General features: G+C 43.2%; 2 long non-coding RNA genes across 2 annotated transcripts; both read right to left on the bottom strand.

Annotated features, from left to right (window-relative positions):
- Positions 1–114,806: 114,806 nt before the first annotated feature.
- On the bottom strand, positions 114,807–135,075 carry LOC117502445. The gene is made up of 3 exons (XR_004558298.1): positions 134,924–135,075; positions 115,079–115,082; positions 114,807–114,818 (listed from the first exon to the last, which is right to left on the bottom strand). It is a non-coding gene; the product is annotated as an uncharacterized LOC117502445 (long non-coding RNA).
- A 123,754-nt stretch (positions 135,076–258,829) lies between these two features.
- Positions 258,830–259,825, bottom strand: LOC117502451. The gene is made up of 2 exons (XR_004558300.1): positions 259,277–259,825; positions 258,830–259,021 (listed from the first exon to the last, which is right to left on the bottom strand). It is a non-coding gene; the product is annotated as an uncharacterized LOC117502451 (long non-coding RNA).
- Positions 259,826–576,716: the final 316,891 nt, after the last annotated feature.

Consider the following 576,716-nt stretch of genomic DNA (forward strand, 5'->3'; position numbering starts at 1 on the left):
CGAGGTGGGCTTGCAGCGGCATGACTATGCTATGGGTTGCAGACTGTAGACGTTGGTGGACCAGGGCTAAAGGGACAATGTAGGGTGGAATCCTACCGACGGCTAGGCTGTCAATCGAAGATCCGAAGTCCCTGGTCATGTCCGCCATGAGCATACTTAAATCTGTGTGTGTGCATAGTCTTCCTGCAACACTGATTGAGTACGCCTACTGTCTTTTTGAGCATGTTGGTATGAGTGTTAAGGATTACCATGATGTCTCGTACATTTTGTCTGATGTTCTTGAGACCTTCTCTCTATAAGTCAAGCTGAGCCTGCATTTCAGGGATTACCTCTTGAAGCTGACTAACGTGTCTCTTTACTGCTGTCATTGTGACTGAGTTAACTGCTGATAAGCCAAAACTGAAGAGGGATCCTACAGCTGAGGCTGCCATTAGCAGACCTCCAATGAACCTCTTCTCTCGTTTGTTGAGTCCACTCAGTTCTGCTTGTGTTACCGTGAACTTCTCCATCTGGTGTAGCATGTGAACTATGTCTGCCTCAGCAGACTTCAGGACAGACTTGGTCCACCGGCTACCTGCCCAGGAGACCTGATTCACTGAAGTGCTGGCGAAGTTGGCCCTGTACACGTCCGTAGGGTCGAGCCTGACAAACATCCTCTGCATGTGCAAACAGCAATTCGTTATTAATAAGCCGGGCTGGTCTTTCAGGATGATGCCCGATTCTGGTCCGAATTCAACCACGTCTGAGGAGGTGCCGGTGACGATTGCACCGAGGAACAGCAGGGTCATGAGCCAGGTCATCCTGGCAAACACAACAAACATGGTTAGAAATCTGTCTTAGACCTATTAGAGATGTTTTTTTTTTTTTTCCTTTTTTCTTCCTGGCTTATAGCACAAAATTTTAATTATCTGACCAATTTTCAATTCGAGTGTGTGTACCCAATTGAAAACATGTTCTCTTTGACCCTTGCTGACCTTAATTTGGTATACGACTGCAGAGAGACCAGACCAAATATGGTCTGGTCCATTAGGGTAGCAACTTGCGAGTCAACCTGGTTGTTTTCTGGCCGGGTTGACCGAACGAGTAGTACCACACCTTGTCCCCCAATTGTATTTCATGCTGGGACACCTTCTGATCATAGTGGGTTTTGCGACCTTCTGCACTTTTGTTCAAGTGTTTTTGAGCAATGGAAAAAGTGGCTTTCAGATGTTCAGTCAGGTCATTGAATTGTTTGTCTTGGCGTGGTGTGTGGGAGTGACCTCTGACCTTTTTCCAATATATCTGGAGGTCGTGCATCGTTATGAGGTGGTCACAAACCACAAACAGTTCTTTGTGTTTGACCGATTTCTTGTTGGAGGTCACAAAGCCACTGCATTTCCAGCCAGGTAGATGGCACAAAAAGCTAAGGCGTGCATAGTTGGAGTCATTTTGCGACACAGCTAACTGGCATTTTATGAGTATGCCAGCAATTTCTGCATACTGGGAGGACTGAGACTTGGTCCCACTTGAAACTTTTGTGGCTCATATAGTGTGTTGTCGACCCACGTGACCCCCACTCCTGCCCGGGCGACTGTTTCATGGTGGAATGAACAGCCGTCCACGTACGCAGTGATCATGCCTCGGCAGGCATTGTGGTCAAAGTAATGGTGATTTGGGGAGTCAGGTGGTGGCGTCCTCGTTCAACAGGTTGCAGCCAGTGTGTCTTCGGTGCAGTGCTGGCAAGCAGCTAACCCTGTGCCTAGGGGAGTTTTGCGGTCTTGTGCGTACCGAACCTCCATGTTAAAACTTTGTAGTGCCATCAACCAAGAGGCAACTCATGAGTTTGTTATTACACCTTCTTGCAGTCTCTGACTGGTAGGGAATGTCACTGGTTGATGATTGGTTTCTACAATGAATTTTTGTCTCCCCAGATAGTTGCCAAAATGTTTAACGGCCCAGACTGTTGCTATTAGGGCTTTTTCGCAGTCAGTGAATTTAAGTTCCGGCAGTTATAGCATTTTGCTCGCATACTCGACCAGACGCCTATCTTTGTCATACAACTGGTACAGTCCTGGACTTAGGCATTGATTTGAGAATCCTACTTCTAGTTGGAATTCTTTGCCACAGTCGGGGTATGCTAGGCATGGGGCTGAGCAGAGTCTCTCTTTTAGCACTTGCATGGCCTGTTCTTGGGGTTCACCCCATAGGAACATGTATAATTTTTGAGCCGATCTGTTAGTGGTTTTGCCAAGTCTGCATAGTTTTCAGTGAATTGGCGGGAGTAGTTGCACACTCCCAGAAAGCTGCACAGTTCCGTTAGGTTTGTAGGCGGTTTGATATTGGTGATGCCCTGGACTCGTCCAACTTGTGGTTGCACCCTGTCTTATCCGACAAAAAGGCCCACATAGTTGACCTTGGTCCGACACCATTGACACTTTGAGAGTGAGATTTTCGCACCAACAGCCATGAGTTGGCCCAGAATGTGGTCTATCTCATCCAAATGTGTGGGTGATAGAATCCCCTATCACTAATGTCCGGTGTTTCGGCCTGGAGATAGGAGTGGAAGTCACTTGTGGGCTCAGAGAATTCACATCAGGTAAATCCAAGGGGGAGAACCGATTCACGGGGCTTCCTCCACCTCGCCACAGTCTGAAAACTGTCCTCCACAGCCGGCGTTTCTAGGCTAATGCTAATGGGCTCACTAGCCGGCCCAGCACTAACCTCATCTAGAGTGCCCGTAACATCTAAATCCACTGCACTAAGAAGCTGCTCTAACTTACGGACACGGCTCTCTGAGAGAGACACCCTATCTTCCAACATCACATAGGATTTATGGAGAGTGTAAAGTAGGTAAAGTAGTGTAGTTTGTGCACTAGGAAATTCAAGAATATAGACAAGCAAGCACAAGCTAACCAATAATGGATAAGCTAACCACTCCTAAGGCTCACACAGACACAAATAAATGAATTAAAGTTCACAGCAGTATTAGAAATGTAGGAACAGTAAATATATATATATATATATATATATATATATATATATATATATATATATATAAAGACCAGTCATCTCCACCTCATTGCCGAGATATCGTACTTCCTTGGAGGTAATATCCTCAGCCGTTTCTTTTGCAATATATCTGTATATTGTGAGTGTTTGCAGGAGTACCGGTTGCTTTTTCTGTGGAAGCTGAGTGAGTGCAGGACGGCACTCTTTTCCTCTGAGGAATCACTGCGGTACTCTACTGAATATTGAGTGAGAGGTGGAGGTGGCATTCCCACCGTTGTTGTTACGGGGTGTACACACACCCACACTTGACTGTCTTTGTTCTCGCCAGCAGTACCAGATCCGACAGTCGGGGACGGTGGTCACCTGGGAATTCGGGACTTGGCGGCTCCAGTATTCACCAGGTTCTGTGGCAGCGGAAATCGTGTGGAAATCGTGCTCTTCTCAGGACAGACGTCTTCTATCCTCAAGCCTGCCCACACGTCACCTTTGTGATTTGACTGTAATTATATTCTGAGATTGTCTGCATTTCGTTGTGCACGTTTCACAACATTAAATTGTTGCTTTTTGGCTCATCTATTGGCCGTTCATTTGCGCCCCCTGTTGTGGGTCCGTGTCACTACACTTTCACAACATCCTTCGCATCATCCGTGAAGAGAACACCTCTCCAACGTGCCAAACGGCAGCGAATGTGAGCATTTGCCCACTCAAATCGGTTACGACGACGAACTGGAGTCAGGTCGAGACCCCGATGAGGACGACGAGCATGCAGATGAGCTTCCCTGAGACAGTTTCTGACAGTTTGTGCAGAAATTCTTTGGTTATGCAAACCGATTGTTCCAGCAGCTGTCCGAGTGGCTGGTCTCAGACGATCTTGGAGGTGAACATGCTGGATGTGGAGGTCCTGGGCTGGTGTGGTTACACGTGGTCTGCGGTTGTGAGGCTGGTTGGATGTACCGCCAAATTCTCTGAAACATCTTTGGAGACGGCTTATGGTAGAGGAATGAACATTCAATACACGAGCAACAGTTCTGGTTGACATTACTGCTGTCAGCATGCCAATTGCACGCTCCTTCAAATCTTGCAACATCTGTGGCATTGTGCTGTGTGATAAAACTGCACCTTTCAGAGTGGCCTTTTATTGTGGGCAGTCTAAGGCACACCTGTGCACTAATCATGGTGTCTAATGAGCTTCTAGATATGGCACACCTGTGAGGTGGGATGGATTATCTCAGCAAAGGAGAAGTGCTCACTATCACAGATTTAAACTAGTTTGTGAACAATATTTGAGAGAAATGGTGATATTGTATATGTGGAAAAAGTTTTAGATCTTTGAGTTCATCTCATACAAAATGGGAGCAAAACCAAAAGTGTTGCGTTTATATTTTTGTTGAGTGTATATGTATATATATATATACCACTCCTAAGATTGACACAAGAGTAAAGTACTAAGCTAAAGTTCACAACAGGTACACTAACAGTTAACTAACAGAAGTATATATAAAAACCAAAAATGAAAACGAGGGTCCCAAGTCGCTAATGCAAGCTAACCACGAGCAAAAATACTAGCCACTCCTAAGATTTACACAGGAGTAAAATAATTACTTAATATTGACAGCAGTTCGACTGAAAAACTAACAGAAGTATTAACCAGGTAAAAAGAACCAGCTATAAAAAAAACGACGGGTGGGAAGGGAGGAGACGACCAAGCTAGCGAAAGCTAAATGCTAGTGAATGCTAGCCGCTAGCAAATGCTAACTGCTAGCGAATTACAACAGGACTATAGTTAAATAACATTCAGAGTAGATACAATTAATAACCAGAAGTGCTAAACAGAAATTAAATAAACGTATACAACCGTGTGAAGTTCAGAATAGAGTCACAACAACAAACAATCCGTCAGAAACAAGTTGCCAGATCTGTGAGCCAGCGTCAGCAGAGTGAGCAGTCACCAGAGCACAAAAAAATCTCAGCGGTAATAGCGTATGTCATTTAAATACGCACGTGTCAGGGGAGCCTCCTGGAGTTGGCTCAAAACGGTTAATGAGTCATGCAATATTGTCCAGTTCTTTGTTGTTAATGACTGTGGTAGGATGCAAATGTGTGGGAAGGAGAGGCGCTGTCTTTCGATACCCACGATAAGAAGATTGGAGCTCCCAAAAATGTGACATGGGTTCAGACAGAGGTTCAAGGCGCAACTCCTTGTAGTCTGTGGTGGTGAACGTTTGCATTCTGTTTTCCCACGACTCTTTGTTCAAATTCTCCCGGTGGTTGGGAGTTTAATGGGATTTCATGTTTTATTGATTGCACTTCGGCACTGAGGTGCTCATTTTGTGCTTGGGCCATGTTGGCATTCTTGGGTGGCGGTTAAGACAGCGTCTACACCAGAGACAAAACAATAAAGAATAAACAACAAAATAATAAGATGAGCGATAATTAAAGTATTTAGAGTTGAACCGGCTGCAGAAATATGAACTGGATTAGCGAGTTAACTGCAGGTGAAACCAAATCAAATCAAATCAACAAAAAGTTGCCCCAAGGCGCTTTATATTGTAAGGCAAAGCCATACAATAATTACAGAAAAACCCCAACGGTCAAAACGACCCCCTGTGAGCAAGCACTTGGCGACAGTGGGAAGGAAAAAATCCCTTTTAACAGGAAGAAACCTCCAGCAGAACCAGGCTCAAGGAGGGGCAGTCTTCTGCTGGGACTGGTTGGGGCTGAGGGAGAGAACCAGGAAAAAGACATGCTGTGGAGGGGAGCAGAGATCAATCACTAATGATTAAATGCAGAGTGGTGCATTACAGAGCAAAAAGAGAAAGAAACACTCAGTGCATCATGGGAACCCCCCAGCAGTCTAAGTCTATAGCAGCATAACTAAGGGATGGTTCAGGGTCACCTGATCCAGCCCTAACTATAAGCTTTAGCAAAAAGGAAGGGGTTAAGCCTAATCTTAAAAGTAGAGAGGGTGTCTGTCTCCCTGATCCGAATTGGGAGCTGGTTCCACAGGAGAGGAGCCTGAAAGCTGAAGGCTCTGCCTCCCATTCTACTCTTACAAACCCTAGGAACTACAAGTAAGCCTGCAGTCTGAGAGCAAAGCGCTCTATTGGGGTGATATGGTACTATGAGGTCCCTAAGATAAGATGGGACCTGATTATTCAAAACCTTATAAGTAAGAAGAATTTTAAATTCTATTCTAGAATTAACAGGAAGCCAATGAAGAGAGGCCAATATGGGTGAAATATGCTCTCTCCTTCCAGTCCCTGTCAGTACTCTAGCTGCAGCATTTTGAATTAACTGAAGGCTTTTCAGGGAACTTTTAGGACAACCTGATAATAATGAATTACAATAGTCCAGCCTAGAGGAAATAAATGCATGAATTAGTTTTTCAGCATCACTCTGAGACAAGACCTTTCTAATTTTAGAGATATTGCGCAAATGCAAAAAAGCAGTCCCACATATTTGCTTAATATGCGCATTGAAGGACATATCCTGATCAAAAATGACTCCAAGATTTCTCACAGTATTACTAGAGGTCAGGGTAATGCCATCCAGAGTAAGGATCTGGTTAGACACCATGTTTCTAAGATTTGTGGGGCCAAGTACAATAACTTCAGTTTTATCTGAGTTTAAAAGCAGGAATTTAGAGGTCATCCATGTCTTTATGTCTGTAAGACAATCCTGCAGTTTAGCTAATTGGTGTGTGTCCTCTGGCTTCATGAATAGATAAAGCTGGGTATCATCTGCGTAACAATGAAAATTTAAGCAATGCTGTCTAATAATACTGCCTAATGGAAGCATGTATAAAGTGAATAAAATTGGTCCTAGCACAGAACCTTGTGGAACTCCATAATTAACCTTAGTCTGTGAAGAAGATTCTCTATTTACATGATCAAATTGTAATCTATTAGATAAATATGATTCAAACCACCGCAGCACAATGCCTTTAATACCTATGGCATGCTCTAATCTCTGTAATAAAATTTTATGGTCAACAGCATCAAAAGCAGCACTGAGGTCTAACGGGACAAGCACAGAGATGAGTCCACTGTCTGAGGCCAAAAGAAGATCATTTGTAACCTTCACTAATGCTGTTTCTGTACTATGATGAATTCTAAAACCTGACTGAAACTCTTCAAATAGACCATTCCTCTGCAGATGATCAGTTAGCTGTTTTACAACTACCCTTTCAAGAATTTTTGAGAGAAAAGGAAGGTTGGAGATTGGCCTATAATTAGCTAAGATAGCTGGGTCAAGTGATGGCTTTTTAAGTAATGGTTTAATTACTGCCACCTTAAAAGCCTGTGGTACATAGCCAACTAATAAAGATAGATTGATCATATTTAAGATCGAAGCATTAATTAATGGTAGGGCTTCCTTGAGCAGCCTGGTAGGAATGGGGTCTAATAGACATGTTGATGGTTTGGATGAAGTAACTAATGACAATAACTCAAACAGAACAATCGGAGAGAAAGAGTCTAACCAAATACCGGCATCACTGAAAGCAGCCAAAGATAACGATATGTCTTTGGGATGGTTATGAGTAATTTTTTCTCTAATAGTTAAAATTTTATTAGCAAAGAAAGTCATGAAGTCATTACTAGTTAAAGCTAAAGGAATACTCGGCTCAATAGAGCTCTGACTCTTTGTCAGCCTGGCTACAGTGCTGAAAAGAAACCTGGGGTTGTTCTTATTTTACCAGCAGTGGAGAATTCACACAAATGCAAAAGGAAATTGTTATTCATACTATTATGTACACACAAGTGAAAACTTCCCTTTGTTTGGTTCTTGTAATGTAACACCAATATTCTCTGTTTAGAATTGCTATAGGTTACAATTTAGCAAAGCTCTAGCACTTTAAAAAGAAATCACTCAAATGACATGTCCTTTTAATACGGTAGTGGAAAGTTATTTAAAAGTGAAAACAACTGTTTACATCATTCAGCTGGAGGAGGGAGAGGGCTGAAATAAAATACGACTCCCTCAACTGCAGCAGGAGAGAAGGGTGTTACCATTGGTGGAAAACTCAGCAGCTAACCAATCACAATCACCAACTTCACGTGGGTTTGATGACAACACACAGAGCCCATGTGGGTGTTTTGCGAACAGGACATTTCTTCTGTTTCTCTCTCTGTCTGCGACAGTTAGCAAGTAAAAAAATACACAATTTTTTCTTTATCACTGGTGTAAAATATATTACCAAATAAACAATGATTCCCAATCCACATAATTTGCTTGCTGAGAGAAGAAAAGTGTGGTTTTGTGTGGAGCAATAAACAGACAGAAAACAGTTTTGAAAGTTGGGTGATATTTTCCGGGCTTGGAGTGTTTAGCTTGTATGGTTAGTGTGTGTTGTAGTTATTTTATTTATGCTATTTATGTCTGGTCTGCTTGAGGTTTGTTCCTCAGAGGGAGTTTTTCCTTACCACTGTTGCTCTGGGGGTGGGTAAGGTTAGACCTTACTTGTGTGAAGCACCTTGAGGCAACCTTGTTGTAATTTGGCGTTATATAAATGAAAATAAATTAAACCGAAATTTATTTAGTGCTTCAAAATAATAAGTCATCTGGAACAGTGCGTCAAGTCTCTCTCTCTTTTTTTTTTGAACTGCATGAACACAATTGAAACATGACCCACGTCATCAGAGTCTGAACCACAGTGTAATCAGTCTCATGGTATGGTATGATTTTATTTCTCATGGACAGTGCACAATAATACATTGACCTAAAATACGGGAAAGATGCATTGTGCCAGGTTATCGCAAAAATAATAATTTCCACCTGTACTCCATGGACAGGTTGATGTCTAACTATGAGTGACAGAGTTTGTAAGTGAAAAGAAAGTGCATTTAGCACAAAGACCAGAGCCGGCCCAAGGCCTACGCCAACTACTCGGACGCTTAGGACCTCCACGCCACCAGGGGGCCCGGAGAGCACCGAGACATTGTGATAAAAAAGTAAATATATACATGAAATTAAAATAATATTGAATAATTTAAACAAAATTGTATTACACCCAAAAAAAATATTCATTTTGACAAAATACCAATACTAGGTTAATTGATGCCTCCTGTTGGCTGCTGCCACCGTTGGGCAAATTTAGACGCACCACCTGGGTCAGGTGGTCGATGACTAATCATGAGGAATGAAGTGAGTGTAAGTCATGTCTCAGAAAAGAAATTATCCCTCTGGAGCGGAGAAAAGAAAAAAGAAGTTGGAAGACGAGAAAAAACAACAAGACAAAGGTAGGTTTGCATGTCCAATATTACAATTTTTATTGTCATTATTTGTGAAATGCTCCATTCGTTTAGTGTAAAGTGCTTTAGGTGTCTTAAAGTCAGAGGCGATTGCTCTAAGACTGCAAGGGAAGCTCAGCTTCCCCTAAAATGTCAAAAAAATAAGTGATCAAATATATAATGTTGTGTGTACATGTCATTGACTAAATACACGCTACAACGTGCTCAACTTTTGTTCAGCATCAGCTTCTTATCACTGGTAATCAATCAATCAATCAATCAATCAACTTTTTTTTTATATAGCGCCAAATCACAACAAACAGTTGCCCCAAGGCGCTTTATATTGTAAGGCAAGGCCATACAACAATCATGAAAAACCCCAACGGTCAAAACGACCCCCTGTGAGCAAGCACTTGGCAACAGTGGGAAGGAAAATCTCCCTCTTAACAGGAAGAAACCTCCAGCAGAACCAGGCTCAGGGAGGGGCCGTCTTCTGCTGAGACTGGTTGGGGCTGAGGGAAAGAACCAGGAAAAAGACATGCTGTGGAGGGGGGCAGAGATCGATCACTAATGATTAAATGCGGAGTGATGCATACAGAGCAAAAAGAGAAAGAAACAGTGCATCATGGGAACCCCCCCACAGTCTACGTCTAAAGCAGCATAACCAAGGGATAGTCCAGGGTCACCCGATCCAGCCCTAACTATAAGCCTTAGCGAAAAGGAAAGTTTTAAGCCTAATCTTAAAAGTAGAGAGGGTATCTGTCTCCCTGATCTGAATTGGGAGCTGGTTCCACAGGAGAGGAGCCTGAAAGCTGAAGGCTCTGCCTCCCATTCTACTCTTACAAACCCTAGGAACTACAAGTAAGCCTGCAGTCTGAGAGCGAAGCGCTCTATTAGGGTGATATGGTACTACGAGGTCCCTGAGATAAGATGGGACCTGATTATTCAAAACCTTATAAGTAAGAAGAAGAATTTTAAATTCTATTCTAGAATTAACAGGAAGCCAATGAAGAGAGGCCAACACGGGTGAGATATGCTCTCTCCTGCTAGTCCCCGTCAGTACTCTAGCTGCAGCATTTTGAATTAACTGAAGGCTTTTTAGGGAACTTTTAGGACAACCTGATAATAAAGAATTACAATAGTCCAGCCTAGAGGAAATAAATGCATGAATTAGTTTTTCAGCATCACTCTGAGACAAGACCTTTCTGATTTTAGAGATATTGCGTAAATGCAAAAAGGCAGTCCTACATATTTGTTTAATATGCGCTTTGAATGACATATCCTGATCAAAAATGACTCCAAGATTTCTCACAGTATTACTAGAGGTCAGGGAAATGCCATCCAGAGTAAAGATCTGGTTAGACACCATGCTTCTAAGATTTGTGGGGCCAAGTACAATAACTTCAGTTTTATCTGAGTTTAAAAGCAGGAAATTAGAGGTCATCCATGTCTTTATGTCTGTAAGACAATCCTGCAGTTTAGCTAATTGGTGTGTGTCCTCTGGCTTCATGGATAGATAAAGCTGGGTATCATCTGCGTAACAATGAAAATTTAAGCAATACCGTCTAATAATACTGCCTAAGGGAAGCATGTATAAAGTGAATAAAATTGGTCCTAGCACAGAACCTTGTGGAACTCCATAATTAACTTTAGTCTGTGAAGAAGATTCCCCATTTACATGAACAAACTGTAATCTATTAGACAAATATGATTCAAACCACCGCAGCGCAGTGCCTTTAATACCTATGACATGCTCTAATATCTGTAATAAAATTTTATGGTCAACAGTATCAAAAGCAGCACTGAGGTCCAACAGAACAAGCACAGAGATAAGTCCACTGTCCGAAGCCATAAGAAGATCATTTGTAACCTTCACTAATGCTGTTTCTGTACTATGATGAATTCTAAAACCTGACTGAACCTCTTCAAATAGACCATTCCTCTGCAGGTGATCAGTTAGCTGTTTTACAACTACCCTCTCAAGAATCTTTGAGAGAAAAGGAAGGTTGGAGATTGGCCTATAATTAGCTAAGATAGCTGGGTCAAGTGATGGCTTTTTAAGTAATGGTTTAATTACTGCCACCTTAAAAGCCTGTGGTACATAGCCAACTAACAAAGATAAGTTGATCATATTTAAGATTGAAGCATTAAATAATGGTAGGACTTCCTTGAGCAGCCTGGCAGGAATGGGGTCTAATAAACATGTTGATGGTTTGGATGAAGTAACTAATGAAAATAACTCAGACAGAACAATCGGAGAGAAAGAGTCTAACCAAATACCGGCATCACTGAAAGCAGCCAAAGATAACGATACATCTTTGGGATGGTTATGAGTAATTTTTTCTCTAATAGTCAAAATTTTGTTAGCAAAGAAAGTCATGAAGTCATTACTAGTTAAAGTTAATGGAATACTCAGCTCAATAGAGCTCTGACTCTTTGTCAGCCTGGCTACAGTGCTGAAAAGAAACCTGGGGTTGTTCTTATTTTCTTCAATTAGTGATGAGTAGAAAGATGTCCTAGCTTACGGAGGGCTTTTTTATAGAGCAACAAACTCTTTTTCCAGGCTAAGTGAAGATCTTCTAAATTAGTGAGACGCCATTTCCTCTCCAACTTACGGGTTATCTGCTTTAAGCTACGAGTTTGTGAGTTATACCACGGAGTCAGACACTTCTGATTTAAAGCTCTCTTTTTCAGAGGAGCTACAGCATCCAAAGTTGTCTTCAATGAGGATGTAAAACTATTGACGAGATACTCTAACTCCCTTACAGAGTTTAGGTAGCTACTCTGCTCTGTGTTGGTATATGACAATAGAGAACATAAAGAAGGAATCATATCCTTAAACCTAGTTACAGCGCTTTCTGAAAGACTTCTAGTGTAATGAAACTTATTCCCCACTGCAGGGTAGTCCATCAGGGTAAATGTAATTGTTATTAAAAAATGATCAGACAGAAGGGAGTTTTCAGGGAATACTGTTAAGTCTTCTATTTCCATACCATAAGTCAAAATAAGATCTAAGATATGATTAAAGTGGTGGGTGGACTCATTTACTTTTTGAGCAAAGCCAATAGAGTCTAATAATAGATTAAATGCAGTGTTGAGGCTGTCATTCTCAGCATCTGTGTGGATGTTAAAATCGCCCACTATAAGTATCTTATCTGAGCTAAGCACTAAGTCAGACAGAAGGTCTGAAAATTCACAGAGAAACTCACAGTAACGACCAGGTGGACGATAGATAATAACAAATAAAACTGGTTTTTGGGACTTCCAATTTGGATGGAAAAGACTAAGAGACAAGCTTTCAAATGAATTAAAGCTCTGTCTAGGTTTTTGATTAATTAATAAGCTGGAATGGAAGATTGCTGCTAATCCTCCGCCCCGGCCCGTACTACGAGCATTCTGACAGTTAGTGTGACTCGGGGGTGTTGACTCATTTAAACGAACATATTCATCCTGCTGTAACCAGGTTTCTGTTAGGCAGAATAAATCAATACGTTGATCAATTATTATATCATTTACCAACAGGGACTTAGAAGAGAGAGACCTAATGTTTAATAGACCACATTTAACTGTTTTAGTCTGTGGTGCAGTTGAAGGTGCTATATTATTTTTTCTTTTTGAATTTTTTTGCTTAAATAGATTTTTGCTGGTTATTGGTGGTCTGGAAGCAGGCACCGTCTCTACGGGGATGGGGTAATGAGGGGATGGCAGGGGGAGAGAAGCTGCAGAGAGGTGTATAAGACCACAGCTCTGCCTCCTGGTCCCAATGATGCGGCTTTCCTCTCACTCAAACCCGCAGCGTCACAGTGCTTTAAACAGTGTGGACGCTGAGCGTCCACAGACTTCAATAGTGACACAAAGCATGCAGCGAAACGAGACGAGTCATTGGATAAATGCTGGGCTTTGTCCCGCCCATCGGATGCTCAGCGTGTCTGGGGGTCTATGGAGCAGTGGGCTGGCCTCGGCCGGCCCGGACGCTCAGCTTCTGCATGATGATTGGATGATCTGTCTGAGACTGAATCCCTTTTTAATTGACAGCGAAATGAGCGAATCAGCTATCTTTTGGTGTAAATGTGACCTCTGCAAAATGTCCCCTGCGTTGACTGAAACCCTCGGAGCTGGTCAGAGTGTTGGTAACAGCCAGTTTATTTCCCACCAACCCTGCATTGGTAAACAAAGGCACTCAATTCAGTCATGCAGATAACAGCTCATTCTCCGTCTCATGAAAAATCCTCCGCTGCACTCGTGATCGTATAGTGGATTTATATTCACAAGGTTAATAACAAAATAAAATTCATAAAATCATCTAAATCAAATTCAGGGACTCTATATAAAGCAACCGATTAAACCAAAAAATAATTTCCACTTTAGAACATTGACTATCACTTTTTGTTAAACACTTTCCATAGAACACAATTTAATATATAAAACAGTACAAAATATTTTACAACAGATTTGGTAATTTTCCCATTCATGGACTACACATCAACATACCTGCATTGGTAAACAAAGGCACTCAATTCAGTCATGCAGATAACAGCTCATTCTCCGTCTGGAAAGATGGTATCATGTGATGTTAGCTAGCTATGCTAACCGACAATAAAGTATCCATAACGATCTCGACTTCAATAAAAGACGACGAAAATAATGTCAACGAAACAAGGTTCAACAAGAGAAAACCATCTTAGCTCCAGCACCATTTACAATGAGTTAAATTTAATTTATCTACAGACAATTAGAGACGTGTTACCTCATGAAAAATCCTCCGCTGCACTGAGGATTACCCATAATTCCTTGCCTTTATTAGCCGATGCAGTTACCACCTTCAGACAGTAGATGGCGTAGTTCGTCCATTTAGTAGGATTTTATCTGAACCATTTAACTATGTTACATAAACATCCGTGGGAGCATTTTCATTCTGTTCTGAGTTGAACAGGAAACTTTCCTAATCCTCTTAGCGGCATTTTCTTTGTTAAAAACGACTAGCGACAAATCGAGCTTCTGTTTCTGGTGTTTTTTGTTGTTGTTGCTGCTTGTGTTTGGAGACTGACTTCTATCACTCTTTCTGACTTCTATCGCAGTGTCTGGGACAGACACGGGTGCTGCTGAGCCCCTGCACCGTCACAAAGCACTCACAGGCGGACACTAGCCTCGCACCAGTCCCAGCTAGCGAGCTAGCTAGGTAGCAAGCTGCACATAATGGCAGACAATTTGAATGTTGTGGACTGGATTTTGGCGAAGCCATTTGATAGTCTTCATTACGAAGAAAAACTTAGAGTTAAACAGCAGGGGAGATCAATTCCTCAGATTAATTTGGTGCAAAAGGTGGGGAAAAGTAGCTCAGATCAATGGTTTGCAGGCCAAAGTTAAAGCAATAGCCCCCAGTGCAATGTTTGTGCATTGCTATGCACACACATTGCTGTTATGTTGTGGATTTATGTGTTCATTTTGGAGATTATTTAAGTATTGTATTCATTATTTAAGTATTTAATTTTGATTGCAACTTTATTTTTCTGTAAGATAATGTGAATGTCATTTGATTCTATTTTGTATTTGAATATTGAACATTTTGCACACCATTGCACATCTGAAAGAAATTAAACTATTTAATGTGTTTACTATAAATGCAGTCTCCTGCCTGCTGATGTTACTTTCAAGTAGTTAAATTAATGAGCCATACTTATACATCACTCTGTATGTAGAAGTTAATTAAAACATATTTATGAGTTTGCTACCCCTTTAAGGTTAAAAACAAGAATGACTGATGTAAGATAATTACAAATAATACTAAAGATTGTGGATATGGCTTTGGAGGAGGACTATCGGTCGGCCTCGACGAGATTCTGGTAAACTGTCCGACGCTTCAGGAGGCAGAAGCAGCTCTCCACCAGCACTGTTTACGGTGTGGGTGGGGAGCTGTTGACCCTGACTGGGGATGTTGTTGGGCGGTGGAAGGAATACTTCGAGGATCTCCCCAATCCCATTGTCGCGTCTTCTGAAGAGGAAACAGAGACTGGGGACTCAGAGGCGGACTCAACCATTACCCAGGCCGAAGACACCGAGGTGGTTAGAAAGCTCCTCGGTGGCAAGGCTCCTGGGGTGGATGAAATTCATCCTGAGTACCTTAAGTCTCTGGATGTTGTGGGACTGTCTTGGCTGACACGCCTCTGCAACATCGCGTGGCGATCGGGGACAGTGCCTCTGGATTGGCAGACCGGGGTGGTGGACCCTCTGTTTAAGAAGGGGGACTGGAGGGTGTGTTCCAACTATAGGAGGATCACACTCCTCAGCCTCCCCGGTAAGGTCTATTCCAGAGTACTGGAGAGGAGAATTCGACCGATGGTCGAACCTCGGACTCAGGAGGAGCAGTGTGGTTTTCGTCCTGGTCGCGGCACACTGGACCAGCTCTACACGCTCCATCGGGTGCTCGAGCGTTCATGGTAGTTCGCCCAACCAGTCCATATGTGTTTTGTGGATCTGGAGAAGGCATTCGACCATGTCCCTCAGGGCATCCTGTGGGGAGTGCTCCGGGAGTACGGGGTCCGGGGTCCTTTGCTAAGGGCTATCCGGTCCCTGTACGACCGCAGCAGGAGCATGGTTCACATTGCCGGTAGTAAGTCAAACCTGTTTCCAGTGCACGTTGGCCTCCGCCAGGGCTGCCCTTTGTCACCGGTTCTTTTCATTATTTTTATGGACAGAATTTCTAGGCGCAGCCAGGGTGTAGAGGGCGTCTGGTTTGGGAACCACAGAATCTCATCTCTGCTGTTTGCGGACGATGTGGTTCTGTTGGCTTCGTCAAATCAGGACCTTCAGCGTGCACTGGGGCGGTTTGCAGCCGAGTGTGAAGCGTCCGGGATGAAAATCAGTACCTCCAAATCCGAGGCCATGGTTCTCGACCGGAAAAAGGTGCTTTGCCCTCTTCAGGTCGGTGGAGTGTCCTTGCCTCAAGTGGAGGAGTTTAAGTATCTCGGGGTCTTGTTCACAAGTGAGGGACGGACGGAGCGCGAGATCGATACACAGATCGGTGCAGCGTCGGCAGTGATGCGGTCGCTGTATCGGACCGTTGTGGTGAAGAGAGAGCTGAGTAGGGGAGCAAAGCTCTCAATTTACCGATCGATCTACATTCCGATCCTCACCTATGGTCATGAGATTTGGCTCATGACCAAAAGAATGAGATCGCGAGTACAAGCGGCCGAGATGAGTTTCCTCTGCAAGGTGGCTGGGCGCTCCCTTAGAGATAGGGTGAGAAGCTCGGTCACTCGGGAGGAGTTCGGAGTCGAGCCGCTGCTCCTCCATGTCGAAAGGAGTCAGTTGAGGTGGCTCGGACATCTTTTCCGGATGCCCCCTGGACGCCTCGCTGGAGAGGTGTTCCGGGCACGTCCCATTGGGAGGAGGCCCCGGGGAAGACCCAGGACACGCTGGAGGGACTACATCTCTCGGCTGGCTTAGGAATGCCTTGGGGTTCCCCCGGAGGACCTGAGGGAGGTGTGTGTGGATCGGGAGGTCTGGGCGGCTTTGCTTGAGCTGCAGCCCCCACGACCTGACTCCGGATAAAGTGGAAGAAAATGGATGGATGGATGGATTGTGGGTACGTTACACACATAACATTGTAGCCTATGGAATAATGAGGCATCTGGTGCTGAGGTGATGGTAGGGGGGCCCCCAAATTAAATTCTGCTTAAGGCCCCATAAAGGCTTGGGCCGGCCCTGACAAAGACCATTCATACTGTAAACATATCATACCTCGCCTCTCAAATATACCATTCATTAAAAACTTTCAACATTAAATCAATTCAAAGACATATACAAAAGATACCACTTTGTTCACACTCGCACTCATCATATATATACATATATATACACACACACATATATATATACATACATATATATATACATACATACATACATACATACATATATATATATATATATATATATATATATATATATATATATATATATATATATATATATATATATATATATATACATACATACATATATATATATACACATAGTCACACTTTTCAAACATCTTCACGCTATACTCTCACGCATAGGCACATATACATACATCATATATACAAATCCTACTTTTCAGACACCTGCACTCTGTGCTCTCACATGCACACACTCTCATACACATACATTCATCAGTGGTGGGTGCAAACTTGCTTTGATAAAAGCCATTTCTTTGTCAGCTGTAAGTTGTACATTTCATTATGTCATTTGGTAAGATATTCCACTGACTAGAGGCAACAACAGCAAAGGCAGATTTGGCAAAAGAGGTCCTACATTTAGCAATGCTGCACTCTCCTCTAGAGGTTGCCCTTGTAGCTCGAGTTGTTCTTTCTGAGCACAATGTGACAAACCTTCTTAGGGGAGGAGCAGCCATATCATAGATGATTTTAAAGAGTAGACAGATATTTGCATGTATTATTAGATTGTCAAAATTTAGAAAATCGTACTTAGAAAGAATAAGACAATGATGATATTGTCTGGATTTCCTATCGTGAATTTTTATTGCCCTTTTGAACATTGATTCAAGTGGCTTTAGGACTGATTTACTGGCCTGCGACCAACTAGTCATGCAATACAGAAGGTGTGAGAGAATCATAGAATTTAAATACATATGAGATGCCTCAATAGTTAGAGTCTGATGAAGTGGACTTTATTGTTCTGGACTGGACGAACGAGAGCAGGTGGATTCACCGATCTCTGCGCAGAGATCAGACCAGTGGATCAGACTGCGTGCTTCTCTTTCCATCTTCTCCATGACTCATGTGCTTCTGCTTCAGTGCAGAGTCCTGGAGCACAGCAGGGTGGAGACACACACCGCCCCAGCAGTCAGCAGGCTCCAGGGGTGGAGAACACAGGAGTTCAGGTAAAGACTCCTCCCCACCCCAAAGTCCTAAACACCTTTTTTGAGTTTTTTTTTTTTTGTCTGTACCAATGCCAATGCCAGTCACTCGTGGGCTTCTCTGAGCCCACGGGTGACTTCCAGTCCTGTCTCCAGGCCAAAATGCCGGACTTTAGTGATAGGGGATTCTATCACCCGCAAGGTCAGGTTACAGACGCTGGCTGATGGTAAATGTATTCCTGGGGCCAGGGCTCCCAACACTGTCTCTCATCTTAGGGTGCTGGCAGTGCAGAAGGGAAAACAGGCTAAGGAACATGACATGAGATATAGTCACATAGTTATTCACGTTGGCACCAATGATGTCAGGATGAAGCACTCAAAGGTCACAAAAATGGACATAGATAGATAGAGCTCTACAGGGAGGGTAACATTAGGAATTTACGGCAGGCCACGGAGCAGGTGATTAGAGACCCTGCAAGGCTTATGACAAATGTCACGGTGGAATCCATTATCCATCCAAACCTAAAACTATGTCTAGGCATCTTCTATATGCTACTCTGGAACCACCCATAAACCCAAACAGTCCAACTGTCAACCCCACTCAGGTCCTTAGTCTGTGTCTCATTAACATAAGATCACTATCCTCAAATTCATTGTTGGTTAATGATCTAATTATTGATCATCACTTAGATATGATTGGGTTATGTGAAACCTGGCTTAAACCTACAGCTGTCCTCCCCTTAAATGAGGCCTGCCCACCAGCATATATATTTAGTCACATCCCTCGTGATGCGAAGCAAGGCGGGGGTGTTGCTCTTATTTATAAATCTAGGTTTAGCTTATTAGTTGTTGGGGGTCACAAATATAACTTGTTTGAGCATCTGATTCTCTGCTTTGCTCAGGATATTATGCATTACCAAGCTCAGAAGAATAAAAATCATCCGTATTACTTTGTCACATATATAGGCCTCCTGGCCCATATTCTGAATTCTTAGATGAATTTAGTGCGTTCATCTCTAACTTGTCAATGATTGCAGATAACATCCTAATCATTGGTGACTTTAACTTTCATATAAATAAGCCTTCTGATCCCTTCTGCAAATCATTTATGGAAATTGTGGATGCATTAGGATTTCGGCAATGCATTCAGGACTCAACACACATTAGTGGAAATACCCTGGATGTGGTTCTCACACATAGTATTGCTGTCACGAATATTGACATCATGCCTATTACATCAGTGGTCTCTGTTCACTCACTAATTAACCCTCTGGTGTCCGAGGGCATTTTTGGACAGTTCACTCGCCTGGCATAAATGTTTTATTATTGCTGTTAAAAGCTCACCCTGCATCCGACAATCAAGTGGTATATCTCTTTTTTCAGGACAACCTGTATTTTCAGAATATGTATGACATAGTAGTGTTTTATAAGTGTGATAAAGGTTTACAATCAGAAATAAGAAAAGACAAAATAAAGCAAAAAATTATTTTTGCACATATTTATTCAAAACACACAGCAAAGTATAATAAACAATTATTTTAACACTTTATAAAGGTAAGTTGGGGTCTTGTACAAATAATGTACAAAAAGAAAACATTCTAAAATAAACTCAAATGCACATTTTGAACAGTATATAAAAAAATGGTAATTGTGTTTTGTCTTTATGCCACATCTCAAAGCAATTTCTGTCTGCTATTACACAAAGCTTACAACACAAACGTTTTACCTAAATGGAGTTTGACTCTCACTTGGAATGTGTTTCAGCATGCAAACAACCTCTTTTCACAGTTTGAGGCCCTGTTAATTTCAATTTTCAATTTATTTTCATTTATATAGCACCAAATCACAACAGAGCTGCCTCAAGGCGCTTCACACAAGTAAGGTCACTCTTTTTTTTCTGCACCTCCGTAACTGTGGCCATGCAATGACATTGATGTACGCGTGACCCTTTTAAAGATCTTGTTAACACCCCTCCCCCCTCCTTTCATTCAAATGCATAATTGGAACTGTAGTGATTTTAATAAATTTATTGGAATAAATTTATTAATAATTTATTTACTGAATCGCCTCACTGCGCACCAGAAGAATGTAGCATTTATTTTTATTTATTTGTTTATTTTATTTGGAGACACTTTGCTTTACAGATATTCAGGCCTCGCAACGGGGACCAAACAGATGTAACATTTATATAATAAAATAAGTTTAGTACTGAATCGGCTCACAGGCGGGGAACCAGAGGCATGTAGCAATTTATAGTGAATAAGTAGGTAAACTCCCAAATTGAATTAACGTAACGGGTCACCAAAATAATTAATTTAGGGTCTAATACTTATTGTTTAATCAGTAATCCAGGGCACCACCTATTTATTGTTAAGAGCATAAATACTCTAATTTAAACATTAAATTATCAATCTCAAATGAATTAATCAGTCTCGATTTAATTTAATCAATCTCTGATCTGAAAGTCATGAATTCTACGATACAAGAAATGAACACTTGACTGGCATTTTATCGACAGTGATGAAAATTACGTTCATTCATGGAGACAATTTTCTTCCTTGCTCATGAGACATTGGAAGAAAGAGGTAAAGCTTAAAACTGTAAGTAAATAAATCTGATTGGAATTTAGTGATGAATTTTGAAGCCAATTATGAAGAAAAATATTACATGAATGTTTTTAAAGAAAAAGGAGAGCTACCTGTATCCATTGACAACAAACCTCTTTCATGGAGCCTGGACTGGGTCAATTAGCTGCAGTTGGAGGGTTGGTTCCGTTCGTCTGTCGTCAATATTTCTGCTCCGGGCAGCGTGAGCTCACCTGGGTCAGAGGGGTTAATCAGAGGTGTCCCCGAGTGATCCCAGGGCTGGTGTCGGCTGGCTTCACCGACGGCTGCTTGCAGTCAGGTTTGGAATCAGCTACGTTGTCAGCTTGCAGGGACCCAGAGGTGGAAGGTATTTGTTGAAAATGGTTCTTAGTTGCTTTTAAAAGTTTGTTTGGACCAGATTAAAGATCTTTGTGAATTTAGAAATAAAGTAAAACTTTAAAAGCATTGAAAATTGAATGAAAAAGGAAAGGTCACTTTTTCTGTAAATTCGCTCTTAATTTGAAAAGCTCAGCTCGGAACTTCTCTTAAAATTCAAAAGACTTGACGCACCTTAAAGCGTCAGGTTAAAACTTTAAATTTGTCCCAAAAGTAAAGAATGAATGAATGCCACGTGGTAGCTTAGCGTAGCTTATCTTAGCAATGAGGCCTTGGGTGTGTGTAATCTCACAGGATCTTCATGTCCTCAGAACAGACTCAAATGATTCAACTATTTAAACACATTAATTAATTTGAAATACTATTTGTTCTAAGACACTCAAATGGACACATTATTATTAATAGACACATAAACACATCCTTTGGATAAACAGAGTACTTCAACATCAGCATTTTAGATAATGCAGGAAGATTCACTTACACACATCAGTTGCAAGGACCACATATCAATAAACTGGAATGATTACATGCAAATCATTTTGTTTGAATAATAAATGCAATCAACATTATAAGTCTTTAGATATCAATGAAAGAAATACTGATCTCAAATTTTTTTCAAACCAAAGGTCTTTTCTTTGCTTTAAATTCAAGATAAAAGCTGATTGTCAAAACAAAGTTTATGACCACATGTTATCATGGGGGGAAGGTTTTGCAGGCTTGAGAGGTTCCTGCCTTAGTTTGATCATAAAGTTTGGGTTTTCCTGTAAAACAGTAAAAGGAATTAAAATTAAATTTAAATACAAGAACAAAAATAAATCAACTGTTGTGTGGGCCGCTGAAGAGGAGGTACTGCTGGCCCACTACCAAAGGGCGCCTTGCCTGAAGTGCGGGCTTCAGGCACAAGAGGGCGCTGCCGCCTCACAGGAACAGCCGGGGTGACAGCTGTCACTCATCAACCATGACAGCTGTCACCAATCACCTGGTCATCACCCACACACACAAAAGCCGGACGACATCTCCACCTCGTCGCCGAGATATCATCTACCTTCACGGTAAATTGTCAGCCGTTGTTGTGTTGATGCACGTTACTTGTTTCCATGTGTTTTGAATTGTTTGCAGGTGTCTTGATCGCTACTTTCAGCTGGAGGCTGGGTTCGTGGATGGTGGAGGAGTGACGCACTTCACTACTCACTCCGAACTTCAATAAGTAGGAATACAGACTCTGCATAAACTGTGTACTTGAGGTGGCGGTGTCTTTCCCACCCGACTAATACAAGAAGAACTTGCTGACTGTTTACTGGGTGTGTTTTTCACACACTCATTACTTCTGTCTTCTGCTTCCTGCCAGCAGTACCAGATCCGACAGTCGGAGACGGTGACCACCTGGGGACTCAGGACTTGGCGGCTCCAGTATCCTTCGGGTTCGGTGGCAGTGGAAATCGTGTGGGATAAGGTTCTACTCGGGACGGACGTCTCTTATCCTCGAGCCTACCCACACGTCACTTTGTATATTTTGATTGTGAACCAAATTCTGCATTTGTCTGTATTTCGTTGTGCACATTTCACAACAGTAAAGTGTTGTATTTTTGACTCATCTATTGTCCGTTCATTTACGCCCCCTGTTGTGGGTCCGTGTCATTACACTTTACCAACAGGATATCTCGGCCATCGTCATGGATCCCGAGGGGCGTCAACCATCTGTTGGACAGCCAATGGAAGAGCAGGGTGCACAGGTGTCTGCAGGAGGCGTGATTGGTGAGTTGCGGCAAATCCTCACTGCCTTTACTGCTCGGTTTGATCTAATGACCGAGCAGAACGTCATCCTCAATCGCAGGATGGAGGCTCTCACCGCGCAGGTGGAAGCGCGCGCTCAGGGCGCTGCTGCAGTTCCTCCTCCTGCTGACCCGGTGCCGAATATAGACATTCCACTGGTCATTCAACAAACCCCCCCACCATCCCCTGAAGCATACATAAGTCCCCCAGAGCCGTACGGGGGTTGTGTGGAGACGTGCGCAGACTTTTTAATGCAGTGTTCGCTCGTCTTTTCACAGCATCCCGTGATGTACGCGTCGGACGCCAGCAGGGTGGCTTACGTAATTAATTTGCTTCGAGGCGAGGCACGCGCCTGGGCTACGGCGCTCTGGGAGCAGAATTCACAGCTCCTTACCTCTTATACTGGGTTTGTGAGGGAGTTCAAAACAGTATTTGATCACCCAAACAGAGGCGAGACTGCTTCTACAGCACTGCTGTCAATGAGACGGGGGCGTCGGAGTGCAGCTGAGTATGCGGTCGACTTCCGCATCGCGGCTGCGAGGTCCGGCTGGAATACCGCTGCACTCCGCGCCGCCTTCGTAAACGGCCTGGCGTCAGTCCTGAAGGAGCATTTGGTGGCTAAGGATGAGCCGCGGGATTTAGATGGGCTTATTGATCTGGTCATACGATTAGACAATCGGCTGGAGGAATGCTGTCGGGAGCGAGACGAAGGGCGTGGTCGGGTACGCGCCGTCCCTCTCCCTTCCGGGTCCGAAAGGGCACCACCCTCCCCACGTTCCACTGCCTCAGCGCTCCGTGTGGCGACAGCTCCCCCTGTTGACGATGCTCTGGACACGAGCAGGGCTAAAGTCAGAGCCACTAACAGACAAAGGAGGCTGGCCCGCGGAGAGTGCTTTATCTACGGCTCAAGCGAGCATCAGCAGAGAGACTGCCCCAAACGGTTGAACGCCAACGCCCGCTCTTAGAAACTGGGCTAAGGGTGGGTCAAGAAATTCACGTGGGACAAACCCGTCTTTCTGCATGACTCCCAGTTACAATCCTGAGTGGGGATTTAACCCTTCAGGCCCCTGCACTGGTGGACACGGGGTCAAAAGGGAATCTGCTGGACAGCAGATGGGCAAGGGAGGTAGGTCTCCCTCTGGTGGCGCTTCCTTCGCCATTGAAGGTGTGGGCACTAGATGGCACCCTTCTCCCTTTAATCACACACAAGACACTACCTGTGACTCTGGTGGTGTCTGGGAATCATCAGGAAGAGATTGAGTTTTTTGTGACTCCTACCTCCCGTGTGATTTTGGGTTTTCCATGGATGATTAAACACAATCCCCGGATTGACTGGCCGTCTGGGGTTGTGGCTCAGTGGAGCGAAACCTGTCACCAGGAATGTCTAGGATTCTCGGTTCCACCCAGTTTGACCGCTAACGAGGAGGTTAAAGTCCCCCTCAATCTGGCGGCGGTGCCAGCCGAGTACCATGATCTTGCTGATGTCTTCAGCAAAGATCTGGCACTTACTCTTCCCCCGCACCGTCTGTATGATTGCGCCATTGATTTGATCCCGGGTGTTGAGTACCCGTCCAGCAGGCTGTACAATCTCTCATGCCCAGAGCGCGAATCAATGGAGACCTACATCCGGGACTCATTAGCTACCGGGCTGATCCGGAATTCCACCTCCCCGATGGGTGCTGGTTTCTTTTTTGTGGGAAAGAAAGACGGCGGACTCCGTCCATGCATTGATTACAGAGGGCTGAACGAGATTATGGTTCGCAATCGATACCCGTTGCCCCTGTTAGATTCAGTGTTCACGCCCCTGCATGGAGCCAAAATCTTCACAAAGTTGGATCTTAGGAATGCGTACCACCTGGTTCGGATCCGGAAGGGAGACGAGTGGAAGACGGCATTTAACACCCCATTAGGTCACTTTGAGTACCTGGTCATGCCGTTTGGCCTCACCAACGCCCCCGTGACGTTTCAGGCTTTGGTAAATGACGTCTTGCGGGACTTCCTGGTCCGGCAGCGCTTCTGGTGGGCTTCCATGGAAGCCGACATCCGGGACTATGTCCAGGCCTGCACCACCTGCGCCAGGGGTAAAGCTGACCATCAACGGGCACAGGGACTCCTCCAGCCATTACCTGTGCCCCATCGCCCCTGGTCCCACATAGGCCTGGACTTCGTCATGGGCCTCCCGCCGTCCCGGGGCATGACTACCATCCTCACGATAGTGGGCCGATTCTCCAAGGCGGCCCACTTCGTGGCCCTCCCGAAGTTCCCTACGGCCCAGGAGACAGCAGACCTCCTGGTCCACCACGTCGTGCATCTGCATGGGATACCCGTGGACATCATCTCGGATCGAGGTCCCCAGTTCTCCTCTCAAGTCTGGAGGAGTTTCTGCCGAGAACTGGGGGCCACCGTGAGCCTCTCGTCCGGGTATCACCCGCAGACCAACGGACAGACAGAACGGGCCAACCAGGAACTGGAGCAAGCCCTGCGCTGTGTGACGTCCGTGCACCCGACGGCCTGGTGTGAACATCTGGCCTGGATCGAGTATGCACATAACAGCCAGGTGTCCTCTGCCACCGGCCTCTCCCCGTTAGAGGTGTGTCTGGGGTACCAGCCCCCATTGTTTCCTGTGGTGGAGGGAGAGGTCGGCGTTCCCCAGCCCCTGCATACCAGCCTGTGCAGGAGGTGTGGCTTTCTATGAGGGCCATCCCCCTCCAAGTGGACTCACCCAAACTAAAGGACAGGTACATCGGTCCATTCAAGATCCTCAAAGTCCTCAGTCCACCCGGTTTTTCATGTTTCCAGGATCAAGCCACACCACACCTCACCCCTCTATGCTCCTGTACCGGTGCCGCCTCCTGCCCGGATCATCGACAGGGAGCCGGCTTGGACTGTGCGTCGGCTCCTGGACGTCCGCCGGAAGGGCCGGGGTTTCCAGTACTTGGTGGACTGGGAAGGTTATGGACCCGAAGAATGCTCCTGGGTGAAGAGGAGCTTCATCCTGGATCCAGCCCTCCTGGCCGATTTCTACCAGCGACACCCGGACAAGCCTGGTCGGGCGCCAGGAGGCGCCCGTTGAGGGGGGGGGTCCTGTTGTGTGGGCCACTGAAGAGGAGGTACTGCTGGCCCACTACCAAAGGGCGCCCTGCCTGAAGTGCGGGCTTCAGGCACGAGAGGGCGCTGCCGCCTCACAGGAACAGCCGGGGTGACAGCTGTCATTCATCAACTATGACAGCTGTCACCAATCACCTGGTCATCACCCACACACACAAAAGCCGGATGACATCTCCACCTCGTCGCCGAGATATCATCTACCTTCACGGTAAATTCTCAGCCATTGTTGTGTTGACGCATGTTACTTGTTTCCATGTGTGTTGAACTGTTTGCAGGTGTCTTGATCGCTACTTTCAGCTGGAGGCTGGGTTCGCGGATGATGGAGGAGTGACGCACTTCACTCCTTACTCCAAACTTCAATAAGTAGGAATACAGACTCTGCATAAACTGTGTACTTGAGGTGGAGGTATCTTTCCCACCCGACTAATACAAGAAGAACTTGCTGACTGTTTACTGGGTGTGTTTTTCACACACTCATTACTTCTGTCTTCTGCTTCCTGCCAGCAGTACCAGATCCGACAGTCAGAGACGGTGACCACCTGGGGACTCAGGACTTGGCGGCAAGACAATTAAATGATGTGGCAGTATTCAGCTCATCTTGTGTTAAAAGCCAGTGCAAAAAGATGTGTCTTTAAAAGAGTCTTAAAAGAGTCAATTGAAGGAGCCAGTCGGACATTCAATGGCAGAGAGTTCCAGAGCTTGGGCCCCGCAACAGCAAAGGCTCTGTCTCCGCTGGTCTTCAGCTTAGACCTGGGACAGACCAGTAAACTCTGGTCAGTGGAGCGCAGAGCTCTTCCTGGAGTGTGCAATGACAGCATATCAAATAAACAGAATGGGGCTTGACCGTGAATTTATTTAAAAACAAGCAACAAAATCTTAAAATTGATTCTAAGAACAACAGGTAACCAGTGCAGTGAAGATAAAACAGGAGAAATGTGTTGGTGCCGTTTGGCTCCAGTGAGCAGACGCGCAGCTGCATTTTGCACCATCTGGAGGCGATGCAGAGACGACTGATATGATAATGAACATACAGAGAATTGCAGTAGTCTAAACGAGACGTGATCAAGGCGTGCACAACCTGTTCCAGCTTTTTTGGGGGCAGGTAATGCTTGATTTTATTTAGAAGTCTAAGCTGGAAGAAGCTTGTTTTGACCACTGTGTTGATCTGCTTCTCGAATTTAAAAGAGCTGTCTATAAAAACATCAAGGGTCTTAGCAGATGAACGACAGTAGGAGGCGAGTGAACCAAGGGCAGAAAGGTCAAGGTCACCAAGGACCACAATCTCTGTTTTGCTTTCATTTAGATTCAAAAAGACATCCAGTCTTTGACTTCTTGAAAGCAAGTCTGTAGGATGGCAGATGAGTTTGTTTTAAGGTTCAGAGGTAGATAAATCTGCACATCATCAGCAAAGCAGTGAAACTGAATGTTATATTTCTTAAAAATTGATCCTAAAGGAAGCAAATAGAGCAAAAATAGAATTGGCCCTAAAATTGAACCTTGAGGTACTCCACAAGTCAAAGGGGCTTTCTGTGATGCAAAGGGACCAAGGTTTACAGAAAAGCACAGACCAGCCAAATAGGACTTGAACCATTTGAGCACTGTGCCATTTAATCCAATGCACGATTCAAGGCGAGATAATAAGATTTGGTGGTCAACAGTGTCAAAGGCTGCAGTTAAATCTAAAAGCACAAGCACAGCTGAGCTGCCAGAGTCCATGATTAAAAGAAGATCATTAAAAACTTTTAAAAGAGCAGTTTCAGTGCTGTGCAAAGGTTTAAAACCAGACTGGAATTTTTCAGTTATATCAAATGCAGTAAGGTGCAACTGTAATTGAGTATAGACCACCTTTTCAAGTATTTTAGATAAAAATGGCATCTTAGAAATGGGTCTATAATTAGAAAAAATAGCAGGGTCCAAATTATGTTTTTTAAGAGGGGCTGTATTATGGCCTGTTTAAAGGAACGAGGAACGACACCTGAAGTCAGAGAGGCATCAATCAACTGTAAAATGCAAGGGCCAACTGAATCAAGGACTTCTTTCAAAAGCTTAGCAGGAAGGAAATCCAGTGCACAGTCTGAAGGCCTTAAACTTTGAACAGTTTTAGATAGGTCACACAGAGAAATAGGCTCGAATTGACTAAAAACAGCTGTGCTCTCAGGGATAATGCAGGAGTCAGTGACGACAGTTGGCAAAGAGGATCGAATGAGAGATTTTGTCACTGAAAAAATGACAAAATTTGTCACATAAACAGAGGGAACAGTTCCAGTTGAATCAATAGGGTTAACAATTTTGTTCAAAACATTAAAAAGAACCTGGGGTTTGTGAAGATTTGTAGACACAATATTTGCCATATGCCATATAAGTGTTACAGGCATGTATAGCTTTTGTGTTCTGTCATTTTCTGACAAATTGCACAAAAGCTTTGGTTTGCCTGGTTCATTTATGCTGACCCCGTCTGGGTTAGCACATGTTTTCTCCTTGAGGTTGACCTTGTCTCCACGAGCGTTGCTGGAGGAGAAACGTGGACCTTTTTGTAGTGTTTGGTCTTGAGCTTCGAGTTGAGGACTGGGGATCTGTGTATGAGTCAGTCTGTGACCTTCCTCAGTTGTGTGAGACTGAGGGAATGATGTTGCTACGTTTGAAGGTGGAACCATACAGGTGAATGATAGCACATCAGCCCTCTGTTGATGGTTCTCTTCCTTCAGGTCGTAGAGGGTGTCTCGTAGGATGCTTAGAGTTTTCTGCCTCAGGGCAGAGTTTTCATGTTCTTCTACAGGGGAAGTCCTGCTTTGGTGTTGGTTATCAGTTTGTCTTTCCCAGTATGTGGGTTTCTTCCGACGTCAGGGTGCAAACTGTCCATGTTGTGTCTTTGAGTTTGGATCAGTCCAAAGTAGTGAGCATTTTGGGGGGACCATGGTTGTTGTGGACGTGGTCCGCCTCGAATGCTTTGTGTGCATGGAGTAGATAGGGCTGACAGTTGAGTGTTAACACTCAAGACTGAATGATGTTTGGTGGCTTTAGATTCTCTTTTCTGTTGCTTGGTGAAACCTTTCAAAGCAAGATCACGCAAAAGATTTATGAACGACTCAGAGAGAGTTGACAGATGCTGGAAGTTTAGCTTGGTTGGTACCATGTATTTTTCTTTTAAATGCAAAGACAAAAACAAAACCAAAAAGACAAACAAAACATATAACAAGCACTTAAATTCGAATGGCCATTCACAAGCGCGCACAACAGAAATAATTAAATTCGACTGATCTGTAACTGTAATTCAAAATTGTGGATAACAGCAACAAAATCCAGTTCCAGGTAAATTCCCAACAGTCCAACAGAATAAATTTCCCACCCACTCAAAGTCCATCAAACCCACTCTGGGGTTATAGTGAGCAGGAAAAAAGTATCCAGAGGAGTTCAGTGCAAAAATCTGTGGAGCAAATGGTGTGAGGTGGAGCAGTGGGCTCGATGCTCATAGAGTGTGTGGAACGAATTTGTGGGCTGCAAGGAGCCCCCAACCGGACTGGCAGGAGTGGCTCTATCTTCACACTTGAAAAGTGCAGTCTTTAGGCTCGGGGCCTGCTCCTTCTTTGGCTCGCCATCAAAAATTGTGGCCTGCTTAAAACAGGACCCATGTCTTAGTCAAAAGTTCTCCAAATTAATCAAAAAAATCAAATAATACTAGTATTTCTATTGTTCAAGTCTATCCAGTGTACACACAATCAGTGAAATAGCATTATAAATATACTCAAATACAATGCAAATATGACTCATAATTTATCAAATACATTTTAAGATCCAGTAAATATTAGTTACATACATTAGCTTAAATGCAGTGAAACTTTTCCTAATAATCAAAAGTCAATTTAATTCAATGACAAAAATCACATTCAAAGTCAAATATAAAGTGCTTAGTGCCTAAAATAATTTAAACAAGATGTACAAGTAAATACATTTTGGCACAAACGGGTCAATCCATGAATGAATAACACACAGCCTCCGGACTGCCGGCTACTCATGCCCCATACAATTGAATGGGGTAGCGGCTAGGCTAACGTTAGAGCAACACTCATAGCTGGAGAATAGCACTCACCCCTTCGGCAGTTTATAATTCACGCAGACATTTTGTAACCCAATGTAGGTCACAGTAGAAGGCTCCTAAAGTTACAACATGAGTTCAATGAGTTTCATGATGTAATTTCAAAGATTAGATAATTAAAATAAGCGAGACTAACCTGCAGTTCTGCTCTGTCCGGTATCCCTACAGCGTTTCCCCATTCACTCCACCCGCGAGTAAATGAGCACTCTCAATTGGCCGCAGCTGCGTACGTGGCCCAGTGACGTCACCGGAACCATGATCCCTGATTGGTCAGAGAGATGTATCTCCAAACTCCGTGAGACTGACTACTATTATTATTATAAATAATGCGAGATCACCAAAAGGAACAGAAAGTGTAGAAAGAGAGAGAAGAGAAATAAAGGCAGAGGAGAAACAGACAGGATTTGGAACCTGGGTTACATATGCTCTTAACAATAAATAGGTGGTGCCCCAGATTACTGATTAAATAAGTATTAAACCCTAAATTAATTATTTTGGTGACCCGTTACACTGGGCCTAGCCCAATCTAATTCAATTTGGGAGTTGAACTACTTATTCACTATAAATTGCTACATGCCTCTGGTTCCCCGCATGTGAGCCAATGCAGTACTAAACTTATTTTATTAAATAAACATTACCTCTGTTTGGTCCCCATTGTGAGGCCTGAATATCTGTAAAGCAAAGTGTCTCCAAATAAATAAAAAATAAATGCTACATTCTTCTGGCGTGCCAGTGTGAGGCGATTCAGTAAATAAATTATTAATAAATTTATTCCCTACAGCACTTTACGAGTGAAAGCGAGAGAGGCTTATTCAACAATATTCCCTGGTCAACTAAGTGAATCATTTCTCTCAGTGACAATCTTCGTTCGACCACGTGAGGTTGTAAGAGACCCTCTTACGCTGATCTCCTTCATTCATATGCGCAACGCTGCGCTTTTACACATGGAGCCAGCAGCCAGGGGGCTATTCAGACAGCATTCACATGCCACAGAGTAACACATCACACCTAGAAACGATCTTTGGGATACCATGTGAGACTGTTCTGCCCTACGATTGGATATTGGAAAACCATGTTACAGTGAACCAATTCCGATTGGACACTCACATTGCACATGTCATCACACAGCTTCTATGAGGAGTACAAAGATGGTGGATGGCTGGCTAAAAGTCCGTGGAATTAACTTTTCAGCAAAAAAAAGGAAGTTTCTATCTTATATCATTAAAATGTTATTTATAAATTAGTAAAACATGTACCTAGCCGTCGTATACAACGGCGTCGGCCCCAGAGGATTAAGTTGACAGTTTCACTGCCGTGTTTTGTGGAACAACAACCTTATTTATCACTACAGCAATGCATCAACTCCTCAACTAAGACTGAACTCGAAGCTAGACTGCCTGATGTCTTAGCTTCACATTTGGCAAATACCTAATCAGTAGACAGTAATGTGGATAGTTTAAACTTAGTGCTCAAAACTACACTCGACATGAATGCGCCACCTTTGTTAAAATCATGCCCCCCCCAAACACAGTCACCTTGTTTCACTGATTACCTGCGTGACCTCAAGCATAAGGCTAGAGGTCTCGAACGTAATGGCGTAGTTCAAAATTAGAAGTATTTCACCTCACGTTGCGTGATGCTATCTTAGAATATAAGCATGCATTACTGGCTACAAAGCAGACCCATTACTCTGATTTGATCAACAAAAAAACAAGCATAACTCAAAGTTCTTGTTCAACATGGTGGCAACACTTATTCATTACCACCTGTAGTTCGCTGTCATTTTACAGCACAAAATTTCCTGGACTACTTTGAGAAGAAAATAGAAGACATTAGATTAAACATTTCCCAGCATGCCTTAACCCAGCCACTACACCCTACTATTGAGGTGGGCTCCATTACTAAGGTATTACCTACATTGACAGAATTTGAGAGTATCTCTCTAGGCATGCTGATGAAACTCGTAACGTCAACAAAAAGCACAGCCTGTCTATTTGATCCTATACCAACAAAACTGTTTAAGGACCTGTGGCCCACTCTTGGGCCGACTGTGCTGGAAATTATTAATCTTTCTTTAATTTCTGGATCTGTTCCCAGATGTTTCAAATCTGCAGTGATTAAAACATTACTTAAGAAACCTAATCTTGACCCTAGTGTACTGAAAAACTATCAGCTGATATCAAATCTATAATTTTGCTCTAAAATTCTGGAAAAAGTGGTTTCATGGCAGCTCATGGACTATCTTACTGAGAATAATCTCTTTGAGCCACTGCAGTCTGCTTTTAGAAAATATCATTCCACAGAGACAACTCTCACTAAAGTGGTGAATGATCTTCTACTTGCAATGGATTCGGACACCACTATGGTTCTTGTGCTGTTACGTAGATCTCAGTGCTGCATTTGATACAGTGGATCATCATATTCTACTTGATAGGCTGTAAAATCATTTTGGGATTACTGGGAGTGCCTTTGCATGGTTGACATCATACTTGACCAGTCATTCTCACTGTGGTCTGTACAGTAACACTACATCTAACCTTAGTGACATGAAATTTGGGGTTCCACAGGTGTCTGTCTTAGGCCCCCTGCTTTTCTCCCTTTATATAGCACCCCTTGGGCACATATTGCGGTGCTTTGGGATTACCTTTCACTGCTATGCTGATGATACTCAGTTATACATGCCGATAACCATCTCATCCACATAAAATCCTTAGAAGATTGCCTTGCATCAGTGAGAAGCTGAATGTCTAGAAATTTTCTACTTTTAAACTCTGATAAGATTGAAATGATGGTTCTTGGTCCCGTGAGACATCGGCATCAATTTGACCAGTTAACACTTAGCCTAGGCTTGTGTGTCGTACATCACATGGACAAAGTGAGGAACCTTGGGGTAATTTTTGATCCTACATTGTCCTTTGGCCTCCACATTAGAAATATTACGAGGACTGCTTTCTTCCACTTGTGAAATGTAGCGAAGATTTGTCCCATCCTGTCTATGGCTGATGCTGAGACCCTGAGTCATATGTTGGGCTACTGCAATGTTTTATTTTCTGGTTTACTGCAGTCTAGCAATAGGGGTCTCCAATTGGTTCAAAATATTGCTACTGGACTTTTGACATGAAGCAGAAAGTTCGACCATATTACACCCATTTTGGCATCCCTTCACTGGCTTCCTCTCCCAGTGATATCAGATTTTAAGGTTCTGCTACTGGTCTATAAAATTGTTCATGGACTGGCACCTTCCTACCCAGCTGACCAAATAAACCTTATGTACTGGCCCGGGCTTTGCGTTCGCAGGGTACAGGACTACTTTGATCCCTAGGGTGAATAGGAAGTCTGAGAGTCACAGAGCTTTCTCTTATCATGCCCCTGTTCTGTGGAATGATCTCCCTGCGTCAATAAAACAGTCAGATTCTGTGGAGGCTTTCAAGTCCAGACTTAAGACACACTTATTTTCCCATTCGTATGGCTAGCATACTGGCATAGTTCTATGGTTTTCACTCTTTTAATTGATTTTATTCGGAAACGGTGCATGCCGCGGCCTCAATTAAACCTAAATTCTGGGTCTTTTAGTGAAGCTCAGGGCTAGTGGCCAGCGATCACATTAGTATTTTCTGTTTTTCTTGTTGTTTAATGCTTAATGCTGACGACTGTTGCTTTAGGGGTTAGTAAGGTTAGACCTTACTTGTGTGAAGCGCCTTGAGGCAACTCTGTTGTGATTTGGCACTATATAAATGAAAAAAAAAAGAAAAAAAAAATGAAAATTGAAATTCAATAAAAAATGCTACAAAAACAAGGAATTAGGGAAAAATACACACGGATATTGAGGTGGAACATCTGTAAAAATTGCAGAGCTTCCAATGACAGGAATTGACCTCTGTTTCAAGGTCACCGGTGGTTGCATTTGTTTTGAAGGCTGGCGACCGTGACTGACTTTTTATGGTCACTGTTTGTCACATCCTCTAAATAAATATTATGTCAATCTCCAATTTTTCATTGTATATCCCAGTTTACATCAAACACATAAGGCTTCAACCAAATACCCACCCCATAGAAGTGCATATTACTGCATGGAAAATAATACTGCGCGTGGGGCATTTTGTGATGAATGTCTCTAGTTTTGTTATGTTATTCTGTACTTGGTCAGCTTTAGAAAGGTTATTTATTTGGCTGCAAATAAACACTAACTTGCCATTTATTATACGACCCCAATTCCAGTGAAGTTGGGACGTTGTGTAAAATGTAAATAAAAACAGAATACAATGATTTGCAAATCCTCTTCAATCTATATTCAATTGAATACACCACAAAGACAAGATATTTAATGTTCAAACTGATAAACTTTATTGTTTTCGTGCAAATATTTGCTCATTTTGAAATGGATGCCTGCAACACATTTCAAAAAAGCTGGGACAGTGGTATGTTTACCACTGTGTTACATCACCTTTCCTTCTAACAACACTCAATAAGTGTTTGAAAACTGAGGACACTAATTGTTGAAGCTTTGTAGGTGGAATTCTTTCCCATTCTTGCTTGATGTACTTCAGTTGTTCAACAGTTCAGGGTCTCCGCTGTCGTATTTTGCGCTTCATAATGCGCCACATTTTTAATGGGCGACAGGTCTAGACTGCAGGCAGGCCAGTCTAGTACCCGCATTCTTTTACAATGAAGCCACGCAGCTGTAACACGTGCAGAATGTGGCTTGGCATTGTCTTGCTGAAATAAGTAGGGATGTCCCTGAAAAAGACATTGCTTGGGTGGCAGCATGTGTTGCTCCAAAACCTGGATGTACCTTTCAGCACTGATGGTGCCATCACAGATGTGTAAGTTGCCCATGCCATGGGCACTAACACACCCCATACCATCCCAGATGGTGGCTTTTGAACTTAACGCTGGTAACAATCTGGATGATCTTTTTTCTCTTTTGTCCGGAGGACATGACGTCCATGATTTTCAAAAATAATTTGAAATGTGGACTCATCAGACCACAGCACTCTTTTTCACTTTGCGTCTGTCCATTTCAAATGCTTGGGCCCAGAGAAGGCGACCGCATTTCTGGATGTTGTTGATGTATTGCTTTCACTTTGCATGGTAGAGTTTTAACTTGCACTTGTAGATGTAGCGACAAACTGTGTTAACTGACAACGGTTTTCTGAAATGTTCCTGAGCCCACGCGGTAAGATCCTTTACACAATGATGTTGGTTTTTAATGCAGTGCCACCTGAGGAATCGAAGGCCACGGGCATTCACTGTTGGTTTTTGGATTTGCCACTTATGTGCAGAAAGTTCTCCAGATTCTCTGAATTTTCTGATTATATTTTGGACTGTAGATGATGGAATACCTAAATTCATTGCAATTGAACATTGAGAAACATTGTTCTTAAACTGGTGGACTATTTTTTCATGCAGTTGTTCACAAAATGGTGATCATTGCCCCATCTTTGCTTGTGAACGGCTGAGACTTTTGGGGACACTCCTTTTATAACCAATCATGAGTGTCCTCCGTTCCCAAACAGCTTTGAATTAAATGCATTTTTTACAACGGATGTAGATGAAGTTGAAATTTATTCAGTGACTTAACATATACATGCGTGTGTGATGAAAACTGGATGTGAAAGTAATGATTTACTCTGTCACACACTTTTCAAGTTATTCAATTTATCCTGCATCAACTCACATAAAAACAATTTTAAAACAGATAAAAAAAAAGGATTAAAAGATTAAAAGCACAATTTAAAAGACACAATTAAATAAAATAAATAAAAGGCAAATAGCACATACTACAGGGTGGGCCAATAACATGTTACCACTTTTTTAATTCATACAATTTCCAAAATAACAAAGATTTCTTTTACATTTTCAGGAATTGATATTCCTGAAAATGAAAAAGAAATTCTGAGAATCCCTCTTGAGATGTGTGGCAATGTCATCACAAATTTCAATGTGCGTGTTGCAGCTGTAATCCAAAGAAGAGGAGCGTGGATTGAACTTGTCATCAATTATTGAACTGTGCAGAAAACAAGAGACAAAGTGGGAAACATTTGGTATCAAAAGCTGTCATCGTCATCAGACCGACGCCTTGATTGAGGAAGCGGAACGTGGACTTTGCTGACTTGGTCTTCGGAGTGAGATTGCATCAGAATTTTGGCTCTCTGTTGGGACTGTTTACACAGAGACTGCTACCTGCTGCTTTGGACTTGAACTAACAGTCTTTTTCAAGACTTTTTTACTTTTTTACCTTTTTACTTTTTTTTTTTTACTTTTATACTGTGCTCCAACGCCTAAGGAAGACCTCTAACGGTCGAAACATCGCGACGGAGCACTTTTTATCAGCTAACTTTCATCAGCGTTGGCAAGCTAACTAGCTTGCTAACGCTTTCGTTTTTATTTTTTTTATTTTTTTTTTTAGCACTGTTGTCGTGCGTTATCTGTGCTGCTCCACAGCGTGTTTAGTCGATTTTTATTTTATTTTAGCACTGTTGTCGTGCGTTCGCTGTTGTCGTGCGTTGCCTGTGCTGCTTCATGGCCTGTTTGGTGCCTTGATTGGGGCACTCCTTCTGCTGAATCACCTCTAAATTATTTACACATTATTCACTTTGTGTGTTTTTAGGAATCCGCTAGGTTGCGTAGCTACTAGCTCTTAGCCGATTTAGCATGGCGGCTTCTCCTGTCTCTCCCGTACTTTTCTGCTCTGGGTGTGAAATGTTTAGTTATTCCTCGGCCTCCTTTAGCAGTAATGGTACTTGTAATAAGTGTAGCTTATTCGTAGCTTTGGAGGCCAGGCTGGGCGAATTGGAGACTCGGCTCCGCACCGTGGAAAATTCTACAGCTAGCCAGGCCCCTGTAGTCGGTGCGGACCAAGGTAGCTTAGCCGCCGTTAGTTCCCCCCTGGCAGATCCCGGGCAGTCGGGAAAGCAGGCTGACTGGGTGACTGTGAGGAGGAAGCGTAACCCTAAACAGAAGCCCCGTGTACACCGTCAACCCGTTCACATCTCTAACCGTTTTTCCCCACTCGACGATACACTCGCCGAGGATCAAACTCTGGTTATTGGCGACTCTGTTTTGAGAAATGTGAAGTTAGCGACACCAGCAACCATTGTCAATTGTCTTCCGGGGGCCAGAGCAGGCGACATCGAAGGACATTTGAAATTGCTGGCTAAGGCTAAGCGTAAATTTGGTAAGATTGTAATTCACGTCGGCAGTAATGACACTCGGTTACGCCAATCGGAGGTCACTAAAGTTAACATTAAATCGGTGTGTAACTTTGCAAAAACAATGTCGGACTCTGTAGTTTTCTCTGGGCCCCTCCCCAATCAGACCGGGAGTGACATGTTTAGCCGCATGTTCTCCTTGAATTGCTGGCTGTCTGAGTGGTGTCCAAAAAATGAGGTGGGCTTCATTGATAATTGCCAAAGCTTCTGGGGAAAACCTGGTCTTGTTAGGAGAGACGGCATCCATCCCACTTTAGATGGAGCAGCTCTCATTTCTAGAAATCTGGCCAATTTTCTTGGATCCTCCAAACTGTGACTGTCCAGCGTTGGGACCAGGAGGCAGAGCTGTGGTCTTATACACCTCTCTGCAGCTTCTCTCCCCTTGCCATCCCCTCATTACCCCATCCCCGTAGAGACGGTGCCTGCTCCCACACCACCAATAACCAGCAAAAATCTATTTAAGCATAAAAATTCAAAAAGAAAAAATAATATAGCACCTTCAATTGCACCACAGACTAAAACAGTTAAATGTGGTCTATTAAACATTAGGTCTCTCTCTTCTAAGTCCCTGTTGGTAAATGATATAATAATTGATCAACGTATTGATTTATTCTGCCTAACAGAAACCTGGTTACAGCAGGATGAATATGTTAGTTTAAATGAGTCAACACCCCCGAGTCACACTAACTGTCAGAATGCTCGTAGCACGGGCCGGGGCGGAGGATTAGCAGCAATCTTCCATTTCAGCTTATTAATTAATCAAAAACCTAGACAGAGCTTTAATTCATTTGAAAGCTTGTCTCTTAGTCTTGTCCATCCAAATTGGAAATCCCAAAAAACAGTTTTATTTGTTATTATCTATCGTCCACCTGGTCGTTACTGTGAGTTTCTCTGTGAATTTTCAGACCTTTTGTCTGACTTAGTGCTTAGCTCAGATAAGATAATTATAGTGGGCGATTTTAACATCCACACAGATGCTGAGAATGACAGCCTCAACACTGCATTTAATCTATTATTAGACTCTATCGGCTTTGCTCAAAAAGTAAATGAGTCCACCCACCACTTTAATCATATCTTAGATCTTGTTCTGACTTATGGTATGGAAATAGAAGACTTAACAGTATTCCCTGAAAACTCCCTTCTGTCTGATCATTTTTTAATAACATTTACATTTACCCTGATGGACTACCCTGCAGTGGGGAATAAGTTTCATTACACTAGAAGTCTTTCAGAAAGTGCTGTAACTACGTTTAAGGATATGATTCCTTCTTTATGTTCTCTAATGTCATATACCATCACAGAGCAGAGTAGCTACCTAAACTCTGTAAGGGAGTTAGAGTATCTCGTCAATAGTTTTACATCCTCTTTGAAGACAACTTTGGATGCTGTAGCTCCTCTGAAAAAGAGAGCTTTAAATCAGAAGTGTCTGACTCCGTGGTATAACTCACAAACTCGTAGCTTAAAGCAGATAACCTGTAAGTTGGAGAGGAAATGGCGTCTCACTAATTTAGAAGATCTTCACTTAGCCTGGAAAAAGAGTTTGTTGCTCTATAAAAAAGCCCTCTGTAAAGCTAGGACATCTTTCTACTCATCACTAATTGAAGAAAATAAGAATAACCTCAGGTTTCTTTTCAGCACTGTAGCCAGGCTGACAAAGAGTCAGAGCTCTATTGAGCTGAGTATTCCATTAACTTTAACTAGTAATGACTTCATGACTTTCTTTGCTAACAAAATTTTGACTATTAGAGAAAAAATTACTCATAACCATCCCAAAGATGTATCGTTATCTGCTTTCAGTGATGCCGGTATTTGGTTAGACTCTTTCTCTCCGATTGTTCTGTCTGAGTTATTTTCATTAGTTACTTCATCCAAACCATCAACATGTTTATTAGACCCCATTCCTGCCAGGCTGCTCAAGGAAGTCCTACCATTATTTAATGCTTCAATCTTAAATATGATCAATCTATCTTTGTTAGTTGGTTATGTACCACAGGCCTTTAAGGTGGCAGTAATTAAACCATTACTTAAAACGCCATCACTTGACCCAGCTATCTTAGCTAATTATAGGCCAATCTCCAACCTTCCTTTTCTCTCAAAGATTCTTGAGAGGGTAGTTGTAAAACAGCTAACTGATCACCTGCAGAGGAATGGTCTATTTGAAGAGTTTCAGTCAGGTTTTAGAATTCATCATAGTACAGAAACAGCATTAGTGAAGGTTACAAATGATCTTCTTATGGCTTCGGACAGTGGACTTATCTCTGTGCTTGTTCTGCTGGACCTCAGTGCTGCTTTTGATACTGTTGACCATAAAATTTTATTACAGAGATTAGAGCATGTCATAGGTATTAAAGGCACTGCGCTGCGGTGGTTTGAATCATATTTGTCTAATAGATTACAGTTTGTTCATGTAAATGGGGAATCTTCTTCACAGACTAAAGTTAATTATGGAGTTCCACAAGGTTCTGTGCTAGGACCAATTTTATTCACTTTATACATGCTTCCCTTAGGCAGTATTATTAGACGGTATTGCTTAAATTTTCATTGTTACGCAGATGATACCCAGCTTTATCTATCCATGAAGCCAGAGGATACACACCAATTAGCTAAACTGCAGGATTGTCTTACAGACATAAAGACATGGATGACCTCTAATTTCCTGCTTTTAAACTCAGATAAAACTGAAGTTATTGTACTTGGCCCCACAAATCTTAGAAGCATGGTGTCTAACCAGATCGTTACTCTGGATGGCATTTCCCTGATCTCTAGTAATACTGTGAGAAATCTTGGAGTCATTTTTGAAAGGTCTTGTCTCAGAGTGATGCTGAAAAACTAATTCATGCATTTATTTCCTCTAGGCTGGACTATTGTAATTCATTATTATCAGGTTGTCCTAAAAGTTCCCTAAAAAGCCTTCAGTTGGTTCAGAATGCTGCAGCTAGAGTACTGACGGGGACTAGCAGAAGAGAGCATATCTCACCCGTGTTGGCCTCTCTTCATTGGCTTCCTGTTAATTCTAGAATAGAATTTAAAATTCTTCTTCTTACTTATAAGGTTTTGAATAATCAGGTCCCATCTTATCTTAGGGACCTCGTAGTACCATATTACCCCATTAGAGCGCTTCGCTCTCAGACTGCGGGCTTACTTGTAGTTCCTAGGGTTTGTAAGAGTAGAATGGGAGGCAGAGCCTTCAGCTTTCAGGCTCCTCTCCTGTGGAACCAGCTCCCAATTCAGATCAGGGAGACAGATACCCTCTCTACTTTTAAGATTAGGCTTAAAACTTTCCTTTTCGCTAAGGCTTATAGTTAGGGCTGGATCGGTGTTGGGTATTTTCTCCTCCAAACATTCTTAAAACCTTTAACAAGACAAACAGAGTCAAGAAACACCAGTGAGACAGAAAGTCAAATTTAGCTTGCGAGGAGTGCAGACAGTCCGTACACGTATTACCACTGAGAGCACCGAGGACTGCTTCGCATGCTCACTCTTTTTATTAGGAGAAAGCCCTACCCACATTGTGAAACTGGTCCTAAGGGTGGGGGGAAACATCGCAAGACAAGTTTCTTCCCGTAAAACAGAACATCTTATGGCACGTATACTAATGATTGCAGCTGCGTGGAGAAACTTTTGTTTAATCTTATCAATGGAGGTCAGCACATCCTATTCTTGCAGGCTCGTCTGTTGTACTTATCATCTGTTCTTCATCTGCTTGGAATGTTCCTGTACTGCACAAAACAAGGTCATAAATTTACAACAGTCAAAAACAACCTCCATCTCTTCACTCCCAGTTCAGCCTGACCCCAGCATGCTTCACTCCCAGTTGTTAGTGGCTACAAAAGCAAAGTTGAGCTATCAGTGTAATAATAACAAGTGCATTCTCAGGGTTGCGTTAAGACAGGTGCAAAACAGCCCAATAACGTTTCATCAGAACAAAGACAAAGGAACAAATGTTTAACAGTGATAATAATAATATATATATATATATATATATATATATATATATATATATATATATATATATATAGAAAATCTTTAACAATCGGGTGACCCTGGACCATCCCTTGGTTATGCTGCTTTAGACGTAGATTGTGGGGGGGTTCCCATGATGCACTGTTTCTTTCTCTTTTTGCTCCGTATGCATCACTCTGCATTTAATCATTAGTGATCAATCTCTGCCCCCCTTCACGGCATGTCTTTTTCCTGGTTTTTTTCCCTCAGCCCCAACCAGTCTCAGCAGAAGACTGCCCCTCCCTGAGCCTGGTTCTGCTGGAGGTTTCTTCCTGTTAAAAGGGAGTTTTTCCTTCCCACTGTGGCCAAGTGCTTGCTCATAGGGGGTCGTTTTGACCGTTGGGGTTTTTCATAATTATTGTATGGCCTTGCCTTACAATATGGAGCGCCTTGGGGCAACTGTTTGTTGTGATTTGGCGCTATATAAGAAAAAAAGTTGAAGTTGAAGTTGAAGTTGAAAAGTTACTTTGATGCTTCTGTTACAAGTCTGTAAATCAAATTTTTGAATAAGTTCTCATTTCAAAAACATGTGTACTATCAAATAGTCGTAACTTTTTATTGGCCCACCCTGTATTTTGTCTGTATTTTTAATCACTATATGAAAGCCTTTTGTGTTTGTTGTTGTTCAATAACTTTTGACATTTTATTAAATATTCTACTTAAAAATATTAAAAATTCCATTTATGCATGAACACATTTTAAATTCTTTTTTTTTATTAAAGCCAGTACAAAACAAAACACACCAAAGTATACACATAGCTCACATATAAACATAATCAAGAGTCATTAACACAAACAGTATACTTAAGGTACAAAAAATACACAGTGACAATTTACACAGGCCTTTTTTTCTTTCCCCCCCCCCCCCCCCCCCCCAACAAAAGAAAAACACCACCCTCCCCACTCAGCTCAGTCAAATCAGTAAACCAAAAACAGATATAGATACCTAAAATATGTAAAAGGCAACGGCAGTGCCAGGCACACTCAATCTGGTAAAACCTCCAAATTTAAAAAATAGGAAATAAAACCTTGCCACTTCTGGTAAAATGTTTGTGTACATCCATGTAAAGTGTATTTAATTTTCTCCAGTTTAAGGAAAAACATCATATCTTTAAGCCATCCATGAATTGAGGGGCATTTGTCAGATTTCCAATGTAATAACAGTATACGTCGTGCAATTAAAGATGAAAATGAAATTATATCCTGTTGAATTGTATTTAATGATACTGAAGGGCCGGGGACGCCGAATATTGCAATAAATGATGATGGTTGCAGTTTAACCCCAAGGACAGAAGACATAATTAAACAATATTGAGACCAAAAATCATATAACTTAGGACAAGAAAAAAACATGTGACTAAGATGACATGGGGATCCTTTGCATTTATCACATATATCACTGATTTCTGGAAATATTTTAGAGAGTCTAGATTTAGAAAAATGAACCCTATGCACAACTTTAAATTGGATCAGGCTAAGACGTGCACATGAGGAAGAGGTTCATATTTTGCCCACAGCGCCCTCCCAGTGCTCTTCACTCATCGGCACCCCCAGCTCTTCACCCCAAGCATTTTTAATTCCCACAGTCGACTCATACCCTAAACTTAAAATAAAACTGTAAAGCTTCGATATCAGACCTTTTTGGTGAGGGTTATAGGAGAGCATGTCATCCCAGGGTAGTGCAGGGGGCATGGAAGGGAAATGTGGAAAGCACTGAGAGGCGAAGTGTCAAATTTGTAAATAACGAAACAAATGGGTTCCAGGTAAATTATACTTAGAGGATAGGTTTGCAAAACTATCAAATACCCCCGACACATATACATTTCTTATTTGTTTGATTCCTCTATTGTGCCAAATTTGAAATGATGGGTCTGATATGGATGGAGGAAACAAATGATTGTTAATTAGAGGGGACAATGTAGAAGCAGACAAAAATTGAAAGCGATGTCTAAACTGAAACCAGATCCTAAGAGTATTATGCACAACTTGATTAGTAGTATATGAGGAAGGTGTTGTTGGCAGAGAAGAATATATTAGAGCAGATATCGATGAACCTGTACAAGATGATAATTCCATTCTGCACCAAGGGGAACTAAAAGATTTTAACCAGTAACAGATTTTTTTGTATATGAGCCGCCCAATAGTATGATTGAAAATTGGGCAGCGCAAGACCTCCACTAAGTTTACATCTTTGCAGCAACGTTTTACGAACTCTAGGTGGTTTACCCCCCCCTCCCCCCCCCCCCCCAAATAAAGCCACTAATTAACTTATCCAGGGAATCAAACAAATGTTTTTGCAAAAAAAGTGGGATAGACTGAAATAAAAACAGCAATTGTGGTAACATGTTCATTTTGACAACATTAATCCTACCCAAGAGGGAAAGGGGGAGATTACGCCACTGGTGGATATCAGAAGTTATTTTAGAAATGAGCGGAGAAAAATTTGCAGCAGCTAGACTAGATAAAGAATGAGTAACATTTATACCAAGATACTTAAAACCAGCTGTACTAAGTTTAAAAGGAATGTCCAAATCTTTGAGATCGCAATCAGAAACATTTATAGGAAAGCACTCGCTTTTATCCAAATTTAATTTATACCCCGAAAATGAACTAAAATGATCTAAAATACTTAAGATGGAAGGTATAGAATAGACAGGGTCTGAAACATATAACAATAAATCATCTGCATAGAGAGATAATTTATATTCAACCCCATAGCAATAAACCCCTCTAAACGTTGAAGCCAACCACAATGCAACAGACAAAGTTTCAATCAGCAGGGCAAAGAGTAAGGGTGATAATGGACATACTTGGCGTGTACCTCGCCCTAGAGAAAAAAATCTGAAAAAATATCATTAGTGTGAACACTAACTTTGGGGGATGTATAGAGAAGACGAATCCAGGAAAGTAATTTATCACCAAATCCAAATTTCTTCATAACACTAAACAAGTACTCCCATTCCACCCTGTCGAATGCCTTTTCGGCATCCAAAGCTACTACAATTTCGGGTGAATCAGAGGACTGCTTGGAGTAAATTATATTGAAAAGAATACGAGTGTGTTGGGTATTTTCTCCTCCAAACATTTTAAAACCTTGATAAGACAAACAGAGTCAAGAAACACCAGTGAGACAGAAAGTCAAATTAATCTCGCGCGGAGTGCAGCCAGGCTGTACACCAAGGCTACACTAAAGTCTGGCCTGTGCTCCCGCTCTTTTTATTAGAGAAGCCCTCATTACATCATAAAACTTGTCCTAAGGGGGGGCGACGCAAGACAAGTTTCTTCCCGTAACATAAACACATACGTCAATAAGCGCAGCTGTAAGGAAAAACAGTTTCTTTCTTTTGCTCTTATCGTCGAAGGTCAGCACATCCCGTTCGTCTGTTGCAGTTATCAGCTGTTGTGCATCTGCCTGGAGTGTCCTGGTCTTCACACTAAGCATCACATCACAACAGTCAAAACAACCTTCAGTTCTTTTACTCCCAGTTCAGCCTGACCCCGTCATGCTTCACTCCCAGTCGTTAGCGGCTACAAAAACAAGTTGTATAATAATAATAAGTACATCCAGCTCTTCATTCCCAGTTCAGATTGACCCCAGCATGCTAAAAACAAGGTTGAATAACAAATACATTCTCAGGGTTACTTTTAAGACAGGTGCATAACAGCACAATAACGTTTTCATAAGAAAGAAGACAAAGGTACAAATGTTTAACAGTGATAACATATATATATATATATATAAAATCCTTAACAGAGTGTTAAAGAATAATTGACGCCCTTTAATAAAACCATTTTGCTCTTCTGATATTAATAGAGGAAGCGCATTTGCCAATCTTAAAGCAATCATCTTAGCTAATACCTTCACGTCTGCATTCAACAGCGACAATGGTCTATACGAGCCACAAAGAGTTGTATCTTTTATCTTTGTTATGGATTAATGCTATTGAAGCTTGTGTCAAAGTTAAAGGTAGAGAGCCGCGTTCAAACGAGTCATTAAACATAGCCAAAAGTAAAGGCGCCAATTTGTCAATAAACTTTTTATAAAAATCAATAGGAAACCCATCCGGGCCAGGGGCCTTATTCAGCTGCATTGCTTTTATAGAGTTTATCACTTCCTCAATAGTAAAAGAAGAGTCCATGTCTGTTGCAATAGCCCTATCAAGGACAGGATTAGATAGGTCTTCAAAAAATGCGTCAATTTTATTAGCATCTGTAGGAAATTCTGATGTATATAAAGACGAATAGAATGATTTAAAAATTGCATTAATTTCAATAGAGTCAGACGTGTACACACCTTGGGAATTTTTAATACCGGATATAAAACGAGAACTGGCCTGCCGGCGAAGCTGATGCGCCAATAGACGACTCGCTTTATCTCCATATTCATAATATGAACCTCGACTATGCAATAACAACCGCTCAGCTTCCTTAGTTGAAAGTAGGTCAAATTCTGATTGAATATTCATACGCTGCTTAAACAATTCTGGTGAAGGACTAATGGCATATTTTTTATCTAAATCAGAAATCGCAGCAGCAAGTTCCCCAAGCCTATAATTATGTCTTTTGTTGGACAGTGCGGTGTAATAAATGATTTGCCCTCTCAAATAAGATTTAAGTGTCTCCCAAAATAATGAACATGAAACAGAATCACTCCTATTAAATAATAAAAACTCATCAATCGAATTTGAAATAAAGTCACAAAAATCTGTATCTGCTAACAATAGTGTATTGAAGCGCCATGGAGGACGGCTAGGTGTGTAAGATCCCAATTGGATGTCTAATAACAAGGGCCCGTGGTCAGATATTATGATACTCAAATAATCAGTAGATAAAATGCTTGAATTGAGGGCCTGATCAATGAAAAAATAATCAATTCTGGAATAAGAATGATGCACCTTTGGAAAAAAAAAAAGAATACTTTTTACTGGTTGGATTTCGGGCTCTCCAAGGGTCGACAAAGCCATTCCTGGACATAAAATCGGAAAAGGCTTGAGCCATTGAAGATGTGTTAAAATTACGCGGATTAGAACGATCTAACGCTGGATTAAAAAGACAATTGAAATCACCCCCAATAATTAACATTTGAGAATTCAAGAAAGGTAGACTGCTCAATAATGTATTAGCAAATTCACCATCATCAACATTAGGGGCATATAAATTGACCAAAATAACCTTTTTTGCATCAATATACCTGCAACTATCACATATCTACCATATTTATCAGATATTATCTCTGTGGGTGAAAACTGAACAGCTTTATTAATCAGGATTGCAACCCCTCTTGATTTGGAATTAAAGTCCGAATGAAAAACCACATTTTAAATTCTAAATACATTCTAATAAATTCATTTTAAATTAATTAAAATTAAGGGTTGACAGTAATTCTGACCAGGTCTGCATTCCAAAATAACAGTTAATATTATTACAATTAAATAATGAATTCAATATCATTTAGTTTCATAGAATTTCTGGCATGTCAGTTAAACGGGTGTAATTTAAAATTCATTTTTGAATTATAATGGGATCAAACTTTTATTGTATTATGCTGCGTTTACCCATAATGAAGGCACATCCCAAATGCCACGAAGTATACATGTGATGTGATGATTTGAGGCAGAGGTGTCAAGTGTCCTCAGGAACTGCTGCAACCTGTTACCATGCGTTACAATTAATGTCGTGTTGCTGGAGAATTATCATGAACCATTACACAAGGTCAAGAATAAAGTTCCGCGTTGCTGTGCATTAAGTTCTGTCATGGGGTGAATGAGGCGAATTGTCTCCACACACACTCGCACCCATATTCATCCAACTGTCAGTTGCTGAACAATTCAGATCACTCCAGTTTGCTCTGCAAAATCCACAGCAGGAGAACTTTGTGAATGCATGCTTAGTTGGGCTCTGTGCCATGGAGTGGCGCAGAGAGGAGGAGGAGTCTGAGAGAGCCAGATGTGTGGCTCCACGTGGCTCTCGTCCTACTCATTTTCCCAAACATCAGGCACATGCAGCAGCAGCAGCAGGTGGAACACCTCCAGGAGCGTGCTGAGGAGCACTGTAACGAGACATTTAGCTGACTTAGTGTCACTGTCCTTCTTCAACATACTGCAACAATGAAACTGAATGTGGTGCAGCAGGGTTTAATTGTGCGCATGTCAGAGAAGAATGCTGTCGCGCTCTATTAAGGATCAACACAAATCAAGATGGATCAACACGCTCAGTTGCAATCTCCACGACATGAGGCAAAATGAAGGTGCTGCGTGACATTCATGGAACTTTTTTTGACAGCCAAAAACATGCTCCATGAAATTCACGAATATCACACACCAACACGCACTGTTAAGAAACCTATTCAGATGCATTAAATCATGTTAAGAATGTCAAGAATGTGTCAAGAATGACACAAATGACATTCGTTATGTGTCTTGCTTATGTTTAAACTCAGCATTAGATATTATACATCTAAAGGTACACAAACGGTTCCCTGTTTAGAGTTCTTTGTATATTACTCCAAAAGGTAAAGAGAAAAAGCACTAGTAGGTCTATTATCTTTTTATTATTCACTGGGTCCATTCACTGCAGCCTTTAGAGCAGGAGTATAAAAACTGCATCTATTTATCAAGACATGCATTCTTCAAGCAATTTACCCCCCAAATTTTGAAAACACTTGTAATTCTTTCTTTCCCCTCTCTGAGTCCTTGATTAGGGGACAGAATAGCATTTGGTGAGTGAACACTGATTTGAATTCCTCTCGCTCTACTTTAATTTGTTCTCGTAATACAAAAGCAAAAGCCCATCAACAAATAACAAAACAAACAAGAGGGGTACATGCATAAAACAAGACGAACAAACTGGCTTGGGGCTGATTCAGCTCAGACGTGGCTGATAAGAGATAACTTTGAAAGGTGAGAATGAGCAATTGAAGAGGTTTATAGTACTTTTTCAAACACGTGTTCATTCAGTGACAGAAACAAATAGACAGCATTACATCAACAAAGTGACTCCAAATTAGACTTTTTAAGGATCTCCACATCTCCAGTACTCATACAAAATAAATATTTTTTTTTCCATTAACATGGGAAACAATGTCTCTTTTCTCCCTCACTGCATGTGAGAAATGAACAAAGCTGACACTGCATGTATGAGGTCTGTCCAAAAAGTAATGGACCTTTTTATTTTTTTCAAAAACCATATGGATTTGAATCACGTGTGATTGCATCAGCCAAGCTTGAACCTTCGTGCGCATGCGTGAGTTTTTTCACGGCTGTCGGTTGCGTCATTCACCTGTGAGCAGGCTTTGTGTGAGCAGTGGTCCACTCCTCTCGTCGGATTTTTATTGCGAATAAAATGTCTGAACGATTTGGAGCTTTGCTACATCAAATTTTTCCAGAAACTCTGAGAGACCTCCAGGTGGACACCATTCGGAAAATTCAGATGGCTTTCAGGGATGATTTTATGGGGATTACACAGATTAAGGAGTGCTCCAGACCTCTATGGACTTCTTGAATTCTCACCAAATTTGCACCACAGATAGATATTTGGGCAGCTGTGCCTAACCCTGATCCCAGAGAGCCCCTGCCCTGCATGTTTTCCACATCTTGCCTTCTCAAGTCGCACCTGATTTTTTTGAAGTGGTGTCCCCCAGCTTTTGATTGGCTGAGCACACCTAATAAAGTTAATTGGAAGAGTTAGAAAACATGAAGGGCAAGGGGCCCTCCAGGAACAGGGTTGGGCACAGCTGGATTAGGGGATGGAAGACTCCACTGAATTTTGGAGGTGACCAGGATTCTGGATCAAGATTTCACTTTATATAGGCTTTGAAGGATTACGTCAAAACTGCTTAATGGATTCTCACCCAATTTGAACGACAGATTTGGCCATGGAATACTCCACTGAATTTTGGAAGTGATCCAGATCCGGATTGGTGGATGTCAGAAATCACTGATTGGTCTTGTTTAATGGCATTTCGGTGACAGTAATGCTCACTTCCTGGTTGGGTTGTTGGTCATGTGGTTGAAAACCTTTCACAATCAAGTAAGCTGAGGCTTTGTTTTAATTTGAGCATCAACCTTTACTGCAGGGATGCAGTTATATGTGTCCTGGACCAACTGGGATTGTTTTTCATGTTTTTTAATCAAATTTTATTGTATGATGAACAATTCACTCCCAGCACACGAGTTTCATTCACCTGCCATCACTCCATAATACCCAGAAAAAAATTATTGGTAAACAGCAGGGTTCTAGCTAGAACCACTTTAGTGCTGAGTAAATTATGTGATCTTGGCTCATGGCTGGGGATGCAGGGGCCTCCAGCGGGGGTCAAGGGGATAAAGCCCCCTAAAACTATAGGGATTTATACCTCTAAAATGTTATTGACAAGCCCTATTTTAACCAATTTCAGTAGTTTTAGATGCAATGAAAGCAAGAATAATAGACAAAAAAAGACATTCATGTTGTAATATTTGTAAAACCAAAGTTCTTTTTAAAATGTTTCTGTCAAAGTCTAAGTTAATAAAATAAATAACATTGAAAAGGTTAAAAACACATTAATATATTTGTTGGGCATATAGCATTCTTCTTTCATTCAGTGAAGCAGTTTTTGTCATGACAGTTTTTTTGAGTGGGATAGAATTACTTACAAAAAACAAAAAACAAAAACAATATAACCACAAAGTCTTGTGTGAACAAGAGCTGAATGAGGCTCTCCCCCCTCATGCTCTCTCCTGCCCCCCTTCCTCCTCCCCCTCCTCCTCGCTCTCACCATTCCTCTGAGCTTTTTGGAAACGGGAGCCTTTAAACTTCTGAATGTGTCAACATCTACTGACACTGACACTCTGGATTATTTTAATGAAACATTTTAACCCTCTGGGGTCCGAGGGCATTTTTTGGACAGTTCACTCGCCTGGCATAAATGTTTTTTTTTTTTATGTTAACACCTGTCCCTGCATCCCACAATCAAGTTTTATGTCTCTTTTTTTCAGGACAACCTGTTCTTTCATAATATATATGCTTTTGTTGTGTTTCATAAGTGTAATAAAGGTTTACAATCAGAAATAACAAAGGAAAAGTTAAGCAGAAAATTATTTTCCACACACATTTATTCAAAACACACAGCAAACTATAATAAACAACTGTTTTAACACTTTATAAAGGTAAATTGAGGTCTTGTGTGAAAGACTGTACAACAAAAAAGTTCAAACAATAAACACAAATGCACAGTTTGAACAATATATACAAAATGGCCTATGCGTTTTTGTTTGTCTTCATCTCAAAGCAATTTCTGTCTGCTATTACACAAAGGTTACATCACAAATTTCTATTTGTACTGTGTTTTGGAGTCTTCTGTCTGACTCTGCAAGCAGCTTTCACTTCACACTTTGACTCCTACAGTCTGAGGAGTGGCCCCTCTCCCTCACCCCATTGATATACATTGATAAACAGTGCTTTACCCCAGAGGGAGAGAGCCACAGAGTAATCCAGTAACATTCAAATGCAAACTAGTGGAGCAATCCTGATCGTTACACACTCTTTGTTTGAGCACGTGAGATTGTCTTGCGAGGCTTTCCGTCTGCTTTCACTTTCGCTGTGCGTAATGGCGCAGGGCGCATTGGAGGAATTAGGAGCCTATTCAAACAGGCTAACTAGTAAGATATCACTCCTGAAAATGATCTTTGGCTTTTCACGTGAGGTAAATCTGCCCTACAATTGGATTTTGGAAAACCATGTGATGGTGAACCAATTCCGATTGGACACTCACATTCTGCATGTCCTCACACAACTTGTATAAGGAGTACAAAGATGGCCGATGGCTGGCTCGAAAGCCCACGGAGTTAACTCTTCAGCAGAAAAGTAAGTTTCTACCTCATATCATTAAAAAGTTACTTCTAATTTAGTAAAGCTTGGCCCCAGCTGTCGTATATGATGGCGTTGGTCCCTTAACGTGCTGAAAGCAACTGACTGCTGCTTTCCGCAAACTCTGCTTTTCAAGTGAAGAAAAGGAGTTTGTTATTTCTTTAATTATTTGACTGAAACTGCAAAATAAAACAAAAGTACTGCAGTATAAGCTTGAAAGACAATCAATTTGGTACATTTTTCAGCAACACTTCAGTTAATTATTTGGAAAATCCGTGCTGGGCGGGAAAGTAAATTTTAACCCGAGCGGAAATTTGTAGTACTGGGTGGTACCGCCCGGCGCCACCCACCGTAGCTAGAACCCTGGTACACAGTGTTTGTGTTCTGAGTTCAATTTTGGAATCTTAAAGCATGCTTTGAAGCTGTGAATTGAAACGTTTTGCTTGCTGACTTCAAAACAAGATGCCGACTGTGAACTATCTAAGCTACGATACAGAGTTATTGATCGATAGCAGTAGATATCACAAAATTCAAAGCAAAGATTGCTGCCGAATGAATCTGAAGTAAAAATATTAAAGCACTAATCAACAAAATTTCATGGAAATGGATCTTTTCACTAAGATGACCATGTTCTTTTAAACATTTCTGGCCTTGTTGTTCTTCACATATATAGGTTTGTGGAGAACATGTTCTGGTGCAGCCAGTATAAAACTGACCATTTTCTGCAGAAGTATGATGACTGAGAAGTAGCATTTTTACACAGTAGCTGTCTCCAAGAGACAGGTAGACACACCAGCTGTGTCAAAGAGACAGGTAACCCAGCAGCTGTTTCCAGGAGCCAGATAAACACAACAGATGCAGCTTCTGAATCACCTGATCACCATGAACTTTTGACCTCATGCATTCTTCAAATTGTTGGTAAATCTTCAAATTTTTAATTTTTTTTTTTTTCTGAATCCTCACCCCACATGAGACCTTTGCCAGTATGTTTTCTAGATTCATACAGCATTCTAAGGAATTTCATTGCCTTTTTGGCACCACAAATTGTGGTCACGTATTTGATACTTTGCTGTATGTGCATAGACAAGACAAATAGGAGCTCTTTGCTGAGTTTGGTCAGTTTTCTGATGCAGCCTTGTTTGGACATTTTGGACACTCTTTCCAGCATAGCTAGCTACAGCAAAACAAAGCTCTCATATCTAATTCATCTGAAAGAACATTTTGTTCAAGGCCAACTTCCCAAATTTGTTCCCAACTATAATTATTTCTTTGACTGTGACCCAGACGACTACCCTTCCTCTACAACCGCCTCCCTGTTTTTGTCCCATTCAGTTTTAAATCCACTCCGAACATCACGAGGCTGACAAGCCACCAATTTTGACAGTCAATCACCATGAGTCAGAAAGCAGCTATGTTGAGTCAAAATCTTTGTGCAGCCATGCAGAGTCCATGTGCACAAGAAGCCCTCCACAGCCAGCCACAAACAACTTCTAATTCAGGTTTGGCTTATTTCTCCTCATCCACAAACAGGAAAATCTGAGATGTAATTCCATTCTTTATTACTAATGTGTAAAGCATTTGTCTCATATTATACAAATAATGAATGTTTATGAGTTCAGTGGTACAGTGTTGCCAAAGAAACTTTGAAAAGTTACTTTATTAATTACTTTTTACAGTTACATTTCACGATTACTATATAGTTACTTCATTAGAAGCTGCATGCAACTTGTAAGCAGCTGCTGAATGTAACTAATAAAGTAACTAGTACTCTAACTTGTTGTATGGCTGGGGGGGCCTGGCTGCCGGTTTGTTTGTCATTTGGTTTCCTCCCAGGTGGCGTGCATTTGGGACTGAGTGGCTGTGTTGCTGAGGCTGTTAGGACTTCACCCTGATCACCTGCGACTCGTCAGGACTCACAGCTAAGGTGCATCTGGAGGGATTGGAGTATGTTGGCATTTAAGACTGAAGTGCACAGTGTGCATTTGCCAGAGACTCGACCTTGTGACCAGACGGGTGAGATCGTCGTCTTGGGAGCCATCTCATCAGCAGCGGACGCTGAGAATGTCCAGGTTTGATGCACGGTCTGTGAAAGAGGAGAGGGTGAGGTCTCACGCTCGTCAGCACACTTCCTGAGGTACGTTGGATTTTGTGACTAACAGTTATACAGTCAGTAAATGTGGTGTCCCTCACACCTTATTGTATTGAGCTGTATGTTAGTCATGTATCAGCTTCCACTGCTGTGGTGATTTGTGAACGAGATGTTCCATGCCTGCAGGTTGGAAGCTGATCAGTAATCAAGCCAGGAAGTGTTTGCTGTTTGTACACCTTTAAGTGTTCTGTGTGTAGAGTGTGGACTCACATAATGGTTCCTTCTTTCACAGACTCGGTTGTTGCGGCCACCTGGGGGGTGTCGGCGGGGTCCTTGGGTCCGAAACAGCTTCTGGCTCCGGACCATTAGCGCTGCTGGGAGCGCACCACGCCAGACCGCACTTTTTATTATTATTATGGTCACTGTTATGTATTAAATTCAGTTAGCCTTTGTACCGTGCTCTGCTTATTTCATACTGGGTCCTTCAAACGCTGGTCGGTTCTCCGAGCTGCGTCCGACACATAACAGTAGTCTCTGGCCAAACATCACGGACCCAGCGGTAGCAGAGACGGTAACGCGCCGGGAAGGCGGCAGCAGACGTTCAGTGGTTATCCGGATCAGTTGCGGGGCTCTCCGCCCGGAAGGTGCGTGTTTGAGAACCCATTACTAGATACTAATTTGTGCTCTCTTGCAGCCGTGTCCTGTGTTTGTGCCTTATCCGTGGGTCGTGGTGGAGTGTGACTGGCGACAGCTTCGCGTCACACTCCGACCGGATAAGAGGCTTAAACGGGAGCTGCAAGAGTGCGTTTGTAATGGGTTCACGCGCACGGCGGAGCTCTGTTAGCACGGGTCGCTGGGCTTCCTGTGCTACAGTCGTAGCCCCGTTTCCCCGGATAAAAGGTAACTACTGCGTCTGTTGTTTCAGCTCCGGCGTTATTTAGTTGAGCACATTTTGGTTGTGTTGCACACAGCTGCGCACGAGGATGCAGCTCGTTTGTTTTTTGTCACCAAAGGGGGTTTTTCATTTTTTAGCACTCTGGTTCCCCCTTGTGGTGCCTGAATCACGGTACCGTCAAGCTCTTGAGTAGGAACAGGTGTGTTCCATGTGGTTGAGCTTGACGGTATACCTCACTGATTTGTTTTGTGTTGGTTCATTTTGTGTGGGTGTTTTTTGAGTGGGTTTTTGTTTTTTGTTGTCCACTGTTTGTCTGGGGGTGTGATCCTGCAGCCTTTGCTACACAAAAAAAAGAAAAAGAAAAGGAAAGACGGGGACCCAAATAACTGTGTGTTGGTCTGTTTTTTTTTTTCTTTGTTTCTTTTTGTTTCCCCCCTCCCCGGGGTTAGATGGAACGGTCCCCTGGGGGGTGATGGGGTGGTATTTGGGTTGTCTTTCTCTGTTTTTTGTTATGCCCTCTCTTCTCCTCTGACTCCAGCCGGGGGTGCCGTAGTGTCGGCATTGCTGGAGGGGTGCAGTTAGGTTGTGCTGGGCGTTTCCCAGGTGGCCTCTGCACCCGGGAGGGGAGGGGGGGGGGGTTTTGGGGTTTTTGTTTTGTTTTTCCTCCCCCAGTTTCCACCCTCAGGGTTTGACTGTGGTGTCCTCTGGGGGGGAAAAGGCGTTGGGTCCATCTAGCCGTGGGCGGCCGGGGCTGGGTCCATTGGTCGTGTGGGGAGGCGTCTCCTGGGGTTGACGAGTGGTCCTCTGGGGGGCGCTGGTAGTCCCCGTGGGTGACGGTGGATCCCAGAGGGACCTCGGCCGTGGTTATTACTCCTGGAGCTGGCGGGTGGCCCTCTGGGGGGTGTTGGTCCCTGCGTGTCGTTTGGGGGGGAGGAGGGGGGGGTCTTTTGGCATTTTTGTTTGTGTGTTTACATGTGGGTTGTTTTTCTTTTCTCCCCTTCCCTGGGGTTTGATGGGACGGTCCCCTGGGGAGGGGGGGGGATGTTTTGGTTGTTTTGTTTTTGACTAATCACACGTTTGGTTAAAGGCTGACCGCACAGGTGTAGGAACTCCTGGCCACACCTGTGCTAAGACTGTTGGAACCAAGGGCAAATATGCAGCCAGTTCGGGCAGTCTGTTGGAGGACGAGCGCGGACGTGGTTTCCAGCCATGGTCCCTGGAGGGGGGTGTTTCTCCTGGGCCAGGTGTGTGTGGTCGCCGGGAGGCTTCCCGTGAGGGTGGGGTACTGTTGTATGGCTGGGGGGGCCTGGCTGCCGGTTTGTTTGTCATTTGGTTTCCTCCCAGGTGGCGTGCATTTGGGACTGAGTGGCTGTGTTGCTGAGGCTGTTAGGACTTCACCCTGATCACCTGCGACTCGTCAGGACTCACAGCTGAGGTGCATCTGGAGGGATTGGAGTATGTTGGCATTTAAGACTGAAGTGCACAGTGTGCATTTGCCAGAGACTCGACCTTGTGACCAGACGGGTGAGATCGTCGTCTTGGGAGCCATCTCATCAGCAGCGGACGCTGAGAATGTCCAGGTTTGATGCACGGTCTGTGAAAGAGGAGAGGGTGAGGTCTCACGCTCGTCAGCACACTTCCTGAGGTACGTTGGATTTTGTGACTAACAGTTATACAGTCAGTAAATGTGGTGTCCCTCACACCTTATTGTATTGAGCTGTATGTTAGTCATGTATCAGCTTCCACTGCTGTGGTGATTTGTGAACGAGATGTTCCATGCCTGCAGGTTGGAAGCTGATCAGTAATCAAGCCAGGAAGTGTTTGCTGTTTGTACACCTTTAAGTGTTCTGTGTGTAGAGTGTGGACTCACATAATGGTTCCTTCTTTCACAGACTCGGTTGTTGCGGCCACCTGGGGGGTGTCGGCGGGGTCCTTGGGTCCGAAACAGCTTCTGGCTCCGGACCATTAGCGCTGCTGGGAGCGCACCACGCCAGACCGCACTTTTTATTATTATTATGGTCACTGTTATGTATTAAATTCAGTTAGCCTTTGTACCGTGCTCTGCTTATTTCATACTGGGTCCTTCAAACGCTGGTCGGTTCTCCGAGCTGCGTCCGACACATAACATAACTTGGTTATTTTTAAGATTGAGTACTCAGAAAAGTAACTATTAGTTACTTTGCTGATTAGATACTTTGCTGATTACTCAATCTTAAGAGGAACCAAGTCAGATTACTAGTTACCTTTAGGGATGGGTATCGAGAACCGGTTCCTTTCGGGTATCATTAAGAAATGATTCGATCCACTGACATCAATAAGCTTTGTGCTTAATGATTCTGTTATCGGTCCTTCAGAGTGGCCGTTGTTTTGGGGGGTGTTTGTCAGGAAAATGATCATTTCTCTACATTGATTACAGACCCTGCAGCGGGTCCGTAATCAGCTTTTCTGCAGCGCGGCTTTGCTTTAAACCTTGAACCAATCGAAGCAGTGGTTCGCAGATTGAAGCAGTGCTTCGATCTGTTGCTTTGTTTATTCTTTCTTTCTTTCGCTTAATTTTCTCCCGCTAAAACCCTAAAGAGCATACGTCTGTGAGTATTATTTACCTTTTCTATGTTAAACTGAGTTGTTATGGTCTTCTGAAACAGTTGATAGATGTATTTTATAACTTAAAAACAGGAGCGATGCTAATACGTTAGCATGTCTATGGCATTTTCAGTGTTAAAAGTTAGCATTAAGCAGTTGCAGCTGTCATCACATTCGGGTGCATTTGTTTTCAAATTGTAATATTTCTTAAATTTATTTTTGTTTATATATTAATAATCTAATGATTATTATATACAATTTTAGAGAAAGAGACAAAAATAACCTGAATAGAAACACAACAGAAAATATAAATATAAAAGCAACTAACAATGAACATACATAAATAAATAAATACATATTTTATGCCAGAAATGAGGTCCAGGTTGTTAAAACCAGCATTTCTCCTTTAATTTGGGTTGCCTTACATACACATTTAAGCTAACAGACAGCAGCTTGTTCATGCTCTATTGGGTTATTAGTGCAGCAGATAACTGAAACAATCCTTCAAATGGTGATACAAGCATCAAATCCAGCACAAATACAGCTTAGACACTACATTATAAAAAAAAAATGATGGCCACTGAATTTTCAATTTCAATTTTCAATTTTCGCAGCAAGCAATGGTCCAAAACATATAAAATAACAACAGCCATATTACTTTGTCACTGTACATAGGCTCCCTGGGCCATACTCTGAATTCTTAGATGATTTTGGTGAGTTTATCTCAAACTTGTCAACTACTGCAAAAAACATTCTGATTATTGGTGACTTCAACATTCATATACAGTAAATAAGCCTTCTGATCCCCTCTGTAAATCATTTATGGAAATCATGGATGTATTAGGATTCCAGCAATACATTCAGGATTCGACACACATTAGTGGAAATAACCTGAATTAGGTTCTCGCATGGGGTATTGCTGTCACAAGTATTGACATCATGCCTATTGCATCAGTGGTTTCTGATCACTCACTTATTAGATTTACAGTTTCGCTGCCATGTTTAGTGGAACAACATTATTTATCATTGCGGTGACACATCAACTCCTCAACTACAACCCCAATTCAAATGAAGTTGGGACGTTGTGTAAAATGTAAATAAAAACAGAATACAATGATTTGCAAATCCTCTTCAACCTAAATTCAGTTGAATACACCACAAAGACAAGATGTTTAATGTTTAAACTGATAAACGTTATTGTTTTTGTGCAGATATTTGCTCATTATGAAATGGATCCCTGCACCACGTTTCAAAAAAGCTGGGACAGTGGTATGTTTACCACTGTCTTACATCACCTTTGCTTCTAACAACACTCAATAAGTATTTGGGAACTGAGGACACCAATTGTTGATGCTATGTAACTGGAAGTCTTTCCCATTCTTCCTTGATGTACGACTTCAGTTGTTCAGCAGTCCGGGGTCTTCGTTGTCATATTTTGCATTTCATAATGCGCCACACATTTTCAGTGGGTGATAGGTCTGGACTGCAGGCAGGCCAGTCTAGTACCCAGGGGCGGTCCTGGAGGCGGGCCGAGGAGGGCGGCATCGCGGGGGGGGGGCGGCATGATCATGCGGGAAAAAAAAAAAAACGGGGTGAGGGAGGTGTCCTGACGGGGGGGTTCGTGGTTACAACGCGCTCAACGTTTGTTCAGAATCAGCTTCTTATCACTGGTAATGACGCGGCTTTCCCCTCACTCATTCCCGCAGCTTCACAGTGCTTTAAACGGTCCACAGAGTTCAATAGCGACACAAAGCATGCAGCAAAACGAGACGAGTCATTGGATAAATGCTGGGCTTTGTCCCGCCCATCAGACGCTCAGCGTGTCTGGGGGTCTATGGGGCAGTGGGCTGGCCTCGGCTGGCCCAGACGCTCAGCTTCTCCATGATGATTGGATGATCTGTCTGAGGCTGAATCCATTTTTGATTGACAGCGAAATGAGCGAATCAGCGATCTTTTGGTGTAAACATCCGTGGGAGCGTTTTCATTCTGTTCTGAGTTGAACCGGAGACTTTCCTAATCCTCTTAGCGGCATTTTCTTTGTTAAAAACGACTAGCGACAAATCGAGCTTCTGTTTCTGGTGGGGTTTTTTTGTAGCTGCTTGTGTTTGGAGACTGACTTCTATCACTCTTTCTGACTTCTATCGCAGTTTCTGTCCCTACCGAGCAGCGGGTGCTGCTGAGCTCCTCCACCGTAACAAAGCACTCATAGGCAGACAAACTTCACACTAGCCTCGCGCCAGTCCCAGCTAGCGAGCTAGCTAGGTAGCAAGCTGCACATAATGGCAGACAATTTGAATGTTGTGGACCGGATTTTGGCAAAGCCATTTGATAGTCTTCCTTACGAAGAAGCCATGGCTGCCGTCATGGTTTCAGGGGGTTTCGCCCGGGGAGTAAATCACTTTTGGACCGCCACTGCTAGTACCCGTACTCTTTTACTACGAAGCTACGCTGTTGTAACATGTGCAGAATGTGGCTTGGCATTGTCTTGCTGAAATAAGACTGTCTTGCTGAAATAAGCAGGGATGTCCCTGAAAAAGACATTGCTTGGATGGCAGCATGTGTTGCTCCAAAACCTGGATGTACCTTTCAGCATTGATGGTGCCATGACGAGGACACGACGTCCATGTTTTCCAAAAAACAATTTGAAATGTGAACTCATCAGACCACAGCACACTTTTCTACCTTGCGTCTGTCCATTTCAAATGAGCTCGAGCCCAGAGAAGGTGGCAGCATTTCTGGATGTTGTTGATGTGTGGCTTTCACTTTGCATACCCACCAGGGTATGTAAATGTTTGAGCACAACTGTATAACTGAGCATTAGCATCAGCATAGCAGTGAAAGGTAATCCCAAAACGCCACAATATGTGCCCAAGAGGTGCTATAAAAAGGGAGAAAAGCAGGGGGCTGAAGACAAATCCCTGTGGAACCCCAACATCCACATAAAATCCTTAGAAGATTGCCTTGCATCAGTAAAAAGCTGGATGTCTTGCAATTTACTACTTTTAAACTCTGACAAGACTGAAATGATGGTTCTTGGGCCATTGAGACATTGGCATCAATTTGACCAGCTAACGCTTAGCCTAGACTCGTGTGTCATACATCACACTGACAAAGTGATGAACCTTGGGGTATTTATTGATCCTACATTGTCCTTTGACCTCCACATTTGAGATATTTCAAGGACTGCTTTCTTCCACTTGCGAAATATAGTGAAGATTTGTCCTATCCTGCCTGTTTTCTGCACAATTTCTACACAAACTGTCAGAAACCATCTCAGGGACGCTCTTCTGCATGCTCATTGTCCTCATCGGGGTCTAGACCTGACTGCACTCACTTGAGTGGGCAAATGCTCACATTCAATGGCATCTGGCTGCTGATCAGCTCTATGAGGAAGAGATGTGTTGCACTGTGTGTTGCAAATGATTGTCACACCAGATAGACTGCCTTTCTATCCCCCACAGTCCCTCCTCCCCCCAATAAAGCAAAACTGCACATTTCAGAGTGCCCTTTTTGTTGTCCTGTTTGTTTTGTTGTTGTTTGCAATAATCATTCTGTCTAATCAGCATCTTGATATGCCCACACCTGTGAGGCGGGATAGATTTTCTCGGCAAAGAAGTGCTCACTAACACAGATTTAGACAGATTTGTGAACATTATTTGAGAGAAATAGAATTTGTGTATATAGAAAGTATTTTATATCTTTGAGTTCAGCTCATGAAAAATGGGAACAAAAAGAAAAGTGTAGCGTTTATATTTTTCATCAGTTTATATGAGCAGTTACTTTGAACATCGCATTAGCTTGGGTGTGCATACATAAATTTCTGTAAAGATCCTTATTATACAAAGGAAAATAAAGTACAATGAAAATACATTCATTCAATGGATCACAAACCTTTGCACTAAGCCATGCTCTGAACAGCTGGAAGTTCTTGCCAATAGCAATGCTAAATTGGACTCTGCCACCTGCATTGACACATTGGCAGCTGCACCACAGAGCCAGAAAATTGCAAAAAAAAGAAAAAAAGAAAATCCCAGCCACAGGCAGAGAGAACATTGACATCCTTGCAGCATTTATACTTCCACCACTCTCATATCTTCTCATGCTTTTATACAGTATATGTTAATTTTGTCAATCACTCAGCTCTTCTAATAGGCTTAGCAACCTATCCACATGTAATGGAGAGTTCATCAGAGCTCAGGCTGACAAATCTGAACCCAACTTAACCTGAGAGACTGTGCAACACCAGTGCACAGTGGCATTCATTTGATCTCACTGAGCAACTCACTGGTGGACATGAGGAGGATAAAATGGTCTCCATTAGGACAACACAGAAAATGAAGACAATTCAGACTTACACCACAATCTCTGACAGAGATACAGAAGGCAGCTGGAAAAGAAAAGGAAGCATGGAGAGAAGAGCCTGCCTGCAGGCATCAGAGTAATTATTGTAAAAGAGGTCAATGAAATTGTACACTGAATGTTACTACATGCTTGTTTGAAGTCAATACCATCACTATTTCTTCATAATATTGTATTTTAGGGCAGCAAGGTTCATTCTTTCTGTGTGGAGTTTGCATGTTCTCCCCGTGTTTGTGTGGGTTCCCTCCAGGTCTTCCATCTTCCTCCAAAGACATGCAGGTTAGGTGAATTGGAAACTTTAAATTGACCATTGAAATAACTGCACAGATCAGCCATAATTTTGTATCACGATATCTCCATGAAATAAGTTTCCTTCTCTGTTCAACTTCAAAAATGTGGATATTGAAGCCATTTCAGCATCATTTTGTACTCAGAGAAAACACCACTGGCAGAACACAGCAAAATAATTTGCCAGTTTGCTAAAATTCCTTATAGAACAATAATTAAACATGAGAAATCAGATATTTTAGATATTTCAGATATTTTTTGTTTGTTTGGCGTAATAGCCAGTACATGTGTTCACAGTGTGTATCCTATGCACACAGATGAGATTTCCCACACAAACTCAGATATGTATGTCTGTGTGTGGTCCACCTATTGCACGTGGAGTAATTTATTTTTAAAGAAACAAACATGGGCAGTACAGTGGATTAGTGGTTAGCACTGTTGCCTCACAGCAAGAAGGTAATGGGATCAATTCCCACCTGTTTTCTGCAAGGAGTTTGCATGTTCTCCCTATGTTTACATGGGTTCCCTCTGGGTGCTCCGGCTTCCTCCCACATCCAAAGACATGCAGGTTAGGTGGACTGTAATAAACTTTAAATTGTCCATAGGTGTGTTTGTGGGTTTGTGTGCTTATTTATCTATACAATGAGGCAATAGCAAACTCATGCAATGACAGAAAATAAATGAATGAATAGATAAAATCAAACAAAAAGGAAAATACATAAAATACTGAATATACTGGAAAAAAAAAAAACATGGAGCTGAGTGAAAAACATCACCCACCTACAAAGAATGGAGAGGTCTGTAATTTTTATCGTAGGTACACTTCAACTGTGAGAGACAAAATCTAAAAAAAACCAAACAAAAAATCTGAAAATCACATTGTATGATTTTTAGATAATTAATGTGCATTTTATTTTATTTTAGATTGCTAATGCATGCTTTTGTATTTGCTGTTAAGAATATATATATATATTATATATATTATAATCTTTGCTTCTGCCTACACCCTTTTGGCCACATGGGTATGCTTGTTATGGAGACTAGAATTAAAGGACTGTATAGGGTTGGCTTGTGATGCCCCGTGGTGTCAGTCAGGACACAATAACAGGAGATAATTGTTCAATTTGGGCAGTTTACTGAATAGTTGCAGGCACAGGTGAGTTACAGGCATAAATGGGAAGTTGAGGGGTAGAGTGAACAAGCAGTGCCGTCCTTCTGCATATGCTCATCATGCAATGCGCGTAAGGCACCAATTGCCTGTGGGGGCACCAAAAAACCAAGCTCCTGGATCGGCACAGTCAGAGAAGTGGATAAAAACGCGAGCATGTCTCTGTTCTCTCCTGTGAATGAAACAGAGAAGGAGGAGAGGGATTTTTTTTTTTTTTTTTTTTTTAATCTAGACTCGATCTGTCAGTGTGATTTGGGGTAAACGTTTTCCAGTGTGCCTGTTTACTTTTATTCTTCACAAAGTGGTGATCTGTTGCACCTCTTCTACCGCAGATTTATTTCCCTCTCTCTCTCTCTTTTGCACAAACTGAAAAGACTTTCATGTTTTTTCCCCACATTAAGGGAAATTGCTTAAATTTTAGACGTTTTAAAAAAAAATGAATACGATCGGATCGCATTTTCCCCCCTTCAAACATTTTGGAGGTGATGTCATCGCACTGTGTTTTGGCTGGTATTATGTCTGGAGGGCGCACAGAGAACTGCAGCAGCCAGGCAGTAACCAGCAGCTGAGGATCGGAAAATCAGGTGCAAAGTGTGGCTGTCGCGAGTGACTGAGTTCGCCAGCCAGTCAAAGCTGTTCTCATCATCCTCCCCGCCTCCGTCCATCCATCCACGCCTTTCTTACCACACTGCCTTGTGTTGCGCTGCACCCGCACCCACGCCCATCTGTAGCTCACAGTTTCCTCCATCAACCAGTGCAATGAGCTCACCTCCAAAAGTGCCTGACCATGCCCCATGGGGACTAAATCGTTTGGGAGGGGAGCACCACAAAGCATTTGTGCTTAGGGCACCCAAATGGCTAGCACCAGCCCTGTGCACGTGTGTGTGTGTGTGTGCGTGTGTGTGTGTGTGTGTGTGGTTCTAAGGAACACAAACAGAAAATAACAATAATGAATACTAGAAGCACTCGGAGAGTGCAAACCTCCGCCAAGGCCACTGACGTCACATGGAATACCCTTTGGTAAAGAGACTTATTCCACGTCGTTTCATCTACCATCATGTTTCAGATTCAGTGGTTAACCCTCTGGGGTCTGAGGGCATTTTTTGGACAGTTCACTCATCTGGCATAAATGTTTTATTATTGCTGTTAACAGCTCTCCCTGCATCCCACAATCAAGTTTTATGTCTCTTTTTTCAGGACAACCTTGACTTTCAAAATATATATGCTATAGTTGTGTTTTATAAGTGTAATAAAGGTTTACAATCAGAAATAAGAAAGGAAAAAGTAAAGCAGAAATTATTTTCCACACACATTTATTCAAAACACACAGCAAACTAACAACATCACTCCTAAAAACAATCTTTGGTATGTCACGTGAGGTGAATCTTCCCTATGACTGGATTTTGGAAAGCCATGTGACGGTGAAGCAATTCCATTTGGACACTCACATTGCTCACGTCATCACACAGCTTCTATGAGGAGTACAAAGATGGTGGACGGTGGCTTGAAAGTCAGCGGAGTTAACTTTTCAGCCAAAAAGTATGTTTCTATCTCATATCGTTTAAAAAGTTATTTATAATTTAGTAAAGCTTGGTCTCAGCTGTCGTATACGATGGTGTCGGCCTCAGAGGGTTAAACCCTTAGATCTTCAGCAAATGTATTCATAAAGAGAAACTGCATGAACTGCATGTTTTTTTCTAATAACAAGTTTATTCAATGAGGAGAAACAAATGCTATTGTTGTGTCGTAACTTCATTTTTGTTCAGCCTTTGTGACCCGTCTTCATGAAGTTAGATGCAAAAATTGGCCCTATCCTGCAATGATAAAGAATCCTTTAAAATTACTGGATCTGGATCATGTTCTGGATCATTACCAAAGTTTTATGACTTCTAAGTTAGGCCAAGATACACCCCTGGTAAAAATTTCATTGAAATTCGTTGAGGATTTTTTGAGTAATCCTTGTCACGGTTTGAGCGTGAGTGGACAACAAACCCAGAAGCAGGGAGCAGAGAGTGAGATGTCAAACACAGATTTATTACCACAGAGGATGGTACAGAGTGTTCAAAATGTGTAATGCAGTCTAGCCATGTGGAGACCGGCCTGCTCAGCAGTGGAACCAGGAGTACCACAGCCCAGATAACTTCAGTCCTGGAGAATGGATCCGGAGCCAGGTGGCCGCCTGCAAGCTGTTGACGCCATCTGGAGGAGATACACAAATGAGTGAGTACTGAGCTTAATTGGCTTTTTGTCCAGAAAATAATCACAGTCAATATGCAACAGTTGTCTTAGCTGAATCCTGTGTGTTGGAAGGAGCTGAAGCTGAAGAAAAAGACTGTGGCAAAACACAGCTAGTGAAAAAAGTCTCTGACAGACTGCAGGTCAAAAATAGCTGAGAGCTAAACAAGAATCTTAGATTAATCCAGAAATATACTGCATAGGAACACACAAGAAAGGGGCCAGTTACCATGGAAGGTTAGCTGAGTTTCTGGCGAAGATGGAGTGCAGAGCCCAGGTTTATATACAGATGTTGATGAGATATGGGACAGGTGTGTCAATCAGCTTGCAGCACGCCACCTGTGCAGAGCAAAGGAGAAAATCAGCAGCAGCAGAAAACAGCAAAGCAGGCAGCCCATGACAGTACCCCCCGCCTCAACGGGAGTCCCCAGGCGACCTACCAGGATGATCAGGATGCTCCCGATAGAAGTCCCAGATGAGGGAAGGGTCCAAGATGAGTCCCTGCCGGACCCAGGAGCGTTCTTCTGGGCTGTACCCCTCCCAGTCCACCAGATACTGGAAACCCCGGCCCCGGCGACGAACATCTAGGATCTTCCAGCCGGTCCAGGCTGGGTGACCGTCCACCAACCGGTCAGGGGGTGGTGGAGGAGCAGGAGGACACAGAGGGCCGAACAGGTTTCAGCCTGGAGACGTGGAAGACCGGGTGGATCCATAGTGAGGAAGGAAGACGGAGCTGCATGGCTACCGGGTTAACCACCCTGTCAATCACAAAAGGTCCAATATACCGGGGAGCCAATTTTGGAGAGTCGGTCCGAAGAGGGATGTCCCGCGACGAGAGCCACACCTCCTGCACGGGCCGATAGTCGGGGGTGGGGGTCCAATGCCGGTCAGCATGACCCTGTGTCCGGGTCCGGGCTTTCAGCAGGGCAGAGCGGACGGTTTTCCATACCCAACAGCACCTTTTGAGGTGGAGCTGCACGGACAGAACTGAGATCTCCGTTTCCTGGGAAGGGAAGAGAGGCGGTTCGTAGCTGGTAGCCCAAAGAGGCCTTGAAGGGCAAAAGTCCAGTGGCTGACGAGATCTGGGAATTGTGCGCATACTCCACCCAAGGTAGATGTTGGCTCCAGTCCATCGGGTGGGCGGCGGAGACGCACCGCAGGGTGGTCTCAAGGTCTTGGTTGGTCCTCTCTGCCTGCCCGTTGGACTGAGGATGAAACCCGGACGACAGGCTGACCGAGGCCCCGAGTGCAGTGCAAAAGCTCTGCCAGACTTGCGACGTGAACTGAGGTCCTCGGTCAGATATGATGTCCAGGGGTATGCCATGTAGCCGGACAACGTGGAGGACTAGAAGGTCGGCGGTCTCCTGGGTGGTAGGTAACTTCGGCAGGGGCATGAAGTGGGCTGCCTTGGAGAACCGATCCATGATTGTGAGGACAACAGAATTACTCTGGGATGGAGGAAGTCCTGAGATGAAGTCCATCCCAAGGTGGAACCACAGATGGCCCAGAATCGGGAAAGGCTGCAGGAGTCCGACAGAAGGTTGGTGGGAGGTCTTCTCTTGTGCACAGACCGGGCAAGCTTGGATAAACTCCCTTACATCGGCTTGTACCGTGGGCCAACAGAAGCAATGGCGAAGGAGTTCCAGTGTACGGGTGATCCCAGGATGGCATTATCAATCAATCAACTTTTTTCTTGTATAGCGCCAAATCACAACAAACAGTTGCCCCAAGGCGCTCCACATTGCAAGGCAAGGCCATACAATAATTATGAAACACAGTCTACGTCTAAAGCAACATAACCAAGGGATGGTCCAGGGTCACCCGATCCAGCCCTAACTATAAGCCTTAGCGAAAAGGAAAGTTTAAGCCTAATCTTAAAAGTAGAGAGGGTATCTGTCTCCCTGATCTGAATTGGGAGCTGGTTCCACAGGAGAGGAGCCTGAAAGCTGAAGGCTCTGCCTCCCATTCTACTCTTACAAACCCTAGGAACTACAAGTAAGCCCGCAGTCTGAGAGCGAAGCGCTCTAATGGGGTAATATGGTACTACGAGGTCCCTAAGATAAGATGGGACCTGATTATTCAAAACCTTATAAGTAAGAAGAAGAATTTTAAATTCTATTCTAGCATTAACAGGAAGCCAATGAAGGGAGGCCAACACGGGTGAGATATGCTCTCTCCTGCTAGTCCCCGTCAGTACTCTAGCTGCAGCATTCTGAACCAACTGAAGGCTTTTTAGGGAACTTTTAGGACAACCTGATAATAATGAATTACAATAGTCCAGCCTAGAGGAAATAAATGCATGAATTAGTTTTTCAGCATCACTCTGAGACAAGACCTTTCTGATTTTAGAGATATTGCGTAAATGCAAAAAGGCAGTCCTACATATTTGTTTAATATGCGCTTTGAATGACATATCCTGATCAAAAATAACTCCAAGATTTCTCACAGTATTACTAGAGATCAGGGAAATGCCATCCAGAGTAACGATCTGGTTAGACACCATGCTTCTAAGATTTGTGGGGCCAAGTACAATAACTTCAGTTTTATCTGAGTTTAAAAGCAGGAAATTAGAGGTCATCCATGTCTTTATGTCTGTAAGACAATCCTGCAGTTTAGCTAATTGGTGCGTATCCTCTGGCTTCATGGATAGATAAAGCTGGGTATCATCTGCGTAACAATGAAAATTTAAGCAATACCGTCTAATAATACTGCCCAAGGGAAGCATGTATAAAGTGAATAAAATTGGTCCTAGCACAGAACCTTGTGGAACTCCATAATTAACTTTAGTCTGTGAAGAAGATTCCCCATTTACATGAACAAACTGTAATCTATTAGACAAATATGATTCAAACCACCGCAGCGCAATGCCTTTAATACCTATGACATGCTCTAATCTCTGTAATAAAATTTTATGGTCAACAGTATCAAAAGCAGCACTGAGGTCCAACAGAACAAGCACAGAGATAAGTCCACTGTCCGAAGCCATAAGAAGATCATTTGTAACCTTCACTAATGCTGTTTCTGTACTATGATGAATTCTAAAACCTGACTGAAACTCTTCAAATAGACCATTCCTCTGCAGGTGATCAGTTAGCTGTTTTACAACTACCCTCTCAAGAATCTTTGAGAGAAAAGGAAGGTTGGAGATTGGCCTATAATTAGCTAAGATAGCTGGGTCAAGTGATGGCTTTTTAAGTAATGGTTTAATTACTGCCACCTTAAAGGCCTGTGGTACATAACCAACTAACAAAGATAGATTGATCATATTTAAGATTGAAGCATTAAATAATGGTAGGACTTCCTTGAGCAGCCTGGCAGGAATGGGGTCTAATAAGCATGTTGATGGTTTGGATGAAGTAACTAATGAAAATAACTCAGACAGAACAATCGGAGAGAAAGAGTCTAACCAAATACCGGCATCACTGAAAGCAGCCAAAGATAACGATACATCTTTGGGATGGTTATGAGTAATTTTTTCTCTAATAGTCAAAATTTTGTTAGCAAAGAAAGTCATGAAGTCATTACTAGTTAAAGTTAATGGAATACTCAGCTCAATAGAGCTCTGACTCTTTGTCAGCCTGGCTACAGTGCTGAAAAGAAACCTGGGGTTGTTCTTATTTTCTTCAATTAGTGATGAGTAGAAAGATGTCCTAGCTTCACGAAGGGCTTTCTTATAGAGCAACAAACTCTTTTTCCAGGCTAAGTGAAGATCTTCTAAATTAGTGAGACGCCATTTCCTCTCCAACTTACGGGTTATCTGCTTTAAGCTACGAGTTTGTGAGTTATACCACGGAGTCAGACACTTCTGATTTAAAGCTCTCTTTTTCAGAGGAGCTACAGCATCCAAAGTTGTCTTCAATGAGGATGTAAAACTATTGACAAGATACTCTAACTCCCTTACAGAGTTTAGGTAGCTACTCTGCTCTGTGTTGGTATATGACATTAGAGAACATAAAGAAGGAATCATATCCTTAAACCTAGTTACAGCGCTTTCTGAAAGACTTCTAGTGTAATGAAACTTATTCCCCACTGCAGGGTAGTCCATCAGGGTAAATGTAAATGTTATTAAAAAATGATCAGACAAAAGGGAGTTTTCAGGGAATACTGTTAAGTCTTCTATTACAGCTTGGATAAGTGGCAGAATTGGATGACTTGGGAACGGACCTCAGGTGGAACAAAAAGCCAACCAAGCGGGCCCCCCCAGGGTCCGGATGGCGGGTGAGAGCTTCCTGGATGGCTCGCTCGACATCCCAGGTCAGTGCCCCCACAACCATGGAACGAGGAAGGATGGTCTCGGAAGTCTCAGGTGGATCCTTGGAAGGTGAAAACTGGCGAGACAGCGCGTCTGGTTTGATGTTCTTACTGCCTGAGCGGTAGGAGATGGAAAAGTTAAACCTTCCAAAAAACGAATATTTCTTGAGGTGAAAGCTGGAACATACCATTCAACGAGGCGAAGCCAAGTTGAAAGGTATGTTCCAGCTTTCGTTCCATTCAAAGAATGTAAAAACATTCATTATTTGTTTTATATAATGGCTAAAATAGATCCTTGTCATTTGACATTTTATCAATTTATAAACAATAGAACAGGGACTTACATTTTGGTGTTCCACTGCTACTGAAGTCCAAATTGTGAAGTGTAGTCCAGTGATGCTGTGCACTGACTTCAGACTTCCATGGGAAAAAAATACTTTGTGTAGTTCCTCAGTCCAACCAAAAATCAGCTTTTCATCTGTACAGCTCTTCATGGATCCAGATGGCTACAGCGGAGTGGATTTTGCATGTGTGTGTTACAGCAGCGTCAGTTAGCAGCGTCAGCTCAAGCAAATCAGTGGTGGGCACAGATAACCAAAAAGTTAACTTTGATAACAGATAATCAGATAACTGAAAAGTTATCTTCGATAAAGATAAAACAATAAACCACCCAAAAATGTATCGGAAGTTACAGATAACCGATAAGAGATAAATTCCAATATTAACTCTGACACATCTACAACTACTAATAAAACAAATTTAATAGCTTATAATAATATTAAAAATAACAACAGACCCCAACAATGAGACCACACTTTTCTTTCAACATTTGGCCCCTGCTGGAAGCTCTTGTTTACTACAGCGCTCCCAGCACAGAGGCACATTTATAACATATTTTATAACATTATATTTTCACTTAATAAAACTTCTGACATGACAGTAATTTTAAATAACTTGTCCAAAATTAGTTTGGTTAAAATTTGAACCATAAGTTAAAAATGTATGCCTCTGGATGACTTAGGTGATATCGCCAGCATATCGTATGGTGTTAAAGGAAATGTTTTTTTTTTTCCTTTTGGGGCTGTTTCTCCTTTGTCTGCAGAGGATTGAGATGCTTTTTATATAAGCGGCTCTCTTCTGTTTGCAAATGTTATAGCTGTGCGTCTGTTACAAAACTTTTAACAGGTGAGTGCTAAACTAATTTTAAAAGTGCTTGTCGCTGTTCAGCTTTGTTTATTTTGTTTATCGGTTTAAAAGTTATTGGACAAAGATTAACTGGAAGATAATTGGTCCGATAATGGTTTTTAAAGTTATCTAAAAAGATAATCCGATAAAGAAAACATTATCTTCGATAATTATCTGTTATCGGATTATCGGAAGTGTGCCCACCACTGAAGCAAATCATCATGTCATTGCTCCCCGCCTGCGCAAGCACACACATGCAACTGGGTCCGTGCTTGTGCGCACGTGTGCTACCAAAAAAACGTCTGTGTACATCCTCAGTGCAGCGAAAAAAAATCATGTCAGAAATTAGTCCAGCTTTTCATTCTTTGTTCATGCTAACAGCCTCCAGGCAGCACAGTGGATTTTGTGTGTGTATTACAAGAATTAGCATCGCATGTGTGGATGCGCATGCGTGTGCACGAGCACACATGGACACACGTGCATGCATGTGCAAGACCACGTGTGGCGCATGCATGTGCACGTGTGCGTGAATGCACGTGTGCACGAGGATGTGTGCGAGCACGTTTGTGCACAGGTGTGCGAGGACATGCATGCATGAGTGTGTGCACGTGTAGAGTGCAATGGTATCAAACGTATGGAACCAAATTTACACTCTAAATGGAACCAAACTGCACTGTAATTGCAATGCAACACAAATGGGATGAATTAATGCATGTCATGTGACATACAAAGCACCAATCAAATGACAAGGATCCACTCAGCCGTACTACACAGGTTAACATAACATGTAATCAGAACTTAGTAATCTAAATGAGTGCAATAGCTGAACAATAAACCCCAATTAACCGTATCAGCATCCTTACAAACTACATAATGATGTAAACAATAAACCATGGAGAAAAAGTGACCTTAAACGGCGTTAACAAGCTTAATTACACATCAAAAAGTCTGCCACGACTGACCTGTCAATCAAACACACCGTACTAACAGCACTCACGAGCGCACGTTATATTCTCTCTAAACAGACCACAGACCCGCTGCGGGAATGACACACATATTACTAAACTGAAGAATACACTTGCATTCAACAATGACGCTCACTGGCGCTGCAGAATGAAAGAGTTTTGGTGAAAGAAAAGCTGACTTGTCGGTAGTTAACTTCTCTGGCTGGTGTTATCCCACAATGCAACCCATCAGTCTCTTAAAGTTATACAGCACACTCTCACGAGCGCCACTAGCTTAGCTTATGACAAGCTAAAAGTGGAGGCTCTAATTATGGCCGAACAACTGTCCAGTTTCTGGGTATTCTGGGTTAGTACACACCCACGGCCAACGTGCTTGATGAATTCCTGCACAAAAAGTAGTTCCCAAATAATTGTGATATATTCCTGTGAGATAATGAGTATTTATCATCTAAATTAATTCTAAAATTTACCAGTAATAAAATTATAAAGATAATTGAAGTTTTAAGAGTGGCTGTAATAAATATTTAAGAAACTTAAAGTTTATGAGCAACTTCACCTGTTATCGGTTAAGCACATTGTAAACATTGACACGATGGAGTTTGATGCAGAAGAGTTCAGAAAGATATGATTGCAATGGTTTGATTGCCATTCACAGTTGGCGATGAAAGACTTGGGTGTTAACTTTGTGTTAAAGTCAGAACAAGAACCTGCACTGAAAGAGATCTATCTGGGACAAAGAGACACATTCTTTGTGTTGTTGCTCCAACGAGGGCGGCACGCTGAGCAGTGCGGCAAAAGTAGTCCGGCGAGTTCAATCTGTGGGAGCAAGCTATCCCACAATTCCAAAATAGCAGCGATGTCGCAGGGTGGGGGTACAGGTTAACACTGCACCTCTGCTCTTAAGGTGGACAATTGAGGCACGTAATACAACAAACATAAACATTGAGAGCCTTTCTAATAATGCTGCTATGTTGTTCTTTCTTTTTTATGAGTTTTTTTGTTGTTGTTGATCTGTGTGCCAAATAAATAAATAAATTCATTATAAGGGTCCTGGAGCTGATGTTGGTCTGTCTCCAGGATGCAAATAAATAAATAAATGAATAAAGTGATTTTCATTTTCTGCATTCACTTACTCCATTCAAGGGTCATGGAGTGAGGGGGGGTGGATCCTATCCCAGCAGTCACGGGACAAGATGTGGAGTACACCCTGGACAGGATGCCATTCTATTGCAGGGCCACATAGAGACAGGCAAACTCATTTACACTTGCACTCTTGCTGGAGCACCGGGACAGAACCCATGTGAACACAATGACAGCATGCAAACCCCACACAGAAATGACAATTTGGGAAGTGATCCAAAGAGATTCTTGTTGTGAGGCAACAGTGCGAACCCCATGGCCACTCTGCCACCCAATAAATGTAAAATTAAGTCCCTTCAGACGCTCCCACAGCAAATCCAAGGTGGATTTGCATGTTGAATTGGCACAGGTTTTATGCCGTATGCCCTTCCTGACGCAACTCCACATTACATGAAGAAATGTGGCAGGGGTGGGATTTGAACTAGGAACCTTCCACACTGAAACCAAGTGCACTAACTACCCCTGCACCCACCCAATAAATAAATAAATAGAATTAATGGTTATTAATGCTTTTCCACATTTTTCCCCCAATGTTTCTGTGATAGGTGCAAAATTATTTTGATTTTTTTCTCCTTTTTTTTTCAGTATGCAGTGGTTCTGCTTAGGATATTAAAATGTATGCATTATGTGTGTTGTGAAAGTGTCGTGACACGGACCCACAACAGGGGGCGCAAATGAACAGACAATAGATGAGCCAAAAATACAACACTTTACTGTTGTGAAGCGTGCACAACAAAATACAGACAAATACAGAATTTGGACAGAGTCAAATGTATTAAGGTGACGTGTGGACAGGCTCGAGGATAGAAGACTTCTGTCCAGAGAAGAGCCGGATCCAACACGATTTCCACTGCCACCGAACCCGGAGAATACTGGAGCCGCCAAGTTCCGAGTCCCCAGGTGGCCACCGTCTCCGGCTGTCGGATCTGGTACTGCTGGCAGGAAGCAGAAACAGTTATGTGTGGGTGTGTGTACACCCAGCAAATATAAGTAGCGACAGTTCCTTAATGGTGGGTAAGACACCTCCACCTCCAAAACGGGAACACAATAAACCAGTAACAGTAGCACCTACTGAATACGGCTGAGAATATACCTCCAAAGGCAAACGATATCTCGGCAGCGGGGTGGAGATGTCTTCCAGCTTATATGGAGTGGTTGATGAGTTGATGATTGGTGACAGCTGTCATAGTTGATGAGTGACAGCTGTCACCCCGGCTGTTCCTGAGAGGCGGCAGCGCCCTCTCATGCCTGAAGCCCGCACTTCAGGCAGGGTGCCCTCTGGTGGTGGTGGGCCAGCAGTACCTCCTCTTCAGCGGCCCACACAACAATATGACTGTGCAGACTGAAGAATCATTTTATAATTTTGTTTCGTGAACTCTGCATTGGTTAAGGTTGAAAGCCAAATAAACATAATTTCATAAATATACGGAACCCTGTCCGAACACCATAATTATGGTTTCATTCTATCACTTTGTTCCTGTCATCTGCCGTACATATTCACTCTGCTCTCTGATTGAGCTCAATGTCCAGCCTTCCTTCCTCTCATTTCCTCTCCCCTTCATCTGGTTTCAGCCGCACTATACGAGCTAATCAGCATCTAATTTCACTTTTAATTCTCTTCCTATTAACCTCTTGCTATTGAGCTAAATTGCAGTTTATTTCCACATCATGACAGAGATATGCTGAGTTAATTACAGGGTGTAAAATGGATGTCACAGCAGACTGAAGAGAAGAGGAAGCAAAGATTTGATATTGCATAACGACAGGCACAAAGTCTGTCGTAAAGCCTGTAACTTTCTTGTTCAAGTGTTTTTGCAAAAACAAATGAGCATAATTTCTGACCATTCCATTCAATGTTTAGTAATGTTTTTGCACCACCACAACCCCCACTCTCCCTCCAAAAAAAAAAAAAAAAAAGATTTTCAGTGTTCATTTCATGGGACATTTCTGAGGCTTTGCTGTATTTTGCTGCTGTATGAGATTTTTTGATGCTTTTAAACCACATTACTGTGACATTCAAATGAATAAAATATTATAGTGTTCCTCTGTAACTTTTCCTCAATCTTTGACCTTTTGCAAATATTGCATAATGGATGCAAATGCAATGTACCCAGAAAGTATTCACAGCGCTTCACTTTTTCCACATTTTGTTATGTTATACCCTTATTCCAAAATGGAGTAAATAAATTTTTCCCTCAAAATTCTACTCACAACAACCCCATAATGACATGAAAATTCTTTTAATTTTTGCAAATTTATTCTAAATAAAATCTAAGAAATCACAATCACACCCTTTGCTCAGTACTTTGTGAGCCTCGAAGTGTGAAAGCTGCTTTCAGAGCAGGAGAGAAGAAACACACAGTCAACTTATGCCGCGTTCACACCGGACGACATGCGTGTGACAGCGGCAACAGGTTGCCATGTAATCCCTATGGAAGGACGAGTTGTGGCACCACAAATGTCCAAGCCACGCAATGCGCAATGCGATGTGATGGATGTAAATGACGCAACGCAAATGAAGTGATTTTGCGCGATTGGCGCGTTTGTGGCGTGATATTGCGTTGCATTGCATCGCGTCGCCCTCTACCCCAAGTTGAAAAATTTGAACTTTTTCATCTTGTCACATCACAATGACCAATCAGGGACTGGATATGTTGTGATGTGGAGATGTCTGGAGTTTATACTTGATGTGGACATGTCCTGTCTCTGGCAACACAGCCTCTGAGCAGGACTTATGTCCCTTTTGTCCTTTATTACACAATTATGACAGAGTTTGAGGGGAGAGCAAGCAGCAACACCGCAGCAGCGGCAGCAGCCAGTTCTTTTTTTTCCACATGCGTGCTCAAACGAATCGTCCGTGAGGATAATTTTAGTAACTACACAGATGTATAATAAAACAAATGGTGACAGGTTTATAACACAATTATGACAGAGTTTGAGGGGAGCGTGAGCAGCACACTGCAGCAGCGGCAGCAGCCAGTTTTTTTTTGTCCGAATTGTCCGTGAAGATTATTTTATTTATTAACTACACAGATGTATAATAAAACAAATGGTGACTGGTTTATAACACAATTATGACAGAGCAGCAGCAGCGGCAGCAGTTTTTTTTTTTTTAATTGTTCACATGTGTGCGTGCGAGCGGGACAGGAGGTCCTGAAACTGGGTCATGGAGAGACGGAAGTACCGCTGAAAGCGGCCGTCATCCAGACGCAGCTCCTGTAGCAAATAATGAAACTCCCCGAATTGGGAACGTCTCATGAGGATGTTGTGAAGCCAGGGACGGCACCGCTGGCGACGTTTGTCAGCTTTCCACAACAAATAGAGCACAGCAACTCACTCTGTTTGATCAAGGTCTGCCATGTTGACTTGACAGCGAGCGGAATGGAAGCTCCTCCTATTTGATGATGCATTGGGGTGAATTTTCATAGCAAAAGCAGAGTGACACACTGGGTGATGGTGGCGTGTCCATTGTCAGGCGAGGGATGTGAATTTGTGGTGTTGTGCAATAATATGTGCTTCTGAAAGTGCAGCCTTATAGGCTCTAGAGACATACTAACTGATTTAGTTAAATTGTAAGTGTATTTGGAGTGAAATCAAATTTGAAAATAGCAAGTCACGCACTTGAATCACAGGTAAGTGGCGCAGTCTCTAAAGAAATGCTCTGAAATGACGTCAGTAGAAGAAGCAGCGTGCAGCCTGAAAGTGTAGCCAAAAACGTGCAGCTGTAAACTAACAGCCTCCGGCTCTGCAGACAGTTACTATTCTACCATCTGGCCACTCTCCCATACAGGCCTGATTGATGGGTTGGATCCTACATGAAATGTCTCTCAATGGCATGTAGCGCCATGGCCTCGATTCGCCCTGATTAAATAAGTAAGGATTAAACAACGAGAAGCCGTGCATTATACAGTTTGAATGCACGACGCAGTCTAAAACACTCCGCGAAGTGCATTCAAACCGTATAATGCACGGCTTCGAGTTGTTTAATCCGCTTATACCATGGTCCCACACAGTGAGTTAACACACAAATATTTATTTAAGTTAACAGAACTTGATAAAAATGTGTGAGTATTTGGGACTATTTCATACTAGTCTCAAGATATTTTGTCTCTGATGCGCTTACCAAGTCTGCGGGCTCGCACTGTAGTGGGCCACTCACACTGCCCCCCTCTCTGCTGTGTGGAGCTGTGGCAAACTCCTGCAACAGGTCCAGAAACTACACTCACTGTTTTGATGCAGCCTGCAAGGATAGAACCATTCTCTTCTTCTTTCCTGTCTTCAATCTTGTCCAGTTTATCCGATGTTAAATCTTTATGCCGTTGCTTTTGCTGTTCATCTCATTTGCTCTCCTTCTCTTTCCATCCCTCAAATTTTTTATTTTGGCCAAACATATTAAAATTCACTTGGAAATCCATGTTTTATTGCATTTCTGTCATTTACCTGTCAAACACAGCTGATCTGCACCACCTGATTTGCGCATTGCTATGGTGACGACCAGAGAAGAGTGATTATAACAGTGACTTAACTCGCCGAACTACGTGTGTGTATACACGAAAATAATGCACGCCAGTTAAACATGGAATTCTCACTGACCATGGTATAAAATATATTAATCCTGTCTCAACCACAAAAAAAAAAAAAAACAAAACACTGGAGACAGAGACTGCATTTCCCCCCTAGTTGAGAAATTCCTAAGTCATCTGGAGATCTTCAGATAAGTCTGGAGACATCCCCCAATGGTCCAACACTGCTTTGCAGAGGAAAAAAACCAAAGCTGTAATTCAATGTTCTTCAAAGGGAAGACCTCGTCTTTTATCAGTTAAACTCTGGTCGTTATGAATTACATGACATTATAATTGCTTCACGTCAGAATCTGAGCTTCTCCAGGCCAGGAGAACCCAAACTTTTATGATCAAGCGAAGACAGCACCTCTCCTCATCCGGGGGGGGGGGGGGGGCTTCCTCCATGATAACACGTGGTCATAAACATTTAAACTCAGCTTTTATCTTGAGGTTAAAGCAAAGGAAATAAAAACTTTCTTTTAAAATAAAAGAATCACATCAGTATTCTTTGATTCACATGTATAAAAACTTCTAAGGGTGTTTGAATTGATTATTCAAGCAAATGCTGTGCACTGTGTGTGTGTTTAGTTTATCTTACCTTACAGCAGACAGTCTTGGGGAACACAACTACTTATTCAGGGTCTTTTTTGTGTTCGGTGTTGGGTGTTTTTCAAAAAATAAAGACACCTCGTTTCGGTTAGGGCGGCTGAAATAATCCATAGCAGGCTTGGCCTCAGACGTAGCTGAAGGGACGTTGGCAGTAGAAGCACTAGCATGATGAACTTCAGGTTCTGTCATCTCCTGTGCATCCTTTCCCACGACCTGCTCACTGGACACGGGACATCAATTGGCTTTGAGCCTGGACTAACCTCTCCAGTAAAGTTGTCCTCATTTTCGCCCGTTGAAGTTGCATTTTCATCCGTTGTAGTAGGGACGTTGGGAGCATTAGCAGCAACGCTAGAAGTAGTATTGGCTACAGCAAACAAATTATCTATTTTAAAACACCCGGAAGCCTCAGCTTGTAGAGCTTTCTGCTTTTTGTCCCGAATCTTCTCCGCTCCCCCCTTCCTCTTTTTGCCACCTCTTTCCATGATTTATCTAGTGAAAATATATGCGCGACATGCATCCGTGTTCCCATGGACCTGCGCCACTCATCACATCAGCAGGGTTGCCAGATGTGACTGACTGATGATTTCCAGCCCCAAAAAAATGCTCAAAAACTGCCTGGATGCACTAAATCTCGCTCAATTTGAACAAAAGTCTATTGATCTCTATGGCCATAAATCTACAGAAAAACATTTTTTACTCGCAGACGGCCATCCTAAACAGTCCAATTGGGAAACTGCCCAATCTGGCAACACTGCACATCAGACGGAAAACGACAACCTTAGATGTATACCCCCATGCACAGCAACACATTTTTTGCAAAATCTTCGGACATAAATCCAACAAATACAAGAGGAACATCGTAGTTTTGCTTAAACAAAGTAATATTTATTATAATTTAGTTTGTTGCAAGGATTTTACAGTTTAAAAAAAGAAAAAAAATTACACCATATTCCAACCGTCACAAAGATGTTTACTACAAGCAAAGGGTATATAAACTGCACGTACCTCCCTATCAATTAATAGTAAAAGTTAAACCTCAATAACGTTTTTTTGAGTCATCACTACCTACTCGCAGTTACAAAGTAGAGAACGGGGCCGGTGGGTAGGGGCCAGTGTGAACTTGGGGGGGGCCGGCCCACGCACGTCTAAACGTGCAGCGGCCCACCGGGCAAATGCCCAAAATCACAGATTACCAGTCCGAGTGTGCCTGTGTCCCTTTTAACTGATGTGTGTTGAAGTGATCTATTTGCAGTGTCAACATGTTGATGAAGTATCCTGTTTTAACCAAATGGAGTGTTTAAGTGTCTATTAATAATGGGTGTCCATTTGAGTGTCTGAGAAGAAATAGTATTTCAAATTAATTAACGTGTTTAAATAGTTGAATCATTTCTGTCTTCCCTCTTTTGAAGACATGAAGCTTTCTGTAAAGTTACACACCCTAAATGGGCGGAGTTTAATGACGTAAGGCCCCTTGAAAAGTTAGAACAGAGTCTTGCCACGCTCTTTTTTCTGCCTGTTCCATGCGCCTTCTTTCCTTTCTTCTTTGTAAATGCTTAATTTTTATTTTGGGCCAAGGCCCCATTGCTAAGCTAAGCTAAGCTAAGATACCACATGGCATTCATTTATTCTTTACTTTTGGACAAAGTTTTAACCTGACGCTTTAAGGTGCGTCAAGTCTTTGAATTTTTAAGAGAACTTCCGAGTTGAGCTTTTCAAATTAAGAACGAATTTACAGAAAAGCGACTTTTCCTTTTCATAATTTTTCAATGCTTTTAAAGTTTAAGTTTTTTTTCTAAATTCACAAAGATTTTTAATCTGGTTCAAACAAATGTTTAAAAAAAGCTACTAGGAACCATTTTCAACAAACACCTTCTACCTCTGGGTTCCTGCAAGCTGACCACAGAGCTGATTTCAAACCTGACTGCAGGCAGCCATAACCGTCGGCAAAGTCAGCCGACACAAGCCCTGGGATCACTCGGGGACACCGCTTGGTTAACCCCTCTGACCCAAGTGAGCTCACGCTGCCCAGAGCAGAAATATCAATGACGGACGGACGGAACCAACCCTCCAACAGCAGCTAATTGACCCAGTCCAGGCTCGATGAAAGAGGTTTGTTGTCTATGGATACAAAGTGGCTAAATTTAACCCTTTTCTTAAACATATTCATGCTTAATATTTTTCTTCATAATTGGCTTCAAAATTCATCACTAAATTCCAATCAGATTTATTTACTTAAAATTTTAAGCTTTCCCTCTTTCTTCCAACGTCTCATGAACGAGTAAGAAAATGGTTTCCATGAATGAACGTATTTTTCATCACTGTCTATAAAATGTCAGTAAAATGTTAGTTTCTTGTATAAATTGTAAATAAATTGTAAATATTTTTGCTGTGGCTTATTTTGTGTACAGAAGGAAACTCTTGGTCAACCGTATCATGAGAATTCAGACACTGATTAAATAATAAGTATTAAACCCTAAATTTATTATTTTGGTGACCCGTTATATTGGAGAGAGAATAATACCCCACCTCTTGTCAAAAGTTTGATGGATGACGTCACAGCCAATCAGAATCGACTACGTCACTAAGCCCTGATAATATGTAATTATTTAATTCTCTATAAAATGTAATTATTTAATTCATTAAACAATTGTTTAGTCTGGGAGCCCTGTGGATTAACCCTTTAAAAAATGGTTCTGACAGAAATGCTCATTGCAGGTGATGTGTGCAGGCGCATGTGCACGCGTGTGTGTGAGCGTCTCCCTTTAAAGCTGGTGCTGAGGTGGAATATCTTGCTTTTCAAACCGCGATGGCCCAACGTGTTTTAACTTCGCGCTGCATAGCCGAAACTCCGGTAAATATTACAACAGTCTCTAAAGATGGGGCAGTGCATAAGAAGGTAAAATTATACATAAATCCCGTAAAACCGCCTCTACCGCTCGACCACCTGGCTGGAGTAGTGAATTTTGAGTCAGGAGCCTTCTCTGGGGTATATTTTCAAAGCGTATAAAGCAACCCTGAGTTTTTACATGTTACCCTCGCTCGAGCCCCACACCCCGAAAGTGACTTTGTGTACATATGAGTGGAGCGTCATGCCCACCGTGGTCGCTGCTTATTTGAGAGGGGATGTTTTAGCGGATCTTCAGACAAAGAAGATTGTTTTTGCTGAGAACAAAAAACATTTTCAGATTACATGGTTCGGTTACGCCAGCTCTCTGTATAAAGTGACCTTCGATAGATATCCTGCTGGGATACCCATTACAGCCAGGATGACCTTGGAATGCATCCACGGTAATCAGCGGGCCGTCGTAGAAGCCCTGGTACCGACGTGGGAAAAAATGTTTTCGGCATATGGGGACAGAATCAGCGGGCTTTTTAGGCACTGGCTGGAATATAAAGACATTATCGGAGTCAGAAGAAACCTGACTCCTTTCTTTTGTTAAGGGGAATCTGGCCACTCCCACCCCGCTCGACTATATATATTCACCAGCGGGCCAGGATGTGCTACCATTCGACAACCGACATCATGACTCAAGCTTTCACATCAGCTCACATTCCTCCAGCTTCACCCCCGCCAGAGGAGGATGTCGATCGTGAGGGTCATTACACTGGCTACGAGGAAGAAGGCTGGTCACAGGACCTCTTCACCTCACCGCCAGAATCTCTTGTAGAGAAGAGTCAAGTCTTTTTTCTTCTCTACAAGAGTCAAGACAGAAGTCAGACCACCAGAGCAAGAATTTTAGCTGAGGAAGCTTCTGCGATTTGAAGTGAAACGTCCTCCCGTCAAGCAACCCAGTCCAGTCGAAGATTCAAGCTTCTCTACTATGGAAACCACCTGGACAACTGAGAGCCTACACAGAAACAGTTCACTCAACTTCTTTTGAGGCAGGATATTATGACAACTTTAACATTGCAACGCAGATAAACTCTCGTTTGAAGAGTATAGATCCAAAGATCTTTTTAAAATATGACGATATTCAAAAAAAGTTTGTGTGGGAAGGAGATGGTACCTGCCACAAATATTTTGAAACCCCAACGGCATACATGCTGGGGTTACAGCCTGATAAGTGGTTGAGACGCGGGCCCGGGGCCGTGACCTCCCCGCGTTTCCCTGATATAAAAGGCGGGTTATATCCAGTGCTTAATTTGTAAAGTGGGAGGTCCCGGAGCGCAGAGGATGGGTGGCTACGGTGCAGAAAAAAAAAAAAGAAGGGCGGGGGGGGGGGGGGGGGGGGGGGCTTGCGAACAACGCTGTGCGCCACACTGAAAATAAACTGGGCATTAATAACACTAGTCACACCAAATCCAGATAGAGTACAAATTCCTGTTTAATGATGTACAGTGGTCCCTTGTTTATCGCGGGAGTTACATTCTCCGCGTTCACACCGGGCACGACGCGAGCGACTGCAGCCACAGGATGCCATGTAATCCCTATGTAAGGACGTGTTTTGGTGCCAAACTGCGCAGCGCGACGTGAGTGAAGCGAGTGAAGTGACGTGAGTGAAGTGATTTTGAGCGTTTTGCGCGTTTGTGGCACGATACTGCGTCGCGTCACGTCATGTTGCCCTCCTCCCCAAGTTGAAAAATCTGAACTTTTTCATCTCGTCGCGCCGCGATGACCAATCAGGGACTGAATATGTAGTGACATGGAGATGTCTGGAGTTTGACTGAGGATCTGAACATGTCCTGTATCTGGTAGCAGCCTGTCAGCAGGACTTATGTCTCTTTTGTCCTTTATTTCACAATCATGACAGTTTTTGGAGCGAGCAGCAGCCCCACAGCAGGGGGAGTGGAGTTTCTTTTTCTTTTTTTTTTTACGTGCGTGCGCGAGGAATCATCCATGGAGATTATTTTACTTATTAACTACACAGATGTATAATAAAGCAAATGGCGACTGGTTTCTAAAGGCAATTATGACAGAGTTTTTTTTGGGAAAGAGCGAGGAGCAGCAAGCAGCGGAGTTTTGTTCTTTCTTTTCTATTTTTACGTGCGCGCGCGAGCGAATCGTCTGTGTGGAGAATATTTTATTAATTAACTACACAGATGTATAATAAAACAAATGGTGACTGGTTTCTAAACGCAATTATGACAGAGTTTTTTGGGGGAGGAGTGAGCTGCAGCAAGCAGCGGAGTTTATTTATTTTTTTTAATTGTTTACATGTGTGCGTGTGAACGGGACAGTTGGTCCTCAAACTGGGTCCCGCTGAAAGCGGCCGTCCTCCAGACGCAGCTCCTGTAGCAAATAATGATACTCTCTGTATTGGGAGCTTTTCACAACAACTCGCTCCGTGTGATCAAGGTCCGTCATGATGACGACGCAGAGCGGAATGGAAGCTCCTGCTATGTGATGACGCACCGGGGCGAATTTTTGCAGCGAAAGTCCACCCAAGCAGAGCGACACACCGGGCGAAGGAGGCGCGTCCATCGCCACGTGACCCCCGCGAATTTGTAGCGTCTGATCGCGCCCGGTGTGAACGCGGCAAGAAATCCACGAAGTAGCACTAATATAGATGTTTTAAGGCTGTAAAACCCCTCACTACACACTTTTCTCAAACAGGCATTAACATTTTCTCACTTTTCTCTCTTGTCTAAACACTCTCTTTTTTCTTCTGTGCGAGAAGATTATGAACAGACACACGCAGAACACAATGCGCGTGCTCTCCCTTCACTCACTGCCTCCGGAGGTACAGATGCGGGACCCGCAAAGAATCCAAGTCCTCTCTCGGTGGCCACGGAGCTCTGCGGCTACGGTCAACATCCGCATCAAAACAGCGAGCATAGCCTCTGGACTTGTTGCCAGATTTGGCGCAATTCTGCACAGCAGACAGGAGGGCGGAGGTGTGATTGGCAGTGAGAGCAATCGCAGTGATTTTTTTTTTTTTTGTATTTTGTTAGTCAAGAGAGGTGGCGGATCACGGATCCAGTATAAATAGCTGGCGAAGCCAACGTCAGAGGTTCCGGAGCGCGTGTCCGAGGTTCTGGAGCGCTCTCCGGCTTGCTCCCCCTCAAATTAAGCCCTGGTTATATCATTTTTTCTGTTACACAGATGTTGTTCAGGCTCAGACGGTGGGTGACAGTTTTGCTCCTCTGCTCCGCTGTTTCGAGATCCAAGGGAAGTTTGGAGAAATTATCATGCAAAGATTCAACCTTGCTTATTATATTCCAGTTTCTAAAAGACATTCAAAAGATACACATTGAGATTCATACAGATCAAGACGAGCCCATTAAATTCACAAACGGGAAAGTGATTGTCACGTTCCACTTTAAACCGACGGGTTAAAAACAAAAACAATGCAACCTGATATTTATAGATTCGTTCCTTATTATGAAAATCAGGTTGGTCATGGTTTTTCCGGCACCCCCATTATGTACGGGAAAGGTTTCGGTAACATATTTTCAAAATTATTCACGTTCGTCACACCTTTATTTAAACAAGGATACGTGCTTACCAAACCTCACCTGAAAAACGCCGCCAAAAATATCGCGTCCGATGTGGTGAGCCGTGTGGTTGAAAGGGTGTCCCGTCCTCAGGAAGCCAGCATGCAGGAAGGATCCAGGATCATGGTACTCTCGCGACACCCCAGGAAACGCCCTCCTGGGAAATGCATAGGCAGGGGTAAAAAACGAAGAGTCTCGTACAAACATGAGACAGTCCGCCGGAACGCCAAGAAGAGAAGACCGTCTCGTGATATTTAAGGATGAGCCTGTTATGATATAATTCACCCGAGTGCGCCATGAGCGAACTAGACCTGTTTACCATCCCAGCGTCACAACTCTCGATAGAGGACAGTCAATATGTGGAAATAACTCCGATATCGGCGCTGACTGACACCGGGCCGATGGAATTTTTTATCCCCGGAGACGGAGAAAGATACCTGGATTTAAATAACACGCTGATTCATCTCCGGGTGAAAATTACAAATGCTGACGGGAGTAATCTGGCTGCTGGCGCCAGCGTGGGGCTAATAAATTACCCCCTGAACACAATTTTTTCACAGGTCGATGTCACTCTGGGTGACAGGTTAATTTCGCAGTCCAGCGCCACACATCCTTACAGGGCTATGATTGAAACATTACTGAACTTCTCAGCTGAATCACTCAAATCTCAGTTCACAGCAGGCCTTTTTTTCAAAGACACAGCAGGCGTGATGGAGTCAACCATGACGGCTGACGATGGGCCCAACGCAGGTCTGGTGAGCAGAGCGGGCCTCACCGCTTGGTCGAGAGAAATCCAGCTGCTTGGTCCATTACCTGCAGACATCTTTTTCTGCGAGAGGTCGTTGTTAAATAATGTTGACCTTAGAGTTAAGCTGATTCAAGCAGGTGACGCTTTCAGCCTGATGTGTGCTGATAACAGCACTTTTTGTTGTGTGTTGCCCTGGTTTCTGCTCCTCTGCTCTCTCTCTCTCTCTCTCTCTTCCAGGTGGCATTCCTTGTGGAGCTGATGAGCACACCTGTCTACAATCAATCTGTCTCCATAAAAACCCTGGTCCAACAGTTCATCGGCGGCAGAAACTCAGTGTTCACGACCTGTGACACCTCCCTCCGTCAGCTCCACTGGAGGCCACCTGGACCCCAGACCTCACACCATTCCACACCTGGGAACCCTATCTGCAGACCGGATCCACTTGGGGCTGCGACCTCCAGTTTCCACCGCAACGCGGGCCAGGTCTTCACTCGGCTAACCTCCAAGATTGAACTCACCATTCCCACAGCATTTGTTCCTGTACAATAAATCTGGTTTTCTTTTTCCATTCAGACTCCCTGCTTTATCAGATTCTGGTGGATATGCAGACGCCTCCTGTTTATGTTTTAAAAACGTGTATCACTTTTAATTTCGAAATGCCAGACCTCGTTAATCTTTGCCACAATGTAACCTTTATCCAAAGCTTTGTGAAATTCAGGGGTCGGCCACGTCCCGTTCAAAGCTCTTTCCTGATCGCTGTGTGTGCATGATTCATCTTGGTTGTTGAGATCAGCACACAGGCGACAAAGAGGAAAGACTAGCTTTCCCTGAGGCGTCCGGTAAGGAAGAATGGGGAAATGTAACCTGCGCGGCAGGTACATGCTAGCTTTGATGAGACCGAAATATGAACGAGGGTCTTGGAAATCCCTGACGATGATTTTCGGATGTCCTGTGGGGTATGTGAAATTTACATTAATGTAAGGGTACAACGACATCACATCAACATAATGAATCTGTTCACCCTGACCTGACGTACCGCAGACGCGCAGGGGCTGTCCGTCCCCCGTACAAAGCGTCTCTTGGTTCGAGGAGTTTCGGGGCTCGGTACTGCTGGAGAAATTGTCAGACTGTCTGATTTTTTTTTTTATGTTATTCCATTCATGCTCCCAGATAATGATAGACTGACACCCTCCATCACCCGCAAAGCTGCTAATTTCATCTGACACACCGTGTACAGCTGACCGAATGTGGTGTTCAGAAGAGGATTTTTTTTCATGGGCCAGAAAACAGGTTGGACAACCGTGATAAAAGCAACCAAGGAATTCCCAGACATTTTTCACCCAGTTAACCTTTGCATAACCACCAACGGTATACGCCCCCAGCTTTTTCTCACCCTGGTTCAGTGCATGAGCGATTGTAATATTTCGGTTCTCCATTTCCCATTCCATTCCCATTCCCATACCAGTGAATCAAACAGTCTGAAACTCTTTTATACTGTTGGTAATTGTCGGCTGACGGTAAGGCCAATGTATTAGGTGGAAGAAAGTTTGTTTTAAAAACTTTCATACAGGCTGAGGCAATTGTAGTGCAGCTGAAAGGGTCCACCCGTGTTTCGCTGACAAATTCCTTCATAAATTTAGTGCATGCTGCTGCAAGAATTCTAGAGTCATTATCGCAGTACATCATCGCCTCCGCTTTAAAATTGAAAACGGAGTTCTGTCTGGTTTTGTACCATGCATCAAATTCCCGTTTTTCTGTCTCAGACATTTTCACCAAGCCATACGCAGCAGGATCAGGATATGGACCGATATAATCCAAATTTTTTGCTGAGCTGAACAGGTGCGCATACCTGCCTCCACTTCGATACCCATAGCTTTCAGCATTTGAGCGAGGCACATGGTTAAAAATGACAGCAAATCAATGTACTTCTGCCTGAATGCCCAATCGGACATTTGCAGAAGTTTACTCCCTGACATAATCAGTTCAGGAGTGATACCCTGACTGATTAAATATTGCAGAAGGAGATGACCATCGAATCCTTTAGAATTGTGCGCTATGAAGATGTGATCCTCGAATTTCTTTGCTCTAAAATGTTTGAAAAATTCAGCAACGCAATCAGTCCCCCGTGCTTTGCAGATGTGGCCAGTCATCGTCTGGGTGCTGACATAAAACGGGACGTGTTCTCCGACAACATTCATAAATGTTTCAAAGTCATAAAACACGTATTTGTCAGAATAAGACTCTCCTGGTTTGATTGGTGTCAATTAGCACAAGTGGGGCTCGTCTGTCTCCTCAAGCTTTTCACCGCATATCGGACATGATGAGTGCTTACAGACGTGAGGGCTGCTTTTTTTAGAGAAGGGTACATAATACTCTCTTCTGCATTTATGACATATTTTCCTGCAATCACACAGGCTTACAGATTTACCTGCGACAGGTCGCAACCTCGGTTCTTTATGCCTGACATAGCATAGCTCAGACCAACAGTTCTTGTTACAATCAGCGCAGGAAATAGGGTGTTTATCATTGTCTCCACAGTCGGGGGTCTCACATACACCGCAGAGCCGCGAGCAGGAGTGCCCCCGCTGACACTCATATCAGGTAAAGCAAAAATCACAGAAATATTTCACCCCCAGGAACTGTTTTACGTTCATGATACTGTAATAATGGTTTTTGAAAAGAAATAGAAATGCTGTTTTTTCAGGGGAGTGATTAATCTGCACTGTCTGGAATTTGGATAGCTTTCTTTCCCCGTCAGCTCTAAAGAACACCACAATTTTGCAATCGAGAGCCAATTCAAATTTTCCAAGGTGGTCAAACGACACGGGTGTGCTCGTCAATAATCCAACGGAACTTTGTAATTCGTACGCCCTGGCGGTGGCTTCCTGGGTAGTGAGATGTCAGTTTAATAATTGGATGAGATTTATTGCAAAACATAGCTGATTATCAACATTACGCACAATGTTGAGACACCGGGCCTTTTTCACTATTAGCTCATCATTGAGAAGGCTGGTTATTTTACGCTTATAACCCCCACCAGTGGGATTATGCATGACTTGAACAACCAATTCGAGCGAGCTGTCAGATAACACATTTGTGTTTGATTGAACAAGGTGCTCGAGAAGATTTTGGAACCCAGCCAAATCACCATCGGCATGTCCTGATAAGAGCCCCCTGATTGTGGAGACTTTCACCTCTAATTTCTGCCTGTACAATGTCACCCTCCCTGGCATATGATAGTGCCCTTTCAACAGAGCTTTGAAAGGTGGTCATGACACCATTGTAAAACTGAGCACAGTCTGGGGTATCACCTGTTGCAGGGAAATTTAACATTTGCCAGATTTCCACGTTATTAAACCTGTTTCTGGTTGTTGTAACAAGATTTCTCCCTGCCCCACTCATGACAGGTGCCCCTCCCGCACGATCCCTGCTCTGACGGTGTGATTCTAATTCACTGCGCAGAAGTGATGACGTTTCCGGTCTCTCGTCTTCTCCCCTTGAGGAGGAAACTGTGCTGATTGGAAGGGGGGTTGGTGAGGAGGCTCCTGGTATTTCGCCGTCCAAGCCAGTTTCGACGGGCCGGGCTAAACCATTTAGCGCTTCTGTTAAAGAGGTCAAATGTATACAGTTTTGGAATTTGGCCTGATTAATACGGTGCGGGGGTGTTCTCTCTGGTGACTCATGTAGGGGATCTCCAGGCTGACACGTATCATTTAAAGCATTATTTATTTCTGAAATTAAGGTGGTGAGATAAGGATTCACTCCTGATTCGGGTGAAGGAGGGTTTAAACCATTTAGCGCTTCTGTTAAAGGGGTCAAATGTATACGGTTTTGGAATTCGGCCTGATTAATACGGCGCGGGGTGTTCTCTCTGGTGATTCATGTAGGGGATCTATGCTGACATGTATCATTTAAAGCATTATTTATTTCTGAAATTAAGGCAGTGAGATAAGGATTCATTCCTGATTCGGGTGACTTATCTTGACTGTCCTCTGACATATTGAAAAACAATGAAAAATCAGTATCCCTCTGTATGTGAGTTAATACCAGTTCAGCTGTGATGAATGTGCTAAATGAGGTCTGGATCTGGAGGTTGTTTGAGCGCCGGTCAACAGGTCTCCTCCTTCTCCAGGAGCTGCTCGACATCTCCAGGCTGAAATATACAGATTTTACATGTTATGAATAAATTATCGCTTAATTACATGTCATGTCTACAGAACTCTTTTGCAAATACTCACCAAAGAACGCAGGTAGGGATCTATCCTCGGGCGTCAACGGCTGCCTGCACCCCTGAAGGTTCGAATGAAGGAGAGGTCTGCACTGGTTCTGTAAGACAGACATGTATGTGAATTTTTATAAGTATAGGGTATGCAACCTTATACAGACTTAAACAATAAATATTATTGCTTACCGGCTCTGTTAAGCTGTTCAGGAACGTCTTTCGGGGTTGCTGAATCAGTACCGAAAAGTAAAAATAATTATTACGTATGATAGAAAATAAAATAATTATTACACAAGTTCAGTTTTCATTAGAAAGAATTTTTTTATGAATGGAGAGTAATTTACCTAACGCCTCTTCTTCAGTGTTAATATTTGTAATTATTATTATTGGTGTTGTGCTCTCAAATTGTACATTTATTTATTTGTTTTTTTTTTTCCTTATTCAATGACCTCTGACCTCTTGTCACTTATATGATGACGTAAGCTAATAAACCAGTTCTCTCAGTCATGCTGAAGACAGATGGCTACGCGCTTTATTTCCCTTGCTAATCGGGGCTGTCGTTGAGCTGCTGCGTTACACTTCTGGTAACATTCAGGCTTGAATTCTAAAAGTGAATACAGAGAAAGAGAGAGAGAGAGAGAGAGAGAAAGAATTATATGCGCTCCTCAAACGCTAAAAAATAAATACATACACAAATAAATAAATAAATACTTTTCATTAGAAAGAAAGTTTTTATGAATGGAGGCTAATTTACCTAGCACCTCTTCTTCAGGCTTGAATTCTAAAAGTGAAGACAGAGAAAAAGAAAGAGAGAGAGAGAGAGAAAGAATTATATGCACTCAAACGCTAAAAATAAATACATACACAAATAAATAAATAAATAATCTGAGATAATTACCTCCCCATTTGACGCACGTCCGAAACAGGTTTGTAATGTCCGCGCAGATTTCTCTAAAACACAGAGCCGACATACCAATTTTACAAGGTCTGTCCAAAAAGTAACGGACCTTTTTATTTTTTCAAAAACTATATGGATTTGAATCACGTGTGATTGCATCAGACAAGCTTGAACCTTCGTGCACATGCATGAGTTTTTTCAAGCCTGTCGGTTGCATCATTCGCCTGTGGGCAGGCTTTGAGTGAGCACTTGTCCACCCCCTCGTCGGATTTTTATTGTCAGTGAAATGGCTGAGAGACTGCCGCTTTGCTCCATGAAATTTTTTTCAGAAACTGTTAGAGACAGCCAGTTGGAAACCATTCGAAAGATTCAGATGGATTTCGGTGAAGATTCTGTCGGCGTCACATGGATTAAGGAGTGTTAAAACCTTTTTAAAGACGGCCCACAGCGGCAGAGGGCACGCGGCGCACCGAGCGGCCATCGACAGGCTGGAACGACCAGATCATTTCTAAACTGAACGCTGTGTTGATCCGGGACATCGTGTGACTACCACAGAAATGGCAAGAGAGCTGGACATAGCACTTTTGCGGCACATTCCACTGTTACAGGAGATTTTGTAATGAAAGACGTGCGGAGGATTTCACGCATTGGCACGGAGCCGCTCATTGCGAGCAACAAAAAAAAAAACACCTCCGTGTTGGAAGTCTCACAGGACATGTTGTGGCATGTCTAGCTGTTACACAATTTCTTGGATACTCACTCGACTGAAAAGCCATCGAAAGCCGTCTGAATCTTCTGAATGGTTTCCATGAATGGTTTTTCTCATATCAAACACTGCTACACAGATCTAAAACATTTATTCGCTCCAGACAGGTCAGAGTTGTAATCATCACACCCACAGATCAAACAGTGCTACACGGATCTAAAACGTTTATTCATTCCAGACGGTTTTTACACTTATTCAAAGGTCACTTTATACAGAGAGCTGGCGTAATCGGTCCATGTAATCTGAAAATGTTTTTTGTTCTCAGCACAGATTGTCTGAGGATCCGCTAGAACATCCCCTCTCAAAAAAGCAGCGACCATGGTGGACATAATGCTTCAGTCATATGTGCACAAAGTCACTTTCGGGGTGTGGGGCTCGATCGAGGGTAACATGTAAAAACTCAGGGTTGCTTTATACGCTTCGAAAATATACCCCAGACAGGCTCCTGACTCAAAATTCACTACCCCAGCCAGGTGGTCGAGTGGTAGAGGCGGTTTTACACGATTTATGTATAATTTTACCTTCATAGGCACTGCCCCATCATTAGAGACCGTTGTAATATTTACTGGAGTTTCAGCTATGCAGCGCGAAGTTAAAACACGTCGGGCCATCGCGGTTTGAAAACCGAGATATTCCACCTCAGCACCAGCTTTAAAGGGAGACGCACACATCACCTGCAATGAGCGTTTCTGTCAGAACCGTTTTTTTAAAGGGTTAATCCCACAGGGCTCCCAGACTAAACAATTGTTGAATGAATTAAATAATTAAATTTTTATAAAGAATTAAATAATTACATTTTATCAATCTTTATTTTATATATAATATAATAGCATCAGAGACACATGGAAGGGGTGAACCCCAGTCGATGCAAATTGGGCAGACATGCCCATCCATGCTCAGACCAGCATTCAATGCAAATTAGGCTGATATGACACCTGTGTGAACTAATTATGGATGGGCGGGACTCCGGAGGCGGGCTCACGCTGATTGGCTGTGACACGTCATAGGGGCGGGATTAGGGAGGGGTTGGGGTGGGGCTTAGTGACGTAGTCGATTCTGATTGAATTGAATTGGATTCTGATTTCTGCATTATCAATATGTTGATGGTGAAATATTCTATTTTAAACAAATGGAGTGTTTCAGTGACTATTAATAATGTGTATCCATTCAAGTGTCTTAGAACAAATAGTATGCCAAAATAGGTAATGTGTTTAAATAGTTGAATCATTTCTTTGTCTGCCTCTCCAGCACATGAAGTTTTCTGTAAAGTTACCTATTCACATAGGTGGGGTTTAATGACGTAAGCCCCATTTAAAGATTTCAGAAAGGAACTCCTCAGCCCATCTCCTTCTGCCCTCCTCCTCTTCTGCCACTCTCTTCTCTCTTCTGTTCTTCTCTTAAATGCTTAACTTTATTTTTGGGTCAACAAGGCATGGCTTCATTCGTGTTTCATTCTTTAATAATTTTTAAATTAATAGCCTGATGTTTTAAGGTTTGTGAACTTCCGAGCTGAACTTTTCAAAATAATAGCGAATTTACAGAAAAGCAACTTTCCTTTTCTGTACTTTACAACGCTGCTCTTAAAATTTTAAAATTGTTCTAAATTCAAAAAGACTTAATGTGGCTCCAACAAACTTTTTAAAAGCTACAAGAACTCATTTTCAACTAGAAGCACTCAGAGAGCCCAAACCTCCGCCAAGGCCATAGGGTCACTGACATCACATGGAACACCCTTTGGCAAAGAGACTTATTCCATGTCATTTCATGCATCTACCATCATGTTTCAAATTCAGTGGTTAACACTCTGGGGTCTGAGGGCATTTTTTGGACAGTTCGCTTGCCTGGCATAAATGTTTTATTATTGCTGTTAATTGCTGTCTCTTTTTTTCAGGACAGCCTGTACTTTCAAAATATATATGCTATAGTTGTGTTTTATAAGTGTAATAAAGGTTTATAATCAGAAATAAAAAAGGAAAAAAGTAAAGTGGAAAATAATTTTCCACACACATGTATTCAAAACACGCAACAAACTATAATAAACAACTGTTTTGACAATTTATAAAGGTAACTGGGCTCTTGTGTTAAAGACTGTACAACAAAAAGGTTCAAACAATAAACACAAATGCACATTTTGAACAATATATACAAAATGGTCTATGCATTTTGTTTGTCTTCATTTCAAATCAATTTCTGTCTGCTATTACACAGAGGTCACATCACAAACTTCTACTATGAAGTTGACTGTGTGTTTGTTCTCTCCTGCTCTGAAAGCAACATTCACACTTCGAGGCTCATTCAGTTTGAGGGGTGGCCCCTCCCCCCTCGCTCCATTGATATGGTAAACAGTGCTTTACACTGCAGCGAGAGACCTTGCCATAGGCTTATCCAGTAACATTCACAGGAAACGTAGTTGAGTAATCCTGATACTCACACACTGTTTGATCATGTGAGATTGTATGAGAGGCTCTCTGTCTGCTCACTTTCACCTTTGCTGTGCGTAATGGCACAGGGTGCATTGGAGCAGCCAGGGGGCTATTCAAACAAGCCAACTAGTAACACATCACTCCTCAAAACAATCTTTGGTGTGTCACGTGAGGTGAATTTATTTTATTTATTTATTTATTTATTTGATGAGGACAATGCACATTAATCAATCAATCAATCAATCAATTTTTTTTATATAGCGCCAAATCACAACAAACAGTTGCCCCAAGGCGCCCCATACTGCAAGGCAAGGCCATACAATAATTATGTAAAACCCCAACGGTCAAAACGACCCCCTGTGAGCAAGCACTTGGCTACAGTGGGAAGGAAAAACTCCCTTTTAACAGGAAGAAACCTCCAGCAGAACCAGGCTCAGGGAGGGGCAGTCTTCTGCTGGGACTGGTTGGGGCTGAGGGAGAGAACCAGGAAAAAGACATGCTGTGGAGGGGAGCAGAGATCGATCACTAATGATTAAATGCAGAGTGGTGCATACAGAGCAAAAAGAAAAAGAAACAGTGCATCATGGGAACCCCCCAGCAGTCTACGTCTATAGCAGCATAACTAAGGGATGGTTCAGGGTCACCTGATCCAGCCCTAACTATAAGCTTTAGCAAAAAGGAAAGTTTTAAGCCTAATCTTAAAAGTAGAGAGGGTGTCTGTCTCCCTGATCTGAATTGGGAGCTGGTTCCACAGGAGAGGAGCCTGAAAGCTGAAGGCTCTGCCTCCCATTCTACTCTTACAAACCCTAGGAACTACAAGTAAGCCTGCAGTCTGAGAGCGAAGCGCTCTATTGGGGTAATATGGTACTACGAGGTCCCTAAGATAAGATGGGACCTGATTATTCAAAACCTTATAAGTAAGAAGAAGAATTTTAAATTCTATTCTAGAATTAACAGGAAGCCAATGAAGAGAGGCCAATATGGGTGAGATATGCTCTCTCCTTCTAGTCCCCGTCAGTACTCTAGCTGCAGCATTTTGAATTAACTGAAGGCTTTTTAGGGAACTTTTAGGACAACCTGATAATAATGAATTACAATAGTCCAGCCTAGAGGAAATAAATGCATGAATTAGTTTTTCAGCATCACTCTGAGACAAGACCTTTCTGATTTTAGAGATATTGCGTAAATGCAAAAAAGCAGTCCTACATATTTGTTTAATATGCACTTTGAATGACATATCCTGATCAAAAATGACTCCAAGATTTCTCACAGTATTACTAGAGGTCAGGGTAATGCCATCCAGAGTAAGGATCTGGTTAGACACCATGTTTCTAAGATTTGTGGGGCCAAGTACAATAACTTCAGTTTTATCTGAGTTTAAAAGCAGGAAATTAGAGGTCATCCATGTCTTTATGTCTGTAAGACAATCCTGCAGTTTAGCTAATTGGTGTGTGTCCTCTGGCTTCATGGATAGATAAAGCTGGGTATCATCTGCGTAACAATGAAAATTTAAGCAATACCGTCTAATAATACTGCCTAAGGGAAGCATGTATAAAGTGAATAAAATTGGTCCTAGCACAGAACCTTGTGGAACTCCATAATTAACTTTAGTCTGTGAAGAAGATTCCCCATTTACATGAACAAATTGTAATCTATTAGACAAATATGATTCAAACCACCGCAGCGCAGTGCCTTTAATACCTATGGCATGCTCTAATCTCTGTAATAAAATTTTATGGTCAACAGTATCAAAAGCAGCACTGAGATCTAACAGAACAAGCACAGAGATGAGTCCACTGTCCGAGGCCATAAGAAGATCATTTGTAACCTTCACTAATGCTGTTTCTGTACTATGATGAATTCTAAAACCTGACTGAAACTCTTCAAATAGACCATTCCTCTGCAGATGATCAGTTAGCTGTTTTACAACTACCCTTTCAAGAATTTTTGAGAGAAAAGGAAGGTTGGAGATTGGCCTATAATTAGCTAAGATAGCTGGGTCAAGTGATGGCTTTTTAAGTAATGGTTTAATTACTGCCACCTTAAAAGCCTGTGGTACATAGCCAACTAACAAAGATAGATTGATCATATTTAAGATCGAAGCATTAAATAATGGTAGGGCTTCCTTGAGCAGCCTGGTAGGAATGGGGTCTAATAAACATGTTGATGGTTTGGATGAAGTAACTAATGAGAATAACTCAGACAGAACAATCGGAGAGAAAGAGTCTAACCAAATACCGGCATCACTGAAAGCAGCCAAAGATAACGATACGTCTTTGGGATGGTTATGAGTAATTTTTTCTCTAATAGTTAAAATTTTGTTAGCAAAGAAAGTCATGAAGTCATTACTAGTTAAAGTTAATGGAATACTCAGCTCAATAGAGCTCTGACTCTTTGTCAGCCTGGCTACAGTGCTGAAAAGAAACCTGGGGTTGTTCTTATTTTCTTCAATTAGTGATGAGTAGAAAGATGTCCTAGCTTTACGAAGGGCTTTTTTATAGAGCAACAGACTCTTTTTCCAGGCTAAGTGAAGATCTTCTAAATTAGTGAGACGCCATTTCCTCTCCAACTTACGGGTTATCTGCTTTAAGCTACGAGTTTGTGAGTTATACCACGGAGTCAGACACTTCTGATTTAAAGCTCTCTTTTTCAGAGGAGCTACAGCATCCAAAGTTGTCTTCAATGAGGATGTAAAACTATTGACGAGATACTCTATCTCCCTTACAGAGTTTAGGTAGCTACTCTGCACTGTGTTGGTATATGGCATTAGAGAACATAAAGAAGGAATCATATCCTTAAACCTAGTTACAGCGCTTTCTGAAAGACTTCTAGTGAACACTTTGTACATTTTCATGCCTTAGTGTAAATATGCCAGATTTAGCTAAAAGCTACTTTCCATCTGTAGTCCTCAGACACACAACAACAAACAATTGCAATAAATAAATTAAAACAAAACATGAGATTATGTGCAATACATCTCACCTGTGTTGACAGGTTTGATTGTTTTTGACCCATTTTTTAAGCTCATTTTTAAAAGCACTCAGGGTGGGACTGTCTCCTATTCTTGTTGGAAGGCTGTTCCAGTTTGTACAACCCTTCACAGAGATGGTGTTTTGTCCTGTGGCAGTTTGTCTGAGGGGCACCTCACAGTCCCCTCTAGAAGCAGACCAAGTCCTGAGGTTAGGCTCTCTATGTCTAATAAATTCCTCAAGAGGAGGTGGGGCTAGGCCATGGAGAGTTTTGTAGATGACACAAGCACGCTTAAACATTATAAAGTTGTTAAAACTTAAAAGATGGTATTTCTCCAGAATTTCACAGTAATGAGTGGAATATGGCTTTTTAGCAAACACTTTGATGACTTTTTTATAAAGTTGCTCTAAAGGTTTTAGTACTGTCATACCAGCAAATGACCATGTTGTGCAGCAATATTCAGTATGAGACAGGATCGTACAATGAAGGTACGATCGAGCAGCATCAGTCAAAATACAAACCTGGTTTGTTTAAAGTTTTGAAGGTTAAATTTTATAGTGTTGACAACATTTTTCACGTTTTTTGAAGGAAAGATTAGAGTCCAAGATGATTCCAAGGTACTTGAAATGGGATACCGTTTCAAGTACCTCTCCACCTATCGACACTTTGAGACTGTTCTCTGGTCTTTTTGAAAATGTCATACAAACGGTTTTAGTTGTGTTAAGCATCAGGCAATTGTCATCAAGCCAGTCTTGTACCTTGTTTAAAATATTGGTAAGTTTGTAAGATATTATATCAGTTGTAGAACCATAGGTGTAAATGACTGCATCATCTGCATACATTTGAGTATTGAGATCACAGCATACCTCTGGAAGGTCATTTATGTATAATGAAAATAATAAGGGCCCAAGGACTGACCCCTGTGGGACACCTACAGGACAGCTATGAAAGGAGGATTTGACTCCGTCAACTGTAACACATTGAGTTCTATTTAAAAGATACGACTCAAACCACTGAACTGCACCAGGTGAGAAATTAAAGTATGTGCCCTACGATTGGATTTTGGAAAACCATGTGACGGTGAACTAATTCTGATTGGACACTCACACTGTTCACGTCATCACACAGCTTCTATGAGGAGTACAAAGGTGGCTTGAAAGTCTGCGGAGTTAACCTTTCAGTAAAAAAAAGTAAGTTTCTATCTCATATCATTAAAAAGTTATTTATAATTTAGTAAAGCTTGGTCTCAGCCGTCGTATACGACTGCATTGGCCCCAGAGGGTTAAACCCTTAGATTTTCAGCAAATGTATTTATAAAGAGAAACTGCATGAACTACACAAGTTTTTTTTATTATTATTATTTTCTAATAACAAGTTTATTCAATGAGGAGAAACAAATCCTAAATCATTGTGTCATAACTTAATTTTTCATGAAGTTAGATGCAAAAATGTTGAAATTGGCCCTATTCTACAATGATAAAGAATCCTTAAAAAATTACTGGATCCGGATCGTGTTCCGGGTCATTACCAAAATTTAATGACTTCTAAGTAAGGCCAAGATACGCCCCTGGTAAAAATTTCATTGAAATCCATGAGTATTTTTTGAGTAATCCTGCTAACAAACCAACCAACCAACAAACAAACGGATGCAACCGAAAACATAATCTCCTTGGCGGAGGTAACAAACGCCTTCCACCTCTGGGGTCAAGCAAACTGACAAAAAGACCTGACTGCAAAGCATCAGCCATCCTGTCAACCATGTTGTGTGGGCCGCCAGAAGAGGAGGTACTGCTGGCCCACCACCAGAGGGCGCCCTGCCTGAAGTGCGGGCTTCAGGCACGAGAGGGCGCTGCCGCCACGGACACAGCCGGGGGTGACAGCTGTCACTCATCATCTCTTGACAGCTGTCACCCATCTACACTACATCATCTCACTCCATAAAGACCGGACGTCATCTCCACCTCGTTGCCGAGATATCATTCTACCTGTGAAGGTAATATTCTCTGCTGTATCTAAAACTGTCATAGTCTGAACTCTGTTTGCAGCCGTTTTCCTGTGGTGTTCCTTATCTGCTGGATTGGCGTTTGGTGTGAACAGCGACGGCTTCGCTTCACACCCAAACCAGATAAGTGGTGTAACAGGAGCTGCACGAGTGTGTGATTAGAGGTGGAGGTGACTTTCCACCTTCTGTTTTTGTTACTGGGTGTGCACACACCCACATCTCACTGTTTGTGCTCCTCGCCAGCAGTACCAGATCCGACAGTCGGGGACGGTGATCACCTGGGAATTCGGGACTTGGCGGCTCCAGTATTCACCAGGTTCTGTGGCGGTGGAAATCGTGTGGTCCTGGCTCTTCTCAGGACAGACGTCTTCTATCCTCGAGCCTGCCCACACGTCACCTTGGTGTATTGACTGCTATCAGATTCTGTGATTGTCTGTATTATCGTTGTGCACATTCACAACATTAAATTGTAACCTTTTGGCTCATCTATTGACCGTTCATTTGCGCCCCCTGTTGTGGGTCCATGTCACTACACTTTCCCCAACAGGATATCTCGGCCAACGTCATGGATCCCGAGGGGCATCAACCATCTGTTGGACAGCCAATGGAAGAGCAGGGTGCACAGGCGTCGGCTGGAGGCATGATTGGTGAGTTGCAGCACATCCTCACTGCCTTTACCGCTCGGATGGACCTGATGACCGAGCAAAACATCATCCTTAATCGCAGGATGGAGGCTCTCACCACGCAGGTGGAAGCGCGCGCTCAGGGCGCTGCTGCAGCTCCTCCTCCTGCCGACCCGGTGCCGAATACAGACATTCCACTGGTCATTCAACAACCCCCCCCCCACCATCCCCTGAAGCATACATAAGCCACCCAGAGCCATACGGAGGTTGTGTGGAGACGTGCGCGGACTTTCTTATGCAGTGTTCGCTCGTCTTTGCACAGCGTCCCGTGATGTACGCGTCTGATGCCAGCAAGGTGGCTTACGTGATTCATTTGCTTTGAGGTGAGGCACGCGCTTGGGCTACAGCGCTTTGGGAACAAAGTTCACAGCTCTTTGCCTCTTATACTGGGTTTGTGAGGGAGCTCAGAACTGTTTTTGATCACCCTAACAGAGGCGAAACCGCGTCTACCGTGCTGCTGTCAATGAAACAGGGGCGCCGGAGCGCAGCCGAATATGCAGTCGACTTCCGCATCACGGCTGCGAGATCTGGCTGGAATATGACTGTGCTCCGCGCCGCCTTCATAAACGGACTGTCGTCGGTCCTGAAGGAGCACCTGGTGGCTAAGGAGGAACCGCAGAATTTGGCTGAGCTTATCGATTTGGTTATACGATTGGACAATCGGTTAGAAGAACGCCAACGGGAGCGAGGCGAAGGGCGTGGTCAGGCACAAGCCGTCCCTCTTCCTCCCGGGTCTGAAAGGGAGCCATCTTCCCCACGCTCCACAGCCACAGCGCTCCATGTGGCTACAGCTCCCCCTGCTGACGATGCTAGGGACACGAGCAGGGCCACATTCAGACAGAGGAGGCTGGTCCGCGGGGAGTGCTTTGTGAGCATCAGCAGAGAGACTGCCTCAAACGGTCAAAACACAAACGCCCGCCCTTAGAGACTGGGCTGAGGGGGGGTCAAAACATTCACGTGGGTCATACACATCTTTCAACACGACTCCCAGTTACAATCCTGAGCGGGGATTTAACCCTTCAAGCCCCAGCACTGGTGGACACGGGGTCAGAAGGGAATCTGCTGGATAGCAGATGGGCAAGGGAGGTAGGGCTCCCTCTGGTGGCGCTTTCTTCGCCAGTGAAGGTGCGAGCACTAGATGGCACTCTTCTCCCATTTATCACACACAAGACACTACCTGAAACCCTGGTAGTGTCTGGGAATCACCGGGAGGAGATTGAGTTTTTTGTAACTCCTTCTACCTCCCGCATGATTTTGGGCTTCCCATGGATGATTAAACACAATCCCCGGATTGATTGGCTGTCTGGGGTTGTGGCTCAGTGGAGCGAAACCTGCCACCGGAATTGTTTAGGATCCTCGGTTCCTCCCGGTGTAAATGCTAATGAGGAGGTTAAAGTCCCTTCCAATCTGACGGCGGTGCCGGTTGAGTACCACGATCTTGCTGACGTCTTCAGCAAGGATCTGGCACTCACCCTTCCCCCGCACCGTCCGTACGATTGTGCCATTGATTTGGTCCTGGGCGTTGAGTTCCCGTCCAGCAGGCTGTACAATCTCTCACGTCCTGAGCGTGACTCAATGGAGACCTACATCCAGGACTCATTAGCTGCCTGGGTTGATCTGGAATTCCACCTCCCCGATGGGTGCAGGTTTCTTTTTTGTGGGCAAGAAAGACAGCGGACTCCGTCCATGCATTGATTACAGGGGGCTGAACGACATAACGGTTCGTAATCGATACCCTTTACCCCTGTTGGATTCAGTGTTCACGCCCCTGCATGGAGCCCAAATTTTCACCAAACTGGACCTTAGGAATGCGTACCACCTGGTTTGGATCCGGAAGGGAGATGAATGGAAGACGGCATTCAACACCCCATTAGGTCATTTTGAGTACCTGGTCATGCCGTTCGGCCTCACTGACGCCCCCACGACGTTCCAAGCATTGGTAAACGACGTCTTGCGGGACTTCCTGCACCGATTCGTCTTCGTATATCTGGATGACATACTCATCTTTTCCCCGGACCCTGAGACTCATGTCCAGCATGTACGTCAGGTCCTGCAGCAGTTGTTGGAGAACCGGCTGTTTGTGAAGGGCGAGACGTGCGAGTTCCACCGCACTTCTCTGTCCTTCCTGAGGTTCATCATCTCCTCCAACTCCGTCGCCCCTGATCCGGCCAAGGTTGCGGCGGTGAGAGACTGGCCCCAACCAACAAGCCGTAGGAAGCTGCAACAGTTCCTCGGCTTTGCAAATTTCTACAGGAGGTTCATTAAGGGCTACAGTCAGGTAGTTAGTCCCCTGACAGCCCTGACCTCTCCAAAAGTCCCCTTCACCTGGTCGGATCAGTGCGAAGCCGCGTTCAAGGAGTTGAAACGCCGGTTCTCGTCTGCACCAGTTCTGGTCCAGCCCGACCCTAGCCGCCAGTTTGTGGTTGAAGTGGACGCCTCTGACTCAGGGATAGGAGCTGTGCTATCCCAGAGCGGAGAGACCGATAAGGTTCTTCACCCGTGTGCCTACTTTTCGCGCAGGTTGACCCCAGCTGAACGGAACTATGACGTCGGCAATCGAGAACTCCTTGCAGTGAAAGAGGCTCTTGAGGAGTGGAGACACCTGTTGGAGGGAGCGTCTGTGCCTTTCACGGTTCTCACTGACCATCGGAACCTGGAGTATATCAGGACTGCCAAGCGGCTGAACCCCATGCAAGCCCGCTGGTCACTGTTCTTCGGGCGTTTTGAATTCTGAATCACCTACCGCCCCAGGACCAAGAACCAGAGATCGGATGCATTGTCCCGGGTGCATGAAGACGAAGTCAAGACTGAGCTGTCGGATCCACCAGAGCCCATCATTCCAGAGTCCACTATCGTGGCCACCCTCACCTGGGACGTGGAGACCGTCCGGGAGGCCCTGGCATGGAGCCCGGACCCTGGAACAGGGCCGCCAAAGAACAGACTCTACATCCCACCAGAGGCAAGAGCTGCTGTCTTGGATTTCTGTCACGGTTCTAAGCTCTCCTGTCATCCAGGGGTGCGAAAGGACCATGGCAGTGGTCTGGCAGCGCTTCTGGTGGGCGTCCCTGGAGGCCGATGTCCGGGGATATATCCAGGCCTGCACCACCTGTGCCAGGGGCAAGGCAGACCATTAGAAGGCACAGGGACTTCTTCAGCCACTTCCTGTGTCTCATCGCCCCTGGTCCCACATCGGTCTGGATTTTGTCACGGGCCTCCCGCCGTCCCAGGGCATGATGACCATCTTCACGATAGTGGACCGGTTCTCCAAGGCGGCCCACTTCGTGGCCCTCCCGAAGCTCCCCATGGCCCAGGAGACTGCAGACCTCCTGGTCCACCACGTCGTCCGTCTGCATGGGATACCTACCGACATCGTCTCTAATCGTGGTCCCCAGTTCTCCTCACACGTCTGGAGGAGCTTCTGCCGGGAACTGGGGGCCACTGTGAACCTCTCATCCGGGTATCACCCGCAGACCAATGGACAGGCAGAACGGGCCAATCAGGAATTGGAGCAAGCCCTGCGCTGTGTGATGTCCGCACACCTGACGGCCTGGAGTGAACATCTGGCCTGGATCGAGTATGCGCATAACAGCCAGGTGTCCTCTGCCACCAGCCTCTCCCCATTTGAGGTGTGTTTAGGGTGTCAGCCCCCATTGTTTCCCGTGGTGGAGGGAGAGGTCGGTGTGCCCTCGGTCCAGGCCCACCTGCGGAAGTGCCGTCGGGTGTGGCGCTCAGCCCGTTCTGCCTTGTTGAAGGCCCGGACGAGGGCGAAGACCCATGCAGACCGCCGGCGATCCCCGGCCCCTGCTTACCAGCCCGGGCAGAAGGTGTGGCTATCCACGAAGGACATCCTCCTCCAGGTGGACTCCCCAAAACTCAAGGACAGGTATAATGGGCCATACAAGATCCTCAAAATCCTCTGTCCTGCCGCAGTGAAGCTCCAACTCCCGGCTTCACTGCGGATCCACCCGGTCTTTCATGTGTCAAGGATCAAACCTCACCACACCTCACCCCTCTGTGCTCCCGGACCGGCGCCGCCTCCTGCCCGGATCATCGACGGGAGCCGGCTTGGACGGTGCGCCGGCTCCTGGACGTCCATCGGATGGGCCGGGGGTTCCAGTATTTAGTGGACTGGGAGGGGTATGGACCCGAAGAACGCTCCTGGGTGAAGAGGAGCTTCATCCTGGATCCGACCCTCCTGGCCGATTTCTACTGCCGTCACCCGGACAAGCCTGGTCGGGCGCCAGGAGGCGCACGTTGAGGGGGGGGGGTCCTGTTGTGTGGGCCACCAGAAGAGGAGGTACTGCTGGCCCACCACCAGAGGGCGCCCTGCCTGAAGTGCGGGCTTCAGGCACGAGAGGGCGCTGCCGCCACGGACACAGCCGGGGGTGACAGCTGTCACTCATCATCTCTTGACAGCTGTCACCCATCTACACTACATCATCTCACTCCATAACGACCGGACGTCATCTCCACCTCGTTGCTGAGATATCATTCTACCTGTGAAGGTAATATTCTCTGCTGTATCTAAAACTGTCATAGTCTGAACTCTTTTTGCAGCCGTTTTCCTGTGGTGTTCCTTATCTGCTGGATTGGCGTTTGGTGTGAACAGCGACGGCTTCGCTTCACACCCAAACCAGATAAGTGGTGTAACAGGAGCTGCACGAGTGTGTGATTAGAGGTGGAGGTGACTTTCCACCTTCTGACTGTTTTTGTTACTGGGTGTGCACACACCCACATCTCACTGTTTGTGCTCCTCGCCAGCAGTACCAGATCCGACAGTCGGGGACGGTGATCACCTGGGAATTCGGGACTTGGCGGCTCCAGTATTCACCAGGTTCTGTGGCGGTGGAAATCGTGTGGTCCCGGCTCTTCTCAGGACAGACGTCTTCTATCCTCGAGCCTGCCCATACATCACCTTGGTGTATTGACTGCTATCAGATTCTGTGATTGTCTGTATTATCGTTGTGCACATTCACAACATTAAATTGTTACCTTTTGGCTCATCTATTGACCGTTCATTTGCGCCCCCTGTTGTGGGTCCGTGTCACTACACTTTCCCCAACAAACCAGCCAACACTGAATCCTTGGGATTGCCAGGGACACCGCTGGTTTAACCCCTGACCCAAGTGAGCTCACGCTGCAAAGAGCCTAACACATCAATGATGGATGGACGGTTCATCCGAACCATCTCTTCAATGGATCAGCTAAGTGACCTTGTTAAAGGTTCCAGAAAAAGGGTTTTGTTGTCAATGGATGTAAAGTAGCTTTTTAAACATATTCATATATTTGTTTAATTATTTTCTTAAAAATAACTGGCTTCAAATTTCATCACTAAATTCAAATCAGATTTATTTACTTAAAGTCTTTAAGCTTTATCTCACTACTTTCTTTCAACATCTCATGAGTAAGCAAATTGTGTCCATAAATGAACTTTTAATCACTGCCCACTCAAAAATGGCAGTAAACTGTTCATTTCTTGAATAAAAAGTAAATATCTCTGCTGTGGTTCATTTTGTGTTCAGAAGTAAACCCTTGGTCAACTGTATCATAGAATTCACTTTCAGATTTGAGACTGATTAATTAAACTGTGACTGACTGATTAATTTGAGACTGATTGATTAATGGTTGTTTACATTAAAGTACCTATGCTTTAAATAGGCAGTGCCCTGAGGTAATTAGATATTATTCTAATTAAATAATAATTATTAAACCCTAAAATTGTTAATTATTTTGGTGACCCATTAAATGAGGTCTAGGCCAATATAATTCAATTTGGGAGTTTAACAATATTTTCACTACATATTTTTGGTACTCTCCGTGAAGCCAATAACACATTGCGAGGCTTAACTACTCATTCACTGCATTAAATTGGTGCCTCCGTGTGAGGTGTCATTCATTCCAAATAATTAAATTAATGTAATTTGTTGCATACATGTCTCTGGGCTTTGTTCTTAGTGATATATCAATTGTTTCAGGTTTTCTACTCTGTTCTGAGCAACAAATCAGTTGTTTCTGGTTTTGATTTCTGCTCCTAGCAATATATTAGTTGGTTATTGGTTTCATTCCAAATGATATATCAGTTGTTTCTTGTTTTCATTTGTTGGGGCAGTATGTCTCATGGCCAATTTGCTGCTTTGCTAACTTCACATCTCCTTATACAAATAATGACAATAATAATGACTTCATGTCTCCTCTAGAATTTCATGATGCATACTGTGCTTCTGCTTACCATGCTACATGGAAAAAACACAGTTTTACTTTTACACATACTGTTTAATACAACACGAGCAGTCACCGCATATAAACGTCGAAATGCAACATCTTTGAACCAATCACATAACTTTACTGATCCATGGTGTAGAGAACGGCCTGTCCATCTCTGAGCATGGCTGGAGAGCAGGAACAAAGACAGGGCGAGGGCTGGTCAGTTTGCAAAGCTTAAGTAGTAACTTCCATTCAATACAACATCTAAAATTATCCGTTTCCTATCAGTTTTTGAGTCTTCTGAGTTCACTCCCCATTAAACTAGAAAAAATCAGGAATTACAACCCTTTTTTCATTCAAGGTGATATATCAGTTGTTTCTTGTTTTCATTCCCATTGATATATCAGTTGTTTTATTTATTTTTTTATTTTTGTTCCTAGCAATTATTCAGTTGTTTCTGGATTTCATTCTTAGTGACACATCAGTAGTTTCTGGTTTTATTTAGTTTTTGTCCTAGCAAAAAGGAAAGAAAAAGAAGAGTTGTTCCTTGTTTTCTTATTCATTTCAAAACACTGGTTTCAGATCTGCACAAACACATGTGGCTGATGCTGAAATTGCAGCTCTTAGTGCAAGTACATTTGAAAAAAAAAAAACTGAAAAGAAAACCTGAAACTTAGGCTGGTCCCCCCTTGCTAATTGTTGGCCCCAATTGACATCTGCATCTCAGAAATTAAGTATTTGGGCTGGACTGTGCACATCAGACTAAAGTTGTGTGCCATAGCATTACATCTCATCTTCACATTTGTGGATCACAGTATGTCATCAGTTTCAGATGTTCTGCAACACCACTATTAACTTGGGTTGAGCCACAGATAAAGCATGTTTAACGAGCACGAGCATGATCCGAATAAAACTTATTAATATCTGCGCTCGTACTGAAAGAAAATTCTCATTGGTTAAATGACTGTCTTCACGCTCTGTGATTGGCCAGTCACACACACAGCGCCCGCCCCTCCCTACACAGACACGTCTCACTGCAGCTTCTCACACACACACACACACACACACACACACACACACACACACACACACACACACACACACACACACACACACACACACACACACACACACACACACACAGGATCTCTCTGTACTTGGCTGAATTCTGCTTCACGTTACTCTGTCAGTACTCTAAGTTTTCTTCAGCTCGCCTCTTTTTCAGTTTGTCTGATATTTAAAATTACTTGTTTCATATTGTATGTACGTGGTGCTTTTGACAAGACAGAGCTGAAAATGGCTCGTGTTGTGTCGGTCACTGACTCCACTCGGGTTTTTTATTTATTTATTTTTCTTTTAACTGTTTGTTTGCCCTTCGTTTTGTTGGTGATATAAAGTCAGTTGGAAAACTTTGCTCCTACTGAACGTGGTGCTTTTGAGAAGAATACAGTGAACAAGGCTGACATATTTCCCCGTTTGCCATCACTGGATGTTTTCATGAATCACCAAGTTCACACAGGTCATTAAAAAATAAACAGTCTTACAGACCATTTACACACATATAGCTGAACACACAAAGTAGCCTATCTTAATATCTTTATTGAATATGGCTGCATGCAGTATCTGATACTTTTTCACTGCAGTTCATAAAAATAAATTGGTCAGTCGAACAACCTCTCTCTCTCCCTCTCACACAGTTACACACACATGCACACACAGACAGTCTTAGACACACATGCACGCGCAGACACACACACACCTTAATCAATATTGTTTATCTTTGTGTGGAAAAAAATGCCAAAGAAAGCTGTGTTGAGTATGAAAACTCTTGTTCATGCATACTTAGTAGTTCATAATTCCCTACTACATTGAATGTCAATTCTGAAGCTGTTCTGTTATTCATTCATACACTTAAGAATATTCATGGTCTGAGTTCATAAAAAAAAAAAAAAAACTTGTTCTGTAAACAGTCCTCTTACTTTTGTGATCAAAAACATTGATTTGAATCTCAATTTTGAGACTGTTCTGTAAATTTTCAAATAAACAATAAATATAGCAACTTCTGATCAATCCATATCAATTTCAGACTTAAAATAATGTACTGATTTAAGCCCCAGCCATTCTGGGTTAAACCACGCCCATGTCCGATTTAGGCCCCACCCACTATGAGTACAGATATGGATACAGATAATTTAGATGGTTGAACAGATACAGATACATATAGTGGTATACTCGCTCATCCCTACTATTAACACAGATTAGACATTGTTTTTGAGCTAATCCAGTAAACAATCAGTTGCTGGAGATCAGCAGTGGGAGTCTTGCTTAAAATGCACAGCTTAGCTGCCTTGTCACATTCTGGTCACAGCTAAATCAGGATGGAAATAGTACTGCATTGTTTTTACCATTGCTAAAAAATGAACAAAGTTGAATTACAACCACAATGCAAAGTGCACATTAGCCTAGTATACAGAGGTGTAACATGTTGACAGTTGTGCCTACACTTTAGTTTATGTCCTTCTAATGCACCATCGGAAAGAAGTGCTAAAACAGTGGCTGCTGCATATCTGATTTTCAGGTGACGGGGTCAACATCGTTCCCACATCTTACATGCCTCCTGCCCCTGACTCCTGCACTCCATCCTCCTACATAACAAGCATCACAGGAGCTCAGCCAAGTAAAATTCAGACTGTTTTTGTGCTGTGCCAACTCCGTCTGTGCTCTTGTATTTAGTGGTTATTTAGTTTAAAACCACAGATTTCCAGACACAGTTTATTCATACCAGATCATCTGTGTATGTGTGACCCATCTGTCAAACAGTCAAATTAAAAGGGTTGTTCAAACAGTTTACCTGACGCCACTGCATTCAGTACTTGGATTATGTTCCAAACACTAAGTTTTGGCAATGTACCAAATACACATTATTGCAGTTTAAAGTTTGGCACTCAGGTTTTTGGCACATTACAGCAGTTAATACTCTTGTCATATTTCTTGCTGAGGCAGATGGGGAAGTGGAGCATCCCTCCTCTCACTGAGGCTGACCATCATCCACTGCAATATAGAGTTTGAAAAAGGTCTGTTGCACCCTCTCTTAAACACATGACTTACTTAAGGTGCATTTACACATAAGCAAGACACGTTACGAATGTCATTTTTCTGTCATTCGTGACACATTCCTGACATTCTTAATGTGACTTAACGCATCTGAATAGATTTCTTAATAGTGCGTGTTGGTGCGTGATATTCGTGGAGCATGTTTCTGCCTGTCAAAAAATCTTCCACGAATGTCACACACCACCCTCATTTCGTCTCATGTCGTGGAGGTCGCAACTGCGCGTATTGATCCGTCTTGATGAGTATTGATCCTTAATAGAACGTGACAACGTTCGTAGTGGTTCCTGTGATGGTTCTTGGAGCCCAAACTGTCACGCGTTATTACAAAGTGACACGGAACCTGTCAAGTTTTGACACGACTTGTAACGCCGCGTCATATTTCACTGCGAGCCACGGCGAATCAGTTTTCTGTCACGTGCGCACAATTAAACTTGGCTCCAAATGTTGGTCCACAGTTCCTGCTGAAGTGCCTCAGGACGCCCCTGCAGGTGTTCCACCTGCTGTTGTAACCGATGAGCGGGAGAACGAGTCTGACCCTCTGGAACCAGAGGAGCGAGAGGAGACTCACGTGCAGCCAGACATCTCTGCACCTCCTCCAGTCCGGCGGAGGAAGAAGCGCGCGCACAATTAAACCCTGCTGCACAACATTCAGTTTGATTGCTGACACCAAGTCGGCTAAAAGTCTAATTTCAGTGCTCTTCAGCGCGCTCCTGGAGGTGTTCCACCTGCTGCATGTGCCTGATGTTTGGGAAAATGCACCAGATGAGAGCCGTATGAAGCCACACATCTGGCGCTGTCCTCCTCCTCCTCTCTGCGCCACTCCATGGCACAGAGCCCAACTACGCATGCAGTCACAAAGTTCTTCTGAAAAACTGGAGCGATCTGAATTCGGATGGATGAATATGGGTGGTGTGTGTGTGGAGACAATTCACCTCGTTCACAACGTGACAGAACTTAACAATGCGCTGTTACGCGCGCGTAACAACGCGGAACACTATTCTTGACCGTGCGTAATGGTTCCTGATAATTCTCCGGCAACATGTGCCATTAATCGTAACGTGTGGTAACAGGTTGCAGCAGTTCCTGAGGACACCTGACGCCTCTGCCCCGAATAATCACATTCGTGATCAGCGGCCAACAATGTGTACTTCGTGGCATTCGTGACTTGTCGTCGTTATGTGTAAACGCAGCATTACACATCACAACTATGTGTCATCATAAGGGAAGGCTGTGATAGATTATTACAAAATTTCATCAAGCAAATGCCTTGCCAGAATGACTTTTAACAAAACATAACATTCACATTTTTTTTTTTAAATATGTAATGTATGAAACCAGTAGTGTATGAAAGGTATGAATGAGTGACTGGAAAAAAAATTAAAACTGCATTAAAAAATAATCACAGAACAAATCAAGTCTAACTAGAGCTCTATCATTAAGCTCAGAAAATTATACCTATGCTCTGCCAGACTACTTACAGGTGTATTAGATAAGAAACCGACACTTTTTTTTTTTTAACTATATGGATTTGAATGACGTGCAATTACACCAATCATGCTTCAACCCTCATGCGCATGCGAGTTTTTTCATGCGTGTGGGTGACGTCATTTCCCTGTGGGCAGGCCTTGAGTGAGATGTGGTCCCGCTCTCTCGTCTGAATTCCTTTGTTTCACACGCTGCTCGAGACCGCGTTGCTTTATCAAAATTTTTTCTGGACCTGTGAGGAATATCCGAGTGGACACTATTCGAGAAATTAAGCTGGTTTTCGGTGAAAAGTTTAACGGCTGATGAGAGATTATGGGGTGTTTCTGTCGCTGTAAGGATTTCCCATGGAGCGGGACGTCGCGCAGCGCTTCCAGGCGCCGTCATCGGCCTGTTTCGAGCTGAAAACATCCTAATTTAAGGCTTAATTCACCCAGGACATCGTGAGAGAACAGGGAAGATTCAGAAGAGGCCGGCATGAGGACTTTATGCGGACATTCCACTGTTTAAGGACATTTTGTAATGAAAGACGTGCGCGCAAATTCGCTGAGTCGTTTCCGTGACGACTCGGCGAATCTGTGTGCGCCGCGACAGGAAAAACACCTCTGTGTTGAAAACCATTTGTAAAATTCAGGCGGCTTTTGATGGCTTTCAACAAGTGAGTAACTGAGAAATTGTTTAACAGCTTGGGCATGTTCCAACGGAGGTGTTTTTCCTGTCACGACCCCCCGCGGTCGGGTCCGGCCCAACATGCGACTCTGCCCGCACGTTCTTTCATTACAAAATGTCCGTTAACAATGGAATGTCCGAATAAACTCCTCATGCCGACTTCTGAAAGTTCTCTGTTCTCTGATGATTTCCTGGGTCAACAGAGCCTGAAATGTGGAAGTTTTCAACTTGAAACGGCGAGACGCTGCCACCTCGAAGCACAGATCGCCGTCAGGCGCCGTGGGCCATCCTTAAAGCAACACTTACAGACCAAAATGTTATGTGAGGAACGCGGACAGAGGAGCGGCCCAGAGTCCAACAGAACCCAGCACTAATTGACCAGAAGCAGCTCCAGAAAGAAAAAACAGATTTATTACTATCACCCTGTGCTGTACATAAAATCTAAATAATAAAAGTCTGGTGAGGTGGACAAGTGGCGCACTCTCTCAGCGCCACAACAGATCCGAGCCCGAATCTTCTGGACTCAATCGTTCCGTCAACACCCCCCCCCCCCAGGTGGCTTTCCAAAACAATGCTCTGTGAAGGAGGAGCAGAAGTGAGGTTATTCATACTATCATTATCCACAATTTTCTCCACAGAGGCACACTTATGAGCAACACGTTCAGATTTTACTGCGGACCTACTTCACACAAACAGCTGCTCACAGCGAGTGGAAGATCATCAATCCCTTCACCACAGCCGTGAGGAGCAATCAGAACAATTATCTTCAATTCTTTAATTTTAACTGCGTCAAACGCCACAACATATAAACAATTTAGCTTTTAGAAATAATCACCTCTGACGTGTGCTGACAGCGCTTGCCTCTCACCCTCATCCTCCTTCACAGACGTGATGTCAGCCTCTGGAGCAGCCCTCGGCGCCCTCACATACTCATCACAAGAATGCAACAAAGTTCAATTCTCCGGCCATCCAGTCCAACTCACTGCTGGCTTAAATGCAGCTTCTCATTACCACATAGGTACCAGCTGAAAGCCCTTAGATCTGCACGTGAATATCACAGGTGTCGTAACTTCCTCCTAATAGAGAGCCGCACGAGATCACAGCAGGTGCAGCCAATCATCATAATAAAGGTGAGAGACTCTTCTGCAGCACAGCTTTCCCAGAGATCAGTTCCAAACCACCTAGGAAGGAAAATAAACACACATCCAAAAAAACCATGTCCACCCCAGCCCCCCAGCACACAACACAAAATCTCTCATCAGCCGTTAAAATTTTTACCGAAAACCAGCTGAATTTATCGAATGGTGTCAACTCAGTTGTGCCTTACAGCTTTTGAAAAAAAATTTATCAAACAAAGCAGCAGTCTCTGAGCCATTGCTAAACAATGAAAAATCGACGAGAGAGTGGGCCACTCCTCACGCAAAGACTGCCCACAGGTGAATGACGTAACCGACAGGCGTGAAAGAACTCTTGCATGCCCACGAGGGTGCAAGCATGTCTGATGTAATCACACGTGATTCAAATCCATATGGTTTTTGAAAAAAATAATAAGGTCGGATACTTTTCTAATAGACCTCGTACTTATATGGTAAATAAATGGTTAATGGTAAATTTATATAGCGCTTTTCTATCTGCATCAGATGCTCAAAGGGCTTTACAATAATGCCTCACATTCACCCTTATGCCAGGGTATATGTATTATTTATTAGTGGGAGTAAATTGTTTCTGTTGTAATTGACAAATGTGATGTAATGTGATAAGGGCCCCTTCACACATAGTACGAATGTGGTCGAATTGCGCATGAAGCAGAAATCATAGGCAATATGTTTAAAATCGTAGTTGCCTCCAACGCCTCGTACACCTGTTGCAAAAACTATTTGCGCACACCAATGGCTGAAAGACAAAGTGTGCGCTGTGAGAGCCCATCGAACCCTCTCGTTGCAGGTGTAGGCGAAATTCCAGCTGACACACACGAACATCTAACACCACTCGCTTGGCACTTAGAAAATATGTGGTCATTTGCACTATTATCACAACAGCAGACAATCTCTCTCAAGCTGGATGTGAAATTTGTCTAAGTGCCCCCACAAGTGTGGCTTTTCAAACAGACACAGTGACACGTTGGTGTGTGTGCTGAACTGACAGGGAGTGTGTCCGCCAACAGAGCAGCTGTGGACATCTGTGGTTCTGGACGTCATGGCTGGGGAACACATACTGTGTTTGGACTGTGATGCGCATGTGTGTGCTTGCTGTCCTCACGTGGACATATGTAAAAACATATATTGATGTGCAATGGGCTGCAGTGAGCATGTTTAGGCTACCCCAGGTAAAATGGACCGTCAGATCGTCACACACAGCGGGCGATGTGAATGTCACGTCACCCGCGTGAGCTCTGTTCCACATGACGCACTGTCTGTCCCGTGGTGCGCTGTCCACAAGACATGCATGTCGGGCAGGACACACGCTCAGGGCCAGCTGGACACACCATCAGCAGATGTTGACATGATAAGAGCGCCCTGCTTCTCATTCATGTCATTTCATGACTGTACATCTGTGATCATGGGTTTTCTACAGAGGAACAGATGGGTCATACTTGTATTGCCCGCTCGATAAGAGGGATTCAATAAAATGCAGTGTTTTTATATGGTGTGTGGTTTTATTTTTCCTTAAATACGTCCATGTCCTTCTTGACATCAAGCATTTTCCCGCACCTTTTAGAGGACAGCAATGGTAGCTCAGTGGTAAAGTTTCTGGCTGGCAATCAGAGCTTTGGGAAACTGTTGCTCGCGCTGTGCTCCCACGTGCATGAAACCATCACAGCGGCATCGCTCATGCCTGGCCTTTGGCTTGATGTTTTCATGGTTCACTCGTACGAGATGTTCTGCTGTGATTTGTCCTGAGTTATACTTATTTGTACTATGTGTGAAGGGGCCCTAAAAGACAACATATCTGAATTATTTTCCTTCATGACCATCTTCATATGGTTTGCTACAAATGAGAGAAATTTCATTGAATTCCATGACTCGGTTCCATGAAAAATTGTACATATAATGTCACTATCATAGGAGGCCCTGGGGAAGACCCAGGACATGCCGGAGGGACTACATCTCTCAGCTGGCTTGGGAACGCCTCGGAGTTCCCCCGGAGGAGCTGGGGAGGTGTGTGTGGATCGAGAGGTCTGGGCGGCTTTGCTTGAGTTGCTGCCCCTGTGACCTGACTCCGGATAAAGCGGAAGAAAATGGATGGATGGATGGATGAACTATTCTTTCCATCTTTAGCTCCATTGTAAATTCTGCAGCTGATCTATATAACTGTAAGAAACACGTCTGTTGGGGAATTCCACTGTATAATATCCTTGAGGGTGGCACTCTCTTTTTGAAGAGAAATTCTATTGTACTTTCTATTGTAATTTCAGCATTGACAGTGCACAGAAAGATGCAAGGATGGTTCCAAAAGTTTTGCACTGATCACCAGAGGGCAATAGCATAGCATGTTGAGCAATCAGAGGGTCTATTTGCACTGTTCCTAACTTGCCTTTGTTCAGCTGAGTCGACAGTAACTGAAGTGGAGTGGGAGTCAATAAAAGATGCATATTTTATTAGGCGATACAGCACTATAGTCTTTTTTTTTCTGTACAATATATTTACAAGGAGCTGAAGTAGCAACGACCGTTTCTGGACAAATGGAGTTCCAATTTAGTCTCAGAGGAGACCATTAAAAGCACGGAGCCTAATACGCTGAGCCATCCCACAGCACTTGACTTCAATTTACCTGTGCAGCTTTTGGTATTTGAGGGGTGTTTTCCATTATGTTCCCACACATGTGCAAGGCCTGGCATTGTTCATAATTATATATAATCTTTACACAATCATATTGCATTTGGTGATTCAATTATAGCTGCAAAGAGAGTCTTACATGAGGTTGTGTTATTTGAAATCATTAAATCTCTGTTTAGGCACGTGTATTAACTTTGATATAACTAACAGCATGCAGAAACCTGAAAGCACCATTCCAGTATGCCGTCTGGGGAATCACCTACTTTATTTTCATTGCCAATGACTGGTGTTAGAGAAGGAACGCAGGACTTCTGGAGAACAAGAAGCTTAATTGGGTGAGCTGATGGCAACGCACTTAAAGTTAGAAGTGCATGAGGTGTAGATCGTGGACTCGGGCCAGTTCCCAGGTGAGAACTCTGCTGGAGAAGCCTTCTAATTCTCAGAGCAATTTGAGAGAGGAAAGCGTGAGACAGAGGGGGCAGAGATGAGAATAAAAGATAGCTCACAATGTCATCTCTTTGCCAGCCTTTATTGCAGTTCTTCTCAAATCCTATTTCTTGTGCTGTCCTGCCATATAGCCAACATCCAGAAAGTAAGATAATTATTCTGCAGATAATAAGATCACACCTTTAAAGACAGCTGCCATAACATTAAAGTGCCATTTTTCACAAATTTTACACATATCTAATGAACAGATGAAAGAGCCCAAAAATGTGTAATTAACAGGAAAGTACATCCAAGCTACCACATATGGTCACAAAGCTCAGGTGTGACCAAAGGAATGAAATTGTTGATATAGGTCAGGTCTGAGAACATGTGCCGGTCTTGTCAGTTGCTACATACACAACACTATGAAAGTCTCTCAGATCCTAGATGGCAACAACCTGACAAACACCCAGTCCATCCTCATCTCTTAAAAGTAGCCATCTGTCTATTGCATTTAGGTAATATGATGGCATTGCCTCAGCCTTCTAGCAACTGCTAGGGTGCTTAACATTGAAGTACCTGCATGATGGATCAGTAAGACCTACTATGTAGCCACACACGACACAGGGCAAAATGGTCTTCCTGACATTCCCTTACAATGCAAGTGATACTCCTCAACTGAGCAGACCTACCAATCTGTATGCATTTTTCATATGAGGCACGCATTTTGACATCACAGTACATCACTGTATCATTTATCACTCAAAAGAGTTCAGTCAATCACAGTCCTGTATTATAGAGCACGTCAGAGCTTCATGACTAAAATCACTTGAGGTGACGCTCCTTCCTACTAATGTGTGTATAGACTGAAAAGTGTTTCTTGCCAACCTCAAAACACAAAGGGTGGGATCACAAGAGAAGCCATGTTTGATTTCTGGCTCCATCCATTTTGTGTCTGTTACCTACAACTCGCGTGGCCTCAAACCTAAACCTACTACTAGGCATCTTATGTATGCTACTCTGGAATCACCCCTAAATTTAAACAGTTCAATTGTCAACACTATTGAGGTACCTTAGTCTGGCTCTCATTAACATAAGGTCACTGTCCTCAAAATCACTGTTGATTAACTATCTAATTATGGATCACCACTTATTCCTTTTTAAACCCTTAAAATCAGATTTTAAGGTTCTGCTATTAACCTTCGCTGCCCTAATTAAACCCTACATACTGGCCTGGGCTCTGCTTTCTCATGACACAGGACTACTTTGTGTCTCTAGGGTCAATAAAAAGTCTGTGGGTCACAGAGTTTTCTCTTATTGTGTACCTGCTTTGTGGAATGATTGCCTTGCATCAATAAAACAGTCAGATTCTGTAGAGACTTTGAAGTCCAGACTTAAGATACACTATTTTCCCTTTCATATGGCAAGCATACTGGCATAGTATGTTACTCTGCTTCCTACCCTTTTAAATTTACTTTATTAGTTAACAGAGTGGGTTGTGGCCTCAACTTTATCTAAAGTCTGGGTCTTTTAGCGAAGCTTAAGGCTAGTGGCTGTGTAATATTATCAGTAAGAAAATTGTTCTGGTTTTATAGTGACACCCAGTGGTCATTTTCAACATAGCAGCACAGGTAGTTCCTGGTCTGTAAGAAGCCGCCAGTTCATTGGCTGGGAGTGGTCAGGTAGTCTTGAGTCAGCGTTCATCGGCCAAAAGTGGTCAGGTGGTCTTGAGTCAACTTCCTGTTCAGCCACATGGTTTAGATACATTGGAGAGCATTTTAATGCCTGTGCATTCTTGAACCATCTGCTTTGTTTGACGCCTTCTAGAAGCATTGCTTACAAGTAATGTAGTTGATCTAAGTTTAATGATTAGTGTTTCTGAATATTGTGTGTTTTTGTACACTTTGTGATGCTGTGTAACATAAGCAGCTCACCCCATTATTTTTGCTGTGTTGTCAGGTTATCTATGTTGTAGCTATGCAGTGATTTAATTACCAGTCTCTCAGGATTTTGTACTTTATATTCTGACTTTATTTATGTGAATTGCCATGTCTCTGTATGAGAATTACACTATTTGTACTGACAAAGGTAATTATGCTATGCCAAATATTATTTTGTGATGAGTTCCACAGATTCAGTAATTCAGAAGCTGTGTCCAACACATTCCAGAGTAAAGAAGACTGAACTTTATTCCCCTCGTCTGGCTCATCATTCAACCTGCAAGGACTGCATTTATATAGCACTTTTCCATCTGAATCAGACGCTTAAAGCACTTTACAATTATGCCTCACATTCACCCAAACAAGGCGCACACTACACACCGGGAGCAATAGGGGATTAAAGGCCTTGCCCAAGGGACTTTAGTGATTTTCCAGTCAGGCGGGGATTTGAACCCATGATCTTCTGGACTCAAACCCAACACGTTAACCACCAGACCATCACCTCCCCTAAAGTACCTGAAGTGGAGTGGGAGTCAATAAAAGATGCATATTTTATTTTATATATACCATGTTTGTATTTCTTTTTAAAAAATACCTTCACTGATTCTCACCAAATGTACACCACAGATAGATATTAGGGCATGGAAGATTCCACTGAATTTTGGAAGTGATCTGGATCCGTATCTGGATCTGGATTCTGGATCAAGATGTCACTTTATATAGTTTTTGAACGATTACATCAAAGCCAATTGACAAATTCTCACCAAATTTGCACCACAGTTAGATATTAGGGCATGGAAGACTCCATTGAATTTTGGAGGTGATATGGATCCGGATCTGGATTCTGGATCAAGATTTCACTTTATATAGGGTTTGAATGATTATGCCAAAACTACTTTACGGATTTTCACCAAATTTGCACTACGAATTAGAGCATGGAAGACTCCACTGAATTTTGGAGGTGATCCGGATCTGGATCCAGATTCAGGATAAAGATTTCCCTTTAGGTAGGCTTTGAAGGATTACTTCAAAACGACTTCACAGATTCTCACCAAATTTGCACCACAGATCCTTGTAAGGGCTGGTAAAGAGCTGGTCTGCCATTCCACAACCAAGACAGAACCTGCATTGATTCTCCTGAATCTGAGGTTCAACTAATGGTCTACATGATATTGTGTTACAATGATTCAAATAAAGTCATGTCTTTGAGCATGTGGTAGAGCTATGGTTCGCCACATCCACCACACATTGGAAGGACCCTGAGTCCTGTATGGTACCCACTTAAGCTGAGAAGCAGGCAATCACCACCTCTCGAAATAATAATCCATCTGCCACAACCAGGTTAAACGTGGGCATCTCCTTGGCCTTCTCCACCTGCTAGGATCCACTGAAGCACATGCATGCTGCATCATGCCACACTGCCAAAATGTCATAGCTGATGGTCTCTTGCTGTGCAAATGATACTCCACATCATAGACTTGCAAAGGAACCATCCGGCACAAAGGCATTCCAGTGGTACACAAGTATCCACCAAAGAGGCCTTGTACCAGAGGCATCCAGTCCATCACCTGAGGTCACTGGTTCGTGACTGAATAGTTATTCAGTAAGACATGAAGCACCAAGATCGTCATTTGCTTGCATAAGTATGGGCATCCCCAATGATCTCATAAAGTTTTCACAGGCATCTTTTGATCTGAAAAGGTGAGAGACATGGAACATCACAAAAGTGGCCAAAATGACTTTTCTTGGCAGGGTTGTGAGACTCACCCTGAGAGACACAGTGAAGCGCTGTGGCATCCTGTAAAAGTTCAGAGTAGGAGTAGTAGCTCCTTCATGTTGAATAAAGCAGTTGTGGTGGTTTCAAGTGTCTGATCTGGCAAAACACAGATTAAATCCCTTTACCATTTGGAATTGGGATGACATGCGATCTTCCATGAAGAACTGGAGGATATTGCTGGAAAACAGCAAATGGTTGTCCCATAACACCAACTGCAATCACTTTAGAAATGGTTAGAAAGTTCTCTATAATTATATTACTCATGATCCTGTTCACCTTCCAAGCTTAGACACCTTTGTAGCCCCTTATACCTTAAGTATATTTATGTTTTTCTGATGCTCAGATTCAAGATGCATGAGCCATCACATCCAGAATGGAATGCAGCAATGGCACTCCTGAATCCACTGAAACATGTTTGTACAAGGACTTACCCTCTGTAGAACAGATACTGTACATAAAAATGTATTATAGGACTAACCCAAACAAAAGCAAAGATTGATATGAACTGTAGCATTTTCCCCTTTTCTGCCTTTCTGTAGAGAAGTCAAGGAATAGCCTATATACCATAAAAACAAAACCAAAAAAATGACCATTTTATCAGCACTTTGGTACTACATCAGTAGGATAAATAAAGTTTTCTGAAATTACAAATAACACAGATTACTGAGTGAAATGTCCTCTCATCATGGCAGTGGATAGAGCTCAGTGAAAGTTGTATCTGGGCTTTACTTACAAAATCCTCGCTAAAACAATTTGATAATGCCGTGGTTCATAAGTGGTGAACTGGGCTTCATTTAATGCCATTCAAACCTTTCTCTGCTTTCTACTGAAAGCAGTGAACCTCTTAGAAAAGCATGCTCGCTCCTGTCAGAACTCAATAGAAAGAATTTTTATAGCTGCACAATACTGTCAGTGGCTATTCTACAAATGCTGAACACTACAGGACCAATGAAGGGGTTCAGTGTTATTTATTATGTATCTTTTTTGCTACTCTAATGTGGTACTGCAAAATAAGGTCATGGGGCTTTTTTCATCACCAAGGAAACAGCAATGTCTTTGTTCTCCAAGTATTTTTGATGAGCCTAAAATCTGCTCATACATCTTTTGAGGCTGCTTGGGGCTATCATGCGCTGGCGTACAATTCTGTGCTACTTGGGTGACTACCCCAAGCAAGTCTCACTTGGGGACATTTGGTGCTGATCAACTCCCAAGCAGGCACACCACTTGGAAAAAAGTTAAAATTTGTTTGTTTTGTTTTTTAACTCTGTTGATTGGCCCCACCTGTGCTATGCTTAGACAAACAGGGCAGGGCTTGTTGTCCACTTGGAGTAAATCCTCTCAGTTCCTGAAAGCACAGGCTAATTACTTTCATGAAAATTGGAAGCATATTCTGCTTTGGGCCACCTTGAGCTGAGGACAAGTTGGCTGAGAATCCAGCCAAGTCCCTAAAATTTTGACTTTTAAGACAAGCAATACGCCAACCTTCTGTCAGAAAATACATAAGCCATGGGCCAATACAGCTTGGGAAAAATCAGTGTGAAACTCAGTAAGTTTCTTCCACTTCTGCCTTTTTGACTTGGGGACCAAGATGGATCTGCATTACAATTTGACGCATTTTACGACAGATGCCCTTCCTGACACAACTTCAGATCACATGGAGAATGGACAGGGGTGGTCTGTTCTGGAAACAAATGCATTAACTGCTTGACCACCATGCTGCCTTTCTGCTGAACTCAGGAAGAGTATAAAATATAGTAGTGACATTGAGTGTGTAATCCTGTTTTTTTCACCCATGGAGATGACTGGGTATGCCTCTTTTCTTTTGTGGGAACATTTGGTAAGCATCGGGACATCTGGATCTTCGTTCTTGCTATGCTGATCAAACTTCATTACTGTAAACTAGGGCTTGGACGATTGGTCATAAAAGGCAGCTACAGCTAGCTAGTACCCAATCAGTTGACTCATTTTCTTCAGTTATATTAACACAAACAGGATGTGTAGCAACAAAACTTATTCGGTAATAGAGTTACCAATATTTTTCTGACAATATAAGGGTAAACCGTTACCAAAAAACAATTTAAATACTGACAGGTATTTTTATGGCCTCAAAGTTCAAGTTACATTTAAAAAAGCATACTGTACGTTACTACTGTGGTTGCTTTACAATGCCTCCTGTTTCGAACAATGATTACTTTTATCTCCAAGAATCAAGACATTTGTCAGACTCCCTAAAGCCCTTGTCACACATAGCAAGAATGTGCAGGAACCAGCCCAAAACGGCAAATATTGCCATAATCCGATGCAGTTGGGAGGAAAAGAGGCGTGGTCAGCAGTGTCAGAACCCATGTAGATTACCTCGTCCACACCTGCACTATGGCATCCAAAGCATATGTAGACAACAGGTAGATGACACAGACTGCCATGAGATGGCCATAAAAGGCGCTGAAGACTGCCCGATGCCCAAATGTCTGGATGGCAAACACAGGACTGGAGTGGAAGCCAGTGCTGTGTTCCTCACACACACACACACACACACACACACACACACACACACACACACACACACACACACACACACACACACACACACACACACACACACAGGGCTGAAATGATCACTCAGCTGTGTGTGTGTGTATGCATAACGCTGCATGAGCCACTAAGTGCGCGTGGCGCATACGTGTGCACCACTGGACAGCTTTGCTGAAAACTTGCTGGCAGTGGGCCAAGCAGTCTCAATCAACTTCAATCAACTTTTTTCTTATATAGCGCCAAATCACAACAAACAGTTGCCCCAAGGCGCTCCATATTGTAAGGCAAGGCCATACAATAATTATGAAAAACCCCAACGGTCAAAACGACCCCCTATGAGCAAGCACTTGGCCACAGTGGGAAGGAAAAACTCCCTTTTAACAGGAAGAAACCTCCAGCAGAACCAGGCTCAGGGAGGGGCAGTCTTCTGCTGAGACTGGTTGGGGCTGAGGGAAAGAACCAGGAAAAAGACATGCCGTGAAGGGGGGCAGAGATCGATCACTAATGATTAAATGCAGAGTGATGCATACGGAGCAAAAAGAGAAAGAAACAGTGCATCACGGGAACCCCCCCACAGTCTACGTCTAAAGCAGCATAACCAAGGGATGGTCCAGGGTCACCCGATCCAGCCCTAACTATAAGCCTTAGCGAAAAGGAAAGTTTTAAGCCTAATCTTAAAAGTAGAGAGGGCATCTGTCTCCCTGATCTGAATTGGGAGCTGGTTCCACAGGAGAGGAGCCTGAAAGCTGAAGGCTCTGCCTCCCATTCTACTCTTACAAACCCTAGGAACTACAAGTAAGCCTGCAGTCTGAGAGCGAAGCGCTCTAATGGGGTAATATGGTACTACGAGGTCCCTAAGATAAGATGGGACCTGATTATTCAAAACCTTATAAGTAAGAAGAAGAATTTTAAATTCTATTCTAGAATTAACAGGAAGCCAATGAAGAGAGGCCAACACGGGTGAGATATGCTCTCTCCTGCTAGTCCCCGTCAGTACTCTAGCTGCAGCATTCTGAACCAACTGAAGGCTTTTTAGGGAACTTTTAGGACAACCTGATAATAATGAATTACAATAGTCCAGCCTAGAGGAAATAAATGCATGAATTAGTTTTTCAGCATCACTCTGAGACAAGACCTTTCTGATTTTAGAGATATTGCGTAAATGCAAAAAGGCAGTCCTACATATTTGTTTAATATGCACTTTGAATGACATATCCTGATCAAAAATGACTCCAAGATTTCTCACAGTATTACTAGAGATCAGGGAAATGCCATCCAGAGTAACGATCTGGTTAGACACCATGCTTCTAAGATTTGTGGGGCCAAGTACAATAACTTCAGTTTTATCTGAGTTTAAAAGCAGGAAATTAGAGGTCATCCATGTCTTTATGTCTGTAAGACAATCCTGCAGTTTAGCTAATTGGTGTGTATCCTCTGGCTTCATGGATAGATAAAGCTGGGTATCATCTGCGTAACAATGAAAATTTAAGCAATACCGTCTAATAATACTGCCTAAGGGAAGCATGTATAAAGTGAATAAAATTGGTCCTAGCACAGAACCTTGTGGAACTCCATAATTAACTTTAGTCTGTGAAGAAGATTCCCCATTTACATGAACAAACTGTAATCTATTAGACAAATATGATTCAAACCACCGCAGCGCAGTGCCTTTAATACCTATGACATGCTCTAATCTCTGTAATAAAATTTTATGGTCAACAGTATCAAAAGCAGCACTGAGGTCCAACAGAACAAGCACAGAGATGAGTCCACTGTCCGAGGCCATAAGAAGATCATTTGTAACCTTCACTAATGCTGTTTCTGTACTATGATGAATTCTAAAACCTGACTGAAACTCTTCAAATAGACCATTCCTCTGCAGGTGATCAGTTAGCTGTTTTACAACTACCTTCTCAAGAATCTTTGAGAGAAAAGGAAGGTTGGAGATTGGCCTATAATTAGCTAAGATAGCTGGGTCAAGTGATGGCTTTTTAAGTAATGGTTTAATTACTGCCACCTTAAAGGCCTGTGGTACATAACCAACTAACAAAGATAGATTGATCATATTTAAGATTGAAGCATTAAATAATGGTAGGACTTCCTTGAGCAGCCTGGCAGGAATGGGGTCTAATAAACATGTTGATGGTTTGGATGAAGTAACTAATGAAAATAACTCAGACAGAACAATCGGAGAGAAAGAGTCTAACCAAGTACTGGCATCACTGAAAGCAGCCAAAGATAACGATACAGCTTTGGGATGGTTATGAGTAATTTTTTCTCTAATAGTCAAAATTTTGTTAGCAAAGAAAGTCATGAAGTCATTACTAGTTAAAGTTAATGGAATACTCAGCTCAATAGAGCTCTGACTCTTTGTCAGCATGGCTACAGTGCTGAAAAGAAACCTGGGGTTGTTCTTATTTTCTTCAATTAGTGATGAGTAGAAAGATGTCCTAGCTTTACGGAGGGCTTTTTTATAGAGCAACAAACTCTTTTTCCAGGCTAAGTGAAGATCTTCTAAATTAGTGAGACGCCATTTCCTCTCCAACTTACGGGTTATCTGCTTTAAGCTACGAGTTTGTGAGTTATACCACGGAGTCAGACACTTCTGATTTAAAGCTCTCTTTTTCAGAGGAGCTACAGCATCCAAAGTTGTCTTCAATGAGGATGTAAAACTATTGACGAGATACGCTAACTCCCTTACAGAGTTTAGGTAGCTACTCTGCTCTGTGTTGGTATATGACATTAGAGAACATAAAGAAGGAATCATATCCTTAAACATATCCTTAAACCTAGTTACAGCGCTTTTTGAAAGACTTCTAGTGTAATGAAACTTATTCCCCACTGCAGGGTAGTCCATCAGGGTAAATGTAAATGTTATTAAAAAATGATCAGACAGAAGGGAGTTTTCAGGGAATACTGTTAAGTCTTCTATTTCCATACCATAAGTCAGAACAAGATCTAAAATATGATTAAAGTGGTGGGTGGACTCATTTACTTTTTGAGCAAAGCCGATAGAGTCTAATAATAGATTAAATGCAGTGTTGAGGCTGTCATTCTCAGCATCTGTGTGGATGTTAAAATCGCCCACTATAATTATCTTATCTGAGCTAAGCACTAAGTCAGACAAAAGGTCTGAAAATTCACAGAGAAACTCACAGTAACGACCAGGTGGACGATAGATAATAACAAATAAAACTGGTTTTTGGGACTTCCAATTTGGATGGACAAGACTAAGAGACAAGCTTTCAAATGAATTAAAGCTCTGTCTAGGTTTTTGATTAATTAATAAGCTGGAGTGGAAGATTGCTGCTAATCCTCCGCCCCGGCCCGTGCTACGAGCATTCTGACAGTTAGTGTGACTCGGGGGTGTTGACTCATTTAAACTAACATATTCATCCTGCTGTAACCAGGTTTCTGTTAGGCAGAATAAATCAATACGTTGATCAATTATTATATCATTTACCAACAGGGACTTAGAAGAGAGAGACCTAATGTTTAATAGACCACATTTAACTGTTTTAGTCTGTGGTGCAATTGAAGGTGCTATATTATTTTTTCTTTTTGAATTTTTATGCTTAAATAGATTTTTGCTGGTTATTGGTGGTCTGGGAGCAGGCACCGTCTCTACGGGGATGGGGTAATGAGGGGATGGCAGGGGGAGAGAAGCTGCAGAGAGGTGTATAAGACCACAGCTCTGCCTCCTGGTCCCAACGCTGGACAGTCACAGTTTGGAGGATCCAAGAAAATTGGCCAGATTTCTAGAAATGAGAGCTGCTCCAATCTAAAGTGGGATGGATGCCGTCTCTCCTAACAAGACCAGGTTTTCCCCAGAAGCTTTGCCAATTATCAATGAAGCCCACCTCATTTTTTGGACACCACTCAGACAGCCAGCAATTCAAGGAGAACATGCGGCTAAACATGTCACTCCCGGTCTGATTGGGGAGGGGCCCAGAGAAAACAACAGAGTCCGACATTGTTTTTGCAAAGTTACACACCGATTTAATGTTAATTTTAGTGACCTCCGATTGGCGTAACCGAGTGTCATTACTGCCGACGTGAATTACAGTCTTACCAAATTTACGCTTAGCCTTAGCCAGCAATTTCAAATGTCCTTCAATGTCGCCTGCTCTGGCCCCCGGAAGACAATTGACAATGGTTGCTGGTGTCGCTAACTTCACATTTCTCAAAACAGAGTCGCCAATAACCAGAGTTTGATCCTCGGCGAGTGTATCGTCGAGTGGGGAAAAACGGTTAGAGATGTGAACGGGTTGACGTGTACACGGGGCTTCTGTTTAGGGCTACGCTTCCTCCTCACAGTCACCCAGTCAGCCTGCTTTCCCGACTGCACGGGATCTGCCAGGGGGGAACTAACGGCGGCTAAGCTACCTTGGTCCGCACCGACTACAGGGGCCTGGCTAGCTGTAGAATTTTCCACGGTGCGGAGCCGAGTCTCCAATTCGCCCAGCCTGGCCTCCAAAGCTACGAATAAGCTGCACTTATTACAAGTACCGTTACTGCTAAAGGAGACAGGAGAAGCCGCCATGCTAAATCGGCTAAGAGCTAGTAGCTACGCAACCTAGCGGATTCCTAAAAACACACAAAGTGAATAATGTGTAAATAATTTAGAGGTGATTCAGCAGAAGGAGTGCCCCAATCAAGGCACCAAACAGGCCATGAAGCAGCACAGGCAACGCACAACAGCGAACGCACGACAACGGTGCTAAAATAAAAAAAAAAAATAAATAAAAAATACAAACAAAAGCGTTAGCAAGCTAGTTAGCTTGCCAACGCTGATGAAAGTTAGCTGATAAAAGTGCTCCGTCGCGATGTTTCGACCGTTAGAGGTCTTCCTTAGGCGTTGGAGCACAGTAAAAAAGTAAAAAAAGTAAAAAGGTAAAAAAGTAAAAAAGTCTTGAAAAAGACTGTTAGTTCAAGTCCAAAGCAGCAGGTAGCAGTCTCTGTGTAAACAGTCCCAACAGAGAGCCAAAATTCTGATGCCAATCAAACTACGCTGTTCTTCTCGTGTCAAATGGAGCCTTTCCAGAAAACTTTAATTTCTTTTTTCTTTTTTGCTCACTTCAGGAGCACAACACAACTCTATACACCACGGTGGTTGGATTATCACGTGGGATTTATTTTTGCATGGTTCATTGCAACACACAGCAGCCAGTTGAGAGGATTTTAAGTACAGGCTATGGTCCGGCTCCACGTCCACGTCTACTCTGTGAAACACTCCTGGGTGAGATTCATGTTTATTAATGCTGTCATGGCCTGGCACAACAGTTCCATGCAATATCTCCTACAGAGTTACGTAGAAGGTGATCAGATATTACAGCAGTGAGATCCATTCAAGTCTGAGCCTGATGCATGCAATGATGCTTTACTGTGCACCACGGAGAGGCTCAGCTGCCTGTGTTATACACAAATGTGATGGAGACAATAGTTCACATTATTTATGTCGCCCATGGGAAGGAATGGACAAATATACCGTGAGGTCTGTTGTGGATATAATAGCCTGTTCAGAGTTGCAGCGGCGTGCACGCAGTAGCGCACGGTACTTAATAGCCGCTGTTCCCATTCAGCGTACATAATAATAATTCAGAATTATTATCATGATGAAGCGTGCCACATACATTCCTTTGTGCTCGGGGGTGGGGGCATTATTATAATAATTCCTAATTATTATCATGATGAAGCGTGCCACATGCATATAACCATGCACTCCGGGGGGGGTATTATACGTGGCATGTGCAGGTCATACCGGCAAGCTTTGCCATGCCAAATCCATCTCAAGGTTCCCTCATATGGGCTCAAATCATTTTGGATCCTGTTTTGCCGCCATAAAATATGCAAATTGCAGTCAGATGGTCCTCAGATTGCACATGGACCGCCGTCGGATAGGTGTCCCATCTCGAGGCGCCTGGAGGGCTTTGAACATGTGCATCACACTCGGGGCCACTGGCTGATTTTGACCAACTGTGTGGACTTCTGCAGATGGCTGTCAAAATGTTTTGGAACAGAAATCTGACACTTTTCAGACGTACGCCGATTCGTCATTCTGTCGCCATTCTGCATGATTCTGGCTATGTGTGACGGGGGTAGTACATTCAGTTTCAGTTTGTTTCCAGCAAAGATTCTGTAGCAGAGCTAAAAAAGGAGACAGCCTGCCCTTGCAAAGATTGTTTCATGGAGGACAGACATCAAGCAGGAAGAAAAACTAGCAAAGCACCAGCAGCCACCACTCCCTTTCCTGGTTTGAATGAATGGACCAATCCCAATCTTTGCACTCATGGACTCACAGACTTTGAAGTGCATTTCTGCTATGCGTATGGGTTTATAGCTATCCCACTGTCTAATTGTCAAGTGCATGTAGGCTCGCCTTCCTTAAGCGGGCATTTCTGCAGGCTTTGTGTAATGGAATTACCCACAGTTCAGTGTTGTGACATGAAACACTGGTTACCAGGGGAAACCCAGAAGTTAAGAAAGGGAACCACTATAGGGGCCAACTGCAGCTGCAGAGCCACTGTGCACCTTCAAAGAAGGAATAAAGTAAACAAAAGCAATTGACGCCTTTAGCATGTGGGGCAACTTGTTTGCAACATTGTGTCATTTTGGAGGTGAGTTCAACCAAAATATGTATTTAGGTGTTTAACTAAAGATGCCCTAACATGAACATGTTTTTGATTCATGCAATAGCATGACCTGTGTCGCGCTGTCATACTGGAGAGTAAAATCCTCTTAAACTGGTGCAAACAGGACACCAGAGGGGCACCGGTGCATGCTATTGCATACAGAGAATTTTGAAAAGTTCAAAAAATCTTTCATGCACAAATGTAATGCTATGTGGCGTGATCTAATCTTGAACATGACGTGCAGCTCATCAAGTGGAGTAAACAAGCAGTGAACAGAGCGAGTGGTGACACCAGCGGATCGCATCAGAGTGTATCTTGTCGGAAGGATTATAACAAGAAATTAAATCTCTCATAAACATACTTTAATAGCTGCACACAAGAAGGAAAGACACACAACTGTTTTATCAAGCCATGGCAATGTAAACAAGTCAAATAATTACCTTTTTAGATGGCTCAAAATGCTTTCTGCAGCTTGTTAGGTGCGGGCGTGCGCACGCAAACAGCTTCGGCTGCAGCGTCCTCTGTGATTCAGGAAATGATGAGAGCCATTTTCAATGGCCAATTTGCAGAAAAAAGTGATTAATCCGCCACAAAATAATTATTTTATATACGCAGCATCCAGCACAGAGCACGTGGCAGCCGGTGGAACAAAGAACGACGTCCAGCTGTGAACACAGTGGGTGGGATCGTCAGGACACAGGTCGTGCTGTTGCGTGAATCAAAAACATGCTCGTGTCAGAGCACCTTAAGATAATCGTGAGTCTTTAATGTGAGTTTTATTTTTTAAAAAAAGTGTGTTGTTGTTAGGGTTGTGTGTTGGGAACCAGTTCTTCTCGGGTATCCTTAAGAAATTCTCAAAACCTTTTTGCTTAACAATTCCCTTATTGGTCCTTCGGAGTGGCCGTTGTTTTGGGAGATGCTTGTCAGAAAAATTATCATTTCTCTACATTGATTACAGACCCTGCAGCGGGTCTGTAATCCAGCATTTCTGCAGCATGGGTTTGCTTTTAACCTTGAACCAATGAAGCAGTACTTCGATCTGCTGCTTCATTGGTTCTTTGTTTTATTTCTCTTTATCTTAATTTTTCCCCGCTAAAACCCTAAAGAGCATATGTCTGTGAGTAATATTTACCTTTTTTATGTTAAACCGACCTGTTGTGGTCTTCTGAAACAGTGGATAGATGTATTTTACAACGGGACCAATGCTAATGCGTTAGCATGTCTATGGCATTTTCAATGTTAAAGTTAGCATTAAGCTGAGCCATTATCAAACCTCCCTTCCCAGCGTGCAAAGGATTCTGGATACTCTAAAACTGTCAATAGGGTGCACAGGTGTGTGTGTGTGTAAATTTACACAAAAAAGAAATCTAAATTTAACTATTTATATTTTTTAAATAATTACTGTTTTAAAACTATAATTTAAATATGTATATATATATTTAATGTGACATTAATATATCAATTATAAATTAAACATTAAAAAAATTAGATTCAGGTAATAGTAGGCAATTAGTACACACAGTGTGTTTTGAATTCATAACTAAAGATATATCCAATTTGTGTCACATTCATATGAACCATTTTAACTGTTGAACACACCTCAAACTAAGTTTATTAGTTTACTGTAGGTTAAAACTGCAATCCAAATAGATGAAAATCGTACATGCAATTAAAATGGGTAAATCGTATAGACATATTTTTAGTGCATAATATTAAGCAACAGGACAGTGTTAATATAATGCAATATATCCCATTCATATTTATTCCCTTTTGAACCATTGATAGCCGGCCTCTTTCACTTAGACACTCGTCTTGAATCTCATCACTGTCAGGGTTTGGATTTTTGTTTCCGGTTTTAACTGTGTTGCTCTATTTAGTTATTGTATTTTGTTAGTTTTTCTGTTTGTTAGTTATTTTTTTCTGTCCCTTTTTCTCTTGTCTTTCCCTTAGTGCATGTTGGTGGGTGTTTCACTCTGTCTGGCCACAAACTTGTTCTGGTGTTTTCCACACTCACCTGTTCCTAATTTGTAGCTCATCACCTGGGTGTATTTACGGTTTACAGGTTTCACTATTCACTCATCAGTTCGATGTGCCTTTTGCCTTCTTTCCAGGTCTCCTCTGTGTGTTTTTCCTAGTCCTGTTTGTCTCATCGTTTTTTGATCACCTGCCTGTGTACCCAACTCTGCCTTTGCCTGAAGCTTTTTGTACTGCTACTTGTTTTGGACTGCCTTTACATGTACCGACCTCTGCCTGAAATGACACTAAACCTTTTTGAGCCACAGAGCTGCTTGTCTGAGTTTTGCATTTGTGCCCAGACGTCTTTAGCCACCAAGCCTGATAATTAGGGAACAACCCTGTTGTGTCTGATTGTTTGCAGATGTTAATGCTGGTTATACAAATAGAGCTTTACCAACGGTTGTTTGCGACTGTATAACAGCAAGAACGTCCACAAATCTTCAGATACAAGGGGGTTATTCCCATTTGAATTCAATTCCATTGTTTGCATGGTTTATTTTTCTGTAGGTAATTCGGTCGGCGAGGCTTACTGTCGAGCCAAGGCAGCATCACTCCAGCAGCGGTCAGGGTGTGGAATAATCTTCAAACTTGAAAATCCATCAAATCCATCAAATGTGAAATGGTAATTCTGTATCAGAATCCACATCAATACTTTCGTATGGTATCTTAAATTCACCCATTTAGGTGGCGGCGTCAGTACTTTCTCTCATTCTCAGCTTATAGTGCTAACAGCTAGCGTGTGCGCAGATGGTGTTCTGCCAAATTGTGCATCTTGTCGCATAAATTGACACTTCCGCGTCCTGACAATATTGCGCATGCGTGCGCATGCACAGTTGCGCAGAGGACAGGAATGACATTCAACAGGAATGACATCTTGTCAGAAGATTTACATTTTTTAAGTCAGGGAGGTGGTAACATAACAGCTTACACGTTGGACTGGGATGCCAGCAACTCCGGTTCGCTTCTTGATTGCAGCCACACTCCCGACTGACACTCTTAACAACAGTGCTGGGGAGGACTGCGAGACACGTGCCATGGGCCCTTCTGGAAATAAGGCCTTTATTGAGACTTTCATTGTTTACCCATGTTAAATAAGAGAATCTCAACCTCAGTTTGAAGTTTTACTACTTAGCTGCTTAGATTTATTTTCAAGATTAGTCATGAACTAGTGGACAAATAATGGTACCTCACTCATCAACTGACAACTTTCATTATTTGTCCCAACCCTACTGTAACCTTCTAGAAGAGTGAACTCCGAATGAAGCTACTTCTTTATTAGTTTACTGTAGGTTAAAACTGCAATTCAAATGAATGAAAATTGTATATGCAATTAAAATGGATAAATATTATAGACATAATTTTTAGTGCATACTATTAAGCAACAGGACAGTGTTAATGTAATGTGATATGTCCCATTCATATACCTTTTGAACCTTTGCAGCCTCTTTCAGTCAGACATTCATCTTGAATCTAGAAGTATCACAGATATTGTCTCTGTGTTGTTCAGTGTGTTAATGTCATGTTTTAAAGTGGTAGGTTTACAATTCCTTTTTTTAAAAGTCAGTTTGCACTTTTACTACTTAAGCCTGGTTCATACGGCAGGATTTTAGGCCAATATTGGACCCGATCATCTCCTTCCAACAATCTTAAGGATGCTCCGACAATAGTGATGACACTAAAGATAATCTTATCAGACATTACCGCCATGTGTGGTGTGTTAAGAGCACTCTGATCTACTCGGGAGGATGTCAGGAGTGCTCCGATCGCAAATCGGGGATATTCAACATGTTGGATTGTCTTGGCCTGATATTGCAGCATGTGGTGTCCCCCGACCACAAACGAGCATGCAGCCTGCTGAATGTGACGTGCAGCCAATCAGAAAGCAAGGTGATGGACGTACAGAGGGTAAAATAAAATCAAAACAGCTGTTCTGCCTTACCAGAAGTCCGTTGGCTGCGCTGTCTCCACTCCTTTAAAGAACGCCTTTTTTTCCTTTTGTATCATTTTTCCCCTCTGTTTTAAATAGTCCACAAAGTATCTTCGACTGTTTACTCTAAAGTCACATTTAATCTCGAGAGATTTTGCGAGATTTCCTGTCTGAGCTGGGAATGTTCGTGTGTGAAATCTGTTCATGTGTGGTGCTGTTGTCCTTACCGTGTGGCTGAACACCACACACTGTACGACCAAACCTGTTAGATCTATGATTTTTTACCTTCACTTGTGTGGTCTCTCAGGTTTTGGAAACCTAAAGATAATTTTAATTTCCTGCCATGTGAACCAGGCCTTAGCTGCTTAGATTCATTTTCAAGATTAGTCAGTGACTATTGGACAAGCAGTGGTACCCGACTCATCAACTAACAACTTTTATTATTCATACCAGTCCTACTGCAACCTTATAGAAGAGTGACCTCTGAATGAAAGTCCTTCAATTTTAGTTTCATGATGGAGCAAAATGGTGAAAAGTTAGCATCAAGTGGAGTGTTTTTGCCAGTGTGTTTGTTAAGCATGTCCTGCAGCTGTAGTTAGCAGTGGACTGGGAAAATGGCATATTATAGAAGAAGGGAATGATGGAAGTGGTAGAAAAGAAGGAGTGGTATCTTTGATGAAGCCCCGGGAGTGTCTCTAATGAGAAGCTACGTAAGGGAGCTGCCGTTTTTTTTTTCCCCTCATCACCAATGGAGCTGTGCCACACTGATAATCAACCCCAAAACATAACCAACGGCCGTAATTACAAATCACAAAATCTGAAAAACTAGCTCCAACAAGAAATCTGTGAGAGAGGACACAAAGGGGAGACAATATGATCAAAGGCTTATATTGACACTAAAATGGATACTGGATTTGACATTACCTTTTTCATGCAGCTACTTGCACAACTGCTGTATATGATACATAGAGACAATGTAATCTTCAGTTTGCATTTTTTAAACATACTTCATTAATGACCATTCAAAAAATCTTATTTTTACAATATTTGAGACCATGTAACTGATGTACAGCATGATTGATATTTGCAACACCGTTCACATCAAAGAAAAATCTATTAATATCCTGCTGCTGAAAAAAGTGAATATATTTGATTTTTATCGCACACATCTCTACACACGCTCATGTGTGTCCATGTGCATGTGTGTGTGGAGAGACAATTTGCACTGTGCCTTGCTTACACTGGGACTGAGATAATCAGATTAAAGTGGTGTGTTGATCTGTGGTAAACAATAAAAAAGCAGAAAATGCATAAGAATGTTCAATTAGTAAGTACAAAGCTGCCACGTTAAAACTTTCATGTGGAGAATGTGGGCATTTGTGTGTAATTCCCACTGCCCTACTGTGTCATGAATAGATTATGTTTCACTCTTTATGGCTGATGGGTGTTGCTAAACATTTTCTTTGGTATGTTCCTAAACGACATACCAAATATAAAGGTTTATTAACCAAGCAAGTGAGCTTAATAATTTGTTTATATAAAAAACTGTTCGGAGCTGTGTTTTGATCTTGTTGGTCTTCATTTTGCATGTCCACTTCGAGCTCGTTTGCTGTTAATTCCTCAAATTCAAACTCGTCAGTGTATAAAATTTCCTATTCATCACTCATAATTTCTTTGTTTACTTTTTGTTTTGTTTTATTTCGCACCATGAAAATTGTAAGCAATGTCGCAAATCTGATACATGATCCGGACCAGATGTCATGGTAACAGCCTGATATGGGAAAATATCAGACCGGAAATCAGCCAATCAGTGCACGTGTACTGTTGTAGCCATATAATAAATAGGTGCATTACTCTTGAACATATCACATAAGAGCGAATTCTTCTTCTTTTGGCTGCTCTTATTAGGGGTCGCCACAGCAGATCATCCTGCTCCATCTCATCCTGTCCTCTGCATCTTCCTCTGTCACACCAATAACCTGCATATTCATAAACCTCCTCTTGGCTTCACTCTTCTCCTCCTGACCGATGACTACATCTTCAGCATCCTTCTCCCTATAGTATATCCTGGGTCCCTCCTTTGTACAAACCATCTCAGTCTCGCTTCTCTTACTGTCTGCAAACTGTCCTACTTGTCCCTCTGGCATGTTCATTTCTAATCCTGTCCATTCTAGTCATTCTCCAGAGCATATCTCCACCTCTCCAAGTTAGTCTCAGACTGCTCTCTACACTCACTACAATTCACAATGTCATCTGCAAACATAATGGTCCATAGAAACCCCTGTCTGATCTTGTCAGTCTGTCCAACATCACTGCAAACAAGAAAGAACTCAGAGCAGATCCTTGATGTAATTCAATTTATTCTATTTACATAGCACCAAATCACAACAATGCTCCCCCAAGGTGCTTCACACAAGTAAGGTGTAACCTCAAGCAGGTCAGACTAAGAGGTGTGACCCACTGCATCATGATGAAATGATATAATCCCACATCCACCTTGAATGCATCTGCCATTCCCACTGTGCCTTGTCTTGGCACCCTGTCATAAGCTTTCTCTAAATCAACAAACACACAGTTCAGCTCCTTCTTGCCTTCTCTATACTTCTCCATCAGAAATGAACACAAACATTGCATCTCTAGTATTCTTCCTCACGATGAAACCATATTGCCCCTCATATATCTTCATTACTTTTCTAAGCCTAGCTTCCAACACCGTTTCCCATAATTTAATGCTGTGGCTGATCAGCTTTATGCCTTTGTAGTTACTGCAGTTCTGCACGATTGTTGTTCTTAAACATTCAAATCAACACGCTTCTTCTTGACTACTCAGGCGTCCTGTTACATTCCATGATTTTATTAAACAGTCTAGTTTTAAAACTCTCTCATAAATATCTCGTCTCCACTGGTGTGTCATATGGATCAATTACATTTTCACTTTTTATCCTCTTCATAGCTGTCCACACTTCAACCTTACTAATCCGTTGCACTTACAGATTTACTCTCTCTCTCTCTCTCTCTCTCTCTAACTGTCTTGCTTCCATTTTCTTCATTGATTAGCTCCTCAAAATACTCCATTCACCTTCTTGACACACTCTCTTCACTTGTCAGCACATTTCCATCTGCATCTATTATCACCCTAACCTGCTGTACATCATTTCCAGCATGCTCTCTCTGTCTGGCCAAAGTCCTTTTCTTATTCATTAAGTGTTTAACTGCATGCACAGCTCACAATATGCCCTTTCTGTAGCCTTTGTCTCATCTTGTTTCACCTTACACCACATACCCTTGCCCCACTCTCTCCTTTCATCAATCTCCCCAAATATCCCAATTCTTGTTCACCAACGTCTTTATCCTTATGCTTTCCTGAACATCATTCTACCACCAAGTCTCCTTGTCTGAGTTTCTCTGTCCAGATGTCATACCCAGTATCTTCCTAGCTGTCTCCCTCACCCATTTGTAATACTTTGTAGCTGTCCAAAATCACTTGGCAGTCTTCCTCCTTCCACCATTTGATGCTTGCTTCCTCTTTCACGTTCTTCCTCTTCTTCACCCCTAAATTCATCCTATAAACCACCATCAGATGCTTCCTAGCTACACTCTTCCTTGCCATCACCTTCCAGTCACCAACTTATTTTAAGGGCATAGAATGTAGTCCAACTGCATACACCTGCTTCCACTATTATACATACATCACTCTGTGCACCTCTTTCTTTTTAAAATATGTATTTAAAACAGCCATTTCCATCTTTTTTTGCAAACTCTACCACAACCTGCCCCATCACATTTCTTTCCTTGATATTATATCCACCCATTACTTCCTTATCACTTCTGTTCCCTTCACCAGTAGGCTCAATAAAGACAAATCACCAATCGTTCATGTTTGGGTACACTCTCTTCCACCTCATATAACTCACTCCAGAAATCATATTTCTCCATCTTACAACCTACCTATGGGGCATATGCAGTGATGACATTCATCTTTAACCCCTCAATTACCAACTTCATAATCATCACCCTGTCATACAGCCTTTTGATACATTCACACTGTGATGATTAGTACAGCATTTGCTGACAAAGTTAAAAATTACTCTGACCAGTGCCAAGGTCCACCAGACTCCACAGGAGCTATGTTAGTGTCAGTCAGGCAACATTGATGTTCATTGTGGGCCTGGAAAATACATTTCATCATCCTTAAAATCTTAGACATTCATGCTAAAAAACTGGCAAGAGTGCATCTCTGGTACCTCTTTGTCACCTCTGCTAATACACTGTTGCTGCTCCGTTCCCCCCGACAGCCTCCGCTGGCCAATGTTGAAGGCTTGACTCGACACACCACCTCCTCTAAATCTCTTTGGTCATGAAGAAATATGTAGAAATATCAAAAATGTGAGGGGATATGTAGAACTTGTCTCAATATTGCACCAGCAGCAAGTGACGTAATCATAGTTACATCAAATGATAAGTCAACAATCTATGCTACTTACTGCTTTGAGTTGTGCGCTAGAAATGTGCTCACCCTTCAACAGTGGCAGTTAAAGTACGTCCTGTGTGAGCCAGTGGACCTTTCGCAAATGTTGAGCCCTGCCAGTGCAATGGCAACCCCTGCTGGGGAACATCGACCGACATTGGGGAAAGGAAATGTGACTTCAGACAACTTTATTGATCCCAAAAAAGGGCAATTGTGACTTGGACTTCTGGAGTGTACCTTCGCCCGCATTTCACAGGGATTTTTGTGAATTTGCTACACATTTGCCAGTGTCAGCCACTACACGGCAGAGTGTGAATGGGCCGTTCAGCAGATTCTCGATATTCTTCCTTTAGAATGACCCCAACACCATTTCTTCTCCCATCAACACCATGACACAAGTTTGAACCCACCTCTGATACTACTGGCCTTACTTCCACTTAATCTCTTGTACAACCCCAATTGCAATGAATTTGGGATGTTGTGTAAAATGTAAATAAAAACAGAATACGATTTACAAATCCTCTTCAACCTATATTCAATTGAGTACACCACAAAGACAAGATATTTAATGGTAAAACTGATAAACTTTATTGTTTTTGTGCAAATATTTCAGAAAAAAAGGCATTTGCAAAGCCAAAAAGTTGATTTGACAACTGTCTGATATAACCGGGGTCAAAATAAAGAGAACACTGCCATCTACTGGTGCCCAGATGCTTAGTACTTAAGACAAATACTGCCATGAACACTACTGGCCAGTAGATGGCAGTACAGACCCTGAAAACTTGCAGTTGTCATACGGATCATTTATTATTCCAAATAAATAATCTGTCTGTGTCTGCTACATTTAAGATGCGTGGAATTTAATAAACACAAATCGAATTTCAGACATCTTATATATATATTACTCTGGAATAAAGAGGACAGTCAGTGTTTGACAAAAGCAAGAGGTTAAAAAACATGAAGCGTTGCAGCTCACAATAATTCAATTGAAAATAATGGAGAAGCAACCTTAGCTTGTCTGCCATTTTTACCTAAAACAAGCACAATAACAACATCTATAAACCGAGAGAATATATTCACGAGAGTTTTTGGCACAATATACAAAGGGTTTAATGCTGTTGTCTGTGTGGAACCTGATGAGAGCCTCGCAAATCCATTTCTTCTGTCTTCGATCTACTGAACTTACCCATAATGCACTTTGTGGAAACGCAATGTCCACACTAAAACCTTCAAAATTAGTGCATTAAAAGTGCTTTAAAAGTAAAACATATATCTGATATTTTCACTTTATAAAACTTCAGACGTGACAATTTAAATAATATGTCCGAAATTAGTTTGGTTAAAATTTTAACCATAAGTTAAAACTGCACGCCTGTGGATGACTTGGGTGATATTGCCAGCACATCTGTATGGGGTTAAAGGAAATGAGTTTTTCTTTTCTGTGACAAGTTGTCCTTTGTCGGCAGATGATAGAGCAGTTTCTCCTAGAACCAGCTTTTTTGTTTATAGAGAATAGAGCTGTGTATCTGCTACAAAACATTTAATGGGCAGGTATTCAAATCTTTGATTTCAGACTTCATAAATGTTTGTAACTGTTAAGCTTTGTTTACCATGCCTGCAAAAATAAGTTAGTGGTCTAAAATTTAGTGGACCAAAATTCATCAGAAGATCATTTGTCCATTGATGGTTTTCAAAGTTACCTTGGGTTACAGTATTTAACTGCGGGGTTCTGTATTGCATCCCCTTTTATGTATTATTTATATCAACCCAGTGATATTCACTAATTATACAGCTGGTTTTTATTTTACTGTTCTCCACATCAGCGGTGTGATGTGGTGCAGCTGCTCATCCTGTGTTCCTGCTCAGAAGGCACCGTCGCATGAATGAACTGTCTCACCGGTATCATGCATGCTTGCCCATTGGCGTGATGTTTTCGTGGTTCTCTCATATGAGCTGACCATGAGTCGCCCTGAGTTGTACTTATTCATACTATGTGTGAACGGGCCCTTTTAATGCAGCTTCATCTCCACACTCTATTTCACAGGTGGCATGCAGGTAGTTTGCTTTAATTTTTAATTACACTTTGCATGTTAATGTGGGATGCAAACCAAACATTTACCAGCAGGGACACTTTTTCATTTCATGCCTAGATGCTCTCCTGTGTTTATGAACCAGGTGACTGTGTCTGCCTGTGCGGTAAACACGGATGATGTGCATCTCCGTATCATCAGTGCTTAAAGGTATTTGCAAAAATCTCCAGAGTAACTGCTAAGTGAACGCCTTTGGCAAAAATGTGATTACGTGTTGTGTGTGTAACAACAAAAATAAATAAATAAATGCAAACAAAAATATATTTTACAAATGTAAACACTTTGGATCACAATGTGTTATTTTCTCTTTTCAAATACAACTCAGGTACAGAGTGTGGTGAGCATGTGACACAAATTGTTTTTGCTGCTAGAACAAAAAGTCATGCAAAACTGCATCAAGACAGTCTGATTTAAAAAAAAAATGCATATCTGATTACAGATAATGTGCCTGAAATGATGAATAATCTTAAACTTCTATTTTTAGTTGTCTCCACCTCATCTTTGAATGTGTTTATCCTGTATAATACTGTTTGAAGAATTGCTTGTGAAGACAAGTAATGTCACAGCACTGTGGAGCAAAAAATGAGAATACAATTTTATGCTCAAATCCTTCAACTGTGTGATCTTAATTTTGCAGCCATGAAGTCTTAAATGCAAACCAAATTCAACAAACTTGTCATGATGAAAAGTTATCATGACAACTTAAAAAAATGTCATGATATTTGAGGCAAATATTAAATGTAAATTTTAAATATAACACAATGCTAAAATACCATCAGCCATATGAGTATTGTGTTCTTTATCATTTGCAGTTGTTTAATTAATTATTAAGCACCTATTGTCTTACATAGAATTTGTGCATGTTTACTTAGACTATAAGCATGCACTACTGGCTACAAAGCGGACCTATTACTCTGATTTGATCAACAAATATAAGACATTAGGTTAAACATATCCCACCACTGCCCGCACAGTGCGGGCAGGAACCACCGAGCCATACGAGGGAGGGATCCGGCCCCCAGACAAGAGGCGAGATCCAATCCCCTGGGCCAGAAAGCACACGAGGCTCCACCCAACACCCAAGACTCCCCAGCACAGCCAGCAGGACCCCCCCAAACTCCCCCCAGCCCCCAATCCACCCCCTCCTCCCCAAACACCAAAGCCCAAAATCGGGAGACCGCCCAAGCGAGGCAGGGCAACACCCCACCCCACAGAGACCAGACGATTCTCTAATCGGAGACTCTACCAGCAGAGTTTCCGATCGGAGTCTCTACTGGGATTCTGCCAGTGGATCCAAAACGGAGGTGTTCCTTTGTCTCGCACCATCAGCAAATCGGTCGTGACGCGCGAAGCCTCCGCTTGGCTTTCCATGACAAAATCTCTTGTTAAAAGTGAAATCTGCCGGAAAATGGTTGATGTCCAGCTCTTGTGATAACCAGAGAAAGTGCACACGACGGTCTCGGATCCACAGAGCCATCCGTTTAGAAATGATCCGGTGGTTTGTGGCTCTCGATGGCAGCACGGAGCGCGGCGCACCAAGCGTTCTTAAAGCTGTCCATAAAGCTGTCCTTAAAGCTGTAGTAACAGTCCTTATTCTCTGTGAAGCCCGTAAAATTTTCACCAAAAGCCAGATAAATTTTTTGAATGGTTTCCAGCTGCCAGTCTCTAACAGTTTCTGAAAAAATTCTGATGGAAAAAAAGCCCAAATCATTCCGCCATTTCCTGACAATGAAAATCCGACGAGGGGCTGGACCACTCCTCACTCAAAGCCTGCTCACAGGCGAATGACGCAACCGACAGGTGTGGAAAAACTCACTCATGCGCACGAGGGTTCCAGCTTGTCTGACGCAATCACACGTGATTTAAATCCATACGGTTTTTTAAAAAAATAATAAGGTCGGATACTTTTCTAATAGACCTCATATATATATATATATATATATATATATATATATATATATATATATATATATATATATATATTACGCAGCTTACAAGTCACCATGATACAACTTTTAACTTTGTGTTATGTCTTCAAAATCAGCCTTTTGCACGCTTCTTCTGTGTTGCCGCACAGCTCGGCACTGCTATTAGCGGCCTCACTGGAATTCTTCCGCGGCTTTAAACACACATCCACTTCACGCAGTCATCCAAATTTTAACTTTGTGTTCGTCCAATATTGACTGAAAAATCACTCTTTTGTGACCTGGCTTCTGCGTAAATGCTCATTTGGCACGTGATGAGTCACTGCCTCAGTGTGCAGTGCGCACACACAGCGGAGCTCATGTGATCCATTAACAAGATATTAAATCAACTATAGATATACTTCTACAGCTAGGAACTGTTTTATCAAGCTATAAAAAACATTAAAAATAGTTACCTTTAGCTGTTCAAAATACATTCCACATGGAGCAGGAAAGAGAGGAAAAAAAAGCACTCAGATGAAACAGTCCTCTGTGATTCTAGAAGGGATAAGGGGTGTTTTCAGCATCCAAGGTTTGGCAGAAAATTATTAATCTGCTACAAAATAATTATTTTACATACAGCGTCCAGCGCACAGAGCAGGTGGAATTGTGTGCGCAAGAGGGCAGCTGCTCCAAAAACAGCCTCTTAGGTCCTGTGTAGCTGCCAGGTGCATGGATAATGGGCTTTTAGCAGCAAATGCCTCTAAGCCGTCGCAGTACCTCGTACACAAACTGCGCTATGCTGTTGTTGCTAAATTTTGAACTTCTTGAAATTAGCGCCACGCTCAGAAATGACCCTCGTTAACTGAAGATAATGAGCCACAAAACTCCCACGAGAGTTGAAGAAACCCTCTCATAGCAAAGAAAACACGCTGCGTGGCTCTTTATTCATCCTTCATTATTTGGTGGGACCCAGACTTTACAACTTACTCAGATTTCGATTGAAAATAGAGATTGATTAGAGAAAAGAATAAGGTTTTCTAATTAGTAAACTCCTGGCAGGGAACCACATTCTATAAGACCTTTATAAAATGCAAAATTCTCTGTGGGAGATTTAAAGGTCCTCTGTTAAACCTGATTAATTAATTAAACATGTGCTAATGTTAAATGACCTGAATGAGATGAACTGCTAATGATAACCCATTTACCTAAAGCACGGAAACAAACGCCCTTAATACAATGATGGTGAATACGGAAATAATCTGAGCCCACGCGATAAGATCCTTTACACAATGATGTCGGTTTTTAATGCAGGTCCGCCTGAGGTATCGAAGGTCACAGTATTCAATGCTGCCTTGCCGCTTATGTGTAGAAAGTTCTCCAGATTCTCTGAGTCTTCTGATTATATTATGGACTGCAGATGATAGAATCCCTAAATTCCTTGCAATTGAACACTGAGAAACATTGTTCTTATAGTGTTGGACTATTTTTTTCATGCAGTTGTTCAGGAAGTGGTGCTCCTCAACCCATCTCTGCTTGTGAACGGCTGAGCCTTTTGGGGATGCTCCTTTTATACCCTCACGTTTCCAGTTAACTTGTTCATCTGTGGAATGTTCCAAACAGATGTTCTTTGAGCATTCATCAACTTTCCCAGTCTTTCGTTGCCACTGTCCCAGCTTTTTTGAAATGTGTTGCAGGCATCCATTTCAAAATGAGCAAATATTTGCACAGAAAGAATAAAGTTTATCAGTTTGAACATTAAATATCTTGTGTTTGTGTTGTATTCAACTGAATATAGGTTGAAGAGGATTTGCAAATCTACATTTTACACAATGTCCCAACTTCATTGGAATTGGGGTTGTAAGAGATCTGTTTACAGAACAAGTTTTTTATGAATGCAGAACATGAATATTCTTAAGTGTATGAATGAATATTTACAGAACAGCCTCAGACGTGAGATTCAATGTTTTTGATCACAATAGAAAACTAATTATTTTACAGAACAAGTTTTTTATAAACTCAGAACATGAATATTCTTAAGGGTATGAATGAGTAACAACAGCCTCAGAATTGACATTCAATGTAGTAGGAAATTATGAACTACTAAGTATGCACGAACAAGAGTTGTCATATTCAACACAACTTTCTTTTTTATTTATTATTTTTATTTTTTAATTTTATGATCAAACTGTGATTTTTTTTTCCCAATTATTTATTTTTACTGCCTAACGTTCTTGGCATTTCGATCAAGGTATCTGTGTGTGTGTGTCTGTGTGCATGTGTGTGTGTTACTGAGTGAGAGGGAGAGAGAGGTTGTTCTAAAACTGGTTATTTTTAATGATCTGTGTGAACTTGGTGATTCATGCAAACATCCAGTGATGGCAAACAGGGAAATAATATGTCAGCACCGCGTTCTGTACAAAGCACCGCGTTCAGTACAAGCAAAGTTTTCCATCTGACTTTATATCACCAGCCAGCAAACAAACGATAAAAAAAAGACCAGACTAGAGGCAGTGACCGACACAACATGAGCCGTTTTCAGCTGTCATGTCAAATGTGTCGCGTAAGTTATGAAACAAGTTCACCAAGTAACTTTAAATACCACACAAACCAAAACAGAGGCGAACTGAAGAAAAATTGAGGAGTACTGACAGAGCAACGTGAGGTAGTGTCAAGCCAAGCACAGAGAGAGAGCAGATCCTGTCTGTGTGTCTGCGAGAAGCTGCAGAGATGTGTCTGTGTAGGGAGGGGTGAGAGCTGTGTGTGATTGGCCAATCACAGAGTGTGAAGACAGTCAGTTAGCCAATCAGGATTTTCCTTCAGCACAAGCACAGATATTGACAAATTTTACTCGGATCATGCTTGTCAAAAATGCTTTATCTGTACCAACGCTACATGAAATTGGGACTGGTTGGGGCTGAGGGCCCAACCAGTCCCAGCAGAAGACTGCCCCTTCCTGAGCCTGGTTCTGCTGGAGGTTTCTTCCTGTTAAAAGGGAGATTTCCTTCCCACTGTCGCCAAGTGCTTGCTCACAGGGGGTCGTTTTGACCATTGGGGTTTTTCTGTAATTATTGTATGGCTTTTGCCTTACAATATAAAGCGCCTTGGGGCAGCTGTTTGTTGTGATTTGGCGCTATATAAATAAAATTGATTGATTGATTGATTGATTGATAATGTTTTCAATGCAAATTTTCACACAGGAAATGAGGTAAGTTGTTTAAGATTTCTGTAGAACAAATATTTTATTTGTGTCCATTCTACATTTTCAAATCGTAGACATGTTTGTGTTAGGAGATCAGAAAAGCTTGTCTGCATGCTTTCACGTATGTCAAATTTGATGGAATTCTGTTCACGTGCATCATATTTTGATGAGTTTTTTTTTTTTTTTACATACATTGTAAATCTAACAGTCAAAAATGAAATGCATGATTCCAAAATCCCAATTGAGGTGCATTCATCATCTTTGAGTTTCTTCATAAGCTGGATATCCCTGGAAAACACTGATACTAAATCAGATGTGAGTGGGGTCAGCATGCACTGGTTTGATTAATTTTATTCACGTATGTCAGTTTTGACAATTGATTCACGTATGTCATATTACAGCCCACTCTGCCCTCCAAACGAGAAGATCATACAACTTGAGCTGCGAAACACCCTCCTCATCAGCCGCCAACCGGGGATGATTGCATAGTTTCAGTGGCTACTGGCGGTACTGCCATCCCCGGCGCCACCAGCAGCATGAAGCCACCGGAGGGTGTTTGTAGAGTTCATCAGCTGCGAAATTGCAGGGATATGATTTTCCAGTCCAGGTGGTGGGAGTAGGGAAATTATTTGGTAACAGTTCGACATTTAGACCATATCCAGCTTGAGGCTCGTTCAGCGGCTATCTGTAGGCGTTTAGTTGCGGCTCTCATTTTTCGGTTGATGGGGCCTAGTTGAGAAAGGAGGGATGTTGTGGATCGTCCCATGAAGCCGCGGCAGCCAGTTTCAATTGGTAGGACGCGACATACCCAGCCTCTATCTTCACAGTCCGCCCGCAGTGATTCGTAGTGGGCTTTTTTCCGTTCGTACGCGTCCTCCATGTTCTTCTCCCATGGAACGGTAAGTTCTACAAGGTGCACTCGCCCGCTTGTATCCAACCACATTATGAGGTCAGGTCGCTCGTTGGTGTTAGCGATGTGGATTGGAAATTTCAGTGCTACAATGAGATCAGCAGAGACTTTCCAGTCATGTGCACCGCTGAGGAGTTTCAAGCGCATTGCTTTTCACGATTGCTGTGACGGGCATATGCCCTCCTTGCAGAAGGTGATGTAGAATTTAGGATCTTTGATCAGTTCCCTGTTGATGGTGTCACATTGGGTCCTGATAATATCTGCCACTTCCTCCAGAACTTGGTTGTGGCGCCAGGTGTACATCTGCAAAGATTGAGTGCAGGCTGAGAGTACATGGTGTAGTGTACCACGTTCCTTGCAGCAGGTGGCGCAAGTGTCAGAGTCGATGTATCCCCAAAGTTTCAGGTTTGTTGCGTTGGTAGCAGGTCGTAGACTGAACGGAGCAGAAAAGAGATTGACAGGGGTTCAATTTCCATCAATGTCAACCATGTGAGCTTTCTGGGTTCTACTTTGTCCCAGGTGGTCCACGTACATTGCTTGGCTTGGCCGGTTGCAATGGCAATGCGCTTCTTCTCTTCGAAGGATCGTATCTCTTCAATTGTCATTTCGTGTCGGCCTCTAGGTCCTTGGTCGGAAAGCCATCTGTGCAATATCTTGCCCAAACGTGCCCATCCTAATTGTGTGGCTCTGATGATCTACTTGCTGTCGAGGCTAGCTTCGGCTTCCTCAACTATGGACTTGGCAGACCATTTGGAGCCGGTCCGGACATCTGGTTGGACTTCTCGGATCACTTGATCGGATGAGTCCCTCAGCATCATATGTAGGTGGGCTTTACCCGCTTTAAACTCTTCGACGAGAGATGAGATTGGTAGTTGGAGTTTGCCAGGGGAGCTGTCCAGGCCAACTGTCAAGAAGCAGACTGGTACTCCCAACCATTTTCGTACATGCTGATGCATTGCTGAATGGTCTCAACCCTTGACAGGGAGATCTCGTAGACCTGTAGTGGCCAGAGTAGGCGTGGGAGTAGGCCACGCTCGAAGCACCACACCTTGAGTTTTCTGGGGAGGTCACTTCTATCAATTGCTCCAAGTTCCTCCTTGGCTTTTTTGTGGACTTCAATGCCTCTGTGGCGGTCTATGAGTGGGATGGCATACAGATGTCCCAGTCTTTTGACTGGGTCTTCTTTGACTGTTGGGATCCTATCGCCTCCGATGTGGAAGCGGATTGTTTTGACACGGCTGTTGACTATGGAGAGGCTATGGCTCTTCTTTGGTTTGGCTTTCATTCTTGCCCAAGAAAAGAGATCATCGAGATGTTGGAGCAATTTCTTTGTGCCAGCTACTGTTTGGATGATTGTGGTAATGTCATCCATGTATGCCTTCATTGGAGGTAACACCAGGCCTTTCTCTACTTCCTCTCTTTGCGACTCGTCCCTTGAACCCCGGAGAAGAAGCTCCACTGTCATTACGAAAAGGAGAGCCGAGATAACGCACCCCATCATAATGAAAATCTCAAGTTCTTGCCACTCAGTAGTGTAACTCTTGGTAGAGAAACGCATGAAGGCAGAGCCAAAGTACTTCATTAGGATGGTCTTGATCTTGTTTGGGACGTGGAAGAAATCCAAGGACTTGAGGATAAGCTCATGTGGTACAGAACCGTAGGCATTGGCCACGTCGAGCCAAACCACATGTAAGTCTTTCTTCTCTTGCTTGGCGGTCTGTATTGAGTTCCAGATCATCTGGGCATGCTCTAAGCATCCAGGGAAGCCGGGAATTCGTGCCTTTTGTACGGATGTGTCTATAAAGCTGATGGTGATGAAGAAATCAGTAGTCCGACGTGCTAGACACCGAAGAATATTTTCCCTTTGACGTTTAGCAGGGAGATTGGTCTGAAACTGCCAATGCTGACTGAGTTCTCCTCTTTAGGTATCCAGATGCCATCAGCCAGGCACCAATCCTGTGGTACGAGACTCTCTTTCCAGGCTCTTTGAAACAGGACAGTCAAGATTTCCAACACCAGAGGGCATTTCTTGTAGAGCTTGTAGGAGATCCAATTCATCCCGGGGGCACTTTTGGCATGAGCCTTCTGTACAAATTCTCTAATTTCTCTGGACTGGAAACAGGATGTGTCAAAAGGGACCCCTGGCTCGGTTGGTCGTGGGATGCCCTCCATATTGGGAAGTAGTGTATCTCTCAGTGGATCTGAGTACACCTTTCCTAGGTGGGTCTCTAGCTCCTGCTGGGATACATTTAGGATTCCACTTTTTGCCTCTGTGAAGAGTTTCTTGGCAAAGGCATAGGAGTTTTTGTAGAAAGTTTCTCTCGTCTTTCTTTTTCTTTTGCGCCATTTCAGCTGGTTTTCGGCTCGTGAGAGGACAAGAATCTGCATCTTGATGTCATCAAGCAGACATTCAATGCCTGCACGTTCGTGCACTGGTGCTTCTTTGAGTTGGCATTTTAAGTCTCTCTGATGGCTCCGTAGGTGGCCTTTCCTAAGCTGGCGTCTGTTGGGTCTTTTCTCGATTTCGCTGTTTCCCCTGGTTACCACCTCGCCGAACTTCTCAAGGCATACCTCGTGTGCAATTTTGCAGAATGAGCTCAGCTGTTTGGCTGTCAGGCCTTTTAGATGACAGAGGAGTGTTGCTGACAGGGCTTGGTCAAGTTCGGACCAAGTTGCTTGTTGGTTGCCTTTGGGCCACTGAATTTTAGCTTTGCTTTGGATGGCTCCTGGGTGCTGATGTTTGCTGGCGATGGGTTCCTGAGCACTGTGGTTTGAGTCCTGGCCCTGGATCCCATTATTCGTCTTATCGGCTCCTGGAAGGGGCTTGCGTTGCCTGTATACGTCACACCATCTGGACCGGTGGACGTGGAGTCCACGCAGTGTTGAATTCCTTGCCGCAGCAGCAAGTTATAGCCTGAGGTAAATTCGGGTCGTTAATGATTGGTTCAGTCTGTTGGGTGATATATTATCCCTCCCCGCTACAGTCACCCTGAGGGCATGGCTCATTGCTTGTACTAAAAGTCAGATGATACGAGCATGGGAGACTAACCCATGCTCAAGATGAAGCCACCGGAGGGTGTTTGTAGAGTTCATCAGCTGCAAAATTGCAGGGATATGATTTTCCAGTCCAGGTGGTGGGAGTAGGGAAATTATTTGGTAATAGTTCGAGATTTAGACCATATCCAGCTTGAGGCTCGTTCAGCGGCTATCTGCCCTCCAAACTTTTCATTTAGTTTCTCCTGTGCTTGACTTCCCAAAAATGACTGTCAGTGACTTGAACCAGATTTGTTATGAAAGTTGGTTATATTTACATCTAAAAAAACTTCAACACAATGTTCTTCCCCAGGTTTGCAAATTCACCCTTCCTGTCACATATATGTATCTCATTAAAAAAAAATGAGGTGGGCTTCATAGATAATTGGCAAAGCTTCTGGGGAAAACCTGGTCTTGTTAGGAGAGACGGCATCCATCCCACTTTGGATGGAGCAGCTCTCATTTCTAGAAATCTGGCCAATTTTATTAAATCCTCCAAACCGTGAATATCCAGGGTTGGGAACAGGAAGCAGAGTTGTAGTCTTACACACCTCTCTGCAGCTTCTCTCCCCCTGCCATCCCCTCATTACCCCATCCCCGTAGAGACGGTGCATGCTCCCAGACTACCAATAACCAGCAAAAATCTATTTAAGCATAAAAATTCAAAAAGAAAAAATAATATAGCACCTTCAACTGCACCACAGACTAAAACAGTTAAATGTGGTCTATTAAACATTAGGTCTCTCTCTTCTAAGTCCCTGTTAGTAAATGATATAATAATTGATCAACATATTGATTTATTATGCCTTACAGAAACCTGGTTACAGCAGGATGATTAAATTACTTTAAATGAGTCAAAACCCCCGAGTCACACTAACTGCCAGAATGCTCGTAGCACGGGCCGAGGTGGAGGATTAGCAGCAATCTTCCACTCCAGCTTATTAATTAATCAAAAACCCAGACAGAGCTTTAATTCATTTGAAAGCTTGACTCTTAGTCTTGTCCATCCAAATTGGAAGTCCCCAAAACCAGTTTTATTTGTTGTTATCTATCGTCCTCCTGGTCGTTACTGTGAGTTTCTCTGTGAATTTTCAGAACTTTTGTCTGACTTAGTGCTTAGCTCAGATAAGATAATTATAGTGGGCGATTTTAACATCCACACAGATGCTGAGAATGACAGCCTCAACACTGCATTTAATCTATAATTAGACTCAATTGGCTTTGCTCAAAATGTAAATGAGTCCACCCACCACTTTAATCATATCTTAGATCTTGTTCTGACTTATGGTATGGAAATTGAAGACTTAACAGTATTCCCTGAAAACTCCCTTCTGTCTGATCATTTCTAAATAACATTTACATTTACTCTGATGGACTACCCAGCAGTGGGGAATAAGTTTCATTACACTAGAAGTCTTTCAGAAAGCACTGTAACTAGGTTTAAGGATATGTTTCCTTCTTTATGTTCCCTAATGCCATATACCAACACAGTGCAGAGTAACTACCTAAACTCTGTAAGTGAGATAGAGTATCTCGTCAATAGTTTTACATCCTCATTGAAGACAACTTTGGATGCTGTAGCTCCACTGGAAAAGAGAGCTTTAAATCAGAAGTGCCTGACTCTGTGGTATAACTCACAAACTCGCAGCTTAAAGCAGATAACCCGTAAATTGGAGAGGAAATGGCGTCTCACTAATTTAGAAGATCTTCACTTAGCCTGGAAAAAGAGTCTGTTGCTCTATAAAAAAGCCCTCCGTAAAGCTAGGACATCTTACTACTCATCACTAATTGAAGAAAATAAGAACAACCCCAGGTTTCTTTTCAGCACTGTAGCCAGGCTGACAAAGAGTCAGAGCTCTACTGAGTCGAGTATTCCTTTAACTAGTAATGACTTCATGACTTTCTTTGCTAATAAAATTTTAACTATTAGAGAAAAAATTCCTCATAACCATCCCAAAGACGTATTGTTATCTTTGGCTGCTTTCAGTGATGCCGGTATTTGGTTAGACTGTTTCTCTCAGATTGTTCTGTCTAAGTTATTTTCATTAGTTACTTCATCCAAACCATCAACATGTCTATTAGACCCCATTCCTACCAGGCTGCTCAAGGAAGCCCTACCATTATTTAATGCTTCGATCTTAAATATGATCAATCTATCTTTATTAGTTGGCTATGTACCACAGGCTTTTAAGGTGGCAGTAATTAAACCATTACTTAAAAAGCCATCACTTGACCCAGCTATCTTAGCTAATTATAGGCCAATCGCCAACCTTCCTTTTCTCTCAAAAATTCTTGAAAGGGTAGTTGTTAAACAGCTAACTGATCATCTGCAGAGGAATGGTCTATTTGAAGAGTTTCAGTCAGGTTTTAGAATTCATCATAGTACAGAAACAGCATTAGTGAAGGTTACAAATGATCTTCTTATGGCCTCAGACAGTGGACTCATCTCTGTGCTTGTTCTGTTAGACCTCAGTGCTGCTTTTGATACTGTTGATCATAAAATTTTATTACAAAGATTAGAGCATGCCATAGGTATTAAAGGCACTGCACTGCGGTGGTTTGAATCATATTTATCTAATAGATTACAATTTGTTCATGTAAATGGGGAATCTTCTTCACAGACTAAGGTTAATTATGGAGTTCCACAAGGTTCTTTGCTAGGACCAATTTTATTCACTTTATACATGCTTCCCTTAGGCAGTATTATTAGACGGCATTGCTTAAATTTTCATTGTTACGCAGATGATACCCAGCTTTATCTATCTATGAAGCCAGAGGACACACACCAATTAGCTAAACTGTAGGATTGTCTTACAGACATAAGGACATGGATGACCTCTAATTTCCTTCTTTTAAACTCAGATAAAACTGAAGTTATTGTACTTGGCCCCACAAATCTTAGAAACATGGTGTCTAACCAGATCCTTACTCTGGATGGCATTACCCTGACCTCTAGTAATACTGTGAGAAATCTTGGAGTCATTTTTGATCAGGATATGTCATTCAAAGCGCATATTAAACAAATATGTAAGACTGCTTTTTTGCATTTACGCAATATCTCTAAAATTAGAAAGGTCTTGTCTCAGAGTGATGCTGAAAAACTAATTCATGCATTTATTTCCTCTAGGCTGGACTATTGTAATTCATTATTATCAGGTTATCCTAAAAGTTCCCTGAAAAGCCTTCAGTTAATTCAAAATGCTTCCTGTTAATTCTAGAATAGAATTTAAAATTCTTCTTCTTACTTATAAGGTTTTGAATAATCAGGTCCCTTCTTATCTTAGGGACCTCATAGTACCATATCACCCCAATAGAGCGCTTCGCTCTCAGACTGCAGGCTTACTTGTAGTTCCTAGGGTTTGTAAGAGTAGAATGGGAGGCAGAGCCTTCAGCTTTCAGGCTCCTCTCCTGTGGAACCAGCTCCCAATTTGGATCAGTGAGACAGACACCCTCTCTACTTTTAAGATTAGGCTTAAAACTTTCCTTTTTGCTAAAGCTTATAGTTAAGGCTGGATCGGGTGACCCTGAACCATCCCTTAGTTATGCTGCTATAGACTTAGACTGCTGGGGGGTTCCCATAATGCATTGAGTGTTTCTTTCTCTTTTTGCTCTGTATGCACCACTCTGCATTTAATCATTAGTGATTGATCTCTGCTCCCCCCCACAGCATGTCTTTTTCCTGGTTCTCTCCCTCGGCCCCAACCAGTCCCAGCAGAAGACTGCCCCTCCCTGAGCCTGGTTCTGCTGGAGGTTTCTTCCTGTTAAAAGGGAGTTTTTCCTTCCCACTGTTGCCAAGTGCTTGCTCACAGGGGGTCGATTTGACCGTTGGGGCTTTTCCGTAATTATTGTATGGCTTTGCCTTACAATATAAAGCGCCTTGGGGCAACTGTTTGTTGTGATTTGGCGCTATATAAATAAAATTGATTTGATTTGATTTGATTAGCAAATTGTGACTCAAAACACTTGCCAAAGTCAGCTTGATGTGTTCTATTTTCAAATAATTCCTAATCTTATGAAGAAAATCTCAGTCACTAAAACCTCATTGTCCACATGGCTATGATCCACAATTGCTGTGCATTTATCCTGATGGGAAAAGTATTTCTCCACTTGTGTTTTTCCACTATGATTCTCTTTGTCTGAATGAGTGAATGAAAATGACAATATTTTTATTATATTTTTACAGTGATACACCGGTGCGTCCATCATCCTCAGAGGTCAGTTAGAATATCTCCCTTATTCCCACATAAAATTTTGAAGATTGTATTCAGTTCTATTGATTTTCAGTCAAAGCTTTACATACACCAAGTTAATTGCCTCTTTAAGCCATGTGAAATATTCCAGAAAAATAGATCACAGCTCTCATAGAAGGTAAACCTCCTCCAACTCTAGTTTCCAATTCCAGAAAAACTTACCTTAGAAAAACATTTCAAGGTCAAAGTCCTGTTAGAAGTGGCATTTCACAAGCTAAATTAGATGTGATCAAATGTCAGGAGTATCAGAATCAGAAATGAATTTACTGCCAAGTAAGTTATCACATACAAGGAATCTGATTTGGTGTTGTTGGTGCATAAACAACAATAAAAAAGAAAAGGAAAAAAACACTTTTGTGAGAAGTAAATGAGTCAAATAGTCACTGTAAAATATAACATAGTGGAATGGGACTGTGCAAAACCATGTGATTGGTGTGTAGATAAACTGTACCTTTCTGTGCAGGGATGTTCAATCTGTACTTTGTGGAAGTGGGGTGGAGAGGCAGGGTAAATGCCCTCTGGCATTATTTATTAGTCTAGCTGCGGATGGAAAGAAGCTGTTTAAGTCCAGATGGATCTCAGCCTCCTGCCAGAGGGGAGGGTGACAAAACATTTGTGTCCTGTGGGGGAGGAGTCGGCCATAATTGTCCTTGCTCGCCTCAGGGTCCTGGAGGTGTACAGGTCCTCTAGGGATGGCAGTTAGCAGTCAACTTCTCTGCTGCGTGGATGATACGCTGCAGTCTGCTCCTTAGCAGTGGCAGCAGCATACCAGACGGTGATGGAAGAGGGTGAGGATGGACTCAATGATGGCAGCGTAGAAATTCATTTTCATTTATTTTCATTAATACAGTGACAAATCACAACTAAAGCTTCCTCAGCGTGCTTCATACAAGTAAGGTCTAACCTTCCCAACCCCTAGAGCAAGCACACAGGTGGCAGTGGTAAGGGCCCCTTCACACATAACACAATTGAAACCGACTAGTGCACGAAGGAGGAATTGCATGCCATTCATGAAAAATTGGAGCTGCCTCCAATGTACACCTGTATGTGTACACCTGTACACCTGTCACTACAGTTATTGGAGATTTTCACATTTCCGGGTTTCTAATGTGAAAGTAAAAGTTAACTGTGCATCTGAACTCTGGTCAGCTGTCAACAACAGCAGAAGCCACTTCACAGTGTTGCTGCTCCATGCCACCCTGCAATTCCAGTGAACAAACACAGCTGTACCTCAGCTTTCACTCTTTCCCGAGTGACAAAAGTCTCCAACAGAAATGGGTGAGAGCTTAGACCATCACTCTGCTCTGACTGTGGAGCAGCTGCTGTGAGGACGAAGTGGAGAACACGGCAGCTTCAACTGCGATGAAGAACACGGCAAAACGTTTGGCTCATAAACTACACAACAAATATACAAAATGTATATTTTTGTGTACACAAATAAATACCTACATTTCAAAAAATAAAATAAAAATCACACCATCCAGCCAGCATGGAATACAGGTACAGTTACTAAAATGCCATCATAAAAACATTTAAATGTATAACTATTCTGTACTTTTGTGAGTGTGTGGAGTTAATATAAATTAACACCACTGACACATGGATTAAGTCCAGATATAGAATGTGATTTGCAGATCTCAATTTAGTTCACTTCTTAGCATTTGCCCAACTTTACCACAGTGTGAAATTCTGCTCATTTAAAAGTAATATTAGTTAATAGTAGTAATAAGTAAAAAGTACTTAAGTACAACCCCAATTCCAGTGAAGTTGGGACGTTGTATGAAATGTAAATACAAACACAATACAATGATTTGCAAATCCTCTTCAACCTATATTCAATTGAATACAACACAAAGACAAGATATTTAATGTTCAAACTGATAGATTTCTTTATTTTTGTGCAAATATTTGCTCATTTTGAAATGGATGCCTGCAACACCTTTCAAAAAAGCTGGGACAGTGGTATGTTTACCACTGTGTTACATCACCTTTCCTTCTCACAACACTTTGTAAGTGTTTGGGAACTGAGGACACTAATTGTGAGTGTTATGATTGGGTATAAAAGGAGCATCCCAAAAGGCTCAGCCGTTCACAAGCAAAGATGGGGTGAGGATCACCACTTTATGAACAACTGTGTGAAAAAATAGTCGAACAGTTTAAGAACAATGTTTCTCAACATTCAGTTGCAAGGAATTTAGTGATTCCATCATCTACAGTCCATAATATAATCAGAAGATTCAAATAAAATTCATATCAGCTTGGGACTCTGACGAGGGCCGTCGCATCTCCTCCACTCTCCCTTATCTCTTATCAGCCTTTAACCTTCAAGTCCCTACTTCACCACACTGTGAATTCCTCAAATTATATTGTATTCTGGATCTATTGGACAATTATTGAATTAACCATGGAATTGATCAGCTGGTTTCTGAACGCTACTGACACCATTTTTTTCTACAAGAAGGTCAGGACCGGGGGGTCCTACCTGCCCAGATGGAACTTATCCTGTGGGCTATGTTCTCAACTCCTGGAGTTCCTGGCGTGTGGCATGCTTGGCGCCTTTCTCCATTGAGGACGTCGAGGATTTATTCATTTTTGGTCTCATGGTAGTAGGGCTGGTACTTTTTGGCTTATGTGCTGCCCTGATCTACCGGAAAATTGGCAAGACGGCGGCATCAAGAACCACGGCCCCTCGCTTGTGCGTCATGATTAACGAGGTTGGCAAGGCAGTGCATTCTCAGACTACAATGAGTCTTGAACTCAGATGCAAATTGGATGACATCTTGGAGCAGATGCATGCCTTGCAGTTGAAGCTGAAGATTTCAGAGGCCGGTGAATATTCTTAATTCATAACTGGGGATATTCATAATTGGGATTTGGTTGTGCAAGTGGAACTGTTAAAAAGTGTTTTGTACTGTTCACCCATAACATTACAGGCTTATCAAGACTGAAGGTCAAATTGCCCGACTGTTTTTCCTCCAGAGGAATTTTTTTTGGCCTGGGGAACATTGGCTGTTTCTTATCTCAACTCACAAGACAATAAACTGCTTTTCACAGGACTGAACCATGCTCCATTACCCCCCCAACCCCTCCTATCCCCCGTCAACACCCCCATTTCCGGCGCCTGCTAAACGTCACTCCCTTCCCCTTCGGCGGGGGCGGTGCAGTTTTAGCTGCAGCCCCCGTTCTTCTTCCCCCCAAGCTGACGGCGGCGCATCTCAGGGCTGCTGCGTGGCCTTCACCCACTTGCCTCAATTCGGATAATGGAATTCCTCGGCACGTCTGTCTCAATGTGCCGAAAAAGTGCTGATGTCCACGTCTTCCACAATTCCTGTGCTAGTCAGACGACGTCCCGGATAAAACTCAGCGTCCAGTTTGGAAATGAACGGCACATTCCACTGTTACAGGAGTTTTTGTCATGGAAAGAGGAGTGGAGGAATTCTGCGCGTCCCGGCGGTGCCGCATGGCGCAAAGCAACGCTGTGATGAAGCCTCACAGGACATGTTCTGTCATGTCCAGGCTCATCCACAATTTCTCGGATAGTCACACGACTGAAAAACCACCGAAAGCCGTCTGAAAGCCATCTCAAAGCCGTCCTGTGAGACCAACACGGAGGTGGTTTTGTGCCGTGCCATGAACAGCTCCGTGGCGCTTCCCTCCGCTTCTCTTTCCATGAAAAAAAACTCCTGTAACAGTGGAATGTGCCGAAAAAGTACTGATGTCCACGTCTCCTGCCATTTTTGTGTAAGTCAGACGACGTCCCGGATCAACAAAGCCTTCACGTTGGAAATGATCTGGTTGATTCGGCCTGTCAATTGGCGCTCGGAGCGCGCCGCGCTCTCAGCAGCTGTGGGCGGTCTTTAAACTGGCTGGAGCACTCCTTAATCTGTGTAATCCCCATAAAATCGTCCCTGAAAGCCATCTGAATTTTCCGAATGGTGTCCACCTGGAGGTCTCTCACAGTTTCTGGAAAAAATTGATGCAGCAAAGCTCCAAATCGTTCAGACATTTATTTGCAATAAAAATCCGACGAGAGGGGTGGACCATTGCTCATACAAAGCCTGCTCACAGGCGAATGATGCAACCGACAGGCGTGAAAAAATTCACGCATGCGCACGTAGGTTCAAGCTTGGCTGATGCAATCACACGTGATTCAAATCCATATGGTTTTTGAAAAAAATAAAAAGGTCGGATACTTTTCTAACAGACCTCGTATATTACATACGAGAAGAGTCACTCATTTGAGATGAAAAAATTTTATTTAACATTTTGGAATGACACTAACATTTAGTAAACTAATAATTTGATAGCAGATGTCTGAGTTTTTTTCATTATTATTATTTACAAATGGTAAGCTCCTAAATGTACAACTGAGAAGTGGAGACCAAAGTTTTGTGGTCTCTTACAGACAGGAAGCCAGTGCAAAGAAGCCAGAATGGGTGCAATATGTTCAAACCTTCTGCTTCATGTCAAAAATCTGGCAGCAGCGTTCTGAACAGCTGGAGACCCCTAATGCTGGACTGCAGGAACCCTGAAAATATGACATTACATTAATCCAATCTCGAAGAAACAAAAGCATGAATCAGGGTGTCAGTGTCAGCCATAGACAGGATGGTGTGAATCCTCGCTATATTTCACAGATCGAAAAAAGCAGTCCTGGTAAGATCCCTAATATGGAGGTCAAAGGACAATGTGGGATCAAAAATTACATCAAGGTTCCTTACTTTGTCCGTATGATGTATGACACATGAACCCATGCTGAGCACCAGCTGGTCAATTTGATGCCGATGTCTTGCTGGACCAAGAACCATCATTTCAATCTTATCAGAGGTTAAAAGTAAGAGGTTACTAGACATCCAGCCTCTCACTGATGCAAGACAGTCCTCCAGAGATTTTATGTGAATGAGATTTCCGACACTTATCAGCATGTACAACTGAGTATCAGCAGCATAACAGTGAAAGCGATCCCAAAACAAAACAAAACAAATAAAGAGACAATAATATGCTAGAGCGGGGTCCTGAAATAAATTAAGCAACATAAATAAATAAGTATTAAATTCGCTGACCATCCACACATCTCTTGCAACTTGTTTTGATTTTCAGTTCTGACTTCAACAGTCATTCTGGAAAACCGCTGACTTCAATGTTTTATTTGCTACACCAATGTGAACAATAAGTGGCAATATACAGCAATCTACATTATTATACACTAACCAACAGTTTAAAAGTGTCATCACCTGTGTGCATTTGATAGTGTTGATTTGCAGACACTCCTGGCTGATGGCTGTTGGGTTTGCACCCTATTTTTAAAGAAATGAGAGGCACAAACACTGAAAAGAAACCAGTCAGAGAGAGACAAATATATATATATATTTTTTGCTCTGCGCAGAGGAGGAGAACAATGAAGCAGCTTGTAAGTGCTCAGCTACAAAGCTCTCCCAAAATCTCCTCCTCTGGCCCAGCCTTTTATTTAGTTCATCAACATGAGAAAAAACAAACAAGGACAGTCGGGAGAGGTTACACATGAGTCATGTCTGCAAGAGGGTGATAGCAAAGCAAGGTAACGGCTGAAACCTTCCATTCCTGCAACATGAGCCTTGTGGCTCGTCAAAGCAGGATAAGGCAAAATGAAATAGTTTGCTCAATCATGAAGAATGCAGACAACAAGTCTTTCTTTCTAAAACCTCCTCTTCTCACAAAGAGGAAAAATAATAAGCATAAACTATAAGAAAATAAATAATAATAATATAAGCATAAACTAAAGAAAATAAATGATAATAAGAGCATGAACTATATAAAATCCTTGACAATGGCTTTGGTCTCCTCACAGCTGTGTCCTGAACTGGCTCTGTATGAATTCCCTGGGAATGATATTAACAAGCAGACATGAGTGGAATACTGTCATGCTTCACTGTAAGAAGTCAACATTAAGTTTGTAAAAAATCTAACAGCCCAAAGTCTAATTTTATTTGCCTGTGCCTACACACAGATTGTTTTATAAACTGGTTATTAATTAATTTGCTATTTTTTAACCTGCGTGTCAATGATGTTGGATACTAATAAAAAACAAACAAGCAAACCAGTAATTAATGCATCAAACACAGAGATGTGCATTTACTGTAGAAACACTTGTACTGTGCTCTGGATTGTTTATTCAGGTAAATGAACAGTCTTAACTAGCCAGTAACTAGCGCTAATTGTTGCTAACATTGGCTAATGTAGTTCATTACAGAACAGGCTACACACAGGCTACAAAATAAGTCAACTCATTCTTATCTTTAAAAAGCAGATAAATGGTTTAGTTAGGTTTGGGGCTCCGGCGAGCACGGCCACGTCTCCTCCTCTCTCCTCTCCTCCTGTTTGTCTCTATATCTGCCCCAACCTTCAAAGTCCCAATTCACCAGACTGTGAATTCTTCAAACTGCATTTGGAATAATCATGGAATTGATCAGGTGGTCTCTCAACACTATTTACACCATCTTTTCAACAAGGAAATCAGTGTTGGGCAACCCTGTGTGCCCAGAAGGAACCTATCATGTGGGCTATGTTCTCGATGCCTGTAAGGAGTGGCGCGTAGCGTGCTTTGCACCACTCTCTGTGGAAGATGTTGAGGATTTATTCTTATTTGTCTTTATGGTAGGAGGGCTTCTGCTATCAGGATCAGGTGCTGCCCTGTTGTACCGGAAGATTGGCAAGACGGCTGCCAAAACCACAGCCCAATGTCTGTCCATCGTGATTTTTTTTCCCCATCTGCATAAAAAGTAATGGTAAATGCCACACTGGCAGAACCATTTATGAATATTAATACTTCATATATGCAATTTATTCTTGCAGGACAGAAGGTATGTAGTGCGTGAGTGAATGTGGTGTGCATGTGTGATCCCCATCCGCCCTTCCCGATCACCCTACAAGATCCTACTCAAAGCCGACTGACAACTTCTATCAGGAGGGACAGACCACCAAAACACCACAAAGACAGACAAAAACAAAAGCCAAGTGGTGAAAGCAATAACTGTGAAGTGAGACACAGAGGAGACCCAACATGGTGCCCCAACATAAAACATGCCGGAACAAACCACCACACACGAACAAGCAGTGACAGTGACAGTCTGCTGTCTAGTTAGTGAGCATTCATTCCCTAATCTAGGACACCAGAGTCTTGATCCCCTTGAGAGCACCCAAAATCACAGCTATATATTTGATCACTACTGTGGCTGGTGTGTTGGGCCAAGATAAAAGTACAGAACCCTACCATAAGACATGGACCACTCCGGTGCGTCAGAAGCCATACGGCCGACTGCAAGCGACAACAGAAAAGGGCCCATGATGCAGGGCCCCAGGAGGAACCAGGCGAAAAAGGGAAGTGGAGGGGCACAGGGGTCAGGAAGGACAGCCACCAGAACCACTGGGGCAGCATGACGGACGAACAAGGGAGCGGCCCGACGGTGCCTGCACACACCCCTGACACCGCTCCCCCCCAACAGAGGCACAGGAAGTAACCCCACACCCGAGGGAAGCACACAGGGTGCTGTCAGGGCCCACCAAGAGGGGGGGCCAGAACCACACCACCCCGCCCATGGCACCGGAGGGAGGAGCGAGCGGCGGCGGTGATGGGGGGCAAAGGAGCCACCGCAACTGAACCCAGAGCACAGGCAGGGACCACCAGCACACGAGGGCAGAGCCCGGCCTCTAGGAAAGAGGCGAGACCCACCCCTCGGGCTAGGAAGCACACGAGGTCCCCCTGACACCCAAGACCCCCCAAGCAGCCCGCAGGACCCCCCAGACACCCCCAGCCCCCAAACCACCCCACCCCGGATCCCACCCCAGAACCAAGCCCAAGGTCGGGAACGCCTAAGTGAGAATGAGGCAACACCTCACCCCATGGAAACTGCGCACCCCAAACCCACAGCAGCCGTTCGCCCCCCCATGCCAGACTCCAGCACCCCACCGCCACCACCCACCCCCTCAAGGAACCACAGGACCCTGGGCCCCAAGACCACGGCAGAGCTGGCGAGGCAGACCCCCACCCCAGGCCCCAGACCCCCACAGCCATCCAGGGCCCAACCCCACATGCCACACTCACCCTCCCTACCAACCCCACCATAATTGTATGGTTAACTCCCTTGTTGTGTGCGACCCCCTAAGTGAGCAAAGACAGTGTTGCATTAAAAGCAGGGCAGGAGATGGCAGGTGGCAGATTGCCATGGGAGGCTGCAGTACACTGCTGCACCACAGCCTGCCCTGCAAACCCACCACCGCCTGTGACCCCGACTCTGACAAGTGAGTGTGTTTACTAATTGTGTTGAAATATAGTGTGTGCATTAACATGGCAGGGTGGGAGTGGCAGATGGAGATCAATCCATACCCAACACCTGGCTGCAGAACTATATGATCCAAGATGGAGATCAATCCATACCCAACACCTGGCTGCAGAACTATATGATCCCTATAATGTGCTACTTAAACCCCAGTATGATGTGCGTGTGTGTACTGTGCTGGTGAAGTGCATTAAAAGGGTGTGACATGTGAGGCCCAAGGGAGGAGAGGCACGGTGCAGGAAGCGTGCCACACACACTGGCCCCACCAGACACCGTGGCCCAACTCCAGAGCCGCGGAGGCACCAGGGAGACCACGAGATGGAGGGGAGGCGGGCATCCCTGGAGGAGCACCGGAAACATCGGGAAAGAACAAACCAACAGGGGGGAAAGGGGCCCAGGCAGCCGGAGATGGGTGAGCCACCCCGCCCGGTGGCCCCAAGCCAGGGAGGCACGAGATGAGACCCAGGAGAGACAGGGGCAGCCGAGGAGTCAGAGGGAGACAGGCGGGCCCCACAAACCTGGGTGGAGAAGCAGGGGCACGGGGAGCCACGTGTGATCCGGCCACAGGGAGAGCCCCCCCCCAGGCATCAGACCCCGGCCCACCAACGGACAGGCCCAACGTGGATAGGAACGATGGCCATCCAGTTATCCCCCGCCCACTGCCACCCCACCCTCCAATAGGACCAGAAACCCAGCGGCGCGACACCAGGGCTGCCCACGGGCAGACACCGGCCACCGCCCAGCCCCCCCCCCCCCCCCAGGCCAGGGGCACACCCACGCCCCGAAAGGGAGGAGCCAGAAAGGAGCGCGGGCCAGTACCCGACCTAAACCCCCCCCGGACGCTCGCAGAGCCACCGGGCAGCACCGGAATGTATCCCCCAGGCCCCCGATGTAACCACCCCTAAGCCCAATCCCCAGGCAGCCCAGGACTCCGCACCCAGACACCAAACCATCCCCACAGGCCTCGGCCACACAGTCCTGCCACACCCGAGGGACCCTCCACACTAGAAGACACAAGCTCTCTCCTGCACCAATTCAAACATTCTCAAGAGAGAGAAAGAAAAGTGCAAAAATACACAGTATCAATCTCTGACATCTAGAGTACCCGTAAGAGCTGCAACCTGGATCTGTAGCACAAGAGAGAAAAGTCAGTAGGTCCGCAATAATAGGAACAAGTCATAATGTAATAGTAATACAGTACAGGTGCAAGAGTGGCATTCCCTAATAGGCAAAATATAATTGAATAAATAAATTTAGACCTCCAAATTCCAATTCAAATTTAATGAGTTGATGAGTAAAGACCATGTTTCATTAAATTGTGGTAATTGGTTTCTTAATAAAGCGGATATTCTTTCCATTGATATATATTCAGAGAGGAGGTTTGACCAGTGGTTAATACTGATTGATTGTTTATTTTTCCAATTCAGCAAAATTGTTTTTTTTGGCAATAGTCAGTGCTACAAGTATAGTTTTAGACTGTTTAGTTGGTAGTTCAGTAACTGTAGTGTCTCCAAGTAAACATAAATTAGGAGATAAGGGAATTCTATATCCCAAGGTGGAGGACATTTTTTCAGTGACTTTGGACCAAAAACAGTGGACAGGTGAGCAAAGCCAAAGGGCATGAAAATAGGTATCAGTGGCATCAGAGTCTGAGAAGCCCATTTTATACATCTTATATTGTGTACTGTGTATTCTATGAAGAGTTTTGTATTGGATGAGTTGTAAGTTGGTATTTTTTGTCATTGAAAATGTGTTTTTACAAATCTGTGTCCAGTGGTCAGGGTCAGAGGTGAGGAGGAAGTCCCCCCCCCCCCCCCCAATTTTGAATTGGGTAAATGTAAAGCATGATCCACGCATGATATTAACTTATATACCTTAGATAAGGTTTTCTTTATTGGGAGGGGGTTCTTGATGTCTGTAACTAATGTGGGTGGTTCTGGTGGGCACTGAAGCTTCTGGAGTTTTGACATCACTGCATGCTTTACTTGATGGTAATGAATAAAATTTCCTCCTATAATTCCAAACCTCTGCATCAAGTTATTAAATGGCACAAACCTGTTATTATGAAAGAGGTCATGAAGGTCTGTGATTCCTTTCTGTTCCCATGTGCTGATATAAAGAGCTGCTTTATTAATCTTGACGTCTGGGTTGTGCCAAATAGGAGCATCTGTACAGATTTCGATTAGTGCGTTTGTAATTTCTAAAGTTTTCCACCAGGCAGTTAAAGTGGAAGAAATCAGTGAATTTTTAAAACATTTATGGCATTTAATGGAAGTAGTAATAAAGGGTAAATCTGAGAGTTTGATGTTGTTACATTCTAACTTGAATGGAATCATTGAAAATAGATAATTAATTTGTGGTAATATTTTCATTTTGATAGTTGCTATTTGTCCTAATAGGGAGATGGGGAGGTTGTTCCATCATTACAGCTACGTTACAGATTTTGTCAGTGAGTTGGACAAAGTTCAAATGGGCCAGCTCTTCTAATTTAGAAGAGATGTTTATGCCTAGGTACTTAATATTGCCAGAAGGAAAGGTACAGTGTGGATCTTGAGGTGAAGGATTCCATGAATCCTCAGTTAAAGGAAGTATCATTGATTTTGACCAATTAATAGAGTAATCTGATAGTTGTGAGAATGTAGTGATCAATTTAAATATTTCTTGTAGCGCTTTTGAGGGTTCTAGGAGATATAGTATATCATCAGCATATAGATTGATTTTGTGGTCAGACATTGCAGAGTTGATACCCTTGATGTTAGCATTCTGACATATTGCAGCCGCAAGTGGTTTGATAAATGTGAAAAGCAGTGGTGAGAGTGGGCAGCCTTGTCTAGTCCCTCTTTGCAATGTGAAACTTTGAGAGGTAATCTCATTAGTTGTGACTGTGGCTTTTGGTGAGTTATATAGGGTTGTGATCCAGTGAATAAATGATTCTCCAAAACCAAATTTATGGATGACTCTAATCAGGAAACTCCAGCTGACTTTATCAAAGGCTTTTTCTGCATCCAATGACACCACTATTGCCTTTGTATTGCTATGCTGCGATTTGTCAATAAGACTGAGAAGTCTTCTGACGTTGGTGGTAGAATGTCGACCCTTAATGAACCCAGTTTTGTCGTTATGTATTATTGATGGTAATATTTTTCTAAGTGAGATGCCAATGCCTTAGCAATGATTTTTACATCAGTATTTATTACTGATAGCGGGCGGTAATTTGAAGTCAGAGTAGGGTCTTTTTCTGGTTTTAATATAAGTTTTATTGCTGCAGTATTCATATTAGTGGGAATCTGACCTTTAGTCCAGATTTCTGAAACAGTCCTAAAGAATAGTGGAGCCAATATCTGCCAAAAATGTTTCAGGAATTCGGGAGGAAAGCCATCTGGGCCCGGAGCCCTGCCATTCGGCATTTTGTTCAAAGCTGCATATAGTTTTATGATAGTTAGAGGTGTGTCTAATATATCTGTGTGTTCTTTAGATAGCTGAGGTAGGTTTAGATTGTCGAGGAATGACTGGATATCTACTGGATTAGGTGTATTCTCAGATGAATATAGATTACTGTAGTAGTCCTTAAATATCTGATTAATTTCCTGTGACGACTGCGTATAGTTTCTGGCTTGATCCCTAATAGATGTTATCCTTGAATTTTTCCTTATTGCGTTGTAGTTGATTTGCCAGAAATTTACCTGATTTATTGTTATGTTCAAAATTATTATATCTAAGTCGTTGAATGAGGAACTCTGTTTTTTTATATATATAATATGGTCAAGTTGGAATTTAGCATTATTTAATTCAGACAACGTTTGATCACTTGCTTCTGCAGCATATTTATTTGTTAAATGTTTAATTTTTTCTTCAAGGTCATTTTCTAATTTATGTTCCATTTTACTTTTATAAGAAGAATATGAAATAATTTTCCCTCTGATTACTGCTTTTCCTGTTTCCCAAAGCAAAGAAGGACAAACACTCGGTGAGTCATTTCTTTCTATAAAGTCTGCCCACTCTTTCCTTATGATTTTGTCAAATTCACAGTCCTTTAAAAGTGAGGTGTTAAAGCGCCATGAGTGAGATGGTTTAATAGTGGATTCTAGTGGATTCTGTCACTTTCAGATTCTAGCTGAAAGTGACACAGGAGCATGATCACTGATAGTGATGGAATGAATCATGATTATTGAGGTTGGCAAAGCTGTATAGTCTCAGACTGTGTTAACTTTAGAACTTAAATGCAAGATGGAATCCATCTCAGAGCAGATGTCTGCCCTGCAAAGTAATTGATGTTGGACACCAGTGAATATTCACACAAATGGATCTGGATACTTAAGAGAAGCCATATTGGAGTTATGTTTTTCTCTGCCTAACTCAAACACGGGAGCCTTATCAGCTACCGAAGGTCAAAATGCCCCACTTGTTTTTCATCCAGAAAGATTTCAATGGCCCTGGTGACGCATATGGTCCCTCTTCATCTACCTTAGAAAATGTGTGGCCATTCGCGCTATCACCACAAAAACAGTGAGCAGAAAATCACTTTCGAGCTGGATGTAAAAGTTGTCAAAGTGCCCCCATGACACACGTGTCGTGCATGTGTATCGCACATGTGCCACACCCCCTCACCACATGTGGGGCATGCATGTGTCCCCCCCGCTGCCCCCAACACATGTGGCATGCAAAGGGAGAGCACACTTGCATGACATGCTGATATGTATTTACAGACATGATCACATAGGGCCAGACAGCCATTTCTGAGCGTACACAGCCAGGCTGCAGTGGCCGCACCAACCTGGCCGCACCAACCTGCCAAATCACGGCATGATTTGGCATGACTGCGTGATTCAGCAGCATGAAATACACATTAATCTATTGGTTCGTGATTGTGATAAAAAGCACCTCATTTTCGTGACGGCAGCACAAATTCATTCTCATTCATTCTGTGATGGCTGCACAGAATTAAAAGTGAAGCGGGGGGGGCAGGTCAGGTGGTTATGGTTAGGGTGGGGAGAAGGAGTAAGATTAGGTTATGGTTAAGGTTAGGGTTGGGGGTGAGAGTATGGTTAGTAATAGTGAATTAAAAAGAGCCCCGTCATGAAAATATGACTCATTTTGTCATGGGAGCGCGAAAAAAAAAAACGTGAGACTGGGCTGGGCCACACACAGTGCACCTCAGCAGGCTGCTGCATGTGAAATGGGCCGTCAGATCATGCAGCAGGCGATCTGAATGTGACTCGTGTCCATGCGCTGCAGGACAACGACATTATGACAAGCCAACAGTGCCACAAATACGCCACTTTCAGTCATGTACAAGCCAAAATACGCTGTAACAAATATCGTTTTGTCAGTTATTACGGCACTTTTTTTTCTCTTTTTTTTAAAATACATTTATTTCCTTGTTGATTTTAGGCATTTTACGCTCCTATTATAAGAAAGTGATTGTAGTGCAGTGGCAAAGTTCCTCTCTGGTGATCTGAGCTTTTGTAAATTGCAGGTTCAAATCCCGCGAGTGGCATTTTTTTTTCTTTTAACCCGCATTAATTAACCGCTGGGTTCTGTATTGCGTCCCCTTTTATTTATTATTGATATCAACCCAGTGAATTTCACTAATTATACCGCTGATTTTTGTTTTATTTTTGTCCACATCAGTTGTGTGATGTGGTGCAACACGTTCCAGCTGCTCACACTGTGTTCATGCACGAGTGTGCACAAAACCGTCACCGATGTGTTGTGCACACCTGTGTGACAGTGCATTCCTCACGACAGCAGGTGGATGGTTTGTGGTTCCCCATTTCGTGTTTGGTTTGCAGATTTTCTTCCAGTTTCTGTGTCTTTTGTGTTAAGTGTGAAAGGGCCCTAAGGAAAAACTCTGAATACAAAAATTTGACTTGAAAACCCAAAATATAGCCACATTACATTTGCAATCAAAAAGCAGCCCAGATTGACTGTGAGTACTGGAGTAAGTCATGAAGTGGACTGTAACTAGATACAGGCGGAGTAACTTTCAGACAGCTAAAAGTCAGTGCCTAATGTTAGGTAGTGATTATTGATCAATGACAGTAGCAGTGTTGTTTGCAGGGTTTCAGGCTCTAAATGAGGATGCTGTCATTGACTGTGATACACATGGGGTGACCGATCTGCTACATCTCTGACACATGACCTATGCAAGTTACCAAAATACATTGCCCAAAACCATCCAGTGAAAGGGCAAATTTAATGTTCCTGTCTATGAATTCAATGTTATGTGTCCTTTATCCATCATACTTCCTTTGAAATTCATGCTTTTTTTTGTCATTTGAACTGTTGTATGTTTGTCCACGAAACCTGGAGAAAATGTGATAAACAGATCAGCCACTTTTATAGACTGAGGTCAGTTAGATAGTTTTCATGCAGTAGCATCACGCCGGGATCACATTTTGCTTACCACAATCACTTCAGTGCAGAGGTCTCAAACTGATTCGAGAAAGGACCAAGAGGTTGCAGGATTTCTTTGCAACCACTCACTCCACCAGGTGACTTCACTGATTAACATCACTTTGAGCAGATGGAATCAGTTAATGTTGCGGGGAGGTGATGTTGCTGTGGTTAAGCAGTGAGCTTGAGACCAGATCTTCAGTTCAAACTACAACAGACAAGGAGGCTGTTCTCATGGCATAAGAATATTTGTTTTAATTTGGTAGACACATATCATCTCTGCTGATTGGAAAAAAATAGGAAAGGATAGGAAAGGGTGATTAAGTGGAATGCAACAGCTACAGTGATATTACACTGCTTTGTGTGCCAGGAAATGTGCTGCCAAGGATTCATTCATTCCCATTTCTTTGCTACTCAGTGACAAAAGCTTCACATACAAGTCAACCGCTGACTGAATCCTACCTCTGACAGCACTGACTGAATGTAAGCTGAGCCTATGACAGATAGATGGCTGCTTTTAGGACTTGGGGATGAGCTGGTGGTCTGCCTGGATGGTTGTCATCCAGGACACAGATATTTCCATAGTGTGGTGGATGTGGCAAAGTTCACTTTGACGGAGACCCCCAGACCTGATATTACTGTTAAATATTAACCGTGTGTATCCTTACCAAATTTCTTGCAGTAGTTTGAACTCTCAAAGTCAGCTGATGGCCATGTGACCAATCACAAGGTGATAGGACTTCAGTAACCATAATCCTCTCTTTAACCAGGTCTTCAAAGTAGCCATTCTAAATATCCCCTATATGCATTGGGCCAAAATTCTGACCATAGTCTATGACCTTTACTTTGAAATAACTTTTCGCATTATAATCAAGTCTGGACCAATTTGGATCAAAACGTATTTGTTCACACACAGACAGATGGACACACAGCACAGAATGACAGCACAGCAATATACGAACAAAAACCGTTTGACTGTTGACTGTACCGTAAGATTCACTTTAGTCCTGATAGGTTGGTTGCTTTCGTCTCAGTGTTAAACTGACATGATGCGCTTCAGAGTTCAGAATATTAAACTGCAGCACACAAATAAGAGCGGTGCTGTCTGCTCAATTTCAAGAATACTTCATCATTTGTGACAGATACCTAAGTCGAAATGATCCTCACTACAAGGGGATAACACTTGTCTGCAGAAAACAGGTGCACTTGAATGATAACCAAGTCACACGATGGCGGGAAGGACGGACTTTAAATCCTCTGACTTCCTGTTCAAGTTTGACATCTGAAGAGGGAACAGAGGACATAACCAGCCTGTCATTTTAGACATAGTCATTTCAGATTCAAAGGTCAGAACAAGCCAGAGATAAATGGTAGCAAATCCAAAGACACATGCACATAAACACACTTGTCATTTGAAGAGATTTTCTTTAACAAAACATTCAAGAAGTTTGCAATCCTCTTAATCCCAGTCAGAAAGTTGACAGGTAGACTGACTCAGCCACAGCCATGCAAATGCAAAGGACAGCGGTGTAAGAAGACCACACGGAATTATGCAGATCCACCAAATAGCATTATCAGGATAAAAAAACACTGATGAATGTGAGGACAACGGCACGTTACAAAAGGCTTGTGTGCTTCCTTCCAAAACAGAAAGTTCCCAGTTCAAAATCACCATTGTCCCATTCTACATCTAATGTGGAGTTACTTCAGGAATGCCATCTGGTATAAAATGTGCTAAATCAAGATCAGTTATTATCTTGTATCCATGGTGGTGACGCTGAGCAAAATGAGAGAAGATGAAATAATTTAATAGTGATAAAAGTGAGGCCAAAAACCAACATTCGATCCCTCAGGTGGCACTGCATTAAAAACTGGCATCATTGTGAAAAGGATCTTACCACGTGGGCTCAGGAACCCTTCAGAAAACCATTGTCAGTTAACACAGTTCGTCACTACATCTACAAGTGCAAGTTAAAACTCTACCATACAAAGCAAAAGACATACATCAACAACATCCAGAAACACCACCACCTTCACTGTGCCGAAGCTCATTTGAAATGGACAGACGCAAAGTGGAAAGGTGTGCTGTGGTTTGATGAGTCCACATTTCAAATTGTTTTTGGAAATCATGGACGTCGTGTCCTCCGGACAAAAGAGGAAAAAAGACCATCCAGATTGTTACCAGTGCAAAGTTCAAAAGCCAGCAGCTGTGATGGTATGGGGGTGTGTAAGTGCCCATGGTATGGACAACTTACACATCTGTGATGGCACCATCAATGCTAAAAGGTACATCCAGGTTTTGGAGCAACACATGGATGCACATGGGATCACCACGCAGCAGTGCACACATGCTGGCACAACAGAGTCAAAAATAAAAAACACACAAAAGCGTTGTCCCATATGACTCCCATAGATCCCATATAAACTCCAGATGACACAGCAGTCTGCGGCCAGTGCAGCAATCGAGCAGACAGCCATGTCACATGCGTCCACAACATCTGTCTGTCATGTGGAGCTTTATGTGACAGTCAGCTGTGAGCCCAAGGTGACGTGTCGCTCAGATCATGCCAGCGCAGGAGCTCCAAAGCTGTCAGATGATAACACGCACACTGCCAGGTGAGAGTGCGAGTGACAGCGAGGTGTTCAATTAAAAGAAACAGTATTAAAATAAAAAAATAATGACATACTACTGTATAAGGAAACCGACATGAGCTCATTCATTTCTGATGACTTTGCTTCGTGCTCCAGACACGGGGCATATCCAGCTCGGACTCACTCTCTCAGCTGACACTGACAGGGTGAACCCAACATTTTAAATTAAAACAAATACAATAAACACTAATAATTAAACAGCATATCATCAGAGCCCGCCCACACGTGCATTGCTGTGGCGTGTTGAGAGGTAATGTTTTTCATGAGAGATATGTGTTCAGCTGACAGACAGACAGGTGGGTATGTCAGTGGTGAGACGCTGCAGCCCACCGCTGTGTCATCGCTACTCAAAGCTGGAGAACACATATCGTGCCATGTAGAACACCACCTCAATACACATGTATCGGCATGCTGTCCTGAGATGGTAAAAAGTAATAACACATATCACCTTTGCACTGCGTTCAGCAGTGCCTCACTGCGCACTGCAGACGCCATCAGCCAGGCTGCCCCATGCGAATATATCCATCAAATCATATGAACGGTCAGATGGTGATCCAAATGTCACATCCATCACATGAATTATAGTCCACATGATGCGGTGCCCTTCGGTGCGCCACATGCTGGACAGTTGGATGCGCAGAGCCGGCTGATGTGTTCATGATATGAGCACATCAATTCATTCATGCCAGTTCATTAATTCCTTGTTTACGCCCATTGCACGTGGCACGGGAAAGGGAAGTGAGCATGATGTGGTATCACACCACTCACATGCTCACACCTCATTTCTTTTAACCCCATACTGATACGCGGGCAATATCACCCAAGTCATCCAGAGGCATACATTTTTAACTTATGGTTCAACTTTTAACCAAACTAATGTCGGACAAGTTATTTAAATTAATGTCATGTCTGAAGTTTTATAAAGTGAAAATATCAGATATTTGTTTTAGTTTTAAAGTAATGCACTAATTTGGTCATATCCAAAGTAAAAATAAAGAATCCATCACAACTATTGGGAAATGTTGCTGTTTTTTAATCATTTTCTGGTGGAAAAAACTAACACAGGGGAATGGCTTCTACGTATTTCCCAAAAAATAGTTTTGATACAACCCAAAAAAAAACAAAACAGCAACAACAACAACGACAACCACAACAACAACATATCTGGGAACATCAGGAAAACCTTTATCTCTGAAAACAAACAAAAACCTTGCTTGTTTTCTTTGGAGGTGTTTGATTTTTGAAACCAGATCTTGAAAGTAGTGTAAGCACACTTCAGTTGAGAAAGGTTAGAAAGTCACATTGTTCCATGTCTTTTCCTCACAAAAGAAGCACACAAACTAATTACTGCCTTCAAATTATGTCATGTCCAAAACAACTAGCACCTTGCTAGCACTTTATTATCACCCTGCCTCTTTTAGTGCTGGCCAACACCTCCACCCACACTTTATTTGTCGTCACCCTCATAAACATACCAAAACCATTCTCACATCCACAGACTGACTCACTGCATCAGTGTTCACACAACCAATTGGTATGTACTCTCACCACAAATTTGACATTTGCTGGTCAGGAAATGCATGCATCCATACAACACTCTCCTACACACGGAGCCATGCTGTGTGTTAAGCGGCAGGACACAGACAGCAGCCACCTGGTGTGCGCTGATAGGCTGCAGCAATGGCTTTAGAAAGGATGCAGACACATACACAGATGGTGACACACTGAGAGTGGACAGGAGATGGACATGCTGATTATTGATTTACTCAGATCAATGATCCCAACCTGGTCATCAGACACAGGGGGATGCTGCCCACTGAGCTGGCAGCAAATTAAGTCAGTACAGGCACACAAAGCTGCTAAACAAAACTAACATATCACTTTATGTATGGACTTAGGAAACTGGATTTGCAAACATGTATTTTAACTTGGTGTCACTGGGATCATTTCATAGTATAAACATGATAAAGTCATGCTCATGTGAAGAGGATTTGCTTTGAGGGTGTTGTAGCAGGGTATCCTGGTAAGACAAAAAGGGCACTATATTCAAAGCCAAGTGGCCTTTGCATACATGTATGCGTGTGTGTGTGTGCGTATAACTTTGATCATGAACAATTTGCCATTTGGTATGCTTATGTATTTTGGATCAAAGATGAACGCTGCGAAAACATAATGTTGATAAGATTAATATTTTTGGAGAAACTACGGATCTTAGCTAACAACAGTGAACAGTGGACGTTGATATTTACAATGTGGACTCACACTCCATTCCAGCAGGGGGTTGTAAATCATCTATATATTAAAAATGTGGCCTCTGTGCATGTGTATGCATGTGTGCATATGTACAACTTTGATCACAGACAAACTGGGGACAGCTGACACTTGCCGTTTGGTATGATTATATAGTTTGGATCAAGGATGAACACCGCCACAATGGAACGCTGATAAGACTAATATTTTTGGAGAAATTATGGATATTACCAACAATGAACAATGGATTAATGAATTACATTCTGGACTCACACACCATTCCAAATCATTATAGGAACTTTGCATAATTTATTACCACCCTTGAAAAACGCCAGCTACCTATTTTGCTTTCAGCTACCTATTTAACTGTCATCAGCAGCACCGGAGCACCCCAGGGCACAGTGCTGGCCCCACTTTTCTTCACCCTGTACACCTCAGACGTCTGCTACAACTCTGAGCTGTATCACATCCAGAGGTTCGTAGATGACACAGCCATTTTTGGATGCATCAGCGATGACAGAGAGGAGGAGTACAGGAGCCACATAAACCATCTACAGCTCAACACCTCAAAGACAAAAGAGCTGGTTACTGACTTTGGGAAGTCCAGACCATGACTGTGACCAGTTCTGATCAAGGGAGTTGAAGTGGAGGCTATGGACTCCTCCAAGTACCCTGAGCTGTGGCTGGACATCAAACTGAACAACCCACACCAACCACCTGTACAGGAAGGACAGAGCAGGCTGTACTTCCTGAGGAGGCTGCAGTCATTTAACATCTGCCAGAAACTCCTGTGGATGTTTTCTACCAGTCTGTGGTATCCAGCATCTTCTTTTACACCATGGTGTGTTGGGGGGCAGCACATCCAACAAGGACACATCCAGGCTGAACAAACTGATCAGGTGGGCTGGATCTGTGGCTGACATGAAGCTGGACTCTCTGGTGATCGTGGTAGAGAACACTGGACAAACTGCTAGACATTATGGACGATGCCAGTCACCCTCTGCACACCATAATCAGCAACCAGAGGAGCCTCTTCAGCCACAGACTGCTCCTTCCCAAGTGCAGGACCAACAGACTGAAAAACTCCTTTGTCCCTCAGACTTTACAACTCCTCACTCAGGGAGGGAGGAGGAGTAACAGGAAGACACAGGACGGGAAGGAGAGGAACAGTAGTAGCCAGTAAGCCAGCAGCGAGCAGTAACCTATATTCAGTGATGCCGGTAACACGTTACTTAGTAACGCGTTACTCTAATCTGACCACTTTTTTAGTAACTGTTGGGAAAGTGTAGGAACATGGACCCACAACAGGGGGCGCAAATGAACGGACAATGGAGGAAGTCAAATAACAACACTTTACTGTTGTGAATAAGCACAACAAACACAACAGATTACAACAATAGACAAAGAAGTCAATTCACAAAATGTGTCACGTGGGCAGGCTCGAAGATAAGAGACGTCTGTCCAAAGCAGAACCGGAACCACACGATTTCCTCCGCTACCGAACCCCGGGAATACTGGAGCCGCCAAGTCCCGAACTCCCAGGTGGCCACTGCCTCCGCGTGTCGGATCTGGTACTGCTGGCGAGGAACAAAAACAGTTAAATGTGGGTGCGTTTGCACCCAGCAACCCGTATGGCGGGAAAACCACCTCCACCTCTCGTCGGAAGGATGTCTGCTATTTAACGCACAAAAGTAACAAAGTGTTAATGTCAAAAAGACAACACAGTCGGCTGAGTACTGTACCTCCTAGGTAGAGCGATATCTCGGCAAAGAGGTGGAGATGTCGTCTTGCTGATATACCACTGCTGATCAGATGATTGGTGACGGCTGTTGTAGGCGAAAAGTGACAGCTGTCACCCCGGCTGCTCCTGTGAGGCGGCAGCACCCTCTGGTGCCTGGAGCCCGCACTCCAGACAGGGCGCCCTCTGGTGGTGGTAGCCCAGCAGTACCTCCTCTTCAGCGGCCCACACAACAGGACCCCCCCCTCAACGGGCGCCTCCTGGCGCCCGACCAGGCTTGTCCGGGTGGCGGCGGTAGAAATCGGCCAGGAGGGCCAGGTCCAGGATGAAGCTCCTCTTCACCCAGGAGCGTTCTTCGGGTCCATACCCCTCCCAGTCCACCAAATACTGGAAGCCCCGGCCCATCCTACGGACATCCAAGAGCCGGCGCACAGTCCAAGCCAGCTCGCCATCGATGATCTGGGCAGGAGGCGGCGCCGGACCCGGAGCACAGAGGGGTGAGGTGTGATGCGGCTTTATCCGGGACACATGGAAAACAGGATGGATCCGCAGTGAGGCCGGAAGCTGAAGCCTCACTGCGGCTGGACTGATGACCTTAAGGATTCTGAAGGGACCGATGTAACGGTCCTGTAGTTTAGGGGAGTCCACTTTCAGGGGAATGTCCTTTGTGGACAACCACACCTCCTGCCCTGGCCGATACGCAGGGGCCGGGGTCCGCCGACGGTCTGCATGGGCTTTTGCCCTCGTCCGGGCCTTTAGCAAAGCAGAACGGGCGGCGCGCCACACCCGACGGCACTTCCGCAGGTGGGCCTGGACCGAGGGCACACCGACCTCTCCCTCAACCACCGGAAACAACGGGGGCTGATACCCCAGACACACCTCAAAAGGGGAGGGGCCGGTGGCTGAAGACACCTGGCTGTTATGGGCATACTCGATCCAGGCCAAATGGGTACTCCAGGCCGCCGGGTGTGCGGCCGTCACGCAGCGCAGGGCCTGTTCCACCTCCTGATTGACCCGTTCTGCTTGCCCGTTGGTCTGAGGATGATACCCGGACGAGAGACTCACCGTGGCCCCCAGTTCCCGGCAGAAGCTCCTCCAGACTTGCGAGGAGAACTGGGGACCGTGGTCGGAGACGATGTCTGTTGGAATCCCATGCAGCCGGACGACGTGGTGGACCAGGAGGTCCGCTGTCTCCTGGGCAGTCGGGAGCTTCAGGAGGGCCACGAAGTGGGCCGCCTTGGAGAATCGGTCCACTATCGTGAGGATGGTGGTGTTGCCCTGGGACAGCGGGAGGGCCGTGACAAAATCCAGGCCGATGTGGGACCAGGGGCGATGAGGCACAGGCAGCGGCTGGAGCAGTCCCGATGCCCTGTGGTGGTCAGCCTTGCCCCTGGCGCAGGTGGTGCAGGCCTGGATATAATCCCGGACGTCGGCCTCCAGGGACACCCACCAGAAGCGCTGCCGGACAACTGCCACGGTCCTACGCACCCCTGGATGACAGGAGAACTTGGAGCCGTGACAGAAGTCCAGGACTGCAGCCCTGGCCTCTGGTGGGACGTAAAGTTTGTTCTTCGGCCCAGTTCCGGGATCCGGGCTCCGTGCCAGGGCCTCCCGGACGGTTTTCTCTACGTCCCAGGTGAGGGTGGCCACGATAGCGGACTCCGGGATGATAGGTTCCGGTGGATCCGACAACTCCGTTTTGACTTTGTCTTCATGCACCCGGGACAAGGCATCCGATCTCTGGTTTTTGGTCCCGGGGTGGTAGGTGATCCGGAAGTCAAAACGGCCGAAGAACAGTGACCAGCGGGCTTGCCTGGGGTTCAGCCGCTTGGCGGTCCTGATATACTCCAGATTCCAGTGGTCAGTGAAAACCGTGAATGGCACGGACGTTCCCTCCAACAGATGTCTCCACTCTTCAAGAGCCTCTTTCACCGCAAGGAGTTCTCGATTGCCGACGTCATAGTTCCGTTCAGCCAGGGTCAACCTGCGTGAAAAGTAGGCACACGGGTGAAGTACCTTATCGGTCTCTCCGCTCTGGGACAGCACGGCTCCTATCCCTGAGTCAGAGGCGTCCACTTCAACCATGAACTGGCGGCTAGGGTCGGGCTGCACCAAAACTGGCGCAGTAGAGAACCGTCGTTTCAACTCCTTGAACGCGGCTTCGCACCGATCCGACCAGGTGAAGGGGACTTTTGGAGAGGTCAGGGCTGTCAGGGGGCTAACTACCTGACTGTAGCCCTTAATGAACCTCCTATAGAAATTAGCGAAGCCGAGGAACTGTTGCAGCTTCCTACGGCTTGTTGGTTGGGGCCAATCTCTCACCGCCGCAACCTTGGCCGGATCAGGGGCGACGGAGTTAGAGGAGATGATAAACCCCAGGAAGGACAAAGACGTGCGGTGAAACTCGCACTTCTCGCCCTTCACAAACAGTCGGTTCTCTAACAACCGCTGCAGGACCTGACGTACATGCTGGACATGGGTCTCAGGATCCGGAGAAAAGATGAGAATATCGTCCAGATATACGAAGACGAATCGGTGCAGGAAGTCCCGCAAGACGTCGTTAACCAAGGCTTGGAACGTCGCGGGGGCGTTGGTGAGGCCGAACGGCATGACCAGGTACTCAAAGTGACCTAATGGGGTGTTAAATGCCGTCTTCCATTCATCTCCCTTCCGGATCCGAACCAGGTGATACGCATTTGTAAGATCCAGCTTAGTAAAGATTTTGGCTCCATGCAGGGGGGTGAACACGGAATCTAACAATGGCAACGGGTATTGGTTGCGAACCGTAATCTCATTCAGCCCCCTGTAATCAATACATGGACGAAGTCCGCCATCTTTCTTGCCCACAAAAAAGAAACCTGCCCCCATCGGGGAGGTGGAGTTCCGGATCAGCCCGGCAGCTAATGAGTCCCGGATGTAGGTCTCCATTGATTCGCGCTCAGGTCGTGAGAGGTTGTACAGCCTGCTGGACGGGAACTCAGCGCCTGGAACCAAATCAATGGCACAATCGTACGGACGGTGCGGGGGAAGGGTGAGTGCCAGATCCTTACTGAAGACGTCAGCAAGATCGTGGTACTCAACCGGCACTGCCGTCAGATTGGGAGGGACTTTGACCTCCTCCTTAGCCTGTGAACCGGGAGGAACCGAGGATCCTAAACACCCCCGATGGCAGGTTTCGCTCCACTGAACCACCACCCCAGACGGACAATCAATCCGGGGATTGTGCTTCAACATCCATGGGATGCCCAAAATCACACGGGAGGTAGAAGGAGTTACAAAAAACTCAATCTCCTCCCGGTGGTTTCCAGACACCACCAGAGTTACTGGTTGTGTCTTGTGTGTGAGTAAAGGGAGGAGGGTGCCATCTAGTGCCCGCACCTGCAACGGCGAAGGAAGCGCCACCAGAGGGAGCCCTACCTCCCTTGCCCATCTGCTGTCTAGCAGATTCCCTTCTGACCCCGTGTCCACCAGTGCTCGGGCTTGAAGGGTTAAATCCCCGCTCAGGATTGTGACTGGGAGTCGTGTGGCAATTTGTGTGTGTCTCACTTGAATGTTTTGACCCCCCCTTAGCCCAGTCTCTAAGGACGAGTGTTGTCGTTTTGGCCGTTTGGGGCAGTTTCTCTGTGTGTGCTCAGTTGAGCTGCAGAGAAAACACTCTCCACGGATCAGCCTCCCCATTTTGGCCCTGTGCGTTTCCCTAACAACGTCAGCAGGGGGAGCTGTTGCCCCACAAAGCGCTGCAGCTGTGGAGCGTGGGGAGGGCGGCCCCTTTTCGAATCCGGAAGGGAGAGGGGCGGCGCGTATCCGGTCACGTCCTTCGCCTCGCTCCCGACGGCGTTCCTCCAACCGATTGTCTAACCGTATAACGAGATCGATAAGCCCATCTAAATCCCGCGGTTCCTCCTTAGCTACCAGCTGCTCCTTCAGAACCAATGACAGTCCGTTTATGAAGGCAGCACGGAGCGCAACGTTATTCCAGCCAGACCTCGCAGCCGCGATGCGGAAGTTGACTGCATAAGCGGCTGCGCTCTTGCGTCCCTGTCTCATTGACAGCAGCACGGTTGAAGCGGTCTCTCCTCTGTTAGGGTGATCAAACACTGTTCTGAACTCCCCCACAAACCCAGTGTATGCTGATAACAACCGTGAGTTCTGTTCCCAGAGCGCCGTAGCCCAGGCGCGTGCTTTACCCCGAAGCAGAGCAATCACATAAGCTATTTTACTAGCATCTGACGCGTACATGACGGGACGTTGTGCGAAGACGAGCGAACACTGCATAAGAAAATCCGCGCACGTCTCCACACAACCTCCGTACGGCTCAGGAGGGCTTATGTATGCTTCAGGGGATGGTGGGAGGGGTTGTTGAACCACCACTGGAACGTTTATATCCTGCACAGGGTCGGCAGGAGGACGAGCTGCAGCAGCGCCCTGAGCGCTCACCGCCATCTGTGCGGAGAGAGCCTCCACCCTGCGGTTCAGGAGGATGTTTTGCTCAGTCAACCGAGCCGTAAAGGCGGTGAGAATGTGCTGCAGCTCACCAATCACGTCTCCTGCAGATGCCTGCGCTCCCTGCTCTCCCATTGGTCGTTCAACAGCCGGGTGATGCCCCTCGGAGTCCATGACGCTGGCCGAGATATCCTGTTGGGAAAGTGTAGGAACACGGACCCACAACAGGGGGCGCAAATGAACGGACAATGGAGGAAGTCAAATAACAACACTTTACTGTTGTGAATAAGCACAACAAACACAACAGATTACAACAATAGACAAAGAAGTCAATTCACAAAATGTGTCACGTGGGCAGGCTCGAAGATAAGAGACGTCTGTCCAAAGCAGAACCGGAACCACACGATTTCCTCCGCTACCGAACCCCGGGAATACTGAAGCCGCCAAGTCCCGAACTCCCAGGTGGCCACTGCCTCTGCGTGTCGGATCTGGTACTGCTGGCGAGGAACAAAAACAGTTAAATGTGGTTGCGTTTGCACCCAGCAACCTGTATGGCGGGAAAACCACCTCCACCTCTCGTTGGAAGGATGTCTGCTATTTAACGCACAAAAGTAACAAAGTGTTAATGTCAAAAAGACAACACAGTCGGCTGAGTACTGTACCTCCTAGGTAGAGCGATATCTCGGCAAAGAGGTGGAGATGTCGTCTTGCTGATATACCACTGCTGATCAGATGATTGGTGACGGCTGTCGTAGGCGATAAGTGACAGCTGTCACCCCGGCTGCTCCTGTGAGGCGGCAGCGCCCTCTGGTGCCTGGAGCCCGCACTCCAGACAGGGCGCCCTCTGGTGGTGGTGGGCCAGCAGTACCTCCTCTTCAGCGGCCCACACAACAGTAACGAGTAATCTAACGCGTTAATCTTTCCAAATCAGTAATCAGATTAAAGTTACTTCTGCATGTCACTGTGCGTTACTATTATTTTTGCATTGTGGGTCGATAGCAGCATTAAACTTGGTCCGTGGGCAGGAGGTCGGGGTTCGACTGAACTGCCCACTTTAAGCGAACTGTGAGCTTTTCATCCGCGTTTTTTTGCAGCTGCTCGACTCGTCCTCACCTCTTAAAGCACGGTGATCAGCACACCTGCACTGAGCTTTACAAAGACATTTTTATACTGTTTTTCCTCCTTTATTTAGAATTCTGAGCTGAGCCACTCTGTATCTGGTCGTTAAAAACAGCTGATCCTCCGCGACGCGTCAACAACTAACACTATTTTCCACTCAAATGCACCTAAACTCTCTTTCTGAGGACCACATGATGTGAAAACACAATAAAACGTTCTTACCTGTAAATCTGGTCATGTTTTCTGCATAAATAAATGTTATCCATTCTTTGTGCTCAAATGCCAAAGCAGGGGCGAAATCCAGATGGAATGGGGGCGTGGGGCAAGGATGTGCCCCCCACAACACCCCTAGATTAAAGGTCCAGTTTTGAAGCCGTTTTTTACTACAACTACTAATATTGCTTAAAATAATAATAATTTCGACAAGTAAAATGTTTAGAGAGAATTTAAATGTTAGAAAAATGTTAGAATTTAATAGTTACATTTATAAACAATGTAGGTTTGAAATTGCAAGTTTTACTGTTACAGTGCTGTCAACAGTTAAATATGAGGTCAAGAAAGAGGTCTTTATTTTACTTTTTATAAAACAAGTATTTATTTTCATTGAAGTCAAGAAAGGGTGACTATAAAGTGAGTTTTGGCAAAACAGGTATCATTGTCATGTTGAGGTGGCAGAGGGTTGTTTTCGGCAGCTGGGAAAAGTAACTAAAAAAGTAACTAGTAATCTAACTTAGTTACTTTTACAATTGAGTAATCAGTAAAGTAACTAAGTTACTTTTTCAAGGAGTAATCAGTAATCAGTAATTGGATTACTTTTTCAAAGTAACTGTGGCAACACTGCCTATATTTGTTGGCCACCCTTCTCCAGTGTGCAAGAAAAAAATGTGTGACTGTCCAGTCATTTATGGAACTGATTTTAAATGTGCAACTGTGCTGCAGTTGAAACAAAATTTAACAGCAAGAGCAGCCACTTATTTCACTTGCTGCTGATAAATAATCAGAAACATGAACCTCTCATAAAAATGCACTTTGATGACATGTACAGTAAACCCTCCTTGAGGGCCTCTATCAAAATGAATGGGAAAAACATAATTTTTAGAATGAGAATCCAGTGTTTTTTGTGGACTTTAACAGTGAATATGTGTCTGTGCCTGTCATGGAAAGTCCATATATGTCCATAAGTCTACATGGTACGAGAGCACCCTAGGCCGAAGATTGATGATCAATTTTGTGATTGTATCATCTGACCTGAGGCCGCATGTTCTGGACACTCAGGTGAAGAGAGGGGCAGAGCTGTCAACTGATCACCATGTGGTGGTGAGTTGCATCAGAGGGTGGGGGAGAACTTTGGACAGACCTGGTAAGCCCAAACAGATAGTGCGGGTGAACTGGGAGCATCTGGAGGAGCCCACTGTCCGACAGCTCTTCAACTCACTCCTCCGGCGGAGCTTTTCTGGCATCCCTGTGGAGGTTGGGGGCATCGAACCAGAATGGGCAATGTTCAAAGATTCCATTGCTTAAGCTGCAGTGGGGACCTGTGGCCTGAAGGTCTTTGGTGTCTCAAGGTGTCATCCCTAGAACACCCTGGTGGATACCAGTGGTCAGGGAAGCCGTCAGACTGAAGAAGGACTCCTTCTGGGATATGTTATCTTGGAGGACTCCGGAGGCAGCTGAAAGGCACAGACAGGCCCAAAAGGTGACAGCCTCTGCTGTGAGGGAGGCAAAGCAGTGGGTGTGGGAGGAGTTTGGAGCGACTGTGGAGAAGGACTTTCGGTCGGCACCAAGGTGCTTCTGGCGGACAGTGAGGCACCTCTGGAGGGGAAACGATCCAAGCTATCTACAGTAGGGATGGGACTCTGCTGACCTCAACTGAGGATGTAATCTGCTGCTGGAAGGAACACTTTGAGGAACTCCTGCATCCAACTGGAGCACCCTCTAGTAGAGGCAGAGCTGGAAGCTGATGGAGGATTATCATCAATTTTCCTGGGAGAAATCACTGAGGTAGTCAAATCCGCAGTGGCAAGGGCCCGGGGGTTGATGAGATCCGTTCAGAAATGCTGAAGGCTCTGGGTGTGGAGGGACTATCTTGAATGAGACATATCTTCAACATTGCGTTGAGGTCTGGGGCAGTGCCTAAGGAGTGGCAAATTGGGGTGGTGGTCCTCATATGTAAAAAAGGGGACCAGAGGGTCTGTGCCTATTACAGGGGCATCACACTACTCAGCCTCCCTGGTAAAGTCTACTCCAGGGTGCTGGAAAGCAGGATTCGGCCGATAGTCAAACCTCTGATTGAAGAGGAACAATGCAGGTTCCATCCTGGTCATGGAACAACCGACCAGCTCTTCACTCTCACAAGGATCCTGGGGGTAGGAGTAGGGTTAGTAATAGTGAGTTACAAAAAAACCCGTCACGAAAATTTGACTCATTTCATGATGGGAGCACAAAAAAAAAAAAAAAAAAAATGTGAGACTGGGCTCACTCTGTACAGATTTGAAATAATTGTACAGTGTCACTATATGAAGGCTGTTTCATCCAAGGAAAAATGAGAGGAAGCACAACATGCTTTCCTATAAATGAAGGCTGGTGTACAGATGTTATGGTGTTGAAGAACTCACAGTGTGTATATTCCACCACATACATTCCACCACATGCATGCGTAACGGAGGCAGAGCAGCAGCTCCCTGACCAGATCACAGACGTAGAGAGAAAGTATCCAGACTCCTTGTTCATCATTTTGAAGGACATGCAAACTCCACAGAAAAGCCCACAGATGGGAATAGATCCCATGACCTTGACCATGACCTGAGGCAACACTGCTAGCCACTAAGCCACCGTGCAGCCCGCCCTTCCAGGTGAGGCTGGGGAGCATCAAATCCAGCACACGGACAATCAGCACTGGTGCCCCTAAAGGGTGTGTGTGCTCTCCCCACTGCTCTTCCCCCTCTATACAAATGGCTGCACCTCAGGGAACCCCTCTGTTGAACTCCTGGGGCCTCATTTACAAAGCATGCTTATGCACAAAAACCTGGTGTATGGCCATCTCCATGTCCACGTGCAAAAGTATCAAAAGTGACGTGAGTGTGGAAATGTGCGGTCCATCACACAAAAATCTAGGCTGGCGTACGTATGTTTCTACAGCTATTGTTCCATTGCGGACATGTAAAGGTGACACAGGGAACTGTTAATAGTGTGAAAACAAGAAGTCTGTTGTGTGGGCCGCTGAAGAGGAAGTACTGCTGGCCCACCACCAGAAGGCGCCCTGCCTGAAGTGCGGGCTTCGGCTACGAGAGGGCGCATCCGCCCCGCAGGAGCGACTGGGAGTGGCAGCTGTCACTCATCATCAATGCCAGCTGTCACTCATCAACCACCACCACCATATAAGCCGGGCAGCATCTCCACCTCGCTGCCGAGATATCTTCTACCTACAAGGTAATTCTCTCAGCCGTTGTTGTGCCGAACGCACGTAATTGCTTCTGAACTGTTTGCAGGCGTACCTGTTTCCCTACTTCAGCTGGAGGCTGGGTTTGTGGGTGACGGAAGAGTGACGGTCTTCACTCCTCACTACAAGCTGTGATAAGTAGTTGATTCATGCTCTGCTTTGACTGTGTTCCTGTTTTGGAGGTAGAGGTGTTTTGCCCACCATAAAGGAACTGTTGCTGACTGTGTTACTGGGTGTGCACACACCCAAGCCTAACTGTTTCTGCTTCCTGCCAGCAGTACCAGGTCTGACAGCTGGAGACGGTGGCCACCTGGGGACTCAGGACTTGGCGGCTCCGGTGTGCTTCAGACCCGTTGGCAGTGGAAATCGTGTGGGACCCGGTGCTTCTCTGGACAGATGTCTTCTATCCTCGAGCCTGCCCACACGTCACCTTTGTACATTGACTGTTTCAAATTCTGTGATTGTCTGTATTTCGTTGTGCACATTCACAACAGTAAAATTGTTATCTTTTGGCTCAATCCATTGTCCGTTCATTTACGCCCCCTGTTGTGGGTCCGTGTCATTACGCTTTCCCAACAAAGTCATCAGAGTGATGTGCACATTAGAGACACACTGATGAACATTTAACAGACCCACGTGTTTGCAATTATATGGATGGATATAAAAGCGTGCACATAGTGATGCGTAAAATGGCACTAACAATTGCTGCATTAGTGTTGTTAAAGCACCTTGCACATGGTTCAATTCAACATGAGTATGTATTCAGGGAACACAAGGATTTACTTGCAAATGAAGATAATCGGATCAAAAACCGATTTCGATTACCAAGGCCACCGTGTGTGTTGCACACAGAACTACGGTCGGTCCAGAGTGCAATACGGTGAGGACCCAGGTGTTGTCTGTACCTACACAGGTGCTACCCACGCTGGGCATTCTGGCATCAGGGGCATGTGCCAGTCAGCCTTGCACCGAGCCACCAGCTGTGTGGAACACAATCATCCGAATGTCATCCAGGTACATTCTAACATTACAGCGCATTTTGCAGTGACAGTCGGTTTCCTGAATGTAATCAGAGTTATTAATGGCACACATTTTGTTATAAAGGCGCCATCACATGATGATTTTTTTTTCTGTTAATAGGAAAGATTTTCATTCCATCAATGTTCAAATCATATGTGGTGTACATCAGGCAGCTGGCACAGTGAGTCATGGGGGGCTGCTTGTGTTAAAATAGTTTATTCGTGTAACTGTTCTGAACGAAAACCAGCGCTGGCACATTTGAGGATGTGCACATTCAAATATGTTTTTATTATTATTTGTGTCTTTTTTTATTTTTGCTTGATGCTGAGCTGCAGAGCTTCTTAACAGGCTTCCTGTGTTCAGTATTTGTCAATAAACGCATGTGTAAATTGTGAATGTCACACTGTCAGCAGAGGCGCGCTTCACCTTTTTAACATCAGTGTGTGCGCTCTGTTCTGCGTGTCAGCCTCACACACACATTCCGCTCCCACAAACATTTTTCCAGTTTCATGATTAATCCGTTTAACAGCGTACCAAATAAATTACTCCTGCATGTCTCCATGTAATTTCCAGTAATCTATAGTATAATTTCTTTTCTGTGTTCATGTTGTCTGATGTGACATTGTGGGGAATCACTGCTCCAAGGGCATATTTACATGAAATTGCATATTTAAGTGGGGTGTGGCCAGGGAGGAGATTGGTTCCACGGTCAGTTCCACATTCAGTGGGATGTACAAATGGAACGTCAGTGAATTCATGCCTATGCACTGTAGCGAAATTCTAAATCACCTCACACGGGTGCACAAAAATAAAGTGTAAGGAAATTACATTTAACTTACTTATTTGGAATGAATGACACCTCACACTGGCACCAATTTCATGTAGTTAAGTAAGTAGTTAAGCCCAGGCTTGGGGAATAACGGAATACATGTAACGGTGTTACGTAATTAGGATACAAAAAAAGGTAACTGTATTCTGCTACAGTTACAGAAAAAAAGACGTATTCAGATTACAGGTATATTTAGGAAAAAAAGGGGATTACTTCGCAGGATTACTATTTTAATGCATTTTATGATGTTATCCAGGGTTCTAGCTAGTGCAAACTTGCGTTACAGCCCGTTACGCTATAATTTTGGACCTTACGATTTTCAATACAGCGTCTGTAATCAACCCTTTCTGCAGCGCGACTCCAGTTTGAAGCATGAATCGAAGCAATGCTTCAATTCAATGGCTCGTGGCTCTTTGATTCGCTGCTCTTCAGAAGCGGTAAGTCTGCTTCTTAACCCCTCTGAAAGCCATTAAATTATCATGAGTCACTTTTGTGTGGATTAAAGTCACTAACTGGGACTCTGGTCTTGTTGCAGTCGAGAAACGAGAATCGTCCTCCGTTTTGTCACAGCTTCAAATGCTGCGCAGCTCTCTGTTGAGAGTCCGCTCGGAATTAATAACTTCAAAATGAATCGCCGCTTTAAATAAAATGACACCTCTTACAAACGTTGCAATACAGACAATAAACTACAATTGATTAAAACGTTTTTTCCTCCCAAAATGAGATGACTTGCATTCTTTATAAACCTGACCTGCAGCACATCTGCAAGAGCTCAGCTCATAGGTATGGAAAGACATTCATGCCAGTAATAATGTCTGAAAAGAAATGCTTTTGACAAAAACTAACAGATTTTATTTCTGTTTATGTCCAGAGATCAAGGATCCACCATGTAGAGTTTATTATGTCCAGAGTTTAAGGATCCAGTAACCAATTTCACATTTATTTACTTTAAGACTCAATAAAATGTTGTTCAATTTAAATTTAATCAGCTTCTAAAGTGCCAAATTACAACAAAAGCCATCTCAAGGTGCCTCACACAGAACAGTTCAACATAACAATTAAAATAAATAAATAAAATAAAAAAAATCCAAATACCTAATTAAAAACAGAAGTAAAAGAATAAAACATAACAAAATAAAAACTACTCATAAGAAAGAGAATGAAAATAAGTTTTAAGTCTTGACTTAAAAATGTCCACGGACTCCGACTGCCTCACTGAGGGCCATGTACTGGCTAACCCAGAATGAGATTGCCCACTCAACAAACTTCCCCAGCCTTCTGGACATGATGAAGGGACTTGGGTCGTACCTGGCTTTTCCCCTTTGGGTACCCCTAGAATGGCCAATTTTTAGCTTGAATTTTCAAAAGCTTCCCCCCTTCCGCACCTCCCCCCCCAGTCGCTTCGCTGTACTATCTGTATATAATTTTTTTTTTTTCTTTGAAACGAAAACGTCCCTTCATGAACAGCGACATGACGTCTCCTAACCGGGCAAAATATTGATGAAGTACCCGGATGTTAATGCATTTTCAAAGGAGATCCGCTACTGGACACACTCAGAAAAATGCTTGCAAAATACATTTTAAAAAATGCCATTTTGACCTGGATATTGAGTCAGTAAAATTAAATTACATTAGGTTCTAGACTGGCCTGCCTGCAGTCCAGACCTGTCACCCAATGAAAATGTGTGGCGCTTTATGAAGTGCAAAATACGACAACAAAGACCCCGGACTGTTGAACAACTGAAATTGTACATCATGCAAGAATGGGAAAGAATTCCACCTATAAAGCTTCAACTATTAGTGTCCTCAGGTCCGAAACGCTTATTAAGTGTTGTTAGAAGGAAAGGTGATTTAACACAGTGGTAAACATACCACTGTCCCAGCTTTTTTGAAACATGTTGCAGGCATCCATTTCGAAATGAGCAGATATTTGCACAAAAACAACAAAGTTTATCACTTTGAACATTAAATATCTTGTCTTTGTGGTGTATTGAATTGAATATAGGTTGAAGAGGATTTGCAAATCATTGTATTTTGTTTTTATTTACATTTTACACAACGTCCCAACTTCATTGGAATTGTAGTAGAATTGTAGTAGAAAGTCCATGCAAGTCTTTTTACATGAGGCTCCTGAAGTTTGCAGATGACACCACCATCATTGGACTTATCCAAGATGGTGATAAGGCTGCATACAGACAGGAGGTGGAACATTTGGTCCTCTGGTGTGGTCAGAACAACCTGGAGCTGAACCCACTCAAGACTGTGGAGATGATAGTAGACTTCAAGGGGAACTCATCATCACTCACCCCACCCCCCCACCCCATCCTCAGCAACACAGTGCCTACTGTGGACACTTTCTCGTTCCTAGGATCCACCATCTCCCAAGATCTGAAATGGACCTCCCACAAACACTCCATCAGGAAAAAGGCACAGCAGAGAATGCGCTTCCTCAAACAGCTCAGGAAGTTCAACCTGCCTCAAGAACTGCTCATCATCTTTTACACATCCATCATCCAGTCTGTCCTGTTCATCTTAATCTCTTTTTAGTTTCTCTGTGACTCCAAACATGACAGGCACAGACTTCAATGAACTGTCAGGTCTGCAGAAAAAAATCATCAGTGCCAGCCTGCCTCCAGGACTTATACCGGCCCAGGATCAGGAAGCAATCTGGTAACATCTCTGCAGACCACTCACACCCTGGACACACACTGTTGAAACTCCTCCCCTCTGGTCAACATTACAGAACTCTGTACATCAAAACAACCAGACACGGGAACAGTTTAGAGAAGAGAAGAGACTGATAAAAGGACCATCTTGTATGCTGCATATGCTGCACGGAAAGGCTACAAAACAGTCAAAGGGCGAGGTCCAGACAGTGACATATTCTTCATACTGCTTCATTATGTAACACAGCTGAAGATCACATTGCTGTTTGACACTGGGACAGGGAATTCCAAACGACTGTTGGATGTCACCAAAATTGCTCTGGCACAAAGTCAGCAACATTGCACTGTACTACTGGCCCTGCACAGTTTCACGGGTTGTGACACAGTGAGTGCCTTCAAAGGCATTGGAAAACAAAAGCCAATCAAGGTGCTGAAGAAGACGCCCAAGTTTGAAGAGGTGCTGGGAAAGCTTGGAGACTCATGGGAAGTACCTGAGGACATCGTGGAAGGCTTGCAAGAATTTACCTGCCACCTGTATGGCCATCCACGCTTCTGTCAGGTGGATAGCCTTCGACACCATCTGCTTATGAAGAAGTGCAATGCTAATGGAAAGCTCAATGCTGCAAGGTCTGTGGACATTGCAAACCTGCCACCCTGTGCACAGACCTTGCAGCAGCACATCAGACGAGCCAACCTCCAAGTTGGCATCTGGAAGCGATCCCGTGAAAACTTTCCAGAGCTTCCTGATCCCAGCGACCATGGCTGGACTGGCAAGAATTTGGAACCCCTCTGGTGTGATGAGAATGTGCTCCCACAGCAACTTGTTGATGTTCTTGGATTAGTAGAATTGCAAAGTGACAATGAGGATGACACTCAATCTGTTGATGCTGAAATAATTGATGATTCTGACTTGGACTCTGATGATAAAGATTGAAATGTGTGTCTTGTTTATATATAGTTCTTACATGTAGCTGCAGATTCTGGTTTTGATGTTACTATAGACAATGACTTTGTTTCTATACTCATGGATGACATTCATTTCATATCTTGATACACAAGTTTTCAGTCAATGTGTTTTGTAATGCATTGGATATTGTGTGTAATGTTGTTGCTTTCTCGATACCCAGAATTGCTTGAATGACATGTTCTATTGTTACTCTTTCTGTGAATATTGATGCTCCTATTATTCCTATTATTATACTGATGCTCCTATTATTAATGTAGAATGATGAATGTTTAATTGTATTTGGAATTAGGGCCACTTCATGGCACCTGTTTAAAGCTAGTATAATACATAACATTACTTATCGGTGTGGTAATTATAGCCATTACGTTATCATATTCTAAGACAGATTACTGCTACTAATTGAATAAAATGTTCTTATCTGCTAAGACTAGGTGTATTTTTTTAATTTCTCATGCTTGAAAACCCTATTCTAGCCTTTTAAAGTGCTCAGATATCTCTACTAGGAGCAGAGATAGGTATTTTAACCCTTTTCGGTAAGTTGTTAGTGGCCATTTTGTTTTTATGCAAATTAGGTAGTTCATCCCATTTTTTTTCTTGTGAACACCCTTTATCTGAAAGAGGACATTCATAGGAACATTTTAGTACCCCACTCATAGAGTCATGGGGAGGTGGGGGGGTGCACGGGGGGTCCCAGTGGCCCCCGGACTAGTTTCTTTCCACAGGCCATCACATTGATGAACAATTTAACCTGCCAAAAACCTCATTCATATACCTCATGTACAACTTCAGTCTGTCTGTTTCACGTGGGTTTTTTTATTATTTCACCTTTTATTTTACTTGCACATTTCATTTGCCTTTTTTTTGTGCGTGTGTGTTTTTACTGTGAATTATTCAGTATTTAGTGTATATTTATGCATGCTGGTCAGAGAGAGTGCACCGAAGTCAGATTCCTTGTATTCTTGTGGATACTTGCCAAATAGAGGCTATTCTGATTCTGATCGTGAAAATTTACACTAATTCATATAAAACATCAACTTTTCTCACGAGTTGGTGGTCTTGTCTGCCAAAACTCAAATGATCGTACTGATCTCATCCGGGGACATTTTGTATTTGTATTTCCTTTCTTCACAACTTTCAAAAATAAAGGTGTTCAACAAAATAGAACAAAATACAGAAAAGAAAAAATAATGTAAAAAAAAAAGAGTTCATTCAACACAAGATCATTCAACAATAAACATGTCATTGGTACACTTTCACATTTACATTTATATTTCAGAATAAAAGGTTAATTAACTAATTCTATTCATGCATCTGAAATTTCTGATTGGAATAATCCTGTTGCTCACTACAGCTGCCTGGTTCGCTGTTTTCCTCTGTCCGACTGACAGGATCGTCCATGACTCACACTCAGCAGGCAGAGGGGTGTGGCCACACTTCAGGCAGAAAATCACAACTCCTTTTACACAGATCATGAAACTAGACTGATACATAGTCTGTGGAAATGAGATGAAATGATGGTGACTGATGAAAATAAATAGGTTAGGAAAGAGTGGGTGCCCAGCAGAGCGTATGCCACAAGTGGGCCCATTGTTCCCCCAAAAATAAACCTAAGTTAAACCTTTTGGTACCCTTGATAAAGGATACCAGGTTTCTTAACGTTAGATTCCTCATCTGGTCAGGTTCCAAAATAAAGGAACCCAAAAACCTCTGCCTGAGTCTACCCTATGCTTGACACTGGTAAAAAAAAAAAATGGAGAGATTCTATGTCTGTTAAAAATGTGAAAGTCTCAACCATTATTCTTCTAGGTAGGCCGACTAGCTCCATGAAAAATCTTATGTTTGGTCCTTCCGTGAGCTGTCTTGCCTGCCTGTCACTCAAGCAATGCCATCATTTGTGGTGCTACTTCCTGATCCAGTTCTGGAGGGCAGTCTTCTGCACAGCAGCTGACACCCCTACAATGAGCTCTGGACCCACAAATTTAGTTGAGCTCCCCAACTTTGCAAGCCGGTCCGTTCTCTCATTACCTGGAATGCCTGTATGACCAGGTACCCACACTACAACTATGTCATTAGTGTCTTCCAGTCTGTTAAGTGCCTAGGCACACTCCTTTACCCCTAAAATTCAGGTTAGTCAGGAGCTCCACACACTGAATGACAGCAGCACACACCTCAGCCTGAAGGACCATTCCACTCTAGTTTCATTAACTATCTTACCTGCTATGGTCCAGTCTTCCCCAGTGGGGACACAAGGAGACTCATCCATTGGATGCTCTTCAGTAGCCCACAGGAAGTGTACCTGGAGCAGATTCATTAGGACATTCAGCTGGGTTGTCGGAATGCCCTGTGGTGGACAAATGAACTGTAGCTGATTGGGTAGATCCTTTCCGCAGATTCTGTCCCATTTGGAGGTGTCACTTTGTCCCTCCACCTCTCCACAGAAGATTTTAGATTTTAGATTTGATAAACAAATTGACAGTGTGGTAAGAACAAGTTTTTATCAGTTGCATCTTTTATCTAAGGTTAAACCATTTTTAAACCACACTGACCTTGAAAAAACTATCCACGCCTTTATTAGCTCTAGAATTGACTATTGTAATGCCCTTTATGTCGGAGTTCCTCAGACATCTCTGAGTCATCTCCAGCTGGTGCAAAACGCTGCAGCCCAATTTTTAACAAACATATCAAGACATCAGCACATCACCCCAGTTCTTTTTAATTTGCACTGGCTTCCAGTCTCTTTTAGAGTTGATTTTAAAATTTTGATGTTTGTCTTTAAAGCCCTTAATGGCCTGGCCCCTTCTTATTTGACTGAGCTTTTGCATCCTCATGTCTCAAACAGGTCTTTGAGGTCTGTAAATCAGCTTTTACTGGAGGTGCCCAGGTCCAGGTCTAAACGCTGGGGTGATCGGACCTTCTCTGTTGCTGGGCCCAAACTTTGGAATAAATTGCCCCCTGAAATGAGAATCATCTCTGACTTAGAGCTTTTTAAGTCCAGGCTCAAGACACATTTGTTCAGGCTGGCTTTTAACACTCAGTAGCATGACGGCATTTTACTTTATATTAATTGTTTTTATGCATTTTTTTTAATATAATTGTTTCTGTAATGATCTTATTGTTGGATATTTGTTTTTATTATGTTTTGTTTTTAAATTTTGTTGTAAAGCACTTTGGTCACTTTGAGTGTTGTAAAGGGCTCTAGAAATAAACTTGATTGATTGATTGATTGACAGAAGGTTCTCCATGAAAGTGTTTTATCTTTCGTAATGGCTGTAATTATTTCTAGTCTTAACATACAATATTGCTCCCATCTTTTTGCAGATGTTTGAGCTCTATATCTGTGCCACTTAGCCCTGATTTCTTGCCGGAGTCCTGTTAGCTCTGGTGTCCACCATGATGGCTTCCTACCAGGCATCAAGGTGTTCTGTGGACAAGCTGTCTCATAGGCCATTAATACAGTCGCCTGCAAACTGGGAACTTCAGTTTTTATATCTATATCTTCTATATCAGCTTTAATTCTGTCAATTCTACCCTCCATAAGGGATACCAGGGTCTTATGATAAAAATCCCAGTCCCAGTCAGGCGATAAGTTTTGGTGGTGGTAGAGGTGGAGGGACGGTGATTGTTGTGACCTCATTGGGTGTCACTCTTAGGAAGCTTCGTCCTTACTCACAGCACATTCTGGAGTGTTTAAAGTCACAGTGGAAGAAAATGATGCAGCGGATATGTTAATTTGCTGAGGCAATTAAAGCTGAACACCCCAGAAGCCATTTAAGTTTCTTAGCTTATTAATTATGCACTTTGTACATACTAAAAAAAATTCCACTATGCTGAAAAAAACGAGTTAATTAGTCTGCCGGAAAACTAGTAATTTTTCTTCAGACCTTTAAATAGGACAAGCAGTGCAAATCAAGTGCCAAACCAAGCCAAGTTATCTTTTAACCATTCTACTTTTTCTCTTTCAGATTTCATCCCTCCATCTTATGTTTTCACAGCTGCACATTGTACTCTAAAAGCACACACAAGCATTTTTAGAGTTTATTATTAATACACTGGCACAGTGCGCTCTTAAGGCTGTCAGTGTTAATCAGCAGATTTCTGTCCCACCATACACAGGAAAGGGTGAAAACACACCACTTCCTTGTCAGGTGTGGAATTGCTTTATCTCACTGCCTATACGTGCAAGTTCCAAGCCAGACCAATTGTCACAGCTACCTTTAAAGTACCTCATTATTCATAAAGGTCATTGTTGGATGAAAAGCCCAGTTGAAGCTCAGTTGAAGGAATGAGGTACATAGGCAGAAGTAATTCTTTAACAGTAGTGCAAATAAAGTGCTCACAGAAGATGACAGAAGTAAATCAGTGTATACTTGTAGTTGGCTCAGATGCAGATATTTAATACGATTCAAATCAAAATTTCCACCAAATAACTTTTACCAAATTTTCATACATGAGTAGTGTTGCATCAGGAAGGGCATCCAGCAAAAAGTTTGCAAAACCAAACATGCGGACCAGAAGATCCTCGGTTCAAATCCCAGCCTGACTGGAAAATCAGTAAAGGCCCTTGGGCAAGGTCTTTAATCCCCTATTGCTCCCGGTGTGAAGTTGTGTTGAGGTGGTTGTTGATCCTGCACCATGGGTAAAATGTCTTTGCTGCTTCACTGGAGATATGCTCACAATGATAGTGTCATCTGCAAATTCTATGACGTTAGAACTATGATGTTAGAAAATACAGCAGATAAAAGTTTGGACATACTTTCCCATTCAACTGAATGGAAAAATGTGTCCAAACCTTTGACTGGCAGTGTATGTGTTCAAACTATACTCGAACATATGTGCTAGGACTATGGTTGGGAGTACAGTTGTGAGTGTACAAGGAGTACAAAGATATCCCTGAGTGTTTGTCTGCTCTCGGTGCATTACTCAGCCTGAGCTGGAGGATGCCAGCGCTTTGTTCCACCAACAACATGAAGAAAAAAAACATACAACCCCTGGCAAAAATTATGGAATCACCGGCCTCGGAGGATGTTCATTCAGTTGTTTAATTTTGTAGAAAAAAAGCAGATCACAGACATGACACAAAACTAAAGTCATTTCAAATGGCAACTTTCTGGCTTTAAGAAACACTATAAGAAATCAGGAAAAAAAATTATGGCAGTCAGTAACGGTTACTTTTTTAGACCAAGCAGAGGGAAAAAAATATGGAATCACTCAATTCTGAGGAAAAAATTATGGAATTATGAAAAACAAAAGAACGCTCCAACACATCACTAGTATTTTGTTGCACCACCTCCGGCTTTTATAACAGCTTGCAGTCTCTGAGGCATGGACTTAATGAGTGACAAACAGTACTCTTCATCAATATGGCTCCAACTTTCTTTGATTGCTGTTGCCAGATCAGCTTTGCAGGTTGTAGCCTTGTCATGGACCATTTTCTTCAACTTCCACCAAAGATTTTCAATTGCAGGCCATGACATTGACCCTATATGTCTTTTTGCAAGGAATGTTTTCACAGATTTTGCTCTATGGCAAGATGCATTATCATCTTGAAAAATGATTTCATCATCCCCAAACATCCTTTCAATTGATGGGATAAGAAAAGTGTCCAAAATATCAACGTAAATTTGTGCATTTATTGATGATGTAATGACGGCCATCTCCCCAGTGCCTTTACCTGACATGCAGCCCCATATCATCAATGACTGTGGAAATTTACATGTTCTCTTCAGGCAGTCATCTTTATAAATCTCATTGGAACGGCACCAAACAAAAGTTCCAGCATCATCACCTTGCCCAATGCAGATTCGAGATTCATCACTGAATATGACTTTCATCCAGTCATCCACAGTCCACGATTGCTTTTTCTTAGCCCATTGTAACCTTGTTTTTTTTTTTTTCTTTTTAGGTGTTAATGATGGCTTTCATTTAGCTTTTCTGTATGTAAATCCCATTTCCTTTAGGCGGTTTCTTACAGTTCGGTCACAGACGTTGACTCCAGTTTCCTCCCATTCATTCCTCATTTGTTTTGTTGTGCATTTTCGATTTTTGAGACATATTGCTTTAAGTTTTCTGTCCTGATGCTTTGATGTCTTCCTTGGTCTACCAGTATGTTTGCCTTTAACAACCTTCCCATGTTGTTTGTATTTGGTCCAGAGTTTAGACACAGCTGACTGTGAACAACCAACATCTTTTGCAACATTGCGTGATGATTTACCCTCTTTTAAAGAGTTTGATAATCCTCTCCTTTGTTTCAATTGACATCTCTCATGTTGGAGCCATGATTCATGTCAGTCCACTTGGTGCAACAGCTCTCCAAGGTGTGATCACTCCTTTTTAGATGCAGACTAACGAGCAGATCTGATTTGATGCATGTGTTAGTTTTGGGGATGAAAATTTACAGGGTGATTCCATAATTTATTCCTCAGAATTGAGTGAGTCCATATTTTTTTCCCTCTGCTTGGTAGGGCTGTCACAATTATTACAATATTTGTCAATCGCGATTATTTTTCATATTCGCGATTACCGTGAATTATTTATTTTATCCACAAAGCATAAAACGACTCAGAATCTGACGTCATTGTGCTACAGCCTCGCTCTCGTGTTAAGGCGGGACAATAACAAGGAGGCTGACAGCTGATTAAAACAGTGCCATCTTCTTCAAAAGCCGTCTAAAATGCAGAGCTGTCGGTGTGTGTGTCTGTGTCTGTGCCTGTGTGTGTGCACACGCGCGGAGTTAACGGGCTGCAGACTGTGAGGGAGGGGGTGGGTGAGGGAGATTCCTGAATGCAGGCGCGACACGTTCAGTGCACAGCGAGCGCGGAGCAGAGAAAGGATTTTAACCCGAGTGAACATGTAAACAAAAGGAAAACGTGGAACTGCTTTTACTTCTCTCTGAACTTTCTCTAAAGGTGTGATTCTGCCGTTACCGCCCTGTTCACACCATGTGCGTGTCGTATGCTGAATTTATGAGATCATGAGATGAAATAAAAGGTCAAATAGCTTTAAAAACATATTTAAAAAATGAGAATATATGAATGAACTGAGCCACAAAAAAAAAAAAAAAACCCTGACATGGAGAAGCTGTGGTGATGTTCAGATGCACAGATCACAAAAAGCAGGTGAGAACTCTGAACTTTAACAGCTGTTACTTTCCAAAGGTATTTATTTGTTCAATATGGGCTTAATGCAGTGTTTAAGCACAAAACGTGAGTGATGAGGAGAAACAATTTCAGAATTGCAACAGAAAGAACCACAATTCAGAAAAAGTTGGGACTGTATGTAAAATGAAGATAAAAATAAAAATGTTGCACCATTCCCAGTTTCTCCACTCACAGAAGCCAAACGTTTTTCCAGAGTTGTGTAATTATACTACAATAGTAGAATATAAAGAAGGGGAAAAAAAAGAAAAAAAATAGACAATATATTCGTCAATCGCAATTATTTGTCTGACAGTTAATTGTCTCCAGAAATTCCTAATCGTGACAGCCCTACTGCTTGGTCTAAAAAGGTAACCGTTACTGACTGCCACAATATTTTTTTTCTTGATTTCTTATAGTGTTTCTTAAAGCCAGAAAGGTGCCATTTGACATGACTTTAGTTTTGTGTCATGTCTGTGATCTGCTTTTTTTCTACAAAATTAAACAACTGAATGAACATCCTCCGAGGCCGGTGATTCCATAATTATTGCCAGGGGCTGTAATATGCTAAATTACACTATGAACATGTTACAGAGGCAGGGTGATGACATCATCATTTTCCATTTTTCCACAGTAAGACATACAGGTTTTCAGATTTATGTGATAAGATAAATATTTCACTCATAAAAGAAAATAAACATTAATTAATTAATTCATTCATTCATTCATTCATTCATTCATTCATTCATTTTAATTTAATTTAATTTCATTTATATAGCACCAAATCACAACAGAGTTGCCTGAAGGCGCTTCACACAAGTAAGGTCTAGCCTTACCAACCCCCAAAGTAACAGTGGTAAGGAAAAACTCCCTCTGAGGAAGAAACCTCAAGCAGACCAGACTCAAAGGGGTGACCCTCTGCTTGGGCCATGCTACAGACATAAATTACAGAACAATTCACAAAAAAAATATACAGGAAATGCTGTTGGTGCACAGGACAGGAAGGTCGCTAGCACAAATACAACTCCCATCTCTGGATGGACCTGCACCTTAAAGTAGACCTGCATTGAAATAAATGCAGTCAGATCTTTGGACCAAAAAATGACTTATATTTACACATAAGATCCTTCTGAATGTAGTAAAGTAAATCTGCAAGCCCAGATCTGTCATTCAACGGAGAAATCTTCATTTGAAAATGACAAATTTACAGCTAACATTTAGCCCTCCACAAATTGTCCCTCTCATCATGGACGCTGCCGAGACGTCAGGGACAAGACCCTCTCCCAGCATGCACTGCGTGCACCAACTGTAATTTGTGGATTTACGTCAGTTTGCATCTGCACCTTTTTGTCTTATACGGAAGGATCTACTTTTTAAAACTTCATATTGTCTTGCGGTATGCTTGGTGAGTACACATTTCTTTTATTTGTGCTTGAAAATTATTTTTGTGGACTTTTTCATACGGCCGTTTGATTGAGTGGTGTCGCATTGGAAATCTACTGTCTTTCACCTCCGGTGTACCATCGCAGGCTACAGAGGTGAGACCCGCAAAGAATTCAAGTCATTAAAAATATATAAACCTCTCTCAGCGGCCACGGAGCTCTGCGGCTCCGATTACCGAGACGTGCAGCACTGCGGATTTTGCAGCAAGAAGTCTGTCCTTGCGAGCAACAGATGTCACCGCGCGCACTGCATTAAAACGGCGAGCGTAGTCTCTGGACTTGTGCCAAGTTGGCTGCAACTCCATTCAGTAGACAGAGAGGTGGTGCTGGCTGCACAGCAGACACGGGGGTGTGAGTGCCGCGGCGGAATTTAACGAGCGCATGCACTCGGTAAGCGTATCGGGGGCAGTGAGAGCGAGGCGTCGGGGAATAATGTCGCCCGCTGTCGATGCCGCCGCTGATCTGATCCCCGGATCTGAGCAAGCAGAGCTGTATCTCACATTCACTGCAGCTTACTTTTGGCTGTTGAAACCAGGATGTGTATAACAGTAACATTACTAAGAGATAAAATCAATTTCAATGCGGGATCGAACTGAAGGCGTGTCGTCTTGTCACCGACGTCATGGAAATGATCCGGATGTACAAACTGTTTTCACAGAGGGCTAAATGTTAGTTGCAAATTTGTCATTTTTAAACCAATATTTCTCCGCTGAATTACAAATTTGGGCTTACAGATTTACTTTACTGCATTCACAAGGGTCTTATAAATACATATCAGCTATTTCTTTTCTGAAGTCTGACCACATTTATTTCAATGCAGGTCTCCTTTAAACAGAGAGAAAAAACAGAATCAGGCATCAGAAAGACAAGAAATACTGTATAATTTGCCAGCATTAAACAACAAGAAAACAGAAGAAATACTAAGGTGATCACTGGCCACTAGCCCTAAGCTTCACTAAAAGACCCAGAATTTAGGTAAAGTTGAGGCCGCGGCATGCTCCGTTTCCTAATAAAATTAAATAAAAGAGTAAAAGCGTAAAACAAATTCATCAACAGAACTGAATGTTTTACACAAAATGAGTGTAATGTAACATTCAATGACATCAATCCTGGCAATTAACCCTCAGAGAACACGGGCCCTGGACAGCAAGCAAATCATTGATGCTTTGCTCTTAACCACAACCGATGCTCTTAACCACAACAGATGCATTGATTGTACTGTTATGAAGACATCCATGGTAGGTGAAAGATTTTCTCTCTCTCTGCCTGCCTGCCTGCCATCCATCCATCCATCCATCCATCCATCCATCCATCCATCCATCCATCCATCCATCCATCCATCCATCCATCCATCCATCCATCCATCCATCTATCTATCTATCTATCTATCTATCTATCTATCTATCTATCTATCTATCTATCTATCTATCTATCTATCTATCTATCTATTTATCTATTTTAATAAATTGTCTGGTCTGTTATTCATCCTAATGAAGAAAAATGAAGAAAAACCATGAAAAATCAGATTTATATCAACACGTTAAACATGACTAAACCTTTTTCTGTATTTCAGAGATGAGTTTACTGTGTTGACTTTGTTTTTTGTTGTGTTTTTACCCAAGAAAAGCACTGCTCTATTGAAATCAGGCTATCATTTTTTTTCCCCCCATAATGGAACTGAAAGTGTATCTAGTGGCATCTACTCTAACAATGATGAATCCCCAGGATCTGGGGCTTCCTCATAGGTGACAATGACAAATACCCACTGGTAGTTTCTTACCCTCCTCCTCCCCTACGTTTTCCCTTCATAATTCTAATCTGGGGCCCACTGTTCCACATTTATCTAAAAATCCAAGTATGCGTTTAAGATGTGGGTCAGTAGATCTCATCGGACATCCATGGACAGCAAGCAAGGAGATAACAGATGTATATGTTTCCTGACATTTGAAGCACAGGTCAGAGTCAGAATCCCCTTACACACTTACATTGACAAATATGATGGCCATGAGACAAGTCCTTATTATAAGTAATTGAAATGTCTTTCAGTCAAAAGAGATGCAATGTTTTATTCTGTCTCCTGACTGTGTTCAAAAAAAGTTCATTGAATGTTGGAAATATTAGTACCTGGTTAGATCTGCTACAACTCAACTCAACTCAGCTGAACTCAACCTTTATTTATAAAACACATTTAAAACAACCGGGGTTGACTAAAGTGCTGTACACATAAAAACAAGATAATCAATAAACTGCAGCAATTGCAATAAATAATACTAAAATACATAACACAGTCCCCTAGTGTAGGTTTAGTCACAGTGGTGGAAAAGAAACAAAAGATAGGAGGCTACAGATGGACATCCAGAGAAAGGAAACTTACGCTAACAAGAAAAAGTCCTACAACCTGCTAATCTAATTGGGTTATTTTATGTCTAACCCACACCTATGGTTAATTAAAAGAATAAATCTAATGTTGCACCCTGCATCCAAGTTTGTGATCAGATTATGTGCCCCCTCAACAGCAAAAAGGAGTTAACAATGTAGCAAATGTATTTGCCCTATGTGCTATAGATTGTGCCTGATAAGGTACAAGATTTTACCTTTTTTAAGTGACTATGTGGCTTGAAATATCCAATATATAAAGCACCTAATGTGTGTGTTCATCATTCTATGTGTGTTTCTGCAGTGCCAACCCATATATGGGTAAAGAGATGGAATATGACTGTACCTGACCTGAGTGGGACAAATGAATCCCCAGCACCAAAAAGCTCAGTGAATGGGTTAACCTCAGTTGAGGCATTTATTAAATCATATTATTGGTGGCTGAGAGGTGGTTCCCATAATAGTTATGCTTTGGCATTGGCATTCAACATTATGACCTGCTTATGTCCTCAGTAATCATGGATTAATCAAGCCTAACGTCATGAAGCTACCGATAGCTGCTACAAATGATAAGACTATTACAATCAAAAATTACATCACACAATAATTTTACAATAATCATAATGTCACACATGATTCATTCAGAGAATTAGCCACATAGTCCAGGTTCTAAGTAAAAGTATTGTTCAGATTATGAAGAAAGCATGAAATTTGGCACACATAGCACAGTGTATATAGAAAATAATTAGGGATGGACACCAGAGAAATTGATCATATGAAGAGGTGTGGCAACATTTTTTATAACGATGGCCAACAGAGTGATAAAATGACATTTTTCAATATTTCTGTCCTTGAATAGTTCTGTCCTTGCGCACTTTGCTTTTTATTATGACTGATGGTGAAATTAATTTAAATAAATCACAAAGCAATGTGTTGTAGTCTATTAGAAATGCATTCCCAACATTTTTACCTCCATCTTTGACTTTCACGGGGCAAAGATTGACATTTTACTTGAAGAAATGATGGCAATTGTAATAATCTAAGTTTTACTGTCCATTTTTGTACGATGTTGAAAGAGTAATGTTGCTTGCATGACACATAATATTGCACTGTCTTCAATTTCAAAGGTAGTGGTCAGAACTAATGAAGAATGGTCCAGATACATAGTTAAGAAAATAATTCAAGTTCCTTTGTTCCAGGTATGAGTATAATGATCGCTCACTTCTCAACAACTCAAGCATGTAGAGGGTTGTGTAAGTGCAAGCAAAATGCCCTGACTTGCACCAAATTATGTGCTGGTGAAGAAGGATGTGCAGAGTAGGTGAATACAGCTTTAACATGTTAGAAATTTTTTAGGACATCAAAAAACAAAACTAAAAAATTAGGCTTTGTATATTAAAATTTCTAAAATTATGCCTGCTAAACTCACAGTGATAAGTAATCTCTACATCATGAATTAAAAGAAATAATCTAAAAGCCAAAAAGATTGTGTGAATAAGTACAGTAAGTGCCCCTTTTTTTACAGCACATGTAAACCATCACAATTACTGTACATCCAGGTTTCTTCGGAGATGTATCCATGGACATTCCCAAGACATGGATTATGTCTTTGACTTTATTTACATGAATTATGAAGAAATACAAACAATATGGTACTCTGTGGAAAATATGTGTGGAGCAGACAGTTCTCAAAAACTGAGTGACTATATAAGAAGAAGATTAGAGAGGAAAACCACCAAGACACCCAGACAACCCTGAAGACGTTATAGACGTTTGTGTCCATGAATGAAGAAATTGTGCATAGTGCAACTTTTGAGTTTTGCATCACCAGTTATACAGCTTCATAATGAAGTGATACAGTGAAGGTTTTTATAAAAAAAAGAAGAAGAAAAAAAAAAAAAGAAAACAAAAGTTCAACTACAATTTGCCAGAAGGCACACTGGAGATTCAAGCGTAGATTTCATGTTTGGCTGAAAGAAAATTCTTCTCTGCTCCACTCCACTATGAAGGCATGAGTGGTGATGCAAAATGCAAAACTTGAACTATATACAATGTGCACAATTGGTATGTGATATGATGCAACAAGAGACCAATACTGACATACTGATGACCATGACATAGGGCGGAACATCAACGCCACACAGCAGCAAACAGTGACTGACAAAGAGTGATAAGCCATGTGCAGCCAGCAGCAATGCTCTAATAAGTCTCTGCAAGGCAAAACAGCAAAATAAACACCTGACAGGCAACTTCAGAAACTGCAGCCGTGACTGATCGTTACGTGTCACCACAGGGACACTGAAGTAAGAAGTGCCAGACCATGACACAAGCCAAGCCTCCAACAAGCAAGAGAAAGACAAGTATTCTCTACTTGCTTTAATGTGAGCCTTCTCCCGTAGTGACTGGCTGCAACCAAACACCAGCAGAAAGTCACCAGTGCCAATTACTTCATCCTGCTACACCTGGAAAGGTGGAAATATTCTCTGGAGAGCAGGGGAATGAAAGTCAGCAGGAGCAAGACTGAGTACATGTGTGTGAATGAGAGGGAACCCAGTGGAATGGTGTGGTTACAAGGAGTAGAAGTGGTGAAAGTAGATGAGTTTAAATACTTGCTGTCCAAAATAATGGAGAGTGTGGTAGAGAGGTGAAGAAGCGAGTACAGGCAGGGTGGAGTGGGTGGAGAAAGGGTGGAGAAAGGTGGCAGGATTGATCTTTGACCAAAGAATATCTGCAAGAGTGAAGGGAAAGGTTTACAAGACAGTAGTGAGACCATGTTGAATGGCTTAGAGACAGTGGCAGTAACAAAAAGACAGGAGTAAGAGCTGGAAATCTTAGAGCTGAAGATGCTGTGATTCTTTTTGGGAGTGACAAAAATGGACAGGATTAGGAATGAACATATGAAGAGTTCAGTTGCAAAACCCAGCATCTCCACCAGACCATCTTGTTCTAAATAAGGATATTTTTACCTGATGGAAGTTGTACATCTCCATGAATCATTCTTTCCTGTTATGAAATGGTTATGGTGCACTGAACAAAATAGCAGAATCTCAAAAATCAACCTTTACTCAAAAGTTTGTTTGCAAAACTCAGTAAGTCCATCACTTTAATGTACGCTAAGTCATTTTCAGTCAGTGTTGCGGCTTTGCACAGTGCACTGTCATGCCTGCTTGCTACACGAGGTATCAGTCCTTGTCCACTGTGCCGCGCTGCTTTCACTTTGGCACAGGCAGACTGGCGTGACTTATGTTGTTCATGCTTCCCAGTTGATGAAGCCAAAACAAGGTCATTAATTTCATCGCATGTTTCCATGATTAACACTTGGAAATCGGCAAAATCCAAAAGTTAACAGAGAATTCAGTGTCAGAGAAGCTCTCGTGGGCACAACAATCGTTGCATCATGTGACTGAGATACATGCCAGCGATTGGTGCGCTGTTCACTACGTGGTTTTCCACACAAACTGGGATGACGCTTACGAGGTTCTGCATACAAACCACATCTTGACTTGCATTTACCATAGGATTTATGGGGTTTTGCAGCAAAATTTATTTTGTTATTGGATACTGGCCTCGGTAAGCTTTCACTGGCAATGGCTATCTCATTTTTCGTGGGTGTGGTGTTTATGGGGTTTTGCGCCTGAACTCTTCATATCAGAGGAACAGCTTGGGTGGGATGGTTTGGAGCAGGGGTGGGCAACGAGGGCTGAGACACTGCAGATTTTCCTTGCAACCAATCACCTCATCAGATGGGTTGCTGATGAGCTTCTCCCCTGAACATAAACATCTGATCCTCAATGAAATCACCTGCTGAGACATCTGACCATTAATGAAATCACCTGCTGAGGTGATTGGTAGCAAGGAAAACTTGCAGTGTATCGGCCCTTCATGGCACAAGATTGCCCACCCCTGGTTTGGAGACAAAGTCAGAGAGACAACATTAAGATGGCTTGGACATGTGAAGAGGAGGGATCCAGAGTATATAGGGAGAAGTATGCTGAGGATGGAGCCACCAGGCAGGAGGAGAAGAGGGAGGCCAAAGAGGAGGTTTATGGATGTGCCCATAGCCAATATCAGTCTGTTCACTGTGAAAATGTACTCAACTTTCTTATCCACCTCCATTCTCACATGTCCACTACTGTAAGTCAGGTTTTTTATGGATTCTGGAGTTGCCTTTCATCTTCAGTTAACACAATCTTGTTGCAAGATTTTGGTTGCCAACTCCAATGGTGTTTGATTGATTCACCATGAAATTCCAGGCCACCAGCTGTTCATGATTTCCACCCAGCTTCAGTCCCCATTTTTCCAAAAATCCATAAATGTCCAAGTAATCACTGTCTAACTTCTACAATCTCCCAGTCAAATTTTTGGCTCCCCCACTTTCAATCCAATTCAGTTCAATGTATTCATATAGCACCAAATAACAGCATAAGGTTCCCTAAGGCACATCTCAAGGGTAAGGTCTAACTTTACCATTGCCCCTAAGCAAGCACATAGGCAACGGTGGTAAGGAAAAACTCCCTCCAGCCTATTTTTGAGGAAAAAAAAACCTCAAGCAGGCCAGACACGGAGGACTGACCTACTACTTAAGCCATTCTAACAATAACACAGATCAAATAAACAAAGTACAACACTGAATTGTGAAACATGCAACACCAGAACAAAACAAAATCTGATTAGATCATTGTAATTGTCCATTTCATCCTCCAAGTACAACAAAGAATTGTGAAACATGCAACATGCAACACCAGAACAAAACAAAAGTCTGATTAGATCATTGTAATTGTTCATTTCGTCCTCCAGGATGAAAATGTTGTGGGTGTAGATAGGCTGCTTTCAAAAACAAGAGCCCAATAAATGGGATTAGCTTCATCCATCATAGAGAAACCCAGCAATAGCACCTCAAACACAGAAAGGAAGAGTAGAATCAATTAGCCAGAACTAACGACATCAGAATGATACATCTGGCCACAGTCAGGAAATACGAGGTGCAGCCTGAAGACCAAGTCTATGAGTATTTACATATTTGGTCCCATTAGCTCAGCTGTCCCGAGTGTGTTGCACATGTTCAAAATACTCTTGGCGCATTGAGATGGGATGCACATTTGACGCTGGTCTATGTGCAGTTTTTGCTCCATCTGATCGGAGTTTACATATTCTGATGGCATCAAAACAGCATCTGAAATGATCTGATCACAGTTAAATGAGCTCTGAGATTGATCGGTCACAGCAAAGCCTGCAGTCATGTTATGCCACAGATGTCCACCTCCACTGGACCTCGGCCAGGGAGGGCAAATGAAATGTTGATATGTAATAACATGTATGTGGCACACAGTCATCATATACAATGAATGTGAACAGTGCACAATCAAACCGAAAGCACTGTCTGCTGCTGCGCCTTAATGTGTCATCGCACGCATCAGAGCTGAACGGATCTCATCACTGTAATATATATTATGACTTGATTACCATCTAAACTCTGTAGGAGGTGTGACGAGGAACTGTCACCAGGCCATGACAGCATTATTAAACATGAAACTCACCTCCAGCATGGAACCAGGATTGTTTCACAGTGCAGGATGCGCAGGATCCAAACCACAGCCTGTGGTGAAAAGCCTCACCCGGCTGCTGTGTGCTGCAAATAACCACGGCAAAAATTAAATCCCATGTGATAAATCAACTGACATCATGGTGTACAGAGTTGTGTTGTGCTCCTGAAGTGAGCAAAAAAAGAAAAAATAAATTAAATTTCACTGTAAAGGCTGCGTCTGACGCATGGTGTGATTGCGTGGCCCATTGCAAGCAAACTTTCAGTAATGGTGTCCAGTGGCGTGCGTGTATGTGTGCCCCACGCTCATTCTTAGTGGCTCATGCAGCCATTATGAGCACACACACACACACACACACAGCTGCATTAGGTGGGTACAGTCGGCCAGGTTCTTGTCTGTACTGACGTGTCTCCACTGACTCACATCAGATCCTTTCAGAATAACTGACACTCTGTTTGCCACAAATGTGCGGAAACACGTGGTCTTGTTCTGATGACATTGAAGTACCACCATATTGTCAGTCCAAAAAATTGACTCTGCAAGATCCAGTTGTAGCTCTCTTCTCAAGACACTGTCCATCTTAACAGCTACTGTGGCAGTGGTCAATTCCATGTGGGGAATGGTAGGAGGCCTGAGAGGCGGTACTCTGGACTTGCCCATCATGAACGCACAATGTGTCTCATTGTTTGCATTGCGCAGGAGAAGGTAGCTGACTGATCCATAAGCATTCTCACTTGCGTCCACAAAGTGATGTAATTGCGCAAATAGATATTTTCCAAATTCTTTAGGCTTGAGACATCTTGCAACTGAGAAGTGCCCCAAGGCATGAAGACTGGTTAGCCAGTCAGCCCACCGCTTCTTCACATGCTCTGGTAAATCCTCGTCCCATCCAATCTTTAGTCTGCACAATTCTTTCAGGATGATCTTTGCTGGCAAGACTATGGGTGACAAGATGCCTATTGGATCATAAACTGAACCAATAACTGAAAGAAGTCCTCTCCTTGTGAATGGGCAATCTCTAATGGTGACCTTAAATTTGAACGTGTCAGACTCAACACACCATCTTAGACTGAGGGCCCTCTCTAGAGGAAGTTTGTCATGATCCAAATCTAAGGTTTTCACTTCTGTAGCCAGTTCAGACTTTGGGATAGAGTCGAGCACTTTACGTTGGTTGCTCACCCACTCGTTGAGGCGAAAGCCCCCATTGGCACAGATTTTCATAACATCCTGACACACTGATATGGCTGCCTCCTCTGTAGTAACAGACTTGAGACAGTCATCAACGTAAAGGTTCTGCAAGACTCTCTGAACCACTTCAGCTCTAAATTGCCCTCTCTGGTCCTCAGCACACTTCCTCAAAGCAAAACTGCCACAACTAGGTGAGGATGTTGCCCCAAACAAGTGCACAGTCATCTTGTGCTCAGTCAAAGCTTGACTGCAATCACCGCCTGCCCACCAGGGGAACCTGAGCAAGTCAGAGTCTCCATCAGGCACCTTTACCTGGTGAAACATTGCTTCCACGTGTGCCATGATTGCAACAGGTTCTTGTCTGAATCGGATCATGACACCAATCAGACTGCTGGTCAATTCTGCACCCTGAAGAAGTTGGTTGTTCAGAGATGTGCCCTAATGGGATGCTGCACAGTCAAACACAACTCGTAATTTTTACTTCACAGGATGGTATACAGCATGGTGTGGTATATACCACACTTTCCCTTCCTTGTGTGTCAGGTTGTTGTTCAACAATTGCACTGCATAGCCCTTCTTAATCAGGTCTTCCATGAAGTCTACATATTCCTGTCTGAAGCAATCATTCCTGAGAAATTTCCGCTTCAAGTTATGTGCTCGCTGCTCAGCAATTGGGCGATTATTTGCCAGGTTGACCAATCTATTCTTGAGTGGTAGATATAAAGAGTAGTGACCGTCAATCAGCTTAGGAGATTCCATGACCATGTCCATGAACTGGTGGTCCTCTCTAGACATTTCCGCTTCATCATGTTTCCCTCCTTCTGGAAAATCCACCTTGAACTGTTGTAGCCACAAGTTCTTTAAGCTGCTCACTGAAATGTGGTTTGCCATTGTCTTTATCGGTTTTCCCTTGTCTGCATGCCTACAGGTTTCCCTCGAAAGTCCAGTCACAAACCAGCCAAGCTTAGTCCTTACAGCATATGGCCCATTACCAACACTGCTTAGCACTTCCCACAGCTCCATAGCTTTAGGTACATTCACTTCAATAAGCAATCCAATGTCTGCTTCAATTTGAGGTAGGTTGATTTCTTCAAGGTGGGTCCACCTTTCAAGATCCTTTGTTGTGGTATGTTTTCTTTTCCTACAGGTATTGAACTTTGCGTGAAGACATCTGGAAGATCAATGAATTCCTCACCAGACAAATTACTGACCTCCAAGCCTGATACCACATACATACAGACAGGTTTCTCTTCATTCATGGTTCTCAGTAATATATCAGTCTTTCTTCCAGCGAGCTTCAATTTATCCATCAGTGCCTCTGCACAAAATGTGGCAGAACTTCCTGGGTCAAGGAAGACATACGTCTGCACCGCCATACTTCCCTTCTTGGCTTTGACCTTGACAGGAACAATTGCAAGTGTGCAGTCATCCTCCCCGGCCCCAGTCAGCTCACAACCCTCTGACTCTGCAGCAATAAAGGCACTGAAGATTGAGTTTCACTGCTCTTATTCATCTTCTCTGTTTAAGCAACTGTGTCCTTTTTCTTAATATGCAGCAGTGTAGGATGAGTTAATGAACACACCTGACAGCTGACATTTCCCTTGCAGACTTTGCTCATGTGGCCTTGCTTCAAGCATCCAAAACAAAGTTGTTTGTACTTTAAGAATTCTATCTTTTCATTTTGTGGCTTGTCTTTAAGCTTTCTACATAAGTCTATGGTGTGCTCACCATCACAGTAGAGACACATCTGTGTTGCTGTCTTTGTAGAATTGACGTTTTTCTTTGGCTTTGTCTCTGTTGCTTGATTGTCCAACTGTATGGCACTTGCGGTGAATGACTTCTTGATTACACCTTTTTGTCTGATCTTTGTTATTGCTTTGTTTAGTTGCAGATGTCTTAGCAGTTGTGCTGTCTTTTATGTCACCAAAGATTGGATGAAGTGCAATTCTGGCTTGTTTATTAATAAACTCCACCAAATCCTCAAACTTGACTCTCCTGTCACATTGCTCTTGCACACCATATACAACACTTCTCCACCTTTCATGTAGCTTGTACAGAAGCTTTGTTACAATGGCTTTTAAGTTTGCAACATTATCAAGCTCCTCCATGTAACACACTTGTGCCGTGGTGTTTACAGCAAGCTGTCAAGAAGAGTGAGAATGCATTCAGAGCTTCAGCATCCTCTGGCTTGATAGGTGTCCAGTTCATGACCTTGTTCATATGGACTACAGCAATTGTGTAATCATTTCCAAAATGCTCATTAAGTAACTATCTGGCTTTGTGGTAGCCTTCAGCTGACTGCATATAAAGGCAGCTCTTTATCAGCTCCTTAGGTGGTCCACTAGTGAACTGCTCTAAAAAGTAAAGACGGTCCTTAGGGCTTTCGGTGTGGGATTCTACGCCATGTTCAAAGGCTCTTATGAATGTATTGTAATCAAAAGGATCACCGCAGAAGGTAGGAATGTCATCAATTTCTGTTGTTTCACCATCAACTCTGTTATGGTATTCTGACGAACCATAACACTGCAAAGTGTTTCAACTGCATGGTCATCTGCCATAAAATTTGCTGTCGACTTCTGTGTACCAATAGGCTGAGGCTGAAGAGGTGTAAATTGACCTTGTCCAATTTCTGTGTTGGTGACTGGATTTGGACTTGCAGGTGATGGAATAAAGGCAGATTCCATTGTCAATGAATGTGCAGGACTCACTTGTGATGCAAACTCATTTTCAAAGTTGCTTAGAACTTGTAATTTTGCATCGGAAGCAGCAATAGTAATTTGTAAATCCAATTCTTCTCTTTTTGCTTTCAATTCAGCTTCCTGACGTTCAAGTTCTTGCCTTTGTTTAAGGGCTGTAGCTTGTGCAAGCAATGTGGCTTTCTCCATTTCTGCTTTAAGGTGCATTGATGAAGCATGAGACACTTGGCTCCCAACAGTTGACTCACGCCTTCTGCTCTTACTGCTTAATGAGATGGATGCAACAGATACACTGTTAGATGGATGAAGGTTTGCGTCACAATTCCTTGCTTGTTCTGCACGCTCCTCAGCTGCTTTAATCAACAAGTCCACATGTTGAATAAATCTTGCATTCTGCTTGCTTTTTGCTCATACCAAGAACTTTGGTCCTTCTGAAATTCTTCCACATTCATTAAGTGATCTCATTTATCTTGCAAAATTCTTCAAATATCTCTTGGTAATCTAAATGCAACTTCAGTTTAACTGTGTTCACATTAGCATCGTTTTCCATTAGCCTTTCAATCTGATTAGCTTGATTAGTTAGCTGGCCCAGCTTAGCTTTTCTTGATTGAGTTAACCTGTGCAGCTTTTCTTCAACAGCCTTTTCTGCCATTATAGAGTCTCTTTTTCCACAAACTTGTAGTCCAGTAATGTCGTCCATTATAGCTTCCAAATTAGCAAATCCGTTATGACATACTAGAACTTTCTTTCCCCCACATGTGGCTAATTCTTCTGGTTCCTTGCTAACATGATCCAAACAGTCCACAGTTTCCAAAGTTCCTTTTTCACACGAAACAGGGTTTTTTCTGACTAAAGCTGTAGCTATCTCCAAACAGACAAAAAAAAAAAGGAAAAAAGAAAAATGGGAGTCTTGTGGCTGACGCGTGTTCCAGGATCCAAAAAACAAAACAAAACAACAACAAAAAAAAACAAATCTTCCACTTGAAATTAGTTTTGTAGTTTTATTTTACCAAACCATTGAACTCCATTGATATACAACTTAAAACTTCTAAGGTTCCAATTTGTGTGCTCCCACACATCCATAAGCTCACCCTCTCGCACCTTCCGCCCCTCCCCCACAACACCACGCCACACTCAGCCCAACAAGTATTAAAGTGGCAGGCACTAGGGTTGCCAACCGTCCCTTGAAAAACGGAATCGTCCCTTATTTGGAAATAAAAGTGTGCGTTCTGTATTGACCTGAAACAGGACGCAGTTTGTCCCGTATTTCTGTGAGAATCAAAGTCTGTAAAATGTCAATGGAATTGACTTGCGCTTTATTTGGAAACTTACGGTAAATTTGATCCCAGCCTCTCTCCTGCTCTTCACCAATGAGCTGACAGACACGAGTTGACGATACAGAATCACTCTTATCTCATTGGTTGAGGGACATCTGCTCGCAAGAAGATCCCGGACGAGAATCATGAGCCGACGACCGTCGTCGGACGACCATAACAAATCAGCATGGCTGATACCGACACAGACACCGACACTGGCACTGCAGATACGCCTACGAACAGCAATAACATCGTTACTCCTCCTCGAAAAAAAGAAAGCAAAAATACATGGGCAAATGGGAAAAGGAAAATGGCTAGGTGGAAAAGGTGCGCGACAACAGCTATAAGTATTGTAAGTATTGTTTACTTTTTCAGACTTTCACTGTTACATTGTTTTGGATGATATTTTTTTTGTTAATTTATACACTTTTAAGTTAAGCAATAACACGACAGAGAAAGATTTATTTTTAAAGACATTTTTTTTATATTTTGAAGCAGGACAGGATGCTCATATTGAAATTGTGAGTGAAAATTTATTTTGCACTAAAAATAAATTGCTAAATAATAATTTGTTTTCTGCATGTTCATATCATAACAAATGCATGTGTGCATCTACTTAAATTCAGGGTCAAGTCAATAGTCAAATGGTTAAAAATCGTTTCACACACACGCTGGGAAGGGTGAAGGCAATGGTCAGTTGGCCGGTCCATGGAAATAGAGACCTGGAATGGACATCACGTAACTAGCGGCGTGCCCCACGGCGGCCATTACTGAGGGTGGAGAGAGACCTTGATCCTGTTAAACAGAAGCGATATGAGGAGAAAAAAGGCAGCCAGTGCTTCATCATCAACTGCACGAACCACAAAAACAAATTCTCCAATACTAAAATGAACTGTAAAAGAGCCTTAATGTAATTATGTAAAACAAATGTCTATTTTAAAGTCGTTATGCCGCAATTTAATGTCAGTATACTGAGACTATAACTCAACACCATAAGTTCTTTTCATTAAGCTGCGTTCACATGCGGAAACAAAAATGTTTAAATGTATTTATGTCTATATACTTGCAGCTGTTGTTTAATATGATATGTACATGGTGGTCACAGGAGGCATTTAAATTTTAACAGTGGGGATGGAGGAGGTACTTTTTACCCTGACTGAGGGTCAAAAGTCATAAATTCTGAATGGCTTTATATCTACTTGTAATAAAATGTTAGTAAAAATCATATATATGTTGTTGTCATTAAAAGTCTAGCAGTAATATTACAGTTGAAAAAGCAGCAAGGTAAATGAGCACAATGGCAAGGCATACTTCAGATTAATATTTTAATACATAAGGATTTTTTTATCCAGACATGTATGGGTTCGTTAGACCTTTTAATTAGCATGAATACAACTTACAAGCGTCATTTATAAAAATCCATCGAGAATTATGATGACAGGAAAAAAAAAAATCACAGTAAATGAACAGAATGGAATATTTTCCACAAATTTCCACACTTTACATAAAACATTTTTTTCTACCTAGACATGTATGGGTTCATTAGAAAGAGCAATTAAAAGGCTTTAAAACAAGCCTACTTTTATTAAAATCTGTTAACAAATAGCGACAATAAAGTGAGAAAAGCAGCACAGTTTGTTGTAATTTCCCCAGATTTCTGCATTTTACATAAAAGTTTTTTTTTCACCCACACATGCATAGGTGCATTGGAAAGAGCTTTCAAAGGGCTTTGAAACAAGCCTACATTTATTAAAATCCATTAAGAAATAGTGACGCTAGTGCAAAAAAAGCAGTCAGTTTATTATTGATGAGCTGCACATTTCCACCCTTAGTAATGGCGCCTTCCTGTCCTGAGTGACGCTAATAGATAGAGGCGCGCATGTCCATTCCAGTCTATATTTCCATGGGCCGGTCAGCCCTGCCAGTGAGGTGTCCCTTATTTATTTTTCAGAGAGTTGGCAACCCCAGCAGGCACCCAGTTCTCCAAACCAGTAGTACAATGACATTATCTATTAACAAATGCAAATTGTTTATGGTAACACTTACTAGATAGTAAAAATACTATTAATATGCACATATGATGCCAACAAGTAACTCAAAGTGACAATTAGGTCACCAAAGACATTTTGTCTTTCATACTCTGACTCTTTGAAGGATCCCTGGGTACCACTGGAATGACTCTGTGTCAAACGAAAAGAGGAGTATCATGTGCATTGTGAAGGAGCACCATCTATGACACAATGGCCATTTTAGACCACAATACATGCCCATCTAAAGCTCTGTTTCGTGCAACACATGGGGGGGCAACTTTATTCTTGAAAGGAAATTCAAAAAATATTATTGTTGCTTAGAAAATGTATATCCCCACTTCTAAAAGCTACTCACAAAAGCCTGGAAATGAATAATTTTGGCAATTGTTTACTCTTTAAAATTCACGTCCAAGCCTATCACCCAACTAATCAGCGATACCATATTATACGCGATGGTGTAGTGGACCAATCAGAATCACAGTAGTATCGCTCTGAGAGCCAAAATGGCAGCATCTATGGAATGTTGCTCAGCGGCGGAACCTGACTTATTTTTATCCATATTTTGCATTAGCCACATAGATTTGTCGGCAAAAAGTAATTTCTTAGAATTCAACAATGATTCATGTCACTCAGTAAAATATAATACTGCGTAGTTGATAATACTTTACAATCGATTATATGGCACGTGATACAGTGGAAACTTCCATCCATCTATTTTCTTCTGCTTCATTTGAGGTCAGGTTGCGGGGGCAGCAGCTCAAGCAAAGCCGCCCAGACCTCCCGATCCACACACGCCTCCCCCAGCAAATCCGGGCGAACCCCGAGGCGTTCCCAAGGCAGTTGCGAGATGTAGTCCCTCCAGCATGTCCTGGGTCTTCCCTGGGGCCTCCCCCCAATGGGATGTGCCCGGAACACCTCTCCCGTGAGGCATCCAGGGAGCATCCAAAAAAGATGCCCAAGCCAACTCAGCTGGCTCCTTTCAACGTGAAGGAGCAGCAGCTCGACTCCGAGTGCCTCCTAAGTGACTGAGCTCCTCACCCTATCTCTAAGGGAGCGCCCAGCCACCTGCGGAGGAAAATCATCTCGGCCACTTGTACTCTCAATCTTGTTCTTTTGGTCATGAGCCAAATCTGCCAGTTTTTGCCAGTTTTTACTGTGTTTGCATCACAGGGTCATAGTAGTAGTAATCACCAAAGTGAACTAAAGACCTTGAGGAGAACAGTAACACCTGTAATCATTGATAACTTTAGGGAGGAATTATTGCGCCAGAACTGGGACGAGGTGTATGTTGATGATGTTGATGAATCTTATAATGCTTTTATTTCAACTGTCTCCAGGTTATATGACAAATATTGTCCTCTTGTTAACAAAAGGCACAGAAATCGATACTGTCACAAACCATGGATAACTAAGGGACTTCAGAATGCATGTAAAAAGAAGAACTTGTTGTATAAACAATTTATAAAATTAAGAACAAAGGAAGCTGAAACTAAATACAAAAATATAAGAATAAATTAATTAATATTATGAGATTTTCTAAGAAAAGATATAGTGAGTTACTGGGTATAAATAGAAACATCAAAAACACATGGAATATTATAAATGAAATAATAAATAAGAGTAAAAATGTTAGAGATTATCCTTCATTTTTTCATTTAAATAGTAACAATATGATTAATGACAACAAGTCTATTGCTAACCACTTTAATGAATATTTTGTTAATGTTGGGAAAAATCTTGCTAGTAGTATTGACTCATCGAATAACAACTTCTAGGTCAATAATACATCATTTAATAAATCTATGTCAATGTTTATTGGTGGCACTGATGAGAGAGAAATAATTGATTTGGTGTATGGTTCCAATAATAAGAAATCAACTGATTTTAACAGTTTGGATATGGCTTTATTGAAAAAAATTATTGATTGTGTAGTAAAACCTTTCAATTAGATTTGCAATTTGTCGCTGAGCACTGGTACATTTCCCTCTCAAATGAAAATAGCCAAAGTAATACCTCTGTTTAAATCCGGCGATAAACACACCTTTTCTAATTATAGACCCATTTCACTTTTTGCCACAATTTTCCAAAATTTTAGAAAACATTTTTGCTAAGAGACTGCAGGACTATTTATCAAAATATGATATACTCTGCGAAGAACAATACGGATTCAGAAAGTCTCGGACTACATCACTTGCTGTGATGGATTTGGTGGAAAATATAGCGACTGCAATTGATAATAAACAATACACAGTAAGCATTTTCTTTGATTTAAAGAAAGCATTTGACACAGTTAATCATGGAATACTATTATCTAAATTGCAGCAATACGGAATCAGAGGTCTTGCATATGATTGGATTAATAGTTATTTACATGGTAGATTCCAGTATGTTCACTTTAACAATATAGATTCTGAACTCCGGGAAATTACGTGCGGTGTGCCGCAGGGATCAGTATTGGGTCCATTGTTATTTTTACTGTATATTAAAGATATAAGCTGGGTGTCGAGATCACTGAGGTGTGTCCTTTTTGCTGATGACACAACTGTGTTTTGCAGTGGTGATAATGTCGAACAGCTTCTGGACATGGTGGAGAACGAATTGGGAAAGTTCAAGGCTTGGTTTGATGCTAATAAATTGTCACTCCACCTTGGGAAAACTAAATGTATTATATTTGGAAATAAACAATTACCTAAATTTAAAAATTTGATTATAAACAATACGGAAATTGAGGTAGTAACAGAGAATAAATTCCTTGGTGTTATAATTGACAATAAACTAAGTTGGAAAGTACATATAAACTATATTAAATAAAAAATGTCCAAATCTATCACCATCTTGTATAAAGCCAAAGACACACTATCAGGGGAAGGGTTACTTACTTTATACCATTCATTAATAGCACCATACATGACATATTGCATTGAGTTGTGGGGAAATACTTATAAATCAAACACTAATCAAATATTTCTTCTACAAAAACGAGCCATACGTATCATCTGCAATAAACATTTTCATGAACCAACTCATTCCCTATTTATTTCTTTGAACGTAATAAAATTTAGAGACATGGTGGAGTACACTACACTACAGATTTTGTTTAAAGCAAAAAACCAAGCCTTGCCGAGACATGTCCAGAGGCTGTTCGAAATGAGGGATTCTGAGTATAGTTTATGTGGCTGTGTATTATTTAAGAAACCATTAATTTGCACTAATGTAAAAGGTTTTTGTGTATCCGTGACAGGGGTGAAGATGTGGAATGAGTCTCCTATTGAGATCAAAACATGTGGTACTCTGGCATGTTTTAAGCGACTCTGCAAAAAAGTAATTGTTTCAAAATATTGTAGTGGGATTCGTCGTGAAGTGACTGTGTCAAGTATGTAATGTTTGCTTGTATGTAAGTATGTATGCTTAGGTATATGTGGGTATGACCTGTAACATGACTGGGAAGCATATGTGATGGTATATGTATTGTACAAGTATTTGTGTGTGTATATATGTGTGTATAGATATATATGTGTATATATATATATATATATATTTGCATACATGTGTGTGTCTGAATCTAATTAGTAGTGAGTGTATTTATTGATTTTGTGGAATAAGGGGTGGGTCTTGATAAGTTATGCTTCTACCCACCCCTTTTTGGTCACATGGGTTTTGATTTTGGTCAGTTTTGGATTATTGTATTTTGTTTTCTGTTTTGCTGTATTGTTGTTTTGTTTTGTGTTTGTAAATATTGTGTTTCTTTTTATTCAACCATGTGTGTCAAAATAAAATAATTCAATTAAAAAAAATTCAATTCAAATCTCATGACCATAGGTGAGGGTCGGAATGTAGATCGATCGATAAATCAATCAATCAATCAATCAATCAATTTTTTTTTTATATAGCACCAAATCACAACAAACAGTTGCACCAAGGCGCTTTATATTGTAAGGCAAGGCCATACAATAATTATGTAAAACCCCAACGGTCAAAACGACCCCCTGTGAGCAAGCACTTGGCTACAGTGGGAAGGAAAAACTCCCTTTTAACAGGAAGAAACCTCCAGCAGAACCAGGCTCAGGGAGGGGCAGTCTTCTGCTGGGACTGGTTGGGGCTGAGGGAGAGAACCAGGAAAAAGACATGCTGTGGAGGGGAGCAGAGATCGATCACTAATGATTAAATGCAGAGTGGTGCATACAGAGCAAAAAGAGAAAGAAACAGTGCATCATGGGAACCCCCCAGCAGTCTACGTCTATAGCAGCATAACTAAGGGATGGTTCAGGGTCACCTGATCCAGCCCTAACTATAAGCTTTAGCAAAAAGGAAAGTTTTAAGCCTAATCCTAAAAGTAGAGAGGGTGTCTGTCTCCCTGATCTGAATTGAGAGCTGGTTCCACAGGAGAGGAGCCTGAAAGCTGAAGGCTCTGTCTCCCATTCTACTCTTACAAACCCTAGGAACTACAAGTAAGCCTGCAGTCTGAGAGCGAAGCGCTCTATTGGGGTGATATGGTACTACAAGGTCCCTAAGATAAGATGGGACCTGATTATTCAAAACCTTATAAGTAAGAAGAAGAATTTTAAATTCTATTCTAGAATTAACAGGAAGCCAATGAAGAGAGGCCAATATGGGTGAGATATGCTCTCTCCTTCTAGTCCCTGTCAGTACTCTAGCTGCAGCATTTTGAATTAACTGAAGGCTTTTTAGGGAACTTTTAGGACAACCTGATAATAATGAATTACAATAGTCCAGCCTAGAGGAAATAAATGCATGAATTAGTTTTTCAGCATCACTCTGAGACAAGACCTTTCTAATTTTAGAGATATTGCGTAAATGCAAAAAAGCAGTCCTACATATTTGTTTAATATGCACTTTGAATGACATATCCTGATCAAAAATGACTCCAAGATTTCTCACAGTATTACTAGAGGTCAGGGTAATGCCATCCAGAGTAAGGATCTGGTTAGACACCATGATTTCTAAGATTTGTGGGGCCAAGTACAATAACTTCAGTTTTATCTGAGTTTAAAAGCAGGAAATTAGAGGTCATCCATGTCTTTATGTCTGTAAGACAATCCTGCAGTTTAGCTAATTGGTGATCGAGAGCTTTGCCCCCCTGCTCATCTCTCTTTTCACCACAATGGTCCGATACAGCGATCGCTGTACATTGTAATCTATAATTATTTGCCACAAACACCTCTTGGTTGGAAGAGCATGAATATGTTAGCCTTGGGGGAGGTGATGGTCTAGTGGTTAAGGCATTGGGCTTGAGACCAGAAGGTCCTCGGTTCAAATCCCAGCCTGACTGGAAAATTACTAAGGGCCCTTGGGCAAGGTCTTTAATCCCCTATTGCTCCCGGTGTGTAGTGAGCGCCTTGTATGGCAGCACCCTGATATTGGGGTGAATATGAGGCATTATTTGTAAAGTGCTTGAGCGTCTGATGCAGATGGAAAAGCGTTATATAAAGGCAGTCCATTTAATTATTTTTCAACATGTTCTGCTTCACTTTACCCCTCCAAAAATATACGAGATATTGTTAGATTACCTGCTAATAATAATTTTTCATCAAATAAGTGGTATAAATTTGCCCCCTGCAGATGCAAGAAAAGAACTTGCAGTACTGCATAATAGTTTGGATAATGTTCTGAATCAATTTTAATCAACAATCTGATGATCTGTGGAAAACATTAACCACAATACACTTGATGTACCATAGGAAAACACCCCCCCAACTACGCTGGGAACATTGATATTCCTGATCATGGACAAATTTTCTACAAAGCCATAATAGTTTTAGGTTGCCCCCACCATTGCTGCACGCAAAAGAAAATTAGGGATATATTCATTATATGTCCCATAGCCTATTTGGCACCAAGTTATTGCAGGGCCAACTGAAACAGATAGACAAACACTTTGACACTTTCACTTGCATCTATGCTCAATTTTAGAGTCACCAATTCAAGTGGGAAGTGGGAGAAAGTCACTCCAGCAAAATTTATGAAATTATATGTTTTTTTATTTATTATTAGGATTATACAGTGGTGGGCACAGATAACCAAAAAATTAACTTCGATAACAGATAATCAGATAACTGAAAAGTTATCTTCAATAAAGATAAAACAATAAACCACCCAAAAATGTATCGGAAGTTACAGATAACCGATAACAGATAAATTCCAATATTATCTCTGGCACATTTACAACTACTAGTAAAACAAATTTAATAGCTTCTAATAATATTAAAAATAACAACAGACCCAAACAATAAGACCACACTTTTTTCTTTCAACAGTCTGCCCCTGCTGGAAGCTCTTGTTTACTACAGTGCTCCGAGCGCAGAGGCACCCCGAGACCCAAACAATGAGACCAAACTTTTTTCTTTCAACATTCAGCCCCTGCTGGAAGCTCTTGTTTATTACAGCCCTCCCAACACAAAGGCACCTTGAGAGCATTCGTAAAGCCAGCTCTCTATCAACGACAAAGCTCCGGTCATGCGGAGGTCTTGAAAAATAAAGTCATATTGAGTTATGGTGTTGATTTATAAATAACATTAATACCAATAGAATAACTCCATTAATGTCATTTCTGTCATTTGTACAAAGTTAAAATATAACATATATCTTTTAATGTTGAATAATGCACTAATTCTGACGTTTTGTAACAAAGAGACAGATCGCAAAGGATTCTGGGTAAACGTGCCTCTGCTAAACACTGATTGGTTCAGTCATTCATTATGTAAACCAACACGTTAATGTGACGTCTGTCGTGTGTTGGTGTTTAAATGTGCTTTTGTAAAATATTCCATTTTTTTATTTGTAAAAACAGGCATTTTTACGGAGCCCTGGAAGTGTCATCGCAAATTTTTTTGCATGTTTAGAGAATGTGCGCATGTTTGCGCACATTCTCAAACATGCTTTGTCTGTTACAAAACTTTTAACAGGTGGGTGCTGAACTTATTTTAAAAATGCTTGTCGCTGTTCAGCTTTGTTTGTTTATTTGTTTAAAAGTTATCAGACAAAAATTAATCGGAAGATAATTGGTCCGATAATGGTTTTTAAAGTGATCTAAAAAGATAATCCGATACTGAAAACATTATCTTCGATTATTATCTGTTATCGGATTATCGGAAGTGTGCCCACCACTGGGATTATACACAGAATTTAACATCACTAGTTTTTTCAAAAACCAACAGCTCTGCATGTCTTCTAAAAAATTAGAAGTTCATATCATTTACAAAGAGCATGAATATGTTAGCCTCAAATCACATCACAAAGGAAGTCCCTTGACTGTACATGAATTTACATGGAATAAACACATGAAGAGGGGTAAAAGCTTCCATTACAGTGAAATATTGCTTCTCAGTTTCTCAGTCTCCAGGTGGCATCACCACAGAGATTCGAGTTCACTTTCCAGCAGCTGTTTCTCCACTGTGACCAGGTGTCCCAACAAATTAAACCTAACGATGTTCGTAAGTGAAAAGAAAGGGAAGGCATACAGGCTCACTGCTTGGATACAGCTGTTGTTGTGAATATTGGATGTGGAAGCAGATTAGCCTCCAAGGGAACATCAATTTTAGGATCTGACAAGTAACCTATAAAAACTGACCTCTACTGACCTGATGTAGACACACATCATCTGTAATTTGACATCACTCCAAGAGAAACTGATAACACTTTAAGCCTGATTAAATAAAGATGATTGCTAATCCAATCAAATTTCAATTCCTAAACTCATGGTGCTGGAAAATTGGACACCAATCTCCTCATGTCATTGGGTTTGCCTTGAAGCTTTCCAAACAAAATGTGTTTACCAGTTTCATCATCTAATCTCCTCCCCCTCCCACTGAATGAATGAAAACTTTATTTCAAAACAAGTTTACATTTAAATCAATTTGAAATTATGTTTGAAGATATTTTATTGGATAAAAAAATTAAATAGCATCTGGAATTGAGTTACTTAATCTTCTGTTGACATTTTCTTTCTTTTTAAACCTTTCAAAACTTTAAACAGTGCTATTACCACTATTAATTATTTCAAAATTACCGCGTTGCCCGTGGGGATCCGCAGGGTCTAGATTGGATACTGTTTATAAAATAGGTAGCTGACATTTTTCAAAGGTGGTAATAAATTATGCAAAGTTTCCAAAATGGGTTGGAATGGTGTGAGTCCAGAATGTGTTTAGAACCTTAGACCTCAACAGTTATGGTCTTAATATACTCATAAGTTGTTCAAGTTCTTGTTATCATATACACACCCTTATAATAATTATTATTATTAGTAGTAGCAGTAGTAATAATATGTATATTTCACAGACATGAATGAGCAAATTTCTTCAGCATCTCACACCCCTCCATTTTAAGCATTTTTTCTTTTCTTTTTTTGCCTCTCACATGCCTGGAAAGTCCTTACCATCTAACCATGTCATTTAGATCCTTCCGACTTTTTTCAGTAAAATTGTTCTAGGGAGCATGAGCATGGCTAAAACCTTTCAGCTTCTGGGGGGACTCTGTTTCTGCTAGTTGACAGTATGGCTGTACAATATGGTCAAATTATTGTATCTCAATATTGTCATATCAATATGATATACGATATGACAATGATTTCACACAAAGTGCAGCAACAGTGAAAATTTAACATTCTTAAAAGAATAACTCATTTTGCACTCATCATAACATTAGGATACAGTGCCCTCCAAAAGTATTGGAACATTTCGTATTTCACACATTTTACTTTGTTTATGCCGTTTCAGATACAAGAAATACAAAAAAAGAACACAAATTTCTAAAATTATCTTCCTCAAACTCAAACTGAAAGCAAATTTCTAAACCTTGATAACACCTGTAAATAATCATAAGTTTTATTGGCAGTTTTCTTCAAACAATCAGGGGATGGAAACATGAAAATTCAATAGGTATATCTTATATATTATATTCCAATTATAAGGTGGAACTATGCTAGTATACTAAGGTATATCTAAATATCTAAAAAGGAAGAGTAAAATAGAAGAGTGGAAAAGAGTAGAGTAGAGTCACTTAGGTGCTTGGTCTTGAGAACCAGGGATGGTAGGTTGAAAAGCTTTTTTTCCCTACCCACCCAAGCGGCTCAAGAAAAAAAGGATATATAATAAATAATAAGACATAAGAAAGATAAGACATCATATATATATATATATATATATATATATATATATATATATATATATATATATATATATATATATAACTGATAATTAAATAATAAGGGTAATAAACAACATATACAAAAAATATGGTATTATATAATATACAAGAGTAGGTTTTAAAACCTAAATATTAATACAGGAGAAGATTGTAGTATAGGTATTTAAGAATGTAAACTAGTAGTAAAATTAAATTACAGTTAGCAGGCTAAGCTATAAATATGGTATTTTATTATAGAAACAGAAGCTATGATGTAATGTGTATTGGTATCTATCTAAAGTAACTCTGCTAGCATACTATACGAAAATAAAAAGCATAATCGATAGTTATCAAATGGAAAACTAAGAACGTAGGTACTATATGTTGATATCTTTTAAAGAACACATAAACTGATGAATCATTAAAAATCTACACCATGTAAAATAAAATTGTAAATAACAAAAAAATAAGCTAGTTATAGTTAGAAGACCTAAATTAGCTGTTAATAAGCCAACCGTACCTAGCAAGCTAACAAGATAAACAAAAAGGGTAATTACTATATAAAGTATAATAGCGTACTTAAACCTACAATAACAGTATTAACAAATACACATAAAAATAAATGTGGACAAAAGTATGAATAAACGTGGGTTATCAAACACAAAAGCACCAACTATATTGTAAGCTACGATAAACAGTGCTACAGCCGACTAGATAAGCTAACATTAGCTGTTAGGTATAACTAATTGTATCCCACTCCTTCAATTATTCCATAAATATAATAATATTTAAAAAAAAGGGGGGGGAACAATAAGGAGACATGGAAACATGAACATTTCCAAGTCACTGAATATGTCTTGGACTTCATTTACATAAATTATGAAGAAATACAACATTTTCTTTCACCAAAACATCAAATCTAAGTTGCATCTGTTACATGTACTTTCTGGTAAATTGTAGCTGAACTATTAGATCTTCTTTTAAGAAAATCCTCCTCTACACCACTTTATCAGAAAGCTGTATTTTATATTTTTAATTAATTTATGTCAACTTGTAGAGAGTTGTTTGCAGTTTGATTTTAAGGCAGATAACCTTAGATTTATTTATCTAAAGTTGTGTCACTGTTGTGTCACTCAGACAGCAAAATTAAGAGGTTACACAGGTTTTATACAGAACAGAGGAGGAGTAAATTACCTGTATTTCTTTCAGCGTGAGCATCTTCACGTTATATCTCATGAATCAGCAGCTGCCTGCTCGTTTAAAATCACTGAAACACATATATATAAGGCAACCAAAATTAAAGGAGAAATGCTGGACCTCAACCTGGATCTCATTTCTGGCATAAAATATGATTGTTTACTCACCGATATAACTTTGTGGTTCAAATGACGTTTTCAGTTTAAAATCTTTGTCAAACATTTTTCTTCTTCTAATAAGGTGGATTACAACTTCTTGTGGAGGTACACAGCACCAACTACTGCATAGGAGGGACCTAGCAGTCAATATGGGTCACCAATTTCAAAATGCAGCTCTTTTTAACCAGACTTGTGGTGCTGTGACATGTGAATCATCTCTGTCCAATCAGATTTCAGGGGATTCCAGTGCAACACTGGCCTCTGCTCTAGCTCCATCCATGCTAGGAAGTGTTCAAAATTTGACATTTCCTGTTTCTCTGTGGACTCAAAATTTGCCACTCCCTGTTTCAGTGTGAACTTGACACGGATTTCGTGCGTGATTCCATGGGATCTCGTCTGAGTCGATCCACGAAGTGTTTGACATTTGACATTTCCTGTTTCACTGTAGACTCAAAATTTGGCACTTCCTGCTTGGGCCATGCCGCTACGCTGCTCTTACCTTTGCTTATATTATTATTATTATTATTATTATTATTATTATTGTTATTATTATTATTATTATTATAACTCAGCCACATGGGGTGTTCAGCCAGTACATTCTGAGTGCCGGCTCCAAGCTTGGATAAATGAGGAGGGTTGCATCAGGAAGGGCATCCGGCGTAAAACAAGCCAACCCAACTATGCAGACTAAGAAAAAGTGTGTTGGAGGTTAAGCGAGAGTCTGACAGGGTGATGAGTGTGAAGTTGGAAATTGAAGGGGTGATGATGAATATCATCAGTGCATATGCCCCACAGGTAGGTTGTGAGATGAAGGAGAAATAGTCCGGGGGCCACCAGGACCCCCAGTGCACCCCCCCCCCCCACCAGGACTCTATGAGTGAGGTACTAAAGTGTTCCTATGAATGTCCTCGTTCAGATAAAGGATGTTCCCAAGAAAAAAATTGGGATGAACTACCTAATTTGCATAAAAACAAAATGGCCACTAACAACTTACCGATAAGGGTTAAAATACCTATCTCTGCTCCTAGTAGAGATATCTGAGCACTTTAAAAGGCTAGAATAGGGTTTTCAAGCATGAGAAATTAAAAAATACACCTAGTCTTAGCAAATAAGAACATTTAATTCAATTAGTAGCAGTAACCTGTCTTAGAATATGATAATGTAATGGCTATAATTACCACACTGATAAGTAATGTTATGTATTATATTAGCTTTAAACAGGTGCCATGAAGTGGCCCTAATTCCAAATACAATTAAACATTCATCATTCTACATTAATAATAGGAGCATCAGTATAATAATAGGAATAATAGGAGCATCAGTATTCACAGAAAGAGTAACAATAGAACATGTCATTCAAGCAATTCTGGGTATCGAGAAAGCAACAACATTACACACAATATCCATTGCATTACAAAACACATTGACTGAAAACTTGTGTATCAAGATATGAAATGAATGTCATCCATGAGTATAGAAACAAAGTCATTGTCTATAGTAACATCAAAACCAGAATCTGCAGCTACATGTAAGAACTATATATAAACAAGACACACATTTCAATCTTCATCATCAGAGTCCAAGTCAGAATCATCAATTATTTCAGCATCAACAGATTGAGTGTCATCCTCATTGTCACTTTGTAATTCTACTGATCCAGGAACATCAACAAGTTGCTGTGGGAGCACATTCTCATCACACCAGAGGGGTTCCAAATTCTTGCCAGTCCAGCCATGGTCGCTGGGATCAGGAAGCTCTGGAAAGTTTTCACGGGATCGCTTCCAGATGGCGACTTGGAGGTTGGCTCGTCTGATGTGCTGCTGCAAGGTCTGTGCACAGGGTGGCAGGTTTGCAATGTCCACAGACCTTGCAGCATTGAGCTTTCCATTAGCATCACACTTCTTCATAAGCAGATGGTGTCGAAGGCTATCCACCTGACAGAAGCGTGGATGGCCATACAGGTGGCAGGTGAATTCTTGCAAGCCTTCCAAGATGTCCTCAGGTACTTCCCACGAGTCTCCAAGCTTTCCCAGCACCTCTTCAAACTTGGGCGTCTTCTTCAGCACCTTGATTGGCTTTTGTTTTCCAATGCCTTTGAAGGCACTCACTGTGTCACAACCTGTGAAACTGTGCAGGGCCAGTAGTACAGTGCAATGTTGCTGACTTTGTGCCAGAGCAATTTTGGTGACATCCAACAGTTGTTTGGAATTCACTGTCCCAGTGTCAAACAGCAATGTGATCTTCAGCTGTGTTGCATAATGAAGCAGTATGAAAAATATGTCACTGTCTGGACTTCGCACTTTGACTGTTTTGTAGCCTTTCCGTGCAGCATATGCAGCATACAAGATGGTCCTTGTATCAGTCTCTTCTTGGGTTGATCTCAGTTCAAACACTTCCTCTTTTTGGGCAGTGGTTCCTTGACCAGTGAGTTCATAGGCTTTGCCTTGGCAAATCACACTGACCTGAAATAGCAAACATTTTATGTGAGGATTTGATATCAGTGGAATAATTTGTCTGTACAACCAAACATCACCCAAAGAGAATAGACTATTCACCTTTCTATCCTTCAGCTGCTCTGCAAAGAAATCATCACTCCAGACATCCAATAGTACTTCGACCAACTGGTCCTTGTTGTCACTATTGCTCAGGAAGTCTTTCCAATCTGGTGGTCGCTTTGTACTTGCACCTTTCACCAATAGCTTCTCACCACAACCCCTGCGTTTTCTCTCCATGGATTTGATGGACTTCTCTTGATACATGTCAGTGCTGAAAACTACATCACTCTTTCCTGGGATCAAGCTGAATATCTTCTTGGTGACATCTCTGAAATTTCCTGGTATCTCTTTGAGGCTGTGAAACATGGCATTGCCATCAATGACAAGTAGAGTACTCTTTGGATCAGGTTGATCTGCATCTGCTACCTCGCCTGTTAGCAGCTGGAAGCCTTTGGCCTTGTTTGTCTTGCCAAGAAAGCCGTCTGCTGATCCGATGCAGTATGGTATAGGTGTCAGCTGGTATTTCATGACTTCCTTGATGTCAAGGTTTCCCTCAAGACCCTGAGAGGCGACAAGCAATTGTTTCCTTGCTGTTTGTATTTGACAACTTTGTTTTGTGGTGTCTTAAGCTTCAGCTTTCTATTCTGATCTGACATTCCTTTCAATTTCACCCTCTTCACTGGGAGAAAGAAGTTGTCATTTGCTTTCAGTCTGTCAGTTGTGAAAGCTTCTTTCTCACGTTCTCCCACAGATTCGGCTTTGAGGACATCTTGTTCGATTTCAAGCGTCATTTTCACTCCTGATGAAATGCAATATAGATGCTCCTTGTCTTCAATGCTGAATGGATTCATGAAGTTCTGGATGGTCTCAGTTACACTTTGTACTGACATTTCGCTCTTGTGAATTTCAGCAGGCCGCAGATCCCGGTGTTCTACAGCTGTGTGGGAGTCATCCAGTAAATCAGCCATGGCATATGTCATGTCAAGATATTTGGATCTTTTGTGTGTTGTCCTAACCCATCTCTGGTATGCATTATAGTTATTGGCAATGCCTGATACACCAGCACCTCCACCACCAGCTCCACCTTTAGATTTCGCATTTCGCATGAAGGTTTCTTCCACTGTCTTGTCCACTGTGCACCTATTCCCTGGAATCATTGACCTGGCTACACTGAAGACGCCTAATTTGAGTTCCTCTGTGGCACCAGGATGGCTCAGCTCAAGGTTGGAGATGTACATGGAAAAGAATGTCAAGTACTTGGCATAGTTGTGCCCTCCACAGCTGAAGAACAGGTCTAGCATGTGCCCAATACAATAGGCATACAAGAGGAAGTCAAGGGCAAGGCAGACAGGACAAGGGCGATGTGATCCATATATGCCATCCAAAATTGGGCTGTCTTCCCAAGCTGACCTTGTCTGACTGTTTTGCAGAACTCAATGTAATCCTCAAGGCATGTGGATAATTCAGCATCCATCAGAAGGTTTGAAAGCTTCTCAGATGAGGGGGTATCGACAACATCAGAAACAAGCTTCAGCTTATCATCTGTGAGACCAGAAAATGTTCGGGCATTTTCCTTCCTCTTCAGAAACTCGAGCATGAGGAGCCGGTGCAAGTTTTCCAACATCACTTTGTGACAATAGGTAGCACGATCGTAATGCTTGCCAGACAAACCGCCCTGAAGTGATCCAGAGGAAATCATGTTTGCTTCCAGGAGTACATCAGATAGCCCGGACCCATCCATTTTCTTGCCAATCATTTTGTAGTAGCCCATGATAAGATGAAAGGTTCCGATGAGAACAATGTGTCTCGAAAATCTCTCAGGCAAATTCCAAAGCAGTGGGTATGCTTTCATGCAAACTCCTAAATCATAGGTAGAGTACACATAGGCTTGACTGACTTCATCTGTTGCTTTCTCTGCATAGTGCAAGCACTCCTGGACTGTAGAATACTGTGTGATAGGTCGATATATCACAGGATAGTAATCTATGACAGTGAGGTGGTCAGGCTGCACTCTGCAAGAAGACACAAATCCGGCCCAACTTGGGACAGTCTGAGCTTCAGATTTCAACTGTCTCAGAAACAGCCATGAGATGTCTTTCTTCCTTGCATTCTGATAGGCTTCTTCACTGCCGGCAACTGAGGTGTTGGCAATATTCATGACTGGTGATTTACGTTGGGTAATGTAGCAGCAATGTAGCAGTCTGCCAATGGCTCCTCTGCTGCCTGAGACCAGGAACGTTTCTTGTTCCTTTCCATTGTAGGAAGCTGTGGCTGCATTGTCTCTTGTGGCTCTGTCACCTCCTGTAACATTATGCCATGTGCCGTATGAACAGATCCCTTTCCAGTCAGATCATTGACCAACTGATCAAAGTTGTCGAATTCTGAGTGAAATACAGAAGGGCCTGTAGGCTTTCTGACTATCTGGGTAGACAGCAAGTCAGATGTTTCCTGAAGGGCACCAGCTATGGCTGTATCCAACTCTAGTGAGAATGAGTGACTTTCAGAGTGGCCAAACCTGTTAATCAGTGTGGTCAGTTCCTTGCTTCAAAAGATATGTCGAAGTGGCATGCATATTAGGACATGTTTTGGAAGTTTCCACTGCGCATGGGTCACTGCTCGGCATATATCTTGCCCAATAGAGAAGATGAGCCTGTTCACTTTGGTGGATTGAACCTCAGCTTTATCTGACAGCAAGTAAGTGAGAAAAGTCTGCAGTTGTTCAGGCAAGACATCCGTCTTCCTCAGGAAATCAGCGCTAGGAGGCCATGGCATCTTTTCAGAGTTCTGGAAGGCATCGAGAATGACTCTTCTCAAATACATGGCTACTTCTACAGTCATGTCTAGAGTCCCAAGCCTGAATGCAAATTTGATTGCCTGGTTGATGTCAGTGTGAGCATTATAAACAAGATATGTCTGAAACTGTCCGGGCTCTTCTAAATTACAGTAGGCAACATTATCAGCGTAAGCTGGTTTTTTTCTATCTTCAGTTTGAGCTTCTCACTCCTGTATTGCCTGTTTTGGAAGTTGGTTGTCTCCAGTGCCATTTTCCTGAGGTCTGTGAGCTTCACAATTTCGCTGTTCACAATTATGGCTTCGTTGATGAACTCGCAAACATGTTGAAAGGCAAATGAATGAGCTTTTTCATGTTCGCTTCTCATCCACATTGCCACTTCTCCAGTACTCAGGCTTTTTAGTATAGTCCTTTCGACAACTGGGGTGGTATTTTACTTTCATAGCCTCTGATTCTTGTTAAGAGAGCTTCATCATGTTTATCATCTGCAACTTGCTGCACAGTCTTCCACCCATCAAACTCAAACAATGACAATTTCTCTGTTGTCCATACACCCTTGTGCTTGATCTTCTTGGGCCCTTCCTTCCGGCAAAATATACAGTCTGGATTGAATAGGACTTGATCTTTCTTTTCTGAGCTTTCTCTTCTGCCTTTGGAGGGACCTGGCACAGCCAATTCATTGCACTGGACAGGGACTTGTAGACGGTCCAAGTTCTTTGTAAAATTCTGATAACATGATCGATGATAGCCATGTTCTTGAGAGTAGATTTCAGGTATATGCTGACATACATGATTCAGCCGCAGCTTGGATGTTGGAGGCTGTCTCTGCCTTGCTTCAGCAATACTCCTGATCTTCTGGAACCTCTCATCAGGATTCTCAACATTGTGTATGTATGTAAATGCACCTTCATCCTTGCATTCTGGGAAGTGAATGATACATATCTGCTTTTTGATGCTGTCTGATTCTGATTTGCTGTCCACTCTTTTCCTTTTCTTTGAAGCCATCACTGTTGTCCATTTTCATTCTGATAATTAAAAACAGCCTAATTAAAAGGATAATACAATTAGGAAATAATTCAACATTGAAAATGATGGATTTGAAAGTGTCAGTTAATTGTTACAGGATTGTAAGCTTATTTTGTCACATACATTTACTGGATGAAGAAAGTTAATTGCTTTAATTTTTATCTCGTATAACTTTAAGGCAATATCATATTCTAAAACTGACAAAAGAGAAGAAACCAATATACCTCTTATTTCACTGAACATAAGCAAGGAAATTCAATATGGTGAAGCAAAATGTTTGAAATCCAACTGGAAATCTTTCCTCAGGAACATCAAAATGTTAAACTCAGAAAACAAATCAAAAATGTTAGTCTTAATCATCAACAAATTGTCAACATCAACATTAACAGTGTTACATTGTAATATTGTGAAGGCCATCTAGTAACATTAAATGTGTAGAACCTTTGTTACTTACACACCATCTTTAAGCTATGCAAAGTCCCTGAAATAAAGTAAAGAAAAAGCATGAATTTTAACCGTGTATGGAGGACATGGTAGACACAATAAAAACAAGTGAGATGCAGAATGTTCTTTTGTTTATTGAGTAGTAGATATTTAAAATGCAGAAATGTATGATAATACACAGGATATGTCTCATAAAATGTAACAAAAAAAATTAACAATAGTACAAAAGTTTCTGTATGGACGACACGGGTGACAACCCTTCAAAAAAGGAAACTATACACATAATTTCAATGTTAACACATGAAAATTTATAAAAAAATGGTGTGCATTATTGAATTCCTCATGCTTGAAAACCCTAATCTAGCCTTTTAAAGTGCTCAGATATCTCTATTAGGTCCCCCCCAATTTCTATTAGCTGTCCCCCAGCAGATCCCGAGCAGCCAGGAAAGCAGGTCAGCTGGGTGACTGTGAGGAGGAAGCATAGTTCTAAACAGAAGCCCCCTGTACACCACCAACCCGTTCACATCTCTAACTGTTTTTCCCCACTCGGCGACACACCCGCCGAGGAACAAACTCTGGTTATTGGCGACTCTGTTTTGAGAAATGTGAAGTTAGCGACACCAGCAACCATAGTCAATTGTCTTCCGGGGCCAGAGCAGGCGACATTGAAGGAAATTTGAAACTGCTGGCTAAGGCTAAGCATAAATTTGGTAAGATTGTAATTCACGTCGGCAGTAATGACACTGGTTACGCCAATCAGAGGTCACTAAAATTAACATTGAATCGGTGTGTAACTTTGCAAAAACAATGTCGGACTCTGTAGTTTTCTCTGGGCCCCTCCCCAATCGGACCGGGAGTGACATGTTCTCCTTGAATTGCTGGCTGTCTGAGTGGTGTCCAAAAAATGAGGTGGGCATCATAGATAATTGGCAAAGCTTCTGGGGAAAACCTGGTCTTGTTAGGAGAGATGGCATCCATCCCACTTTGGATGGAGCAGCTCTCATTTCTAGAAATCTGGCCAATTTTATTAAACCCTCCAAACCGTGACTATCCAGGGTTGGGACCAGGAAGCAGAGTTGTAGTCTTACACACCTCTCTGCAGCTTCTCTCCCCCTACCATCCCCCCAATACCCCATCCCTGTAGAGACGGTGCCTGCTCCCAGACCACCAACTACCAGTAAAAATCTATTTAAGCATAAAAATTCAAAAAGAAAAAATAATATAGCACCTTCAACTGCACCACAGACTAAAACAGTTAAATGTGGTCTATTAAACATTAGGTCTCTCTCTTCTAAGTCCCTCTTAGTAAATGATATAATAATTGATCAACATATTGATTTATTCTGCCTTACAGAAACCTGGTTACAGCAGGATGAATATGTTAGTTTAAATGAGTCAACACCCCCGAGTCACACTAACTGTCAGAATGCTCGTTGCACGGGCCGAGGGGGAGGATTAGCAGCAATGTTCCACTCCAGCTTATTAATTAATCAAAAACCCAGACAGAGCTTTAATTCATTTGAAAGCTTGACTCTTAGTCTTGTCCATCCAAACTGGAAGTCCCAAAAACCAGTTTTATTTGTTGTTATCTATTGTCCACCTGGTCCTTACTGTGAGTTTCTCTGTGAATTTTCAGACCTTTTGTCTGACATAGTGCTTAGCGCAGATAAGATAATTATAGTGGGCGATTTTAACATCCACATAGATGCTGAGAATGACAGCCTCAACACTGCATTTAATCTATTATTAGACTCAATTGGCTTCGCTCAAAATGTAAATGAGTCCAAACACCACTTTAACCATACTTTAGATCTTGTTCTGACTTATTGTATGGAAAATGAAGACTTAACAGTATTCCCTGAAAACCCCCTTCTGTCTGTTTACATTTACTTTAATGGACTACCCAGCAGTGGGGAATACGTTTCATTACAGTAGAAGTCTTTAGGAAAGCGCTGTAACTAGGTTAAGGATATGATTCCTTCTTTGTTATGTTCTCCAATGCCATATACCAACACAGTGCAGAATAGCTACCTAAACTGTGTGAGTGAGATAGATTATCTCATCAATAGTTTTACATCCTCATTGAGTACAACTTTGGATGCTGTAGCTCCTCTGAAAAAGAGAGCCTTAAATCAGAAGTGCCTGACTCCGTGGTATAACTCACAAACTCACAGCTTAAAGCAGATAACCAGTAAGTTGGAGAGGAAATGGCTTCTCACTAATTTAGAAGATCTTCACTTAGCCTGGAAAAAGAGTCTGTTGCTCTATAAAAAAGCCCTCCATAAAGCTAGGACATCTTACTACTCATCACTAATTGAAGAAAATAAGAACAACCCCAGGTTTCTTTTCAGCACTGTAGCCAGGCTGACAAAGAGTCAGAGCTCTATTGAGCCGAGTATTCCTTTAACTTTAACTAGTAATGACTTCATGACTTTCTTTGCTAATAAAATTTTAACTATTAGAGAAAAAAATACTCATAACCATCCCAAAGACATATCGTTATCTTTGGCTGCTTTCAGTAATGCTGGTATTTGGTTAGACTCTTTCTCTCCGATTGTTCTGTATGAGTTATTTTCATTAGTTACTTCCTCCAAACCATCAACATGTCTATTAGACCCCATTCCTACCAGGCTGCTCAAGGAAGCCCTACCATTAATTAATGCTTCGATCTTAAATATGATCAATCTTTCTTTATTAGTTGGCTATGTACCACAGGCTTTTAAGGTGGCAGTAATTAAACCATTACTTAAAAAGCCATCACTTGACCCAGCTATCTTAGCTAATTATAGGCCAATCTCCAACCTTCCTTTTCTCTCAAAAATTCTTGAAAGGGTACTTGTAAAACAGCTAACTGATCATCTGCAGAGGAATGGTTTATTTGAAGAGTTTCAGTCAGGTTTTAGAATTCATCATAGTACAGAAACAGCATTAGTGAAGGTTACAAATGATCTTCTGTCTTATCCTCAGACAGTGGACTCATCTCTGTGCTTGTCCTGTTAGACCTCAGTGCTGCTTTTGATACTGTTGACCATAAAATTTTATTATAGAGATTAGAGCATGCCATAGGTATTAAAGGCACTGCGCTGCAGTGCTTTGAGTCATCATATCACCAATTAGTTAAACTGCAGGAATGTCTTACAGACATAAAGACATGGATGACCTCTAAGTTCCTGCTTTTAAATTCAGATAAAACTGAAGTTATTGTACTTGGCCCCACAAATCTTAGAAACATGGTGTCTAACCAGATCCTTACTCTGGATGGCATTACCCTGACCTCTAGTAGTACTGTGAGAAATCTTGGAGTCATTTTTAATCAAGATATGTCCTTCAATGTGCATATTAAGCAAATATGTAGGACTGTTTTTTTGCATTTGCGCAATATCTCTAAAATTAGAAAGGTCTTGTCTCAGAGTGATGCTGAAAAACTAATTCATGCATTTATTTCCTCTAGGCTGGACTATTGTAATTCATTATTATCAGGATGTCCTAAAAGTTCCCTTAAAAGCCTTCAGTTAATTCAAAATGCTGCAGCTAGAGTACTGAGGACTAGAAGGAGAGAGCATATTTCACCCATATTGGCCTCTCTTCTCCTGTGGAACCAGCTCCCAGTTCGTATCAGGGAGACAGACACCCTCTCTACTTTTAAGATTAGGCTTAAAACTTTCCTTTTTGCTAAAGCTTATAGTTAGGGCTGGATCAGGTGACCCTGAACCATCCCTTAGTTATGCTGCTACAGACTTAGACTGCTGGGGGGTTCCCATGATGCACTGAGTGTTTCTTTCTCTTTTTGCTCTGTATGCACCACTCTGCATTTAATCATTAGTGATTGATCTCTGCTCTCTTCCACAGCATGTCTTTTCCCTGATTCTCTCCCCTCAGCCCCAGCCAGTCCCAGCAGAAGACTGCCCCTCCCTGAGCCTGGTTCTGCTGGAGGTTTCTTCCTGTTAAAAGGGAGTTTTTCCTTCCCACTGTCGCCAAGTGCTTGCTCACAGGGGGTCGTTTTGACCGTTGGGGTTTTACTGTAATTATTGTATGGCTTTTGCCTTACAATATAAAGTGCCTTGGGGCAACTGTTTGTTGTGATTTGGTGATATATAAATAAAATTGATTTGATTTGGTTTGATTTTATTAGAAGCAGAGATAGGCATTTTTTTTGCTTTTGGTAGATTGGTAGCAGCCATTTTGTTTTTATGCAAATTAGGTAGTTCATCCCATTTTTTTTCTTGGGAACATCCTTTATCTAAAAGAGGACATTCATAGGAACATTTTAGTACCCCACTCATAGAGTCCTTGGGGGGGGGGGTGCACGTGGGGTCCCGGTGGCCCCCGGACTAAAAGAAGATTTCTGGAGTGTGTTAGATGAGGTGGTTGAGAGTGTGCCCAAGGATGAAAGAGTGGTGATAGGAGTGGACTTCAGTGGGCATGTTGGTGAAGGGAACAGAGGTGATGAGGAAGTAATGGGTAGATATGGTATCAAGGATAGGAATGGGGAAGGACAGATGGTAGTTGATTTTGCAAAAAGGATGGAGATGGCTGTGGTGAATACCTACTTTAAGAAAAGGGAGGAACACAGGGTAACATATAAGAGTGGAGGACGTGCACACAGGTGGACTACATTCGTTATAGGACATGCAAACTAAAAGTAATCACAGACTAAGGTGGTGGCAGGAGAGAGTGTCATTAGACAGCATAGGATGGTTGTTTGTAGGATGACTTTAGAGGTAAAGAAGAAGAAGAGAGTGAGAGCTCAACAAAGGGTCAGATGGTGGAAGCTGAAGGAGGAAGACTGTTGTGTGAAATTTAGCGAGCAGGTGAGAGAAGCAGTGGTTGGTGGGGAAGCAGTTTTGGACAACTGGAAAAAACCTTAAACACACCGTACTGCTGCTATTAAAATACTGTTTACATAGGTTTATTTATATTTGTTCTGAATACTACTGTCCACATCTGTTACTCGTGAGTTGCACTCTCTGAATCGCTGCTCCACATATTTGCACAATTTGCACAATAACTTAAGTGTTTTTTTATTTTAAACATTTCGTCTTTTCCTTTCTCTCTCTTTCTTTCTTTTTAAGATTATATTGGTGAATTGAGGAAGAGCAAAGTAAGAATTTTATTGTATAGCGTAACTGCCTATTTCTGCTGTACATATGACAATAAAACTCTTCAATCTTGAATCTTGAATGTTGAATGTCGTGAGGGAGACAGCTAGGACACTACTGGGTATGACATCTGGACAGTGGAAGAAAGACAAGGAGACTTGGTGGTGGAATGAAGAAGTCCAGGAAAGCATAAGGAGAAAGAGGTTGGCGAAAAAGTTTTAGGCTAGTCGGAGAGATGAAGAAAGTAGACAGGAGTACAAGGAGATGCAGCTTAAGGCAAAAAGAGAAGTGACAAAAGCAAAGGAAAAGGCATATTGTGAGCTGTACAAAAAGTTGAATAGTAAGGAAGGAGAAAAGGACTTGTACTGATTGGCCAGACAAAGGGACAGAGCTGGAAAGGATGTGCAGCAGGTTAGGCTGGTAAAAGATGCACATGGTAATGTGCTGACAAGTGAGGAGTGTGTGCTGAGAAGGTGGCAGGAATATTTTGAAGAGCTGATGAATGAAGAAAATGAGAGAGAGAAAAGGCTGGATGATGTGGTGCGAGTAAATCAGGAAGTACAAGAGATTAGTAAGGAAGAAGTGAGGGCTGCTATGAAGATGATGAAGAGTGGAAAGGCAGTTGGTCCAGATGACATTCCAGTGGAGACATGGAAATGTCTAGGAGAGATGACAGTAGAGTTTCGAACCAGATTGTTTAATAAAATCTTGGAAAGTGAGAGGATGCCTGAGGAGTGGAGATGAAGTGTGCTGGTTTTCAAGAACAAGGCTGATGTGCAGAGCTGCAGTAACTACAGAGGCATAAAGTTGATCAGCCACAGCATGAAGTTATGGGAAAGAGAAATAGAAGCTAGGCTTAGAAAACAGGTGAAGATCTGTCAGCATCAATATGGTTTCATACCAAGAAAGAGCACTACAGATGCAATGTTTGCTCTGAGAATACTGTTGGAGAAGTACAGAGAAGGCCAGAAAGAGTTACATTGTGTGTTTGTGGACTTAGAAAAAGCTTATGAAAGGGTGCCAAGAGAAGAGCTGTGGTATTGTATGACGAAGTCTGGAGTGGCAGAGAAGTATTTTAGGGTAGTGCAGGACATGTACAAGAATAGTGTGACAGCAGTGAGATGCGCAGTCAAAATGACAGACGCATTCAAGGTGGAGGTGGGATTACACCAAGGATCAGTTCTGAGTCCTTTCTTGTTCACAGTGTTGATGGACAGGTTGACGGATGAGATCAGACAGGAATCCCCATGGACTATGATGTTTGCAGATGACATTCTGATCTGTAGTGAGAGTAGCGACAGCTCAGGTGGGACGGTTTCAAGGCAAAGTCAGAGAGGCGAGATTGTGATGGTTTGGACATGTGCAGAGGAGGGACCCAGCACAGGGTATATAGGGAAAAGGATGCTGAGGATGGAGCCACCAGGCAGGAGGAGAAGAGGGAGGCCAAAGAGGAGGTTTTTGGATGTGCTGAGGGAGGACATGCAGATGGTTGGTGTGACAGAGGAAGATACAGAGGACAGGGTGAGAAAGAAACGATTGATCTGCTGTGGTGACCCCTAACGGGAACAGCTGAAAGACAAAGAAGACGATTATTATTATTATTATTATTATTATTATTACTATTATCATTATAACTTCTATTTTGCCACTTGCAACTGGTCTGCTCTGTGTAAGCCTGATCCCGGCAGATCTCAGAAGCTAAGAGCCCCTTCACACAGTGCAAAGTTTGGACGAAGTGCACACTTAGTACACATGATGCAGGAATTGTGTGAAAACCATGTGAAATTGTCCCTGCATCTAACGCCTCGTACACCTGTTGCTACAACTATTTGCGCACACCAGTGGCTGAAAGACAAAGTGTGCACTGTGCAAACCCACGGCAGGTGTCAGACAAATTCCAGGTGACACACACGAACATCTAATACCGCTGGCATGGCACTTAGAAAATTTGTGGCCAGTCACACTCTTGGCATGACAGCAAACTGCAGGTGACCACCGTTGTAGTGGCAGAGAAATTCCACACAACTGTGTGTGCGCTGAGAACTGACAGGAAGTGTGGCTATGACAGAAGCGGCTGTGGTGATTTGTCATTCTGGACATCCCAGCTCGACAACACCTACTGTGTTTGGACAGACATGGACTAACACCTGTCCACTGTGAGGCACGTGTGTGATTTCTGTACTTACATGGACATAAATAAAAACATATATCGCCATGGCGACAAGCTGCAGCGGACGATCACACGCACGGAGCGGACTTCAAGGGCATACCAGCCTTACCTCCCTGGTGGGACCACATTCCTGGCTGCTATTCGACCTGCTGGGTGAGACTGGGCACTGGCTGGCCTTGCCCCCTGGCCAGTGGGATGAGGATGATGATTTTGTGAGAATTAAATCAATTGTGTGTAACATTTCTGTCATGAATGATGCTGCAGGATGGACCATCAAGGACATTCAGGACTTTGCAAATGTATCAATCACAAGTCAAGTATTATCTTATATTTTGTATATTTTGCTGCTGTTAACACAAAGATTGACATGTGTGACCTTGTAATATTGTAACAAATTAAATATATATTGCCTACCTTACTTTGGTATTGTTTCATAGTTACCATCTGTCTTTAGAAACATATTTCAATCAATCAATCAATCAATCAATTTTATTTATATAGCGCCAAATCACAACAAACAGTTGCCCCAAGGCGCTTTATATTGTAAGGCAAGGCCATACAATAATTACGTAAAAACTCCAACGGTCAAACGACCCCCTGTGAGCAAGCACTTGGCGACAGTGGGAAGGAAAAACTCCCTTTTAACAGGAAGAAACCTCCAGCAGAACCAGGCTCAGGGAGGGGCAGTCTTCTGCTGGGACTGGTTGGGGCTGAGGGAGAGAACCAGGAAAAAGACATGCTGTGGAGGGGAGCAGAGATCAATCACTAATGATTAAATGCAGAGTGGTGCATACAGAGCAAAAAGAGAAAGAAACACTCAGTGCATCATGGGAACCCCCCAGCAGTCTAAGTCTATAGCAGCATAACTAAGGGATGGTTCAGGGTCACCTGATCCAACCCTAACTATAAGCTTTAGCAAAAAGGAAAGTTTTAAGCCTAATCTTAAAAGTAGAGGGTGTCTGTCTCCCTGATCTGAATTGGGAGCTGGTTCCACAGGAGAGGAGCCTGAAAGCTGAAGGCTCTGCCTCCCATTCTACTCTTACAAACCCTAGGAACTACAAGTAAGCCTGCAGTCTGAGAGCGAAGCGCTCTATTGGGGTGATATGGTACTATGAGGTCCCTAAGATAAGATGGGACCTGATTATTCAAAACCTTATAAGTAAGAAGAAGAATTTTAAATTCTATTCTAGAATTAACAGGAAGCCAATGAAGAGAGGCCAATATGGGTGAAATATGCTCTTTCCTTCTAGTCCCCGTCAGTACTCTAGCTGCAGCATTTTGAATTAACTGAAGGCTTTTCAGGGAACTTTTAGGACAACCTGAAAATAATGAATTACAATAGTCCAGCCTAGAGGAAATAAATGCATGAATTAGTTTTTCAGCATCACTCTGAGACAAGACCTTTCTAATTTTAGAGATATTGCGTAAATGCAAAAAAGCAGTCCTACATATTTGTTTAATATGCGCATTGAATGACATCCTGATCAAAAATGACTCCAAGATTTCTCACAGTATTACTAGAGGTCAGGGTAATACCATCCAGAGTAAGGATCTGGTTAGACACCATGTTTCTAAGATTTGTGGGGCCAAGTACAATAACTTCAGTTTTATCTGAGTTTAAAAGCAGGAAATTATTCCTATAGTATCCCTCCTATAGTATTTAACACATGATTTTGATGATGAAAATGGAAAAAACCAGCACCCTCAAAAACCATAGTAAGGTAGTTTGTGTTCAGATAATAGTGTTTTCTGTTGAACTCTTTAATGTTTTCTATGCGAAAATGGACGTTTCGCAGCAAAATACGCTGACGCATGAAAGATGGCGGCAGGAAGAGGGTCAAGCCTTGTTCGATTTTGCTGAAAATTTTACTGTTTCATCAGTTCACATGGGAGACAAACTGGTTTAAAGAGCAGCAAGATTTGAGAACTTTTGCAAAAAATGAGACACCCTAGGTGATGAAACAGTGGTAAACATACCACTGTCCCAGCTTTTTTGAAATGTGTTGCAGGCATCCATTTCAAAATGAGCAAATATTTGCACAAAAGCAATAAAGTTTATCAGTTTGAACATTAAATATCTTGTCTTTGTGGTGTATTCAATTAAATATAGGTTGAAGAGGATTTGAAAATCATTGTATTCTGTTTTTATTTACATTTTACAGAAAGTCCCAACTTCATTGGAATTGAGGTTATATATATATATATATATATATATATATATATATATGGCCTGGTGCAAATAAGAGTGTGACAAGAGGGTAAAAAATAAAGGTGTTGTTTTTGCCTGGAACCTTGCTGCAACAGGAAGTCTGTATATATAGCAACAAAAAAATAACAAAAGCAAGGCTAAGTAGTGACTTTCAACATATATTTTTTTCAAGGTTTCAATCGAAAATAAGAACAACTGTAAAATTGAGTATGATTAAATTCAATTCTAAGCATTGTAGAAGTAATATTGAATCATTATTCTAACACATTTGGCAATGCATCACATACAAGTATACCATATTGGCCCACAGGTTTGTCTAAATTGTGGAGAATTTAGTAAAAAAGTCATTTTTCTCCAAGTTTAGCACAGTTTGAAAACAACATTGAATGAAACAATTCTTAAACAAAGATAGAAACAGGTCAAAACAGACAAACTATCGTACGAGGGCTGTCAATAAAGTAACGGTCCTTTTTATTTTTTTCAAAAACTATATGGATTTCATTCATATGTTTTTACGTCAGACATGCTTGAACCCTCGTGCGCATGCGTGAGTTTTTCCACGCCTGTCGGTGACGTCATTCGCCTGTGAGCACTCCTTGTGGGAGGAGTCGTCCAGCCCCTCGTCGGAATTCCTTTGTCTGAGAAGTTGCTGAGAGACTGGCGCGTTGTTTGATCAAAATTTTTTCTAAACCTGTGAGACACATCGAAGTGGACACGGTTCAAAAAATTAAGCTGGTTTTCAGTGAAAATTTTAACGGCTGATGAGAGATTTTGAGGTGATTCTGTCGCTTTAAGGACTTCCCACGGTGCGAGACGTCGCTCAGCGCTCTCAGCCGCCGTCGTCAGCCTGTTCAAGCTGAAAACCTCCACATTTCAGGTTCTATTGATCCAGGACATCGTGAGAGAACAGAGAAGTTTCAGAAGAAGTCGGTTTCAGCATTTTATCCGGATATTCCACTGTTAAAGGAGATTTTTTTAATGAAAGACGTGCGGACGGGTCCGCGCGTCGGGACGCAGCCGCCACGACGCTCCGCCACAGGAAAAACACCTCTGTTGAAAGCCTTAAGGACAAGTTGGAACATGTCCTGCCTGTTAAACAATTTCTCATATACTCACTCCACTGAAAGCCATCAAAAGCCGCCTGGATTTTACAAATGATTATCAACACGGAGGTGTTTTTCCTGTGCCGCCGCACTGCGTCGGCTGCGTCCCGACGCGCGGATCCGTCCGCACGTCTTTCATTAAAAAAATCTCCTTTAACAGTGGAATATCCGGATAAAATGCTGAAACCGACTTCTTCTGAAACTTCTCTGTTCTCTCACGACGTCCTGGATCAATAGAGCCTGAAATGTGAAGGTTTTCAGCTTGAACAGGCTGACGACGGCGGCTGAGAGCGCTGAGCGACGTCTCGCACCGTGGGAAGTCCTTAAAGGGACAGAATCACCTCAAAATCTCTCATCAGCCGTTAAAATTTTCACTGAAAACCAGCTTAATTTTTCGAACCGTGTCCACTTCGATGTGTCTCACAAGTTTAGAAAAAACTTTGATCAAACAACGCGCCAGTCTCTCAGCAACTTCTCAGACAAAGGAATTCCGACGAGGGGCTGGACGACTCCTCCCACAAGGAGTGCTCACAGGCGAATGACGTCACCGACAGGCGTGGAAAAACTCACGCATGCGCACGAGGGTTCAAGCATGTCTGACGTAAAAACATATGAATGAAATCCATATAGTTTTTGAAAAAAATAAAAAGGACCCTTATTTTATTGACAGCCCTCGTATATGTCGTTCCTAATGCAAAAGTGAATTTACAGTTCAAATTTCTAATTGATACATTTATTAGTCTTTGAGATATTAGATGCTAGAAAAGCACTTACAATTTATTGTGAAATGTTAGGGTCGGGACACTAGATGAGACTTGTCTAAAAGCATAGTATAACATCTGATTTCTTTACATAACAGAGAGGAACTTAGCTGATATTACAAATGGCTTACTAGAATCACCAAAGAGGAAAATATTTCATTTGTGATGACGAACCAAAGCAGACACAGACTCTTCGATCATTGAGGTTCATGTTCTTGATGACGCGAGGAATTGACTTCCTGAAAGTTGTGTAGTGGTAAGGGTAGGTTGGGGTCTCTTGTACAAATATCATGTAGGCCTGTTTCTTTGGCATCAGAAGATGTCATTTAGCAACCTGTACACCATCTATGGTGACAACATCACGCTTGTTTGGCATTTGGCGTGTTACATCATCTCTTCTCATGAAGTCCTCAATCGCAGATCTCCATCTCTTTCGCTGCTCTACATTTCTTCTGTGAACAGTCTTTGCCCTCTTTTTCTGTCTCCTTTAAAAGGCTGCAGCCTTGTTAGGACTTGCATTTTTCAGAAGGTGGCTCATGGTTTCTGCCCATTTGTTTGGGGACTGTGTGAATGGCCATGCGTGCTCTCTGAGCTCGCTTCCTAACTGCATCTGTGGAGCTGGGAGCCTTCTGAACACTTTGTCTTCTGAGTTTCTGCTGCAGTGTCTTCACTTTAGACCTCAGCACTGTGGTTTCATCTTGTCCATCATCGGAATCATCATCTGAGCTTGAGGAAATGGGTCTGTTGGATCGGCGTGGTTTGCGCTTTCTTTCAACTGCTTTAGCAGCTACTTCCTCCTCTTTCTTTCTTTTTCTGTAAGCAGCTTTACGCAGCCTCTCCTTCTCCTTCATCTCTGCAACCAACTTGGGGTTGTTCTTACATTTCTTCTTCAGTTGAGCTCTGTACTGTAGGCATTCTTCCTTGTTCTTTTGTGCATACACTGCGTCAGACTTGTGAGCTTGCCAAAATCTGCGTTGCCTGACCGCACCAGCAGAGACAGGAGTAGTCTGTGGGGCTTTGTACACTGACTGTCTAGCATTTCTCCTTGTCTGAGGTTTAGGGAATGGTATCTTCACTGTGAGCTTCTCCATACTTCTGAAATGAAACACCATTGCTGGTCAAACTTTTCTTTTCTAGATTGTGTCCCGACCCTAACAGTTCCTTTCCTTGTATACAAGGCACCTCATCACATTGCTTGAACACATCCTGCTTCACTGCAGCATTCTCTGACTCCACTGTCAGGTGCTCCTATGCATACAGGGCTATTACAACATGAATTTAACATTAGGTACCATATTTTTAGATATGGAGTTGTGTGGCCTCTTGAAAAATGCATTCTGAATATTCATATATAATCAATCTACAAATAGAACTATCTTGAGAAATGAACAATCAAAGCCACATATAAGTAGTAAGCAGTGAAAAGAACTATTGGTTTAAAGCCAGAAAGCTGCAGGTGGTAAGCATGGGTGCAAAACAGAAGGCGTTAGGGTTGGGACAGAATGTTAGGGTCGGGACATGCAACCAATTTCAATGTTAGCTGTAAATACAAAAAGGCAGGGGCATCCCTTTTCGTGGTAAAAAACTGAGTTACTGTTAAGGAAAAATATTGTTGTAGAGAAGTGTTAGTAGCATGCCTGAGCAAGACTGGGTGTAGCAGTAAACTTAGCGTTAGGGTTGGGACAGCTTTTTTACAGCAAGAAAAAAGGATACAAGCAAGTAGCTATGACATGCATACAGGGAAATTAGGCATAAAATGCAATAGAGGTACCCTCTACCTGAGCTAGGAGAGCTAAAACTACATACAATACCTAGAACCAACAGGTATGAAAAGCTGTCAGACAGAAATGGCTAAAATTTGTATTTTTGGCTTCATTTGCCACTTTGGAGTCACATTGGCACTGTTTGACATGTACACGGAGTATCAACATACAAGTGGTAGTGAATGAATCAGAACGGCCGTGGCTGCATCTGAGCACACTTTCCCATGGCAAATTATTACACATTATTTTAAAGTGGAGTCCTTTACATTGATCAAAAAATGCATGTCACGCTAAAGTGTTAAAAAATGACGATTTCCTAGTTGTTCAGAAGTGTGTATCTTTTGAACTGATGCTCAGATTGCCCTGAAATTTGAAATAGGTATTGACATAGCAGTTTACAACAAAACATAGCACAAAATGATTAAACACACTTATTGTGTATGTTTTTGTAGCAAATAAAAGTCTGGCTTCACCTGAAAAACACAACAATTTGCACCAGGCCATATATATATATATATCAAATGAAATCAGTTTTATTTATATAGCGCCAAATCACAACAAACAGTTGCCCCAAGGTGCTTTATACTGTAAGGCAAAAGCCATACAATAATTACAGAAAAACCCCAACAGTCAAAACAACCCCCTATGAGCAAGCACTTGGCGACAGTGGGAAGGAAAACTCCCTTTTAACAGGAAGAAACCTCCAGCAGAAGCAGGCTCAGAGAGGGGCAGTCTTCTGCTGGGACTGGTTGGGGCTGAGGGGAGAGAATCAGGAAAAAGACATGCTGTGGAAGAGAGCAGAGATCAATCACCAATGATTAAAAGCAGAGTGGTGCATACAGAGCAAAAAGAGGTGAATAAAAAGAAACACTGGGTGCATCATGGGAAACCCCCCAGCAGTCTAAGTCTATAGCAGCATAACGAAGGGATGGTTCAGGGTCACCTGACCTGTAGAGAGGGTGTCTCTCTCCCTAATCCGAATTGGGAGCTGGTTCCACAGGAGAGGAGCCTGAAAGCTGAAGGCTCTGCCTCCCATTCTAATCTTACAAATCCTAGGAACTACAAGTAAGCCTGCAGTCTGAGAGCGAAGCGCTCTATTGGGGTGATATGGTACTATGAGATCCCTAAGATAAGATGGGACCTGATTATTCAAAACCTTATAAGTAAGAAGAAGAATTTTTAATTCTATTCTGGAATTAACAGGGAGCCAATGAAGAGAAGCCAATATGGGTGAAATATGCTCTCTCTTTCTAGTCCCTGTCAGTACTCTAGCTGCAGCATTTTGTGACTAATCAAAGTAACTCAGACAGAACAATCAGAGAGAAAGAGTCTAACCAAATACCAGCATTACTGAAAGCAGTCAAACATAAAGATATGTCTTTGGGATGGTTATGAATAATTTTTTCTCTAATAGTTAAAATTTTATTTGCAATTTTTATTTGCAAATACTCGGCTCAATAGAACTCTGACTCTTTGTCAGCCTGGCTACAGCGCTGAAAAGAAACCTGGGGTTTTTCTTATTTTCTTCAATTAGTGATGAATAGTAAGATGTCCTAGCTTTACGGAGGGCTTTTTTTTATAGAGCAACAGACTCTTTTTCCAGGCTAAATGAAGATCTTCTAAATTAGTGAGACGCCATTTCCTCTCCAGCTTATGGGTTATCTGCTTTAAGCTGCGAGTTTGTGGGTTATACCACGGAGTCAGGCACTTCTGATTTAAGGTTCTCTTTTTCAGAGGAGCTACAGCATCCAAAGTTGTGCTCAGTGAGGATGTAAAGCTATTGACGAGATAATCTATGTCACTCACAGAGTTTAGATTGCTACTCTGCACTGTGTTGGTATACAGCATTGAAGAACATAACAAAGAAGGAATCATATCCTTAAACCTAGTTACAGCGCTTTCAGAAAGACTTCTACTGTAATGAAACTTATTCCCCACTGCTGGGTAGTCCATTAAAGTAAATGTAAATGTTATTAAGAAATGATCAGACAAAAAGGGGTTTTCAGGGAATACTGTTAAGTCTTCATTTTCTATGCCATATGTCAGAACAAGATCTAAAGTGTGGCTAAGGTGGTGGGTGGGCTCATTTACATTTTGAGCGAAGCCAGTTGAGTCTAATAATAGATTAAATGCAGTGTTGAGGCTGTCATTCTCAGCATCTATGTGGATATTAAAATCACCTACTATAATTATCTTATCTGAGCTAAGCACAAAGTCAGACAAAAGTTCTGAAAAATCACAAAGAAACTCACAGTAATGACCAGGTGGACGATAGATACGAGGTCTGTGAGAAAAGTAACGGACCTTTTTATTTTTTTCAAAAACTATATGGATTTGAATCACGTGCGATTACATCAGCCAAGCTTGAACCCTCGTGCGCATGCGTAAGTTTTTCCAAGCCTGTTGGTTGCGTCATTCGCCTGTGGGCAGGCTTTGAGTGAGCACTGGTCCACCCCTCCCGTCGGAATTCTTTTGTCTGAGAACTTGCTGAGAGACTGCCGCTTTGCTTGATCAAAATTTTTTCAGAAACTGTGAGACACATCCAAGAGGACACCATTCGAGAAATTCAGATGGTTTTCGGTGAAAATTTTTCGGGCTGATGAAAGATTAAGGAGTGTTACTATCGCTTTAAGGACTGCCCACGGCGCCGGAGGGCGCCTCGCCCCGAGCCGCCGTCGTCAGCCTGTTTCAAGCTGAAAACTTCCAAATTTAAGGCTCTGTTGATCCAGGATGTCGTGAGAGAGCAGAGAAGTTTCAGAAGAGGTCGGGATCAGTACTTTATCCGGACATTCCACTGTTAAAGGAGATTTTGTAATGAAAGACGTGCGGACGGATTCGCGCATCGGCACGCAGCCGCTCATCGCGCGGCGGCACAGAAAAACACATCCGTGTTGGAAACCATTCGTAAGATTCAGGTGGCTTTCGATGGCTTTCAGTCGAGTGAGTATCCGAGAAATTGTTTAACAGCTGGGCATGTTCCAACTTGTCCTGTAAGGCTTCCAACAGAGGTGTTTTTCTGTGCCGCCGCTCGATGAGCGGCTGAGTGCCGACACGCAAATCCGTCCGCATGTCTTTCATTACAAAATCTCCTTTAACAGTGGAATGTCCGGATAAACTGCTGATCCCGACCTCTTCTGAAACTTCTCTGCTCTCTCATGATGTCCTGGATCGACAGAGCCTTAAATTTGGAAGTTTTCAGCTTGAAACAGACTGTCTATGGCGGCTCGGGGCGCGGCGCGCCCTCCGGCGCCATGGGCAGTCCTTAAAGTGATAGTAACACTCCTTAATCTTTCATCAGCCCAAAAAATTTTCACCGAAAACCATCTGAATTTCTCGAATGGTGTCCTCTTGGATGTGTGTCACAGTTCCTGAAAAAAATTTGATCAAGCAAAGCGCCAGTCTCTCAGCAAGTTCTCAGACAAAAGAATTCTGATGGGAGGGGTGGACCAGTGCTCACTCAAAGCCTGCCCACAGGCGAATGATGCAACCGAGAGGCGTGGAAAAACTCACGCATGCGCACGAGGGTTCAAGCTTGGCTGATGTAATCGCACGCGATTCAAATCCATATAGTTTTTGAAAAAAATTAAAATGTCTGTTACTTTTCTCACAGACCGCTCCTCTTTCCATGACAAAAACTCCTGTAACAGTGAAATGTGCCGTTCATTTCCACACTGGATGCTGTGTTGATCTGGGACGTCGTCTGACTTCCACAGGAATTGCGGAAGATGTGGACATCTGCACTTTTTTGGCACACTGAGACAGACGTGTGGAGGAATTCCGCGCATCACGGTGGAGCCGCATGGCGCAAAGCGACGCCGTGATGAAGCCTCACAGGACATGTTCTGGCATGTCCAGCTCATGCACAATTTCTCGGATAGTCACACGACTGAAAAGCCACCAAAAGCCGTCTGAAAGCCATCTGAAAGCCGTCCTGTGAGACCAAAATGGAGGTGCTTTTGTCCGCGCCATGAGCGGCTCCGTGGCGCATCCCTCCGCTTCTCTTTCCATGAAAAAAACTCCTGTAACAGTGGAATGTGCTGAAAAAGTCTTGATGTCCACGTCTTCTGCCATTTTTGTGGAAGTCAGACGACGTCCCGGATCAACAAAGCCTTCACGTTGGAAATGATCTGGTTGTTTCAGTGGGGTGTCAGCCTGTCGATCGGCACTCGGAGTGTGCCGCGCTCTCAGACGCTGTGGACGGTCTTTAAACCGGCTGGAGCACTCCTTAATCTGTGTAATCCCCATAAAATCGTCCCTGAAAGCCATCTGAATTTTCCGAATGGTGTCCACCTGGAGGTCTCTCACAGTTTCTGGAAAAATTTGATGCTGCAAAGCTCCAAATCATTCAGACATTTATTCGCAATAAAAATCCGATGAGAGGGGTGGACCACTGCTTACACAAAGCCTGCTCACAGGCGAATGACGCAACCGACAGGCGTGAAAAAACTCACGCATGTGCACGAAGGTTCAAGCTTGGCTGATGCAATCACACGTGATTCAAATCCATATGGTTTTTGCAAAAAATAAAAAGGTCGGATACTTTTCTAACAGACCTCATATACATATGTATATACATATATACAGATGGTGGTATGTGTGTGTGTGTGTTCCTCAAGCTTAGGTCTTCTACCAGAGGCCTGTGAGTTTGAGGGTTTGGCACAGTATCTTAGTTATTTCTATGACTGCACTCTTCTGGACAGACACCTTTGATGTTGTGCCTGGAGTCTGCTGGAGTCACTCTGCCAATTTGGGGATTATAGCTCCTAGTGCTCCTATTACCACTGGGACCACTTTGGACTTTACCTTCAACATCTGCTCCAATTGCTCCTTCAGCCCTTGGTACTTCTCAGTTTCCTCATGCTGCTTTTTACTGATGTTGCTGTAAGCTGGGATTGCCACATCAATCACATCTGCAGTCTTCCCTCCTTTGTCAACCATGACTATGTCTGGTTGGTTAGCCACCAGCTGCTTGTATGTCTGGTATTTGAAGTCCTACAGGACCTTAGCCCTGTCATTCTCAACCACCTTTGGGGATGTTTCCCTTTGGGACTTTTGGACTTCTAATTTGTATGCAACACAGATGTTCCTGTACACTATTTCTGACACTTGGTTGTGCCACTGTTTACCACTATATATATATATATATATATATACACACACACACACACACTCGCTCACAGACAGGAAAGTGGCCCAACAATATCAGAATGGACTTTATAAAGCTTTATATTTTCAATAACAATGAATCATTGATTGTTATATGCAGTTTATAAATACTGTGTGTCTCTGTGACAGAGACATTAAGCTAAATGCTTTTTACATTGCTTCTGCAGTGTAGCTGTTGCAGCCTGCAGTTCAGTTAAATTGGGTGTGCATGCAACAAGCAGTTTACACCAACAACATTAAAAAAGAATATGGATCTGGCTTTATGAAGCTGATACTCAACCCTCTACAAAACGCAAGGATGGCTTGGTTTGGACATCCCCTTCTTAGTGGTTTTAACATTAAGTTCAGTGTGCGGCTTTTCCTCGGAGTTTAATACACTGTCTGCTACTGACAAGCTGGTTTTGAATTTAAGCACTGCTGTTGCTTTTAAACCTGGAAGAAATCCACAGAGGCAGGGACAGAGCAAGTTAACTACCTAATTGATCTTGATTTAATCCAGGCTTGTCTTTAACCTGCATATTGGAGAGGGATCTAAAGGCTCCTTCATACTCAATGTTAAATATGCATAGGTATGAAGCCTTCTACAAGTATTTGTACTCTGCATTCATATTACCCATTTTTATACCTGTATTCTCAAAGACTGTAGATAAAGAAAAATGGGGCAGTGCCACCGGAAATCATAGTGGCAGTATCATCAAAATTCTAGCAAGGCACATCCACAAGCAGAATAGCATCACAATTTTTCCTATATTTATATATTATGTCTTGCATTATTTAATGGCCACATCAACCACCTCCATCTACTGCTGCCTATGCTTTTCTTTATTTTGCGATAGAAACCACATTACGACTTTTTCAACCATTGCCATGTTTCATGTCAAAACTTTCAAGAGTGTCTGTAGTGCCCTTTACTGGATGTTTTGCATAGCATCCATGCCAAAGTAAAGGTATTGATGGCCACCTGTGAGCTTTAAGACTGCACAACACTGCCCCCTCCTTCCCAGTCATACTGAGTCACAGTGCTTACCGGGTTTAATAACCAATCAAAAGGTTAAAACATTTCAAAGACGCAAGTAGTATTTTGTATTGACTATTATATGAATAAATAGGATTAACTGTGTAAATTAAAATAAATATGTTCAGTGTTTGGTTGGTCACATTGCCAAAATGAGGTAGAGATTCTCATTCTGTACTCTCTATTGCTCTCACTGGTGTAGCAAATGCAACATAGTGCAGCAAAATCATTTGTATAAAGAAAGAAAGGCTTGTTTCTCGACTTGCAGTGAGAGTTTTTCCTCCACTGAACTCTTTGCTGGTGCAAAAGGTCACTGGGTCTTGTTTACTTACGTGAGGATCCATAATGTATGGTTTGTGTTCTATACTTGGGGGACTCCCCGTGCCACTCATCACTCCCACTGCTGTATGTGACAGGGAGGTCAGGAGAGAGAGAGAGAAGATAACCACAAATCAGGTCAGTCCTTGCAATAAGTATATACACACATACAGTATAATGTCTACTTGCACCCACGGAGACACTCATATGCACACATTACTGTGTTTGTACTTATGTGGGTAGATATCATATTCACAAAGACAACACATACCTCCATGATAGGAGAGAAAGCACATCATCCTGGGTTAGTCAGACTCAAAGTTTAGTTAAACAAAGGTTGTTGTGGCCTCTATGCTGGACCAGGTGGGGCAATTTGTTTCAGGCTGTACTTTCTGCACCCGGAGCGAGCATTCTTGGTCCCCACCAGCCTACCTTTTCCAGCCACTCCCAGTGCCTCATCAGCCCTGGTTCCACAAAGCTAGGGGCAAAACTGTCATTCTTCACACTTATACATTGTTATTCCAAAATTGTTCATTTCATTCTCCAGCTTCTCCTACATGTTTTTCTATGTAGCTGTCATTTTCCTCTTTGTTGTGTTCTAACTGGGGATCATAGTTTGCTTCCAGGTTCTGGAAAGATTTCTGAATACTAATTGATGCTACTGTCAGTCTCTCATCTGGACACCAACCTCAGCCAAATGGCCAGATGGAATGGTACAGTCAGGACTTGCTGACAATCCTTTCATGTCTCATTTTTCAGTGTCCTGCTCAGTGGGCTGAGCACCTGATCTGGGTTGAGCATGTCCACAACTCTCTTCCAATGTCCTCCACCTAGTTATCACCATTCAACAGTGCCTATGTCTGCCAACCACATCTCTTCCTGGATTTAGATGATGATGTTGTGGTACCCTGTGCTCACACATATTTCTGCTGGTGCCATATGACTCACTTCGCTTCACTTTGATCATGTACCCTTGTTGTGCAGTGCCAGTGGGTGGACAAAAACCGCTGAACTCCAGTGGCATGTTTTGCAGTTGGGCCGAGGGTTGGGCTCTCTGCATGGGACTTGCCTCTCAAGGTCCTGTGTGGGAAACTAGCCCCTAATTTATGTGGTCCCTTCTCCATGTCTAAATTTGTCAATCCATCTGTAGTCCATCGGTCTCTTCCCTGCTCCTTCACCGTCCACCCCACATTTCATGTTTGATGTGGTAAACCTGTTAAGTCCACTGCTTGTTAGTGATCATTCCTCCACCTCCTGCTGGACTTTAGATGGCAGCCATGCCTACATGGTTAAGTGGCTTCTTGCTGTGCACTGTCAGGCTATCGGTATCTGGTGGAGTGGAAGTGATACGAGCAAGAGCAATGCTCTTGGATTCTCTCTCAGGATGTCCGTGATCTGTTTCTTATCAGCAAGATTCACAACACACATCCAAATTTGCCTCCAACATCCGGTGACATCCGCTGGGGAGGGGGGTGCTGTCACAGTCCTGGTCTCCATTCCCACTTATTGTTTTGTTTTATTTGTTGTGTCTCCCTCCATGTTTGCTTCTTCATCTTTACTTCTGGTTTGTCACACATCCTGTCTTATTTTTGATGAGTTCCTCATCTATTAAAAAAAACCTCTCTCATGTTCCCTAGTACCAATACAACCTTCATTAACTTGTGATTACCAGCATTTGTATTATTATCTTTGAGAATCATTGCTGCTGATGTTGTTTATTCCAGATCTGACATTTCCCTCCTTCATGCCTGAACTGAATTTGCTGGTTGTAAATGACTTTAGGGTGATAAACACTACAGTATGTCAGTTAGAACATAATATTTGTCCATTTGTGAAGAATCAGGTCAGTTGTAAATTTCATCAGATTTAATCTGCGTGTGGTTTCTGTATTTTATAGATAAAATAAATTAATAATTTACAAAATAAAACAAATGTATAATCCCTCACGCACAGACAGACATTCTGCTGAGTTTTCTGAGGAGAAACTAATATTGGACCACTTCTACACTTTACTAACGCGGGTCCTAGAGGAGTTCTTCTCGGTGGCCGGGAATGTGCCTGAACAGAATCCCCCACTAGAGAGCGGATAAACACAAACAGAATAAACTGTCCATTTTAACAATGCCATTTTTGGCTCAGTCTCCCTGTTGTGAGCTAGAGATTGAGTGAACTCTCTAGCTGTCTTTGGAAACTGCCTCTGCCTACTCGATTATTGCTGCCATGCTGACTGATCTCCTGAACTCTGACCTTGGGTCTGCATATGGGAGCAGTCTTTGCCTCAACCCTCACAAACACTTGTGCAATATTGATCTTTTCCTGTGTGTGACCTTGGGCTGTCTGTTATGTGTCGGACGCAGCTCGGAGAACCGACCAGCGTTTGAAGGACCCAGTATGAAATAAGCAGAGCACGGTACAAAGGCTAACTGAATTTAATACATAACAGTGAAAATGTAAGAACAGAAAGGTGCGGCCTGGCGTGGTGCGCTCCCAGCAGCGCTAACGGTCCGGAGCCAGAAGCTGTTTCGGACCCAAGGACCCCGCCGACACCCCCCAGGTGGCCGCAACAACCGAGTCTGTGAAAGAAGGAACCATTATGTGAGTCCACACTCTACACACAGAACACTTAAAGGTGTACAAACAGCAAACACTTCCTGGCTTGATTGCTGATCAGCTTCCAACCTGCAGGCATGGAACATCCAGTTCACAAAACTCCACCGCAGTGGAAGCTGATACATGACTAACAAACAGCTCAATACAATAAGGTGTGAGGGACACCACATTTACTGACTGTATAACTGTTAGTCACAAAATCTAACGTACCTCAGGAAGTGTGCTGACGAGCGTGAGACCTCACCCCCTCCTCTTTCACAGACTGTGCATCAAACCTGGACGTTTCTCAGCATCCGCTGCTGATGAGATGGCTCCCGAGACGACGATCTCACCCGTCTGGTCACAAGGTCGAGTCTCTGGCAAATACACACTGTGCACTCCAGTCTTAAATGCCAACATGCTCCAATCCATCCAGATGCACCTCAGCTGTGAGTCCTGACGAGTCGCAGGTGATCAGGGTGAGGTCCTGACAGCCTCAGCAACACAGCCACTCAGTCCCAAATGCACGCCACCTGGGAGGAAAACAAACAGACAAACAAACCGGCAGCCAGGCCCCCCCCAGCCATATAACAGTACCCCACCCTCACGGGAAGCCTCCCGGCGACCACACACACCTGGCCCAGGAGAAACACCCCCCTCCAGGGACCATGGCTGGAAACCGCGTCTGCGTTCGTCCTCCAACAGACTGGTTGAACTGGCTGCATCTTTGCCCTTGTTTGACAGTCTCAGCACAGGTGTGGCCAGGAGTTCCTACACCTGTGCGGTCAGCCTTTAACCAAACATGTGTGATTAGTCATAACACAAAACAACCAAAACACCCCCCCCCCCCGCCCCAGGGGACCGTCCCATCAAACCCCAGGGAAGGGGAGAAAAGAAAAACAACCCACATGTAAACTCACAAACAAAAATGCCAAAATACCCCCCCTCCTCCCCCCCAAATGACACGCAGGGACCAACACCCCCCAGAGGGCCACCCGCCAGCTCCAGGAGTAATAACCACGGCCGAGGTCCCTCTGGGATCCACCGTCACCCACGGGGACTACCAGCGCCCCCCAGAGGACCACTCGTCAACCCCAGGAGACGCCTCCCCTCACGACCAATGGACCCAGCCCCGGCCGTCCACGGCTAGATGGACCCAACGCCTTTTCCCCCCCAGAGGACACCACAGTCAAACCCTGAGGGCGGAAACTGGGGGAGGGAAAACAAAAAAAAAACCCCAACCCCCCCCCCCCCCCCCCTCCCCTCCCGGGTGCAGAGGCCACCTGGGAAACGCCCAGCACAACCTAACTGCACCCCTCCAGCAATGCCGACACTACGGCACACCCGGCTGGAGTCAGAGGAGAAGAGAGGGCACAACAAAAAACAAGGAGAAAAAAAACAACCCAAATACCACCCCATCACCCCCCAGGGGACCGCTCCATCTAACCCTGGGGATGTGAAACAAAAAGAAACAAAAGAAAAGAAAAAAAAAACAGACCAACACACAGTTGTTTGGGTCCCCGTTTTTCTTTTGTTTTTTTTTTTTGTTTTTGTTCTTGGTTAGCAAAGGCTACAGGGTCACACCCCCAGACAAATAGTGGACAACAAAAAAGAAAAGCCCACACAAAAACCAACTCAAAAAACACCCACACAAAATGAACTAACACAAAACAAATCAGTGAGTTATACCGTCAAGCTCAACCAAATGGAACACACCTGTTCCTACTCCAGAGCTTGACGGTACCGTGATTCAGTCACCACAAGGGGGAACCAGAGTGCTAAAAATGAAAAAACCCCTTGGGCGACAGAAAAAAACAAACGAGCTGCTTTTGTGTGCGCAGCTGAGTGCAACACACAACCAAAATGTGCTCAACTAAATAACGCCGGAGCTGATACAACAGACGCAGTAGTTACCTTTATCCGGGGAAACGGGGCTACGACTGTAACACAGGAAGCCCAGCGACCCGTGCTAACAGAGCTCCGCCGTGCGCGTGAACCCATTACAAACGCACTCTTGCAGCTCCCGTTTACACCTCTTATCCGGTCGGAGTGTGACGCGAAGCCGTCGCCAGTCACACTCCACCACGATCCACGGATGAGGCACAACACAGGAACACGGCTGCAAGAGAGCACAAATTAGTATCCAGTAATGGGTCTCAAACACGCACCTTCCGGGCGGAGAGCCCCGCAACTGATCCGGATAACCACTGAACGTCTGCTGCCGCCTTCCCGGCGCGTTACCGTCTCTGCTAACGCTGGGTCCGTGATGTTTGGCCAGAGACTACTGTTATGTGTCGGACGCAGCTCGGAGAACCGACCAGCGTTTGAAGGACCCAGTATGAAATAAGCAGAGCACGGTACAAAGGCTAATGAATTTAATACATAACAGTGAAAATGTAAGAACAGAAAGGTGCGGCCTGGCGTGGTGCGCTCCCAGCAGCACTAACGGTCCGGAGCCAGAAGCTGTTTCGGACCCAAGGACCCCGCCGACACCCCCCAGGTGGCCGCAACAACCGAGTCTGTGAAAGAAGGAACCATTATGTGAGTCCACACTCTACACACAGAACACTTAAAGGTGTACAAACAGCAAACACTTCCTGGCTTGATTGCTGATCAGCTTCCAACCTGCAGGCATGGAACATCCAGTTCACAAAACTCCACCGCAGTGGAAGCTGATACATGACTAACAAACAGCTCAATACAATAAGGTGTGAGGGACACCACATTTACTGACTGTATAACTGTTAGTCACAAAATCTAACGTACCTCAGGAAGTGTGCTGACGAGCGTGAGACCTCACCCCCTCCTCTTTCACAGACTGTGCATCAAACCTGGACGTTTCTCAGCATCCGCTGCTGATGAGATGGCTCCCGAGACGACGATCTCACCCGTCTGGTCACAAGGTCGAGTCTCTGGCAAATACACACTGTGCACTCCAGTCTTAAATGCCAACATGCTCCAATCCATCCAGATGCACCTCAGCTGTGAGTCCTGACGAGTCGCAGGTGATCAGGGTGAGGTCCTGACAGCCTCAGCAACACAGCCACTCAGTCCCAAATGCACGCCACCTGGGAGGAAAACAAACAGACAAACAAACCGGCAGCCAGGCCCCCCCCAGCCATATAACACTGTCCCTGACTTTAGATTAAAGAACACTGGGCAAACAAAGCAATCTGTTTTCTACACTAGCATCTTTTGATCAGTTTTTACCCATATACCTTTCTTTCCTATTACTGGTAAGGTGTTGTAGTTCTATAGTTTTATTTTCTTTGCCATTACATCACCTTTTATACCTTAAATGCAGTCTATTGTCTTCTTTAGACCAGTTTCGACTCAGAGACCACTGGTCTAGCAGAGGCAGATATATTAAAGTAGACCTGCATTGAAATAAATGTGGTCAGATCTCAGAAAGAAATAGCTGATATGTATTTATAAGACCCTTATGAATGCAGCAAAGTAAATCTGCAAGCCCACATTTATAATTCAGCGGAGAAATCTTTGTTTAAAAATGACAAATTTGCAGCTAAAATTTGGCCCTCCGCAAAAACTGTTTGTACATCCGGGACATTGCAGTGACGTGTGGCAGAAGACAGAGCGCTAGCGCCTTCAGTCTGATCCCGCTTTGAAATTGATTTTATCTGTTAGTAATGTTACTGTTACTGATCTGACTGCATTTATTTCAATGCAGGTCTACTTTAAAGAGTCAGATGGCACTGGGCGGGAACAATCTCCTGTACCGTTCCCTTTGGCGGTGTAGCTGTGTGAGTCTGTTGCTGAAGCTGCTCTTAAGATTGTCCAGTGTGTTATGGAAGAGGTGGGATGCATTGTCCTTCATTGCTGGGCAGTTTAGCCAACATTCTGTCCTCAACCACATCCTCCAGGTTGGCAAGCTGCCTTTATTCAGTCTGTTGGCATCCTTTGCTGTGATGCCTGTGCTCCAGCAAACCACTGCAAAGTAGATGATGCTTGCAACTACAAACTGATAGAACATCTGCAACATCCTGTTACATACATTAAGGGATCTGAGCCTCCTCAGGAGTAAAGCTGGTTCAGGCCCTTCTTGTAGATAGCCTCTGTGTTCTTAGACCACTCCAGGTTATTGTCCAGGTAGATGCACAGATATTTATATTATGGGACTATGTCCACGTTAGTCCCACTGATGCAGACTGGAGAAGGCGGGGTCTTGTTCTTCCTGAAATCCACCACCATCTCCTTCATCTTTGCACATTGAGAGGCAGGTGATTCTCCCTACACCACCTCACAAACTGGTCAGCCAGATTCGTATACTCATCCCCCTGACCATTTTCCACACACCCAACTATGGCTGTGTCATCAGAAAATTTCTGTAGATGACACAACTCGGTGCCATACTTTAAAGTCTGCAGTGTAGTTGGTGAAAAGGAAGGAGGATGGAACAGTTCATTGGGATCTCCGATGTTACTGATGAGACGCTCAGACACACAGCATTGAGGCAGCTTTGTTGTGATTTGGCACTATATCAATGAAATAAATTCAAATTTAAATGAATTGTTACCCATTGATTTATGGACTATTTTTGATGAAGCACTTTTTAAATCAAAGCTCAACTCATTTATTTAAAATGGTTTTCAATACCTAGTGGAGTTGTGACATTTTGCTTTTATGTGCCTTTTTGATTTTATTGTATGACATTATCTTATTGCATGTTTGCTTTTATTCCCGTGAATTGGTGCAGAATCAGGCTATGTGGATGAAAGTAAACAGAAAACCATCAACCCAACACAAATTAGGAAAATAATACAATAAAGAAGATGAGACCTAGAGCATGGACAACTGTTGAAACAGGGAACTGCAGTCCAAGAGAACCAGAACCAGGGGTGATGAATGGCGTGAACCACGAAGAATGATAATGTGGAAACCAGATCCAGGGAATGAGGATGAAGTGATGATGAAGACGAGAGCCAGATAGCCGCCCATGTAGCTGACGGAGTGCAGGATCACTGAGGAACGATGAACAGACACAGGTGAGTGGAGTGCAGGTGCACGCAAGCAAAGCACAAGTGCTGGAATGCTCACAGTACAATAGGCATAGTGTAGGAACGCATGAAGCACCAAGGCTTCAATACCTGCATAGGAACACACAAAAACTCTATGAGGAAAATAGAGGAGCCAGATACAGTAGAGTGAAAACTGAGTTTCTGGTGAAGGTGGAAGTGTTGACCCGCGGTTTATATACAGCTGAGTTGGAGTTGATGAACTGTAGGTGCTGTAATCAGCTCTGTGGCACGCCACCTGGAAACATACAGAAGGAGAATGCAGGAACCAACGCAGCACACAACAGGTGTGCCACAAAACTGTGAAATAATACTGTTGGCCAAAAGGCAACATTGCACATTTTCTTCCAACCTGTAAAATGAGTGAATTTCATTATTAATGCCAATAGAGACAATGAGAATACACTGAATCCTGAATTAAGCATTGCATCAAAGACATTATAGGTACACATTCAAGTGAGCATAAGGACAGTTCAAGGGTTTCCTCAGTGGGTAACATAGACACGAGATCCCAGACCCTCACTTGGATGGGTGTGTGTGTGTGTGTATGTGTGATCATGTTTGCACACTGGCTGCATGTGTCCATGTGTCAGGGGACTCTGGCCCTTGCTGATGAAGAAATCAAGAGAGAGTGTTATCCTGTTGTCACAAGCTGCCCTTCCACCCAAGGAGTCCTTTTCACCAGTCTGTCATGTTGGCTAGTATTCATTACTCAGTAAACACTCACATGAGAAATTGCTTGTGTCTCAGCTTCAGTTTGTCACTGCATCAGTATCAAATGATTTTGTTTCAGCAACAGTTATTCTGCATTCAACACATTTACATAAAAATAAGAATTTAGTTTCATGTAACCATAATAATAAGAAGAAAGACAGAAACAATCCTCCAACTTTATCTTACTACATATCCAAGAACAATGGAATTATGGGCAGTAAATAATAACCCGAACGTTGCATACTGAAAACACTGGAAGAAGTAAGCAATAACCAGCAATAACCACACTCAATAAAGCCAACATGTAATACTGCTGCTAGTACTACTAAGGGATTGTGCAATTAATGTTGAATGTTTGGTTGAGTGTTTGCTGGTTTGTATTACAATTATTTATTTAGTTATATTTATATATATTTTTTATGCTTTTATAGTTTTAGAGTCTTGCAGTTTTATATGGCCTGAATGTTATTGCATGTTGTACTGACTGGTCTAGCATTTTTAATTTCATTGTACATGTTACAATGACAATAAAGTCTCTATTCTATTCTATTCTAGGCCCTGACACCTATTGGTGTGGGTGCCTATTGCCAGGTTTTTGTATTATGAAGTTTATGAGAGTGGCAAGTGTCTTGCCCAAGGACACAGAGCGCATCAGCAGGAGTCAAACACAGTTGTTCATATTGGTTGCCCAGCTTCTTATGCACTACCAGCTACATTCTCTTCTACATTTGAAGGCATCATTTCAAAATCTTCTGCAAAGCTTTTACAGGGTAAATAACATTCTGAAAGCTCAAAAATGTGTCTACAGTAACTATACAAGGTCTATTAGAAAAGAAACCGACAGTTTTATTTTTTTTAAAAACTATATGGATTTGAATCACGTGTGATTACATCAGCCAAGCTTGAACCCTCGTGCACATGCGTGAGTTTTTTCACACCTGTCGGTGACGTCATTCGCCTGTGAGCACGCCTTGTGGGAGGAGTGGTCCAGCCCCCTCGTCGGATTTTCATTGTCTGAGAAGTTGCTGAGAGACTGGCGCTGTGCTTGATCAAAGTTTTTTCCAAAACTGTGAGGCACATCCGAGTGGACATCATTCGAGAAATTCAGCTGGTTTTCGGTGTAAATTTTAATGGCTGATGAGAGATTTTGGATTGTTTCTATCGCTGTAAGGACTTCCCATGGAGCGGGACGTCGCGCAGCGCACCGAGGCGATGTCGTCATCCTGTTTCAAGCTGAAAACCTGCAAATTTAAGCCTCTGTTGACCCAGGACATCGTGAGAGAACAGAGAACTTTCAGAAGAGGTGGGAATCAGCAGTTTATCCGGACTTTCCACTGTTAAAGGAAATTTTTTTAATGAAAGACATGCGGACGGAATTGGCGCGTTGGCTCACAGCCGGCGCCGCGCGCCCGCCACAGGAAAAACACCTCCGTGTTGATAACCATTTGTAAAATCCAGGCGGCTTTTGGTGGCTTTCAGTTGAGTGAGTATCTGAGAAATTGTTTAACAGCAGGGCATGTTCCAACTTGTCCTTAAGGCTTCCAACGGAGGTGTTTTTCCTGTGGCGGGCACGCGGCGCCGGCTCCGAGCTGACGCGCCAATCCGTCCGCACGTCTTTCATTAAAAAAATCTCCTTTAACAGTGGAATGTCCCGATAAACTGCTGATTCCGACCTCTTCTGAAAGTTCTCTGTTCTCTCACGACATCCTGGGTCAACAGAGGCTTAAATTTGGAGGTTTTCAGCTTGAAACAGGATGACGACATCGCCTCGGAGCGCTGCGTGACGTCCCACTCCGTGGGAAGTCCTTACACTGATAGAAACACTCCAAAATCTCTCATCAGCCGTTAAAATTTTCACCGAAAACCAGCTAAATTTCTCGAATGATGTCCACTCGGATGTGCCTCACAGTTTTGGAAAAAATTTTGATCAAGCACAATGCCAGTCTCTCAGCAACTTCTCAGACAAAGGCGTGCTCACAGGCGAATGACGTCACCGACAGGTGTGAAAAAACTCTTGCATGCCCACGAGGGTTCAAGCTTGGCTGATGTAATCACACGTGATTCAAATCCATATGGTTTTTTAAAAAAATAATAAGGTCGGATACTTTTCTCACAGACCTCGTATGTAAATGACCTGCAACTGGATGATACTGGAGAATTCTAGAACTGTGTTTGATCACCTGACCTGCAGTTACTATTTCACATCAAATCATTTCAGGGTATCTAATGAGTACTAGAGTACTTTTGTCTTTCATTTGTTTGATGGCAAAGTGTAGCAGTGCTTTGCACAGGATGTACGTTATTTATTTTGATTTTATTTTACTCTTGGGTATTTTGTGTTCCATAGTTTATCCCTATTATTTGAGACAACAGCAATTAAGTCAGTATAGCATGTGATCCATTAACCAAAGGTTCAGTGAATTTAGTCTCCAAATCCTCCTGAGTGTCCTTGAGCAACATTCTGAATTCCAAACTGCTCAACCTTGGAGTGACACTGTCTCTTCAAAAGTGGAAGAAAGATGTCCAAAAAATTAGTAATTGCTCTTTAGAATTCATTGTTCATGAGCATTTCAAGGAATCAATTTCCAGTAGCAGCCTTTGAAAGACAGCAAATGTTCTTAAGGGCTTTGCAAAGTCTGTCTAAAGGTTAATTAAAAAGAAACAACATGCAGACCTAAAAACTTAAGAAAAGAGACATTTCATTTGAGAAGACATGCGTTCTGAGGGTAGCAGTGGTTTTATGGTTAGCACTGCTGCCTCACAGCGAGTAAATCCCTGGTGTGCTTCCAAACTGGTCCTTTCTGCACTGAGGTTGTATGTTCTCCCCATGTTTGAGTCAGTTTTCTCCTGATGCTCGAGCTTCCTCCCACTTCCAAAGACATGCAGGATAGGTGAATCTGATAACTCAAATTTGGCCATTTGTGAGAGAGTGAATATGTTTGTCTGTCTCTATGTCTCAGCCCTGTGATAGTCTGGCGGTCTGTCCTGGTTGTACCTCACCTCTCACCAAATGTCTGCTGGAATAAGTTCCAGCTAGCCATGAACCCTTGACAGGAACAACCACGTATAGAAAATCAATGAATGTGAATTAAAATTTCAAAGATGAGCGAGGAAAAATGCGGGTCTGCCTCACGGCAAATTTCATTTTAAAAAGCTGCCTAATGGAAGTATGGATAAAACAAAAGTTGTGTGTACATATTGCAGTGATGAATTGTCTTTCCATCGAAGCATGAGTCTAAAGTACCACCTTTGGGCAAAGCATATATTTGCTAATGTTAGCAAAAATGCTAACAACAGTGTGGGATCATCAAGCCGCAGTCATCAAGCTACACTGGCAGAATGCAGTGGACTCTGTGGGGGGGGTGATAGTCTAGTGGTTAAGGTGTTGGGCTTGAGTCCAGAAGATCATGGGTTCAAATCCCCGCCTGACTGGAAAATCACTAAGGGCCTTTAATCCCCTATTGCTCCAGGTGTGTAGTGAGCACCTTGTATGGCAGCACCCTGACATCGGGGTGAATGTGAGGCATTATTGTAAAGGGCTTGGAGCATCTGATACAGATGAAAAAGCGCTATATAAATGCAGTCCATTTACCATTCACCATTTACTCAGACTCGTCAACAAAAACACAACAACTAAGTTAAATAATGCAATCGCTGAATGGGTTGCTAGAGACTGCAGACCCATCAATATTGTTGAAGATGAGGGGCTTCAGAATCTTGCACAGATAGCTACAGGTGACCCATTATATAGAACACCTTCAAGGGGAACTGTTGTCACAAGAATTCACGAACTGTATGGAAATGAAAAGGCAACGGTGGATCAGCTGGCCAAAGCTACATTTATTGCACTGACAGGAGACCACTGGACATCAGTAAGCAATCATAACTACCTCGGGGTAACAGCACACCTGATTGATGATAGCTGGCGGCTGCACTCATTTGCACTAGGTGTATTGAAAACAGAGGAAAGACATTTTCCGAAGCATGTGCTCATCAGTTTCTTGATGTTGCTAAGGAGTGGGAAATAACAGACAAGGTTACCACTATAGGAACAGAGAGTGCTCGAAATATGATGGCAGCAGCCAGGAGTCTGCCATTTGAGCACTTACCGTGTGTCGCACACATGATACAGTGTGTTATTACAGTGTCCCTCCAAGACAGTGGGTTTGATGGTGCTTTAGCCAAGTGCCAGTGGACAAACAGAGGAGTCACTTGTCCAGAATGTACCCACTCGCTGGAACTCAACACTGGAGATGACAAAGCGTGTCCAATGCAACAAAGAGCCCTTGATGGCAACACTGGCCCAGCAGAGGCACAACTTGACCGTGCTAACCCCAAGTGAATATGAAAGGATAGCAAAGTTGGAGACACTGCTGGAGCCATGCAGGCAAGTTGATTTCTTTTTTCTCTCTGAGTTTATTTTCTCTAATGTAGTTGTCACATTATTACTGTCTGTTAGAAATAATTTTAGGCCTGTCCACTGAATGAATGTTTCTAATGAAAAATGCTGTCTATATAATTTGTTTGTCTTTTATTTACATTTGAAGGTACATCACCAAGCTCTTGGGGGGAGAGAAATACGTGTCTTGCTCTGTGGTCCTGCCTCTGCACTCTGCCATGTTCTGCGCACAATGGAGATAACAAAGGTTGACCCTGCCTACATTGCATGCTTCAAAGCTGCATTCACAGAGGACCTCAACAAACGAAAGGAGAACATAAACCTCTCATGGTTAAAGGTATCAACAGCTTTGCCCAAAGCAGAGAGGAAAGATGTGTGGCAGAAGCTTAGTGAGATCAATCAATTCAATCAATCAATTTTATTTATATAGCGCCAAATCACAACAAACAGTTGCCCCAAGGCGCTTTATATTGTAAGGCAAGGCCATACAATAATTACGTAAAAACCCCAACAGTCAAAACGACCCCCTGTGAGCAAGCACTTGGCGACAGTGGGAAGGAAAAACTCCCTTTTAACAGGAAGAAACCTCCAGCAGAACCAGGCTCAGGGAGGGGCAGTCTTCTGCTGGGACTGGTTGGGGCTGAGGGGAGAGAATCAGGAAAAAGACATGCTGTGGAAGACAGCAGAGATCAGTCACTAATGATTAAATGCAGAGTGGTGCATACAGAGCAAAAAGAGAAAGAAACACTCAGTGCATCATGGGAACCCCCCAGCAGTCTAAGTCTATAGCAGCATAACTAAGGGATGGTTCAGGGTCACCTGATCCAGCCCTAACTATAAGCTTTAGCAAAAAGGAAAGTTTTAAGCCTAATCTTAAAAGTAGAGAGGGTGTCTGTCTCCCTGATCTGAATTGGGAGCTGGTTCCACAGGAGAGGAGCCTGAAAGCTGAAGGCTCTGCCTCCCATTCTACTCTTACAAACCCTAGGAACTACAAGTAAGCCTGCAGTCTGAGAGCGAAGCGCTCTATTGGGGTGATATGGTACTATGAGGTCCCTAAGATAAGATGGGACCTGATTATTCAAAACCTTATAAGTAAGAAGAAGAATTTTAAATTCTACTCTAGAATTAACAGGAAGCCAATGAAGAGAGGCCAATATGGGTGAGATATGCTCTCTCCTTCTAGTCCCCGTTAGTACTCTAGCTGCAGCATTTTGAATTAACTGAAGGCTTTTCAGGGAACTTTTAGGACAACCTGATAATAATGAATTACAATAGTCCAGCCTAGAGGAAATAAATGCATGAATTAGTTTTTCAGCATGACTCTGAGACAAGACCTTTCTAATTTTAGAGATATTGCGTAAATGCAAAAAAGCAGTCCTACATATTTCTTTAATATGCGCATTGAATGACATATCCTGATCAAAAATGACTCCAAGATTTCTCACAGTATTACTAGAGGTCAGGGTTATGCCATCCAGAGTAAGGCTCTGGTTAGACACCATGTTTCTAAGATTTGTGGGGCCAAGTACAATAACTTCAGTTTTATCTGAGTTTAAAAGCAGGAAATTAGAGGTCATCCATGTCTTTATGTCTGTAAGACAATCCTGCAGTTTAGCTAATTGGTGTGTGTCCTCTGGCTTCATGGATAGATAAAGCTGGGTATCATCTGCGTAACAATGAAAATTTAAGCAATGCCGTCTAATAATACTGCCTAAGGGAAACATGTATAAAGTGAATAAAATTGGTCCTAGCACAGAACCTTGTGGAACTCCATAATTAACCTTAGTCTGTGAAGAAGATTCCCCATTTACATGAACAAATTCTAATCTATTAGATAAATATGATTCAAACCACCGCAGCGCAGTGCCTTTAATACCTATGGCATGCTCTAATCTCTGTAATAAAATTTTATGGTCAACAGTATCAAAAGCAGCACTGAGGTCTAACAGAACAAGCACAGAGATGAGTCCACTGTCTGAGGCCATAAGAGGATCATTTGTAACCTTCACTAATGCTGTTTCTGTACTATGATGAATTCTAAAACCTGACTGAAACTCTTCAAATAGACCATTCCTCTGCAGATGATCAGTTAGCTGTTTTACAACTACCCTTTCAAGAATTTTTGAGAGAAAGGGAAGGTTGGAGATTGGCCTATAATTAGCTAAGATAGCTGGGTCAAGTGATGGCTTTTTAAGTAATGGTTTAATTACTGCCAACTTAAAAGCCTGTGGTACATAGCCAACTAATAAAGATAGATTGATCATATTTAAGACCGAAGCATTAAATAATGGTAGGGCTTCCTTGAGCAGCCTGGTAGGAATGGGGTCTAATAGACATGTTGATGGTTTGGATGAAGTAACTAATGAAAATAACTCGGACAGAACAATCTGAGAGAAAGAGTCTAACCAAATACCGGCATCACTGAAAGCAGCCAAAGATAACGATACGTCTTTGGGATGGTTATGAGTAATTTTTTCTCTAATAGTTAAAATTTTATTAGCAAAGAAAGTCATGAAGTCATTACTAGTTAAAGTTAAAGGAATACTCGGCTCAATAGAGCTCTGACTCTTTGTCAGCCTGGCTACAGTGCTGAAAAGAAACCTGGGGTTGTTCTTATTTTCTTCAATTAGTGATGAGTAGTAAGATGTCCTAGCTTTACAGAGGGCTTTTTTATAGAGCAACAGATTCTTTTTCCAGGCTAAGTGAAGATCTTCTAAAGAGACGCCATTTCCTCTCCAACTTATTATGGGTTATCTGCTTTAAGCTGTGAGTTTGTGAGTTATACCACGGAGTCAGGCACTTCTAATTTAAAGCTCTGTTTTTCAGAGGAGCTACAGCATCCAAAGTTGTCTTCAATGAGGATGTAAAACTGTTGATGAGATACTCTATCTCACTTACAGAGTTTAGGTAGCTACTCTGCACTGTGTTGGTATATGGCATTAGAGAACATAAAGAAGGAATCATATCCTTAAACCTAGTTACAGCGCTTTCTGAAAGACTTCTAGTGTAATGAAACTTATTCCCCACTGGTGGGTAGTCCATCAGAGTAAATGTAAATGTTATTAAAAAATGATCAGACAGAAGTGAGTTTTCAGGGAATACTGTTAAGTCTTCAATTTCCATACCATAAGTCAGAACAAGATCTAAGCTATGATTAAAGTGGTGGGTGGACTCATTTACATTTGGAGCAAAGCCAGTTGAGTCTAATAATAGATTAAATGCAGTGTTGAGGCTGTCATTCTCAGCATCTGTGTGGATGTCAGACCTTTTGTCTGACTTAGTGCTTAGCTCAGATAAGATAATTATAGTGGGTGATTTTAACATCCACACAGATGCTGAGAATGACAGCCTCAACACTGCATTTAATCTATTATTAGACTCTATCGGCTTTGCTCAAAAAGTAAATGAGTCCACCCACCACTTTAATCATATTTTAGATCTTGTTCTGACTTATGGTATGGAAATAGAAGACTTAACAGTATTCCCTGAAAACTCCCTTTTGTCTGATCATTTTTTAATAACATTTACATTTACCCTGATGGACTACCCTGCAGTGGGGAATAAGTTTCATTACACTAGAAGTCTTTCAGAAAGCGCTGTAACTAGGTTTAAGGATATGATTCCTTCTTTATGTTCTCTAATGTCATATACCAACACAGAGCAGAGTAGCTACCTAAACTCTGTAAGGGAGTTAGAGTATCTTGTCAATAGTTTTACATCCTCATTGAAGACAACTTTGGATGCTGTAGCTCCTCTGAAAAAGAGAGCTTTAAATCAGAAGTGTCTGACTCCGTGGTATAACTCACAAACTCGTAGCTTAAAGCAGATAACCCGTAAGTTGGAGAGGAAATGGCGTCTCACTAATTTAGAAGATCTTCACTTAGCCTGGAAAAAGAGTTTGTTGCTCTATAAGAAAGCCCTTCGTGAAGCTAGGACATCTTTCTACTCATCACTAATTGAAGAAAATAAGAACAACCCCAGGTTTCTTTTCAGCACTGTAGCCAGGCTGACAAAGAGTCAGAGCTCTATTGAGCTGAGTATTCCATTAACTTTAACTAGTAATGACTTCATGACTTTCTTTGCTAACAAAATTTTGACTATTAGAGAAAAAATTACTCATAACCATCCCAAAGATGTATCGTTATCTTTGGCTGCTTTCAGTGATGCCGGTATTTGGTTAGACTCTTTCTCTCCGATTGTTCTGTCTGAGTTATTTTCATTAGTTACTTCATCCAAACCATCAACATGTTTATTAGACCCCATTCCTACCAGGCTGCTCAAGGAAGCCCTACCATTATTTAATGCTTCAATCTTAAATATGATCAATCTATCTTTGTTAGTTGGCTATGTACCACAGGCTTTTAAGGTGGCAGTAATTAAACCATTACTTAAAAAGCCATCACTTGACCCAGCTATCTTAGCTAATTATAGGCCAATCTCCAACCTTCATTTTCTCTCAAAAATTCTTGAAAGGGTAGTTGTAAAACAGCTAACTGATCATCTGCAGAGGAATGGTCTATTTGAAGAGTTTCAGTCAGGTTTTAGAATTCATCATAGTACAGAAACAGCATTAGTGAAGGTTACAAATGATCTTCTTATGGCCTCGGACAGTGGACTCATCTCTGTGCTTGTTCTGTTAGACCTCAGTGCTGCTTTTGATACTGTTGACCATAAAATTTTATTACAGAGATTAGAGCATGCCATAGGTATTAAAGGCACTGCGCTGCGGTGGTTTGAATCATATTTGTCTAATAGATTACAATTTGTTCATGTAAATGGGGAATCTTCTTCACAGACTAAAGTTAATTATGGAGTTCCACAAGGTTCTGTGCTAGGACCAATTTTATTCACTTTATATATGCTTCCCTTAGGCAGTATTATTAGACGGTATTGCTTAAATTTTCATTGTTACGCAGATGATACCCAGCTTTATCTATCCATGAAGCCAGAGGACACACACCAATTAGCTAAACTGCAGGATTGTCTTACAGACATAAAGACATGGATGACCTCTAATTTCCTGCTTTTAAACTCAGATAAAACTGAAGTTATTGTTCTTGGCCCCACAAATCTTAGAAACATGGTGTCTAACCAGATCCTTACTCTGGATGGCATTACCCTGACCTCTAGTAATACTGTGAGAAATCTTGGAGTCATTTTTGATCAGGATATGTCATTCAAAGCGCATATTAAACAAATATGTAGGACTGCTTTTTTGCATTTACGCAATATCTCTAAAATCAGAAAGGTCTTGTCTCAGAGTGATGCTGAAAAACTAATTCATGCATTTATTTCCTCTAGGCTGGACTATTGTAATTCATTATTATCAGGTTGTCCTAAAAGTTCCCTGAAAAGCCTTCAGTTAATTCAAAATGCTGCAGCTAGAGTGCTGACGGGGACTAGAAGGAGAGAGCATATCTCACCCATATTGGCCTCTCTTCATTGGCTTCCTGTTAATTCTAGAATAGAATTTAAAATTCTTCTTCTTACTTATAAGGTTTTGAATAATCAGGTCCCATCTTATCTTAGGGACCTCGTAGTACCATATCACCCCAATAGAGCGCTTCGCTCTCAGACTGCAGGCTTACTTGTAGTTCCTAGGGTTTGTAAGAGTAGAATGGGAGGCAGAGCCTTCAGCTTTCAGGCTCCTCTCCTGTGGAACCAGCTCCCAATTCAGATCAGGGAGACAGACACCCTCTCTACTTTTAAGATTAGGCTTAAAACTTTCCTTTTTGCTAAAGCTTATAGTTAGGGCTGGATCAGGTGACCCTGAACCATCCCTTAGTTATGCTGCTATAGACGTAGACTGCTGGGGGGTTCCCATGATGCACTGTTTCTTTCTCTTTTTGCTCTGTATGCACCACTCTGCATTTAATCATTAGTGATCGATCTCTGCTCCCCTCCACAGCATGTCTTTTTCCTGGTTCTCCCCCTCAGCCCCAACCAGTCCCAGCAGAAGACTGCCCCTCCCTGAGCCTGGTTCTGCTGGAGGTTTCTTCCTGTTAAAAGGGAGTTTTTCCTTCCCACTGTAGCCAAGTGCTTGCTCACAGGGGGTCGTTTTGACCGTTGGGGTTTTACATCATTATTGTATGGCCTTGCCTTACAATATAAAGCGCCTTGGGGCAACTGTTTGTTGTGATTTGGCGCTATATAAAAAAAAAAATTGATTGATTGATTGATTATTGGTGGTCTGGGAGCAGGCACCGTCTCTACGGGGATGGGGTAATGAGGGCATGGCAGGGGGAGAGAAGCTGCAGAGAGGTGTGTAAGACTACAACTCTGCTTCCTGGTCCCAACCCTGGATAGTCCCGGTTTGGAGGATTTAATAAAATTGGCCAGATTTCTAGAAATGAGAGCTGCTCCATCCAAAGTGGGATGGATGCCGTCTCTCCTAACAAGACCAGGTTTTCCCCAGAAGCTTTGCCAATTATCTATGAAGCCCACCTCATTTTTTGGACACCACTCAGACAGCCAGCAATTCAAGGAGAACATGCGGCTAAACATTTCACTCCCGGTCCGATTGGGGAGGGGCCCAGCGAAAACTACAGAGTCCGACATTGTTTTTGCAAAGTTACACACCGATTCACTGTTAATTTTAGTGACCTCCGATTGGCGCAACCGGGTGTCATTACTGCCGACGTGAATTACAATCTTACCAAATTTACGCTTAGCCTTAGCCAGCAGTTTCAAATTTCCTTCAATGTCGCCTGCTCTGGCCCCCGGAAGACAATTGACTATGGTTGCTGATGTCGCTGAAAGCCAAAGAGTCTGCATCATGGGTCTGCAGTGAGGATGTGGAACCTGAGCCTCCAAAGAAGAAACTGGCTCTTCTACTGATGGGGTCAGAATCAGATTCTGATGAGGAGGCACTTTCCATTGACAAAACACTGGACAGGTACAGGGCAGAGCCCAGTGTCAGCATTGACTCATGTCCACTACAGTGGTGGTCTGCACATGGTGGTGCCCACAGTAAGCTGGCCCAGCTTGCACAAAAAAAACCTGGCCACACCTGCCAAAACAGTTCCCTGTGAGAGACTCTTTTCTTTGGCAGGGCACATTACACAGAAGAAGAGGTCAGCTCAGTTGTCTGAAAATGTCAACAAGCTGGTCTGCCTGAGCAGCTGGTTAAAAGACAAATAGAGTTGACTTGAGCCATAGCACACACAGTTTAGTTCAGTGTTATTCAGTGTTCATTGAACATTATTCCATTAAGTGTGTGGAAAAGGACTGTTCATTTTGTGTCTTATGAGAAAATTTTGAAATTCACTTTACTCAGCCTTCAGGCAACTTACTGTAAATGCCGGTTTTATTTCGGTGAAATGTTACATTTAACAGACAAGCTGTTTACATTTGCTTTGAAGCAGAAGTTATTGTAACTGTTTTATGTGCTTGTCTACTATTTAAGTTGGCAGTTCATTTTGGCTAATGCCAAGCATTACTTGAGACACTGTCAGTCTGATGATATGGCACTTTAATCAGTTAACCCCTCTGCACTGTTATAAATGAGAGCCTAGTTTTAGTTAGAGGTATGTATACAACAGCAGTGGTTGACACACACAGGTGCCTGTAGATGAGCAGGTTAAAAGAAAAGGAAGATCTTATGACCGGAGTCATTTATGAATGAATGAATGAATGAAAACTGTTTATTTTGAACATTTGATACAACAACAATTACAAGATAGATCAGTAAAGACAACAACAAAAAAGTTCCTACTGTGTACCCAACATGTCCGAAAAGGGGTAGGGTGAAGCATCAGCTTATTTATCCCTACCCCTTCTTCCCCACAACCAGTAATACCCTTTGCCACATATACACATAGATTCCTACACACCTAAACCGATATCAATATATATATATATATACATATACATACACATACACATATATATATACATACACACATCAACATACATACACATATACATACACATATATACACATATACATATATACACATATATATATACACAAACGTAAATATACACCTACACATACCTACTTACATACAAAATACTATATATTTACAAGCCGAAGCAAAAAACAAAAACACCCTAACCCTCATTACCCTTCCTCCTCCCTATACCCAGAAAAAACCATATTTTTGTACCGCTGTTTGAACTGGTTCATGCTTGGACATTGCTTGAGCCCCACTCCCAATCTGTTCCACATCCTCACCCCACAGACAGAAATACAGAAACCTTTTAATGTTGTTCGTGCCCACTGATGCTTTAAATTAAATTTCCCCCTCAGACTGTAATCCCCTGATCTGTTAAAAAACATATTTTTAATATTTGCTGGAAGTAAATTTTTTATTGCTTTATACACAATTTGTACTGTTTGAAAATGAACCAAGTCTGTAAATTTTAAGAATTTGGATTGTAAAAATAGTGGATTTGTATGATCTCTATAGCCAGTATTATGAATAATTCTTATAGCTCTTTTCTGCATTACTGATAGTGATTGTGTTGTACCTTTATAAGTATTACCCCATACCTCTGCACAGTACTGTAAATATGGTAAAACCAGTGAGCAGTAAAGAATGCGGAGTGAGTTGTGGTCCAGAATATGTTTCGCTTTGTTTAGAACTGAAATGCTTCTTGACAGTTTACTTTGTATATGTTTTATATGAGTCTTCCAGTTTATCTTATCATCTATTATCACCCCCAGAAACTTATTTTCATGTACCCTTTCAATATCTACCCCCTCGACTTGTAACTGAACCTGTATGTCTGTATTACAATAGCCAAATAACATGTATTTTGTTTTACTTAAGTTTAATGATAATTTGTTTCTGTCAAACCATATTTTCAATTTTCCCATTTCTGTACTGATCCTCCTCAGTAACTCCTGCAAATCCCCCCCTGAACAAAAAATGCTTGTGTCATCTGCAAATAATACTAATTTTAATATTTTGGAAACATTGACAATATCATTTATATAAATTAGAAACAGTTTTGGACCCAATACTGACCCCTGTGGGACGCCACAAGCATTGTCCAAGCATGATGATGTATATTCCCCCAACTTCAATCAATCAATCAATCAATTTTTTTTATATAGCGCCAAATCACAACAAACAGTTGCCCCAAGGCGCTTTATATTGTAAGGCAAGGCCATACAATAATTATGTAAAACCCCAACGGTCAAAACGACCCCCTGTGAGCAAGCACTTGGCTACAGTGGGAAGGAAAAACTCCCTTTTAACAGGAAGAAACCTCCAGCAGAACCAGGCTCAGGGAGGGGCAGTCTTCTGCTGGGACTGGTTGGGGCTGAGGGAGAGAACCAGGAAAAAGACATGCTGTGGAGGGGAGCAGAGATCGATCACTAATGATTAAATGCAGAGTGGTGCATACAGAGCAAAAAGAGAAAGAAACAGTGCATCATGGGAACCCCCCAGCAGTCTACGTCTATAGCAGCATAACTAAGGGATGGTTCAGGGTCACCTGATCCAGCCCTAACTATAAGCTTTAGCAAAAAGGAAAGTTTTAAGCCTAATCTTAAAAGTAGAGAGGGTGTCTGTCTCCCTGATCTGAATTGGGAGCTGGTTCCACAGGAGAGGAGCCTGAAAGCTGAAGGCTCTGCCTCCCATTCTACTCTTACAAACCCTAGGAACTACAAGTAAGCCTGCAGTCTGAGAGCGAAGCGCTCTATTGGGGTGATATGGTACTACGAGGTCCCTAAGATAAGATGGGACCTGATTATTCAAAACCTTATAAGTAAGAAGAAGAATTTTAAATTCTATTCTAGAATTAACAGGAAGCCAATGAAGAGAGGCCAATATAGGTGAGATATGCTCTCTCCTTCTAGTCCCCGTCAGTACTCTAGCTGCAGCATTTTGAATTAACTGAAGGCTTTTTAGGGAACTTTTAGGACAACCTGATAATAATGAATTACAATAGTCCAGCCTAGAGGAAATAAATGCATGAATTAGTTTTTCAGCATCACTCTGAGACAAGACCTTTCTGATTTTAGAGATATTGCGTAAATGCAAAAAAGCAGTCCTACATATTTGTTTAATATGCGCTTTGAATGACATATCCTGATCAAAAATGACTCCAAGATTTCTCACAGTATTACTAGAGGTCAGGGTAATGCCATCCAGAGTAAGGATCTGGTTAGACACCATGTTTCTAAGATTTGTGGGGCCAAGTACAATAACTTCAGTTTTATCTGAGTTTAAAAGCAGGAAATTAGAGGTCATCCATGTCTTTATGTCTGTAAGACAATCCTGCAGTTTAGCTAATTGGTGTGTGTCCTCTGGCTTCATGGATAGATAAAGCTGGGTATCATCTGCGTAACAATGAAAATTTAAGCAATACCGTCTAATAATACTGCCTAAGGGAAGCATATATAAAGTGAATAAAATTGGTCCTAGCACAGAACCTTGTGGAACTCCATAATTAACTTTAGTCTGTGAAGAAGATTCCCCATTTACATGAACAAATTGTAATCTATTAGACAAGTATGATTCAAACCACCGCAGCGCAGTGCCTTTAATACCTATGGCATGCTCTAATCTCTGTAATAAAATTTTATGGTCAACAGTATCAAAAGCAGCACTGAGGTCTAACAGAACAAGCACAGAGATGAGTCCACTGTCCAAGGCCATAAGAAGATCATTTGTAACCTTCACTAATGCTGTTTCTGTACTATGATGAATTCTAAAACCTGACTGAAACTCTTCAAATAGACCATTCCTCTGCAGATGATCAGTTAGCTGTTTTACAACTACCCTTTCAAGAATTTTTGAGAGAAAAGGAAGGTTGGAGATTGGCCTATAATTAGCTAAGATAGCTGGGTCAAGTGATGGCTTTTTAAGTAATGGTTTAATTACTGCCACCTTAAAAGCCTGTGGTACATAGCCAACTAACAAAGATAGATTGATCATATTTAAGATCGAAGCATTAAATAATGGTAGGGCTTCCTTGAGCAGCCTGGTAGGAATGGGGTCTAATAAACATGTTGATGGTTTGGATGAAGTAACTAATGAAAATAACTCAGACAGAACAATCGGAGAGAAAGAGTCTAACCAAATACCGGCATCACTGAAAGCAGCCAAAGATAACGATACGTCTTTGGGATGGTTATGAGTAATTTTTTCTCTAATAGTTAAAATTTTGTTAGCAAAGAAAGTCATGAAGTCATTACTAGTTAAAGTTAATGGAATACTCAGCTCAATAGAGCTCTGACTCTTTGTCAGCCTGGCTACAGTGCTGAAAAGAAACCTGGGGTTGTTCTTATTTTCTTCAATTAGTGATGAGTAGAAAGATGTCCTAGCTTTACGGAGGGCTTTTTTATAGAGCAACAGACTCTTTTTCCAGGCTAAGTGAAGATCTTCTAAATTAGTGAGACGCCATTTCCTCTCCAACTTACGGGTTATCTGCTTTAAGCTACGAGTTTGTGAGTTATACCACGGAGTCAGACACTTCTGATTTAAAGCTCTCTTTTTCAGAGGAGCTACAGCATCCAAAGTTGTCTTCAATGAGGATGTAAAACTATTGACGAGATACTCTATCTCCCTTACAGAGTTTAGGTAGCTACTCTGCACTGTGTTGTTATATGGCATTAGAGAACATAAAGAAGGAATCATATCCTTAAACCTAGTTACAGCGCTTTCTGAAAGACTTCTAGTGTAATGAAACTTATTCCCTACTGCTGGGTAGTCCATCAGAGTAAATGTAAATGTTATTAAGAAATGATCAGACAGAAGGGAGTTTTCAGGGAATACTGTTAAGTCTTCTATTTCCATACCATAAGTCAGAACAAGATCTAAGATATGATTAAAGTGGTGGGTGGACTCATTTACTTTTTGAGCAAAGCCAATAGAGTCTAATAATAGATTAAATGCAGTGTTGAGGCTGTCATTCTCAGCATCTGTGTGGATGTTAAAATCGCCCACTATAATTATCTTATCTGAGCTAAGCACTAAGTCAGACAAAAGGTCTGAAAATTCACAGAGAAACTCACAGTAACGACCAGGTGGACGATAGATAATAACAAATAAAACTGGTTTTTGGGACTTCCAATTTGGATGGACAAGACTAAGAGACAAGCTTTCAAATGAATTAAAGCTCTGTCTGGGTTTTTGATTAATTAATAAGCTGGAATGGAAGATTGCTGCTAATCCTCCGCCCCGGCCCGTGCTACGAGCATTCTGACAGTTAGTGTGACTCGGGGGTGTTGACTCATTTAAACTAACATATTCATCCTGCTGTAACCAGGTTTCTGTTAGGCAGAATAAATCAATATGTTGATCAATTATTATATCATTTACCAACAGGGACTTAGAAGAGAGAGACCTAATGTTTAATAGACCACATTTAACTGTTTTAGTCTGTGGTGCAGTTGAAGGTACTATATTATTTTTTCTTTTTGAATTTTTATGCTTAAATAGATTTTTGCTGGTTATTGGTAGTCTGGGAGCAGGCACCGTCTCTACGGGGATGGGGTAATGAGGGGATGGCAGGGGGAGAGAAGCTGCAGAGAGGTGTGTAAGACTACAACTCTGCTTCCTGGTCCCAACCCTGGATAGTCACGGTTTGGAGGATTTAAGAAAATTGGCCAGATTTCTAGAAATGAGAGCTGCTCCATCCAAAGTGGGATGGATGCCGTCTCTCCTAACAAGACCAGGTTTTCCCCAGAAGCTTTGCCAATTATCTATGAAGCCCACCTCATTTTTTGGACACCACTCAGACAGCCAGCAATTCAAGGAGAACATGCGGCTAAACATGTCACTCCCAACTTCACAAACTGTTTTCTGTTACTTAAGTAGCTTCTCACCCAGTGCAACACCAACCCCCTAATCCCATACTGTTCAAGTTTATTGACTAATATGTCATGATTAATTGTATCAAAAGCCTTTTTAAGGTCTATAAATATTCCAACAGAATGTAATTTGTGGTCTATGGCGTTTGTAATCTCCTCAACTGATTCTATTAATGCAAGTGATGTTGAACTATGTGCTCTGAATCCATATTGACTATCAGTAAGTAATTTATGTTTATTTATGAATTTGTCTAATCTATTATTGAATAACTTTTCTAATAATTTGGAAAATTGTGGAAGCAAAGAAACAGGTCTATAATTTGTGAAGTGGTGTCTATCCCCAGTCTTATACAGCGGCACAACCTTAGCTATTTTCATTTGATTGGGAAATTTACCGGTTTGAAATGATAAGTTACAGATGTATGTTAATGGTTCTACAATCCATTCAATGACCTGTTTTACCACCACATCAATTTCATTTAAATCGGTAGATGTTTTATATTTACAATTATTCACAATGTCTATAATTTCATTTCCATCCACTGCTGTGAGGAACATTGAACAGGGATTTCTTTCTATAAGATTATTATCCCAATCCTCAGATTGGGAATCGGGAATTTTTTCTGCCAAGCTTGGTCCAATATTTACAAAAAAATTATTAAAACCGTTGACTACCTCATCCTTATTTTCCTTCTTGACATTATTATCAATGAAATACTGAGGGTAACTCTGTTTTTTATTACCATTTTTGATAATGCTATTTAATATATCCCATATTCCTTTAATATTGTTTTTGTTATTATATAATATGTTACTATAATATTCCTTCCTACATACCCGTATAATATTAGTTAATCTATTTTTGTATTTCTTATATCTATTTTCTGCCTCTTTAGTCTTTAGTTTTATGAATTCTCTATACAGTGTATTTTTCTTATTACATGCATTTCGTAACCCTTTCATCATCCATGGTCGAGCTTGGATTTTTTGTTTTCTGTAGTCTTGTTTAATTGGACAATTTTTATCATATAATGAGGTAAATATTTGTAAAAAAGTTTCATATGCACTATCAACATCACTTTCACTGTATACCTTTTCCCAGTTTTGCTCCTGTAAATCCTTCTTTAGTGTGTTCATGTTTTCCTCTGTCCGCACTCGCCTGTATTTTATTTTTTCCTCTGGCTGATTCCGCAGATGGTTTCTATTATAAACGATGAAAACTGGTAGATGATCACTAATGTCATTGATTAATAATCCACTCACAGTGTTATTCTCAATATCATTGCTGAATATATTATCAATTAAGGTAGCACTATGGGATGTAATTCTGCTTGGCCTGGTGATTTTTGGATATAAACTCATACTGTACATTATACTGATAAATTCATCTGTTATTTTATGCTTATTTGGATTGAGCAGATCAATATTTAAGTCACCACAAATGAACACAGTTTTTTGATTAGTTTTTGAGAACATTTTTCCCATACAGTCAGTGAATGTTTCAATACTAGATCCTGGTGCTCTATATATACAGCTGACTAATACATTTTTGCTTTTTTCTTCACATATTTCAATAGTTATACATTCTAATAAGTTATCAATCACAGTTGTCATATTGTCTACTATTTTATAATCCATGTTCTTATCCACATACACAGCCACTCCTCCTCCACTCTTATTTTTTCTGTTTACACAATTAAATTCATATCCATCCAGTTCAAAATCCATTCCTTTATCTTCATTGATCCATGTTTCTGATATAGCAATTATGTTAAATATTTTTTTAAACTGACTTAAATATTCTTTAATGTTGTTAAAGTTTGCATATAGACTTCTGCTGTTGAAATGGATTATTGATAATTTGTTATCCGTTCTAATGATCCGATTAAACTGTTCATCTGTATAATAGCAACAACTGTCATTGATATTTGAGAAGAAATTATTGTCTGGGTCTGTATCGTGCTCCAAGTCCAGTACATTGTGGTCTGTGTATTTAAATGTTCTCAGTTCTACTTTTCCATGATCAGCAATCCTTTGAGTTATATCCTTCTTGTCTCCAGATGTAGATGAATAGGTAGTAGATGAATAGGTTCCTCTGGTCTGTGTCATGGTGTTGTGATGTGTTTGTGTCCTCATACCTTATTGGTCATATTTGTCCAGATTCTCGCTTTAAGAAACACTATTGTTCATATTTGTCCAGCTCCTCGATGTTCCTTATTGCCATGACTTTTGCTTGTTCTGGTGATCCGTTCAGTTTGATGAATATTTTACAGTTTGAAGTCCATGTGTGCTGGATTTTTCCCTGTTTCTTCAAGAAGCGTGCTTTCCTGGCGATGTCGGCATTCCGTTTGGTGAGATGTTCATTGATGAATACGTTTGTCCCTTTCAGTTTTCTTCCTTGTTTTAACAGTGCTGTTTTGTGTTTTCTGTTGATGAATCTCATGATGACGGTTCGTTTATCAGCGTCATTTCTCCGGGGCAGAGGGTGGCACGCTTCAATGTTATTTAAATCCATTTCTATACCTTTAGATAGGAGGAAATCAGCAACCTGTTTTTCCACAGAGCTGACCTCCTGTTCACTGGGCTCCCCTCCGCTCTCATCTGTTACTGCCCGTGCGTAGGACCGTGGTTTGATATGAAGACCTGTGATGATGACGTCGTTAATTCTGGTGTACTGCTCCAATTCAGCCACTCTATTTTCCAGCTGCACCAGATGCCGGTCTTTCTCGGCATTCTGGAGCCGTAATGCCTTCACCTCCTCCACCAGATCCATGATTGATTTCTGTTGCTGCTTCACAACAGAAATCTCCTCTGATAGAAAGTCCAGAGATTTTTTAATATCGTCACCTTCCTCCGCTGTCAGAACCTTCTTAGGCTCCATGGTCGGCTTATGAGCAGCTTGTCGATCGCCGATGTTAACAGCCTGCGTTGTTTGTCACCGGGATGGATCTGCACTGCGCTGGTGCCGCGCGGCCTCGGTGTTTCCGCGCTGATGGATCCGCGGTGGCTGCACGAGGTGCGGCCTCAGTGAATTCACCACGTTGGGCCTCGGACGTTGTTGCTGTCCAGTCGCGGGGCTAAGTTGCCGGTTGAGGTGGTATTCCCACTGTTGTCCGGGTTGGCAAACACCGGCGTGGCAGATGGCAACTACAAACACCACCTCTGAAAACTCAGGTACAAACTTTTTGCAGCTCGCTCTGACGACACGCAGCTCTGACTGACTGTGACTGACGCAGCTCTGACTCTTGTTTTTCAAATAATGTTATTCACCTTTAGAGTGTGAAAGGGACTGTTTGTATCTCCAAGACACTATGGCATTCATCTTTCTTTTTCAGCCATAAGTTTTCTTAATGTGACATTAAGTTGGGTGAAATGTCATGACAGCATACAATCAAGCAGTTTAAAGTCACTTTGCAGCAAAAGTTGGTTTGTACTTGATGGTTGTCTGCTGATAGGTTTAAGTTAATGAATATTACTGCTCAACAAATACACAGTGTATTTTAAAAACCAAGCTGATTTGTTAAATAAAGTTTAAAAATTCTGGTTTGTTGAATATTTCTTGATTCAAACACCAAAACTGTACTTCTTTAATCTCAAAACAGAATTCTAGTCAATTGTAGTATTTAGATAGAATATGTTAAGCCCATGAGAAATGTGTGATTAATCATGATTAATCACAGAGTAGACATTTGATTAACTTGATTACATTTTTTTAATCAATCAACAGCATTAGAATAAATATAAAGCTCTCATGGATAACTAAGGACTATAAAAATAAAGTAACTATCATGTGGAATTGTAAAAAATCATACTTTGGAAAAGTACTAAATGACAATAAAAACAACATAAAGGAAACATGGATAATATTGAATACTATTATAACAAATAAATCTAAATCAAAGTCAAGTAGTACATAGTTTTAATGAATTCTTTGCTAATGTTGGGCCAGCTCTGGCAGCTAAAATTCCACACAGCCCATGGGAAAATCATCAATTAATTGACAGAAATCCACACACAATGTTTCTTGGTCCAGTAGATTAAATAGAAATTATTAAGGTAGTTAGTAGATGTAAAAGTATAAAGTCAATGGATCATATTGATCTACATATGTCTTTGGTAAAGCAAATAATTGCTGAAATTGCAAAACCATTAGCATATATTTTTCAATAAGTCATTTAAACTGGGATTGTTCCAAACAGTATGAAAGTGGCAAAAGTGATACTTTATTTAAATCTGGCAGTAAACATCTTTTTTACAAATTACAGGCCTGTGTCTCTATTGTCACAATTTTCTAAGATATTGGAAAAGCTTTACAATAGCAGATTGGATAAATTATAGAACAACATAACTTGCTGGATGAAAGTCAATATGGTTTTAGAGCAGGTAAGTCCACGGCACTGGCTCTGCTCGATTCAGTAGAAGAGATCAGTAATCATGTGGACCAAAGGGAAATAGTAGTAGGTTTATTTATTGACCTGAGAAAGGCTTTTGATACAATTGATCACAGCATATTATTTCAAAAGATGGAACTGTATGGGATCAGAGGAGTGGCTTTGAACTGTATTAAAAATTACTTACAAAACTGGACACTGTAGTTTGTTAAACTTGGGGATTGCTGTTCTTCATATCTGGACATGGTTGTGGGCCTCCTCAGGGTTCTGTGTTGGAACCAAAATTATTTATTCTGTACATTAATGATTTATGTAAAGTTTCGGATCTGTTTAAGGGAGTTCTTTTTGCAGATGATAAAAACCTGTTTTGTTCAGGAGAAAATCTGCAGCAATTATTGTACGATTTACATATTGGAATGATAAAGTTAAAGAGATGGTTTGATATTAATAAATTATCGCTAAATTTGTCTAAAACTAAAATAATATTTGAGAATTACAATAAAGACATACAAATTCAGTTAAATATACTGTCAGAACGGGCGGGGGCCGTCTACCATGGTGGCTGGACCCGCAATGCAAACTCCCGGACTAAGCTTAGGTGTAGGAGAAAACATGGTCTTTATTCCAGGCTCTGGTTCGGTACACATGTGATCGAGCAGCAGAGCAGAAGTACAATCAGGATCAGGCAAAAATGCAGTCATGGTTGAGCAGGGATCAGAGGCACGAGCAAACACAGACGTCCGGGACAAGGCAAAAGGCATAGTCAAGGAAAACAGAGCAGAGGTACGATACACGGCGAAGCAAAACTCAGAATTGACAAAGGCGCTGGAATGTGTACGAGACACAAACTGGGAGTGAACTGTGAGACTGTGATGGTTTAAATAAGGAGCAAACAAATTAGGGTGATGTGAAGCAGGTGCATGGAAGTCTCTGGAAGGGGGTGTGACTGGGGGAGCCAAAGGTTGTGCAGAGTACAAGATAGTGAAGGAAGGAAAGCACAGAGTGGAGTGAAGTAACAGACAAAGACACGTGAGCTGGAACAAGAGTGGGAGTGAATGAAAACACAAAGCAAAAATAAACAAGGTGGGAAACAAAGACATGGGGCAGGTGCAGGACATGGAGTGAAAATAAGTAACTGGGCGTGAGACAAGGAACGAAGACATGATGGGAGGTGCGAAGTGGAAACAAATGGCAAAAACAGAACAGAGCAAAATTGGAAATCATGGTCAGAATATATCATACAACAACAGGCACCAAAATCAAACATGAGCAAGAGTACAAAAGCAACTAGAACTGATCAGGAAATCAATACAAAAGCAGAATTAAACAGGAACAGACTAATAAACAGAAATCAAAACCCGATATAAGTATAACAGAAAACAGATGAAAGCTAAATGATAAACAATGAAAACACAAACCGGCTGAACAAAACTAGAACAGAACTGGACAATGGCTAAAGTATGGAAAGTAACAAAGTGATAAGAAAAACATAACAGAATAACTCATGATGAAAATAATTACTGACAAATCCAAGCTGAAGTAGACGGAAAACCACAAAAAGGGGAAAAACAAGGGCTCAGCGCCCTGACCCAGCCAAATCCCTGACATATACAAGGGGTAATCATAGAGCATGTCAAAGAAAGTAAGTTCTTAGGTGTTATTACTGATGAAAGAAGTAATTGGAAAGCTCATATTCAACATATTCAAAAGAAAGTGTCAAAAAGTACTGCAGTACTAAATAAGGCAAGACATGTTCTTGATTGCAAAGCACTTCATACTCTGTATTGTTCATTGGTTGCTCACTACTTGGCTTACTGTGCTGAAGTTTGGGACAATAATTGTAAAACTGCATTGCAATCATTATTCATTCTTCAAAAAAGACCATAAGAACGATTCACAATGTATGTTATCAAGATCATACAAATTCATTGTTTATTCAATCTAAAATATTAAAACTTCATGATATGATTACGTTTAAGACTGTGCGATTAATGTATAAAGAGAAAACTAAGCAACTGCCCCTCACAATTCAAGAATTTTTCAAGGAGAGAGGGAAAATATAATTTAAGGGGCTTGTATCATTTTAAAATTGCTGGTGCTCGGATGACCAGGAAAGGCTTTTGTGTTTCTACTTGTGGACCTAAAATATGGAATAATCTGGCGAAGGACCTCAAGCAATGTCCAAATGTCAATAAGTTTAAACGCCAATATAAGGAACTGGTGTATTCTGAATATGTGAAAATTGTTTACAATTCTCTGAATTCTCTGAAAATTCAATTCATGTTTGAAGGACTATATAGCTGTTGGTTAAAGTATGGACAATTAAGTTATTGATTTTGTATTATTTATTTATTTATTTATTTGGATTATGCAATGTGTGCTGTTATTGGTGTAGATATGATGAGGAATTTGAGTTTATTATTTTAAAATGTCTGTGTTTTGCTGTTCTGCTCACTTTGTTTTATTTTGTTTTGATAAGTACAAGTTGCTGAGGTAAAAGGGGTAGGTGTATATAAGCTTTGCTTCTACCTACACCATGGGTTGCATGGGTTGACTGGCTGAGAAATCAGTTTTGTTTTATTTTGTTGCAAAGTTCTTTCCTTGAACCAAATGAACTTGAACCTGGACTTGAGAGAAAATTCAGGTGGATGCTCCCCTAGTCACATGGATCACTGATTATCTGACGGGCAGACCACAGTTCATGAGGATTCAAAGCTGGGGGGGGGGGGGCAAGGAACTGCCCCTTCCTTTTCACCACCTACACTGCAGACTTTAAGTACAGCATGCCATCTATAGAAATTTTCTGATGACATGGCCATAGTTGGGTGTGTGGAAAATGGTCAGCAGGATGAGTATAGATAGAGACCTGGTTGACCCGTTTGTGAGGTGGTGTGGGGAAAATCACCTGCATCTGAATGTGGCAAAGATGAAGGAGATGGTGGTGGAGTTCAGGAAGAACAAACCCCTGCCTTCTCCAGTCTGCATCAGTGGGACCAGTGTGGACATAGTTTCATCATCTGGGAATCTACCAGGACAATAAAATGGAGTGGTCTATGAACGCAGAGGCCCTCTACAAGAAGGGTCTGAACCAGCTTTACTTCCTGAGCAGGCTGGGATCCTTTAATGTATGTAACAGGATGCTCCAGATGTTCTATAAGTCTGTTGTTATGAGCATCATCTACTTTGCTGTGATTTGCTGGGGCACAGGTATCACAGCAAAGGACACCAACAGACTGAATAAACTGGTCAAAAAGGCAGAGTCTGTTGTTGGCTCCAAGCTTGCCAACCTGGAGGAGGTGCTTAAGGACAGAATGCTGGCAATTAAGAACAATGCCACCCACCTTCTCCATAAGACTCTGATCAACCTTAAGAGCAGCTTCAGCAACAGACTCACACAACCACACCGCCTATGGTAACATTGTGTACCTTGTCTGCTGGGATAGGTTCCAGCCCCTCTGTGACCATTGATTGGAGTAAGCAGGTATAGAAACTTAATGAATATGGCTTACTGCGGGCTTAATTGTTCTAGTGTATCCACGGAGACATTTGTGTGTGTATTTCTGTTGAGTGAAATGTTTGTGTTATTTAAGATCATATGTTAGCGAGCTTAGCACCTGTTACCAGTTTAGCGATTAACATAGCAGGATGACTTTAGATCCAGTTAATTCATAATAACAGAGCACATAGGATAGTAATCAATTGTAAATACTTATCCAAGTAAACCATTATGAAAACCATTGCTCAGTTCCCCAAAATATGGTTTAATAAAATACCTGAATCAAGGTTGGCACGAGATAACATTTTAATGAGCTATTGGCAGTTTGATGACTTTTGATTCAGTTAACTTACTGAGGAAATGAGATGCTCATAATTGCTCATAATGTTATATTTTATCAATGTCAAATCAAACCTAATTATGCAGTCAGAAAATGAGCAGATGGTAGGTACAAAACAAGGTGATTTATTGTAATCCAAAAAAACTTCCCAAGTTCCAAAACAGCCAATAAGAGAAACTAACAGGTAGGGCAAAAGCAAAAATGATCAATCACCAAAAACCAAATGAAGAAGCAACAAGTTAGATACAGTAATTAATCCAGGTTTTGAGTATATTTCTTATTGTTACATGGGAAACAAGGTACCAGTAGATTCAGCAGATTCTCACAAATCCAACAAGACCAAGCATTCATGATATGCACACTCTTAAGGCTATGAAATTGGGCTATTAGTAAAAAAAAAAAGTAGAAAAGGGGGTGTTCACAATAATAGTAGCATCTGCTGTTGACGGTACAAACTCAAAAATTACTGTTCAAATTGCTTTTTTAGCAATCCTGTGAATCACTAAACTAGTATTTAGTTGTATAACCACAGTTTGTCATGATTTCTTCACACCTGCGAGGCATTAATTTTGTTGGTTTAGAAGCAAGATTTTACTTGTTTACTAGTGTGCTTGGGGGTCATTGTCTTGCTGAAACACCCATTTCAAGGGCATGTCCTCTTCAGCATAAGGCAACATGACCTCTTCAAGTATTTTGACATATCCAAACTGATCCATGATACCTGGTATGCGATATATAGGCCCAACACCATAGTAGGAGAAACATGCCCATATCATGATGCTTGCACCACCATGCTTCACTGTCTTCACTGTGAACTGTGGCTTGAATTCAGAGTTTGGGGGTCGTCTCACAAACTGTCTGTGGCCCTTGGACCCAAAAAGAACAATTTTACTCTCATCGGTCCACAAAATATTCCTCCATTTCTCTTTAGGCCAGTTGGTGTGTTCTTTGGCAAATTGTAACCTCTTCTGCACGTCTTTTATTTAACAGAGGGACTTTGCGGGGGATTCTTGCAAATAAATTAGCTTCACACAGGCATCTTCTAACTGTCACAGCACTTACAGGTAACTCCAGACTGTCTTTGATCATCCTGGAGCTGATCAATGGGTGAGCCTTTGCCATTCTGGTTATTCTTCTATCCATTTTGATGGTGTTTTCCGTTTTCTTCCACACGTCTCTGTTTTTTTTTTGTCCATTTTAAAGCATTGGAGGTCATTGTAGATGAACAGCCTATAATTCTGTGCATCTGCGTATACGTTTTCCCCTGTCAAGAAAGATGACTTTAAGCTTGCTTTCAGCTTGTTTTCATCTTGGAATATAATACGTGCCATTGGATTAATACACATGTTTTTGGAATAAACTGAACAGTGTTTGGTACTTTCCTGGAGTGACTGAGGTCATACCGGACTTTTCCATTGCAGATGGAGAGGCCCACGGGATGAACTCAGTGGTGAAGACGATGGAATATGTCTAAGATGATTTTAAAATGACAAAGTATGATCAAATGAAGTATTAATATGTTACAAGTAAAATCTGAGAATGATTCTAACATAAAAATGATTAAATGAATAATTAATGTGATAAAAAATAAAAGTTGATTAGAAGAATGTGTTTTACAAATAAGTAAAATGAATGATTATATGAGTTGTTTTTCTGGCAGTTAGAAAGAGGAACTGAGGAAAAGTTGTTTTTGTGCAGAGGCAGAGACAGAAAAAAGGAAGTTGATGATGTCCCAAGCGAGGCCAGAAGGGCTGATAAGAAAAACAACTGTTTAGAACATTAAGAAGTAATAAGATATGAAATGAATAATAATGAATGAAATGTTGTATATGATCATATGAAATGTTTTTATGTGAAAAGGAGTTGAAATGAAATGATTGAATATGATTAAATGTGATTGATGTAACATGATTTAGAAAAGATGTGTTAAACAGAAAAACAGGAAACTTGAGCAATAGATTTACTGACAATCGGGACATCAGTTACCGGCAGCCAGGAAATGTTTTTCAGATGGCTTCCAGTAAAAGAAGGGGGTAAGGGAGGAGGTTTGGACTCATCATCATCCCCATGGTAACCAAGATCAACTCAACATCAACGAGTTTCATATAAAAGCTTGACAACAACAGGAAACGGGGTTATTCTTCCAGGGAGAGGTGCTGTTGTCACTTCTCCGCTGCTACGAGGAGATCACAAGACTTGACCATCTTGTGAGCTGCAATTGGAATCGAGGAGCGAGAGGATTGGAGACATAAGAGATTATTTGAGAGAGTTTTCAACTCCCACTCAGGCCGTCCAGTCACGGAGTAGCAGAGCATTGGAGAATAATCACTGGCCTTAAGTCTGAGTGGGGAAGTTTCAACGTTTTCTCTCTCATGGAGCATCACATTTTTCCAGAATGGATTAGATCAACTTTTGGTTGATTGAAGAAGGAATAAACTCTTATGTGGATTTATTTCCTGAAGGATATAAACTCTTATGTGGATTATTTCCTGAAGGATTACAACATCACAAGGATCGTGGTCAGCTAACAACTAAAGCTGATGAAGAGGAGACCAAGTTCATCGAACTGGGGATTTTAACATCAAAAAACCTCCTTCCCTCACTCCTAGAAAATTTGTTGAGAAGTTAATCCAGTCCAGTCAGAGTAAGATCAGATAGCATTATTGAATCAAAAACAAAATCTCTGCCAATCATTATTCTGATTATATTTGAATTACTGTTGTGAAATTATCATCATATAACCGATTTTGATTATGTTGTCAGCACTTGCAAAACCTGCAATAAATTTCCAAGCATGCAGTTAAAGTGTTAAGGCTCGGACATTGGATTTATTGATTCTTCTTAAGGTGTAAAAGTTAAAGTTTTTTGGGTGTATAACATCAAAAAGTGCTCTAAAAGGTTAGTCTGGTTTTTAACGAAATTAACGCATCCTGGGGACTCGCTGTACGAGTCACTAAAATTAAAATCTAGCAACATTCCAAGAGCCCTGATCCATAAGAGGAGAGCTGCCGTTAACGGGCGTGGCCGGCTCGTATCCTGGTTCCAGAAGGAGGCTATTCGACCGGGGTGCGAGATCAGCGTCAGCGGGGTGGACATCCGGATGGAGGCAGTGAGCGGCTAGACGAATCTCCTCGCCACCAGCTTAAACAGCCTTTGTGCAGCCCCGCCGGGTAATACCCGCGGAGACACGAAGGTCGGACCCCAGAGACGGAGAGCTGGTCTTATATGTATGAAGCGGGATCTGACACCCCTCTCCAATCAACTTTTTAATCAAACTACGCAGTTCTTCTGAACAATGTCTTGAACATCTCATTTTCCTCAGGCTTTCAAAGAGAAAAGCATGTTCAACAGGGGCTGGCTTCATCCTTACATAGGTGACACCTGATTCACACCTGATTGTTCCACAAAATTGACGAACTCACTGACTGAATGCCACACTACTATTATTGTGAACACCTCCTTTTCTACTTTTTTTTTACTAATAGCCCAATTTCATAGCCTTAAGAGTGTGCGTATCATGAATGCTTGGTCTTGTTGGATTTGTGAGAATCTACTGAATCTATTGGTACCTTGTTTCCCATGTAACAATATGAAATATACTCAAAACCTGGATTAATCTTTTTAGTCACATAGCACTACTATTATTCTGAACACTACGTATAGGAACACAATAACACATGAGCATTCTCACGGGGAACCACACGTACGACCTGAGAACAAGCGGGAAAAGGTGAGTGCTTCAATACAGAATGAACAAATCATAACAGGTTCATGAAAATGAGAATGGGAACCAAAAACGTGGAAATGAACAGAGCATAAGGTAGTCCATGGACTAATAAGGGTCACCATGCACCATCCCCACCCCCCACAGCTTGACCTCTTTGGTATGATGTTATGTATTTAGGCCTACTGCATCAGAAAAAACACACACACACACACACACACATATATATATATATGTTGTGCGGGCCGCTGAATAGGAGGTACTGCTGGCCCACCACCACCAGATGGCGCCCTGCTTGAAGTGCAGGCTTCAAGCACGAGAGGGCGTCGGAGCAACTGGGAGTGACAGCTGTCACTCATCATCAGCACCAGCTGTCACTCATCCACAGTTCATCACCACCACCATAAAGGCCGGACTACAACTCCACCTCCCCGCTGAGAAATCGGCCACTAGAGAGGTAATTTTCTCTGCTGAACTAAACCCTGACTTATAGTCTGTACTTATTTGCAGCCGTTTTCCTGTGGTGTTGCCTTATCTGAGGGATTGGCGTTTGGTGTGATCAGCGACGGCTTCGCTTCACACTCCAACCAGATAAGTGGTTAGACAGAAGCTGCACGAGTGTGTGATTGGAGGTGGAGGTGCTCCCTCCCAAAAGAACACAGACTGTGGGATTACTGTGTGCGAACTCACACTCATCAATACTGTTTCTGTTCTCTGCCAGCAGTACCAGGTCTGACAGCTGGAGACGGTGGCCACCTGGGGATCCAGGACTTGGCGGCTCCGGTGTTCTTCAGATCCGTTGGCGGTGAAGGCCGTGTGGGATCCGGTCTCCTATCCTCAAGCCTGTCCACACGTCACCCTACATATAATTGTCTGTACTACCAAAACTGTGTTTGTCTGTATTCCGTTGTGCACTTCACAACATTAAATTGTTACTGTTTGGCTTATTCATTGTCCATTCATTTAACGCCCCCTGTTGTGGGTCCGTGTTCCTACACTTTCACAACAATATATATATATATATATATATATATATATATATATATATATATACACAAGGTCTAATAGATAAGAAACTGACACTTTTATTTTTTTTTAATGACGTGCGATTACACCAATCATGCTTGAACCCTCGTGCGCATGCGTGAGTTTTTTCACGCGTGTCGGTGACGTCATTTCCCTGTGGGCAGGCCTTGAGTGAGATGTGGTCCCGCCCTCTCAGCTGAATTCCTTTGTTTCACACGCTGCTCGAGACGGTGCGCGTTGCTTTATCAAAATTTTTTCTGGACCTGTGAGGAATATCCGAGTGGACACTATTCGAGAAATTAAGCTGGTTTTCGGTGAAAAGTTTAACGGCTGATGAGAGATTATGGGGTGTTTCTGTCAGTGTAAGGACTTCCCACGGAGCGGGACGTCGCGCAGCACTTCCAGGCGCCGTCGTCGGCCTGTTTCAACCTGAAAACATCCTATTTTAAGGCTTAATTCACCCAGGACGTCGTGAGAGAACAAAGAAGATTCAGAAGACCCACTGTTTAAGGACATTTTGTAATTAAAGACGTGTGCGCAAATTCGCCGAGTCGTTTCCGTGACGACTCGGCGAATCTGTGTGTGCCGCGACAGGAAAAACACCTCTGTGTTGAAAACCATTTGTAAAATTCAGGTAGCTTTTGATGGCTTTCAACAAGTGAGTAACTGAGAAATTGTTTAACAGCTTGGGCATGTTCCAACTTGTCCGTTAAGGTTTCCAACGGAGGTGTTTTCCTGTCGCGACCCCCCCGCGGTCGGGTCCGGCCCGACATGCGACTCTGCCCGCACGTTCTTTCATTACAAAATGTCCGTTAACAATGGAATGTCCGAATAACCTCCTCATGCCGACTTCTTCTGAAAGTTCTCTGTTCTCTGACAACTTACTGGGTGAACAGAGCCTGAAATGTGGAAGTTTTCAACTTGAAACGGCGAGACGCTGCCGCCTCGAAGCACAGATCGCCGTCAGGCGCCATGGGCCGTCCTTAAAGCGACACTACCAGACCAAAATCTCTCATCAGCCATTACATTTTTTACCGAAAACCAGCTGAATTTATCGAATGGTGTCCACTCAGTTGTGCCTTACAGTTTTGAAAAAAACACTACTACAACACTACTAGTATATTTTTGTTGAGTGTATATATATATATATATATATATATATATATATATATATATATGCATTTGAGCCGAATGTCTATTGCGACCCCACTGAATGAACGGACTGAAAAATTTGCGGTACGGAAAATTAAATTGATCAGACCACACACAGTTATCATTTTAATACCTCAGCAAATTAGGTGTAATTTGAAAGGGCTTGAAGTCCCCTAACTTGTGATATTAATTAAATGTAGGTTATGTCGTTGGTTACGTAAATATAGGCCAAAAGGTCATGTGTACTATAAGGAAGGCAAAATTCACCACCTTCCCAATTTGAAATGCTGCTATGGCCAAACCGCTTGTAGATTTTTAACCAAATTTTCAGATGTTTTAAGGCAGGCACCAATCATGTTTTTGACTTTAAAGAATTCCACAGTTTCAGAGATTAACCCCTTCACGCCTATGACGCAATATACAGTTCCTTATATTGGCGTTTTTGCAATCAAGACCAAAACTGCTTCTTGGGGCTTGCTAAACATCTCGTAAAATAATGTCCACAACAGTTTTGTGATGCCCACAATAGTCCATCTTCATCTATCAAAGACAAAGATACAAACAATACTAGGATGGGGTGGGTATATTTCACTCACTGACGAGAATCCATCAGGACTGACCACTATAGAGTATTCCCCCATCATTTAAAAACCAATTACAGAGTATGAGACTGTCCAGGAATGTCTTTGTTATGCGAGGATGCAGCTCGTGAGGTGGGAGAGAAATTCTTGATAACATCATTTGATCTAAGTGTTTGTATAAAGGCATATCCTTTGATATGGGCTGAAGAGAGGAGATACACAGACCGTATAATTCTTATTGAATCATTCCACCTTGCATTGGCATACCTCAAGATGATTCGGAAGAAGATGGAAGGAAACCGACTTTCAGATGTTCTCACTGAAGCTGGGTTGATATCAGCTGGATCCTTGATGGGTGTTCTCAAAGGTAAAACCTATGGCAGGGCCATCAATTGCCATAAAGTTATCATGGAATCTCTTGAATTCTTGCTCCTCACACAGTTCATGGCTTCATGCAGTAAAGCTGAGATGTTCTCTTCTCTGCCAAAGCAGTCGAAGCTCACCTTCAGATGCTTGGAGTTTTGTCATCAATTTCACATGATGCTGAAAGTACCATTCTGAAAGACCCACACGTACATTCATATGTGATGGAGTACACAGTTTTCAAAGATGGTGCTTGAAAAGACAAACTTAAGGAAGATGTCACAACTGTGCGTTTCATACATGGGTCATATATGGTTGTTGCTCAATCTCATACGGGCTGTTAAAACCATCAACTACCCCCTGTATACTCAGTGCCTGTGCTTGATTGCCTGACCATCAGTTTTGGTGGCTTCAATTATGCCAGGTACTTAATGTACTTTTCTACACACTTGATGAACATTGAACTGTCCCATCTCAGAGAAAGAGACCCCTTGAAGCATGGTACATTCAGCGTGGCCCAATCATTTATACCTGGCAATCGATGTCCTGTGGACAAAACCATAGAGGAGACATTCATGTGTCATTCCAAATCCCGAGGAGGGGGAGGTTCTGCAGCTGGACTGATGGGTATACAGATGAACTATGATGCTTATCAGAGGTGATGTATGACAACTAAGGAGAGAGTAAAATATCTCCAAGTAGCATATGGGATGGCTGATATGATAGGAGACAGAGGAACAACCCACCGGGACATCTGGCCAACTGAAATGAAGAGAGGAGAAAGCCATGTCAAGAAAGCATTTGAAACATTTGAAAACTTTGTCAATCCATTTGATGCTGCTAACAAAGAAAGACTGGTTGTTATGTGTCGGACGCAGCTCGGAGAACCGACCAGCGTTTGAAGGACCCAGTATGAAATAAGCAGAGCACGGTACAAAGGCTAACTGAATTTAATACATAACAGTGATACAAAAACAACAAAAGAAAGTGCGGTCTGGCGTGGTGCGCTCCCAGCAGCGCTAACGGTCCGCAGCCAGAAGCTGTTCGGACCCAAGGACCCCGCCGACACCCCCCAGGTGGCCGCAACAAACCGAGTCTGTGAAAGAAGGAACCATTATGTGAGTCCACACTCTACACACAGAGAGAACACTTAAAGGTGTACAAACAGCAAACACTTCCTGGCTTGATTACTAATCAGCTTCCCAACCTGCAGGCATGGAACATCCAGTTCACAAAACTCCACTGCAGTGGAAGCCGATACATGACTAACATACAGCTCAATATAAAAAGGTGTGAGGGACACCACATTTACTGACTGTATAAACGTTAGTCACAAAATCTAACGTACCTCAGGAAGTGTGCTGACGAGCGTGAGACCTCACCCCCTCCTCTTTCACAGACCGTGCATCAAACCCTGGACGTTCTCTGCATCCACTGATGATGAGATGGCTCCCGAGACGACGATCTCACCCGTCTGGTCACAAGGTCGAGTCTCTGGCAAATACACACTGTATACTCCAGTCTTAAATGCCACCATGTTCCAATCCATATAGATGCACCTCAGCTGTGAGTCCTGACGAGCCGCAGGTGATCAGGGTGAGGTCCTGATAACCTCAGCAACACAGCCACTTAGTCCCAAATGCAAGCCACCTGGAAGGAGAAACAAAGGACAGAAACAAAAAGGCAGCCAGGCCCCCCCAGCCATATAACAGTACCCCACCCTCACGGGAAGCCTCCCGGCGACCACACAAACCTGGCCCAGGAGAAACACCCCCCTCCAGGGACCATGGCTGGAAACCGCATCTGCATTCGTCTTCCAACAGAATGGTTGATGTCCTCTCCTCTGGCTGCATCCTTGCCTTTGTTTCAGTCAGTCCCTTAGCACAGGTGTGGCCAGGAGTTCCTAAACCTGTGCAGTCAGCCTTTATCCAACCATGTTCGGTCTTTAGTCATAAAACAAAAAAGACAAACACAAACAACCAAAACATCCCCCCTCCCCAGGGGACCGTCCCATCAAACCCCGGGAAGAGGAGAAAAGAAAAACCCCAAACTTAAGCTTACAAATAAAAGTGCTAAAACACCCCCCCCCCCCCCCAAACGACATATAGGGACCAACACCCCCGAGAGGACTTCCCGCCAGCTCCAGGAGTAATAACCACAGCCGAGGTCCCTCTGGGATCCAACGTCACCCACGGGGACTCCCAGCGCCTCCCAGAGGACCACTCGTCAACCCCAGGAGACGCCTCCCCTCATGACCAATGGACCCAGCCTCGGCCGACTATGGCTAGATGGACCCACAGCCCTTTCCCCCCCAGAGGACACCACAGTCAAACCCTGAGGGCGGAAACTGGGGGGAAAAAACAAAAGGAGAAAAACACCCCCCCCCCCAGGTGCAGAGGTTACCTGGGAAACGCCCAGCATAACCAAACTGCACCACTCCAGCAACGCCGACACTACGGCTCACCCAGCTGGAGTCAGAGGAGAAGAGAGGGAACAAAAAGAAAACACCCCCCCCCCCCCCAGGTGCAGAGGTTACCTGGGAAACGCCCAGCATAACCAAACTGCACCACTCCAGCAACGCCGACACCACGGCTCACCTGGCTGGAGTCAGAGGAGAAGAGAGGGCACAACAAAAAACAAAACAAAAAAAAGAGAAAAAAAAAAACAACCCAATTACCCCCCCATGACCCCCCAGGGGACCGTCCCATCAAACCCTGGGAGGTGAAACTGAAAGAAATAAAAAGAAAGACTAACAGACTAACATACAGTTGCGTGGGTCCTTTTTTTTTTTTTTTTTTTTTTTTTTTTCTTAAACAGAACTGCAGGGACACGACCCCAGACACTAAATAGTGAAAAACAAAAAATAAAATCCCACACAAAAACCAACTCAAAAAACATCCACACAAAATGAACTAACACAAAACAAATAAGTGATTTATACCGTCAAGCTCACACAAATGGAACACACCTGTTCCAACTTCAGAGCTTGACGGTAATGTGACTCAGTCACCAACAGAGGGAGCCAGAGTGCTAAAAATAAAAAACCCCCTTTGGTGACAGAGAAAACAAACGAGCTGCTTTTCTGTGCGCAGCTGTGAGCAACACACAACCAAAAATGTGATTCAACTAAATAACGCCGGAGCTGATACAACAGACGCAGTAGTTATCTTTATCCGGGGAAACGGGGCTACAACTGTAACACAGGAAGCTCAGCGACCCGTGCCACAGAGCTCCGCCGTGCGCGTGCACCCATCACAGACACACTCTTGCAGCTCCCGTTTAAACCTCTTATCCGGTCGGAGCGTGACGCGAAGCCGTCGCCAGTCACACTCCACCACGACCCACGGATAAGGCACAAACACAGGAACACGGCTGCAAGAGAGCACAAATCAGTATTCAGTAATGGGTCTCAAACACGCACCATCCGGGCGGAGAGCACCCGCAACTGATCCGGATAACTACTGAACATCTGCTGCCGCCTTCCCGGCGCGTTACCGTCTCTGCTACCGCTGGGTCCGTGATGTTGGGCCAGAGACTACTGTTATGTGTCGGACGCAGCTCGGAGAACCGACCAGCGTTTGAAGGACCCAGTATGAAATAAGCAGAGCACGGTACAAAGGCTAACTGAATTTAATACATAACAGTGATACAAAAACAACAAAAGAAAGTGCGGTCTGGCGTGGTGCGCTCCCAGCAGCGCTAACGGTCCGCAGCCAGAAGCTGTTCGGACCCAAGGACCCCGCCGACACCTCCCAGGTGGCCGCAACAAACCGAGTCTGTGAAAGAAGGAACCATTATGTGAGTCCACACTCTACACACAGAGAGAACACTTAAAGGTGTACAAACAGCAAACACTTCCTGGCTTGATTACTAATCAGCTTCCCAACCTGCAGGCATGGAACATCCAGTTCACAAAACTCCACTGCAGTGGAAGCCGATACATGACTAACATACAGCTCAATATAATAAAGGTGTGAGGGACACCACATTTACTGACTGTATAAATGTTAGTCACAAAATCTAATGTACCTCAGGAAGTGTGCTGACGAGCGTGAGACCTCACCCCCTCCTCTTTCACAGACCGTGCATCAAACCCTGGACGTTCTCTGCATCCACTGATGATGAGATGGCTCCCGAGACGACGATCTCACCCGTCTGGTCACAAGGTCGAGTCTCTGGCAATACACACTGTATACTCCAGTCTTAAATGCCACCATGTTCCAATCCATATAGATGCACCTCAGCTGTGAGTCCTGACGAGCCGCAGGTGATCAGGGTGAGGTCCTGATAACCTCAGCAACACAGCCACTCAGTCCCAAATGCAAGCCACCTGGAAGGAGAAACAAAGGACAGAAACAAAAAGGCAGCCAGGCCCCCCCAGCCATATAACACTGGTGTTCATTTCTTCAGATGTATCTGCATCACCAGAAGTGGAAAATTATATTCTCTGAGCGGAAGAAGTTGGGCTTGAGGTGAAACAAACATTTATCAATGAAAGACTGGAGGAAGGAACTGGGTTCTTTGACCCAATCAAGAAAATGAAACTGAACATGTTTGGCAACATAAAACAGAGTGTGAAATTAAAGACATCTACCAATAAGGAAGTCCAGTATAGCCAACAGGGGACTATAGCATTCCAGTTGCTGGTGAAGTCTCAGAAGTTGTTGGGTGATAAGCTCGGCCTCGCAGAACTGATGGGCTTCCAACTCACACCTGTTCCATACAGTCTTGCATTGACTGATGGATTCTTGAGCAAGACCTTTCAATTGACACCTCATTTGCTGAGATATTAAAATGATAACTGTATGGTGTGATCAATATGACTTCCCGTACTCCTAATTTTTCAGTCTGTTCATTCAGAGGGGTCACAATAGGTATTCGGCTCAAACACATATTTTGTACTAATTTATTTAATGTTAGCATAATTTTTCTGATACAGTAGGCCTATATAGAGAACAACATTAGGGCTGCAGCTATCGATTATTTTAGTAATCGAGTATTCTTTTGATTATTCTGGGGATTAATTGAGTAATCAGATAAAAAGTACTTTTGCATTTTAAAACATTAACAGTCCAGGGCTCTCCCTAAGTAATGGCACAATGTCACTGCGTCATCAGGGAGATTGTCAAATTTAGTGTATTAGACCGTGGGCTAGGGTGCGTTACCGTGCACCCCCAGGACTCATCGCCATTGGTGTTTTTTTATGCTCTAGGGTATATAAAAGAAGACTAAAGATGTTAACAGTGAAAATTTTGGGATGCAACCACCCTTCTGATAGAAATTCTAGAGTAACCCTCAAGAGATTACCCCAAAATGCAAAAATGTGTGTTTTTTAAACCTAACATTGTCGCTTCCTCATACTTTTATTGTTAACAGCAGGAAAAAATGTTGATTTGCCTCTATGTGGACACCTTTTGGATGTACAAAACAACAAACTAAATTTAAAAATCTCATCTACTTAAGACACAGTAGCTGTTTTACAAAATACTGTCTATTCGTTAACTTATAGTTGCAGTTTTGACAAAAATAGAACCCAAAAGTTTTTTGGCATCTACTTGTACCTACAATTTGGGATTTTATTGACTTTAGGTCTTGAGTACAATGTCTTGGGAACAATTTAAGCCATCTGTTGTGAAAGTGTAGGAACACGGACCCACAACAGGGGGCGACAATGAACGGACAATGGAGGAATCAAATATACTGTTTTTACTGTTGTGAAAAAAGGGCACAACAAATACAACTGATAACAATAGAGAGCTTAAGTCTAATTCAAAGGTGTCGTGTGGGCAGGCTCGACGATAGGAGACGTCTGTCCAAGTCGAACCGGAACCAACCCGATCTCCGCCGCCACCGGACCCCGGGGATACTGGAGCCGCCAAGTCCCGAATTCCCAGGTGGCCACTGCCTCCGCTCGCCGGATCCGGTACTGCTGGCAGGAAACAGAAACAGTCAGGTGTGGATGCGGCTGCACCCAGCAACACGGAGGGTGGAGAGTCCACCTCCACCTCTCGTCAGGAAAATACTGGTGAGTGCCGGAGTGTGAGTACTTATCCAAGAAGTCCACTACAATCTCCCGCTGTACCACTCACTATCTGCTTATCCAACACACAAGCAACAAGGTATTACCGTCAAGAATACAATCGGCTGAGTACGTTACCTCTTAGGTATGGCGATATCTCGGCAAATGAGGTGGAGATGCCGTCCTGCTGATATACCTCCGTCTTGATTGGGATCAGCTGTCTCTAGTGATGGATGACAGCTGTCGTCCTGGCTGCTCCTGTGAGGCGGCAGCGCCCTCTGGTGCCTGGAGCCCGCACTCCAGGCAGGGCGCCCTCTAGTGGTGGTGGGCCAGCAGTACCTCCTCTTCAGTGGCCCACACAACAGGACCCCCCCCCCCTCAACGGGCGCCTCCTGGCGCACGACCGGGTTTGTCAGGGTGGCGACGGTAGAAGTCGGCCAGGAGGGCCGGGTCCAGGATGAAGCCCTTCTTCACCCAGGAGCGTTCTTCGGGGCCGTACCCCTCCCAGTCCACGAAGTACTGAAAACCCCGGCCCATTTGTCGAACGTCAAGGAGCCGGCGCACGGTCCAGGCCGGCTCTCCGTCGATGATCCGGGCAGGAGGTGGCGCCGGACCCGGAGTGCAGAGGGATGAGGTGTGATGGGGTTTGATTCTTGAGACATGGAATACTGGATGAATTCGCAGTGAGGCCAGAAGCTGGAGCCTCACTGCGGCGGGATTGATGACCTTGAGAATCTTGTAAGGACCAATGTATTGCTCCTGCAGTTTCGGGGAGTCCACTTGAAGGGGAATGTCCTTGGTGGACAACCATACCTCCTGCCCAGGACGATACGTGGGAGCCGGGGCCCGCCGCCGGTCTGCATGGTTCTTCGCCCTCGTCCGGGCCCTCAACAAGGCAGAACGGGCGGCACGCCACACCCGACGGCACTTCCGTAGGTGGGCCTGGACCGAGGGCACACCGACCTCCCCCTCAACCACCGGAAACAATGGGGGTTGATACCCCAAGCACACCTCGAAGGGGGAGAGGCCGGTGGCGGACGACACTTGGCTGTTGTGGGCGTACTCGATCCAGGCCAGGTGGGTACTCCAGGCCGTCGGGTGCGCGGCTGTCACACAGCGTAGGGTCTGCTCCATCTCCTGGTTGGCCCGTTCTGCTTGTCCGTTGGTCTGGGGGTGATACCCGGACGAGAGACTGACCGTGGCCCCCAGTTCCCGGCAAAAGCTCCTCCAAACATGCGAGGAGAACTGGGGACCGCGATCGGAGACGATGTCTGATGGTATCCCATGCAGACAGACGACGTGGAGGACTAGGAGGTCCGCTGTCTCCTGGGCCGTTGGTAGCTTCGGGAGGGCCACGAAGTGGGCCGCCTTGGAGAATCGGTCCACTATCGTGAGGACGACGGTGTTTCCCTGGGACGGCGGGAGGCCCGTGACGAAATCCAGGCCGATGTGAGACCAGGGGCGATGAGGCACGGGCAGCGGCTGTAGCAATCCCGGTGTCTTGCGGTGGTCCGCCTTGCCCCTGGCGCAGGTGGTACAGGCCTGGATGTAACCCCGGACGTCGGCCTCCAGGGACGCCCACCAGAAGAGCTGCCGGACGACTGCCACGGTTCTTCGCACCCCAGGATGACAGGAGAGCTTAGAACCGTGACAGAAGTCCAAAACTGCAGCCCTGGCTTCTGGTGGGACGTAAAGTTTGTTCTTCGGTCCGGTTCCGGGGTCCGGGTCTCGTGTCAGGGCCTCCCGGACGGTCCTCTCCACGTCCCAGGTGAGAGCGGCCACGATAGCGGACTCCGGGATGATGGGTTCCGGGGGATCCGATGGCTCCGTTTTGACCTCATCTTCATGTACCCGGGACAAGGCATCCGATCTTTGGTTTTTGGTCCCGGGACGGTAGGTGATCCGGAAGTCAAAACGGCCGAAGAACAGTGACCAGTGGGCTTGCCTGCGGTTCAGCCGCTTGGCGGTCCTGATATACTCCAGGTTCCGGTGGTCAGTGAAGACCGTGAATGGCACGGACGTTCCCTCCAACAGATGTCTCCACTCCTCAAGAGCCTCTTTCACCGCAAGGAGCTCTCGATTGCCGACGTCATAGTTCCGTTCGGCTGGGGTCAACCTGCGGGAAAAATAGGCACACGGGTGAAGGACCTTATCGGTCTTCCCGCTCTGGGATAGCACGGCTCCTATCCCTGAGTCCGAGGCGTCCACTTCAACCACTAACTGGCGATTAGGATCGGGCTGCACCAGAACAGGTGCAGACGAGAAGCGCCGTTTCAACTCCTTGAATGCGACATCGCACCGATCCGACCAGGTGAAGGGGACTTTTGGTGAGGTCAGGGCTGTCAGGGGGCTAACTACCTGACTGTAGCCGTTAATGAACCTCCTGTAGAAATTAGCAAAGCCTAGGAACTGTTGCAATTTCCTACGGCTTGTGGGTTGGGGCCAGTCTCTCACCGCCGCAACCTTGGCCGGATCAGGAGCGACGGAGTTGGAGGAGATGATGAACCCCAGGAAGGACAAAGAAGTGCGGTGGAACTCACACTTCTCACCCTTCACAAACAGCCGGTTCTCCAGCAACCGCTGCAGGACCTGACGTACATGCCTGACATGAGTCTCAGGATCCGGAGAAAAGATGAGTATATCGTCTAGATATACGAAGACGAACCGGTGCAGGAAGTCCCGCAAGACGTCGTTAACCAAGGCTTGGAACGTCGCGGGGGCGTTTGTGAGGCCGAACGGCATGACCAGGTACTCAAAGTGACCTAAGGGGGTGTTAAATGCCGTTTTCCACTCGTCTCCCTTCCGGATCCGAACCAGATGATACGCATTTCTAAGATCAAGCTTGGTAAAAATTTTGGCTCCATGCAGGGGTGTGAACACCGAATCCAACAGGGGCAACGGGTATCGGTTGCGAACCGTGATTTCGTTCAGCCCCCTATAATCAATGCATGGACGAAGTCCGCCGTCTTTTTTACCCACAAAAAAGAAACCTGCGCCCATCGGGGAGGTGGAATTCCGGATCAACCCGGCAGCTAACGAGTCCCGGATGTAGGTCTCCATTGATTCACGCTCAGGCCGTGAGAGGTTGTACAGTCTACTGGACGGGAACTCACTGCCCGGAACCAAATCAATGGCACAATCGTACGGACGGTGGGGGGGAAGCGTGAGAGCCAGATCCTTGCTGAACACGTCGACAAGGTCGTGGTACTCCACCGGCACCGTCCCTAGATTGGGCGGGACTCTGACCTCCTCCTTAGCTTGGGAGCCGGGAGGAACCGAGGAACCTAGACACACCCGATGGCAGGTCTCGCTCCACTGAACCACTACCCCGGACGGCCAATCAATCCGGGGATTGTGCTTCAACATCCAGGGAAAACCTAAAACCACACGGGAAGTGGCCTGAGTCACAAAAAACTCGATCACCTCCCGGTGGTTTCCTGACACCACCAGCGTTACAGGTGGCGTCTTATGCATGATCGGAGGGAGTAGGGAGCCATCTAGTGCCCGAACCTGTACAGGCGAGGTAAGCGCCACCAGAGGGAGCCCTATCTCCCTGGCCCATCTGCTATCCAACAGATTCCCCTCAGAGCCCGTGTCCACCAGTGCTGGGGCCTTCAGGGTTGAGTCCTCATAAAGGATCGTAACTGGGAGTCATGTGGCGATGTGGGTGTGTCCCACGTGAATGTCTCGGCCCACCCCTAGACCAGTTTCTAGGGGCGGGCGTTGGAGTTTAACCGCTCGGGGCAGTCTCTCATATGGTGCTCTATTGCACCACAAACAAAACAAGCTCCATGGGCCCGTCTCCTCTGTGCATCTGGTGCCCTAAATGTTGCCCTACTCGTGTTCATAGCTTCGTCAGTAGGGGGAGCTGTGGCCCCACGGAGCGCAGGGGCCATGGAGCGTGGGGAAGGCGGAGCGCGGTCGGAACCGGAAGGGAGAGTGACGGCGCGTACCCAGCCACGCCCTTCGTCTCGTTCCCGCCGACGTTCTTCTAACCGGTTGTCTAACCATATGACTTGATCGATGAGCCCATCTAAGCCCCGCGGTTCGTCCTTAGCCACCAGGTGCTTCTTAAGAACCAAAGACAGTCCGTTTACAAAGGCGGCGCGGAGGGCAGTGCTATTCCAGCCGGATCTCGCAGCCACAATGCGGAAGTCGACTGCATAGGCAGCTGCGCTCCGGCGCCCCTGTCTCATTGACAGTAGCACGGTTGAAGCGGTCTCGCCTCTATTAGGGTGATCGAACACGGTTCTGAGCTCCCTTACAAACCCATCGTATGTCAGAAGGAGCCGTGACGTCTGCTCCCAGAGAGCTGTAGCCCAAGCGCGTGCCTCACCGCGAAGCAGATTTATAACATAAGCTACTTTACTAGCATCGGTCGCGTACATAACGGGACGCTGTGCGAAGACGAGCGAACACTGCATCAGAAAATCCGCGCATGTCTCCACACAGCCTCCGTACGGCTCTGGGGGGCTTATGTATGCTTCCGGGGAAGGTGGGAGAGGTCGTTGAACAACCAGTGGAACGTCAACGCTACGCACAGGGTCTGCGGGAGGGAGAGCCGCAGCGGCGCCCAGAGGGCGCTCTTCCACCTGCGCGGCGAGAGCCTCCACCCTGCGGTTCAGGAGGACGTTCTGCTCGGTCATCAAATCTAACCGAGTCGTGAAAGCGGTGAGGATCCGCTGCAACTCACCGATTACCCCTCCCGCGGACACCTGCGCGTCCTGTTCTTCCATTGGCCGTTCAACAGCCGGTTGACGCCCCTCGGGATCCATGACGCTGGCCGAGATATCCTGTTGTGAAAGTGTAGGAACACGGACCCACAACAGGGGGCGACAATGAACGGACAATGGAGGAATCAAATGTACTGTTTTTACTGTTGTGAAAAAAGGGCACAACAAATACAACTGATAACAATAGAGAGCTTAAGTCTAATTCAAAGGTGTCGTGTGGGCAGGCTCGACGATAGGAGACGTCTGTCCAAGTCGAACCGGAACCAACCCGATCTCCGCCGCCACCGGACCCCGGGGATACTGGAGCCGCCAAGTCCCGAATTCCCAGGTGGCCACTGCCTCCGCTCGCCGGATCCGGTACTGCTGGCAGGAAACAGAAACAGTCAGGTGTGGATGCGGCTGCACCCAGCAACACGGAGGGTGGAGAGTCCACCTCCACCTCTCGTCAGGAAAATACTGGTGAGTGCCGGAGTGTGAGTACTTATCCAAGAAGTCCACTACAATCTCCCGCTGTACCACTCACTATCTGCTTATCCAACACACAAGCAACAAGGTATTACCGTCAAGAATACAATCGGCTGAGTACGTTACCTCTTAGGTATGGCGATATCTCGGCAAATGAGGTGGAGATGCTGTCCTGCTGATATACCTCCGTCTTGATTGGGATCAGCTGTCTCTAGTGATGGATGACAGCTGTCGTCCTGGCTGCTCCTGTGAGGCGGCAGCGCCCTCTGGTGCCTGGAGCCCGCACTCCAGGCAGGGCGCCCTCTAGTGGTGGTGGGCCAGCAGTACCTCCTCTTCAGCGGCCCACACAACACCATCAATGACTTTCCTGTGATGTATTTTGACACGTTTACAGCCAATATGCAAACCACACCCCCATTCTGGTTTTTACAGTAAACTATTATCATATCACATATAAGCCTATTTAGGTGAATTCTGGTATAAACCTTTTATTACTGCTGTTCTGATCACTTTATAAATGACAAAACCATTCAAATGAAAAGCATTTATCAACAAATTAAATATGGCTGCCATGTAAATACAGATTATTTATTATATTGACAATAACTTTTAAAAGACAGAGGTTCTGTGTATGCAATATCAGATGTTTTACATCCTGACAATAGAGCATTGTGTTTGCATCTCTTACTCTAAACACTATGTTGCCCACAATTAAAGTGAATACAGCTGCATAAAAGGTTACTGAACAAAAAATCCCAAATTGTAGGTACAAGTAGCTGCAAAAAAGTTTTGGGTTATATTTTTGTCAAAACTGCAACTATAAGTTAAGGAATAGACAGTATTTTATAAAACAGCTACTGTGTCTTAAGTAGATGAGATTTTTAAATTTAGTTTGTTGTTTTGTACATCCAAAAGGTGTCCACATAGAGGCAAATCAACATTTTTTTTCCTGCTGTTAACAATAAAGGTATGAGGAAGCTACAATGTTAGGTTTAAAAAACACACATTTTTGCATTTTTGGGTAATCTCTTGAGGGTTACTCTAGAATTTCTATCAGAAGGGTGGTTGCATCCCAAAATTTTCACTGTTAACGCCTTTAGTCTTCTTTTATATACCCTAGAGCATCAAAAAACACCAGTGGCGATGAGTCCTGGAGGGGGTGGGGGTGGGGGGGTGCACGGTAACCCACCCTAGCCCATGGACTATATCCCTTTCTGTTTTCCTGGGTAATTATTTATTTTTTCACATCAAGTTTTGGATCTTTGCTGGTGTCAGGAGCTCAACCATAACCACCCCTGAACCCCCCCCCTCCCCCCCCCCACCCCCCCCCCCCCCCCCCCCCACACACACTTCACTATTAATTTTGTGCAATCATCACGGAATGAATTAGAATGAATTTGTGCTGCAGTGACGAAAATGAGGCACTTTTCATCACAATATCACAAACCAATAGATTCATGTATATTTTGTGCTGCTGAATCACGAGTTCCACGAGACCAGGTTGGGAATTCAGAATAATCAGTGTGCACAAAATGATAATGAAAAGAAACAGAAACATGGCCCCAAGACTGAACACAGGGGCAGAAAACAGGAGACCATCACAGGCAGAGGATGTAATACAAACACACACACACACACACACACATACAAGACACTGAGAGGGCACACATACATGACAGGTGAGGAGGAATGCACACACACAATGTAGGCAGGGAGACAGCAGACACACACGCACACAGGAGGCATAGAGATGACCAAATACCATATCACCTAACAAACATACAGGACTGAAAACATAAACCATAACCACCAGGACAGACAGACACACATACAACACAAACCTAAGCAAGTAGTTATGAAAACCACAGCACTGCCCTTAAAAATATGCTTTAATAAAACAAATGGACCATGAGGTTAGTCCGTAAACTTCTTAAAGTAAAGTTCTTTATCTCTGAGAAGGCTATGTGTTCGGGATTCATTTGTGCAACACAGGTCATGCAGGGTATCACCAATGCTCCACCTCTTTACCCATTTATGGTGTAGTCGGGGAGTGACATTGACAATACACCTTTGCATCTACCCCCCCACCCCCCGCCCCTCCGTTTCAGACATATTTAGAAGCAGAATGTTGGAGTTATTCTGTAGATACACTGTTTTATTTTATCATGCATGTTTTGTGTTCTCTGCTCTGGTAGAATGTAGTTCTCTCTGCTCTGATAAAGTGTATTGTACTGATGTGATGGGTGAAGGTTACTTAAGATATGTGACATGACGTGTTTCTGCAAGTTGTGGTATCTCTGTGTGTACGCTAAGCTCTTTTTAGGACATGTGAAGATGACTCATGCAGGACGCAGCCAAAGCTGAGCAGTAAGATAAAGAATAGAGAATTGAATGTTCCAACCACAGTGTGATTGTGATACATCAGTCCTTTTGTCAGAAGAAGTGTGATTAATCGTTAGATGTCTTAAACACATCTTAACCGAGCCCAAGATTAAAAAGGTTCTGAACATCCTGAATGTATTGTGCAATCAGCAGTTCTGCGGCAACAGCTCACGCGCTATCACTCTTCCCCTCAGGAGCTGTACCGCCCATGTATGTAGGGAAGTCCTAAATAAAAAGAGCGGGAGCGCAGGCCAGACTTTAGTGTAGCTTTGGTGTACAGCCTGACTGCACTCCTCGCGAGCTTAAATTGAATTCTATCTCTCACTTGTTTTATTGCCTGGTTGTCTCTTCCTCTTATCAAAGGTACAGTATTCTAAACCCGACACAGAACAACTTGCCAAAGCACAAATACAGTAATAAGCATCTATCTATTGACCTATTCATTCATTGCATTTTACATGGTATAAGCCAAGGCTATTTCCAAGGTGAATAGTACTGTATCCTGTGTGCTTGTCACTTTTCAAAGTGAAAGTGAAGCCTAAAAAACTGCTAAAGGGAAGTCCACAGTTTCACACAGTGTACACTTACAAGGATCCAAAAACAACACCTTAATAGCTTATTGTCGGTAGAGGGCACATAATGTTGCTTCTTCCAAATGTGGTAAAGAAGATGAAAGCAGAAGAAGGTAGCTAAGAAATCCTTCCCTCTAGACCCGGTTTAATTACATTGTGCAGTCCGATGTCAAAAAGGTGTCAGAAGAGCAGGGAAGCGAGTCTTGTCCTAATGAATGGAAACAGATGGGTGAGGCAGCAAGCAGGGCTTCTGCCAAGAACTGAGGTGACACAGAGAGAGGTGCCAGGGAAGGAATAAAATCAAGGAGAATGATGAAGAAACGGCTCAGGGACAAAGTAAAATATTTATGTATTTATGTATAAAAAAATGACAACTGAAGAGTTTTCCTTCATAAAATCCATTTAAGGGCTTGATTGTGATTCTACTTGAAGAATAAAAATAATAAGAAAAAGATCTGGTACTAGGTGCGCTTCATGACACAGCATCACATGACATGGAGAATGGGCAGACGGGCACAAGTGTCCTTGACCCCAGAACCATCTATTTTGGAAGCAACTGCGCTACTTGTACACTACACTACCAAACACTAAGAAGAAGATGGAGGAGGAGGAAATATAGGTCATGGTCAAAGAAAGGGACATCTAATCATAAACTGATAGAAAGAAATCTGAACACTGTGTTTCTTAGACTTGTACAGGAAAAGGCAATTTTAGATATTGTTGAATAAATCCAAAAATTAAAAATCCATTGATTATAATAACATACAACCCCAATTCCAATGAAGTTGGGACGTTGTGTGAAATGTAAATAAAAACAGAATACAATGATTTGCAAATCCTCTTCAACCTACAGTAGTGGTCAGAATAATAGTAGTGCTATGTGACTACAAAGATTAATCCAGGTTTTGAGTATTTTTCTTATTGTTACATGGGAAACAAGGTACCAGTAGATTCAGTAGATTCTCACAAATCCAACAAGACCAAGCATTCATGATACGAGGTCTGTTAGAAAAGTATCCGACCTTTTTATTTTTTTTCAAAAACTGTATGGATTTGAATCATGTGAGCTTGCATCAGACAAGCTTGAACCTTCGTGCCCATGCGTGAGTTTTTTCACGCCTGTCGGTTGCTTCATTCGCCTGTGGGCAGGCTTTGAGTGAGCACTGGTCCACCCCCTCGTCAGATTTTTATTGTTTAGGAATGGCGGAGCGACTGCCGCTTTGTTCCATGAAAATGTTTTCAGAAACTCTGCCAGACAGCCAGATGGAAACCATTTGGAAGATTCAGTTGGCTTTCGGTGAAGATTCTATCGGTATCACACGGATTAAGGACCATTAAAACTGGATTAAAAACGGCCCACGGCGGCGGAGGGCGCACCGCGCCCCGAGCTGCCATCGACAGGCTGAAACGAGCAGATCACTTCCAAATTTAAGGCTCTGTTGATGCAGGACATCGTGTGACTAGCAGAGAAGTTTCAGAAGAGGTCGGGATCAGCAGTTTATCGGCACATTCTACCTCCGTGTTGGAAGTCTCACAGGACAAGTTGGAACTTGCCCAGCTGTTAAACAATTTCTCAGATACTCACTCGACTGAAAAGCCACCGAAAGCCGTCTGAATCTTACAAATGGTTTCCAACACGGAGGTGTTGTTTGTCCTGCACCATGAGTGGCTGCGTCACGACGCGCGAATCCGTCCGCACGTCTTTCATTACAAAATCTCCTTTAACAGTGGAATGTGCCGACCTCTTCTGAAACTTCTCTGCTAGTCACACGACGTCCTGCATCAACAGAGCCTTAAATTTGAAAGTGATCTGCTCGTTCCAGCCTGTCGATGGCCGCTCGGGGCACGGTGCGCCCTCCGCTGCTGTGGGCCATTTTTAATCCAGTTTTAATGGTCCTTAATCCGTGTGATACCGATAGAATCTTCACTGAAAGCCATCTGAATCTTCCAAATGGTTTCCATCTGGCTGTCTGGCAGAGTTTCTGAAAACATTTTCATGGAACAAAGCGGCAGTCGCTCCGCCATTCCTAAACAATAAAAATCAGACGAGGGGGGTGGACCAGTGCTCACTCAAAGCCTGCCCACAGGCAAATGACGCAACCGACAGGTGTGAAAAAACTCATGCATGCGCACGAAGGTTCAAGCTTGTCTGATGCAAGCGCATATGATTCAAATCCATATAGTTTTTGAAATAAATAAAAAGGTCGGATAGTTTTCTCACAGACCTCGTATGCACACTCTTAAGGCTATGAAATTGGGCTATTAATACAAAAAAGTAGAAAAGGGGGTGTTCATAATAATAGTATCTTCTGCTGTTGACACTACAAACTCAAAACTATTATGTTCAAACTGCTTTTTTAGCAATCTTGTAAATCACTAAACTATTATTTAGTTGTATAAAAACAGTTTTTCATGATTTCTTCACATCTGTGAGGCATTAATTTTGTTGGTTTGGAACCAAGATTTTGCTTGTTTACTAGTGTGCTTGGGGTCATTGTCTTGTTGAAACACCCATTTCAAGGGCATGTCCTCTTCAGCATAAGGCAACATGACCTCTTCAAGTATTTTGACATATCCAAACTGATCCATGATACCTGGTATGCGATATATAGGCCCAACACCATAGTAGGAGAAACATGCCCATATCATGATGCTTGCACCACCATGCTTCACTGTCTTCACTGTCAACTGTGGCTTGAATTCAGAGTTTGGGGGTCGTCTCACAAACTGTCTGCGGCCCTTGGACCCAAAAAGAACAATTTTACTCTCATCAGTCCACAAAATATTCCTCCATTTCTCTTTAGGCCAGTTTGGCAAATTGTAACCTCTTCTGCACGTCATTTATTTAACAGAGGGACTTTGCGGGGGATTCTTGCAAATGAATTAACTTCACACAGGCGTCTTCTAACTGTCACAGCACTTACAGGTATTTCCAGACTGTCTTTGATCATCCTGGTGCTGATCAGTGGGTGAGCCTTTGCCATTCTGGTTATTCTTCTATCCATTTTGATGGTTGTTTTCCGTTTTCTTCCACGCATCTCTGTTTTTTTTTTTTTATCCATTTTAAAGCATTAGAGATCATTGTAGATGAACAGCCTATAATTTTTTGCACCTGCGTATAGGTTTTCCTCTCCCCAATCACCTTTTTAATCAAACTACACTGTTCTTCTGAACAATGTCTTGAATGTCCCATTTTCCTCAGGCTTTCAAAGAGAAAAGCATGTTCAACAGGTGCTGGCTAAATCCTTTAATAGGGGACACCTGATTCACACCTGTTTGTTCCAGAAAACTGATGAACTCACTGACTGAATGCCACACTACTATTATTGTGAACACCCCCTTTTCTACTTTTTTTTTTTTTTTACTAATAGCCCGATTTCATAGCCTTAAGAGTGTGCATATCATGAATGCTTGGTCTTGTTGGATTTGTGAGAATCTACTGAATCCACTGGTACCTTGTTTCCCATGTAACAATAAGAAATATACTCAAAACATGGATTAATCTTTTTAGTCACATAGCACTACTATTATTCTGAACACTACTGTATATTCAGTTGAATACACCACAAAGACAAGATATTTAATGTTCAAACTGATAAACATTATTGTTTTTGTGCAAATATCTGCTCATTTTGAAATGGATGCCTGCATCACATTTCAAAAACGTGGGACAGTGATATATTTACCACTGTGTTACATTACCTTTCCTTCTAACAACACTCAACACACAGTGTTTGGGAACTGAGGACACTAATTGTTGAAGCTTTATAGGTGTTTTTGGTGTACGACTTCAGTTGTTCAACAGTCTGGGGTGTCTGATGTTGTATTTTGCGCTTCATAATGCGCCACACATTTTTAATGGGCGACAGGTCTGGACTGCAGGCAGGCCAGTCTAGTACCCGCACTCTTTTACTATGAAGCCATGTTGTTGTAACACGTGCAGAATGTGACTTGGCATTGTCTTCCTGAAATAAGCAGGGACATCCCTGAAAAAGATGCTGCTTGGGTGGCAGCATGTGTTGCTACAAAACATGGATGTACCTTTCAGCATTGATGTTGCCATCACAGATGTGTACGTTGTCTATGCCATGGGCACTAACACACCCCCATACCATCACAAATGCTGGCTTTTGAACTTTGCGCTGGTAACAATTTGGATGTTTTTTTTCCTCTCATGTCTGAAGGACACAACATCCTTGATTTCCAAAAACAATTAGAAATGTGGACTCATCAGACCACAGCACACGTTTCCACTTTGCGTCTGTCCGTTTCAAATAAGCTAGGGCTCAGAGAAGGCAGGGGTGTTTCTGGATGTTGTTGATGTATGGCTTTCGCTTCACATGGTAGAGTTTTAAATTGCACTTGTTGATGTAGCGACGAACTGTGTTAACTGACAATGATTTTCTGAAGTGTTCCTGAGCCCGCGCAGTATGATCCTTTACACAATGATGTCAGTTTTGAATGCAGTGCCGCCTGAGGGATCAAAGGTCAAGGCATTCAATGTTGGTTTTCGGCCTTGCCACTTACATGTAGAAAGTCCTCCAGATTCTCTGAATGTTCTGATTATATTATTGAATCCCTAAATTCCTTGCAATTGAACGTTGAGAAACATTGTTCTTAAACTGTTGGACTATTTTTTTCACGCAGTTGTTCACAAAGTGGTGATCATCGTCCCATCTTTGCTTGTGAACAGCTGAGCCTTTTGGGGATGCTCCTTTTATACCCAATCACGACACTCATCTGTTTCCAATTAGGTGTTCTTTGAGCATTCATCAACTTTCCCAGTCTTTTGTTGCCCCATCCCAATTTTTTTTGAAAAGTGTTGCAGGCATCCATTTCAAAATGAGCAAATATTTGCACAAAAACAATAAAGTTTACTAGTTTGAACATTAAATAGCTTGTCTTTGTGGTGTTTTCAATTGAATATAGGTTGAAGAGGATTTACAGGTCATTGTATTCTGTTTTTATTTACATTTCACACAGTGTCCCAACTTCATTGGAATTGGGGTTGTAGATATGAAAATAGCAATAAAGGTAATTGTTGGTATTTCTAAACCACTAACACCTTTTTACCCTGGCCATTTTCCTAATAACATGAAAACAGCCAAAGGTGTTCCACTGTACAAAACTGTAAATGTACATCACTTTGTAAATAACAGACCTGTCTCTCCCATGATTCTCAAAGATTTTAGAGAAACCTTTCCATTAAAGATGTTAGAACTTCATTGATAAGCACAATTTACTTTCTGACAGTCAATATGGATTCAGAAGAAGCCACTCAACATCACAAGCCTTAACAGAACTCACTGAAGAAATTACAAATTCAATAAGCAAAAAGAAATATGTTGTTGGAAATATGTTGTTTATTGATTATAAAAAAGCTTTTTGACACAATAACTCATGAAATGTTACTTCACTAACTATAGCATTATGGAATTAGAGGGATGGCTTTGAAATGGTTTGGAAGTTACCTGAGGAACAAGAAACAATTTGTGAAGATGGGGGAAGATCATTCAAGATGTTTGGACATTGTCTATAGTGTCCCCCAGGGGAGAGTGTCAGGCCCTAATATGTTGAGTTCTGGTGAGAACTTTAAGGAACTTTTGACACCATCAGTTCAGAATTTGGCAAAATAAAATTATGGTTTGACATGAATAAGTTATCGTAAAATTTGAACAAAACTAAATTCATCGTATTTGATAGCAGTAGACGTAGGCCCCATCCACGCACGAACATATTTAGGTGTATCAGCATACATTTTGTATCATTTTGGTGTTTCATCCACACGTAAACAGCATTTTGGGTGGCCAAAAATGATGGTATTTGAAAACGGGTCCCAGAGTCCTCAGTGTTGTGTCACATTTAGCACAACAGCACTTAAGGAACTCTTTTTCAGTTCACTCCTGCCGGCTGTGCAGAACACATCAATGCACTTGCAAAACAGTGGACTGCATCATAAGGTTTGAACAGTTGCATACTGCCACATATGTAGTCATAGCTGCTATTTTCTGCCTCTGTGGAAGTTCACTCTGTTCTCTACTGCACGGTGTGACTCTTTAAACTTCAAAAGCTCTGGTTGCTCCAATCAGGTCCTCTGATTTTATCACACCTGATTGATCAGGGCATCTGATGATCTCACCGAGGTGCAGCGACTGCATTTTTATTTTAAAGAGTCACAGCGCTTATTCAGGTTTGATCAGACCTGAGAGAGTGAGAGACAGAGAGAGAGACAGCGAGAGAGAGAGAGAGAGAGAGAGAGCGACCGACCTGCTGTTTCTGTTCTGTTTCTGGATTTCTGAGTTGAGGTTCAAATCCCTGTTCTGAGCACACAACACGTCCATCAGTTAGATCAGCTGTTCTGAGCTCACAGAGGTGCTGCGGCTGCGCGATCATGTTCTCCAGCTGATTCATGCACTCAGTTTTTGGAAGTGTACAGGAGTGCGGTGTTGCACAGACTTGCATTAGGTAAGGCCGTGTTGTGCAGAGCTGCTTAAAACTGCATATTTTGTGTCCAGTGCTCTACGCTGAAAAATTAAACATGTTTAATTTCTTCCATCCTACACACATAGCCCTCAACATACTGCTGTGTAGGGAGTAAAAACTCCCCGTAGAGCTGCTCAACTCGGCATAGACAGTACGTCAAAATACGCAGCTCTACATTTACGCCAGTGTGAAAGGGGCTTTACTTTGGTACATGCATTCACAGTTTTACAAGAACACGTATGTGCATGAGAGAGAGAGAGAGACAGAGAGAGAGATTGAAAGAAAGGAATTGTCAAGGTAGGTCATCTGGGCTTGTAGCCTCTAGGGCCATGTTTTGTCAGTGAAAATATTGCCAAGCTCAATACAAATACATGCAATTTAGTCACTTTTCAAAGGGGTCAGACTCATCAATAATGTCAATCTAATGTACAAAGGTTAATTTCAAGTCATCTTAGTGTATAAACTCACTATTCCAGGCAATGAGAGGTATCAGCTGGCTGTTGGAAGCAGGTCAGAGACAAAAGCAAACCAGCTGATTTCAATAGACAATACAGACTGAGCAAGTTTCACCGAGCGGCCAGTTGCGCAAGTACAAATTTTCACCTTCACAAATAACAGTTTTTTTTTTGTAATATACTACACAAACTTACATGGATGTGAAAAATTGTCCATTTTATTTTATTGCTCACCATTGGACAGCTTCCAATATTAGTTGCTCATCTTCATCAACATGTCTCATATTTTACAGGAAAGTATAATGTCATTAAGCTTTATTCAGTCTTACAGTCTGGGTGGGTCAGTTAAGGGCCTTTCAGATTGAAGGCATCAGCCGTGACAGTTAATGTGTCTGATTGCATAAGGCGCCTTGGGGGTATTAACGCATCCAGCGTGTTCAATGCAGCAAGGGGATGGGGGTTGCTACGTCACACCCTGGGTTTTTCCACAGCTCAAAAAATTTGAGCGATCCCCATCTTGGATTTGCGTATGTATTACCTCCAAAAAGCTTTAAAAAAACAGCAGTAGAATGAGTCTGCCATCACCCTGCTGAGAGAAGCTTTTTTTCAGCTACTTTTCGGAGTGACACCGAGCCGAGGGAGGTCCAATGACTTGGTGGGATTGATCAAACCGTGACAGCGTGCAGAGCCGCACAGCCAGAGTTCAGGCCTCATTCCAGTGCAGAGCGAGGCAGGCAGCCTCGAAGATGGAGCAGACTGACTCAATCTGAAATTGCTCAATTTTGGATATATACAAACACCCAGTTTAACCAACAGAGCTTAGCTCTACAGCTTAGTCTGAGGTGAGAATAATTTAAAAATAAAATGTACACTGCCCTGCTGAAGTTTTGCTTGGCTAATGTTAGCTTTTTAGCACAGTTAAGCTGAGTGAACACTTTAATTTGTAAATTGTTCAGTCTATTTTTATTTTTCCAAATAAAGTTACAGCTTTTTTGTTACTTTTGAGACCACAAAAAGCTCAACTTTAAATAACTCAGATTTTTTTCTGGGGTTTTTTCCACGTTTTTTTAACTGTTCAGTGTTTCTTTATATTTTGAGACTTTTTTATTATTATTTGTCCTACAATCAGGAACATTTGCTGTGCCGGCACCCTAAATTCAGATGCACTTCAATAACTTCCAGTGATGAGCTGAACACCATGAACTCCAAGAAGGAGTTTCTGGTTCCAGAGGGAACTGTGTTGCCGGCTTTCGGAAAAACTATTGAGAAAAGTTTCCAATATTATGGACTTTTGCTGTCCTGATTGCACTAAAGTTATTGGAGTGTGGATGCTATTGTGCTGCTGAAACCACTGAGGGTGAAAACTGGAGTGGTCAGCTGCAGATTTGCTTAGCGGAGCCGATTGGCAGTCTGTTTACTAGCTGCCAAGCTAACTGGCTAATGCGAGCTGAAAGCTAACAGCTGATCGCAGCTGTGAATCAAAACACCAACAATCCTTGGGAAAATTCTTGCTCTGGTGTTCCACAAGGAGCTCCACACATAGAAGAAGCTGTGGATCTTAAGGATATTAAATCCTCACTCAACTTTCTGTCCGACGAAGTTACGACGATCAGAACCCAGCAGAAATCTATACTCAAACTTTTAAAGGAAGTGAAAACATTGAGAATCTTAGTGGACGAAAAGGATAAACGAATTACACACTTGGAAAATAGACTTGAAGATATTGATCAGTACACTAGGATGAACAATGTCATTCTCACTGGTCTCAAAATACAACCCAGGTCGTATGCTAATGCTGTTAGCAGTGACACGGACACAGGGGACCAGGATGCTATCTCCAGTTCAATGGAGTAGGAGGTGGCTGCCTTCCTGCGGTCCAAAGGGATTGAGATGGACTGCAGTAAAATCGAGGCATGCCACCCTCTACCCAGGAGGAACACTGGTAAGAACATGGTCAACAACCTGGCCATCGTCATCAGGTTCATTAATAGAAAAGACAAGGCTGCGCTCCTTAAGCAAGGGCACAAGCTGAGGGGATCCAATGTGTTTATGAATGAGCATCTCACCAAGAAGAATTCTGATGTGGCCAAAAGAGCTCGAGATTTAAGGAAGCAAAGGAAAATTCAAAGTACTTGGACAAGTAACTGTAAAATCTTCATTAAGCTGAATGGAGAAACGCCTGAGGAGGCCAAAGTATTACTGATCAGGAAAATGGAGGATTTGGTGAAATACTGCTAAGGTCATCTAAAGACACAAGTTCAACAAGGTAAAAATCTACACTACTTTGGACAGGTCATCAATATGTCATTGACTGTGGAAAATCAACATGCAGATTGAGACTATAATAGAAATATGAACATAAGCAAGCATTATCAACAAGAACTGATACCTTATGAACATAGAGCATAATCTCTTTGATGTGGACTGTGAATTAGACCCGGACAGTATTTTTTTTTACTTCAATTAAAAATAATTGTGTTTATTACTCTGGTGAAGATTTCAATCAAAAAATGTATTTAAAAGGATCACTTTCAATCATTCACTTCAATTGCAGACGTTTATATTCAAATTTTGATCACATTAAGGAATATTTACAGCAGTTCAGTGAACCTTTTAATGTTTTTGCATTAACGGAGACGTGGATGAATAATGGCAAAGAAATGAATTTTGAATTAGATGGCTATGAATTTATCTATGTAAACAGACAAAACAAAGGTGGAGGAGGCGTGGAAATATTTATTGCTAAATCATTTAAATGTAAAATTATTGACAATATGACAATGGTCATGAATGATGTATTACAGTACATAACAAGTGCAATCTGTTTTCTTTGTCTTTCGGCTGTTCCCATTAGGGGTCTCCACAGCAGATCAATCGTTTCCATCTCACCCTGTCCTCTGTATCTTCCTCTGTCACACCAACCACCTGCATGTCCTCCTTCAACACATCCATAAACCTCCTCTTTGGCCTCCCTCTTCTCCTCCTGCCTGGTGGCTCCATCCTCAGCATCCTTCTCCCTATATACCCTGGATCCCTCCTCTGCACATGTCCAAGCCATCTCAATCGCGCCTCTCTGACTTTGTCTCCAAACCGTCCCACCTGAGCTGTCCCTCTGATATGTTCATTCCTAATCTTGTCCATTCTTGTTACTCCCAAAGAGAATCTCAACATCTTCAGCTCTGCCACCTCCAGCTCTGCCTCCTGTCTTTTTGTTAGTGCCACCGTCTCTAAGCCGTACAACATAGCTGGTCTCACTACTGTCTTGTAAACTTTCCCCTTCACTCTTGCTGATATTCTTCAGTCGCAAATCACTCCTGCCACCTTTCTCCATCCACTCCACCCTGCCTGCACTCTCTTCTTCACCTCTCTACCACACTCTCCATTACTGTGAACAGTTGACCCCAAATATTTAAACTCATCTACTTTCACCACTTCTACTCCTTGTAACTGCACTATTCCACTGGGCTCCCTTCCATTCACACACATGTACTCAGTCTTGCTTCTACTGACTTTCATTCCCCTTCTCTCCAAAGCATATCTCCACCTCTCCAGACTAGACTCAACTTGCTCTCTACTCTCACTACAGATCACAATGTCATCTGTAAACATCATAGTCCAAGGGGACTCCTGTCTGATCTCATCCGTCAACCTGTCCATAACCACTGCAAACAAGAAAGGACTCAGAGCTGATCCTTGGTGGAATCCCACCTCCACCTTGAATGAGTCTGTCATTCCGACTGCGCATCTCACCGCTGTCACACTATTCTTGTACATGTCCTGCACTACTCTAACATACTTCTCTGCCACTCCAGACTTCCCCATACAATACCACAGCTCTTCTCTTGGCACCCTATCATAAGCTTTTTCTAAGTCCACAAACACACAATGTAACTCTTTCTGGCCTTCTCTGTACTCTCAGAGCAAACATTGCATCTGTAGTGCTCTTTCTCAGCATGAAACCATATTGCTGCTCACAGATCTTCACTTGTTTTCTAAGCCTAGCTTCTACTACTACTACTTCTACTACTCTTTCCCATAACTTCATGCTGTTGTTATATGGCTGGGGGGGCCTGGCTGCCGGTTTGTTTCTGTCTTTTGGTTTTCCTCCCAGGTGGCGTGCGTTTGGGACTGAGTGGCTGTGTTGCTGAGGCTGTCAGGACCTCACCCTGATCACCTGCGACTCGTCAGGACTCACAGCTGTGGTGCATCTGGATGGATTGGAACATGTTGGCATTTAAGACTGGAGTGCACAGTGTGTATTTGCCAGAGACTCGACCTTGTGACCAGACGGGTGAGATCGTCGTCTCGGGAGCCATCTCATCAACAGCGGATGCTGAGAACATCCAGGTTTGATGCACAGTCTGTGAAAGAGGAGGGGGTGAGGTTTCACGCTCGTCAGCACACTTCCTGAGGTACGTTAGATTTTGTGACTAACATTTATACAGTCAGTAAATGTGGTGTCCCTCACACCTTATTGTATTGAGCTGTTTGTTAGTCATGTATCAGCTTTCACCGCAGTGGAGTTTTTGTGAACTGATTGTTCCATGCCTGCAGGTTGGGAAGCTGATCAGTAATCAAGCCAGGAAGTGTTTGCTGTTTGTACACCTTTAAGTGTTCTGTGTGTAGAGTGTGGACTCACTTAATGGTTCCTTCTTTCACAGACTCGGTTGTTGCGGCCACCTGGGGGGTGTCGGTGGGGTCCTTGGGTCCGAAACAGCTTCTGGCTCCGGACCGTTAGCGCTGCTGGGAGCGCACCACGCCAGGCCGCACCTTTTGTTATTATATTATCACTGTTATGTATTAAATTCAGTTAGCCTTTGTACCGTGCTCTGCTTATTTCATACTGGGTCCTTCAAACGCTGGTCGGTTCTCCGAGCTGCGTCCGACACATAACAGTAGTCTCTGGCCAAACATCACGGATCCAGCTGTAGCAGAGACGGTAACGCGCCGGGAAGGCGGCAGCAGACGTTCAGTGGTTATCCGGATCAGTTGCGGGGCTCTCCGCCCGGAAGGTGCGTGTTTGAGAACCCATTACTGGATACTGATTTGTGCTCTCTTGCAGCCGTGTTCCTGTGTTGTGCCTTATCCGTGGGTCGTGGTGGAGTGTGACTGGCGACGGCTTCGCGTCACGCTCCGACCGGATAAGAGGTTTAAACGGGAGCTGCAAGAGTGCGTTTGTAATGGGTTCACGCGCACGGCGGAGCTCTGTGGCACGGGTCGCTGGGCTTCCTGTGTTACAGTCGTAGCCCCGTTTCCCCGGATAAAGGTAACTACTGCGTCTGTTGTATCAGCTCCGGCGTTATTTAGTTGAGCACATTTTGGTTGTGTGTTGCACTCAGCTGCGCACATAAAAGCAGCTCGTTTGTTTTTTCTGTCGCCAAAGGGGTTTTTTCATTTTTAGCACTCTGGCTTCCCCTTGTGGTGACTGAATCACGTTACCGTCAAGCTCTTGAGTAGGAACAGGTGTGTTCCATTTGGTTGAGCTTGACGGTATAACTCACTGATTTGTTTTGTGTTAGTTCATTTTGTGTGGGTGTTTTTTGAGTTGGTTTTTGTGGGGGATTTTATTTTTTTGTTTTCCGCTATTTGTCTGGGGTTGTGACCCTGCAGCCTGTCTGAAAAAGAACAAAAAAAAAACAAAAAAAAAACAAAAGGGGACCCAACCAACTGTGTGTTGGTCTGTTTGTTTTTCCTTTTATTTCTTTTTGTTTCACATCCCCAGGGTTAGATGGAACGGTCCCCTGGGGGGTGATGGGGTGGTACTTGGGTTGTTTTTTTCTTTTTTTTTTCTTTTTTTTTGTTTTTTGTTATGCCCTCTCTTCTCCTCTGATTCCAGCCGGGTGTGCCGTGGTGTCGGCATTGCTGGAGGGGTGCAGTTAGGTTGTGCTGGGCGTTTCCCAGGTGGCCTCTGCACCCGGGAGGGGAGGGGGGGGGGTTTGGGGTATCTTTTTGTTTCCCCCCCCCCAGTTTCCGCCCTCAGGGTTTGACTGTGGTGTCCTCTGGGGGGGAAAGGGCTGTAGGCCCATCTAGCCATGGACGGCCGGGGCTGGGTCCATTGGTCATGAGAGGAGGCGTCTCCTGGGGTTGATGAGTGGTCCTCTGGGAGGCGCTGGTAGTCCCCGTGGGTGACGTTGGATCCCAGAGGGACCTCGGTCGTGGTTATTACTCCTGGAGCTGGCGGGAGGCCCTCTGGGGGGTGTTGGTCCCTACATGTCGTTTGGGGGGGAGGAGGGGGGGTATTTTAGCATTTTTGTTTGTAAACTCAAGTTTGGGTTTTTCTTTTCTCCCCTTCCCTGGGGTTTGATGGAACGGTCCTCTGGGGAGGGGGGGGGGGGGGTGTTTTAGTATTTTTATTTGTAAGCTCAAGTTTGGGTTGTTTTTCTTTTCTCCCCTTCCCTGGGGTTTGATGGGACGGTCCCCTGGGGAAGGGGGGGTGTTTTGGTTGTTTGTGTTTTGTTTTATGACTAATTACACATGTTTGGATAAAGGCTGACCGCACAGGTGTAAGAACTCCTGGCCACACCTGTGCTAAGAGACTGTCAGAAACAAGGGCAAAGATGCAGCCAGTTCAACCAGTCTGTTGGAGGATGAACGCAGACACGGTTTCCAGCCATGGTCCCTGGAGGGGGGTGTTTCTCCTGGGCCAGGTGTGTGTGGTCGCCGGGAGGCTTCCCGTGAGGGTGGGGTACTGTTATATGGCTGGGGGGGCCTGGCTGCCGGTTTGTTTCTGTCTTTTGGTTTTCCTCCCAGGTGGCGTGCGTTTGGGACTGAGTGGCTGTGTTGCTGAGGCTGTCAGGACCTCACCCTGATCACCTGCGACTCGTCAGGACTCACAGCTGTGGTGCATCTGGATGGATTGGAACATGTTGGCATTTAAGACTGGAGTGCACAGTGTGTATTTGCCAGAGACTCGACCTTGTGACCAGACGGGTGAGATCGTCGTCTCGGGAGCCATCTCTCAACAGCGGATGCTGAGAACGTCCAGGTTTGATGCACAGTCTGTGAAAGAGGAGGGGGTGAGGTTTCACGCTCGTCAGCACACTTCCTGAGGTACGTTAGATTTTGTGACTAACATTTATACAGTCAGTAAATGTGGTGTCCCTCACACCTTATTGTATTGAGCTGTTTGTTAGTCATGTATCAGCTTTCACCGCAGTGGAGTTTTTGTGAACTGATTGTTCCATGCCTGCAGGTTGGGAAGCTGATCAGTAATCAAGCCAGGAAGTGTTTGCTGTTTGTACACCTTTAAGTGTTCTGTGTGTAGAGTGTGGACTCACTTAATGGTTCCTTCTTTCACAGACTCGGTTGTTGCGGCCACCTGGGGGGTGTCGGCGGGGTCCTTGGGTCCGAAACAGCTTCTGGCTCCGGACCGTTAGCGCTGCTGGGAGCGCACCACGCCAGGCCGCACCTTTTGTTATTATATTATCACTGTTATGTATTAAATTCAGTTAGCCTTTGTACCGTGCTCTGCTTATTTCATACTGGGTCCTTCAAACGCTGGTCGGTTCTCCGAGCTGCGTCCGACACATAACAGCTGTGGCTGATCAACTTTATGCCTCTGTAGTTACTGCAGCTCTGCACATCATCCTTGTTCTTGAAAACAGGAACCAGCAAACTTCGTCTCCACTCCTCAGGCATCCTCTCACTTTCCAAGATTTTATTAAACAATCTGGTTAGAAACTCTACTGCCATCTCTCCTAGACATTTCCATGCCTCCACTGGAATGTCATCTGGACCAACTGCCTTTCCACTCTTCATCCTCTTCATAGCAGCCCTCACTTCTTCCTTACTAATCTCTTGTACTTCCTGATTTACTCTCACCACATCATCCAGCCTTTTCTCTCGCTCATTTTCTTTATTCATCAGCTCTTCAAAATATTCCTGCCACCTTCTCAGCACACACTTCTCAATTGTCAGCACATTACCATTTGCATCTTTTACCATCCTAACCTGCTGCACATCCTTTCCAGCTCTGTCCCTTTGTCTGGCCAATCGGTACAAGTCCTTTTCTCCTTCTTTACTGTTCAACTGCTTGTACAGCTTGCAATATGCCTTTTCCTTCGCTTTTGCCACTTCTCTTTTCGCCTTACACCGCATCTCCTTGTACTCCCGTCTACTTTCTTCATCTCTACGACTATCCCAAAACTTTTTCACCAGCCTCTTTCTCCTTATGCTTTCCTGGACCTCTTCATTCAACCACCAAGTCTCCTTGTCTTCCTTCCACTGTCCAGATGTCATACCCAGTACTGTCCTAGCTGTCTCCCTCACCACATCTGCAGTACTTTTCCAGTTGTCCAAAATTGCTTCCCCTCCAACCAGTGCTTCTCTCACCTGCTCGCTAAAATTCACACAACAGTCTTCCTCCTTCAGCTTCCACCATCTGATCCTTTGTTGAGCTTTCACTCTCTTCTTCTTCTTTACCTCTAAATTCATCCTACAAACAACCATCCTATGCTGTCTAACAATACTCTCTCCTGCCACCACCTTACAGTCTCTGATTTCTTTTAGCTTGCATCTCCTATAAAGAATGTAGTCCACCTGTGTGCACCTTCCTCCACTCTTATATGTTACCCTGTGCTCCTCCCTTTTCTTAAAGTATGTATTCACCACAGCCATTTCCATCCTTTTTCCAAAATCAACTACCATCTGTCCTTCCCCATTCCTATCCTTGATACCATATCTACCCATTACTTCTTCATCACCTCTGTTCCCTTCACCAACATGGCCATTGAAGTCCACTCCCACATGCTTGGGCACACTCTCCACCACCTCATCTAACACACTCCAGAAATCTTCTTTCTCCTTCATCTCACAACCTACCTGTGGGGCATATGCACTGATGATATTCATCATCACCCCTTCAATTTCCAACTTCACACTCATCACCCTGTCAGACACTCGCTTAACCTCCAACACACTTTTAACATACTCTTCCTTTAAAATGACGCCAACACCATTTCTCTTCCTGTCCTCACCATGGTACAACAACTGGTACCCACCGCCGATGCTCCTGCTCTTACTTCCCTTCCACTTGGTCTCTTGCACACACAGTATGTCTACCTTTCTCCTCTCCATCATATCAGCCAGCTCTCTCCCTTTACCAGTCATACTACCAACATTCAAAGTCCCTACTCTCATTTCCACCCTTCTAATTTTCTTCTTCTCCCGCTGTTTGTGGAAATGTTCTCCTCCTCTTCTTCGTCGTCTTCGCCCAGCAGTAGCCTGATTTCCATCGGCACCCTGTTGGGCAACAGCACCGGTGGCGGACGTTGTTAACCCGGGCCATGACCGATCCGGTATGGAAATTCGATTCTTAGTCTGCATAGTTGGGTTGGCTTGTTTTACGCCGGATGCCCTTCCTGACGCAATCCTCCTCATTTATCCGGGCTTGGGACTGGCACTCAGAATGTACTGGCTGCACACCCCATGTGGCTGAGTTAAACAAGTGCAATCTGTAATAAGGATAAAAAAAATATAATTGTTAGCTGCATTTACAGAACACCAGGATCAAATTGTTATGTGCAGACGCGAGTTGAGGAATGGACCAGCGTCTGACTGAACCCAGCGCTAAATAACCAGAAAGCGGTTCCAAAAACAAAACAAATTTATTTCCCTTCTGTGCAATAATTTGTGTACAACATAAATGTGTGGTTGTCTGGCGAGGTGAAGGACGGCACGCTCTCCAGCGCCCAAATGGATCGAAGCCCGACGCTTCTGGACCCAGACTCACCGCCGAACACCCCCCAGGTGGACACGACAAACTGACTCTGTGAAGGATGGAAAAGGTGAGGTAAGTCAACAGGTACAACAAATATCCTTCAAAGGCACACACTATCAGCAACACATTCAGGTCTGAATTTAAGCTTTATGTAAATGAGCAGCTTCTCACAACAGGTGGAGGATCATCATTCCGTACGCCACGGCAGTGAGAAGCGAGCTGCACAATTCTCATCAATGTTCAAATATACTGCGTAACAAAATACCAGATTACTATTAACACTTATTCAGACAATCATCACCTCTGATGTGTGCTGACAGCATGTGTGCCTCACCCGTCCTCCTTCACAGGCACGATGTGTCAAACCCAGGCGCGGAACTCAGCGTCTCACAAACGAACGTCACAAGGTCGAGTTCCCGGCAATTCTGCTCGAATCACTCATGGATTAAATGCAGAACGCCATCTCATTATTTGCTTCAGCTGAAAGTCTTTAAGTTTGCATGTGAGCATCATCCACAGGTGCTGCAAGTCATTAGGCCTGCACGTGAACATCCTCCACAAGTGCAGCCAATAATGCTGATGAGGGTGAAGGACTCTTCTGCCAGGACCTTCTCCACAGACAAAAAACCAGTTTGCATACCACCTGGAGAGCAAAGAAAAGAAAACAACACCAAAATGTCCAGCCAAACCCCCCAACACACAACAGTACCCCCCCATCAACGGGAAGCCTCCCGGCGACCGAACAGACCAGGCCAGAGAACAGCACCTCCCTCCGGGGTCCTCGTCCGGAAGCAGACGGCGTAACGCTCCCAAGGTCCACCGCAGACAGCAGGACAGGGCACCGCGGCTGGAAGGCCGGCTGGCATCAACAAAAAAAACCAAAAAGTCCCATATACAACCCAACATACAAGAAAAAACACAAAACCCACCCAAACCCTCCCCAGGGGACCGTCCCATCCAACCCCGGGAAGAAAAGAAAAACACCCAAATCCAAAAACCCAACATAGCCCCAACAACACAATACCAACATAAATTCACAAAGAAAAACAACAAACAACCCCCCCAGAATGACTTGCAGAGCCCAACACCCCCCAGAAGACCTTTACCGCCAGTTCCAGGAGTAACAGCCAAAGCCGGAATCCCACAGAGGTCCCCAGGTATTCATGGAGCAACAGCGCCCCCCAGAGGACCGTACCATCAACCCCAGGAGGCACCCTCCCCACAACCCAGGAACCCCAGACCCGGCCACACTTGGCTAGTCGGCCCCACAATCAATTCCCCCCTAGAGGACCGTCCCATCAAACCTGGAGGTGGAACCTGGAAGCGAAACATAAAAAAACCAAAAATCCAACCCCCTGGCGGACTTCATTAAACCACCCCGGGGGCAAATAAAACAACCGGCAAACCCTGTTACCCCCCCCCCCCCCCAGCACACCGAAAGACCCCAGATCACTCCCAGAGCCTATCGTCAGCTCAATTTTGGCGAACAGTACAAAACTACCAAGCTGGGGAAGGAAACAGGAAAAACTAACCCAGTCCCATCCCCTAAGCGCAGCGGAAAACCGGAAATACGTCCGGTGCCCCAAACCGACCATACCACCAGCCCATCGGGAGGGGTGGAACTACCGAGATGGCGAACAGCACAGATCAGCCCACCACTCCGACTGAGGTACGTTCCCGCTGCACCACACCCCGGTAACACCAGTGATGAATGGTCAAAGGCCCACCGGGGCTGGAGTGGAACCGGGCATCAACCAAATCCAAAAAAAAAACGCCCCTGACACCCCCCCCCCCCCCCCCCCCCCCAGGTGCAGAGGTTTTCTGAGATACACTCAGCGTAACCAACCTGCACCACCCCACAACCCACAAGACACACGGTCTTAGAGCATGTGAGGTTGGGGTTAGGGAAGTAGGGAAATAAAAAAACAACAAAACAAAACGACCCAATCCTCAAACAAAAATTACCTAAATTCAAATAATGATTACCTGAGTCCAGCCGAGCTCCGAACTGCCAGTCGTTCACTCCACCAGAACCACCTCTAAATCCCCAAACAATTTATAACCCTTTACATAAAAACAAAAACAGCCCAAATAACTAAACAACCAAAGATCTGCCCCCCCTTTTTTTGTGTGTGTGTCCATTATTATGCCTGTCTAAGAACACCTGGAGATACGTCATTGTTCTCTTTCTTGACGCTTATGTGACCGGGGCAATATGGCGGCTTCAGCTCGTCCGAGCTGCATGGGCTCATCCGCAAGAGGAGCCAGAGGTCCCGTCGGAGGAGTCTCAGTGGGGCGAAGAAGAGGCAGCCCTGATCTGTGTCGGGGAAAACCCCGAGACGAAAAGACCCGCTCTGATGTCCGCCCTCTCTCGCGTCCACGCTCCTTTATCCAGTCATCTAGACAAATAGCCAAAGATATCAGCTCATCTAAATCTTTTGGTTCGTCACGGACTGCTAGCTCGTCTTTTAATGAATTGTTCAAACCATCCACAAACACTCCTCTCAAAGCTGCGGCATTCCAACCGGACTGAGCAGAAAAAATACGGAAATCCACGGAATAATGCGTCGCACTCTGCCTCCCCTTGGGTGACGGAGTTATCTGCACCGGTATCGATAGTGCCGCAGCTGGAGCAGCAGGAAGCAGAACAGCTTGCGCTGCAAGCTCCGTAATGCGAGCATCTGTTTGTTTAATTTGATTTGCGAGAGGCCGTAATTGCGCCCATATCTTCTCCAAGTATTCTTGAACTTTTTCAGCAAAAGGAACCGCTTCTGCCGCTGGGTCCATTTTGGAATGGCCGGGAACTATTGTTATGTGCAGACGTGAGTTGAGGAGTGGACCAGCGTCTGACTGAACCCAGCGCTAAATAACCAGAAAGCGGTTCCAAAAACAAAACAAATTTATCTCCCTTCTGTGCAATAATTTGTGTACAACATAAATGTGTGGTTGTCTGGCGAGGTGAAGGACGGCGCGCTCTCCAGCGCCCAAATGGATCGAAGCCCGACGCTTCTGGACCCAGACTCACCGCCGAACACCCCCCAGGTGGACACAACAAACTGACTCTGTGAAGGATGGAAAAGGTGAGGTAAGTCAACAGCTACAACAAATATCCTTCAAAGGCACACACTATCAGCAACACATTCAGGTCTGAATTTAAGCTTTATGTAAATGAGCAGCTTCTCACAACAGGTGGAGGATCATCATTCCGTACGCCACGGCAGTGAGAAGCGAGCTGCACAATTCTCATCAGTGTTCAAATATACTGCGTAACAAAATACCAAATTACTGTTAACACTTATTCAAACAATCATCACCTCTGATGTGTGCTGACAGTATGTGTCCCTCACCCATCCTCCTTCACAGGCACGATGTGTCAAACCCAGGCGCGGTCCTCAGCGTCTCACAAACGAACGTCACAAGGTCGAGTTCCCGGCAATTCTGCTCAAATCACTCATCGCTTAAATGCAGAACACCATCTCATTATCTGCTTCAGCTGAAAGTCTTTAAGTTTGCATGTGAGCATCATCCACAGGTGCTGCAAGTCATTAGGCCTGCACGTGAACATCCTCCACAAGTGCAGCCAATAATGCTGATGAGGGTGAAGGACTCTTCTGCCAGCACCTTCTCCACAGACAAAAAACCAGTTTGCATACCACCTGGAGAGCAAAGAAAAGGAAACAACACCAAAATGTCCAGCCAAACCCCCCAACACACAACACAAATACTGAAATATTTAGAGATTGGATGGAAGAGACATTTGCAAAGATGATGTTGTATGGCTGGGGGGCCTGGCTGCCTTTTTGTTTCTGTCTTTTGTTTTTCCTTCCAGGTGGCTTGCATTTGGGACTGAGTGGCTGTGTTGCTGAGGTTATCAGGACCTCACCCTGATCACCTGTGGCTCGTCAGGACTCACAGCTGAGGTGCATCTATATGGATTGGAACATGGTGGCATTTAAGACTGGAGTATACAGTGTGTATTTGCCAGAGACTCGACCTTGTGACCAGACGGGTGAGATCGTCGTCTCGGGAGCCATCTCATCATCAGTGGATGCAGAGAACGTCCAGGGTTTGATGCACGGTCTGTGAAAGAGGAGGGGGTGAGGTCTCACGCTCGTCAGCACACTTCCTGAGGTACGTTAGATTTTGTGACTAACATTTATACAGTCAGTAAATGTGGTGTCCCTCACACCTTTATTATATTGAGCTGTATGTTAGTCATGTATCGGCTTCCACTGCAGTGGAGTTTTGTGAACTGGATGTTCCATGCCTGCAGGTTGGGAAGCTGATTAGTAATCAAGCCAGGAAGTGTTTGCTGTTTGTACACCTTTAAGTGTTCTCTCTGTGTGTAGAGTGTGGACTCACATAATGGTTCCTTCTTTCACAGACTCGGTTTGTTGCGGCCACCTGGCTCCGGACCGTTAGCGCTGCTGGGAGCGCACCACACCAGACCGCACTTTCTTTTGTTGTATTTTGTATCACTGTTATGTATTAAATTCAGTTAGCCTTTGTACCGTGCTCTGCTTATTTCATACTGGGTCCTTCAAACGCTGGTCGGTTCTCCGAGCTGCGTCCGACACATAACAGATGAATCATAAACATATGCTAATTTGTGGTGATTTCAATATCAACCTATTAAATTCAGATAATCATAAAACAACTGAAGATTTCATCAACACTATGTACATTATGGGTTAGGGTTGGGTAGGATTACTTTGAAATGTAATCCAAAAGTAATCAGATTACAAGTATCCAAATGTATGTACATACATACCTGTAATCTTACTTGTAGGCTTACTTGTAGTTCCTAGGGTTTGTAAGAGTAGAATGGGAGGCAGAGCCTTCAGCTTTCAGGCTCCTCTCCTCTGGAACCAGCTCCCAATTCAGATCATGGAGACAGACACCCTCTCTACTTTTAAGATTAGGCTTAGAACTTTCCTTTTTGCTAAAGCTTATAGTTAGGGCTGGATCAGGTGACCCTGAACCATCCCTTAGTTATGCTGCTATAGACTTAGACTGGGGGGCTCCCATGATGCACTGAGTGTTTCTTTCTCTTTTTGCTCTGTATGCACCACTCTGCATTTAATCATTAGTGATTGATCTCTGCTGCCCTCCACAGCATGTCTTTTTCCTGGTTCTCTCCCTCAGCCCCAACCAGTCCCAGCAGAAGACTGCCCCTCCCTGAGCCTGGTTCTGCTGGAGGTTTCTTCGTGTTAAAAGGGAGTTTTTCCTTCCCACTGTCACCAAGTGCTTGCTCACAGGGGGTCGTTTTGACCGTTGGGGTTTTTACGTAATAATTGTATGGCCTTGCCTTACAATATAAAGCACCTTGGGGCAACTGTTTGTTGTGATTTGGCGCTATATATATATTGGTATGGGTTTATATCCTCGAATCACCAGACCAACTAGAATTACTTAGCATAGTGCTACCCTGATCGATAATATCTACAGCAGTGATGTGGACAACAATTCTGTAAATGGTATACTTGTATGTGATATCACAGATCATCTACCTGTATTTACAGTGTTCAAAGGGTACTATAATGATAAACAAATTGATAAAAAGGTAAATATATGTACATATAGTCATGTAAAATCTGAGGAAGCCTTACTGGCCTTCAAGAATGATTTACTAAATCAGGACTGGGAAGATGTGTATTGTAAATCAGATGCAGATAGTGCGTACAATGAATTCTTGAAGCATTTTCTGTCTTCATATGATAAAAATTGTCCTCGCTGGAGAGGTGTTCCGGGCACGTCCCATTGGGAGGAGGCCCCTGGGGAAGACCCAGGACACGCTGGAGGGACTACATCTCTCGGCTGGCTTGGGAACGCCTTGGGGTTCCCCCGGAGGAGCTGGGGGAGGTGTGTGTGGATCGGGAGGTCTGGGCAGCTTTGCTTGAGCTGCTGCTCCCGCAACCCGACTCCGGATAAAGCGGAAGAAAATGGATGGATGGATGGATGAAGATGTATATAAATAGAGGAAAAGGTAAAATTTGTCCATGGATAACCAGAGGGCTAGCCAAAGCCTGTAAAAAGAAGAATCATCTATACAAAAAAGTTTTGGCTAAAAGAACAGAAGAAGCAGAAAAATAAATATAAAACTTGTAAAAACAAATTAACCAATATAATAAGGACTGCCAATAAAGAATATTATCAAGAATTGCTCAAAAAAAAAAAAAATGAAATGATACTAAGGGAATATGGAATATATTAAATGATATTATCAAAAAGGGAAAAAGACAAAAAAAATTATACAAATTATTTTCTAGAAAATGATAAAGAGGAATATAATATTGATGCTGTGGCTCATGGATTCAATGATTTTTTGTTAATATTGGACCTGAAATGGCCAGTAAAATTCCTCTTACTAATGTAACTGGAAATCATGAATATCAAATAATAAAAACTAATTCACACTCTATATTTTTGAGGGCTGTTGATGAAGCAGAAGTGGTTAATGTAGTGAGTAAATGTAAAAACAAAAAGTCAACTGATTGTGATGGAGTAGGCATGATGATTGTGAAAAAGGTTATTGTTGAAATCGCAAAACCATTAACATATATTTATAATCTGTCATTTCAAACTGGCATATTCCCTTCAAGAATGATAATAGCAAAGGTCATCCCTCTTTATAAAAATAATAACAAACATAAGTTCACAAACTATTGGCCCAGTTCTATTCTCCCTCAATTTGGCAACATTTTAGAAAAATTATTCTGCATTAGGTTGGAATTTTTCATTGAAAAAAATAATATACTCTCAGAGAGTCAATACGGCTTCAGAGCCAAAAGATCAACCTCACTTGCTTTAATTGACACAATAGAGGATATAACTAATTCTTTAGATAAAAAAATATGCAGTTGGGATATTTATTGATCTAAAAAAGCGTTTGACACTATTGATCATCAAATTCTAATATACAAATTGCAGAGGTATGGCATTAGAGGTGTGGCTTCACAGTGGGTTGAAAGCTATTAAACAGGCAACAGTTTGTGAAGCTGGGTGAGAATTGCTCCTCATGTCTGGACATTCCCTGCGGTGTCCCACAGGGGCCAGTACTGGGACCAAAATTTTTCATCTTGTACATCAATGACTTGTGTAGTGTATCTAAATTATTGAAGCTAGTGTTGTTTGCAGATGACACGAATATTTTTTATCAGATGGTAATTTACAAAATTTATTGAAGAATGTTGCATCAGAAATGAAAAAAAATTACAAACTTGGTTTAACAGGAACAAACTATCTCTAAATTTAAGCAAAACAACTATGATGATATTTGGTAATAAGAAGATAAGTGTTGAAATAAAGGTTGTTAGATGGCTGCAATATATAGTGGGTTAAAGAAACAAAGTTCTTAGGAGTATTGGTCAATGAAAAGCTTTCTTGGAAAGCACACATCAAATATGTGCAATCTAAACTTGCAAGAAGCATCGGAGTGTTAACTAAAGCAAGATATGTGCTTGACAAAAAATCATTACATTTATTGTATTGTTCATTGGTTTTACCCTATTTAAGTTACTGTGCTGAAGTGTGGGGAACAACTATAAAACGGCTTTACAGCCCTTGGTATGTCTTCAAAAAAGAGCCATTAGGATTATGCATAATGTCAGCTTCAGCAGCCACACAAATCACCTGTTTCTTGAATCTAAAATACTGACATTTTTGGATCTGGTAGAATACTTAACTGTAATTATAATTTAAGAAGCAAAAAATAATAGTTTGCCTGATAATGTTCAAAAACAGTTTATGGAAAGCGAAGGGGGATACAATCTGAGAGGTGCACTAAAATTCAAACATGTCAGAGCTCTCACTACCAGAAAGAGTTTTTGTGTCTCCGTCTGTGGTGTGAAGCTCTGGAACTCAGTCAGTGAAGAGCTGAGAGGGTGTCCAGACATGAGAAGGTTTGAAAAGAAGTTTAAAGAGGTTCTGTCATGATACAGTCAAGCAACTTAGAACTAATACATTTTTGAGAGTTGAGCAATAGAAGAAACCCTTTTGCACTTGTCTTATTAAATGATGCAAATGAATGTAGGAATTTCTTATGTGCAAATTATAGAAAAGTTGACTGAAACTGTGAAAGCAACAAGAAATGTTCACAAATAAGTGATTATAAATTGTAGCTTGAAACTTCTGAAATATATAAATTGCAGAAGTCGGAACAAAACTGTAACCAAGGAACCGAATGATGATATAAGTTGTATTGTAAGTTCAGAGTAAAGGAATGGGACTAATAAGTCTATATTTCTTCCTATTCCTTTTTGAATATGTACTTTCTTTATGTAGTAATGATATTGTTTTGTCTTGTCTTGTATACTATACACATATTCAAATAAACAAACTTGAACTTGAAGTCCAGTCTGAAGAAAACATCTCTGCTCTTCAAAATGGAAGAAAAGTGCCTTCAACAACTCCACTAGAGACTGAAGCTGCAGAAGAGACCTTCATCTGGTTAAATGTCCTGAGAGTCCAGCAAACCAACACCTGCTTCTACACTTCAAAATAAAACAAAGGCTCTTTAAACAGCAAATATTTTATTATTTTTTAAAAGCTGTTTAATTTTATATTTTAACATTAAATGAATGGATCATTAAACATGTCCATGAAGTCAAAAGACTTTTGCACAGGTAGAAGCACCACCCCTATTGTGCACAATCCTGTTGTTAAGCTCTTACATAACGCATCACGTGATAAATCTGTTTCCGGGTCCAAACAAAACAATGTCGACAATTGTAGTGGAACCTCAACATACACGTTTTTTGAAATACGAACCATCGCTTGGTCTATACTTTTGTTTGGAATCCATGAGACCCTGAAAACTTACTAAAAGAGATATTCCAAATGATCTGTGTCTGCTACATTTAACCTGCATGGAATTTAATAAATGCAAACTGAATTTCAGACATCTTATACATATTACTCTGGAACAAAGAGGACAAACAGTGTTATAAAGGACAATAAACAGGACATTAAAATGCAAACTTCAATGACATGAACAGGAAGCAATCACAGCTCACAGCAACTCCCATTTAAAATAATGGTGAAATGACTTGAGCTTCTGGCATTTTTAAATAAAACATATGCAATAACGTCTAAAAACCATTAATATATCCAGCAGAGTGTTAGGCACAAAATACAAAGTTTTATGTTGCCATGTTAATGCTGTTGTCCGTGTGCAATGGTTTAAGTGCAGCCTGATCAGAGTGCCTCAGTGCAGTTCTCAGTGTTAATGACAGTGCGATTTTTTTGTTTGGACCTGGAAGTTGAAAATCACATGATGCATTACATCACACTTAACAACCGGATTTTAAAACATTCACAATCACTAGTCATATTCACAATTTAGAAATGACTTTCCTCATCACATTACCTGATCACAACATTAAAGGCAATCACATATTCTGATGTAATTACAAGTTGAAATGATTCAATTTAAAAATATGATTTCATCATGAGGTTTATGTCATATTAGGAAATCCTACTTTACAATCACACTGCAGTCATTGTTAGATCATATCCTGTTGCATATATAATAAACATTTTTCTTAATTTACAGTGTCTCTTTTTTCTGGTTGAAATGCAGATAAAAATCTAGCAGGCTTAAAAATGTACACATTAATTTCCATGCTATTTTATTTGTTTAAAAATAAATGTTTAAGGTTCCTTATGTTAAATCATCTCATCTGAAACAACAGGTAAGTATGGTTTTAATTTACAGATGAAGAAATGTTTCTAAGGAATCTTTTATTTTTTACTATTTTAATTATTTAATTAATTTATTTTTAATTTAATTTATTTAATTATTTATTTTAACAAGTGTTCTAATGTAAAAAATGTTTTTTTTTTTGCAGTAATCAGAAATTAATTTTGAGGTAATAAACATTTGCAAGGATTTTCTTTAGAAAACCGCTGTGTATAAATGAGCAGTTCTGTGACACGTCTCTGCCACTGATGTTTATATAACACAGTGCTATATACAGATCAGTGGTTTCTCTGCACTGTAGTCTTCCCTGTTTTGGCCTGATGACCTGATTTCTTTTGGACGTCTACGGAACCCGGGAGAGGTCACTTAACTTCTTAAACCCTAGAGTCAACAAATTTGGGGACTTGCCCTGTTTTGGAACATTTGAACACTCATAATAAACCAATGCTGACACCAACATACACTTATTATACATCAAAATGTCAAGCGAAGTCTACTCTACAAAAGTATTCACTTCAGTCACATATCAACTAACCACAGCTGAAACGCCAAGCAAATAAAGACATAAATCAGAATTCATTTTTCGGGGAAAAAAACTCATGTACTCCTATCAAGTATTATTTACTTTCAATTTTTTTTTTTTTTTTTTTTTTGCATCCACAACATCCCCTAGGGTCTTTTAGCTGATCCAAACTTTTGCATTTTTGACCTTGTACAAGCTGAGAAATAAATCATAATGTATGGGTATGTGTGCTCCTGTGGGTTCACCACCTGCAGAGGGGGCCATGGGGGTCGGGTGCAGAGAGGACTGGGTGGCGGTCAAGGGCGGGTGGCCCGGCGGCCCAGTCCATGCTCACAGCCCCTGGCTGTTGGGACGTGGAATTTCACCTCGCTAGGGGGGAAGGAGCCTGAGCTTGACCGGGAGGTTGAGAGATACCGACTAGAGATAGTCGGGCTCACCTCCACGCACAGCTTGGGCTCTGGTAACATTGGACCACCTGGTGGTGAGTTGGATCCGCTGGGAGGGGAGGAAGCCGGTCAGACCTGGCAGGCCCAAATGTATCGTGAGAGTCTGCTGGGAACGACTGGTGGAATCCTCTGTCAGCTTCTCCCAGATCCCGGGGGAGGTTGGAGACATGGAGTCTGAGTGGACCATGTTCTCCACCTCCATTGTCAATGCAGCCGCTCATAGCTGTGGTCGCAAGGTCTCTGGTGCCTGTCGCAGCGGCAATCCCCAAACCCAGTGGTGGACACCGGAAGTAAGAGATGCCGTCAAGCTGAAGAAGGAGTCCTACTTATCTTTGTTGGTAGGTGGGACCCCAGAGGCAGCTGACAGGTACCGGCAGGCCAAGCATGCCACAGCCCGTGCAGTCACAGAGGCAAAAACTCAGGTCTGGGAGGAGTTTGGGGAGGCTATGGAGGAGGACATTCGATCGGCCTCGAAGAGATTCTGGCAAACTGTCCGACGCCTCAGGATGCGGAAGCAGCTCTCCACCCGCACTGTTTACAGTGCGGGTGGGGAGCTGTTGACCCTGACTGGGGATGTTGTCAGACGGTGGAAGGAGTACTTCGAGGATCTCCTCAATCCCATTGTCACGTCTTCCGAAGAGGAAGCAGAGACTGGGGACTCAGAGGTGGACTCATCCATTACCCAGGCCGAAGTCACCGAGGTGGTTAGAAAGCTCCTCGGTGGCAAGGCTCCTGGGGTGGATGAAATTTGTCCTGAGTACCTTAAGTCTCTGGATGTTGTGGGACTGTCTTGGCTGACACGCCTCTGCAACATCGTGTGGTGATCGGGTACAGTGCCTCTGGATTGGCAGACCGGGGTGGTGGTCCCTCTGTTTAAAAAGGGGGACCGGAGGGTGTGTTCCAACTATAGGGGGATCACACTCCTCAGCCTCCCCGGTAAGGTCTATTCCAGAGTACTGGAGAGGAGAATTCGACCGATGGCGAACCTCGGATTCAAGGAGGAGCAGTGTGGTTTTTGTCCTGGTCGCGGCACACTGGACCAGCTCTACACGCTCCATCGGGTGCTCAAGGGTTCATGGGAGTTTGCCCAACCAGTCCACATGTGTTTTGTGGATCTGGAGAAGGCATTCAACTGTGTCCCTTCAGGTCAGTGAAGTGTCCTTGCCTCAAGTGGAGGAGTTTAAGTATCTCGGGGTCTTGTTCACGAGTGAGGGACGGATGGATCGTGAGATTGATAGACGGATCTGTGCAGCATCTGCAGTGATGCGGTCGCTGTATCGGACCATCGTGGTGAAGAGAGAGCTGAGTAGGGGGCAAAGCTGTCGATTTACCGATTGATCTACGTTCCGATCCTCACCTATGGTCATGAGATTTGGCTCATGACCAAAAGAACGAGATCGCGAGTACAAGCGGCCAAGATGCGTTTCCTCCGCAGGGTGGCTGGGCGCTCCCTTAGAGATAGGGTGAGGAGCTCAGTCACTCGGGAGGAGCTCGGAGTCAAGCCGCTGCTCCTCCACATAGAAAGGAGTCAGTTGAGGTAGCTCGGGCATCTTTTCTGGATGCCCCCTGGACGCCTCGTTGGAGAGGTGTTCCGGGCACGTCCCATTGGGAGGAGGCCCCGGCGAAGACCCAGGACATGCTGGAGGGACTACATCTCTCGGCTGGCTTGGGAACGCCTTGGGGTTCCCCCAGAGGAGCTGGGGGAGGTGTGTGTGGATCAGGAGGTCTGGGCGGCTTTTCTTGACCTGCTGCCCCCGCGACCCGACTCCGGATAAAGCGGCAGAAAATGGATGGATGGATGGATGTATGGGTATGTGATTTTGGTGTAATAGGCTCTAGAGCTTAAGGGGTTAAAGTGATTTTTTTTTCTGGCCATTACAATTTGTGCACACGTTTTCCTTTAATTGAGCCCACAAATTAATAAAACGTGCCCTCAAATTAATAAAACGTGCATACGTTTTCCTTTAATTGAGGCATCAAATTAATAAAACGAGTGTACGTTTTCCTTTAATTGAGCCCTCGAATTAATATAAAGTGTGCATGTTTTCCTTTTGTTCAAAATAAACTCCATATGACCTAAAGTGTCATACTCATGATGGGGAGACGCTTCGCCCTCAGCATCCTTTTTAATGTGCTTAAACTCCAGATGATGGCATGCTGTGTAGTTAGAGTTCTCTATATGTCCTTGTGCGCCCAAACCATGATGATATACCCTGACGAGATCCATTTCTAATGGGGAATTGTATTACAATGTCTCCCGGTTTGTTGGCTAATAGCCAACATTTATGTGTCAAGACAATATTAAGTAATTGAGTGCACGTTTTATAAATTGTGGCCACGTTTTAGCTCATGCCCTTGTTTTACTCAAATGATGCTTAAAACGTGCCCACAATATAATAAAATGAGCGTACAATATAATAAAACATGCGCACTTTCTCTCCACATGCAAAACATGTTGTGATGACACTTCCAGGGCTCCGTAGACGTCACACCTGACAGTGGAGAAAGTTGGATTGGGTTGAACTTTGTCCGCAGAAGCATGACAACAAGCGGCAATGCGTGCTCTCAGCGAACCGTCACTTTAGCTCGGTTTTTGACGCGATGCTTGGTGTTGCCTCAAAAACGCGCCACGTCTCATTGAAAATAATGCTTTTTAGACTGAGTTGTGATGCTTCTAATAACATCAATGTTTCCGGTGTGAAAGCTCCATACGAGTTTCAACTGGTGACCACAATGTACAATGATTTTTTAACATTATATTATCTCCATTTGTTGACATAACACAGCATATTGCCATCTCTGAAAACCATACCTGCTGTAAATGAGCTTGGGTTTATTTAGAATGTGTCCCAATTCAGGGGCTGCAGGTTTCTCAGGTTGCAGTTGTAGGCAGTTTAAATCATAAGTTGCATGACTAGCTTGTCCCATTTCGAAGTCTCCTTGGAAAGCAAGCATGTGCAGCCTTCTTGCCCCTGAAAACAAAGGATATAACAGGTATCAAAGTAATCCCATTTGTCACTGCAGGATTTTTGAAAGACAAAGCATTTGGTAAAGACAAACGGACAATGTTTAAAAGCAAAGTATGAATAAGTCCTAAAAAATGATTATCTTTGGGTTATGCCCATGAAGCCAGCTTGTCATGTGCAGCTGTCAAGGTTACCAGGCAACAAGGGGTAGGAGTGGGAAAAAATAATGATGTAATTGCAAAATGAACTGTGGGCTAGACTATCTAAGTTTTTGATCAGTTTGTTTCAGCCTGCATTGTCTCTGATGGCCTAAAAACTGAGTTTCTAGCAACACAGCACCTTCCACACAATCCTTGAATTGGGACAGTGCCTTAATTCCAATAAGCACAATCTTTTGGAAAATCCACCAAAATTACAAAAGAGGCTGAGTGGTTCCCTCACTTCCCGATAACATCAGGGAGGGCTTTACATTTTAAGTCCTTCACTGCAATTTGACAGCAGACTTGCAGACATCTTATCAGCTGGTTTCCTTGCAGGTAAAATATGTGTTAGATGACTCTTCCCTCTGTGGGACAAACAGCCATAAAGAAATTTTGAAGATAAAAATGCCTAACTTGATTTTAATGTATTTTCCTGAACACTTTAAAAAGTGTTTTGTTAGTCAGTCAGTTTATACAAATTATATGACTACTTTATTGATAGTACTGCATCTTCCAGCATAATCGGCCTTTACATTTGGGCATGACATTTAAGTGATAACACAAAATGTACACTAAAAAAACAAGTGATTTAGATGTGAAAAGTTACAAAAGCAACAAGAGTAGATGCCATGTCCCCCCATAATATAAATAAAACAAAATTTAAAAAAGTACACTAACTTTCCAGCATTGTTGTTGATGGCCATATCCAGCAGTTTGATGTAAAACAATCACTAAAGCAACTTTGGCACCCAGCACAGTCTCACAGTGTACAGCACATTACATGTTTCAATAATCAGGTTTTTAACAGGCTAATTGAATCTTTCTGTGATACAGGAGTTTGTCAAGGTTCAGACTACATTCTAATTAACAGTCAAACATATCTGCATCATCACACATGGAATACTAATCAAGGCTGGCATTAGATTTGATTGACTGAAGGAGAAATTAATATATTAAAAGCCAGGTGGTTTCTGTGTATGTGTTTGCGTGCATGCGTATGTGCGTGTGTATGTATGGCTTTGATCACGGCAAAACTGGGGAGAGCTGACATTTGCCCTTTGGCATGTATGTTGGGTCAAGGGTGAACACCACAAAAATGGAAATTTGACAGGATTAATAAATTTAGAGAAATTAGGGATATTAGGTAACAACAGTGAACAATGGATGTTGACAATTAAATTCTGGACTCACACATCATTCCAGCAGGATGAGCTAAATCATCTATAATTCAGTGCTGGGCACAGTTCTGGTAATCCGCTAAATGTAATTAGCAAAGTTAACGTTTTTGTTACCGGACTCAAAAACTTCAAAAAACATCAGCAAGCCAATTAGCTTCCAATAAATTTAGTTCTGATAACTTTTACACTGCTAACATTTTTTTTCATATTTAGTAACGGTGAAAAACATTTATAAACCCTGTTGGCTCCTGTCTGCTACCTATTTTGCAGCAGTGAGGCAGCTGAGAGGAGCTATGCTCAACTCTACCCCAGCAGAAGGGGCCTGACCGCCAAGCTGCCACAAAAAAAAACAAAATGTCATTACCCCTTGATAGCGTACACTGGTCCAGCCGTGAGGCACACATCTTGAAAAGGAAAGTAGATTTGACTTATGTTTTTCCATGTTTTTATAAATCAAATTAATCCAGATAGAATAACTACATTAATCTCAACTCTTAAAATGTACAAAGTAAAAATATAACACATACGAGGTCTGTCCATAAAGTATAGGTCCTTTTTATTTTTTTCAAAAACTATATGGATTTCATTCATATGTTTGTACGTCAGACATGCTTGAACCCTCGTGCACATGCGTGAGTTTTTCTACGCCTGTCGGTGACGTCATTCGCCTGTGAGCACGCCTTAAGAAGGACTGGTCCCGCCCCCTTGTCGGAATTCCTTTGTCTGAGAAGTTGTTGAGAGACTGGCGCTTTGTTTGATCAAAATTTTTTCAAAACCTGTGAGGCACATCAAAGTGGACACGGTTCGAAAAATTCAGCTGGTTTTCAGTGAAAATTTTAAGGGCTAATGAGAGATTTTGAAGTGATTCTGTCGCTTTAAGGACTACCCATGGAGGGGGACGTTGCGCAGCACTCCCAGGCGCCGTCATCAGCCTGTTTCAAGCTGAAAACCTCCACATTTAAGCCTCTGTTGATCCGGGACGTCGTGAGAGAACAGAGAAGTTTCAGAAGAAGTCAGTTTCAGCATTTTATCCGGATATTCCACTGTTAAAGGAGATTTTTTTAATGAAAGATGTGCGGGCGGATTCGCACGTCGGCTTGCAGCCGCCGCGATCCGCCGCCACAGGAAAAACACCTCCGTGTTGATAACCATTTGTAAAATCCAGGCGGCTTTTGATGGCTTTCAGTGGAGTGAGTATCTGAGAAATTGTTTAACAGTTGGGCATGTTCCAACTTGTCCTTAAGGCTTCCAATGGAGGTGTTTTTCCTGTTGTGCGACGTGTGAATCCGCCCGCACGTCTTTCATTAAAAAAAAATCTCCTTTAACAGTGGAATATCCGGATAAAATGCTGAAACTGACTTCTTCTGAAACTTCTCTGTTCTCTCACGACATCCCGGGTCAACAGAGGCTTAAATGTGGAGGTTTTCAGCTTGAAACAGGCTGACGATGGTGCCTGGGAGCGCTGCGCGATGTCCCGCTCCGTGGGAAGTCCTTAAAGCGACAGAATCACTTCAAAATCTCTCATCAGCCGTTAAAATTTTCACCGAAAACCAGCTGAATTTTTCGAACCGTGTCCACTTCAATGTGCCTCACAGGTTTTGAAAAAATTTTGATCAAACAAAGCGCCAGTCTCTCAGCAACTTCTCAGACAAAGGAATTCCAACAAGGGGGCTGGACCACACCTCCCACAAGGCGTGCTCACAGGCGAATGACGTCACCGACAGGCGTGGAAAAACTCATGCATGCGCATGAGGGTTCAAGCATGTCTGACGTACAAACATATGAATGAAATCCATATAGTTTTTGAAAAAAATAAAAAGGACCTATACTTTATGGACAGACCTCGTATCTGTTCATTTTAAAATAATGCACTAATTCTGATGATTTGAACATTAACACACAGATGCCCAAAGGGATTATGGGTACACTGAGCCTCAGCTCAGACTGATTGGTTGACTAATTCATTCTATGTAAAAACCACAACCATGCGATATAACTGGGGTCAAAATGCATAGAACACTGCCCTCTACGGGGGCACAAAGACAGAAGCGCTGATTCATTGGCTGTGTTTGGGTTTGTGATTGCCTTTGATTCCATCAGAAGCATTGGCAGTGTTTAAAGTAGACCTGCATTGAAATAAATGTGGTCAGATCTCAGAAAGAAATAGCTGATATGTATTTATAAGACCCTTATGAATGCAGTAAAGTAAATCTGCAAGCCAAAATTTGTAATTCAGCAGGGAAATCTTTGTTTAAAAATGACAAATTTGCAGCTAAAATTTGGCCCTCAGCAAAAACTGTTTGTACATCCGGGTCATTGTAGTGACGTTCGGCAGAAGACGGAGCGCTCGCGCCGTCAGTCCGATCCCGCATTGAAATTGATTTTATCTGTTAGTAAACACATCCTGGTTTCAGCATCCAAAAGTAAGCTGCAATGAATGTGAGATACAGCTCTGCATGCTCAGATCAGCGGTGAGCGACATCTACAGCGGGCGACATTCTTCCCCGACGCCTCGCTCTCAGCCTCCGCTGCACTTACTGAGTTGTGCTCGGTAACCATCGAAGCGGGCCACTCACACTGCCCGTGTCTGTTGTGCAGCCGGCATCACCTCCCTGTCTACTGAATGGAGGTGCGGCCAACTTGGCAAAAGTCCAGAGACTACGCTCGCTGTTTTGATGCGAGCGGCCGGTAACACCTGTTGCTGGAAGGACAGACTTTCCGCAGCGCCGCACGTCTCGGTAATCGAAGCCGCAGAGCTGCGTGGCCGCTGAGAGAGGTTTGTATCTTTTTAATGACTTAGATTCTTTGCGGGTCCCACCTCCGTACCCCACGACGGTAACACCGGAGGTGAAAGACAGTAGATTTTCAATGCGACACCACTCAATCAAATGGCCGTATGAAAAAGTCCCCCAAAATAATTTTGAAGCACAAATAAAAGAAATGTGTACTCACCAAATGTGCCGCAAGACAATATGAAGTTTTAAAAAAGTAGATCCTTCCGTATAAGACAAGAAAAAGGTGCAGATGCAAACTGACGTAAATCCACAAATTACAGTTGGTGCGCGCAATGCATGCTGGGATAGGGTCTTCTCCCTGATGTCTCGGCAGCGTCCCGGATGTGATGACAGTTTTGCGGAGGGCTAAATTTTAGCTGTAAATTTGTCATTTTTAAATGAAGATTTCGCCGTTGAATAACAGATCTGGGCTTGCAGATTTACTTTACTACATTCAGAAGGATCTTATGTGTAAATGTAAGTCATTTTTTGGTCCAAAGATCTGACCACATTTATTTCAATGCAGGTCTACTTTAAACTCACAACTGGCTTGTTAGTAGCTGATAGTGTACTGAGGACAATACTGAGAGTTATCGGTTAGCAGTTAGCTGTAGCTTCTGAAAATTTTTTGGGTGGTTTATCAGTTTAGCGTTAAAAAAGATAACTTAGCTGATTAGCGGTTATCAAAGCTAACTTTTTAGTTAGTTGTGCCACCACTGTATATATTAAAGCCAAGTAGTCTCTGTGCATATGAATGTGTGCATACCTGCGTGCGTGTGTACGTTAGCACATGCATATAACTTGTCGAACTGGGAGTACTGATATTTGATATTTGGTATCAAAAATCAAATCAAATCAATTTTATTTATATAGCGCCAAATCACAACAAACATGCCTGTATGAGTCGGCCGTCATCCAAGCACGCCCGTGATCATCCACAGAGGCACGCATGTCCGCAGCCAGGATTTTTGAGTAGCTCAAAAATCTGGATGCGGATGACATCCGCCTTACATATTCCATACATACTCAATTCATACACAATACATACTCACTCTATGCTCTGTATATCTGCTGTTAACCACTGATATCCGCAACTGATGGGGATTTGCGGCTTGGCAGCAGACTGGAACAGTGTGTAAAACAGATATATATCGTGCCTATCATGTCCACATCACAAATCTAAACACATCACACATATGTTGTAGCGAATGCATACAAATTGTCCATGAATAAAGCGTTTTTATTACATCTGCTTTGCAGCTGATTTGCAGACAATCTGTGAATGCTGAGCCGGCCCAAGGCATACGCCAACTACGCGGTCGCTTAGGGCCTCCACGCCACCAGGGGGCCCCGAGAGCACCGAGACGTTGTGATAAAAAAGTAAATATATACATGAAATTAAAATATTGAATAATTTAAACGAAATTGTAGTACACCCGAAAAAAATAAATTAATTTTGACAAAATACCAATACTAGGTTAATTGATGCCTCCTGTTGGCTGCTGCCACCGTTGGGCAAATTTAGATGCACCGCTTGGGTCAGGTGGTCGATGATTAATCGTGAGGAATCAAGTGAGTGTAAGTCATGTCTCAGAAAAGAAATTATCCCTCTGGAGCGGAGAAAAGAAAAAAGAAGAAGTTGGAAGATGAGAAAAAACAACAAGACAAAGGTAGGTTTGCATGTCCAATATTACAATTTTTGTTGTCATTATTTGCGAAATACTCCGTTCGTTTAGTGTAAAGTGCTTTAGGTGCCTTAAAGTCAGAGGCGATTGTTCTAAGACTGCAACGGAAGCTCAGCTTCCCCTAAAATGTCAAAAAATAAGTGATCAAATATATACTGTTGTGTGTACATGTCATTGACTAAATATGCGCTACAACATGCTCAAGTTTTGTTCAGAATCAGCTTCTTATCACTGGTAAAAACGCGGCTTTCCTCTCACTCAAACCTGCAGCTTCACAGCGCTTTAAACAGTGTAGTGACACAAAGCATGCAGCGAAACGAGACGAGTCATTGGATAAATGCTGGGCTTGGTCCCGCCCATCGGACGCTCAGCATGTCTGGGGGTCTATGGAGCAGTGGGCTGGCCCGGACGCTCAGCTTCTGCATGATGATTGGATGATCTGTCTGAGGCTGAATCCCTTTTTGATTGACAGCGAAATGAGCGAATCAGCGATCTTTTGGTGTAAACATCCGTGGGAGCATTTTCATTCTGTTCTGAGTTGAACCGGAGACTTTCCTAATCCTCGTAGTGGCATTTTCCTTGTTAAAAATGACTACCGACAAATCGAGCTTCTATTTCTGGTGTTTTTTTGGGGGTTTTTTTGTAGCTGCTTGTGTTTGGAGACTGACTTCTATCGCAGTTTCTGTCCCTACCGAGCAGCGGGTGCTGCTGAGCTTTTCCACCGTCACAAAGCACTCACAGGCGGACACACTTCACACTAGCCTCGCGCCAGTCCCAGCAAGCGAGCTAGCTAGGTAGCAAGCTGCACATAATGGCAGACAATTTGAATGTTGTGGACCAGATTTTGGTGAAGCCATTTGATAGTCTTCCTCACGAAGAAAAACTTAAACAGCAGGGCAGATCAACTCCTCAGATTAATTTGGTGCAAAAGGTGGGGAAAAGTAGCTCAGCTCTCAATGGTTTGCAGGCCAAAGTTAAAGCAATAGCCCCCAAAGCAATGTTTGTGCATTGCTATGCACACACATTACTGTTATGTTGTGGATTTCTATGTTCATTTTGGAAATTATTTAAGTATTGTATTTAATTTTGATTACAACTTTATTCTTCTGTAAGATAATGTGAATGTCATTTGATTCTATTTTGTATTTGGATATTGAACATTTTGCACACCATTGCACATCTGAAAGAAATTAAACTATTTAACGTGTTTACTATAAATGCAGTCTCCTGCCTGCTGATGTTACTTTCAAATAGTTAAATTAATGAGCCATACTTATACATCACTCTGTATGTAGAAGTTAATTAAAACATATTTATGAGTTTGCTACCCCTTTAAGGTTAAAAACAAGATTGACACCTGTATGATGTAAGATAATTACAAATAATGCTAATGATTGTGGGAATGTTACACACATAACAGTGTAGCCTATGGAATAATGAGGCATCTGGTGCTGAGGTGATGGTAGGGGGGCCCCCAAATGAAATTCTGCTTAAGGCCCCATAAAGGCTTGGGCCGGCCCTGTGTGAATGCATAACAAACACGTCACATAAACCCAAAGTACTATATGTGGCAGAAAGCGACATAACTGCCAGTCAGTGCCAGTCTGGCTGTGTAGATCCACAAAGACGTAATAGCTGCTGCAATCCAGGACTTTTATTTAACACCAACAAAAGGAAGAGTTGCTGTTTAGCCACAACTCATGCTGAAGTCTGTTTTCTGTGACACTCTCAAAAAAAAAAAAAAAAAACACTGTCTCACACCCCCAGTGGCTTCCCCCCTCCCACTCCCCAAACTCATGAACAGTTAACCCTCGCATGACAAAATGAGCATTAACTCTGTGATCACCTTGTCCAAGTCCAGCAAATGCTCCAGAGGCTGTATTGGTGTGAATAGTGATGCCGACGGCCCGAGTGCACTTCTTTTATGACCGCAATGCAGATGCCGTGCACGCGCAACACATGTGCGATGCATTCATAATACACCTGTAATACTGCCATGATAATCTCAATGTGTCAGATCAGTTTCCTCACTACATGCGTTATAAAACCGTGATTGTTCATCATATATTCGCTATATATTATTAATATATCCGTACTGGGACATTTTTTGGCCATTTTTGTTGCGGACGACAACGAACGCCTGCAATTTGTATACTGGGACTGGTTGGGGCTGAGGGAAGAGAATCAGGAAAAAGACATGCTGTGGAAGAGAGCAGAGATCAATCACTAATGATTAAATGCAGAGTGGTGCATACAGAGCAAAAAGTGAAAGAAACACTCAGTGCATCATGGGAACCCCCCAGCAGTCTAAGTCTATAGCAGCATAACTAAGGGATGGTTCAGGGTCACCTGATCCAGCCCTAACTATAAGCTTTAGCAAAAAAGAAAGTTTTAAGCCTAATCTTAAAAGTAGAGAGGGTGTCTGTCTCCCTGATCTGAGTTGGGAGCTGGTTCCACATGAGAGGAGCCTGAAAGCTGAAGGCTCTGCCTCCCATTCTACTCTTAAAAACCCTAGGAACTACAAGTAAGCCTGCAGTCTGAGAGCGAAGTGCTCTATTGGGGTGATATGGTACTATGAAGTCCCTAAGATAAGATGGGACCTGATTATTCAAAACCTTATAAGTAAGAAGAAGAATTTTAAATTCTATTCTAGAATTAACAGGAAGCCAATGAAGAGAGGCCAGTATGGGTGAAATATGCTCTCTCCTTCTAGTCCCCATCAGTACTCTAGCTGCAGCATTTTGAATTAACTGAAGGCTTTTCAGGGAACTTTTAGGACAACCTGATAATAATGAATTACAATAGTCCAGCCTAGAGGAAATAAATGGATTAATTAGTTTTTCAGCATCACTCTGAGACAAGACCTTTCTAATTTTAGAGATATTGTGCAAATGCAAAAAAGCAGTCCTACATATTTGCTTAATATGTGCATTGAAGGACATATCCTGATCAAAAATGACACCAAGATTTCTCACAGCAACTTCAGTTTTATCTGAATTTAAAAGCAGGAAATTAGAGGTCATCCATGTCTTTATGTCTGTAAGACATTCCTGCAGTTTAACTAATTGGTGTGTGTCCTCTGGCTTCATGGATAGATAAAGCTGGGTATCATCTGCGTAACAATGAAAATTTAAGCAATGCTTTCTAATAATACTGCCTAAGGGAAGCATATATAAAGTGAATAAAATTGGTCCTAGCACAGAACCTTGTGGAACTCCATAATTAACCTTAGTCTGTGAAGAAGATTCCCCATTTACATGAACAAATTGTAATCTATTAGATAAATATGATTCAAACCACCGCAGCACAGTGCCTTTAATACCTATGGCATGCTCTAATCTCTGTAATAAAATTTTATGGTCAACAGTATCAAAAGCAGCACTGAGGTCTAACAGGACAAGCACAGAGATGAGTCCACTGTCTGAGGCCATAAGAAGATCATTTGTAACCTTCACTAATGCTGTTTCTGTACTATAATGAATTCTAAAACCTGACTGAAACTCTTCAAATAGACCATTCCTCTGCAGATGATCAGTTAGCTGTTTTACAACTACCCTTTCAAGAATTTTTGAGAGAAAAGGAAGGTTGGAGATTGGCCTATAATTAGCTAAGATAGCTGGGTCAAGTGATGGCTTTTTAAGTAATGGTTTAATTACTGCCACCTTAAAAGCCTGTGGTACATAGCCAACTAATAAAGATAGATTGATCATATTTAAGATCGAAGCATTAATTAATGGTAGGGCTTCCTTGAGCAGCCTAGTAGGAATGGGGTCTAACAGACATGTTGATGGTTTGAAGGAAGTAACTAATGAAAATAACTCAGACAGAACAATCAGAGAGAAAGAGTCTAACCAAATACCAGCATTACTGAAAGCAGCCAAAGATAACGATATGTCTTTGGGATGGTTATGAGTAATTTTTTTCTCTAATAGTTAAAATTTTATTAGCAAAGAAAGTCATGAAGTCATTGCTAGTTAAAGTTAAAGGAATACTCGGCTCAATAGAGCTTTGACTCTTTGTCAGCCTGGCTACAGTGCTGAAAAGAAACCTGGGGTTGTTCTTATTTTCTTCAATTAGTGATGAGTAGTAAGATGTCCTAGCTTTACGGAGGGCTTTTTTATAGAGCAACAGACTCTTTTTCCAGGCTAAGTGAAGATCTTCTAAATTAGTGAGACGCCATTTACTCTCCAACTTACGGGTTATCTGCTTTAAGCTGCGAATTTGTGAGTTATACCACGGAGTCAGGCACTTCTGATTTAAAGCTCTTTTTCAGAGGAGCTACAGCATCCAAAGTTGTGCTCAATGAGGATGTAAAACTATTGACGAGATAATCTATCTCACTCACAGAGTTTAGGTAGCTACTCTGCACTGTGTTGGTATATGGCATTGCAGAACATAACAAAGAAGGAATCATATCCTTAAACCTAGTTACAGCGCTTTCCGAAAGACTTCTACTGTAATTAAACTTATTCCCCACTGCTGGGTAGTCCATTAAAGTAAATGTAAATGTTATTAAGAAATGATCAGACAGAAGGCGGTTTTCAGGGAATACTTTTAAGTCTTCAATTTCCATACCATAAGTCAGAACAAGATCTAGATTATGGTTAAAGTGGTGAGTGGACTCATTTACATTTTGAGCGAAGCCAATTGAGTCTAATAATAGATTAACGCAGTGTTGAGGCTGTCATTCTCAGCATCTATGTGGATGTTAAAATCGCCCACTATAATTATCTTATCTGAGCTAAGCACTAAGTCAGACAAAAGGTCTTAAAATTCACAGAGAAACTCACAGTAACGACCAGGTGGACAATAGATAATAACAAATAAAACTGGTTTTTGGGACTTCCAATTTGGATGGACAAGACTAAGAGTCAAGCTTTCAAAGGAATTAAAGCTCTGTCTGGGTTTTTGATTAATTAATAAGCTGGAGTGGAAGATTGCTGCTAATTCTCCCCCTCGGCCCGTGCTACGAGCATTCTGACAGTTAGTGTGACTCGGGGGTGTTGACTCATTTAAACTAACATATTCATCCTGCTGTAACCAGGTTTTTGTAAGGCAAAATAAATCAATATGTTGATCAGTTATTATATCATTTACTAACAGGGACTTAGAAGAGAGAGACCTAATGATTAATAAACCACATTTAACTGTTTTAGTCTGTGGTGCAGTTGAAGGTTCTATATTATTTTTTCTTTTTGAATTTTTATGCTTAAATAGATTTTTACTGGTTGTTGGTGGTCTGGGAGCAGGCACCGTTTCTACGGGGATGGGGTATTGGGGGGATGGCAGGGGGAGAGAAGCTGCAGAGAGGTGTGTAAGACTACAACTCTGCTTCCACTAACCACTAATCCGCTAACTGAAAAGTTAACTTTTATAACGCTAAACTGATAAACCACTAAAAAATTCAGCAGCAGCTACATCTAACTGCTAACTTTTAATATTGACTCGCCGGCTGAGTTTAAGCACCACCAATGCTTCTGACTAAAAACAAAGGTGATCACAAAGCCAACACAAACAACGAGTCAGAGTTTCTGTTTTTGCACACCCTGCACACTGCTATAAGGTAGAATCATTTAGTGTCAACATGGAACAACACATATGTGTCTCAGAAGAAGCAGTTTTGACTTATGGTTTTGATTTATAAACCAAACTCATTCCGGACAGTTTATCAAATTAACGTCAAATCTGTCATTTTTACAAAGTGAAAAATGTTGCACATATGTTTTAGTTTTAAAATAATGTGCTTCTTTTTAAGGTTTGAGCCTTAACACACAGATGCCAAAAGGCATTATGCGAAAATGAGCCTATGCTCATCATTGGTTGGTTGGTTTATTTATTTGTAAAGTGTGTAGGTTTTTATAAATAAATGTGTAATAGTGAATATGTCCTTTTTTAATTTGTAAAAAAAATGGCATTTGCAAAACTGAACTTTCTCTTTGTTAAGTGGATAACACTTTACTTGATGGTACCGTCATAATCGTGACATGACACTGTCATAACTGTTACATGACACAGTCATGAATGTGTCATAAACATTATGTCAGTGTCATAAATGTTTATGACTGCTGTCATTAAGTGTCATTCGTTTTTTGTCATGAGTGGTGGAGTGGTGGCTCTAAGTGGTTAATGCCCTTGGTTTAAGTGTGGAAGGTTCCCAGTTCAAACCCCCAACTCTGCCACATTTCTCCATGTGATATGGAATTGTGTGAAGGGCATCCGGTGTAAAATGTGCCAATTCAACATGCAGATGCATCTTGGATTTGCTGTGACGACACAAGTGCAACCATGGAGCAGCCAAAGGGACTTCTTAATTACTTTAGTATTAGTCAGTGTTAGTTTTTTTCTGGTGATTTACTGTGCATTAGACTTCTAGTCTTTAATTAGGTGTCCTACCTCTGTATCCTCTGTTATTGCAACTGCACACTGCGCTGCAAAAAGAGAGCTTAACCTGACTGTTGTAGTTTTTTAAGACTTCCCTATATTTGCTACATGCAGTGATCGACAGCTCTGCAATGGAAGCTGTTATCACGATGGTGTTCGGGTCCACTCGATAGCACATAAATGCTCCAGCCATTGTCACATCTCTCCTGAAGAGCTTGAGCAGACATCGGTACCAGGACAACACTTGATTTCGACTTTGGGCTGGAATAGAAAGTATTAAATACCAATTGTAAAGGTCAAAATAAAGACACAAAACATAATAATTAACACGTGCAAATAAAACAACAACAAAAAAAAATTAACAAATTTACTTCTCTGACAATCTTCCTCCTCATTCTTCTGTGATTTTTTCCCCTTCATCCTGTTTTTGGTCTTCCTCTTCTTCTTGCCTTCATCTGATGACAGTGGTGATAAGCAATACTCGGATGACTCAGACGAACATTCTAACGCTGTGTTGGAGGAAAGACCTACTGCGTCTCTGGAATCCTTTTTAGAGAGGGTGCCCTTTTAAAGAACTATAAAAACAAATCTAAAAGATAAAGACAATTGATTAAAACACTAGTATAGACTCACTTTGCTGTATAATTGTAATGTTAGACCAAATAGATAAATAGGGACAACACATACAGTACATTTTAATATAGTCAAAAAGATTTACCTGATGTCAACTGCTCCTTCAGAAAGTCTCATTCATGAGTCGGCTCATCGATTTTGTCGTTTTGCCAATCGACCTTCATCACCAGCATTTTTTTTTTTTCCATCTGAGCTTTTTTCATCCAACACTGCAGTTGGGGCCATCGAAACACCTGAAGCAGAGAGCACAGAGAACCCCATTTATTAAAATAAAACTAGAAAATTACACTGAATGGACAATTTTCAAGTTGCGGTGCAGAGACGTCCGGTTAGTGAGCCTCTCGCTCATGTGTTTGGCATCATTCGAAACAACAGCTTGTTATGACGCTTCACAGTTAACCGACTGGTTGTTATGGGCCAGCTACCGTGTTTGTGAAGTGTTATGTCTTCTCCAAAAAAGCGAAAATTAAAAACCAAAACAGTCTGCGAGTCTGAGCAAAAAACAGAACAGTGACAGACTTCTGCTGACAGGAGCTTCTTTCAGAGACTGTTCGTCAGTGTGGTCCCGGTATGAGGGGAGTGCTGAACCCCTCACACCGGCCAGACAGAGACAGCAGCCGTGCAAATAGCAAACTTCGACTGTGAGTGCCTGGCCGCCGAGTCAAGAGTCACTCCCGGTTGTTATGGCGCCTCACAGCGCGACTCACAGATCCATTGTTATGACGCCTCACGAAGCGGCTAACCGACCCATTGTTGAGGCCTCATGGAGTGACTAACTGATCAGAGGTGGACACCGGTTAAACAATGTCTCCGAAGGTCAACGCAAGTCCAGATTTCTTGTTTCATTTTAGCTTTGGTGTCCTTCATTAGTGCCGTGTGACTGGGGCTTTACATTCGTTGCTAAGAAAGTTCAACGAGCAAAATAACATTCGCAATGGCGCAATGAACATTTTCACTATTATTTGATTTATTTGTGCGACTGACATTGTTATTCAAGCATTCAAAAGGCTATTCCTACCTCCACACAACTCAAAAACAGCGATGAGAAAGTTTCTTGACAGTTCTTTTTGTTAAACGAAACCATGTCTCCCTAACCGGACAGAGTTGTGACATGCGCTAGTCTATCGCAACTTGAAAATCCGCCATTGTGTAAAAACCGTTAGAAACAAAAATATAAGTGTTTTGAGAAAACATTGAGACATTATAAAGAGCAATAGAAATCTAATCCATTATTATTATTTATTTTTATTTTAAACAATGCAGAAATACTTAAAGTTAAAAGTAGTCTTGAATCAAAAGGTATAACAGACAGGATAAAAAAATCAGAGCAAATCATACATGTACATATATTTTTTTCATAATTGTGTGAAAAATACATTTGTATATTAATGTGCTCTGTGTTGAGCTTCGCGAGTGACACCAGGGTTGCAGTCACTGATCTGTATGTAAAAATATCTGGATATCTCATTGACCCATAAACACCGTACAAACCGTTGAAGCAAACGAGTGGCCACGTTACCACTCACAAGCGTGGATGTGGACCGCATGTAGACGGCTTGTTAGAATGTCAATTTCTCAGATAGTCACATGAGTGAAAAGCCACCGAAAGCCGTCTGAATCTTCCGAATGGTGGAAGAGGTGGGCATGTCACAACATGTCCTGTGAGGCTTCAACACGGAGGTACTTTTGCTCCGCCATCAGCTTCGTGCCGAAGCCATCGGCATGAATTTCGCTGCAGCTCTTTTCATGGCCAAATCTACTGTCACAGTGGAATGTGCTGAAATAGTGCTGATGTCCACCTCTTCCGCAATTTCTCAGATAGTCACACGACGGTCCCGCATCACCACAGCATTCACTTTGGAAATGATCTGGTCATTTCTTGGTCATTGGCCTCTACTGGTGGTTGGCTCTCACTGTGGTATTGTATCACTTCGTGTTCCAGAGCACAGCGGTGTTTTGCTGTATCTGTTAGCTGTTTAATCTGCGTAGTTAGATTGATTTAGATAACTAGATAATTTATTTCACATTGTAATCTTCACGTGCCTTAATTAAAGCACTCTCTCTGCTGAATCACCTCTAAATTATTCACACATTATTCACTTTGTGTGTTTTTAGGAATCCGCTAGCTTAGTGCAGCTATTAGCTCTTAGCTGGTTTAGCATGGCAGCTTCTCCTGTCTCTCCCCCACTTTTCTGCACTGGGTGTGAAATTTTTAGTTATTCCTCAGCCTCCTTTAGCAGTAACGGTACTTGTAATAAGTGTAGCTTGTTCATAGCTTTGGAGGCCAGGCTGGGCGAATTGGAGACTCGGCTCTGCACCTTGGAAAATCCTACAGCTAGCCAGGCCCCTGTAGTTGGTGCGGACCAAGGTAGCTTAGCCGCCGTTAACTGTCCCCCAGCACATCCCGAGCAGCCGGGAAAGCAGGCCGGCTGGGTGACTGTGAGGAAGAAGCATAGTTCTAAACAGAAGCCCCCTGTACACCACCAACCCGTTCACATCTCTGTTTTTCCCCACTCGGCGACACATCCGCCGAGGATCAAACTCTGGTTATTGGCGACTCTGTTTTGAGAAATATGAAGTTAGCAACACCAGCAACCATAGTCAAATGTCTTCCGGGGGCCAGAGCAGGCGACATTAAAGGAAATTTGAAACTGCTGGCTAAGGCTAAGCGTAAATTTGGTAAGATTGTAATTCACGTCGGCAGTAATGACACCCGGTTACGCCAATGGGAGGTCACTAAAATTAATATTGAATTGATGTGTAACTTTGCAAAAACAATGTCAGACTCTATAGTGTTCTCTGGGCCCCTCCCCAATCGGACCTGGAGTGACATGTTTAGCCGCATGTTCTCCTTGAATTGCTGGCTGTCAGAGTGGTGTCCAAAAAATGAAGTGGGCTTCATAGATAATTGGCAAAGTTTCTGGGGAAATCCTGGTCTTGTTAGGAGAGACGACATCTATCCCACTTTGGATGGAGCAGCTCTCATCTCTAGAAATCTGGCCAATTTTATTCAACCCTCCAAATCGTGACTATCCAGGGTTGGGACCAGGAAGCAGAGTTGTAGTCTTACACACCTCTCTGCAGCTTCTCTCCCCCTGCCATCCCCCCAATACCCCATCCCCGTAGAGACGGTGCCTGCTCCTAGACCACCAATAACCAGTAAAAATCTATTTAAGCATAAAATGTTATGTGGGCCGCTGAAGAGGAGGTACTGCTGGCCCACCACCACCAGAGGGCGCCCTGCTTGGAGTGCGGGCTCCAAGCACGAGAGGGCGCCAGACCCAGAGGAAGTGACAGCTGTCACTCATCGCACCAGCTGTCACTCATCTACACCAGTACATAAGCCGGACTGCAACTCCACCTCCCCGCCGAGAAATCGACTACCAAGAGGTAATTTCTCTGCTGACTGACACTTTGTGTGTATAACCTAAACTTCTGTTTGCAGCCGTTTTCCTGGAGTGTTCCTTGTCTGTGGAATTGGCGTTTGGTGTGACAGCGACGGCTTCGCCTCACACCCCAACCCAGATAAGTGGTTAAACCAGGAGCTGCACGAGTGTGTGATTGGAGGTGGAGGTTCTCCCTCCTAACTGTGTACAGACTGTGGACTACTGAGTGTGCAGACTCACACTCATTCATCTTGTCTCTGCTTTCTGCCAGCAGTACCAGGGTCGACAGCTGAAGACAGAGGCCACCTGGGGACGCGGGACTTGGCGGGACTCCGGTGTTCTTCAGACCGTTGGTGGAAGCCGTGTGGGACGCGGCTTCTCTCTCGTCGGGGGTCTTCTATCTTCGAGCCTGCCCACACGTCACCTGGTGTTAATTGACTTTACAAATTTTGTGTGTTTAGTTGTGTGTTGTCACAACATTAAATTATTACTTTTTGGCTTATTCATTGTCCATTCTTTAGCGCCCCCTGTTGTGGGTCCGTGCTATGACACCTTCACAACATAAAAATTCAAAAAGAAAAAATAATATAGCACGTTCAACTGCACCACAGACTAAAACGGTTAAATGTGGTCTATTAAACATTAGGTCTCTCTCTTCTAAGTCCCTGTTAGTAAATGATATAATAACACTATGTAACACAATTTTTGTTCCTGGCTTCTAAGTGTTTTCAACTGCTTCTGTCTAAAGGCTATGGAAAAATGACTTTGATTTTTTTTTTTTTTTTTTTAATGTTCTAGAAAGTTCTAAAAGTTTCTTGAAATTTCTAGATAATTCTGGACAGTTCTAGCAGTTAAAGAATATTCTAGAAGACTACTCAGTAGTAGTGAAGGTGAATTGAGAATATTCTTAAAAACAGATAAATTTCAAAATATCAATGTCCTGATCACAGAAGCAAAGTTTATGTGGAATAACAGCTATTTTCTATTTAGTTAAGGCATAACAGGTTAGGAAAACACACTGTGTACCCAGGAACAAAACAAAAATAAAAATTTGTTACATAGTGTAATTGATCAACATATTGATTTATTCTGCCTTACAGAAACCTGGTTACAGCAGGATGATTATGTTAGTTTAAACGAGTCAACACCCCCGAGTCACAATAACTGTCAGAATGTTCGAAGCACGGGTCAAGGAGGAGGATTAGCAGCAATCTTCCACTCCAGCTTATTAATTAATCAAAGACCCAGACAGAGCTTTAATTCATTTGAAAGCTTGACTCTTAGTCTTGTCCATCCAAATTGGAAGTCTCAAAAACCAGTTTTATTTGTTATTATCTATCATCCACCTGGTCATTGCTGTGAGTTTCTCTGTGAATTTTCAGACCAGTTGTCTGACTTAGTGCTTAGCTCAGATAAGATAATTATAGTGGGTGATTTTAACATCCACATAGATGCTGAGAATGACAGCCTCAACACTGCATTTAATCTATTATTAGATTCAGTTGGCTTCGCTCAAAATGTAAATGAGCCCACCCGCCATTTTAACCACACTTCAGATCTTGTTCTGACATATGGCATAGAAATTGAAGACTTAACAGTATTCCCTGAAAACCCCCTGTTGTCTGATCATTTCTTAATAACATTTACATTTACTTTAATGGACTACCCAGCAGTGGGGAATAAGTTTCATTACAGTAGAAGTCTTTCTGAAAGCGCTGTAACTAGGTTTAAGGATATGATTCCTTCTTTATGTTCTTCAATGCCATATACAACACAGTGCAGAGTAGCTACGTAAACTCTGTGAGTGAGATAGATTATCTCGTCAATAGCTTTACATCCTCATTGAGCACTACTTTGGATGCTGTAGCTCCTCTGAAAAAGAGAGCCTTAAATCAGAAATGCTTGACTCCGTGGTATAACCCACAAACTCACAGTTTAAAGTAGATAACTCATAAGCTGGAGAGGAAATGGCGTCTCACTAATTTCGAAGATCATCATTTAGCCTGGAAAAAGAGTCTGTTGCGCTATAAAAAAAGCCCTCCGTAAAGCTAGGACATCTCACTATTCATCACTAATTGAAGAAAATAAGAACAACCCCAGGTTTCTTTTCAGCACTGTAGTCAGGCTGACGAAGAGTCAGAGCTCTATTGAGCTGAGTATTCCTTTAACTTTAAGTAGTAATGACTTCATGACTTTCTTTGCAAATAAAAGTTTAACTATTAGAGAAAAAATTATTCATAACCATCCCAAAGACATATCTTTATGTTCGGCTGCCTTCATTAATGCTGGTATTTGGCTAGACTCTTTCTCTCTGATTGTCTGAGTTATTTTCATTAGTTACTTCCTCCAAACCATCAACATGTCTATTAGACCCCATTCCTACCAGGCTGCTCAAGGAAGCCCTACCATTAGTTAATGCTTCGATCTTAAATATGATCAATCTATCTTTTATTCAGATAAAAACTGAAGTTATTGTACTTGGCCCCACAAATCTTAGAAATCATGGTGTCTAACCAGATCCTTACTCTGGATGGCATTACCCTGGCCTCCAGTAATACTGTGAGAAATCTTGGAGTCATTTTTGATCAGGATATGTCCTTCAATGCGCATATTAAGCAAATATGTAGGACTGCTTTTTTGCATGTGTGCAATATCTCTAAAATTACAAAGGTCTTGTCTCAGAATGATGCTGAAAAGCTAATTCATGCATTTATTTCTTCTAGGCTGAACTACTGTAATTCATTATTATCAGGTTGTCCTAAAAGTTCCCTGACAAGCCTTCAGTTAATTCAAAATGCTGCAGCTAGAGTGCTGACAGGGACTAGAAGGAGAGAGCATATTTCACCCATATTGGCCTCTCTTCATTGGCTCCCTGTTAGTTCCAGAATAGAATTTAAAATTCTTCTTCTTTCTTATAAGGTTTTGAATAATCAGGTCCCATCTTATCTTAGGGACCTCTTAGTACCATATCACCCCAATAGAGCGCTTCGCTCTCAGACTGCAGGCTTACTTGTAGTTCCTAGGGTTTGTATGAGTAGAATGGGAGGCAGAGCCTACAGCTTTCAGGCTCCTATCCTGTGGAACCAGCTCCCAATTCGGATTAGGGAGACAGACACCCTCTCTACTTTTAAGATTAAGCTTAAAACGTTCCTTTTTGAAAAAGCTTATAGTTAGGGCTGGATCAGGTGACCCTGAACCATCCCTTAGTTATGCTGTTATAGATTAGACTGGTGGGGGGTTTCCCATGATGCACCCAGTGTTTCTTTTTATTCACCTCTTTTTGCTCTGTATGCACCACTCTGCTTTTAATCATTGGTGATTGATCTCTGCTCTCTTCCACAGCATGTCTTTTTCCTGATTCTCTCCCCTCAGCCCCAACCAGTCCCAGCAGAAGACTGCCCCTCCCTGAGCCTGGTTCTGCTGGAGGTTTCTTCCTGTTAAAAGGGAGTTTTTCCTTCCCACTGTCGCCAAGTGCTTGCTCATAGGGGGTTGTTTTGACCGTTGGGGTTTTTCTGTAATTATTGTATGGCTTTTGCCTTATAATATAAAGCACCTTGGGGCAACTGTTTGTTGTGATTTGGCGCTATATAAATAAAATTGATTTGATTTGATTTCAGCATGTTGATGGCCGCCCAGAGCGCGGCTCGCTCTCCACCGTTGTGCAGACGTTTTTACAAGGGTAGGCTGAAATGTTCTAAGGCTGACTATGATGCAGTTGTCGAACTAAACAAATTCAGGGTTATTTTTCTACATAGTCTCCCTGTAACTCCACACACTTCTTCCAGCAGTGCTTGAGTGCTTCGATTCCCTTGGCATAGAAGCTTTCATCTTGAGAGTCAAAATAGTCCTCAGCGGCAGCCATCACCTCATCCTTGCTCCGATAGTGCTTCCCAGCCATGTTTTTTTTCAGGTTTGGGAACAGATGAAAGTCCGAGGGTGCCAAGTCAGGGGAGTATGGTGGGTGATCTACCAGTTCAAATCCACACTTGTGGATAGTGGCCATGGCCACTGTTGGCTTGTGAGCTGGGGCATTGTCTTGATGGAACAGCACCCCTTTCGTCAGCTTTCCTGGTCACGTCTTTTTGATAGCCTCGCATAACTGTCTCAGTAGGTTAGAACAGTACTGTCCATTTATGGTTTGTCCCTTTTCAAGATAGTCCACGAACACAATGCCCTTTGCATCCCAGAAAACTGAAACCATGACCTTCCCCGCAGATGAAACGACCTTGGCCTTCTTTGGAGGTGGTGACCTTGGGTGTTTCCACTGCATTGATTCTTTTTTTGTCTCTGGTTCAAAGTGGTGAACCTAACACTCATCCTGGGTAAGAAAACGTTCCATGTAATTGGCTGGATCCTCTTCAAATTGTGCCAAGTTTGCCTTCAACATGACTAGCCTGGTGCATTTCTGATCAAGCGTCAGAAGACGTGGCACCCACCGAGCTGACACCTTTGACATTCCAAGTTCTTCATGCAGAATGTGTTCAATTCTCTCACGGGATATGCCCACAGGATCTGCTAGCTGATTAATCGTTGATCGTGTGTGGTCCATCACCATTTCATCAACAAGGTCAATGTTTTTCTGGGTTGTGGCTGTTGCAGGCCGCCCAGACCTTGGGTCGTCTTCAAGGCTCTTTCTGCCCCTCTTAGATTCAGCTGTCCACTTCTGCACTGTAGATATGGAGGGAGCTTCATCCCCTAATGTAGCAACCATATCCGCATGAATGTCCTTGGGCTTTAACCCCTTCTTATGCAGGTACTTAATAACACCGCAATGCCAGATTTTGTCCATTTTTGCCATTTCCCTCTACCATGAACATTCAAACTTGGCTATGAACCACAAACTACCTCACAACCTGGAAGAAAATAACACAGTTAGTCATCAGAAGAGTTGAACTTAATGCATGCCAAGTTTTATTGAAATGGCATTTCTCCTTCTTGGTGAGCCTTAGAACTTTTCAGCCTACCCTCTCGTAAACCGAGTCCAGTCCAGTTTGCTGTTGAGGTGAACACCCAGGTATTTGAGACTGTCCACAGTCTTTATGTCCTCCCCCTGGATGTTCACCGGTGGATGAGGTGGTGGTTTCCTCCTGAAGTCGATCACCATCTCCTTCATCTTACTGGTGTTGAGACACAAGTGGTTGCGCTCACACCAGTCCACGAAGTCTGTGATGACTGACCGGTACTCCAGCTCGTTCCCCTCAGACACGCGACCCACAATGACGGAGTCATCAGAGAACTTCTGGAGGTGGCAGCTGTCCGTGTTGTAGGTGAAGTCCGAGGTATAGAGGGTGAAGGGGAAAGGCAAGAAGAAGACGGTGCCCTGGGGGGCCCTGGTGCTGCACCTTACCACCTCAGACTGACAGCTGCGCAACCGCACGTACTACAGGCGGTCGGTGAGGTAGTCGATGGTCCAGACAGTGAGGTGTCCATCAACACCTGCATCCTCCAGTTTCCCCCTCAGCAGTGTTGGTCTGATAGTGTTAAAAGCACTGGAGAAATCAAAGAACATGGCTCTCACAGCACTCCCGCCAGTCTCCAGGTGGGTGAGCACTCGTTGCAGTAGGTAGATGACAGCATCATCTACCCCGATGTTGGGCCTGTAGGAAAACTGCAGTGGGTCCTGGGTGTTGCTCACCACAGTGCGGAGGTGAGACAGGAAGAGCCGTTCCATGGTCTTCATGAGGTAGGAGGTCAGTGCAACTGGTCAGTAGTGGGCCGGTTCCTTGGCATGTGGTGTTTTGGGAACCGGGACCACACAGGAGGTCTTCCACAGGGTGGGGACCACCCCCAGGCTGAGGCTCATGTTGTAGATGTGGCTGAGGACCTCACAGAGCTCATCTGCACAGGTCCTCAGCAGCCTCAGGAGGGTCTCATCAGGTCCTGCTGCTTTCCTCTGCTTCAGCCGCAGGAGCTGGTCTCTCACCTCAGTTGGAGTTACAGTGAGGAGGGAGCTGAGGTGTGAGCTGAGGTGGGCTGGTGCTGAATACAGTTGCGGGGGAGGGGAACGAGGTCCGGGGTGCCATGAAGGTGACCGGGGGTAGAAGGTGGTGGGTCAGAGGGACTGGAGGACTGGCTGCTGGAGACATGTGGGGGGCTGGGAGCAGGCGGGGGAGCAGGCCTGGAAGAGCCAAAACAGTTAAAGTAGCTATTTAGTTCCTCTGCGAACCAAGAATCCCCATCTGCAGTCCTGCTGGCATCCTGCCCAAATCCGGAGGCGTCTTGAGGCATCTCCACACGTCTCTGATGTTGTTCCGGGCCAGGTGCTCCTCCATCTTCTCTCCATACACCTTCTTGGCTGCACAGATCTTCCACTGGAGCTCCTGTTCGACTCTATGCTGCTCCTCTCTGTCTCCCGAGTTGAAGGCCCTCTTATTCTGATTCTTCAGGGCCTTCAGCTCGGGGTCACCCAGGGGGGGTTGTTGGGGAAGCACTGTACCTTTTTGATTGTGAGTTAACACCAACGATTGCTTCTGGAAGCATCAAAGGCGATGACAGACACAAACAATGAGTCAACACTTCTGTCTTTGAGCATCCTGCCCCCTGCTGGAAGCTCCTGTTTACTACACAACTTCCAGCACAAACGCAGCTGAGAGGAACCACAAAGATCAACTCTCTACTCAATCACAACGCTGCCGTCAGGCGGAGGTCTTGGAAAATAAAGCAATGCTGACTCATATGGTTTGGTGTAAATAAAAAGAATATTGATAGAATAACTCAATTAATGTCAATTCTGTCATTTGTGAAAAGTTAAGATATAACATTTATCTTTTAATGTTGAATAATGTACTAAATTCGAAAATTTTGTAACAAACAGACAGATGACATTCTGGGTAAAATGTGCCTAACACTGATTGGTTGACTCATTCATTCTGTGTAAACCAACACGTTACTGTGAGGTGTGTTGTGTGTTGGTGTTTACAGATAAATTTGCTTTTGTAAAATATGCCACTTTTTATTTGTAAAAAAAAAAAGAAGGCATTTTCAAAAAAAAAAAAAAAAAAGCCAAGTTGTAATTAGATAACCCTCTGATATAACCGGTGTCAGTGTGAGTTTTGGCCCTTTTTCAGCTGATTTTTCATTCATGCAAGAATTTTTTGGATCGCACCGAGTTTCCAGTTAATCGCACGTCCTGCATCATTTAGTACAACCCCTGGCAAAAATTATGGAATCACCGGCCTCGGAGGATGTTCATTCAGTTGTTTAATTTTGTAGAAAAAAAGCAGATCACAGACATGACACAAAATTAAAGTCATTTCAAATGGCAACTTTCTGGCTTTAAGAAACACTATAAGAAATCAGGAAAAAAAATTGTGGCAGTCAGTAACGGTTACTTTTTTAGACCAAACAGTGGGAAAAAAAAATATGGAATCACTCAATTCAAGGAAAAAATTATGGAATCATGAAAAACAAAAGAACACTCCAACACATCACTAGTATTTTGTTGCACCATCTCTGGCTTTTATAACAGCTTGCAGTCTCTGAGGCATGGACTTAATGAGTGACAAACAGTACTCTTCATCAATCTGGCTCCAACTTTCTGTTGCCAGATCAGCTTTGCAGGTTGGGCCAGATCAGCTTTGCAGGTTGGAGCCTTGTCATGGAGGATTTTCTTCAACTTCCACCAAAGGTTTTCAATTGGATTAAGATCTGGACTATTTGCAGGCCATGACACTGACCCTATGTGTCTTTTTGCAAGGAATGTTTTCCACAGTTTTTTTCTCTATGGCAAGATGCATTATCATCTTGAAAATATCAATGTAAACTTGTGCATTTATTGATGATGTAATGACAGCCATGTCCCCAGTGCCTTTACCTGACATGCAGCCCCATATCATCAATGACTGTGGAAATGTACATGCTCTCTTCAGGCAGTCATCTTTATAAATCTCATTGGAACGGCACCAAACAAAAGTTCCAGCATCATCACCTTGCCCAATGCAGATTCGAGATTCATCACTGAATATAACTTTTATCCAGTCATCCACAGTCCACGACTGCTTTTCCTTAGTCCATTGTAACCTTGTTTTTTTCTGTTTAGGTGTTAATGATGGTTTTCGTTTAGTTTTTCTGTATGTAAATCCCATTTCCTTTAGGCGGTTTCTTACAGTTTGGTCACAGACGTTGACTCCAGTTTCCTCCCATTCGTTCCTCATTTGTTTTGTTGTGCATTTTCGATTTTTGAGACATATTGCTTTAAGTTTTCTGTCTTGACGCTTTGATGTCTTCCTTGGTCTACCAGTATGTTTGCCTTTAACAACCTTCCCATGTTGTTTGTATTTGGTCCAGAGTTTAGACACAACTGACTGTGAACAACCAACATCTTTTGCAACATTGCATGATGATTTACCCTCTTTTAAGAGTTTGATAATCCTCTCCTTTGTTTCAATTGAGATCTCTCGTGTTGGAGCCATGATTCATGTCAGTCCACTTGGTGCAACAGCTCTCCAAGGTGTGATCACTCCTTTTTAGATGCAGACTAATGAGCAGATCTGATCTGATGCAGGTGTTAGTTTTGGGGATGAAAATTTACAGGGTGAGTCCATAATTTTTTCCTCAAAATTGAGTGAGTCCATATTTTTTTCCCTCTGCTTGGTCTAAAAAAGTAACCGTTACTGACTGCCACAATTTTTTTTCCTGATTTCTTATAGTGTTTCTTAAAGCCAGATATGTTGTGTGGGCCGCCAGAAGAGGAGGTACTGCTGGCCCACCACCAAAGGGCGCCCTGCCTGAAGTGCGGGCTTCAGGCACGAGAGGGCACTGCTGCCACGGACACAGCCGGGAGTGACAGCTGTCACTCATTAATTCCTGACAGCTGTCACTCATTCTTCATCATCGCACTCCATAAAACCCAGACGTCATCTCCCCCTCATCGCCGAGATATCGTACTTCTTTGGAGGTAATATCCTCAGCCATTTGTTTTACAATATATCTGTATATTGTGAGTGTTTGCAGGAGTACCGGTCCCTCTTTCTGTGGAAGCTGAGTGAGTGCTGGACGGCACTCTTTTTCCCTGAGGAATCACTGCGGTACTCTGCTACATATTGAGTGAGAGGTGGAGGTGGCATTCCCACCGTTGTTGTTACTGGGTGTGCACACACCTACACTTGACTGTCTTTGTTCTCGCCAGCAGTACCAGATCCGACAGTCGGGGACGGTGATCACCTGGGAATTCGGGACTTGGCGGCTCCAGTATTCACCAGGTTCAGTGGCGGTGGAAATCGTGTGGTTCCGGCTCTTCTCAGGACAGACGTCTTCTATCCTCGAGCCTGCCCACACGTCACCTTTGTGATTTGACTGTAATTATATTCTGAGATTGTCTGTATTTCGTTGTGCACATTTCACAACATTAAATTGTTACTTTTTGGCTCATCTATTGACCGTTCATTTGCGCCCCCTGTTGTGGGTCCGTGTCACTACACTTTCACAACAAGATAGTTGCCATTTGAAATGACTTTAGTTTTGTGTCATGTCTGTGATCTGCTTTTTTCTACAAAATTAAACAACTGAATGAACATCCTCCGAGGCCGGTGATTCCATAATTTTTGCCAGGGGTTGTATACATGGAGTAACGAGCTGCGTTTAACATCTCACGACCACCTCCTGATCGCCGATCGTATGGTCAGATGAAAATCAAACTGTCGTGAGGGTATTCCACTGCTGAAGCATTACAAGCATCCAACCTCTTGCACTGTGCCTGTGCAAACACCGCAGACCTGTCTTGTAATGTTTTTTTTTTCTTTTTTTTCTGTGCACACCCAGCAAAACAATCAGCAAACAGTTCTACTCCACTTGGAGGGAACACCTCCACCTCCGACACAGGAGCAATGTAACGGCAGAGCCTGAACCACTACTTATCGTATGTGGAGCGAGGAGTGAAGGTCGTCACTCCTCCACCGTCCACAAACCCAGCTCCCAGCTGTGAGTAGAGTTCCAGGTACTCCTGCAAACAGTTCAGGACAGACAAGGTACGTGCGTTCGGCACAGAAAAACAGCTGAGAGAATTACCTTCTAGGTAGACTGTTATCTCGGCAGGGAGGTGGAGTTGCTGCCCGGCTTTTATGGAGATGGTGATGATGAGGAACAGCTGTCAGGTGGTGATGAGGGACAGCTGTCTTTACCAGCTGCTCCCGTGAGGCGGCGGCGCCTTCTCATGCCTGAAGCCCGCCATTCAGGCAGGACGCCCTCTGGTGGTGGGCCAGCAGTACCTCCTCTTCAGCGGCCCACACAACAGGACCCCCCCCTCAACGGGCGCCTTCTGGCGCCCGACCAGGTTTGTCGGGATGACGGCGGTGGAGATCGGCCAGGAGGGCCGGGTCCAGGATGAAGCTCCTCTTCACCCAGGAGCGCTCTTCGGGTCCATAACACTCCCAGTCCACCAGATACTGAAACCCACGGCCCTTTTGACGGACGTCCAGGACGCTGCGCACGGTCCAGGCAGGCTCTCCGTCTATGATCTGGGCAGGAGGCGGCGCCGGTCCGGGGGTGCAGAGTGTTGATGTGTGGTAGGGTTTGATACAGGAAACATGGAACACAGGATGAATCCGCAGTGAAGCTGGTAGCTTCAGCTTCACTGCGGCCGGACTGAGGACTTTGAGTATGGAGAATGGTCCAATGAATCCGTCTTTCAGTTTCTGGGATTCTACTTGAAGGGGGATGTCCTTGGTAGATAGCCAAACCTCCTGCCCGGGCTGGTAAGCAGGGGCTGGGGAATGCCGGCGGTCTGCATGGGCCTTGGCCCTCGTCCGGGCTTTAAGCCGGGCAGAGCAGTGCGCCACACCCGACGGCACCTCCTTAGGTGGGCCTGGACCGAGGGCACCCCGACCTCCCCCTCCATGAGCAGAAACAATGGGGGTGGTACCCCAAACATACCTCAAACGGGGAGAGGCCAGTGGCAGATGAAACTTGGCTATTGTGAGCGTACTCGATCCAGGCCAGATGGTCACTCCAGGCCGTCGGGTGTGCGGTGGTCACGCAGCGGAGGGCCTGCTCCAAATCCTGATTCGCCCGCTCTGCCTGTCCGTTCATCTGGGGATGGTACCCGGACGAGAGACTTGCGGTGGCCCCCAGTTCCCTACAGAAACTCCCCCAGACTTGCGAGGAGAACTGGGGACCACGGTCTGAGACGATGTTGGCTGGAATCCCATGCAGATGCACAACATGGTGGACCAGGAGGTCTGCAGTCTCCTGGGCCGTCGGGAGTTTCGGGAGGGCCACGAAGTGGGCCGCCTTGGAGAACCGGTCCACTATCGTGAGAATGGTGGTCATGCCCTGGGATGGCGGGAGGCCCGTGACAAAGTCCAGGCCAATGTGGGACCAGGGGCAATGAGGCACAGGTAACGGATGGACGAGTCCTTGTGCTCTTTGATGGTCTGCCTTGCCCCTCGCGCAGGTGGTACAGGTCTGGACGTACTCCCGGACGTCACTTTCATGGATGCCCACCAGAAGCGCTGCCAGACCACTGCCACGGTTCTTCGCACCCCTGGGTGACAGGAGAGCTTGGAACCATGACAGAAGTCCAGGACTGCAGCTCTGGCTTCTGGTGGGACATAAAGTCTCTTCTTAGGGCCGGTCCCTGGGTCCGGGTTCCGTGCCAGGGCTTCCTGGATGGTCTTCTCCACGTCCCAGGTGAGGGTGACCATGATAGTGAACTCAGGGATGATAGGATCCGGTGGATCTGACAGCTCGGTTTTGACTTCCTCTTCGTGGACCCGGGACAGGGCGTCAGATCGTTGATTCTTGGTCCCGGGGCGGAAGGTGATCTGGAAGTCAAAACGCCCAAAGAACAGTGACCAGCGGGCTTGCCTGGGGTTCAGACGCTTGGCAGTCCGGATGTATTCCAGGTTCCGATGGTCCGTGAAAACCGTGACTGGCACCACAGCTCCCTCCAACAAGTGTCTCTACTCCTCGAGAGCCTCTTTCACCGCTAGGAGTTCCCGATTGCCGACGTCATAGTTCCTCTCTGCCGGGGTCAACCTGTGGGAAAAATAGGCACAAGGGTGGAGGACCTTATCGGACTCCCTGCTCTGGGACAGGACGGCTCCTATCCCTGAGTCAGAGGCATCCACTTCAGTGATAAACTGGCGGCTAGGATCGGGCTGCACCAGAACTGGTGCAGTCGAGAACCGGCGTTTCAACTCCCTAAACGCGGCGTCGCACTGATCCGACCAGGTGAAGGGGACTTTAGTGGAGGTAAGGGCCATCAGGGGGCTAACTACCTGGCTGTAACCCTTGATGAACCTCCGGTAGAAATTTGCGAAGCCGAGGAACTGCTGCAATTTCCTACGGCTCCTCGGTTTGGGCCAATCTCTCACCGCCGCAACCTTGGCCGGATCAGGGGCGACGGAGTTGGAGGAGATTATGAACCCCAAGAAGGACAAAGAAGTGCGCCCTTCACAAACAGCCGGTTCTCCAACAACCGCTGCAGGACCTGACGTACATGCTTGACATGGGTCTCAGGATCCGGGGAGAAGATGAGGATGTCGTCCAAGTATACGAAGACGAACTGATGCAGGAAGTCCCACAAGACGTCATTAACCAAGGCTTGGAACATCGTGGGCGCATTGGTGAGGCCGAACGGCATGACCAGGTACTCAAAGTGACCTTAATGGGGTGTTAAATGCCGTCTTCCACTCGTCTCCCTTCTGGATCCGAACCAAGTGATACGCATTCCTAAGATCCAATTTAGTGAATATTTGGGCTCCATGCAAGGGCATGAACACCGAATCCAACAGAGGTAACAGGTATCGGTTGCGAACCGTGACTTCGTTCAGCCCTCTGTAATCGATGCATGGACGGAGTCCGCCGTCTTTCTTGCCCACAAAAAAGAAACCTGCACCCATCGGGGAGGTGGAGTTCCGGATCAACCCGGCCGCTAAGGAGTCCCGGATATAGGTATCCATTGATTCGCGCTCTGGACGTGAGAGGTTGTACAGCCTGCTGGACGGGTACTCAACGCCCGGGATCAAATCAATGGCGCAATCGTACGGCCGGTGCAGGGGGAGAGTGAGTGCCAGATCTTTGATGAAAACATCAGCAAGATCGTGATACTCCTCAGGCACCGCTGTCAGATTGGGGGAGGACTTTGACCTCCTCGTTAGTGGTCATACCGGGGGGAACCAAGGATCCTAAACACTCCCGGTGGCAGGTTTCGCTCCACTGAGCCACAACCCCAGACGGCCAATCAATCCGGGGATTGTGTTTTATCATCCATGGGAAGCCCAAAATAACATGGGAGGTAGAAGGTGTTACAAAAAACACAATCTCCTCCCAATGATTCCCAGACACAACCAATATTACTGGCTGTGTCTTGTGTGTGATTAAAGGGAGAAGGGTGCCATCTACTGCCTGTACCTTCCATGGTGAAGGAAGGGCCACTAGAGGGAGCCCCACTTCCTTTGCCCATCTGCTGTCCAACAGATTCCCTTCCGACCCCGTGTCCACCAGTGCTGGGGCGTGAAGGGTTAGATCCCTACTCAGGATCGTAACTGGGAGTCGTGCAGATTTACGTGCGCACCCCTCGTGCGTGTTATGACCCACCCTTAGCCCAGTCTCTAAAGGCGAGTGTTGTCGTTTTGGCCGTTTGGGGCAGTTTTTCTGTATATGCTCTTTTGAGCTGCAGAGAAAACACTCCCCATGGGCCAGCCTCCTCAATCTGTCATCTGATCTAATTTTGGCCCTGCACGTTTCCCTAACAACATCAGCAGGGGGAGCTGTTGCCACACGGAGCCCTCTGGCTGTGGAGCGTGGGGAAGACGGCTCCCATTCAGACCCGGAAGGAAGAGGGACAGCTCGTGCCTGACCACGCCCTTCACCCCGCTCCCGTCGACGTTCTGCTAATCGGTTGTCTAACCGTACTACCAGATCGATAAGCCCGTCTAAATCCCGCAGCTCGTCCTTAGCCACCAGCTGCTCCTTAAGGACCAGAGACAGTCCGTTTACAAAGGTGGCGCGGAGTGCAACAGTATTCCAGCTGGCCCTCGCTGCCGCGATGCGGAAGGCGACTGCATACTCGGCTGCACTCCGACGCCCCTGTCTCATAGAGAGCAGCACACTCGAAGCGGTCTCGCCTCTATGTGGGTGATCAAACACCAGTCTGAACTCCCTCACAAACTCAGTATATATCGTTAGGAGCCGTGCATTCTGCTCCCAGAGCGCCGTAGCCCAGGCGCGTGCCTCACCTCAAAGCAGATTAATAACATAAGCCACCCGGCTGGAGTCTGACGCGTACATAACGGGACGCTGTGCAAAGACGAGCGAACACTGCATCAGGAAGTCTGCGCACGTACACAACCTCCGTACGGCTCCGGAGGGCTTATGTATGCTTCAGGGGACGGTGGGGGGGTTCATTGAACAACCAGTGGAATATCTGTATTTGGCGCCTGAACAGCAGGAGGAGGTGCTGCAGCAGCACCCTGCCGTGCGTGCTTCCACCTGGGCGGTGAGAGCCTCCATCCTCCGATTGAGAATAACATTCTGCTCGGTCACCAAGTCCAACCGAGCAGTGAAGGCGGTTAAGATTTGCTGCAGCTCACCTAATACGCCTCCTGCCGGCGCCTGTGCACCCTGTGTTTCCATTGGTGGTTCACTCAATGGTTGACGTCCCTTGTCCTCCCCGCCTTGGGAATGGGTCGCCACCTCCTCGTCCTCCCCGCCTTGGGAATGGGTCACCGCCATGTCCGCGCCGCTTTGGGAATGGGCCACCGCCTCCTTGTCCTCCCCGCCTTGGGAATGGGTCACCACCTCCTCGTCCTCCCCGCCTTGGGAATGAGTCGCCGCCTCCTCGTCCTCCCCGCCTTGGGAATGGGTCGCCGCCTCCTCATACTCCCCGCCTTGGGAATGGGCCGCCGCCTCCTCGTACTCCCCGCCTTGGGAATGGGCCGAGATATCCTGTTGTGAAAGTGTAGTGACACGGACCCACAACAGGGGGTGTAAATGAACGGACAATGGATCAGCCGAAATACAACAATTTAATGTTGTGAATGTGCACAACAGAAAAACAGACAAATGCAATTTAGAACAGTCAATAATACGAGGTGACGTGTGGGCAGGCTCGAGGATAGAAGATGTCCGTCCAGAGAAGAGCCAGATCCCACACGATTTCCACTGCCCACGGATCTGGAACACACCGGAACTGCCAAGTCCTGAATCCCCAGGTGGCCACCGTCTCCAGCTGTCAGATCGGTACTGCTGGCAGGAAGCAAAAACAGTTTATGGTGGGTGTGTGCACACCCACAGTTCTATTCCCAAACAGTTCTATTCCACTTGGAGGGAACACCTCCACCTCCGACACAGGAACAATGTAACGGCAGAGCCTGAACCACTACTTATCGTATGTGGAGCGAGGAGTGAAGGTCATGTAGAAGAATTTTTAGGTCCTTATTTGAACTGTGATGAACTATCAAGTGTCCTGATCCGAACTGTATGTCCTCTGGTTGAACTAGCAGGTGTTCAACCCCAAAAAAGGGCTCTATTAGTCATTTAGTCTGTCAGGGGCTTTCCAAGGCCTTTTAGGTGCTTTCCCGCAGGCCACGTGCAGGGGCCTCAGGCCAGCTGCACGTGTGGCTGAGGCCACGTGCGGAGGGGGCCTCAGGCCAGCTGCACCTGTGGCTGAAGGTCTTTTAAAAAAATCAGTTGTAAATCCTTCATGTTTTAATGGGAGCGTTTGTCACATTGAAATAATGGCCTAACACCTGCTTAGGGTTCACTAGAGGACGCTTCCAATAGAAAACCATGTCTTGGGAATGAAATAAATAAAAAAGTCGAAGGAGGAGCGATGCCCGCGGGTCTCCAATAAATAGACGAGCGCGGTTGTCATATTCAGTCTCTCTAGAGGACTCAGTTTGTCTAAGCTTTGTGTCGAAGGCTTAAATAAACTTAAAAACTCTGTGCATTTTATCTTGCTTAAGGCTGAATTATTCTAAAGTGTTGTGTCATTTTCTAGCATATCACTTGCAATTAGTTTGTTTTATCTAAAAGACGACATCCTGAGAAGACTAAAGACGAGCCGCGACAGAACTTGGCGAGCCAGCTTCAGGAGGGTCCAGGGGCATTCCGGCAGCCTGGGACGGTCCAGCTCATCCCTCCAGACCGTAAATAACAGTGATCACGACTAAAAGGTAAGCAGAAACCTTTTATAACTCTGCACGATCTGGAGGAGTGAGTCGGGATTTCCGCCCAAGTTGACAGGTGATATTTTTAATTGCCTCTTACCCAAAAGAACCTGGACTAAGAAAATTGATAAGAGACTAAAAAAAGATAAGATTGAAAATTATCAGGCCTTGTAGATAAAATGCTCAGAAGGTGTGTGTGTTCCCGGGAAAAAGAATGTCTGTGTGAGTGAAAGGTCAGGAATGTTCATGAACTCTGGTGCGGAAAAGAATGCGTGGAGAATTAACCTGGATGCTTGGGGAATAATTGGTGTTGAAATTTGTTACTAACGTGCCGGCTGATAGCATGCGCTGTAGGGGTTAATTTAGGGGAGTATACTGAAAAATAGATACAAGGTAATACAAGGTTAATTAAAGAGTTTAACAGAGACTGAAGTGAAATAAGTGAGAAAAAGAGTTTAACAGAGAATACGTGCAGAGGAAGCACAAGATAAGCGCCTGAGGGGGCGCAGTAGAAATACCGTACGTGATAAAGAGATTTAAAAGTGCAAAGTAGCACAGCTGACAGTAAGTAAAAGAGCTCAATTAAGGACGTCATTTTTTAAGAAAAGAGAAAAACTATAAAAAATAAAATAAATGAAGAGTTAGTGCAGAATACATGAGAATTAATGAAGCAGAAAATAGTGCAGTAAGGCACCAGATACACGCTTGTGGGGCGTGGGAGAAGAATAAGTAATTAAGTACACAGTAATATGAGTTTTTTATAAGACAAGAAAAAGAGTATTTTCAGTGCAAAGGCACATTAAGCTCACGAGGAGCTCAGTAAGTGAAAAAAAAAAGGTAGAAGAAAGTGCAGAAAGGCACAGGATACGCACGCGAGGCGCGGTAAGGCGTAGAAATAAATGAAATATTGTATGCTCAGAAAGGAGCTTGTGAAAATAATATAGTAAGCACAGGATACGCACGCGAGGCGCGGTAAGGCGTAGAAGTAAATGAAATATTGTACGCTCAAAGAGGGCTTGTAAAAAAGTAATATATGAAGTTGCTGACAGCGCCGGAGAAGCTGTCTAACGTGAAGAAGAGATACATGCTTAAACAGAACACATTGGTGTTAAGTGAATAAAAAGGTTGTTTAAAGCCGCGGAGTGAAAAGTGGCAGAAGTCTAGATAGAGATATATAGAAAGTTGTTTTTAATAATTTTTGTGTATAAAGCTGTTGAAAATTGTGTGTGGGAGAGTGGAGAGTAAGCGGGGAGGTGCAAGCAAAGCTGTGAGGGCTTGCAAGCTGGCTGACATACAAGATTAATGTGAAAGAGTACGAGGGGGAGGTATTTAGACCCAACAGGAGGACTTGGGAGGTGCATGACAGGCAGAGAGGAAAGTGTGAAACAGAGACAGTGAAGAAAAAGACAGGAGAAGAGTGCTATGTAAATACAGAAAAGGTAGATATTATTTCAAAGAGAGAAAACTAATAAACAAACATAGCAGAAAAAGACGAGAAGCAGAAAGTTAAAAAATTAGAAGGAAAATAGAAAGTCGGGAGCAAAGACATTAGGAAGTGTTAGGGTTGTAAGAGGATTAAATAAATAAAGTTGGTTATAAATCAAAAGAGTTAAAGCTTAGATTATAGTGAAAAAGCTGACAGACTGATCAATGCTTGGGACAGTCTTTGATGGGAGACTTAAGTGATGATGAAATAATACTCCCAGAACATTACTTGACTGACGGAGACATCGAAACCTGGCTGGAAAGGACCTATTTTGACAGGGTAGGAGCAGAACACTGGCAGGACGAACAAGAGATCAATCAGAAATTATGGCAGATTACTAAGGTAATCAATCTGAAGCAAAAGAAAGAACAATTCCCTCTAATTAATTGGGAGCTGCTGATAAGACGTCTGTGGCATCAGGGTTTAACCCCGTGGCTGGAGCTGCTTTGTGCTGATCCTAATAAAGAACTTAGCATACCATTAAATCATTTAATAACACTGCCAACCGATCCAGGTGAAGAACTGTTTCCTAGGTTGACTCTGACTGTGGTCCCAAGGAAGGTTCGGTGGGAAACAGGTAAATTTTCGTATTTAGTTAAAGAAAAAGAAGACGGGCATAACAGTTGGAAATTCAATCCTTTTAAGGGTTTAAAATACAAAACAGGTGTTACAGCCAGCAAGTTATTGGTCTGGATCAGGACAGCCCCTGAGGGACTACCAGAACACCATAGAAACGCCTCACATAGCGTTTGTCAGGGTTACATGGGTAACTCTCAAGGTCAAGGTCGGGAAAGTACCCCGCTAGACTTAGTACTAAGAAAATATCCAGGAAAACGCACTAAGGCCAACCAATGTATGAGAAAGTGGCACAAAAGGTCACATGGGGGCAGGCAATGGCCTTTGGAGGGATCATTTGATCCGGTGATGTGTGAAGCAGTTGCGGTAGAAATACAGAAAAAAGAAATTAAAGATCAGCAGAAGAACGTAAATAACAACAAAAAACGTACTGAAGAAAAAGAAGTTTTGGCCTTGTTCAAGCAGGAAGCACAGAGGCTACAGCAGAAAAGAGAAAAAATGACAGAGGAAAGATCCAAAGAGACTAAAGCCAGTGCACCGAGCTGGGAATCAGAGCCACCCCCATATAAACGTCATGATATGGGAAAGACAGCTGGACAATTTGTATTAGGAACTCGTGAAGAGGACCAAGGCATGGATGTGGAGGGCAAATTCACACTGACACTAAAAGCTTGAGAGCCACAAGGAGACAGGTCCTCAGTCTGTCAAATGGATCATACAAGGTCTCCAAGTCCGAAAGTAAGTGGTCGCTCACCACGACCAGCAGGGGGGGCCACAAATAACAGTGACACGGAGGCAGACGAGGATAAAGAGAGAGACCTGAAGGCTCCGCCTGCACATCGAGGTCCACTGAAAACCGTCCCCTCCCACCATAAGTCAGCCGACTGGACCTTCACAGGCTATAGAGGCTCCGAAGAGTGGCACCAGAGCTTCTGTGACACACTGGATCTGGCCAGAAGAGATAATAAAGAACTAGCTGAGCAACTTCGGCTAGCGAAGGAAAGAATACAAAGACATAGGGACGCCGAGGAAAGAAGAATATTACAACAATCGACGCCCAATCAAGGGAATCACATTATAGAGCCACCCACCCGAAAAATTTCTGGTGAGATCATCATTGAGAGTGCAAAAGAGGCCCGACTCAGGCAAAGACAACAATGTGTAGCCAAAGACATAGCGGCTTTAGAACAGAATATAACCGACTGGATTGACTGCCTGGAACCAGTCAGTCGCACTCGATCTGGAAGACAGTACGGAGCCCCCACAGAAGAAGAGGAGGACGAAGACCTAATATGCCCATTGGTGGTTAGAAATGGTCATCATGTGTATACCCCATGGAGCTGGACAGACATGGTGGGGCTGGCCAACAGGCTGCCAGACATCACCCAAGGAGCTGGGAGATGGATAACTGCCTTAGAAGAAGGCACTGCAGGGGTAACCTTGTCTTTAGGTGACATAAAAGCCTTGCTAATGCATGTCATGGGAAAACATGACACTGAAGAATTAGCAGGAAAGGTTGGACTAACACAAATGATGGGCACTAATCAACATGATGAAGTCCCCTTTAATCGCTATAGAAACTCCATGTGGGAAGGACTGAGAAGAAAGTACCCTGAGGTCTTGGATCCCTCTAAATTGGATGATGAGGAGTGGACACCTGAAGAGTGCCCAAAGAAGTTCCTGCACCGATTCCAGAAGAGATGGGCGGAGGAAACAGGAAATGCATGGAACCATTCTCCAGCAACTGAAATCCTGTTTAAAATAACTGTAAAAAAAGCTCTACCAGATGAGGTTCAGAAAGCCCTAGATGGAGTCGTGGGACTATCAAAAATGAATTGGGCTTTATACTCTGAGCATATTTGTCACCATCTTGAAATCTACAAGAAAGAAAAACAAAAAGAAGAAGATGCAGCAAAATCCCTGACGAAAAAATTGGTGCAGATGCAGTTGGGAGAGCTAACCAAAGTCAAGAAAGAAAAAACAAAGACCCAGGCACCAATGATGACCCCTGTTCCTTCTGAGTCGGCAAGCCTAGGCCCTACGGCAAACACTGCTGCCACCATACAGGCACCTGTGGTAACAGCCACACAGAGCCCCCAAGGAGCAGCAGGGAGCACTCCTACAGGAGAAGTCTCAGCACCAGTGGAGCATCACTATCACTATCATAGCACTGGCACACCCGGAAATGGACCTACCTACAGTCATGGGTGGAGAGGAGAGTCACGGAACTTTCAAGGTCAAAGAGGAGGGTGGCGAAGAGGATCTCGCCAACCTTCATTTGGAAGCAGATTCCAAAACTCAGCTCCCAGGAACAGTCAAGCGGGGCCACCTATGGGACCAACACCCCCAATAGGGGATCAACCCTCTAATGAGTGTTGGAGCTGTGGACAACCTGGACATCGAATGAGAAATTGTCCGGCCCGACCTTGGGTTGGACCCTCTGCCTATTGGCAATAGGGAGGCCTAGAGAAGACAGAGGGGGAAACGGTGGCATTGGCTATTTCGATGATACCTAAGGAAGAGCCAACCGTCACTGTTAATATACAAAACAGAGATTTCCCTTTCATGGTGGATACAGGGGCAACATACTCTTGCATAGGGAAAATGGGCGCTCATCTCCCCCTCTCTGGGTCTGTAATTAAGACCATCGGCTTCTCTGGGAAAACTCAAATAATACCTTTTACACGCCCACTTCCTGTAACGATTGCAGGAAAAACAATTGAAGCACCCCTGTTATACTCACAAAATACACCTGTGAATTTGCTGGGAAGAGACATTTTATGTAAGCTACAAACCCAGATAGTGTGTACCCATCAAGGACTGCAAATACACTTTCCTGACGAAGCACTCGCCAACATTATGGTGCTTATGGACATGGAAAACAAGGTCCGACCTGTGCAACCCATGGTATACTGGCTGAAGTTACAACCAGAAAATTCAAATCTTCAACTGGAATGGGAAAAATGGAAGCCCTGGGCAGAACAACACTATGAAGCAGTATGTACACCTAGTTTACCTTTACATGTCACCCTGATGTTCGATGCCAAACAAGAACAAACTGACTATGCATGCTGCTGGGATGCATTGATGAATCAACGGCTGTTTCACATAACCACCACAGAAATTTATTTAGGCCCCCAAGGGGCCGCAGCTTCTGTCAAGCTAACTTCAGCTGAACAACAATGGTATCAAGTGCCGAATGCCACACCTCATGTGACCCTTTTAGTCTCAGAAAAGTATGAATCCCATGACCTAGGTCCAATGGTAAAGACAGCCTCAGAAGTTGAAGAATGGCAAAACATGGAAAGTCCACAAGTACATCTGTCAAAAGACCAGCAGTTTGTACGAATTAATTTAAAAGTAAATGATGAGGCTATAGCTCAAAAAGTGGAGCTCAATCCTAGACCAGAGGGACAGATGGTGTTATCGGCCCAACACGAGAAATTGTTAGAGCAAATACCACCAGTGGTGTGGTCCAAAAGCAAAACGGATGTAGGACTAGTAAAAACAGCCTTACCAGTAAAAATAAAAGTAAAACCGGGAGCAAAACTGCCTCACCAAAGGCAGTATCCATTAAAACCTCAGGCTATTGAAGGCATAAAACCAGTAATTAAGGGACTAATGGCAGCTGGAGTTTTAATAAAAACTGCAAGCCCATGCAATACTCCTATCTATCCTATCCCTAAAAACAATACCAAAGAGTATCGGCTGGTACATGATCTGCGTCCTATCAATGCAATAATAGAAATGGATGCACCTATAGTACCTGATCCGCATACTATACTATCAAGCATCCCTGCTGGAGCAAAATGGTACACAGTAATCGATCTGTGTTCAGCCTATTTCAGTGTGCCTGTGCACCCAGACTCACAACATTTGTTTGCATTCACATTTCTGGGACAACAGCTAACGTATACACGGCTACCTCAGGGACTGAACCTGTCCCCAGCCATCTTTAACAAAGTCCTGGCTGAAGATTTACAACACCTTGACATACCCAGTACATTGGTGCAATATATGGATGATCTCCTTATTGCATCAGAGACTCAAGAACAGTGTGAAAAAGATTCATTAATTGTATTGCATGCATTGGCAGATGGAGGTCATAAAGTAAGTAAGGACAAATTGCAGTTCTGCAAACAACAAGTAGAATACTTGGGAAGACAGTTGTGTGGGACCACGCGATGTATAGCCCCAAGCCAAGTGGAGGCTATAATCAAGGCTCCCAAACCCCAAACAGTGGGACAGATGCTTTCATTCCTTGGGATGGCAGGGTACAGTCGGCCGTGGATTTGTGATTATGCTATAAAAACTGCACCTTTGCGTGCCATGATTAGAGCAGTGGGGCAAACAAGCAATGCAGCTCTCCTCGTCTGGACAGATCAGGCAACGGGAGCTTTTGAGGCCCTAAAAACAGACATGCAATCTGCTCCCGCGTTAGGTAACCCAGATTATGGGAAACCTTTCCATTTGTATGTTACTGAAAAAGCTGGTTATGCTTGTGCTGTACTAATGCAGGAAACAAATGAAGGAAAACAACCATTGGCCTATTATAGTACAAAGCTTGACAACATTGAAACAGGATTGCCACCATGCTATCAGGGTCTAGCAGCAGCTGCCTTTGCATTTCAAAAAGCATCATCCATAATCATGGGACATGCAGTAACGTTGTACACGTCGCATCAGTTACATGCCCTGCTAACCAGTCAACGTTTTGTCTTAACACAAGCTAGACGCACTGGATACGAAGTTGTGTTGTCCGCTCCAGAAATAACAATACAACGTTGTCACACGGTGAATCCCGCCACCAAATTGACCACACCGTTAGATGGTACTCCACATAACTGTGTGGCAGAGACAGAGAAATTTTTGAGAGCCAGAGAACATTTGTATAATCACGCCATAGATGCAGATCTAACCCTGTTCGTGGATGGCTCATGCTTTCGGGATGCCGCGGGATTGCATGCGGGTATGGGGATTGTTAAACTAAACACGGATGGCGAGACCTTTGAATTACTGGAGTCCCAAGGAATTGATCAGCCTTGTTCAGCCCAACTGGCAGAAATCAAAGCCTTAACTATGGCTTGCCAGATAGCTAAAGATCAACGTGTTAATATCTACACAGACTCAGCCTACGCTTATGGCGTATGTCATGTACATGCCAACATTTGGAAACAAAGGGGATTCCTGAGAGCAGATGGCACCCCTGTCACTCATGGAGAAGCGATTTCCCAACTGTTACAAGCTCTCCAATTACCGTCTGAGGTAGCCATCATTAAATGTGCAGGTCATCAAAAGAATAATAACATCATAGCTCAAGGTAACAACCTAGCAGATGACGCAGCGCGCAAAGGAGCACAAGGAGAAAATATGTTTCCCCTGCTAACCATCCAAGATTGTGCCCCACTGGTTTCACTTGACGCACTGATAGTGGCTCAAAGTAGGGCCAGTGGAGAAGAAAAACGAATGTGGGTTAAACGAGGCGCTATTGAGACACGCAGTCAGGGGCCAGCGGACAAGCTGTGGCGCAGTAGTCATGGACATTTTGTGTTACCCACCAATTTATTACGACATGCAATCATTTGGGCCCACGGACCCGATCATTGTTCGCGAGTCCAAATTATGAACAAACTAAAAGCTGTCTGGTGGTCACCATATATGGCAGCTACAGTGGACCGTTTGTTGAATGAGTGTGAGGTATGTGCACAGTACAATGTCCGGAAATCATTCACAGCCCCTTTAGCCCACATTCCGGTCCCTGATGGGCCAATCAGACATCTTATGATGGATTTCATAGACATGGGAGCTGAAAATCGAGTTAAACGAATGAGATATGTTTTGGTAGTGATATGCAGATTCAGCCGATGGATTGAGGCAGTAGCCTCTGCAAATCAAGACCATAAAACGGTAGCCAAATTCTTGTGCCGAGATGTCTTTCCAAGATTTGGCATTCCAGATACTATCTCATCTGACAACGGTAGGGCTTTTGTAGCCAAGGTTACACAAGAAACATTCAAACAATTGGGTATCAAACAGAAGTTTGGGTGTGTTTATCACCCCCAATCAAATGGGGCGGTGGAACGGGCTAATGGCATTTTAAAGAACAAACTAGCAAAAATCATAGCAGACAGTAATGGCAAACTAACCTGGCTGGATGCGTTGCCGCTTGCTTTATTGTCAATGCGCTCACAAACTAACCGACTAACCCATTTGACACCATTTGAAGCTCTTACAGGTCGGCCGATGCCTATTCCATACCTGAGAGGACCCTACGAAGGACCATCGCTGGAGCAGCTACAAGACGAATGGCATAATTATCTGAGACAGTTAACCCAAATACACAAAACTATCTTTTTGCAGGTCAAAGGTGCTACAGAAGACAGAGAAGCAGAGATTCCACTCGAAAATCAGAGCATCCAGCCTGGTGATCTGGTTTACGTCAAGGTGTTCAAAAAGAAGTGGGACAGGCCCCGCCGAGAAGGTCCTTTTAAAGTTATTCTTGCCTCACGTACAGCAGTCAAAGTAGACGGTAAGGACACTTGGTTTCATTTAAACCACTGCTGTAGGGTTGGTGGCCCAGCGCCCCTGCGGCCTCGGCAAGCTCGTCTTGGCAGAGCCGCCGGGCCAAGGGGGGAAGCAGGAGACGCCAGAGACCCTACAGCAGCACCGAGGGACGGCCACGCCTCCCTGCAGCCAGAAGAAGCACCGAGGGAAGGCCACGCCTCCCTGCAGCCAGGCGAACACTGGCCAAGGCGCTCACAGAGACTGATTGAACAAAGACGACGCACAGCTTCAGAGAGTAGTGGATCCCTGCCAGATAGAGCAGTGACAGACTCAGATGCAGACTCAGAAACAACTGGAGACGCAGGCCAACAGACAGACAGAAATACAGACCGACAGATAGACAGGCCACAGGAGACATCAGACTCGGACAGCAACTCAGTAGATTTACCGACAGAAGAACCGCAGGAAGTACAACCCAGACAAAGCACAGATACACCACACATCCCTAGTGACAGCTCATCTAGTGACGGCTCACTTAGTAGCACATCTAGTAGCACATCTCAACAGTCATCAGAGCAATGATTAAGGAATTATTCAAGGGATTGACAATACTACTGGTGGTCAGTATGGGAGAAAATAGACATCCAAAACATACAACGGACTGTGCCGTGGCCATGGCCACAATAGCAGCTAAACAAGGCATTCTAAACACAGGAAAAACATATAATTTGGTATACATTAAATCAAAAGCCTACAAGAACATAGGAATACAGGGAAAGTTGGGGGATTACATATTAGGCGAAGCCATTAGCATCAAATGTGAAGAGGAGGGAACACTCAACATAGAGGTAATTTGTGATAAAAGAGGATGCAGGGAAACCAAGCAAGACGTAACTGTTACAGTACATGAAGCCACAAAATGGGTAAAAATCAAACCAAGGAAAAAGAGGACAATTAGAAGCCTAGAAACAAGCAGTCACTTAGGGAGATGGGATCCCAGTACAGACCTAGCCCGCACACAAGGGTTGAAGACCAATTTATTTTACCAATGGTTGAAATTTTCGGCTAGGCAGATCAGTGAAAAGCCTTGCATAGCCTGTCACCGGAAAGGTGTGATACCTCAGGCTAAACCCCTACCTGATATCAACAACTGTTATAGGAGTCCCCAACATAACTCAGACCAAGCAGAATGCTATACACAATGTGTTATGAAAATGGCAGTAGGTGATGAAAAATATGCTGCCGACAGTAAACTTTGTCCAGTGCCCCTAAGTACAGAAGGAACCGTTCCACCTATGATTAAAATAGAGAAAGGGATGATACACCCATTCTGTATAGCTAAAGGCTTAGTAGCACAATACATAAGCGATTGGCAGGTAGGGATGACCCAGCCAAAACACCACATACAGTGTATGCAAAAGCAGCAAGAATACAAACCGGCCAAAACAGCATGGAACATTACCGTCTGTCACACCCTGCCAGCAGCAGGCATACAGTGTGAACAAATAGTACCGGCCACAGGGGGGTCTGTAATTGGACTGAATCTCACCCATGCTTCATGGGTATCTACTCCAAATTTAGCTAAGGGAACGGTACCCTTAGCTGACATCTTTTGGATATGCGGACAAAGAAGGAAACTCCTGTCATCGTTGTCCCCTAATTGGAAGGGCCTTTGTGCTCCTGTGATGCTCACAGGAGCTATAACAGTAATTGAAATGCCAAATTCAATACAACCCATGCCACAGAAACTTTGTAAGAAAAGAGGAATAATGACGTTTAAAACAGACTACAACATCACAGTAAGAAACGGGATACCAGAAGGGATACCCCGACAGTTAGAAGCCATAGACAGTAGCAGAGTTAAAGCAGATGAAGATGCGGATAAATGGGGATGGGCATTGGCTCTGTTCGGGGTTACTCCAAAAATCCGTTCTAGGTTCCAGGAGGTGCAGTGGATTAATTACTTGTGGTATAATCAGCAAAGATACCTGAACTGGACATTGGCAGCAGTAGGAGCCTTAACCGAACAACTGCACGCCACCTCGCTAATGACAATGCAAAATAGATTAGCTATCGAGATGATGATGGCTGATGAACAAGGAGTTTGTATTATGATCAAAGCCACCAAAGTTGCACAGCTATTCCCATGCGTACAGGGGAAGACGGAAATTTGACAGAGCTCTTAATCACACTTGAAGAGATGCAACAGGAACTGTTAAGTAACTCCATAGGAGGGAGAAATGGAACTGACGATTCTGGATACATTGTAGGGAATGGAATGAATATTGGCCCACTGTTTTCACTGTTTGGGACTCTAAGGAGAGGGTGGATATCATGGAAAGACTGGTTATACCAGATAGGTGTAATCTTGGCACTAACAGGGGTGGCGGTCTTGCTGGTAATATGTTGTGGTATTCCCTTGATAAAATTTCTGGTCAATAAATTGATTTCATCCACAGTAGGACAGCTCCCACTGTTAGCCATCCGAGCCCTAGAAGAAAGCACAAACGAAACAGACAGAGAACCAGAATATATGGAAATGGATGAAATACCAATTATCCTCCCCGACAGCCCCCAGCTCCCTAATATTGTGGCGTATACCCCAGATAGGGAGGACTGGGATGGACTGTGCTTGGTGATATTGTAGACGAGGAAGAAGACATGCACGCACATTTACATTCACACACATGCACCCACAAAAATGAGGGATAGGATAGACAATATCTGAAAGAATGACATGGAGCTGTAATAATGAACGTATATGTATATTTCTAGGACACAGGAGTATGGCTGAGAGACCAGACTCCCCTGATCAGGGACCTATGCCTGATCTGCCTCTATCAAGTCTGATTGGACTCTCAGAACTGTTTGGAGAAGAGGATATACAGGAGGGATGGTCGAGACATGATTGGTCGCCACAGCCGCCTTCCATCCAGCAGCTAAACCAGTTGGCAACAGAAGGATCTTCATCGTTCCAGCACCTGGCGATGACGGCTTCACAGAATCTGCCTGCAGCAAGAGTCGGCCCGAGGACTCCACCATCACCTGAAGGACCCTTTGGACTCAGGAACACACCCCTTCCGCAGATGCCATGGAGACAGTCACATGTGCCAGGGGCAACGATACCCTCCAGGGGAGGCAGCCAAGGTCGGCCATATGCAGCAACCGCCCGAGTGCATCCTAGACCCAATTCACTGCTAGGACCTGTCCCCAGCTTTCCACCCCCAAGGCAGGAGAGATATTCTGATCAGCCCAGTACCTCTGGAGGAGGATCAGCAGGGGTAGACCTTAGCCAAACTCACCCACCAGGACAGAGGGGAGCTTTGTACAGGCTGCTAAATGCCCAGAGTGTCCCACCCACTTGCCTGTGCGACATCAACAATACTCCCCCCACACACGAAATGCCTTCCCCTTGTACTTCCTGTCCCCTGGACTGCACAACCTTAATCTGGTCATGGTCACCCCACAGGACATGGCAATCTTGGTTCGAGAGCTTCGTCTTCCACAAGAGTCTGTTCCAAAAACCTTGGAGCAGCTCCTGCCCCTCACAAATCACATTCCCCATGAGCTATTTGAGGAAATCATGCCACAACTAAGTCAGACAGCTGCATACCTGTTCAGGATACACCGTGACAATGCCAACATCTTTTGTGCTCAGGAGGGCCTCCATACTCAACTGTGTGGTCTTCAGTCTAGTATGGACATGCTAGCCTGCATGATGGAGCATATGGAAAGGGAACAGCTAGGGCTGGCCACCACCACCCTGAATGTGGGCAAGAATTCTCTGGGGGCCCTGTACAACCTGGCCAAGCAGCACAAGGAGCTGGAAAGATCCATCAGAGAACTGCACGACTGTCTGAAAGCCAGAATTCCTGATCCTTCCCCCACTACCCCTGAAAGGCCAACCTCCCCATGTTCCCCAACTTCTCCCAAAACTTCAGATGCTGAGTAAATGCTGAGGAGCGCGGACTGACGTAATGGCACTGAACACGGACTATGATCTTGGTTCTTGAGTTTGAATTGCGGACTGGTTTCAGAAATCTGAGTGTAAATAAAAACAAAGAAGGATATATGTTAGTAACGAAGGTTGGGTAAATGTCTGTCCTTACCATCATCTGCGTAACACAGATAAAGCTAAATGCATACACATAGATATCACATTGCAAAGTTATAAAAAGGGGACCCTTACACGGCGTGTTTGTAGATTTAGTAGTAAAGATGCACCATAGGGACCCCTTTTTTCTTAAATTATAGCATGCCTCAAGAGACATGCATTGCCTAAATTTGGTGTCTGGCCAAAACGGGCATTAGAAAACAAGCTGAAAAAGAAGAAAAACAAAGTGGAGAATGTTGAGAAATGGCCTATAATGAAAACCATTATATGATTGACTAAGGCAAATGACTTAAGGACGGACATGAAGGGAAACCATTTATTGTGTTTATCATTTAACTAGACATAGCTGCGCTAACCTTAGAATAGTTTCTTGATTGGTTGACTAAATAGTGGTAACATAGGGGTTATTTGATGCATTTAAATAATAAATGTGTGACACTTTAACAAAATAATATGTAGAACCAAGTATAATGGGTTGGAGCCTCTGGTTGAGTGAGTCAATAGATGCCAGAAGATGATTGGTTGCACTGATGTCAATGTGAAGCCTTTACTTTGCCATGATTAAGAGGTTGATGTAACTTGTTTTATGTGGCCATTTTAAGTGCCTTGAATTACACCAAAACTCAATGTTTGAATGTCACCTTGCGTTGATATAATCCAGCTAATTGCTCACCTTGTGCCTTAGTATGTAGGTTCACCTGCACTGCAATATATTTACCGTGTGAAGTATCACTGATATTCATATCCGCACCAGAGTTATCAGTAAGTCGAGTGATGTGTTTTTCTTTTTTTTATTGCAATGCACAAATGAGGATGTCTTGTCAGTAAACAACCCAAGAGTATAGTTGATGTAATGGGACTCTTTCGAGTCCCAGAGGAGGGACTGTAGAAGAATTTTTAGGTCCTTATTTGAACTGTGATGAACTATCAAGTGTCCTGATCCGAACTGTATGTCCTCTGGTTGAACTAGCAGGTGTTCAACCCAAAAAAGGGCTCTATTAGTCATTTAGTCTGTCAGGGGCTTTCCAAGGCCTTTTAGGTGCTTTCCCGCAGGCCACGTGCAGGGGCCTCAGGCCAGCTGCACGTGTGGCTGAGGCCACGTGCGGAGGGGGCCTCAGGCCAGCTGCACCTGTGGCTGAAGGTCTTTTAAAAAAATCAGTTGTAAATCCTTCATGTTTTAATGGGAGCGTTTGTCACATTGAAATAATGGCCTAACACCTGCTTAGGATTCACTAGAGGACGCTTCCAATAGAAAACCATGTCTTGGGAATGAAATAAATAAAAAAGTCGAAGGAGGAGCGATGCCCGCGGGTCTCCAATAAATAGACGAGCGCGGTTGTCATATTCAGTCTCTCTAGAGGACTCAGTTTGTCTAAGCTTTGTGTCGAAGGCTTAAATAAACTTAAAAACTCTGTGCATTTTATCTTGCTTAAGGCTGAATTATTCTAAAGTGTTGTGTCATTTTCTAGCATATCACTTGCAATTAGTTTGTTTTATATAAAAGACGACATCCTGAGAAGACTAAAGACAAGCCGCGACAGTCATCACTCCTGCACCGTCCACAAACCCAGCTCCCAGCTGCGAGTAGAGTTCCAGGTACTCCTGCAAACAGTTCAGGACAGACAAGGTACGTGCGTTCGGCACAGAAAAACGGCTGAGAGAATTATCTTCTAGGTAGACTGTTATCTCGGCAGGGAGGTGGAGTTGCTGCCCGGCTTTTATGGAGATGGTGATGATGAGGAACAGCTGTCAGGTGGTGATGAGGGACAGCTGTCATTTCCAGCTGCTCCCGTGAGGCGGCGGCACCCTCTCGTGCCTGAAGCCCGCCATTCAGGCAGGACGCCCTCTGGTGGTGGGCCAGCAGTACCTCCTCTTCAGCGGCTCACACAACAATTGCATAACAACAGTGAACAGTCAATGTTAATAATTAGATTCTGGACTCACATGTCATTCCAAATCATCATAGAAACGTTGCATAATTTATTACCATGCTTGAAAGATGTCAGCTACCTATATTATAAACACTACCCAATCTGCATCCTGTGGATCCCCACTGGCAACATGCTAGCTATTATTTCTATAAATGTCTTAATTTCACACATCTTAAAAGTGTATGTTTTTAACTCTACAAGAGTTCGTTAAGTCCTGTATGTGTGCATCTTTCGAAAGTAAGGTGGCCTGTTCATGCATGTGTGTCCTTAGAGGTGTATGGTTTCTGACTGTTTGTAGTTACTACTGGTGTTTACAATATACTTCATACAAATATGGAGTCAGAAGTGTTGGCTGAGGTACAATAAGCTTTATGAGGTGCTACTTTGTGCCTGTGACTACCTCGGGAGGAAAGGCTCAATGGACAGCTTTGTATGGCTAATTTGCTTAGTTCATTAAATATTGACGTGAATGCAGATTTGTGTGACTGCCAATATAGCGCATGCAGTCATCTTTGTTAGGCCCAGGAGTCTTTGAAATAAAAGAAAATACACTCACACAGTGAAAAGTAATGACACTTTTGTCTTGGCAGACATTACCATGCTAGTACAATGCACAGCCATGCATGAGTGTAAACAGAAGCAACAATTCACAGCAGCTCAGTTACCTGCAAAGACACCTATCTTGATTATTTCCTAGTACAGCAAATAAGTAACTTTAAATACTGTTACGGCATATATTGTCACAGTGCATATATTGTCACAACAACGGTATATGAAGATGTTCGAAGGCACTGGCACATAATGTTACTGGTACATATTGTCCCAAGTGACAATATACTGACAATCAAGGCACATATCATCGCTGGTCATCAAAACAAGAAGTAAAACAATGTTTAGCGATTATTTATTTTTTCTCTGTCTCACACACACACTGTCATTACATCCGCCAAGAACATAATAAAATCATTGTCATAGTTATTTAATATGCTGCTTAAATTTAGCGGATGGCGTCATCTACTCTGAGGTTGTAACCGAAATGTTTTTTTTTTCTTTTGTGAGTGGCCGCCGAGGGAGCTCGCTGTGCTCTCAGGAGGGCCGGGCAGTGGGTGAAGCCTGCGGGAGGCTGCAGGCAACACCATTGCTGGAGACCATCATGCATTTACCGCTAGCCCACTACGAGGACAGCTGGCGCACGAAGGTCTAAAAAGTAGGCTTCTTGTAATTGCGCACAAGGTTCAGTTCTGGCTTTTTATCGCTGTGAATGCATGAACGTGTCATATTTATTTTCTTGCAAGCCTTATCCACAGCGCCAGGACTTTTGTTACCAGTGTGCACAGGACGTAGAAGATGGTTTGATCCATCCTGTATGCAGCACGGAGATGCTTCTGTGCAAGCTGCATAACATCACATCATTTCAGCATGACTTTTGGCATGTTGGTGAATTATTCAAAGTGCTTGACAATCACACAGGGATTTATGCTGCACCAACACTTCTTGCGCTGATCCACAGATTTACGTGCCAATCAAACCAGCTTTTATGCACAAGGTGTGCAGATCTAATTTGAGCAAGTCTCTCTCACTCTCTTTCTCTTTTTGATTGATTGATTGATTGATTTGGTAAAATTCATGATATGAAATAACAATGACAATATACATACATATACTTGCTGAGGATAGCACGAAAAAGCACAGACTTATTTCCATTGCAGTTCGCATGACAACATAGAAAAACAAAGATAAAAAAAAAAAAAAAAAATACTTAAAAATGGCTACAAAGCCATCTATAGACACAGATTAATAAAATACAAAATTATTATGACTTCTCTCTCTCACACACACACACACACATGCACACACAACTGTTGCAGCATATCATGACAGTATGTATCAATGTTCACGGCACATATTGTCGCTGGTGCAGTGGATTGTATGCAGCAACACACCTGGCACATATTGTCCCTGGCACAAATATGTGCTCTAAAACCTGGACACATATGGTTGTCGGCAGTGGTGGGCACCGTTCCGATAATCCGATAACCAATAATTATCAAAGATAATGTTTTCATTATCGGATTGTTTTCAGTTAACTTTGAAAACCATTATACAACTAATTATTTTCCTATAAATTTTTGTCCGATAATTTTTAGACCGTTAATGTGGTAAACAAAGCTGAACAGCTACAAACATTTATAAAATATTAAATCAGTTGAGCACCTACCTGTTAAATGTTTTGTAGCAGATCTGTAGTTCTACCCTCTGCAAAGAGAGGATAGCTGCTTCTAGAAGAAACCACTCTATCCTCTGCAGGCAAAGGAGAACTGGTCACACAAAAAAAACTAATTTCTTTTAACCCCATACTGACACGTGGGCAATATCACCCAAGTCATCCAGAGGCATACATTTTTAACTTATGGTTCAAATTTTAACCAAACTAATTTCAGAAAAGTTATTTAAATTAACATCACATCTGAAGTTTTATAAAGTGACAATATCAGATATGTTTTAGTTTTAAAGTAATGCGCTAATTTTTAAGGTTTTAGTGTGGACATGCTGTGTCCAGGTCCATTATGGGTAGGATAGAGTAATCTCAGTACATTCACGACATGAGAAATGCATTTGAGACACTCTGATCAGGCTCCACGGACAACAGCATTAAACTCTAGTGCCTAAAACTCTCATGAATATATTCTCTGGGTTTATAGATGTTGTTATTGTGTTTCTGTTTATTAAATTCCACGCATCTTAAATGTAGCAGAGTAGCAGACACAGATTATCTGTAATTTTGTTTTGGCAAGTTTTCAAGGTCTCTACTGCCATCGAATACTGCCATGAACATGGCAGTATTCGCACTGAAGCTGGGCTGATATTTTCAATCACTGTACTTGGTTCCAGCTCAAACTGTATGACAGAACCGCACAGTGTAAAAGTTCAGAGTGCACAATTTATGTTCTCACACACATTGTACATTCAAAAACCACACGTCAGACTCGTGTTTCCAGAAGCAAAATATAAACAGAAGGTTTTTTTTTCAAACTTAATTTACAAAAACTCTTGATGGGAGACATCAAATTTAAAAAAAAAAAAACATTACAAGACAGGTCTGCGGTGTTTGCACAGGCACAGTGAGAGAGGTTGGATGCTTGTAGCGCTTCAGCAGCGGGATACCCTCACGACGGCCGACCAGAATATCAAACAGGTTTGATTTTCATCTGACCATACGATTGCCGATCAGGAGGTGGTCATGAGATGTTAAAGACAGCTCGTTACTCCATGTATAGTAAATGATGCAGCACGCGTGATTAAGCTGAAACTCAGTGCGATCCAAAAACTTCTCGCAAAAATGAAAAATCAGCTGAAAAAGGGCCAAAACTCGCACTTGCACCAGTACATCATGGCAGTGTTCTATTTATTTTGACACCGGTTATATCGGACAGTTATCTAATTACAACTTGGCCATTTTTTTTACAAATAAAAAATGGAATATTTTACAAAAGCACATTTATCTGTAAACACCAACACACGACACACCATACATTAACGTGTTGGTTTACACAGAATGAATGAGTCAACCAATCAGTGTTAGTGGAGGCACATTTTACCCAGAATGCCATCTGTCTGTGTTTGTTACAAAACTTCAGAGTTAGTGCATTATTCAACATTAAAAGATATATATCTTAACTTTGCACAAATGACAGAATTGACATTAATGGAGTTATTCTATCAGTATTCATTTTATTTACACCAAACCATAAGTCAGCATTGCTTTATTTTCCAAGACCTCCGCCTGATGGCAGCATTGTGACTGAGTAGAGAGTTGAGCTTTGTGACTCCTCTCAGCTGCATTTGTGCTGGGAGCCTGGTAGTAAATTGAAGCTTCCAGCAGGTGGCAGGATGCTTAACGACAGAAGTGCTGACTCATTGTTTGGGTTTGTCATCACCTTTGATGCTTTCAGAAGCGATCGTGGTGTTAAACTCAAAATCAGCTTGTTAGTAGTTGCAAGTGTACTGGAGACACTAATGGAATTTATCGGTTATCTGTAACTTCCGATACATTTTTGGGTGGTTTATCGTTTTAACTTTATCAAAGATAACTTTTCAGTTATCTGATTATCTGTTATCGAAGTAAATTTTTTGGTTATCTGTGCCCACCACTGGTTGCCGGTGACAATATGTGCTACAATAGGGCCATGAATGTTGGCATAATATCGTCATGGCGACAATTTGTGCTCTAACAAATACAATTAAAATTATAATTTTGATATGTTTATGCCAAGTAAAAGAGGTCAAACTCATGGAGCAACTTTTAGCTGGTTCTGGGGATCGCCTCATCCACTACTATGGAATGACATTGGCTCTTTCAGGCAGACCAGTGCACCAACTTCCTCTGAAAGGTAATGAAATTTCTGTCACAACCAGATGAAACATTTACTGTTTGTACTTCTTCATAATTGATGTAAATAAAGTCCAAGATATATTCAGTGGCAGCTTAACCATCAGAGAGCCTCATCCACAATAATACACGGTATTAAGAACAGGGGTATGTAAACTTTTGAACAGGATCATTTGGATAGTTTCTGTTGTCATTATGATTTAAAAAGTGTAAAGACATTTGGTTGACAATAGATGGCTTCACCTAACCACTAATCATGAGTGAAAAATGGCCAAAAAAAAAAAAAAACATCTTCCAGGGTATGTGAACTGCACTTGGCCTTTGTTTCCCTGCAAAGGTATTACCATTGCCACTTTGTGACTGTGTACGCCAGAGGTCTCAAACTGATTCCAGACAGGGCTGAGAGGGTGCAGGTTTCCTTGGCAACCACACACTCCACCAGGTGATTTCACCTGGTGGAGTCTGTCTGGAATCAGTTTGAGACCTCTGGTGTAAGCTCGTATGCCTGTAAGCTCAAAGGGTGATAACCCAGAGATATGAATGTTGCGGCAGAGATAAGAGAATCTCTGCAAATTTGCCATGTTTACCACTCACTGACACACTTCTGACAACTGAGGCCAGGTGTTGTGTGGGCCGCCAGAAGAGGAGGTACTGCTGGCCCACCACCAGAGGGTGCCCTGCCTGAAGTGCGGGCTTCAGGCAGGAGAGGGCGCAGTCGCCTCACAGGAGCAGCCAGGGTGACAGCTGTCACGCATCACCTGCAACAGCTGTTACCCATCATCTGATCAGCAGGGGAATATCAGCAGGACGACGCCTCCACCTCTTTGCCGAGATATCATTCTACCTGGAAGGTAACGTGCTCAGCTGACTGGTTAACAGTGATCTTTTGTGACTTTTGTGAGTTGTTTAGCTGACTCCTTTTCCAACGAGTGGTGGAGGTAGTTTTCCTGCCGTGCGGATTCCTGGGTGCAGACGCACCCACATTTAATTGTTCTTTTGTTCCTCGCCAGCAGTACCAGGTCCGACACGCGAAGGCAGTGGCCACCTGGGAGTTCGGGACTTGGCGGCTCCAGTATTCCCGGGGTCTGGTGGCGGAGGAAATCGTGTGGTTCCGGTTCTGCTTTGGACAGACGTCTCCTATCTTCGAGCCTGCCCACACGACACCTTTTGTGATTTGGCTTTTGTCTATTGTTGTAATCTGATTGTATTTGTTGTGCCCATTCACAACAGTGAAGTGTTGTTATTTGACCTCATCCATTGTCCGTTCATTTGCGCCCCCTGTTGTGGGTCCGTGTACCTACACTTTCCCAACACCAGGAACTCTCTGAAAGCCTGGATCTTCATCTTGAACTGGGACAATGACAAACCAAGACATTACAATTCGTCAAACAGCTTCTCAAGTGATGCAACCAGGTTGTAGTGCCTCAGCGATCACTACATCGTCAACAAAGTAAAAGTTAATAAGCCTTTCTTCACTGATAAAGGCACCTAAGTTGCTGGAATCAACCCTAGCCAAAACCCAGTCCATGCAGACACTGAATAGTGTTTGACCAGTGTTGCCACAGTTACTTTGAAAAAGTAATCCAATTACTGATTACTCCTTGAAAAAGTAACTTAGTTACTTTACTGATTACTCAGTTGTAAAAGTAACTAAGTTAGATTACTAGTTACTTTTTAGTTACTTTCCCCAGCTGCCGACAACAACCCTCTGCCACCTCAACATGACAACTCACTTTATAGTCACCCTTTCTTGACTTCAATGAAAATAAATACTTGTTTTATAAAAAGTAAAATAAAGACATCTTTCTTGACCTCATATTTAACTGTTGACAGCACTGTAACAGTAAAACATGCATTTTCTAACCTACATTGTTTACAAATGTAACTATTAAATTCTTTCTCACATTTTTGTAACATTTAAATTCTCTCTAAACATTTTACTTGTCGAAATTATTATTATAAGTAGTATTAGTAGTTGTGGTAAAAAAAAAAGGCTACAAAACTGGACCTTTAATCTAGGGGTGTTGTAGGGGGGCACATCCCTGGCCCACGCCCCCGTTCCATCTGGATTCGCCCCTGCTTTGGCGTTTGACCTCAAAGAATGGATAACAGTTCTTTATGCAGAAAACGTGACCAGATTTACAGGTAAGAAAGTTTTATTGCGTTTTCACATCATGTGGTCCTCAGAAAGACAGTTTAGGTGCATTTGAGTGGAAGATAGTGTTAATTGTTGGCGAAGTCGCATAGGATCAGCAGTTTTTAGCGTGCAGATACAGAGCGGCTCAGCATAAAGGAGAAAAAAGCATAAAAATGTCTTTGTAAAGCTCAGTGCAGATGAAAAGCTCACAGCTCGCTTAAAGTGGGCAGTGCAGTCAAACACTGACCTCCTGCCCACGGACCAAGTTTAATGCTGCTATTGACCCACAATGCAAAAATAATAGTAACACACAGTGACATGGAGAAGTAACTTTATTCTGATTACTGATTTAGAAAGACTAACGCATTAGATTACTCGTTACTAAAAAAGTGGTTAGATTAGAGTAACGCGTTACTAAGTAATGCATTACCGGCATCACTGTGTTTAACCCAGAACATATCCTTGATAAATGACAGTCTTCACTGGGATGCTGGCCCTGTTTTACACAGCACTCACAGTACCTGTGTATAGGTTGGCTATGGTATCGAGCAACTTGTTTGGGACCCCACAAATTGGCAGGATTCTTCCAAATGGGCAGAAGTCAGAGATTCTGTCATCACTCCACACATGACCTCTGGACACAGACAGCATCCACCTGCCAAAAGAAGTAGAGAAGTAAATATATGACTGTTCTAATTGCAAATTTAGTGTTATGTGTCGACGCGGGTTGAGGAGCGGACCTGCGTCTGACGGAACCCAGCGCCAAAACAACCAGAAAGCGCCAAAACAGTCCCTAGTACAACCCAACATACAAGAAAAACATAAAAACCCCCCAAAACCTCCCCTGGGGACCGTCCCATCCAACCCCGGGAAGAAAAGAAAAACTCCCAAATGCAAAAACCCAACACAGCCCCACAAACACAATACAAACATAAATGCACCAAGAAAAATAACAAACAACCCCCCCAGAACGACTTGCAGAGCCCAAAACCCCCCAGAAGGCCTTTACCGCAAGTTCCAGGAGAAATAGCCAAAGCCGGAATCCCACAGAGGTCCCCAGGTACACATGGAGCAACGGCGCCCCCCAGAGGACCGTACCATCAAACCCCAGGAGGCACCCTCCCCACAACCCAGGAACCCCAGACCCGGCCACACTTGGCTAGTCGGCCCCACAAGCCAATTCCCCCCCAGAGGACCGTCCCATCAACCCTGGAGGTGGAACCTGGAAGGAAACAGAAAAAACACAAAATTCCAACCCCTGGTGGACTACATTAAACAACCCCGGGGGCAAATGAAACAACCGATAAACCCTGTTACCTTCCCCAGCACCCCGAAAGACCCCAGATCACTCCCAGAGCCCTCCGTCGGCTCAATCTTGGTGAACGGCAACAAAATATCAAGCCGGGGAAGGGAACAGGAAAAACTAACCCGGCCCCAACCCCAAAGCGCAGCGGAAAACCGGAAATACGTCCGGTGCCCCAACCCGACCATACCCCAGCCTATCGGGAGGGGTGGAACTACCGAAATGGCGAATGGCAACAGATCGGCCCACCCCTCCGACAGAGGTATGTTCCCGCTGCACCACACCCCGGCAACACCAATGACAAACGGTACAAAGGCCCACCGAGGCTGGAGTGGAACCAGGCCCTAACCAAACAAAAAAAAAAAAACGCCCCTGACAACCCCCCCTAGGTGCAGAGGTCTTCTGAGAATGCTCAGCGTGACCATCCTGCACCACCCCACAACCCACAAGACGAACGGTCTTGGGGCGAGTGAGGTTGGGGTAAGGGAAGCAGGGAAATAAAAAATAACAAAACAAAACGACCCCAGACCCAAACAGAAAATACCTAAAGACAAATAATAAAAACCAACGATCAACTGAGTCCAGCCGGGCTTTGAACCGCCTGTCGTTCACTCCACCAGAACCGCCTCTGAATCCCCAAACAATTTATAATCCCTTTCAAAAAAGAACAAAACAGCCCAAATAATTTTTTTTGTTTTGTGTGTTTATTATTTTGCCTGTCCCAGAGCACCTGGAGATACATCACCACTATTTTTCTTGACGCTTATATGACGGGGCAATATAGCGGCTTCAGCTTGTCCGAGCTGCATGGGCTCATCCGCAAGAGGAGCCAGAGGTCCCGTCGGAGGAGTCTCAGTGGGGCGAAGAAGAGGCAGCCAAGATGTGTGTCGGGGAAAGCCCTGAGACTAAAAGACCTGTTCTGATGGCCGCCCTCTCTCGTGTCCACGCTCCTTTATCCGATCATCTAGACGAATCACCATCATCTAAATCGTTTGGTTCGTCACGGACTACTAGCTCGTCTTTTAATGGATCATTTAAACCATCCACAAACACTCCGCTTAATGCTGCGGCATTCCAACCGGACTGAGCAGAAAAAATTCAGAAATCCACAGAATAATCCGCCGCACTCCGCCTCCCCTGCCTGAGATTCAGCAACCGTTGGGCAACGGTATAAGCAAAAACCAGAAAACATTGCATCAAAAACGGAGCACAGGCTTCAACGTTTCCCGCATAAGGCTCCGGACGACAAACAATCAGTTTGGAAGCCGAATCTCTGGGTGACGGAATTATCTGCACCGGTATCGATGGTGCTGCAGCTGGAGCAGCAGGAAGCGGAACGGCTTGCGCTGCAAGCTCCATAACGCGAGCATCTGTTTGTTTAATTTGGTTTGCGAGATGCTGTAATTGCTCCCATATTTTCTCCAAGTGTTCTTGAACTCTTTCGGCAAATGGAACCGCCTCTGCCGCTGGGTCCATTTTAGAATGGCCGGGAACTACTGTTATGTGTCAACGCGGGTTGAGGAGCGGACCTGCGTCTGAAGGAACCCAGCGCCAAAACAACCAGAAAGCGGTTCCAATAACAAAACAATTTATTTTCCCCCTTCTGTGCAATACAAAGTGTACAAACGTAAAATGCGTCTGTCTGGCGGAGTGAAGGACGGCGCGCTCTCCAGCGCCCAAAAGGATCGAAGCCCGGCGCTTCTGGACCCACGTTCACCGCCAAACACCCCCCAGGTGGACACGACAAACCGACTCTGCGAAGGATAGAAAAGGTGAGGTAAGTCAGCAGCTACAACTAATATCCTTCAAAGGCACACACTATCAGCAACACATTCAGGTCTGAATTTAAGCTTTATGTAAATGAGCAGCTTCTCACAACAGGTGGAGGATCATCAGTCCGCACGCCACGGCAGTGAGAAGCAAGCTGCACAACTCTCATCAATATTCACATATACTGCGTAACAAAATACCAAGTTACTGTTAACAATTATTCAGACAATCAAATCACCTCTGATGTGTGCTGACAGCATGTGTCCCTCACCCGTCCTCCTTCACAGGCACGATGTGTCAAACCCAGGCGCGGTCCTCAGCGTCTCACAAACGAACATCACAAGGTCGAGTTCCCGGCAATTCTGCTTGAATCACACATGGCTTAAATGCAGAACGCCATCTCATTATCTGCTTCAGCTGAAAGTCTTTAAGATTGCACGTGAGCACCAGCCACAGGTGCTGCACATCACGTTGATGAGGGTGAAGGACTCTTCTGCCAGCACCTTCTCCACAGACAATAAATCAGTTTGCATACCACCTGGAGAGCAAAGAAAAGAAAAGAACACCCAAATGTCCAGCCAAACCCCCCAACACACTTAGCATTTAGCATTTGTGCATCAGTTCCATCTCATCTTAATGTGTGTATGGAGTAGGGCTGTCACGATTAAGAATTTCTGGAGACGATTAATTGTCATGCAAATAATTGCGATTGACAATTATATTGTATATTTTTTCTTTTTTGTTCTTCCCTTCTTTAATTTCTACTATCATAGTATGATTACACAACTCTGGACGAACGTTTGGCTTTTGTGAGTGGAGAAACTGGGAATAGTGCAACATTTTTATTTTTATCTTCATTTTACATATAGTCCCAACTTTTTATGATTTGTGGTTGTTTCTGTTGAATTTCTGAAATTACAGAACTGCTATAAAGAACAGTGTGAACATTTTATATTGTGTTTTAAAACTTTGTGGAGCAAACACCAAACTATTATAAAGAAGGGAAAACACCTGGACATGTTCAGGAAAACTGATATAAACTTAACAGAACAATGCAGGCTGATTACACTCCCCATATTTTTTTTTTTTTTTTTGTACAAATAAATCAGAATACAATAAGAGGCAACTCACTTTGAAATAATTAAAACATATAGCTACAGCTTAATAACTTTGAAAAACAACAGAAATCAGCAGCTTGTATTTTTATTCTGACTCCAGTTCATTTTAGTGTGATGGAGTCATCCTTTTTTTCTCATCAGTCACGTTTTCTGTTTGAACACTACAGTAAGCTCAAGATTGAACAAATACATACCTTTGGAAAATAAACAGCTGTTAAAGTTCAGCTTTTTGTGATCTGTGCCTCTGCACAGCTTCTCCACAGCAGGGTTTTTTTTAAACCTGTGTGTGTGTAATTTTTGCTCAGTTCATTTATATATTTTCATTTTTAAGGATGTTTTAAGGATATTTGACAGTTTATTTCTGAGCCTCGCTAACCATCCGACCAAGACGAGAGGAAATAGAGTGAATGAGGCAGAGAGGCTGCGTGTGGCTGCTGCAGCACGATGACATCAGATTCTGAGTCGTTTTATGCAACTTTGTGGATAAAATAAGTAATTCACGGTAATCGCAATTATGAAAAATATTCGCGAATATGAAAAATAATCGCGATTGCCGAATATTGTAATAATTGTGACTGCCATAGTATGGAGCCATGCTTTCATCACTATGAATGTGGAATAAACCCCTGAGCATCTGTAGACACGGAATTAATTGCTTCCCACAACAGAGGAAATGCATGTGAAAGTTGCATGAATGGCACTAAAACTATCAATAATCATAACTGTAGAATCTAGACTGGCTGCAGCTGGCATTCTTTGAAAAAGAGGAGACTATGGACTTTCTTACCATTTAAGGCTTGCAGTCATATGAGCACAATTGAAATATGAGGTTCATTTTTCAGGTGGAACACATGAGATGGTGTAAAAAAAAAGAGTAACATTTTACTTGAAGGTATCGTCATAAAAGTGACATGACACTGTCACAACTGTTACATGACACAGTCATGAATGTGTCATAAACATTATGTCAATGTCATAAATGTTTATGACTGCTGTCATTAAGTGTCATTTGGTTTTTGTCATGAGAAATTTACAGTTTTTGGGTTGTCTTGATTATGACACATTACTAGAAAATGACTTTGTCATGATAACTTGACATTAATCAAAGTGACATTACCAGATAATGTCTTTGTCATGACAACTTCACATTAAATTTGTTTTAGATGTCCTTATTATGACAACTTGACATTAACAAAATATACATGTTTGTGTCTTTATGGCAAGTTGGCACGATGACTATTACGTAGCACTTTGTAATAACTACATCGTATTTAGCTTATTTAAGCATGAATAAATACATAATGAATTAGAACAAATAATTAAGAATGACTCATATTTAATATGTAATATAATTAATGCTTTACTTCTAATAAATAGTCTCCTGCATTATGTGTTTACTCAATTTTTTCATACTTAATAAACCATGAACAAACTGTAAGTGGTGCACATATGTATGTATTATTACACCATGAGTTAGACATATATTAATGATTAGGAAGTGTTTGAATAAATGATTTACCAATTGTGCAACGCATGAATAATTCACACATTTATTAATACCGAGCAGCACAAGGCAGCAGAACCCCTGAGTTTAGTGAGGATGATGACAGGCAAGCGTGGCCGTGTTCTCGTAGTCCATCCAGCTCAGTTCACGGTGGTAAGAAGACAGTGTTTTTGAAGCAACATAACAGCTTAAAGAGCTGAAAGAAGTTAGACTGTGGACAGAAAATGGTATGAAAACATTCCTAAAGTCAGTAGTTGTACCACCTAGCTCCCATTCTATGACAAGCCACTTCCATTGTTTGCAAACAAAGTAGCAAAATTGTCAGGCTATTAATGAGCCGTTCACGTACTACAACCCCAATTCCAAAGAAGTTGGGACATTGGGTAAAATGTAAATAAAAACAGAAATCTATGACTACATTTACATGCCGTTAATATTCGGGTTAAGGTCAATATTCCGGTTTCTGGATCATTACGAATAACCCATTTACATGCTTAAGCAGACAGACTTACTCCTGTATACATGGTCATTGGTATCATTTGGAATATCCCCATCTAAACAGCAACGCACATCTTCCACCGGTGCTTGATTTGGTCTGGCGTTCATGCAAATCCTGCTTTGTGTAAAACCCCTCACTACACACTTTATGCACTTTTCTCAAACAGGCATTAACATTTTCTCACTTTTCTCTCCTGTGTAAACACTCTCTTTTTTCTTCTGGGCGAGAAGATTATAAATAGACACATGCAGAACACAATGCGCATGCTGTCCTTTCGCTCACTACCTCCGGGGGTACAGATGCGGAACCCGCAAAGAATCCAAGTCATGGCCACGGAGCTCTGCGGCTGTGGTATACTGAGACCCTGCAGCGCTGTGGATTTTTTGGTGCAGTTGGTGCAGCTCCACACAGCAGAGAGGGGGGCAGTGTGAGTGGCCCGCTGTGGCATTTACCGAGCCCGCAGACTCAGTAAGCGCATCGGAGGCAGAGCAATCGCGGTGATGCCGACTGGTGCCGCCTAATAAGGACGCAGAACACAATGCGCTGTTTATCGCTGCTTCTGTGGTGTCCGGTGGGTTGCGCGCGCTGCATACAAGTAGTTGCCGTACTCAAAAGACCAAGATTCCTTGCGGATAGGACATGTGCACAACACAAAATAATGTTCCTTTCTATGGGGATATCCCGATGCGCATTTATATGACCTGATATTCAGGTTAGAAAAGGAGTAACCCAGGGGTCTTATTCGGGTTTTTAAAAACCAGAATATGAGCATATTCGGGTTTTTGCGGGTGTTTACATGGCCGTGCACAACCGGGTTATTGCTAATATTCCGGTTATGAAAGGGTTATTGGCTGCATGTAAACATAGTCAGTGATTTGCAAATCCTCTTCAACCTATATTCAATTGAATACACCACAAAGACAAGATATTTAATGTTCAAACTGATAAACTTTGTTTTTGTGCAAATATTTGCTCATTTTGAAATGGATGCCTGCAGCACATTTCAAAAAAGCTGACAGTGGTATGTTTACCACTGTGTTACATCACCTTTCCTTCTAATAACACTCAATAAGTGTTTGGGAAGTGAGGACACTAATTGTTGAAGCTTTGTAGGTGGAATTCTTTCCCATTCTTGCTTGATGTATGACTTCAGTTGTTCAACAGCCCAGTGTCTCTGTTGTTGTATTTTGCGCTTCATAATGCGCCACACAATTTCAATGGGCAACAGGTCTGGACTCCAGGAAGGCCAGTCTCATCCCCGCACTCTTTTACTACAAAGTCACGCTGTTGTAACATGCAGAATGTGGCTTGGCGTTGTCTTTCTGAAATAAGCAGGGACGTCCCTGAGAAACATTGTTCTTAAACTGTTGGACTATTTTTTCATGCAGTTGTTCACAAAGTGGTGTTCCTTGCCCCATCTTTGCTTGTGAATGGTTGAGCTTTTTGGGGATGCTCCTTTTATACCCAATCATCACACTCACGTTTCCAATTAACCTGTCCACCTGTGGAATGTCCCATACAGGTTTTCTTTGAGCATTCAGCAGTCTTTTGTTGCCCCTGTCCCAGCTTTTTTGAACTGTGTTGCAGGCATCCATTTCAAAATGAGCAAATATTTGTACAAAAACAAAAAAGGGTCTATCAGTTTGAACATTAAATATTTTGTCTTTCTTCTGTATTCAATTGAATATAGGTTGAAGAGGATTTGCAAACTTCATTGGAATTGGGGTTGTAATTAAAAGGCAATGGAATAATAATGAAACTACCCTCTGGACCTACATTTAGGTTAGTAATATTTTTATCTGAAAGTCAAATATAAAGCCCTGTTGGTAATCTATTCCAACCTGGTCTCACAAGTATTGGTTCATGTTATGGTGATGAAAAGTGCCTCATTTTCGTCACGGCAGCACAAATTCATTCTAATTCATTCTGTGGTGGCTGCACAAAATTAAAAGTGAAGTGGGGGGTCGGGGTGGTTATGGTTAGAATTGGGGAAGGAGTAGGGTTAGATTATGGTTAAGATTTGGGTTGGGGATAGGAGTAGGGTAAGTAATAGTGAGTTAAGAAAAAACCCTGTCACGAAAATTTGACTCATTTCGTGATGGGAGCACAAAAAAACAAAAAACAAAAACGTGAGACTGGGCTGTCTATTCATGTGTTACATATGTCTTCTCAATGTTGAAATATCCCAGGAATGCATCTGAAATCTGACTATCTAATGGATCAGCTTCTTAAAAGTACACAAGAAGCATGATGGGAGAGACCGAGGTCTGAGTCTAGCATTTGTGTCCAGCCTCCTCTGGTTCCTGAGCCTGATAGAACGATCTGGCCAAGAATGGACACAGCTAACTCCGACACCTACCGCCGGACTGTGCACATGCATGTTGAACAACTGGCACAACAGCAGGAGACGCTGTCCAAACTGTGTAACGGTCTCAGTGAATTGACCACATGTCTAGATGCCATGATGTCCTCCATGAGTTCCTAAGTCGAACAGCTGTTACGGAGGCCAGATCAGCAAACACCACCTGCCACCACTGGCCTACCTCCTGGCCCATCAGCAGCCCCGGCAGCATCTGTTGTGAACTTTGATTTTTGCAATCAACCTTCTTGCCCTGAGCATTTCACTGGAGAATCTGGTAACATCACACCTTTCATCACCCAGTGTGAGTTATACTTTGAGGTGATGTCATCAGTGTTCCTGCCAGACAAGACTAAAATAGCTTTTATGATATCTCACCTAACGGGACGCGCAGCTTCCTGGGCCACGGCCAAATGGAGCAGGCAATCCCAGTCCTGTCCTCTCTCAGTCACTTCACCACTGTATTATGGCAGGTATTCCAACGCACATCACCTGGTCATGAGGCAGCCCAATCCCTCATGCAGCTGAGATGGGGCATTCAGAAGGTGTCAGATTACGCCATAGCCGTCCGGATCCTGGCTGTCAAAAGTGAGTGGAATCCGGTGACACTGACTGATACATTATTCCAAGGTCTCGCCGTTTACATCAAGGACCAGCTGGTTGCTGTTGACCTCCCTGAAGACCTGGATTTGCTTATCATGCTGGCCATCCATAAGGATCGACGTAGGATGACGGAGGGACACCCACACACGGAGCAGCAGATCATCATCGTGCAGCCTCCATCCTGCCTTGTCCCAAACTGGTTCCAGCCCACCCCGAGTGGACTCCAGCGAACCCATGGTGCTGGGACGTACACACCTCACCGCGGAAGAGTGGCTCCGGTGTCAAGTCAAAGGACATTGTTTTTACTGTGGGACATCTCATTTCAAGCTGCAAGGACAGGGGTGCCCCTATGCAAAATAAACCGCCAGACTGGGTGAGTCAGAATACTATTTTCCCCTCAGAACCTCAAAACTCAATCAACGCTAAGTTAATTTCTGATCATTCCTCTGTGACAATTCCTGTTTTTAGATTCTGGATCTGATGCTAATCTAATGCATTCCTTTCTTGCCAGGACTCTGCACCTTAAATTGCACTGTCTCTGCCGCCGTCTGGCAGCGAATGCCGTTGATGGCAGGCCACTGAGTCAGATTTCTCATTGTACCCAATTGGTCAAACTCACAGTAACTAATGATCACTCAGAAAGTATCAGTTTTCATATCTTAGATAGTATGACTCACCCGTCCATTTTAGGGCACCCCTGGTTAAAGTAGCATAATCCTAATTTTCACCGGACGAGTGGTCTGATAAATTCATGGGCTCCACAGTGCTATAATACCTGTTTTAGCTGAGACCCAGTTAATTCTGTAACCCCTCTACAGGATCTTACCAGTGTCCCAGAGTGCTATCATGATCTCGCTCAAGTTTTGAACAAAACTAAAGCCAAATCCTTGCTGCCACACCATAGCTATGATTGTGCTATAGACTTACTCCCTGGAACCAGCCCTCCCAGGGGAAATTATATTCTCTGTCAGCTCCTGAATGCCAGGCTATGAAGGAGTAAATTGAGGAATTCCTCGCTGCCAGACTCATCCGCCCATCTTCCTCCCCCACTGGTGCCAGGTTTTTCTTTGTAGAAAAGAAAGACAAGACACTTCGGCCATGTATCGACTACCGGGGTTGTAATGACATAACAGTTAAGAATTGATACCCCCTTCCGCTCATGACCACTGCCTTTGAAATTTTGGATGGCGCAAAAGCTTTCACCAAATTAGACCTGCACAATGTCTATCACTTGGTAAGAATCAGAAAAGGGGATGAGTAGAAAACAGCCTTTAACACACCCACAGGGCACTATGAGGACATGGTCATGCCATTTGGATTAACTAACACACCTGCCGTTTTCCAAAATTTAATGATGTTCTCTTTGCCTTCATTTATTTGGATGATATTTTGATTTTCTCCCCTGATGAGGAGTCACACTCACAATATGTCAGAGCCATACTTCAGAGGTTACTTCAAAACCAATTGTACGAGACAAACACATGAATCAGGGTATCAGCATCAGCCATAGACAGGATGGGACAAATCTTCGCTATATTTCGCAGGTGGAAGAAAACAGTCCTCGTAATATCTCTAATGTGGAGGCCAAAGGACAATGTAGGATTAAAAATTACCCCAAGGTTCCTCACTTTGTCAGTGTGATGTATTACACACGAACCTAGGCTAAGCGTTAACTGGTCAAATTGATGCCAATGTCTCCCTGGACCAAGAACCATCATTTCAGTCTTATCAGAGTTTAAAAGTAGGAAGTTACTAGACATCCAGCTTCTCACTGATGCAAGGAAATCTTCTAAGGATTTTATGTGGATGAGATTACCAGCAGTTACTGGCATGTATAACTGAGTATCATCAGCATAGCAGTGAAAGGTAACCCCAAAACTCCACAATATGTGCCCAAGGGGTGCTATATAAAGGGAGAAAAGCAGGGGGCCTAAGGCGGACACCTGTGGAACCCCAAATTTCAAATTTAACTAAGGTTAGAGGTAGTGTTATTGTACAAAACACAGTGAGAATGACTGGTCAGGTACGATACGATACGATACACTTTATTGTCCCCTCAGGGAAATTTGTATTGGACTCATGCTAGGTATGACATCAACCACGCAAGGGCACACCCAGTAATCCTAAAATGATTCTCCAGCCTATCGAGTAGAATATGATGATCCATGGTATCAAATGCGGCACTGAGATCTAACAGCACCAGAACTGTAGTTGTGTCTTTATCCATTGCAAGCAGAAGATCATTCACCACTTTAGTGAGAGCTGTCTCTGTGGAATGATATTGAAGGAGTGTGGTCTATTTAATTTTTCATTATTTGATTATTGTTATTATTATTGCATGTTTGCCTTATGTTGTTTAATTTCTTGCATGCATTTTATTTTGTTGTGCTGTGGAAGGATTTGGGTTGTGTTTAGGCCACTCCCCTTTCTCCCATGAACCCGGACATTGAGCGAGCGCATCTGTGGCCAATCAGCGCATCAGTGGTAAAGAAAAAGAGACCCAATCTGAGGACTGGGAGACGGGTGTGACACACAGCACAGTTGTGAGGACAGGGGCAGAGTGATGAGGGCGAAGGGCCAGATCTGGCAACGAGTGAGCCGTGGAGACCAACATGGGACCTGGGAGTACGGCCGAGAGGACCAGAAGGATACATACACAAGGCGCATTGTGTGTGTGCTGGGTGGCTGTTCGAGAGCCACCCAGGACCAGTAAGTGCTTGTTACCAGGGGAGGGGTATACAAGTCATGTTTTACCCCCCACTGGCAGTTCTATCCCTTGCCTTTTAATTGAACATTTTAGAAGGTTTATATAGATAGATAGATAGATAGATAGATAGATAGATAGATAGATAGATAGATAGATAGATAGATAGATAGATAGATAGATAGATAGATAGATAGATAGATAGATAGATAGTGCACTAGTTTTAATTACTGTATTTTTGTTGAAATAAATATGTGAAACTTTAATTCTCTGGGTTTTAACTCACTGTGTTTTTAACTGGGTCCTAGTCCCTTCACTAGGTGGCGTTGTCGGCAACAATAAAAAAAAAAAAAAATATATATATATATATATATATATATATATATATATATATATATATATATATATTTCCCTTTGCTCTTAATTATTTTTAATATCCCACTCTGCCACAATATTTTCTAAAAGCAGACTGCAAGTGGCTCAAAAAGATTATTCTCAGTAAGGTAGTCCATGAGCTGCTGTGAAACCACTTTTCCAGAATTTTACAGCAAGATGATAAAGAGTTGATATCGGTCTATAGTTTTTCAATACACGAGGGTCAAGATTAGATTTCTTAAGTACTGGTTTAATCATTGCAGGTTTGAAACATTTAGGAACAGATCCAGAAGTTAATGAGAGATGAATAATTTCCAGCACAGTCTGCCCAAGAGTGGGCCACAGATCCTTAAACAGTTTTGTTGGTATAGGATCAAATAAGCAGATTGTGCTTTTTGTAGATGTTACGAGTTTTGTCAGCACACCTGGTGAGATACTATCAAATTCTGTAAATCTAGGTAATAGGCACGCACCTCAATAGCAGGGTGTAGTGGCTGGGTTAAGGCATGCTGGGATATGCTCAACTGAATGTCTTCTATTTTCTTCTCGAAGTAATCCAGGAAATCTTGTGCTGTAAAAGGAGAGCAAACTACAGGTGGTTGTCCACCATGTTGAACAAGAACTTTGAGTTATGCTTGTTTTTGTTGATCAAATCAAAGTAATAGGTCCGCTTTGTAGCCAGTAGTGCATGCTTATAGTCTAAGATAGCATCACACCATGCAAGGTGGAATACTTCTAATTTTGAACTACACCATTTCCATTTTAGACCTCTAGCCTTGTGCTTGAGGTCACCAAGGAGTCACTGAACCAAGGTGACTGTGTTTGGGGGGGCATTGTTTTAACAAAGTTGGCGCAATCATGTCCACAAGACTGCATTGCCGTAGTGATATAAGGTTGTTGTTCCACTAAACACATCAGCGAAACTGTAAACTTAATAAGTGAGTGATCAGAGACCACTTGTTATGTGTCGACGCGGATTGAGGAGCGAACCTGCGTCAGACAGGACCCAGCGCTAAAAATAACCAGAAAACGGTTCCAAACAAAAACTATTTATTATACACCTGTGTTTAAAAGTGTAAAAACATAAAAAAACAACGTCCCTCTGGTGGAGTGATTCGTGGCTCGCTCTCCAGCGCCCGCAAGGATTAAAGCCGGCGCTCCTGGACTTCCTACCACCGCCAAACACCCCCCAGGTGGACACGACAAACTGATTCTCTGTGAAGCAAAGAGACGGTGAGGTAAATCAACAGATACAACTATATCTTCCAATAAACACACGCTGCCAGCAACACACTCAGGTCAGTGTCCTTTCTTTTACTTTATGCAAATGAGCAGCCTCTCACAACAAGTGGAGGATCACTTATCCTTCACGCCACAGCAGTGAGAAGCAAACTACGCAATTCTCTTTACAATTCCAGTACACTGTGTAACAAAACACCAAGTTACTATCAACAAGTACTTAAACACTTAATTACCTTTCGTGTGTGCTGACAGCATGTGTCCTCACCCCTCCCTGCTTCACGGGCTCGATGTGTCAAAACCCAGGCGCGGTCCTCAGCGTCTCACAAACGAACGTCACAAGGTCGAGTTCCCGGCAGTTCTGCTTGAATCACACATGACTTAAATGCAGAACGCCATCCAATTATCTGCTTCAGCTGCAAGTCGTCCAGGTTGCACGTGAGCACCAAGCACAGGTGCTTTCCATGATGTTGATGAGGGTGAAGACTCTTCAGCCAGCACCTTCTTTACAGACAAATCAGCCCTCATGCCACCTGGAGAGCAAAGAAAAGAAAAGAACACCAAAACATCCAGCCACGCCCCCCCCAACACACAACACCACTGATGTAAGAGGCATGATGTCAATATTCATGACAGCAATACCACGTGCAAGAACCAGATCCAGGGTATTTCCACTAATGTGCGTCAAGTCCTGAATGCATTGCTGAAATCCTAATGCATCCACAATTTCCATCAATGATTTGCAGAGGGGATCAGAAGGCTTTATATGAATGCTAAAGTCACCAATAATCTGAATGATATCTGCACTCATTGACAAGTTATAGATGAATGCACCAAATTCATCTAAGAATTCAGAGTATGGGCCAGGGGACCTATATACAGTGACAAAGTAATATCACTGATTTTTATTCTTCTGAACTTGGCAATAGGTAGCATCGTGGGCAGAGCTGAGAATCAGACGCTCAATGTGTACACCGGTGGGCAGGCCTCATTTAAGGGGAGGACAACTGTAGGTTTAAGCCATGTTTCACATAACCCAATCATATCTATGTGATGATCCATAATTAGATCTTTACTCAACAATGATTTTGAGGATAGTGATCTTATGTTAATGATACCCAGACTAAGGACCTCAGTGGAGTTGACGGCTGGACTGCTTGGGTTTAAGGGTTGGTTCCAGAGTAGCATATATAAGATGCCTAGAAGTAGGTTTAGGTTTGAGACACTCCACGCGAGTTGTAGCTAGCACACACAAAATCTTTGATATTGCTGGAACAGCCAATCGGCCATCCTCAATTTGAACATCATCCAGTGTAGTCATGGGTACGAAGTTTGCAAAGCGTATCCCTCTATGATTTTTATGGACACTTCTATGGAAACAGGCCACGTTCTCAAGTTGTTGAATTTCCCACCATGGCAGATAAACTGCACAATTACCATAGTGAATTTTGGGCAATCATTTCCCTGCTCAGCTAATGGATTCCACACCCACATTTGTAATAAACCTTGCAGGGTCTCTAATCACCTGCTCCATGGCCTGCTGTAAAATTCTAATTTTACCCTCCCTGTAGAGCTCTATCTATATTCACAGACAAGATGAGGGTACCTTCCCCAGTAGGGTGAAGGCCGTCTGGCATCAGCAAGCCACAGGTGCCCCAGAACAAAGGCTAGTTATCAATAAAACTAAAGCCTTGCTGTCTACAAAATTGCGCCAGCCACCTATTCAACAATGTCAGCCTGCTGAGCACCTCATCATTACCCCGGGAGGGGAGGGGACCAGAGACTATTAATCGATGCCGACACATTTTTCTGGCGAGGTCACAAGTCCTCTCTATGTCCATTTTTGTGACGTCTGAGTGCTTCATCCTGACATCATTGGCGCTGACATGAATAACTATGTGACTGTATCTCGTGTCATGTTCCTTAGTCTGTCTGCCATCTAGCGTCAGCACCCTAAGATGGGAAGCAATGTCGGGGGCTCTGGTCCCAGGAATACATTTAACGTCAGCTGGTGTCTCTAACCTGACTTTGCGGGTGATAGAATCCCCTATCACTAAAGCCCAGCATTTTGGCCTGGAGATAGGAGTGGAAGTCACCCGTGGCCTCAAAGAACTCACATCGGGCATATCCAAGGGGAAGAACCGGTCCACAGTTCACAGTGGTGAGTGTGATCAGGGTACCACAACCGGGCAGCAAGCCCTACATGGCTTCCTCTGCCTAACTACAGTCTGAAAACCGTCCTCCACAGCCGGTGTTTCTAGGCTGATGCTAATGGGCATGCTAGCTGGCCCAACTCTAACCTCGTCTGGAGTGCCCGTAACATCTATCTCCACTGAGCTGAGAAGCTGTTCTATCTTACGGACACCGCTCTCTAAAAGAGCCACCCTATCTTCCAGCATCACGCAGGATTTACGTAACGTGTAAATTAGAGTACTTTGTGCACCAGAAAATTCAAAAATATGGAGGGTTTTCAATCACATGACCAATTTGCACCCATCACCATCGTGGATTACAATGCGGCTGGTGCGTGAAAGAAAATAGAGAGAATGAAAGCTTATTACGAGGCTTTAATCCATTGAGATAAAGCTGTTTATTGTGATCGATGTGTCACAGTTGATTCAGTGAATCCGTATGTTATACTGGATAGTGAATTTAATGACGATGTAACAAAGTGGCCGGCAGTTTCACAGCATAAGCTTAATATGACCAGATCCAAGCAGACCACCCAGTAGTTAGCCACTCCTAAGATTTACACAAGAGTCAAATAATGATCTAAAATTCACAGCAGTTACACTGAAAAACTAACAGAAGTGTAAAATGTTTGTGTAAAATGTAAATAAAAACAGAAAACAATGTTTTGCAAATCCTCTTCAAGCTGTATTCAATTGAATACACCACAAAGACAAGATGTTTCATGTTCAAACTGATAAACTTGATTGTTTTTGTGGAAATATTTGCTCATTTTGAAATGGATGCCTGCAATACGTTTCAAAAAAGCTGGGACAGTGATATGTTTACCACTGTATTACATCACCTTTCCTTCTAACAACACTCCATAAGCATTTGGGAATGGAGGACACTAATTGTTGAAGCTTTGCAGGTGGAATTCTTTTGTTCTCTTGTTCGACTTCAGTTGTTCAACAGTCTGAGGTCTCCGTTGTCATATTTTGGGCTCCATAATGCACCACATATTCTCATTGGGTGACAGATCTGGACTGCAGGCAAACCAGTCTAGTATCTGCACTCTTTTACTATGAAGCCACGCTGCTGTAACACATGCAGAATGTGGCTTGGCATTGTCTTGCTGAAATAAGCAGGGATGTCCCTGAAAAATACGTTGCTTGACAGCATGTGTTGCTCCAAACCTGGATGTACCTTTCAGCAATGATGGTGGAATCACAGATGTGTAAGCTACCGATGCCATGGGCACTAACACACACCCCTACCATCATAGATGCTGGCTTTTGTATTTTGTGCTGGTAACAGTCTGGATGGTCTTTTCCTCTTTTGTCCCAAGGACACGACATCCATGATTTCCAAAAAAAAAAAAAAAAATGAAATGAAATGAGGACTCATCAGACCACAGCACACTTTTCGACTTTGCATCTGTCCATTTCAAATGAGCTCGGGCACAGAGAAGGCGGCTGCGTTTCTGGATATTGTTGATGTATGGCTTTCATAATCCATGGCAGAGTTTTAACTTGCACTTGTAGATGTAGCGAGGAACTGCATGAACTGACAATGGTTTTCTGAATTGTTCCTGAGCACACGCAGTAAGATCCTTTACACAATGATGTCGGTTTTTAATGCAGTGCCACCCGAGGGACCGAAGGTCACAGGCATTCAATGTTGGTTTTCGGCCTTGCCGCTTACATGTAGAAAGTTCTCCAGGTTCTCTCAATCTTCTGATTATATTATGTACTGTAGATGATGGAATCCCTAAATTCCTTGCCATTGAACATTGAGAAACATTGGACCATTTTTTCATGCAGTTGTTCACAAAGTGGTGATCCTTGCCCCATGTTTGCCTATGAATGGCTGAACCTTTTGGGGATGCTCCTTTTATACCCAATCATGACACTCACCTGTTTCCAATTAACCTGTTCACCTGTGGAATGTTACAAACAGGTGTTCTTGGAGCATTCATCAACTTTCCCAGTGTTTTGTTGCCCCGTCCCAACTTTTTTAAAATGTGTTGAAGGCATCCATTTCAAAATGAGCAAATATTTGCACAAAAACAATAAGGTTTATCAGTTTGTACATTAAATGTCTTGTCTTTGTTGTGTATTCAACTGAATATAGGTTGAAGAGGATTTGCAAATCATTGTATTCTGTTTTTATTTACATTTTACAGAATGTCCCAACTTCATTGGAATTGGGGTTGTATGATAAAATGACTCATTTTAAAACACTTTTCTCCAGACACATTATTCTTAGAAAAATGCATGATGGCAATGAAGCAAAAGGTAATATTCACTATGAAATTTCCCCCCATAAATATGTCGTCTTCATTAAAATGAGCTGAAATTTTGCAACTTGTTTCAAAAATAAAACTACATTTTATACTTGGATTTATATACGAGGGTAGGCTGAAAAGTTCTAAGGCTGACTATGATGCAGTTGTCAAATTGAACAAATTCAGGATTATTTTTCTACATAGTCCCTGTAACTCCACACACTTCTTCCAGCGGTGCTTGAGTGCTTTGATTCCCTTGGCATAGCAGCTTTCATCTTGAAAGTCAAAATAGTCCTCAGCGGCAGCCATCACCTCATCATTGCTCCGATAGTGCTTCCCAGCCAAGTTTTTTTTTCAGGTTTGGGAACAGATGAAAGTCCAAGGGTGCCAAGTCAGGGGAGTATGGTGGGTGATCTACCAGTTCAAATCCACACTCGTGGATAGTGGCCATGGCCACTGTTGACTTGTGACCTGGGGCATTGTCTTGATGGCACAGCACCCCTTTCGTCAGCTTTCCTGGTTGCTTCTTTTTGATAGCCTCGCGTAACTGTCTCAGTAGGTTAGAATAGTACTGTCCATTTATGGTTTGTCCCTTTTCAAGATAGTCCATGAACACAATGCCCTTGGCATCCCAGAAAACTGAAACCATGACCTTCCCCGCAGAGAAACAACCTTGGCCTTCTTTGGAGGTGGTAACCTTGGGTGTTTCCACTGCATTGAATGTTTTTTTTGTCTCTGGTTCAAAGTGGTGAACCCAACACTCATCCTGGGTAAGAAAACTTTCCATGTAATTGGCTGGATCCTCTTCAAATTGCACCAAGTTTGCCTTCGACATGACTAGCCTGGTACATTTCTGATCAGGCATCAGAAGATGTGGCACCCACCGAGCTGACACCTTTGACATTCCAAGTTCTTCATGCAGAATGTGTTCAATTCTCTCACGGGATATTCCCACAGCATCTGCTAGCTGATTAATCGTCGATCGTCTGTTGTCCATCACCATTTCATGAACAAGGTCAATGTTTTTCTGGGTTTTGGCTGTTGCAGGCCGCCCAGACCTTGGGTCGTCTTCAAGGCTCTGTCTGCCCCTCTTAAATTCAGCTGTCCACTTCTGCACTGTAGATATGGAGGGAGCTTCATCCCCTAATGTAGCAACCATATCCGCATGAATGTTCTTGGGCTTTAACCCCTTCTTATGCAGGTACTTAATCACACCACAATGCCAGATTTTGTCCATTTTTGCCGTTTCCCTCTACCACAAACTTTCAAACTTGGCTATGAACCACAAACTACTTCACAACCTGGAATAAAATAACACAGTTAGTCATCAGAAGAGTTGAACTTAATGCATGCCAAGTTTTATTGAAATGGCATTTCTCCTTCTTGGTGAGCCTTAGAACTTTTCAGCCTACCCTCGTATATATATATATATATATATATATATATATATATATATATATATATATATATATATATATATATATACACACAAATAGTGGTTTAGCACTGTTGCTTCACAGCAAGAATGTCATGGGCTTGAGTCCCACCTGTGGCCTTTCTGTGTGGAGTTTGCATGTTCTCCCCGTGTCTGCGTGGGTGCTCCCGCTTCCTCCTCCTAGGTTAGGTGAACTGGAAACTTAAAAAAAAAATCTCCAGGTATCCGTTGTAAAAGGTTATTCTCAATGGGAATAACCTGGTTAAATAAAGGTTCATATATAATTAACTTATTTTTCAATGTGTCATACATTGTGTATATGTAAGACAGGTTGTGCAGTCCATATTGTCTCTCACTGGCAATAAAGATTAACTTTTCTCTGTCCTCTTATGAGTTTTTGTGCACATCAGCTGGAATTCCTAGCCAAATACTTTAAAGTGCCCATATTCAATAGTATGTGTGTTGACTTTCCCAGCAACAGTATGAGCATGTAGCGGTTTGCAGCAGTGACGTATGAATAGTCAATACAGCCCACACGCTGTACATTCCTCTGTCTCAATTCAAAAACACCAATTCCACACCACACCCCCACACCAAAATGGCCATTTTGCCTCGATGAATTGGGTTCAAGTGCAATCTTGGCTATTGTCAGATCTAGTTTAGCGGCAATTTCTTAATGGTGCACCCATTGCTCTCCGTCCTGATTTCTCTCTTCAGGTCGCTCCACTTGTTATTGGATATTGTTGTGTCCCTCTCCTGGGAAGAGAAATGTTTTCTTCAGGCACTTCGGGGTAGCTACAAGGGCACAGAGCGCTGTCAAAACAAGCTCAGTAATAAGGACGAAGGCGAGATAAATCAAAGGTAAAGGTAGGGATTCACAATATGACATTTTAACAACTGATGGACAGCAGTACCAATGCATCATGCTCAGCATTTTCTTTTAAATCATAGCAAAACAACTTGTTATGGGACTTACAGTGCATCTGGAAAGTATTCACGGTGCTTCACTTATTCAACATGTTGTTTTGTTACAGCCTTATTCCAAAATTGAGTCAATTATTTTTTTACCTCACAATTCTACTCACAACACCCCTTAATGACAACATTAAGTTTTTTTTATTATTATTACTATTTTTGCAAATTTATTCAAAATATAAAAAAAACCTAAGAAATCACATGTACATAAGTATTCACACCTTTTACTCAGTACTTTGTTGATGCACCTTTGGCTGCAATTACAGCTTAAGTCTTCTTGAATATGATGCTACAAGCTTAGTGCATCTATCTTTGAGCAATTTTGCCCATTCCTGTTTGCAGCACTTCAAGCGCCATCAGGTTAGGGCCCCTTCACAGATAACACAATTGAAGGAGATTGGCGCATAAAGGATGAATTGCATGCCATTCATGAAAAATCTGAACCCCCTCAAATGCCTTGTACACCTATTGCCACAACCATTCGCGCACGTAAGCGGCTGAAAGGCAGCGAATACCCTGCGAGTGCACATTTGACTGGTCTCTCGGCAGGTATCAGGCAAATTCCTGGTGCCACACATGAACATCCAACACCGCTCACTAGACACTTAGAAAAAGGCAGGATTATTTGCGCTCCCCACATGATAATAGACAGCATGCGACCACATTCGACCTGTCTGTGAAAGTGCCTAAGTGGCAAAACCTAGCAACACACATGAGCTTAACTGTACTGAACCCCCCCTCCCACACACACACACACACACACACACACACACACACACACACACACACACACACACACACACACAAATGGCGTGTGGAGTGTGTCGTCGTCTTCCACCCCACTCACCCCAACACAAATGGCTTGTGGAGTGTGTTTTCCACAGACTATCACCTGGACGTGACCGTGCACACAAGGCGTTAAATTACAAACACAGACATCAGACAGACGCAGGACAAACACATAATAAGACATACATTAAATTACAATCACAGAACAAAGCAACAGAGAGTGATTGTTTTTCTGTGAGCTGACATAGGTGGGCATGTCCCCCTGTGACCTGCAGCTGTTCAGATATCTGCAAGTATACTCGCAAGTCACAGCTCGGGAACACCTGTACTGGCTTGTAGGATATGACATCTGAAGGATATATTGTTTTATTTGAATGTTTTAACATTAACCAATTGTGCTTCTTTCACTATTCAGAATCAGTTTACTGTTTTATCCTTTATTGAGCTAAGAATATATTGTGTTGTTTGAGTGTGTTCAAATGTTTTAAAGTGATCATTTACATTTTAATAGAACTTGTTGCTGTAGAAAGATAATTAATCATATGCACATAATGATTAACAAATATTAATGCTTATTAAACATGTAAACAATAGCTAAGGTTAATCATGCGATATCCAAATGTTTAAATATATTTTGAGTTATATGTTTGAATGCTGTTTGCTGACAGTTTTTCAGTTAGTGATTGTTGTCTAAAAACCTTATCAGAAGACTTCACAGCGCATGTGGGCAGGACCTTCAGTTGACAGTTGGTGCCTAAAACCTTATCAAAAGACTTCAGAGTGCGTGTAGACAGGACCATGCCACGACATGGAGGGATCAAGACCACCCAGATGAAGGACACCGCCCAAGATTAGCAGAAAGACGTTGTAGTAGCTTAGGGTATAAATTTAAATACCAGCCCACTGTTCGGGGTTCCTCTCTGCTGTCAGCTTGCTGGGACACCAGATTGCTGGTTGGAAGTTCACAGCTCCTGGGACCCTCAGAACTTCTGGGTATGTTTTTGTTTATCTCACTCATTCTGTAAAACGTAAATTCTGTCAAAATTTGTGACAGTTAAATCCTGTTCAATAAATCTCTGAGTGGTGGACTAGCCCTCAGAGTAAGTGTGTTTGAATTTAAATGACTGGTTAATACCTTCTTTCAAATCAACGGATGCGTGAGGATGAGAGGCAGGGGGAGGCGAGGTCACAGGAGACCCCTGTAATATCCCAATACATCGCATGACTGTACCATGAAGCGCTGACATCAGTTTGCTGTCCTCATGGGGAAATAAATTAAAAGGCATATTGCTTCAGCTGACTGCCGCCTCAGTGCACAGCAATGCTGATGAATATTGTGCCATTCAGAAAATCACCCCATGGGATGCCCCAGCGAGACACGTCACTATGAGATTTCCCCACATTGTAATAATTAAAACACATATCATATTTGCAGCGGATCAGTGCGCACTGGACACGCCATGTGAGCTGATGTGTTCACGATGCGAGAGCTCGGCTCTTCATGACACAGGAGCCGACTCTTCATGAGATGAGCACATCAGGTAATTCATGTAAAACATGAAAGAGAGAACCGTAATCCATGTCATTTCATTACATCCTGGTGTACGTGTAGGCGGATGCTAAAGGGCCTTTGACATTGCACGCTTTATACGCATCAGGCAATGCCTACCAACGTGTTGTGATGTCAGACACTTCGCTTCAGAAGCGGCAGGGGGACAGAGATTGCTACATCACACTGGCTGTTTCCACAACCCTCCAAAAAACTGAGAAATCGCGATCTTTGAATTTGCATCGGCTGAACCACAAAAAGCTTTAAAAAACAGCAAATGAACAATTCTCCCATCACCCTGCTGGGAAAAGCTTTTTTTTTCAGCTACTTTTCAGAGTGATGCCGACCGAGGGAGGACTGACGACTTGGTGAGATATCGATCGAACTGCGACAGCGGGCCGACCGGCACAGAGAAGCCAGGGTTCAGGTATCATCCCTGGGCAGAGCGAGGCAGGCAGTCGGGGTGATGGAACAGACCCACTCAGTCCAAAATTTCCCACTTTTTGGATATATGCAAACTCCCAGTTTGAACAATGGAGCTTAGTTCTGCAGATTTATCGAGGTGAGAATAATATAAAAATAAAACGTGACGTTTACTGCACTGCTGTGAAGGTTTAATGATCGGCTAACTTTAGCTTAGCCTTTTAGCACATTTGATCTGAGTGAATGCTTTATTTGTAAATGGTTCAGTCTTTTCTTTTTTACCAAATAAAGCTACAGCTTTTTTTTTCGAAGACCACAAAAGCTCAACTTTAAATAACTTTTTTGGGCGTTTTTCCGTGTTTCTTTTTCTTTTTTTATTATATATATACTGTTTAGTGTTTCTTGATATTTTAAGAAATATTTTTATTTGTCCTAATCAGGAACATTTGCTGTGCAGACAACCTAAATACAGATGCACTTCAAAAACTTCCATTGATGAGCTAAACACCATGAAGTCCAGTCAGAAGAAAACATCTCTGCTCTTCAAAATAGTAGAAAAGTGTCTTCAACAACAACACCAGAGGTCAAAGCAGCAGAAAAGACCTTCAACTGGTCCCGAGAATCCAGCATAACATCACCTGCTTCTAAATAAAAGGCTCTTTATACAGCAACTATTTTTGTGCATCCCAGCATGGTAAATATGTCTACCAAATTTCGTGAGGCTACGACGAAAAAACTCCAATGTGGAGGGTTTTTTGAAAACCTCTAGGGGGTGCTATTTTGTAATTTCACTGCGACCATGTACACAAACCCCAAAATTTCAAAATTCGGATCCGACCGGATGACTTTGCAAAGGTTGGTGAGTTTTTGAGCATGGGAAAAGGCCGAAATTTGGATTTCATTTTGCGCAGAATAATAATAATAATAAACTAGGATTGCAAGCAGTCATATACGGGCCCTCGTTCCGCACAACCGCCTCCCCAGGCCAATGCGTCCCCTTGTGACCAGATGTGGGCATGTGCGTACAGGGGCAACCACTCGTCCCACAGTTCAAACTTCAAGCAAAGCACACCATGCATGAAGGAGTTATGACATGTTGATGGTTCATCCACTAGGGGGTGCTCAGAGCACAAAAAGAGGGGCCAGGTGTGTTCAGGGACCAACTGTCATCACACATGTGAAGTTTCATGTCAATCAGGCAAAGCATGAAGGAGTTATCATGACTTGATGTTCCATGGCAAAGGGTCAAAATGGCGGCGCCATAGCGGCCACACCCTTCGACATAGAGAAAAGCTTTCGATAACTTTTGATCAGTATCATGTCTGGATGCTGAGAAAGAAATTTGAAGTGCATTGGACAAAATCCCTAGGAGGAGTTCGTTCAAATACAACGTGTGGAAATGACGCCAAAATGACATGAAAATTCAAAATGGCCGACTTCCTGTTTGGAGTAGACCCATGGTGCAAGAGACTTTTTGTACGTCTATGCATGTCACATGTGTACCAATTTTCATCTCCCTACTCCAAAAAAAAAACCCTATAGGGAGGGGTTTTTGAAAGTTTCAAGGGGGTACTATTGAGGCATTTTGCCTCGCCCATGGGCGACACCCCTATGAATTGTAAGAGGATGTCGTGCTTGACCTGTTTATCAATTTTCCTGATGATATGACAAAATTAAAGCCGTCAAAAGGAAGAACGTAATTTCATGGCAAAGGGGCGTTACTCGTAAGTTCATGGCGATCATCGTCTACGTTCACCAACTTGTTCTGCATGTTTTAGAAGTGGAAGGAAGTTGATGGTGTTAAGTATCTGACATAAGTACCTGTTTAAGTATAATGTTCCATGGCGAAGGGTCAAAATGGAGGCGCCATAGCGGCCACACCCTTCGACATAAAGAAAAGCTTTCGATAACTTTTGGTCAGTATCGTCTCTGGGTGATGTGAAAGAAATTTGAAGTGCAATGGACGTTGTCCTACTCGGGCCCTAATGACTCAGTTTTAAAAAAATCATCATGGTAATGCTGGAGCTTACAGAGATTTAATGCACATCTTGAGTACAAAAGGTTTGAGTGCTGGGATCCAGTTAGAGGTCATAGCAGATCCCAAAATGGCAATTCTTAAGTAATCAAGTTGGTGCGTTTGGTAGGGGGCGCTCCTCGAACTACCTCCAAAAATCAGATTAAAGCACATTTTGAAGTACACCAGCCATTTTGGTGCCAAGTGCTTCAGATTAAACCCCTGATTACAGAAGCAGCATTCTTAAGTGCAGCATTTGGTGCAAAGTCCACTTAAGAATCAATCAATCAATCAATTTTATTTATATAGCGCCAAATCACAACAAACAGTTGCCCCAAGGCGCTTTATACTGTAAGGCAAGGCCATACAATAATTACGTAAAAACCCCAACGGTCAAAACGACCCCCTGTGAGCAAGCACTTGGCGACAGTGGGAAGGAAAAACTCCCTTTTAACAGGAAGAAACCTCCAGCAGAACCAGGCTCAGGGAGGGGCAGACTTCTGCTGGGACTGGTTGGGGCTGAGGGAGAGAACCAGGAAAAAGACATGCTGTGGAGGGGAGCAGAGATCAATCACTAATGATTAAATGCAGAGTGGTACATACAGAGCAAAAGGAGAAAGAAACACTCAGTGCATCATGGGAACCCCCCAGCATTCTAAGTCTATAGCAGCATAACTAAGAGATGGTTCAGGGTCACCTAATCCAGCCCTAACTATAAGCTTTAGCAAAAAGGAAAGTTTTAAGCCTAATCTTAAAAGTAGAGAGGGTGTCTGTCTCCCTGATCTGAATTGGGAGCTGGTTCCACAGGAGAGGAGCCTGAAAGCTGAAGGCTCTGCCTCCCATTCTACTCTTACAAACCCTAGGAACTACAAGTAAGCCTGCAGTCTGAGAGCGAAGCGCTCTATTGGGGTGATATGGTACTATGAGGTCCCTAAGATAAGATGGGACCTGATTATTCAAAACCTTATAAGTAAGAAGAAGAATTTTAAATTCTATTCTAGAATTAACAGGAAGCCAATGAAAAGAGGCCAATATGGGTGAGATATGCTCTCTCCTTCTAGTCCCTGTCAGTACTCTAGCTGCAGCATTTTGAATTAACTGAAGGCTTTTCAGGGAACTTTTAGGACAACCTGATAATAATGAATTACAATAGTCCAGCCTAGAGGAAATAAATGCATGAATTAGTTTTTCAGCATCACTCTGAGACAAGACCTTTCTAATTTTAGAGATATTGCGTAAATGCAAAAAAGCAGTCCTACATATTTGTTTAATATGCGCATTGAATGACATATCCTGATCAAAAATGACTCCAAGATTTCTCACAGTATTACTAGAGGTCAGGGTAATGCCATCCAGAGTAAGGATCTGGTTAGACACCATGTTTCTAAGATTTGTGGGGCCAAGTACAATAACTTCAGTTTTATCTGAATTTAAAAGCAGGAAATTAGAGGTCATCCATGTCTTTATGTCTGAAAGACATTCCTGCAGTTTAACTAATTGGTGTGTGTCCTCTGGCTTCATGGATAGATAAAGGTGGGTATCATCTGCGTAACAATGAAACTTTAAGCAATGCTTTCTAATAACACTGCCTAAGGGAAGCATGTATAAAGTGAATAAAATTGGTCCTAGAACAGAACCTTGTGAAACTCCATAATTAACCTTAGTCTGTGAAGAAGACTCCCCATTTACATGAACAAATTGTAATCTATTAGATAAAGATGATTCAAACCACTGCAGCGCAGTGCCTTTAATACCTGTGGCATGCTCTAATCTCTGTAATAAAATTTTATGGTCAACAGTATCAAAAGCTGCACTGAGGTCTAACAGGACAATCACAGAGATAAGTCCACTGTCTGAGGCCATAAGAAGATCATTTGTAACCTTCACTAATGCTGTTTCTGTACTATGATGAATTCTGAAACCTGACTGAAACTCTTCAAATAGACCATTCCTCTGCAGATGATCAGTTAGCTGTTTTACAACTACCCTTTCAAGAATTTTTGAGAGAAAAGGAAGGTTGGAGATTGGCCTATAATTAGCTAAGATAGCTGGGTCAAGTGATGGCTTTTAAAGTAATGGTTTAATTACTGCCACCTTAAAAGCCTGTGGTACATAGCCAACTAATAAAGATAGATTGATAATATTTAAGATCGAAGCATTAAATAATGGTAGGGCTTCCTTGAGCAGCCTGGTAGGAATGGGGTCTAATAGACATGTTGATGGTTTGGATGAAGTAACTAATGAAAATAACTCAAACAGAACAATCGGAGAGAAAGAGTCTAACCGGCATCACTGAAAGCAGCCAAAGATAACGATACGTCTTTGGGATGGTTATGAGGAATTTTTTCTCTAATAGTTAAAATTTTATTAGCAAAGAAAGTCATGAAGTCATTACTAGTTAAAGTTAAAGGAATACTCGGCTCAATAGAGCTCTGACTCTTTGTCAGCCTGGCTACAGTGCTGAAAAGAAACCTGGGGTTGTTCTTATTTTCTTCAATTAGTGATGAGTAGTAAGATGTCCTAGCTTTACGGAGGGCTTTTTTATAGAGCAACAGACTCTTTTTCCAGGCTAAGTGAAGATCTTCTAAATTAGTGAAACGCCATTTCCTCTCCAACTTACGGGTGATCTGCTTTAAGCTGCGAGTTTGTGAGTTATACCACAGAGTCAGGCACTTCTGATTTAAAGCTCTCTTTTTCAGAGGAGCTACAGCATCCAAAGTTGTCTTCAATGAGGATGTAAAACTATTGACGAGATACTCTATCTCACTTACAGAGTTTAGGTAGCGACTCTGCACTGTGTTGGTATATGGCATTAGAGAACATAAAGAAGGAATCATATCCTTAAACCTAGTTACAGCGCTTTCTGAAAGACTTCTACTGTAATGAAACTTATTCCCCACTGGTGGGTAGTCCATCAGAGTAAATGTAAATGTTATTAAGAAATGATCAGACAGAAGGGAGTTTTCAGGGAATACTGTTAAGTCTTCAATTTCCATACCATAAGTCAGAACAAGATCTAAGATATGATTAAAGTGGTGGGTGGACTCATTTACATTGTGAGCAAAGCCAATTGAGTCTAATAATAGATTAAATGCAGTGTTGAGGCTGTCATTCTCAGCATCTGTGTGGATGTTAAAATCGCCCACTATAATTATCTTATCTGAGCTAAGCACTAAGTCAGACAAAAGTTCTGAAAATTCACAGAGAATCTCACAGTAATGACCAGGAGGACGATAGATAACAACAAATAAAACTGGTTTTTGGGACTTCCAATTTGGATGGACAAGACTACGAGTCAAGCTTTAAAATGAATTAAAGCTCTGTCTGGGTTTTTGATTAATTAATAAGCTGGAATGGAAGATTGCTGCTAATCCTCCTCCTCGGCCCGTGCTACGAGCGTTCTGGCAGTTAGTGTGACTCGGGGGTGTTGACTCATTTAAACTAACATATTCATCCTGCTGTAACCAGGTTTCTGTAAGGCAGAATAAATCAATATGTTGATCAATTATTATATCATTTACTAACAGGGACTTAGAAGAGAGAGACCTAATGTTTAATAGACCACATTTAACTGTTTTAGTCTGTGGTGCAGTTGAAGGTGCTATATTATTTTTTCTTTTTGAATTTTTATGCTTAAATAGATTTTTGCTGGTTATTGGTGGTCTGGGAGCAGGCACCTAAAGGTGGCACTACTGTAACATTTAAAGCACATTTTGAGTACATCAACCAAACTTGGTTGGAATATTCCTTATACATCACTGATCAAGAATCTGTAGTTCTTAAGTGACGATTTTGGTGCAAAAGTCATTTAAGAAGCACCTAAAGGTGGTGCTTGTGCTGTGACGTTTAACACACATGATGAGTACATCAATGAAACCTGGGTGAATTATACTTTAGACATCACTGATAAAGATTCAGTACTTCTTAAGTGACCAGTGCGGTGCAAAAGTAATTTAAGAACCACCTAAAGGTGGCGCTTTTGCTGTGACGTTTAACACACGTGACAAGTACATTAATGAAACCTGGGGGAATTATACTTTAGACATCACTGATAAAGAATCAGTACTTCTTAAGTGACCAGTTCAGTGCAAATGTCATTTATGAACCACCTAAAGGTGGCGCTATGCTGTGACTTTAACGCATGTTACAAATACATTCACAAAACCTGGGGGAATTAATATTAGACATCACTGATAAAGAATCAGTATATCTTGTAGGATCACCTAAGGGTGGCACTTGTTTTTACACATTTTGAAGCACATAGCATGTATTTTCATGAAACCTTGGGGAATTATACATAGAAGCCTGATTAATCAGGAACCTGTCAATTGTAATACCCTTAAGAATATCCTGGTTACTTTTCCCTCCAGGCTACACAATGCAATTGCAGCACTGAAAGGGGCACGCGATCTGATGGGTCGTCTCCTTGTTCTTGCTACTAAGAAAAAACTTGATATGGAGCATTGACTACAATATCCCCTAACTCCCGTTCCTCTGTCCATGGCAACCCCTGATGAAGTAATGGCCAAAACAAACAAGAGCTCTCTGTTTGAAATCTTGGAAGACAAAGTGAAAGACCACGACAGTCCAGGTGATGTCCATGCTTTCATCATAGATGGCCAGTTCTAACTTCACAGCTTGCCACCAAACTTGCCCCAACATACGGAGGATTAACCAGGAGCATTCTGACCCAGTATCTCCGGAGTCCAGCCAAAGCCATACATATTGTATTTGATGGCTATCCACAACCATCAATAAAGGACTCTGAAAGGGACAGAAAGGGAGCTGACAGCAGGACCTTTGTCATCACTGGGCCAGAGCAGCGGAGAGTACCAAGAGATCTGAATGATGCCCTAAAGTCCAGGTCATTCAAAACACAACTTCCAAAGTTCTTGGCAGATGAATGGCAGGACTCCTCATATGTAGGAATTATAAAAAGGCATGAAGTCATCCTAGATACTCCAGGAGAATGCTTCTCTTTCAAGCTAGAAGATGGTGTCATCCGTCGCAGCATTGTAGAGACCTTGTGCAATGACCATGAAGAAGCTGACACAAAGATCTGCCTTCATGCATTATTCAGAGACAGTGTCAATAGTGACATTGTTGTCAGAGCATCTGACACAGACATCGCAGTGATACTGTTGTACCACTGCAGCAAATTTCAATCAAGACTCTGGATGGATGTTGGAACTGCTGCAAAGAACAACCGTCGCTTCATCAGTTTGACTGCAATTTACAAGGAGCTTGGAAAAGAACTTTGTGCAGCATTACCAGCTTTTCATGCCTTCACTGGATCAGACTACACCTCCTCTTTCGTACGAAAGGGGAAGGTTAGACCCTTCAAACGTCTGGAGAAAAGCCCAGATTGCCAGGCAGCTTAAATAACTGTCTGTACCAAAAGTTCATGCAGGCCTATGCACCGAAGAGACACGGAAAAAACCTGCTCGCCAATTTAAGGGGTACTGATGCCAGTGGACTCCCAACATGTGAAAGTGAGGTCGTTGCCCACTTGAATCGAGCATCTTTTGTGGCCAAAATGTGGGCTCATGCACATCAGCATCACCTAGAGCAGCATCCCACTGAGGAAAATGGCTGGGAGTTAATTGATGGCCAGTACAAACCAGTCTTGTTCTATGGAGAGCAACTCCCAGAAAATCTTGTCCCAGAGGAAGGAGAAATAGAGGAAATAGAGAACGAGGCAGAAGAGGACATGAATATTGCATCTTCTGATGAAGAAGATACCGGTAGTTCAGATGAGGAAGACTAGAATCAATGGTTGCCTTATCAATTTTGTAACTGTACAACATAGCATCTGTAGCAATCAGTAGCCATTCACAACTGATTGGATGTTGTCTCAGGTTTCAGACTCATCAGCAATTATGACATTGTGGGGACACACTGTGGTATACAGTGACACTATGAAGAACATCTATGTTGCCCTTTTCTTACATAATCCACATTACTATTGCTAAAGCATTATCATTTGATATTGAATTTCAAATTGGTTAATGAATTTGAGTTTGTCCTATTTTTTTTTTTCTTTCATCACATGTACAATAATGTAGCCATCCTTTCTTGAATATGTGTACCTATGTCCGAGGTCAACAGCACATCAATGTAGCAGCCCAAACAGGAGACTTGCCTTCTTCATTTTGAGGAATTCACAATTTCCATATGCCATGGGCACATATCACAAGGTCTCTTTATTGTCACCTCTGGCAAAGCAGACAGACAAATCAGTCAGAATTTCATTATTATTTAATCCCATTTCACCTAATTTTGCATTGTTAGTGTCTTCCAGTCCAAGGTGATCCACGCTAGCCACGAAATCTTTATATAAATGTTTCATCCCTTTCAACAGGGTAGACCTAAATGGGGTGCTGTCTGTAAGTGGTGTCAATGCTTAGGCCTACTATATCATACAGGGCCTATATGGACACAGTATATAAATGTATTTTAGAGAAGTGTGGCCAAGAAGAATTTCAGTGTTGGTCACACATATTCAAAATATGCATGGTGAATGAAAAACATAAATACCATTATGCACTTTATTTGAAATGTAACTGTTGAGCACTGTATCATTTCCATGAAGTTTTAATTTTGGAAGAATACATGTTTTCCATGGTAATTATAGTCAAAAAGAAACTTTTCTTTTTGTCTTTGTTAATGAAGTCTACAACTAATTGTATTAGGCATCTCAGTATGACTTGAAACAGAAGGGATGGCTCTTGAATAAGATGAATATGCCAACACAAGCACCACCGTTAACTCATTCTTAAATCAACAATGCACTAATTGTGACACTTAAGAAGTACTGATTCTTTATCAGTGATGTCTAAAGTATAACTCCCCCAGGTTTCATTGATGTACTCATCATGTGTGTTAAACGTCACAGCAAAAGCACCACCTTTAGGTGGTTCTTAAATGACTTTTGCACCAAACTGGTCACTTAAGAAGTACTGATCCTTTATCAGTGATGTATAAGTATAATTCCCCCAGGTTTCATTGATGTACTCATCATGTGTGTTAAACGTCACAGCACAGACTCTTGATCAGTGACGTATAAGGAATATTCCTACCAAGTTTGATTGATGTACTCAAAATGTGCTTTAAATGTCACAGTAGCGCCACCTTTAGGTCGTTCTTAAGTGGACTTTGCACCAAATGCTGCACTTAAGAATGCCACTTCCGTAATCAGGGGTTTAATCTGAAGCACTTGGCACCAAAATGGCTGGAGTACTTCAAAATGTGCTGGGGGTAGTTCGAGGAGTGCCCCCTACCAAACGCAACAACTTGATTACTTAAGAATTGCCATTTTGGGGTCTGCTATGACCTCTAAATGGATCCCAGCACTCAAACCTTTTGTACTCAAGATGTGCATTAAATCTTTGCTAGCTCCTAGACTATGGGGTTTATGTCACAGAAATCCTACTTTACAATCACACTGCAGTCATTGTTAACTTATCTCCTGTTGCATTTATAATAAACATTTGTATTTATTTACAGTGTCTGTTTTTCTGGTTGAAATGAGATATGAATGATTTACCAGGCTTAAAAAATGTACAAATTTCCATGCTATTTTATTTGTCTCAAAATAAATGTCCAAGGTTCCTTATGTTAAACAAGAAATTATCTAATCTGAAATAACAGGTGGTTTTAATTTACAGATGAAGAAAGGTTTCCAAAGAAACTTTTATTTATTTATTTATATTGCTATTTTAATTACAAGTGTTCTAAACTTTATTTTCAGTAATCAGAAATTTTGTGGTTAAAAGAAACATTTGCAAAGATTTTTCTTCAGAAAACTGCTCTATAAATGAACAGTCCTGTGACATGTTTCTGTTTTGTACAGATCAATGGTTTCTGCACTGATCTGTTTTGTAGAGATCAGTGGTTTCTGCCACTAGTCTTCCGTATTTTGGCCTGACACGTTGTTCCTATTGGACAGCGGGAAGCTACGTCACAGTTCAGAGCAGCGAAAGTTGGATTGGGTTGAACTATCACCACATCAGCCTATTGACAAGCGCCAATGCGTGCTCCCGTCAGAAGCATCAGTTTAGCTCGGCTTTTGACTCGACGCTTCTGACGCCTCGAAAAAGCAATGCATCTCATTGAAAATAATGCTTTTTAGACCGATTCCTGATGCCTCTGATGCTTCCAAAGCATCCAGTGTGAAAGGCCCTTAAGTATGCGCTTTATAACAGGAATTAAGAATTATAAATTGTCTTTTTAAAATTTTTTTCCTCCGCTGCTGTGTGCACGATTTTCCATGTGCTCGCACTGTGTTCATGCACGTGAACATGAGCATGCACAAAAACACTGTATCGTGCATGCATATCGGACCGTGCGTCCCTCCCGACAGCAGGTAGAATGTTTTGTGGTTCCTCATTTAGTTCTTGGTTAGGGGACTTTCCTTTTGGTTTCTGCATCTTTCGTGTTATTTGTGAAGAGGCCCTTAGATGGGGAGCATCTGTGCAAAGCCATTTTCAGATCTCTACAGAGATGTTCATTCTGCTTCAGGTCTGGGCTCTGCTGGGCCACTCAAGGACATTCACAGCGTTGTCTTGAAGCCAATCCTTTGATAATGTGGCTTCAGATGATTGTCCTGTTTAAAGATGAGCCGTCAACCCAGTCTGAGGTCAAGAGCACTCTGGAGCAGGTTTTCATCTCGGATGTCTCTGTACATTGCTACATCCATCTTTCCCTGAATCCTGACCAGATTCCCAGTTCTTGCTTCTGAAAAAAATCCTCACAGCATGATGCTGCCACCACTATGATTCACTGTTGGGATGGTGCCTGGTTTCCTCCAAATATGATGCCTGACATTCACACAAAAGAGTTCAATCTTTGTCTTATCAGAGCAGAGAATTTTGTTTCTCATGGTCTGAGAGTCTTTCAGATGCCTTTTCGCAAACTCCAGGCAGGCTGCTATGTGCATTTTACTCAGGAGTGGCTTATGCCTGGGCACTTTACCATACAGGCCTCATTGGTGGGTTGCTGCAGAGACATTTGTCCTTCTGGAAGGTTCTCCTCTCTCAACAGAGGAATTCTAGAGCTCTGACAGAGTGACCATCAGGTTCTTGGTCACGTACCTGGCTAAGGCCCTTCTCCCCTGATCGCTCAGTTTGGACAGGCAACCAGCTCTAGGAAGAGTCCTGGTGGATCTGAACTTCTTCCATTTACTGACGATGGAGGCCACTGTGCTCATCGGGACCTTCAGAGCAGCAGAAATGTTTCTTTACCCTTACACGGTTTAACTAGTAGGGATTTATCAGTGGCAATACAGCATCAGGTTTTGTATTCACTTAATCCCTTGTGTAAATGTACTCATAACACAAGTATAAACAAAGATGACAAAACTTAAGCACATTACAATGTTTGTTCTGCAAAATTATTAAGACTGGACTCCAAAGTAACTCAAACAACACAAGCTATCATAATGATGGGTAGCTGTGTGAGTGCTTTGTTGTTGTTGTTGTGGCTTGGTTTTTTTTTGAGAAGTAAAACCAAAATGTGCAATTCCTGATGTCACGGTGGTGCTGAGATTGCTTCCCAAAATTATGACCAAGGCAACAAAACCATGAAAGAAATCTTAGATGCAAAAAGCTTTTCTGATGTAGGGAAAAAAACAATCAGATTGCAACTCGACCCCAGGTAACCCCAGTTTATTATTTCCTCTCTTCTGCTCTCTCTCTCATAAGTAGTGGTGCAACAATATATCAGCTCACAATATTATATCATAAGAGGAAAACAAAAAGCAAAAACCACCAAGGGAATATACACCTATCCCCAGCAATAAAAACTGGATGATCTAGAATGCTACATCGATGACTACAACAAATGCATTGCTATTGGGTCCAAAGGACACACTTACAAACCTAGCTTCAAAATACCACAAGTGGGATAGACGTTGGCTTAGAAAACCTACTGTGTAGACCAGCATTCCATTCTACTGTATGTTCTAGGCTACAGGTATGTTTCTTTGGACAAGACATTTAATTGTTATTGTCTTGGTCCACCAAGTTGTAATACTGACTTTTATCCAACACGGGTTACTTTCCTAGCCACTTTTCCATCCAAAGCAATCATGGAGTCTCATCCACTTCACACCACAGTCTCCCGAGATAAGTACTGGCCGATGGGTTGTTTCACAGACCACTTAGATCCATTCAGGTGTCTGTTTATCAGTATCTTGTTTCTAATCATTTCAAATTGATATTTAATTTGTTTTGGTTAATTGTGGATCCATATTGGCATGTGAGCAATGGGAGAACCCAAAAGGATTTGCCATTATTTTCAGATAACAAAGATACGGGAGCTTTTAAACCTTTGCACAGCACTGAAACTGCTCTTTTAAAAGTTTTTAATGATCTTCTTTTAATCATGGACTCTGGCAGCTCAGCTGTGCTTGTGCTTTTAGATTTAACTGCAGCCCTTGACACTGTTGAACACCAAATCTTATCTCGCCTTGAATCGTGAGTTGGATTAAATGGCACAGTGCTCAAATGGTTCAAGTCCTATTTGACTGGTCGGTGCTTTTCTGTAAACCTTGGTCCCTTTGCATCACAGAAAGCCCCTTTGACTTGTGGAGTACCTCAAGGTTCAATTTTAGGGTCAATTCTATTTTCGCTCTATTTGCTTCCTTTAGGATCAATTTTTAAGAAATATAACATTCAGTTTCACTGCTTTGCTGATGATGTGCAGATTTATCTACCTCTGAACCTTAAAACAAACTCATCTGCCATCCTACAGACTTGCTTTCAAGAAGTCAAAGACTGGATGTCTTTAAACTTTTTGAATCTGAATGAAAGCAAAACAGAGATTGTGGTCCTTGGTGACACTGACCTTTCTGCCCTTGATTCACTCGCCTCCTACTGTCGTTCATCTGCTAAGACCCTTGGTGTTTTTATAGACAGCTCTTTTAAATTCAAGAAGCAGATCAACACAGTGGTCAAAACAAGCTTCTTCCAGCTTAGACTTTTAAGTAAAATCAAGCGTTACCTGCCCCCAAAAAAAGCTAGAACAGGTTGTGCACGCCTTGATCACGTCTCGTTTAGACTACTGCAATTCTCTGTATGTTGGTCTTAATCAGTCGTCTCTGCATCGCCTCCAGATGGTGCAAAATGCAGCTGCGTGTCTGCTCACTGGAGCCAAACAGCACCAACACATTTATCCTGTTTTATCTTCACTGCACTGGTTACCTGTTGTTTTTAGAATTTTAAGATTTTGTTGCTTGTTTTTAAATCAATTCACGGTCAAGCCCCATTCTAGTTATCTGATATGCTGTCATTGCACACTCCAGGAAGAGCTCTGCGCTCCACGGACCAGAGTTTACTGGTCTGTCCCAGGTCTAAGCTGAAGACCAGGGGAGACAGAGCCTTTGCGGTTGCAGGGCCCAAGCTCTGGAACTCTCTGCCATTGAATGTCCGACTGGCTCCTTCAATTGACTCTTTTAAGACTCTTTTAAAGACACATCTTTTTGCACTGGCTTTTAACACAAGATGAGCTGAATACTGCCACATCTTTTATTGTCTTGTTGATTTATTTTGTTCTTGTATTTAACTAAGTATAATTTTAATTCCTTTTATTGTACAGCACTTTGGGGCAGTGTTGACTGTTTGTAAATGTGCTTTATAAATAAACCTGACCTTGACATTGACCTTGACCTAATGAAAAAACAAACTTGTTAATCTCAAGTCAAAGCTAATATGAAGTCCAACAAGTGACAGAATCAGACCACATTGTGATGCCACACATAGACAACATGTTGCATGGGCTTTAATATGGTCACATTCACAAACAATAAACTAGAGCATCGTGTGAGTGTAGCGTGCAAACCTCTGCCAACACTAGTTTCCAACTCCAAAAAATTTTACCTTGGAAAAAAATTTTCAAGGTCAAGTCCTGTTAGAAGTGGCTTTTCATAAAATGAATTACATGTGATCAAATGTCAGGAAGATGTATTTAGTTCATGCACTTGAACCAAAGTTTTTGTTTGGTGTTGTCAGGTTTTTTTCTTTCAACGTTTTCGGTTTTTGAATTCTTTTTGAGATAATTTTCACAGAACATTGGTTATCTCTGCTATGCAAAATTTGTCATTGCTTTTTGTCACTTGGTTTCCGACTGATAACTGGAAGATAGACAAACAGGCATAAAATTAGAACCTCCACTCAAGTTTGGTGGTGTAGGTAAATCCATAACAGAATGTACACCAAAGGGGCTTTTCAATATTACTTTCAAATCTCCACAAAATGCACTATCTGGATCAGATCCGCACCAAACTTTGACGCAATAGTGAGTGCCAGTCTGCACCTCATTTTCAAATATAAGAGTGATCGTAGCATGTTTTATTAAGATATAATGTAAAATATACATTAAATGGGGTTTAAATGTTAAATTTAAATGGCCACAAAATCTGTAATCTGGACCAGATCCACATCAAACTTTGTGTGTGTGTTATATTTTCACTTTGTACAAATGACAGAGTTGACATTAATGTAGTTATTCTATCCAGATTAATTTGATTCATAAATCAAAACTCTCCCCCTCTAGCTGCCACCTTATCGTGGTGGGGGAGTCTGTGTACCCGGATGATCCTAGGAGCTATGTTGTCAGGGGCTTTGTGCTCTCTGTAGGGTCTCCCAAGGCAAACAGGTCCTAGGTGACGGGTCAGACTAAGGGCAGTTCAGAACCTCCATGACCAGTAAAAGATGAAGGACCGAGACGTCGCCCAGTATGGCGGAGCCGGGGTCCCACCCTGGAGCCAGGCCTGGGGTTGGGGCTCGCGTGCGAGCGCATGGTGGTCGGGCCTTAGCCTATGGGGCCCGGCCGGGCTCAGCCCAAAAGAGTGACGTGGGCCCGCCCTCCTGTGGGTTCACCACCTGCAGAAGGGGCCATGGGAGTCGGGTGCAGAGAGGATTGGGTGGCGGTCAAGGGCGGGTGGCGGGCAAGGGCGGGTGGCACGGCGGCCCGGTCCATGCTCACAGCCCCTGGCTGTTGGGACGTGGAATGTCACCTCGCTAGGGGGGAAGGAGCCTGAGCTTGTGCGGGAGGTTGAGAGATACCGACTAGAGATAGTCGGGCTCACCTCCACGCACAGCTTGGGCTCTGGTACCCAACTCCTGGAGAGGGGCTGGACGTTTAATTTTTCTGGCGTCGCCCACGGGGAGAGGCGGAGAGCTGGGGTCGCATTGCTTATTGCTCCCCAGCTCAGTCGCCAAGTGTTGGAGTTCACTCCGATGAACGAGAGGGTCGCGTCCCTACGCCTTCGGGTCGGGGACAGGTCCCTCACCGTTTTCTCGGCCTACGGGCCGAGCAGCAGTGCAGAGTACCCGACCTTCCTGGAGTCCCTGGGAGGGGTACTAGATAGCGCTCCGACTGGGGACTCCATTGTTCTCCTGGGGGATTTCAACGCCCACGTGGGCGGCGACAGTGAGACCTGGAGGAGGGTGATCGGGAAGCACGGCCTCCCCGATCTGAACCCGAGTGGTGGTCAGTTGTTGGACTTCTGTGCTAGTCACAGTTTGTCCATCACTAACACCATGTTCGAACACAAGGGTGTCCATAAGTGCACGTGGCACCAGGACAACCTGAGCCGGAGGTCGATGATCGACTTTGTAGTCATATCATCTGACCTTCGGCCACGTGTCTCGGACACTCGAGTGAAAAGAGGGGCAGAGCTGTCGACTGATCACCACCTGGTGGTGAGTTGGATCCGGTGGGAGGGTAGGAAGCCGGTCAGACCTGGCAGGCCCAAACGTATTGTGAGGGTCTGCTCGGAACGACTGGCGGAACTCTCTGTCAGCGAGGTCTTCAACTCCCACCTCCAGGAGAGCTTCTCCCAGATCCCGGGGGAGGTTGGAGACATGGAGTCCGAGTGGACCATGTTCTCCACCTCCATTGTCGATGTGGCTGCTCGTAGCTGTGGTCAGAAGGTCTCTGGTGCCTGTCGCGGTGGCAATCCCCGAACCCGGTGGTGGACACCGGAAGTAAGGGAAGCCGTCAAGCTGAAGAAGGAGTCCTACTTATCTTTGTTGGTAGGTGGGACCCCAGAGGCAGCTGACAGGTACCGGCAGGCCAAGCGTGCCGCAGCCCGTGTGGTTGCAAACGCAAAAACCTGGGTCTGGGAGGAGTTCGAGGAGGCTATGGAGGAGGACTATCGGTCGGCCTTGAAGAGATTCTGGCAAACCGTCCGGTGCCTCAGGAGGCGGAAGCAGCTCTCCACCAGCACTGTTTAAGGTGCGGGTGGGGAGCTGTTGACCCTGACTGGGGATGTTGTCGGGCGGTGGAAGGAGTACTTCGAGGATCTCCTCAATCCCATCGTCACGTCTTCCGAAGAGGAAGCAGAGACTGGGGACTCAGAGGTGGACTCATCCATTACCCAGGCCGAAGTCACTGAGGTGGTTAGAAAGCTCCTCGTGGCAAGGCTCCTGGGGTGGATGAAATCCATCCTGAGTACCTTAAGTCTCTGGATGTTGTGGGACTGTCTTGGCTGACACGCCTCTGCAACATCGTGTGGTGATCGGGGACAGTGCCTCTGGATTGGCAGACTGGGGTGGTGGTCCCTCTGTTTAAGAAGGGGGACCGGAGGGTGTGTTTCAACTATAGGGGGATCACACTCCTCAGCCTCCCCGGTAAGGTCTATTCCAGAGTACTGGAGAGGAGAATTCAACCAATGGTCGAACCTCGGATTCAGGAGGAGCAGTGTGGTTTTCGTCCTGGTCGCGGCACACTGGACCAGCTCTACACGCTCCATCGGGTGCTCGAGGGTTCATGGGAGTTTGCCCAACCAGTCCACATGTGTTTTGTGGATCTGGAGAAGGCGTTCGACCGTGTCCCTCGGGGCACCCTGTGGGGAGTGCTCCGGGAGTACGGGGTCCGGGGTCCTTTGTTAAGGGCTATCCGGTCCCTGTACGACCACAGCAGGAGCTTGGTTCACATTGCCGGTAATAAGTCAAACCTGTTTCCAGTGCACGTTGGCCTCCGCCAGGGCTGCCCTTTGTCACCGGTTCTGTTCATTATTTTTATGGACAGAATTTCTAGGCGCAGCCAGGGTGTAGAGGGGGTCTGGTTTGGGAACCACAGAATCTCGTCTCTGCTGTTTGCGGACAATGTGGTTCTGTTGGCTTCATCAAATCAGGACCTTCAGCGTGCACTGGGGCGGTTTGCAGCCGAGTGTGAAGGGTCCGGGATGAAAATCAGCACCTCCAAATCCAAGGCCATGGTTCTCGACCGGAAAAAGGTGCTTTGCCCTCTTCAGGTCGGTGGAGTGGCCTTGCCTCAACTGGAAGAGTTTAAGTATCTCGGGGTCTTGTTCACGAGTGAGGGACGGATGGAGCGTGAGATCGATAGACGGATCGGTGCAGCATCTGCAGTGATGCCGTCGCTGTATCGGACCATCGTGGTGAAGAGAGAGCTGAGTAGGGGGGCAAAGCTCTCGATTTACCGATCGATCTACGTTCTGATCCTCACCTATGGTCATGAGATTTGGCTCATGACCGAAAGAACGAGATCGCAAGTACAAGCGGCCGAGATGAGTTTCCTCCGCAGGGTGGCTGGGCGCTCCCTTAGAGATAGGGTGAGGAGCTCGGTCACTCGGGAGGAACTCGGAGTCGAGCCGCTGCTCCTCCATGTCGAAAGGAGTCAGTTGAGGTGGCTCAGGCATCTTTTCCGGATGCCCCCTGGACACCTCGCTGGAGAGGTGTTCCGGGCACGTCCCACTGGGAGGAGGCCCCCGGGAAGACCCAGGACACACTGGAGGGACTACATCTCTTGGCTGGCTTGGGAATGCCTTGGGGTTCCCCCAGAGGAGCTGGGGGAGGTGTGTGTGGATCGGGAGGTCTGGGGGGCTTTGCTTGAGCTGCTGCCCCCGCGACCTGACTCCGGATAAAGCGGAAGAAAATGGATGGATGGATGGATCAAAACTATAAGTCAAACCTGCTTTCCTTTTCAAGACGTCTGCCTCACAGCTGAACCACTGCATGCTGTGAGGGATAATGACTCCTTTCTACAGCAGTGGGCAGGGCACACAAAGACTGAAGTGCTGACTCATTGGTTGTGTTTGTGATCGTCTTTGATTCTTTCAGAAGCATTAGCGGTGTTTAAACTCAAAATCGGCTTGTCAGTAGCCGAGAGTGTCCCGGAGACGATACTGAAAGTTATTGGTTAGCAGTTAGCTGTAGCTTCCAATAAATTTTTTTTAGTGGTTTATCGGTTTAGCGTTGTAAAAGATAAATTTTCAGTTAGCTGATTAGCAGTTATCAAAGCTAACTTTTTGGTTACCTGTGCCCACCACTGCAAATTTGAAAGAAATCTGATAATTTTTGACAGTTGTGAATTTTTGAAAATTCTTTCAATGTTCAAGATAGGGATTTTTCCAGTCTTTCATGATTTTCCCTATCTTTGACCTTTGACCTTCAAAACTGAATCAGTTTTGAAGGTCAAAACTGAATCAGTTTTTGACTATCAGGATAAAAATGTCATAACAATATATGAGAAATTGTGGGCTCCGGGCTGTTCACAAACAGAAAAACAAGCAGACACGGGGTGAAAACATAACCTCCTCTAACTTTGTTGACAGAGGTAATGACAACTCTTCTGTATTAAAAGCAAAAAAAAAAAAAATGCAGAAACATCCACATGGCACTGACAGAAGAAAGAAATTGGAGGACTTCAGCCAGAGAATTAATTAAATTCAAATGTCACAATTCTCTGTTTGGACCGAAACACAAATTAATTAACATTTTTAATAATCCTTTGGATTTCATATATTGTGGCACATGAAGATGAAACACTGGTAGTCCAATGTAATCACTTTCACTTGATGAATCCCTCCTCATTTAACAAATGTATCATATATTAAAAAATAGGAACAAGCTCATATAACAAACACACTGTGTGGTGTCAGAGCCATGTGATGGATAATCAGTCAAGTCTGTTCTTTATGCTGCATGGTCAAGTGATCTTTCTTGTAGGCTTTGTTTTGTTTTGTCCTTTTCTTTTAGATAGGCAGTGAGAACCTCCAGCAATCCCAGGTTTGAAGTATCTGTCCAACTCCATCCACTGCAGCAATCTAATTTGTCCTCACTATCTGTTCTGGATAACGAGCACTGAGCTGTCAACAGGCTCTGATGGTGGTGACCTGTATGATCCTCTGTGAGCGGGTGTGTCTGCACTGCTCTTCTGACTGACTGACAATGACAGCGAGAGACAGTAAGAACAACGAAGGAAAAATACAGAAAAGGTGAATTTTACAGAAGGAGACGGCGCAAAATAGAAGAATCAAAGAAATCACATCAGCTTCGTAGCTGATTGTTAGCTGTTCAAAAGCTGGAGCGATAATGATCACAAAACTATTTTTATTACATGTGTGAAAAACCACTACCAAGAAACACATAGAAAATATTTATTTAATTCCCAACAGGAGCTAAGAAGGTTTTGGGCAGGTGAACGAAAATCTCTGCAGTACTGTTATTGAAGTATGGCTTAATCTGTGAGACCAAGAAGAAAACATCGAGATGCGCACAGGTCTTATTTTGCTATTGTTTCATTTTTATTTTCAGGTTCAAACTGGCACAGCAGAGAGTCCAGCTTACTGTTCTGGCTTGTCTGGCATCAAGCCTTTTAGCAGTGTATAAATATTCTTGGTTCTTATGGTTTGTCCATGCGAGGAAGGGCAACTGTGCCCCCTCCAACCAATGTGACCACTTCTCCATAGCCACTTTAACAGCCAACAGTGTCCGGTCACCTATGTCTTAGTTGCTTTCAGTAGGGGATAATTTCCTCATGAGGAATGCACAGGGGTGCAGTGTACCCTCAGCAGAGCCTACTTGGAACAAAACAGCCCCCACCCCTACATCCGGGTCATCCACTTCAACCAGAAACTGCTAGCCAGGGTCATGGAGGAGAAGCATGGGAGCGACTGGTGAGTGGAGGTAAGGTTGTGCAATGGAGCAGCTATGGTACTGAAATTCCTGATGAATTTTCTGTAAAAGTTGGTGAACCAGAGAAAAAGTTGGACCTCCTTAAGAGAACGAAGAGTGGCCCATTTGGCCATGGCAGCAACCTTAGAAGCAAGCATCCATACAAATCTCCCCCTCAGCCAGCACAAACCCCAGAAAGGACACTGAGGGTCTGTGACACTCACATTTTTCAGCCTTGACGTATAGCTGGTTTGCTAACAACCTTCGCAGTACAGTACGGACATGCTGCTTATGAGAAGCCTAGTCGGAGGAGGACATTACAATATCATCTAAATAAACAAAGGCAAATTTCTTCAAAAACTCCCTTAACACATCATTGACTAAACCCTGAAAATCAGTGGACGCGCTGGTGAGCCCAAAAAGGCATAACTAGATATTCATAATGACCAGTCGGAGAGTTAAAGGCCATCTTCCACTCATCACCATCCCTAATGCGGACCAAATGGTAAGCACTGTGAAGATCCAATTTGGTGAAAATCCTGGCCCCCTCCAGGAGCTTGAAGGTAGGAGGTGCCTTTTTTCTTGTGATGTTATTTAGCCCCTTGTAGTTGAAACATGAGTGCAGAGATTTGTCCTTCTTTTTAATAAATAAGAAACCTGCACCCGCAGGACAGAACGACAGATGGATTGGCCCAGTGACCAGGGATTCACATATATATTCCACTATAGCTCGATGTTCTGGAGCAGATAATGGATATAATTTACTTCTAGGGGGACTAGTGAAGGTCAATAGCACAGTTTTAGCAGCAATGGAATGGTAATGACTTAGCCTTAGCTTTAATGAAAACTAATGCCAGATCATGATAACAGGAGGGAACCCCGGCAAGATCTGGGTTAGCAATACCTGACAGAACCCTTTCCCTGACCATACAGGTTTTGACACAGTTGGGAATGCACAAAATAATCTGGCCATTGGCCCAATCAAAGTTAAGAATATGCTGTTTCAACCACGGGTGACCCAAAATAGCTAGGTGAGCCGTGTTGTTAAATATGCAAAAACTAATGTTCTCAGTATGCTCCTCAGAAATCTTTAGCTGGACTGACTGGGTATGGTGAGCTATCTTCACAAACAAACTGCCATCACTTTCACCTCCAGAGAGTGTGGAAGTTGGTGCAACCTAAGATTCAGCTTCGCAACGAGAGAAGAATGTATGAAAATAGCATCAGACCCTGGGTCAATAAATACAGAAATCTGAACAGAAGAGTCATCAGACATAATTTTAGCTTGGATGGTGTTCAGTGCTGGCATATCGTATCGTATCGTAAAAGAGCTGATTTTGGCTCACCCGGATAGCTGGCCTATTTTAAGATGATGCATTACTGACCTGGCAACACAAAACCTGGCCACAGTAAAAGTACGTCTCCGCAGCTGACAATGGTGGAGCTCCTCTGCTGAAAGTTGAGTGCATCCTAGCCGCATGCGTTGCGCTTGGTGGAGGATGTTGTTTCTGCCACTAGAAGATTGAGCGCGATGATCCCCAGGGTAAGTCTGGTCCTGGCACTGATCAGACTGCTGTGTGTCAATTTTAATAGCAAGAGCTTCCAGGTTTTCTGGTATGGCTTCAGATCAGTGCCAAAACTAGTCTTGCATAAAACGTATTCAGGCATATTATATTATTTCACACTCATAGATATTAACTGTGTGCATGAAAATTATGTCTGCGTGCACACGCAATCAGACAAAACTGCTCCTTGAGAGAGGAAAAAGGTGCTGTGAGCGAGGACCAGTGTGCCCCCGTCCTCTCGAAGTTGATTTCTGGTCATGCACAGTGGATTTTTGCTCTCTCACTCGAAACATGAGGAGGGTTTTGATACTATGGAGGAGGGAACAAGGGAGTTGTACTAGCTCTGCTGTGATTGGTCATTTCTGAAGAGTGCGGTTTGATTGACAGCCCTCTTCTCTGACACAGAAGTCTGAGAAGAGCCCATTCCTCTTTTCAGCCCCTCTCACGCTAAGGAGTGGTTTCCGTCTGGCCACCCTACCATAGAGTGTGGCGTTTCTGCCTGGGCTGCCCTTTTGGTTTTTGGTTCTTTTGTATACTTTTGAGTTGTCATCTGTTTGTTTGCCCATGTGGTCAATCCTGTAGGTTTTACATTATGTTTTGTGTTTGTCTCATGCCTGCTGTATGTGTGTGGGTGTGTCTCCCATGGTTCATTGTGTGCACTTCTCCCTGAATCTGGTGTGTGTATGTGTGTGGGTGTGTCACCCCTGATCTGTTGTGGGCTCCCTGTTCCTGTTCCTTCTGCTGCTGCTTCTCTCTCTCTCCTCTGCACGTGGCGCGCCTCAAGCTGATCGACACACCTGCTTCTCATCTCATCAGTCTCTGCATATAGACCCCGGCACTTCACTTCATCGTCACCAGAAACTCAGCATATCTTTCATGGTAACTGGCCTCTCTTTGTGTGTTCCTACGCAGTGATGATTCTGAGCTGCCACGCTCTTTAGATTGTGCATTGCAATTTTTCCTACAGCTTATCTGAGTTTCCAAGCTCAGCATTTTGTTGTCGGTTTCTAGCTTCAGCTCGTTTCAACAGCTTCAGCTTGTTTCAACACCCTGGACTCAGCTAAGATAAACTGTTTCTTAATCTGACTGTGAATTTGAGTTGATGTACTTCTGGAACTGACACGGTTCGTGTGCTCAGCAATCCACTCACCTGTGTATCTTGTCCAGATTCCACATCCACAGCTTGCAGGCGGCCACCTGGCTTCCGGTTTACATCACCACTCCACACTTGGTTCCAATGCCAACCGGACTGCGGTTCCCTGGTTCCACTAGTGTGCGGGCCCTGACTCCCCTCTGCAAGGCTCCATAATTAATCTGTTGTCAATAAACCAGTGTTTTGACGCACTCCACTCTCCTTTCTGCTCCCAGCTTTTGGGTTCTCCATTCCACTCCAGTAACAAATTGTAACAGGAATTGCTTGCCATGTCATGGACCCAGCGGGGCAGACCGGATGCAGCAGGCACTTACCATTCCGGGGGAGTTCCTCGGTAAACTCCAGCAAGCTGTGGATTACATTGCAGATCCTGTCGTGGGGTACAGCCCTCTGGAGCAATGATTCCCCGCTCCTCCACTTGTTCTCCTCTTTTTCAAAAGAGTTCTGTCTAATATTTGACCATCCTACATGGAAAGAGTCCATCTCACAGTGTCTATTAACTCTGAAATAGGAGCAGTGCAGTGCGGCAGAGTTTTCGGTTGACTTCCGCATTCTCGTCGCAGATGCTGACTGGAACACCGCGGCGCTGTGAAGTGTTTACATCAGTGGGTTGAATGATGCACTGAAGGACAAGCTGGCGGTCCGGGATGAACCAGCTGATCTGGATTCTCTCATCTCTCTTATTATTTGCCTGGCCAACCGGCTGAGGGAGTGCCGTCGGGACAAAGAACATTGGGCTGACTGGGTAGCTTCCACTATGCCCGCCCCGCGGCATGCACTGGAGCTGTCCCTACTATTCTTATTCTTATTATTCTTATTCTTATTACTATTCTACTATTCTTTTTGGCAATGAGACTCTTTTGGCCCCGGCTCTGATTGATACGGGAGCCGAAGGAAATTTCATTGATTCAGCTTTAGCTTCCAAGGCTAATATCCGTCTGGAACCACTTCCTTCCCCACAGTCTGTGCATGCGTTAAATGGCACGGCCCTCTCGGCCATCACTCATTGTACCAAACCAGTCGTGTTAGTGGTGTCAGGGAACCACAGAGAAATCATTCAGTTTTTTGTTATTCCTTCATCATCCCCTGTGGTTTTAGGCCATCCTTGGGTTTCTAAACACAATCTCGGAATCGATTGGTTGAGTGGGGTTATTACTCAGTGTAGCAAAGCCTGTCTTAAGGGGTGCCTTAGTTCCTCGGTTCCTCCCAGTGTTGCTGTCAAGGAGGTGGTCCTTTCACCTCCTGATTTATCTTTAGTTCCATCTGAGTATGACGACCTTGGTGAGGTCTTCAGCAAGGAATGTGCACTCTCACAGCCTCCTCACTGTCCTTATGACTGTGCCATTGACTTGCTTCCAGGCATTCCGCTACCTTCGGGTAGACTATTCAATCTCTCCCGCCTGGAATGCAAGTAAATGGAGACCTATATGTGGGACTCCTTGGCTGCTGGGTTGATCCGGCCTTCTTTGTCTCCCCTTGGGTCAGGGTTCTTTTTTGTTGGTAAGAAGGACGGTACCCTTCACCCCTGCATTGATTTTCGGGGGCTAAATGCCATTACGGTCCGCAATCGGTACCCACTACCCCTCTTAGATTCATTGTTTAGCTCTTTGCATGGGGCGACCATATTCACCAAGTAGGACCTCCGTAACACCTACCACCTGGTGCATGTCCGGGAAGGGGATGAGTGGAAGAGTGGAAGAACACCTTTAATACTCCGTTGGGGCACGTTGAGTACCTGGTCAATCCTGACCAATGCACCTGCAACCTTCCAGGCATTAGTGAAGGACGTGCTGTGTGACTTCCTCAACCAGTTTGTGTTCATCTATTTAGATGACATTTTGATTTTATCTCTGGATCCCCAGACTCATACCAAGCATGTCCAGCTCATGCTCCAACGGTTGCAAGAGAATCGTCTGTTTGTCAAAGCCGAGAAGTGCGGGTTCCACCTTGAAACAGTCGCCTTCTTGGGCTTCATTATCTCTCGCAATCAATTCAAACCCAACCCCGCTAAGGTCAAGGCCATCACGGACTGGCCAGTTCCATCTTTCATTAAACAGTTAAAGCAGTTCCTCGGTTTCACTAACTTTTACCCTCGATTCATCCGCGGGTCCAGTCAGGTTGCAGGTCCCCACACCGCACTCACTTCCTCCAAGACAACCTTTAAGTGGACTCCTCAGGCTGACCCCGCAGTCACCCAGCTTAAGAACCAGTTTGCTACTGCTTCTATCCTCACTCAGCCGGACCTGGATTGTCACCTCATAGTGAAGGTGGACACCTCTGACTCTGGGCTGGGCGCAGTCCTGTCCCAGAGATCAGAGAGTGACAACCGCATCCATCTGTGCCCTTATTTCTCACGGCGCCTCTCCCCCGCCGAGATGAACTATGACGTTGGTAACCGGGAACTCCTGGCAGTCAGGGAAGCGCTTGCAGAGTGGGGACATTGGCTGGAGGGAGCCGCAGTTCTGTTCATTGTATGGACTGACCACCGCAACCTGGAATATATTCAGTCTGTCAAGCGTCTGAACGCCTGTCAAGCCAGGTGGTCACTATTTTTTGGTAGATTCAACTTCACCATTTCATACTGACCAGGTAGTAAGAACATTAAACCTGACACTCTATCACATCAATACTCTCCACCAAGAGAACCACAGACTCCTCCTGAGACCATCCTTCCCCGATCCATGCTTGTGGGGGCGCTGACCTGGGATGTCGAGCGAGCCATCCAGGAAGCCCTCACCCGCCATCTTGATCCTGGGGAGGGCTGCCCGGTCTGCTTTTTGTGTCACCTGAGACCAGATCCCAGATCTTACAGTTCTGTCATTCCTCCAAGTTGTCCTGCCACTCTGGGGTTCATCGAACCTTGGAACTCTGCCGTCGCCATTTTTGGTGGCAAATGGCTCAAGCGGATGTTAGGGAGTTTGTGAAGGCATGCTCCATCTGTGCCAGGGGCAAGACAACTCATCAACCTCCCGATGGACTCTTACAGCCGCTCCAGACTCCCTTACTCACATATCGGTCTGGATGTTGTTACAGGACTTCCTCCATCCCAGGGTAACACAGTCGTCCTCACAGTCATGGAAGGGTTCTCCAAGGCAGCCCACTTTGTGCCCCTGCAGAAGATACCATCAGACCAGGAGACTGCCGACCTCCTAGTCCTCCATGTAGTCCGGCTTCATGACATCCCCCAAGACATCGTGTCTGACCGTGGGCCCCAGTTCACTTCACAAGTATGGCGAAGCTTCTGTTCCTTTCTTGGGGCCTCGGTCAACTCTATCATCCGGGTTTCATCCCCAAACCAACGTGCAGGCAGAATGGGTGAACCAGGACCTCGAACCCACCCTTAGATGTGTCTCTGCTTCATATCCCATGGACTGGAGCCTATTTCTGCTGGGTGGAATACGCCCACAATTCGCAAGTTTCCTCTGCCACTGGACTGCCCCTCTTTGAAGCCTCCCTAGGCTAAAAACCTCCTCTATTCCCTTCTCAAGAAGCAGAGATATCTGTCCCATCTGTTCATCTCCACCTCAGGAGGTGCCGTTGGGTGTGGAAGACCACCCTTTCTGCCCTGCTGAGGACCAAGACATCGCAAGACATCTCATCTGCATATAAACCCCAGCTCTTCATGTCATCGTCACCAGAAACTCAGCATATTTTTCATGGTAACTGGCCTCTCTTTGTGTGTTCCTATGCAGTGATTATTCTGAGCTCCCACGCTCTTTAGATTGCACGCCGCAATTTTTCCTGCAGCTTATCTGAGTTTCCAAGCTCAGCATTTTGTTGTCGTTTTCTAGCTTCAGCTCGTGTCAACACCCTTGACTCAGCTAAGATAAACTGTTTATTAATCTGACTGTGAATTTGAGTTGATCTACTTCTGGAACTGACTCGGTTCGTGTGCTCAGCAATCCACTCACCTGTGTATCGTCTCCAGATTCCACGTCAACAGCTTGCAGGTGGCCACCTGGCTTCCGGATTGCATCACCACTCCACGCTTGGTTCCAACACCACCTGGACTGTGGTTCCCTGGTTCCACCACTGTGTGGGCCCTGTCTCCCCTCTGCAAGGCTGCCTACTCGTCCACCTCCTCCATAATTAATCTGTTGTCAATAAACCAGTGTTTTGACACACTCCACTCTACTTTATGATCCCAGCTTTTGGGTTTTTCCCGTTCCACTCCGGTCAGAACCATAACATGATCTGTTGTGTGCACCGGTCTCCCCGCATCCAACGTGTGTGTGTCATGTACATTGCCCTGTTCCTCCTCTGTCTTGTGTATGGTTGGGTCCTCCTCTGTGTCCATTCCCCTGTGTATGTTTATCAGCTGGTTTGGTTTATGTGTCAGTCTGCGGTAGGGGTGCAGTAAAGGGGAGAATAAGGAGAAGGATTCTGGGGGGCCATGACTGAGAGGGGCCCAGAGAGGGCCCTAATACAATACTGAAAAAATAATATGGGGGGGGGGGTGCCCCCATAGGATTTATTTTCATGGGGCCCAAAATCCATGGCGGTGTCCCTGGTCCACAGTTTGTGTGTGTATGGCTTTATTCTTTGTTCCACACATTTGATTGATTGTTATTGGGGTTTTGGTTTTGATCACAGTTGTGCTCTGATTGTCATTCATGTTTTATCTCCATGATATTTCTTACTTAGTTTTTCATATTGGTGTGTGTTTTCCTCACTGCCAAGGTTGTCATTTATGTCTGTGTTTTACATTTCCTACTCTGTGGATTTAGTTGGTTATTGTTATTTATTTTCGACTCACCCTTTGTTGTTCATATTATTTTTCTGTCACCAGTTTTTGGATGTTTAGTTATGCTTCTCCTTGAGTTCCGTTCATTCAAGTGCCTCTTTTAGTTCCACCTCCATGTTTCTAGCACACCTGCTGTCACTTCTATTTTTGTTTTTGTATTTAAGCACTTCCTTGTTTCTCTATGATTTGCTGGTTCATTGTGAATGCCTCACTCAAGGTCTGTGCATCTCGTTGTCCTCGTCCTGGTTTTGCCCTCTTGTGTAAGTACCTGCTCTCTGTGTTTTCTCTGCTTTGGTCTCATGTTACTCTCAGTTGTTATTGATAGTTCGCCTTGCTATTGCCCCAGGTTTTTTCATCACTTGAATTGGGGAGTTTTTGGGACTTGTGTCCCCTTTGCACTTATGGAATGTTTTGTCAGAATAAATCCTGTGGATTAATATACTTCCCTGGATTTTGGCTCAACATCTCCTAACCACAACAACAGGCCTGATTGGTGGATTGCTGCAGAGATGGCTTTCCTTTTGGAAGGTTCTCCTCTCTCCACAAAGTAATGCTAGAGCTCTGACAGAGTGAACGTTTTACTGACCTTGAGTTTGCAAATGATGCTGTGAGTTTTGCATAATCAATGGATCTCCTCATTGCAGCACTTGAAACGCTTAAGGTCTGGGTTTGCAAATGTTCTTGATCAAGACTAAGATCCATTCTTTCAATAACTTATGAACTCAGCTATCCAAAGTATATCTGTGTTTAGTGAAAGTGGCAAACTTGAAGAGACATTCCCTCATCCTTGGTGTCTTGGGGAATGCCTCAGGCAAGCTTTTGGATCCATGACATATCTTTGCAGAGGAATGGATAACCAAGTGTTCAGAGTCCTGCTCTTTCCTAGATAGATAGATGGTGTATGGTTGTGAGATTTGGATGTTAACCAGGGGCCAAAGCTGATGAATACAACCCCTGGAAAAAATTATGGAATCACCGGCCTCTGAGGATGTTCATTCAGTTGTTTAATTTTGTAGAAAAAAAGCAAATCACAGATATGACACAAAACTAAAGTCATTTCAAATGGCAACTTTCTGGCTTTAAGAAACACTATAAGAAATCAGGAAAAAAAATTGTGGCAGTCAGTAACGGTTACTTTTTTAGACCAAGCAGAGGGAAAAAAATTATGGAATCATGAAAAACAAAAGAACGCTCCAACACATCACTAGTATTTTGTTGCACCACCTCTGGATTTTATAACAGCTTGCAGTCTCTGAGGCATGGACTTAATGAGTGACAAACAGTACTCTTCATCAATCTGGCTCCAACTTTCTCTGATTGCTGTTGCCAGATCAGCTTTGCAGGTTGGAGCCTTGTCATGGACCATTTTCTTCAACTTCCACCAAAGATTTTCAATTGGATTAAGATCCGGACTATTTGTAGGCCATGACATTGACCATGACATTTTGCAAGGAATGTTTTCACAGTTTTCACTCTATGGCAAGATGCATTATCATCTTGAAAAATGATTTCATCATCCCCAAACATCCTTTCAATTGATGGGATAAGAAAAGTGTCCAAAATATCAACGTAAACTTGTGCATTTATTGATGATGTAATGACAGCCATCTTCCCAGTGCCTTTACCTGACATGCAGCCCTATATCATCAATGACTGGAAATTTACATGTTCTCTTCAGGCAGTCATCTTTATAAATCTCATTGGAACGGCACCAAGCATCATCACCTTGCCCAATGCAGATTCGAGATTCATCACTGAATATGACTTTCATCCAGTCATCCACAGTCCACGATTGCTTTTCCTTAGCCCATTGTAACCTTGTTTTTTTTCTGTTTAGGTGTTAATGGTGGCTTTCGTTTAGCTTTTCTGTATGTAAATCCCATTTCCTTTAGGTGGTTTCTTACAGTTCGGTCACAGACGTTGACTCCAGTTTCCTCCCATTCGTTCTTCATTTGTTTTGTTGTGCATTTTTGATTTTTGAGACATATTGCTTTAAGTTTTCTGTCTTGACGCTTTGATGTCTTCCTTGGTATACCAGTATGTTTGCCTTTAACAACCTTCCCATGTTGTTTGCAACATTGCGTGATGATTTACCCTCTTTTAAGAGTTTGCTAATCCTCTCCTTTGTTTCATTTGACATCTCTCGTGTTGGAGCCATGATTCATGTTAGTCCACTTGGTGCAACAGCTCTCCAAGGTGTGATCACTCCTTTTTAGATGCAGACTAACGAGCAGATCTGATTTGATGCAGGTGTTAGTTTTGGGGATGAAAATTTACAGGGTGATTCCATAATTTATTCCTCAGAATTGAGTGAGTCCATATTTTTTTCCCTCTGCTTGGTCTAAAAAAGTAACCATTAGACTGCCATAATTTTTTTTCCTGATTTCTTATAGTGTTTCTTAAAGCCAGAAAGTTGCCATTTGAAATGACTTTAGTTTTGTGTCATGTCTGTGATCTGCTTTTTTTCTACAAAATTAAACAACTGAATGAACATCCTCCAAGGCTGGTGATTCCATAATTTTTGCCAGGGGTTGTAGATATGATTAGGAAGACATTATGAAAATAAATCAGTTTATTCTTTATCTGCCAACTTTTCATTTATCCAAGGTGTACCTTTAAACCAAATTCCACTGCAATCTCTTCTTATTTTTTATTTATTTTTTATTTTTTTACATATTCTTCTAAAAACAACCAGACAAACAAACAAGGTTGAAAAAATGACCTCCTCCGTCATAGTAGTAACAACAATAGTAGGAGAAAAACTGTTGGTGTTTGGATTTATGGTTTGTCTCTGTCTGTTTATGTAAGTTCTGTCTCCCTTAATGGTTGTCTCCTTTGTCCATCATGGGGCTTCCCTTCCCCGGTCTGCATATATGTGTGTGGGTGTGTGTGAGCATTCATATCTGTTCCGTTGTGATCTGCATGTCTTACCTTTCGCTCCTTTCTAGGTTTTATCATCGCTCTCGAGCAGATAATACCTGATCCTGAAAAGATCCATGCAGTTCATGAATGACCAACTCCCATCACACAAAAACAGATTCAACGGTTCCTCGGGTTCACCAATTTCTACCGCAAATTTATCCATAGTTACAGTCAGGTTTCTTTCCCATTCAATGCCCTTATCTCCCCCAAGACAGAGTTCAGCTGTACACCCACAGCTGCCCAGGCATATACATCTCAAAGGCCTGGTCACCTCCGCACCCATTCTCATTCAGCCAGATCCTAGCCGCCAGTTCATTGTGGAGGTTGATGTCTCCGATAGCAGAATCGGGGCTGTCCTTTCCAAGAGCGGGTCAGATTATAGTTTACATCCCTGTGCATTTTTTTCTCGCCACCTGTTTCCAGCTGAGGTCAGCTATGTTGTGGATAACCTGGGCCTGCTAGCATCAAGGAGGCTATGTTCCACCCCTTTGCCTTGTATTGTATTGCAATTCTGTCACTCATCCAAACTCACATGTCATCCTGGAATAAAAAAGATATTGGACATTGTTAAGAGACATGTTTGGTGGCCTTCTATGGCTGTGGATTGCAGAGCTTTTGTTTTGCCCTGTTCTGTTTGTGTAAGGAGTACCCACTACATGTTTCCTTCATTCATTTCCTATCCCGCATCATGTCAGTATGGTTTTAGAGTGAAAAGGTTCACTGCACTGGCATTGCTCGATTCAATAGAAGAGAGCAATAAATATGTGGACCAAAGGGAAATAGTATTAGGCTTATTTATTGACATAAGAAAGGCTTTTGACACAACTGATCACAATATATTGTTTCATAAGATGGAACTGTATAGGATCAGAGGGGTGGCTCTGAGTTGGATTAAAAGTTACAAAACTGGAAGCAGTTTATTAAACTCGGGGACTACTGTTCTTCATGTCTGGACATCATTTGTGGGCTTCCACAGGGTTCTGTGTTGGAACCAAAATTATTTATTTTGTACATCAATGAGTTATGTAAAGTTTCAGACCTGTTTAAAGCAGTTCTCTTTGCTGATGACACAAACCTGTTTTGCTCAGGAGAAAATCTGCAAGTTGTTATCTGATTTATGAACTGAAATGATGAAGCTAAAGAGATGATTTGATATTAACAAATTATCATTAAATTTGTCAAAAACTAATTAATGTTATTTAGAAATCATAAACAAGACATACAAATATTGTGCTGGCAAACTGCTTGGTAGTCCCTCCTTCCTTTCCATTAGTGGGGGATACCAGGTGGAATGAATCTGCTGAGCAATCTGTGCGCGCCCGGTACGTTTAAAATGATGAACATATCACTGTTGGGCATTGGGACTGCAGTGCTTGTAGCGATCGTAGCACAAGAAAATCCATCTCTATAAATCCAGGATGACTGTGCAGAGACTATTCCTTTCTACAAACGCTTGAAAGACAGCCGGTAAGCGCCATATTACCCTGTGATTGTGAAACTTACCTGAGTAGTGTGGTGCTTTCAGTAACATTCTGGAAACACGGACTCTAAAAGACTGGTTTGATTGAGTTGTTTATTAATGTGTTTTGCTGTGCATTATGCAAGTGGGGGTTAAAACAAGACGTAGTTAAAAGCTACATTTAACAGTTTGTTTGCCTAAAATTAGAATAAAATGGTAAAAATCCAATAAAAATGTAGTTTGTAGAAAAGTAAAAATATTTACGTATAACTATTTACGTATATATTTACTATTGTGACATGGCCACCTCGTCCACCATTCGGAAGATTCAGACGGCTTTCGGTGGCTTTTCAGTGGTGCGACTATCCGAGAAATTGTGGAAGAGCTGGGCATGTCACAACATGTCCTGTCAGACTTCAACACGAAGGCGCTTTTGCTGCGCCATCAGCTTCGTGCCAATGAATTTCGCTGCAACTCTTTTCATGGCAAAATCTTCTGTCACAGTGGAATGTGCCAAAAAAGTGCTGATGTCCACCTCCTCTGCAATTTCTTGGATAGTCACACAATGGTCCCACATCACCACAGCTTTCACTTTGGAAATGATCTAGTCATTTCAGCATGTTGATGGCTGCCCGGAGCATGGCTCGCTCTCCACCATTGTGCGGATGTCTTTAAACCGGTTGTACCACTCCTTAATCTGTGTGATGCCCATAGGATCGTCACCGAAAGCCGTCTGAATAATCCGAATGGTTTCCACCTGGCTGTTGTCCAGTTTCTGGCAAAATTTGATGCAGTCGTTCTGCCATTTCCTTGCAAAGAAAAACGATGAGAGACTCCACCCATCCTCACACGAAGGCTGCTTACAAGCAAATGATGCAATCGACAGGCATGAAAAAATTCACGCATGCGCACAAAGGTTCAAGGTTGGCTCATGTAAGCACATGTGATTCAAATCCATCAGGTTTTTGAAAAAAATAAAAAGGTCCGATACTTTTCTAACAGACCTCGTATTATTTGTAATATTATGATCAATGTGTTTATTTTCATGTAAAATAAGTAATTTTGTATTTTTGTTCTCTTTTTGAGGTTTTTCACCTAACAGCCTGTTCAACACGACACAATAATAAATGGAAAATCAAATTCCATGGCTACTCATTGAGTGAACTCCAGTTGAAATTCAATGTAGGGGAATTGCACAAATTAAGTCAGAACACAACTTGTCAGTGAAAAACCACGGTCTAAAGACTGAACAGTGATCATCTTGACCCAGACGTGTCCAGAGAAGACTGTTCCTGCTCTGCTGCCCCCCCACCCCCCACCAGGAAATGGTTGATTCAGCAGACCTGGACCAGCTGAAAGCTGCTAGAACAACAGCAAAGTGTCAGTTTTCCCATCTGGCCAATAATGTTCTACCAATGCACACTATGATGTCTGAGGAGGAGCTCAGAGACAGTTTTATAAAGCTCACAGCAGAAGCCAGCAAGGTCCTAGAAGCCAACGATGATGTCGAGGGACAGTATACTGCAGAAAATGCAGACGAAGCGTTGAGCGAACAGCAGAAGTCTGACTTGGACAAAACAGCCGCTGAGTGTGAGAAGAAACTGCAAGAGCTACTAAACCTAATACAAGAGACAATGTGGGACAATTTTTGGGGAATATGAACTGACACAAGCAATCACAACAGCAGAGTCACAAGCAGACCATGTGGGAGCTGTGGATCCAAGAAAAACATAGAGGCATGCGATTTTATGGTAGCGCACCTGGAAAAACTTGAAAACTGCAAAAGTAGTGCATAGACATTGGACGTGCTGGGCCCCCTCTGTAGAGCAACAACAGTTCCAGAGCCATGTCAAAAGCCTCGAAACTCTCTTGCCAAAACTGACATTGAGAAGAGCAGACTTTATAGAAACACAAGCCAGAGAAGGAACTGGCAGATTAAGTACCGCTTCACTCACTGGCACAACCGCACCAGCAATTAAATTAAAGCCAGCTTCCCTCCCAAAGTTCACTGGTGTCCGCCAAGAGTTCCACCGGTGGAAAAAAGATTGGGAAGCACTCCAGATGCAGGGGGAACCTTCTGGATCCAGAGAGATTAAAAAATTCCAGCTACTGGACAGTGTGGATGAACAGACAATACGAGACCTTCAGTTTACAAGTTACACAACAGCAGATGAAATATTCCGGGTCTTGGAGAACCACTTTAGAAATAAAACAAACATCGCACTTGAGATAGTAGAGGAGGTCCAAAGATTCCCAGCGGTTAAAGGCAACCAGCCCAGAAAAATTGCTGAGCTCATTTAAATGGTGCAAAAGGCCCTGATTGACTTGAAAGAGCTGGGTGCAACCGGTGCTATAAACAGGGGTGCACATAACTGGTACTCATTGTGCTTCGTGTGTGCTCAGCATCATTGATGCACAGTAGAGGGAAACACTTTTCCGACAATCTGTCATTGCTTTCCTCTTATGAAGTGTTTCCCTTGTGTTTTCTGCTACACATTTTATTTTCGGCACGCACAAGCACCATGAGTACCAGTCATGTGCACCCCTGGCTATAAAGAACCCTCTTTTAACAACAGCAATAGAAAGTAAACTTCCAGATGGCTTGAAGAAGGAATGGCTTCTCCACGTAGCTGGCAAAGATGATGAGGCTGAACAAGACAAAAGATTTGATTACCTCCTGGCATTTCTTCAGGATCAAGAAGCCATCTATGAAAAGTTAGACCAACTGAGAGAGGAGGAGTCAAAACCAAAGTGTGAACCTCGGCAAGCCCGGACCAGAACTTCCACCCAGCTGAGCAACCAGACCCTAGGATGTGTGGTCTGTGGAGATGGGAAGCATAGAAAGAGACTGTACTTTTGTCAAAAGTTCTGAACACTCAAGCTATCAGAAAGGAAAGAAGCTGTCAGAAAGCTAGGAGCTTGCAAAAAATGTCGAGAAATTCACAATGAAAATGAGTACTGTAAATCAGAGTTCCTATGCAAAAGGCCAGACTGCAGGGAACAGCGCACTGCAGAGCACCATTACTGCCTTTGTCCAAGAGCCGACGTGTCCAGAGGGAATACGATCCAGAGGTCCAAAAACAGTATAGTGGGAGATGACACAAGGGGACGCTACACCCAAGCCCAGGAAGACTTTATTAAGAGCCTCTCACCTGACTTTACAGAAAAGTGCTGCAGTGTCTTTTGCAACGCAGTGGCCAGAACCTCTCTTCTGCCCAATCAATCTGATCTCCTAGCAGAGAATAAATTAGCGGAGTGGCCAGTCATCATGATGCTGTTAGAGGTCACAGCCAATGTAGGACAAAAAGTTGGGACACTAATGGACCTAGCATGAGATACAAACTATACAGTATAACACATGATGCAGCTGACAAATTAAACCTCAAAAGTGAAGCCGTAACCCTTGTTGTTCACGGTGTAGGAGGAATGAAAGTTCAAGTTACCACGAGGCAGTACCTTCTAAAGATCCGGGTCTGAACAGAGAAAGGCAATATCAAGTCCCACCAGCTCCTCTGCTATGGCTTGGACAGTATTGCTGATATTCACAAATATGTGACAGCCAAAAGACTCCAAAAGTTTTTTCCAGACATCCCCCTCAGTGAACTTGTGAGACCAAAGGAAATACAGCTGTTAATAAACCACTAGGAAGGCCGGCTGATCCCACAAAAGATACAAACAGTTGGAGATCTTGTGTTATGGGATGGACCACTGGGAAAAAACATTTGTGGGGACACACCCACGTCTGTTTGAAGAGGCCACAATAACAGTATACCAATCCAGAACGCACTTTGCCAGGTCTGTGTGAACTGCTGCTATGCTGTATAAAGAACATGTCTGCACCCCACCTACAATCAAGCATTCACACTCCACCACAACCACTCACGACTTTATTGAATGGTGGAGGTGGGATAGCATTGGTACAGCCTGCACCCCAAGATGCGGAGGTTGCCGCTGCGGCAATTCTCAGCCCGGTGGCAAAGAAATGACATTGGTTGAAGAGTGGGAGTTAGAGGTGGTGATGAGCGGCCTGACATATGCTGGTGCTGATGACCACAGTGACAGTCCCCATTGGCATGCAAGTTATCCATGGCTTGAGGACCCCTCTATGTTACCAAACAACAAAAGAGCTGTGGAAGCAGCCTTTCTCAGAACAGATGAGAGGAAAGGATGAGGACAACAAGGTACTTGGTCTCAGCTACATCATGGATGAGGACAAGTTATACGTCATGGTGAGAGTCAACTTCTCCAGGCGAAAGGAAAAAATTAGATTTGGCCAGAACTTACTGCTGGAAGAAGTGCAGGCACAGACACCAAACCCATTGACAAGACGTGAATTGTTGAGTCAAGTTGCTGGTTTATATGACACAATCGGTCTGACAATGCCAACAAAGCAAAAAGGGGCATCTTGGTCTGAAGAGCATTCCAAGAGGCAAAACCCAAGTGCAGCACTGTCAAAGATACATGGGATCTGGCCTTATCTGATGAACTCTGTCGAGATGCAATAGATCTATTTGAAGAATATATCCAGCTAAGTAAAGTCATGTTTCCAAGAGCCCTTACCCCACCAGATGCTGCAACTGAGCCCATCGCAATCACCTTTTCAGACGGAAGTGAAAGCTCATACGGTGCTGTCCTCTACCTATGTTGGAACTGCTGCAATAAAACAACAGTTCGACTAGTGGAGTCAAAAGCAAAGCTGATGCCTCTATACCGCAAAGGAGATGCAGTAAAACCAGAGCTTTGTGGTGCAGTCTTCGCAAGCCGCCTGAAAAAAGTATTTTGAACAGCATACCCAGGTCAATGTCAGCCAGTTGTACCATTTATTGGACAGCCAGACCATTCTTGGAGCTATCCAGAACGAGAGGTACCTGTTTCAGACTTTCTTCGCTAATAGAATCGGAGAGATTTAAAACAGCACGCAGCTACAAGACTGGTGGTGGGTTCCTGGACAACTCAACATAGCTGACATCATCACTTGAGGAGCAGGGCCAAAATAACTTGATATCAATTTAGAGTGGCAGCAAGGGCCGAAGTTCCTGCACCTCCTCGAGAGTGAGTGGCCAATTATGTCGGCAAAAGACATGTCTGCAACCACTCGTGAAAGCATTGGCAACATGCAAAAGAAGTCATTTGTAGCAGCACTCACCAGAGCCCAAACAAAGAAAAGTCAACAAATCCATGAGCGAAGACCTCCCGCTGGTGTAGTCATCCAAAACTTGGAGGATGAAAAACGCTTCAATAGCCTATCTCACCTGGTCAAGACTATCGCTTTTGTTTGGAGAGCTGCCAAAAAATTCACATCAGCAAACAAGTCTGTAAAGACCCCAAAGTGGGAGGCAGTTTCAACAGAGGGAGTCGTCACTGCCTGCCTCAGAACGTCAAGATGCACTCAGAGACCTCTTCCTTGCTGCTCAAGAGGGGGTGATCTTCCTGGCTACAACAACAGACCGCTTGGTGGTGTACAGAGAGCCTGAAAAGGGGTTACTGGTCTGCGGTGGAAGAATCCATAGCTTTAGGGAAGATGGCAAAGCAGTTCCCCTTCTGCCTTCCAATGCATGGATCTCTACTTTGTTGGCACGGGATGCTCACAATGAAGGTCATGAAGGTGTGGCCACAACTCTACTGAAGATGAGGAGGAAAGCCTGGGTCATCCAAGGGCGAAGAGTTGCCCCAAAAGTGGTGGAAAGCTGCTTTTTCTGCAAAAAGTCTAAAGCATGAAGGTGCCAACAAATAATGGGTGACCTGCCTCCTGAAAGATCCAGGCCTGCAGCTCCATTTGAATACACTGCTGTTGACCTCTTTGGGCCATATCTCATCAAAGACGACATCAAAAAATGAGTCTCAATGAAAGTATGGGATGTCATTTTCAGTTGTATGGCCAGTAGAGCCATACACACAGACCTGGTGAACAAAATGTCGACAGAGAGTTTCAAGAAGGCTTACCAGTGGTTTACTGCAGTTAGAGGACACCCAAGAAAGATCTGGTCTGATCCAGGGACAAATTTTTTGGACGCCAAAGAGCTGTACCAGTTCCTCGATGCTCAAGACAAAGCTGCATTAGAGGAGGTATCGGCTCAAAAAGGGAAATGGGAGTGGACAATTCATCCAGCTGACTCGCCTCACCGCAATGAGGCTGCTGAAGCTGCAGTCTGCATCCTCAAGAAGGCACTACAGAGGTTGGGCAGCCCAGGCCTCAGAATTTCAGACAACCCTGCAACTTGCTGCCAACCTCACCAACAAATGCCCAATAGATGCTAGAGTACAAAGCCAGGAAGACTGTATTCAATATGTATCACCTAACATAACCATGCCTCTCCAAGCGGTAACATCAGAACGTTTGACTTTGCAAGTTATCCTTACAAGACTTAGCGAGATGCAGCACCATGTCGACAAGTTCTGAAGCAAGTGGCACACCTCACATTGAAATGTCGCCATTGGAGACGTCGTCTGGTTATGTGACCAAAATCAAATCAAATCAATTTTATTTATATAGCGCCAAATCACAACAAACAGTTGCCCCAAGGCGCTTTATATTGTAAGGCAAAGCCATACAATAATTACGGAAAAACCCCAACGGTCAAAACGACCCCCTGTGAGCAAGCACTTGGCGACAGTGGGAAGGAAAAACTCCCTTTTAACAGGAAGAAACCTCCAGCAGAACCAGGCTCAGGGAGGGGCAGTCTTCTGCTGGGACTGGTTGGGGCTGAGGGAGAGAACCAGGAAAAAGACATGCTGTGGAGGGGAGCAGAGATCAATCACTAATGATTAAATGCAGAGTGGTGCATACAGAGCAAAAAGAGAAAGAAACACTCAGTGCATCATGGGAACCCCCCAGCAGTCTAAGTCTATAGCAGCATAACTAAGGGATGGTTCAGGGTCACCTGATCCAGCCCTAACTATAAGCTTTAGCAAAAAGGAAACTTTTAAGCCTCATCTTAAAAGTAGAGAGGGTGTCTGTCTCCCTGATCCAAATTGGGAGCTGGTTCCACAGGAGAGGAGCCTCAAAGCTGAAGGCTCTGCCTCCCATTCTACTCTTAAAAACCCTAGGAACTACAAGTAAGCCTGCAGTCTGAGAGCGAAGCGCTCTATTGGGGTGATATGGTACTATGAGGTCCCTAAGATAAGATGGGACCTGATTATTCAAAACCTTATAAGTAAGAAGAAGACTTTTAAATTCTATTCTAGAATTAATAGGAAGCCAATGAAGAGAGGCCAATATGGGTGAAATATGCTCTCACCTTCTAGTCCCCGTCAGTACTCTAGCTGCAGCATTTTGAATTAACTGAAGGCTTTTCATGGAACTTTTAGGACAACCTGATAATAATGAATTACAATAGTCCAGCCTAGAGGAAATAAATGCATGAATTAGTTTTTCAGCATCACTCTGAGACAAGACCTTTATAATTTTAGACATAAACTGCAAATGCAAAAAAAGCAGCCCTACATATTTGATTAATATGCGCATTGAAGGACATATCCTGTTCAAAAATGACTCCAAGATTTCTCACAGTATTACTAGAGGTCAGGGTAATGCCATCCAGAGTAAGGATCTGGTTAGACACTATATTTCTAAGATTTGTGGGTCCAAGTACAATAACTTCAGTTTTATCTGAGTTTAAAAGCAGGAAATTAGAGGTCATCCATGTCTTTATGTCTGTAAGACAATCCTGCTGTTTAGCTAATTGGTGTGTGTCCTCTGGCTTCATGGATAGATAAAGCTGGGTATCATCTGCGTAACAATGAAAATTTAAACAATGCTGTCTAATAATACTGCCTAAGGGAAGCATGTATAAAGTGAATAAAATTGGTCCTAGCAAAGAACCTTATGGAACTCCATAATTAACCTTAGTCTGTGAAGAAGATTCCCCATTTACATGAACAAATTGTAATCTATTAGATAAATATGATTCAAACCACCGCAGCGCAGTGCCTTTAATACCTATGGCATGCTCTAATCTCTGTAATAAAATTTTATGGTCAACAGTATCAAAAGCAGCACTGAGGTCTAACAGGACAAGCACAGAGATGAATCCACTGTCTGAGGCCAAAAGAAGATCATTTGTAACCTTCACTAATGCTGTTTCTGTACTATGATGAATTCTAAAACCTGACTGAAACTCTTCAAATAGACCATTCCTCTGCAGATGATCAGTTAGCTGTTTTACAACTACCCTTTCAAGAATTTTTGAGAGAAAAGGAAGGTTGGAGATTGGCCTATAATTAGCTAACATAGCTGGGTCAAGTGATGGCTTTTTAAGTAATGGTTTAATTACTGCCACCTTAAAAGCCTGTGGTACATAGCCAACTAATAAAGATAGATTGATATTTAAGATCGAAGCATTAATTAATGGTAGGGCTTCCTTGAGCAGCCTGGTAGGAATGGGGTCTAATAGACATGTTGATGGTTTGGAGGAAGTAACTAATGAAAATAACTCAGACAGAACAATCGGAGAGAAAGAGTCTAACCAAATACTGGCATCACTGAAAGCAGCCAAAGATAACGATACGTCTTTGGGATGGTTATGAGTAATTTTTTCTCTAATAGTTAAAATTTTATTAGCAAAGAAAGTCATGAAGTCATTACTAGTTAAAGTTAAAGGAATACTCAGCTCAATAGAGCTCTGACTCTTTGTCAGCCTGGCTACAGTGCTGAAAAGAAACCTGGGGTTGTTCTTATTTTCTTCAATAAGTGATGAGTAGTAAGATGTCCTAGCTTTATGGAGGGCTTTTTTATAGAGCAACAGACTCTTTTTCCAGGCTAAGTGAAGATCTTCTAAATTAGTGAGACGCCGTTTCCTCTCCAACTTACGGGTTATCTGCTTTAAGCTGCAAGTTTGTGAGTTATACCACGGAGTCAGGCACTTCTGATTTAAGGCTCTCTTTTTCGGAGGAGCTACAGCATCCAAAGTTGTCCTCAATGAGGATGTAAAACTATTGACGAGATAATCTATCTCACTCACAGAGTTTAGGTAGCTACTCTGCCCTGTGTTCGTATATGGCATTGGAGAACATAAAGAAGGAATCATATCCTTAAACCTAGTTACAGCGCTTTCTGAAAGACTTCTACTGTAATGAAACTTATTCCCCACTGCTGGGTAGTCCATCAGAGTAAATGTAAATGTTATTAACAAATGATCAGACAGAAGGGGTTTTTCAGGGAATACTGTTAAGTCTTCAATTTCCATACCATAAGTCAGAACAAGATCTAAGGTATGATTAAAGTGGTGGGTGGACTCATTTACATTTTGAGCAAAGCCAGTCGAGTCTAACAATAGATTAAATGCAGTGTTGAGACTGTCATTCTCAGCATCTGTGTGGATGTTAAAATCGCCCACTATAATTATCTTATCTGAGCTAAGCACTAAGTCAGACAAAAGGTCCGAAAATTCACAGAGAAACTCACAGTAACGACCAGGTGGACGATAGATAACAACAAATAAAACTGGTTTTTGGGACTTCCAATTTGGATGGACAAGACTAAGAGTCAAGCTTTCAAATTAATTAAAGCTCTGTCTGGGTTTTTGATTAATTAATAAGCTGGAGTGGAAGATTGCTGCTAATCCTCCGCCTCGGCCCATGCTACGAGCGTTCTGGCAGTTAGTGTGACTCGGGGGTGTTGACTCATTTAAACTAACATATTCATCCTGCTGTAACCAGGTTTCTGTAAGGCAGAATAAATCAATATGTTGATCAATTATTATATCATTTACTAACAGGGACTTAGAAGAGAGAGACCTAATGTTTAATAGAGCACATTTAACTGTTTTAGTCTGTGGTGCAGTTGAAGGTGCTATATTATTTTTCTTTTAGAATTTTTATGCTTAAATAGATTTTTGCTGGTTATTGGTGGTCTGGGAGCAGGCACCGTCTCTACAGGGATGGGGTAATGAGGGGATGGCAGGGGGAGAGAAGCTGCAGAGAGGTGTGTAAGACTACAACTCTGCTTCCTGGTCCCAACCCTGGGTAGTCATGGTTTGGAGGATTTAATAAAATTGGCCAGATTTCTAGAGATGAGAGCTGCTCCATCCAAAGTGGGATGGATGCCGTCTCTCCTAACAAGACCAGGTTTTCCCCAGAAGCTTTGCCAATTATCTATGAAGCTCACCTCATTTTTTGGACACCACTCAGACAGCCAGCAATTCAAGGAGAACATGCAGCTAAACATGTCAAAATGCTGTGAGGGGCCAATTTAAACTAGGACGGGTCATGAGTGTGAACCCTGATGCTAAGGGCATTGTTCGAGATGTGAACATCAGAGTAGTCCAGAGCTCCTGTCTTCCTGTGACAAGACCCAAACCGAGCCAACCATCACCCAGAGTCCTGAAAGAAGCCATCCAAGCAACGGTCCTGCACAGAGATGTTCGACGCCTGGTTGTTCTTCTGCCAGTCGAGGAACAAACTCAGAGCAGAATACGGTCATAACCTGCAGTCTACAGTTGCTGGTTTTATGATCTCTCCATTGGTTCCTGGGAGAAGATCAAGTGGTAGGTGTGCTGGCGAACTGCTTGGTAGTCCCTCCTCCCTTTCCATCAGCGGGGGATACCAGGTGGAACAAATATGCTGAGCAATCTGTGCGCGCCCGGTACGTTTAAAATGATGGCCCTATCACTGTTGGGCATTGGGGCTGCAGCACTTGTAGTGATCGTAGCACAAGAAAATCCATCTCTATAAAACCAGCATGACTGTGCAAAGACTATTCCTTTCTGCAAACACTTGAAAGACAGCTGGTAAGTGCCATATTACCCTGTGACTAAGAAACTTACCTGAGTAGTGTGGTGCATTCAGTAACGTTCTGGCAACACGGACTGTAAAAGACTGGTTTGATTGAATTGTTTATTAATGTGTTTTGCTGTGCATTGTGCAAGTTGGGGTTAAAACAAGACGTAGTTAAAAGCTACATTTAAGAGTTTGTTTGCCTAAAATTAGAATAAAATGGTAAAAGTCCAATAAAAATGTAGTTTGTAGAAATGTAAAACTATTTACTAAAACTATTTACTAAAACTATTTACATATACCAAGCAAGTTTTAATTTAGCTAAAAATGTACAGTTTAAAATCTCTCACTAAAAGTATAAATCTATTTTCTTGGCTAAAAACAAAGTGAAAAATATGCTGTTTGGCTAAAATAAATGTATCAAATTGGTAAAACTTTATTTTAAGTACCCTTAATACATAGTACCTACCACAATACAATGTATTAGTCTATGTAATAATTTGCAATTACGTGTACTCAGTTGTACATTCATAATGGAATAATGTGTACTAGTGTTTTGTAGGTACATAATGTAATAAAAGAGTATTGCTACAAATGTGTACTAAGAGACTGTTGGTACATATAGTAATAACACATTCTTGTTACAAATGTGTATTTACACATTATAGTCGCATGATCTAGCAAGATGTTCTAGTTGAGGATTCCAAGATGGCAGCGTAAGGATAAGTCGTGCCCTGGTGTGCTCGTGAAACCTTTTACTAATACGTTAACTTATCCCAACTAAGGACTAAAAAGTCAAGTAGAGCGGTGATTACTAACCTGTAATGAGCATTGATAGTTATTTCCTGAGACTCCCAGAGATGCCACGCAAAAAGAACCAGGATACGTCGGAGGAGCAGGTGCTCAAACCTAATGTTAACATGGAACAGCAGGCTAGCGCCAGTGTGGACCGGGGCGAAGTTCACGCCAGTATGCTGGCTTGCATACGTGAAACAATGGCTGAGATGACGACCAATTTCACGAAAGCACTCGACGTTAAGCTGACACCTGTGTTAGAGCTTTTGAAGATACAAGGCGACCGGCTTGACGCCCATGAAAATAGGCTGAATGAGTCAGAGCGGTGCCTCTCCACTCTCGAGGACGCTGCTGACCCGACTCGTATCAGATTAGCCTCACTGGAGAAGTCTGTGCTTTTTTGACTGACTGGATTGATGATCTAGAAAACAGACCGCGCAGAAGAAATATCCGCATTCTTAACTTACCCGAGGATGTTGAGGGGACAAATCCTACCCTGTTTTTCATGCGCTGGCTTCCTGAGGTGCTGTGCATCAAAACAAAAGAGGGGCGAATCAAGCTTGACGTATCACCGGACCCAAACCCTCTCCTACACAGAAGCCTAGACCTGTGATTGTGTGCTTCCACAACTACCAGGATAAACAACGAGTGATGAATGCTTCTTGGGACATTGGACGGAATGGTCAGACGGTGATGCATGAAGGCGCCACTGTAATGTTTTTCCCTGACATGTCAGCTGCTTTGGCTCGTAAGAGGAAGGGATACGACGCGGTGAAGAAGCGACTCTGGGCACTCGGCGCTGCTTACAGGCAATTATACCCAGCTCTACTAAGGGTAACTTTCCATGGATCAAGCAAAGTGTTCAACAGCCCAGAAGAGGTTCAACACTTCATTGACTCACTAGAGCTCCCTGTGACCAGCAGCGAGTGAAGACGTGACACAGGCTGCACTGTGGGGTGAATACTTACTTTTGTTTATTTTTCTCTCGCCTGCTACCCAACATTGAGTAAGTACATTGACATAACAACCTTACTGGCATTTATAATTAGTTTGGACACTGAACATTGGGATAGAATAGTTTAGTTTCCTGGCATCCTGGGCTGATGCGTCTTGTTGTCAAGGATTCCACTCGCTCGATCTTCTTTTGTTCTGAGAGGAGGACAGTGTTAAGTTTTACGTGACATGTACCTTAAGTACATAGTTATTTGTTTTAAGTGTTTGTTCTATGTTCTTCTTGGCCTTATTCACAATGTCAATTTATGTATGTTTGTGATGGAAATTGACAGATACCCCTGTGTTTTGTTTTTTTTAGCTATTTTTCATGTCTGGCTTAAAACTGTGCACCTGGAATGTTAAAGGGATACATACACCTGTTAAACGTAAGAAAGTTTTAAATTACCTTAAGAGAGAGGGAGTGCAAATAGCTTTACTACAGGAAACACACCTGAGTGACAGTGAGCATTTAAAACTACAGCAATGAGGTTTTGGTCAGGTTTATTTTTCTTCTTTTACATCAAGAAGTCGAGGTGTAGCCATTCTCATACAAAAAAAAATTCCGTTTAAGCTCTTGGACTGCAAAAAAGATTTAAAGGGCTGTTATGTTATTTATTTATTATTTATTTGACAGGGACAATGTACATTAATGAACATTTCTGTAAATGCACCAGAATTAGCCTTAGCGGCTATTTTTCATCTGCAGTCCCTGGTTATACCATACCACATCTACTAAAAGGCATAAGCAAGCTGAACAAAGGAAGATTCTTGAATCTAAATTAAAGCGTGCTGAGGGAAAATACATGCAAAGCCCATCTGCTCATAAAATTAAAATGATATCAGCGCTTAGAGGTGCCGTAGACACACTTTTGACAGGTGAAGCGCAAAACCAAATTATATTCCCAAAACAAAAGCTGTATGAATTTGGTGATAAAGCGGAAAAATATTTGGCATATTTAACAAAGAAAAAGGCAGATTCACAGTCTATTTCATATGTAATAGATCATCAGGGTCATCAAACTTTTGATACATTAAACATTAACAATACATTTAAATGTTTTTATGAAAATAACCACCTGATGGTCTTGAGAAAATGGATGCCTTCTTTTCTTCCCTGACCCTTCCATGTCTGTCAGAGGAGCACAGATGATCTCTCAATGCCCCAATAACTAAAAACAAGCTACTCAATGCTATTAAAGGATTGCAGTCTGGTCGATCCCCAGGCCCAGATGGACAAAGTGTAGAATTTTACAAAGAATTTCATGATATTTTGATTGATCCTCTATTGAATATGTTAAATGAGTCACTTGTTAAGGGTGTACTACCTCACTTATTGAGAGAAGCAAACATTTCTCTTATTTTAAAAAAAGATAAACCTCCTGAGGACTGTGCATCATATAGGCCAATTTCGCTCTTGAACGTAGATTTAAAGATTCTATCAAAAACTTTGGCCACACGACTTGAAAAGTGGCTACCCATCTTAATTAATGAAGATCAAGCTGGATTTATAAAGACACGCCAGTCTTACAATAATATGCGGTGGCTCCTTAATATTATTCAGTATTTTCACCAACACTCGAGAAGTGGTCTAGTGCTCTCTCTGGATGCTGAGAAAGCGTTTGACCGCATAGAATGGACATACTTATTTTACACTTTACATAAATTTGGCCTAGGAACTACTTTCATCAATTGGATTCAAATTCTTTATAAAAACCCTCTCTCAGCAGTCATCACGAATGGCTTGCGCTCTCCTTACTTTCCTATATTTAGGGGAACTAGACAGGGTTGTCACCTGTCGCCCCTGTTATTTGCTTTGGCGATGGAGCCTCTGGCGGAGGCCATCAGGACAGATTACGACATCAGTGGCCTCAAAATTGCAGATAGAGAGCACAAGATTACACTTTACGCAGATGATATTTTGGTGGTTGTAACTGAACCTGTGGTGTCTGTCGCCAGACTGATTGAGAAAATTGAAATTTTTTGCTATTTTTCTGGCTACAAAATAAATTTTAATAAATCTGAGGCAATGCCCCTGGGCACTCTGCAACAAATACCTACTGACCCATTTCCTTTCAAATGGTCTTTAGGTGGTTTTGTTTATTTAGGAATACGGGTCACTCCTACATTTGAACAGATGTATAAAGCGAATCTGCCTCCTCTACTCGATCGTATTCGGTTTGATTTGGAGAGGTGGAACATCCTCCCGATCTCTTGGTTAGGATGAATAGCACTACTGAAAATGAATGTTCTCCCCGGGCTGCTTTACCCACTACAAATGTTTACAGTTGTACTGACCCATAAGGTGATTAAGCAGGTGAATGGTTGGCTCAGCTCCTTCACATGGTCCAAAAGAAAGCCCCACCTCAAATTTTCAGTGTTATGCCGACCAGCATTGGAGGGTGGCCTAGATTTGCCCAATATTAAAAACTATTATCTTAGTGCACATTTGCACACAGTAGCGGAATGGGTGCACAATAGACCAACCTCACTTTGGATGGACATAGAAAGTACCATGTCTAATTCTCCGTTGACAGTTTTGTTTCTCAAAAAAATCAAATCCTTAATATTTGTTTGCTCAAATCCCATTACTGTGGCCACAGTAATGGCATGGCAGTCAGTAAGAAAACTGGAGGGTAGGCTTAATCTGACTTCTAATTTCACTCCTTTGTGTAACAAGCCTGAATTCTTGCCTGGGGTAACTGATGGAAGATTTCAGATTTGGGCACAGAAAGACCTATCCAGTATATAAAATCTATTGGAGAAGCATGTGATTATGTCATTTAATCAGCTAGTTGAGAAATATGATATCTCAAGGAGAGACTTTTATCAATACCTCCAGGTAAGAGACTTTGTCAAGAAAGCTACTAGATTTAAATTTTGGGAAAACATCAGACATTGAAAGACAAATTTTCCTCACAGGGTCACCTAGTTCTATAAAAGTGTTTTATAATACTCTAAAAGACTGTACTACCGCAGACACATCTTGCCTGAAGGGACTTTGAGAGAGTGAGCTTAACTGTTCATTTACCGATGAGGAGTGGGAAACAGCTTGGAGTAATGCAAAAACACTTTGTGTCTGTAATAGGATTAAAGCTACTCAGTTTTTAATTCTTCACAGAGCCCATATTTCCCCCTTTTGGCGCAATAAATTAAATTCTAGCTCCTCCCCAATTTGTTTAAAGTGCAAGACTGAAACTGGTACCCTCACACATTGCTTCTGGACCTGTTCAAAAGTGACACAATTCTGGAAAACAATTGGCCAAGAACTAAATAAAATTTTATCTGTTGATTTGAACAATAACCCTAAATATTTACTACTTGGTGTGGTTGACCCTGTTGTACAGGGGAAGTATAACAGGAAATTGTATAAAATGTTGTCCTTTTGTGCTAGGAAATGTATTTTGCTTAACTGGATCTCAGACCAGACTCCGTCTTTGACTCAATGGCAGAAGATGATCTTTGGCTTTGTTTCTTTGGACTATTTGACATGTCGGGAGCATCATAAGGACAATGTTTTCAAAAAGACTTGGGAACCTTTTCTGAAATACGCTGGACTTGAGGTTTCAGCTATTATGCACAGAACAATTTCATTTTAAATTGGGAGTATCTGTATTTGTTAGGTGAAGAGGCCAATGTTAATGTTCATGTTCTTTCTGTTTCCTTTCTGTTGTGTTGTTTTATTCCCTTTAAAATAAAACCAATAAATATATATGGAAAAAAAAGATGTTCTAGTTGCATGTCCTTATATTTGTTTATTCAAATGTATTAAAGCTCTTGTTTCCAAGGTCGCCTTGCATTGTTTTGTACTACACACTAACTACATTGGGAAGATTTCGCCCCTATATGTATGTGTAACCTGCATGAAAAATCAGACCTGAGGGAGACTGTAGACATCCAGAACCAGACTGTAGCAGACAGACCCTGGGTTTGTTTCAACTGGCTGTGAGCCGAGGAGGATAACCCAAGTACATTTATGAGTTTGTGCTTGATGAAACTCCGGTGAGTTAGCCAGCTAGTTGCTAGCTGTTCAGAAAAATGCATATATTGTGCTTTTAACTTGGTTTTAGTTAATCCACATTGTTTAATAGATGCAGTAAGATGTATTCCAGTGTCTTTCCATGACATTCATGCACTTATATTGTTGTTTATCACGCTGAAAAAAAAATCACTAGCTTACATGCTAATATTAAGTGCAACCACACGGTGCTGTTAGCTGAGTTGATAATTGCTTTAATGTTGGTTAAGTTTAGTTCAGGCTAAAGGGCCTTTCACACTGAATGCATCAGACGCATCAGAAGCGTCAAACATCGGTCTAAAAAGCATTATTGTCAATGAGATGCGTTGCTTTCTAGACGCGTCAGAAGCGTCGCGTCAAAAGCCGAGCTAAACCAATGCTTCTGACGGGAGTGCGCATTGCCGCTTGTCGGCAGGCTGACGCGGTGAAAGTTCAATCCAATCCAACTTTCAACACTCTGAGCTGTGATGTACCTTCGTGTTGTCCAATAAGAATGACGCGTTGGGCCAAAACACGGAAGACTTGTGGCAGAAACCACTGATCTGTACAAAACGGATCGGTGCAGAAACCACTGATCTGTACAAAACGGATCGGTGCAGAAACCACTGATCTGTACAAAACGGATCGGTGCAGAAACCACTGATCTCTACAAAATGGATCGGTGCAGAAACCACTGATCTGTACAAAACATTAATGTGTGACAGGACTGCTCATTTATAGAGCAGTTTTCTGAAGAAAAATTATTGGAAATGTTTTTTTGTTGTTTGTTACCTCAAAATTTCTGATTACTGTTAAAAAATGTTTAACACTTGTAATTAAAATAGCTAAATAAATCAATAAATGGTTCTGTAGAAACCTTTCATCTGTAAATTAGAACCACCTGTTATTTCAGATTAGATAAATTCTTGTTTAACATAAGGAACCTTGAACATTTATTTTTAGACAAATAAAATAACATGGAAACTTGTACATTTTTTTAACTCTGGTAGATTATTTATATCTCATTTCAACCAGAAAAACAGACACTAAATAAATACAAATGTTTATTATAAATGCAACAGGAAATAATTTAACAATGACTGCAGTGTCATTGTAAAGTAGGATTTCTGTGACATAAACCTCATGATGAATTTTTTTTTTATATAGTCATTTCAACTTCATCAAAATATGTAATTGCCTTTAATGTTATCAGGACAGAGTCATTTCTAAAATATGAATTTGAGCACAATAAGTGGAGAGCTTCTACCTGTGCAAATGTCTTTGATTCGTGGACATTTTTAATGATCCCTTCATTTAAAATGGGTGTTTTGCTGTTTTGCTGTATCTGTTAGCTGTTTAATCTGTGCAGTTAGATTGATCTAGTTACCTAGATAACGATTTGTTTCACAGTGTAATCTTCACGTGCCTTAACTAAAGCACTCCCTCTGCTGAATCACCTCTAAATTATTTACACGTTATTCACTTTGTGTGTTTTTAGGAATCCGCTAGCTTAGCGCAGCTACTAGCTCTTAGCCAGTTTAGCATGGCGGCTTCTCCTGTCTCTCCCGCACTTTTCTGCTCTGGGTGTGAAATGTTTAGTTATTCCTCAGCCTCCTTTAGTAGTAATGGTACTTGTAATAAGTGTAGCTTATTCGTAGCTTTGGAGGCCAGGCTGGGTGAAATGGAGACTCGGCTCCGCACCGTGGAAAATTCTACAGCTAGCCAGGCCCCTGTAGTCGGTGCGGACCAAGGTAGCTTAGCCGCTGTTAGTTTCCCTCTGGCAGATCCCGAGCAGCCGGGAAAGCAGGCCGACTGGGTGACTGTGAGGAGGAAGCGTAGCCCTAAACAGAAGCCCCGTGTACACCGCCAACCCGTTCACATTTCTAACCGTTTTTCCCCACTCAGCGACACACCCACCGAGGATCAAACTCTGGTTATTGGTGACTCTGTTTTGAGAAATGTGAAGTTAGCGACACCAGCAACCATAGTCAATTGTCTTCCGGGGGCCAGAGCAGGCGACATTGAAGGAAATTTGAAACTGCTGGCTAAGGCTAAGTGTAAATTTGGTAAGATTGTAATTCACGTCGGCAGTAATGACACCCGGTTACGCCAATCGGAGGTCACTAAAATTAACATTGAATCGGTGTGTAACTTTGCAAAAACAATGTCGGACTCTGTAGTTTTCTCTGGGCCCCTCCCCAATCGGACCGGGAGTGACATGTTTAGCCGCATGTTCTCCTTGAATTGCTCACTGTCTGATTGGTGTCCAAAAAATGAGGTGGGCTTCATAGATAATTGACAAAGCTTCTGGGGAAAACCTGGTCTTGTTAGGAGAGACGGCATCCATCCCACTTTGGATGGAGCAGCTCTCATTTCTAGAAATCTGGCCAATTTTCTTAAATCCTCCAAACCGTGACTATCCAGGGTTGGGACCAGGAAGCAGAGTTGTAGTCTTACACACCTCTCTGCAGCTTCTCTCCCCCTGCCATCCCCTTATTACCCCATCCCCGTAGAGACGGTGCCTGCTCCCAGACCACCAATAACTAGCAAAAATCTATTTAAGCATAAAAATTCAAAAAGAAAAAATAATATAGCACCTTCAATTGCACCACAGACTAAAACAGTTAAATGTGGTCTATTAAACATTAGGTCTCTCTCTTCTAAGTCCCTGTTAGTAAATGATATAATAATTGATCAACATATTGATTTATTCTGCCTTACAGAAACCTGGTTACAGCAGGATGAATATGTTAGTTTAAATGAGTCAACACCCCCAAGTCACACTAACTGCCAGAACGCTCGTAGCATGGGCCGAGGCGGAGGATTAGCAGCAATCTTCCATTCCAGCTTATTAATTAATCAAAAACCCAGACAGAGCTTTAATTCATTTGAAAGCTTGACTCTTAGTCTTGTCCATCCAAATTAGAAGTCCCAAAAACCAGTTTTATTTGTTGTTATCTATCGTCCTCCTGGTCATTACTGTGAGATTCTCTGTGAATTTTCAGAACTTTTGTCTGACTTAGTGCTTAGCTCAGATAAGATAATTATAGTGGGCGATTTTAACATCCACACAGATGCTGAGAATGACAGCCTCAACACTGCATTTAATCTATTATTAGACTCAATTGGCTTTGCTCAAAATGTAAATGAGTCCACCCACCACTTTAATCATATCTTAGATCTTGTTCTGACTTATGGTATGGAAATTGAAGACTTAACAGTATTCCCTGAAAACTCCCTTCTGTCTGATCATTTCTTAATAACATTTACATTTACTCTGATGGACTACCCAGCAGTGGGGAATAAGTTTCATTACACTAGAAGTCTTTCAGAAAGCGCTGTAACTAGGTTTAAGGATATGTTTCCTTCTTTATGTTCTCTAATGCTATATACCAACACAGTGCAGAGTAGCTACCTAAACTCTGTAAGTGAGATAGAGTATCTCGTCAATAGTTTTACATCCTCATTGAAGACAACTTTGGATGCTGTAGCTCCTCTGAAAAAGAGAGCTTTAAATCAGAAGTGCCTGACTCCGTGGTATAACTCACAAACTCGCAGCTTAAAACAGATAACCCGTAAGTTGGAGAGGAAATGGCGTCTCACTAATTTAGAAGATCTTCACTTAGCCTGGAAAAAGAGTCTGTTGCTCTATAAGAAAGCCCTCCATAGAGCTAGGACATCTTACTACTCATCACTAATTGAAGAAAATAAGAACAACCCCAGGTTTCTTTTCAGCACTGTAGCCAGGCTGACAAAGAGTCAGAGCTCTATTGAGCCGAGTATTCCTTTAACTTTAACTAGTAATGACTTCATGAGTTTCTTTGCTAATAAAATTTTAACTATTAGAGAAAAAACTACTCATAACCATCCCAAAGATGTATCGTTATCTTTGGCTGCTTTCAGTGATGCCGGTATTTGGTTAGACTCTTTCTCTCAGATTGTTCTGTCTGAGTTATTTTCATTAGTTACTTCATCCAAACCATCAACATGTCTATTGGACCCCATTCCTACCAGGCTGCTCAAGGAAGCCCTACCATTATTTAATGCTTCGATCTTAAATATGATCAATCTATCTTTATTAGTTGGCTATGTACCACAGGCTTTTAAGGTGGCCGTAATTAAACCATTACTTAAAAAGCCATCACTTGACCCAGCTATCTTAGCTAATTATAGGCCAATCTCCAACCTTCCTTTTCTCTCAAAAATTCTTGAAAGGGTAGTTGTAAAACAGCTAACTGATCATCTGCAGAGGAATGGTCTATTTGAAGAGTTTCAGTCAGGTTTTAGAATTCATCATAGTACAGAAACAGCATTAGTGAAGGTTACAAATGATCTTCTTATGGCCTCAGACAGTGGACTCATCTCTGTGCTTGTTCTGTTAGACCTCAGTGCTGCTTTTTATACTGTTGACCATAAAATTTTATTACAGAGATTAGAGCATGCTATAGGTATTAAAGGCACTGCGCTGCGGTGGTTTGAATCATATTTATCTAATAGATTACAATTTGTTCATGTAAATGGGGAATCTTCTTCACAGACTAAGGTTAATTATGGAGTTCCACAAGGTTCTGTGCTAGGACCAATTTTATTCACTTTATACATGCTTCCCTTAGGCAGTATTATTAGACGGCATTGCTTAAATTTTCATTGTTAAGCAGATGATACTCAGCTTTATCTATCCATGAAGCCAGAGGACACACACCAATTAGCTAAACTGCAGGATTGTCTTACAGACATAAGGACATGGATGACCTCTAATTTCCTGCTTTTAAACTCAGATAAAACTGAAGTTATTGTACTTGGCCCCACAAATCTTAGAAACATGGTGTTTAACCAGATCCTTACTCTGGATGGCATTACCCTGACCTCTAGTAATACTGTGAGAAATCTTGGGAGTCATTTTTGATCAGGATATGTCATTCAAAGTGTATATTAAACAAATATGTAAGACTGCTTTTTTGCATTTACGCAATATCTCTAAAATTAGAAAGGTCTTGTCTCAGAGTGATGCTGAAAAACTAATTCATGCATTTATTTCCTCTAGGCTGGACTATTGTAATTCATTATTATCAGGTTGTCCTAAAAGCTCCCTGAAAAGCCTTCAGTTAATTCAAAATGCTGCAGCTAGAGTACTGACGGGGACTAGAAGGAGAGAGCATATCTCACCCATATTGGCCTCTCTTCATTGGCTTCCTGTTAATTCTAGAATAGAATTTAAAATTCTTCTTCTTACTTATAAGGTTTTGAATAATCAGGTCCCTTCTTATCTTAGGGACCTCATAGTACCATATCACCCGAATAGAGCGCTTCGCTCTCAGACTGCAGGCTTACTTGTAGTTCCTAGGGTTTGTAAGAGTAGAATGGGAGGCAGAGCCTTCAGCTTTCAGGCTCCTCTCCTGTGGAACCAGCTCCCAATTCGGATCAGGGAGACAGATACCCTCTCTACTTTTAAGATGAGGCTTAAGACTTTCCTTTTTGCTAAAGCTTATAGTTAGGGCTGGATCAGGTGACCCTGAACCATCCCTTAGTTCTGCTGCTATAGACTTAGACTGCTGGGGGGTTCCCATAATGCACTGAGTGTTTCTTTCTCTTTTTGCTCTGTATGCACCACTCTGCATTTAATCATTAGTGATTAATCTCTGCTCCCCTCCACAGCATGTCTTTTTCCTGGTTCTCTCCCTCAGCCCCAACCAGTCCCAGCAGAAGACTGCCCCTCACTGAGCCTGGTTCTGCTGGAGGTTTCTTCCTGTTAAAAGGGAGTTTTTCCTTCCCACTGTCGCCAAGTGCTTGCTCACAGGGGGTCGTTTTGACCTTTGGGGTTTTTGCGTAATTATTGTGTGGCCTTGCCTTACAATATAAAGCGCCTTGGGGCAACTGTTTGTTGTGATTTGGCGCTATATAAATAAAATTGAAATTGAATTGAATTGAATTTATTGTTAAAATATAAAATGAAACAGCTTTTTAAAACAAATAAAATAGTTGCTGTTCAAAGAGCCTTTGATTTAGAAGCAGGTGATGTTATGCTGGATTCTTGGGACCAGATGAAGGTCTCTTCTGCAGCTTTGAACTCTGGTGGTGTTGCTGAAGACACTTTTGTCCTATTTAGAAGAGCAGAGATGTTTTCTTTCGACTGGACTTTATGGTGTTCAGCTCATCAATGGAAGTTTGATTGTCTGCACAGCAAATGTTCCTGATTGGGACAAATAAAAATATTTATTTAAATATAAAGACACACTAAACAGTTTATATATATAAAAAAAAGGGGGGGGAAAAAGCAAAAAAATGATGGAAAAAACCACCCGAAAAAAAAAGTTATTTAAAGTTGAGCTTTTGTGGTGTCTGAAAAAGCTGTAGCTTTATTTGGTAAAAATAAGTCAGACTGAACCATCAACAAATGAAAGCGTTCAGTCAGATCAACTGTGCTAAAAAGCTAAGCTAACGTTAGCCGATCAATAAACCTTCACAGCAGTGCAGAAACATCACATTTTACTTTTATTTTATCCTCACCTCGATAAAGCTGCAGAACTAACCTCCGTTGGGCAAACTGGGACTTTGCATATATCCAAAAAGTGGGAGATTTCGGACTGAGTGGGTTTGCTTCATCCCCCGGCTGCCTGCCTCGGTTTGCCCAGGAATGATGCCCGAAGGCCGGCTTCTCCATGCGGGTCCGCCCGCTGTCGCAGTTCGATCGATATCCCACCAAGTCGTCAGTCCTCCCTCAGTCGGCGTCACTCTGAAAGGTAGCTGAAAAAAAGCTTCTCCCAGCAGGGTGATGGGAGAATCGTTCTACTGCTGTTTTTAAAGCTTTTTTTGTGGTTCAGGCAACGCAAATTCAAGATGGCGATCGCTCAACTTTTTTCAGGTTGTGGAAACAGCCAGAGAGTGACGTAGCCGCAATCTCCGCTCCCTTGCCACTTCCGAAGCGACGCGTCTGACGTCACGACGCGTTGGAAACGCATCGGCCTGGCGTTACGACACGTTGGGGGGCGTTAAAGCGTTGCGCAGAAGCTTTCAGTGTGAAAGGCCCTTAATCGCTAACCTAAGGCAAAAGTTACACATGGTTTGCAGTGACAAGATGCATTTTAATTATTTTCTGTGCCAACTGAATTCCTCAGTTTGTGTCATTAGCCACTGTAATGTTAACAGTGCCATTAAGGTGTGGTATATTTGATTCTTTAATCACAGAATTGTGCTATTGTGTATAAAAGTTGTAATTCATTTCATGTTAAAAAGCTAAATGTTAAAAATGGATGGATAGCTAAAAGTTTTAATTTTTTCACGAATTTCAGTGAGTTGGAGAGCTCAACTCAACTAACTCTTTTTTCTTTAATTTTGTGGCGACTTTTTCTTTTTTGTTTGAATTATATGAAGAAACAGTTAAGTTGTCAATTTTGTTATTACTATATTTGTTCTTATTAATATTAAAGTGTCACCTGTTCAAACTGAGCCAACACCCACTCCTTTTTGTGAGTAAATTACTGGTGTAACTCCTCCCAAACCAAGAGTGATGTGATGCCTCTTTAACCTAACGTTAGGGCTAAAGGTGCTACACATGTATGTACATTGTATGTACATCACATAACATTGTGTACTTACATTAAAGAACATGCACCTGTTGTGGCCCTACCTCTTGGTACATGTCCATAATTTTCAGATTTGTTTGGGTTATCACATTACCATCACTCAATTTACCCCCTGTACTACATGTACTGTAGTACTGTGGTTTGATGTTACAGTGTGAGTACAGAAGAGATACACTTTATTTTACAGTACTCAATCCATTGTATTTAAAGTTATTAAAGTAATAGTCTGTGGTACATGTAGTAAAATGAGTAAAATGTACTTTTGATTTGCCATATGTAAGATCTGTAGCCATTGTTATTTGTGGTGTGATTTTACAATGTAAGTACAGAAGAGATACACTTTATTTTACAGTACTCAATCCATTGTATTTAAAGGTATTAACAAAGTACTACAGTTTGTGGTACATGCAGTAAATTGCGTAATAAGGTACTTTGATTTGCCATGTTAAAGACTGTCACCGTAATGTGTGGTTTGATGTTACATTAAGTCATTGTAATCTGTGGTTTGATGTTGCAATGTAAGTACAGAAGAGATACACTTTATTTTACAGTACTCAATCCATTGTATTTAAAGGTAATAATACAGTACTACAGTCTCTAGTACATATAGTATACTGGGTCATATCGTATGCTTACTGTATAGTTAACACCCTTCCGGTCTTGGTCATGATAATATGAGGTTTGTAGTACAATGTAAGTACAGAAGAGATACGCTTTATTTTACAGTACTTGATCCATTGTATTTAAAGGTAATAACAAAATACATCAGTCTTTACTACATGTACTATACTAGGTAATAAAGCAATTTTGATTTGCCCAACTCAGGAGCTGTAGTCATTGTAATTTGTGGTTGTTACAATGTAATTACAGAGAGGATACACTTTATTTTACAGTACTAGGTCCATTGTATAAGTGTGTAGTACAAAACAATGCAAGGTGACCTTGGTAACAAGAGCTTTAATACATTTGAATAAACAAATATAAGTACATGCAACTAGTACATCTTGTTAAATCATGTAACTGTAATGTGTAAATACACATTTGTAACAAGAATGCGTTATTACTATATGTACCAGCAATCTCTTAGTACACATTTGTAACAATACTCTTTTATTACATTGTGAACCTACTAAACACGAGTACAGTGGTCCCTCGTTTATCCCGGGAGTTACGTTCTAAAAATAGCCCGCGATAGGTGAATTCCGCGAAGTAGTCAGCGTTATTTTTTTACAATTATTATAGATGTTTTAAGGCTGTAAAACCCCTCACTACACACATTTTCTCACTTTTCTCTCCTGTGTAAACACTCTCAAAGTTCAAACCTTAGTACAAAAATAAGTCCAGTATTATAGAATGAAACCAAAGATCAAAACCTGTTTTCAGGCCCAAACATTTGTTTGAGAAATAAAAATAGAATGTTTTCCTATAAATAATTATGATGGCTTTTAGAACTAACAAATTTAATTTTAACGATCAGCCTACGAGGTTGGACACATAAGAAATTATTAATAGTAATTGACCAGTATTTCACAGTTCCTCTCATCGTGCCTCTTCGTCGTGGTGCCGCTCCGCAGCGTCTTTTTCCACCTCGGTGCAGGTGTCTTTTTCCGAGTGATATGGGTAGTTGTTGCCGCTCTTTTTTGTTCTGAGCGAGAAGATTCTTTAAACAGACACACGCAGAACACAATGCGCATGCTTTTTCTTCGCTGCTGGAGCGCTCTGCATCAAAACAGCGAGTGTAGTCTCTGGACCTGTTGCCAGATTTTGGCTGCAACTAAGCACAGCAGACAGTTAAAAAAAGAAGCAGCATACAAAATTGCACAAAAAAAAAATCCACAAAACAGCGAGACCGCGAAAGGTGAACCGCGATATAGCGAGGGACCACTGTACACATTATTCCATTATGGATGTACAACTGAGTACAAGTAATTACAGATTATTACATAGACTAATACATTGTACTAAGTGTGGTAGGTACTATGTATTAAGGGTACTGTAAAATAAAGTGATACCATTTGATTTATTTAGTCAAATATTGAACTGCTTGAAATCTCTTGGCTAAAATACGTGATGTTACCTTGGCTAAAAACATAAATAAATATAAAAAGCAGCTGTATCCGCTCTGGTGACCCCGAACAAAACCGGGAGCAGCCGAATGAACAACAACATATTGTTAAAATCTTACTACTGGCTAAAATGCTAAAAATCTTTGACTATAAAAATACTGTTAAGATCTTCAAAAATATATTAAATCTCTTTGGTTAAAAATACTGTCATAAAAATATTTTGATTTAAAAGACAGGAATATTATTTGTAATATTATGATCAATGTGTTTATTTTCATGTAAAATAACTAATTTTGCATTTTTGTTCTCTTTTTGAGGTTTTTCACCTAACCACCTGTTCAACACAGAACAATAATAAATGGAAAATCAAATTCTATGGCTGCTCATTGAGTGAAATCCAGTTGAAATTCAATGTAGAAGGTTTATCCTTTTCAAGTGGGGAATTTCACAAATTCAGTCAGAACACAACTTGTCAAATACAGTTAAATATACAGGGGTAAACATAGAACATGTCAAAGAAACTAAGTTTTTAGGTGTCATTATTGAAGAAAATATTAATTGGAAAGCTCATATTCAACATGTTCAAAAGAAGATATCAAAGAGTACTGCAGTATTAAATAAAGCATGTTCAATTCAATTCAATGTATTTTCATTTATATCAATCAATCAATTTTTTTTTTATATAGCGCCAAATCACAACAAACAGTTGCCCCAAGGCGCTTTATATTGTAAGGCAAGGCCATACAATAATGATGTAAAACCCCAACGGTCAAAACGACCCCCTGTGAGCAAGCACTTGGCTACAGTGGGAAGGAAAAACTCCCTTTTAACAGGAAGAAACCTCCAGCAGAACCAGGCTCAGGGAGGGGCAGTCTTCTGCTGGGACTGGTTGGGGCTGAGGGAGAGAACCAGGAAAAAGACATGCTGTGGAGGGGAGCAGGCAACAGAGTTGCCTCAAAGCGCTTCACACAGGTAAGGTCTAACCTTACCAACCCCCAGAGCAACAGTGGTAAGGAAAAACTCCCTCTGAGGAAGAAACCCCAAGCAGACCAGACTCAAAGGGGTGACCCTCTGCTTGGACCATGCTACAAACATAAATTACAGAACAATTCACAGAACAATTCATGGACGAATATACAAGAAATGTTATTGGCACACAGGACAGGAGGATCGCCAACACGAATACAACTCCCATCTCTGGATGGAGCTGCACCTTAGAGAAAAAAACAATCAGGTATCAGAAAGACAAAAAAATACGGTATAATTTGCTAGCATTAAACAACAAGAAAAACAGAGAAATACTAAGATCGCCGCCCACTAGCCCTAAACTTCACTAAAAGACCCAGAGTTTAGGTAAAGTTGAGGCCGCAGCCCGCTCCAATTACTAATAAATGAATTAAGAGAGTAAAAAACTTAAAACAAAACTGTACCAGTGTGCTAGCCATATGAAAGGGAAAATAAGTGTTGTGAAAGTGTAGGAACACGGACCCACAACAGGGGGCGCAAATGAACGGACAATGGAGGAGTCGAATAACACTGCTTTTACTGTTGTGAAACAGGCACAACAAATACAACCGGTTACAATATCGAAATGGAGTCCAATTACAACGGTGTCGTGTGGGCAGGCTCGACGATAGGAGACGTCTGTCCAAGTCGAACCGGAACCAACCCGATTTCCTCTGCCACCGAACCCCGGGAATACTGGAGCCGCCAAGTCCCGAATTCCCAGGTGGCCACTGCCTCCGCTCGTCGGATCCGGTACTGCTGGCAAGAAACAGAAACAGTCAGGTGTGGATGCGGCTGCACCCAGTAACACGGAGGGTGGAGAGTCCACCTCCACCTCTCGTCAACAACAATGTAGGAAGGTGAGTACTTATCCGAATGTTGTCTAGTAGTCAGCTGTCCTATAGACAATCAAACAAGAATACAAGTAAAGACACACGTATGTGCAGGCTGAAATGGTTACCTCTTTGGTAAGGCGGCAGCGCCCTCCGGTGCCTGGAGCCCGCACTCCAGGCAGGGCGCCCTCTAGTGGTGGTGGGCCAGCAGTACCTCCTCTTCAGCGGCCCACACAACAATAAGTGCGTCTTAAGTCTGGGCTTCAAAATCTCCACAGAATCTGACTGTTTTATTGACGTAGGGAGATCATTCCACAGAACAGGGGCACGATAATTCAATTTCAATTTATTAATTTATATAGCACCAAATCACGACAAAGTCGCCCCAAGGCGCTTCACATAATTCACAACAACACAAATTAATCTAAAATCAAAATTAAAAGCAAGAAAAGCACAGTAAAAAGATAAAACACAGTAGAATAAAAGAAATTACAAAGCAAACACAAACAGATTAAAAAATTAATGATAAGACAGTCTAAAAAAGTGGTTCTTCAGTCTTGATTTAAAAATCTCCACCGTGTCAGACTGCCGAATAACAGCAGGTAGATCGTTCCAAAGAGCCGGACCATGGTAGGAGAAGGCTCTATACCCCACAGACTTTTTGTTCATCCTCAGAACACACAAAAGCCCTGCACCCTGCGAACGCAAAGCCTCGCAGGTACATAGGGCTTAACCAAGTCCGCCAGGTAGGAAGGTGCCAGTCCATGAACAATTTTATAAACCAACAATAAAACTTTAAAATCCGACCGGTAGCCAATGAAGGGATGCCAGAATGGGAGTAATGTGGTAAAACCTTCTACTTTGTGTCAAAAGTCTGGCAGTAGCATTCTGTACCAACTGAAGTCCTCGAATGCTAGACTGCGGCAGGCCAGAAAATAAAGCATTACAATAATCCAATCTAGAAGAGACAAATGCATGAATCAGAGTCTCAGCATCAGCCATAGACAGGATGGGGCGAATCTTTGCTATATTTCTCAGATGAAAGAAAGCAGTCCTCGTAATGTCCCTAATGTGGAGGTCAAAGGACAACGTAGGATCAAAGATTACCCCAAGGTTCCTCACTTTGTCAGTATGATGTATAACACATGAACCTAGGCTAAGCGCCAGCTGATCAAATTGATGCGATGTCTTGCTGGACCAAGAACCATCATTTCAGTCTTATCAGAGTTCAAAAGTAGAAAGTTGCTAGACATCCAACTTCTCATTGCTGCAAGACAGTCCTGTAAAGATTTTATGTGGACAGGATTTCCAGCAGCTATCGGCATATACAACTGTGTATCATCAGCATAACAATGAAAGCAACCTCGAAAACGCCGCAAAATGTTCCCAAGGGGTGCCATATACAGGGAAAAAAGCAGGGGACCCAGAACGGATCCCTGCGGAACCCTGAACTTCATGCCCTTAAAAGCCAGAGGTAGTGTCATTGCACAAAACACAATGGGAACGACCAGACAGATAAGACGTCAGCCATGCAAGAGCAGTTCCAGTAATCCCGAAACAGTTTTCTAGCCTATCAAGTAGAATATGATGATCAACTGTGTCAAACGCAGCACTGAGATCCAACAACACCAATGCTGTAGTAGTATCCGAGTCCATTGCTCCCAGAAGATCATTAACTACTTTAATAAGTGCTGTTTCTGTGGAGTGATGTCTTCTAAAAGCAGACTGCAGTGGCTCAAAAGGTCATTCTCAGTAAGACAGTCCTGCCGTGAAACCACCTTTTCCAGAATTTTAGAGCAGAATGATAGATTTGATATCGGCCTATAATTTCTCAATACACCAGGATCAAGATTAGATTTCTTGAGTAGTGGTTTAACCACGGCAGATTCAAAACAATTCGGAGCAGATCCAGAGTTTAAAGAAAGGTTAACAATTTCCAGCACAGTCGGCCCAAGAATGGGCCAAGATCCTTAAACAATTTTGTTGGTATAGGATCAAATAAACAAGTTGTGCTTCTAGTTGACATCACGAGTTTCGTCAGCACACCTTGTGAGATACTGTTAAATTCCGTGAATCTAGGTAGCACCTCAGTGGTAGTCCCCAGCTCAGTAGCTGAATACAATGATTGGACCAAAGTATGCTGAGATGTGCTCAACCTAATATCTTCTATTTTCTTTTCGAAATAGTCCAGAAAGTTCTGTGCTGAAAAAGGAGAACGACCAACAGGTGGCTGTCCATGAATAAGAAATGCCACCGTATCAAACAAGAACTTTGAGTTATGGTTGTTTTTGTTGATCAATTCAGAATAATACGCCTGCTTCGTAGCCAATAAAGCATGCTTATAATCTAAAATAGCTTCACACCACGCAAGGTGAAACACCTCTAGTTTGGAACTACGCCATTTCCGTTCCAACCCTCTAGCCTTCTGTCTAAGGTCACGCAAATAACTGTTGAACCAAGGTGTCTGTGCTTTGGGAAGGCGTGGCTTTAATAGAGGAGGTGCAATCTTATCAAGTGTGGTTTTTAGCACTAAATTCAGGTTATCTGCAAGACTGTCTACCGACTGAAATTTCATCAAGCTTGAAGTTAGGATTTCAGGTAGTCTCGCTTCGAGTTCAGTCAAAGTTGAAGGTTTAATTTGTCGCCGCAATGATAGGCAATGTTGTTGCTCCACTAAATGCGGCAGCGTAATTGTAAACCTAATAAGCGAGTGGTCAGAGACCGCTGATGCAAGAGGCAGAATGTCGATATTTGTGACAGCAAGGCCACGTGAAAGAACCAAATCCAGAGTATTACCACTGATATGCGTTTGAACCATGAATGAACTGCCGAATTCCTAGTGCATCCATGATTTCCATAAATGATTTACCAAGGGGATCAGAGGCCTTATTTATATGAATGTTAAAGTCACCAATAATCAAAATGTGTCTACACTAGTTGAAAAACTAGAGATGAACGCACCAAATTCATCTAAAAAATCTGAATATGGGCAGGAGGCCTATAGACAGTGACAATGTAACATAGCTGATTTCCAGTTTTAATGACCTTGGCAGTACTTAGCATCATGGGCATAGCGGAGAATCAGATGCTCAAATGAATTATATTTCTGACCCCCAACAGTTACTAAAGTAAACCTGGATTTATAATAAGAGCAACACCCCCGTCTTTCCTCACATCACGTGAAACATGACTAAAAGTGTATGCCGGTGGGCAGGCCTCATTCAGAGGAAGGACAGCTGGTGGATTTAATCCAGGTTTCACATAATCCAAGCATATCCAGGTGATGATCCACAATTAAGTCATTCACCAGCAATGACTTCAGAGACAATAACCTGATGTTAATGAGACCCAAACTATGGATCTCAGTGGGGATCAGCTGATTTTAACTAAGTCATGCAGAAGTTCAGCTCCTCAGCAGCCAGTGACACAGCGTGTTTCAGCGGCCGGAGGAGCTCAGGTGAAACGCCGCGTCTGCGAGCCTGCAGACGACAGCACCGGCATAAAACTCTGCAGCCCAGCGAGAGGCAGCAGCAGGAAGCTGTGGCACAAACGGGCCAGCTTTAGCGGAGCCGGTCCGGTCATCAGAGAGGACAGTTCAGGAGCAAGAGGATGAATCCAGCAGCCTCTCATGCGCAGCGCACGCTCCCACGCCCAAAAATATCATCCATCCCACAGGAGGGCGAGGATCAGACCCTCTAGTGAAGGCTGCCCAGGTAAAACTTAAATTTCACTGATGCACCGCTCCGCTTATCCGCGCCTTCTAAAGCGCCTCCTCCGGAGAGGAGCGCAAGGAAAACGGAGCAGGTGGAGGCGGGACGTCCGTGAGCACAGTGCAGAGCAGGGCGGGGCCCTCCCAGCCCAGACCCAGACGACAGCAGCGGCTCATAAAGAGCATTAATGTCCAAGAGAGACTGACGACCATACACAACAAGGCAGAGTGTCCCGCAGAAACACACAGAGCAAAAACACAGCAACAAATAACAAAAAACTCGACGAGCGGTAAACACAGGGCTGAAGGCATGCCAAACACACAGGCGCCATCTTGCCACACCTTCTCCTATAAGAGAAAGCTCTGTGACCCACAGACTTCTTATTCACCTTAGGGGGCACAAAGTAGTCCTGCACCCTGAGAACGTAAAGCCCGGGCTGGTACGTAAGGTTTAAATTAGGTCAGCTAGTAGGGGAGGTGCCAGTCCATGAATAATTTTATAGGTTAGTATCAAGAGCCTTAAAATCTGATCTCACTGCGTCAGGAAGCCAGTGAAGGGATGCCAAAATGGGTGTAATGTGGTCGAACTTTCTGCTTCGTGTCAATGGCTGGCTGCAGATTTTGAACTAATTGGAGCCCCCTAATGCTAGAACTTCGGTAAACCAGAAAATAGAACATTGCAGTAGTCCAATCTAGAAGAGATAAACGCATGGATCAGGGTCGCAGCATCAGCCATAGACAGGAATGGGACGAATCTTCGCTATATTTTGCAGGTGGAAGAAAGCAGTCCTAGTAATATTCTAATGTGGAGGCCAAAGGACAACGAAGGATCAAAAATTACCCCAAGGTTCCTCACTTTGTCAGTGTGATGTATGACACATGAGCCGAGGCTGAGCGTTAACTGGTCAAATTGATGCCGATGTCTCACTGGACAAAGAACCATCATTTCAGTCTTATCAGAGTTTAAAAGTAGGAAGTTTCTAGACATCCAACTTCTCACTGCTGCAAGGTAATCTTCTAAGGATTTTATGTGAATGAGATTACCAGCAGTTATCGGCATGCATAACTGAGTATCATCTGCATAGCAGTGAAAGGTAATCCCAAAATGCCGCAATATGTGCCCAAGGGGTGCTATATAAAGGGAGATGTTCTTGATTGCAGAGCACTATATGCTTTGTATTGTTCATTGGTTGCACAATACCTGACTTACTGTGCTGAAGTTTGGGGCAACAATTATAAAACTACAGTGCAACCATTATTCATTCTACAAAAAAGAACATTAAGAACAGTTCATAATGCAGGTTATTTTTTGCATATAATGCAGGTTTAATTTCACTGTAACCTTGTGTATATGACAATAAAAAGCATTCTAGTCTATTCTATTATGGTGACCACACCAACCCATTGTTCATTAAATCTCAAATATTAAAACTTCATGATATGGTCTTGTTCAATACTGTTCAATTAATGTACAAAGTGAAAAATAAACAAGTGCCCTTGAGAATTCAAGAATTTTACTGAGAGAGAGGGAAAAATATCATTTACAGGGCTTGTATCATTTTAAAATTGCTGGCACTCGGACAACCAGGAAAGGTTTCAGTGTCTCCATGTGTGGCCCTAGAATATGGAATACCTGACAGAGGAACTCAAACGATGTCCAACATATCATTCAGTTTAAAATCAATATAAAGACATGATGTTTTCAAGATATGTATCTGCTGAAGAAGGATGAGTTTTGGTGTTGCCAATTGTAAATGTAAATTTGTTGGTAGCATTCGGAGTGTGTCCTTTAAGCTGAAGAGTTTGAAGTGGTTGAAAATGGGAGTGGGAATAGATGAGTTTTTACTTCCCTCCACTCCTTTGGACTAGATCATTTTATTTTTCATTAATGGGTAGGCGTTAAGAAGTTTTGCTTTTGGCTATGCCCTTTCAGGCATACAGATGCATTGTAATTCATTGTCTTTTTTCGTTGTATTTTGTCGTTGTTTTGGACTGTGTGTGCTGAATAAATTCATTAATTCATTCATTTCTGATGGCGCATCTGTTTGGATTTTGTTATTGGTCTTCCACCCTCCAGTGGACACTCAGTCATCCTCACCATGGTCAACCATTTCTCTAAGGCTGCACATTCCATCCCCTGAATTGTGTCTAACCGTAATTAGGATGTAAGTACATAGTATCGAACCGTAGTGCCAATTCGCATCTCAGGCCTCTCCTCTAGTTTCCATTGACAGTACAATGGCCATGCGGAATGAGTGAACCAGGAGCTGGAATCTGTGCTCTGTTGTGTCACTACCAGGGATCCTGGAGCTTGAGTGGCCACCTCCTTTTGGTTGAATATGCCTACAACTTCCAGGTGAACACTTCCACCGGCCTAGCCCCTTTTGATGTGCTCCCTAGGATACTGACCTCCATTTTCCCAGACCAAGAGGAGGAGTTGGCGGTGCCATCCATCGAGAAGCACCTCCAGCATTGCCACAGGGTCTGAACTGATGCTCGTTCTACCCTGCTCGGCACCATGGACTGAGCTCACCACCATGCAGACATCCACTGGACCCCGGGCCCACTCTATCATACTGAGGAGGAGGTGTGGTTGTCCTTGGCTGACACTCCATGAGTGCTCATTGTATTTTATCAGTGGAACACAACAATTGCAATGGAATGAGTAAAAGCTCAAAGTAGTGATGCCATCAAATCAAAATCAAATCAATTTTATTTATATAGCGCCAAATCACAACAAACAGTTGCCCCAAGGCGCTTTATATTGTAAGGCAAAGCCATACAATAATTACGGAAAAACCCCAACGGTCAAAACGACCCCTTGTGAGCAAGCACTTGGTGCCAAGTGGGAAGGAAAAACTCCCTTTTAACAGGAAGAAACCTCCAGCAGAACCAGGCTCAGGGAGGGGCAGTCTTCTGCTGGGACTGGTTGGGGCTGAGGGAGAGAACCAGGAAAAGACATGCTGTGGAGGGGAGCACAGATCAATCACTAATGATTAAATGCAGAGTGGTGCATACAGAGCAAAAAGAGAAGGAAACACTCAGTGCATCATGGGATCCCTGAACCCCATCAGTGATCACTCGTATAACAAAATGCTTCAAGTGTGACCTGACTTGTATTTAAGCATATGATGAAAGTGACTGAGCCATGTTACAAAGTTTCCCAGTCTCATTTTCTTACAAACTCACTCATCACTAGTCTTCAACCACTTATCCAGAACCGGGTTTCAGGGGCAACAACTTCAGCAGGGGACCCCAAACTTCCCTTACGCAGGCCACATTAGCCAGCTCTGACTGTGGGGTACCAAGACGTTCCCAGGCCAGTGTGGAGATATAATCTCTCCACCTACTCTTGGGTCTTGCCCTGGGCCTCCTCCTAGCTGGATGTGTCTGGAACACCTCCCTAGGAAGATTACCAGATGCCCAAACCACTTCAGCTGGCTCCTCTGAATGTGAAGGAGCAGTGGCTGTACTCTCAGCTGCTCACAGATTACCGAGTTTCTCACCGTAACGCTAACGGAGACACAAGACAAACTCCTGAGAAATCCCATTTTGGCCACTTGTAACTGTGATCTAATTCGGTGATGACCCAACCCTCATGGCCATAGGAGAGTGTAGGAATGAATAATGACCAGTAGACTGAGAGATTTGCCTTTGGCTCAGCTCCCTTTTTGTCACAATCAATCAATCAATCAATCAATTTTTTTATATAGCGCCAAATCACAACAAACAGTTGCCCCAAGGCGCTTTATATTGTAAGGCAAGGCCATACAATAATTATGTAAAACCCCAACGGTCAAAACGACCCCCTGTGAGCAAGCACTTGGCTACAGTGGGAAGGAAAAACTCCCTTTTAACAGGAAGAAACCTCCAGCAGAACCAGGCTCAGGGAGGGGCAGTCTTCTGCTGGGACTGGTTGGGGCTGAGGGAGAGAACCAGGAAAAAGACATGCTGTGGAGGGGAGCAGAGATCGATCACTAATGATTAATGCAGAGTGGTGCATACAGAGCAAAAAGAGAAAGAAACAGTGCATCATGGGAACCCCCCAGCAAGTCTACGTCTATAGCAGCATAACTAAGGGATCGTTCAGGGTCACCTGATCCAGCCCTAACTATAAGCTTTAGCAAAAAGGAAAGTTTAAGCCCAATCTTAAAAGTAGAGAGGGTGTCTATCTCCCTGATCTGAATTGGAGCTGGTTCCACAGGAGAGGGAGCCTGAAAGCTGAAGGCTCTGCCTCCCATTCTACTCTTACAAACCCGAGGAACTACAAGTAAGCCTGCAGTCTGAGAGCGAAGCGCTCTATTGGGGGTGATATGGTACTACGAGGTCCCTAAGATAAGATGGGACCTGATTATTCAAAACCTTATAAGTAAGAAGAAGAATTTTAAATTTATTCTAGAATTAACAGGAAGCCAATGAAGAGAGGCCATATGGGTGAGATATGCTCTCTCCTTCTAGTCCCCGTCAGTACTCTAGCTGCAGCATTTTGAATTACTGAAGGCTTTTTAGGGAACTTTTAGGACAACCTGATAATAATGAATTACAATAGTCCAGCCTAGAGCAATAAATGCATGAATTAGTTTTCAGCATCACTCTGAGACAAGACCTTTCGGATTTTAGAGATATTGTGTAAATGCCAAAAAAGCAGTCCTACATATTGTTTAATATGCGCTTTGAATGGACATATCCTGATCAAAAATGACTCCAAGATTTCTCACAGTATTACTAGAGGTCAGGGTAATGCCATCCCAGAGTAAGGATCTGGTTAGACACCATGTTTCTAAGATTTGTGGGGCCAAGTACAATACTTCAGTTTTATTGAGTTTAAAAGCAGGAAATTAGAGGTCATCCATGTCTTTATGTCTGTAAGACAATCCTGCAGTTTAGCTAATTGGTGTGTGTCCTCTGGCTTCATGGATAGATAAAGCTGGGTATCATCTGCGTAACAATGAAAATTTAAGCAATACCGTCTAATAATACTGCCTAAGGGAAGCATGTATAAAGTGAATAAAATTGGTCCTAGCACAGAACCTTGTGAACTCCATAATTAACTTTAGCCTGTGAAGAAGATTCCCCATTTACATGAACAAATTGTAATCTATTAGACAAATATGATTCAAACCACCGCAGCGCAGTGCCTTTAATACCTATGGCAACAGTATGCAACATGCAACATGCAACACTGTCCCTGTTGCGCTGATTCTCTGGCCATTCTCATGCCCCATTGTTCCCTCACTCGTGAACAAGACCCAGAGGTACTTGAAACTCCGTGACTTGGGGCAAGACCTCATTCCCTATTTGGTGTAGGCAACCCATCAGTTTTCTTGCTGAGAACCATGGCCTCAGATTTGGACATGCTGCTCCTTTCCCAACTGCTACACACTCAGCTGCGAACTGATCCAAGTGAGTGCTGGAGGTCACATGCTGATAAAGCCAACGAGGACCACATCATTTGCCATAAGCAGTAATGAGACCCTGAGCCCATCAACCTGAAGACCCTTGTCACCCCAACTACATCTCAATATCCTGTCCATAAATATCACAAATAGAATTGAAGACAAGGCGCAGCCCTGGTGGAGGCCAACCCCACCAGGAAACAGTCCAACTTACTGCCGAGAACCCCGAACAGAGATATTGCATTGTAGGTACAAAGATTGGATGGCCCTGAGAAGGGACCCCCCCCCCCTCACTCCATACTCCCGCAGCACCTCACACAGTATCTTCCAGGCTACCCTATCATAAGCCTTCTCTAGATCCACAAAACACATGTAGAATGGATCGGCATACTCCCAGCCCCCCTCCAAGATCCTTTTGAGAATGAAGAGCTGGTCAGTTGTTCCAAGGCCAGGACGGAATCCACATTGTTCCTCTTCAATCCAAGCTTCGACTAATGGCCAAGCCATCCTTTCCAGCCCCCCTGGAGTAGACTTTACCGGGGAGGCTAAGTAGTGCGATGCCCCTGTAACTGAACACACACTCTCTTGTTCCCCTTTTTAAATATGGGGACCACCACCCTAGTTTGCCACTCCTTAGGCACTGTCCCAGACCTCCTCGCAATGTTGAAGAGACATCTCATCCAAGACAATCCCTCCACACACAGAGCCTTCTGCATTTCTCGAAGGATCTCATCAACCACCTGGGCTTTGCCACTGTGGAGTTGTTTGACTCTCTCAGTTTCTTCCACCAGGGACATTGATGATCCCCCATCACAGGGATCCCAGAAAAGCTCCACCGGAGGTGTGAGTTGAAGATCTGTTGGACAGTGGGCTCCTCCAGATGTTCCTGTTCAAAGTCCTCCCCCACACTCTGACCCAAGTCTTTTTTCTTGTTTATTTAAAAAATATATAACTCGCACCAGAGTGTAAGTCACAGGACCTCTGTAATTAGTAAAAAACCTGGACTTAGGATACATAAAAAATAGGATACATAGCAAAATATGTGGCTGTGATGGTTGTAAACAAAGAGACAATGTCATATTTTGCCGCTGTTTAATTTCCTGAGACCTTTAAAACACATGCATGCTGTGATGAAAGATACAAAGACAACTCAGCACCAAGATGATGAAACATAAAATATTTGTAATTTGTGATCAAAAGATGGCTCCATGGTGGCTTAGTCGTTAGCAGTGTTGCCTCACAGCAAGAAGATCATGGGATCACTTCCTGCAGTATTCTGGTGTTCTGTCCAGGGTATACCTCACCCGCCTCATGCCCTATGATGGCTAGGATAGGCTCCACCACCGTGAAATTTGAAAGGAGTGAGCAGGTATATGTCTGAAAAAAGCAGGAAAAACTAATGTTATTAACTACTTTTATTATTAAATACTACTGTTTCTGTTTTCACACTCACATTCATCTTCAACTGCTTATCCAAGATCGGGTCATTTCAATTTTAATCTCAAAGACAACAACAACAAAAAATAAATATTTAAAATTGTTATACTGCATTGTTTGAGAAGAAATTAAAATGTATTCATCTGTTGTGGTTTGACATCTTGGTCCCAAGTGAACAATGTTGCCAAAGTAACTATGAAAAGTTATTTTATTCATTAGTTACTTTATACAGTTATGTCATTAGCAGCTGTGGACAACTTTTCGGCAGCTGTTGGATGTAACTAATAAAGTAACTAAAAATCTAACTAGGTTATTTTTAAAATTGAGTACTCAACAAAGTAACTTATAGTTACTTTGCAGATTACTCAGTCATAAGAGTAACCAAGTTACATTACTAGTTACCTTATTAGCTACATGACTTTATTATGTTGCAAGTTGTCGGCAGCTTCTAATAAGTTATTGCATAAAGCCAATAATGAAGCAACTGGATAAAGTAACTGTATAAAGCAACTAAAAAAGTAACTAAGAAAGTAACTTTCAAAGTTACTTTGGCAACACTGCAGTCAGCAGGATAGGAAAGGTACTTAACTGATCGATCCTTGTCATGTGATGTATGATGCATGAGTCAACATTATGCTGGTTATTAGCTGGTCAAACTGGTGCCTATATCTCACTGGACCAAGGCCATCTTTCAGCCTTCACCGAATTTAAAAGTAAGAAATTACATGATACTTGTATACAGTTTTTCACAGAAATAAGGCAATCCTCTAAAGCTTTGATGTGTATGAGATACCAGCAGTTAATGGCATGTACCACTGAGTATCATCAGTGTGACAGTGAAAAGTATCCAATAGCCTCGCAGTAGTGTTCCCAAGGGGTGCTAAATAAAGTGAAAAAAAGCATGGGGGCCTAAAAGTAGCACCTGTGGAACCCCGTATTTCATGGGAACAAGGTTTGAGGTGACATTATTGTGCTGGAAAGGGAGAGCAACTGGTTAGGTAAAATGTCAAAATTGTAATTTTTGTGTGCCACCGTTCAACAGTTTGGTGCCCCTACCTGCCCTCCTTAAGGAAAACAAAAAAAAATTTAGGGCACATCCCTGGGAGGCCTTCAATTACGGTGAGGACAGCGGAAGGGTCACAGCCAGGTTTCTTATAAAGCAATATGTCTAGGCAGTGTTCTATAATTAGATCATTTATCACCAGTGATTTTGAGGACAGAGACTGTATATTATGAGACCTAAACTACAGAACCCACTGGGGTTGCCATTTTGAGTGTTGGGATTTGGGGTGATTCCCGTGTAAAATATGTAAAATGACTTAGATTAGGTTTGAGTTTATGAAGTTCCACACGGGCTGAAGATAGACAGTTAATATTGAATAAGATGCAGAAATGGCAAGTGGGCACCCTCACATATAGTGTTTTCCAGTGAAATAATGTGCAATAAATTTGCAAAGCATGCCCCTCTACGCAGGGCAGTTTTCAAGGCATTTGGGGGCCCCAGCCAAACAGACCTTGTAGGCCCTATGCCTCACCACCCTGCCCTCGTCCTGCCCAAAGACCGCCACGCCCTTTAAGGTCACACTTTATATCAATAAAAATATTTCTTTGGCAGCGCGTTGAAATTTGCAAAAACCCCATCACCATCCCATAATAAGCAACATTAAAGAGTGCAAATTGTGTACTAACTACAAAATCCAAAATACTTGAAAAAAATGTATATTGTTATATTGCAATCTCTGATCAAGACAATACACCACAGCTGTGAGTCCTGATGACCTGCACGTGAAAACAAGCCTCAGGTGTTCAGGGTGAGGTCCTAATGCTCAGCCACTCAGTCCTGAATGCATACCACCTGGTGGGAGAAACAGAAAACAAAAACCAAGCCAGCCAAACACCCCAGCCCACAACAGTACCCCACCCTCACGGGAAGCCTCCCGGCGACCACACGGACAGGGGCCAGAAAAAACAAAGCCCCCCTCCAGGGACCATGGCTGTAATGTTGGCTGGGAACAAAAAACACCTCCTGCAGCTTCAGTTTCAGCTCCTTGTGCTGATGATCCAGCTGGGAAAGGCCCGTCTCCAGGAGCTGTGCGTTACTGTGCTCTGACGACAGCTCATCAGCTGCTCAACCTGCAATGTTAATTTCTTCATGCCGTCATTGATCATCTCAATGTTGAGCTTCTCTAGTTCTCCTTCAGCTGGATAATGCATGCTTCCAGCCGCCTCTTCTCTGCCAACAGGGAACTTTGTGCCAAGACTATCACTCTCATCCTGGAGCTCATCCTTTCTCACCCTGAGCCTGTCTGCAGTAGACTGCTCCGCAGCTGACACTCCAGTGCAGAGATGTCCTTTGTTGACTTTAATGGTCTTGCCCTCTGTTTCATTTAGCAAACCTGTTAGAGTCTCCACCTCTGACTGCATCTTTGCGTTCATTCCTGTCGACTCTTACTTTAGTTGTTCACTTTGCATAATTTTGGCCAGGAGTTCTTGAACCTGTGCACTCAGCCTTCTTCCGACTGTGTGTTAAAGTCTGCTTAGTCATGAAACAAAAAAAAAGAAAAAAAAGACAAACACAAACAACCATACCAACCCCCCCGCCCCAGAGGACCGTCCCATCAAACCCCGGGAAGAGGAGAAAAGAAAAACACAACCCAAACTTAAGCTTGCAAAAAACAAAACTCTAACACCCCCCCCCCCCCCCCCCCGGATGACATGTAGGGACCAACACCCCCCAGAGGACATCCCGCCAGCTCCAGGAGTAATAACCACAGCCGAGGTCCCTCTGGGATCCAAAGTCACCCACGGGGCTCCCAGCGCCTCCCAGAGGACCGTTCCATCAAACCCCAGGAGACGCCCCCCCCATGAATAACACCCAGCCACGGCCGTCTACGGCTAGATGGACCCACAGTCCTTTCCCCAGAGGAGGACACCACAGTCACACCCTGAGGGCGGAAACTGGTGGAAAAAAAAAAAAACAAACAAAACAACAACCCCACCCCCTCAGCGCAGTGGAAACTGGAAGTACGTCCAGTGTCACCAACCACGACTATACCCCAAAAGTCAACCGGAGAGTGGAACAGCGGTAATGCATACGGCACAAGACGGCGCCACCCCTCTGACTTTTAAACCAGCCACCAGCTGCGGGTATATTCCACTGCCCCAAACCTCAGCTACGCCGATGGCATACAGCTCAAAGGCGCACTGAAGCCGGAGGTGGAACAGGGAATCAACAAAAAAACAACACCCCGAACCCCCCCCCCCCCCCCCCCCCCCGGATGCAGAGGTTATCTTGGAAACGCCCAGCACAACCAAACTGCACCACTCCAGCAACGCCGACAACATACGGCTCACACGGCTGGGGCCAGAGGAGACAGGGAAGTAAGAAAATAAAAAAATACCCCAAACACCCCCCCCCCCCCCCTCCCGGTGCAGAGGTTACCTGGGAAATGCCCAGCATAACCAAACTGCACCACTCCACAAACGCCGACAACGTACGGCTCACACGCTGGCCAGAGGAGAAGAGGAACAACAAAAACAAAAAAAGAAAAAAAAAAACAACCCAAGTACCCCCCCATCACCCCCCAGAGGACCGTCCCATCAAACCCTGGGAGGTGAAACCAAAAGAAATAAAAAAGAAAGACCAACAGAAAACATAAAGTCACTTGGGTCCATGCCATGCTCCAGACAGCCTGTATTTCAACTCCACCAGACCACTGACAGTGCTATAATCCACAAAACAACAAATTAACCCCTGATAAAAACACCTCACACTAAAACAAGAAACAGATAATAGACCATAAAAAAAACTAACATTGGCCTACATCGTCAGTGCAAAGAATGGAAAAACGTATTTTCCATCCTTTGAACCTAGATGGTAATGTGACTCTGTCACCAACAGAGGGAGCCAAAGTGCCAAATAAGAAAATCCCTGCGGTAACAGAGTAAAAACCAATACACACTGCTGTAAACGACAGCAGCTTAAAGTGCAAACTAAATACCACCGGGGCTGCTACAACAGGCGTCGGAGCCAGCTGCACGGGAGGAGACAGGGCTACAGCCGTAACAGCGGGGTGCGACACGACCCAAGCTGTAAACTCCACCATGCGCGCACCAACGCGCACAACCCAGGCGGAGAGCACCCGCAACTGATCCCGGATCAACTCCAACATCTGCTGCAGCCTTCCCGGCAAAAATACCGTCTCTGCTTCTGCTGGTCCATTGTTAAATGGCCAGAGACTACTGTTATGTTTCGAACGCGGTCGGAGCACCGACCCAGCGTTTGAAAGGACCCAGCATAAAATAAGCAGAGCACGGTTCAAAAGGTAACAGAATTTAATAAACATAACAGTGAGTGAAGTGCTAAACAACTAAAAAGTCCGCGTCTGGTGAGGTGGAAACACGGCGCGCTCTCAACAGCGCAAACGGTCCGGAGACACAGCAGTTCGGACCCAGGGACCCCGCCGACACCCCCCAGGTGGCCGCGACAAACCAAGTCTGTGAAGAAAGAAAACATGGAGGTGAGTCCAACTCCACACAGAGAGAGACAACTCAAAGGTGCACGCAATCAGCAACACTTCCTGGCTTAAACCTATACATCAGCTTCTCACCCTGCAGGCATGGAACACTCAGTTCAAATCTCCACTGCAGCAGAAGCTGATTAGACAATTAGCATAACGTGACAGCTCGATACAACAAGGTGTGAGGGACACCAAATCCACTGTCATTACTTCATAAAAGTCACCAAAACCAAATTACCTCAGGAAGTGTGCTGAAGAGCGTGAGACCTCACCCAATCCTCCTTCACAGACTGTGGCGTCAAACCTGGAGCGGTCTCTGCGTCCGTGATGGTGAGATTGTTCTGATGTCGATCTCACACGTCTGCTCACAAGGTCGAGTCTCTGGCAATCACACACTGTGCATTCAAGGTTTAAATGCAGCAATCTCTGATCAAGACAGAATACACCACAGCTGTGAGTCCTGATGCCTGCACGTGAAAACAAGCCTCAGTGTTCAGGGTGAGGTCCTAATGCTCAGCCACTCAGTCCTGAATGCATACCACCTGGTGGGAGAAACAGAAAACAAAACCAAGCCAGTCAAACCCCCAGCCCACAACAGTTTATAGTAACTAAATCAAACATACTCTATAAATGTTATTAAAAATAAGTTATTTACAAAAGTAATATTTAAATGTGAACAAGTATAAGTTGTTAACTTAAGGAGCAGAGATATCGATATTATGTTTGTATGTCTACATGAGTCCTTGGGTATTATGCTCATAAGAGTTGAGAGCAGAGGACGATGTGAGACCAAGAAAGTTGAGCATGGTTCAGCTGATTACAGATTGGGAAACTCGGTTCACGAGTGGACATTAATCATTTATGAAGAAGCAACACTGTTACTATTGCACAGCCAAGCAGGCTGTAGCAAACATTATATTTTGTTGACACATAGGCCTAATGTAAATTATCACTTACCACTGTCCTTTTTTCTTACATTCCTTCCTTCCTCTTCTTTCGTCTCTGGCTTCCTGACAGATAACTCCACTTCATGATTGCTGAAGTCTTGTAATTTACCAGTGTCCCGAGTCCCGTATGAAGTAGTACCCGTCGAGATGAGCTCCACCGCGCAACTGTACTCACCTTACCCGTCAAGTTAAGCTACTTCACATGGCTGGCTACTGTAAGAGAGGCCCCCTTGAGAGGCATTTTGATAACAGTGACGATGCACTTTGCTGCATTGACTCTCACAGAATTTAAAGTGCTCACACAGTTTGTCGTTGCATAAAATTCATAACCAGTCATTCTCTTGGGGCCCCAGGCCAGGTTGAGGCCCGAAGCAATTGACTGGTTTGCTTGCCTTGTTGCAACGGGCCTGCCTCTATGCTCTTTATAGGTATGTCTGTGGAAACAGGTCACAATCTCAACATGAATATTTCAGACTGTCACCATAGTCGATTTCCTGTGCTAGTTTCCCTGCTAAGATAATGGACTCCACACCCACATTAATAGTAGGCTGCAGACTGTCTAATCAATCGCTTCATGGCCTCCTGTAGAATCCTAATGTTACCCTCCCTGTAGAACTCTATGTTCACAGACAAGATGGTGGTGCCATACACAGTAGGGTGAAAGCCGTCTGATATTGGCAAGCCACAGCAACCCAAAAGGGCCAGTTATCAATAAAATTAAAACCTTGCTGCTTGCAAAACTGCGCCAGCCACCTGTTCAAAGATGTCAGCCTGCTAAATGCCTCATCATTACCCCAAGAGTGATTATTAATCAATGCCGCCACATCTTTCTGGCAAGATCAGAAGTCCACTGTATGTCCATCTTTGTGACCTCAGATTGTCACATCCTATTATCATTGGTGCTGACATGAATAACAGTGTGGCTATAACTGGTGTCATGTTCATTCCTGTGTCTGTCCTTTCACATTGTCAGCACCCTAAGATGAGAGGCAATGTTGGGTGCTCTGGCCCCAGGAATACATTTAATGTCAAATGGCGTCTGTGATCTGATGTGGTGGGTAATAGAGACCCCTACCACTAATGCACTGTGTTTCGGCCTGGAGATGGGGGTGGAAGTTACCTGTGAGCTCAGAGGGCTCTTAATAGGTTTGTCTAAGGCTAAAAAATGGTTCACAGTCAGCAACAGTGACTGTCAGTCATGTACCATGGTGACTGTGAGCCATGGGTTTTCTTCCACATAACAGCAGTCCAAAAACTGACATATTTTGCTGGCAGAGCTAAGCAAGTGCTAATGGGCGCACTAGCAGCCCAGAAACTAAGCTCATCTGGATTGCCCATGATATCTAACTCCACTGAACTAAAGAGCTGTCCTACCTTACGAACAAGGCTCTGTAAGAGGATAACCCTTTCTGACAGCAATGTGCACTTTATTATAAGGCTTTCTGCACAAGTGAAGACTAACTGTTTAGTGAAAATTGCAAGCTAAGTGCTAGCAAGAAGCTAACCACTCCTTGAGTTCACACAGGAGTAAAGTAATGAACTGAAAATTCATAGCTCTTGCAGTTAAAAGTGACAAAAATAATGCACAAGTCACTGAAATAAAAGAAGTAATTACAAGCCTTGTGTTAACCCTCAAGTGACACTCTCTTGTCCCCCAAGCAATCAGTTGCCATCTGGTCCTTTCAAGTGGAATTTGCATGTTCTCACCGTGTTTGTGTGGGTTCCCTCCAGGTGCTGCAGCTTTATCCCACTTCCAGAGACAAGCAAGATAGGTGAATTGGTGAGACTAAACTGACCATAGGTGTGTGTGTTAATGTGTTTGTCTGTCTATATGGAACCCAGCAACAGGTTGGCATCCTGTCCAGGCTGTACCATGCATGCCCTATGAGGGCTGGGACAGGGCCCAGCCCCCCATGACCCTTGACTGGAGTAAGTGGGTATACAACCCCAATTTCAATGAAGTTGGGACGTTGTGTAAAATGTAAATAAAAACAGAATACAATGATATGCAAATCCTCTTCAACCTTTATTCAGTTGAAGCCCGCAGACTCAGTAAGTGCATCGGAGGCAGTGAGAGCAATCGCGGTGATGCCGACCGGTGCAGCAACCGGCCCGCCTGATAAGGACGTAGAACACAATGCGCTGTTTATCTCTGCTTCTGTGGTGTCCAGTGGGTTGCGCGCGCCGCATACAAGTAGTTGCCGTACTCAAAAGACCAAGATTCCTTGCGGATAGGACATGCGCAGAACACAAAATAATGTTCCTTTCTATGGGGATATCCCGATGCGCATTTATATGACCTGATATTCGGGTTAGAAAAGGAGTAAACCAGGGGCCTTATTTGGGTTTTTAAAAACTGGAATATGAGCATATTCAGGTTTTTGTGGATGTTTACATGGCTGTGCGCAACTGGGTTATTGCTAATATTCCGGTTATGAAAGAGTTATGAAAGGGTTATTGGCTGCATGTAAACATAGTCTGTGTTACATCACCAGTGCTCGAAGACACCTGTCTGGAACATTCCACAGGTGACCAGGTTAATTGGAAACAGGTGAGTGTCATGATTGGCTAAAAGAAGCATCCCCAAAAGGCTCAGCCGTTCAAAAGCAAAGATGGGCGAGGACCACCACTTTGTGAACAACTGCGTGAAAAAATAGGCCAACAGTTTAAGAACAATGTTTCTCAACGTTCAGTTGCAAGGAATTTAGGGATTCCATCATCTACAGTCCATAATATAATCAGAAGATTCAAAGAATATGGAGAACTTTCTACACGTAAGCGGCAAGGCCGAAAACCAACATTGAATGCCCATGACTTTCAATCCCTCAGGCGGCACTGCATTAAAACCGACATCATTGTGTAAATGATCTTATCACGTGGGCTCAAGAACACTTCAGACAATGATTGTCAGTTAACACAGTTCATCGCTACATCTACAAGTGCAAGTTAAAACTCTATCATGCAAAGCGAAAGCCATACATCAACAACATCCAGAAATGCCACTGCCTTCTCTGGGCACATGCTCATTTGAAATGGACAGACACAATGTGGAAAATCATGCTGTGGTCTGATGAGTCCATGTTTCAAATTGTTTTTGTATATCAGCGACGTAGTGTCCTCCGGACAAAAGAGGAAAAAGACCATCCAGATTGTTACCAGCGCAAAGTTCAAAAGCCAGCATCTGTGATGGTATGGGGGTGTGTTAGTGCCCATGGCATGGGCAACTTACACATCTGTGATGGCACCATCAATGCTGAAAGGCACATCCAGGCTTTGCCATCCAAGCAACGTCTTTTTCAGGGACGTCCCAGCTTATTTCAGCAAGACAACGCCAAGCCACATTCTGCACGTGTTACAACGGCATGACTTCGTAGTAAAAGAGTGCAGGTACTAGACTGGCTTGCCTGCAGTCCAGACCTGTTGCCCATTGAAAATGTGTGGCACATTATGAAGCACAAAATACAACAACGGAGACCCCGGAATGTGGAACATCTGAAGTCGTACATCAAGCAAGAATTTGAAAGAATTCCACCTACAAAGCTTCAACAATTAGTGTCCTCAGATCCCAAATGCTTATTGAGTCAGAAGGAAATGTGATGTAACACAGTGGTAAACATACCACTGTCCCAGCTTTTTTGAAATGTGTTGCAGGAATCCATTTCAAAATTAGCAAATATTTGCACAAAAACAATACATTTTATCAGTTTGAACATTAAATATCTTGTCTTTGTGGTGTATAGGGATGAACGAGTACACCACTATCTGTATCTGTTCAACGATCTAAATTATCCATATCTGTACTCGTAGTGGGCATGGCCTAAACCGGACATGGTTGGTTTAACCCAAACTGGCTGGGGCTTTAATCAGTACATTATTTTAAGTGTGAAATTGATATGGATTGATCAGAATTTGCTATATTTATTATTTGAAAACTATTTACAGAACAGCCTCAAAATTGAGATTCAAATCAATGTTTTTGATTACAAAAGTAAGACAACTACTTACATAATAAGTTTTATGAACTCAGAACATGAATATTTTTAAGTCTATGAATGAATATTTATAGAACAGCCTCAGAACTGAGATTCAATGTTTTTGATCACAATAGTAAATTAACTATTTATAGAACAAGGTTTTTTTGTTTGTTTGTTTTTTAATCAACTCAGAACATGAATATATTTTTGATCACAATAGTAAAGGAACTATTTTACAGAGCAAGTTTTTTTTAATAAACTCTGAACATGAATATGTTTTTGATCACAATAGTAAAGGAACTATTTTACAGAGCAAGTTTTTTTTAATAAACTCTGAACATGAATATGTTTTTGATCACAATAGTAAAGGAACTATTTTACATAAGTTTTTTTATAAACTCAGAAGATGAATATTGTGTATGAATGAATAACAGAACAGACTCAGAAGTGAGATTCATTGTAGTAGGAAATTATGAACTACTAACTATGCATGAACAAGAGTTGTCATACTCAACACAACCACAACTTCCTTTTTTAAAATTTTATGATCAAACTGTGATTTTTTTTTATTCAATTATTTATTTGTTTTTACTAGCTAACGTTCTTTGCATTTTTTTTCCACACAAAGTTAAACACTATTGATTAAGGTGTGTGTCTGTGTGTGTATGTGTGTGACGGAGGGAGAGAGGTTGTTCGAGTGACCAGTTTATTTTTATGAACAGCAGTGAGAAAGTGTCAGATACTGCATGCAGCCATATTCAATAAAAATATTAGGCTACTTTGTGTGTTCAGCTATATGTGTGTATGTGTGTAAGTGGTCTGTAAGACTGTTTATTTTTTTAATGATCTGTGTGAACTTGGTGATTCATGTAAACATCCAGTGATGGCAAACAGGGAAATAATATGTCAGCCTTGTTCACTGTATTCTTCTCACAAGCACCGCATTCAATAGGAGCAAAGTTTTCCAACTGACTTTATATCACCAACAAAACGAAGAGCAAACAAACAGTTAAAAGAAAAATAAATAAATAAATAACCCAACGCAGTGACCAACGCAACAGGAGCCATTTTCAGCTCTGTCTTGTCAAATGCTCCGCGTACCACACGAAACAAGTTTACCAATTAACTTTAAATATCAGACAAACTGAAAAAGAGGCGAGCTGAAGAAAACTTAAGAGTACTGACAGAGCAACGTGAAGCAGAATCCACCCAAGCACAGAGAGAGATCCTGTCTCTGTGTGTGTGTGTGGGTGTGTGTGTGTGTGTGTGTGTGTGTGTGGTGTGTGTGTGTGTGTGGTGTGTGGGTGTGGTGTGTGTGTGTGTGTGTGTGTGAGAGAAGATACAGTGAGACATGTCTGTGTTGGGAGGGGCGGGCACTGGTGTGACTGGCCAATCATAGAGAGTGAAGACAGTCAGTTAGCCAATGAGAATTTTCCTTCAGCACGAGCACAGATATTGATGAGTTTTATTCGGATCATGCTTGTGCTCGTCAAAATGCTTTATCCGTACCGGATACTCATCTGAAACGAGTATTCGGCTCAACCCTAGTGGTGTACTCAATTGAATATAGGTTGAAGACGATTTGCAAATCATTGCATTCTGATTTATTTACATTTTACACAATGTCCCAACTTCTTTGGAATTGGGGTTGTAGAAAATGAATGAATGAGTTAACCTGACTAGAACTGGAGCCAACATGTGTCCCCACTAGGGATAAAAAGTGAATAACCACAGGGTGGAATATCAAAAGCAGAGAGAAGGAAATCCCCCAACAAAGCACACCCAGCCTGAGCTGCTTGGACTACTGCCACTGTCACCCGGATAATTGGTAGAAAATGAATGAGTAAAGAATTCTCCTGGAGTTCTGCTCATGCGCTCACCCATTCACAAATAGCATCATCCTATGTGATGTAGATGTTCCCAGTTTTGAAAACCTTGCTGGTGAGTGTCTTTTGTAGACAACTGCTGTGAGAGCTCTGAGCAGGTGGCTAGTCTGATGAGTAAAGTTAGAAAAAATAACATCAGGTTTGCAATCTCTGATGAGAAAATCAATCAGCCTTAGATGAGGAAGAAGAAGTCATCTTGAAGACTTAATGAGGTGCTGCATCATGCAGACAGCAATTTTAAGACTATCACAGCCAAGATGATGCAAGGCAAATGGTGAAGGGGAAACAGAGTAAGGCACAACCTAAGATAGCCTCAACAGCTGCGCCATTGTCTTCCTCAGATGAAATTGACTTCACAATAGGGAAAATGGTTGATTTTGACAGATATTGAAACATTAACGAATGCCAAAGAGAAAAAGGTGATGAGATTTGTTGGTAATTACATCCGGTTAAAGGATTCTTTCTGCTGCAGGATGAATTTGAGTATCTGACTGAGGCTGAAGCTACTCATATTTGGTCAAAATCAAGTTCTTGTGTTTGGAAGATGACAATTTTGAAGGTGGTAAGTTCAGAGAAGAGATAAAATAAATAAATAAATGCTCAAACACTTGGGATTCTTCACAATTTAGTTTCTCAAAGTGGTCACTCGACATATAGTGGTAAAACTGAGAAGGAAACTTTGCATATGTGCAAAGAAAGATGGAACCTGTGTTATTGTCGACGCGGATTGAGGAGCGAACCTGCGTCAGACAGGACCCAGCGCTAAAAATAACCAGAAAACGGTTCCAACAAAAACTATTATTATACACCTGTGTTTAAAAGTGTAAAAACATAAAAAAACAACGTCCCTCTGGTGGAGTGATTCGTGGCTCGCTCTCCAGTGCCCGCAAGGATTAAAGCGGCGCTCCTGGACTTCCTACCACCGCCAAACACCCCCCAGGTGGACACGACAAACTGATTCTCTGTGAAGCAAAGAGACGGTGAGGTAAATCAACAGATACAACTATATCTTCCAATAAACACACGCTGCCAGCAACACACTCAGGTCAGTGTCCTTTCTTTTACTTTATGCAAATGAGCAGCTTCTCACAACAAGTGGAGGATCACTTATCCTTCACGCCACAGCAGTGAGAAGCAAACTACGCAATTCTCTTTACAATTCCAGTACACTGTGTAACAAAACACCAAGTTACTATCACAAGTACTTAAACACTTAATTACCTTTCGTGTGTGCTGACAGCATGTGTCCTCACCCCTCCCTGCTTCACGGGCTCGATGTGTCAAAACCCAGGCGCGGGTCCTCAGAGTCACGACACGTATGTGCAGGCTGAAATGGTTACCTCTTTGGTAAGGCGGCAGCGCCCTCCGGTGCCTGGAGCCCGCACTCCAGGCAGGGCGCCCTCTAGTGGGGTGGGCCAGCAGTACCTCCTCTTCAGCGGCCCACACAACAATAAGTGCGTCTTAAGTCTGGGCTTCAAAATCTCCACAGAATCTGACTGTTTATTGACGTAGGGAGATCATTCCACAGAACAGGGGCACGATAATTCATTTCAATTTATTAATTTATATAGCACCAATCACGACAAAGTCGCCCCAAGGCGCTTCACATAATTCACAACAACACAAATTAATCTAAAATCAAAATTAAAAGCAAGAAAAGCACAGAAAAGATAAAACACAGTAGAATAAAGAAATTACAAAGCAAACACAAACAGATTAAAAAATTAATGATAAGACAGTCTAAAAAAGTGGTTCTTCAGTCTTGATTTAAAAATCTCCACCGTGTCAGACTGCCGAATAACAGCAGGTAGATCGTTCCAAAGAGCCGGACCATGGTAGGAGAAGGCTCTATACCCCACAGACTTTTTGTTCATCCTCAGAACACACAAAAGCCCTGCACCCTGCGAACGCAAAGCCTCGCAGGTACATAGGCTTAACCAAGTCCGCCAGGTAGGAAGGTGCCAGTCCATGAACAATTTTATAAACCAACAATAAAACTTTAAATCCGACCGGTAGCCAATGAAGGGATGCCAGAATGGGAGTAATGTGGTAAAACCTTCTACTTTGTGTCAAAAGTCTGGCAGTAGCATTCTGTACCAACTGAAGTCCTCGAATGCTAGACTGCGGCAGGCCAGAAAATAAAGCATTACAATAATCCAATCTAGAAGAGACAAATGCATGAATCAGAGTCTCAGCATCAGCCATAGACAGGATGGGGCGAATCTTTGCTATATTTCTCAGATGAAAGAAAGCAGTCCTCGTAATGTCCCTAATGTGGAGGTCAAAGGACAACGTAGGATCAAAGATTACCCCAAGGTTCCTCACTTTGTCAGTATGATGTATAACACATGAACCTAGGCTAAGCGCCAGCTGATCAAATTGATGCGATGTCTTGCTGGACCAAGAACCATCATTTCAGTCTTATCAGAGTTCAAAAGTAGAAAGTTGCTAGACATCCAACTTCTCATGCTGCAAGACAGTCCTGTAAAGATTTTATGTGGACAGGATTTCCAGCAGCTATCGGCATATACAACTGTGTATCATCAGCATAACAATGAAAAGCAACCTCGAAACGCCGCAAAATGTTCCCAAGGGGTGCCATATACAGGGAAAAAAGCAGGGGACCCAGAACGGATCCCTGCGGAACCCTGAACTTCATGCCCTTAAAGCCAGAGGTAGTGTCATTGCACAAAACACAATGGGAACGACCAGACAGATAAGACGTCAGCCATGCAAGAGCAGTTCCAGTAATCCCGAAACAGTTTTCTAGCCTATCAAGTAGAATATGATGATCAACTGTGTCAAACGCAGCACTGAGATCCAACAACACCAATGCTGTAGTAGTATCCGAGTCCATTGCTCGCAGAAGATCATTAACTACTTTAATAAGTGCTGTTTCTGTGGAGTGATGTCTTCTAAAAGCAGACTGCAGTGGCTCAAAAAGGTCATTCTCAGTAAGACAGTCCTGCCGTGAAACCACCTTTTCCAGAATTTTAGAGCAGAATGATAGATTTGATATCGGCCTATAATTTCTCAATACACCAGGATCAAGATTAGATTTCTTGAGTAGTGGTTTAACCACGGCAGATTTAAAACAATTCGGAGCAGATCCAGAGTTTAAAGAAAGGTTAACAATTTCCAGCACAGTCGGCCCAAGAATGGGCCAAAGATCCTTAAACAATTTTGTTGGTATAGGATCAAATAAACAAGTTGTGCTTCTAGTTGACATCACGAGTTTCGTCAGCACACCTTGTGAGATACTGTTAAATTCCGTGAATCTAGGTAGCACCTCAGTGGTAGTCCCCAGCTCAGTAGCTGAATACAATGATTGGACCAAAGTATGCTGAGATGTGCTCAACCTAATATCTTCTATTTTCTTTTCGAAATAGTCCAGAAAGTTCTGTGCTGAAAAGGAGAACGACCAACAGGTGGCTGTCCATGAATAAGAAATGCCACCGTATCAAACAAGAACTTTGAGTTATGCTTGTTTTTGTTGATCAATTCAGAATAATACGCCTGCTTCGTAGCCAATAAAGCATGCTTATAATCTAAAATAGCTTCACACCACGCAAGGTGAAACACCTCTAGTTTGGAACTACGCCATTTCCGTTCCAACCCTCTAGCCTTCTGTCTAAGGTCACGCAAATAACTGTTGAACCAAGGTGTCTGTGCTTTGGGAAGGCGTGGCTTTAATAGAGGAGGTGCAATCTTATCAAGTGTGGTTTTTAGCACTAAATTCAGGTTATCTGCAAGACTGTCTACCGACTGAAATTTCATCAAGCTTGAAGTTAGGATTTCAGGTAGTCTCGCTTCGAGTTCAGTCAAAGTTGAAGGTTTAATTTGTCGCCGCAATGATAGGCAATGTTGTTGCTCCACTAAATGCGGCAGCGTAATTGTAAACCTAATAAGCGAGTGGTCAGAGACCGCTGATGCAAGAGGCAGAATGTCGATATTTGTGACAGCAAGGCCACGTGAAAGAACCAAATCCAGAGTATTACCACTGATATGCGTTGAACCATGAATGAACTGCCGAATTCCTAGTGCATCCATGATTTCCATAAATGATTTACCAAGGGGATCAGAGGGCTTATTTATATGAATGTTAAAGTCACCAATAATCAAAATGTTGTCTACACTAGTTGAAAAACTAGAGATGAACGCACCAAATTCATCTAAAAAATCTGAATATGGGCCAGGAGGCCTATAGACAGTGACAATGTAACATAGCTGATTTCCAGTTTTATGACCTTGGCAGTACTTAGCATCATGGGCATAGCGGAGAATCAGATGCTCAAATGAATTATATTTCTGACCCCCAACAGTTACTAAAGTAAACCTGGATTTATAAATAAGAGCAACACCCCCGTCTTTCCTCACATCACGTGAAACATGACTAAAAGTGTATGCCGGTGGGCAGGCCTCATTCAGAGGAAGGACAGCTGTGGATTTAATCCAGGTTTCACATAATCCAAGCATATCCAGGTGATGATCCACAATTAAGTCATTCACCAGCAATGACTTCAGAGACAATAACCTGATGTTAATGAGACCCAAACTATGGATCTCAGTGGGATCAGCTGATTTTAACTAAGTCATGCAGAAGTTCAGCTCCTCAGCAGCCAGTGACACAGCGTGTTTCAGCGGCCGGAGGAGCTCAGGTGAAACGCCGCGTCTGCGAGCCTGCAGACGACAGCACCGGCATAAAAACTCTGCAGCCCAGCGAGAGGCAGCAGCAGGAAGCTGTGGCACAAACGGGCACAGCTTTAGCGGAGCCGGTCCGGTCATCAGAGAGGACAGTTCAGGAGCAAGAGGATGAATCCAGCAGCCTCTCATGCGCAGCGCACGCTCCCACGCCCAAAAATATCATCCATCCCACAGGAGGCGAGGATCAGACCCTCTAGTGAAGGCTGCCAGGTAAAACTTAAATTTCACTGATGCACCGCTCCGCTTATCCGCGCCTTCTAAAGCGCCTCCTCCGGAGAGGAGCGCAAGGAAAACGGAGCAGGTGGAGCGGGACGTCCGTGAGCACAGGTGGCAGAGCAGGGCGGGGCCCTCCCAGCCCAGACCCAGACGACAGCAGCGGCTCATAAAGAGCATTAATGTCCAAGAGAGACTGACGACCATACACAAGCAAGGCAGAGGTGTCCCGGCAGAACACACAGAGCAAAAACACAGCAACAAATAACAAAAAACTCGACGAGCGGTAAACACAGGGCTGAAGGCATGCCAAACACACAGGCGCCATCTTGCCACACCTTCTTCCTATAAGAGAAAGCTCTGTGACCCACAGACTTCTTATTCACCTTAGGGGCACAAAGTAGTCCTGCACCCTGAGAACGTAAAGCCCGGGCTGGTACGTAAGGTTTAATTAGGTCAGCTAGGTAGGGAGGTGCCAGTCCATGAATAATTTTATAGGTTAGTAGCAGAGCCTTAAAATCTGATCTCACTGCGTCAGGAAGCCAGTGAAGGGATGCCAAAATGGGTGTAATGTGGTCGAACTTTCTGCTTCGTGTCAAATGTCTGGCTGCAGCATTTTGAACTAATTGGAGACCCCTAATGCTAGACTTCGGTAAACCAGAAAATAGAACATTGCAGTAGTCCAATCTAGAAGAGATAAACGCATGGATCAGGGTCTCAGCATCAGCCATAGACAGATGGGACGAAATCTCGCTATATTTGCAGGTGGAAAGAAAGCAGTCCTAGTAATATTTCTAATGTGGAGGCCAAAGGACAACGAAGGATCAAAAATTACCCCAAGGTTCCTCACCTTTGTCAGTGTGATGTAGTGACACATGAGCCGAGGCTGAGCGTTAACTGGTCAAATTGATGCCGATGTCTCACTGGACAAAGAACCATCATTTCAGTCTTATCAGAGTTTAAAAGTAGGAAGTTTCTAGACATCCAACTTCTCACTGCTGCAAGGTAATCTTCTAAGGATTTTATGTGAATGAGATTACCAGCAGTTATCGGCATGCATAACTGAGTATCATCTGCATAGCAGTGAAAGGTAATCCCAAAATGCCGCAATATGTGCCCAAGGGGTGCTATATAAAGGGAGATGTCTTGATTGCAGAGCACGATATGCTTGTATTGTTCGATTGGTTGCACAATACCTGACTTACTGTGCTGAAGTTTGGGGCAACAATTATAAAACTACAGTGCAACCATTATTCATTCTACAAAAAAGAACATTAAGAACAGTTCATAATGCAGGTTATTTTTTGCATATAATGCAGGTTTAATTTCACTGTACCTTGTGTATAATGACAATAAAAAGCATTCTAGTCTATTCTATTATGGTGACCACACCAACCCATTGTTCATTAAATCTCAAATATTAAAACTTCATGATATGGTCTTGTTCAATACTGTTCAATTAATGTACAAAGTGAAAAATAAACAAGTGCCCTTGAGAATTCAAGAATTTTACTGAGAGAGAGGGAAAAATATCATTTACAGGGCTTGTATCATTTTAAAATTGCTGGCACTCGGACAACCAGGAAAGGTTTCAGTGTCTCCATGTGTGGCCCTAGAATATGGAATAACCTGACAGAGGAACTCAAACGATGTCCACATATCATTCAGTTTAAAAATCAATATAAAGACATGATGTTTTCAAGATATGTATCTGCTGAGAAGGATGAGTTTGTGTGTTGCCATTGTAAATGTAAATTTGTTTGGTAGCATTCGGATTGTGTCCTTTAAGCTGAAGAGTTTGAAGTGGTTGAAAATGGGAGTGGGAATAGATGAGTTTTTTACTTCCCTCCACTCCTTTTGGACTAGATCATTTTATTTTTCATTAAATGGGTAGGCGTTAAGAAGTTTTGCTTTTGGCTATGCCCTTTCAGGCATACAGATGCATTGTAATTCATTGTCTTTTTTCGTTGTATTTTGTCGTTGTTTTGGACTGTGTGTGCTGAATAAATTCATTAATTCATTCATTTCTGATGGCGCATCTGTTGGATTTTGTTATTGGTCTTCCACCCCCAGTGGACACTCAGTCATCCTCACCATGGTCAACCATTTCTCTAAGGCTGCACATTCCATCCCCTGAATTGTGTCTAACCGTAATTAGGATGTAAGTACATAGTATCGAACCGTAGTGCCAATTCGCATCTCAGGCCTCTCCTCTAGTTTCCATTGACAGTACAATGGCCATGCGGAATGAGTGAACCAGGAGCTGGAATCTGTGCTTCGTTGTGTCACTACCAGGGATCCTGGAGCTTGGAGTGGCCACCTCCTTTTTGGTTGATATGCCTACAACTTCCAGGTGAACACTTCCACCGGCCTAGCCCCTTTTGAGTGCTCCCTAGGATACTGACCTCCATTTTCCCAGACCAAGAGGAGGAGTTGGCGGTGCCATCCATCGAGAAGCACCTCCAGCATTGCCACAGGGTCTGAACTGATGCTCGTTCTACCCTGCTCGGCACCAGGGACTGAGCTCACCACCATGCAGACATCCACTGGACCCCGGGCCCACTCTATCATACTGAGGAGGAGGTGTGGTTGTCCTTGGCTGACACTCCATGAGTGCTCATTGTATTTTATCAGTGGAACACAACAATTTGCAATGGAATGAGTAAAAGCTCAAAGTAGTGATGCCATCAAATCAAAATCAAATCAATTTTATTTATATAGCGCCAAATCACAACAAACAGTTGCCCCAAGGCGCTTTATATTGTAAGGCAAAGCCATACAATAATTACGGAAAAACCCCAACGGTCAAAACGACCCCTTGTGAGCAAGCACTTGGTGACAGTGGGAAGGAAAAACTCCCTTTTAACAGGAAGAAACCTCCAGCAGAACCAGGCTCAGGGAGGGGCAGTCTTCTGCTGGGACTGGTTGGGGCTGAGGGAGAGAACCAGGAAAAAGACATGCTGTGGAGGGGAGCACAGATCAATCACTAATGATTAAATGCAGAGTGGTGCATACAGAGCAAAAAGAGAAGGAAACACTCAGTGCATCATGGGATCCCTGAACCCCATCAGTGATCACTCGTATAACAAAATGCTTCAAGTGTGACCTGACTTGTATTTAAGCATATGATGAAAGTGACTGAGGCCATGTTTACAAAGTTTCCCAGTCTCATTTTCTTACAAACTCACTCATCACTAGTCTTCAACCACTTATCCAGAACCGGGTTTCAGGGGCAACAACTTCAGCAGGGGACCCCAAACTTCCCTTACGCAGGCCACATTAGCCAGCTCTGACTGTGGGGTACCAAGACGTTCCCAGGCCAGTGTGGAGATATAATCTCTCCACCTACTCTTGGGTCTTGCCCTGGGCCTCCTCCTAGCTGGATGTGTCTGGAACACCTCCCTAGGAAGATTACCAGATGCCCAAACCACTTCAGCTGGCTCCTCTGAATGTGAAGGAGCAGTGGCTGTACTCTCAGCTGCTCACAGATATACCGAGTTTCTCACCGTAACGCTAACGGAGACACAAGACAAACTCCTGAGAAATCCCATTTTGGCCACTTGTAACTGTGATCTAATCGGTGATGACCCAACCCTCATGGCCATAGGAGAGTGTAGGAATGAATAATGACCAGTAGACTGAGAGATTTGCCTTTTGGCTCAGCTCCCTTTTTGTCACAATCAATCAATCAATCAATCAATTTTTTTATATAGCGCCAAATCACAACAAACAGTTGCCCCAAGGCGCTTTATATTGTAAGGCAAAGGCCATACAATAATTATGTAAAACCCCAACTGGTCAAACGACCCCTGTGAGCAAGCACTTGGCTACAGTGGGAAGGAAAAACTCCCTTTTAACAGGAAGAAACCTCCAGCAGAACCAGGCTCAGGGAGGGGCAGTCTTCTGCTGGGACTGGTTGGGGCTGAGGGAGAGAACCAGGAAAAAGACATGCTGTGGAGGGGAGCAGAGATCGATCACTAATGATTAAATGCAGAGTGGTGCATACAGAGCAAAAAGAGAAAGAAACAGTGCATCATGGGAACCCCCAGCAGTCTACGTCTATAGCAGCATAACTAAGGGATCGTTCAGGGTCCCTGATCCAGCCCTAACTATAAGCTTTAGCAAAAAGGAAGTTTTAAGCCCAATTCTAAAGTAGAGAGGGTGTCTATCTCCCTGATCTGAATTGGGAGCTGGTTCCACAGGAGAGGAGCCTGAAAGCTGAAGGCTCTGCCTCCCATTCTACTCTTACAAACCCGAGGAACTACAAGTAAGCCTGCAGTCTGAGAGCGAAGCGCTCTATTGGGTGATATGGTACTACGAGGTCCCTAAGATAAGATGGGACCTGATTATTCAAAACCTTATAAGTAAGAAGAAGAATTTTAAATTATATTCTAGAATTAACAGGAAGCCATGAAGAGAGGCCAATATGGGTGAGATATGCTCTCTCCTTCTAGTCCCCGTCAGTACTCTAGCTGCAGCATTTGAATTAACTGAAGGCTTTTTAGGGAACTTTTAGGACAACCTGATAATAATGAATTACAATAGTCCACCTAGAGGAAATAAATGCATGAATTAGTTTTTTCAGCATCACTCTGAGACAAGACCTTTCTGAATTTTAGAGATATTGTGTAAATGCAAAAAAGCAGTCCTACATATTTGTTTAATATGCGCTTTGAATGACATATCCTGATCAAAAAATGACTCCAAGATTTCTCACAGTATTACTAGAGGTCAGGGTAATGCCATCCAGAGTAAGGATCTGGTTAGACACCATGTTCTAAAGATTTGTGGGGCCAAGTACAATAACTTCAGTTTTATTTGAGTTAAAAGCAGGAAATTAGAGGTCCATCCATGTCTTTATGTCTGTAAGACAATCCTGCAGTTTAGCTAATTGGTTGGTGTCCTCTGGCTTCATGGATAGATAAAGCTGGGTATCATCTGCGTAACAATGAAAATTTAAGCAATACCGTCTAATAATACTGCCTAAGGGAAGCATGTATAGAAGTGAATAAAATTGTCCTAGCACAGAACCTTGTGGAACTCCATAATTAACTTAGCCTGTGAAGAAGATTCCCCATTTACATGAACAAATTGTAATCTATTAGACAAATATGATTCAAACCACCGCAGCGCAGTGCCTTTAATACCTATGGCAACAGTATGCAACATGCAACATGCAACACTGTCCCTGTTGCGCTGATTCTCTGGCCATTCTCATGCCCCATTGTTCCCTCACTCGTGAACAAGACCCAGAGGTACTTGAACTCCTTGACTTGGGGCAAGACCTCATTCCCTATTTGGTGTAGGCAACCCATCAGTTTTCTGCTGAGAACCATGGCCTCAGATTTGGACATGCTGCTCCTCTTCCCAACTGCTACACACTCAGCTGCGAACTGATCCAGTGAGTGCTGGAGGTCACATGCTGATAAAGCCAACGAGACCACATCATTTGCCATAAGCAGTAATGAGACCCTGAGCCCATCAACCTGAAGACCCTTGTCACCCCAACTACATCTCAATATCCTGTCCATAAATATCACAAATAGAATTGAAGACAAGGCGCAGCCCTGGTGGAGGCCAACCCCCACCAGGAAACAAGTCCAACTTACTGCCGAGAACCCGAACAGAGATATTGCATTGTAGGTACAAAGATTGGATGGCCCTGAGAAGGGACCCCCCCCCCTCACTCCATACTCCCGCAGCACCTCCCACAGTATCTTCCAGGCTACCCTATCATAAGCCTTCTCTAGATCCACAAAACACATGTAGAATGGATCGGCATACTCCCAGCCCCCCTCCAAGATCCTTTTGAGAATGAAGAGCTGGTCAGTTGTTCCAAGGCCAGGACGGAATCCACATTGTTCCTCTTCAATCCAAGCTTCGACTAATGGCCAAGCCATCCTTTCCAGCCCCCCTGGAGTAGACTTTACCGGGGAGGCTAAGTAGTGCGATGCCCCTGTAACTGAACACACACTCTCTTGTTCCCCTTTTTAAATATGGGGACCACCACCCTAGTTTGCCACTCCTTAGGCACTGTCCCAGACCTTCCTCGCAATGTTGAAGAGACCTCTCATCCAAGACAATCCCTCCACACACAGAGCCTTCTGCATTTCTCGAAGGATCTCATCAACCACCTGGGCTTTGCCACTGTGGAGTTGTTTGACTCTCTCAGTTTCTTCCACCAGGGACATTGATGATCCCCCATCACAGGGATCCCAGAAAAGCTCCACCGGAGGTGTGAGTTGAAGATCTGTTGGACAGTGGGCTCCTCCAGATGTTCCTGTTCAAAGTCCTCCCCCACACTCTGACCCAAGTCTTTTTTCTTGTTTATTTTAAAAAATATATAACTCGCACCAGAGTGTAAGTCACAGGACCTCTGTAATTAGTAAAAAACCTGGACTTAGGATACATAAAAAATAGGATACATAGCAAATATGTGGCTGTGATGGTTGTAAACAAAGAGACAATGTCATATTTTGCCGCTGTTTAATTTCCTGAGACCTTTAAACACATGCATGCTGTGATGAAAGATACAAAGACAACTCAGCACCAAGATGGATGAAACATAAAATATTGGTAATTTGTGATCAAAAGATGGCTCCATGGTGGCTTAGTCGTTTAGCAGTGTTGCCTCACAGCAAGAAGATCATGGGATCACTTCCTGCAGGTATTCTGTGTTCTGTCCAGGGTATACCTCACCCGCCTCATGCCCTATGATGGCTAGGATAGGCTCCACCACCGGTGAAATTTGAAGGAGTGAGCAGGTATAATGTCTGAAAAAAGCAGGAAAAACTAATGTTATTAACTACTTTTATTATTAAATACTACTGTTTCTGTTTCACACTCACATTCATCTTCAACTGCTTATCCAAGATCGGGTCATTTCAATTTTAATCTCAAAGACAACAACAACAAAAAATAATATTTAAAATTGTTATACTGCATTGTTTGAGAAGAAATTAAAATGTATTCATCTGTTGTGGTTGACATCTTGGTCCCAAGTGAACAATGTTGCCAAAGTAACTATGAAAAGTTATTTTATTCATTAGTTACTTTATACAGTTATGTCATTAGCAGCTGTGGACAACTTTTCGGCAGCTGTTGGATGTAACTAATAAAGTAACTAAAAATCTAACTAGGTTATTTTTAAAATTGAGTACTCAACAAAGTAACTTATAGTTACTTTGCAGATTACTCAGTCATAAGAGTAACCAAGTTACATTACTAGTTACCTTATTAGCTACATGACTTATTTGTTGCAAGTTGTCGGCAGCTTCTAATAAAGTTATTGCATAAAGCCAATAATGAAGCAACTGGATAAAGTAACTGTATAAAGCAACTAAAAAAGTAACTAAGAAAGTAACTTTTCAAAGTTACTTTGGCAACACTGCAAGTCAGCAGGATAGGAAAGGTACTTAACTGATCGATCCTTGTCAGTGTGATGTATGATGCATGAGTCAACATTATGCTGGTTATTAGCTGGTCAAACTGGTGCCTATATCTCACTGGACCAAGGGCCATCTTTCAGCCTTCACCGAATTTAAAAGTAAGAAATTACATGATACTTGTATACAGTTTTCACAGAAATAAGGCAATCCTCTAAAGCTTTGATGTGTATGAGATTACCAGCAGTTAATGGCATGTACCACTGAGTATCATCAGTGTGACAGTGAAAAGTAATCCAATAGCCTCGCAGTATGTTCCCAAGGGGTGCTAAATAAAGTGAAAAAAGCATGGGGCCTAAAAGTAGCACCTGTGGAACCCCGTATTTCATGGGAACAAGGTTTGAGGTGACATTATTGTGCTGGAAAGGGAGAGCAACTGGTTAGGTAAAATGTCAAAATTGTAATTTTTGTGTGCCACCGTTCAACAGTTTGTGCCCCTACCTGCCCTCCTTAAGGAAAAAAAAAAAAATTTAGGCACATCCCTGGGAGGCTTCAATTACGGTGAGGACAGCGGAAGGTCACAGCCAGGTTTCTTATAAAGCAATAATGTCTAGGCAGTGTTCTATAATTAGATCATTTATCACCAGTGATTTTGAGGACAGAGACTTTATATTAATGAGACCTAAACTACAGAACCCACTGGGGTTGCCATTTTGAGTGTTGGGATTTGGGGGTGATTCCCGTGTAAAATATGTAAAATGACTTAGATTAGGTTTGAGTTTATGAAGTTCCACACGGGCTGAAGATAGACAGTTAATATTTGAATAAGATGCAGAAATGGCAAGTGGGCACCCTCACATATAGTGTTTTCCAGTGAAATAATGTGCACTAAATTTGCAAAGCATGCCCCTCTACGCAGGGCAGTTTCAAGGCATTTGGGGGCCCCAAGCCAAACAGACTTGTAGGCCCTATGCCTCACCACCCTGCCTCGTCTGCCCAAAACCGACACGCCATTTAAGGTCACACTTTATATCAATAAAATATTTCTTTGGCAGCGCGTTTGAACATTTGCAAAAACCCCATCACCATCCCATAATAAGCAACATATAAAGAGTGCAAATTGTGTACTAGTAACTACAAAATCCAAAATACTTGAAAAAAATGTATATTGTTATATTGCAATCTCTGATCAAGACAATACACCACAGCTGTGAGTCCTGATGACCTGCACGTGAAAACAAGCCTCAGGTGTTCAGGGTGAGGTCCTAATGCTCAGCCACTCAGTCCTGAATGCATACCACCTGGTGGGAGAAACAGAAAACAAAAACCAAGCCAGCCAAACACCCCAGCCCACAACAGTACCCCACCCTCACGGGAAGCCTCCCGGCGACCACACGGACCTGGGCCAGAAAAAACAAAGCCCCCCTCCAGGGACCATGGCTGTAATGTTGGCTGGGAACAAAAAACACCTCCTGCAGCTTCAGTTTCAGCTCCTTGTGCTGATGATCCAGCTGGGAAAGGCCCGTCTCCAGGAGCTGTGCGTTACTGTGCTCTGACGACAGCTCCATCATCAGCTGCTCAACCTGCAATGTTAATTTCTTCATGCCGTCATTGATCATCTCAATGTTGAGCTTCTCTAGTTCTTCCTTCAGCTGGATAATGCATGCTTCCAGCCGCCTCTTCTCTGCCAACAGGGAACTTTGTGCCAAGACTATCACTCTCATCCTGGAGCTCATCCTTTCTCACCCTGAGCCTGTCTGCAGTAGACTGCTCCGCAGCTGACACTCCAGTGCAGAGATGTCCTTTGTTGACTTTAATGGTCTTGCCCTCTGTTTCATTTAGCAAACCTGTTAGAGTCTCCACCTCTGACTGCATCTTTGCGTTCATTCCTGTCGACTCTTACTTTAGTTGTTCACTTTGCATAATTTTGGCCAGGAGTTCTTGAACCTGTGCACTCAGCCTTCTTCCGACTGTGTGTTAAAGTCTGCTTAGTCATGAAACAAAAAAAAAGAAAAAAAAAGACAAACACAAACAACCATACCAACCCCCCCGCCCCAGAGGACCGTCCCATCAAACCCCGGGAAGAGGAGAAAAGAAAAACACAACCCAAACTTAAGCTTGCAAAAAACAAAACTCTAACACCCCCCCCCCCCCCCCCCCCCGGATGACATGTAGGGACCAACACCCCCCAGAGGACATCCCGCCAGCTCCAGGAGTAATAACCACAGCCGAGGTCCCTCTGGGATCCAAAGTCACCCACGGGGGCTCCCAGCGCCTCCCAGAGGACCGTTCCATCAAACCCCAGGAGACGCCCCCCCCATGAATAACACACCCAGCCCCGGCCGTCTACGGCTAGATGGACCCACAGTCCTTTCCCCCCCAGAGGACACCACAGTCACACCCTGAGGGCGGAAACTGGGGGAAAAAAAAAAACATACAAACAAAACAACAACCCCACCCCCTCAGCGCAGTGGAAACTGGAAGTACGTCCAGTGTCACCAACCACGACTATACCCCAAAAGTCAACCGGGAGGAGTGGAACAGCGGTAATGGCATACGGCACAAGACGGCGCCACCCCTCTGACTTTTAAACCAGCCACCAGCTGCGGGTATATTCCACTGCCCCAAACCTCAGCTACGCCGATGGCATACAGCTCAAAGGCGCACTGAAGCCGAGGTGGAACAGGGAATCAACAAAAAAACACACACCCCGAACCCCCCCCCCCCCCCCCCCCCCCCCCGGATGCAGAGGTTATCTTGGAAACGCCCAGCACAACCAAACTGCACCACTCCAGCAACGCCGACAACATACGGCTCACACGGCTGGGGCCAGAGGAGAAGACAGGGAAGTAAAGAAAATAAAAAAAATACCCCAAACACCCCCCCCCCCCCCCTCCCGGGTGCAGAGGTTACCTGGGAAATGCCCAGCATAACCAAACTGCACCACTCCACAAACGCCGACAACGTACGGCTCACACGGCTGGAGCCAGAGGAGAAGAGAGGGAACAACAAAAACAAAAAAAAAGAAAAAACAAAAAACAACCCAAGTACCCCCCCATCACCCCCCAGAGGACCGTCCCATCAAACCCTGGGAGGTGAAACCAAAAGAAATAAAAAAGAAAGACCAACAGAAAACATAAAGTCACTTGGGTCCATGCCATGCTCCAGACAGCCTGTATTTCAACTCCACCAGACCACTGACAGTGCTATAATCCACAAAAACAACAAATTAACCCCTGATAAAAACACCTCACACTAAAACAAGAAACAGATAATAGACCAATAAAAAAAAACTAACATTGGCCTACATCGTCAAGTGCAAAGAATGGAAAAACGTATTTTCCATCCTTTGAACCTAGATGGTAATGTGACTCTGTCACCAACAGAGGGAGCCAAAGTGCCAAATAAGAAAATCCCTGCGGTAACAGAGTAAAAACCAATACACACTGCTGTAAACGACAGCAGCTTAAAGTGCAAACTAAATACCACCGGGCTGCTACAACAGGCGTCGGAGCCAGCTGCACGGGAGGAGACAGGGCTACAGCCGTAACAGCGGGGTGCGACACGACCCAAGCTGTAAACTCCACCATGCGCGCACCAACGCGCACAACCCAGGCGGAGAGCACCCGCAACTGATCCCGGATCAACTCCAACATCTGCTGCAGCCTTCCCGGCAAAAATACCGTCTCTGCTTCTGCTGGTCCATTGTTAAATGGCCAGAGACTACTGTTATGTTTCGAACGCGGTCGGAGCACCGACCCAGCGTTTGAAAGGACCCAGCATAAAATAAGCAGAGCACGGTTCAAAAGGTAACAGAATTTAATAAACATAACAGTGAGTGAAGTGCTAAACAACTAAAAAGTCCGCGGTCTGGTGAGGTGGAAACACGGCGCGCTCTCAACAGCGCAAACGGTCCGGAGACACAGCAGTTCGGACCCAGGGACCCCGCCGACACCCCCCAGGTGGCCGCGACAAACCAAGTCTGTGAAGAAAGAAAACATGGAGGTGAGTACAACTCCACACAGAGAGAGACAACTCAAAGGTGCACGCAATCAGCAAACACTTCCTGGCTTAAACCTATACATCAGCTTCTCACCCTGCAGGCATGGAACAACTCAGTTCAAATCTCCACTGCAGCAGAAGCTGATTAGACAATTAGCATAACGTGACAGCTCGATACAACAAGGTGTGAGGGACACCAAATCCACTGTCATTACTTCATAAAAGTCACCAAAACCAAATTACCTCAGGAAGTGTGCTGAAGAGCGTGAGACCTCACCCAATCCTCCTTCACAGACTGTGGCGTCAAACCTGGAGCGGTCTCTGCGTCCGTGATGGTGAGATTGTTCTGATGTCGATCTCACACGTCTGCTCACAAGGTCGAGTCTCTGGCAATCACACACTGTGCATTCAAGGTTTAAATGCAGCAATCTCTGATCAAGACAGAATACACCACAGCTGTGAGTCCTGATGACCTGCACGTGAAAACAAGCCTCAGGTGTTCAGGGTGAGGTCCTAATGCTCAGCCACTCAGTCCTGAATGCATACCACCTGGTGGGAGAAACAGAAAACAAAAACCAAGCCAGTCAAACACCCCAGCCCACAACAGTTTATAGTAACTAAATCAAACATACTCTATAAATGTTATTAAAAATAAGTTATTTACAAAAGTAATATTTAAATGTGAACAAGTATAAGTTGTTAACTTAAGGAGCAGGAGATATCGATATTATGTTTGTATGTCTACATGAGTCCTTGGGTATTATGCTCATAAGAGTTGAGAGCAGAGGACGATGTGAGACCAAGAAAGTTGAGCATGGTTCAGCTGATTACAGATTGGGAAACTCGGTTCACGAGTGGACATTAATCATTTATGAAGAAGCAACACTGTTACTATTGCACAGCCAAGCAGGCTGTAGCAAACATTATATTTTGTTGACACATAGGCCTAATGTAAATTATCACTTACCACTGTCCTTTTTTCTTACATTCCTTCCTTCCTCTTCTTTCGTCTCTGGCTTCCTGACAGATAACTCCACTTCATGATTGCTGAAGTCTTGTAATTTACCAGTGTCCCGAGTCCCGTATGAAGTAGTACCCGTCGAGATGAGCTCCACCGCGCAACTGTACTCACCTTACCCGTCAAGTTAAGCTACTTCACATGGCTGGCTACTGTAAGAGAGGCCCCCTTGAGAGGCATTTTGATAACAGTGACGATGCACTTTGCTGCATTGACTCTCACAGAATTTAAAGTGCTCACACAGTTTGTCGTTGCATAAAATTCATAACCAGTCATTCTCTTGGGGCCCCAGGCCAGGTTGAGGCCCGAAGCAATTGACTGGTTTGCTTGCCTTGTTGCAACGGGCCTGCCTCTATGCTCTTTATAGGTATGTCTGTGGAAACAGGTCACAATCTCAACATGAAATATTTCAGACTGTCACCATAGTCGATTTCCTGTGCTAGTTTCCCTGCTAAGATAATGGACTCCACACCCACATTAATAGTAGGCCCTGCAGACTGTCTAATCAATCGCTTCATGGCCTCCTGTAGAATCCTAATGTTACCCTCCCTGTAGAACTCTATGTTCACAGACAAGATGGTGGTGCCATACACAGTAGGGTGAAAGCCGTCTGATATTGGCAAGCCACAGCAACCCAACAAAAGGGCCAGTTATCAATAAAATTAAAACCTTGCTGCTTGCAAAACTGCGCCAGCCACCTGTTCAAAGATGTCAGCCTGCTAAATGCCTCATCATTACCCCAAGAGTGATTATTAATCAATGCCGCCACATCTTTCTGGCAAGATCAGAAGTCCACTGTATGTCCATCTTTGTGACCTCAGATTGTCACATCCTATTATCATTGGTGCTGACATGAATAACAGTGTGGCTATAACTGGTGTCATGTTCATTCCTGTGTCTGTCCTTTCACATTGTCAGCACCCTAAGATGAGAGGCAATGTTGGGTGCTCTGGCCCCAGGAATACATTTAATGTCAAATGGCGTCTGTGATCTGATGTGGTGGGTAATAGAGACCCCTACCACTAATGCACTGTGTTTCGGCCTGGAGATGGGGTGGAAGTTACCTGTGAGCTCAGAGGGCTCTTAATAGGTTTGTCTAAGGCTAAAAAATGGTTCACAGTCAGCAACAGTGACTGTCAGTCATGTACCATGGTGACTGTGAGCCATGGGTTTTCTTCCACATAACAGCAGTCCAAAAACTGACATATTTTGCTGGCAGAGCTAAGCAAGTGCTAATGGGCGCACTAGCAGCCCAGAAACTAAGCTCATCTGGATTGCCCATGATATCTAACTCCACTGAACTAAAGAGCTGTCCTACCTTACGAACAAGGCTCTGTAAGAGGATAACCCTTTCTGACAGCAATGTGCACTTTATTATAAGGCTTTCTGCACAGTGAAGACTAACTGTTTAGTGAAAATTGCAAGCTAAGTGCTAGCAAGAAGCTAACCACTCCTTGAGTTCACACAGGAGTAAAGTAATGAACTGAAAATTCATAGCTCTTGCAGTTAAAAGTGACAAAAATAATGCACAAGTCACTGAAATAAAAGAAGTAATTACAAGCCTTGTGTTAACCCTCAAGTGACACTCTCTTGTCCCCCAAGCAATCAGTTGCCATCTGTCCTTTCAAGTGGAATTTGCATGTTCTCACCGTGTTTGTGTGGGTTCCCTCCAGGTGCTGCAGCTTTATCCCACTTCCAGAGACAAGCAAGATAGGTGAATTGGTGAGACTAAACTGACCATAGGTGTGTGTGTTAATGTGTTTGTCTGTCTATATGGAACCCAGCAACAGGTTGGCATCCTGTCCAGGCTGTACCATGCATGCCCTATGAGGGCTGGGACAGGGCCCAGCCCCCCATGACCCTTGACTGGAGTAAGTGGGTATACAACCCCAATTTCAATGAAGTTGGGACGTTGTGTAAAATGTAAATAAAAACAGAATACAATGATATGCAAATCCTCTTCAACCTTTATTCAGTTGAAGCCCGCAGACTCAGTAAGTGCATCGGAGGCAGTGAGAGCAATCGCGGTGATGCCGACCGGTGCAGCAACCGGCCCGCCTGATAAGGACGTAGAACACAATGCGCTGTTTATCTCTGCTTCTGTGGTGTCCAGTGGGTTGCGCGCGCCGCATACAAGTAGTTGCCGTACTCAAAAGACCAAGATTCCTTGCGGATAGGACATGCGCAGAACACAAAATAATGTTCCTTTCTATGGGGATATCCCGATGCGCATTTATATGACCTGATATTCGGGTTAGAAAAGGAGTAAACCAGGGGCCTTATTTGGGTTTTTAAAAACTGGAATATGAGCATATTCAGGTTTTTGTGGATGTTTACATGGCTGTGCGCAACTGGGTTATTGCTAATATTCCGGTTATGAAAGAGTTATGAAAGGGTTATTGGCTGCATGTAAACATAGTCTGTGTTACATCACCAGTGCTCGAAGAACACCTGTCTGGAACATTCCACAGGTGACCAGGTTAATTGGAAACAGGTGAGTGTCATGATTGGCTATAAAAGAAGCATCCCCAAAAGGCTCAGCCGTTCAAAAGCAAAGATGGGGCGAGGACCACCACTTTGTGAACAACTGCGTGAAAAAATAGGCCAACAGTTTAAGAACAATGTTTCTCAACGTTCAGTTGCAAGGAATTTAGGGATTCCATCATCTACAGTCCATAATATAATCAGAAGATTCAAAGAATATGGAGAACTTTCTACACGTAAGCGGCAAGGCCGAAAACCAACATTGAATGCCCATGACTTTCAATCCCTCAGGCGGCACTGCATTAAAACCGACATCATTGTGTAAATGATCTTATCACGTGGGCTCAAGAACACTTCAGACAATGATTGTCAGTTAACACAGTTCATCGCTACATCTACAAGTGCAAGTTAAAACTCTATCATGCAAAGCGAAAGCCATACATCAACAACATCCAGAAATGCCACTGCCTTCTCTGGGCACATGCTCATTTGAAATGGACAGACACAATGTGGAAAATCATGCTGTGGTCTGATGAGTCCATGTTTCAAATTGTTTTTGTATATCAGCGACGTAGTGTCCTCCGGACAAAAGAGGAAAAAGACCATCCAGATTGTTACCAGCGCAAAGTTCAAAAGCCAGCATCTGTGATGGTATGGGGGTGTGTTAGTGCCCATGGCATGGGCAACTTACACATCTGTGATGGCACCATCAATGCTGAAAGGCACATCCAGGCTTTGCCATCCAAGCAACGTCTTTTCAGGGACGTCCCAGCTTATTTCAGCAAGACAACGCCAAGCCACATTCTGCACGTGTTACAACGGCATGACTTCGTAGTAAAAGAGTGCAGGTACTAGACTGGCTTGCCTGCAGTCCAGACCTGTTGCCCATTGAAAATGTGTGGCACATTATGAAGCACAAAATACAACAACGGAGACCCCGGAATGTGGAACATCTGAAGTCGTACATCAAGCAAGAATTTGAAAGAATTCCACCTACAAAGCTTCAACAATTAGTGTCCTCAGATCCCAAATGCTTATTGAGTCAGAAGGAAATGTGATGTAACACAGTGGTAAACATACCACTGTCCCAGCTTTTTTGAAATGTGTTGCAGGAATCCATTTCAAAATTAGCAAATATTTGCACAAAAACAATACATTTTATCAGTTTGAACATTAAATATCTTGTCTTTGTGGTGTATAGGGATGAACGAGTACACCACTATCTGTATCTGTTCAACGATCTAAATTATCCATATCTGTACTCGTAGTGGGCATGGCCTAAACCGGACATGGTTGGTTTAACCCAAACTGGCTGGGGCTTTAATCAGTACATTATTTTAAGTGTGAAATTGATATGGATTGATCAGAATTTGCTATATTTATTATTTGAAAACTATTTACAGAACAGCCTCAAAATTGAGATTCAAATCAATGTTTTTGATTACAAAAGTAAGACAACTACTTACATAATAAGTTTTTATGAACTCAGAACATGAATATTTTTAAGTCTATGAATGAATATTTATAGAACAGCCTCAGAACTGAGATTCAATGTTTTTGATCACAATAGTAAATTAACTATTTATAGAACAAGGTTTTTTTGTTTGTTTGTTTTTTAATCAACTCAGAACATGAATATATTTTTGATCACAATAGTAAAGGAACTATTTTACAGAGCAAGTTTTTTTTAATAAACTCTGAACATGAATATGTTTTTGATCACAATAGTAAAGGAACTATTTTACAGAGCAAGTTTTTTTTAATAAACTCTGAACATGAATATGTTTTTGATCACAATAGTAAAGGAACTATTTTACATAAGTTTTTTTATAAACTCAGAAGATGAATATTGTGTATGAATGAATAACAGAACAGACTCAGAAGTGAGATTCATTGTAGTAGGAAATTATGAACTACTAACTATGCATGAACAAGAGTTGTCATACTCAACACAACCACAACTTCCTTTTTTAAAATTTTATGATCAAACTGTGATTTTTTTTATTCAATTATTTATTTGTTTTTACTAGCTAACGTTCTTTGCATTTTTTTTCCACACAAAGTTAAACACTATTGATTAAGGTGTGTGTCTGTGTGTGTATGTGTGTGACGGAGGGAGAGAGGTTGTTCGAGTGACCAGTTTATTTTTATGAACAGCAGTGAGAAAGTGTCAGATACTGCATGCAGCCATATTCAATAAAAAATATTAGGCTACTTTGTGTGTTCAGCTATATGTGTGTATGTGTGTAAGTGGTCTGTAAGACTGTTTATTTTTTTTAATGATCTGTGTGAACTTGGTGATTCATGTAAACATCCAGTGATGGCAAACAGGGAAATAATATGTCAGCCTTGTTCACTGTATTCTTCTCACAAGCACCGCATTCAATAGGAGCAAAGTTTTCCAACTGACTTTATATCACCAACAAAACGAAGAGCAAACAAACAGTTAAAGAAAAATAAATAAATAAATAACCCAACGCAGTGACCAACGCAACAGGAGCCATTTTCAGCTCTGTCTTGTCAAATGCTCCGCGTACCACACGAAACAAGTTTACCAATTAACTTTAAATATCAGACAAACTGAAAAAGAGGCGAGCTGAAGAAAACTTAAGAGTACTGACAGAGCAACGTGAAGCAGAATCCACCCAAGCACAGAGAGAGATCCTGTCTCTGTGTGTGTGTGTGTGTGTGTGTGTGTGTGTGTGTGTGTGTGTGTGTGTGTGTGTGTGTGTGTGTGTGTGTGTGTGTGTGTGTGTGTGTGTGTGTGTGTGTGTGTGAGAGAAGATACAGTGAGACATGTCTGTGTTGGGAGGGGCGGGCACTGTGTGTGACTGGCCAATCATAGAGAGTGAAGACAGTCAGTTAGCCAATGAGAATTTTCCTTCAGCACGAGCACAGATATTGATGAGTTTTATTCGGATCATGCTTGTGCTCGTCAAAAATGCTTTATCCGTACCGGATACTCATCTGAAACGAGTATTCGGCTCAACCCTAGTGGTGTACTCAATTGAATATAGGTTGAAGACGATTTGCAAATCATTGCATTCTGATTTATTTACATTTTACACAATGTCCCAACTTCTTTGGAATTGGGGTTGTAGAAAATGAATGAATGAGTTAACCTGACTAGAACTGGAGCCAACATGTGTCCCCACTAGGGATAAAAAGTGAATAACCACAGGGTGGAATATCAAAAGCAGAGAGAAGGAAATCCCCCAACAAAGCACACCCAGCCTGAGCTGCTTGGACTACTGCCACTGTCACCCGGATAATTGGTAGAAAATGAATGAGTAAAGAATTCTCCTGGAGTTCTGCTCATGCGCTCACCCATTCACAAATAGCATCATCCTATGTGATGTAGATGTTCCCAGTTTTGAAAACCTTGCTGGTGAGTGTCTTTTGTAGACAACTGCTGTGAGAGCTCTGAGCAGGTGGCTAGTCTGATGAGTAAAGTTAGAAAAAATAACATCAGGTTTGCAATCTCTGATGAGAAAATCAATCAGCCTTAGATGAGAAGAAGAAGTCATCTTGAAGACTTAATGAGGTGCTGCATCATGCAGACAGCAATTTTAAGACTATCACAGCCAAGATGATGCAAGGCAAATGGTGAAGGGGAAACAGAGTAAGGCACAACCTAAGATAGCCTCAACAGCTGCGCCATTGTCTTCCTCAGATGAAATTGACTTCACAATAGGGAAAATGGTTGATTTTGACAGATATTGAAACATTAACGAATGCCAAAGAGAAAAAGGTGATGAGATTTGTTGGTAATTACATCCGGTTAAAGGATTCTTTCTGCTGCAGGATGAATTTGAGTATCTGACTGAGGCTGAAGCTACTCATATTTGGTCAAAATCAAGTTCTTGTGTTTGGAAGATGACAATTTTGAAGGTGGTAAGTTCAGAGAAGAGATAAAATAAATAAATAAATGCTCAAACACTTGGGATTCTTCACAATTTAGTTTCTCAAAGTGGTCACTCGACATATAGTGGTAAAACTGAGAAGGAAACTTTGCATATGTGCAAAGAAAGATGGAACCTGTGTTATGTGTCGACGCGGATTGAGGAGCGAACCTGCGTCAGACAGGACCCAGCGCTAAAAATAACCAGAAAACGGTTCCAAACAAAAACTATTTATTATACACCTGTGTTTAAAAGTGTAAAAACATAAAAAAACAACGTCCCTCTGGTGGAGTGATTCGTGGCTCGCTCTCCAGTGCCCGCAAGGATTAAAGCCGGCGCTCCTGGACTTCCTACCACCGCCAAACACCCCCCAGGTGGACACGACAAACTGATTCTCTGTGAAGCAAAGAGACGGTGAGGTAAATCAACAGATACAACTATATCTTCCAATAAACACACGCTGCCAGCAACACACTCAGGTCAGTGTCCTTTCTTTTACTTTATGCAAATGAGCAGCTTCTCACAACAAGTGGAGGATCACTTATCCTTCACGCCACAGCAGTGAGAAGCAAACTACGCAATTCTCTTTACAATTCCAGTACACTGTGTAACAAAACACCAAGTTACTATCAACAAGTACTTAAACACTTAATTACCTTTCGTGTGTGCTGACAGCATGTGTCCTCACCCCTCCCTGCTTCACGGGCTCGATGTGTCAAAACCCAGGCGCGGTCCTCAGAGTCTCACAAACGAACGTCACAAGGTCGAGTTCCCGGCAGTTCTGCTTGAATCACACATGACTTAAATGCAGAACGCCATCCAATTATCTGCTTCAGCTGCAAGTCGTCCAGGTTGCACGTGAGCACCAAGCACAGGTGCTTTCCATGATATTGATGAGGGTGAAGACTCTTCAGCCAGCACCTTCTTCACAGACAAATCAGCCCTCATGCCACCTGGAGAGCAAAGAAAAGAAAAGAACACCAAAACATCCAGCCACGCCCCCCCAACACACAACAGTACCCCCCCATCAACGGGAAGCCTCCCGGCGACCGAACAGACCAGGCCCGAGAACAGCCCCTCCCTCCGGGGTCCACGTCAGGAAGCAGACGGCAAGACAGGCACCGCAGCTGGAAGGCCGGCTGGAATCAACAAAAGCCCCAAAACATTCCCCAGAACAAGTCCACTCACACAAAAAAAAACATAAAACCCACCCAAAACCTCCCCAGGGGACCGTCCCATCAAACCCCGGGAGGAAAAGAAAAACTCCAAAACACAAAAACCCAACACAGTCCCACAACACAGTACAAACGTAGATGCATAAAAGAAAAATAACAAACAACCCCCCCAGAATGACCTGCAGAGCCCAACCCCCCGTCAGAAGGCCTTCATTGCCAGTTCCAGGAGGAACAGCCAAAACCGTGATCCCACAAAGGTCCCCAGGTATACATGGAGTGAAACGGTGCCCCCCAGGGGACCGTATCATCAACCCCAGGAGGCACCCTCCCCACAACCCCGGAACCCCAGATCCGGTCACACTTGGCCGGTCGGTCCCAAGCCAATTCCCCCCCCAGAGGACCGTCCCATCAACCCTGGAGGCGGAACCCGGAAGGAAACAAAATAAAACCAAAAACCAACCCCCGGAGGACAACCAAAAACAACCCCGGGGGGATATAAAACGACCATAAACCCCGTTGCCCTCCCCGGCACCCCGAAAGACCCCAGGTCCCTCCCAGAGCCCTTTGGCGGCTCTATTTTGGCAAACGGCTCAAAATAGTAAGCCGGAGAAGGGAACAGGTAAAAACTAACCCAGCTCCAACCCCAAAGCACAGCGGAGAACCGGAAATACGTCCGGCGCCCCAACTCGACCATACCCCAGCCACTCGGGAGGGGTGGAACTACCGAAATGGCAAACAGCAACAGATCGGCCCACCCCTCCGACTGAGGCATGTCTCCGCTGCACCACACCCCGGCAACACCCATGACAATCGGTCCAAAGGCTCACCGAGGCTGGAGTGGAACCGGGCCCTAACCAAACCAAAAAGAACGCCTCTAACACCCCCCCCCTAGGTGCAGAGGTCTTCTGAGAATGCTCAGCGTGACCAACCTGCACCACCCCACAACCCACAAGACAAGCGGTCTAAGGGCAAGTGAGGTTGGGGTTAGGAATGTAGAGAAATAAAAACAACAAAACAAAACGACCCAACAACCCAAACAGAAAATACCTAAAAACACATACACAATTGACAGGTAAGTGAGCCCAGGCGGGCTTCTAACCACCTATCACTCCACCAGATACGCCCCTACCTCCCCAAACAAGTATAACCCCTGATTAAAGAAACCAAACATTTACGTGTGCTAGAAATTTTTTTATTTATTTTTTTTTTTTTTTATTTATTTATTTATTTTTTTATGTGGGTTCTTTTGCCTGTCCCAGAACACTTGGAGTTACGTCACCGTTATTTCTCTTGACGCTTACGTGTGGGGGCAATACAGGAATCTCGACTCGTCCGAGCTGCATGGGCTCGTCAATAGGAGGAGCCGGAGGTCCCGTCGGAGGAGCCGCAGTGGGGCGAAGAAGAGGCGGCCCAGCTTTGTGTTGGGGAAAGCCCCGAGACAAAAAAAAACGCTCTAATGGGCGTCCTCTCTCGCGTCCACGGTCCTTCATCCGATCATCTAGACGAATCACCAACGATATTAGCTCGTCTAAATCGTTTGGCTCATCACGGACCGCCAGCTCGTCTTTTAATGACTCATTTAACCCGTCCACAAATACGCCTCGTAAAACTGCGGCATTCCAACCTGTGGGTGACGGAGTTATCGGCACCGATATCGATAGTGCCGCAGCTGGAGCAGCAGGAAGCAGAACAGCTTGCGCTGCAAGCTCCATAACACGGGCATCTGTTTAATTTGGTTCGCGAGATGCTGTAATTGCTCCCGTATGTTCTCCAAGTGTTCCTGAACTTTTTCGACAAAAGGAACCGCTTCTGCCGCTGGGTCCATTATGGAATGGCCGGGAACTACTGTTATGTGTCGACGCGGATTGAGGAGCGAACCTGCGTCAGACAGGACCCAGCGCTAAAAATAACCAGAAAACGGTTCCAAACAAAAACTATTTATTATACACCTGTGTTTAAAAGTGTAAAAACATAAAAAAACAATGTCCCTCTGGTGGAGTGATTCGTGGCTCGCTCTCCAGCGCCCGCAAGGATTAAAGCCGGCGCTCCTGGACTTCCTACCACCGCCAAACACCCCCCAGGTGGACACGACAAACTGATTCTCTGTGAAGCAGAACGCCATCCAATTATCTGCTTCAGCTGCAAGTCGTCCAGGTTGCACGTGAGCACCAATCACAGGTGCTTTCCATGATATTGATGAGGGTGAAGACTCTTCAGCCAGCACCTTCTTCACAGACAAATCAGCCCTCATGCCACCTGGAGAGCAAAGAAAAGAAAAGAACACCAAAACATCCAGCCACGCCCCCCCCAACACACAACAACCTGAGATGATTATTTGTTGAAAATTTGTTAGAAGTCTTGTACAATATGTATCTGTGTGTCATTAATTTGTACCATTAGTTATACCGGTGTCGCAGACCGAATGGTCCACCTAAAAATCAGTTCATGACATGGTTCACGGATTAACACCTCGTTTCTGCTTCAAACTGCACTCCAGTTATCATCTATCTTAGCAACAGATATCTGAAGCTTTTGTACAACAATCATTTCCACATAAATTCTGCATTATTTCATCTTAAAAAGGCATCGGAAACAATCAGAGCGCCGCGGCTAACCGAGCTGCTTGCTGATGTGTTCACTGTGCATCGAATGTTGCAATGCATCACAGAATTTCACAGTTTCTACTTAAAACTGCCTCGTTTCTGCTTAAAACTGACTTTAGAATGATTTAAGAGGTTTTACCTTTATCATCTGATGGTTAATAATCCAATTAATGCAAGTGATGCAACGGAGACATGCACATCCAAAACTGGTAAAGGGCGTGCTGGATCAAGATTATATTAATTCATTAATGGATTCTATTAATAATCCAATTAATCGATTTGATTGCTTTGGGTGAAGAGACTCCATCTCAGACGTGCTGTTGTGGTCCACAATGACGCATGCGCAGATGCAAAAGGTGGCCCGATTTTTAGGGGTGGACCATTTGGTCTGCAATACCAGTATTGATGTGTAAAATATCACGATATGTATATCACACGATGTCTGTGCAAAATTTGGTGCTAAAATACATCTACTATGAGGAATGTTCCTTGATCAAATGGTGCATATCACCTTTTGCTTAGCAATATAAACACAACCATACAAACACATACGACAAAAATATGTGACTAACTGCCTCAATCTGTAGACCTTCACTCACTCACACAAGAATGATTAAATTTGTTATGATTTGCTTTGCCCCAAGTGAATCCAAGTGACACTGGTCTGACTTTATTTTAAACTATCTAATAATGCTGGTCTTACCTGAACCTTATTGAGGTCTTTAGAGCAAATAAAAGAGACGCTGCACCTCTTCCACATATTTCTTTTCATTTTCCTTGTATGTTGTTTTGGTGATTATTGCACAGCACTGCAGAAAGTCACTCAAGGGAGACACAGAGGAGGAAGTGGTTATGGACATGGTGTGGCAGGCAAGCTGGAGGCTCAGATTGATTTTATATTTGCTGTTTAAGTATGTGCTGTATGTGTCAATAAATTTGACTGAAATGCATAAGAAAATCAGTTGTGTGTTTGTGCATACGTGCATATCTTATAATATCTTAATTATGGAGATATTGTGCATTTGCAGTCTCGACCAGGGGTTTTCAAAGTGTGGGAGAGTGAGCTCCCCCTCAGAACAAATGAATAGCTGTGCCCCCCCCCCCCCCCTACACACACACACACACATACACACACACATTTTTAACATCTTTGTGTTTATTATTTTACACATCTTAAACACATTTTAAAAGTATTGGTGTTTTTAAGTAACTGTCTATGCATTTACACATTTTACAGCCTTTGTAAACATTTTAAATGTTTTTAAAGAACTTTCTATTCTTTCACACATTTTTCACCCTTTTCAACCATTTTAAACATGTCTTTAAAGAACTTTCTATTCTTCTATTTTATCTTTTGTCATATTTTAAACATTGTTTTTTAAAAACATTTAAACATCTCTGTGTGTTTTTAAATGTCTTTGGCATAGCTAACACATTTTAACAAAAATAATAAGGGATGGGTATTGATAAGATTTTATCAATATTGATGCCATTATCGATTCCACTTATCAATCCAATTCCTTATCAAGTCCCTTATCAATACCTCCTGTGAAGTTTCTTTGTTCTAAAAGTAGGCTTTACAGGTTTTCTATGTCAATAACATTTTATTGAGTCTTAAAGTAAATAAATATGAAATTGGTCACTAGATCTTTGATCTCTGAACATAACTAAAAATAAACAAAATCTGTAGTTTTTCTCAAAAGCATTTCCTTTCAGACTTTAATTAACTCCATACCTCTGAGCTGAGCTCTTACAGCGAGCTGTGCTGCAAGTCAACATCAATGTCATTCATAAAGTAAAGAAGCTTGAATCTTCGACTGGACTGGGTTACTTGATGTGAGGATGTTTCGCTTCAAATCATAGAAGCTTCCTCAGCTGAAATTCTTGCTCTGGTAGTCTGACTTTGGCTTGACTCTTGTAGAGAAGAATAACAGAAGCCACTAAGGCTCTAATTAGCACAACAGGTGCTAATTACAGCCTATTAGCCTATTAGAGGCTATACCAGCATCGCAGAGAGGGCGCCGGTGGACCTCAGTCTGCAGTTCATCTCCACCTTAAAGACACTAACCACACGTTTGAGGACAAGGAAATTTAAATCTTAGCCAGAGAAAAGAAATGGTTTGAGAAAGGAGTGAAACAGTTGAAACCCAGCCTTAACCGGGGAGGGGTCTGAGACATGCTTTGCCCCCTGTTTACAATGGGGTACTCAGGTCTAAGACGTTTTGGTCTTTTGTTCATGGTAATGAGTCATTCATGTCATCAGGAGAGCCATCAGGAGAGCCGTCAGTCCCATCGTTAGGTGGGACAGCTACCCTGTCATTAGGAGGGTGCTAACTAGAGCACAATAGGTGCTAATTAGAGCAATTGTTAAGTCACTAGCCAATAGCAGTCTGCCTCTCGGTAGGAGGGGTCTGATTATGTTTAAAACTATTGTGTACCCAATGATCACAGAGTACAGTTACCCACTGCCACACAGAAGACGCTGATATGACAAGATTAAGAAACTAGTTCATGATCTGGCCCTTTGTGGCCATCTATCATTCGTCTGGATCATTTCCTCCTCCATGCTTTGAACTTCAGTGTTGGTTTTTTTCATGCCATGTCAGGTTACCATACTCAGGTTATTGTTGGTTTTATTTCATTTATCGTCTTTGTATTATTTGCTTTATTATTTATTGTTTGCTTTTACTCTTGGTCCCTTATGTTGCTTTAGTCTTAGTTTAATTCTGCTTATCGCATTAATTTTATTATGCCTTAGTCACAGGTTTTGGTTATTATTTATCTTCAAGTGTTTCTCGTGATTATGTTCCGTGTGTCACTTATTGCTCATCAGTTAGTTCTTTTTATTTATTGCACTATTCTGTAGTCACCAGTTTTATCTGCTGTTTCACCAATAGTTTGTTTTGCCACCTGGTTATCTTTCATTTCTTCCTTCAGCCATGATTAATTTCCATTCTAGTTTTTTTTTTTTTTTTTTTTGATGATTCACTTTTCGGTTTATATGTTCATGCTTAGTTCATTGCTGGTCATAGTTGCATTCTATTTTGTTCACGGTTTCTGTTATTGCCTCATCTTCTCTGATTGCCCCTGCACCAGCACTTGTGTCTTCATCTCTCACTATGATTCTTTCTGCTCTGTGTTTTTGTCCACTTCCACTCTTGCACCTGCTCACATGTCTTTGTCTCTTTCATCACTCCACTCTGTGTTTTCCTGCCTTCATTATCTTGCACTGTGCTCAATCTTTGTCTACCCATCAGTTACTTAAGCCCTCACAGTCTCACAGCTCATTGCCAGATTGCTGAATGTGTTTCACTTTCCAGCCCTCACACCTTGCCTCGTTTTGTCTTGTATTTAGCCTGCCAGTATTAGACCTTGTTTTGTCCTTGGCCATGTTTTTGTCTCTGCCTTTGATTACCACCACACCGTGTATTTTGACCACAGCTTGTTTGTTCGACCAAGCCTCAGCCTTACACCTGTCTAAACCTTTGTTTTGCTGCTGGACCACCTGTGTACTGAATCCCTGCTTGATTAATTATATTAAACCTTTTTCTTACCCCAGTCTGCAAGTGACAGTCTTGGTATTTGTGTCCACCCGGTTTGTGTCATGCCTGACAGTTTAAAGGATTGGGAATAGTGCTTCAACTGTGAGGATTATTCTCAGAAAAGCATTCCATTTGAGGACACATCAGTATATCAAAACAATGTAATAACCAGCAAATATTTGGGTTTGGTGAATAATAACCCTTTAAACAAGGTACATTACCTGTTTGATACAATTTAAAAAGCTATGCCAAATACAGTGAACCATGAAGAAAATGGATCAATAAATGGAGAGGTGCTTGTTCATGAAATAATAATGTTTTGTGGCTGGTGAAAAGTGACACATATTAAGCCTGCTCCCAGACCACCAATAACCAGCAAAAATCTATCTATCTTCTTAAATGACTTTTGCACCAAAATCGTCACTTAAGAACTACAGATTCTTGATCAGTGATGTATAAGGAATATTCCAACCAAGTTTGGTTGATGTACTCAAAATGTGCTTTAAATGTTACAGTAGTGCCACCTTTAGGTGCCTGCTCCCAGACCACCAATAACCAGCAAAAATCTATTTAAGCATAAAAATTCAAAAAGAAAAAATAATATAGCACCTTCAACTGCACCACAGACTAAAACAGTTAAATGTGGTCTATTAAACATTAGGTCTCTCTCTTCTAAGTCCCTGTTATCAATCAATCAATCAATCAACTTTTTTCTTATATAGCGCCAAATCACAACAAACAGTTGCCCCAAGGCGCTCCATATTGCAAGGCAAGGCCATACAATAACCATGAAAAACCCCAACGGTCAAAACGACCCCCTATGAGCAAGCACTTGGCCACAGTGGGAAGGAAAAACTCCCTTTTAACAGGAAGAAACCTCCAGCAGAACCAGGCTCAGGGAGGGGCAGTCTTCTGCTGAGACTGGTTGGGGCTGAGGGAAAGAACCAGGAAAAAGACATGCCGAGAAGGGGGGCAGAGATCGATCACTAATGATTAAATGCAGAGTGATGCATACGGAGCAAAAAAAGAAAGAAACAGTGCATCATGGGAACCCCCCCACAGTCTACGTCTAAAGCAACATAACCAAGGGATGGTCCAGGTCACCCGATCCAGCCCTAACTATAAGCCTTAGCGAAAAGGAAAGTTTTAAGCCTAATCTTAAAAGTAGAGAGGGTATCTGTCTCCCTGATCTGAATTGGGAGCTGGTTCCACAGGAGAGGAGCCTGAAAGCTGAAGGCTCTGCCTCCCATTCTACTCTTACAAACCCTAGGAACTACAAGTAAGCCCGCAGTCTGAGAGCGAAGCGTTCTAATGGGGTAATATGGTACTACGAGGTCCCTAAGATAAGATGGGACCTGATTATTCAAAACCTTATAAGTAAGAAGAAGAATTTTAAATTCTATTCTAGAATTAACAGGAAGCCAATGAAGAGAGGCCAACACGGGTGAGATATGCTCTCTCCTGCTAGTCCCCGTCAGTACTCTAGCTGCAGCATTCTGAACCAACTGAAGGCTTTTTAGGGAACTTTAGGACAACCTGATAATAATGAATTACAATAGTCCAGCCTAGAGGAAATAAATGCATGAATTAGTTTTTCAGCATCACTCTGAGACAAGACCTTTCTGATTTTAGAGATATTGCGTAAATGAAAAAAGGCAGTCCTACATATTTGTTTAATATGCGCTTTGAATGATATATCCTGATCAAAAATAACTCCAAGATTTCTCACAGTATTACCAGAGATCAGGGAAATGCCATCCAGAGTAACGATCTGGTTAGACACCATGCTTCTAAGATTTGTGGGGCCAAGTACAATAACTTCAGTTTTATCTGAGTTTAAAAGCAGGAAATTAGAGGTCATCCATGTCTTTATGTCTGTAAGACAATCCTGCAGTTTAGCTAATTGGTGTGTATCCTCTGGCTTCATGGATAGATAAAGCTGGGTATCATCTGCGTAACAATGAAAATTTAAGCAATACCGTCTAATAATACTGCCCAAGGGAAGCATGTATAAAGTGAATAAAATTGGTCCTAGCACAGAACCTTGTGGAACTCCATAATTAACTTTAGTCTGTGAAGAAGATTCCCCATTTACATGAACAAACTGTAATCTATTAGACAAATATGATTCAAACCACCGCAGCGCTGTTATATGGCTGGGGGGGGCCTGGCTGCCGGTTTGTTTGTCTGTTTGTTTTCCTCCCAGGTGGCGTGCATTTGGGACTGAGTGGCTGTGTTGCTGAGGCTGTCAGGACCTCACCCTGATCACCTGCGACTCGTCAGGACTCACAGCTGAGGTGCATCTGGATGGATTGGAGCATGTTGGCATTTAAGACTGGAGTGCACAGTGTGTATTTGCCAGAGACTCGACCTTGTGACCAGACGGGTGAGATCGTCGTCTTGGGAGCCATCTCATCAGCAGGGGATGCTGAGAAACGTCCAGGTTTGATGCACGGTCTGTGAAAGAGGAGGGGGTGAGGTCTCACGCTCGTCAGCACACTTCCTGAGGTACGTTGGATTTTGTGACTAACATTTATACAGTCAGTAAATGTGGTGTCCCTCACACCTTATTGTATGGAGCTGTTTGTTAGTCATGTATCAGCTTCCACTGCGGTGGAGTTTTGTGAACGGGATGTTCCATGCCTGCAGGTTGGAAGCTGATCAGTAATCAAGCCAGGAAGTGTTTGCTGTTTGTACACCTTTAAGTGTTCTGTGTGTAGAGTGTGGACTCACATAATGGTTCCTTCTTTCACAGACTCGGTTGTTGCGGCCACCTGGGGGGTGTCGGCGGGGTCCTTGGGTCCGAAACAGCTTCTGGCTCCGGACCGTTAGCGCTGCTGGGAGCGCACCACGCCAGACCGCACCTTTTGTATTATCACTGTTATGTATTAAATTCAGTTAGCCTTTGTACCGTGCTCTGCTTATTTCATACTGGGTCCTTCAAACGCTGGTCGGTTCTCCGAGCTGCGTCCGACACATAACAGTAGTCTCTGGCCAAACATCACGGACCCAGCGTTAGCAGAGACGGTAACGCGCCGGGAAGGCGGCAGCAGACGTTCAGTGGTTATCCGGATCAGTTGCGGGGCTCTCCGCCCGGAAGGTGCGTGTTGGAGACCCATTACTGGATACTAATTTGTGCTCTCTTGCAGCCGTGTTCCTGTGTTGTGCCTCATCCGTGGATCGTGGTGGAGTGTGACTGGCGACGGCTTCGCGTCACACTCCGACCGGATGGGAGGTGTCAACGGGAGCTGCAAGAGTGCGTTTGTAATGGGTTCACGCGCACGGCGGAGCTCTGTTAGCACGGGTCGCTGGGCTTCCTGTGTTACAGTCATAACCCCGTTTCCCCGGAGAAAGGTAACTACTGCGTCTGTTGTATCAGCTCCGGCGTTATTTAGTTGAGCACATTTTGGTTGTGTGTTGCACTCAGCTGCACACACAAAAGCAGCTCGTTTGTTTTTTTCTGTCGCCCAAGGGGTTTTTTCATTTTTAGCACTCTGGTTCCCCCTTGTGGTGACTGAATCACGGTACCGTCAAGCTCTGGAGTAGGAACAGGTGTGTTCCATTTGGTTGAGCTTGACGGTATAACTCACTGATTTGTTTTGTGTTAGTTCATTTTGTGTGGGTGTTTTTTGAGTTGGTTTTTGTGTGGGCTTTTCTTTTTTGTTGTCCACTATTTGTCTGGGGGTGTGACCCTGTAGCCTTTGCTAACCAAGAACAAAAAAAAAAAAAAAAAAAAAAAAAAACGGGGACCCAAACAACTGTGTGTTGGTCTGTTTTTTTTTTTTTCTTTTGTTTCTTTTTGTTTCACATCCCCAGGGTTAGATGGAGCGGTCCCCTGGGGGGGTGATGGGGTGGTATTTGGGTTGTTTTTTCTCTTTGTTTTTTGTTGTGCCCTCTCTTCTCCTCTGACTCCAGCCGGGTGTGCCGTAGTGTCGGCATTGCTGGAGGGGTGCAGTTAGGTTGTGCTGGGCATTTCCCAGGTGGCCTCCGCACCCGGGAGGGGAGGGGGGGGGGGGGTTTGGGTTTTTTTTTTGTTTTCCCTCCCCCAGTTTCCGCCCTCAGGGTTTGACTGTGGTGTCCTCTGGGGGGGAAAAGGCGTTGGGTCCATCTAGCCGTGGACGGCCGGGGCTGGGTCCATTGGTCGTGAGGGGAGGCGTCTCCTGGGGTTGACGAGTGGTCCTCTGGGGGGCGCTGGTAGTCCCCGTGGGTGACGGTGGATCCCAGAGGGACCTCGGCCGTGGTTATTACTCCTGGAGCTGGCGGGTGGCCCTCTGGGGGGTGTTGGTCCCTGCGTGTCGTTTGGGGGGGAGGAGGGGGGATATTTTGGCATTTTTGTTTGTGAGTTTACATGTGGGTTGTTTTTCTTTTCTCCCCTTCCCTGGGGTTTGATGGGACGGTCCCCTGGGGCGGGGGGGGGTGTTTTGGTTGTTTTGTGTTATGACTAATCACACATGTTTGGTTAAAGGCTGACAGCACAGGTGTAGGAACTCCTGGCCACACCTGTGCTGAGACTGTCAAACAAGGGCAAAGATGCAGCCAGTTCAACCAGTCTGTTGGAGGACGAACGCAGACGCGGTTTCCAGCCATGGTCCCTGGAGGGGGGTGTTTCTCCTGGGCCAGGTGTGTGTGGTCGCCGGGAGGCTTCCCGTGAGGGTGGGGTACTGTTATATGGCTGGGGGGGGCCTGGCTGCCGGTTTGTTTGTCTGTTTGTTTTCCTCCCAGGTGGCGTGCATTTGGGACTGAGTGGCTGTGTTGCTGAGGCTGTCAGGACCTCACCCTGATCACCTGCGACTCGTCAGGACTCACAGCTGAGGTGCATCTGGATGGATTGGAGCATGTTGGCATTTAAGACTGGAGTGCACAGTGTGTATTTGCCAGAGACTCGACCTTGTGACCAGACGGGTGAGATCGTCGTCTTGGGAGCCATCTCATCAGCAGCGGATGCTGAGAAACGTCCAGGTTTGATGCACGGTCTGTGAAAGAGGAGGGGGTGAGGTCTCACGCTCGTCAGCACACTTCCTGAGGTACGTTGGATTTTGTGACTAACATTTATACAGTCAGTAAATGTGGTGTCCCTCACACCTTATTGTATTGAGCTGTTTGTTAGTCATGTATCAGCTTCCACTGCGGTGGAGTTTTGTGAACGGGATGTTCCATGCCTGCAGGTTGGAAGCTGATCAGTAATCAAGCCAGGAAGTGTTTGCTGTTTGTACACCTTTAAGTGTTCTGTGTGTAGAGTGTGGACTCACATAATGGTTCCTTCTTTCACAGACTCGGTTGTTGCGGCCACCTGGGGGGTGTCGGCGGGGTCCTTGGGTCCGAAACAGCTTCTGGCTCCGGACCGTTAGCGCTGCTGGGAGCGCACCACGCCAGGCCGCATCTTTTTGTATTATCACTGTTATGTATTAAATTCAGTTAGCCTTTGTACCGTGCTCTGCTTATTTCATACTGGGTCCTTCAAACGCTGGTCGGTTCTCCGAGCTGCGTCCGACACATAACAAGCGCAGTGCCTTTAATACCTATGACATGCTCTAATCTCTGTAATAAAATTTTATGGTCAACAGTATCAAAAGCAGCACTGAGGTCCAACAGAACAAGCACAGAGATAAGTCCACTGTCCGAAGCCATAAGAAGATCATTTGTAACCTTCACTAATGCTGTTTCTGTACTATGATGAATTCTAAAACCTGACTGAAACTCTTCAAATAGACCATTCCTCTGCAGGTGATCAGTTAGCTGTTTTACAACTACCCTCTCAAGAATCTTTGAGAGAAAAGGAAGGTTGGAGATTGGCCTATAATTAGCTAAGATAGCTGGGTCAAGTGATGGCTTTTTAAGTAATGGTTTAATTACTGCCACCTTAAAGGCCTGTGGTACATAACCAACTAACAAAGATAGATTGATCATATTTAAGATTGAAGCATTAAATAATGGTAGGACTTCCTTGAGCAGCCTGGCAGGAATGGGGTCTAATAAGCATGTTGATGGTTTGGATGAAGTAACTAATGAAAATAACTCAGACAGAACAATCGGAGAGAAAGAGTCTAACCAAATACCGGCATCACTGAAAGCAGCCAAAGATAACGATACATCTTTGGGATGGTTATGAGTAATTTTTTCTCTAATAGTCAAAATTTTGTTAGCAAAGAAAGTCATGAAGTCATCACTAGTTAAAGTTAATGGAATACTCAGCTCAATAGAGCTCTGACTCTTTGTCAGCCTGGCTACAGTGCTGAAAAGAAACCTGGGGTTGTTCTTATTTTCTTCAATTAGTGATGAGTAGAAAGATGTCCTAGCTTCACGGAGGGCTTTCTTATAGAGCAACAAACTCTTTTTCCAGGCTAAGTGAAGATCTTCTAAATTAGTGAGACGCCATTTCCTCTCCAACTTACGGGTTATCTGCTTTAAGCTACGAGTTTGTGAGTTATACCACGGAGTCAGACACTTCTGATTTAAAGCTCTCTTTTTCAGAGGAGCTACAGCATCCAAAGTTGTCTTCAATGAGGATGTAAAACTATTGACGAGATACTCTAGCTCCCTTACAGAGTTTAGGTAGCTACTCTGCTCTGTGTTGGTATATGACATTAGAGAACATAAAGAAGGAATCATATCCTTAAACCTAGTTACAGCGCTTTCTGAAAGACTTCTAGTGTACTGAAACTTATTCCCCACTGCAGGGTAGTCCATCAGGGTAAATGTAAATGTTATTAAAAAATGATCAGACAGAAGGGAGTTTTCAGGGAATACTGTTAAGTCTTCTATTTCCATACCATAAGTCAGAACAAGATCTAAAATATGATTAAAGTGGTGGGTGGACTCATTTACTTTTTGAGCAAAGCCGATAGAGTCTAATAATAGATTAAATGCAGTGTTGAGGCTGTCATTCTCAGCATCTGTGTGGATGTTAAAATCGCCCACTATAATTATCTTATCTGAGCTAAGCACTAAGTCAGACAAAAGGTCTGAAAATTCACAGAGAAACTCACAGTAACGACCAGGTGGACGATAGATAATAACAAATAAAACTGGTTTTTGGGACTTCCAATTTGGATGGACAAGACTAAGAGACAAGCTTTTTGATTAATTAATAAGCTGGAATGGAAGATTGCTGCTAATCCTCCGCCCCGGCCCGTGCTACGAGCATTCTGACAGTTAGTGTGACTCGGGGGTGTTGACTCATTTAAACTAACATATTCATCCTGCTGTAACCAAGTTTCTGTTAGGCAGAATAAATCAATACGTTGATCATTATTATATCATTTACCAACAGGGACTTAGAAGAAAGAGACCTAATGTTTAATAGACCACATTTAACTGTTTTAGTCTGTGGTGCAATTGAAGGTGCTATATTATTTTTTCTTTTTGAATTTTATGCTTAAATAGATTTTTGCTAGTTATTGGTGGTCTGGGAGCAGGCACCGTCTCTACGGGGATGGGGTAATAAGGGGATGGCAGGGGGAGAGAAGCTGCAGAGAGGTGTATAAGACCACAGCTCTGCCTCCTGGTCCCAACGCTAGACAGTCACAGTTTGGAGGATCCAAAAAAATTGGCCAGATTTCTAGAAATGAGAGCTGCTCCCTCTAAAGTGGGATGGATGCCGTCTCTCCTAACAAGACCAGGTTTTCCCCAGAAGCTTTGCCAATTATCAATGAAGCCCACCTCATTTTTTGGACACCACTCAGACAGCCAGCAATTCAAGGAGAACATGCGGCTAAACATGTCACTCCCGGTCCGATTGGGGAGGGGCCCAGAGAAAACAACAGAGTCCGACATTGTTTTTGCAAAGTTACACACCGATTTAATGTTAATTTTAGTGAGCTCCGATTGGCGTAACCGAGTGTCATTACTGCCGACGTGAATTACAATCTTACCAAATTTACGCTTAGCCTTAGCCAGCAATTTCAAATGTCCTTCGATGTCGCCTGCTCTGGCCCCCGGAAGACAATTGACAATGGTTGCTGGTGTCGCTAACTTCACATTTCTCAAAACAGAGTCGCCAATAACCAGAGTTTGATCCTTGGCGGGTATGTCGTCGAGTGGGGAAAAACGGTTAGAGATGTGAACGGGTTGACGGTGTACACGGGGCTTCTGTTTAGGGCTACGCTTCCTCCTCACAGTCACCCAGTCAGCCTGCTTTCCCGACTGCACGGGATCTGCCAGGGGGGAACTAACGGCGGCTAAGCTACCTTGGTCCGCACCGACTACAGGGACCTGGCTAGCTGTAGAATTTTCCATGGTAGCACAGTAAAAAGTTAAAAAAAAAAAAATTAAAAAGTAAAAAAGTCTTGAAAAAGACTGTTAGTTCAAGTCCAAAGCAGCAGGTAGCAGTCTCTGTGTAAACAGTCCCAACACTGTCTAAGAAACACCAAACACCTGTTAGTAAATGATATAATAATTGATCAACATATTGATTTATTCTGCCTTACAGAAACCTGGTTACAGCAGGATGAATATGTTAGTTTAAATGCGTCAACACCCCCGAGTCACACTAACTGCCAGAATGCTCGTAGCACGGGCCGAGGCGGAGGATTAGCAGCAATGTTCCATTCCAGCTTATTAATTAATCAAAAACCCAGACAGAGCTTTAATTCATTTGAAAGCTTGACTCTTAGTTCTTGTCCATCCAAATTGGAAGTCCCAAAAACCAGTTTTATTTGTTATTATCTATTGTCCACCTGGTCGTTACTGTGAGTTTCTCTGTGAATTTTCAGACCTTTTGTCTGACCTAGTGCTTAGCTCAGATAAGATAATTATAGTGGGCGATCATTTCTTAATAACATTTACATTTACTCTGATGGACTACCCAGCAGTGGGGAATAAGTTTCATTACACTAGAAGTCTTTCAGAAAGCGCTGTAACTAGGTTTAAGGATATGATTCCTTCTTTATGTTCTCTAATGCCATATACCAACACAGTGCAGAGTAGCTACCTAAACTCTGTAAGTGAGATAGAGTATCTCGTCAATAGTTTTACATCCTCATTGAAGACAACTTTGGATGCTGTAGCTCCTCTGAAAAAGAAAGCTTTAAATCAGAAGTGCCTGACTCCGTGGTATAACTCACAAACTCGCAGCTTAAAGCGGATAACCTGTAAGTTGGAGAGGAAATGGCGTCTCACTAATTTAGAAGATCTTCACATAGCCTGGAAAAAGAGTCTGTTGCTTTATAAAAAAGCCCTCCGTAAAGCTAGGACATCTTACTACTCATCACTAATTGAAGAAAATAAGAACAACCCCAGGTTTCTTTTCAGCACTGTAGCCAGGCTGACAAAGAGTCAGAGCTCTATTGAGCTGAGTATTGCTTTAACTTTAACTAGTAATGACTTCATGACGTTCTTTGCTAATACAATTTTAACTATTAGAGAAACAATTACCCATAACCATCCCAAAGACGTATCGTTATCTTTGGCTGCTTTCAGTGATGCCGGTATTTGGTTAGACTCTTTCTCTGCGATTGTTCTGTCTGAGTTATTTTCATTAGTTACTTCCTCCAAACCATCAACATGTCTATTAGACCCCATTCCTACCAGGCTGCTCAAGGAAGCCCTACCATTAATTAATGCTTCAATCTTAAATATCAATCTATCTTTATTAGTTGGCTATGTACCACAGGCTTTTAAGGTGGCAGTAATTAAACCATTACTTAAAAAGCCATCACTTGACCCAGCTATCTTAGCTAATTATAGGCCAATCTCCAACCTTCCTTTTCTCTCAAAAATTCTTGAAAGGGTAGTTGTAAAACAGCTAACTGATCATCTGCAGAGGAATGGTCTATTTGAAGAGTTTCAGTCAGGTTTTAGAATTCATCATATTACAGAAACAGCATTAGTGAAGGTTACAAATGATCTTCTTATGGCCTCAGACAGTGGACTCTTCTCTGTGCTTGTTCTGTTAGACCTCAGTGCTGCTTTTGATACTGTTGACCATAAAATTTTATTACAGAGATTAGAGCATGCCATAGGTATTAAAGGCACTGCGCTGCGGTGGTTTGAATCATATTTATCTAATAGATTACAATTTGTTCATGTAAATGGGGAATCTTCTTCACAGACTAAGGTTAATTATGGAGTTCAACAAGGTTCTGTGCTAGGACCAGTTTTATTCACTTTATACATGCTTCCCTTAAGCAGTATTATTAGACGGCATTGCTTAAATTTTCATTGTTATGCAGATGATACCCAGCTTTATCTATCCATGAAGCCAGAGGACACACACCAATTAGCTAAACTGCAGTATTGTCTTACAGACATAAAGACATGGATGACCTCTAATTTCCTGCTTTTAAACTCAGATAAAACTCAAGTTATTGTACTTGGCCCCACAAATCTTAGAAACATGGTGTCTAACCAGATTCTTACTCTGGATGGCATTACCCTGACCTCTAGTAATACTGTGAGAAATCTTGGAGTCATTTTTGATCAGGATATGTCATTCAATGCGCATATTAAACAAATATGTAGGACTGCTTTTTTGCATTTACGCAATATCTCTAAAATTAGAAAGGTCTTGTCTCAGAGTGATGCTGAAAAACTAATTCATGCATTTATTTCCTCTAGGCTGGATTATTGTAATTCATTATTATGAGGTTGTCCTAAAAGTTCCCTGAAAAGCCTTCAGTTAATTCAAAATACTGCAGCTAGAGTACTAACAGGGACTAGAAGGAGAGAGCATATCTCACCCATATTGGCCTCTCTTCATTGGCTTCCTGTTAATTCTAGAATAGAATTTAAAATTCTTCTTCTTACTTATAAGGTTTTGAATAATCAGGTCCCATCTTATCTTAGGGACCTCATAGTACCATATCACCCCAATAGAGCGCTTCCCTCTCAGACTGCAGGCTTACTTGTAGTTCCTAGGGTTTGTAAGAGTAGAATGGGAGGCAGAGCCTTCAGCTTTCAGGCTCCTCTCCTGTGGAACCAGCTCCCAATTCAGACCAGGGAGACAGATACCCTCTCTACTTTTAAGATTAGGCTTAAAACTTTCCTTTTCGCTAAGGCTTATAGTTAGGGCTGGATCGGGTGACCCTGGACCATCCCTTGGTTATGTTGCTTTAGACGTAGACTGTGTTTCATAATTATTGTATGGCCTTGCCTTGCAATGTGGAGCGCCTTGGGGCAACTGTTTGTTGTGATTTGGCGCTATACAAGAAAAAAGTTGATTGATTGATTGATTGATTGATTGATTACTTGTAGTTCCTATGGTTTGTAAGAGTAGAATGGGAGGCAGAGCCTTCAGCTTTCAGGCTCCTCTCCTGTGGAACCAGCTCCCAATTCAGATCAGGGAGACATACACCCTCTCTACTTTTAAGATTAGGCTTAAAACTTTCCTTTTTGCTAAAGCTTATAGTTAGGGCTGGATCAGGAGACCCTGAACCATGCCTTAGTTATGCTGCTATAGACTTAGACTGCTGGGGGGTTCCCATGATGCACTGAGTGTTTCTTTATCTTTTTGCTCTGTATGCACCACTCTGCATTTAATCATTAGTGATTAATCTCTGCTCCCCTCCACAGCATGTCTTTTTCCTGGTTCTCTCCCTCAGCCCCAACCAGTCCCAGCAGAAGACTGCCCCTCCCTGAGCCTGGTTCTGCTGGAGGTTTCTTCCTGTTAAAAGGGAGTTTTTCCTTCCCACTGTCGCCAAATGCTTGCTCACAGGGGGTCGTTTTGACCGTTGGGGTTTTTCCGTAATTATTGTATGGCTTTGCCTTACAATATAAAGCGCCTTGGGGCAACTGTTTGTTGTGATTTGGCGCTATATAAATAAAATTGATTTGATTTTGATTTATTAATAGGACAGTGATTGTAGTGCAGTGGTAAAGTTTTTTCTGTTAATCAGAGCTTTAGTGCATCCAGCACTAGTTCCTTTAGAAATTTCCTTGACAAATGCAGTCTATTAGGACATCAGGTTATGTGTTACACATATACATGTGTGTGTATATAGTTTCCAACTTACTCCCATTGGTGAAACTTCTCCTCATTTTCTGCCTGAAAGCTTATTAGGAGACGAGTGTGCTCAGGGCTCCCTGTTTGTTTACAAAATACACATGTGTTACAGACCTTAAAATCCAACAGCAGGGATCGCTATTATCCAAAGATTTATGAACATACAAATTAATGTGCTTATCCCTTATCCCTTATCATGAAGAAATTCATTTGAGATGCTCTGATCAGGCTCCACAGGGACAACAGCATTAAACTCTTTGTCTATTGTGCCTAAAACTCTCGTGAATATATTCTCTAGGTTTATGGATGTTGTTATTGTGTTTGTTTTATGTAAAAATGTCAAAAGTTTGTTTTAATTGTGATTCAGGCCGTGTGATATAACCGACGTCAAAATGCATAGAACACTGCCATCTACTGGCGACCGGTTATAACACAGTATTGTTGACCGCAGGATTTTAAAATTATCTGTAGGTTTCCAAAACCTGAGAGACCACACACGTGGAGATAAAAAAAAATCATAGATCTCACAGATTTAATTGTACAGTGTGTGGTGTCAGCCACACGGTAAAAACAACACACAAACGAATTTCACACACGAACATTCCCAGGTCAGACACCTTGCTTTCTTATTGGCTGCATGTCACATTTAGCTCCTCAAGTCCTTCTTAACACACCACACATGGCAGGAATATCTGATAAGATTATATTTAGCGTCATCACGATTGTTGGGGCGTCCTTAAGATTGTCGGAAGGGGAAGATCGGGTCCAATATTGGCCTAATTATCTTGTCATGTGAACCAGGCTTGATGTTATGACGCCTCACGTAGCGACTGATTGATCTGTTATAACACCGCACCAAGCCGCTAACCGATCGGCTGTTGTGACGCCTCACGGAGCGACTGATTGATGCGTTATGGCACTGTACCGAACATTGTTTTCACTATTATTTTATTTCTTTGTGTGACTGACATTGTTATTTAAGCATTCAAAAGGCAATTCCTATCGCCACACAACCCCAGCAACCACACACGAGAAAGTTTTTTGACAGTTCTTGTTATTGAAAGAAACCTTGTCTCCTTAACCAGATAGAGTTGTGATGTCATCACGCATGCGCTTAGGCGCTGTCTAGCGGGATCTTGAAAATTTCTTTCTTTTTTATACAAATAAGAAAAATGACATATATTACAAAAGCACATTTATTTGTAAACACCAACACATGTTATATTGATTCACTTGTGTTGGCTTTTACATAGAATGAATGAATCAACCAATCAGTATGCGCAGAGGCTATCTGGAATAATTTTATTTATAAAGCAAAGCCATAATTCAAACCTGCTTTCCATTTCAAGGCCTCTGCCTCATCGCTGGACCACTGTATCCTGTCAGGGTAAATGATGCCTTCCTACAGCAGGGGGCAGAGTGCACGAAGACAGTTCATTGGCTGTTTGAGTTTCTGATTGTCATTGGTTCTATTAGAAGCTTTGATGGTGTTTAAACTCAAAATCAGCTTTTTAATAGCTGAGTGTATGGGAGGCAAAATTGACAGTTATTGGTTATCTGTAGCTTCCGCTAAGTTTTTAGACAGTTTATTGGTTTAGTGTTAAAAAAGATAACTTTTCAGTTAGCTGGTTACCAGTTATTGAAGCTAACGTTTTGGTTAGCTGTCCCCACCACTGACGCTGGATGACCTTCCTGACGCAGCTGCAGGTTTACACTGAGAAACAGACACACACATACAGCCCCTGGTCTTCCGAAGAGGTCTGTCATCCAAGTACTAACCAGGACCCACACTGTTTTGCTTCTGAAATATGTTGGGTTCAGTTTGACACAGAGCATACAGGCTGGATTTACATATTATAAATAATATTTAAAAATAAAGTAATGGAGTTTTCCATACACACAAATGCACTGGGATCACTGCACATTCTATTCCAAATCAAAACATGATGAAAAATGTATCAATGTTGTTATTACTTTACAGAAAGTGGAAAAAAAGGAGATGAAATGAGTGAGTGAGTGTATTTGTTTTTACTGTACAGCACATGTGCACCTCAAAATAGAAAATGCACCGTAGTTAAAACAATAATATACAAAAATATTATAAGCATTCATTATTTACAACAGATGTTGAGACAGGCTCTAGATGCATTGTATGCTCACACATTGTTGGAAAAGGCCCATCACTGCTACGATGAGTGAGCCTTCGGCCCACTGGCATTTTTACGCAGGAAAATACCTGTAATGTGCAGCTATGTTTAAAGATTTTGGTGTCATAAAGTTGGTAAAATTGAGCTTCAATCGGCAGGACACAAGCACACAGAACATAGACGGAAAGAAAGTGATTTATTACCCGTTTTCTTGAAGGAGTAATGTCTGCCCAAAAAGCCAAAACACACAGGACAAAGTACAAAATCTGCAACAAGACAATGTGGAAGGACGAAGCAACAAAAAAATTTAAGGGTCTTGTCACACCTTGACAATTTAACCAGCATATGCCGATGTATGAAAAATGTGCTGAATAAGCTGGATACACTGAATACATTTTGCGGCTGTTTAGCCAGTGTATGCTGACAGCCCCGTTTCCACCGAGCAATCTGGGTCGATTATGCACGATATGGTACGGATCGGAACAGTTAAGTCTGGCTTTGTCTGTGTTTACGCCACCGGCAGAACCATTTTTTGGCAGGCGGGACAAGTAAATATTGATGAACATAGCTGTTTCATAGCTGACAGATGGCTTGATATGCAGTGAAACATTCTAACGGATCATCCAAGCTGTCTCTGGGGCATGGTCATGCGTTTTTTTCATCATACATGGAGCCACCCTCATGCCACCTTTTTATGCAATGACTTCATTGTAAATCAGTGCAGGCAGGGCTGCCAACATGGCGATGCCCAGACAAGGATGTCATTTCAGCTGTTCTGGGTCTTTATAGAAAACCTATGCATGATGTCTTGCAGGCTTTGTCCAGTGGATATAGAGTCAAAGTTTTTTTGTGTTTTGCTTTGTTTTTGTTTTTTACAGCAATGTAGCTTCCCCCTGATAACAGATAAAAGTATTTGTTTGACTTCTGCTTCATCAGGGAACATTCATCTATGTTTAGGTCATGGTCAGTGGTGGGCACAGTTCCACTAACTGCTAATTATCGAAGGTAATATTTTCATTATCAGATTAGCTTTTCTGATAACTCTGAAAACCATTATTAGACTAATTACACTGGGCAACAATTTTTTACTTTTTGAATATTGTCTAGATTTCTACAACTGATTTAGGGTATTTTTGCACTGCTGAATCAGGAAATGGCATCCGTTTTTCTCCATCAGGTCAGGTTTTTGTGCAAAGTTGATTTGGAAAAAAAAATCTGATCTTGTGACACATTTTTGTGGCATTATCAGATGATTTTGTCAACACATACCATCCTAAATATGTTTGTAAGAGAAAAAAAACGTTTTTCCAACAACATATATTTATTACCTGATAGAAACATTGATTACTGTAAACTGAATGGTGGGCAATGATAAAGGTAAGTACACGTAAATTGCATGTTGCTTCACCATTGTTCAAACTTCAGGGGTTGAACTTCCATTTATTCGATCTCCTGGAATACTCAGCGGCAGGGAGGACTCTCTTCAGAGTCCAACAGTAGTCAGCCATCATGACTGAGTCCCAGCGACCCTGATACCTGGTCTCCATCTCTTTCATGTCCTGATGGAATCTCTCCCCCTGCTCGTCACTCATTGAACTCAGGTTCTCAGGAAACCGGTCCATATGTGAAAATAGGTAGTGCATCTTGACGCTCATGTTGCAGTCCAGGTTTCTGAAAGCAGTCAGCATGTTGTTGACAAGTTCTGCATAGTTTCTGGCCTTATTGTTGCCAAGAAAGTTCTTTACTACCAGAACAAATGCCTTCCACGCTTCCAGTTCCACTTCGTTCATTGAGTTTTCGAACTCTGGATCTCTGATGAGCTTACGGATCTGAGGACGATTAAAGATGCCAGCTTTCAACTTCTCCATGGTCAATCCTAGAAAAGCCTGGCACAAGTAAGTGAAACAGTCACCATCCTTGTCCAGAGCATTGGTGAACTGCTTGATTAAGCCGAGTTTGATGTGCAGCGGTGGGAAGAGTATTCTGTCTCTGTCCACCAGAGGGTCATTGATGACGTTCCTTTCTTTGCAAGGCACCAATTCCTCCCGCACAGGCCAGTCCTTCTTCGTGTAATGCTGAGCACGGTCCCTACTATCCCACATGCACAGAAACACATGCGTACATGTGAACAAAAATGTAAAAAAAAGACATGTGGCCATAACTCAAAAACTTGACCTGATTGAGCAAAACCAATGTGATTTTTGGATTCAGTGCATCAGTCCTAAATCAGCTGAAAAAATGCAGACAACAAATTTGTTGTTGACCAGTGTTATCTTCCAATATGTGTAAAGTGAAAATATCAGATATATGTTTTAGTTTTAAAGTAATGCACTAATTTTTAAGGTTTTAGTGTGGATATATGCTGTGCCCAGCAGTGCATTATGGGTAGGACAGGGTAATCTCGGTACATTCACAACATGAGAAATGCATTTGAAACACTCTGATCAGGCTCTACGGACAACAGCATTAAACTCTCATGAATATATTTTCTGTGTTTATAGACATTGTTATTGTGTCTGCATTTATTAAATCCCGCGCATGATCTTAAATGTAGCAGACACAGATTATCTGGAATTTTGTTTTGGCAGGTTTTCAAGGTCTCTACTGCCAACTACTGGCCAGTAGTGTTCATGGCAGTATTGGCCCTGAAGCTGGGCTGATATACGAGGTCTGTTAGAAAAGTATCCGACCTTATTATTTTTTTTAAAAAACATATGGATTTGAATCACGTGTGATTGCGTCAGACAAGCTTGAACCCTCATGCGCATGCATGAGTTTTTTCATGCCTGTCGGTTGCGTTATTCGCCTGTGAGCAGGCTTTGAGTGAGGTGTGGTCCACCCCTCTCGTCTATTTTTTATTGCGAAAAAATGTCTGAACGATTTGGAGCTTTGCTGCATCAATTTTTTTCCAGAAACTGTGAGAGACCTCCAGGTGGACACCGTTCGAAAAATTAATATGGCTTTCAGGGATGATTTTATGGGGATTAAACAGATTACGGGGTGTTACTGCCGCTTTAAGGACGGCCCACAACTGCTGAGAGCGCGGCGCGCTCCCAGCCCCCATCGACAGGCTGACACCCCGCTGGAACAACCAGATCATTTCCAACGTGAAAGCTTTGTTGATCCGGGACCTCGTCTGACTTTCACAAAAAGGCAGAAGATGTGGACATTAGCACTTTTTCCGGCACATTCCACTGTTACAGGAGTTTTTTTCATGGAAAGAAAAGTGGAGGGACGCGCCACGGCTCCGTTCATTACGCGGGACAAAACCACCTCAGTGTTGGTCTCTCAGGACAGCTTTCAGGTGGATTTCAGACGGATTCCGGTTGCTTTCCAGTCGTGTGAATATCCGATTGTGATTGTGCATGAGCTGGACATGCCAGAACATGTCCCGTGAGGCTTCATCACGGCGTTGCTTTGCGCCGAGCGGCTGCACCGCGACGCGCAGTGGAGCAGCTTCTCTTTCCATGACAAAAACTCCTGTAACAGTAAAATCTGCCGTTCATTTTTAAACTGGACGCTGTCTTGATCCGGTATGTCATCTGACTAGCACAGGAATTGTGAAAAGACGTGGACATCAGCACTTTTTCCGGCACATTCCACCGTTACAGGAGTTTTTTTTCATGGAAAGAAAAGCGGAGGGACGCGCCACGGAGCCGTTCATTATGCGGGACAAAACCACCTCGGTGTTGGTCTCTCAGGACAGCTTTCAGGTGGATTTCAGATGGATTCCGGTTGCTTTCCAGTCGTGTGAATATCCGATTGTGATTGTGCATGAGCTGGACCTGCCCCAACATGTCGTGGAAGGCTTCATCATGGCGTTGCTTTGCGCCAAATGTGCTGGAAAAGTGCTGATGTCCACGTCTTTTCACAATTCCTGTGCTAGTCAGATGACATACCGGATCAAGACAGCGTCCAGTTTAAAAATGATCCGCACATTTCATTGTTACAGGAGTTTTTGTCATGGAAAGAGAAGCTGCTCCACCGCGCGTCGTGGTGCAGCCCCTCGGCGAAAAGCAACGCCATGATGAAGCCTCACGGGACATGTTCTGGCATGTCCAGCTCATGCATTCCGCTCATTCTGCTTTATCCGGAGTGGGGTCGCGGGGGCAGCAGCTCAAGCAAAGCTGCCCAGATCTCCTGATCCACACACACCTCCCCCAGCTCCTCCGGCGGAACCCCAAGGCATTCCCAAGCCAGCCAAGAGATATAGTCCCTCCAGCGTGTCCTGGGTCTTCCCCAGGGCCTCCTCCCAATGGGACATGCCCGGAACACCTCTCCAGCGAGGCGTCCAGGGGGCATCCGGAAAAGATGCCCAAGCCTCCTTAACTGACTCCTTTCAATGTGGAGGAGCAGCGGCTCGACTCCGAGCTCCTCCTGAGTGACCGAGCTCCTCACCCTATCTCTAAGGGAGTGCCCAGCCACCCTGAGCCAAAGCTCATGACCATAGGTGAGGATCGGAACGTAGATTGATCGGTAAATCGAGAGCTTTGCCCCCCTACTCAGCTCTCGCTTCACCACAACGGTTCAATACAGCGACCGCATCACTGCAGATGCTGCACCGATCCGTCTATCGATCTCACGCTCCATCCATCCCTCACTCGTGAACAAGACCCAGAGACACTTAAACTGCTCCACTTGAGGCAAGGACACTCCACAGACCTGAAGAGGGCAAAGCATCTTTTTCCGGTCGAGAACCATGGCCTTGGATTTGGAGGTGCTGATCTTCATCCCGGACGCTTCACACTCGGCTGCAAACCACCCCAGTGCACGCTGAAGGTCCTGATTTGACGAATTCAACAGACTACAACATGCCCATGGCTAATGAACATGGTAAATCCAATACCTTTGTGCCCAGTTCCTGGCTTTGGACCACTATTTACCACTGTTTAAGTAGCAGGGTGCGCTTAAACATGCCCCAAAAGGATTTAAGCTCACTCTGCATCTTATTTTTGTGTCAACCATTAAGGTCAAGCCCTTGTTTTCTCTTAAGCTGTTATCTTGTGTGTTTCCTACAAGACAGCTCTTGGCATTAAAGTTCAGAGTGAGCAATGAAAGAAGTGAACAGGGGTGAGATTCTCAGGAGAGAAAAAGAGAAGCAATATTAAAAGATCAGGAGAGCTGTTAAAATAATGCCCAAAGCAAACTCATGTTATGACAGGGACCTGGCATTTACAAGCGAACCTTTATAGAAATTTAATTCACCTGTTTTTTGGCCCCTCTTTAATGTTTGACCTTAAGAGTCATATCAGAATGGCATTACTTTGAATTAGAATGGATCTTTCATTAAAAAAAATCTCCTTTAACAGTGGAATATCCGGATAAAATGCTGAAACCGACTTCTTCTGAAACTTCTCACGACGTCCTGGATCAACAGAGCCTGAAATGTGAAGGTTTTCAGCTTGAAACAGGCTGACGACGGCGCCTGAGAGCGCTGCGCGACATCTCGCACCGTGGGAAGTCCTTAAAGCGACAGTATCACCTCAAAATCTCTCATCAGCCGTTAAAATTTTCACTGAAAACCAGCTTAATTTTTCGAACTGTGTCCACTTCGATGTGTCTCACAGGTTTAGAAAAAATTTTGATCAAACAAAGCGCCAGTCTCTCAGCAACTTCTCAGACAAAGGAATTCCGACGAGGGGCTGGACGACTCCTCCCACAAGGAGTGGTCACAGGCGAATGACGTCACCGACAGGCGTGGAAAAAACTCACGCATGCGCACGAGGGTTCAAGCATGTCTGACGTAAAAACATATGAATGAAATCCATATAGTTTTTGAAAAAAATAAAAAGGACCTATACTTTATTGACAGACCTCGTATATCCGTAATTCATACTGGGACATTTGTCATTTTTGGCCATTTTTGTTGCAGACAACAACATATGCCCGTACTTTGTATACTCAATTCATGCGCAATTAATCCTCTCCCCAGTGGGACAGGGCCCTTAGACTGAAGAATGAGTTATATACACTATTTAAGGGCCCTGTCCCACTGGGGAGAGGATCAATTGCACATGAATTGAGTACACAAATTACGGGCATTCACTGTCATCCGCAACAAAAATGGCCAAAAATGACAAATGTCCCAGTATGAATTACGGATATATTAATAATATATAGCAAATATATGATGAACAATCACATTTATATAACACATGTAGTGAGGAAACTGATCCGACACATTGAGATTATCACAGCAGTATTACGGGTGTATTATGAATGCATCGCGCACATGTTGCGTGTGCACAGCATCTGCATTGCGGTCATAAAATAAGCTCACTCGGGCCGTGGGCATCACTATTCACACCAACAATACAGGCTCTGGAGGATTTGCTGGACTTGGACAAGTTGATCACAGACTTAATGTTCATTTTGTCATGCGAGGGTTAACTGTTCATGAGTTTGGGGAGCGGAAGCAGATTTCAGTGTGAGTTGTGGCTAAACAGCAACTCTTACTTTTTGCTGGTGTTAAATAAAAGTCCTGGAGGTGACACGAATGCAGCAGTTACGTCTTTGTGGATCTACACAGCCAGACCGGCACTGACTGGCAGGTATGTCGCTTTCTGCCACATATAGTACTTTGGGTTTACGTGACATGTTTGTTATGCATTCACAGATTGTCCGCAAATCAGCTGCAAAGCAGATGTAATAAAAACGCTTTATTCATGGCCAATTTGTATGCATTCGCTACAACATATTTTAGTTTGTGATGTGGACATGATGGACACACAATATATGTGTTTTACACACTGTCCTGATCCGCTGCCAAGCCACAAATCCCCGTCAGTTGCGGATATCAGCGGTTAACGGCAGATATATAGCGCATAGAGTATGTATTGTGTATGAATTGAGTATATATGGAGAATGTAAGGCGGATGTCATCCGCATCCAGATTTTTGAACAGCTAAAAAATCCTGGCTGCGGACATGCGTGCCTCTGCGGAAGATCACGGGCGTGTTCGGATGACAGCTTACTCATACAGGCATGTTACACGGATATTGCGGATGTTTGGCGAATATGGGCCAATTTTGTGCGCAATTCATACACAAATCCTCCTCAACGCCAGTGGGACAGGGCCCTTAGTCTGTTTTGAGCAGTATGTTAGTCTGCAGGATGTTAGTCCAGTCGGCCGCACAAAACTGGAAAACGGGAAAATGGCTATGAGTTTTGTTTTGTTTAATGAGAGATGTCTTCTTTTCTTTGTTGTTGTATGTATGTGTGTTGTAAGTATGTGTGTGTGTGTATGCACTGCTAAATAAATTGATTTATTCATTCATGCACATTATTTCATGTGCTTTTAACAGTATGAAATAATGTCAAGCAGTTCATTGATGTTATTGCAGTTTAGAGTTGTGCTTTCAAATCCTCCTAAAGACCAGTGGGACAGGGCCCGAAAGAATGGACCATTTAGAGGATGTATGGATGTGCTGTTTCAGCAGCACTGGCAATTTTGTGCAATATTGTGTAGTTTTAAGTAACATTCCTGCTGTGCAAAAGTCGTAAGTTCCTCACCACCCGTTGCTACTCGCTGCATATATTTTGTCATCTCACTGCTGTGACCACACACAACTCGAACTCCATTTCTCAAGTTTCTTTGCTGTCTTGATTCATTATTCCAGTGAGAAACACATGCAACAAACAAATGTTTTGATTCCAAATATGGTTAATTGTGGGCATTTATGAATGTAAATTACCATGAACAGGCATGAGCATGGTGGTTTAGAAAATTTGCACTGTGCACAATTTCTCCAATCACAGCAACATAAGCCTACAGTGAGGAAATAAGTATTTGAACACCCTGTGGTTTTGCAAGTTCTCCCACTTAAAAATCATGGAGGGGTCTGAAATTTTCATTTTAGGTGCATGTCCACTGTGAGAGACATATATATAAAAAAAAAAAAAATAAAAATCCAGAAATCACAATGTATGATTTTTTTTTAATAATCTATTTGTATATTACTGCTGCAAATAAGTGTTTGAACACCTGTGAAAATCAATGTTAATATTTGGTACAAATATTTGGTACAGTAGCCTTTGCTTGCAATTACAGAGGTCAAACGTTTGCACGCACTGCAGCAGGGATTTTGGTCCACTCCTCCATACAGATCTTCTCTAGATCTTTCAGGTTTGGAGTTTCAGCTCCTTCCGAAGATTTTCTATTGAGTTCAGGTCTGGAGACTGGCCAGGCCACTCCAGGACCTTGAAATGCTTCTTATGGAGCCCCTCCTCAGTTGCCCTGGCTGTGTGTTTGGTGTCATTGTCATGCTGGAAGACCCAGCCATGACCCATCTTCAATGCTCTTACTGAGGAAAGGAGGTTGTTTGCCAAAATCTCGCAATACATGACCCCATTCATCCTCCCTTCAATACGGTGCAGTTGTCCTGTCCCCTTTGCAGAAGAGCACCCCCAGAGTATGATGTTTCCACCCCCATGCTTCACGGTTGGGATGGTTTTCTTCGGGTTGTTCTCATCCTCTAAACATGGTAAGTGGAGTTGATTCCAAAAAGCTCTATTCTGGTCTCATCTGACCACATGACCTTCTCCCATGCCTCCTCTGGATCATCCAGATGGTCACTGGTGAACTTCAAATGGGCCTGGACATGTGCTGGCTTGAGCAGGGGGACCTTGCTGCCCTGCAGGATTTTAAACCATGACAGCATCATGTGTTACTAATGTAATCTTTGTAACTGTGGTCCCAGCTCTCTTCAGGTCATTGACCAGGTCCTCCTGTGTAGTTTTGAGCTTTCTCAGAATCATCCTTACCCCACAAAGTGAGATCTTGCATAGAATCCCAGACCGAAGGAGATTGACAGTCATTTTGTGTTTCTTCCACTTTCTAATAAATAATCATAACAGTTGTTGTCTTCTATCAAGCTGCTTGCCTGTTGTCCATCCCAGCCTTGTGCAGGTGTACAGTTTTGTCCCTGGTGTCCTTAGACAGCTCTTTGGTCTTGGCTATGGTGGACAGGTTGGAGTGTGATTGATTGTGTGAACAGGTGTATTTTATACAGGTAACAAGTTCAAACAGGTGCAATTAATACAGGTAAAGAGTGCAGAATAAGAGGGCTTCTTAAAGAAAAATTAACAGGTCTGTGTGAGCCAGAATTCTTGCTGGTTGGTAGGGGTTCAAATACTTATTTGCAGCAGTAACATACAAATAAATTATTAAAAAAATCATACATTGTGATTTCCAGATTTTTTATTTTTTTTTTTAGATTATGTCTCTCACAGTGGACATGCACGAAAGATGAAAATTTCAGACCCCTCCATGATTTCTAAGTGGGAGAACTTGCAAAACCGCAGGGTGTTCAAATACTTATTTTCCTCACTGTATAATTTGTTATGGGTTGCCTAGGTGTCTTGGTGGCTTTCCTCACTCTTCTATTTCTTGCACAGTCACTCAGTTTTTGATAACTGTCTAGTCCATGCAGATTTACCATAGAGTCCCATACTGCTTATATTTCTTCATAACTGATGTAAATAAAGTCCAAGACATCTTCAGTGACTGCTTTATCATCAAAGAACCTCATCCACAACTATCACAAAAGACTCAAAGCTGTCATTTATGTTAAAGGGGACAATACTATAATAATAATGGTATTAAGAACAGAGGTATGTAAACTTTTGAACAGGGTCACTTGGGTAGTTTCTGTTATTATGATTTAAAAAGAGTAAACACAGTTGTTTAAATAAATGGTTTCACTCAACCACTAACCATGAGTGAAATGTTAGATTCTCCTGGCACAAAACACTGTACAATCTTATTTAACCATAATAATACAAACCTGTGGATTCACTATTCTTCTCAGAGGATCGGGCTGTTTGTGTTATTCAACTGCAGGCACTCCCTCAATCGACTGGTCAGCAGTGTTGCCACAGTTACTTTGAAAAAGTAATCCAATTACTGATTACTGATTACTCCTTGAAAAAGTAACTTAGTTACTTTCTGATTACTCAATTGTAAAAGTAACTAAGTTAGATTACTACTTACTTTTTTTAGTTACTTTCCCCAGCTGCCGACAACAACCCACGTCAACATGACAATGATACCTGTTTTGCCAAAACTCACTTTATAGTCACCCTTTCTTAACTTCAATGAAAATAAATACTTGTTTTAGAAAAAGTAAAATAAAGACCTCTTTCTTGACCTCATATTTAACTGTTGACAGCACTGTAACAGTAAAACTTGCAATTTCAAACCTACATTGTTTATAAATGTAACTATTAAATTCTAACATTTTTCTAACATTTAAATTCTCTCTAAACATTTACTTGTCGAAATTATTATTATTTTAAGCAATATTAGTAGTTGTAGTAAAAAACGGCTTCAAAACTGGACCTTTAATCTAGGGGTGTTGTGGGGGGGCACATCCTTGCCCCACGCCCCCATTACATCTGGATTCGCCCCTGCTTTGGCGTTTAAGCACAAAGAATGGATAACATTTATTTATGCAGAAAACAGGACCAGATTGACAGGTAAGAAAGTTTTATTGTGTTTTCACATCATGTGGTCCTCAGAAAGAGAGTTTAGGTGCATTTGAGCGGAAAATAGTGTTAGTTGTTGACGCGTCGCGGAGGATCTGTTGTGTGTGGGCCGCTGAAGAGGAGGTACTGCTGGCCCATCACCACCAGAGGGCGCCCTGCCTGGAGTGCGGGCTCCAGGCACCAGAGGGCGCCGCCGCCTGATGAGAGCAGCCAGGGTGACAGCTGTCACCCATTACTGGACACAGCTGACTTCACTCAGTACGGAGGTATATCAGCAGGACAGCGTCTCCACCTCAGTGCCGAGATATCACCTTGAGTTTAAGGTAATCACCTCTGCAACATATATCTGTGTGACGATACTTTATAAACTTTTCAGGACAGCGGAAGGCCAAGTGTTCAGATAAGTACTCACCTTTCCTGCTTCAGTGTGACAAGAGGTGGAGGCGGCTTTGCCCCTCTCATCTACCGGGTGCGGTCGCATCCCAACCTGTGTGTTTGTGTTCTTTCCCGCCAGCAGTACCGGATCCAACGAGCGGAGGCAGTGGCCACCTGGGAATTCGGGACTTGGCGGTTCCAGTACTTCTGGGTTTCGGTGGCAGAGGAGATCTGGGTGGTTCCGGTTCAACTAGGACGGACGTCTCCTACCTTCGGGCCTGCCCACAAGACACCAGCAGATTTCGGCTTACACCTCCAAATTGCTAATTGTTGTATCAGTTGTGCTATTTTCACAACAGTAAAACTTGTTCTTACTTTTCTCCATTGTCCGTTCATTGCGCCCCCTGTTGTGGGTCCGTGTACCTACACTTTCACAACAGGATATCTCGGCCAGCGTCATGGATCCCGAGGGGCGTCAACCGGCTGTTGAACGGCCACTGGAAGACCAAGACGTGGCGGAGGCTTCGGGAGGGGTAATCGGTGAGTTGCAGCGGATCCTCACCGCTTTCACCTCTCGGATCGATTTAATGACCGAGCAACACGTTCTCCTAAACCGCAGGGTGGAGCCTCTCGCCGCACAAGTGGAGGCACGCCCTTCGGGCGCCGCGGCGGCTCTCCCTCCCGAGGACCCTGCGCGCGAAAGTAACGTTCCACTGGTCATTCAACGGTCCCTCCCTCCGTCCCCAGAAGCATACATAAGCCCTCCAGAACCGTACGGAGGCTGTGTGGAGACGTGCGCGGACTTTCTTATGCAGTGTTCGCTCGTCTTCGCTCAGCGTCCCGTGATGTACGCGACGGATGCTAGCAAAGTAGCTTATGTGATAAACCTGCTTCGCGGGGAGGCACGCGCTTGGGCTACAGCGCTCTGGGAGCAGAACTCTCGGCTCCTTCATACTTACGATGGGTTTGTACGGGAGCTCAGAACGGTGTTCGATCATCCCAACAGAGGAGAGTCCGCTTCAACCGCACTACTGTCCATGCGACAGGGACGTCGGAGCGCAGCTGCCTATGCAGTCGCCTTTCGCATCGCGGCGGCGAGATCCGGCTGGAATAGCACTGCCCTCCGCGCTGCCTTTGTAAACGGACTGTCTCTGATCCTAAAAGAGCACCTGGTGGCTAAGGACGAACCGCGAGATTTAGATGGGCTCATTGATCTAGTCATACGACTCGACAACCGGTTAGAAGAACGCCGTCGGGAACGAGGCGAAGGGCGTGGCCAGGCACGCGTCGTCCCTCTCCCTTCCGGGTCCGATCGAGCTCCGCCCTCCCCACGCTCCTCTGTTCCTGCGCTCCATGCGCTTACGGCTCCCCCTGCTGACGTAGCTATGGACACGAGCAGGGCAACATTTAGGGCACCTGGAGCACAAAGGAGGCGGGCCCACGGAGCTTGTTATGTTTGTGGCTCGAGTGAGCATATGGCAAACGACTGCCCCGAGCGGTTAAACTCCAACGCCCGCCCCTAGAGACTGGGCCAGGGGTGGGCCAAAACATTCACGTGGGACACACCCACATTGCTACACGACTCCCAGTCACAATCCTGTATGAGGATTCAACCCTGAAGGCCCCAGCACTGGTGGACACGGGCTCTGAGGGGAATCTGCTTGACAGCAGATGGGCCAGGGAGATAGGGCTCCCTCTGGTGGCTCTTACCTCGCCTGTGCAGGTTCGAGCACTAGATGGCTCCCTACTCCCACCAATCACGCATAAGACACCTCCAGTAACTCTGGTGGTGTCAGGTAACCACCGGGAGGTGATCGAGTTCTTCGTGACTCAGGCCACCTCCCATGTGGTTTTAGGGTTTCCATGGATGCTTAAGCACAATCCCCGGATTGATTGGCCGTCCGGGGTAGTGGTGCAGTGGAGCGAAACCTGCCATCGGGAGTGTCTCGGTTCCTCGGTTCCTCCCGGCTCCCAAGCTAAGGAGGAGGTCCGAGTCCCGCCCAATCTGAAGGCGGTGCCAGCGGAGTACCATGACCTCGCTGACGTGTTCAGCAAGGATCTGGCTCTCACGCTTCCTCCCCACCGCCCGTACGATTGTGCCATTGATTTGGTTCCAGGCAGTGAGTTCCCGTCCAGTAGGCTGTACAACCTCTCACGGCCGGAACGCGAATCAATGGAGACCTACATCCGGGACTCATTAGCCGCTGGGTTGATCCGGAATTCCACCTCACCAATGGTCGCAGGTTTCTTTTTTGTGGGTAAAAAAGATGGCGGACTTCGTCCATGCATTGATTACAGGGGGTTGAACGAGATCACGGTCCGCAACCGATACCCGTTGCCCTTGTTGGATTCAGTGTTCACCCCCTTGCATGGAGCCAAGATTTTCACCAAGCTGGATCTTAGGAATGCGTATCATTTGGTTCGGATTCGGAAGGGAGACGAATGGAAGACGGCATTTAACACCCCCTTAGGTCATTTTGAGTACCTGGTCATGCCGTTCGGTCTCACTAATGCTCCCGCGACCTTCCAAGCGTTGGTAAACGATGTCTTGCGGGACTTCCTGCACCGGTTCGTCTTCGTATATCTAGACGATATACTCATCTTTTCCCCGGATCCTGAGACTCATGTCCGGCATGTCCGTCAGGTCCTGCAGCGGTTGTTGGAGAACCGTCTGTTTGTGAAGGGCGAGAAGTGTGAGTTCCACCGCACTTCTTTGTCCTTCCTGGGGTTTATCATCTCCTCTAACTCCGTCGCCCCGGATCCGGCCAAGGTTGCGGCGGTGAGAGATTGGCCCCAACCCACAAGCCGTAGGAAGCTGCAACAGTTCCTCGGCTTTGCTAATTTCTATAGGAGGTTCATTAAGGGCTACAGTCAGGTAGTTAGCCCCCTGACAGCCCTGACCTCTCCAAAAGTTCCCTTCACCTGGTCGGACCGGTGCGAGGCCGCGTTCAAGGAGTTGAAACGGCGCTTCTCGTCTGCACCAGTTCTGGTGCAGCCCGATCCTAGCCGCCAGTTAGTGGTTGAAGTGGATGCCTCGGACTCAGGGATAGGAGCGGTGCTCTCCCAGAGCGGGAAGACCGATAAGGTCCTTCACCCGTGTGCCTATTTCTCTCGCAGGTTGACCCCCGCTGAACGGAATTATGACGTCGGCAATCGGGAACTCCTTGCTGTGAAAGAGGCCCTCGAAGAGTGGAGACATCTGTTGGAGGGAACAGCCGTGCCATTCACGGTTTTCACTGACCATCGGAACCTGGAGTACATCAGGACCGCTAAGCGTCTGAACCCCAGGCAAGCCCGCTGGTCACTGTTCTTTGGCCGTTTTGACTTCCGGATTACCTACCGCCCCGGGACCAAGAATCAAAGATCGGACGCATTGTCCCGGGTGCACGAGGATGAAGTCAAAACGGAACCGTCGGATCCCCCGGATCCCATCATCCCGGAGTCCGCTATCGTGGCCGCCCTCACCTGGGACGTGGAGAAGACCGTCCGGGAGGCCCTGACCCGTGTCCCGGACCCCGGAGACGGACCAAAGGACAAACTGTACGTCCCACCAGAGGCTAGGGCTGCAGTCCTGGACTTCTGTCACGGTTCTAAGCTCTCCTGTCACCCAGGGGTGCGAAGGACCGTGACAGTCGTCCGGCAACGCTTCTGGTGGGCATCCCTGGAGGCCGATGTCCGGGACTACATCCAGGCCTGTACCACCTGCGCCAGGGGCAAGGCTGACCACAAGAAGACCTCAGGGCAGCTACAGCCACTGCCCGTGCCTCATCGCCCCTGGTCCCATATCGGCCTGGACTTCGTCACGGGTCTCCCGCCGTCCCAGGGAAACACCGTCGTCTTCACGATAGTGGACCGTTTCTCCAAGGCGGCCCACTTCGTGGCCCTCCCGAAGCTTCCAACGGCCCAGGAGACAGCGGACCTCCTGGTCCACCACGTCGTCCGTCTGCATGGCATCCCATCAGACATCGTCTCCGATCGCGGTCCCCAGTTCACCTCACACATCTGGAGGAGTTTTTGCCGGGAACTGGGGGCCACGGTCAGCCTCTCGTCTGGGTATCACCCCCAGACCAACGGGCAAGCAGAGCGGGCGAATCAGGAATTGGAGCAGACACTACGCTGTGTGACAGCCGCGCACCCGACGGCCTGGAGTACCCACCTGGCCTGGATCGAGTACGCTCACAACAGCCAAGTGTCATCTGCCACCGGCCTCTCCCCGTTTGAGGTGTGCTTGGGGTATCAGCCCCCCTTGTTTCCGGTGGTCGAGGGAGAGGTCGGTGTGCCCTCGGTCCAGGCCCACCTACGGAGGTGCCGTCGGGTGTGGCGTGCCGCCCGCTCTGCCTTGTTGAAGGCCCGGACGAGGGCGAAAACACATGCAGACCGGCGGCGGGCCCCGGCTCCCACGTATCGTCCTGGGCAGGAAGTGTGGTTGTCCACCAAGGACATTCCCCTTCAAGTGGACTCCCCCAAGCTCCAAGAACGATACATCGGTCCCTTCAAAATCCGCAAAATCATCAATCCCGCCGTAGTGAGGCTTCAGCTGCCGGCCTCGCTGCGGATTCACCCAGTGTTCCATGTCTCCCGGATAAAGCCCCATCACACCTCACCCCTCTGCACCCCGGGTCCGGCACCACCTCCTGCCCGGATCATCGACGGGGAACCGGCTTGGACCGTGCGTCGGCTCCTCGATGTCCGTCGAATGGGCCGGGGTCTTCAGTACCTGGTGGACTGGGAGGGGTACGGCCCCGAGGAACGCTCCTGGGTGAAGAGGAGCTTCATCCTGGACCCGGCCCTCCTGGCCGACTTTTACCGTCGCCATCCGGAGAAGCCCGGTCGTGCGCCAGGAGGCGCCCGTTGAGGGGGGGGTCCTGTTGTGTGTGGGCCGCTGAAGAGGAGGTACTGCTGGCCCATCACCACCAGAGGGCGCCCTGCCTGGAGTGCGGGCTCCAGGCACCAGAGGGCGCCGCCGCCTGATGAGAGCAGCCAGGGTGACAGCTGTCACCCATTACTGGACACAGCTGACTTCACTCAGTACGGAGGTATATCAGCAGGACAGCGTCTCCACCTCAGTGCCGAGATATCACCTTGAGTTTAAGGTAATCACCTCTGCAACATATATCTGTGTGACGATACTTTATAAACTTTTCAGGACAGCGGAAGGCCAAGTGTTCAGATAAGTACTCACCTTTCCTGCTTCAGTGTGACAAGAGGTGGAGGCGGCTTTGCCCCTCTCATCTACCGGGTGCGGTCGCATCCCAACCTGTGTGTTTGTGTTCTTTCCCGCCAGCAGTACCGGATCCGACGAGCGGAGGCAGTGGCCACCTGGGAATTCGGGACTTGGCGGTTCCAGTACTTCTGGGTTTCGGTGGCAGAGGAGATCTGGGTGGTTCCGGTTCAACTAGGACGGACGTCTCCTACCTTCGGGCCTGCCCACAAGACACCAGCAGATTTCGGCTTACACCTCCAAATTGCTAATTGTTGTATCAGTTGTGCTATTTTCACAACAGTAAAACTTGTTCTTACTTTTCTCCATTGTCCGTTCATTGCGCCCCCTGTTGTGGGTCCGTGTACCTACACTTTCACAACAGGATCAGCTGTTTTTAACGAGACGATACGGAGCGGCTCAGCTCAGAATTCTAAATAAAGGAGGGGAAAAAGTATAAAAATGTCTTTGTAAAGCTCAGTGCAGGTGTGCTGATCACCGCGCTTTAATAGGTGAGGACGAGTCGAGCTGCTACAAAAAACCGTGGATGAAAAGCTCACAGCTCACTGAAAGTGGGCAGTTCAGTCGAACCCCGACCTCCTGCCCACAGACCCACCTAAGTTTAATGCTGCTATCGACCCACAATGACAAATAATAGTAACGCACAGTGACATGGAGAAGTAACTTTAATCTGATTACTGATTTGGAAAGATTAACGCGTTAGATTACTCGTTACTAAAAAAAAGTGGTCAGATTAGAGTAACGTGTTACCGGCATCACTGCTGGTCAGATGGAGGATTCACTGATTTAACAAGTCTTATGACAGCAGGCATGGTTGCTATTGGAAGAAAACAAGCAATAATCCAAAAATATTATTATTGATCACATTTGTAAAGCACAAACAAACAAGCTGAAATATGCTCATATAAAATTTTCTATGGCACTAACCAAAGTTACTGTAAGTAATTAAATATTTGCAGAGAATACCAAAATAGATTTAAAAAAAAAACAGACAAAATTTTAATTAGGCCTGTGCTTGCCTGTGGCTAACGTTAGCTCCGTGGTAGTCAAAAATGGGTTGGCTTGGTTCTCATTAGTCGATGGTTGGCTCAGTCAAGCTTCAAGCAGGTTCTGTCATTTCTGGCTAAAACGGGCTTGTGCTTACATTAGGTGCTGTTACCTTTAAGTGTCTTAATATTCACAGCTGCATTATCATGATGGAAATGCCCTTCCATTTCTCTTAGCTGTTTTGTCCTCCTCGTGATAGCAATGCAGACTTCTCTGTGACGAATCCTGGTCGATGAGCCCCCAGTGTTAGTTTCCTCTCCTGCTCAGTGGTCTCTTAACTGTAAAACAGAGGTTGAACAGGTGAAATAACTTATTGAACACAAACTTTTATTTGCCAAAACAGAACACAGCGCACACACTTTCACGAGTGCCACTAGCTTAACTTATGACAAGCTAAATTTGGACGCTCTCGATATGGCCGAACAACTTGCCACAGTTTCTAGGGATTCTGTGTTAGTATGCACCCGCGGCCGATGTGCCTGATGAATTCCTGCACAAAAAGTAGTTCCCAGATAATTGTGATATATTCCTGTGAGATAATGAGTATACTGTATCTCGTCTAAATTAACTCTATAATTTACCAGTAATAAAATTATAAAGAGAACTGAAGTTTTAAGAGTGGCCATAATAAATATTTAAGAAACTTAAAAGTTTATGAGCATTGTAAACACTGACACGACGAAGTTTGATGCGGAAGAGTTCAGAAAAATACAGTCACTTGCCCAGTTCTGGATCACTGCTGTAGTATTTGCACCACCGTTTCTCGTAATCAGCGCGAATAAGCTAATACTTGGTACCAATGGAAAGACTGATGTTTTATCTACAAACGACCACAAGCTCGACCGGATACAGCCAACTTTGTGATCAACAGAGGAATCAAAAGATCCGGTCTCTGTGGTGTGAGCACGTTTTCTGACTCACTCATTCGTGCAAGTGTGAAAGTGATCTCTATTAAGTAGTAAAGGTGAGTTAGCCATTCAGTGTCATTGGTTCTTGAGTGGGAAAATACTTACTTACATGGGCAGAAAATGTCAGTGTGTTATGTCTTGCTGTTTAATTGCTGCACGCATTTATCTCTGACGTGATAATTTGCCGGTTGTGGATCACTGAAGCAGCAGCCTCGTGTCAGTACTTGTGAGCCATCTGTACTTTGGGAGTCATCTCAACATCATGAATGGGCATGAATGTGGGGGTTTTACTTTTTAATTCGGGAGAAATCTCACCTCCACACATTTAAAACCCTCCTTTGCTCTCCATCTTGTACAATATAAAGTATGAAATGATAGCAAGTTGAGCTAATAACCCTTTAAAAGAAGCATTATTTTGTTCAGGAAGATTGAATGGTGGATACATGCTGTTTCCAGTTATATACAGTGTAGTACTATAGAGAAATAAGTTGATCTTTTGTTATGAGAGCTCTTGCAACACAGCACATTTATGCTTTTTCAGAAATAACGTGGAATCTCAATAAACTTATTTAAATTTAGCAACTTTTTACTGACCATATATGGACCAAATAATGCAGGTTTGAAGGTATTTAAAACACTTCATTTTTTGATCGTAAAAACGTATAACAGTGCCTTTTGAAACTAAGTAAATTCTCATTTAATAAGTATAATTTATATCATCCCTTACCAAAAAATAGTACTGATAAGTATATAAAAAGTAAATTGGAAGTATACTTGAAACATACTTGCATGTACTACTTTTTGGTAAGGGATTTTGTGTTCAAAACACATTCTCGGGCACAGAGTGTATCATTCTGCATTAGAAGGGCTCCAGCCAGATGCCAGGAATGTCCTCAAAGTGACACAGAGTGTCGTGATCCAGAACGGGGCAAAGTGATCCATTTCCGGCAAATATTTGCACCACACATAATGTGGCTTCAAACTTTAAGTAGAATGGCTACCCCCATCCTGACTTTTTCAGCTAGATAACATCAAAATACCCAATACAACAATACCCAATAAAGGATATTCAGTTCCATTATGGCTCCATATAGCGGGACTTTCAAAAAAGTGATCCAGAACTGGGCAAATCACTGTACAATTGGAATGTTTTGATTACCATTTACAGTTGGTGCTAAAAGACTTGGGTGTTAACTCTGTGTTAAAATCAGAACAAGAAGCTGCACTGAAAGAGATCTATCTGGGAAGACACACATTCTGTGTGTTGTCACTCCAACGAGAGTGGCACGCTGAGCAGTGTGGCGAAAGTAGTCTGGCGAGCTCAATCTGTGGGCGCGAGCTATCCCACGATGCAAAAATAGCAGAGATGTCGGTGCAATGAGAGCGGCACTCTGATCAGGGTGCACAGCGCAGTCAGCTGTCTTCTTTTTCTACTCTTAAACAGTGGATTTTAAGACAACTCGGTGCACTACTGCCACCAACTGTTTGGTGGGGAGCACTGCAAGAAACTGTGAAGCAGGTGCAAGCAAAACAAAATAAGTTAATGTTATATAGATGTACAACCCCTGGCAATAATTATGGAATCACCGGCCTCGGAGGATGTTCATTCAGTTGTTTAATTTTGTAGAAATAAAGCAGATCACAGACATGACACAAAACTAAAGTCATTTCAAATGGCAACTTTCTGGCTTTAAGAAACACTATAAGAAATCAGGAAAAATAATTGTGGCAGTCAGTAACGGTTACTTTTTTAGACCAAGCAGAGGGAAAAAAATATGGACTCACTCAATTCTGAGGAATAAATTATGGAATCACCCTGTAAATTTTCATCCCCAAAACTAACACCTGCTTCAAATCAGATCTGCTCGTTAGTCTGCATCTAAAAAGGAGTGATCACACCTTGGAGAGCTGTTGCACCAAGTGGACTGACATGAATCATGGCTCCAACACGAGAGATGTCAGTTGAAACAAAGGAGAGGATTATCAAACTCTTAAAAGAGGGTAAATCATCACACAATGTTGCAAAAGATGTTGGTTGTTCACAGTCAGCTGTGTCTAAACTCTGGACCAAATACAAACAACATGGGAAGGTTGTTAAAGGAAAACATACTGGTAGACCAAGGAAGACATCAAAGCGTCAAGACAGAAAACTTAAAGCAATATGTCTCAAAAATCGAAAATGCACAACAAAACAAATGAGGAACGAATGGGAGGAAACTGGAGTCAACGTCTGTGACCGAACTGTAAGAAACTGCCTAAAGGAAATGGCTGAAAACCTGCTACAGAGCGCTCTTAACCTCAGACCGAGGCAATGGTTGATCTTTCAGCAGGACAATGACCCTAAACACACAGCTAAGATATCAAAGGAGTGGCTTCAGGACAACTCTGTGAATGTCCTTGAGTGGCCCAGCCAGAGTCCAGACCTAAATACCTTAAGAAATCTGAAAACGGCTGAGGACCGACACTCCCCATCCAACCTGATGGAGCTTGACAGGTGCTGCAAAGAGGAATGGGCACAAAGCGTGTGGCATCATATTCAAAAAGACTTGAGGCTGTAATTGCTGCTAAAGGTGCATCAACACATTATTGATCAAAGGGTTTGAATATTTATGTACATGCAATTTCTTAGTTTTGTATTTTTAATAAATTTGCACAAAAAACCCCAACTTTTTCATGTTGTCATTATGGCATGTTGCGAGTAGACGTTTGAGGGGAAAAATTAATTCACTCCACTTTGGAATCGGGCTGTAACATAACAAACATGGAAAACGTGAAACGCTGTGAGTCCTTTCCTGGTGCACTGTCGAAGGCAGCTGGATGTTAAACTGAAATCAAAAAGTCACTTTTATAAATTAGCTGTGCTGCTTCATACAGTTTCTCGAGCTGTATTTAGGACAAAATAGACACAGGTCAGTTCTTTTATTTGGGAATTTACTAACTGGATACGTATCTCTTCGATGTATCCAAGCTTTAAGCCAAGCCATGAGAACTACATTTGTAAATTAACATTGTACAAAACACATCAACAAATATATATAGATAACCTGCAGACAAACAAAAATACAAATGTAACTTTGCGGTTAGCATTTAGAATGATCAAAAACACATTTCATTCACATGGTACAGGTAAAAAAAAAAAAAGATGGCTGCTTGTCATGTAAAGATGTTCCACACCCTCACAATACATAGTTATCCGATGCCAATTTATGATTCCTGCTGTGTTCCATTGTTCCTGAAGTATCAATCACGCAGGATTGATTTTATACCGTGTACACAATGCAGTAAAACTACACGCTCAAAAAGAGCACAGAAAAAAATGCTGATTGCAGCCTGACTGCTGCTGCAGCTCCTCACTCTTAAATTCTCTCACAATGTGTTTAAATAAAGTCCTTAAAAGTCCTGCTCCCAGACTGATTGCCAGAAACAGGAAATGTCCACATCCAGTAAAAAGTCGGGACATTTCCAGTTCATTCACGGACGATTCGTTCGCGCGCCCACATGTGAACAATTAAAAGGAAAAAAAAAACTGTCTGGCTGCTGCAGTTCCATGCTCTCCCCTCAAACTCTCTCATCATTGTGTTAAATAAAGGACAAAAAAAGGATATAAGTCCTGCTCACAGGCTGATTACCAGAGACAGGACATGTCCACATCAAGTATAACTCCAGACATCTCCACATTTCCACACGGACGGTTCGTTCATGCACACAATCCCAGCTTGTGGTCAAAGGAAGAAAGATAAACTATAACAGAACTCAGAGCGCCGACCTGCAGCCCTGCACAAGAACTAATATAAACTAGAAGAAATCGGAGTGCACAGTCTAGCTGCAGCCAAACTGCACTCTGATTTCTCTGTGCAGAGAACCTGCAGGCTGCGTCCTCGCGTCCTCTCTGCCCCCCTGCTGTGCGCACCTGACGCAGATATTCCTGCGTCGTCATGATACCACATGAAGCAACTCAAAGCAGCCCCGGTGTGAAAGGGGCTTTAGGTCCAATTTCTCTGTGTGGGTCCTGTTTCTTGAAGAATTTGTTCATCACTCTCATGAATGGAGAGAGGTGTAGTGGGGAGGTGCTGGTGAGTTGGAGCTGATGGTTGTCATTGGGAATGGTAGTAGGACTGCTCCATTGTCTTTCAAATCTGCAGTTAAACTTGTTCAATTGGTTTTCTAAATGAGGGTCCTGGGCAGAGTGGGGGAGGTTTGGTTTGTAGGTGTTGATTTGTCTGGGAGCTTTCACGACAGAAGTGGTGTCATTGGCTGAGAACTGATGTTGAAATTCCTCAGAGTACAGCCGTTTAGCTCCCCTGACCACCTCCCCAAACCTGTATTTTGACTCTTTAAACCTGACCTTGTCCTCGCTTTTGAAAGTCTCCTCCTTCTGCATCCTCAACTGTCTGATTTTAGGACTGAGCTAGGGTTTGTCATTGTTGTACCTCACCGTGGTTTGTGATGGAATGTGCCAGTCCTCACAGAAGCTGATATATGAAGTCACAGCATCTGTGTTCTCATCCACACTGTTGGTGGCAGTCTTGAACACATCCCAGTCTGTTTTTTCCAAACATGCCTGCAGATCCTCCACAGCCTCACTGCTCCAGTTTAGATGTCCTCACTGCAGGTTTGCAGCGCTTTAGTTTCTGCCTGTAGGTAGGAATCAGGTGGACCGTGACGTGGTCAGATTGGTCCAGAGTGGCGCGGGGAATGGCATGATAAGCATTGCTCATAGTTGTGTATCAGTGATCCAGAATTCTGTCTTCTCAGATATTTGATGAGCCGTCTGTATTGGGGAAGCTCGTGGGAAAAAATTACATTTGTTGAAGTCACCCAGGACAATAACTAAAGAGTCTGGACTAGTCTGCTCAACATGCAGTATCTTGTCAACAAGTGTGCTTTGTACCTCGTGCACATTAGCCCGCAGTGAGATGTAAATACCAACCAGAATGAATAAGGAGAACCCACAGTAGTAGTTTGCAGTTAATAAAGGTTTCCAGATCAGGAGAGCACTGCTGTTGGATGACTGTCACATCGTTGCACCAGCTACTCTTGATGTAAAAACAGATTCCACCACCCTTCATTTTGCTGGAGAGTCCTGCGTCTTGGTCCGTTCTGAACACTGATAAAATTTATAGATAACACTAAGGTCAAAATGCAAAATCATCGTCTGCTTTAACTAATGTACAAGAAACTAAATATATGTATTCAATAATAGTAGTAGTTCGCAGTTCTTAAAATTCTAATTTTTATATATATATATATATATATATATATATATATATATATATGTGTGTGTGTGTGTGTGTGTGTGTGCGCGCACGATATTCAACAATTTGATGTGGGCCACAATAAGTGTTCATTTTTCTTCCTTGCAAACAGCCAGAGAAGCGACACGTTTGTAATAGCTCCCCAGTGTCTGGTCCCAGTCCTGGCCCGGCCAGCTATTTGTTTTAAATGAACAGTTTGTGTTCCTATAACACATTTGGTGTTATTTTAATGGCCTGGAAACCACAGAGCAATATCGTAAAAGATTATTATACCTTTAAATCACCTGTGAGAGCCTATCTGAGAGCATAGGAATCCCATTAATCATCTTTGCCAGTGTGCTGTTCAAATTAAAGAGTAGGAGCTGCGCTCACACAAATGGTGAGTAAGTCACACAGAGAAATGCAACCAACTTTTCAATATGTGGCTGTCTTGCTCACAAATATACCGATTTTGTCTCATTCATGTATCAAAAATAATTAAATTGATGGAGTGCCAGCATTTCAAGTTCCAAGTTAATGATGATTGCTAAAGATAAAATATGTGTCAAAAGGGATGGAAGGTAGTTTAAAACCAAATGTTTTAGGAAAATGGTTTGTTTTTGCTTTAAGATTCATGCATGACTCATTATGTTCATTGTTAATCTGTATAGATGTTATTTGGTTTGGTTAACTTGAGTTAGACGAGTCTTTATTATTACAAATATCTGACCTGACTGTGTGGTAATTAAAATAAACCATTGAAGAAGCCAGTACTCCAGAATTTCAGCTGAGTCAAAATTTAGTAGTATTTATTTTGTTAGCACTGTTAAGACTAATTAGCAATCATCATTAGTTACTGCGATAGTTGCACACTGTGATATAGTATGCCGGTCATAATTTTCATTATCCGTGACCAATCCCCCCATTCTAAGAACCAGCACCCAAAAATTCCATGAGATATACACTCCCACACACACACACACACACACACACACAGAGAGAGAGAGAGAGAGAGAGAGAGAGAGAAAGTGAGAAAGAGAGCATGGTATTATTTAAGAAAATACTAGTCCTGGATGGCAGGTACTCAATATTAAATGACTCAGATTGGGAACCAGGGGGAAAAAATGGGACATTCCTTCTGGATATATCTGTGTCTTCTTGTCATAGCACCACATGCAAAAATCTGCATGAACTGACATCACATTCTGTGTGGATGGAGGTTGACAAAAATATATGTATGACCTTTCACTTCCAGAAATGACAGTTAGGACAGACATCACAGATAACTGTATCACAGAAAAGACAAGGAACCAACCACACTCGGCCAATCAATAGATGAGCTAACAAGGATTCCATGGCAACGTCCCATTAATTGCCTATTCTTCTCTGAATCATTCAGGTTCTGTCCAAGCTTTTAATGATGTGCTGAATTCTACTGCAGGGAGTCAAACACAGGCAGATGATGAACATGCATATAAATATGGTACGGTACCTGATCTGGACAGAACATTAGCTCGGAAATAGCAAAAAGTGTTTGCTATATAATGTATTGCGATAAATAAATAAATATCAGCAATCAAATATCAGTGGTTGTTTTGTCAGCCCAGTCTCACATTTTTTTTTTTTCATGCTCCCGTCACGAAATGAGTCAAATTTTCATGATTTTTTTTTTTAACTCACTATTAATAACCCTACTCCTACACCTAACCTTAAGCTTAACCTAACACTACTCCTTCCCCCAATCCTAACCATAACCACCCGATCCCCCCACCCCCACCCCCACTTCACTTTTAATTTCCTGCAGCCATCATGGAATGAATTAGAATGAATTTGTGCTTCCGTGACAAAAATGAGGCGCTTTTCGTCACAATATCACGAACCAATAGATTAATGTATATTTCGTGCTGCTGAATCATGAAAACCAGGTTGGTTTTCTCTCAGTGCATCTTTTTTTGACGTTCCTCACATTCCCTATTATGATCCCCCACAATCCAGAAAAAAAGTGCAAAAATGGGATGAAATGCCTTACTCCAACATGCCCCCTATCAGGCTGGCTTATAAAGTGCAGACCTGGCAATCTATTTGAAAACGAAAGTATAGCTGGTTGCATTCTCAGCCAGAACTGCAACAAATTCTGCTTTTGCTTCAAATTTTTTATCCCAATGGAGCACAATCAAACAAGTATCAAGCTGTACTCACCAGGATTTTAAAGTTTGATCATGATTGAAGCTGTTAAAACTGCGAACACTCAGAAAGTGCGTAATGACACTGATTTGTTGAATCTGCATCTTGAAAATTTCACCCTGATTTCAAAGCAGGTGCCAATGATGGTCGTAACTATTGCATATATCAAGTTTGTTCAAGATTGTCAAAATGGAACAAGAAGTTACTATGATGCTTCAAAATGTATAGAACCGGAAGGAACAGAATTCTGTGGAATAGGGTTATTAGTGACTAAAAATCTTCTCTAGCAACTTGCGACAAATCTGGTGACTTTCATTACAACCAAACCGGTCAGTTTTGTAACAATGCAATTGTTTGGGATGGCTGTTCGGGCCCCTTCACACATAGTGCAAATTTGGTCGATTTGCGCATAAAGTGCGCATGAAGCAGGAATCATGTGCGAGCCCATCGAACCCTCTCGCAGCAGGTGTTGGCCAAATTCCAGGTGGCACATATGAACATCTAACACTGCTGGCATGGCACTTAGAAAATGTGTGGCCATTCGCACTATTAACACAACAACAGTCAGCAGACAATCACTGTCGTGCTGGCAATGAAATTTCTCTAAGTGCCCCATGAGTATGGCTTTGGTCTGTGCGCTGAACTGACAGGAGGCGTGGCCACCGACAGAAGCGGCTGTGGAGATCTGTCGTTCTGGACATCCCAGCTGGACAACATGTACTGTGTTTGGACGGACATGGACTAACAACTGCCCACTGTGATACGCGTGTGTCTGCTTGCTGTCACCACGTGGACATAAATAAAGACATATATCACTGTGGCAGGCTGCCCCCATGTTGAAACAGACTGTGATATCATAACATGCAGCGGATGATCTGACTGTCACATCACCCACGTGAGCTCTTTTCCACATGACGCGGTCAGTCCTGCAGCGTGCTGTACACAAGACATGCGTTGGTGCAGGACACACGCCAGCAGATGTGGACATGATGAGATGAGCGAACTGCTTCTCATTCATGTTATTTCATGACTGTACATCTGTGACCATGGGTCATCTACAGAGGAACAGATGGATATATTTGTATTGCCTGCTTGATAAGAGGGATTCAATATAATGTGACATTTTTATATGGTGTGTGGTTTTATTTTTTTTAAATACATCCATGTCCTTCCTGATATCAGAAAGTTTCCTCCATATTTCACAGGCCAGCGATGGTAGCTCAGTGGTAAAGTTTCTGAGTGGCAACCAGAGCTTTTAGAAAGTGCGGGATTGAATCAAATGATGTGGTTACACACTGCACAGCTGCTGGCACTGTGTTCCCACGTGCACGATCTGTCGCACTTACAGCGTGCACGCCTGCCCATCGGTGCAATGTTTTGTGGTGCGCTCATATGAGCTCTGCCGAGCTCTGCCCTGAGTTGTACGTATTCGCACTATGTGTGAAAGGGTGCTTCTTCAGGAGACAGAAAAGAGGGGGGACAGTGGAAGATGTTTAAGAGGAACAGATGTTTTCTTTTAAGTGGTGATACAACCACCAAATTTGGTTAAAACAAAATCCTCCTTAGACATTTTTCTTTTGTTAAAACCAACAAGCCATTTGAGCTTTCAAGATGAAAAGAAAAACTGAAAAAATAGCATAATTATCTTGGTATGTATATCACGGCAGGAAGCAGTCATGTGAAACAGAGCTCACGTGGGTGACGTCACAGTGAGATCGCCTGCTGCGTGTTCTGATCTGACGGTCCATTTCAACCTGTGAGCAGCCTGTCCAGGTGCATGCCATTCATGTGCTCGCTCACTGCAGCACGTCGCCACAGTGATATATGCTTTCTTCAGTGGGAGGACACACCTCCTGTTATCTCAGTGCACACACCAAAGCCAAGACAAATTTCTCTGCGAGTACGAAGGTGGTTGTCGGCAGTCTGCTATCATGCTAAGAGTGCGACTGGCCACACATATTAATTGTACTAAGCATGTCAAACCCTAAAATTTGTTATTTATGAGTGCAATGTTTCTATAAAATGTATATTATCAGTCATGTAATAATTTACATTTGCTGATAATGTTCAGTCAGTAATCAGATAGACTACAATTTTTTTTCGATTTGACTGAAACAAAGATGCACACTTTAGGGCCCCATCACACAATGCAAATTTGGTCGATTTGCGCATAAAATGCGCATGAAGCAAGAATCGTGCAAAACGTGTAAGATTGTAGCTGCCTCATACACCTGTTGCTACAACTATTTGTGCACACCAGCAGCTGTACGACAGAGTGTGCGCTGTGCGATCCCTGTGTGTCGGCCAAATTCCAGGTGACACACACGAATATCTAACACTGCTTGTTTGGCACTTAGAAAATGTGTGGCCATTCGCACTATTATCACAACACCAGTCAGCAGACAATCATTGTCGAGCTGGATGTGAAAATTTTCTAAGTGTCCCACGACTGTGAAGTTGGTGAGTGCACATGTGGCGTGCCAGAGTTTCAGCTCCCCCCACAACACGTGTGTGTTTCACGTGCTCTTGCCACCCCCAGCACGTGTACGTGTGGTTCGTGCATCCCCCCATCATCTCCCATCTGATCACAGAGTGACCTCTTGGTCTGTGCACTGACAGGACAGGGGGGTGGCTGGCTGCCCACAGCTGCAGCACATGTCTCGTGTTTTGATGGGCACACGCGTGTGTGTGCTTGTGTGGAAATACATAAAAACAGACCGTCAGGTGATCTGAATGTCACGTCTATCAGGACACGCATGTCGGGCCGTGAGAGCCGTGAGCGGCGCTCCGCAGGACCAGGACAAACAAACAGTGCGATAAATATGCCACTTTCAGTCACATATCAGCAGAAATACGCCGCACCAAACGCCGTTTAATCAGTTATCACAGTGCTTTTTTCTTTTTTTATAAAATACATTTAGCTGCTTGTTGATTTTAGCCAATTCATACTTCTGTTACAAGACAGTGATTGTAACACAATGGTAACGTTTCCATCTGGTAATCAGAGTGTGTGGGTTCAAATCCCATGAGTACCATTTTTTTCTTTTTATTTAACCAGGGTTTTTTAACCTTGGGCTTCTGTATTGCATCCCCTTTCATGTATTATTGATATCAACCCAGTGATATTCACAAATTATACAGCTGGTTTTTATTTTATTTTCCTCCACATCAGTGGCGCGATGTGGTGCACCTCATCCCATGTAACACAGTGCAAGCAGCTGCACCAGCTCGCACTGTGCTCCTGCTCGAAAGACACCGTCACGTGCACAATCTGTCGCAACCAGTATCGTGCATGCCTGCCCGTTGGCACAATGTTTCATGGTGCTATAATGAGTTGAAATTGCGTGTGAGTCCAGAATGTTTTTAGAACCTCAGACCTTAGACCTCCTGTCCATTATTTCCTGTTAATTATGTCATTTTTAAAGTTAATTTATTGATTTAAATTGTTTAGGTTCTTGTTGTCATATACACATTATTATTATTATTATTATTATTATTATTATTATTATTATTATTATTATTATTATTATTATGCCTGCCAACGGCATAATAAAATCATGTTTATTTATTTGTCTGTCTGTCTCTCTGTCTTTTAGCAGGATTACGGAAAAAACTACTGTCCAGATTTTGATGCAAGTTTCACCACAGATAGATATTAGGCCATGGAAGACTCCACTGAATTTTGGAGGTGATATGGATTCAGTTTCTTGATCAGACTTCACTTTATATAATCTTTGACAGATTATGTCAAAACTATTTCACAGATTCTCAACAAATTTGCAGCACATATAGATATTTTGGAATGAAAGACTCCACTGAATTTTGGAGATGATCTGAATCTGATCCAGATTCTGGATCATGTTTCACTTTATAGGCATTTAAGGATTACGTCAAAACTACTTCACGGATTCTCACCAAATGTGCACCACAAATAGATATTAGGGCATGGAAAACTCCACTGAATTTGGGAGGTGTTCTGGATCGGGATCTAAATTCTGGATCAAGATTTCTCTTTAGATTAGATTAGACAGAACTTTATTGATCCCTTGGGAAGACTCCCTCAGGAAAACTGAGGTTTCAGCAGCATTGTATAGCAGCACAAAGGGTGAGAAGCACACAGAGTATCAAAAGTGAAAGTAAAAAAACAATTTGCAAATATAAATATAAATACACAAATATAACTTCCAGAAATACTACTCACTACTGGTTTACTGGCTACTTCTGCTCCACTTCTTCACGTCTTCTGTCTTCCTGTTACTCCTCCTCCCCCTGAGTGAGGAGTTGTACAGTCTGATGGCCTGAGGAACAAAGGAGTTTTTCAGTCTGCTGGTCCTACACCTGGGAAGGAACAGTCTGTGGCTGAAGAGGCTCCTCTGGTTGCCGATGACAGTGTGCAGAGGGTGACTGGCATCGTCCATAATGTCCAGCAGTTTGTCCCGTGTATCTTCTCTGTTACAATCACGAGAGAGTCCAGCTTCATCTCAACCACAGAGCCAGCCTGCCTGATCAGTTTATCCAGACTGGATGTGTTCTCCTTGAATGTGCTGCCCCCCAGCACACCACGGTGTAAAAGAGGATGCTGGCTAATACAGACTGACAAAACATCCACAGGAGTTTCCTGCAGATGTTAAATGACTGCAGCCTCCTCAGGACGTACAGCCTGCTGTGTCCTTCCTGTATAGGTGGTTGGTGTGGGTTGTCCAATTTGCTGTCCAGCCACGGGCCCAGGGTACTTGTAGGAATCCACAGCCTCCACCTCAACTCCCTCTATCAGAACTGTTCACAATCTTGGTCTGGATTCTGGACTTCCCAAAGTGAATGACCAGCTCTTTTTGTTTGAGGTGTTGAGCTGTAGATGGTTTGTGTGGCACCAGGCAGCAAAGTCCCTCACTAGGCTCCTGGAGTCCTCCTCTCTGTTGTGCCTGATGCATCTAACATTTGCTCAGTGCTTTGTTGATGCACCTTTGGCAGCAATTACAGTAATGAATTTAACCCCACCAATATATTGCAAAACATGGATATGGCCACCATATAAATGGTACATTTGTTTTTTGCAAAAATGTTGGAAAATATACATAAAGTAATAACTAACACAGCAAAGACTCCACTTTCTGAGAATCCTCAGAAAAAATAACATAAACCAGAGATTGCTCATGTCTTTTTACCACCCTCCAATGGAGAGCATCCTCACATACTGCCTCTGTAATATGGTTTACCAGCTGCACGGTGGCAAACAGGTAAGCATTCCAGAGGGCTACCAAAATGGCAGAGATCATTGGGTGCCCTCAACCCACACTGGAGGACCTTCATCACTCTTACTGTCTCAGGAGAGCCAACACCATCCTAACGGACTCATCCCACCATGGCCACTCTCTGTTTGAGCTACTGCCATCAGGAAGACGGTACAGGGTCATTAAACCAAGTACAAATCGATTGAAAAGCAGTTTCTACCTAAGTGCTGTGAAAGCTATGAATGCCCACTCATCACTCACTCACTCATCTTCGACTGCTTATCCGAAACCGGATCGCGGGGGCAGCAGCTCCAGCAGGGGACCTCAAACTTCCCTTTGCAAGGCCACATTAACCCCTCTGACTGGAGGATACCGACACATTCCCAAGCTAGTGAGGAGATGTAAACTCTCCACCTCGTCCTGGGACTTCCCTGGGGTCTCCTCCCAGTTGGACGTGCTTGGAACACCTCCCTAGGGAGACGCCCAGGGGGCATTCTTACCAAATGCCTGAACCACCTCAGCTGGCTCCTCTCAACGCGAAAGAGCAGTGGCTCTACTCTGAGCTTCTCACGGATGACCCAGATTTTCACCTTATCTCTATGAATACCACTATAACCAAATAGCCATGTCACATCCCACACTTGAAATTACTGCAATATTTGTTTTATGTGCAATATCCACTGCCACTGAAATATCAACTGTTTTGTATATACTTTTCTCTTTTTTATATGAAATTTCTTTTTTGCTGCTATGTACTTATAATTATTTTCTTTGTTTAGTTTGTGCTTTGAACACACCTTTTTCATTCTGTTAAATTTTATGTTTCTTTTCTTTTCTTCCCCAGACCTTTTAAGCCATGGTGTGGTTTACTCAGGTTTATTTTTTACACTGAAAGGCTTGCATCTTACCTTTCATTGTACTTGTTACAATGACAATAAAGAATCTGAATCTGTAAACAACAGTGTACAGGTAATATGAAGGTACGCCTCATGATCTGTGATAGGTGCAGTTAATAGAACACAGGCCAAACTGTAAATGTGCACGTAGCTCATGAAAATTAAGATTGTATTTATTTATTTATTAGTTTATTTGACAGGGACAATACAATCAGACATAGCTACAAATCAAAGCTTGTAGCTGATGTGATGCATACAGAGTATAGCAACAAGTGCTAATTTACAACTCCCGTCCCTGGTTAGGCTTTTCTACTCTAACACGACCTAAAAAACATCTTAATTTACATTTGAACATCTATAATAAATAGAACAGTGCAATTCAAACTCTCATCTCACTCATCTCATTCATTCATTCTCATATGTTTACTGGTGGGTACAGTTTTGGTTTGATTTAAGCCAAGATTTAAGTTTAAAGGTGAACATTTTCAACTTGTTGACGGCCTTAATATCTGTGGGCAGTGAGTTCCAGAGTTTACAGCTTTTGTAAGAAAAGGCTGACTGTCCAAACGAGGTTCTGCACTTGGGGATGGTGCAGTTATGATTTAAGCTACCTCTTGTTGTCCTGCTGCAGTTTGGTCTCCCTATAAATTCCCTAAGTGGTTCTGGAGCCAAATTGTGGTAGCATTTAAAAAATAATTTTAGAAAACAGAAATTGCTAAAACTGTCAAAACTCAGTAAGTTATGTTTGTGAAGAATTTGACAGTGATGATGACGGATTGGTTTTCTGTCCATAATTTTGATTGCTTGATTGTAAAGTGAACCAATGCACTTTGTGGCTGAGGGAGCTGCCTGGGCCCATGCTGTCATGCAATAGGAAATATAAGAGAATATCATCCCATGCATGTACAGCAGGGCCGCCTGGTTTGGAATGAAGTGCCTGATAAGTCTAAAACAATTTATATTTCTTTGTATTGTTTTGGATATTTTCTTTATGTGTTCATCAAATTTTATTTGCGGGTCAAGAACCAATCCTAGATATTTCATTTCATTTGCTTGTTGTATTTCACTGTTTTGGAAAACTATTTTAAAATTGTGTTCTAATTTTTGTTTTTTGATTGAAAAGCACATAGACACTGTTTTAGTGAGGTTAGGGACTAAGTGATTTTTGAAAAGCCACTGACTAACCTCAGCCATACATGCAGATAAAACATCTGCAGCTTGCTCTGGTGTCTTTGCGAGTGGATAAAAAACTGCATTGTCCGTGTAAAGTTGGCAGCGAACATCTGAGCAAGATAGTGGAAGGTAATTTATAAAGAGACCAAAAAGCAGTGGTCCCAGTATGGAGCCCTGAGGTATTCCCATCGAGATGTTTATCAGGGAGGATTTATCCTGGGCCACTCTCACACACTGCTCCCTATCCTGCAGGAAAGAGGTGAACCACTGCATCGCCTCCGAGGAAATGTTAAATGTGGACATTTTGGCTAAAAGGAGGCTATGATTGACTGTTTCAAATGCCTTTTTAAGATCCAAAAACACAGCTCCTACCACTTCACCCTTGTCTAGTGAATTTTTAATGTTTTCTATGAAGCCGCAGTTGGCGATCTCAGTTGAATACCCTGCTCTAAAGCCAGACTGCTGTGGGTGGAGGAGCTGGTTGGCCTCCAAGTGGTCAGTCAGTTGAACTGCCACAACTTTTTCAGTAAGTTTTGACAACACGGGTAAAATTGCTATCGGCCTGTAGTTGTGCATAGAGTCCTGGACTCCTGATATAAAAATTGGGACAATCACAGCTTTTTTCCAGCCTGAAGGAAATTTACATTTTCTAATGGACAAATTAATAAGGTATGTCAAAGGTTTAACTAACAAGTTACTATAACATTTGAGAAAGCAGGAATTTATATTATAGATATCATTTGCTTTGGAGTTGGACAGTTTTTGGATAATCTTTGATACTTCATTCTCATTCATTTCTTGTAGACAAAAGTGTTCAGAAGAGGACTGTAGTGATTCACTTTCAAATGTGGCTGTCTCAAAATCTTTTGTTAGTTCTTCGATTGATAGTACAAAGTGCTTATTAAATTCATTGGCCATGATGGCGTTTTCATTAATAATTTTGCCATTCACAATTAATTCTTTAATTCCGTTGGACTTGGTTGTTTTATTCGTCAGATTATTCAAATATTTCCAAAGAGAATTATTGTTGCCCATAGAATTGCCTACAAGATTTGTATAATAGGAAGCTTGTGCTTTCCTCAGTTCTTCTTCTTCTTTCACATTCACCCCTGACATCGGAGTAAAGCGCTTTGAGCGCCTGATACAGATGGAAAAGCGCTATATAAATGCAGTCCATTTCTTTCACTACTTTATTTCTCAAGCTTTTAAAAGTAAAATTATCTATGCCGAGTTTGGACTGTAGTGATTTCTTCAAGGCCAGATCTCTCTTTTTCATGAGTTTCCTTATATCATTATTTAGCCATGGGAGATTGTTTTCCTTTTCTTTGGACTTTTTTTGAATAGTGAATTTATTAACTAATTGAGTGATTGCTGCAGTGATTGAATTGCAGCATTCATCAATGTCTTCCAAGGCTAAAATATGTTCCCAATTGAGATGTTTTAGTTCCCTTTCAAACTGTGGGATTTTGGATTTGGGGATAAAGGATTTCATGTCATTTTCATTGTTGTGTAATTTACCAAAGTAGCAAAATCTCTTTTTAGTCAGCTTCCTAGCAGTCAAAGTCAAATTATGGTCAGATAGTCAGATATGGTCAGATGTTTTTATAATACGCTCAGGTTTGTTTGTAAATGCCATGTCAGTTAGGGTCTGCCGGGTGATCCTGGTGGGCCCTTTAATCATTTGGTGGTAATTAAATTTTGTCATGATTGTTTTAATTTTTGTTTACAAGGTTTTTCAGTCCAATTAATGTTGAAATCCCCATACCATATTGTTTCTTTGTAAGCCTCAAGCTGCTTGATTGTATGAGTTAATTCATCATAAAAAGAGACATTATGAGAAGGTGGGTTATAGAGAACAACAACATTAAAGTTCATTGATGGTGACAAAATTATATTTAAGGCTAGACATTCAAGAGGAGTATTAAGTTCAGTTACTTTACAATTAAATTTATCTTTAATGTAAATTAGAACTCCTCCTCCCTTTCCAGAGTCTCTGTCCTTTCTGAAGCATTGATATCCCTTAATGTCTATCATATTAGTTGGAATATTGCTGTGAAGCCATGATTCAGTTAAACAGAGGTAATCCAAATTGGAATCCAAGAGGAGAGTGGCAATCTGATCTCTCTTGGAGATCAGACTTCAGATGTTTAGTTGCCCCCCAAGGATTCCTTTTGGTTTGCATTTAGGCTCCCATAGAACTCTGGAATGATTCACTGTTTCAAAGAATAGATATTTCCTTTGTTGTTGCACTGCGTGATGGTCTTTAGAACATGTTAGAGCTGTGTTTTCAGCACCAGTGTTGTTAGCATGCCGCGCTGTCTCTCTGCTCCCCATACGAAAGTGACTGTCACTCACCAGCGCGGCATCCGCACGGTCAGGGGCCGTCGATGTTCCCAGCAGAGTCCCAGCGTCCTCGTGAGGGTCACTCCGGTCATATGACTCTCCCGTTTGGCTGTAGTTTGGTGTTTCCACGCGGCGTAGTGCAGATGCGGCGCGCTCCTCGGTGTGTAGCTCCTGTGGCTCCTGGCTCTGCGCCAACAGCTGATCCGCCCAGTGCGCTCGGGTGCGCGGCTCCAGTGTAGGTAGGGGCGGTGTGTGTGCTGCTCCACTGGTGTCAGGCCTCACCTGCTCCACCATGCTAGCCGCGTGCACAGGCGAGAACGGCCCAGGATTAAGATGTATATCTCCAGCTAAAAGCAGGAGCACCATAAGTGCTTGGGATGCGCGCACTCGGCTTTGCTTTGGAGATGGTCCGTTGGCTGTGTCGTATTTAATGCTCTGACACCAGGATGCCGACCAAATTGAGTACAAAATGCAGTGCCCATGTCTAAACATGTAAAGTTTTATATTTTCACCATTTAGAGGATTAACCAAAGTACCCTTCTGTGGTGAAAAATTACAAATCCAAGCATTCTGTTGTGTGGGCCGCTGAAGAGGAGGTACTGCTGGCCCACCACCACAAGATGGCGCCCTGCTTGAAGTGCGGGCTTCAAGCACGAGAGGGCTTCGGCTTTGCTGGAGGTGACAGCTGTCATCAATCAACACAAGCTGTCACCCATCACCACCACTACAAAGACCGGACTGCAACTCCACCTCCTCGCCGAGAAATCAACTACCATTCAGGTAAATTCTCTGCTGACTAACACTGTGTGTGTAATAACTTGAACTTCTATTGCAGCCGTTTTCCTGGAGTGTTGCCTTATCTGGAGGATTGGCGTTTGGTGTGACAGCGACGGCTTCGCCTCACACCCCAACTCAGATAAGTGGTTGACCAGGAGCTGCACGAGTGTGTGTGATTGGAGGTGGAGGTTTTCCCTCCTTTACTTAATACAGACTGTGGGATTACTGAGTGTGCGAACTCACACTCATCTGGACTGTCTCTGTTCTCTGCCAGCAGTACCGGGTCTGACTGCTGAAGACAGCGGCCACCTGGGGCGCAGGGCTTGGCAGCTCCGGTGTTCTTCAGCTCCGTTGGTGGTGGAAGCTGTGTGGGGATCCAGCTCTTCTCTCTCCAGGCGTCTTCTATCGTCGAGCCTGCCCACACGTCACCTGGTGTATGATTGACAGTCCACCATATTGTTATTGTCTGTACGTTGTTGTGCGATTCACAACATTAAATTGTTACTTTTTGGCTTATCCATTGTCCGTTCATTAACGCCCCCTGTTGTGGGTCCGTGTCACGTCACTTTCACAACACATTCAACAATAATCTGTACTGACACAGATCTTTTGGAAGTGATGCCCCATCCCCAAATACTTTTGAGGAGATAGAGTTTGTGATCAAAATTTCCTGAAGCAATTGATCTATAAAATATTCAAAGAAATGTATCATGAATGATATTCACGTTTTGCGACTCACATTTTGCGAGACCTACTTTCACATTTTTTGGGATATTTTATTAAAGATTTGCATCAAAATTATTAATGGCTCATGGATATTCATGGTTTCGTTTACGGTTTGCAGAAAATTCATGATTTGCAACAGATGTGCATTTTGAGGGTCAACAATGCTGCCACCCATGTACAGCTGGGTGGACTGGAGCAATGCAGATGAATTGTTTTGTCCAAGGACATAAAGAGCTAATGTGACAAGAAACCCAGGTCTATATATTGGCAGCTGGATTCCTCATCCCCCTGATCTACTGGTTCTACATCTATTTGTTACCCAAGGACAAAATATGGCCATCGGGTATTGGGAAGGCCTTGTGTACATCCATCTGTCATCTGTGCTCAGCATAACTTCAGTCCTATTACTGCCAGGGTCTTCAAATTCACAGGGAACATTCTTGGTACACAGACCCTGGACAAGTTCAAAGATGGCCTTGACCTATTTTAAGAGGTCAAAAGGTCACATTCTGTTTCCTGCTGTTATGCTCATAGGGCCAACAGCAAGTCCATTCCCATTATTGCCAGGGTCTTCAAATTCACAGAGAGCATTCTTGAGACACAGACCTTGGGCAAGTCCAAAGATGGCTGACCTTGACCTATTTTAAGGGGTAAAAAGTCACATTCTGTTTCCTAGTTTTATGCTCATATGGCTGAGGGTACTTGAAGTAAAAAAATAACTGGACAGCTTAAATTTAGAGATTATTGTAAAGGCAAATCATTGCCTTTACAACCAGTTTTCTTTAACCAAGACAGGGTATGGATCCATGAACATTTCTAGATCACTAAATATGTCTTGGACTTCATTTACCTCAATCCTGAAGAAAGACCAACAGAATGGTACTGTATAGTAAATTGGTCTGTAGTATACAGTTCACAAAAACTGAGTGACCGTGCAAGAAGCAAAATAGTGAGAGAAACCACCACAACACTAACTCTTGTGGCTATTATTGGAGAAATTGTTTATAGTGCAAGGTTTGTCTGTTACATCATCCATTATACAGCTTCATGGTGTTGTGGCACAGATGAACATTCTTTAAAAATATTAAATTTCAGCTACAGTTTGCCAAAAGGCACATGGGAGAGTTGAGCCTGGATTTTTTTCTGTTTTTGAGATCACATTTTACCAAGATCTAGTGGTGGCCAGATGTGACTTCTTGAAGCATTTGCTGTTATTTTCTGAGCCCGCTAAATTATGGTGTTTTTTATACAAAGATATTCAAAGCACATTGGACTTCAGTTTGCTTTGAAGCTTTCTTTTCTTTTCTTTCTTTCTTTCTCTTGGACCCTCATAGGACTGCCCACATCACTTCACATGGCACTGATATTTGTGGAAATGGAAACTTGAATAAAATGTCCCTGATTACTATCAAATTTGAACTGGATAAGAATGCATCTCAGACCACTTCAAAATGAAGGATGATTAGATTTCACAAAGACCCATAATATATTAATTATAAAAATGTATTATCCCTGCAGTGGTTGTAGTTTTTGTCAGTATCACCTACAGTACCTGTTGTCATATTCCTACCCTAGCCAGTCAGGCACCAAAAATAAATAATTAGTCAACATAAATTACAAACCTTCCAGTTTGAAACACTGACAACATAGCTGTCAACATAATTTACCAAATGTGGTAGCATGGTTAGGTCTGCAACAGCTGGGTGTTTTTTTTTTGTTTTTTTTTTGCTGTTAACTCAGCCACATGGGGTGTGCAGCCAGTACATTCTGAGTGCCGGTCCCAAGCCCGGATAAATGAGGAGGGTTGCGTCAGGAAGGGCATCCAGCATAAAACAAGCCAACCCAACTATGCAGACTAAGAATCGAATTTTCATACCGCATCGGTCACCACCCGGGTTAACAACGTCCACCACCAGTGTTGTTGCCCAACAGGGTGCCGGTGGAAATTCGGCTACTGCTGGGCGAAGATGACGAAGAAGAGGAGGAGAACATTTCCACAAACAGCAGGAGAAGAAGAAAACTGGAAGGGTGGAAATGAGAGGAGGGACTTTGAATGTTGGTAGTATGACTGGTAAAGGGAGAGAGCTGGCTGATATGATGGAGAGGAGAAAGGTAGACATATTGTGTGTGCAAGAGACCAAGTGGAAGGGAAATAAGAGCAGGAGCATTGGCGGTGGGTACAAGTTGTTGTACCATGGTGAGGACAGGAAGAGAAATGGTGTTGGGGTCATTTTAAAGGAAGAGTATGTTAAAAGTGTGTTGGAGGTTAAGCAAGTGTCTGACAGGGTGATGAGTGTGAAGTTGGAAATTGAAGGGGTGATGATGAATATCATCAGTACATATGCCCCACAGGTAGGTTGTGAGATGAAGGAGAAAGAAGATTTCTGGAGTGTGTTAGATGAGGTGGTGGAGAGTGTGCCCAAGCATGAAAGAGTAGTGATAGGAGTGGACTTCAATGGCCATGTTGGTGAAGGCAACAGAGGTGATGAGGAAGTAATAGGTAGCTATGGTATCAAGGATAGGAATGGGGAAGGACAGATGGTAGTTGATTTTGCAAAAAGGATGGAAATGGCTGTGATGAATACCTACTTTAAGAAAAGGGAAGAGCACAGGGTAACATATAAGAGTGGAGGAAGGTGCACACAGGTGGACTACATTCTTTATAGGAGGTGCAAGCTAAAAGAAATCAGAGACTGTAAGGTGGTGGCAGGAGAGAGTGTCGTTAGACAGCATAGGATGGTTGTTTGTAGGGTGAATTTAGAGGTACTGCAGATGTGGTGAGGGAGACAGCTTGGACAGTACTGGGTATGACATCTGGACAGTGGAAGGAAGACAAGGAGACTTGGTTGTTGTGTGGGCCGCCAGAAGAGGAGGTACTGCTGGCCCACCACCAAAGGGCGCCCTGCCTGAAGTGCGGGCTTCAGGCACGAGAGGGAGCTGCCGCCACGGACACAGCCGGGAGTGACAGCTGTCACTCATTAATTCCTGACAGCTGTCACACATTCTTCATCATCGCACTCCATAAAACCCAGACGTCATCTCCACCTCATCGCCGAGATATCGTACTTCATTGGAGGTAATATCCTCAGCCGTTTGTTTTGCAATATATCTGTATATTGTGAGTGTTTACAGGAGTACCGGTTCCTCTTTCTGTGGAAGCTGAGTGAGTGCAGGACGGCACTCTTTTCCCCTGAGGAATCACTGCGGTACTCCACAGAATATTGAGTGAGAGGTGGAGGTGGCATTCCCACCGTTGTTGTTACTGAGTGTACACACACCCACACTTGACTGTCTTTGTTCTCGCCAGCAGTACCAGATCCGACAGTCGGGGACGGTGATCACCTGGGAATTCGGGACTTGGCGGCTCCAGTATTCACCAGGTTCTGTGGCGGCGGAAATCGTGTGGTTCCGGCTCTTCTCAGGACAGACATCTTCTATCCTCGAGCCTACCCACACGTCACCTTTGTGGATTGACTGTAATTATATTCTGAGATTATCTGTATGTTCGTTGTGCACATTTCACAACATTAAATTGTTACTTTTTGGCTCATCTATTGGCCGTTCATTTGCACCCCCTGTTGTGGGTCCGTGTCACTACACTTTCACAACAGGATATCTCGGCCAGCGTCATGGACTCCGAGGGGCGTCACCCGGCTGTTGAACGACCAGTGGGAGAGCAGGGAGTGCAGGCGTCTGCAGGAGGCGTGATTGGTGAGTTGCAGCACATTCTCACTGCCTTTATGGCTCGGTTGGATCAAATGACCGAGCAAAACATCCTCCTGAACCGCAGGGTGGAGGCTCTTTCCGCACAGATGGCGGCGAGCGCTCAGGGCGCTGCTGCAGCTCCTCCTCCTGCCGACCCTGTGCAGGATATGAACGTTCCAGTGGTGGTTCAACAACCCCTCCCACCATCCCCTGAAGCATACATAAGCCCTCCTGAGCCGTACGGAGGTTGTGTGGAGACGTGCGCGGACTTTCTTATGCAGTGTTCGCTCGTCTTCGCACAACGTCCCGTCATGTATGCGTCAGATGCTAGTAAAATAGCTTATGTGATTGCTCTGCTTCGGGGTAAGGCACGCGCCTGGGCTACGGCGCTCTGGGAACAGAACTCACGGTTGTTATCAGCATACACTGGGTTTGTGGGGGAGTTCAGAACAGTGTTTGATCACCCTAACAGAGGAGAGACCGCTTCAACCGTGCTGCTGTCAATGATACAGGGACGCGAGAGCGCAGCCGCTTATGCAGTCAACTTCCGCATCGCGGCTGCGAGGTCCAGCTGGAATAACATTGCGCTCCGCGCCGCCTTCATAAACGGACTGTCGTTGGTCCTGAAGGAGCAGCTGGTAGCTAAGGAGGAACCGCGGGATTTAGATGGGCTTATCGATCTCGTTATACGGTTAGACAATCGGTTGGAGGAAC

This window comes from Thalassophryne amazonica, chromosome 2 (assembly GCF_902500255.1).
Source record: "Thalassophryne amazonica chromosome 2, fThaAma1.1, whole genome shotgun sequence".
Taxonomy (NCBI): domain Eukaryota; kingdom Metazoa; phylum Chordata; class Actinopteri; order Batrachoidiformes; family Batrachoididae; genus Thalassophryne; species Thalassophryne amazonica.